This window comes from Notothenia rossii (genome assembly GCF_949606895.1).
Source record: "Notothenia rossii genome assembly, chromosome: 7".
In the NCBI taxonomy this organism is placed as follows: Eukaryota; Metazoa; Chordata; class Actinopteri; order Perciformes; family Nototheniidae; genus Notothenia; species Notothenia rossii.
In genome coordinates this window covers 16,660,678-17,224,096 of record NC_136905.1, presented here as the reverse complement: position 1 = coordinate 17,224,096, position 563,419 = coordinate 16,660,678, and the positions used below count along the sequence as shown (strand labels likewise).

The 563,419-nt window shown below is 41.7% G+C and overlaps 46 protein-coding genes across 99 annotated transcripts in view; 21 read left to right on the top strand and 25 right to left on the bottom strand.

Moving 5' to 3' along the window:
• lmtk3 (lemur tyrosine kinase 3) overlaps window positions 1-19,328 on the bottom strand; it is a 22,518-nt gene extending 3,190 nt beyond the window's left edge. The window contains exons 1-15 of one of the 3 annotated variants that reach the window (XM_079693431.1): window positions 18,813-19,328; window positions 16,329-16,477; window positions 15,803-15,950; window positions 13,963-14,036; window positions 13,656-13,774; window positions 12,313-12,400; window positions 11,163-11,311; window positions 10,841-10,925; window positions 10,572-10,693; window positions 10,078-10,227; window positions 3,793-9,982; window positions 3,516-3,679; window positions 2,700-2,833; window positions 1,684-2,021; window positions 1,511-1,595 (exon numbers count right to left, since the gene is read on the bottom strand). In XM_079693431.1, the coding sequence (XP_079549557.1) occupies window positions 1,511-1,595; window positions 1,684-2,021; window positions 2,700-2,833; window positions 3,516-3,679; window positions 3,793-9,982; window positions 10,078-10,227; window positions 10,572-10,693; window positions 10,841-10,925; window positions 11,163-11,311; window positions 12,313-12,400; window positions 13,656-13,774; window positions 13,963-14,036; window positions 15,803-15,950; window positions 16,329-16,477; window positions 18,813-18,903 (8,086 nt within the window). In that variant the 5' untranslated portion in view covers window positions 18,904-19,328. The remainder of the gene's footprint in view (window positions 1-1,510; window positions 1,596-1,683; window positions 2,022-2,699; window positions 2,834-3,515; window positions 3,680-3,792; window positions 9,983-10,077; window positions 10,228-10,571; window positions 10,694-10,840; window positions 10,926-11,162; window positions 11,312-12,312; window positions 12,401-13,655; window positions 13,775-13,962; window positions 14,037-15,802; window positions 15,951-16,328; window positions 16,478-18,812) is intronic. The other 2 variants (XM_079693432.1, XM_079693433.1) reach the window with 2 other exon arrangements.
• Window positions 19,329-19,582: 254 nt separating this feature from the next.
• leng1 (leukocyte receptor cluster (LRC) member 1) lies at window positions 19,583-23,200 on the bottom strand. Of its 2 annotated transcripts, XM_079693439.1 has the most exons (5): window positions 22,585-23,200; window positions 21,847-22,038; window positions 21,375-21,691; window positions 20,651-20,914; window positions 19,583-20,115 (listed from the first exon to the last, which is right to left on the bottom strand). In XM_079693439.1, the coding sequence occupies exons 1-4, from the start codon at window positions 22,714-22,716 to the stop codon at window positions 20,695-20,697; spliced, it is 861 nt and encodes a 286-aa protein (XP_079549565.1). In that variant the 5' UTR covers window positions 22,717-23,200; the 3' UTR covers window positions 19,583-20,115; window positions 20,651-20,694. The 2 variants fall into 2 exon arrangements, with proteins under 2 accessions (XP_079549565.1, XP_079549564.1); XM_079693438.1 differs by having other exon boundaries at window positions 19,583-20,914; window positions 22,585-23,199.
• A 148-nt stretch (window positions 23,201-23,348) lies between these two features.
• On the bottom strand, window positions 23,349-30,930 carry tmc4 (transmembrane channel-like 4). The gene is made up of 16 exons (XM_079693429.1): window positions 30,701-30,930; window positions 30,315-30,501; window positions 29,303-29,451; window positions 28,970-29,119; window positions 28,182-28,267; window positions 27,758-27,903; window positions 27,114-27,261; window positions 26,844-27,002; window positions 26,592-26,749; window positions 26,020-26,146; window positions 25,287-25,384; window positions 25,007-25,190; window positions 24,696-24,826; window positions 24,221-24,376; window positions 23,990-24,068; window positions 23,349-23,858 (listed from the first exon to the last, which is right to left on the bottom strand). The coding sequence occupies exons 1-16, from the start codon at window positions 30,753-30,755 to the stop codon at window positions 23,766-23,768; spliced, it is 2,106 nt and encodes a 701-aa protein (XP_079549555.1). The 5' UTR covers window positions 30,756-30,930; the 3' UTR covers window positions 23,349-23,765.
• A 560-nt stretch (window positions 30,931-31,490) lies between these two features.
• On the bottom strand, window positions 31,491-38,986 carry mboat7 (membrane bound O-acyltransferase domain containing 7). The gene is made up of 9 exons (XM_079693430.1): window positions 38,907-38,986; window positions 37,762-37,841; window positions 37,275-37,404; window positions 36,317-36,443; window positions 36,084-36,240; window positions 35,483-35,678; window positions 34,803-34,955; window positions 34,495-34,671; window positions 31,491-33,762 (listed from the first exon to the last, which is right to left on the bottom strand). The coding sequence occupies exons 2-9, from the start codon at window positions 37,835-37,837 to the stop codon at window positions 33,357-33,359; spliced, it is 1,422 nt and encodes a 473-aa protein (XP_079549556.1). The 5' UTR covers window positions 37,838-37,841; window positions 38,907-38,986; the 3' UTR covers window positions 31,491-33,356.
• Window positions 38,987-39,456: 470 nt separating this feature from the next.
• rps9 (ribosomal protein S9) lies at window positions 39,457-41,769 on the bottom strand. Of its 2 annotated transcripts, XR_013810167.1 has the most exons (6): window positions 41,732-41,769; window positions 40,844-40,956; window positions 40,608-40,730; window positions 40,253-40,439; window positions 40,011-40,168; window positions 39,537-39,717 (listed from the first exon to the last, which is right to left on the bottom strand). XR_013810167.1 is itself a non-coding variant. In XM_079693162.1 (5 exons), exons 2-5 carry the CDS (start codon window positions 40,938-40,940, stop codon window positions 39,540-39,542), a joined length of 585 nt encoding a protein of 194 aa, XP_079549288.1. In that variant the 5' UTR covers window positions 40,941-40,956; window positions 41,732-41,769; the 3' UTR covers window positions 39,457-39,539. The 2 variants fall into 2 exon arrangements, 1 of the variants encoding a protein (XP_079549288.1); XM_079693162.1 differs by lacking the exon at window positions 40,011-40,168 and having other exon boundaries at window positions 39,457-39,717.
• Window positions 41,770-42,686: 917 nt separating this feature from the next.
• Window positions 42,687-54,835, top strand: rbfox1l (RNA binding fox-1 homolog 1, like). Of its 2 annotated transcripts, none has more exons than XM_079693160.1 (12): window positions 42,687-43,120; window positions 47,664-47,897; window positions 51,066-51,233; window positions 51,359-51,412; window positions 51,499-51,591; window positions 51,785-51,854; window positions 51,947-52,006; window positions 52,375-52,516; window positions 52,599-52,638; window positions 52,727-52,794; window positions 53,328-53,409; window positions 53,566-54,835. In XM_079693160.1, exons 1-12 carry the CDS (start codon window positions 43,034-43,036, stop codon window positions 53,608-53,610), a joined length of 1,143 nt encoding a protein of 380 aa, XP_079549286.1. In that variant the 5' UTR covers window positions 42,687-43,033; the 3' UTR covers window positions 53,611-54,835. The 2 variants fall into 2 exon arrangements, with proteins under 2 accessions (XP_079549286.1, XP_079549287.1); XM_079693161.1 differs by lacking the exon at window positions 42,687-43,120 and adding an exon at window positions 46,621-46,778.
• A 1,204-nt stretch (window positions 54,836-56,039) lies between these two features.
• Window positions 56,040-67,228, bottom strand: leng8 (leukocyte receptor cluster (LRC) member 8). 2 transcript variants are annotated; one of them, XM_079692922.1, is made up of 15 exons: window positions 66,895-67,228; window positions 66,042-66,177; window positions 65,342-65,560; window positions 65,130-65,207; window positions 64,416-64,932; window positions 63,895-64,066; window positions 63,644-63,814; window positions 63,150-63,398; window positions 62,900-63,058; window positions 62,305-62,599; window positions 60,991-61,092; window positions 60,807-60,875; window positions 60,585-60,714; window positions 60,124-60,331; window positions 56,040-60,035 (listed from the first exon to the last, which is right to left on the bottom strand). In XM_079692922.1, the coding sequence occupies exons 1-15, from the start codon at window positions 66,933-66,935 to the stop codon at window positions 59,873-59,875; spliced, it is 2,709 nt and encodes a 902-aa protein (XP_079549048.1). In that variant the 5' UTR covers window positions 66,936-67,228; the 3' UTR covers window positions 56,040-59,872. The 2 variants fall into 2 exon arrangements, with proteins under 2 accessions (XP_079549048.1, XP_079549049.1); XM_079692923.1 differs by having other exon boundaries at window positions 66,123-66,177.
• A 3,831-nt stretch (window positions 67,229-71,059) lies between these two features.
• cdc42ep5 (CDC42 effector protein (Rho GTPase binding) 5) lies at window positions 71,060-73,805 on the top strand. Its single transcript, XM_079691858.1, has 2 exons — window positions 71,060-71,222; window positions 71,945-73,805. The coding sequence occupies exon 2, from the start codon at window positions 71,947-71,949 to the stop codon at window positions 72,844-72,846; it is 900 nt and encodes a 299-aa protein (XP_079547984.1). The 5' UTR covers window positions 71,060-71,222; window positions 71,945-71,946; the 3' UTR covers window positions 72,847-73,805.
• Window positions 73,806-73,966: 161 nt separating this feature from the next.
• Window positions 73,967-79,742, bottom strand: grwd1 (glutamate-rich WD repeat containing 1). The gene is made up of 7 exons (XM_079691857.1): window positions 79,506-79,742; window positions 79,285-79,402; window positions 78,144-78,306; window positions 77,828-78,038; window positions 77,037-77,182; window positions 75,796-75,987; window positions 73,967-74,606 (listed from the first exon to the last, which is right to left on the bottom strand). The coding sequence occupies exons 1-7, from the start codon at window positions 79,726-79,728 to the stop codon at window positions 74,298-74,300; spliced, it is 1,362 nt and encodes a 453-aa protein (XP_079547983.1). The 5' UTR covers window positions 79,729-79,742; the 3' UTR covers window positions 73,967-74,297.
• A 710-nt stretch (window positions 79,743-80,452) lies between these two features.
• On the bottom strand, window positions 80,453-84,394 carry LOC307013026 (uncharacterized protein). The gene is made up of 5 exons (XM_079640266.1): window positions 83,856-84,394; window positions 83,418-83,524; window positions 82,904-82,975; window positions 82,454-82,600; window positions 80,453-82,229 (listed from the first exon to the last, which is right to left on the bottom strand). Exons 1-5 carry the CDS (start codon window positions 83,866-83,868, stop codon window positions 81,876-81,878), a joined length of 693 nt encoding a protein of 230 aa, XP_079496392.1. The 5' UTR covers window positions 83,869-84,394; the 3' UTR covers window positions 80,453-81,875.
• Window positions 84,395-85,956: 1,562 nt separating this feature from the next.
• On the bottom strand, window positions 85,957-92,771 carry flcn (folliculin). 2 transcript variants are annotated; one of them, XM_079691854.1, is made up of 12 exons: window positions 92,538-92,771; window positions 91,983-92,195; window positions 91,680-91,838; window positions 91,357-91,578; window positions 91,070-91,236; window positions 90,881-90,972; window positions 89,644-89,807; window positions 89,231-89,344; window positions 88,286-88,409; window positions 88,029-88,154; window positions 86,646-86,748; window positions 85,957-86,568 (listed from the first exon to the last, which is right to left on the bottom strand). In XM_079691854.1, the coding sequence occupies exons 2-12, from the start codon at window positions 92,193-92,195 to the stop codon at window positions 86,361-86,363; spliced, it is 1,692 nt and encodes a 563-aa protein (XP_079547980.1). In that variant the 5' UTR covers window positions 92,538-92,771; the 3' UTR covers window positions 85,957-86,360. The 2 variants fall into 2 exon arrangements, with proteins under 2 accessions (XP_079547980.1, XP_079547981.1); XM_079691855.1 differs by having other exon boundaries at window positions 91,692-91,838; window positions 92,538-92,769.
• Window positions 92,772-92,953: 182 nt separating this feature from the next.
• leng9 (leukocyte receptor cluster (LRC) member 9) lies at window positions 92,954-99,852 on the top strand. The gene is made up of 8 exons (XM_079691856.1): window positions 92,954-93,092; window positions 93,370-93,507; window positions 96,038-96,125; window positions 96,982-97,100; window positions 97,227-97,553; window positions 97,676-97,895; window positions 98,350-98,473; window positions 98,722-99,852. Exons 2-8 carry the CDS (start codon window positions 93,378-93,380, stop codon window positions 99,349-99,351), a joined length of 1,638 nt encoding a protein of 545 aa, XP_079547982.1. The 5' UTR covers window positions 92,954-93,092; window positions 93,370-93,377; the 3' UTR covers window positions 99,352-99,852.
• A 1,191-nt stretch (window positions 99,853-101,043) lies between these two features.
• Window positions 101,044-131,680, top strand: ttyh1 (tweety family member 1). Of its 9 annotated transcripts, XM_079691846.1 has the most exons (16): window positions 101,044-101,333; window positions 101,923-102,056; window positions 105,845-106,010; window positions 107,415-107,644; window positions 110,654-110,765; window positions 114,944-115,278; window positions 122,401-122,496; window positions 122,692-122,764; window positions 125,600-125,675; window positions 125,852-125,907; window positions 126,185-126,277; window positions 126,364-126,456; window positions 127,188-127,327; window positions 127,856-128,023; window positions 129,535-129,613; window positions 130,612-131,680. In XM_079691846.1, the coding sequence occupies exons 3-16, from the start codon at window positions 105,876-105,878 to the stop codon at window positions 130,693-130,695; spliced, it is 1,770 nt and encodes a 589-aa protein (XP_079547972.1). In that variant the 5' UTR covers window positions 101,044-101,333; window positions 101,923-102,056; window positions 105,845-105,875; the 3' UTR covers window positions 130,696-131,680. The 9 variants fall into 9 exon arrangements, with proteins under 9 accessions (XP_079547972.1, XP_079547971.1, XP_079547977.1 ...); XM_079691845.1 differs by lacking the exon at window positions 101,044-101,333 and having other exon boundaries at window positions 101,359-102,056; XM_079691853.1 differs by lacking the exon at window positions 101,044-101,333 and having other exon boundaries at window positions 101,361-102,056; window positions 127,856-127,916.
• Window positions 131,681-131,757: 77 nt separating this feature from the next.
• On the bottom strand, window positions 131,758-142,085 carry josd2 (Josephin domain containing 2). Of its 2 annotated transcripts, none has more exons than XM_079691859.1 (5): window positions 141,800-142,085; window positions 141,440-141,568; window positions 139,753-139,878; window positions 133,269-133,463; window positions 131,758-133,066 (listed from the first exon to the last, which is right to left on the bottom strand). In XM_079691859.1, exons 2-5 carry the CDS (start codon window positions 141,559-141,561, stop codon window positions 132,955-132,957), a joined length of 555 nt encoding a protein of 184 aa, XP_079547985.1. In that variant the 5' UTR covers window positions 141,562-141,568; window positions 141,800-142,085; the 3' UTR covers window positions 131,758-132,954. The 2 variants fall into 2 exon arrangements, with proteins under 2 accessions (XP_079547985.1, XP_079547986.1); XM_079691860.1 differs by having other exon boundaries at window positions 141,688-141,828.
• A 2,041-nt stretch (window positions 142,086-144,126) lies between these two features.
• On the top strand, window positions 144,127-147,228 carry ube2s (ubiquitin-conjugating enzyme E2S). The gene is made up of 4 exons (XM_079693514.1): window positions 144,127-144,322; window positions 145,401-145,548; window positions 146,106-146,296; window positions 146,387-147,228. The coding sequence occupies exons 1-4, from the start codon at window positions 144,320-144,322 to the stop codon at window positions 146,732-146,734; spliced, it is 690 nt and encodes a 229-aa protein (XP_079549640.1). The 5' UTR covers window positions 144,127-144,319; the 3' UTR covers window positions 146,735-147,228.
• A 2,037-nt stretch (window positions 147,229-149,265) lies between these two features.
• shisa7a (shisa family member 7a) lies at window positions 149,266-160,748 on the top strand. Of its 2 annotated transcripts, XM_079694589.1 has the most exons (7): window positions 149,266-149,809; window positions 151,304-151,407; window positions 151,727-154,125; window positions 154,883-155,037; window positions 155,431-155,496; window positions 155,774-155,959; window positions 156,146-160,748. In XM_079694589.1, exons 3-7 carry the CDS (start codon window positions 153,263-153,265, stop codon window positions 157,423-157,425), a joined length of 2,550 nt encoding a protein of 849 aa, XP_079550715.1. In that variant the 5' UTR covers window positions 149,266-149,809; window positions 151,304-151,407; window positions 151,727-153,262; the 3' UTR covers window positions 157,426-160,748. The 2 variants fall into 2 exon arrangements, with proteins under 2 accessions (XP_079550715.1, XP_079550714.1); XM_079694588.1 differs by lacking the exon at window positions 151,304-151,407.
• A 2,655-nt stretch (window positions 160,749-163,403) lies between these two features.
• LOC307012926 (uncharacterized protein) lies at window positions 163,404-172,278 on the top strand. Of its 3 annotated transcripts, none has more exons than XM_079640125.1 (3): window positions 163,404-163,717; window positions 164,266-164,378; window positions 165,892-172,278. In XM_079640125.1, the coding sequence occupies exon 3, from the start codon at window positions 166,337-166,339 to the stop codon at window positions 171,029-171,031; it is 4,695 nt and encodes a 1,564-aa protein (XP_079496251.1). In that variant the 5' UTR covers window positions 163,404-163,717; window positions 164,266-164,378; window positions 165,892-166,336; the 3' UTR covers window positions 171,032-172,278. The 3 variants fall into 3 exon arrangements, with proteins under 3 accessions (XP_079496251.1, XP_079496252.1, XP_079496253.1); XM_079640126.1 differs by having other exon boundaries at window positions 164,266-164,393; XM_079640127.1 differs by lacking the exon at window positions 163,404-163,717 and adding an exon at window positions 163,730-163,870.
• Window positions 172,279-175,415: 3,137 nt separating this feature from the next.
• dbpb (D site albumin promoter binding protein b) lies at window positions 175,416-184,648 on the top strand. Of its 2 annotated transcripts, none has more exons than XM_079693942.1 (5): window positions 175,416-176,073; window positions 176,237-176,523; window positions 177,094-177,540; window positions 181,204-181,454; window positions 182,260-184,648. In XM_079693942.1, exons 2-5 carry the CDS (start codon window positions 176,334-176,336, stop codon window positions 182,473-182,475), a joined length of 1,104 nt encoding a protein of 367 aa, XP_079550068.1. In that variant the 5' UTR covers window positions 175,416-176,073; window positions 176,237-176,333; the 3' UTR covers window positions 182,476-184,648. The 2 variants fall into 2 exon arrangements, with proteins under 2 accessions (XP_079550068.1, XP_079550069.1); XM_079693943.1 differs by having other exon boundaries at window positions 175,432-176,073; window positions 177,265-177,540.
• Window positions 184,649-185,443: 795 nt separating this feature from the next.
• Window positions 185,444-193,836, top strand: ntd5 (ntl-dependent gene 5). Its single transcript, XM_079693671.1, has 8 exons — window positions 185,444-185,601; window positions 186,538-186,672; window positions 187,066-187,257; window positions 190,938-191,064; window positions 192,159-192,235; window positions 192,741-192,923; window positions 193,011-193,208; window positions 193,337-193,836. Exons 1-8 carry the CDS (start codon window positions 185,535-185,537, stop codon window positions 193,417-193,419), a joined length of 1,062 nt encoding a protein of 353 aa, XP_079549797.1. The 5' UTR covers window positions 185,444-185,534; the 3' UTR covers window positions 193,420-193,836.
• A 139-nt stretch (window positions 193,837-193,975) lies between these two features.
• On the top strand, window positions 193,976-199,948 carry LOC307046983 (uncharacterized protein). 4 transcript variants are annotated; one of them, XM_079693669.1, is made up of 3 exons: window positions 193,976-194,127; window positions 195,059-197,404; window positions 198,940-199,948. In XM_079693669.1, the coding sequence occupies exons 2-3, from the start codon at window positions 195,083-195,085 to the stop codon at window positions 199,276-199,278; spliced, it is 2,661 nt and encodes an 886-aa protein (XP_079549795.1). In that variant the 5' UTR covers window positions 193,976-194,127; window positions 195,059-195,082; the 3' UTR covers window positions 199,279-199,948. The 4 variants fall into 4 exon arrangements, with proteins under 4 accessions (XP_079549795.1, XP_079549796.1, XP_079549794.1 ...); XM_079693670.1 differs by lacking the exon at window positions 193,976-194,127 and adding an exon at window positions 194,138-194,429; XM_079693668.1 differs by lacking the exon at window positions 193,976-194,127 and adding an exon at window positions 194,138-194,714.
• Window positions 199,949-214,192: 14,244 nt separating this feature from the next.
• LOC307045708 (myocardin) lies at window positions 214,193-226,534 on the top strand. The gene is made up of 16 exons (XM_079691576.1): window positions 214,193-214,502; window positions 215,372-215,513; window positions 217,596-217,649; window positions 218,895-218,950; window positions 219,410-219,476; window positions 220,181-220,306; window positions 220,431-220,627; window positions 220,761-220,901; window positions 221,542-221,707; window positions 221,837-222,017; window positions 222,150-222,291; window positions 222,385-222,966; window positions 223,072-223,170; window positions 223,318-223,455; window positions 223,539-223,593; window positions 223,673-226,534. Exons 2-16 carry the CDS (start codon window positions 215,459-215,461, stop codon window positions 224,092-224,094), a joined length of 2,481 nt encoding a protein of 826 aa, XP_079547702.1. The 5' UTR covers window positions 214,193-214,502; window positions 215,372-215,458; the 3' UTR covers window positions 224,095-226,534.
• An 840-nt stretch (window positions 226,535-227,374) lies between these two features.
• Window positions 227,375-346,114, top strand: grin2db (glutamate receptor, ionotropic, N-methyl D-aspartate 2D, b). Of its 14 annotated transcripts, XR_013809953.1 has the most exons (18): window positions 227,375-227,765; window positions 260,706-260,815; window positions 304,254-304,592; window positions 305,495-305,701; window positions 306,963-307,229; window positions 310,358-310,686; window positions 311,828-311,942; window positions 316,520-316,725; window positions 317,263-317,431; window positions 318,890-319,043; window positions 319,839-319,964; window positions 320,813-321,042; window positions 321,396-321,556; window positions 323,827-323,896; window positions 324,008-324,125; window positions 328,187-328,422; window positions 329,300-332,924; window positions 346,011-346,114. XR_013809953.1 is itself a non-coding variant. In XM_079691326.1 (17 exons), the coding sequence occupies exons 2-17, from the start codon at window positions 260,765-260,767 to the stop codon at window positions 332,495-332,497; spliced, it is 5,931 nt and encodes a 1,976-aa protein (XP_079547452.1). In that variant the 5' UTR covers window positions 227,375-227,765; window positions 260,706-260,764; the 3' UTR covers window positions 332,498-334,810. The 14 variants fall into 14 exon arrangements, 13 of the variants coding, with proteins under 13 accessions (XP_079547452.1, XP_079547443.1, XP_079547447.1 ...); XM_079691326.1 differs by lacking the exon at window positions 346,011-346,114 and having other exon boundaries at window positions 304,299-304,592; window positions 329,300-334,810; XM_079691317.1 differs by lacking the exon at window positions 346,011-346,114 and having other exon boundaries at window positions 329,300-334,810.
• Window positions 260,959-278,233, bottom strand: pitpnc1b (phosphatidylinositol transfer protein cytoplasmic 1b). Its single transcript, XM_079691333.1, has 9 exons — window positions 277,421-278,233; window positions 273,825-273,973; window positions 271,168-271,264; window positions 270,756-270,827; window positions 269,316-269,408; window positions 265,021-265,176; window positions 264,154-264,217; window positions 263,922-264,008; window positions 260,959-262,409 (listed from the first exon to the last, which is right to left on the bottom strand). The coding sequence occupies exons 1-9, from the start codon at window positions 277,466-277,468 to the stop codon at window positions 262,267-262,269; spliced, it is 909 nt and encodes a 302-aa protein (XP_079547459.1). The 5' UTR covers window positions 277,469-278,233; the 3' UTR covers window positions 260,959-262,266.
• prkcg (protein kinase C, gamma) lies at window positions 345,983-363,080 on the top strand. 2 transcript variants are annotated; one of them, XM_079691331.1, is made up of 17 exons: window positions 345,983-346,121; window positions 347,120-347,354; window positions 351,056-351,087; window positions 351,211-351,293; window positions 352,339-352,450; window positions 353,256-353,384; window positions 353,487-353,643; window positions 354,000-354,201; window positions 354,644-354,841; window positions 356,759-356,932; window positions 357,213-357,304; window positions 357,761-357,823; window positions 357,985-358,123; window positions 359,158-359,238; window positions 359,443-359,550; window positions 360,438-360,578; window positions 361,376-363,080. In XM_079691331.1, the coding sequence occupies exons 2-17, from the start codon at window positions 347,125-347,127 to the stop codon at window positions 361,535-361,537; spliced, it is 2,103 nt and encodes a 700-aa protein (XP_079547457.1). In that variant the 5' UTR covers window positions 345,983-346,121; window positions 347,120-347,124; the 3' UTR covers window positions 361,538-363,080. The 2 variants fall into 2 exon arrangements, with proteins under 2 accessions (XP_079547457.1, XP_079547458.1); XM_079691332.1 differs by lacking the exons at window positions 345,983-346,121; window positions 351,056-351,087; window positions 351,211-351,293 and having other exon boundaries at window positions 347,331-347,354.
• Window positions 363,081-365,257: 2,177 nt separating this feature from the next.
• On the top strand, window positions 365,258-388,822 carry LOC307013583 (voltage-dependent calcium channel gamma-7 subunit-like). The gene is made up of 6 exons (XM_079640999.1): window positions 365,258-365,502; window positions 369,598-369,793; window positions 370,044-370,130; window positions 370,814-370,954; window positions 384,633-384,778; window positions 385,413-388,822. The coding sequence occupies exons 2-6, from the start codon at window positions 369,598-369,600 to the stop codon at window positions 385,857-385,859; spliced, it is 1,017 nt and encodes a 338-aa protein (XP_079497125.1). The 5' UTR covers window positions 365,258-365,502; the 3' UTR covers window positions 385,860-388,822.
• LOC307013582 (uncharacterized protein) lies at window positions 373,650-383,316 on the bottom strand. Of its 3 annotated transcripts, none has more exons than XM_079640997.1 (8): window positions 383,060-383,316; window positions 382,568-382,628; window positions 380,943-381,009; window positions 380,628-380,701; window positions 376,249-377,278; window positions 375,241-375,393; window positions 374,962-375,051; window positions 373,650-374,316 (listed from the first exon to the last, which is right to left on the bottom strand). In XM_079640997.1, exons 5-8 carry the CDS (start codon window positions 377,260-377,262, stop codon window positions 374,008-374,010), a joined length of 1,566 nt encoding a protein of 521 aa, XP_079497123.1. In that variant the 5' UTR covers window positions 377,263-377,278; window positions 380,628-380,701; window positions 380,943-381,009; window positions 382,568-382,628; window positions 383,060-383,316; the 3' UTR covers window positions 373,650-374,007. The 3 variants fall into 3 exon arrangements, with proteins under 3 accessions (XP_079497123.1, XP_079497122.1, XP_079497124.1); XM_079640996.1 differs by having other exon boundaries at window positions 377,982-380,701; window positions 383,060-383,315; XM_079640998.1 differs by lacking the exons at window positions 380,628-380,701; window positions 380,943-381,009; window positions 382,568-382,628; window positions 383,060-383,316 and having other exon boundaries at window positions 376,249-377,892.
• Window positions 388,823-390,836: 2,014 nt separating the features above from the next.
• On the top strand, window positions 390,837-407,702 carry cacng8b (calcium channel, voltage-dependent, gamma subunit 8b). Of its 2 annotated transcripts, XM_079694312.1 has the most exons (6): window positions 390,837-391,308; window positions 398,553-398,845; window positions 399,607-399,831; window positions 402,860-402,943; window positions 404,603-404,743; window positions 405,053-407,702. In XM_079694312.1, exons 2-6 carry the CDS (start codon window positions 398,815-398,817, stop codon window positions 405,841-405,843), a joined length of 1,272 nt encoding a protein of 423 aa, XP_079550438.1. In that variant the 5' UTR covers window positions 390,837-391,308; window positions 398,553-398,814; the 3' UTR covers window positions 405,844-407,702. The 2 variants fall into 2 exon arrangements, with proteins under 2 accessions (XP_079550438.1, XP_079550439.1); XM_079694313.1 differs by lacking the exons at window positions 390,837-391,308; window positions 398,553-398,845 and adding an exon at window positions 402,419-402,621 and having other exon boundaries at window positions 399,667-399,831.
• A 2,889-nt stretch (window positions 407,703-410,591) lies between these two features.
• On the bottom strand, window positions 410,592-419,410 carry cacng6b (calcium channel, voltage-dependent, gamma subunit 6b). The gene is made up of 5 exons (XM_079693158.1): window positions 419,215-419,410; window positions 416,446-417,224; window positions 413,411-413,485; window positions 412,058-412,195; window positions 410,592-411,909 (listed from the first exon to the last, which is right to left on the bottom strand). The coding sequence occupies exons 2-5, from the start codon at window positions 416,810-416,812 to the stop codon at window positions 411,689-411,691; spliced, it is 801 nt and encodes a 266-aa protein (XP_079549284.1). The 5' UTR covers window positions 416,813-417,224; window positions 419,215-419,410; the 3' UTR covers window positions 410,592-411,688.
• Window positions 419,411-423,217: 3,807 nt separating this feature from the next.
• On the bottom strand, window positions 423,218-431,412 carry u2af2a (U2 small nuclear RNA auxiliary factor 2a). 4 transcript variants are annotated; one of them, XM_079693153.1, is made up of 13 exons: window positions 430,817-431,411; window positions 430,000-430,026; window positions 429,741-429,885; window positions 428,169-428,204; window positions 427,767-427,882; window positions 427,407-427,558; window positions 427,155-427,271; window positions 426,908-427,064; window positions 426,706-426,785; window positions 426,456-426,578; window positions 426,225-426,311; window positions 425,323-425,571; window positions 423,218-425,212 (listed from the first exon to the last, which is right to left on the bottom strand). In XM_079693153.1, the coding sequence occupies exons 1-13, from the start codon at window positions 430,863-430,865 to the stop codon at window positions 425,078-425,080; spliced, it is 1,473 nt and encodes a 490-aa protein (XP_079549279.1). In that variant the 5' UTR covers window positions 430,866-431,411; the 3' UTR covers window positions 423,218-425,077. The 4 variants fall into 4 exon arrangements, with proteins under 4 accessions (XP_079549279.1, XP_079549280.1, XP_079549282.1 ...); XM_079693154.1 differs by having other exon boundaries at window positions 426,926-427,064; XM_079693156.1 differs by lacking the exon at window positions 430,000-430,026 and having other exon boundaries at window positions 426,926-427,064; window positions 430,817-431,412.
• A 216-nt stretch (window positions 431,413-431,628) lies between these two features.
• ccdc106a (coiled-coil domain containing 106a) lies at window positions 431,629-435,218 on the bottom strand. Its single transcript, XM_079693157.1, has 8 exons — window positions 435,098-435,218; window positions 434,525-434,594; window positions 434,340-434,438; window positions 434,011-434,226; window positions 433,870-433,926; window positions 433,472-433,756; window positions 433,200-433,367; window positions 431,629-433,107 (listed from the first exon to the last, which is right to left on the bottom strand). Exons 2-8 carry the CDS (start codon window positions 434,592-434,594, stop codon window positions 432,791-432,793), a joined length of 1,212 nt encoding a protein of 403 aa, XP_079549283.1. The 5' UTR covers window positions 435,098-435,218; the 3' UTR covers window positions 431,629-432,790.
• Window positions 435,219-435,351: 133 nt separating this feature from the next.
• On the top strand, window positions 435,352-437,232 carry LOC307046664 (transmembrane protein 238-like). Its single transcript, XM_079693159.1, has 2 exons — window positions 435,352-435,869; window positions 436,534-437,232. Exon 2 carries the CDS (start codon window positions 436,536-436,538, stop codon window positions 436,863-436,865), a length of 330 nt encoding a protein of 109 aa, XP_079549285.1. The 5' UTR covers window positions 435,352-435,869; window positions 436,534-436,535; the 3' UTR covers window positions 436,866-437,232.
• Window positions 437,221-450,481, bottom strand: LOC307046660 (C-Jun-amino-terminal kinase-interacting protein 4). 3 transcript variants are annotated; one of them, XM_079693150.1, is made up of 28 exons: window positions 450,326-450,481; window positions 448,745-449,147; window positions 448,019-448,213; window positions 447,774-447,894; window positions 447,530-447,600; window positions 447,259-447,323; window positions 446,722-446,779; window positions 446,448-446,617; window positions 446,019-446,284; window positions 445,531-445,588; window positions 445,191-445,343; window positions 445,052-445,094; window positions 444,766-444,893; window positions 444,624-444,671; window positions 443,893-444,033; window positions 443,643-443,790; window positions 443,146-443,232; window positions 443,019-443,066; window positions 442,750-442,891; window positions 442,545-442,587; window positions 442,336-442,416; window positions 441,825-441,892; window positions 441,548-441,696; window positions 441,284-441,455; window positions 440,702-440,815; window positions 440,508-440,606; window positions 440,344-440,433; window positions 437,221-438,349 (listed from the first exon to the last, which is right to left on the bottom strand). In XM_079693150.1, exons 2-28 carry the CDS (start codon window positions 448,841-448,843, stop codon window positions 438,231-438,233), a joined length of 2,976 nt encoding a protein of 991 aa, XP_079549276.1. In that variant the 5' UTR covers window positions 448,844-449,147; window positions 450,326-450,481; the 3' UTR covers window positions 437,221-438,230. The 3 variants fall into 3 exon arrangements, with proteins under 3 accessions (XP_079549276.1, XP_079549277.1, XP_079549278.1); XM_079693151.1 differs by having other exon boundaries at window positions 443,643-443,775; XM_079693152.1 differs by having other exon boundaries at window positions 443,643-443,739.
• Window positions 450,482-456,454: 5,973 nt separating this feature from the next.
• On the top strand, window positions 456,455-460,867 carry rcvrn2 (recoverin 2). Its single transcript, XM_079640756.1, has 4 exons — window positions 456,455-456,598; window positions 456,732-457,225; window positions 459,085-459,196; window positions 459,777-460,867. The coding sequence occupies exons 2-4, from the start codon at window positions 456,845-456,847 to the stop codon at window positions 459,863-459,865; spliced, it is 582 nt and encodes a 193-aa protein (XP_079496882.1). The 5' UTR covers window positions 456,455-456,598; window positions 456,732-456,844; the 3' UTR covers window positions 459,866-460,867.
• Window positions 460,868-461,526: 659 nt separating this feature from the next.
• LOC307013133 (germ cell-specific gene 1-like protein) lies at window positions 461,527-466,590 on the bottom strand. The gene is made up of 6 exons (XM_079640396.1): window positions 466,078-466,590; window positions 463,470-463,652; window positions 463,249-463,296; window positions 462,978-463,130; window positions 462,744-462,855; window positions 461,527-462,627 (listed from the first exon to the last, which is right to left on the bottom strand). Exons 1-6 carry the CDS (start codon window positions 466,271-466,273, stop codon window positions 462,264-462,266), a joined length of 1,056 nt encoding a protein of 351 aa, XP_079496522.1. The 5' UTR covers window positions 466,274-466,590; the 3' UTR covers window positions 461,527-462,263.
• Window positions 466,591-468,933: 2,343 nt separating this feature from the next.
• Window positions 468,934-471,369, bottom strand: atg12 (ATG12 autophagy related 12 homolog). Its single transcript, XM_079691316.1, has 4 exons — window positions 471,235-471,369; window positions 470,121-470,257; window positions 469,968-470,030; window positions 468,934-469,120 (listed from the first exon to the last, which is right to left on the bottom strand). The coding sequence occupies exons 1-4, from the start codon at window positions 471,326-471,328 to the stop codon at window positions 469,061-469,063; spliced, it is 354 nt and encodes a 117-aa protein (XP_079547442.1). The 5' UTR covers window positions 471,329-471,369; the 3' UTR covers window positions 468,934-469,060.
• On the top strand, window positions 471,279-473,683 carry isoc2 (isochorismatase domain containing 2). 3 transcript variants are annotated; one of them, XM_079691315.1, is made up of 7 exons: window positions 471,279-471,334; window positions 471,732-471,796; window positions 472,179-472,303; window positions 472,409-472,621; window positions 473,125-473,195; window positions 473,323-473,440; window positions 473,526-473,683. In XM_079691315.1, coding segments are annotated over exons 2-7 (594 nt in total). In that variant the 5' UTR covers window positions 471,279-471,334; window positions 471,732-471,795; the 3' UTR covers window positions 473,592-473,683. The 3 variants fall into 3 exon arrangements, with proteins under 3 accessions (XP_079547441.1, XP_079547439.1, XP_079547440.1); XM_079691313.1 differs by lacking the exon at window positions 471,279-471,334 and adding an exon at window positions 471,432-471,524 and having other exon boundaries at window positions 471,686-471,796; XM_079691314.1 differs by lacking the exon at window positions 471,279-471,334 and adding an exon at window positions 471,434-471,524.
• Window positions 473,684-473,886: 203 nt separating this feature from the next.
• On the top strand, window positions 473,887-479,044 carry foxj2 (forkhead box J2). 2 transcript variants are annotated; one of them, XM_079691311.1, is made up of 11 exons: window positions 473,887-474,160; window positions 474,450-474,780; window positions 474,933-475,007; window positions 475,095-475,187; window positions 475,397-475,570; window positions 475,650-476,091; window positions 476,399-476,635; window positions 476,737-476,838; window positions 477,522-477,626; window positions 477,765-477,854; window positions 478,357-479,044. In XM_079691311.1, the coding sequence occupies exons 2-11, from the start codon at window positions 474,463-474,465 to the stop codon at window positions 478,467-478,469; spliced, it is 1,749 nt and encodes a 582-aa protein (XP_079547437.1). In that variant the 5' UTR covers window positions 473,887-474,160; window positions 474,450-474,462; the 3' UTR covers window positions 478,470-479,044. The 2 variants fall into 2 exon arrangements, with proteins under 2 accessions (XP_079547437.1, XP_079547436.1); XM_079691310.1 differs by having other exon boundaries at window positions 477,522-477,854.
• On the bottom strand, window positions 478,855-492,737 carry epn1a (epsin 1a). Of its 5 annotated transcripts, none has more exons than XM_079691305.1 (13): window positions 492,652-492,737; window positions 488,644-488,811; window positions 488,217-488,323; window positions 487,693-487,851; window positions 486,776-486,904; window positions 486,347-486,476; window positions 486,047-486,204; window positions 485,764-485,835; window positions 484,376-484,459; window positions 482,459-482,741; window positions 481,697-481,861; window positions 481,248-481,490; window positions 478,855-480,732 (listed from the first exon to the last, which is right to left on the bottom strand). In XM_079691305.1, the coding sequence occupies exons 3-13, from the start codon at window positions 488,283-488,285 to the stop codon at window positions 480,272-480,274; spliced, it is 1,953 nt and encodes a 650-aa protein (XP_079547431.1). In that variant the 5' UTR covers window positions 488,286-488,323; window positions 488,644-488,811; window positions 492,652-492,737; the 3' UTR covers window positions 478,855-480,271. The 5 variants fall into 5 exon arrangements, with proteins under 5 accessions (XP_079547431.1, XP_079547433.1, XP_079547434.1 ...); XM_079691307.1 differs by having other exon boundaries at window positions 486,356-486,476; XM_079691308.1 differs by lacking the exon at window positions 485,764-485,835.
• Window positions 492,738-496,491: 3,754 nt separating this feature from the next.
• Window positions 496,492-502,203, top strand: sbk3 (SH3 domain binding kinase family, member 3). The gene is made up of 4 exons (XM_079641393.1): window positions 496,492-496,872; window positions 499,455-499,602; window positions 500,102-500,304; window positions 501,099-502,203. Exons 1-4 carry the CDS (start codon window positions 496,867-496,869, stop codon window positions 501,873-501,875), a joined length of 1,134 nt encoding a protein of 377 aa, XP_079497519.1. The 5' UTR covers window positions 496,492-496,866; the 3' UTR covers window positions 501,876-502,203.
• Window positions 502,204-507,731: 5,528 nt separating this feature from the next.
• On the top strand, window positions 507,732-511,516 carry mfap5 (microfibril associated protein 5). The gene is made up of 7 exons (XM_079694311.1): window positions 507,732-507,791; window positions 508,722-508,797; window positions 508,909-508,941; window positions 509,086-509,118; window positions 509,220-509,307; window positions 510,771-510,844; window positions 510,933-511,516. Exons 2-7 carry the CDS (start codon window positions 508,755-508,757, stop codon window positions 511,043-511,045), a joined length of 384 nt encoding a protein of 127 aa, XP_079550437.1. The 5' UTR covers window positions 507,732-507,791; window positions 508,722-508,754; the 3' UTR covers window positions 511,046-511,516.
• LOC307047379 (adaptin ear-binding coat-associated protein 1-like) lies at window positions 511,509-516,671 on the bottom strand. Its single transcript, XM_079694310.1, has 7 exons — window positions 516,366-516,671; window positions 515,289-515,389; window positions 514,779-514,883; window positions 514,504-514,585; window positions 514,278-514,386; window positions 513,937-514,081; window positions 511,509-513,110 (listed from the first exon to the last, which is right to left on the bottom strand). The coding sequence occupies exons 1-7, from the start codon at window positions 516,542-516,544 to the stop codon at window positions 512,998-513,000; spliced, it is 834 nt and encodes a 277-aa protein (XP_079550436.1). The 5' UTR covers window positions 516,545-516,671; the 3' UTR covers window positions 511,509-512,997.
• Window positions 516,672-521,602: 4,931 nt separating this feature from the next.
• Window positions 521,603-526,271, bottom strand: aicda (activation-induced cytidine deaminase). The gene is made up of 6 exons (XM_079693666.1): window positions 523,684-526,271; window positions 523,457-523,500; window positions 522,605-522,770; window positions 522,201-522,483; window positions 521,964-522,079; window positions 521,603-521,858 (listed from the first exon to the last, which is right to left on the bottom strand). The coding sequence occupies exons 1-6, from the start codon at window positions 523,696-523,698 to the stop codon at window positions 521,808-521,810; spliced, it is 675 nt and encodes a 224-aa protein (XP_079549792.1). The 5' UTR covers window positions 523,699-526,271; the 3' UTR covers window positions 521,603-521,807.
• A 127-nt stretch (window positions 526,272-526,398) lies between these two features.
• nat14 (N-acetyltransferase 14 (GCN5-related, putative)) lies at window positions 526,399-528,478 on the bottom strand. Of its 2 annotated transcripts, none has more exons than XM_079693663.1 (4): window positions 528,278-528,478; window positions 527,644-527,801; window positions 527,242-527,547; window positions 526,399-527,122 (listed from the first exon to the last, which is right to left on the bottom strand). In XM_079693663.1, exons 2-4 carry the CDS (start codon window positions 527,722-527,724, stop codon window positions 526,676-526,678), a joined length of 834 nt encoding a protein of 277 aa, XP_079549789.1. In that variant the 5' UTR covers window positions 527,725-527,801; window positions 528,278-528,478; the 3' UTR covers window positions 526,399-526,675. The 2 variants fall into 2 exon arrangements, with proteins under 2 accessions (XP_079549789.1, XP_079549790.1); XM_079693664.1 differs by lacking the exon at window positions 528,278-528,478 and adding an exon at window positions 527,964-528,265.
• A 634-nt stretch (window positions 528,479-529,112) lies between these two features.
• znf628 (zinc finger protein 628) lies at window positions 529,113-536,850 on the bottom strand. Its single transcript, XM_079693662.1, has 9 exons — window positions 536,692-536,850; window positions 535,717-536,276; window positions 535,357-535,429; window positions 534,339-535,262; window positions 533,597-533,767; window positions 533,144-533,477; window positions 532,244-532,398; window positions 531,562-531,804; window positions 529,113-531,436 (listed from the first exon to the last, which is right to left on the bottom strand). Exons 2-9 carry the CDS (start codon window positions 536,103-536,105, stop codon window positions 529,463-529,465), a joined length of 4,263 nt encoding a protein of 1,420 aa, XP_079549788.1. The 5' UTR covers window positions 536,106-536,276; window positions 536,692-536,850; the 3' UTR covers window positions 529,113-529,462.
• A 420-nt stretch (window positions 536,851-537,270) lies between these two features.
• Window positions 537,271-542,920, bottom strand: il11a (interleukin 11a). The gene is made up of 5 exons (XM_079641268.1): window positions 542,859-542,920; window positions 541,913-542,070; window positions 539,121-539,216; window positions 538,840-539,001; window positions 537,271-538,700 (listed from the first exon to the last, which is right to left on the bottom strand). Exons 1-5 carry the CDS (start codon window positions 542,863-542,865, stop codon window positions 538,521-538,523), a joined length of 603 nt encoding a protein of 200 aa, XP_079497394.1. The 5' UTR covers window positions 542,866-542,920; the 3' UTR covers window positions 537,271-538,520.
• Window positions 542,921-556,008: 13,088 nt separating this feature from the next.
• rasip1 (Ras interacting protein 1) lies at window positions 556,009-563,413 on the bottom strand. Its single transcript, XM_079691574.1, has 11 exons — window positions 563,394-563,413; window positions 562,564-562,768; window positions 561,929-562,227; window positions 561,670-561,831; window positions 560,743-560,783; window positions 560,289-560,443; window positions 560,014-560,126; window positions 558,717-559,011; window positions 556,830-556,993; window positions 556,612-556,753; window positions 556,009-556,531 (listed from the first exon to the last, which is right to left on the bottom strand). The coding sequence occupies exons 2-11, from the start codon at window positions 562,748-562,750 to the stop codon at window positions 556,353-556,355; spliced, it is 1,737 nt and encodes a 578-aa protein (XP_079547700.1). The 5' UTR covers window positions 562,751-562,768; window positions 563,394-563,413; the 3' UTR covers window positions 556,009-556,352.
• Window positions 563,414-563,419: the final 6 nt, after the last annotated feature.

Here is a 563,419-nt window from a genome sequence, read left to right as displayed (position 1 = left end):
AGTGGGGTGCTGCTCTGAGGTTTTGAGTGATATTACCTAGGTATTCCTGAGCCATACACTATCTTGGGATTTTATCCATTGTATCTTTGTCTTGTGATTTTTTACTAAAAGGGCAAAAGGCTAGACCTACTTTGGTTGAACTATGTGGCTGCGTCCCTGCTTTTGACAAATAGGTGTGCGATTTGACATGCCAGATTGACTGAAAATTCTAAATATTGGTCATGTTGGTATGATTGGGTAGGCGTGGTGTTACTTGTTGGTACGTGGGTTGGGGGGGGGGGCCATGAGCGCTCAGTGCCCAGGGGCCCCTGGAGGTACTAATCCGGTCTTGATTGTGTCAAATGTTCAACGTATGTTTTACCGGGGCAATATGCTTAAATCATCTACCTACAGATTAAAGCCTACTGATGTTAAACTTCTTAAAACCTCCACTCTCAAATTGGCAGACAAGACTGACTTTAGACACTGATGGCGTCTTTCCTTTCTTTGCAATTTGAACTGTAGAAACAGCCCATACCAATCTGCCTGTGAACACAGGGATGACCCTCATGACATTGCTGTGCTTTGACCTGAATGCTCACGTATACACACTGACAATGCTATCTTGCTGATCTTAAGCAGGTTCATTATATTAAACATCGTACTAGCACAAACACAACCTACAGCAGAGGTATTGAATTTGGCCTTCTTCTACTTCAAAAACATTGCCCCCTCCGCCCATCATTCTCCTTCCCTGCTGCAGAAACCCTCATCCACGCATTCATCACTTCGAGACAGGACTACTGTAACAGCCTTTTTGGCTCATCATCCAACATTCTCAATAAACTTCAATACATCATCGTCACTGTTCTCAAAAACCTGTACTGGCTTCCTGTCCTTCAACAAATACACTTAAAAATCCTTCTCCTAACACACAAAGCACCCAACAACCAGGCCTCTCTCCTATCTCACTGAGCTGCTCCACCACCACAGCCCTTCCCCCTGCCTTCGCTTATCAGGTGCCAATGTCTTGTTCATTACTACATGGATCAAGCACCAAACCTAGAGCCTTCTCCATCGCTGCCCCCTCCCTCTGGAACTCATTCCAAAACACATCAGAGACGGCACAAACCTCCCCAATCTTCAAAACACTGATAACATCTCACATTTTTGACTGTTTTTAATGTGTGATTAATGTCCTATTGTTAAATTTTGTTTTTTTGGGCTTGATTTTATTTTTCTATCTTTGTAAAGGGTCTTTGAGCACCAGTAAAAGCGGATGACAAATACAATTTATTATTATTATTATCCTGACAATTTCATAAATGCTAACCTCCTGGTGGTGATGGAATCACCAAGCCAGTACGATTGTTTTTTTTGGGATTGTGAATTTTGGTTGAAATTTTAGAGTCTGAAAGTGGTGGACTGATTGACAGAGGTATTCCTAGAACCATGAAAAAAATGTCACTTCCTCATTGAGTCTAATCAGTAATGTGAGACTCTTAGGCGTTGTAAAATGTTTTGATCTTACCACGCAAATCCAACTTGCTGTTTTTGACCGTCACAGGGGCTGGACTTGTGGGCGCTGAACTGCCCAACTCATATGTTGGAGTTTCCTGTTGTAAGAAAACAGAAAAGTCAGGACTCCTTATATTGAATCACAAACTATCTCCTGTTAATAAATTATTTAGGAAAGGGAAGTACCTGATCAAAAAGATAGATTGTGACATCATCAAAAAAGGACACGTTTCTTCCTCTGTCCTTCTCTCTGTCCATCGGCTCCTTCGGTGATTTCAGTAAACTCCTGAGCCCGACGCGTTTGTCCACATCTGTTTCTGTGACGACTATCACCCTCCGGGAGCTCTCGTCCTCCTGCTCGTCCTCTTCCTCCTCATCGTCAGGGTCGCTTCCTGAGGACAGACCTCTCCGTCTCACAATTCGATTTCCAATCGCACCGTCCCCAAACCCTCCTTTTCCAGAGGAGGTGAGGGGCAGAGTCAGAGCGAGAGGAGGGAGGGCGAGGGACAGACGAGCAAGTTTTGCTGTGAATGTAGGGAAGAGAGGTTAGACATGAGATACAAATTATTTAAAGGGGCCCTATTATTATGTTTTTGGGGTTTTCCAACACACTCTTCGTGATAGGCTAAGAGGCCGGTGAAGCTGAAGCACAGCTAGTATGAGAAAAATAAAACACTTTTTGAACTTTAAAGAATGTAATCATGTCAAAGCAGAGGCACAAAATACAAATATAAACTCTGAAAATGTGCATACTAGGACCGCTTCAAAGATTTGGATGACATTTACAGAACCTTTACATGCAAAGATATGCTAGTTATTGACTGCTGTTGACATTCACTTTTTTCCTCTCTTTATCCTACCTTTTCTTCTTGAGACTGAAGAAGTTTACTTTAAATGGAAACCAATAACTTTGCCCACCCTGACCCTGGCATTTTATTGCTGGTTTTATTGTTGTTGCTGCTGTAGCACAGACAACTGGACCACTTTCCTGTTGTCTCTGAGCCTAGCAACTACCAAAAACACAGGATAAACTGGATTTTGTTTTTCACATTTACTCCAGTTGTTTCCCCCTCTGCTCTTTCTGCTACTTTGAATAGTAACCACATGGATACTCTATAGCAACTGTGTATGGCTACCGAAATATTCCAATTTGTATTTAATGATGTCAACCATGAATATATTTCCGTGCAACCTGAAGGTACCTTTCATAGCCTGGTTCGCAGTAGGCTGAGGGGTTGTGACCTCAGGTTGTTCAATCACAGTGAGCGGCTCAGCATTAGTTTCTTCATACTCCTTGTGCGGCTGAAAGCTCTGGGAACTTTCCTGCTCCTCTTGGCTACAACAACATCAACAAATAACAAACAAACATGAATTAAAACAGCAATATCAAAAGGTTTTTTAAACAAAATATAATCATATCGTTGTTTTTGTTGTCTAACCCTTGTGGTATCTGGTCATGCAGAGTTTTATTTAGATTTTTCAAGGATTCATCACTTTCATCTCATTTGTATTTCATTCATGGTGCTCACAACTAGATGAATAGGTTGATGGTATCCCTGTAACCCGCAGATGTTACTGTCAACAGTTTTCTTTGGAACTACTTTCTGCAAAACGTTCTACTTACTACTACTTTCTTGTCGCATTGTGTGCTGTTCAAAAGTAAGGGAGAAACTGTTTCTGAAAAGAGATGATCTTTCAAAATATATAAATGTTTAATAGTCTAAGCCCTGGAAATGAAAATCCATTCATCTCAGCTATACTGTGGTGAAGGTGAAGAAATATATCTTAAAAACTGAGAAAATGAAAATGAAAATGTTCTCTATGTCTGAATACTGCTGAGCCGCAATGACAAAAGTGTTTTGTGAATAAAAAACACTTTTAATGGCCTCCATAAGATACCACTAAAGGTAGAGGAAAGGTAGAACATTTGTGTTGTGTTTTTGTTTTGTTTTTCATGGTTTAGGGTCAATCGAGCATTTAAGACAAACGCAGATTTCCTAATCCAGCCTTCTTCATACCTTTCATCCTCGTTTTGCTCCGTCACAGTGACCAGCTCACTGCTGTTCTCTGCGATTTGTTCGCTCCAGGGTCTGATCATCGCCGTGTCTTTGACAGTCGACCCCCAGAGCATGTTTGTTTTCACATTTTCACTGAGGGAGAACTGCAGCCTTTCCTCACACACCTGAACGACAAAACAAAACAATGAAGAGGTGTGAATACACGTAGAAAGCTAATATAGAGAATGCTCTTACATCAAACAAAACAGAAAGAAAAAAGACAAAAAAACATGCTCACCTGCATCATGAGGCCATTTTTTGTTGTCATCTTAGAGAGAGAGCCATGGTCTTTGACATCAGATGTTTCACTCTGTGATCTCTGGCCGTCGTTCTTCTTCTCTTGAGAATCCAGGATCAGCTGTGGTGTTGACTCTACCAGAGTATCAGACTCGTCATTCGAATCCCCCCTGCTCCCCTCAGGAGTAGAGGAGCCACCTGTCTTCTCACCTTCATCACTTTCACCAACACTGCTGCCCTTCTGCTCAGGTGTCTTCTTCAGAGACTCCAGGATCTCCAGGTTCCCCAGAAAAAGGTCGCCCAGAGAGTCCTCTTCGTCCCCAGAAATGCAGCACAGTTGTTCGAGTTTTTCAAAATCCTCCAGGGGCTCCTCATCCAAATCTTTCCACTCTGAAATCAGTAATTCTGGGAGGTTATTGAGGGGAACTTGGGGTGGAGATGGGGTGGCAGATGAAGTTTCCTGGAACAGATTATTCGGTTCATCCTGTATTTCTGTGTTGGGTGTGAGGTCGCTCTCATCGGCCAGGGTTATATGCACAGTGGGGAGGTTCAGGTTGGCTGAGATCCCTTTACTCTGAGTTGTAGCAGGTGGTGATTCTTGTAGAGGTGGCTCTGACACGTCTGCGCTGTGAGTTGGGGAAATATACGACTCTGTCTCAGTACTAGCAATAAAGTCTTCTAGATTAATGTGACTAATAAACTCCTCTGCCTCGATAACGGATGGCGGTGGGCTAGGAAAAGAGTCATCTAAACTCTCCAATTTATCATCTTGCACATCAAGGTCTATGCTTGGTGGAGGACTAGGGAAATCTACCGAGCTGAAATTGTCGACCTGTGGATCTGTGTCCTCCTGCATATCAAGGTCATCAGGACAATAGATGGGATTGGGTGGAGGGGGCAAGTCTCTGTAATCCTCTTCTTCATTCATAATGCTTACTCTCCCTTCTACGTATTCCTTAGCATGCCATGGTCTGGTTTCCTCCTCTGATTCTGCGCCTGATTCAACATTTTCCAAGTGGGAAAGGTTCTCATGAGGAGCTTCGGTGATGCAAATAATTATACTTGAGCTTTCTAAAGTTTGACTGAAGCAGCTCTCTGGGTTAGAGATGGTTTCATCAATTTGCTTGGTTGATGTCTCTTCGTCTTTTTGGAGATTCTGAGGACATCTGTTAAAATTTTGATTTTCTTCCGTCTCTGTGGAGTCCTGCAGACCTTCGTTGTCTGTACATAAAATCTTACTCTCGTCCTTCTCCAAGGACTCCTGCTCTGGGATTTCTTTATTCTCCACTTCAATATCTGAGGTTTCTCTTTCCAGGTCTTTGTTGAGACAGCCAATTTCTATGAAGTTCTCAATATTTTCCTCCTGTTGTATCTCTACCTGTTGTATCTCTACCACTTCTTCCAACTGTTGATCATCACTGTCTGCAGAGTCCCACCTTTCCTTCAGGGCAAGATTACCCACAAGTCCTTGTGTTTCCTCGTTCCTGGTTTCTTCACTGCCCGCCAAGATGGCAGGATGAGTTTCACTTCCTGCAAGTTCATCGTTTTCTTCAGCCTCCCAAAACTCCTGACCCACAACGAGCCTTTCCCCCACCTCCCAGGCTTTATTACTGAACCCAGAGAACAATTCAGACCTGAGTTCAACATCTTGGCTCCTCCTCTCTGGTGAGGCCCACTGGTCATTTTCATCAGGCCACAACCGTAAATCACTTGACTGTAAAAAACGATGGCAGTCAAACTCCCCCCTAACGACACCAGATTCGGTTAGTTCTTCATCCTCCTCCAGGGCGCTCCATAACTCTTTAGTCTTCACATCCAGGCCCTCGCAGGAGCTATTATCCACATTGTTAGCAGAGTCCATCCGACTCACTGTCCCTCTCAAGGGGGACTTTTCCTTCATGGCGTTACTCAGCTCTGTGGCAGCCAGCTGTTTCTCCGTCTCCGTCTCCGTCTCCGTTTCCGTCTCCGTCGTGACCTTCTTTACCTCGCTGCCTTCTGAGCATTGCAGGTTTCTCAGGCCCAGCTCGTTGTGGTCCAGCCTCGGCCTCTCTTCACCTCCTTCAGACTCTTCATCACCCTCCTCGGCCCAAGAAGGACTAATCAGACCACTCTCTTTATCAAAGACAGACGTCCCGTCATCGCTTGACTCGACTACTGACGCCGCTGGATCTCCGAGTGTGGGGTCACTGCTTTGAATTCCGTACATGGTGGATAACCTTGACTCTCTGTTGTCATCTTGAGATGGTGTTGCAGATTGCACAGCGTCATTTCCACATTTGAGAGAGTTCATTGCAGAAATATCAATATCAGTCTCTGTTATACTTGTGGTGTTGGGCCTCAAGACGCAATCCTTTGACAGACTGCCAGATAGAGCCTCGATCAAAACGTTTTTCTCAGCGAGGCTCTTGGATTGCAGATTAAATTTGTTCTCTGCAGCGTCCTGGTATTTGCAATCTGTTATCTGAGCGACGACGCCATCTGTGTAGTCGTTGTCTATCGGATACCCGCTGCTGTGAGGAAGCCCTTTCAGTGGCTCATCATCTAATTTTGTGAATAACTTATCAATTAAGTCAACACAGTCCTTGGCCTGCTGATCATCACACAGCAGTGATGACTCTTTGCTCTCGTTTTGGAAAATGCCAGAGTCATCTCTCTGTGTTGACTCAAGCTCTTTGTTCAGAGAATCTTCATCATCACCTAAATCAGGGACGGAATTCTCTGTAGCATGTTGATATAAAGTTATACTTTCCTCAAACATCTCAATAGTTGTTCCACTTTCACTTTTCTTATCCGACGTCTTTTTACTATTTCTTAAGGGGCTCTTTTCTCCATTCTCCCCCTCCTCCTCAGTTTTCTCCTCTATCCCAGTCAGAGTTCCCCTGTCTGCTGCTCGACTGCTGCTCGGCCTGGAGGCCATGAGTCCGTCACTGCTCCTCCTGGTCATCCCGTCCCCCTCCCAGTCGCTGTCTGAGAAATATGCAGAGTCTCGATGGGGTGTTTCATTTCCCAGAGCTCGCCACCCGCCACTTCCCACTCCGCCTCCGCTGCTCGTCCATGAGTCACTGGGTGTGAGACAGTCGGCTGAGTTTGAAGTCAAAGGAGACAGGACCGAGTCTGTGGGGGTCATGAGTGAGACGTCAGAGGAGGGGTCCCAGTCTGGAGTAGTTGGAGTGATAGCAGGAGCGGCTTCCTCTTGGGAAATGTGACAAGGTTTTTCCTGCCCAGTGTCATTGTTTTCTCTCTTTGCCTCATCATGAATCTGAGAACCAAAATTCTCCAGATCTGCTGCAGTGATATTTTCAGAATCCACTGCAGAAATGATATCAGTGTGGTACTTTTCTTGGTCAACATCACATGTTGTCTGATCGTCTCTCTCAGGGCTGCTTGCCCTGTCTGCTCTCATTAACCCTCCATTCCCTATAACATCTTCTCTTTGAGTATCTGTTTCCAGCGATTCATTCTCCTGCTGTGTCACAGTGTTGGATTCTGCTGTTTGCTCTCCTCTTGCAGGTAAAGCGGGGCCATCTAAAGTCTCCTCCTCATTCTGACTTGCATGTGTTTGGTTGTGCAGGAGGCCGTTTTTGGGCATGATTTCTGAAAACACAAAATCACCAGATTGGCAGTGATCAGCATCGCTTCCTTCGCTGTCCGATGTGAGAGGTTGTTTATTTGATCCTATATGAAGGACTGGGATCTCCGGTTTCATAGAAACCTTTATCTCGCTCTTTTTAGCCCTCTTGGTCACTTGAGCATAGATGGCCTCAGTTGGTGTTTCCTCTTTTCCTTTGTTGGATGCTCGTATGGAGCTCTCCGACTGAAACCTGATGGTCTGAGCGGAGCCTGGGTCAATGCAAATGGACTCGTATTCAGGAGATAGTGGAGTAGGGGAGTAAGATGAATCTGTCTCCTTTTTGTTTGTGGCAGCGTTTTGTCTGGATATGATTTCCGTCAGGAAGGTCTCTGCTGATTGGATCTCCTTCAGGAACTCCTCCCTGGTCATCTCTGTCTTGGCAGGCTCCTGCTGCAGGTCAGACTCCTGCTTCCCGACAGTGATCTCAGAGAGGAGGGAGCGGGATCTCCGTATTCCTTTAGAGTACGCTTCCTCAGCCTCGGTGTACGTGGGCAGGCCAGGCGCACAGACATAGGGCCGCAACCTGGATCCTGAAGGATAGAGGTATTTGACTGGATCGGGTTGAGATCCTCCCTCTGGACCCGTGTCCATGCCTGTGTCAATCTCTGTGAGGAAGAGATCCCTCTGAACTGATTCGTTAGTGACTGTTTGGTCCTCCTCATTTCCCGAGCTGTGGTTGCGTTTCTCTGACCCCCATGACTGTCCTGCTGACCCCAGCTCTGTGATCAGCGACCGGGAGCGCCGCATCCCTCTGTTGGGCAAAACAAAGTTCCCCCACGTCTCTCCATCTCTTTTCTCCTCCTTCTTTCCCTCCCATGGAGTCTCAGACTTGGACTCAGTGGACTCTTTCACACTCGAGATCTCCGTCAGAAACAGATGCATGGGGGATTTTTGGGCAGCGGCCACACGTTCAGAAAGGAGTTCAGCATCTTCCCTCCAGATGGCCGGCAGGATGGTGTCAAGTCGGGACTGAGTCCTTTTCATTCCCCTGGAGAAGGAGTCTCCAGCGGAAGGGTCTGCATCTTCAGAGAGGCTGGAGTGAGGGACAGAGTTCCCACCGCTTCTCTCTGGGGACGTAAAAGGAGAGTCATCCTCGTCTGAGTAGGTAGGACTTGATGAAGACTGTCTGTCAGGATGAGGGCGGGGTAAATTACGGTAAATTGGGCGAAACGGGTTTTCTCTGCGAATGGGGGAGTCAAAGTCTTTTGCACGAGAATGGGAACTGTCCTTGGAGTTGTGCAAGGATGCTAAATGCCTGCTGCCACCCTCTCTGTCAGACAAGTCACAGGATAGCGGGTCTCTGTTCGAACTCTGCATCTGCGGCCTACTGTATCTGGAATAAGTCTCCGCTGTGTTGTAGCTGGGAAAACCTCTTTGTGGTTTGGAGTGGGGAGGGAGGGGTGGGGGACACATTTGAGGAGGTTGGGGGTAGATCGGATGGCTGGATGGGGGAAGGGAGGGGGATAGCGACGGGGATGGGGGTAGTGTCTGTCGGGCCCTATGGAGGCCCAGGTGATTAAAGGTAGTGATGTGATGGGGGTCTGTTTCGATTTTCCCCCCGATGGTGTAGTGAGGCAGTCCTCTGTAACCGAGTGGAGGAGCGGGGAGGGGGCGCGAGTAGAGATGGTTGGCTGACGACATGGACATAGAGCGAGGCTTGGGAGGAAGGACCGGGGCTATTTTATCCGGATCACTACTCCTTCTCCTGTCCTCCTCATCATCATCATCGTCTCCTAAATCGACTACTGAGAAGTCAGTCACTCTGCTCGAAGTGTCTCTGAACTCAGCCACCCCTGTGTTGGGCACATGGAGATGAACCTCGCTCGATCTCACCATCTGGATACCCTTCCCACACTTGTCAGACGAGAAATAAGGGACTCGCTCTTTTCCCAGCATTCCACTGCGGATCTCCATCAACTCCATGTCTCCGAGGCAGATCGAGTCAGAACGGAAAGACTTCCCTTTAAGAGTTGGCGACTTGTCCTGGGGAGTGTGCTCCTCTAATCTGATGTAGTACTCGCTGGCGAGGGAGGGGCTGCGGGCGCTTATCACCGGGACGACGGTGGGAGTGTCCAGAGACTGCCTGTGGTTATTGTTCACACTTGGGATTGGCTGGGGAGGAGGGAGAGGTTTGTAGCCGCGTCTGGAATGAGCCTTCTCCCAGAAATACTCAAAGTTCAAGCCTTTGCTGGTTTCGGTGACTGTCAGGATGTCGTCCAGTTCAGTCGAGGACGCGTTGATACAGTTCCCCACAGGGTCCAGCAGGGGGTAGGAGTTGTCTCTGTCCTCCCTGCCGTACTCTCTCTCCCGTTGCCGCTCGTTTGCTGCAATCTGGAAAGCCGGCGGTCGGAGTAAGTCCCAGCGCCTTTCAAACGACTCATCGCTCTCCCCTCGCCTTCTACTGCCCTCCTCATACTCCTCATCCTCTTCATCTTCTTCCCCAACACTATCCCTTGCTATTCCTCGCTCTGCAGCCAGGAGGGAGGAGAGGAGGAGGAAGATCTCTGCGATAGAAGGGCGTTGGGATGGAGGTAGCCAGCAGGACTGCATGATCTCATACCTGAGGACAGGAGAGACAAACAGAATTAGAGCATAATCAATACCATTAACATAATCATCCTTTCTGCAAACTCCACTCAGTGGATAAGCACTGACCAGTAGTCGGCATGGGAGAGTTTGAGTCTGGGCTGAGCCAGGGTGATCTGTCTCTCCCTAATGACGAAGGTCAGCACCTCTTCGTCACTCAGGTGTCTGTGGGGCTGAGAGCCAAACTCAAACAGCTCCCATATAACCACCCCCAAGGACCTGCAGGGGGAAATGAAATGTAGAGATGAAGAGACACAGATCTTCACAGACCTATTTGTTATGTAATGCTTTTAAAGGAACACTTTGTTTTACACAGAGCTCTGACTCAAAAGAAACAAGACTGAGGCACGATAAATACATAAAACATGTAATAAGAAGATATTCTGTTTGTTATACCAGTTTTTTCATGATATTATTAAAGGGAAAACTTGCTTGAGAACCAAATAGATGGATACGATCATAAATTACCCACATGAAATATCCATATCCTACCTGGCTTGCACTATATAATCAGATGTGACCGCTCTAAATGAATACATAGAAATCTATACAAATGTACAAACCACATATTGCTGGCCTTGGTTTGGTCAGTAACGATGAGAGATCCTCTGTACTCCTCCAGCAGCTCAGGAGAAATCCAGCGCAGCGGGATCCATAACTTATCAGGAGTTAGGTAATAGTCCTCCTTCACAATGTCATACAACAAGAATTATTTTTATAAATGCACTGTCATTATCTGAATGACGAATTTACACATGTTAGAATGGAAATCAATCTAATATCCTACATGGATCCACCAAGGGTACATTTTGCAGATCAAATCAAAACGTACCTTGTAATGGTTGTGTGAAAGGCCGTAGTCACCTATCCTGACAGTGAGGTCAGAGTTCAGCAGGCAGTTTCTTAAAGCCAGGTCGCTGCAGAAAGTAGGCACAACCTCCATCAATCAGCCACATTCAACAACAATATAAAATCTTAGTAAACCAAAAAGACAAGTTCCAGCACACGCCAAGATAAACATTAGATTATTAAAAGAGTTCATAAAAAAAGGAGCAAATTACCTTCTTTTTAATGTCATGACATATATTTTTAGAGATACAATCTTGTTTAAAGATTAGATCCTGATTATGCGCAGAGGTGAAGTCATGACTAACCTGTGGATGTAATTGTTTTCATGGAGATGCAGCAGACCGGAGGTGATCTCAAAAGCCATTCTCTGAAGAGTCAAGAGGTCCCGAGTGGGCAGGTCAGGAGTCATCCCATCTGACTTGCGCTGGGCCCTCAGGTACCTCTTCAGGTCGCCCTAATTGAACATCACAACAGTAAAGCCAGCAGTCAATTGCATGCATGCTTAAGTACAAGGTAAGGTAATGCCAGTTTGGACAACATTGTGCACACTAAGTGCTTGTGTCCTTCTTGTAAAACAGATGATTCAGAGAACAGAGAATATGTAGGACATCTGCAGTAAATCCATCCCTTTTTAGGGTGTTTTCCATCAGAGAGGCTCAAACCAGCAGGGTATTGGTAATAAGGTGGCAGCCTTGGTATTAGTCTTGTGAGCTTAAGGGAAGGCTATGAACATAAAGAATAAATAAATATAATGAGGACTATAAAAAAAGGATTGAAAATAACCACAAGAAATAGACAATAGGAGATATAATCCTACATGATAATAGCAGTCTACGAAGCCCTCAGCGTTGTTTGGCTTCTCTCACTGTGTTGATATAATTGATCTGTGTGTGTCTTTGTTTGGCCGGAGAGTCAACTCATATGGTTTCCTTAATCAGTCAGGGAGTAAGCCCGATGAGGGAAGGAAAACAAGCTGGCGTATTGATGTAAAGCTGATTCAAGTTCTACCGGAACATTTATAACATAATCATTTATCATTCCTGCAGCAAATGAGATGATTACAATGACATTAAAACCATTTAATCAAGGGGTAAATGAAGTTAAGACCAGTTGAAAACAACCCATACATTTAATGCAACTCTTACACCAATCTGTATAACTACAGACTCAACAGCTGTCGTGTCAATAAACAGCACAGAATTTTCAGATACAAGTTGAACAACCAACACAGCACTGAAAATGAAAGATTATTTGAGCACAAATTTTAGATAAACGAAGCGAAATGAGAAAAACAAGCAGTAGTTCATCTTTAAAAGACACATTACAATGGTTGCACTTATGTTGCTAGTTTTGAGTCACAGGCCTTGTTGACAAGTATTTATGTTATTTTGTGTACACACCAAGCTAGTTTTAATTTCCCTTTTGTTCGATATTCAAACAGCAGTTTGTACTCACCAGTTGACAGAACTCCATAACCAGGAGGAAGGGGACGCTCTCACTGCACTTCCCCAAACACTGAAGGACGTTCGGATGTTTTAAGCTCCTCGAGGAAGAAAGAGAAACCAGATAGATGAACAGACAAACAAACAGTGATAGATAGATAGATTGATAGATAGATAGATAGATAGATAGATAGATAGATAGATAGATAGATAGATAGATAGATAGATAGATAGATAGATAGATAGATAGATAGATAGATAGATAGATAGATAGATAGATAGATAGATAAATAGATAGATAGATGGATAGAAAGATATAGATAGATAGAGTGATAGAGAGATAGAGATAGATAGATAGAGTGATAGATAGATAGATAGATAGGTAGATAGATAGATAGATAGATAGATAGATTGATAGATTGATAGGTAGATAGATAAATAGATAGATAGATAGATTGATTGATTGATAGATAGATAGATAGATAGATAGATAGATAGATAGATAGATAGATAGATAGATAGATAGATAGATAGATAGGTAGATAGATAGATAGATAGATAGGTAGATAGATAGATAGATAGATAGATAGATAGATAGATAGATTGATAGGTAGATAGATAAATAGATAGATAGATAGATAGATAGATAGATAGATAGATAGATAGATAGATAGATAGATAGATAGATAGAGTGAGTGATAGATAGATAGATTGATAGATAGTGTGTGTTTAGCTTGTTGTTATGTAGGTGTGTTTACATCAGACACAGAAAAGATAACAGGAAAAGTGAAATGTTTGTGCGAGTGAGAGCACGAAATAGACAGCATATGAAAGTGTGTGAAAATGACTCTTTGTGGGTGTATATGTGTGTGTGAGTATGTGTGTGCAGGCATGGTGGTGATGTTTGTAGTGGGATTTGCCCAGAGATAGCAATAGAGAAAAAAGAACATAAAGACCTTGCTGCTTCCTCTGTGTATTAGTGTGTGTGTGTTTTATTATCATCTACCTTCAGTAACAGTATCTCTCTAAGTATACAATACAAAATTAAAACAATATTTTTTAGAGTGTAAACAGGTTGAATCCAAGCCAGACCCAATGTCGCTCCTTCAGTCAATGATTGAAAATGCCGTTTTCATCAACTTAAAACACTCTATGCACATACCGCCTTACCTGTAGGATCTGTTATTGATGGCTAACATTAACTTATTTTAGACACGTTTTCCTGTAGTGCAGATTTCCTTCAGACCCGATTTGAACACTGTACTCTAATCACACTGTCAAACACAGTAACGAACTGTGACAGTAATTGTTGTCAAGACAAAGTAACATTGTTTTGCGTCCAAAATGGTTTCTCACCTGTACGGCTCGGACTCTGCCAAGAACTTCCTCTGCTCCAGAGGGCTGGCACTGACACGCAGCTCCTTCACCACGACCTGAGAGGAGCTGCAGTCACACAGCACCTCGGCCAGGATCACCTGAACAGATCAATGAGTAATATCACGGGAGAGTGCTCAGGAGAGGACCAGCAGTAAAACAACAGCCTTTAGTTTACACCCCTCATCTGGTCATTAAATATAACAGATCAGAAAAATGTATCTGTGACCCGGGTTATATTTTACATGAAAACTAAATGGTGTAGGAATATTAGAGTTGATTGTCTCACCTTTCCGAACCAGCCATTTCCTATTTCCTGAAGATAGTTTAAAGCGTGTCTTTTGAAGCACTGCGACTTGGAGTCTGTAAAATAGACGAGGAATAAAAAAAGATCAGGGTCACAATCTGCGTTTGATGTTCTTATATGAAAGTACATTTTGTAACTGCAGAAAAGATCACTTTTAAAAACTGATGATACACTCAGGGAAGATCCAGAATCTATGCATTTGAAAAGTATATCTATACCAGGAATAAGATGTCTCCTACTTGGCTGAAGAAAATGTTTTCATGTTTCTGTGTCTCTGTATGCACCACTTATACCAAAGCAAATTCCTCGTATGTGTAAACCTATTTGGTTAAAAAACTGTTTCTGATTCTGATGTTTCCACATCATTTTTAAGTAACTTGTATATTGAACCACAAAAGGCTTCCAAATGTGGTGTGATATAACAAAATCATGATGTAATACTAAGAGAGAGACTTGTATTTAGTTCAGCACAGATAAACGTTCAGCAAATACAATTTAAAAATGGCTTCTAGTGGGCACACATTATTCTACACAGCAAAGTATCAGAATTACAAAAAAACATTGCTGCAACAAAATGAATAAGGTGTGCTGATAGGGGCGTCACGATACACCCAATACATATTTATGGTGTATAAATAATTGATGTCATGTCAACCAGTGGCGTAGCCAGGAATTATTGTGTGGGTGGGCTTGGAGAAATGTAGGTGGGCCAGGGGGAGACTTATTAAGTGTGGGGTCTGAGCTGAAAACTTCATTAATGATTTTATTTATAGTTTAATGCACTAATTAAACATAAGCATAAACATAAACTAACAGTGAAAACAAAAACATAGGCTCGGCGGCCTCAGAATGTGTAAAACTGACATCCACATGACTGGCTTGGCGGCCACAGGTTGTTTATCCTTGACAGTCGCACAGTGGGCACACACTGAGAGTGCTTTCATATTCAGCAAATGTGTACACGCTTCACTGCAGACCTCAAGAAGAAATAAGACTTTCATTCACTCACGGCAAAACTTACTTTACTAATTTACACACGGTAAAAAAATGCACTCCCTATTCCATTGTCATGAAGGTGGAATCTAACTATATCCAGAATAAGTTGTATTGGATCCAGGCTAGAAACATGTTTATTTCTGCTGTAAAGTTGGGCATTTTAACATGGGGGTCTATGGAAATAGCTCCTTTCTGCATCCATACCATGTCGGCCAGATGAACTGCAGTTTGTGGCACTTCCTTCTGCGCTTCCCGGCTCTGCCCCAGAGTTTGCCGCTTGTCAGGAACGTCAAAATTGCTATGACGCGCTGATTGGCTGTGGGTGGGCCAGACATGCATGTGCTGATGTCAACACATGCTGATATCAGCACATCTTCAACCATTTATTTTTCTTTCTTGAGGCCTTATGGACTTTCTTTTATTAGGAGTTCATCAGGTTCAATTTCAATTTGTGTAATTGTTCTTTTAATATATATTTTGATAATTTTGTGTGAATTTATTTTGGCCATGATCAATGGCCTGGTGAATATCGTGACTAGCTCGCACCATCCCTATCTGAGGCCAAATGTCCAACGTGGCCGGCCTGCACAGAGCACTGATGCAGAATTTTCTCAGATCAGAGTTTCCACTCCATTGAACTGCAGAGGGGAGTCCAATGCAACTGGTTGTGCTCTCGGTTTGAGACCTTTAATGGATCCACATCAGTGATTCAGGCAACAGACCATGAGGGAGTTCAGTGCAGGATATTTCTTCAGCTTCATTTTCGGGGGTTTTGTGTGCTCAAATAAGTGTCAGAGAACAGGAGTTGTTTTTTTTAGGTTGTTACCTGCTCCATCCTGCAGGGCAGGGCAGGTGGGCCTGTCTCTGACCGGCAAGGTGTAGACCTCAGGGAGGGAGGGACATGACGACAGGCTGTCCTCCTGGATAGGACTGGAGCCTCCAGAGATCTCTTCTCCATCTGCATTGTCAAACTCCTGGTGGTGGCACAGCAGCATAAGGAAATCACAATACCGGTTGAAAATATAAAATAAGCTGCAGTGTCACTTGATAATATGTCTGGATTGAGCGAGGCAGACAATGAAAAAGCAGCCACTCTTAACTAATGACACCCTGTCTGCCTGCTCAACAACACTGTCAGCTCGAAGGATGGAGGCTTAGTTAAGATTAGACTGGGAGATGATTATTGACAATTTCTGCTTCATTAAGTTGGAAATATTGTCTCCTGTTTCTATTTCCATGTCAAATCCTCCCTCAGTTAATCAAGCCAAGCTTAAATTAAAGAAAAATACATGCCAGCATGCATAAAAGGTGTGTGAAAAAATAAAGCAGAGAAGGGTGAATAGATCTCTTACATGTTGAAGACTTACATTGAACCCCACTCCTCCTTTCTTACAGCACAGGCAGGTCAGGAGCAGCAGGACAAAAGAGACGAGCCCCGAGCAAGAGATGAGGATGACGACGTAGGGAGGAGGAGAGAGGGAGGCAGCCCTGGTCTGAGAAACTGAGTGAGAGAAAGGAAGAACATACAAGAGAGGAAAGGATTTAACACATAAATATATGGGTGGCAGATTGTTAGGTCTGAGTCAGTGAGAAGGAAAGAGAGAATTCACTGAATCAGAAAGGTGTAACATCTTGGTACACAGGTGTTTTGTTAAGAGGGAAACCATTGGAGCGTTTCTTAGTGGCAGGTTTGGGGAAACAGTGGAGAACCCCAATGGACAGCTTGCTTTAGGGATTTGGAGGGAGAAAGCAGGAAAACAAACTAAGTTGAGGATAAAAAACGAATCGTCTGTATCAGTAAAAGAAAATAGAGACTGGAGTTAAAGTTTGAAAGTGGGATAATATACCATTCCAGTAAGGGAAAAAAGCACGGGGGGAAAGGGAAATATCAAAAATGGCATTCCACTCAGGAAACACAGTTAAGAAGCAGGGAGGGGTGGCTGGTTGTCATTTAGGTAAAAAGGAGCGCTAATTGGGAAGGGTTGGAAACTGGAAAAAAGTTACTGAAATCAGGAAGGTTTACTACTCAGGTAAGAGAGGGAGGGATCGGGACATTTTGATATTTGTACCTCAACGTGGTTGATTGAGAGAAGTGAACCATCTGTAGAAAAGAAAAGGGGCAGGGCAGTGTGGTTAAATACCCTTCAGGTATTGTCTATAGTTTCCATATTAACACTGTAGCCGAAATACGTCAAACATTATATCAGTAGAGGAACAATGTAACCTTGAAACAGTCAGAAGCTGTCCAACTCAGGCTTAACACATTGAAGGACACATTATAAACATTAATATTCAAACCATACCTCAGCCTATCTTTTCAGTGTAAACAAAGCAGCATTTTAGACATTAAATGACACATGACCCTAACCCTAACCCTATTAGCAAGGCAGTTATTAGGAAATGTTAACCCTGTACTCTCCTAATAAACTTTTAGAACTGTATTCACTGATATTACAATAAATTACTTACACTTTGAATTGTTGTTATCCAAAAACAAAGCTCTATTACTAATGTTATCTAAAATAACTATACGCATGTGAAATAAAAACCTATTTTAGGTTAAAAAAATATATAATTCATGGGATTACAATTTTGAAATCTTTTCTTGAAATGTATGACTTGGCTAATGTTTTACAAGTCACTGCACAGTCTTAAAATATCCCAAATTCATTCTCCATGTCACTCACAGAAATCCAAAAATAGATTCATTCACAGGGTTTTGATATGGTAAACACTGCATACATAAATTTCAAAGTATAATGAATAATTAACCAACTTAATAAATATTGTAACAAGAGGATCAGCATTCTACTAAAAACACAAGTTATGCGTTTTTTCCCCAAGATACATTTGTGGGCCGCATTTCGAGTAACACTTTTAGCATCTTGTTTTTTTGTCTTTTTCTTGTTCACAGAAAAGTTGGAACATAACAGGATTGTACTTGTTTTACACAGCCTGCGCAACAGTGAGTAAAGATGTGACCAGAATATAAAACCACATTCGTACCAAAGTGTGGGCTCATCAATGATCAAATCTGATGCAAATTCAAATAAATGTTATACTCTGGATTCCACAGCTAATTTGTGATATTTGTACATGCAAAACAGGGGCTATAGGAAAACTGAAAGACCCCTTTGGGTAGTGTGGCCCCATAAACATGCACCACAAACATAAGTGATGGCTCCAATCCTGATGATGCACAATTCCTGTGCAGGGCTATTCTTTCATCTTTCCCTAGACAGATTTCCAGACAGACACTGCATATAAATAGGAACCTAACACGGGGCCTTTTCCACCAGCCCCGGTGCCAGGAGCTCGTATCAAAACAATACATCACAACACAATGACTGCACATTACACAAACACAACACACTGCCTGATCTTGGGGGGAAGAAGGCATATTCAGATAGAGAAAATAAAGATGCCAACAGTAGGAAATAGGCTAAATAATCTCCGGTGCAAAGCAGAGGCTATTTATAGACTACATATATCGCACTGACCGACGTTTTTGGCCAGCTATTCATACAGAATATGCTGTTTTCAAATGGCATCGATGTGAGGCCCGACATCGAAACACCCGCCCCCCCCCCCCCCTAATATTTTCATCCCTGCATGCAAATATGGTACCCTACCCATCACCAAACCAGACTCGCTCCTGTTTTGATTAAGCAAGCCACGTACACTACAATAATAATTCTCATTATGTCTCATAACACAGCCAGTAGAGAGGCCTTTTGATTACTGACTACATCCCCCATCTCTGCTCCTTTCTCCAGCATCCCTGACAGGTTTTCAATCCCCCTCCTCCTCCTGTCCTCCTCCTCTCCTCCGCTCACCTTCCCTCTGCGGGGCTCCGAGGGCTCTCTCCGGGCTAAGATACGACATGGTCCCCGCCAGCGCCACCATCACCCAGCAGTGTGGCCGCATCGTCGCCGCGTCCGGAGCAACAACACCATCCGAGCGACGCTGCTGGCTGTCGGTGTCCTCCTCTCCCCCGCCACGGTCTGTACCGTCTCCGGGCTCACGCTGTCTGTGTGTCTCCCCCCCTCTTTTCTCCTAATAATAAAGAAGCGTCTCCTTGCCTTCCTTGTTGTGCTCTCCCCCCTCCTTTTCCTTTTCTCTCGCCTCCTCCCCCCTGCTTTAATCCGCAATTAAACACGGTGCTCTATTGTGCATCCTCGGTCCACGTTACTCCGCGCATCTCTGTTGAAAACAACCACCCGTTACAAACACACGCGTATATATAACATTTCTTTCTCCCCCCCTTTGCTTCAGTGGTGGAGGGGTGTCTGTGTTTTTCTCCTCCGCCAGCCTACGTCAGACACACACGGCACGCATTGTCATGGTCCAGCTCCATACCCAGAGAAGAAGAAAATACATCCGTGATAATATTCCCACTGGGAGGCAATGTAGTGTGTGTGTGTGTGTGTGTGTGTGTGTGTGTGTGTGTGTGTGTGTGTGTGTGTGTGTGTGTGTGGTTTTATTGATTGCATATTGAAATGTGTATCTTTTAAATATCACTTCAGTATTCATATGAGGTCTTTGGGGTGCCACTTGCTTTGTCTATTACTGATAAATAGTAACAACAATGATTTTAATAATACAATTGACTGCACCTCTTCTTTATTTTTATTTGCTATTGCACAAACATAAGACTGCATTAAATCCAGAAAATGAAAAAAACGTTTTTACTGAGTTATGAAATACTAAACAATTTATTTTATCTGTACCGATATGTGCGATATAATCTCACATAGAGCTGTCTAAAAAATATGTTTAAGAATTTCTTAATCTGATGAATATTTGGTCTGAAAACAGATTGTTTGCTTTATTGGACCAACAGTACAAAACCCTAAGAATTGTGCTTGAAGTAACACAATGGATGTTAATTAAGATTTTCCATTTTCTACTTCACTAATTGATTAAACGACTAATTGTTTCAGCTCTTCTGTTTACAGTTTAATTTATTCACCAATAGACCAGTTTATTCAGTTTGGAATATCTTACAACATCTTTAATGTTAACAACAGTATGCATCTTTTTAACAGTTGTACGCTGTGTTTTCTTTGCCAAGAGCTGTGCTGTAAGCCCCCTGTGAGGACAACCATCTGCCCTGCTGTCGGGATCATGAGTGAAACGCTGCAGGGGAGAAAGGTAACTGTAACCGAACCTGACCTCTGATTTTCTGGGTGAAGAATAATAAATAAAAATTGGCCTCGAAATGGCCTCTTCGTTAGCTATACAAATACATGGTTTGTTCTTAAATAGTTACACACCTCCACAGTGAACAAATAATCCAAATACAGTGACAAGTCTTGATCATTTGAAATGAATGAGGAGCACATCTAACAACAATGTATTTTCACTAAAACCAACCATTTAATACACTTCCACCTGAGCAGTACTCACATGAACACTCTTTTGCAAACCTGATACTGTTTAGATGGAAGAAATGTAACTGTGAGTTGTAAGAGTATACTAGTGGATAAACAAGGTTATACTGCAAGAGTATCTTTTGATATATTTTAACTCGAACCCCCATTTAGTTCAATTCATCCAGACTATTCTCTGTTTTTGTAATTTCTTATTTACTGTGGAGGCATGCAAAAACATGACATAACTTTTGACAATTTCATCATTTGGAAAAACATACTGGTCACATTACTCCACTAACCATTCATCATAGTTCACACTCCTTAGACGATCAATAAAGATAGTTCATGATTTTAATATTTCGTCTCTCCAGCTATCTCGATCTCGCCTTTGACGCTTTCTGGCCAGTTCAGGGAAGTATGCACTGTTGTACGGCATCTCCCTCTCCATCGTCTCCCTCCCCGGCTCCTTCCTTTTGCCGTTCCTCTGGTCGAGCAGCGCCTGGGTTCTCCTCCTTTCTTCAGTCTCCCTCTGTAAACGCTCAGCACGCAACCTTTCTATGGAGCTGCAAAATACAGGATATACAAATGTTTTATGTCTCTCCATAGGGAGATTTACAACATCATCACATTTGGTTCATTTCAACCTTACAGACTAATTCATTTTTAGGGAAACTGTCTCCCTGTACAAAGCCAGGCTAGCAGTTTCGCTTGATTCCAGTTTTCAAGCTAACTGCTAGATGTAGCTAAATGTTCAGCGTAGTTCATGGTACAGTCATGAGAGCGGTATCAAGCTTGTCATTTAGATCTCACAAAGTAAGCAAATAAGTGGAATATCCGCAACGTTAAACTATCCCTGTAAAACTGAAGAACTAAACGGCAAAAACGGAAAAAATCATGCAGACCAAGTCTGACCATTCTGAGATGCTGGAAATCAATCTTCTAAATGATATCAGATGCTCCACTATTAAATATTTCTAATTATATAATACAAATATGAGCGACAAGCGTAATTTATCTTCTTACCTCTCTCCACTGCTCCTCCTGTCCCCTTTGTTTTTCCTTTCATTTTTCTTGTTGTTTTTGTTGTGTTTTCTGTCCTTCACAGCCAGTGCCTTCTTCATATCTTTCAATGGATCTAAAAGGTCTTTCAATCTGCGATCTCTCTTTTCTTTCTCCTCTTCACTCAGTCCCTTTTTCTTTTCTTTATCTTTCTTCTGTTCTTTTTCTTTTTCTTTTGCTTTCTCTTCTTCTTTGGCGGTTTTCATGTACCACGGAGTGACCTCAGTCCCTGGTTGGGGTCCCAGAGACACCAGCAAGCCGATGGCGCGTTCCTGCTTCTCCTGAAAAAAAAAAAAGAAGAAATCAAAGTTTGTTGTGAAAAGATGCCAAAAGAAGATTTATTGTATTGTAAATGTAAAGAAGGGCAAGAATTGTAAAATGATTCACTTTTCCAAACGTTGTGACGTGTGAGAGCAACAGAAAAAGTAGAGGTTACCTGTTCATCTTTCTTATCTTTGAGATATTCCAAATTCCCCTTCTTCCCTGACGAATCCTCCAGGGGAAAAAGATTAAGATGCTCCAAGATTCCACTTCCTCCGCTGGGCACATCCTCATCTTCATCTGCCTTCGTCTCTCCCGCTGAAGAGAGAGCCGCTCGGGATTTGTTTCTCAGATACTCAGTACGAGCCTGAGGAGAAGAAGAGTTGTTATTCTACATCCGGACTCAAAATATAAAAAAACAATCAAGGCTTCTTTATAATGCATCGTCATATTTCACTGTTTGCTGTAACTGAAGCTTCAACCATGAAGGCATTTTCATCATTATTGTTTGTGGTATAATATTAATATTACGATGACACCTTTGTAAATAAAAAGATAATAATGACTAAGTTTACTACAAGCATGTTATTGATTTTTAAAGGCACAGTTTTAAAAAGGGGCTTATGTGAGGGGGAACTCTGTGAATAGCTTAACCAGCAAACCTTATTGTCCTATAAAGTGGTAAGGATGACTTAATTTATTTATCATGTGTATAATGATACCTATAAATGAGGACACACAAAGGGGTTTGTTAGAGGTGCACTTTTGTAGAGCTCCGTCACTGTTTGTGTCAAACTGAGGCTCAGCTCTGAGGTCACCACAGTAAGTAACTACTCGTCAGCTCTTTAGCAGCATCAGCATCATGACACGAAGTACCAAACACCAGGGTGTCTTGATATATGCATGGGGTCACCTCTTGCTCAGCACGCTCCACGCGACGCTTGGCCTCGCGCTCCTCCTCTGCTGCCTGGGCCTCGTCCTTTCGCACGCGAGCGACGTTGTCCTTGTTTCGAACGTGCCAGCTCTTCTTCGGGAGGATGTTCATTGTTGCCTTGGTGACAGTCTTTAATGTACCAAAGCAGATAGCAAGCAAGCTAGCGTAGCAGGCTAGCTCCAATTGAAGTGTTAATAAGCACGGCCAAAACACTCAATTTGTTCATAAAACCATTACGGTTGTATCTAGAGGAAGAAGGGAAGTAAGCAGTGTTAAAAATGAGCCAAATAAAGCCAGAAAAAATAGATATTCCACAGTTGGCGTCGTTGATTTGGCTTTTTGCAACTAAGCTAACGGTAGCCTATGTGCTACTTTTCATGTAGCGTTACAGTTTATATTTAACGGAACAGCAGCGAGCAGAGAACCCTCTTACTCAAAATGACCTAGTCGTTCGAACAATTTAACATAAACAGACAGGTAAATAACACTGTTACTATTTAGCAGGGAGGAGAGTTGCTCTTGCTAGCTGCCAGCTGTAGCCCACAGGAACAAGTAGACCCAAACAGGAAGTAAACACTACACCTTGTTGAAACAGCACACATGTGGCACTAGATGGGGCTAAAATTCCTCCTTCCTATTTTATTCTGATTTAAGTGAGAAAGGAACCAAAACACATACAGTGTAACTGTTTGCATGATACAAAAAAGTGATGAACATTTGCATTTATAACAACAAACACACTCTTTTAATTTATACCTGGCTTTATTTAGTTTAAACATACACTGCTTATTGTCGCTTTACCTTATATATTTTACTTACTTTAACAAATTGTTCATATTTACTTCTACTACTCATTATGCACACACATCTACAACATTCTTGTTTACATTCAGTTCAGATATTTACATTATTGTCTACCACAAATTTGTATTTTATTTTATACATCATTTACACATAATAGTTGTATCTACTACTATTTATGTACGTCAACTGTCTGCATGCCAATAAAGGACATTGCACTTTTCCAGATATTAAGTGCTAAAGGAGTGAACTTTTTTTTTTAGCATGTATATAGGATTCATACATTCCTTGGTAGTGCCTCATCATGTTTTCTCATGTTAAGCAGTTAGTTAAACCTAAACATGGTTCATACGCTATGTTCAGCTAGATGCTCCTGCTGTCTGTTTTAGTATCTGCTGTCGTCCACTCAGCATTTCAATCTGCTTCACCAAGAACTGCTTGTCACGGCCCTCCTGAAAGCAAAATATCCACTGTTGCATCAGTAAGCCTGTGCATATCAGGAAATCACATAGGCCAACCTACTTATTGTCCAATTTCAAGAGCATGTATGTCCACGCCATACAGATACATGTAAACAACTTACCAGTTTAATCTGAGCTCTTAGCAAGGCAACACTTTTTCCATAGACGGAGGCTAAGGCCACAAAATAGCACATCACCACACTGCCAGGGAGGAATGAGTTGTGATTACACATCATAAAATGGACAGTAAAGGACCATATAATACAAAGGTAAGATATAGACTGCAAGCTATATGTAGGTTAAGTACAGTACTGAATATGCCAGGATAATAGTCCTACAGATAGTAGACTCACCAAGATAATGCAAACAGGGGGATGGAGAATGACTGGGAACCGATGAAGAAGAGAAACTCCTGTGTAACGATGGAGAGGTTGTTGAAAGATGTTGGCACAATCGACCACATGCTGGGAAAAAAACGGAAAGGGCCGCAACTCATTGAAGGACGGATCCTGGGTGGAGAGAGGGAAACACTTCAACAATGTAATATAACATGGAAAAACATTTAATACTTCTCTGTTAGGACTGTTACAGTGAATAAAGGTAGAAATCAGACTTCAAAGTGACATTTGAGAGTACTTTGATCTCTAAAAGAATTTTCATAGTATATCATTTTGATTTAAGCTTCAACAATTTGCCATTATCCAAAGCGGAATGTGATTATTCGTGTCCATATTTGCAACCCGAAGCTATAAATTAATAGTTTGATTTTGTTTAGTTCTTAACAGAAGGCTGCTAAGATCAAACGTAAAACATAAAATAGGCACTCACTCAGATAGACTGTATATCATGACAACTGTGCCCAGGCCCAAGCCAAACAGGAGCACCACCAGGAAGAAGAAGGTGGAGGTGGTGGAGCGAAACGTCTTCAGTGCTGGCCGACAATTATGGAAGAGTGTAATCTGAGGAGAAAAATGGGTGGACAGGGTTAGTGACAAAACATAAGCAAAGTATTGGGGAACATCTTTCTGTTCACCAGGTCAACAAGAGTGGTTGTGGTACTTAAACAACAGGGAAGTTGGAAAATAAAATCTTAGATCTCAGGCTCCCTCGAACAACGCTCATTAAAGCAACAACTTCACCTTCATGAAGTAGAAGAGGAGGATAAACTTGAGGGTGTTGATGAGCGGCAGCAAAGGGCAAAACAGAGTTCCAGTCCAAACCACAGTCTGACCATAAACCAGTCCGAGCACGTTGGCGGGAACCACAAACTCCTGTCGACCCACCCACTGAGCCAGCTTATTGGACCAGTTGTCCACCACCATCCTAACACACAAACACAAACAGTACAATCACACACTTTAGTTGACAAACATCGGAATTTAGTGATAGTTTTAGACAAATTCACACAGTGATTTGTACCTGCGTGGAAACTCCACTAGGACGAGCACAGCGATGTTGATGAGGAAGTCAAACAGAGTCAGCTTATACATCTCCTGTCCTACACGCGTTTCCCAGCACTACATGATGAAACAAACAATAAACAAAAAAGGAACATGTTGTTAAATGTTAGAAATATTATGAATTAACTTTGCCTTTTTGTCATCTTTAATGTTTCCCCCATTCTTAACTTAACTTTTGTCGTCTCTATCCCTGTTTATGTTTTTTTTAAGGTTTTGTCTAGCTTTGATTATATTTGTGTGGAAGCATAATAATAATTTACATGTATTATAATTTATTAACAATTATTATTAACAATCAGGCCCCCCCCCTACCTCACAGACCTGCTGCACCACCACACCCCTTCCCGCTGCCCCCGCTTATCAGAAGCCAACCTCCTATCCATCCCCACCCGCACCAATCACCGGACCTGGGGGGACAGAGCCTTCTCCGTCGCTGCCCCCTCCCTCTGGAACTCACTCCCACAACCCATCAGACTGCACCGACCTCACCACCTTCAAAAAACTCACAAAAACTCACCTCTTCAATCTGGCTTTTAATGTGTGATTGTTTTTGTATTATTTGACTTTAACTATAACGATATATTTATTTGTTGTTCCTTTCTTTTCTTTTCACTATATCTGTAAAGCGTCTTTGAGCACCTGTAAAAGCGCTAACAAAATTAATCTATTATTATTATTATTATTATTATTACCGGGTAAAGTGCATGGTTGTATTGGCAGAGTTTACATTCTCCAGTATTTGCAGCCCCTTCGCAGGTGATCTGACGCCACAGGGTGAAGAGGAGAACACCCAGACTCACAAGCCGAAGAAACACTGACCTACATGTGAAGGAGAAATTATTAGATATGTTATTCATTCGGAAAGTCTTCTCTCTCCCAATAACCATAACACGACCCTCAGATCCTTCTTCTTACCCTTTACAAACTTTGGAATTAACAAGCTCCACTCACCCAGTTACAACAGTACTTTTTGCTGATTGTACTTCTCTATTTTTACTTGATAATCTTCTCAATGACAGATCTGACATAGGATACTTCCACATTTTGTAGTGGTACATAGTTAGGATCATGGCATCATTGACTATTCAATTCTAATTTGGGGGAGAAATGTTTAATATACGATGACTCTACAACTACTTTTTGACACATTTTGGCCTTAATTTCCGGCCACTTCCCTTTGTTTATCGAATGGATTTAATTATGATTATAATAATATTCAAATGCTCTGACAAGTTCTCTCTCAAACAGAAAAACCAGTGCAAACCGTAACAGTGCCACTATGACGGTAGTGCTGGGGGAGTATCGCTCTATCAAGGCGATCTGGTCACACAGCAGCGGCACCACAAAGTTTCCGGCGGTGATGACGATGGAAGGCAGATACTCAAAGAACAAACCCAGGATCCCTCCCTGCCCACTCTTTACCTGTTTGGCAATGAGATAGAGACCAAAAAGGTCACCAAAGACTTTCAGACTGAAGACAATTAACAGAATTATTCTTGTGTTTGACTTCATTTACCTGGCTGAACTCGGTGGCCGCAAAGATGCCATAGAAGGCTGCTATAATGAGCCCAAAGGAAACCAAACACATAGAAACACGTAGAGAGTATAAGACAATTTTCTGAGACAAAGTCAGAGCGGCTGCCCTTTTCTTTATGCTGTCCTCCTCCAGATCCACCTGAGAAAAGAGGAGAGAGATGAGGGGCCGTGTCAAAGCACTCGGGGAATGATTATGCAGAGAGAACATCACATTCCTCCATCCCGCTAAGTGGGACAGCTCCCCTCTGACCTGCAGCTGGTAGTGGATGTTCTTCTGCTTCAGTTTGGTAGCTCGGTCTCCCAGGCAACCGTAGTCCCAGCTGGTGAACACGATCATGCTGTAGTCGCCCACGGTGCTGCTTCCCGTTGCCACGACAACTCGAGCAGCAGTCCCCATCCTGCATGAAAGTGCATAAGCAGCAAGAAACAGATGCAGAGGGTCGAGGGGATTGAACTCTCAACTCAGGTTTTTCAAGGTCACTCTGGTCATGCATATTGAACTGAACCCCTTAAATGACATTTAAAATGTAACTCAAAAATACATCTACTAACCTGGAAAAGACTCAAAACAACTAAAAAGAGACAGAAAATGACTACAAAGACACAAAATAACAACAAAGACACTCAAACTGACCACAAATAAACTACATAGAGACACTAAACAATTTCAACATGACCACAAATTCACTATAAAGAGACAAGCAACTATAGAGAGACTCAAAATGACTACCCAAAGAGGCAAAACAACAATTAAAGGATGCCTAACAACTATAAAGTATGTTTTGCTCCTCAGAGGTGGCTGAGGCTTTTGCATTTGTCTCATAATCCAACCATGCATACACACATATACAGGCTGCATCTTGATTTATTGAATGTGTTTGTTCTGGGACTGACCTCGCTATGATACAAATGAAGCAGAAGACAAAGTAGAAGACAGCCGTGAAGAGGTAGGCCAGCGGGATGTTGTAGGAGAAGTTCTTGTCCTCCACCATTGTGTTGTTGTAGTAGCCATAAAACAGGTATGAATACTCCATGAAACCCTGAACACAGATCCCAGGACGGTCACTGTCACTCAAATTAAGTTGTGTTGATTGTTTGATGATCAATTAGTCCATTGTATTTGTTGCTGCTCTAAATGTAGGAACTCAGTATCTTTAAATCCTGGCCACAGTTCTGTGTTGGAGATTTCAAAAGCTAAAGGTGTAAAAAATGATGACAACCACTAATATCATGTCAGTTAATCAATTAGTATCAGTTTCAAATTAGTTTCTGCGTGTCTCATATATTTGAAGGTCAATGTGATGCATCAGTTTCTCACCGTTCCTGAAAGTAAGTCAAGGAAGTAATTATAGAACACCACCAGGCCTCCAGGATTAGGATCATAAACCATGCATGCCCCTTCACCTGGAAAACACAGAAAAAGGAAAGCTTTACTATTTCTGCATATATTCTCAGAGATTATAGAATTTCTACAGGTTTCCCCCGAACCTTTCTGAACATGTAGGTTATGCTTTCCTAACGTTTAGTACTTACATAAAGAGAAAACAGGGAGGTGGAAAGCTGCGACATGCTCTCCTGTGGCTCTGCCATCAAACTGCCATATAGACACAGCTACTTTCCTCAGATAGCTTTAAAGAATCCAAGGGTTTTAATGAAATGGAAATGTGTAATTGTTTCACATTTCCTTGGAACAATGACTGAGGGCCAACATAATAAAACCACTTTAATGTTGGAGAGTGAATCTTTGACTGTGCATAATGTAAAACATTTGCAAATGAACCAATCACATATAGATTTAGGTTTTGTTTTGAGAAGAGATCTTCTGCGATTGCACCGCTGACATCATTTCTTTTCCTGAGGGGAATGCAGCTGCTGGTACTTTCTCTCTACATTTACCGCACTGACGCCTCTGAGCCTCTGTTGCCTGGAAACTGTTGCATCAAACTGTGAGAAGGCTTCCCGTATATATAATAAATGTGTGCCTCATTGTCAGGAAATAAGGGGAAATTAAGGACCCTGAAAATGTCTTATGAAATATGTCTTGCCCCCTGGAGTAAATACAAAATGAAATGTTTTGAGCCATCTGCAGCCTGAACGAGTTTTTACCTGTGCTGTTAACAAGTGCGGCCCCGACGGATCTGAAGACGATGCTGGGGACGAGGACAAATCCAGCAATCAGTAAAAAGGAAACAAAATTGAGCACCACCAAGAACCGCAGGAACAGGAAGTAGGACTGGACACCACCTCCGAAGTTCCCTGTCGGGGCAAAGGGTCATGATATATATGTAAAAATCTGTATTGCTGATCTCAAATGTAACTAATTGAATAAACACAATTATAAAGTATGTAACATAAAAACAACATTTAATCATATTGTGCAGGAAGTAAGTTTACAGTTTGAGTTATCTGTAGTCCTGAAATAAAAGGTCAATTGTTTACCTCCGATCTTTTGCAAAGTCTTGTTCCACAGAGAGAAAAAGGAGAGGAATCCCATGCCGCAGTCTTTGAGTTTACGCAGAGATTTGGCCTTTTTCCGTTTCCACGAATCCCTGCTGGAAACCACAGGTACCTGCATTTGCTGCACCTGCCTGCAAAGGCAAAGTTGCAGTAAAATTGAGAAAGAGTTGTGTGATAAAAATTATAGTCTTTTATTTAATTGGTCTGTAAGACTTTCTCTGATGGACAAATATGGATTTGGTTTTTGTTTATGTGGAACTATATCTGCTGCACCTATCTATCTATCCATCCATCCATCCATCTATCTATCTATCTATCCATCCATCCATCTATCTATCTATCTATCCATCCATCTATCTATCTATCCATCCATCTATCTATCTATCTATCCATCTATCTATCTATCTATCTATCTATCTATCTATCTGTCTATTCTGTCACATTCATATTTAGATGTGTAATATTTAGATATTAAAGCTTCCTCTTCACTTAAAATATGTAGTCCGTCTGTGCAACTTCGATTAAATTGTCTTTCTTTCTTAAACCAGTAAACAGAAAAGCGACTGTTTGGGGGGCTTTATTACATTTCTAAATGGAGAAACCCTTTTTTGTGTTTACTACGAAGGTAGACAGAGTGAGGATGAACATGTTTCTATGATCACCTTAAATCTCAGATTAAGACTTGTACATGAGAAGATTTGGTAACATCAGGCAAAAAAGATAAATTAAAGTGTATTGACTGAACAACAACAACAACAACGTGATAAGGTACTGCTACTACTGATTTATTTATATCTGTTTGAAGATTCCTCTCTGTGTGCATGTACACGATGTCATGACTTGTAATTGTGTTCGTTTGTTTGATTCACTGTGAACAGTTGTACTTCTGAAATAGCAGGCACATATAATTCATATTCACATTAGTATGAATGAATAGTTTGCACAACAAGAAATATTTAAATACTTTTAAAGCCGTTTTTCTTAGTTTTTTTACCTTATAGCTCGTTTCAGAGCCATGGGCAGAGGAGTGGCTCTGAGGTCTCGAGACGGCCCACTGCTGCTCTCCTCATCCTCCTCTTTGTGGGGCGAGCTCCAGTCGAACTGAGGCGGATTCTGATTGGACACTCGAGACGGACCCCGTCTTAACCTTAGTGACTGCTGGTCACTGTGGTAACCATACTCTAAGAGTGGTGAGGGTAGAAAAACAGCAAACAATAATATAAGCAACATTTGTCAACACAATTCAAGATTCAAAGATGATTTCTCATCATCAGAGACCGTTAGAAATTCAGTCGATTCAGAAATTGATTTAAATGGTGAGGTTTTAAAATGAACAAACAAGTAGGAGAGTAATGAGATCAGAGGAAAGAAAAAACACACCTTCAGTATAGTCAAGCACCTCTCTGGAGCCTGGTCTCTGTGGTTCACTGGACATTTCTCTGATGCAGTTTAACTCAAGCTTTAAATACTGTCCTCTGGAAACATCTCATTCTAAACCAGCAACAAATCCTAAATAAAACAGATGGTGAAGCAGCTCCTCATGAGGAAATGCTGCCTAACCAGGAAACCCTTCACTGTTGTCTTCTCTCACGGACTTTGCTCCCTTTGTAAATGACCACAGGTACTTCCTTGTATGACTTAACCCATTATTACCAAGGAAACAGTCACCATTCATTGATAATGTGCGTGGTCTAATAACTGGCCAAAAGACAATAAGAATACATCAAGAAAACAAGATACACTTCAACTAATTTATGTAATTAAAGACTTTAGAAAAGTGTTTTTTTGTGCAATTCAGGAATTAGTTTGATGCATTTTAATTGTGTGCAGTCATGGGAACACATTAAGTATATCCTAAATAAGTGTACATGATAATAATAACTGTATTTATGTATATGTTAATACTACCAATTATATTTGAGCTAATTCCTCATAGCTCAAAGAAAGCACTGGGATACTGTTGTGATGTAACTAAGAGGCGTGTTGGTGTTTTCCGTCATGCCGGAGAGTTAATGATTTCCATTCTGACAGCTGAGAAAAAAGTGATGTATAAAAGCCTTTTCTACTCGATCGATTTCACTGACAACACAAGGTACTTTTGAACTGAAAAATACTTCACAGATAATCACATAACACAGACTTTCAAGAAAGAAAAGGCAAGACATTAGCATTGTGGAGGAAATGCTGTATTTCACAAGTTACAGCGTTACAGAGCAGGGAGTGCAGCAGGTGCAGTTTGTGAGGCTAAAGAAAAGAGACAAAAGGCTTAAATAAATATTCTGGAGGTGAGCGAGCAATAGAAGGACTACAAATCACAATCATCTGTGTGCAAGAAAAAAAAAAAGGTTTTGGCACATAAAGGGTAAAGGCAAGACTCAAAATACATCTGTAAATCAAATCAGTTACAGGTAACATGTGGAGAACAGATTACATTAAGAGATAAGATGTTTTTCTACTCTGCTTTCAGACATGCACATATAAAACAAAGACACAGTAGTGGTCACACAGTTTGAGACAGGAGTGAGTGAAACAACTCAACATCCTTTCCAACTGTTTATCGATGTTAGGGCTGGGCGATAATACAATATCTTCATTTATCAGCAGTGAATTGTGAAAATATAACCATAGATTCTGATCTTTCTGAACAATTCTGCTTTTGGGCTATTTTACATATAGTTTGCATACAGTTTTCATATGGTGCCGTATATCAATAGAGACATTGTTTTCGGTTCGGTTTGGTGATTTGACAGTAAGATTAGGGGAAAACTAGTGGTAGCATGTGCCAAGAAAGAACCCATTAAATGTTGGAGCAGATCTGTATCACAAAGTGGACACAGTTTTTTTTCCCCGTTCTGCAAATGGTCTGGCCCGAGGCCTGAGCTCTGCGAATGCCTCTCCAGTCATCGCTGTGAAGATGATTTCAACTGTATCGCCCAGCCCTAGCTGTGCTGTTATTCATGACCTACGTTGGCAGCTAATAGTTATTATGTGAAAACGTGTTGTATTAAATGTTTGGTCCCAACCCTGAATGGTCCACGATGGCAGTACAGACATTTTGGCAGTGAATGGACTGTTGCTATCTTACAAAAACTCATTAGCAGACACTTTAGAGATGTCCGTGCAGATGCTCACAGTTACAGGCAGAAAAACACTGAGGAAAAATACATTTTAAATTCTCAAGGATCAGGCAATAAAATCATGAACATTATAATGATGGAAACAAAAATCTTAAACACGTTTTAGTTGTTTAGAAGTTTTAAGTAACCAGGCAGCAATACAAATGTAGTCTGCAGGGGATGCACAGTAAGTTTAACATTGTATCACAACAACATCATTCTTTTGAGATAAAAAACTGTCATTTTGATGATTTAGGAAGTCATTATTTTGTTCCTCAAAATAAATAAATCAGAAAACTTATACAAGACATATAATGTCATTTTTTCCCCCATCAAAATCTTTCCATGCTGTACTCCAATACAAACGTTGTGTAACTGAGTGCTGCTGGAATGTTATGTTGGTTATGGAAACTACGTTTAATTACATTTAATCTGTCCTCTTTTAAATATTTATACGACCTTACGAGGCTTTGTTTGGTTATTGTTTGCTTCGCCCTACTGAATGTTTTTAAAACAGCATATTGCCATTTCAACAACCCCTATTTTGACCAGCATTACAGTTCACTTAAACTCTGAATGGTATTGTGAAACAAAAGCACATTTACTGTACAGACAGGCGCTAGGATGAGGAGTGAATAAACTTTCCACACCCCGGTTACCACTCACACTACAAAAGTAACATTAATTGAGCTCAAACATTCCTCTCCCAGTATTCACAGTACTTATATGTACGTAATAAGTATTCGACCAGTTCTAACCTGTCACACTCTCGTCTAATCTACTAGATTTTCTAGGACATTTTTGTTTGAGGTTTGTTGCTTGTAAGATGAGTGTTGATACATTTTGGATGTTGGTAAATCCTACAGTGACCCTTTGTCATGTCTCAAAAAATATCCAACCTGTTTTTTCTGTACCTCCATTTAGTCTGTTTTCCCTCCCGTTGTTACATTTTCAGTCTTCTCTCCCTCTTTTTTGTCCTCTTTTTCAACTCTCCTTCCTTCCTTTTTCCCTCCCTTCAGTACCCTGCCGATGATGATACAGGCGATGGCGATGATGTGCATGCTGAAGTAGATGGATGTCCAGTAGTGGATGGTGTCAGAGGCCTTGAGCAGCACGAAGCCCATGCACATGTAGTCGTACGACCTCATCTTCAAGAACCAGTGAACCCAGTCGAAGATCTTCTGACCAGACGGACCCAGTCTAACTCGGACAGACGACTCCATGGCCGACTCGGCTGCGATGCAGAGAGGGATGGTGAGGAAGGAGAGATAGTAGCCCACATGAAGTCCATGCCAGTATGCGCTGATGAACATGGTCCAGCCGGCCCTGAGAGGTACAGACAAACACGAGAGAGGTTAGAGTCAAAAAGACTGTGAGGGATTTCAGATAAACGAAAAGATGCCGGGTCACATTTAGGTTTGTTTGTGGTAATGAGGGCAGTTTCAGTGTGTGGTGAGACAATACATAGTCACTTCATGTCATCTGTCTTCCAGGTATTAAACATAAAAGAACTTAAAATAATATAATAAAATGAGATTTAAATGATACGCCTGGACATTTTTTCAAAGAATAAGACACTTTTCAATACTTTTCCTTTGTCAAGTATTTAAATATTATAGAAGTACACAAAAAAATAAGCTTTACCACGTGATTATTTTATATAAAATATTGATTTACCAGAAAACATGCTATATTTTAATATATCTCAGTATTAAGATATGAAATGACCCTTATCAGGACAGAATATTTTGACCATGTCTCCCAGCCCTACTTAACTTGACTTAAGAAGTCAAATGAAATAAAATATGTTTGTCTAAAATAGGAGAGCTTCACAGACATCGCTGCAAAAGATTATAAATGAAAGATTAAAGCTGGTTAGAAATGAGGGAATAACTAGAAAATATGTTTTAAAATATGATGACGCTGGCCACTACCTCTCATTTAAGAAGGTATATCCTTGCACAATTCAAATAAACGCATTTTAATGCCAAAACAAAATGGGTTTGGGCGTTCATGCCTGTGATATAAGCAGAACCTGCTGCACGCGTAAGGCCTTACCTGAGGGCGTAGGCCCTGAAGGGGGCGTTGGGGTAGATGTAGTGATGCAGCCACCACTGCACAGTCATGTTCCAGTAACGCATGCCGTGGCGGACCTTCACACAGAAGTCCGTGTTGTAGCAGTCGATGTTCTGGATGGTTTTGAAGTCATACGTCTCGTCAGCGCTGGGGTCAGGACTGGCAAAGAGGGAAAAACAATAAACTCTTTACAGACCAAGATTTTTAACAGCAATGCAATTACAATTTACTACATACACACATATTGATGCATCCTCTTTTGATATACTTGTTGGCCAGTGCTGAAGTACCTGTAGTTGACAGTGGGTCCTCCTCCAGGTTTGGACAGCGCTTTTTCTGGATAGCAGCCCAGACCTGCAGTGATAAAACCAGCCTCAGCTCCGCACCACGCTGCATAGAAACGCATCCTGAACACGAAGAACACTGCTATCATGTAGAAATACCTGGTGTTAGAGAGAGAAGAGAACATTGTTCATCTCAGTACCAAAAAGCAGCCGCGATATAACAAAGACATTCAACACTACCAGGACCTCCATTATTATCTTTAAAGCAAACCATATATTTATTTAGCTCACCATGAATAGTAAGCTATGCTTTACTTTCATTGATTTGTCTCATTGTATTTGCAGTTCTCTGACCAACAGCAGCAACACAAGTAGAGACACTGTGCAATCAGGACAATTTAGGAAATAGTACCTACAACATTTAAGTATATAGATGTTTAGCTTATATAAGTATTGACCATTTGTTGGGTTATTCCAGTCTGAGAAAGTCAATGAAATTTGCTTTTAACTTTACATAAAATATAATATTATAAAGCACACTTTTAATAGCATTTCAATTACTGTGTTTTTTGCAGATCCATGAAAGTATACATCGATGCTTAAATAATAAGCCTAAAACTCATAAAACTAACATTGTTTCTTTTATTAAAAGACATTATCAGGGCAGTTTTGCATTGTAATAATACCTAAAGAAAAAGTGCTCATCCAGGAACTCATCTGAGCGAACGTAGGCGAGTGGGAAGACGGAGTCGACGGCGATGAACAGAGCGCCGTAGAGAGGAACGAGCTTCAGGCGCTGCAGGCACGGCCCCCAGCCGGGCAGGGTCTGCGGGCTCGGTTGCTGCAGCCAGTCAACGTATGTTTGGAAGCGGAAAAACGGGCCTTTAGGGAGATGGAGGGATGAGATTAAGGTATAAAGGCGGTGTTGTGAAGACAGTGATAGACAAAAATGGATGATATAGATAATGCAAGAACCAAAAGGGAACAGTGAAGGAAAGTGTGTTTTGAAAGAAGTGAGGGTGGCGTTGGAAAGGAAATGGTAAGAAAACAAAAAAAACAGAAGAAATTGTAAATAAGACTGATAACGTTATGGACTCACACAATATTGGACAAGAAGCAGGGGGTGAGACAAAAAAAGACAACTGTTAAAATTCATGCAAAAGCAATAAGAACAACATGAATATAGCTCACACACAAACATAATGTTTACAAACGTTCACTTCAACATGACACAACGTCCTCTTTCCAACAGAAGATTCTGAGTGTAACGAGTTTCCACAGACTTACCCGTCATTATACCGGCATAGCAGTAGCTATAGGACAGCATATCGTAGAGGGAGGGCACCTGAGACAGACCACCGATGACAGGAGACTTGGCAAAGGAGCTCACGTCCTTCTTCTTCTCCATGTGGAAGCTGTTCACCTCGTTTGCTAAACTCACCATCTGAGTAAAAGATACATAAGAGTCAACAAAGATGCCCACACCGTAACACATAACGTCTTGCACAGGGCTTTTTTACCTTCAGAGTGAGAAGCAGCTGGATGGCGTTGGCGAAAGGTGTCGGTGCTGGCAGACCGAACCAAGTGACCAGCCGGAAGAAAAGGAGGTAGAGGAAGCTCCAGCCGAGACTCAATGCTGGGGCATGCCTGGTGGACAGAAATAGATGTATTGTTATAGTTTACGTTTTACGTCTGCACAGTAGCATTATATGGCAATTGTCCTGTTGTGTGCCATGTGTGCATCAGCTTACTGTACACTACAGCTGAAATGTGTCCTTTATCAATTAGACTGGTATTAAATGTATGTATTTAGTTTTTTGCAAATGCATTTATTTGTCAGATATGATATTTTTACACAAATACATTTTATATTTATATACTGTAAGCTGTCTATCTCTACTCTATCTGAGATCATGTAGGTAAAAGTGCTTGGACAACTTTCTCCCCAACCGGCGTTTCTAAGCTCTATAATAGTTGGCATTAACAATCAGATCACTGTCTGTTTTCCTCAGAGCCTAGCAACTAGAAACAAGAGAAAATAAATGTTTTCCTTTACACAGTTACTCTGGTTTGTTCAACCATCTGGCATCTCATATACTGCAATCGCAAGCAAACTACTTGTTATAATAAAAGTACTGTTCTCTTCCTGTTTTGGTTTGGTAATGGTCGTCGTTATCCTAAAGCCCATCAATATTTAACCTCATAATCTAAAAGCAAATATATTGTCTCTTTGTCACTTTTGTAGGCAAACAAAAATGTATGAGGGCTTTTTAATATGTCTGTTAAAAAATGAAAATGTTAAGTTCGGGATCCAAAAGCTCAACATTTTGTGAGGATTAACCACTTTATTTTGGCCATACGTAATGAGAAATTGAATATCTTTAGATTTTTGGATGTAAGTAAAGCAAGATAAGCCATTTAAAAATAGTGTGTGTGTCAGTGAAATATGTTTGGAAAGCATGTATGCCCATGTCTCACCGCCAGCTGATCTTTATAATAAACCATGTTCCAATCACCGTCACCAGAGAGTGGAGCGTGTGGATCTGACAGGTGACGATGGCAACAGAGAGGCCCAGAAGAAGAGCTGCCCCCTGCTTCACAGGAGGACCTGAAGGAAAACAAAAGTTATCAAATAACAACAATTATAAAATAATACAGTACACAAACACCAGAACTAGGTAAAAAAGTAATTTCTCAGCATCATTCACATTTCAAAACTTATATGACCGTAGGCAGGATTATAGCTGAAGAGGAGCAGCCCTTCTCATTGGTAAAATGTTAAAATTATAGTGTTTTTGTATTTTGTCCACCCCATGTATGTGAGTAATAGAAAATCATAACTTCCTGTCCCACAATGCAAAATGTAGCTCTTTATAAAAACACAATTTAAGATTAATTAGGAATTAAAAATACTCAGTAATAAAGACCATGAGCTATAATAAAACTATTGACCAACAATACTCACTGAGGTAACGGAAGAGGAACCCAACAGGGATGGAGGCAGCGAGGATTCCTAAGTAAACCAGCTCATCGGGAGACATCTCTCTGCTGGGACAAAAACACTGATCAGCTCTAAACGTAATCATAAATGCATCCAAACCATTCCAATATACTGAGAGCAAATTGCATTGGAACAGCTGGTCATTTGTTATTTTTTGATGACTGTATCCAATAACCATTGATCAAGTCCTTTAGTGTGTTTTACGGATTTGGAAGTGTTAGATTGCATACAATTACATTGTGGAGGTAATATTTTTTGCAATTGACTCATTTAATCCTAATTATGCTAAAATACATTATTTTTGGTCAACCATTTATCTTGGGAATTTCGTGTTTGTTTTTCACTATAATGTTTACTTATATGGTCCACACAGGAAGATAACGTTGCTAATACTAGGTATCCAAATAACTAAATGAAAGCAAATACTAATGTTAAAATAAGGGTTTGTTTCACAATATAGGAAGCAGATATCTTGCCAAATTACAGTCATTTCCGGTAAGAGGTGCAAAAGCACTTGTAACATTGTGCTGCAGCATTATGTAGCACTACTCGAAATACAAAGTCGAATAGAAGCGTTAATAAAGAGATTGAATGCAAGGGACAGCCATGTGCCAACATTACGTAACCTATGTTCATATATGTTTGTGACTGAGTCCACAGTCGCCAAGTCTCAGGTACTTAAGCCCAGGAGAAAAATGGGGCAAACAGGTGATTCTTTGATCAGTGTCACGAACTGTAGATTAGTTACTCAACCTAAATAATCATAGTTTAATTTACACGGGAAACAATTAAATAGCTCAGAGCTGACGTGTGTCTTCCCAACAGTGCCTTGCCTAAAGGCTAACGTTAGTTCCAGGAAAGTGAACGTGGAACAGCATCAACGATAGAGAACAAAGCAAGCCACATCGTGAGAATACAAATGTATACAGCACGGAATGAGTGTTAAATGTGGAGGATGAAACACCAACACGCTGCATTCCTGTCTGTGTTTACTGTATGGGTCGTTAGCGTTAGCATTGCGAGACCAAACTAAACCCTCAGCGTAACGTTAGTATATAAAAGTGGCCGATCGTTGCACTAGAAAGAGTCAGTTGGAAGGTTTTACTTACATTGATAGTGTTAAATCAGCAACGTTTAAATAACTCCAGTCCCTGGCAGAGCCTGTCACACCTACAACTACCCATTCACACCGCTGACACAAAATGCATTTACTTCCGTGCACTGACTGAATTTTGCACCCCTAGTTAGAATGGTACCGTCCTACGCGGTGTCGTCATCGCTCGTCGACTAATCATGAAGGTTTACCAATAGACTGTAAAAGCTATGTTTTATATATATAAAAAGGTTTACCTTACACAACCTATGACTGTACCATTTTAGCCTGAAGGAGTGTATGGATAATCCGGTCCGAATTGGGACGACAAAATCACCTCATATCTGTAGTTATTGCAATCTATGGCAATTGATAGAGAATCACTTAAAAAAACAACTCCATTCTACTTCATTTCTTTATCCGTGCTCTTAGTTTAAGAGTTTTATTGATACCAGTTTGGGAAATTATGTTATCCATGCATATTTCACTTAGAATAAAACTCAATAGTATAGACTTGAAAAAAAATATAAGGCCAATATTCTAGAAAGAAAAGTGCAACAACTCAGTTCTCTGGTCAGACCAAACAGTTTTATTCAAAATGTTGACAGAACAGGCAGTATCAGAACACACTTCCTGGACTACATCCTTTTTAATCTTCCTCCTCGTCGTCAGCGCCTCCAGTGCCACCCTGGCCCTTCTTGGCGTTCTTTCGCTTGACGCGGCCTGGGCGTCCACCACCGTATGGAGACCTCAGTGAGAAGTCGATGTGCTTCTGGCTGTCCAGGCGAACCACAAAGGAGGGGATGTTCACCACCTGCTTTCGCACACTGCAGAGATGGACAAAGAGTTAGACTATAGAAAACACATTACAATAGTCAGTTTGATAGATTCCACTTTAGTTTAAACAAAAGACAAGAATCCAACTGTATGACAAAGTCCAGATGAAGTCATCTGAAATGTCTAGATTGGCTATTGCCATTTATTTACTGCAGGCTTCATTTACGAGGAATTCTTGACACCACAGAAAATCTGAGAATGTAATTTAAATCATCAGCCTGAGTAATTCGTAGGTGTACAGTAAATTTGACAGTTGCCCGAGGTGCAATCCCCCGTAACTTACCAGACAGCCACAACACCACAGTGGCACAGCCTAAGCCTTCAGAGGCAGGATTGGCTCTGGGCAATATCTATTGACAAGGTATACGGTTTTGATACCGAAGTGACCTTTGTGAAAAGTTTAACTGATCTCAGCCGAGAGCGTTAAAAGTTGATGGTCCTCTGAAGAAAGAGGAAGCATTGAGTTGAGTCTCAAGACTTGAGTACCATTATCTGACATTTTCCCCCAGGAGCCTTGTAGCTTACCGAATATGCCTCTGGCGGATAAGGACACGGGCATGGTGGATGCTCTTGGCGAGTCCAAGCTTGAAGACCTGTGTCTGCAGCCTCCTCTCCATGAAATCTTCAACCTTCAGGCCCAGGATGTAATCGAGCTTCATCTTACCCTCATCGAGTACGCCTATCCTCACCAGACGTCTGAGTAAAGCATTACCTGGAAACAGGAGCCATTTTAAAATCCAGAACCAGGACAAAAATAGCCACTTAAGTGAAGTTACAATTGGCCTCATTCACGAGGAATTCTTGACACCACAGAAAGTCTGAGATTTGATTAATTAATCATCGGCCACTACATTGAAACATGAAATGGAATTTTGCATACCTTCAAACAGACGCTTGGGGTCCTTCTCGTCAAGAGTGAGGAGCTCTCTGGCAGCTTTGCGGATCTTGGCCAGGGTGAACTTGACCCTCCATACCTCACGCTTGTTCCTCAGACCATACTCGCCTTGAAAAAAAGATGGGACAGTCAACCGTTAAGTTCAGTATTATGTAGTTCTTAAGAGGGCAACATGGGGTTTAATTCATAACTATACTCGAGATTATGAAATCACAGCATACCAATGAGTTTCAACTCCTGGTCGAGACGGGACTTCTCGAAGGGGCGGCGGGGGGTGACATAAGTCTTGCGACAAACCCAACTCCTGGCAACGGGCATGGCGGCTTATAAGTGCCTGCAATAAAAGACAGTCAGCATGTGTAAGAAAAACTGTATTTATCGTCAGTAAATATCCATTATTATCTCCACATTTATATATCTAATAAAATATATACACACGCACAAATCAGCTTTAGATAATCCCAATGAATCAACGTAATTTCACCAGTGTAAAAATAAAACGGCATCTACGTTGTTATTTAAAAAATACTACATAGTTCAGCAATACGTTATGATTAATAAACTTAGGACTGTGGCGTCCTTCAAAATCCTGCAATTCTGTCTTTTCAGCTTATTAAATACAATCTGCAGTTGAAAGACAACTCAGAAATGTGCAATATATTTTATTGTGGGAGATATGGATGTTAAACTCCATACTCCAACAGTTTCACATTAGCATTACGCTGTAATGTGTCGCAAAAGTTCCTAGATGTACAGGTATTGTTTGTAGAATGTATTAAGTCAACACTACTGATGCCTTGCCAGGAATACTTCATAAAAATAAGTGTGTAAGACACCATAAAAATAGGCTAAAAGCAAGCCATTGTAAGACATACGACAAGGCCGCAGATGCACCGCACCACGTTGTTAAATGTGACAAGCTAGCGTTAGCTTAGCTTAAGCCGAATAAGCTTTTCAATTAAACTGTTAAAAAACCATAAGTTAGTTATCTAAAAAAACGTTTCCTTATACAACTAGATTTCCTACAACTATGTAATACCAGTTGTGTATTTAAGATGTCTAATGCTGTGTGTTTGCGAAGTGTGGTAGCAAGAGGCCGCATATCATACCTGTCTCGCTCAGGCCAGCGAAGTAAAGAGAACGTTAGAGGAAGTTCCAGTTTATTTATAGGGCCTACGCACAAACTACATATCCCAGGATGCACCTCTGCGCCCGAACGGAAGAAGCAAAATTGGTCTTGTTGCACTCTGTTGGTCAAACAAGGAAAACACATCTGAAAACTAAAGGTAAACAATATGTTTCTTAGCGGCAGATATTTTATCATAAATATGAATCATAGTCACACACCTGATTATTATAACGTACATAGTCACACACCTGATTATTATAACGTACTTTTAGCTGGTGGATCATATACAACTTACAGATAGTTGTTATCGTCCAGCCACCAGGCTTCTCAATTCTGAAAACATTATCATCATGACTGATTTTAATGAACCTGGACTGCTACTTGTTGCTACTTATCTTTTTCAGCAGTATTTTTTATTATCTATCTATTTCATCCCTTTTTCTAATAACATTTGTGAAATTATTTTTGGATAAAACTGTTTGTTAAATTACACACAGTCCTATTTTATATTTTATTTACGTCATCCCATCTTATCTTACACCATATTTCCATTATATATACATGTCATCTGTAATTAATATTATTGCATCAAGTGCTTTTTTCATTTTGGAGCTTACCTGTTCACTCAATACATTTAATTGTACGTTATGACCTTGTATTAACCTACAAAACACTTGCAAAGTCAAACTGAACGGAAACTGAACCTAACTTTAGGGTCCACTAGGAGTCAATTGACTTGCTTTGTCTTCAGGGGTCTCTCTCTGACTATACCTCTGTTGAATTTGCTTGTATTGTAAAAGTGTGTAACAAGTGGTGGGAGATCTTGCATGACAACATGTGTAAGAGTGAGGGTGGTAAGGTGGTAAACTCAGAGAGAAGGACATGGTCGACTATTTATAAAACTCTGAAATGGGACCCTGAGCATGTGTTTCTGTCTGTCAGGCTGCACGATCAACTGATGGACACACAGAGGCTCACTTGCTTTCTCTTTCACAGCCCTATATCCTGTCTTTTCTGGACAGGACACCGGTCATTTTGTGGACTTTCTTTGCCTTTTTCTTCTTCGAATAATCTGTGAGGTTAGATAGAGTCTTAATCTTCTTTCCCCTCGCCCTTTTGGATCTTCTGTTTTTCCTGTTGGGATTGTTTCCTCTATTTTCTTCTCCAGTCTGATTCCCTGCTCTCCTGTGAGCGTATCAAACTTTGTATTTTCCCCAACTCTCCTGCTCCTTTTTTCCTATCTTCCACTGTTCCCTGTCTCCTTGTGCGTGGTTTTTGTGCCATGCTCTCCTCGCCCACTGTGATTCTCCAGCCCTATGGACTTCCTGTCTACCCACAGGCAGCCACATGCTACCCCAGCCTAGTTCAGGTAAACCCTCCTTCATTTGTTAATTAAATCGTAAAATCTCCTATTTTCGGTCATGTTTGTCTTCATTCAATGTCCTTTCTGTTAAGTCTTATTACGGTGACTCAGGGTTCAGAAGTGGAACATAAAAGATTAGAAGTGATAATATGATTAAAATCCATTTTTAATGAGTTAAAGGCTGCAACAATTGCGATTACTTTCACGACTGTTTAATTTGCAGATCATTTTCTCGATTTATCATATAGTTGGTCAAATGTCAGAACATTTTACCAAAATGTTGTTAGCATTATAAAAGGACTAAGGAATTAAATACACTAACAAATGTTCACATTTAAAAGCTGTATCAATTGTTTTTTTGCCACTCAATAATCACTTTATTGTCATTGGAAAATCCTGACAGTGTATACAAATCTGTTAAACAGTTATGAAGGGAAGATAGTACAAATATTTAAAAAATATTTGTAAATATATATAGCTGTGAAAACAACTTCAGAGCTTTGTTTTCTTTGTTATAAGTTAGAAATGAATGTCGGTGCTGCCAACAAACCATCAAGATAGCATCCCCAGTGACGAGTTAAACATTTAATACTGCAGAAGAAACCAAAGGGCCCTTATTTCCTTGATAAATAAGTCCAATCTTACATCTAATTTGGTGTTAGTGTTGTGTTGCTCAATAGGGACTAATCGTGTTGTGCACAGAAAAGATTAGAGGAATGACAAATCAACGAGGCCTGAAGGGAGCTGGAGAAGCACACTGATTACGAAAGATCCCATACGTTAAATAGTTAGGACACATTTGGGGTTATCTTTAGTCCACGGGTCTCAGTGAAGTGATGCCAGCAGTGTGTGTGTGTGTGTGTGTGTGTGTGTGTGTGTGTGTGTGTGTGTGTGTGTGTGTGTGTGTGTGTGTGTGTGTGTGTGTGTGTGTGTGTGTGTGTGTGTGTGTGTGTGTGTGTCTAAGCATCCCTGACATGCCATTAATGCCACAATGCATCTGGTATCTCTCTACCTTGTCTCTGTGCTTCACACCAGCTGTATTTTTAGCCTCCTCTTCTGAGCAGATAATCAGAGGAGGAGATTCTGTCACCTGTCTTGTTTTCTTCACTCGACTCTATTTAAAACGGTGTGAAACCTGCCTGTTGTGCCTTTTACATTTGGAGTATTTAGCTTTATTAGAAGAATAAATCACATCTAGTTTAAAAAAAGGAACATTTAGATGGGTGCTTTTAAGAAAGAAAAAAAAAGAGAGATTCAAAACCTGAGGGATGGAATACTAACTTTTCCAAAGCAGTCTAAACGTTTTACTATCTGTTATACAATATGTGTAGCTACTCCTTTATCACTTTTATTGGAAGAATACTAGCAAAACAATTATTTGGGCTGCACGACGGGTTTATCCAAATACTATAATCATTTAAGCATTTCCTTATTCTATATACATTTCCTGATTATTGCACAAATGCTTTGAATATTATGGAAACCTAAAAAGCAGAAAGCAGGACGTAGAGAACGATTGTGTTGAAAAAGGAACCTTTAGTTTAATTGAATAAACATCCTGTTCACAAACATTTGTAACTTGGCCGGCACTAAAAGGCCACATCTGCAGTTTAGTGTCGTCTGTGTGTAAATCCTGTGGCAGCTGTCCCAGCATGCACCTGGCTCATAGCTGTTGACCTCTGACCCCCAAGTGACAGCTGAGGAGGGAGACGAGAAGAAAGGAGAACACATGTTAAACAGAAAAAGCCTGTAAGGAGGAGCGGGGGAACACTGTGTCTGTATGCACGCCTGCTGACACTGTGATATTGAATCTGGCACAGTGGTGGTTACTTTCTATGGGGGGAAATGAAATAAACTTGCAGTGACATCTAACAGATTGTCCTCTCATCTGTCACTTTAGTATCTGTGAGTAGAGAAACCTGGCAGTCAGAGTTTGGTTGTCTAATCAGATAAATGGGACACAAAACAGACAAATGTTAATGTTGACGTGTTTGGAAACATGTTGCAGCAGGAATGTGTACCTAACACCAAAGAATCCCTTATGTTACTGAATTCTCCATGAGTAGAGAGATTGGCAACAAGAACTTAAATATCTCATGGGTTGGATTTCTGTGAAATTGAATACAGACATGTATTTTAACCAAAGGATAATGCCATATGTAGTCCCCTAACTTTGACATTAGCATCACAACAAGAACTTATTTCTTATTAGCAAATGTTAGCCGGCTATCTGGCTAATCCTAGATGGTAAACAAAGTAAACATCATGCCTGATTAACAGCTGCATTTTAAAAGGCATTGTGATTTTGTTAGCATGCTGATGTTAACTCTTAGCTCAAAGCACAGCTGTGCCTGACAGAGTCTGACAGCTGTTGGCTGTGGTTTCCACCGAGAGAGACTCTGAACAACTCATGGTACTTTATTTATTCTGTTGGATGGCAAAAGTTGGTATTTACAACAGAAAACATCATAGGGGTCCGATGTTTAGGACAATAGCATTTAGTTTATGTAGTTTGTAAACTTTGCTTGAGTTACGCGTGTCCAAATTCAACCCTGCTTTATCAAATTCCTTTTTCATTGTCCCTGTATCTTCTTATTTTGAGTGCAACAGCTGGTAGAGATATTTAAGAGTTTATTAAATGTCAGTGAAAGGAGTTATTCATTAAAGTAAAACCTAAAGTCCTAAAGCTGGCTGACAAACCTTTGCATGTAAGGTAACACAAAGATAAAAGTTATGTCAGTATATATTCGTTTTCAGTCCTTATGGTAAGCTAAGCTAACCAGCTATTACCTCTAGCTTCATATTTACAGTAAGGACATTTAAGAGATGTAAGACTTGAATGATTTTTTGTATTTCCAGGATTAGATTTTTAAGGATTGTATTCTTCTCCAAAAGTTGAAAACGTTTTTCACCTTTTACCTTTTCTGAATCTAATATAGTGTGTGGATCTTTTGTCTGAATCTTGCATGTAAAAGTGTATGAATACAGCACTGGATTACATGTACTTTTTGTCCTACATATCTTTTATTATGATTCTCTTAAAATCTTTAATATTTTAGCATGTAGTCAGAAATATATTTGGAAAAATAATATAAGAGCTATTTTTTAAGCGGTATTGCGGTAGCCTATATATTATTTAAAAGTCATGTTGGAACCGTAATAATACCATGTTAGCTTCCTAAACACGATATTCTTAGAGTTGACCTTTACAATGATATACTGTCTTGGAACTGTAGGAGCATTTACATCCAGGTATATCCCGTGTGTGTGTGTGTGTGTGTGTGTGTGTGTGTGTGTGTGTGTGTGTGTGTGTGTGTGTGTGTGTGTGTGTGTGTGTGTGTGCGTGTGTGTGTGTGTGTGTGTGTGTGTGTGTGTGTGTGTGTGTGTGTGTGTGTGTGTGTGTGTGTGTGTGTGTGTGTGTGTGTGTGTGTGTGTGTGTGTGTGTGCGTGTGTGTAAAGTGATGGTGGGTGGGGGATGAGGTGATTGACAGGTACAGATGACCACAGCTGGTGTGGGCTCCTGGTGCCTTTTTGTTCTGGCGATCATTTGATGTGATTGGTGGATGAACAGAGCTTTTGGTGTGGTAGGCGGGTTGTTAGCTGATATTAAAACATGCAGCAGTTGTTGGACAATGCACCAGAGAGCGAGGAATGCACTGACAGGGTAAGACAATGCTTTTAGCTCCTTACCTGAATTATTCACTTGGATCATTGCTGTAGGAGGATTAACTTTTGTTTCTCTAATCTGTTTTAATTTACATTTCTCAGCTGAACTCTTTCAATTTCTGACTCAATGGAGTTTATAGTAATTACTTTGTGATTTGATTTAAATCATCGTAGTGCTCTTTTGATGTGACTGTGATTCATGGTTTCACTCTTTCAAACCTTAACACTAAATATACCTTTATAATTTATTGAGAAACTAGAACAAGGAACATTTGGACTTTTGTGCTTATTTATTAAAATCAATAATATTTGACAGTTAGAAGTAAAAGTCCTGCAATCTAAATGTATTGAGTAAAATTACATAACAATTCAAATCAAAATGTGCTTGTGGTAATGGTTCCTACTATGCAGAATTGCCAATTTCAGGGTCATTCACATTTACTTAGTCTTTTGTAACTATGCATTAATATCACTGTAATGTAGGTGATAGAGAAGGAACACTGCTTTGTAGCTTAAAGGTGGGGTTAGGAAAGAAAATGCAGTTGATTCAAAAGTAAAAAACAGCTAAAATGTTCAAGTCTCTCATGAGTGTACTTGGCATGCATATTAATTAATCTACACCACCGTCAGTTTTATCTACTTTTTATTTTTTTGTATTTAAAGGTTCAAACAAGCTCTCAGACGTTAATAGGTTAGATGTTTGTTTTGTGATTTCCATACTTTGAGGGCTTTGTGTTTATCTGATGTTTGTGTCGTCGCATTCGAACTGACAACGGATCATTCCCGTGAGAGCCGGAGAACAGACGCATGACGGTCTGTTTGTTTACACCTCTGACATTTAATATCTTGTGGTGCTGATCCCTCTCTCTCTCTCTTCCTGCAGGGAGGCCCCGGTCAGGAGGCCGGCCCTGGCAGCGGGGACCCCAACCTGTCCCAGGTCTACGCCCCTCCTCCCTCATACCCCCCCCCAGGGCAGTGTCCACCCACATCTGCGGGCAGACTGCCTCTTGAATTCACCTCTGCACACCCCGGCTCAGAGTACGCTGAACACCCCCAGCTCAGAATCTACCAGGGACCCCAGCTCGAGGGGGCCGAGGTTCTGACGTCCAGCCACGCGGTAAGAAAAGTTTGTGAATTCACGACAAGCAGTCCCAATCAAATCTGATCTTCAGTGAGTTAATGTGATAAGTAGCCCTGCTGCTTCAGGTAGAACATCCTTATGTCCCATCAGGGGAACATGGACAGATATAGTTTCTTCTATAATTAGAGCCCCACTTGCACTTTTGTGTCCATGTACGGGAATGCTGTCACACTCAAAGTGATGGGGGGCAGCTGAATGGGGATTTGTTGATGAAAATAAATCCCCACTTCTCCATCTTCTAAGTGTCTCATTTAGCAGGCAATAAAACAGATCACCTTTCAACATTATGGCTGTGACATTTTGTGATGATATGAACAGTTAAGTATTCAGAGGATCACATAACGTACACTTTCTATAAAGAGATTTTCTTAGAGGGCTTCAAATGTTTTACTGTTTCAACAGTGGAGTGTTATGTTTTGGTGTGAATTGAAATATAATTGTAAAAGAAGGAAAGAAATAGGTCCTATGTTAAGTTAAGATGTTTCTGTCTATTTTTGTTTTGAAAATTCAACAGTTTGTCTCACTGTAAAAAAGTTTTCTCAACAGGCCATTTTTATGTTACTGTGTTTATTTTTGTTAAACTAAGTAAACAAATATTCCAGTTCAGTGAAATTATTTAAATATATTTCCTTAATAAATAAACTTGTTCCCAATATGTACTAAAATTGAATTCCTAATTGTAGTGCAGCAACATAGTCTATTTTTAAACATGCTGGTGGCATTGTATGAATGAACCTCTGTTTGCTGGTCCAACTATTTACATCTACATTACGTCTATACATAAATAACTTAAAAGCTATTCCCTGGATTGCAGTGAAACTAAATGAATGAGTCCCAGGTGAGGTTAACAATTTAGCTTTTGAGTGAAATATCTTATCACCTATTTGATGGATTGCTGTGAAATCTGATACTGATGTTAAAGGTCCCTAGAGGATTAACCCTAATGATCCTCTGACTCTCCAACAGTCAGCACAGCCTGAAGTGTATATGTTATACATACCATGATAACATGATAAACTACGATGTGGCATGTTAGCATGCCATAATTGTGAGTGCAGTGTATATATAAGAGTTTGGTTCTAAAGAGAAAACACTTTTTTACACATTGTGCTTGACCCTGCAGCTAACTGATGCTTGCCAAATGAATAATTTGTAATATTTTAAAGCTGACTTGTGTTGTCTTTTTGTGAAATTATTGTGGTTTAAAAAAGTATATTGTGGTATTTATTTGTTGTTGTAATGCTGTGGAGATTCTATATAATGTATAAATATTTGCATTTTTGTTGTTCTGTAAACAAGTTAGCACAGGCACTCATTTCTGGAAATACGTGTGAATTTTTGTTCTCAATTAACAGGTTGATTTTCAATTTTTAGAACACAATAGATTTGTATGGCTCCATTTAGACATAAATGTGTGTCATTACTTTTGCAGTGCAGTAAACCTTTGACATCCACTAATAACATTTCCTTCAGGCTTGAAAACCTCCACCATGACACGGTCAGAGGGCTTTAGTTTGATCTCTCTTCCTCCTCTCATAAATGTTTTGGCCCCATCTATATATTTTATTACTAGAGCCCCTGATATACTCGGGTCCGTGCTGAATTTCGGGGAAAAGTTGAGACGCCGCCATGGAGGGAGGGGGTCAAAGGGGGAGGCTGACCAGATGACCCCCTTTCCCCCTCTGAAATATCGCTCAGGTCCAGAAACACAGTTCTGCATCGTGAAATGACACCACCACCCCCCCTCCCCCTCCCTGTATCCCTGTCTCCCCATTTAGCCTGTCTGTGTGTGTGTGTGTGTGTGTGCGTGTGTGTGTGTGTGTGTGTGTGTGTGTGTGTGTGTGTGTGTGTGTGTGTGTGTGTGTGTGTGTGTGTGTGTGTGTGTGTGTGTGTGTGTGTGTGAGAAAGTGTGTAAAAGTGTCTTTGTACCTTTTTCTGTCTCTCCCCACTTTATTAATGATGCCCCTTGACAAATGACCTTTAACCCCTGGCAGAAAAGCAGCACCGTGACCCCTGACTGACCCTTGTGGAACGTACAGTTTTACACTCTTTGCCTTCCCCCTTCACCCTCTTCCTTTTCAAGCTTTTTGCGCACCTTCTTTGCCTTGTTTTCTTTGGTTTCATTTTATTCTTCACTGCTGCACTGAGGCCTTTTCCACTCTCTGCCTCTTGGTGCTAGAATGCTAATACTGACATTTTCACTTTTACACAACGACTGTTTTTTTATATTTATATATCAACAATTTTGTAGTATTTTTCTTTGCTTTGTTATGTTCTTTTTTTAATGTTTTCAACATTTCTTCTCTCGCTTTCACTGCTGAAGCTCACTATATATATTTTTTCTATCTTGCAGACCTTTTCTTGTTTGTACTTATTCATTTGTTTTAAAAAAACATATTTTTAACATTTATTTTCTTGCAATGGTTGATGATGCTGGGTCACCATTCACCAACATAAAAACATGCACACAATAGCATCGTGGTGCATTTTGGGAAAATGAATGTTTTGGTTTTGGCACATTAGTAAACTTTTCTGCATGGGGCAACTTTAAGTTAAATATTACTAGAGTTTTGTATGTATATTACAGGTTATTACAATAATATGGGACACTCAGTGAGAGTGCTTCATCATTAAACATTATTTAACACTTTGAAACAGCTTGAGTGAAGATTTATATGACAGGTTTATAATCCATATTGTTTTTGTTCAGTGCATTAGTATTTATACTCTCCTTCAGGCATGTATTTCAAGACGCCTCACTAAAATGGAGCCCTTTTCTTGCCTCCCCACATTTGCCTGAGAGGGATCACTGGTTGCTGAATGCTCTTTGAACTTTGGTTTGAATCACTTCATGAAAATGATGCTTAATGCTCTGTGGTGCTGACAAAACAATATTCTCTGAAAGATGTTACAGACTGTATTCTCCAAATTAACTTTATGATTTTTCTTCCTTTTCTTTTCCTTTGCTTTCCTACTGATGCCCTTTCCTCGTTTTTTCTTCTCACCTACTCTCATCTCACTCATGCTCTTTCTTTTTCCATCTTTCTATTTCATGTTCCTTCACGTCCTCTTCCTTCCTGTCCATTCTTCTCCTATCGCTTCCTCTCCTCCTTCTCCTCCTGTTTTCATACTTTCTCTCTGCAGGAGGATGGTTTGGCCGCTGTGAACTCTGACCCCCTGTCGGTGTCATCAGGGGGCGGGGCAGGAGATGGAAGTGACGAGGAGGGGTCAAATAAGGCCCAACCCAAACGCCTCCACGTCTCCAACATCCCGTTCCGCTTCAGGGACCCGGACCTCCGCCAGATGTTTGGGGTAGAAATCTCTCACTGTCACGCAGTCTCACAATGCCTTGATAAATCGATATATACATCATTAAACAAAATGAAGTAATCTGTATCTATTATATTATACTTACATACTTATTCTGACATTTCCAGCAATTTGGGACGATCCTTGATGTAGAAATTATCTTCAATGAGAGGGGGTCCAAGGTGAGCGTCACAGGCATGATAAGAGCTGAACAGAATTTTAAAATAAGAAAACAGAATATGAACATTGTGACGGTGTGGTCTTGCAGGGCTTTGGCTTCGTCACATTCGAGAGTGCAGGTGAGGCGGACCGAGCCAGAGAAAAGCTGAACGGGACGATTGTGGAAGGGAGGAAGATTGAGGTGAGGGAGAATTCCTTTTTCTAATGAATATTAAGTTATTTATCTTATCTCACACTGTGTCTCTGTTGTACCACTAGCCTTGTTTGTTTGGCTCCGTATTGTTTTAAGTTGATTGCTTCACTTTGTTGCAGAATTTGCCCTAAGCTAATTTCCCCCTATGGAACAATAAGGAATATTTTATCTTGTTATCCAGGTTAATAATGCAACCGCAAGAGTAGTAACCAAGAAGCCCCAGACGCCGCTTGTAAACAGTGAAATTCCAAGTAAGACTCCCCATTCATTTGAGCTAAGTTCACTTTCTGCATGATTCCGAGTGGTTTTGTGTGAAACTTATCCCAATGTTCTCTATGTGTAGCTTCTGGATGGAAGATGAACCCCGTCATGCAGGCGATGTACGCACCTGAACTCTATACAGGTAAGACACTCTCTGTAACACTCATCTGTTATTAGGGCTGTATTTTCATTTGACTTTTGCACCCTTACACTACTTACTTGTCTTAGTTTATGTTGTTACACTGAGAGGGAAGAGTCGATGGCTATAAACGGATAATAACACTTCTATTAGGGGGCTTCAACATAACTTCAGATGAACCACTGTCATAGCAAGGATCTTAGCATATAAACTACACTGTGCTATTCATTAAAAACTATTTGGGAAATATAAAAGTATTTACAGTATATGTTCTCAAACCCCTAACTATTATTTGAATGAGATCACCTGTGTATTTACATTATATTCAAAAGATTTACCTTTCACGTTTTCTACCATTTTATATCCCTTTGTAATGGCCGGTTTCCCCTATCCCATGGCCGCTCCCACGCTGGCGTACCGAGGCTCTGCGCTGCGGGGGGGGCGAGGCCGCGCCGTCTACAGCACCATCCGCTCTGCTGCTGCCGCGCCCACTGCCGTGCCCGGATACCCCGGGTATGACTGTGTCCGAGTGCCAGAGCCTCTTCACTCACTTCAGTCTTCAGCATTTTAATATTGTTTCACTCACTTCTTTCAGGATGGTGTATCAGGATGGACTGTATGGAGCAGAAGTCTATGTAAGTAGCTGCACACATTTCCTCCTTAAAGTCATTTTAAAGTGTTGTTACTATAATAATGTTATTTTTTATTGTATTTTCTGTGCAGGGTGGCTATCCTGCAGCTTACAGAGTGGCTCAATCAGCGTCTCCTGCCACGGCAACCTACAGTGACGGGTAGGCAGATTTTACAACGAAAACAACTATTGTGTAACTCAAATCAGCTTTTTGATCCTTGAAACCATTTAAAGAAAGGGCAATGATGTCAGATGAATAAAAAATATTCCGGAATTCAAGTATAAATCATTAACATTTTATATAAAACTGTATACATTAACCTTATATCAGTTGATCAAAAAAACCTACTTCTGTTTCCTTTAAAACCAACCAGTTAAGTAACAGGCACTGAGGTCAGGTCATGCATTTTGTGTCTAGAAATGTAGGAGGACTAACATCCTATTCAGTGCACATGTTGGACTTAAACACATGTCAGATTTTAAGGCTAATTCCGATTTTATCCTTTATTTTCAACATTTAGAGGCAACATTTAAACACCAAAAGACTGTGGAGGGGCTGTTATGAAAGTAGAACTAAATAAAAGCCATCATTGAGGAGATAAATGAATAAAAAAAGGAAGTTTAATAGGAGCCTTTTTTTTAAATCCTGGTTACATCGTGACATGTGCATCTGCTTCTGATGTTTTTGAACAGATACGGACGTGTTTATACGACATCTGCGGACCCCTATCACCACTCAGTTGGACCAACAACAACATATGGCGTTGGTACAATGGTGAGTGAAACACACACACACACACACACACACACACACACACACACACACACACACACACACACACACACACACACACACACGCACAGCCTCTGCAGAGAGATCTCATGTTACACGTGTGGTTAACAGCACCTGACACAACGCTTCTGTTTACAGGCCAGTTTGTACAGAGGAGGATATAACCGCTTCACCCCGTACTGAGCCACACACCCACACCCACGTCTCTCTGCCTCTGGGATTGGCTGATCCATGGACGCTGCAGGACAGATTGTGTGATCCTTGGAGAACGTGGAGATAGTTTTACTTCCTGCTGTCATCACAACCTCTCCTCGAGAGACTAAACAGACTGAAGATGTAAATAGTGTAGCACCCATTCACTGTCCTTTCTGCCGATGAATACTTAGCCCCTAGAAGAGGATGTTATTTAATATATAGACAGTTGCTTAAAACCTTTAAAGGATAATTGTTTTCTGAATTTAAAGTTGGCTAAAACGGCAGAAGTTGGGGAAAATACTGTGAGAGTTAATTTTGTGAATATTTGAGATTTATCAAGTTTCATGTCATAGTTTGTACAATGTTATTATTTATGGTGACAATTATTAACTAAATCTATGTGCGTGTGTGTGTGTGTGTGTGTGTGTGTGTGTGTGTGTGTGTGTGTGTGTGTGTGTGTGTGTGTGTGTGTGTGTGTGTGTGTGTGTGTGTGTGTGTGTGTGTGTGTGTGTGTGTGTGTGTGTGTGTGTGTGTGTGTGTGAGCATATGAGTGAGGTAACTCATCTACATGGTTCAGTTACAGACCCAGCTGTGACACTGGTTTGATTATTGCAAGCAGATAAGTAATGTTTGTTGGGGTCTAGTTGGACTTTCATTTTCTTTCCTTTTTTTCTCTTTCTAACAATCTACCTCTCATTCATTTTCAGCTTTTAATACTGCTTTCATTATAGATCCTGTATCCCTTTCTGTGTGTGATATTTGACTCTGCAGAGCTTTCTCTCTCTTTACTTTTCTTCCTGTAAATGCTGATTTTACATAGTTTAGTTTCTGTGGCTCCGTACCTCACTACACAAAGAGCCCTTTTTCTCCTTTGCTCACCCAGGGAAGGTTTGTTTTTCTAAACATTCTCACAGTTATACTCGTGTTCAACTGTGGGAGCTGCGGTAAGAAGCAGTGTTCTGCTGTTGGCTTTATTACACAAAGACAGATTAGAACCAGACCAGTCTGCTCAGTGTTAGAGTTCAGGTTCCCCCTTCTTCTCCCTTTTCTAAATTATCCTTATTTCACTCTTTACTGTCGTCCCGTCCTCTGAACTGTTGAATGACTTCTTGGTTTGTATTGATAGTTCCTCCTTGGCCTACTCTTTGTTTCTGTTGCACTCTTTTCTGCTGTGTTTGATGTTTACCTCTAAATAAAAAATATTTTCTCTCTCTTTTCCCATTCTGTCCTTTATTGATTTGTAAGATTTTCCATTCTTTTTTTATTCCATCTCTTATTCTTTACTGTGTCCTTCTCCGCTGCTCTGATACCAAAGGAGACTTGATCCTTGATCATTGTCACAACACAAATCCTAAAGCAGCCCCTTTCCTTTTGTTTCTTGCACTTTGTTTCCTGCTTCTACTTTCTAATTATAAAGCTTTTTACCAAATGACATTTCTGCTAGTCTTACTCTTTCTTTTTTCTTCTGTCCTATATATATATATGCTCATGAAACTTCTCCTTCGATCTAATCTATTTTCTGACCTAAATTAACAGATTTGACTCTGTTCTTTATTAGTAGATTTCGTTTTTATCAGTATAATATTGATTTATATTTTAATCATCTTCTATCTCTGCTTTTTAACTTTCCTCTGAGTGACTCAAACCTTTGCTAATGACTTTCTCTCTCTTTGCATGCATATTGTTCTGCTCCTCTGCACTGTGCAGGTCTGGCTTTACTTTCTTGTATTTAGCTTTTTCCTTGTCGTACTTAATGCTTTCTGTCTTCTGAGTTGATTTATATAATTCTGAGCTGTAGCCCTTCATTAGATCCTTTCTCTTTCATATTGCTCTTTATGGTTTCTTTTTCTTTTGCTTTGAAACAGTCTCTTGCTGTCCAGATTCTGTTTCATTTCTCCCCCCCTCTCCCCCTTTTTCTCTCTACAAGATGTGTTTTGCCGACCTTGGTATTATACGGGGCTTAATTTTGATCAGGCTTTCATTGGAGGTTAATACAGAAATGTCTTGGTGTCATTTATTTCCATCCTTCGAGGCACTATATGTATAAAAAGTAATGCTTTAAAACTATTTCTCCTGCTTTTCCTATTTGTTGAATTCTCTTTCTTTCGTTTTTAGCCCATCTGCATGTATATATTATTAACATTTAGTTACTGCTCTACTCTTCTTTTTTCTGTCATTTAAGCTTTCTAAATATTTTTTCACCATAAAACTCCAACTTTATTTTCCATTAACTCCATTCAATTCACTTTGACATCTTCTTGCAGCTCAAATGTGTTTGCTGAAGTGAAAATGTCACAGGTGCCTGTCACTCACAATAAAACGTCCATGCCAAACTCTGTCGTTTTAACTTGTGTTTTTGTTGTATCCATTTATCTAAATGAATGCATTACATGTTTAAAAAAAACAATTACACTGGATGTCATTTATTCTTGAAGTTTATTTATTTTTTTCAAAAATATATATACACAAGATTTACAAAATGGCAGTTCAAGTTGGATCTGTAAATGGAGAGGCGTTGCAGAGAAACCTTCTGATTCAGTTGTTAGTGAGCCGCAACATAAACTATCAAAGCATTGCAGACGCAATACAATACTTACTAGTGAGAGTGACTAAATGCTCATGGCAAACGGTCACAAGCATAAAAGGAACAGATAAGAATGAGAAGAGAACAAATACTGGTTAGAGATCTGTAGCAGAGGAGAGGACAGCATGCAGGGAGAGGAGTTAAGAGAAAGTGAGAACAGAGAAGAGACTAGTTCAGAGGGAATGGCCGGAGATGAACACAGCAGAGGTGAGGGACATGGGAAGTTCTTCCAGTAAATATCAAGGAAGGAGTTACAAAGACTGATGGGAGGTATACAGTAACATGGGAGCAAAAAATACTGAAAACATGACTCAGGCAACTGGGAGGAAAAACAAACAAAACATCCAAAATGAAAATGTGTATTGTTAGTTCCTGGGTGGAATTGTCTACTAAAAAAGGCAAAATAAACAAAGTAAACATCGTGGACTGTATCAATGCTGAAAACCTGAGAGGTGCACACATCAATCATGTTTAAAGAAATGTTAACTGTCGTTCAGCTCATTCACATGAGAAGAAACCAAAGTCTTTTTTTGGGAGGACGTGCCACTTGTCATATGAAGCTTGCCTGAATAAGACTGCATACTGAGAGAAATGTTACTAACTGTCGGAGAATTTCATGAGTGATAAGTTCGGAATGTCCAGACACATTTTGTTTTAGGCATTTCAAAATGACAAATCTAAAACTGAGCAAACATTATCCAAAAGAATTCGCGATTAATAATAAATAGGAATTTAAAAAAACTAATACCAAATGATGACTAATTTACCAGCAAACACATGTAGGCGAAATATTCAAAATGTATCTGGACAAACAGTAAAAAGAGGGCTTTGTAAATCCTCAGGCATTGTTTTCTCAAAACTTAACAGGTATCATATTGCACAGAAAAACATTTTCAATATTTGGGTTAGCAGCAAATCACATTAGCAACAGCATCAACATTTTCCACATTTCATCATGAGGCTCCCATGTATCTCATCAGCTGTGACGCTTCAACTTGAGCGGGTCAAACCAAGACTGGGATGCTCACTCTCTCCGGCTGGCGTCACTATCCTCTCTCCATGAGCTCCTGCTGTGAGCAGTGCTGCGAGCTGAAGGAGGAGAGGGCTGGTGGTGTGGGTGGGGTGGGGTGGGGGGGGGGCAGTGAAGAGGACAGGGGATCAGGTAAATGAAGGGGAAAGAAAGAAAACATGTTGAGATTGTTGTCATTACAAATTGTTTGCTGAAATGGTCAACAGTGAAGTTTGACAGACAAATAACGGTCCAGTGTTTACAAGAACATTTTGTCAACCTGATGGAAATTGGTTGAAGACTTAAACATTTTGTGTTCATCACTGAGAAGATATCAGCTTTGCATGGAACTACCTGCCAAGCTTTACTGCCACAAAAAGGCCAATGATACAATAGAGGCAACAGGAGCTTTGCCTGAATAAAATGGGACCATTTTGACATCGGAGCTGGTCATGTCACTCAAAACTGAGCATCAAATATTGCCACAATGCCCGTTTGAATGTTTTCAGGCTGTACTGGGGAAATCATCGACTCCTCTACATCCTGACAACGTCACCAGATCTATCTGCATTTTAGTTTACATATTTACATGTGGTCAAAGAGTTCTGCAAAACCCAGAAGAAAACAAAAGAGAATCACACTTACCCGTGTGAGGGGAAAAAAAACGACACTATGCACTAGTTGGAAATAAATCACAGCAATATCATACAATATTTACAAAAATAAACTGTTGACAAATACACATGTACAGCAAGCCTGCATCCACTCAAGGTCTGCTTAGTTACCCCTCAGTCTGAAATGGGTTAATATTTCTACAGCAGCAATTAATACTGTTCAAATAAACAAAATGACCCGTTTATTTTCTTCAAATTTGTACACTATCATTATCTAGGAGTCCTTAAATTATAGGATCTGGTGGAAAACAAACCAAGTGAACATGGAGCTAATGTGTTGTTGTTATAGGTGTACATTTACTAAACAATTTGGAACTGTCTAATACCTCATTTTTAATACCAATTATCACCTAAAATAGTGTGCTCCTCCACCAATAGTATTTTAGGTCCTGGACAGCACAAGCCTAAAGACTAATGGACCACAATCACATCAGAAATACTTCAAGTCCTGTCCTGTACCGAGGGTAAATAGTCCTTTATTTCTCTTTTTATTTATTAATTACTTGTCAACTGGGAAAATGGACATAAAGCATCTCGACTCATCTCGCATGTCCTTTGTTGATAAGAGTGTACATCTGATCTAGACAGTAATCTAATACTCAACCATATGACCTTCAGATAGCACAGGTTAATGTGCAGTAAACACGTCGGCTCTAACTGGTGCCATTCTGGCATTTTAGGGTTTAGTCAAATTGTATCATACTTAATTCAACATTAAACTGCTTATTATAAAAATCTGCTCCATAATTCTTGTACTGGGCCACGACTGCCAAAACAAAGGATGGAAGAAATTCAACACAGAAGAAAAGTGAGGCAGCATCTCAGCCGTGCCGTCCTCTTCCTCCTCCTCCTCCCAGAGAGTCCCTTTAGCTTACCAGCCGTGCACACAGATCATACAAACCGCTCGTAGTTTCTGGAAGAGGCAGCAGGTTCTCGCTGAAGCTCGCCACGCAGAATTCCCCTTTGGCTGTATTTAAAAGATGGCAGCTTTTCTGTTGATTAACAGCTGGTGAGGTTAAGAACGCCAACGTGGAGGTCAGAGGGGCTTCATCACTTTTCTGTTGGCCGGGGTCTGCTGGATTCCAGGTACTGGCAGGACGTCCGCTGGAGGCAGACTCCCTCTCTGCTTCTGGCTGCTTTCATTCTGGAGATGGAGCTCAGCTTGGAGGATACCACCCTGATGAAGAACACTTGCCTGATTCCTTGATCATACACAAAGTCAATGGTCATCACGTTCAGACTTTCTCCCAAAAGCTGGCCAACCATTTCTTGACCGGGATCATTGAATTAATAGAACTTAATTCAAATCAGGAACAAGACTTAAGACTTAAGTTCATTGCTCTCACTGGCCTTTTGATCAGGATGAGGAACAGGATGATGCGCGGCCATCTGATACCTTTGGGGCAACCGGTGCAGGACATACAAACCACCTCATCTTCCTTCAGACACTCGGCGGGCACCTTCTCTCACGCGTTTTATCACAGTCTTTAGGAGGAATGTGTAAGGGTGATCTGAATCTGTGGACTTCTATTCAAACAGGAGAGAGCAGGATGAAGGGCTGGCAGCTGTTTGTATTTCCCTTTTGGTTTACAAGGCTTGAATCTTCAGGTCTTGAAGCTGTTGACTTGAGGAAGGAAAACACATAACAGAACACTGTTAGCTTTGACATCTGAGGGTCGCTAGGGAACAGGAATCATGGGGGGGGGGGCCTCACTGAGTTGTTCTATTGACTTTTGACTCTCTTTGCTGACACTACACGCGTACCCCAGATCTAAACTCCCCACTCCTAATGTAAAGCAGTTCCTATCCAACGACATCTGTAATCTGAATCTAAGAGTATTCATGAATCTTTCTATATGGGTCTTCTGTAGTTTGCCAACTCTATCTGAAAAGGCTGATGTGTCTCAAGTGCAGTGCATTGTATATGTGAAGCTCCATTATGGTCCCCTAACTTCTCCCTTTATGGTGTTCCCCCCCACCCCCTCAGGACGCAGCCAAAGCGGCTGAACTGGTTTTGCAGTCTATCTTTTCAGGGTCACCGGGGTAGAAAGTGACACCATGCGCAGTGAGAAAGGTCACACAGGAGTCTAAACAAGAGAAGCCCAGATTGGAGTGCACATACTCCACGAGCAAGTCGGGCCTGAACCTGCGGACAAAGGAAACCGAGAAATCAGGAACTCATCATTCATGGAGAACTAAAATGTGAAAATAACTCTTTCTGGACCTTCACTTACGTTTTTACCATAGCCCGAAGTGCAATCATTCTCTCCCTCTCAACAAACTTGTCAATGAGGTATGAAGCCATGCGCGGGGCTTCTTTGTAGAGCTTAAAGAAACGGTGATAGTTTCCTAATGCCCAGGCAGCGCGGAGTGCAAGAGCATGAGCCACACACACATCTGCCCGCAGGGCCGGGGTCAGGTACACCAACTCAGTGGTCAGATCTGGAGGGGGCAATGATTGGCCAACGTTTAAAAATGAAGGGAAGAGATAAGAATGTATGTAAGCTGTTTATAACATGTGAACAGTGACTTTACATCTTTACATGCACAAAATCTTTATGACCTTCTACTGAAAATATTCACGCTTGGCTGTACACATGGCCTTGGAAGAATATTATTTCACTACTGTTGGATAAATGTCATATCATTTGGGATATTGCCATATTCTGATTTAACGCCATCAGTGTGAGCGTACCTCCAGAGTTTTTGGTGAAGATGTAATACAGCAATCTATATGCTGTAAACTCTCCAATGTTCTCTGACGGGTTGTCCTTATACAGGGCCTTCAGCTGGGTCTGGCACTGGTTGAACTCTTCATGGTCTCCCTGGAGACAATTAACATTCGGTCATTATTATAAAATGTACTGTTATCAATTTTTAACTACCGCAAAACGTATAGAAAATAAAACAGACTGACCTTTTCCAGAGCAATGCGTGCATGACACTCGTACACTTCCACTGTGAATTCAGTACGAACTCCTTGGACCTTTTGGGGGAAATAAAAACCCATTTAGATAACCGTGATAAAAAACACAGACGGAGGATAACATTGTACAAATACTAAGACGGGGGTAGAAATGAAAGACTTGCTGCAAACTGACCGTGAGGTCCTGTCGTATGGACTTCATCTGTTCACAGGCATACGTGTACTCCTGGTGGGTTTTCCAGTGGAGTTTCACAGCCAGCAGAGATCTCCTCAGGACCTGGATACAAACAAGTTCAGAAACAGGTAAGGTGTGGATCGTGATCTTTGGTGGTGTAGATGGAGACATAAATATACTATATAATATAAAAGCGTCATCATGTCATCTCGATCTTCACCCTTTTTTATGCATTGTAAAACAGGGTATTTGGACGCAAACTTGCATTTCCCCATAACGATGTTGTTTAACAACCGGCGTAAACAGACATTCGCACGCTATCAAGCAGTGAGCGTGCGATGTCCTGTTCAGGTGACGTCAAACCAGAGGTGGGAGTAAGTCCTACATGTGCAAGTCATGAGCAAGTCTCAAGTCTTGACCTACAAGTATCAAGTAAGTCCCAAGTCACTGATGAGAGTCAAGCAAGTCAAGTCATACAAAATTATGATGAACAAGCCCAGGCAGTTTGCGCATTTCAATTCAGTTAAAAGAAAATGGTTATGAAAATGGATTCAACCCACACTATTATCTTCATGACATACACAGTTAATCATTTGAAATCTAATTTAGACCAATGACAATCATCACATTAGATTCATATTAAACCTAGAACTGCAGACAATATATCTAGGACTCAATCAAAAAGTCTGTTCAAAAAGGCAGAAAAAATTCAACGTAAAAAAACTCAACGTAATATCTCAATACAAAAACAAACGCAAATATTTAATTTAAAAAAGTCAAGTCCTTTCAAGTCATCTGTCTCAAGCTTAAGTCAAGTCTCAAGTCATGAATGCCAAGTCAAAGTCAAGTCTTTTATCAATGTTAGTCAAGCAAGTCTCAAGTCAAAAATATGCGACTCGAGTCAAGTCATGTGACTCGAGTCCCCACCTCTGCCCAACAGGATGCCATAAATAAACAACAAAGAATCACACTACACACCGACGCAATGATTACATTCAGGCACACTGTAGAATACAACCTCTTTGAACAATTTATATACTTATTGAAAACAAGCAACAAAATGTAATACCTTGGAAAATGCCGTTTAATAGCCTTAATTTTGGCTAAATTGATTGATCAACTTTTAATGCTTTTTAAGACCCCGCGGACACCCTGTAAATGGTCAAAAGTATTCTGAAAAACGTTCAACCCATTTATCAGTATCCTCAGACAACTGTCAAGAGAGACAGATCTCAGACATGCCAAACATCATCTGAGGACTGTATAACTGACACAGGAATACATAAAAACGACTCCCACAAGAGTTTCACTTACATGCACAGGGCGCACAGTAGAGGGGTCGGGGGCACAGGTGAGCCTCAGGTAGGGCTTGGTGACGTCCTGGCATGTCCCCACGATGGGGACGTCCTCCCAGCTGAGGCTCTCCTGGGTTCCATCCGGTTGGTCGAAAGAGTTGATGGAGAGAACCAGAGGCTCTGAGCGCAGCTGCTTATGAAAGCGGGCTGCTCGGCTCTGCTTCTTGGCTTCTCGCAGTGGGTCATGGAAATCCACACCGGCGTTGCCCCCTTTCCTCTTCTTTCCAACCGCTGCATTGGAGTCTTCCATATTTCTAGAAAAGTAATTTGGAGATTATTTCCTCTGCTATTGAGTCAAGAAGTCCTACGCCCTCTTTGAGGACAGTGACCAATGAGAATAGTAAGAGCCTTTTCCCCCATTAACTGTGGGGTTTCTTTGGGAGTGTTTCCTTGTCTGATGAGAGGGTCTAAGGACAAAGGGTGTTGTATTCATATTCTGTATAAACTGTGAAGCCCCCTGAGACAAATGTACATTGTGATATTGGGCTCCATGAGTAAACTTTGATCGATTGTTAAATGGTTCCAGTTTTGCAATTATATATTTATTTACATACCGGCGTCCTCTATTTGCTTTTCCTCCTCTTCCACGTCCTCTCTCTCCTCCTCCACGTCCCCTTTCCCTGTCATTACCTCGACCACGTCCACCTCTTCGTCGTGACAACTGGGGTCGGAGGTCACTGGAGATGCTGCTGTCTGACTGCGAGCCAGAGTCACTGGGAGGAGGACGGAGACACAAGATTCAAAATGAAGAAATACACAGGCCTACAATAACCAAAGATGATCACGGGGGAAATGTTGTCTTACCTGCGTCTGTGCCTTTGGGTGCTGCGGTCCCTGTGTCGGTCATAGGAGGGGGATGGGGAGCGAGAGGATGAATGAGAGGAACTAGAAGATGGACTCCTCTGAGAAAAGATATTCCTGTAGTGGCCCAATCGGTGTGCACCACCCCTGCCTCTTGGAGATGCAGCAAGTGTACTTCCGCCACGGCTAACTGAGCCATCAGCTGTCCTCTGGGATGCAAGAGTCTCCCAACGAGAGGGCTTGGCCTTTAGTCTGCAATAAGAACAAAAACAAAGATCCAAAGTCAGTTCAAAAGCATTCAGAACAAAGAAATGCATCAAACCATTGCGGGGGGACTCATTTAATATAAAGCCACATTTCAACTTAGCTGAAACCAAATCAAAATACATGTTACGTTTTTACGTTACGTCTGATTTTATCTGGAAAACTAATGTCAAGTACATTTTGAAGCTGAAATAAATAAAATAAATAAACCGGTCAAACATAAATCCACTCACTCTGGCAATGGCTCATGGGTCCAGTCGATGGTGTAAGCAGAGCCGTCCTTCAGCCGATCCTGCAGAACCTCCTTCAACACCTTCTCTGTACGATCTTTGTCTTCCTCTGACTCACAGGCTGTAAAGCAGCGCTGCACATATTCCTTCATGGCTTGGGGCCAGTCCTGGGGTCTGGAGAGAAAAACATCTTGAGTCAACATATTCTAAACTGATTCATCTTTTTTAATCTATTGGGACAGACCAGTTCGTACCGCATCTGAGCACCGCCAGGCGGGGAACTGGCAGAAGCCAGGGAGGAAGGAGTAGGATTTAATCCTGAGGGCTGCTCGTCTGGAGGGAAAGTCTGATTGGAAATTGGAGAACACTGAACCTGATAAGGCCTCTTGTGAATGTTGAACTTCATAGCAGCTGCACCAGGTGCCTCTGTGAGAAACAACAGAAAGGGGAAATTAGTTATAAGTGTCATGGTGTATGGACAAACATATAACTAACTAAATAACCACTGGGGAAATTGTGGAACCTGAACTGAGATACAGAATAATTAAACTTTGTTTATATAGTATAAAAAGTCTGGATGTTTGGATCCGGAATGTAGAACTACACAATAGGTCCCAGATTCACCTTTAAACCCCATCTAATACTAAACACCTTTGAATTATATTTCTGTATTGTCAAAGATATTTTTCAGTTATAATTGAAAAAAGCCTGTAATTACAGCAATATATGTGTAAACTGCATCAGAGAATAACAGTTAAGTAATGCAGAATCTTACGTTTCATGCGGTGCCACAGCTGCTGTCCTTGATTTTGGTTTTTGTTTTTGTTGGCCTCTCCTCTGCCAAGCCCTGGTGCATACTGGCCTGGCTGCTGCTGCTGCTGCTGCTGCTGCTGCTGCTGCTGCTGCTGCTGCTGCTGCTGCTGTTGTTGTTGTTGTTGTTGTTGTTGTTGTTGTTGTTGCTGCTGCTGCTGCTGCTTGTTATTCTGTGGGGGCTGATAGGAGTTCTGGGCCTGGAAACCCTGTCCATAGTTGGGCCTACCCTGGGAATGATTATATACTTGCATTTGGTTGGAGTCACCAAGTGGGTATTGCATGGAGTTATTGCCACCATAAGCATTTTGTGATGGAGCAGTGGGGTACTGGGAGTTGGATTGTGGAGGTATAGATGGGGGGGGAGGAGGAGGTGGTTTGTCGGAGTTGGTAGGGCTCTGGGGGGGTTGGGTAGTGGAAGGGGGAGGAGGTTGGGCTGGGTAGCCGGGGGACTGGTCTTCCATTCCAGGCACTGGAGGAGGCTTTGAAAAGAAAAACAGAAAAAGCTATTTCAGCAACTATTTGAAGAGTAAGAATGTAGTAGAAGCTGCAAAAAAGATTGGGGCCTTACACCCCAAGTCAATTTCACCAAATGTTCAAACTGTTATTATCAAATAAGGGCCATAATAATACATGTGACATTATTAAGGGATCTGTGAAGAACTTCTAATTCCAATACCTGTCCATTAGGGGTGGGAGCTCCTGGGTAAGGCCCTGGGGGTGTACCATACTGATTTGGTGGATATGCAGCTCCATACTAAAAATACAGAGAACCCCATTTTAGGAGATATGAGCCTTGTAGCAAACATTGTTTAATGCAGTAAATGAATTTGTATTAAATATTATTATTGTAAAAATATTGATAGGAAACAAATCATGATCTGTACTTACTGGAGCCACGGGGTAGTAGTAATTATAGGGGTATGTGTATCCAGGATAATGCTGCTGAGTTTGCTGGTACCATGGATAGTACTGCTGCTGCTGCTGCTGCTGCTGCTGCTGCTGCTGCTGCTGCTGCTGCTGCTGCTGCTGCTGCTGCTGAGGTGGCGGTGGCTGCTGCGGTGTCTGAACGGCAGCTGAGTCAGTCACTGCTGGCTGAAACTGACCGGCCTGAAATTACACACATACATAAAATAGAATTGTCATTTTAATCCAGTATAAAAATCAAGGATCCATTTAAAATCACATACCAAAAATGACCCATACTGATTATTATGTAACATCAAGTTTGTAGTGTGTTACAACTGCATCAAATTTACTTTTGGTTCCAAGATATATACCTGGATGTAAACCACACTATCAACGTTTCCTGAATATGAGACGCAACGATTACTGGACAAACTTGCACGCCAAAAAATGCATGATGATGGTTTAATGTAGTCGGGACATGCAAATGCAGTCACTGCAAATGAGCAGGCAAAATGGTGCTGGACCTTATTTTCTTTTTTGACATTTAGATGTTTTGTGTCAATATTTATATTTTTAGATCTCGATATTTATATTTTTAGATCTCGGGTTGTCAGCAGATCAACTAACATGCATTACAATGCTAACTTAAATAACAGATAGAGACACAGAGCTAAAAGCACACCTCTGCTGTGGCTGTCCGGTTGGCTTGTGCATTCTTAGCAGCGCTCTGACTCTTGTTAATGGACGCTAGTGCTTGTCTTGCCTTCTCCCATTCTGGGTTTTCGCGAACCTGGCCATCTCCAGCACCTCCAAAGGACCTGCCACCAACAGAAGAACAATTGTGTATAAGGAATACAAAAGTTTTGATATGATCAGTTTACAAGTATTGAGGTTAGGTATCACAGTGATAATCTAATAATAACACAACTAACATGATATTAAAACAAATGTACAACGTGTTAACTGAACAGGTTTGGTGTATCGCGTTCTGTCTTGCGTTATACAGGCGTAGCTTGTGCGACAGCCAACAGTTAACAACTGTAGGTTCAAACTGTTACTTTCACTGTGACCCACTTAGAAGTTGACGGAACGTTCTTTTCCATCTACTGTTAACCGTTGCCTAATCACCCTACCAACAGCTCTCCATGTTAATGTTAGCCTGTGAACGGGAAGCCATTACTGTTCAAACATGAAGCGTTAAGATAATACATTGACATTAAAGATTGCTACGCCAAACCCTATAGTCCATAACGAAATAATAATTAAGTATAGTTTGAACAATAAAAATGTCCACGTGAAGAAGCAAACTGGTTAGCTTTCGGTAAACAAAACCTATGGCCTGTTGTAGCTAGGTATGCTATCTTTAGTCAACACCCTAAAATGAGCAAAGGTTATTTTAGAGTATAGTGAGATTATAGAAGGCTATGTCTACCATATCATACCATGTATTAGCCTTATAGATTTAAACTACATTATATATTATGTATGTAATCCGGCATTTGTTGTGAGTTTCCTAATGCTAGAGGGCGACCTACCAGTTTGTTGTAGGGGCTGTTTGTTTCGTGTTGGCCGCCATTTCAGCAGTCTCTAGTTAGCTTTGGAAAGCTAACGCTTGGACCGTTGGTCGCTAGCTAAGCTAAGTGTCTAGAGCCGTTAGCTTAGAAAACGTAAACAAGATGACACGACGATACAAGAACAACAGTCAGCCGACTGCTTCTAATGTCAAGATATCCTAACAAGTCAAACTGTAATTTGGTTTATTTAACGGCGCAAACAAACATATGTAGTGGATAAACGCATATTTGCTTCCTTTTTCGTCGATGACCAACTTCGTCTGACAAGCTGTAGAGATACAAAATGGTAGATAAGTAGTCAACTGACGGTGTTCAGTAAGGTGTTTTGGTGCCCAGAGTAAATTCTCTCAGGAAAAGCCTCCTCTCTTGTTACTCAACCTCCTTTGCCGCCCCCTACAGGCTCCACCAATCACATTTCAATCCTTCGGTTTAGGTTAGAGACGCAGTCATCGACTGGTCACTTGCCTGTCAATCATAGCACATGGGATTGGATGTCAATGCCTGACAGGCACAACACAGGAAATAACTCCCTAAGGTTATTCACTTTGGAAGCTACGGAAATGCACTTTATTCTAGTCATAAATTAGCAGATGTGGAAGAAGTATTCAGATATTTTACTTTAGTACAAATAGAAATGCTGCAGTGTAAAAAATATAACTCCTGCATTCAAAATCTGAAGTACTAAAAGCATTATGATAAACAAATTATTTGAATTATTGTATTTGCATATAAATATAATTGGACCATATAACCACTAATCTATATTATATCCCTAAATGCTTAATGATCATTGATGTATAAATCACTAAAGAGTAAGCTGGAAAAAGTAAGGCCCATTTAACAACTCTATATACAGCTACATACTTTAATTATATAAGGTTAAAACACAAGTTAATGAAAATATTCAGATGCATCGAAACCTCCATATTAATTTATCTCCCTCTCTTTGTCTCTCTCTCTCTCTCTCTCTCTCTCTCTCTCTCTCTCTTTCTCTCTCTCTCTCTCTCTCTCTCTCTCTATCTATCTATCTATCTATCTATCTATATATCTATCTATCTATCTATCTATCTATCTATCTATCTATCTATCTATCTATCTATCTATCTATCTATCTATCTATCTATCTATCTATCTATCTATCTCAAAACATAAATCACTATGATTGTCCATATCAGTGAGGCTGGTTTAATTTTACCCTGTCACAGAGACATAATCTATGTTTTTACCTTGTGTTATTCAAATTCATAGATTTTAGACATTCTCACTCATCAGGGACTTTATCTTCCTGTGAAGCACACAGCTGCAGGACGTGTTTGTGTGTGTGTGTGTGTGTGTGTGTGTGTGTGTGTGTGTGTGTGTGTGTGTATGTGTGTGTGTGTGTGTGTGTGTGTGTGTGTGTGTGTGTGTGTGTGTTTGTGTGTGTGTGTGTGTGTGTGTGTGTGTGTGTGTGTGTGTGTGTGTTATACGACTGTATTACAAAGAGGGGAGTCATATCCTGTCAGAAATGCTCTCCCACTCCTTATCCCTCAAATCATTCATTGTTTTTGGAGGTCTCTCTGCAACTGTTTGAGGGTTCATGTGCAGTGCAGCCACAAACTACAGGGCTCACAATATCTTCATCGAGATACAATCCATTTCAGTACCAAAACAAAACACTCATTCAACTAATTTCTGCGATTTATAATGTTTTATTTAGCACTTTTGAGTTGTATTGCATTTTAATACTGATACACTGTACAATAAATTCCATGATGTTGAAAAAAATCAACATACATTTTTTGAATTTGTGGCCTGGCGTCAGAATGCATAGCTTCCAAGTACATGAAACAGTAATTGGTAAACATTTCTAGACAATTTCTCACAGTGCATGATATAATGTGTGTGTGTTGAATGAATAACGTGTTCTCATTGTTGTGCTGTTCAGCTACATCATCACACAAAAATGTCGAGCATCTGTGACATGATCTCAGAAACAATGACTCACTACACTGCACCATTGTTTTAATACCTGCGTTTGGTAATGCTTCTGTTTCTTTAACCCATGAGAGGAAGCTGAACTCTGAAAGAGCATCTCTCCACTTCTGTTGTCCATCCAAATCCAGGCTCTCTCTAGTTTTCTGTTTTAAAGAGGAGTCCTTACTAATTGGTTTTGAGAGTGAATGATTGTGGGGGTTAAATAATTTGAGTTAATTATGCAAAAGTTTACAAAACGATATTGTTGACAGCTAAATTGTGCAACACAGCAGGGTTAACTTCTGGGTCATTCCTAGCATTCGGTGCCATTTCAGCTAGGGTATTCAAAAATAAAAAACATAATTTTCCATGTTTTATTTATATTTAATCTGAATGATGGCTTGTTAAAGTATAAGAAACATATTTTGGTCAAGCTCAGGATATTATGCTTACATTTTTTTTTTTTACCATCCCCAGTTACTGTGTGTGTTTACTGTGAAAAATAGTAACAGGGTGGACGGTAACAGGGTGGACATTTTATGCTAAACTTGGCTATTGCTACATGTGTGATGATAATCAAGCTAGCACTTGGTGACAACAGAAACATATATTTGATTGATGTATTCACCATATTTTCTAAATGTAAAACAAATGATCAGTTCCACTAAAAATGAGCATAACAGGGTGGACATTTTATGCTTTACCGCAATAGTTAAGTTCTTTAAAACATTAGAAAAACGTTGAAGGAAGAACGCATTCACTTTGCTTCTTGAAGATGATTTCCCACTCAAAATGTATCCTTCTTCTTCTGGAGTCATACAAATAGTAGAATAGTAAAGGGGCGTGTCCAGAGGGATTCAAATCAGAGTAACAGGGGGGACATTCAAACAGGGGACACACACTTTATTTTCAATACAAATGAATTAATAACAACAATTTCAATTTGGTGAGGAATATTAGCAAAAGGGTCATACAACACTCACAAAAATGTAGAATTTGTTTGTAATTATTTGATTTATTTTTGTATATCTGTTACAGAAGTTGAGCAAACATGATTGGGGACACAGCAATTTGGCCTACTTGTGCTAAAATCAGAGTAATTATTTAGAATGTTTAATATCCTGGCTAAATAACATTGTTGCTTTATGGTAGAGGGTATAAACATTTAAAACCAAGCTTTTAAAAAATGAGTATTAGACCTTTTAAATTCAAAATATATGATATAATGTGGTGGGGACCTAAATGGCACCGAATGCTAGGAATGACTTCATTCCTTCAAGACTTCAGTCTATAAGTATATGTAGTCAAACCCTTCAAAAATTATTTGTTGAATCTAAATGTGTCTACTTGAACGTGAAAATCAATTTTTTACATTTACATTTAATACTTTAAGATATTTTTCTAGGAATGTAGGCATTTATCATTTTAAATATTGGGGAGTTTACATTCATTCACATATTTTAGTCTGATTCCAGCATTTTTTCCAACATTTTATTTCTGTAATTTCCATCGATGTTTCCTGGACATATCTGTGTAAAGCACCAAATACAGGAGAAGAGACAACACTGATTTGGGTTGTGTTTAGTTTATATATTGAAATACAATATTCTATATTTTAAATGTGTCATTGATCAGAGTTGCAATGTGTACACATTTTGATAAAAACTACAGTAGAGTAGCCTATGCTAACAGGCTCTAAATGTTTTTTTCAAAAGTTAATCCCAAATAATTTAACTCTTTTAAAAGGTAATTTGTTATTAGTGACAGTATTGGGATCAACTTTATGGTTTCCTCTGATCAACATAAACTAAATATATTCAGGGTAACAGTTTAGCATTGTGTGTGAATCCAATTCACTTTTAAATAGAAAAAAATAAGCTTATGAAATATTAAACTCTTTCATAATTTCACGTGTTAATTGAAAAAGACTAGTTGAGGTTAGTAGGCTACAGTGTAGTTACATTTTGATACACATGTTCCTCCAGTTAACATGTTGTTGCTTGATTAATAAACACCTGGCTCACAGCTATAACGTCACATTGCATATGTACTCTGTCTCGCAGTGTGTTGAGAGAGGCTGTTGGTCTCGTTTGAGTTTAACAGCGTCTTCTAAAATCGACAGATATTTTTAATCCAGCTCTCCCCAATAACCGTCGCGTCACTTCCTCAGCCCATGCCCATCCCTTTGGAAGGAAAAAAAGAAAACTCTCACCGACAAACGACGGCGAGAAAAAGAGCGAGGGAAAAGCCGAGAAGGAAGCTAAAGTCAAAAAGCCAGATGAAAAAGTTGGATACTGAAGAGCGAGCCAACCAAAGAACAGAATATTCCCGTTAAAGTAAGTTTTATACACTTTTAAAGAGTCGCTGCCGCTCACTCAAGTCTATTGATCAGTTTTACATTGATCCAAGCGGTCACTGCTTTGTCAATAAGTGTGTAACCCTCGAGTGCTTATTATTACATTATAGCTGTATTTTACCAATTCAATACACAATTTACTTTAACTATTAATGGAAAGTTCTGGTAATAGGGGTAGGCCTGTAAGCAAGCCCCCTCCCTCCCAAAACTAACTCTCACATAACTCAAAATAAGGTCTTCTCATTTTCAGTTTCTTTTTTAATGTATGATGTTGATTGATAAATTGTCATTAAGGTGAGCTAGCCTGAAAAAATTGTCATATGTATGAGGTAATATTGGCTTTACACTCTGTAATTATTATTAACTTGGAAAGTTACAGTCTTGTTTTCATCCGCATACACCCCTGAGGGGAGAGAAAAGTATGTGCTAGCGTATGTTTCAAGTACAAGTCTCAGCATGGCCTTCACAGCCGCTCCAGTGCCAAAAAGCTCACTGGTGTCCCGCAATGTTGCACAACATGGCTAAGTGTTGACGCTGCCCTGTCTTATCATGAGGCAGGACTGGGGCTTCAGTATTTCAGTTTATCCTGCAAAATGTCTGTATTACACTATGTTATCTCATTGATGGGTTATTGCTCCTTGTAAATAAGAATCTTTGCCCTGTTTAGCCCCCATATTAACCTCTACCTCAATCCGTCTACAGTCATGCCGCTGCACAAATCAACCCGGGCACCTCGCCTGGACCCCACCATGATCTCAGCCCCACTGGGGGACTTTCGCCACACCATGCACATTGGCAGAGGAGGTGATGCCTTTGGGGACACCTCCTTCCTGTCCACTCTTGGCCCGAGCTCGGCCAGCCCTGACCCGGAGGGTTCAGGGATGGCGCCAGCTGGTGATTCTCAGGTGGAAGTCAACCACAGTGAGCTCTATACTGACGCTCCAGGAAGCCCACAGGACTACGAGCTCAAGCACTCTGAGTCAGTGTCTTCCTTCGACATGGATCTGGATCTAGGCCCGTCCATGCTGGGGGATGTACTCGGGATAATGGACGGTTTGGGGTTTGACTCCAATGAGGAATATGTGTTCGACCCCAAAAGTGGTACATCCCTGGTGGAAGCACAGCAGGGAAAAGGGGTTATGGAGAAGTCTGTAAACATGCAGAACGAGCTGAATGGGAAGAACTTGGTGGGGTTGGATGGAAACCAGGTGGGAGACAGCAGGATAGCAGATGGGAACGGGTTCAAGCCCAAGGGGTTACGACCAAAAGTGAGATTCAGTGACAAACGAGAGGAGATAATTCGCCAGGCATCTGAAGAGGAAGAGGGTCAAGGGTTTGACTTCCAGGATGAGGAGCAGCTGGTGGTTCGTAGTCCAACGAGGGGTGAGAGTGTAGTAGGTGGAGGTGAAACCGAGGTCACCAATCACAAAGTAGATTTGCCACCTAGTCCGGCTTCGTCACATAGCTCAGAGTACGAAGGAGTCACCTCATTGGACAGGAGGAGGGTTGACAGCGGCCACTCAGAGACTGATACAGAGGAGGAGGAAGAGGAGGGACGAGGCTACACATTTGAAGATGAGTTTGATGATGAAATCGGTCTATAGGGGATAGGTACAGTTTCCCCGTAAAAACAGATCTTTGCTGTCATGTAAATCAAGTAAACTGTATTTTCTTTTTCAGCATCATTTTAACGGGAGGCTTAAACAGAATGCAAACTGGATTTAAAAAAAAAAGATTTAGTTTGACGATGTTGCTCAACTGGAAGAGACATTTGATGTTTTATCTGTGAAGGTAACAGATTCACTCGTCATTTGATCAGAACATTCCTGTTGTTTTTGAGGTTATTGCAGTGGAAGGTTTGTAGCACTTTGATTTATTTCAATGACCTGGAAAACTTTGCTGACACATACTAAATGAATGATGCTTGCGGTAATTTCCATGTTTTCTTTATTTTCGCCATCCGAAGCACACAGGTGCTTATTGAGCTTTGTTACAGTGCCTTAAAGAGAGCTGTATTCTTACATAATTTTTTCATGTGCTATATCAATGTCTTAATTATTTCTCATACTGCATGTTTATTACAATCTGTGTCTTTTCTTTATGTTTAATGCATTTGTCAAGCTTTACAAATGGCTTCCAGAGACATTGTCAGAAAATAAATGTATCCTGTTTATTTACTGTGAATTTCTCACATTCCTAATCTGACAGCGTGTTTCTCTGGTTCAGATCTGTTAAAAAACATTTTAATTGTGCAATTATTAAGCATGTTGTCAAGTTACCAAAGTTCTTCTTTGGGCTGTGGGGCTGGACTTTAGTATAATGCTAAGACAATCATGGGATTTATAGGTCATTGTAAATTAGGACCAGCGATGTATTTTTGTAAATGGTTTTTGCTTGTATAATGCTTGTATTTTTTTTTTTAAATGTATTTTGTTTCATATTGCTGTAAAAGGGAGAGACCATTATCCTCATCTGTTGAAATGCTGGTTTGAACACGTTTGTTATATTGTGGTTTAAAACACGACAGTGAAAACAATAAAACAATTGGGATTTTTGAAATATTCATCAGCCTTTGATTTGATTTTATTTAGAAATGACTCCTAGGTGAACATACAACTTTATAGTATTCAGTTTTAATCTGAGGATTCATTCATGTATAGCCACTTCCTTATAAAAGTAAGTATTTGGTTTCCTCTAGTACTAATAAAAAACACAGTATACAAGTCTCTTTTAAAACCTTTTAAAGTAAAACAGCTAAGAACAGCTTTAAACATGTTTTTGTAAGCATACAATATCAAATGCCTCAAATAGTTTTAACATCTGTAAAACATACAGAATGAAAGTTCAAAGACTACAACACCATATGGCATCTGTGTTTGCCAATAAATGTCAATCAGAAGAAATTACCTGAAAATCCGAGTTATGTACATTATTACAGGCTCCTTATTGATAACATATTAGAGTTTACTGTTCATTACACATTAGATGTGTATCACTCGTGTAAATGCGAGAAAAAAAAAATCATGCTTCTCTCTGAAACACACACACACACACACTACACAGATATTGTCCTGAACACGTTGAATCCTGACAGCGCCGTGGAGATCATCACTCCAGGTAGCTGAGGGTGCCAGTGGATCTCCTTGATCTCCGACTGGCCCTGGTGCAGGAAAAGCAGCTGGGGGGGCAAGTCCTTTAGCCCCTCCACCCTGGCACCCACATCAGATGACTCCACAGACAGATCCCACTGGCTGACGACGTCGTCGGCTCCCGAGGCGGCGAACACACTCGAGTCCACAGGGCTCCACTCCACAGACGTGATGGGAGCGCTGTGCTGCTTGAAGTTAGCCACAGGACGCCCAGTCTACAGGTACAAGAGGAGTAAGATGTGACAACAACCATTGATCCGTTAGAGTATCCAGCCACTTAAAAATCTATAGCTTGACATCAGGGTTTCTCGATTATAAACTTGAAGCAATATAATAATGAGCCCCATTAACTGAGTTTTAAACATCAGCATGTTCGGTCATAGTCCGGTAATTACTTGCTAACGGAAACTCTGCTACACAATTCTTATTATTATTCTTGAAACATGACCGGTAAGTTTCAAATTTGTCCGGTAAAATAAATTCTGTCCGGACATTTGAACGGCAAGAAAAACTCCTAGCGGAAACCCTGCTTGACATACAGACTTGATTAATAAATATGCATTTTCTGCTTCATGTTGTTTTTGATTGGTTTCCATCTTTACCAGCCAATTTGACTGCATAAGTGAGCTCACTGAAAAGAATGGCAGTATGCAGCGCTGGTTGATTACCGTGATTATTATAATGGTCAGAATAAAACTCTGAAGTGTGGAACGCTGGACACTTCTCACCCGCAGCTGGGTGGTGACCAGCAATTTGGGGAAAATACAAGTCATAAGTAAAATTACATGTTTTTTTTAAATTCAGTTTAAATATAATTATCAAGTGAGCAAACAAGACGACAGAGGGCTGGGTGACACTCCTGCTCACATTTCTGGCAGTATGCTCCTTCCATTTACAATTGTCCATTAAAAAAAGGCAAAGAAAGAGATGGTAATATTTACGATTCTCATTATCTATTAGAGCACAAAAGCCTTGATTTGATCTTAGACATTACAACATCATTTACAATGGCGTTCAGAGTGACCAATTTGAAAGTGTTCAAATGGAAGCAAGATGTTATTGAGACACAAAAGATGTACGAGTCCGCTTCAAAGGCAAATTCAAAATGGATTCCTGCAATAGTATGAGCTTAACTGGGGTAAAGACCAAAGACACAGTGTTGTGTAACAGGCACAAGACTGAACAATGTGATTAGTTAGGTGCGCCCGAATTGTGAAGGCATTTCTAACGGTGTAATACAACAACAATGTGGTCATATAACACTACTGATGGTTTATGTGGTTGTGATAACACTCACTGGTAAAACATTAAGCATTTATAACTCGTAGTTTTATGAATGACCTTGCAAGAGTCATAATTTAGTTAATGATTTTTAGATATGCAAAAATAACTGTTGGTTTTTACCTTAAACTGTCGAAGGTCCCATACTTTCAGAAGCCCATCGTCCCCTCCTGACAGGATGAATGGTTCGCTCCTGTTCCAGCTGATCACATTGACATCTGATGAGTGAGCTTCATTGGCAGAAAGCATGGAATTCGGAGGGGCACGGATGTCCCAGACACGAACTGACTTATCAACCGAACAAGATGCAAAAACCTGAGGTAAAAAAAAAGAGAACACATGCTGAGATTTGAACCTTCAGATAACATTTAACAACAGAAGTCTTAAGGCGACTTCCCAAACAATAAAGCCTAATGTATTTATTTTTGTTCAGTCTTTTTAGTGTGTAAGAGTTGGGCTTTTCGTGCTCATTATTTGATGCTTTTAATGCTTTTTGTGTCCAAAGAGCACCACCCATGTGAGGCAGTAGAATTCACATCCACAGATCATAAACTAGTTTGGTGACTAGTTAAATTGCTTTCACCTCCATCATAGTTCATTCATTCAGTCATCTCACCACACCCCATTCTTCCATCCAAACACCTGTAGCACTGGTGAGCAGGGAGGGTAAGCCTGACATTCATCCTCTGGGTTTAAATAATCCTAAATATTTAAGTTCAATGAAGCTAGTTCAGCTCTAAGGTCAGGGGCCAATGAGGATACCTAACATGCGTGTCAATACACATCATGCATGTCCAACAAAATCGCATGTACGTATTTTTGTTTGGGAGGAAAACCAGAACAAAACATAAATCGGCCCTGGTGGGGGTGGACAGTGCATAAAGGAATATTTTACCCAAGACATGACCATATCAATTACTAATCCTAGGTCACTTTGAGGAAGAAATCTTTAAATGTTTTTACATGCTTACAAAGAGAAGAAGAAAAAAAAAAAAAAAAGGGTCCTGCTTAATTGAAGCGAAAGCATTTAACACATGCATCAACACTAAAGCCTTACCCTTTAAAACACTTTGCAAATGTGAGCATATGTGTTGAGCATACTGAAACTCTGGTTTGACATTTTGAAGGTCCTTAGCACACGCTTAGTTTGCTAATGTCTTGAGCCACATCTTTGAAAGCATCTGGATAAATGGGACTTTGATAAAATTGCACAAATTAAGTGACTGTCTGAAAACAGGTGTTGTGATTTATCAAGACTTGTTCACTGTGGATCGGCCCTTTGATACCAAGCCTGCATGCTGCCAGCTAAAGCTCTTCTACAGTACCTCTGTGACTGATAGTCCCTGTTTTCTAAATAAACTTACTGTAGCTTCAGTGGGCGACCACTGCAGATCCTCCACAGACTTGCTGTGGGAGCTGAAAGCTCGTTGGTCAACCTGCCATGAAGTCCCTCCCTCTCGTGGCTCCCACACATGGATGTTCTTTTTGCAGTCTCCACTGACAAGACGACCTGTTAATACAAGAACAAACACAACACCTTTTTTAATTTTAGGCTGAAAACAGACACATTCACTAAGCTGTGTAAAGTGGCAGGCCCCACACAACTTATTGCACTCTTCTTTGTGTTTGAACACGTTACCCTCGATAACAAGTGTATCCCTTACATGCTTTTAAAAAAGGACACTATACTATATATTCATTTCCTTTTTTACCTCTGCCAAGGAGGTTGTGTTTTCAGTCCTGTTTATCTTTCTTTTAAATTTAGAAAAATAAACCGGGTTCATATTTCATTTGCTGGAAATTGAGCCATGTGCAAATTAAATGCACTTTTTGAATCTGGATGAACCAAGTGTTTAAATATGTTTGGACATAAAGAACTTGTCATTCAAAAGCTATAAAGGAGCATCAAACATTGATGTTGTGGATTGGACAACTTGCCTGTCTCCAGATAAAAAAGGTGCAAATTAGGAATTTACACAGAAATCTCTGGCGTTAGTGTTACAGAGGGAGAGACAGTTAGGAGCGCAAGATAAAATGTTACTCTATGGTGCAGTCAGGTAAACATTTACATGTATAGGACACAGGTACTAATGTGTAAACAAGCCCAGAATGAATGCATCTGCAAACTGTCTTGCATGTAAAAGGAGACACTTACCAGGCACTGTAGGCGACCAATCAATAGCAAAGCCTTCCCCCATATGTCCTGCAAAGCTGAAGAGTGGTGTGGCTTCCTTCTGCTGTTTGATAAAAGCAGCCATAGCAGCAGGACTGTGCACGGCTTCCAGCTGAGATTGGAGGTCAATTATTTCTACCTGTCCCTTATCAGACCAGACAGCGGCCAACGACTGCTCTCCACGTTTTGTCACCTGGAATTATAGAAACAAAATTGGTTATCATGAACATTAGAAAACTCAGGTTTCCAATACAGGAGTTCATATACAAGTCTGCCTCTAAAGTGATGCATAACATACTCTGACTCTGTTAATGCCTCCATAGTGAGGCATCAAGGCCAGCTCCATCTGTGGCTTCTTGTCTTCATCCTCATCATCGTCATCACTTTCTTCATCGCTGCTCTCTTCCCCCTCTTTGTCTTTCTCTGTTCCATAAAGGTTTTGCATGCGTATGACAATAAGTCTGGAAGAAAGTACAAATATGCATTTAGGAGGATTCAGATGAAAAATAACCCTCCTTCCTCATATCATTTCAAGAGTTGTGTAAAGTCTGGTGACTGTATCAACAGAGCTGAGGTTTTGTAAGAAACGTTATAATCCAAACAATTTAAGATGTTTTCCCTTCATTTTAGCTGGCCTTTTAAAAAAGGGGAAATCCCCAACCCTTTATGCCATGTATGCCAAAACAGAACCGAAACTGTGCACAAAAAGAACTAGTGAGAATGTGCTGTTGATACCTCTGCAACAACTGAAGCTTCTGTATAATAAAATGTCCTGCCAGTCACAATTATTTGAAAAGACTTGATCTGAATTATTATTGATTGACTAGTGTTACCTTTTTGCTGAAGCAACACTAATCAAAATCTCAAAAGCCATGATGCTTCCGCATTATTTCAAATGTTTTCTGTTAATAATAGGAATAACCTTGAAACACACCATATTTATCAAGTTTGTACCCAAAGTGGCAGAGGTTTCTTAATATAAGACGGCTTGTTTTTCTGTTAAGTGGCTATACATATTGTTAGTAATAGGGTCTTCATTGGGATTGTCAGACATTTATTGAAATTGCATAATGGACGTGTTTTTTTGGCTAGTTTGAGTGATTGATGTGTTTTGGTGTGACATGGCCAATCTATGACACAGTATTAGTGATGTTTTATTAATGCAATTTGCTAAAACTTAATCTGTTTAGGGGCCAATAAGATGTCTTTGTTTTGCCACTGAAATGAACACATGGGCAGTTTCCTTCTCTATTTTCATTCATTCATTCATTCCTTATCATCATTCGCTGGCCAGTTGTTATTAGTTCAACTTTAAATAGTTATTATACATGTAGGCTTATTCCACTCTTTTTTATGGCAGAGCCACGTGACTTCTTCCGGGCTTGTTTCATAGACCTGGTTACTTGTTTTCTTCAGATCTGGCAACATGTGTTCAGTACCTGTTGCTCAGCGCTGAGTCCGCCTGTGTACCCGCACAGAGCAGCATGGACAGGGGGAACTGCTCCCTGCCTTCTCCATCCCCATCTCTCAGGAAGTCAAAGCTCAGACACGGAGCACCTGGAGACACACAACAATGAATACTGAAGCTCCTGCTTGCGGACATTACTTATAGAAGATATTTGCATCAAGGCTAACTAACTGCTACATGTGTACAACTTGCCAGTTTGACACTCGTGGTACATGCGGTACGCGGACCGGTCCATCTCCAGCTCCTCTCCCGGCTTTAGTGGCTCTATCCCGGGCACGTACACTTTCTTCTCCTCTTCTCCGCCATCTCCTTCCTCCTCCATCTCAACTCCTTCATCATCATCGCTGCTAGCTTCGCCCGTCTCCTCCATTTCGCCTCCTTCCTCGGCAAACGTGTCTTCATCGGGCGCAGACATCTTTGCTTACTTCCGGTATGTGCAGCAGTCACGTGGTTTAAACAGCCTGTCACCCCTCCCATGCTGCCTCACTCCCCCTCCCTCTCCCTCTCTCTCTCCTCTCCCTCCCATTTACGGGAATTCAGCTGGCCCCTTTCGCGCTTGTCTCCATGCTGCCAGGAAAAAACAGACTTGCAAATATGTGTCTGTGATATTGTCCAAACTACGATGTTCTTTATGCTTGATATCATGGGGTTTGAGGCGGTGGCCACATGGTCGCCTTTCACACTCCCTGAGTGCAGAGTAACATTTGTTAAAGAAACTGGATGAATCATTTTCACATTTTGTGGTAATGTTTACTGTCTACTGACCCAGGACAGGAGCTCTCAAATGCTCTGAATGAGTCAGACTACTACATTGATTTCAAGTAAATGCAACATGTGTAGCCCACCACATGCAGCAGCCTGGTACTGACCTATTTTATTCCGCCTATGGTACTGACACTGGGGTCAACCATTATACCCCCATGGGGTCAACAGCCTCTGTATTACTGATAGGAAACAATTAATACGGCAGCAGCTGCACAGCCTAGTTATTAAAACGTTAAGTAGCTATACATTTAAATAGAACTTGTCCAATTATTTATTCTTAAAGTTGGCTGGACTTGTTCTTGTTTTTGTTGTTAGTTGCATGAGTATTTGTCACTAAGTTTAACAGTCCAAAAGAACAGAACATAGCCTTTGGCTTGATTTACTGATTTATTTACTGATACGGATTTATCTGCATTCATGCTGTTGTACATTATCCTCATTCTTTCCAAATTTGACATCGATTTAGAGAAAAAAAAGTTTGTCGAAAACTTGGGGTGCAGGCCAAGAGCCTGTTCCCACATACCTCTGTATTTTGAGGATTAGGAAAATACAAGAAGGATCTTGTGACAACAGTGGTGAACAATACATGCGTGGGTGTGTACAAGCAGGGGCAAGTGCGAGCACCAAATGGTGGACTTATTATTTCTCATGTAAATCCTGACAGGAGTCCTTCAGAACATCTCTTGAGTACTGTTGGATACAGAGTGCATTCCTCTATCAACTGCAACTCGTCTGTCATTTTTTTCCTGAGGATTAAAAAAGTTGTAAAGCTATTGTCTTCTGGGAATCATTTTTTATAAGAGCCGTCAGTTAAGGTTGAGCTCACATGAATCGACTATGTCATGCATCTGGAATGCAACATCATAAACAAAATAGAATCTGTTTAAGCCGAACGGGTAGAAATATGAATGTCTAAGTGTTTTACTGACAAACAGATCTTTTACTTAGACAAACATAGCAATGCCACAAAGGGAAATGACTAATTCAAACATACATTCAAAAGTATTTATGTAAGCTTTACTTGTAAAATAAATTAAAAACGAAAAGAATATATGCAGAAAAATGCTCTCTGTATTGTTGATGCATTGAAAGTGTCAGCTCTTTGCTGTTTGAGCTCATTTGAAAGACTTATCTATAGCTGTCCGATAAATGGAGTGGTTAAAAAAGTAAAATATTTCCCTTTAAAATGTTGAAGAATAGAATCAATTCAAAATAATCCAGTAAAGTATGTACAAGTACCTAAACGTTGTGCATTACTTGATTATATATACTTGGTTATTTTTAGTTAATGATGACAAACAATACAGACCACAATAAATATAGCTTAAACATGGGATAATATATCAAAAACTAACAATGTATATATATATCTAAATGTCTTTAATTTACAATTATGTACAAAAGTAAAACGCCCATAAACTGTAATATCCTACATTTACATAACATTCATTGTAAACAGTGATGAATTCCACATCAATAGACGATGGCTTGCGTGCATTGGCTTGCTCAGCATTTATCTGGTTAGCATGTAGAGCATAGCTAGCTGGAGCTTGTGGCTTTGCTCGAGAGAGGATGGCTATATGGTTATATCTGTGATATCAGTTGTTAAAGAAAAGTGTTGCTCGGCTACGTGACTAACTTTGGACATTAAATACAACCGGTGCATGTCACATCATATTAACAAAGCTTGTTGCATTAAAACACAAAGACGCAAGTATAAGAAAAACGAACATTCAGTGCCAGGAAATGTCTTGCATTTTGTGTGCATCATCAAAAAAAAGAAGATCCTTGGAGTAACTATGGCAACAACCACCAGTACAGTCTGAATAGCAAGGTGCTCCAGAGAGAGGCAGCATAGGACAGAGTCGGAGGAGCACCGCTGGACGGAGGCTGCGTATTGTCTATAATCTTCCCAGACTTCCCCTCCTCCTCACTGCTGAGAGCTCGAGTAGTCAAGAGTCTGGCCCTCGACGGGCCGTAGTCCTTCCTCTCTAGAGGGGGGGGCAAGGTGGGCAAGGTGCAGGTTTTAATTTGCGGTAGGCAGGCGACATCGAGCCATCGAGTGAGGAGTTCTGACGTTAGCTTCAGAAGTTCTTCAGGAGAGGAAGATAGTGGGGAGAACTGGGTCAGGTCCGTCTCCTCCTGGAACCTCTGAGACGAGGAAACAAGGCACAAGTAAATATTTTGAATGAAAGAAGAGACAATCATATGATCTCGGGAGCTTAATTCTTATTACTTTACTTTTACATACATTTATGTTTGAAACAAAGATTTAAATATGAATGTAAGCAATCACAAACACTTTTTTAAGTAAGCAAGCAAGTAAGCTGTATAATTAGACATTATTATGGTATATGTTTGAAAGTAAAGCCTACCTCTGTATTTTTGTTGCTTCTTATAATTTTACCCAGGGTCAGCTTTAGATCCAGGATTAAGGAGTGATTAAGGTGCTCATCCCAGAGGTTTCCGAGAAGCACATGCCATGATTCAAGCAGGACGACTGCAGCAGGGAACACACAACACTGCCAGGGAAAGAAAGAGCAACACAACAACCCCAACGTCAGGTTTAGTGTGCAAAAAACATGTGACAAATCACCACAAGAACCACATCAGTTGCTTAATTATAAGTGAGGCTCAAGGATACATGGCACAACACTTTTCTTGCTAAACTGAGCATTTACAAGGCCTGTTATTGTAACTGAAGAGGAGGTTAAAGCTAATTATTATCCTGTCAAAGAGCCCGAACGGCTGAAAGACTGTAAGATGTACGACATTATTTGCACATGAGACACCACTTCCCCTTTTGGATGTGATAAGAAACTCACCGGATCCCTGTCGCAGAGCATTCTTTTTGTGTAGCGGTGCACTACATAGTAATCCTTAGGAAATACTGTCCGCTGGAAGATAGAACAAAAGCATAGAAAACATAAGAAAAACACCCACAAATGATTGAATAATTTACACATTTTAACTTAAGTGATTACTGAACTGTAGTAATGTTTTATTAATTTAGAAAACAACTTAACTAACCCCTAAGGGGAAACTACATTCTGTTTGATTTCTTTCACTTTGTAGAGCAACGCATATCAGTCATAAAAACTGTTTGCTGTCCGATAGCTAAAGGTTATCAGATAACAAGGCAGAGTTTATTATTCTCATTCATTTCAGAGAAATCTTCACCTTTGACCACCTCTTTTTACCACCTGACTGAAGAAAGTCAATATAAAGGTTTTTTCCTTAAAGGATAGTATAAACATCTGGTAAGCAAATATATCATTCCTACAAAGAAGATGTTTGACTACATCAAATCATGAACAAATTGAAAAGTTCTTAACTTACAAATCCAGTCGGATTAGAGTCGATTGTCCTTTTAATATTTTTCACACCTTCCCTGTCAAAGTCACATCCACCACATCGGACAGTCAAGAGTGATAGCAACAGCAAAACTGTGAGAGGCATGAGTAAGAAGAAAAGAGACATTCAGATAATTGATGGAAACTTTCTGTGGTTTGTAACTTGTTCAACACTGCATGCCCAGTAAAAAGCAATACCTCATATCCTGCCTCAATTCAACAAAAATGATACTTGGCATGTTTTTTAAATTAAATGAATACCCCGGAAATGCTATAACAACACCACATGACACAGCAAATCCGTTTTTGACTGATTAAGCATGACTATAAAACAACCAGTTATAGCATTCAACTTTTTTTTACCTCCATAATATAGGAAAAGTTTTCAAAAAGCACCAAAACGCAGTTAATTCTTGTCTCTCACCTGGCAGTGACATCCTTTTATCTTTCTAAGAATGGACACTTCTCCATTTCTCTTGTTGAGGGCAATCTCTCTGCAGACGTGTTTCGGTGTCAGTCTGTGAAAGGCAAAGTTTCGTCCTCTGTGGTTTCTTCAGGTCTTTGACACAGAGTGCGCTGCTGTGTGTTCTCCTTCACCGTCTGATATGTAGTCTTGTTGACATCCCTTATACATTCCTTCCTTTGGAGTCCTTTTGGTACTTTCCAATAAATACCTCATTTATCTTCTCACGCCATCCCGCTCTCTCACTTTGGATTTTCCCACTTAAGCCTGAGTGGCTGCAGCCTTTTCCTATATAATCTTTTGTTTGTTTTTTACTATATCTCTTTCCCTTTCACCCTCTCACTACTGACCTAGAATCTTCTTGAACAGCCCAATTTGAACCACTCCCCTCTCCCTCGAAACTGGTTAATGGATAAAGCGGGAGAGACACTGGCCTGCTCTTGTCTATCTCTCCCTCTGGCCACTCTGTGTCCTCACTCGCTCAAAGTGAAAGTGCTCTGCTGGATTGCTTGTCTGCTCCCTTTAAGTCTCGGCCCCTCCCACCGCCACACGTTTTACCTCACTATTGACTGACCCGGCCCCTCCCCCCTGCTCCCCACATTCCCTGACACCCACCCTCTTACCCCCATCCTCCCCCTTCAGACCGGGCCCAAGGAGGCTTAGTCATGCAATTGGAGCGTATGTTTTTCATTTGGACTCTCCCCCACACCTCTGAGCCTTTGGATCCCCTGGTCTTTATCCCTCCAGAGTCAGTGCGCAATATCATTCTGTTTAATCATCACATGATCTGTTTTTTCTATAAATCAGGAATCAAGTTCTTGGGAAGAAAAAAAAGGATTGCAACACTGCATCACCAGAAAATGCAAGTCATTCTATTTGTGACAGAAAGTAATTTCTGTTAAAATGGGTTCCACAGAGGTGTCTTGTGTGTTTGTGACGTCTGATAATCTAATATTGTCTGATAATCTAATATTGTGCACAGCTGTCATCATCCTGTCCATAAAGTGTTGATCTTCTGTCCCCTCAGGTTGTGTGAAGCATCATGTTATTTTGGTATTCTGTTCATTTTCTAGCAGAGGAGTTAATTAGTAAGGAAAGGAAAGAAGTTAGCAATGTTTCTTCATGTCAAAGAGGAATTGTTCTTCTGTGTGTCCTTTTTTGAACACAAGCCAAAACCAAGTTTCCCCAAGTCCTATCACTATTGAGAGGAAATGGAAACTAGAGAACAGCAGCTTCACCACAAGCTAAGCATTAACACTCCCAGAGGTATCATCAACTCAAAACCTCTTCACATATACTATGTGTTTTATGTACGGTATAAATATCCAGTCGCTGTGCCGCCTTCCTGTTTCATACATTGCTTGCATACTGAGGGAAGTAAACATGTAACTAATTTGTGCGGCCATTCCAAACTATGTTTTTGCTTATTTTAGTGAAACCGGCAGAATTAAATCCAGATTTGCGTTGAGTCAGAGAACAGCATAAACAATACAAGTTAAACTCTATTAGGACACAGTGGTACACTAGCATTGTTCAGAAGTACATTCATTTTTACAAAGAAAGCTACTCAATCCTGATATTGAGACACCTTTCTTTGTAATTTTGACTAAAACTTGAATGACCGTATTTGTTTTGACACAATTGCTAGAAAGGTATGCATTCAAAAACAAACATCCCCCTCCAATTTAAACAAAGCCGTATGTGGCTGATTTTTATTGAGTGAAGTCTGCAAGCTTCAGCAAAGCAACAGGCTCAAATAACTTTGGGATGAAAAGCTTTTTAGTGACTCAGTGTGCAAATGGCTCATTAGGAAGCCAAAATCCTGCTGATGTGGTCGTCCGTACTGGAGCGAGGCCGTGTTATGTAACCACATTGTACATTTCAGGACACCAAAAACCTTAACAGTGTTGTCTTACACCACTTCGGGTATGTTGGCTGACAGCCATTCGATCAAGTGAGTGGGAGCTTGCCGAGAAAAATGCTGCCCCCCCCCCAATCCACTCCCTATTTATTCTTCCTCTTCACCACAAGATGGAGCCAATAAAAAAAAAGGATGTGAGAGTGACTGTTCATATTCATTTTATTTTATCAGAAAAAGAGTAAACAAAGTGCAAAGTCTGTTTGTAATAAGTTAAACTTCACATATTAGTATAAATAGGTCATCTACAATAATTCCCTTTGAAAAACTCACCATTATTTAAACTGACCAAACGTGTTAATCTGTGTAGGATAACAATCAGGTTTAGGAACAGTAGAATACCCATTACTTTGAAAAGCAAGAATGAATGAGAAAAACAAGTTGGTGACCCATTCACATTAGTCTTTCATCAACTGAAATCCCAAACAGTTCACAAAACTGACGATGAATGGATAGCAGCTTTCGCTTTCCCTTCATTAGTATTTCCCCCTCTTTTCAGCTCCCTTTATTTCACCCCTTCTACCTCCTCCTCCCCCTCCCTCTCTTTGTCACTGGCTGGGGCTCCTCTCCCCTCCTCGGACGGCTGTCATTAAATGACTCTTGTAGGTTTTGCTGAGTCCAGTCATCCAGAACTTGAGCAGCCTGACGTTGTCCTCCTCGCCCGTCCCTGTGGCGCCAAGCAGGGCCAGAACCTTCTGCGTGTCCTCCCTCCCTCGCCCGTCCACTTTGGAGAACTTGAACAGCACTTTGACTTTACTGAAAGATAGAATCGGCTATGAGAATCGCACTTAAACCCTGGTGGTGGTCTGTTAAAGTAAATGGATGCTACTCACTTCATCCACTCTTCCTTCAGACACAACAGGCAGTGAGACACGACGTCCACAGACAAGTTCTCATTAGATAGAGCCACCTCAAGCTTGTTCAGTAACGTGGGACCTGGAAAAAAGAGGACGAAATGGTTTGAAATGTCATCATATGGTTGTTAGTCTTAAAGGGTCCCATGTCATGCTTTTCTGGTTATCACCCGTCCCCCTGTGTGTTATGTAGCTTTTTATGCATGTAAACGGTCTGCAGAGTCACAAACCCTCAAAATACACCCTGTAGCGAGTAAAACTCTAACACAGAAAAGACCTGTCTATGCTGCCCCGGAACGCCTCGTTGGAGATTTCTCTTTTTCTTCCTGGGTACAGTGACGTATTTGGGTATAGTGACGTAACGTAATCCGCGGAGCTGTTACGTTATGTCCGCGGAGCCGTTACGTTAAGTGTGACTTCCTCACACACACACACAATCTTTTCTCAGCTGCAGCTCCGCGGATTTCTCAGCCTGAGACGGCGGGACGTGGCGAGGCTGCGAGTCTGTGTGTGAGCACACATACAAACTCCCAGCCAGGCTGCGGGTGTGTGTGTGTGCTCGGGCTGGTTTCGGGCTGGGTTTCGCTGTGTCTCGCAGACGGCCACTGGGCTCACAGGGACGGGGGGGCAGGAGCTCCAACAAGCCATTTAGAGATGCTGTATGAGAAACCAATGTGAGTTTGGAAAATTGCACAATATAAATCTACTCTAGTAGACCTCAACAATGGAATTATGATCAGTAGAAATGGCCATGACATGGGACCTTTAAGTACAACCACTTTTCAAAGTTGGTCTAAACATGCTTCCTGCCAACTTAAATAACTCCCTTTTGTCGAGCTAATCTCAAGAACTTGCTGATAAAACAGTATTGAATGAAAGCTTGTGTAAAGATAGGCTGTGGGCCAAAGAACACATCACTTTTTAATGCAGAGCCATATCCTGAAACGGGACATGTCTTAACAATTCCTCTATTTTTGCATTCACTTCAGTTTTTACTCAAATAAAAAATAAATCTGGCCTACATAACTTTCACTGTGTGTATTATGATGCAGGCTAAAACCCAAATAACGATAAGATGTTTATCTTAAAAAGGTTCAAATAAACAGTGTTTCAGTTGTACTGATCTACATCAAAACATCATATTTGACATGTTCTTTATTCGTTTGGTCTGTAAAAATCAAACATTTTGAAGTTAATAATAGCTGTAAAATAGTTACAATAAGTACAATATTCCCTCTGAAATGTAGTTAAGTATAATTTTGAGATGGCACAGAGGGGAAAGTACAAGTCCCTTAAAATTGGACAGTACTACAATAAATGTTATTCCCAACATTTATAACTTCAGGTGTGGCCGATGCTCACCCCTGTCTGTGGGCTGTGTGTTGGCACTGCTGATGGTGAACTGATAGAGTGCGGAGATATCGTATTCACCCACTGCACAGATCCGCCCGTTTCTCTCTATGCTGACATCCACTAGCACTGAAAAGTCTGAGTCACAAACAAAAGAAAAGTTAAGTCAACATAAGATGACTTGCTTGTACAAGCCTAAAGCCTCTAACAGCAGATCTTAAAGGTAATGTAGAGTCATCTACAGTGTAAATCCACAGAGGCTCTGGTACCTGAGGAGCTGACGTGCGTAGGAATATGCACATCTGGGCTGAGACCCAGAAAGTTGCATTTGTAGGCCTCTTCATACTGAGCACTGTATGGCACAGAGCACACACAGCCTACTGGAAGCAAAGACTGATGGGAAACATGAGAGAGAATCACATTATAAACATGCACTCATCCACTCAGTTATTCTGTTGATATTTTGACATGGAAAATCACAGTTTTAAATAATAATGCTAATGATCACGGAATTTCATTTTGCTGCTTCAGTTTCAGGAGATATTCATGCTGCCTCAATGTCGTACAGTCGTGGTTCACTAGGGCACTCTGGCAGAACTGAATCATTGTTACCTTTATTAGTCACAACCGTGCTTTCCTACAACTCGTAATGTCTGCTGTGATCAGACATAGGAAGTAGTAGGAGACTTCCAACATTGTAATTGTAAATATTTTCAAAATGATCACACGTTTTTTTTTCCACAGCGGATAAGAAACACTAATCGTGTAATCAAAGCGGTTACGTGTTCAGTCTCGTTTGTGTGTTTTGCATGGAGAGGTAGGCAAAGCGTGTACGGGCAAAAAAGATTTCAAGGCGTGCAATGATAGCTTCACTAATATCACGTCAGGCAGGAATTTTATATATATTTGTGAAACTAACTGAAACTTAATCCATTACTATCACTTCATATCACATCAAATATGGCGACTTAAAAGGTTATTAATCTTTTCAATTCAGCATTTTTCACTCTAACTAATTCATCTTAATAAAAAGAAACTGAAGTGTTAAATAATTGTAAGAGTTATAATTGTGTAAAACTACCCAGCATTTAACTTTTATAAGGGCTCACCTAATGGGGACCCTCAAAGGAGTTATCACTTGTCCTAATTCATATTTACCCACATCATTATGACACTAACGAGGCAGAGTGGAGTGCCGCAGCAGAGTGAACTACCTTGAGCACTGTAAAGGCAGACTGGATGAGCCCAGGGTCAGCGCCTCTCCATATGACCTGATTTCCCATGAGCACGTGCCACACTAGCTGACGAAACTCAGCAACCCCGAGGACCTGCGGAGCAAATCAAACTGTAATGTTCAACAGTTCACAGAAACCTTATGTGAACTAAAGTAAAAATTAAGCCATATGTGAACTACAGTAAAAATTAAGCCATATGTGAACTAAAGTACAAATTAAGCCATATGTGAACTCAAGTAAAAATGAAGCCATGAAACTATACATTCTTGAAAAAACTGTTGGAAACGCTCTGCCTCATCAAAAGGAGAGGAGACAATAACCTTTTCCTTTCATGTTCTTTTTCAGTTTTCTGCAGACAAAATGACACGCTGTAAAAGTACCTAAAAGTGTACCTGTCTCAAATGCCTCAGGGACCTGAATTTCGGCCCTGGTAGTTCATTTAACTTTGCATCATCGCACAGGAAGTCGAGGCCCAGCTTGCTCTCTGATTGGTGCCGCTGTGACGTAGAATCGCCTCCTTCTGCTCCCTCCCAGCAGCTCATTTCCTCCTCTTGCTCTTTTGGAAACAGAAAATGACATTAGAACATTAATAGCGATGATCAAATGTTTTCAGGCTCATTACCAAAGTGGGGAAATTCCACTGGAAATGTTGTTGGTCTGTTATACATCACACTCCTTATATAGAGTGTGATGTGCACATGACACAATTTCCGAATCAGCTCTTTACATCTCAACTCTTATCTATGACTCATTTCCTTAAGTATCCGGTGACTGAGAATGTAAACTTTAAAAAACAACAACTTAAAAAACCTATTTCTACAAATTGCCATTTTTATTTGTGTTGCTGTTATATTGGTTATAGCATTTTGGTCATTTGGTTTTTACTGTGTATTTATTCATCACTTGTTATCTGTGATTTTGATAAGTGCTTCAGACATTTTTTAAATGAATATTAAAATATTATTCTAATAGGGAAAAGGGTATTAAAATTCCACAATCAAAGGGCCACACTGGCCCCGGAAATACCTCTTTTAATCTTTTAAGCACTTTCTAAATCTTGACAAAAAATGTAGTAAACACTTTCTGTAAACGCAGTGTGTTGGACTACAATGGCTCAGTGAATAACACTGTTTTCCGGCCAGTGTCTCCGCACTAAACTGACTCAGTAAATCCCAGGAGACTGTTCAGACTGAGGATCAAACCATTGTGCAAACGCATTAAATCGGCTGATAACATCCTCCAGCAAGAAGCCAAACCTTGCCTGGAAGGCAGTACATGTTGAAGCATTTCCAAGGTAACTAATCTTCCAATAATAATAATTTTAACTTCAACTTTTACCCAGTTTAGGGTATGAACAGATTGTATTACTAGAAATGTATTAATATTGACAAATTCCGAAACAGATTGCACATCAAAATAAATAAAAGTTTTTTTGTTTAAGTTCTTACATATCATATTCTACTAGTCAACCCTTTCGCTACGAAGTTAAGAAAGATGGGCGTGGTCTGAACTATGGGGGTAGAACAAGGGGAAGGGGCCATCTCTATTTAGTATCTAGTTAAACAATGATTATATTTGCAGAATAAACTACACATTTTGTATCACTGTAAGATGTCATAATGTGACTACCTGACTGTCTCTCTATGAGCACCAGTGTGTCCTCAGTGGGCGCTCCCTCCAGCAGCTTCTCTGTCAGACGACTTCCACATGCCTTCAGCAGCCTGGAGACAATGTGAAAACACAAATCCACATCTCTAGGTGAGCCATTACAGACCACAGTCTGTTTGTCTCAGCAGGGCTGACTGGACATTGACTCACCAGCTGAAGGAGGAGTGCAGGCTGGCCCACAGGTTGGGATGCTGGGTAAGAGAAGTTAGAGACCGGGCTGCGTTGCCACTCCTTTGGTGTGGAAACACTGCAGGGGAAAAGACACTGTTCATCCTCACCGATCGCTGGGGACACACTCCCTGTTCAATATCGAACACCTGATGGAGAGAACAGTACCAAGACATTAGGCGCCCTAATAGATTCGCACCAATCAATAACTTTAGAATTCTATTTGAGTTATCTGAATTATGCATGGTGTGTCGATGTGTGCAACCTACCTTGAGGGCTGTGCTTTGCAGGCTCTGTATAGTGAGTCTGAGGTGGCATAACAGGAAAGGCCAGGAGTTGATAAGGTAGATCCTGTCCATTGCTACCATGACAATACTGTACCAGCGCTGGAAGCCCCTGGCCAGGCTGTCTTTGATAAAGAAGGTGTGTGAAAAAACAAAACCATGTTGCTCATCTCCAAAGAAAATTGGTCCTTCACGGCCGGGACACACCTGGCGAAACAGAGAAATATAGGTAGAAGTAATTGTAAAGAGAGAAGTTTATTTAACGCATGAGATGTGTGACTCACACACACATATACATGCAGACGTACGTCACTGTTTACCTCACAGCTGAGGCTGCGTACGCAGGCCTGGCGGACAACGCTGAATAGCTGCGGCTGTCTGGGATGCTGGTGGCTCAGGAAGCGTATGCCTGTTTCATCATCAATGCTCACAAAACCCGGGTGAGATGCAGGAAGAGATCGACATCCCTATGAGCCAAGGATTGAGGAAAATGTGTACTTTGAGATGGATTTGACAGGACTCACCAGCATACGAGAAAGTCATAGTTAAGAGTGTTTTTGTGCAGAAGACAGGTAGGGAGAAGAATGGATTGTAACAGCTTCTCTCCTCACCTCACACATTTCTCCTCTCTGTGTGGCAGAGCTGTTGGCCCTCATGGTCAGCCCTTCACCTTCCCGGTCCCCATCTCGGTCTCTGTCCCCGGGCCCCGCGGTACCTGCAAGGGATGAAGGGGATGGGGATGGAGGATGCAGTGCCTCGGTGCAAAACAACGTCCGAGGGCCATGGAGCTCACAGAAGTGACAGAGAGCAACCAGAGCATTCATCTGAAATGGACATAAGAGTTATAAAAAATGATATTGTACTATTATGTTTGAGTAAGCATTTCAATACATAACATTTAACATTAAAATATAACTGATGTGTTAATGGACTTAAGCCAGTGGAAGAAGAAACCACTCTGCACTTTGCCAATGCAATTTCCCTCTTTCTGTGTGTATGAATTGTATGTTGAACTGTGTATGGTGACTGATATTGTATATTTGCCAGTGCCAAAGACACTTTTCCATAAAATGTAATGGACAATAAAATATTCTGAATCTAAATGGCATTCATAGGTTGCAATATGGTTAACACATGGTTATTACAGCTGATATCAGATGTCTTACCTTCAGCACAGCTACAAGTTCAACATTTGACTCAATGGTACTTCACGAAGGGACATTAATTGTTCACAACGTCAAAACGCGGTTATGTAAAAGGCGACATATTAAAATAGAGCTATATTAAAACATCAGATATTCACTTAGTCCGTTTTGCAAAAATCCATGATTCCCAGAGTGTCATATTAAGGTTTTGGACACTTTTCTCGTGGTGTTTTCCTCCGGTGTGCAGCTGCTGACAACAACACAGCCGGTCACATGACGCCGCAGTCACGCGCCCGAGTACAAGTGACGCATGGCAGTTGGCTCATGGATGTATAATTTGGCTGCGCGAGCTGTTTCTCAATTTTACCCGTGAAGTCGAAATGTTTCGATTATTTTTGAAAGTGATAAGAAGGCCTTTAAACAACATGTGTATGCGCAAAGATAAAAAGTTATGTAATGTATCTATAGAGGCTTTTTTTAGACGGAAAACACAAAAACTACATTTCCCATGATTCAGTGTGCGATAACAAACTCAGGGTCAAAGTGCGGTTAAAATAAGCATCGCGAGCTCCTTTGGTAAGTATGTTTAATATTTTCTTGGGGATCTTTAGAGACATGTTTATCTTGTTTGTTTATATCTGAACAAGTTTTATCTCAATGAGTTGTTGAATTCAAACAGTTTCTTGAAATAAAACGCTAGACAACCACTTCCTCATTGCCTGAGTTGTTATTTTAGAATTAGGTGTGTCCGGTTTACTTCAAGTCATTCATTGTCAGCTCAAACAAGTATAGCAGCAAACACCACAGTAACACAGCAGACCTTTTTTAAGTAACATTTCCTTTTAAATCACAGGTTTGATCATGGCATCAGACGGATTAGGAAGACCACCAGAGGAGCAGGCAGAGGAGGGGACCCTCTTGAGGGAAACACCCAGTGAGGAGGCAGGGGTTCCCCCTAACTGTGGAAAAGACACCTTAAGAGCCCCAGAAGGTAAATCCTCCTGATACACAGACACTGATTGTTGTTGTTTACTTCATTTAAGACATGACATACAAGTGAGTCACACATTAAAGAGACTGATATACCTGCTGGTAATTTACCAAACTCAGTCTGATTCTTTTTATTTGAATACTTTATTTTTGTAATTTTTGTGCAGTGGAACACAAATGTACAGGAGAACTGAACAGACATGTCATATAATGCACATTAGAGCTGATATGTTATCAGTAGTCAGCTTTGTGTTAAGGGTTACTTTTTCCAATGCAATGCATGGAAGTAAGTAATCCCCTTTAAGGCCTTATAGTCTCAGTCCCTCTCCTCGTCAAAGGGAATTACCATTACTATTGTCTTATGACATATATCTAGCACATAAACCCAGTGTAAATCTATTAGGTACATACATCACAGACACATACAAAAAAGATTTCAATGTCAAATCCATATTTATACATAATAACCAACTTTAAAGAATACAAATGTGATGATACTGGTAAACCACATCCTAGCATCAACGGTGGGGACACAATCATTAACTTTTTTGCTATAATTTACACAGCCGTATGAAATATGATTTTTAATTATTTTAAAGAAATGTATCTTTACCCATTTATCTTTAAACGTCTACCCAAATAATTATAAAATTATATTATACAAAACTCAGTATTGATTTTTATTCTGTCACTATCACTAGCCAATCGGATTGGATTGCTGGAAAATGTTAATATATGTGAAAGTGAGCAGCTAATGTTTTGTTACATATTCTCCAATCTTTTCTGAAATATAGACGGTGTCCTCATGTTCCCCAGTCTATGAAACCTTTCTGTGTTGCTGTAAGCAATTCGATTTCTGGTAAATGTGGTGTGATGTTATCATGTTGCTGAAACCCCTTACCGTCAAAGGCAGAGCTGAATGTGTTCGCTGTTCGCTGAAATGACCGAACACATTTAGATTTCATGCTGGGTGACTGCTGGTTATGTGTCAGGGGTTAAGGAAGTGAGTCAAAAGAGAGCCGCAAGTATTGGCTCTGAACCGCAAATCCGGTATAAAAAAGAGATTTAATAACAACATCTGCTTAATTACCGTGTACTACCGGGATGCTACCAAATCAGACTTTCCAAGGAAATAAGTATTTCTCAAGTATTACGTTACACAGTCACCTCCAGTCTGATTTATACACCAAGCAGTTGAAAGACTGCTCAAGTTGTTTAAGTTCTCCCATGACTTGTGAACCTGTGCCAGTGTGTGATCTCTCAGTGGGAAGACAGATATTAGAGCTTATCATCAAAACATTTAATGAATGAGTCACATCCAGTTTTGGAAATAGCATTCCCGGGTGTGAGGTTTGTGTTTGACTTTATAAGCAACTGCAGAGCAAATATTTGGCATTGCCACCTGCTAAGAGCTGTCCTCTTCCAAGTGTGTTAGAGAGGAAACATAGTTTTGTGCATATCTTTTTTCCACTCCCTGTTTTCTCTAGGGGATTAACCCCTTATTCATCGCATCGTTGTCTTATTAGACCTGCTTAAGATCACCAGAAGGAATCTACAACATTTCTGTATTTTAATTTGAGTTCAGGTGTTTGGTCATTGTTTTCCCTAAACTCTGTACATTGAACATCATCATATCTACCATCTTTTTATATTACTTTGGTAAAATGTATTATGTGGATTTATTGAATATGACAGGCTTTTTAATATTGAATCAGATCAATCTACAGAATTCTTTTGAGAAAAAGAAATATTCATAAATCCAATTTCTTAAGCAAAGAGGTGACTAGAGGTTACTTTCCAGATACAAAAATAAATGTCCTCTATATCCGATTGTCTAAACCAAAAAGTTGTTAATCAAAGAACCCCTGAAAACCTTACGATATTTATTTAACTGCTATTTTTTTTTTATCTTTTAGCCTACAATTGTTAGACCCACTGGCATGTTCATTAGTTATAGCCTCAAGTTTTAAACATGAGGTGTTGTAAACTTACTGGTTTCAAGAAAAAATAATCTGGCACACACAAACATATCTCACCTACAAAGAGGCTCATATAGGAGCAACAATAAAGAACCTTGAACCTTGAACCTTGAACAACTCAACATATATTGAACACAAAGTGCAGTAACAGATAGCTTACTTCCTGCTCTTTGTATGACTTTCACAAAATACAGAATACATATATTTGACTTATTCTACCTGCCGTCTTAAGTTTACCATCAACACTCTGATCTGAGAGCATCACGCTGTTATATGTATTTTAATGGTTAATAGAAACTGCTTTAAACTCGCAGGGTGTCATTTCCTGTGTCCTCTCTTTTTTTTCTTAGTCAATTTATTGAGCCACTACCTGACTCTTACTCACACTGCTGCGGCCCACAAGCGGCTGAGTTAAAAATGTTTTGCGATCATGTTTGTGGAAATATTTTCTATAAATTCTTTACTCTTAACCCGAGAGAAACCCTTCAACATGCTGGTGTTATGTACAGATACTCGTTGCAAAATGTCCTGCTTACTTCCCTCTGTGGTCAGCAGAGCAAGATGAGAACAGAGTCGACGTGTGCCGCTTTTTCCTGATGGGGAAGTGTCATTTCGGCCCCAGATGTCGTTTCTCTCACAGGTTTGCTTGCTTTTCCTTCTTCAGTCAATTTACCAGCAGGATTAAGGATGACTTTTAAATGTTCTTGTTAGCTTTTCTCCACATGTACATTTATTTCTAATAACTGCAACACTAAATGGGTCGAACATGATCATAACACCAAGGTAGCTAGAATGTTAAATGATGGCTGCCTGAATGTTGAAGGATAGGTTCAAATTGTATTCATTTTAAACAATAATCACAAACCCAAATGCACATGGAAAGTATAATTAATAGCTGTATTTGTTGTTTGCCCATAAGGATGGCAAAAATATCCTTCTTCAAGTTATGGAGGAATAAATCTAAAATTCTGCAACAATTTCAGAAATTAAAACATTAAAATCACTTGCAAAGTGGCATTTGAGTAATGACAGAGTTGAAAATAGTGTGGACCTTTCCTTTTAATGTTGCTCAACCTGGATACAGAAGATTCCTCCAAAGTTTTTATTTATTTATTTCTCCTTTCAACAAATTCATTTTTAATACATTTAACACTAACGAGGTTAACAATTGCGGTAGCTCAACTACTATAATTTCATTCATGCCTTCTAGAATACTATTCCCTTGTTACAAGTGTGTCTTTTTGAAAATTGATTGAAGTACTGTATATTGTGTTTATTTATTATTTCTATTGGTCAACCACTGCTCATATTGCTCACCAGTCTGGCACTAATACGCAGCCATGACTAAATATGGGTGCTGTTCAAAGTTCAGCAGGCTGCATGAATGTTAATCTGTGTCAAATGGAATTAAGACTAAGAGCATTTTTTTCTCCATCTGTCATCTTTCCCTAGTGTGTTCTGACATTTTTTCCACTCTGGTTGCTCTCTTATCTTAGTAACCCATCAGGAGATGATTCGGGGTCAGCTGACCAGGATGACAAACAGGAAGGAGAGAAGACGGAAAACCCCAAGAAGAAAGTGAACAAAACAAGAAAGCCGAAATATGAGCCAAAAGGTTACTCACACATGTCATCTGAGAGTGATACTTTGTCCATATATTCATTTTTTTTATTCAAATCAAATCATACCCGGTAACCCTTCCAGTGATATGCTTTTGTTATTTATATCTTACTCTCTGCAGAGGTGAACAAAAAGCCTCGCATGCGCACGGCCGATGAGGTTATCTCTCGCATCCTGTGGGACCAGTCTGCGGATGGATCAGAATTTGTTGTTGGGTACGTGGACCGTTTCCTCGGTGTTCTGGAGCGTCCCTTCAACGACTTCAACTGGGACACAGACCCGTGCGACTGCGACTACACCGTGGAGCTGGCCCTGCCCCGACACAGGATCCAGTACTTCACCTACAGAGGGCACCGCGTCTGGGACCGCCACAGCAGGACCGACCGGGTGTTCGGCTCCACCGGCCAATCTCTGGCTCCCCCCTTTGGAGGGGTGGAGGAAGTAAAGGGCAAGGATGGACCCCACCTAACATACACCCAGATACTCACTGATATGCAGACACATTACAAAAGCCAGGACTTCTTTACAGGATTCATATTTACCAAATGTAACATTTTGTTTCCCGAGAAGTGAACACAGAGGAGCCGCCGCCTGCTGTCAGGGAGCGCCTGCAGGATGAGTGTGAAACGGAGGAGGGTACTCCAACTGAGAACACTCATCAGGAGGAAGAGGAGCAAAGTGAGATGAATATTCACTGCCCTGCTGGAACAGAAGCAGCTCCAGAGTGTGGAGGAGACGCTTCTCCAGGAGAGGAGGCACCACCATGTGTTATGGAGGAGGCTGCAATGAGGTCTGATGTTTATCCTTTAAGTTAAGGGACCGTTTACAAGAGCATTCTTACAGCATGCTATCGGTCACAGTCATCAATTCAGAGCATCCTCGGCTTTCTGAAACTTTTTCCTAATATATTTCTTTATAGTAGATTATAGCTTTTAAAATAATATTTGGGTTTTACACTGTTGGTTGTATAACATTGATACATTTGAAGATTACATGTTTGGACTGAGGGAAATTGTTACAAGCTTTCATTTTATAGACAAAACTATTATTCTTAATTGGTCGATTGGATTGGTTTGCTGAGTGTGGCTTTGTTAATATGAATTTAGAAAATATGTGTTATTGTACTGTGTCCATAAGACATGACATTTTACATTATGGCAACTGTATGTCATGTGATCTTATTAGCAATGTTGCAAGATTCATCCTGCCTCTTGAGTAATATTACTCACTTGTTTTGATTTAAGCCCTGAGGCTTCGTCAGACCCATCATCCTTTTCCCATAAAGACGGAGCAGACGGACAAGAGGGGAATGAGGAAGGGGACGTTGCAGACTGGCAGGAAAGCTCGGATGGCAAAGAAGATGCTTCGGTGGGTACAGCACAATTCACAGTGAAATAAACCTTTTATGTTTTGCATTTACAGTTCAGTTCTCAGTTCAAATCTTAAATACATATTTATCCTCTTGCCTTCAGAGATCTTTATAAAACCAGATTGTTTAACAGTCAGTTTTGTGTGAAAGATAGCCGCCGTGGAATTGTCTGATTGATTTCAAATCGACTGGGACTAGATTTCATTCAGAGAGTCAGTTTATTACTTTAAAAAATGTCTATTTCCAGAAATCAGCACCTCTGGAGCAACGAGAGCAGAAGAACGGTGGTCGCCCCCCTAAAAAGAAGCCCACGCACTTCATCTCCTTCAGGGCCAACACTCCTGCCATCCTGTCCGGCTTCAAGCAGCTGCAGGAGGAGATCACCTCCATCCTGCCCTCCTCGGCCCCTCACTGGCAGTCGGCCAACACGCTCCACGTCACAATGTGCCTTCTGAACTTGCCCGGCCCAGCGGAGGTAGCCACCGCTGCAGAGGTCCTCAGAAAGTTTGCTCATTTCGATCGAAACCCCCCGGTGGCTCTGACCTTCCCTGTGAAGCTGAAGCACTTCAACGGGAAGGTGCTGTACCTCAGCCCCCAGCCTCAGATCCACCTCCAGCAGCTGAACAGCGGCCTGCAGGAGGCCTACAGCGAGGAGGGGCTGCTCCACAGGGACTCCTTCAACCCACGATACCACCTCACTCTGGCCAAGGTAGTTGGCAATGAGGGAGAGAGGGTGTTTGATCGGGTGTTGGACCTGAAGGTGGGGAAGGGTTTACATTTTGGCCGTCTGCCGATAAACACCCTGCACCTGTGTTCCATGGGGATCTCAGAAGGAGATGATTTTTATGAGACCGTGTGCACAGTTAGTCTTCGATGATAGAACACATGCACTAAGGTTTTATGTTTATTCAGAAAAGATGCAGAAATTCTGGTGAAGGACTTATTTATATAAAGGGCTAAAGGGAGTAAACAATTAATTCATGTTCAATTAAATCCATCTTTATTAAGATGCAAAAGGTATATGATGGTCCATCTACTCTTTAATAATATGATTTGAATGTATGTATTTTACTTAATGAATGCTTAATTGTAATGCACTAAGGGCCTATGTCCCGTACATTGACTATTCATATTTCAAGATGAGAAATGAATGTAGTCTGCACAGAATAATAATACATGTTCATATAGCAAGCTGATGCAATACCCCCAGAACCGGCCGGCTGGACAGAAGGATATTACCCTAAAAACAGAGGTGCATTTATTTTACTCCATTTTTAATGTCATCATTTAGAATTGTTTCTTGTTTTGTTGGTTTTAGGTGAAACATATTTAAAGTACACTAAAATTAATAAAATTAATTGTAGCCTCTCCATTACAACGACTCGCTGCTTTAATTTCTCGGATATTATAACATTTAAAATTTAAAAAAGTGCTTTTTCTATGCTGCTTAAAATACAGAGTTATTTTTGAAGACATCACCTTGGACTTTAAGACATTTTGTTGGCCTTCTAAACATTAATTTAGTTTTATTTACCAACAATTAATACATAATTAAATTGAGAAAAGAACAAGATTAGTTGGCAATCACAGTAGATATTAGTTGCATTATTAGTCAAAAAGAAACACAGTATGAATGAGGACAAACTGTTGCTGTCCTGTCGGAACCGTTTTAGTTTAGGCCCTGAAGGAGACACATGTTGTTGTTGTTGTTGTTGTTGTTGTTGAGTGTAAATCAGCTTTGAGACATTAAACTCACGGGACACCAGATTAGAAAACCTCCTTTTTAAAAATATAAAACGCCTAAAGTCGAATGTACATTTCCTTCTCCTCTAACTATTATCTGGTGAAACAAATAAGGCGTTTCGGGCCCGCAAACTACTACCCAGATGTTTGCATCTGCCACAACGGTTTGTCTACGAGGCATGAATTGCATACGAGGGGAAGAGATTATGTTTTCTTTACAGCTATGAATCAACCCGAGTAGTTTTACTCCGCAGCTATCTGCGTTGTATGAATATTGTATGGATGGTGTTCCCTGAGAACGATGACTTTTACAATGAATTATAACCATTAGATTGTGAAGGGCCTTAAATATTGAATTGGTTATTTTAACTCCTGAGTGGTTATGTTTTCTCAGAGCACGATGGATGGCCTGGATGCAGCGGTTCAACACAAACGCTCCCTGATCAACTCTTGCATATATAATATCATTTTCTGTCTTCTTTCACATACATACACTTTACATAGGCTATATGAGTCAGTGAGTATGCTCTACTGTTTGCTCCCTCGCTCGCATTATCTCCCTTCCCCCACTCTCTTTCAGTGACACAGAAAAACTAACGCCGCCCCCTCCCTCTTTGCTGCTCGCTTTGCCCCCCTTTCTCCAATGGCAGACAGACACCATACTCTTTTTACTCTGTGTTTGACCATTACATCTTCAATTTACATTCCCCAGGCAAACCCCCCATAGAGCATCTCCATCAGCGAGCTCTCATCCCTTCCATCATCATCTTCTCCTCTTCCTCCTCGCCTCTAAATCAGTGTTGGTGCTGTTCTGCAGCCTCCACTGAAAGCTGGTTCTGCCTAAAAATCCATTGCATGCCGCTTTCCCCCCTCTCTATTCATTGTTCACTCCATCTCTCACCCTCCCTCCTCTTTCTCTCAGCATCACTCCCTGGGAACCCACTTGTTTTCCCCTCCTCAGTATTTGATGTTGCCTGCATCTCCCCCACCCCATATTCATCTATGTGCTTATTCGCCTCTCATACTCTGATTTGATATGCATCTCTACCTATCTCGACACATCGCTGACCTAACAGTGCTCTCATAGACAGGACTTCATTATTTTGCATCCAACATGTGAGTGGGTTTTTTAAACATCTCTTTGCACTATTATTTAGCGCACAGTAGGCTGCATTTGTACTCTTTCTCTCAGTAATCTGGTCAGGGTTCAGCGTGGTGGTCTGGACGGAGATTGGTCAGGTTGATTGGAGTGTGCATGGATGGCTGGTTGGGGGTCGGCATTATAAGTGTGCCTCAATTTGAAAGGAGTGAGGGGTTAGACCCCGCTAATCCCCGTTAACAGATTAATTATCTTTGGGCAATATCGTGTTGCTGCCGTGTTGTGAAGTCGTTCGGGCGTTAAGCTACGAAGGGCTACAATGCAACGATAAAGGGTCCCTTAGGGGTGTCTCCCTCAATCTTAATCCTTCTCTCTCGCTCTCTGTCTCTCTCTCTCTGTCTGTCTGTCTCTCTCACTCTCTCTCTCTCTCACTCTCGCTCTCACTGAGAGCTCCTCTCTCATCCATCAACAGAGGCACCTCTCCACTGTCACCAGACAACCATCCCATTATTGGTTATTTCATATTTAAATCACTGCAAGAATTATTGGCTACATTTTTTCACAATCTTGACATATTTTTGGCATGTCCCCAAGCTATTTTTTCAGGATGATGTTTTTTCAAGAGCATCAAGCGTTTATGGCTGGCAGTATACCTCTTTGAGTGGGTAAATATTTCACGGACGCCGGCGTAGAGAAGAGACGAGGAGGAGAGAGAAACCTCCCAACACAACCGACAAGAGGTAAGACCCTGATCTCTCTCTCCTGCAGATTATGGCTTCATTGTTGATATGGTTGCAAAGCTTTATCATCAAACAAGTGTAACTCGATTTGAATGGGCGTCAATCCACATTACAGCATTTTACTCATTTTCATCCAGGCTTATCTTTTCAAAAATGCTTAATGGATATTCATGAAACACAATATTGCCTAAATGGATTCATGCTTATCTCTTCCACTCTCACACGTAATGGATGCATCTTCTCCCATTTGCAGAATCAGATGCTGTAATGGTTTAGTTGCATCCAATTGTTTCCCACCCAGTTATAGTTCAATTTGTCTTGTATCTTCTCTGAATGCTTTTTTGTGCTGTGCCAGATAATTGAATATCTTGTTCTGCGGTGGTCAGTAGTGTGGAAGCGTTTTGTCACCATCAACTTGTCATGCTGGACTCCTGCACACATCAAAGCACTGATTTGCTCTGACATGCTGGCTATGAGCTGCACTCACTTACCTTCGGTCAGCTGCACTCACTTTGAAGGTTCATTGTTGCGGAGCTGAATTTGACAGATGAATGTGAAAATGGAACTCTAATTGAGAGTATTCTTCTTTGCCTGTCGCTTCACTTCAGTAGATAAAGCTAACTTTGCTCCCTTTATGAAGATGTTAATTAATTCCTCCTGGCTAATGTAGTGTCTCATGAGACTGAAATGCTTTCACATAAATTGCAGTCATTACGGTTGTTGTTAAGAAGCAGTTAGGCGACTACTTAGGCTGTAATGTGAATCATAAAAGATTTTATGAGGCAAATTGGAGATTTCAGCAGCAAAAAGACTACATTCATTATATATATTCTGCTGGAAAGAGTTGTATCTATATAAAAACGATGAAGGTGGAGATGAATTTCCCGTGTTGAAGATGATCCTAAATTCAGCTGACAGAGAAGCCTCAGCCCTGTTCTCATTAGCTGCTGCACAAAATGGCCCTTTTCTTTACATTTAGACATCATAGAGTCATATCACGCAAGTGGTTTCATTCTCTGTCGCCTGAGCTCCGTGCAGACTGAACGCAACACAAATATTCCCCCAATTCTTCAGGGGTTCGGACTCTCACCATCTCTCTCCACGACTCTCCCTTTTCTTTTTTTCCTCTCCACCGACTGAAATCAAAATCACATTTATTTGGCTTCACTTATGCAACGGTAACAGTCATGATAACAAGCTGGCAGGAGACATCACGTCAACATGAGGCTTCCTATGTGTGACAACTGCTGAGTAACTGCTGCTCCACAGGACCGTGACCGCCCCCCCCCATCAGCACCTCATTAGGGGGCCTCAATAACTTTTAGGGGTCCAAGGTGAATCCTACCTGAGCTTTGACTCGATGTCTTCATACATCCCTAATTAATTAAGGGATTTCACATTGAGGCAGATAAGTTAGTGCTTTATATATATATATATATTTTTGTCTTAAATGGTCTGATACAGCTTCTCATACTGTATGGTGGGAAATCATAATTAGTGCGGTATTGACATTCATCAAAGGAAATGCTTTGCTATTTTGACTCACTCCATTGATAGTGATAACATCAGGTAGACTGATTCTCCTTTAATGGTTCTCCTACTTCATTATTATGCCTCTCAAAAGCTTTTATCGTCTCCAAAGTCTGATAAATGCGCCTCATAGACCTGCCTCCCAGCTGCTATAATACATCTAATCTAATGAGTTCACTCTAGATAAATGATCATGAAGGAATGCATAAATATAACAGCACACAGTCTGTTTACACTGCAGATGTGCGGTGGATGGAGTTGGGGATGATTGGACTTGTGACAGTGGAACCATTAAGGTGAAGTAACTTATTGTAAAGGGTTTACAGCCGCCCTGCCTGGCCAAATGGAGAGCTGTTAACTTCAGCCATAAGCACCCCAAATCTGAAAGGGAAAGTGTCTGGCAGTGAATGTGACTGAATCTAAACTTTTATCAGGCACAGTATTTAACTCAGTTATGCTTGAATCAATAGGGATAGTAAAGAGCCTCAGCAGTGTAGAACACTGCCAAATTGAAGAAATAACAGCTGCATTCAAAGATAATAAAAAGCCTTTAATTCAGAATCTATCTGACATTATTACATCATCAAATGCACTATTGTATCTGTCATATCAGCACTGAGCTGGGCTGTATCCCCATTTGTATTACGGCATCAGTGCTGTTGTTGTGCGCTCTGTCTTAAACACTTCTTTCTTAAACAGTAAAGCTCTGACGGACTCTTAATCTGTGCCCCCCCCCTGCTCCGTCATCGTAATAAGATTCCAGTGTATGTTTTGACTAACCGGATTTGCCCTTTGTATTTACCCTACTTTCTCCCCCTTGGCCGGCTTTAGTAAGCAACGGTTCACCATGCAGTCAAATATATCATTATTTGTATAATGGTGGAGAATACATTGTTCTTCTCCTGCATATGCTCTACTACGCATAATTCTTCAAAGGTCTCATAGATGCCCTATATAGTCCAGGCTGCTCCTATAGTACATACCCCTTTTATAAGGTTAAGAGGGAAGTTTGGTAATAACAGCCATTTGTTATAAATATAGTCACGTAATCTCCCTGTGTTCAAAGCAAAACCCCTCTGGCTGCTACTAACGATTATTATCAATTCATCTGGTATTAATTCATCGCCTGTGTTATGAAATGACAAAAATGGCCAAATCAAGATTCTAGAGCCCAAGGTTACATCTTGTTTTAGGCAACAAAATATTCACTAATAGTCCAAGACCGTCAAAGGTTAAATGTAAGATGATATTAAACAAAAACAATCTCTGCAATGCTCAAAACAGCAAACACTTTACATTTCTGATTCATTAAATGAGGCAAATCACTGTAGATTATTGGCACTTGTAAAGCTTATAGATTATATTATACATTTATATTATAAACAGTATAAATGCTTGATACATTAGCTTTATGTTGCGAGGAGAAATTTAAGGTATAAAAAACAGAACAACTCATATACTTCAGCCTCTGCTCTGAGGGAGGTGTAAACACAGATGTACACTCCCAAGAGAATCTTTCAAGTAACCATGACGGACATTTTGACCCTCACTTTGGTCAGGTGGTCACTGCTCATACATCCTCTCCACTGAGCCCACGGGGAGAAGCACAGTGATGGAAGAAGTATTCACATCCTTAGCTTGAGTAAAGGTATCAACAGTACAGTGTAAACATACTCTGATACAACAGTAAAAGTTCTGAATTCAAAATGATGATTACAGTAAAACACAGAAGTATCAGCATACAAATATATACAATATAAAGGAACAGAAAGTTAAAATACTCATCATGTAGAAGGTCCTCTTTCAAAAATGTATTTAGTACTAAATTAGTGATGCATACATCTGACATCATTTTAACGTTGCAGCTGGTAAATGTGAAGCTAATTTAAGATACCTAAATACTCCTTTAGCTATAATAATGCATCATAACATAACATTTTAATATTCTAATAATCTAAAGTAACTAGTCGTCATTAAAGGTATCACATACATGTAGTGGATTGAAAAGTACAATATTAGCCTCAAAGATTTTTAGAGTGGACTAGAAGTATATAGTAGCAATAGAATAACTCAAGTAAAGTATTTGGGCTTGAATACTTGAGTACTTAGTTACTTTGCTCCGCTGCAGCTTCAGAGTTGCAGTGACCTTTCCGTCCTCTCCGCTCCGCAGTCCTTCACCCTCCTCTACCCTCGCTCCCTCTCCTCCGCTCTCGTTCACATCCTGGTTGCTCTTACCCGTCTTTCCTTCACTCCCGCAGGGTGGAGGAGGGGGACCGGTAGCAGTAGAAAATGGCTGCCATGGCAACGGTGCCCAGCTATACCCCTTCGCTGTGGGTGAGGATGTGTCACGCCCTCCCCCGGCTGGACCTCAACATGCAGATGAAGGACAACATCTTTGTCCCCGACAGCTGGGAGTACCAGCAGGTAACCCACACCTGCCACACCACATGCTGCACTGTAACTGCTCGATGTAAGGTGCCACGTTGCATAATCATTACAGCACTGTTTCTCCATTTGGAGTGATAACTCTACAGCTATGGTGAACTACAATTCAGTGACTGAATGATGGGCAATTAGCTCTTCATGACACTTTAAATTGCTCCATAAATCGCTGAATGTAAAGGCAGTCAGCAGAGCAGTGATGCTGCCATTTACAGTGCTTTATGTAAAGCTTTTCATGCCAACTCACTGACCTATTGGTAGGTCTATTGCACTCAACCACTCAAGGAGTCCCTTATCTCATATCTAACATTATTCATTTTCTACCACGCTTTAGATGCTGCAATTGTCTTCTAAAGTGTCACTTGCACTTCTGCCATGGTGCAAATGTAATTCATATTTTGTTTCCGTGAGTGAAAGGGATTCAACTTGGTGTTCTCGCAGGTTCCTCCAGCTGCCATTGTCTGTTTTTATTCTAAACTGTGCAGTTTCTGCTGCAAAATGAATGTTTTCATCCTCCTTCTCCTCCAACAGGCTCTTATACAAAACGTTTCTGCCAGAAGTGTCTCGCTGTGTGTGTTTGTGACTTCTCTGCAGTACAAAAAGAGGGGGGGGGGGGGGGGGCACATTATCCTGCAGAACAGAAAGACAAAAGAGACTGAAAGTGCTCTGAGAGAGCAAACGAGAGAGGGAATGAGTAATGCGGGGAGGTTGCTGAACAGAATACCGGGCAGGGAAAGAGAGAGAGAGAGAGTGAGAGTGGGAGTGAGAGAGAGTGGCAGTGAATGTTTTTAAGTAGGTCACAGATTATTAATAGAGATTCAGTGGTGTGGATAGAAAGGAAGAGAGGGGAGAGTGGAGGGGAGAAAGTGAGTGGGAGCGTGGGGAAAGAGGGGTGGGTGGGGTGGGGAGGGGCTTCAGAGAGCAGGAGGTGAGATACAGTTGGGAGAAGGTGGAGGAATGGGCCGTGACAGATGGGCAGATGGATGGAGGATAATACTGTAGATATGTGTCAGAGCACAAATCATTTCGGTAATGTTGACTTTATGACATAGAGCCTGATCAGAATGTCTGATATGGCTTAGTGACATTCATATTCACTATGGTGCAGATCAGGGACTGATGTGTTAAAGCTTTTCAACTATAAATGGTCAAGAATCAAAACAAATTGCAAAAACTTCCTCTGTAAAGCACACATTTTATATTGTCATTCCTTTTTAATCATCCTCTGCTGCTGCTTCATGGGGGTGAGACAATATGACAAGCCATGTATTTCAACACGATAAGCTGATATTCAACCCTCTTAAATTGCACTTATAAAAAGGAAATTAAAGTGCAGTTTTTCACATTTACTGACTCATCCCTCCTCTTCCTCTTCCTTTTTCTCAGACTCTGCTGGTTTTGTCCAGTTTGTCAGCCATCGCTCTCGTCATCTCCCTCTTGGTGGTCCTCTCCTTCCTCATACACTACTGCTGCTGTCACCGTGGCGACCGAAGCGAAGGGTCGGAGGAGGAGGAAGAGGATGAAGATGGTAGCACAGGTCACGGTTACAGCGGAAAGAAGGGGCGGGGCATCTACTGTGTCACGTGGATGGCGGTGGCTTCGGTCACGCTGTGCTGGTGAGGAAGAGGATTCATTATCAGCATTACACTTTTATTTTAAAACTAAATACATACAGGTCACGTGTTCACAGCGGAAAGAGAAGTATTCAGATATTCAAGTAAAAGTACCATTACTGTAAAAAAACTGAGCATATGAACATATTCAGCAAAGCCAAGTATTAGTACATACTCTTAACTAAGTACTGGGTACTTTACAGATTATGATATTAAGGGCTTATAAAATATGATACATTGCTGCAGTAGAAAAAAACAGCTGTATATATAGCAATCAATAATCTGCAACTCAACCAGTGAAATCATTCAAATGGATCTCAGAGATTAATGCATGTATGATAATATTCCCCAAAAATGAATAATAATATATAATAACACTTTTGATACCTAAAGTACACTCTTCTGATACCCCTGCGGAGATTTTTTGGGGGAATTGTAACTTCTGAATACTTATTTCACCATTTATCAGTTATTTATTTATCATCAGTGCTTAAAGGTGGGGTTGTTAATTTTGGCGAAACCAGCTCGAGTGCGCTAGAATTTGAAAATACACAGCCGGGAAAAATCTGCCACTTCCTTCCAGAGCCCCTCCTCCAGCACACACGAACGCGCACATTACCAATGAGGGCACGAGATAAGTTTGTGCACAGATGGAAGGCTGACAGGCAGGTAGGCCATCCAGTTATTTTAGCCGGGCCGGCTAAAATGATTGGTCGTGCTTTTTACAGTATGGCTTCCACAGATGACATTTTTTATGGATTTATTGTCAAAGCACTTCAGATATTCATTGCTATCGGGATGTTAAGAGCATTCCATGGAATATAACGAAAAGTGTATCCCGAGCCGGTTTCTCAAACTTACCTACCCCACCTTTAAGCAGTATGAGGCTTTTGTGGAACTATAGTTTTCACTTCAAACCAAGAGGTCAACTCTCTCAAACGGGACACAAAATAAATCAAAACACTTTCTGGGGACATTTTGGATTAGTTGACCTTTTTGAGCCCGAAACAATTATTTCGCAGCAAATATATTTTGGGAAAAACACTAATTTGCTTTCTTTCTTGAATTGAAAGAAACAATACCACTCTATTTGCCATCAAACCTTAGCATAAAAACTGTAAACTGGGACGGCCAGCCTGTGTCGTCCTGTTTCACGTCTTTTTGCTCCGTCTTTACCTTACAGACACAAGAGTAGCATCACTTTCTTATCTACCTCTCTGCAAAAATGCCTATTAGCCTGTATTCATAACATGTCAAACTACTGCTTGTAATGAAAGCATCTAAGAGGTTTAAAGAGAAAATCACTCTTCGGTGAAATAGATGACACCTCCAAAATACAAAATACAGTTTTTTGTGCAAAGTCCCACAAAAGGGACTGGGGATCACATTAGTTTTCATATAAATGCATCGAGCGGTAAAGGCCCATATATAATCACCAGGTTGATTCGCAGTTGTCAGTCCTCCACTCTCTTTCCTTACATTTCCTGTCTCTCTCATCACTATCAATTAAGGGTAAACAAAGGAGAAACATCCAATTGAGAAATAACTACATCACAATCATATAAATGCAGTAAAATCTACCAAATGTTGGTCTGAAATGTAGTCGAACATGATACGAGTAAATGCAAGTACCTCAACATTTTACTTAATTTTAGGCTGTGAATCACAAGCTGTCCCTCTCTCCTCTGTCATGTGCTGTTTAGTCTGTCACACTGTCTCCATGTCAAAGAGGAGTGGACAGCTGATGGTCACGCTAAGTTGCTGTTGACCAACCACAGGCCTATGACCACACAGTGTGTGTTAGTTTGTGTGTGTTGCTTTCAGTGATTTCCCCATCAATGTGTATGTGAGGATGATCTCAGCTCACCCAACTTCAGTACATTTGTCATTTACCCACCGGTGTTCCCCTCAGATCTGGTGAATGACCATGCAATCAGTGTGAGCCAGTGCACTGTCTGCATGGTGCATGTCTTATGCAGGAATGCCGCCTGACATCAGTCCACTACGTTTTTATAACACAGAAGACATTAAAGGGAAGCTCGGCTGCACATCAGACCTTTTAAATCTAAAGCTACAGTCCGAGCTGTGTGCTGTAATAAAATGATATTGCAATTTGACGCTTGAGTAGTGCTTTCTGTTATATTCCAGTCTATTACGTGCACGTTTCTATGCTGCGAGAGTGTGTTGTTATATCACAGAACACAATGTACAGAGGCTGTGATTTCAGCTGTCACAGTGATGTAATATACAGATTGTAGGTCCGTGTCTCCCCCTTATGGAGCGTAATGTAATGTAGTCGTCTCCTCTGATGCTCTCTGCGCCAGACTGGATGTGAAAAGAATGCCGCAGTTTACCTCTTAAAAATATTTTGCGTGACACCCTTTCCTCCAGATGGTGGCCTTTTTGTCACAAGTATAAAAAACAGTCTTGTGAAATTCAGCTGCTTTAGACAGCGTTCACATAGCAGCTTGAAATGCAAAGCACACACAGACGTAGACACACATTCCTCCTTTTCCTTTTCCCCCCGTGCTTTCTAATCTGGGTCACATACTTTGTGGGAGATTGGGTCATACCATTCCTCTCGGGTTTGAGGGGATTTGACGAACATCTGGACTGAGCCTTAATCTGAATATGTGAATAACAGGAAGATATGTAAACATGTCGCTATGTTTAACATTTCGAACATTTTCCCTGTGGAAGCTTAGCCGTTGAGTGCTAAGAGTCAACTTTTTTCCCTTCATCTGTTTATTCGTTCCCCTCCTCTGTTGGTATTCTCATCCAGAACTCACACATCCCATCCTCTCCAGCTCTATCTCCTTGTGTCACATTCATTTAAAATGTACATACACACTGAATTAAACATAACATGTATGCTTCTGCTATCTGTTCTCTATCCCCCTCGTTCACACACACACACACACACACACACACACACACACACACACACACACACACACTGTACACACACCCTCCCACAGTGATTTCACGTTGTCTTTTTTTCTCCCTATGCAGTGTCGCCATAGGCATCGGTTTCTATGGCAACAGCGAGGCTAATGATGGGATGTATCAGTTGACCTCGTCTCTTCTCACAGCCAATTATACACTAGCTTCCATCGATCTGCTGGTGAGTGCTGCAAGTAAACTGTCATGCAGAATAACGTGTGTGTGTGTGTGTGTGTGTGTGTGTGTGTGTGTGTGTGTGTGTGTGTGTGTGTGTGTGTGTGTGTGTGTGTGTGTGTGTGTGTGTGTGTGTGTGTGTGTGTGTGTGTGTGTGTGTGTGTGTGTGTGTGTGTGTGTGTGTGTGTGTGTGTGTGTGTGTGTGTGTGTGTGTGTGTGTGTGGTGCATTTGTGCTTACATGTTGTCTGCAGAGAGGGAGAGAGAAATCCGATACACAGTGTTTTTATCGATTTCCCTGTGGTCAGACAGTGTTTTTTGTGTCAGATTGCTTCTACTGTAGAAGATACAGGTCAGGAGAGCTACAGTTATATAATGAATACCTGAATGAATTGGAAAAAAACACATAAATTAATCAGTTTAGTTTAAGAAATATAGAAATAGTTGGAGTAGAGTAAGATGTCTAGTCTCATAAAGCAATAGCATCAAACAAAGAGACAGAGAGAGGGAATAGGTTTGCAGACAAAATATATTTATAATATAATAAATGTTATGAGGATGTCACCTTCATTATGTAAACACTTAAATATCAATAAGACAGATTTTTCCAGAGACTCTTCTTTAACACGTGTAACTAAATGTTTGTTCAGAGCATTACATTTAATTTTTTCATTTAATCTTTTATTTGAATAGGGACAATGCACATTAATGAACACTTTAGACAAATAATGTTTCAAGTGTACATTTGCTGGATTTTAGCTTTGAGCTCATTTCCATCCGTAGTCCCTGACATACAACATATAAGAACATGACATTTGTAAACATAGCAAAAAATAAATAAATGATATGCAAAAGAGCAAGAGCAGCACACACAAGTATTTACCACATGGCAGTACACTATAGCAGCAACGACCTATTGAGTGCAAGAGAAGATACAAGAGATACATAAAGTGCAAGAGGAGATGCCCCTGTGTTAAAGTGCATTTAGCGGTGATTGCGCATCTGGTTGTTTCTCAACCATTCTTTGAGTTGACCTTTGAAGCTATTGAGAGTGGGACAATCCATATCTCAGTTGGGAGGCTATTCCACAATGAGCTGCCTTTAACGGAGAGGACATTTTGTCCAAAAGTGGTCCGTCTACGGTGGACTTCACAGTCTCCTCTGGTTTCTGAGCTAGTGCAGCGTCCAGTGTGTTTTTTGTGGAATTCCCCTAAGGGGGGGTGGGGGGGCATTCCATGTAAACATTTATTTAAAAAAACACATACTTTTAAAAGACTTAAAATTGTCAAAACTCAAGAAATTGTGTTTTTCAAGGATGCTACAGTGGTGGTATGAATTTGGCTTTCTGTCAAAAACCTTGATAGCTCTCTTGTACAGCTGTTCTATGGGTCTCAGGTTCCTGGCACAAGCAAACGACCAGTTTGTCAAACAGTATTCAATGTGGGATAGAATCATACAGTGGAGGTATGACTTTGAAGCATTGACAGTTAAGAAAGGTCTAATTTGTTTAAAATGTTGCAAGTTGAATTTAATGGTATTGGATACTTTCTTAATATGTTTCTTAAAAGTCAAGTTCGAGTCCAATATGACTCCAAGATACTTGAAGTGGGGGACTAGTTCTATTTCTGCTCCGTTTAAAAACACATTGGATCCTTCAATTTTGACTGGTCGTTTACTGAATATCATGCATACTGTTTTTTTTGCATTTAACTGTAAGCAAATGTTGTTCAGCCAGTGTTGAACCTTGTCCAAAGCATTTGAGAGGCAGGATGAGATCATGTCAGTGTTTTTCCCGTGTACAAAGATGACCGCATCATCGGCATACATTTGCACATTCAACTCAGGACATACATTAGGCAAGTCATTAATGTACAGAGAAAATAGTAATGGTCTAAGAATGGAACCTTGTGGAACCCCAACAGGGTTGACAAGGTAGGGGGATTTGGCTCCGTTGACCAAAACACACTGTTTTCTGTTCGATAAGTAAGATTTAACCCACTGTATTGAATCTGCAGAAAAATGTAAATACATCAGCTTTGTAAGGAGCACTTGGTGGTCAACAGTGTCAAAAGCCTTCCTGAGATCAAGGAAGACAGCACCTACCTATGGGCTTGTGTTCAACATACATTTAACCTTTTTCACAAAGACACAGTTAGCTGTCTCCGTGGAGTGGTGAGCACGAAAACCAAACTGCATTGGGTGGAGTGGAGCGAAACCTTTGTCTATATGTTTGTTGATTAGTTTTGACACCCATTTCTCAGCTACCTTAGAGACACAGGGGAGGATGCTGATTGGTCTGTAATTGGACATTATTGCCTCATCCCCAGATTCAAAGATCGGTGTCACCGTGGCCACCTTCCAGGACGATGGAACTTCCCTCGTGCTGATAGATTGATTTACTAACATAGTAATTGGTTGTATTAGACCGTCGATATTTGTCTTTATAAAGTTGGTGTCTAAAACATCTGCATCCCTTGCCTTAGAACCTCTTAACCCTAAGATTATATGTTTTACCTCCACCTCTGTGATTTCCTCCAGGTCAAAAACGGGGTGTGTATCCACAGTCGGGCTAGGTGAGACCTCAGATGGCAGGAAGAGCTTTGTAATGTCCAGAGCACTATTTATGAAATACTCATTGAGAGAGCTGGCCAACACTGCAGGGTCTTTTATCAGGCCATCATTGATTTTTAATTCTAGAGCATTATTTTCCTGTTTCTTATGTTTACCTAATAGTTTATTTAGGATTTGCCAAACTTTTGTACCGTTACCTTTCGCACCTTCAATTATGTTGATGAAAAAGTTAACTTTGGCCTGTCTTATTGTTTGTGTTACCTTGTTACGAGCATGAGTGAATTTCTGTCTGTCAGTGGATAGCCCGGATTTTAAGCTCTGCTTTAATAGTTGGTCTCTAGATTTAATTTAATTCCTGCACTGTAGATTCAGCCAGGGAAGATGACGTTCCTTCCTGTCACTGGCAGATCACTGATTTCACCAATATCTTCAGAGGACAGAGTGTCCCCCCAATCAATCATTTTCCCTGCATCCATAAAATGTTGTTGCAGGTTTTTGGGGATGAAGCGAGAACCGAATGCAGGGGTTTTATGTGTGGCCATGAACCTTTTTTTTGTGAGTTTCCTGTCAAAAAGAACAAGATTATGGTCGGAAAGATCAGTCAGGAAGTTGTATGTTTTAACTATTCTGTCAGCTTTGTTAGTAAATACTTAATATATCATAGTCTTGGAGGTTTTGGTTATTCTAGTCAGGAAGAAAGATTAACCGAGGGCTTTTTAAACTTGTTAAACAATGACATCTCTTCATAGAGATACTTGTTTTCATGGAAGACCCCTGGTGCACACACACAACACCCCTTTAGCTCTGAAGGCATTTCATTTGACTTAACTAACAAAACAAGTGGCATTTAGGAACTAACATCATTGCAAATGAATCGAAAATGTACACATGTTATACATCCAGCTTGTTTTAGCTGCTGATAGCAGTCTTGTGATAAAATAAACAGGGTTGGAAAAAGGTAATTTCTGATCTGTGTGATATATTTTTACCATGCAGGAGCCATTGGCATATGGGTTAACATTAAATATGTATTAAGTACTACAAAAAGATATTTATACAGAGATGAAGTAATAGGAAGTTGGCTAGAATTGAAACAAAAAGAGAACTTAACTGAAGAAGGAAGAACCTTCTGCTACTGGTAGACGAAGAATATAAGAAATCAAATACAGAGGGGTAAAATACTGGATAATAAGAAGGTAGCTCTACAAAAAATCATAAGCCGCTAATAATTAGCTTAAAATGAGTCAGATAATAAATAAATTATTCATCATGATTGCACAGTCATACTGAAACATGTCTGAAACTTCTGTCTGTACTGCTTCATCTCCTTAAACAACTTAAGAGTCCTTGATGTGTCGTACATTTCAAAGTAGTTTTATAATTAAGTTTGCAAGTAGGAGGAAGTGAAGTATTTTTTAACTCAGCTTTAACTTGTGCTATAGAGTGAGAGACATGCATTAGAAAGCCAAGGCACCGAGATGCCCACAGTCTTCAGCTCTCTATCTTCATAACAAACCACTCAGAGCTGGCCACGACTTTACGAGCATCATCATCTCTATTTTGTGGTTTCCGTCCCACTTAAACACCTTCACATTCTTTATCCTCCCTCTCTGAAGATTACAGACACAATTTCTGGGCTGCAGCTGTCTGTCTCCGGCCCCCTGACCTCCATGGAGGAGCTCTTCACCGGCAGTAAACCCTTCCTGACGTCGACGAGGAACTGCCGGAGGTTGTCTGACAACGTGATAAACCTCCTCTCCTCCATCTCGCTGGCTCGCTCCGGTATTGATGCAGGCCTGGGGAACGACAGTATCAGCGGGGCGTCCATCATCCCTCTGACCCCGGCGCCCCCCTCTGTGGCCCCCACACTGGTGCCTAGCAGCGGCTTGATGCCCAGCCCCTTCTCCCCTGGCTGGGCGGCCAACACGCTGATGGTCAATGAGGACTACAGGTGAGGCTGAACAACACAACCTGTATTGAAGAATTGACCGGTAGATGTTTAATTTGGATCAAATACACTTTGGAAATATAATTATTTTTGAATAATTCGTAGTAAATGACGCTAGGTGATGCTCAGAACTTTTCCCAAAGGCATATTAAGGGTGTGTCTATAGGATGATTTAATACATCATTCCATCCACCGCCCACAATCAAATATAACTAAGATAGATCTATAATCCTGTATGATCCACTGATTTAGCAACACTTTACTTGATGGGTTTTTTTTTAGATTCCAAATAATTCCAGATTTTGCGTATTTCTCAGGAAAAAGCTTGGGTATTTGGCAGGAAAATACAGTGAATCATCTGTCTCAGAATTTGGAGGATGAAACCCTCTTTTAATGGTCATACATGCAGAGCACACAGCGCACACAGTGACATTTGGCCTCTGCATTCAACCCATCCTAGTTCTCGGAGCATTGGGAATGGGGGGGGGGGGTGTCCAGTGTCTTGCTCAAGGGCACCACGGCAGGGCCCAAGAGGTGAACTGGGACCTCTCCACGTACATGTCCACACTCCATATTTAGGTCTGTTCTACTGACTGAGCCACTGGCGGACAATAAGATAACAACAACAAAAAACATCCATATTTCCTATGGATGTGCTTTGAATTTGGCAGCAATAGTGACTGAACTGGAAAATAAGAATAACTCTTTCTGTAATTAATTTGTTTGCTAGCTGTTTCATTTGATTTCCTGCTTACAATCTGACCGTTGTTAGTTTGCCTAAAACATATACTAATTCCTCTTAGTTATTGTGCAAGATATAATGAATCCTTGAAATCCTATGTTTCCAGTCAAATAAATGGTGCAACTCTATTCTTCTAAAAAAAAAAGCTGGACTCTTGTTCCTCCCATTTAGAATACTCATTATCCTCTTACTTATGATCATTCAGTTGTACTTGTTCAGCAGAGGCAGCATGAGTTAAAAACATGTTCATTTCATGGGTGCATTTTATGGGAATAAAAGTCGTTTTGAAAAAAAGCCATCATTTGGGTTTAACTGCTTTACATCTGGCAGCCATTTTCTGTGACTTGGGAGGCCGAATCCTTGAGTAGCATCTAGCAAACATTTCCAGTATGTTCCTATAACCATGCCCTACTCTGACAAGCTGAAGTAGTAAATAAGCAGATTACACATTAACCATCTGGATCAATTTCACAAGTTTGAACACATGCAGACTGTTTATCAACACTAACAGACCCCTGCCCTCTAGGATAGAAGAGGCTGTAAAAGTGTCCTGAGAATACTTTATGAAAGTTACATGTTTATTAAGATGGCTGGGTTAGTTGTGGTAATGCTATTGAGACAAAATGTTCTGGAGGGACGGGTTGGTGGGTGGCTTTTCCATATTCCATATTGCATAATAATAACAATATCAAAGTACTGCTTCCCATAAACTAACCACACACAGCAAACGGATGATGTAACATGTCCGGCCTTTTTAAACAGACAGGGGTGAATTAAGGTTCATCCTCCTCACCACTTCCCCTCTCTGAGTCTGCTTTATCTCAAAAAGGGAGTAAAGCTGACCACATACTCTCAATGAGTCTCATTTCTGACTAATAGAGAAATTCATACCCGGATCAGAAGTGTCAGAAGCCCTATAATCATATTACACTACTCAGCAGTTTTATTTCTGGGATCGGTGGGTAAAGATAGCAAGTTTTAATCCCTGCTCAAGTGGAAAAATCTGAATGTGTTGTCAGGAACGCTGCATATTTTACACAACACCAAATATATACTGGCAAAACTAATTGGCTTTTTTTAATAAATATAAAAGGTGCCAAGCCTTACATTTAACCTGAAAAAGTTGGTTGAAATGTAAGCTTGTGACTGCCAGTATAAAGTGTACTAATCTTAGGTCTGCTAAAGTAGTCATGAAATCACAATATGATTAAAGAGATAAGAAAGAAAGAAAGAAAGAATGAAAAACATTAAGCTCTCCAGGACTCTGAACAACGTCATATTTGTATTCACTTTTTTACCATGTGTTACCCAGAGATCTTTAAATAAATAATTTCTGTCACTGAATCCTCCAGCAAAAACAGAGATCATACCTAAACAATACACTAAAACTCTCCCACACAAAATGAAATTATTAAATTGCTATCATGCAGATATAAAACTGAAAGAATTGTTTTGTGTTCTTGATAACTATGGACTGACTCAGCATGTGACGGAGCCCACGCACAATAAGGAGCACACTCTGGACTTAATTATCTCAAAGGGTCTGAATATCTCTAAAGTTGTGGTGACTGATGTTGCACTCTCTGATCATTCCTGGGTTTTCTTTAACAGCTCTATTTCTGTTCACGAAAATGTTCAAAAAGAGGTAACCACAAAGCGACATTTAACTGAAAATACTAGGGAAATGTTTACTCAGAATTTTTCTTCCACACTTGCCCCTGCTAACATCTCAGTAAATGAGCTAGTAGATCATTTTAATTCAAACATTTAAAATGTTATAGATGCCATTGCTCCAACTAAGATAAAGGAAGTGGCTGGCAAGAAAATATCTCCATGGAGAAAGGCCATGACCGTGAAAACAGAAAAAAGAGAGTGTCGAAAAAACAAATCTCCAGGTTCATTTTGAAATCTATAAAGAGAGGCTTGGCCTTTATCATTTGGAATTGAAAAATGCACGACAGTCTTTCTTCTCTGACATCATTGCCAAAAACAAAAACAACGTACGTGCCTTATTTGCTGCTGTCGACAGACTAACAAACACCCCAGTGTCAATAGCCTCTGAATTTCTAGAAAAAAAAACCTACACTCTAAAAACAAATGCCTTGGCTCAACAAAGAAAATCAACGCAACAGTTTGCATCTATGTTTATTGAGTTAAGACAACTTCTAAAGAAATTGTCTTAAAGCAACAAAGTTATTTGAGTTAGGGGAGAAGGCTTTTCCTCTACAATCAGAGGTGTTTTTAATTACCACTTACTTAATAATTGGTATTATAAACACAAGTTTTGAAGTTGATTACTCCAAAAATTAAGTTATTCCGACTAGTTTTACCACATGATTTAAAAGGAATTTTAATTTGTATTTACTTAATTACCATCATTTTGAACACAAGTTTTTAAGTTGACAACCATTTATAAATGAAGTTGCTTCAAATATATTGTATTCATTAGTTTTTTTTCTTAGCTTTTTCATGTTTTTGCCTTTTAAAGAAAGAAATTAATTGATTCCACAACAAAGATATTTGGCATTTCACTTTTTATTTTGAACTGCAGTTGTTTATTTCAACACATGATGTTTCAATCAGGAGAGAATTCATTTTGTTTGAACATTTATTGACACATGCCATATGATAAGGTGCATGAACACCTGAAATCACAGCTGACTGCAGGAGAGAGGAGAACCATTTTATAGTTTGGCTGCAGCACGTTGATTGGCTGCTGGAGAATGAGGTGAATGTAATAGGTTAAAGAGAACGCCTGTGATGAGCTGATTATATGCAGCTGCGGAGTGAATGTATATACACCCAGTCTTCCTGAAAGAACTTGGGCTGAGCTTCATTCGAAAAAAAAGATAAATAACACAAATTTAAATTGCCCCACAGATAATAAATAAACACGTTAGCCACATTACCATGGGAAATGGGGACACAGCAAATACATGCTGCCATCACATCGACGTTAGAGGCATTTGCACATTTAAAACCAGTGCCAAATATGTAAAATCTGTAAAGTTTTTGTAAAGCTACAGTAACAAATTCTCAATGGCCCCAATCTGCAGATCACACACATCAATTTGACAAAAGATGTAACTCAGATGTTTACACCGCCGACAGTCATTATTTCAAACAGTATGAACACATTTAACGCAGAATGCTTGCTCATTCATTTGTTTCCCTCGACCACGATGGTTGCCATCGTATGGTCAGATCCTGGGGTGGACCGGTCACTGATGAAGGCAATATTCATGTCCTTTTGAAGCACATTAAACAATAGGTTAGCGCATAAGAGATAATGAATTAGGTAATTGCATACTTTTTAAACTGTCACTCTAAGCGAATTCAGAGCCATTATTACCAGCTGCTAAAGCAACGCTGGTATTGTTTTCACCTATTGAGTCTGCATGTGTGTGTCACCATGGCAATGTGGTCCTGAAGACACAAAGAGGTGGTTTTGAGTACTTTGTTTAGTGTTTAAATGCATGTGGACAGATTTTGTCAATCACAACCGTGCAAGTTTTAGTGTAACTTCTCATCTTTTTAGCAGGTTCCATACAATATGTGAACTGGTTAAGTGAAGAGCAGAAGCCACTTTTCAAATGTTACACAATCCTTTGCATGCCATTGCTGTCAACATCCATGCTGAACGTTGCTAAGATATTATTGATTGGGGTGTGTCCAAAAGTGCAATATGCTTCAAAATGTAACTGACAGAGAGCAGTGCTTTTGTCCTGTGTTTTTACACTGTGCCCGTGGATTTTATTTTATTTCAAGATTTTTAATTACGTCACTAAACTCCTTGAAAAGGTCCTCTTCCTTTTCTCCAAGGTACACGACAAGGCAGCTGATGGCTTTACCTAAATGAATATATTCTGAATGGGTGACAACAAGTTGCATTTCAATGACAACTTTAAATAACGATCCTACCTCTAGAAGCATGTCCTTGATCTGCTTCACCGAGATTCATTTTTAATAAAAAGCGATGTCACAATAGTAACCAAATTATTTTTACACTCACAGTAGCCTCTACTACTTTGTATCCTTTCACAGAATTATTCACAGTTCAAAGGCTGCTAATATTGGTCCAACTGCAATTTGCCTATACAGTGCAACTACAAGGCTACTGTATTTGAATGACTAAGACACTCACCTTAAAATGTCCTTTGTATATTTCTATTTGTCTTAACTGTCGAAACTTGTCCAGGCTTGTTAAGTGGGAGTGGACTTGAAATCCTTAACTCAAGGTGTAGAACAATTAAGTTATCAAGCCAATTGCATTACTTACTACAACTTGAATTTAGTTTTAAGTCAATTAACGCAGAAATCAGAGTTCAAATTACACACAATATTAAGTTGATGTAATTACCAACATTATTACGTCAACACAACTTATAAATTAATGTTTGCAACTTTAAATGTTTATCTAAATCAATTAACTCAAATTTTTATCTTGCAACCATGCATTTAATTAAGTGGAGGTGAAAGGTCGCCTGAATTCGTTTTTAGAGTGTAGAGAACACTATACAACATCTGAAATCCTCCTCCTGCTGGCTTGATATTATTCCAACAGGATTTTTCAAAAATGTTTTCATTGTATGGCCTTAGATCTACTTCATATAGTAAACAAGTCTCTTCACTCAGGTGTTTTTCCACAGGCCCTGAAAACTGCAGTCATTAAACCACATAATGTAGATGCTTCAGTAATGAACAATTACAGGCCCATATCAAACCTGCCATTTCTAGGTAAAATCATTGAAAACGTAGATTTTCAACAGTTGAGTAATTTCTTGCATTTAAATAACTGTTTGGATGTGTTCCAGTCAGGCTTTCGTCCAAACCACAGCACTGAGACTGCTCTTGTAAAGGTCTTCAATGACATCCACTTAAACACTGACAGTGGCAGAACTTCAGTGTTAGTATTATTAGATCTCAGTGCTGCGTTTGACACTGTTGACCACAACATATTACTAGACTGACTAGAAAACTGAGTGGGACTTTTGGCAACAGTTCTAAATTGGTTTGAGTCCTACTTAAAGGACAGAAACTACTTTGTTTCTATAGGTAAATACACATCTTAGTTGACAAATATGACATGTGGGGTACCTCAAGGCTCCATCTTGGGGCCTCTTCTCTTTAATATCTACGTGCTACCACTAGCTTAGATAATGAAAAACAACAAAATAAGTTACCATAGCTATGCGGATGACAGCCAAATGTACGTAACAATTTCACCAGGAGACTATGCTCCAATTCAAACACTGAGTAAGTGCATTGAACAAGTCAATGACTGGATGTGTCAGAACTTTCTCCAATTAAACAAAGAAGGTAAAACTGAGGAAATGGTTTTTGGAGCCAAGGCAGAACGTATAAAAGTTAGCGCTGAGCTTCAGTCTGCAATGTTCAAAACAACAGATAAAGCCAGAAATCTAGGTGTAGTCATGGACTCTGACTTGAGTTTCAACAGTCACATTAAAACACTAAATCAGCTTACTGTCACCTAAAGAATATCTAGGATTAAAAGACTAATGTCACAGCAGGATTTGGAAAAACTTGTCCATGCTTTTATCTTCAGTAGACTGGACTACTATAATGGTGTCTTTACAGGTATCACTAAAAAATCTATTAGAAAGCTGCAGCTGATTCAGAACGCTGCTGCTCGAGTCCTCACTAACACTAAGAAAATGGATCACATCACTCCTGTTCTGAAGTCTTTACACTGGCTTCCTGTGTGTCAAAGAATACATTTCAAAATACTGCTGCTGGTTTATAAAGCTTTGAATGGTTTAGGCCCAAAATATATTTCTGACCTCCTGCTAAATTATGAACCATCCAGATCCCTCAGGTCTTCAGGGACTGGTCAGCTTTCTGTCCCCAGAGTCAGAACTAAACATGGTAAAGCAGCGTTCAGTTATTATGCTCCTGTCTGGAACAAACTCCCAGAAACCTGCAGGTCCGCTGCAACTCTGACTACTTTTAAATCCAGGCTGAAGACTTTTCTTTTTGCCGCTGCTTTTAATTGAACTTTTCATATCTTAACATCTTATCACTGTAACTGTTATCCTTGTATTTTTTATTTTAATGTTTATTTTATTATCTTTGCTTTTTAATGACTGTTTTTAAATGCCATTTTCTTAATGTCTTATATTTTTGTAAAGCACTTTGAATTGCCTTGTGTTGAAAGGTGCTATATAAATAAACTTGCCTTGCCTTTAAGGGTTCTGGCTGCAGTGTAGTATCCCATATGGGATAAAACAGCATTACATTGCAACAAATAGGCCGATATTTTGTTTTCAGTTCTCAAATAAAGCAATCTGAACCTATGGATATAGGATTCAACGTTTCTCAACAGTCTGTAATGTAATGTCATTTTCTGTGTGTTTCTGTCATAGGTGGCTGTCCTACGTGTTGTTGCTGCTGCTTGACCTCATCGTGTGTCTGTTCATTCTGCTGGGACTGGCCAAGCAAGCCCGCTGGCTGCTCATCCTGTGAGTACACACACACACACACACACACACACACACACACACACACACACACACACACACACACACACACACACACACACACACACACACATACTCAATTTTTTTCATAAGACACAAACTATGCAAATCTCATTGGTGGTCATGGAATCCTCTCTTGGCTGAAGAGTTTGCGATGTCCCCCCCCCCCCCCCACAGGATGACCGTGCTGGCCTGGCTGGCCCTGTTCCTGAGCTGGGGCTCCCTGGGCCTGGAGACGGCCACTGTGGTGGTAAGTACTCCAATAACAGAGAGAGGGAGTATGGGCTCAGAACAGTCTCATAATACACACATGCACACAGAAAGATTCACACTTATATTTCATGATCCGCAAAAGGATTCACACTTGTATTTCTGGATCCACACTTGTGTTTTTCAATGCACACTCAAATGTGTTCCGTTTCACATGTGAATAAAATCCTAATACAGAAAAAAGTTTTAAATGTGTATTTTTGATCCACACATATTTGTTTTCCGTTTAAATGCCCTGAACCTGCAAACACAAACCGCTTTCTGTGCACGGATCGCTGTGCATTCGTGTCTGGGTTTTTTGAGACTCCCCTGACGGTCAGCGGATTCGTACTTGTAATTGTTTCTATCTATAGACAGTCAGATGTCTCCTCAATTCTAAGCCAATCACATGAGCGCGCTCCACGAGGGTGGATTTCTTGCGTTCATGACGTTGCAATTCATGTACGCATTTTGCGCAGTCCGGAGCTGACAGGTTCATGGAGCCTGCCTGCAGGCGCTAATCTCAGGACACCTCCACTCTCAGTACATTGCCACTTTCCGAACAGGAAATGCATGCAAATACAAGCCTTTATATTATTAAGGTACATCGCCACTTTCCGAACTATTGATGAATGCTTGTGTACACAAAAACGGCAGGCAAAACCGTTTTAAATGTGTGTTTCCTGTACAGCTGCTTTATTTATGTCTGTATGAAGTTGTTGTGAGTGTGGAGGGAGCAGCTACAGGTTATTTTAGCCTAATCGATCAGTGCACTACGAAGCCAGTGCTAGACAGTGAACTGTCAACGGGGGGGAGCCCCGCCGGTCATTATTGGCCGATATTCACTCTAAATAGTTTGATTGGTGCTCTCTATGAAGGCAATCAGGAGAGCTGGATCTGATCGATATGGACATAAACGCGAGTGAAGTATAACCGGACGCAAGAGAGAGAGATCAGATCAGCTGCTGAGTCTGACATGCAGCTCTGCATAATCACCTGAAGCTCCGCCCTCTGTTTAGCGAGCTGAACGGACAGCGCAAAATGCGTAGCCTATATGAAGTGTCATGAACGCAAGAAATCATACCCTCGTGGGGGCGCGCTCATGTGATTGGCTTAGAATGAAGGAGCTATCTGATTGGCTATAGATAGAAAAAATTACAAGTACGAATCGGGTGAGCGTCATGGGAGTCTCAAAAAACCCACACACGAATGCACAGCGATCAGTGCACAGAAAGCGGTTTGTGTTTGCAGGTTCAGAAGATTTAAGGATTTGAGGATCAAAAATGCGTAAAACTTGTTTCTGTATTTGGATTTTATTTACATGTATATGAAACGGAACACATTTGTGTGTGCATTGAAAAACACAAGTGTGGATCCGGAAATACAAGTGTGGAATCCTTTTGCGGATCATGAATTATGAGACTGTTCTGAGCCCATAGAGGGAGAGGAGGGATGAAGGACTGGAGGAATGGGAAGTGAATGGGACTGACATGGGTTTGCTTCAGCGGGAGATACAGGGGACCAAGGCTGTGTGTGTGTGTGTGTGTGTGTGTGTGTGTGTGTGTGTGTGTGTGTGTGTGTGTGTGTGTGTGTGTGTGTGTGTGTGTGTGTGTGTGTGTGTGTGTGTGTGTGTGTGTGTGTGTGTGTGTGTGTGTGTGTGTGTGTGTGTGTGTGTGTGTGTGTGTGTGTGTGTCCATTGTGCTAAACTGTGAAAAGATCTGCCTCCTAGGGAACGCTGCAGTCGTGGCAGAGCACCAAAAAGGCAGGAAAATAGGGCAGAGATTAAAGATTCAATGCACGTGTGCACAAGCGTGTTTGTGAACAAATTGTGCTTGTGCATCAAAGTGCGTGTCTTTTCCGTGTAAGTGTGTTACCAAGTGTGTGGGTGTTTATGAGATGGAAGATGAAGAGAAGTGCTTTCAACAAGACAGAGGGGGGGAGAGGAAGAGCGAGCATCTCCAGATCAGTCTGAGAGAGAGGGAGAGAGCTGTACTGTACTTCGGTCCCTTGGGGCTTCAGACGCAGGGAGGTTAAAGTCTGAGTGTAATACTCTAAAGTAAAATTCACTTACATGCTGCTGGACAATGTTCTGCTTTTAACGCCTTAAAGATGACAACAGCCCACCAGTGTGCTTTGACGTATGTTTAGGCGGTTACATTCTTAAAGAAAAAAGCACAAAGACAGTTATTATACCTCAAACAGCTGTGCCCTTCCTAAGTTTCCACTCTGAAGTTTGCTCCTACGCTCTGAAGACTGGAGACTGTTTTTTGGTCTGGGGGTGCAGGAAGAGGGTAAATAGTGGCTGTTTTTCTGCCCTGCTGCCCAGTTTAAGAGACTCAGTGTCATGTGGAGCTGGCGGGAGATGGTCCCAATGCCTGTGTGTCCACACAGAGCCGCTCTGTCCCTGGTTACTGACAGGGAAACAATGGGCCAGTTGTGGAACTGTCCACTTTATTCTGTCCCGGGTCGCCGCTTTTCCCGTCAGCAGCCGGGATCTCTGTGTGGCTCTTACTCCCTCTCCTGGTGGGCCGTCTCACGCTGAGAGGGACTGTGGGTGTGCTACCCTCTTCTAAAACAGACCAGAAGTACATACAGGTCAACAGAGGGGAGGCTATGAGTAATGAGCCAATAGAAAGAAATCAAGGTGGCAGCTTATCCAGATCAATATTTTACCGTGTAATGTGAGCCGCTGTCAGATATCTGTGGAGGTAAACTATGTCAGTCGGTCAGTGTGTCGACTAACTTTTCCCCTGTGACCATTTTTCTCTTGCCCTCCTTCTATCCTCTGCTTTTTTTTCATTTCACCTGTGATTCTCTCCCTGGCTAATTTTCCCAGGCTCTCAGTGACTTCTGCACAGATCCAAACATATTTGTTCTTAACTCCACCAACTTCAACACTGGGACAAGCTCAGGTACAGTATGCCTATCCCTGTGCAAAGTGCTAGTTGTTTCCCATTTCTACAATGAACTTGATTCACCCCCAAACTGTGCTTATGTCAGCACAAACTAATATAATGAGTGAAATGTTCCCACACCGTTTCTATTATGCGCTGATCTATTGTGCACTGGTGTTTTGCTGGCCATTCAGATGTGTTGGATTATTACCTGACCTGCAGCAGGCGCATGAACAGTCCGTTCCAACAGGTAATGTGACCTCCTGACAGTCACATGTATTTATGTATATCACATAGTACATCACAGGCATTTAGCTGACACTCCTGCCCTCTTTGATTCCAGAGAACAGGTTGCATGTCACACTTGCTCAAGGACAAATTATTTGAGGACAGGAGGCACAGCTGCGTGTGCTGTCCTTAAATGATTTGCTCTGCAGATAAATAGCTAATCTCTCAGCATATTAATCATATATTTGAGCAATAATGTAAATTAAAAGTGCCTGACGTCACTGACTTGTTGGCTGCAGGTGATGACACAGTCGCAGAGGGCGCTGTCCAACATCCACACACACCTCTCCAATCTGGACAGAAACGCTCTCACACAGTTCCCCAAAGCTGAGGTTAGAATTTGTAAACATAGATCTTAAGAAGCATTTCCTCCCCTTCTTCCAGTGATTTTGATCTAACTAATGTTTCGTCATTACAGAAATCACTCAGGGAGGTTCAGCAGATACTCAACTCCACAGAGGGAAACTTCCATCAACTGGTGGCACTGCTGAACTGTCGAGGTCTGAATAAGGTAACCCTCCCCCCCACAAACAAACAGACACACACACACACACACACACACACACACACACACACACACACACACACACACACACACACACACACACACACACACACACACACACACACACACACACACACACACACACACACACACACACACAGACTGTGGTGACGTTTTAATCCTTGTTTACAATTTAATAGCCACGTCTATCGGGGTTGTTATCGCGCCTCTCTTTGTTTCCAAACAAATTAGCTGAGAACGTGGTTGAATCAGATGAGCTTTATTCGTTAGTCCATAGACAGCAGGACACATTTCTTCGCTTCTACTAAATAAACGTTAACAGTCTCCAAAAGAACAAAAAGAACACGGTCAAAAGACTTTTCCGTTTCCCCGTCTATCACCCCCAGCTGTGTCCTATCAATCTACCATATACAGTATAGGCATAGTCATGCACGTGATACTGACGCACATAACAAATAATAAGTGAGCCTTAAATTAATACATTTTAAACCATAATGTGACTCACAAAAATAGCCGATAATCTAATTTATATTATTATTAAGTCTAACATTCAGACAATAATAACAAAAGTGAAAATGGCTCTAACACAGACACACACACTCAGTTGACATTGCAAAGATACATTAAACAATATATTGTGCAGCCCGAAACAGGGATAATTAATAACAGCTAATTACCAACATGCTTCTTGACATATACATCTGTGTTTTCTCCAGGACTACATCGACTCTTTGAAAGGTTTGTGCTATGATGGGATGGAGGGATTGCTCTACCTCTCCCTTTACTCCTTCCTCTCTGCGCTGGCCTTCACTGCCATCCTCTGCTCTCTGCCCGGCGCCTGGAGGAGCTTCCCCAGGTGAGGAGTGAGAACTATTTGTGTGGTGCATACTGTCGCTATAGGTGTTTATTCTACCATCAGTTGTTACTGTTGACATTTTCACTCATTTATACGCTTTGAATTGCCTTGCATACACATTGCCAAAAGTAGTGAAAGACTCTGGGATTAATGTACAGTAGATTAATGTTGGTTTAAAGTTTCTGCATGCTATACAATGCTACATGCTGTACAATGTTAAAAAAAAAGAGTTAAAATGGCATGCCTAAAAAGATATACAGTAAGCTTTCTTCAAACAACTCCTAGATTAAAATTATTTCTCATTTTGCACATTCAGGAGTTTGGTAGAAGCGGCACAGGTTTGTTGGATCTGCTGAGAGCGGATTATTATTATGTCTATCCAATCAGGAATAGTGACAGAGAGAATCATGGAGGTGTGTTGAAAGACATCAGAACACATACAGCTACGAAGAGAAGAGGTAATAAGCACAGTGGTGCTCATCATCACTCACACGTATCCCTCTCTGTCTCTTTCATGGACGACCACAGTGAATCAGAGGAGTATGAAGACTCGGACAGCGAGAGTGAGGACCCCTTCACCTCCCATCAGGCACGTAGACAGACGGCCACGGGGTCTCAGCGAGGGGCCATCACCCCCTTCTATAATTACCCGGGTGCTGGGTGGACACCCCCCTTTTCTAGTGCGCCGCCCCTCCCGTGAGTAACACAGACACTCAGACACACAGACAGACAGACAGACAGAACGTCCCAGATGTTGCAGGCAGAGGTTGCTATTGGATACAGTTTACGCACCGAGTTTGTGTTTCTGTGTCGAGATCTCTACCTCTGGGCAACTCTTATACTGATACTGATCAGGGATCGCAGAGTAAAGAACACATAGAGACACTTTTGAGACATTTTTGTGCAGACACATACTCTTTTTGGTGAAGATACACAGATTTCCCCCTCAATACAGTACTTTATTCATGACACACCTAGTGTTAGACACCCATCTTTACCAGAGAATAGTGTAGTGTAGTCAGCTAGGTTCACACACTCTCTCCTCTACACAGACACGTAGTCCACAGAGCTGTCAGGTTCAGCACATGCATTGCAGACAGACACACAGACAGGTCAATATGGACTCCAGGGTAGGCAGAGAAACAGACACAACTCCAGAGGTCTGTCTGTCTGTCTGTGTGTCTGTCTATCCGTCTGTCGAGTGTTTCAGGACAGACGATATAGGCCGCTCGGTTCATTTCTCACAGATCTTGTCTCAAATGGCGTCCTGTCTCCTAAACAGTAGTAGAGTACTGCTGTGTTGGGGGGAGGGTGTCATTGACGAGGCCGCGCTCGTAAAAACTCCGGCGATGTGAGGCTCAGGTTGACCATATAGGTAACCCCCCCCCCCCCAACCCCACCCCACCCCCCTAAAAAAAACACCCTTCTGTCTCGCTCTCATCTGTCTCCTCACCGTGGTGTCCAAACTCTCTCAAGCTATCTCTCTGGATCTGTCCTTCGCTCTTTGTCATACCTCCTTCTCCCTTGTTGGTTCTCCCTCTCTTCTAGCTTTCCATTATTCAATTTTGTTTTCCCCTTTCTCCCTCACTGATGTTTCCAAGTTTAGTCAGAGCTCTGAGAAACCTAATCGTGGATTATATTATAACTTCCTTCTGCTAATACCAGCTGGTCATCTTGACTGCTCCCCATATCTAATATTAACACAAAGATAAACACATGCATACTGACAAAACCAACTGTCAAGGCTCAGAAACTCAGCTAGCACTAAACATACAGTCCACTCCTCTTAAATGACATCTGCTCGGGATTGCTTTAAAAGCTTTCTGGGGTTTATCAGGCAGATAAACAGATTCATTAGGAAAACAACATTACAGCTGAAATGGGACTGGTGAGTCACACCCAGCTCTAAATGCATGTAATTGCAGATTATTCTACGAACCCTGCAGTGCACCATCAGTCAGGAGTGGACTGTACGGCTCTCAGTAGTAATAATACCTACTAGTTTACTAAGTGCTGTGTCCTTCCGCACTATATTTCTAACCGCTCTTTCTCCTTCTTTCCTGTTACCTGTCCTTGGCTCCTGTCACCCCGCGGCCCCTGTCCTGTCTGTCTTTCTCAATGTGTCTCACCCCTGTTTCCCTCTCTCCTTCATCCTCGGTTCCTCCTCTCCCTCTCTCCTGTCCTTTTCTCTTTCTATCTCTATACAGGACTCCAAACGTTTCCTCCAATGGCAACCCTGGCTATGAGAGCCTACCCCTGACTGACAGGCAGTCCCCACCCCCCTCTGTGAGTCCTCTGTACTTGTGACGCCATCGCAGTGCCATTTTATATCTGCTGTTAGTGCACACGCTCGCTTTATAATCAGTATCAAACGGACTAATATGGTGACCTCGCAGGACCCTGTGGGCTGGCCTTTTCTTTTTTTCGATGCTTCAAAACCCGCAAAAACATGAATTTACATTTTGTCACTGTTACTAATTTGTCTTGCATGTACTCTTATCACTATCTGGCCATTTTACAGAGCACCTTACCTTAAAACAACCATTTAAATGAAGATAATGATGAATGTGAAATGTGCAGCTTTCAATAGCATCTCATGGTCATTCCCTGAGGAAGTCTGTATATACATAATGTAGGACCACATGTTAACTCGGGACTAAACGTACAGTCTCATGACAACTTAGCTCTCTCCATGAAAGGTGAACTCCATTCACATGCAAGACGTGATGCAGCTAAAAGCTTCAGGAAGGAGCTACATATAGAACAAAGTTAGAGGATCCCTCTCTAACTTTTTCCAGAGCGTTTAGTTTCATCTTACAGTGTTCCTCAGCAGATGGAGTCTGGAGTTGAATGCCCCCCATCACCCAATGAATTACTAATACATAACAGGACCAAACTCTTGTGTTATAACAAATTAATTACATCCATGAGTAATGAGAAAGCTGCATGCATCTAGGGAGACTTGATGCAGCTGAAATCTGGAAAAAGCTAGTAAGTGGACTTTTTTTGTCAAAGTAATGCACATATTAAGAACTAAGGAGGGAATCAAGTGAAGCGGTATGAGCTTTACTTCTCCTTTTCTTTTTTCAAGATTTCAAATGATGCTTTGATGTATTAAAGCCTGATGGTCAGATAGTGAATAAGTCATGTCCTGCTGTCTGCTGCCTTTGAGTTAATGCTGTGTGTGAATAACAAATGTTGTTCTCTTCTCGTTTATTTTCTCTCTCCTTTGGACATCTGAACCTGTCTCCTGTTGTCTCCCATCATCTGTTCGGGGCGTGCAGTACTCTCCCAGCATGCTGACTGGTTACGGGGGAGGTCAATCACACCCCAACCCCGCCCATTCGAGGAACCTGTATTCACGTTGATTATTATTTTTTTGTTAGGAAATGTATAGAAAAAAATATGTTTAGTTTTCATATGAATGGACACTTTACTGAAATGAAAAAGAAACTAATCTAAATAAAATGAATGCTAGGTGTGAATTCAAAGTGCATAACGTCAGAACCACTGAGTATTATTATTAGAAGCACTTAAAAGAAACAGGTCCAAATGGACTGTTGATATAACCGACAATGATATACTGGTATATGGTTGTGCAAATATGAACCAAGTCCACCTGGTCTAAATTATTTCCCCTCGTCTGTCCAAACTCTGTGTAAACTGTGAACAGTGGTGAGGCAAGTCAGAATGGTATTGACGTTACTACGTTGTAGTTTTATATTCTTAAATGTATCAGTACCACCAATTTATTTTTAAGTTTTTATATAAATATTGTTGTAGAAAAGCCCTGGCACGTAGCAACAAGACACTTTTTTTTCTTCTGTGAATGGTTATGCAGTTCCCTCACTTGGTATCATGTTTTTTTATTATTACTTTTTATAGGTGGCAATTCTGTATTTTCCTTGTATTACCTAATGGTATTCTGTATATGTCACTGTCTATAATATCTGAATAATCATGAACATTTGCTCTTTAAAAAAAAATACTTGAGGGCTACCAAGAAGACCCGGTTTTAATGATTGAATGGAGAACTACAACTGCCACTAAAGAACTACAAATCCCATGCAATGATAGCAGGTACATAGCAATATGATTCTTGCTACTGGCGCTGCAGTAGCCCTACCGTAACTAGCAATAATAACTATGTATGGCATTGGGTTTCTGAGATCTCTCCAAGAGGTTTTGTGTATATATGGTCTGGTATGAGATTTCATTGAATCCCCCCTCCCTGCCAACTGACCTTGTTAACCCCTTGAATTGAGTTTGTATGGTTATCAATGCTCCTTTTGAATGGCATCCTTTTACACTCAAGAGTCTAATATAAATAAAAGATAACTTCAATAACCTTCAGCTGGTCTTCATGGTGTCTACGAGTCAATGCAATGTATGTAACAAACACAAGGCTTCACAGAGACAAGAGATTCGTATTGAAAACAAGAGGTCAAAGTTTAATATAAATACGTTTCACTATAATTAACCTCTGAGCTTGGGTTTATGTGTGAGTCAGTCATACATACCAGAGACAGCGCTCCTACTATTTTGGATATGCATAGATCAATAAGAGAGATACAACACAAACGTAGAGTTTACAGTCACAGAAACAGTGTTTTTGCATGTTATTCAAAGACTAATCAAGAATAGTGTACTTTATATTCCTGCAACAGTTCCTTTCAGATTTAAAACAAGACTACCTTTCTAACATCTTTCATTCATGATACAGCTGTGTAAAACTCAACCTGAAGAGACTTTCAATCTGCACTAATTGGCAGGCAATCCTAATTAAAGTGTGGATCAGCTGCACACTTCACACAAAATTAACATCACTTTGACAAAAACAAATGGAGGGTCACAAAGTAATTGTGATGGATAACAGCTCTTAACCAAATAAAAAAATCTTTAAAAAAGGAAACGTGTCAAAATCCCAAAAATGTAGCACGCTATAAAAAGTGTCAACAAGGTTGCAGTGAATGTACCAAAACATGCAAAGACACTGGAGGCCCTTAAATGCTTCATTAGGTGGAACCATTGGAGTACCTGTGAGAACAAAGACAGGGCTAACAAATCAAAGTCAGTGCATAGAAGGTTTACAACAACAGTTGTGGGAAGAAACGGTGCGGCTTGATAACTTATACATTTGACATGACCGCCTTTTACGCACAGTACAAACTGATCTAATTTTGGCAATTAAATTGTAATAGACTACAACATTTAACCATTTTTCAACTAGTCTCTATTGCAGATGTTTTTCCATCACAAACACACTACAATCTTTCCTAACATAAACAGAGACATTTCAATCATTATCACATCTCAAATGTCATCAAACAAACCAACCTTTGCCTCAAACTTTGTAAGCTTTGATGCACCTTCCTAGTGTTCAAAATAAAGGTACTGAGAGAAGGACAACGCAGATACAGGGGTCATATAAGAGCAAAAGCGTTTACAGCGGCAACAATCAAAACAGTTCTTCATACCAGGAGTAACGCCCGTCACTGCTTCTCTTTGGAATTGTGTAGATATTAAATGTATTTTAGTGCATTCCCTGAAGAGTTTTCTGTAAAAAAAGTCTGTCATCATCCCAGAGGATATCTTTTTCCATGCTATGTAAGGTTATGGCCAAGGCATCACTTCTTAGGGTTGTCCGAGTTCAGCCATGAGCCGTCCTCCTCCACTTCCCGCTGGACGACCAGCAGCATCTCTGCCACGTCCTGAGAAAGCTGTTCGCTGAGAAATGTGCTGCACAGAAACAATGACGACAACAGGGAAAAAGTTAAAACAACATGGACACAGACAGAGGGCAGAATACTGCAGCGCTCTAACACAAACAGTGAGGTAAGCCCCATGTGACCGCTCATATGGGATGACTCACATGCTGCTCTCACCCAGAACGGACTTCATATATCTGCTCTGAAGGGACATTTTGAATGTGCATTCTTACCGTAGTTCTGCCTCTCCCCCAATACAGAGAGGGCTCTTCAGTTTGGAGTCCAGGTTGTAGTACTGTCCGTTGACTTGCCGAACCGCGAGCCAGTGCCGCCGTCGGAGTGGGAGGGACACGATTCCCAGAGACACCCGGGATGGGACATTAAGAATAAAACCATGGACCTTTGACATGCATAGGCTCTGAACCGTCCTGTATTAAAAAAAAAAAGGGAGAATGGAAGTATCAAACAAGATTTCCACCTTGAGATCTCCTTAGTTATCTATCTGTTATGTTTAGTATGTTCCATGGTGGACTGTTTCATTAATTCACCTGAACCTGGTTTAACAATTTCCCCAAATTAATGCCTAATACATAGCTGTAGATAGTTAGGAGTGTAAGCAAAAGATGAGTCAGGCCTCATATTTACAGCGCAACATGCCTTGGGGTTGCATTGCATGATGGTCTAGTATTATGGCCTACTACTTGTGCAGAAATGGGTGTTTCCATCTGTCTGTGAGACTAAAAAGATACACAGTGGGGCAAAAAAGTATTTAGTCAGCCACCAATTGTGCAAGTTCTCCAACTTAAAAAGATGAGAGAGGCCTGTAATTTTCATCCTAGGTATACCTCAACTATGAGAGACAAAATGAGAAAAAGAAAATCCAGAAAATCACATTGTCTGATTTTTAAAGAATTTATTTGCAAATTATGGTGGAAAATAAGTACCGAAATTTTCCGACTATAAGCCGCGCCTTTTTTCCCCTTTTTCGACGCTGCGGCTTATATAACAGTGCGGCTAATCTATGGATTTTTAAAGCTAACGGCCACTAGGGGACCTCCTAAATCTATGGATTTTACAGGTTACAGTCCACCACCTTTAACTCTATGGGCTCTATGGCCGGTCCGCGCCCCCCACCTTTAAGCGGCGGGCTTCAGCAGGAAGAGCTGGAGGCCGGAAAAGAGTGAGACAGGTAGCGCGCAAAAGTAAAAGTGGAACCGAGAGTGGTACGAGAGACAGAACGAGAGCAAGACAGACAGACATTACGAGAGCGAGACAGTTTGTCCCCGTACCACTGGTTGAAAATCACTGCTGTTGATCACTGCCGGTACGTGCGCTGGGAGCGCACCGTTTAAGTTTGAAAGTTGAAAAGTTTGTGTGTCTGAAACGCTATGTGATACAGTACAGTTTACACAGCACAATACATGTTCTGTAGCTACTATTGCACTAAATGGTAATACTTGAATACGTTATGCAAATATGCAACTTGTTTGTTGAAATGTTAATAAATGGGAGCTTCCTCAAACAACCATCTCTTTCCCGACAATCCCCTCTGTGCACGAACCCTTACATATGGTAATTAAACATTAAAACACCTGCGGCTTATAGTCCAGTGCGGCTTATATATGTACACATCATTCAATTTAGCTGCTGCGGCTTATATTCAGGTGCGCCTTATAGTCCGAAAATTACGGTATTTGGTCACCTACAAACAAACAAGATTTCTGGCTCTCACAGACCTGTAACTCCTTCTTTAAGAGCCTCCTCTGTCCTCCACTCGTTAACTGTATTAATGGCACCTGTTTGAACTCGTTATCAGTATAAAAGACACCTGTCCACAACCTCAAACAGTCACAGTCCAAACTCCACTATGGCCAAGACCAAAGAGCTGTCAAAGGACACCAGAAACAGAATTGTAGACCTGCACCAGGCTGGGAAGACTGAATCTGCAATAGGTAAGCAGCTTGGTGTGAAGAAATCAACTGTGGGAGCAATTATTAGAAAATGGAAGACATACAAGACCACTGATAATCTCCCTCGATCTGGGGCTCCACGCAAGATCTCACCCCGTGGGGTCAAAATGATCAAAGGTGAGCAAAAATCCCAGAACCACACGGGGGGACCTAGTCAATGACCTGCAGAGAGCTGGGACCAAAGTAACAAAGGCTACCATCAGTAGCACACTACGCCACCAGGGACTCAAATCCTGCAGTGCCAGACGTGTCCCCCTGCTTAAGCCAGTACATGTCCAGGCCCGTCTGAAGTTTGCTAGAGTGCATTTAGATGATCCAGAAGAGGATTGGGAGAATGTCATATGGTCAGATCAAACCAAAATATAACTTTTTGGTAAAAACTCAACTAGATGTGCTTGGAGGAGAAAGAATGCTGAGTTGCATCCAAAGAACACCATACCTACTGTGAAACATGGGGGTGGAAACATCATGCTTTGGGGCTGTTTTTCTGCAAAGGGACCAGGACGACTGATCTGTGTAAAGGAAAGAATGAATGGGGCCATGTATTGTGAGATTTTGAGTGACAACCTCCTTCCATCAGCAAGGGCATTGAAGATGAAACATGGCTGGGTCTTTCAGCATGACAATGATCCCAAACACACCGTCCGGGCAACGAAGGAGTGGCTTCGTAAGAAGCATTTCAAGGTCCTGGAGTTGCCTAGCCAGTCTCCAGATCTCAACCCCATAGAAAATCTTTGGAGGGAGTTGAAAGTCCGTGTTGCCCAGCGACAGCCCCAAAACATCACTGCTCTAGAGAAGATCTTCATGGAGGAATGGGCCAAAATACCAGCAACAGTGTGTGAAAACCTTGTGAAGACTTACAGAAAACGTTTGACCTCTGTCATTACCATCCATCCATCCATCCATCCATCCATCTTCTCCCGCTTATCCGTGGCCGGGTCGCGGAGGTAGCAGTTCCAGCAGAGAGCCCCAAACGTTCTTTTCCCTGGCCACATCAACCAGCTCTGACTGGGGGATCCCAAGGCGCTCCCAGGACAGCGAAGAGATATAATCCCTCCACCTGGTCCTAGGTCTACCCCTTGGTCTCTTCCCAGCTGGACGTGCCTGGAACACCTCCCTAGGGAGGCGCCCAGGTGGCATCCTAACTAGGTGCCCGAACCACCTCAACTGGCTCCTTTTGACGCGAAGGAGGAGCGGTTCAACTCCGAGTCCCTCCCGGATGACCGAACGTCTCACCTTATCTCTAAAGGAGACACCAGCCACCCATCTCGGCCGCTTGTAACCGCGATCTCGTTCTTTCGGTCATGACCCATCCTTCATGGCCATAGGTGAGGGTAGGAACGAAAATGGCGCGGTAGACAGAGAGCTTTGCCTTCTGGCTCAGCTCCCTTTTCGTCACAACGGTGCGGTAAAGCGACTGCAGTACCGCTCCCGCTGCTCCGATTCTCCGACCCATCTCACGCTCCATTGTTCCCTCACTCGAGAACAAGACCCCGAGATACTTGAACTCCTTCACTTGGGGTAAGGACTCATTCCCTACTTTGAGTGGACAGTCCATCGGTTTCCTGCTGAGAACCATGGCCTCAGATTTGGAGGTGCTGATCATGAGGATCAGCACCTCCAAATCGGTTCGCAACCGAGTGTGAAGCGGCTGGGATGAGCCCAGCCGCTTCACACTCGGTTGCGAACCGATCCAGTGAGTGCTGAAGGTCGCAGACCGATGAAGCCATCAGAACCACATCATCTGCGAAAAGCAGTGGCGCAATCCTTAGTCCACCCAACTTCAGACCTCCTCCCCCACGACTACGCCCTCGAAATCCGATCCATGTATATTACAAACAGGATTGGTGACAAAGCACAGCCCTGGCGGAGGCCAACCCTCACCTGAAATGGGTCCGACTTACTGCCGAGGACCCGGACACAGCTCTCGCTTTGGGAGTACAGAGATCGGATGGCCCTGAGTAGAGACCCCCTCACCCCATACTCCCGCAGCACCTCCCACAGTGACTCCCTGGGAACCCGGTCATACGCCTTCTCCAAGTCTACAAAACACATGTAGACTGGATAAGCGTACTCCCAGGCCCCCTCCAGGATCCTTGCGGCAGTAAAAAGCTGATCCGCCGTTCCACGACCAGGACGGAATCCGCATTGTTCCTCCTCAATCTGAGGTTCGACAATCGGCCTGACCCTCCTTTTGAGTACCTTAGAGTAAACTTTCCCGGGGAGGCTGAGTAGTGTGATGCCTCTGTAATTGGCACACACCCTCTGATCCCCCTTTTTAGGTCTGCCACTCCTTCGGTACTGTTTCCGACTTCCACGCAACGTTGATGAGACGTGTCAACCATGACAGTCCCTCAACACCCAGAGCCTTCAGCATTTCTGGGCGGATCTCATCCACCCCCGGGGCTTTGCCACTGTGAAGTTGTTTGACGACCTCAGTGACCTCCCCCCGGGAGATTGGTGTCGATCCCCCGTCATACTCCAGCTCTGCCTCTGACATAGAGGGTGGAGTTGTCGGGTTCAGGAGTTCCTCAAAGTGCTCCTTCCAACGCCCTAACACTCCATCAGTTGAGGTCAACAACGTCCCATCCTTACTGTACACAGCTTGGATGGTTCCCTGCTTCCCCCTCCTGAGGTGTCGGACAGTTTTCCAGAACAACTTTGATGCCGCCCGAAAGTCCTTTTCCATTTCTTCTCCGAACTTCTCCCACACCCGCTGCTTTGCCTCGGCCACGGCTGAGGCTGCTGCCCTTCGGGCCTGTCGGTACCTTGCAACTGCCTCTGGATTCCCCCGAGATAACAAATCCCTGAAGGCATCCTTCTTCAGTCGGACGGCTTCCCTGACCACCGGTGTCCACCAGGAGGTTCGAGGGTTACCGCCCCTTGAGGCACCTAGGACCTTGAGACCACAGCTCCCCTTCGCGGCTTCGGCAATAGAGGCTTTGAACACCGACCACTCTGTTTCAATGTCCCCAACCTCCACAGGAATGCCCGAAAAGCTCCGCCGGAGGTGTGAGTTGAAGGCCTCCTGAACTTGGGCCGCCTCCTGAACTTGGGCCTCCTCCAGACGTTCCCAGTTCACCCGAACTACACGTTTGGGCTTACCAGGTCTATCCAGAGGCTTCCCGCGCCATTCGACCCAACTCACCACCAGATGGTGATCATTTGACAACTCCGCCCCTCTCTTTACCCGAGTGTCCAAAACATACGGCCTCAGGTCCGATGATACGATAACGAAATCGATCATGGACCTTCTGCCTAGGGTGCTCTGGTCCCACGTACACTTATGAGCATCCTTATGTTCGAACAGGGTGTTTGTTATGGCCAATCCATGACTAGCACAGAAGTCCAGTAACAAACCACCACTCCGGTTCAGATCAGGGGGGCCGTTCCTCCCAATCACTCCCCTCCAAGTGTCTCCATCATTGCCCATATGTGCGTTGAAGTCTCCAAGCAAAATTAAAGAGTCCCCTTCAGGAGCCCCATACAGGACTCTTTCCAGGGTCTCCAAGAAGGCCGTATACTCTGAACTGCTGTTGGGTGCATAAGCACACACAACAGTCAGAGTTTTCCCCTCCATAACCCGCAGGCGTAGGGAGGCGACCCTCTCGTCCACTGGGGTAAACTCCAACAACGAAGCACCCAACCGGGGACTTGTGAGTATCCCCACACCCACCCGGCGCCTCACACCTTGAGCAACTCCGGAGAAGAATAGAGTCCAACCCCTATCCAGAAGTAAGGTTCCAGAGCCGACGCTGTGCGTAGAGGTGAGCCCAACCAGATCCAACTGGTAACGCTCCACCTCCCGCACAAGCTCCGACTCCTTCCCCCCCAGAGAGGTGACGTTCCACGTGCCCAAAGCCAGCTTCTGTCGCCCGGGTCTGGTCCGTCGAGACCCTCTGCCTTCACTGCCACCCTTCTGGCAGCGCACCCGACCCCATCGCTGTTTCCCGTAAGTGGTGGGCCCGCGGGACGGAGAAGCGGAGGTGTTGCCCACGTTGCCTTTTCGGGCTGTGCCCGACCGGGCTCCATGGCAAGCCTGGCCACCAGACGCTCGCCGACGAGACCTCCTTCTGGGCCTGGCTCCAGAAGGGGACCCCGGGCTTCCTCCGGGCCGGGTATCCTCACTTCGTGTGTCGTCTTTCATGAGGTCTTGTGAACCAATCTTAGTCTGGCCCCTTGCCCGAGACAAATTTGCCATGGGAGACCCTACCAGGAACACAAGGTTCCAGACAACACAGCCCCCAGGTTCATCAGGGCACACAAACCTCTCTACCACGGTAAGGTGCTGGTTCTTCAGAGAAGACATTACCTGTCATTACCAACAAAGGGTATATAACAAAGTATTGAGATGAACTTTTGTTATTGACCAAATACTTATTTTCCACCATAATTTGCAAATAAATTCTTTAAAAATCAGACAATGTGATTTTCTGGATTTTTTTTCCCTCATTTTGTTTCTCATAGTTGATGTATACCTAGGATGAAAATTACAGGCCTCATCTTTTTAAGTGGGAGAACTTACACAGTTGGTGGCTGAATAAATACTTGCTCCACTATATAACTTTTCCACACATTTCTCAGAAAAAATGTCCTTCTGTAACTAAAGACAGCTTTGACTAATCTCTGTGTACATTTAATATTTAAATAATTATTTAAATAAGTAATGCATATCCAAATAAATTAAGTAATCTGTGCTTTGGTGTGGACCGCCTCTCAAACACAGAAAGCTTGAAGTGTGTCTCACCTGCGTTTGTCCCACCACACTGCAGCCAGTTCCCGGCTCTGTAGGGCCGCCATGATGACGTTGACGTCATAGTTTCCTGTTCCTAACACTGAGCGATGAGGGTTTACCACACACTGTGGAGCCAGCCTGCAGAAAAGGAGCCATAAAGCATATTAGAGAGAAAACCCCCCAAAGTATTTGTTGCAGCCACATTTTAATGTTGTCCTATTGCTGCCAGGTCTGTTGGCACCATATGGTCTTTTCTGCAAATACATCTCCAAACTCAGGGCTTAAACCTAGAGCCCAATGTAACGGTTATGTAACTGGGATACAGCTACATGTTATATTTCTAAAACGGTCCTTCATTTTAATAAAACATGTTTCTGTGAGTTGAGTAAGTCACAGGGTTTCCCGCAGTAAATTATTTCGCCAAGATCACAAGCTTCATGAATCATCTTGTTTCATAGTCCATTCAGTTAGTTAAATACTTCCTTAACAACAGTCACACTAAATGACATTGCTCTTTCAGTGTGAAATTGTGCCACTGAAGTTTTTTCCTGAGGGTTAATGTTATATAACACAAAACAATAAGAAATCCTGTGACTGGTTCATGTCGGTTAACACACTATATTTGAAACAAATTCAGGTTATGAACAACATCCTTATGTTACTTGATAGTGAAGCCACATAGTGTTCCCTTCCATGTGTTAACAGAGAAGGACTTTTGCGTTAAAAAAATCTAAATACATTTCTTTAAACCTGTTATAGAGCTGCAGGTTAGAAATTCATAGGTATTTTGTGAACCATCAGACCTCCATAAATCAGAAGATTAAAATGTTTGGGACAAAACAAAGAAACATACTCTGACGGGCAGTGTAACAATTGCAAATACCATATTTATTAAATTCAATTTATTTTCAAAAGTAATTACTTCATTATTTTCCTGATGTTTATGTATTATAGGCAAGGCAAGTTTATTTATATAACACCTTTCAACACAAGGCAATTCAAAGTGCTTTACAAAAAATTAAAGACATTAAGAAAATGGCATTTAAAATCAGTCATTAAAAAGAAAAGATAATAAAATAAACATTAAAATAAAAAAAACATGGATAAAAGTTACAGTGCAGTTTAAGATGTGAATAGTTCAATTAAATGCAGCGGCAAAAATAAAAGTCTTTAGTCTGGATTTAAAAGTAGTCAGAGTTGCAGCGGACCGGCAGGTTTCTGGGAGTTTGTTCCAGATATTTGGAGCATAATAACTAAACGCTGCTTTTCCATGTTTAATTTTGACTCTGGGGACAGAAAGCTGACAGAAAGCTGACCAGTCCCTGAAGACCTGAGAGATTATAAACAAATTAATATTCTTTAAAGATTATATATATATATATATATATATATATATATATATATATATATGATTGCATACCTTATCTTAGTTTATTGAAATGTTTATGTTCTTTTAGTAATGCCTCATTTTTGTTTCATTTTATTCGTTTTTTTGTATTATTTTTGTTATGAAATTATGTTTTGGAGGGTACTTCAGAGCTATACACAACACAATCTAGAGAATATTCGGTTATTTTATGTTATGATAACTAATGTGTTTCGCATGCATATTTTTTAACTTGCTTTATATAAAAAGGAGTTAAATGTGTTATAGCTCCATGACAAGACACACCGACGTCTCCTCCCAAAGTTACCCTACCGTTTGCAGATGTCATCGGCTGTCTCCTTGGTGAACACCCGCTCCTGGAGCACGTTGTTGAGAGCATGGATCGCACACAGCTCCAGTCTTTGTTTCTCATGAAACACTTCTCCTTCGCTCATTCTAAAGCTAAACACACACAAAGCAAACAGAAAATAAACAGATACACATTAGCTGTGATAGTTAGCTTAGTTGCTGTCCCAGCACAGTCCATTCATGCTAACGGTAAGTTAGAGTCGTTAGCTTACCGTAACGGAGGCTAAACCGTGACAGCCCGCTGGTTATACTCTGTGCTCGGACAGCAAAACAACGGCAAAGTGAACTATTATTAATTGACAATAGCTACATGAAGCTACTGACCTGCTGATAAAGCGCTTCCCCGTTTTTTTCAAAAAAAGATGCTGGAGTCTGACAGCTACATCCAGAAACCGGAAGTAGATCCGTTGTTTTTGTTGTGATGTGCGGGTGTCACACCCATGTATGGTATTCTCAACAACAAGAATGCAAACAAATCCTCTTTTCCCGTCGTTTTGGATATTATATCCGTTCAAATATATATTAGTTAAATAAACGTCATGAAGTTATCTTCTAACGCACACTGGCATTCTCAGTCCACCAGTCTGTGCACGTTGTGTTGAAGCGCCCCCTAGTGCCGAGCCTGCTTATTATGGTGGTGATTACATTATGTTGAATACAGGAAACTATCCCACACATTTGGAAACATCTGCAATATCACATTTAAAAAGCTTTACTTATGTCTAATGTTTTATTTGTTAATGTGTCAAGTTCCTTTTTCTTCAGTAGCTCAATTCATTACTTAAATCAGTCAGTTTATTGAACAACAAAAGACTAATAATCTTTTGCTAAATTATGTAATCTTTTTCCCTGAAACATCTGACCAATTACCCTTATAACTTCATATGTAATTGTCTCATATTTGTTCTCATTGTATGCACTTGTGTACACTTGTGCACACATGTTATGTGTGTGCTGCTATTCTTTTCTGAATGTTTTGTATATCCTTTTCTCAAATTAAAAAGATAAAATTACAATGTATTACATTATTTCTGGGTTGTATTAATGGACCATAAAGACATATATTGCATACTTCACACTGCTTTTATAAAGTGTTATGTGTTTAAGATTTTTTAATGTTATCTTTGTTTTTCCCAAAACAAATTCAAACAAATGACACACACACAAAACATTTAAATGTATGTACATTGAGTGAATTGAAATGTAACAAAATACCCTATTGATACATAAATGCTGTAATACCACATTTACATAGTCATGACATAAAACAAATCAAACACAAACACACAAACAAACAAAACTATGGCAAAAGCAAACAAAATCAGATAGTTTGTGTGTTGCCATTTAAAAAAATAAATAAAACTGTGTTTAATGCTGAATAGTATAAGTAATATATATGAGAATATTGCTTGAAATGTACAAGATGATACTAATGCCAAAGTGATGTTAGTATTCATTGTATGGTAAGTAAAATTACAGTAAGTGTAGTCCACATTGCACAGCTTAGATATATAATAGCCTAATTATGGGGTAAGGGGTGAAATAGTCAAAGGTCCAGTCTATTGAGTCGGAGTGTCTGAGGCTCTGAAGGAGGAGTTGAAAAATGTGATGGCCACAGGCAGGAATGATTTCCTGCGGCGCTCTGTGTTGCATCTCAGATGAATGAGTCTTGTATTGAATGTTCTCCTTTGTTCAACCAGCACATCATTGAGTGGGTGGGAGGTATTGTCCAATATGACATGTACCTTGGACAGCATCTTCCTCTCTGACCCTGTCGTCAAGCTCCACTCCAACAACGTCACTGGTCCTGCAAATCAATGTGTTGACATTCATTACGCTCATCATGCACACAACAGCAAACAGCATAACACTGTCTCAAAAGATAGAAGGCACATGTAGTGTGTATGTATGTACACATTGAGATTGTATATGATGCTGTATTTAATTGAATTAGTTCATATTTCTTGTGATGTTGTATGCATTGAATATGTATGAATAAACCTGTATTCTTCTATTGATTGATGTTTGAATGTGTCCTATGGCTTTGTAAATGATGTTTGATTTGATTCTTCCTAGACCTGCTTCTCTTTAGACGTGATATGCAATACATTTTATTTTTAAATGTTTAATTGTATTGTAGCGGCCCTGTATAAGGTGCTGAGTGTGTCACTCAAGCATCTCCCGTCTCTCTGCCAATCACAGAGCTGCACAGTGATGCTGCTCGGGGTGAGGGCCTGTGGTAGGGGGAGCAGAGGGGGGAGGATGGGGAAGTTGTGACGTTGACCCTGCTTTGTGTGTGTGAGTTAGGGAGTAGAGTTCAGAGTGATGATGAACCTGCAACCTGTAACATGTAACCTGAGCTACATACTATAACCGTAAGCGAACAAAGGAGTTATTAAACCCAATCACTGAAGCCTGTGTCCGACTCCTCTTGTCGAACGTTACAGTATTTTACTTATAGGCTATGAGGTTTATCTTTTCAATACTGTTCAAGGGTGGGAGTGAGTTTTTCAAACAGACCAATGGCTGAATAGCATAAGTCGTAATTTCGACTCGGATAGGCTGAGAGGGCTTCTAGCTGTGACGCAACGACCATAATGTATCATGATTGGCTCAAGGCCCCTGACGTGTAAAGTAACTAAGATGCCCATTGGTCCATGGTAGTAGGTTAAACTGGGGATTGTATTTTTGTTCCTGTGTCAACGAAAAGAAGAAAAGAAGAGTAGCCAGCAATCAGACCCGGCTAAGTTTCATCAGAGATAGTTTGTTCACACATTACGGAAACTGCTCCTTGTATCTGGTAATAGCCATACATCCAACGCCTTAGAAGATCTCCTTTTGAAGATGGTAAGTCTGCTAGCCGAGTGTATTGCTACGACCAATGCTAGTAGCTGCTAGCTTGATCCGACGTTTAGCCGTCACCAGCCGTCGAGCTTTTCATTTTGGTTGTGTCTACTTGCTGGAGTCTATGACCTTAATTAGAAATCGTCATCTACATTTGCATAATGTAATAGATTAACTGATTAAAGTAAATACTGTATCATGCATTTCAAATAAACCGAGTGGCGTGTATATTAACGTTGTCAGATACATGCTAGGCTAGTATCGCTAGCGGTACTGAAACACTAACGTAACGTAAAAGTTACCCTACGAGAGGAGAGTCTTTAACAGATGTAGAATAACCCTACGATTATAAAAATGTTCCGTGGCTCTACTGATTGTATAATTGCCAGATTGTCTTATGTCAAACAAATTAAGTTATTTATAAACTTTGTTTTTAGAGTTATGGGATGCTTTAGTGGTGTAAGAGCTGTGTAGCTCAACCTTAACGTCTCAATGTCTTTATTGTTAGGAGTTGAAATAATTATTAATACATAATGAAAAGCAAACGCATATAGATAACCCATTAACTCACCTTAAAGCCCATTAATTTGTATGTTAACAGCTTAAAAGGGAAAATATTCTCAATAGATTGTCAATGTGGCTAAGGCCAGTCGCATTTTATTCATCTTTGTCTAGGTTTTATTGATAACAACACTGATATTAAACAATGTTTGTTGACGTTATTAAAAAGCGGCAATTGCGTCGTTTTTGTCGATGTGCTAAGCTTAACAGATTGATCCTCAAATTAATTTACCAGTTTTCGTTTTGGAATTATTTTTTTTGTATGTAAAATAGAAATCCAGGTGCAAAACAGTTGTCCTGTAATGGAAATAAGAGAACGATGAACTACTTTGTATAGTCTTGGTGATACGATGTAGGATACAAAATGCAACTCATAAGCAGTTCTAAATAACATTGACCGCCATTTAGTAGTAAAATAAAAACTAAAACTCTTGGAAATCAATGTTCTCAACTCTTGAGAGTCTTGAGTTTACATAATGCACACTGGAGGTAACATAACCATCTTTCTGTTTCTGTCCAGAACTCCAATGTGGAGAATTTGCCTCCTCATATTCTTCGCTTGGTCTACAAAGAGGTTGCAGCGTTAGCAGCAGACCCCCCCGAGGGTATCAAGGTTTATCCCAGTGAGGAAGACATCACTGAGCTCCATACAGCCATCGAAGGACCAGGTAAGGATTGCAAAACTGTCGTACCAAACTGGCATCAGCCATTATAAGACAATAAATAAAATAAAAACAACTTTGTATATGTGTTCACAAGGTAAGAAATGTTGCATTATTAGACATTAAACCGTCTTCAGCAGAGAGATACGTCCTGTGTATTGTCTTTTATTCATTTCAAGCTCTCACAGCTGTGTTTTTCACATCTTAGTTTTTGGTTTGGATTTATTTCTGTTGTTTCTGTCGGTTTCAGATATTTTCTTATGATATTATATGTCTGAAACCGTGGTCGAATTGAATTATTGAAAAGTCAATACAGAACATGTATTTTTACATTTTTATCAATTGCACCTGCTTACTATCTGGTTACAAACACATCATTCTCGATGAAGATACTTCAAAGGTCCACTTAAACAAGAGCTATGCCTCGTTCAGACAGACCATGAAAGATTTTCAGTTTACGTAAGTTGACTCAGTTGCCGCTCCATGACCCTGTTTGTTGTTATGTAGCAAGTATCGCAGTCAAGACATACTGTTCATGAGATGAATTCTTTATGCTTTGACAGAGGGAACTCCGTTTGCTGGCGGCGTTTTCCGAATGCGTCTGGTCCTCGGGAAGGACTTCCCTGCGGTTCCACCCAAGGGGTATTTCCTGACCAAGATTTTTCACCCTAATGTGGGTCACAAGGGAGAGATCTGTGTCAACGTGTTGAAGAGGGACTGGAAGGCAGAGCTCGGCATCAGACACGTCTTGCTTGTAAGAGGAACTATCAGTCTTTGCAGTTCTGAGTGTTAGCTGCGCTGCTGTCACTATTTTTACATTTCCATCTCCTTTATTTCCCCACAGACAATCAAGTGTCTTCTTATCCATCCGAATCCTGAGTCCGCTCTGAACGAAGAAGCCGGGCGTTTGCTGTTCGAGGACTATGCAGAATACGAGTCCCGCGCTCGTCTCCTCACAGAGATCCACGCCATGGGCCCTTCTGGGGCCCTTCAGGACCCTAACGACGGCCCCCAGCCAAAGAAGCACGCAGGTGACCCCATGAAGAGAGCTGGACCCAGCGCAGCACCGGTGCCAGCAACTCTGGGCAACGGAGCGAACGCAGCCAGTACCACCAGCAATAGCAACAGTAGCACTAATAACGTAGCAGGGAAAAAGAAAGCAGATAAAAAGAGGGCATTGAGGCGACTTTAATACCTCTGCAAAATTCTCAGTGTGTGTCTGTGTGTGTGTGTGTACGTGTGAGAGCGAGTATGTGTAAATATAATTATTGAAGTTTGCTTACAAGGTTTTTGTTCCCTCTTTTTACCACCTATTAAGACTTTCCACTTTGTACTCATACCTTAGCTTCTGTGTTGCCTCCAGTTTGTCCTGTTGGCATAACAGCTTTGTTAATTATTTCCATACCGAATGAAAAAATATTTGTTACTCTTTTTAAAGGAAAGACAACCCCTTAACTGCGGAAATCATGCGATCCGTTGTATTTTGCCCTCTGCCTTTTGTGAATGAATGAGACAGGGAAAATGTTTCACTGTGCAAATCATGGCCTCTAAAGTCTGTCCAATGAGATCCACCTACTATTGTCTCTTTTTAAAGTGTTTCCTGGTAAATGCTGCTGTGATGGTACTGTGTACTGCACAGCCAGGCTTAACAAATATGTTTTGAATAAAATGAACTTTTCAAATTGACATCAGTGGAAATAATGGTAGAAGTTGTTTGTTAACTCAAACATATTTTTAAATAGTATTTTTCATATTGCTATCTGGATGAAGTAAAGGTATATGGAAAGACTTGGCAGTGGAGTATAAGAAGTCTGTTATGTGGTTCATGGAATCTCAACCACTTTTTTATGTTAATTTTTCTAAAATGGTTTCACTGTTTAGTATTTTCAAAGGTTGTTTATAATCGACATGTTCATATTCAACGGTCTTGTGGTTGTGTGTGAAGACCTAGATCAGTGGCTGTAAGGGAACAGGGTAGTTTGCCAGACTACTTTAATAGAAAATTAAATATCTATTATTTGTATCATAAATACAGTGATGAGACTCACCACTGCTCCCATACAAAGCAATGTGTGTCTCAGGTACCCAGCTCTCCGCCATGTGGATACCTGAGGAGACATCTGTACGACGAAGTCCACGTTTGATAGATCTTGTCTCCCCACTTGTAGTACTGTTCAGGTTTTCTGGGCAGGTTTTCTTTCCATACCAAATGCATGCAGGGCTTACATTTCCCAAGGAAACACTGAAGTGCACTGTCTTAATTTTGGTGGAAAATGTGCCTCTGAATCACCTGTCACTGCAGATTGTTGGCTGGATATTTTGTGTCCATTGTAAATTATTTAAATTAATAAAACATTGAAATACAAGAAGTTAAATGAACAAAAGGAGTCCTCTTATTTTGGGTTCTTTGCCTGCATAATAATGTATTATAATAGAACCTTATCTGTTCTGCAATAATAGGTAAATGGGTACGGCTCTTACTGCTCTGTGACGTACAAAAGCACTTTATTTACCATATAGAAGTCTCCTGTTATGCAGTGATGGAATGACCATTATGACAAATCTGTAATTGCATCCACCCCAGTAAAGCAGTGAGTGAAAGTGCACCCGGTAGCGCGTCATTGGCCCATAATGAAGGGCTCCACCGGCCTCTGTGCAGACGTGCAGCAGCCCATCCACCCACCTGTGTAGAAATAGCAGCCTGCAGGTAATTATCAGACCCTTCATAGACACCTGGGGATCCACATAGCTCTTACCAAAGCCTCGTCTTAGAAGCGTTTACCTCCTTCCCTAATCTCTATGTTTACCAATCCATGCTTGTCATTTTCCTTGCTGTTATAAAAAACAACAACACATGTGTTTTAAATGTTCAATTATATGAATCTTCGGTCGGTGTTGAATGCATGCTGGCTTTCCTGCTTCACTACAGTGTAATGCTATTAATTATGATTCATCCTGTAGGCCCGCAATGTGTGATCACTAATTCAATTGATGTAACACACTCCTCATTTTGAATCTGCAGAAAACCCAAAATCCGGTTTCATTCATGTGCTGAGGATGTGAGGATCGTGAGGAGGCAGTGACTGTGACGGTGGCATGAAGCCAAACAAATGCCAACTTCATCTCTGACACAGGACTGCATCACTGCGTGTCCTTCACTCCTACCTTCACATTACTACATCTCCATGCGTCCTGCTCGTCTTTAACTTGAAGACATCTCCATGCACGTCCGGATCTAATTGACAGTTTCGTTCACGCTCCAGTGTTACAGCTTTTGCGCCAATCCTCTCCCCTTTCCCGTTTTTATCGCTTTCATAATTGCCACCAACATAATGACACAGTTGCTGTGGCAACCATGTCTCTCTTTTTCTCTTTCTCTATCTCTCACACACACATTACACACACACAAAGAAAACACACTTTGGATCTCGGATTTCTTCTGCTGAAATTACCGACTGCTTTAATTTAATTATGTTAAGTTTTCCTCCACATTTTTAAAGCATGTTCCAACTCTGCGTTTTACTTTTATGATTAGCTAGGGAAGCTCATTTCCTGACATTATTTTTTTTCAGATTATGTTTAAAGCAGATTTTCAGAGTCAGTCAATTAAAAACAGATTAAATGGAGGGGAATAAAGATGCACGCCACCAGTTGAATGGGCCTAATGACCATCCGCGCGGAGCCTGATCAGTAGTTGTCTGATCGACCAATCACAGACCCCCACCCCCCCCCCTCCCGGCAGACTAGTCGCAGTTAGGCGGTGTAACCTATCTCGCCTGGAAACTATGAAGGGAACCAGCTTCACTCGATCCTAGATGGAGAAAAGTTAAATTGGAGGATTTTTTTTTAATTTGGTGACGCGTTTCGTTATTTTGACCACCTGCATTTCGGCGTGTTTTCCGGGATAGTTGCACAATAACTTGTGCTGTAGGCTACAACAAACGGAATTTTCCAAGCCTGTAGTTTTATTGCCTTGCCACATGTCTCAGAACATCTCGTCGGGCTCTCACTCTCTCTCCTGCTCATGTTTTTCTCTCCTTTTGCCAAAATATTGGATTACCAATAGCCTGATGAAGACACATCATAGAGAGATGCAGCACTGTTAAAAAAAAAAAAACCTTTTTAACAGGTGGCAGATCCAGCAACAGTTCAAGCTGTCCTGATCATCCTGTGCCACAATAACAGGCTACCATCTGAGAGACGCTGAGATACAGTGCGCAGGCTCTCAGCGCTATTCTACACCATCAAACCCCAGAGCAACGCACAGGTAAGACACGACATTATGCACCTTCTATTCATGCAACGCCAATTTACCGAATTACACGTACAACTGTTTGATAGCTTCATTGTGTGTTTCTGTCTGTATGAAAAATTTAGTTTGGCTTGTGTTTAGACGCATCAGCTGGACACTGTCAAACAAAACATTTGGATGAAAGCTGCGCCACAGAAACATCTGTAGGCTTTGTGCTGGGCAGGCATCGTTTTCATCACTTAGACACTTTAATTGACTGCACATTGCGACATTATCATCATAATGTTATTTAGACCGACATATCCAACCGGACTACACACACACACACACGCACAAACACACGCACCGGCACGGATACACCCACGCACTCTTAGCCTCCTAATACATGCAAGTAATTTCCATAAACCGCATGCTTGTCGTTTGCAAGTTGCAATTTATTAACCGTACGAAGTATATGGTTTGTAATCTGAGTTGTTGTCCAAATGCAAAGTCACTGCGCAGCAGATATTTCACTGATAAGAAGGACTGAAGCTGCTCTCAGCTATTTCCCCCGTAATTAATTGTCCATTTGCATCAGCATGACTGGCATTTAGGTGTTTTTCGCTATTGATTTACATCGTTTTTGCAACAGCGTGTCTTAAGGAAAAAAAAGGGGCCATTTTGTTTCATTTCCAACAAACACCTGTTGAAATTGTTGCCTGCCCAGCCGTCTGCACAGCCGGCTTCATGCAATGGAAGTAAAGGGAGCCGTTTGGTTCATTTGCGTGGATAGAATTGCTTGCAGTGAAAGGAAACAGTGGAAATGTGTTTTTCTCCCTCCAGTGGCCGTGCAACCCAGGGATGCATCTTCACAGTTCTGAATGTGTTGCCCTTCACCCTTTAGTTCCCATGCTCACTCTATCTCCCTCTCTACTGCATTGCTTCAACAGCACAGCATAGATAATGCCTACAGGAAAACATTTGATGTTTTGTCTACGTTATGTCACTTTGCTGGACAGATGTTATATCAGACTTAACAGTTTTGGATGCATTTTTTTCAATTCTTATCTTGAATTTCCGTTTGTTGTATTTGGACATATTCATCGGAGAATGGTTTGGACATATTGGCCAGAAAATCCTCATGTGAACGTAGAGCACAAAATATGGTAATGGCGAGGCATCAGGGTCATCTTGTTGAGCAAGAGACGGGCAGATGTGACTTTGAAATCTGGATTGTCTAATGGTGTAGATTGGATTCTGCCTCCCTTCTCTTTCACTGCCTCTTTCACTCACACACAGACAGAGCTGCAGTGCTATTCTGAGAGAGTTAGCTGCCTCAACCCACGCACAGAATCTGAGAAAGAGAGAAAAGGCAGAACGAAGGAGAAAAGAGGAGAAGGAGGGAGCAGGAGGAATAAAGGAGAGAGAAAGAGACTGCTACATTAGGTTTACAGAATGTACTACAGTCTCTCACATGCACACAAAGCCTTTTAACAGTTTCACATGATCCCTCTTTAAATGTTCCAACAGCAGCTGATTTACAGTCTTCATCTGCACTCTTCTTGTGTGTGGCATTGACTGTATTTGCAGATCTGCTTGGCTGTGCTGTTTGTGTGATGTTCTATGTTGTATTGGTAAGTGCTGGGAGAAATGTACTTGATTCTGTGCCACCCACACACCGCCCTCCCACTCATGGTCGTCTCTGCATCTATACCTCTGGCTCTTCCCGCTCGCCACAATCTCTATGCTCATTTAAATCCCTACCCTGCATTTATCCCTCTGCTCTCGTTCTCTCTTTCTCCATCACTGGCTTTTCAGGAGCTCCCGCAACCAAACAGGCACACAAACACACACTCGGTACCTCACAATGCAATTATTAAAAATGACTGTTTTGTGTCAATAAGTGAGGTATCGGGGCTTCTTCCTAACCATGCCTCTCGTTTTGTGTTACAGCGGACACTCTGGCATTACAGGTTTATCGACGTGAAAACCTGAAGACAATTCTGGAAATCAAGCAGAACATTTAGAGAGGACGGAAAAACACTTTTGGAACATTAATCATTGGGGGGAAGTGAGTCTTTGTTACTCGTTCTTCCTTTGCCGAACTCTCCTCAGAAGGTCAAAGGAGCATGTAACCGAAACAAGTGGAGCCCTCTGTGATTTCAGCATTCTGTCTCCCCCATCTGTGCCTACATTCGCCGCTACAGATAGGGACGTTTTTGATAATTACATGTAATTATAATTTCTGTGGGAGACAGATCTGCCTCTGTCTATTATTGCCAACACCTCCAACACAATAACTTCACACATTTACATATTTCTCAACAAAAGTGATATTCTTTGAAGACAAATCAGGAATAATTTTACTTAGAGAGACATGTCACATAGAGACAAAATGTGCCATTCAGTTCATATCTAATTAGTAAAACGGTTGAATGACACGGGTAACTTTTTGTGCCTAAAAGCTGAATAGGGAGCATTTAAAGTCTGTGACGTTTGCAATGTTTTTCACAGGCTGGGAGTCATTTTCTTGTTTTATGCTTACTCCTAAATTTTAGCTGCAACCGTCTTCTAGCACCTAAACTGAGCCTTCCTCATTAATCATCGGCCAAATCACAGTAACAGTCTGTGTGGATGCTCAATAATCCAATCATAGAGAAGATTGAGATAAAGTACGCAAGTACGCATTGTATCTACAGATGTGATGAGTGCCTAGAACAAGAGATCATGGAGAAAGGTCTGTGTCTCAGAAGAACTAAGCATCATTACTGGCCGTTTTCCGTCAGTGGTGCAGTCTGTTAATCTCATGTGATTGTTTACAAAATACATATTAAGAAATATAGATTTCATACATTTTTTATGAAGGGAATTGCTTACAGCTTAAATAAGTGCCAATTCTGAATGTGCCAGACTGAAACAGTCATCCGGGAATGAATAAAACAGATACAATTGTTTACATTTGATAAAACACTGGCCATAGACCATAGTTCAAGTGCCATGGTCAGTAAAAATGTATAGGACTGCCATATTTTATTGAAAATCCTTGCTACTCCTTTTAACTGGCCTTTTTGGTTACAAATGAATTCCATCCAGCAGTACGTCAGAGTCTTGTTCTTTTGTTCAGCGGGAAGTGTGGAACAAGGCATTAAGGACTAAAAGCATGAAGATTGTTGTTTTCAATCTGTCCTTTTTACAAAGCCGCATCCATTTTAGTCTTCTAGACTTGAAAGGACAAAAGATGAAGTCATTACGCATTCAGAGTTCCTTTCTAGCAGTAAATTAAAATCATTTTAATACCATTATCGACCATTACTAAAACCTACCAACTGTTTTTATGGTGGTAGACCTTTTCATTTGTATTTTTCCTGACCTTTTCTAATATTACTCCATATAAATAATCAGTTTCTACATTTCAGTGTCTTTAAATTTCATCATCCAACATTACTGAATGAAACTACTGATACATCATAAATATTTAGTAGGTTGTACATGCTACTTGAATATTTCACATGCCATTTTAGTGGGTTAAACGGCAAAAGCGGATACTGCATTGACTCAACAACAGAAAATAGATCTCTTAGTCATGTAAAAATGACGCCCACCACCAATCTTCGAGTCCTCGCTGTCTCCCTGCTCTCCCTCCTCACCGCCCCTCTCACCACTGTTGTGGAGACCTCTCCGTCCCCCCTTCCTCAGCAAATAGACCCCCCAGGGAGGCCTTTCACCGAGCAGCCAAAGACTAGCCGCGGCCCCCCTCTCCTGCTCCTCGCCATGCAGGCCATCATCAGGCCAGCTGCTCTTCAAGGCAGGACCAAAGCACCCGAAAAACTTCCAGAAGCCTCATTTCTCGAGGAGCTTCCGAGGCCCCTTCCCCAGGTCATGTTCCCCAAAAATGTGACTTCATCAAAGGCCCTTGCACCTCCCTTAGGCGCTGCCCAGGTAGCGCCCATACCACCCCGTTTGGTGGAGGTATGGATTGATGTATGTCGGGGTTATTATGACGTAATGGGACAAATTGACACCTCTTTCAATTGCTCCAAGGACTCGTTCATCTTTTGCTGTGGAACCTGCCACTACCGCTTCTGCTGCCCAGACCGAACCCGGCAACTGGATCAGGAGAGTTGTACAAACTATGACTCTCCAGACTGGGCCAAGCCACAGACAGACCCCATGATGTTGCCAGATGAATTAGGTCCCGACCCAGACTTTGATCCACTGAAGCAACAGAGCCACAACACAGGCTTTGTCATTGGAGGCGTGATCGTGTTCATGGTGGCTGTCGCCGTGGGAATCAAGGTGGTCTTCAACAAGGTTCAACAGGAAGCTAACCAACGGGACCTCAACATGCCCAGGTGAGGCTTTAAAAAATGCTTTCCCATCAACTATCACTGCTGGATCTGTTACTTCATTCAACGTATGAATACTGTAATTAAGGTGTTCATGACTCCATAAATGGCCCAGATTCAGCATTCTGGGCTCTGAATAATGTTGTTAGTCATCCGATGAAACATTTGATCTTCATCGAGTGGCTGCTGCAGAATTTATGGTTGTTTGGATCCCTCTGGGCTTTTTATCTCGTATAGGGCCTATGATCTTGGCAATAAAATATGCATTTTGATTTATGTACAGGTTGCAATTTTCTGTCTTTGGCTTCAGTAGTGGAGGATGGTGGTTGTAGACTCATATGGAGGATTCGGATTATTCCATAAAAAATGTAAACGATTAATACTGTTTTTTTCCCCTACTAATTCATTTACTGTTAGTGTTATCATTGTAAACAATTGTATAACAAACTAATGGGGATTGTGAAAAAGACACAGTTAAAATACAGTATATACATATTTTTTAAAATCCTTATCAAGGTGTTTTCAAATAAAATTACCTACGTACACTTATCCTCACATGAATGAGTAATCTGTTACCTACCAATATACTATCCAAATTAAAACCCTGTGAATCATATTGATAATGGCAAACATATACGAAAATACTAGTCACAAAAGATTACTAAGCAAGTTTTCATGAATGTTAAATGTTCGTCAGCAGCCATTCGTTTATTTTCAGTTTAATCTCGTTTTCACTTTCTGCATGTGTTTATTTCATCATTAGAGCCCTGGTTGACATGCTGCGGCACCAGTCAAGCCCTGTCCAGCAAGATGAGAGAAACAACAGCGTGGCTCTGGCTGTAGGTGATGGGACTGGGACACTGGGGAGACCTCCGAAAAATCTCTACGCCCCAGGACTGCCGAGCAAAGATAACAGATGTGAGTGTTTAGGTTTTCTTTTTTTTACAGCGCTAGTGAATAGCACAATCAGAGCTTTTGTAACTGCATCCTCTGAGTGCCGAGGCACAGCGTGTTTGTCACGTCTGCATGTGAACGCAGGTTGTTTTCTGTGTCCCATAATCAAGATATCTTTATATCCATTGGGCATTATATAAAAAAAGAAAAGGAATCTGAAGAGTAATGCTCTTAAAATACATATGCTTTACATGATGATGTGGGGACACATGTGCATGAGAGATGATGTGAAGGTGAATATATGCAGATACAAAATGTCTATAGTTGCCTTGATCCTTTTATGTTAAAGGACCATTGAACTGGAAACTGCCTGACATCCATTTTGAGATGATTACCTTATGTTCTTTTGATTTGCAGTGGGAAATATTCAGCACAATTTCATCCACCCTTCAGGCACCAGCCCCAAACACACTGCGACTATCGGTAAGCAGCTGGTGAAAGCTAGGCTCCCATGTAAATTACATGCAATCACCATAATGCTTAATTTACCTTGTTCTGTTTCATTTAAGCTCAAAAGAACTCTCATTCATCCCAACAATGATAATGATTGTCAGAGCTTTGGTTCCTTGTGTTGAGCTATGTTAAATTCTGACTGTCTGAATGTGTGCAGATTCACACACAGCTACGTGTGGCGCGCTATCTCCAGAGGAGCAAATCTCATTTAACACGCTGCCGTTTTCTCCCCCTGTGGTCTGTGTAGAACGCACCCCCCGGATGAACAATGCTCAGCTGGCAGCTGGAGGCACCCTGCTTTCCAGTAAACACAACAACACCAAATCCCAGCCGGCCTTCCACCACTCCCTGCACAACCTTGCTCAGCTGCCGCCCTCCTACGAGAGTGCCACCAAGCCTGAGCTCAACCGATACTCCTCACTCAAACGCCTCGGTAAGTACCTTAATTTTCAAGAAATTAGGACAAATGTACCTGCTGTCTGCCCCTGTCTCCCCGTAAGTACTGCAGCACGGTGACACTCTTGACACTTTGGCACAAAGGGCAAGACGCGTCATAATGTGCTGATGCTGTTGACTGTGTTGATAAACAACATTCAGAGACATTTTGTTTGGCTTGCAGAGAAAGGTCTTGATGAGTACTCGTCTGGTTACTGCACCACCAAGCGCCGGCCCCACACCGCCCAGCCGGCCCTTCAGTCCTCTCAGCACCACCTCCACTGGGGTGGAGACTACACCTTGAGTGGGAGAGGAACCCTTCCCCGGCACGCAGTCCGTCCCTGGATCCCGCCTCCGCCTTCTGGCATGCCTGCTTCACCCACACCCAATCCTTACCCTCTGGATCCCCCGGAGCCCCAGTACAACCCCAACTACGAAACTCTCTCCAAGCCCAGGAAAGTTAAACCCAATGACCAACTGCTCAACATGGGGGACGTCCCAGGTAACACGGGGACACTGTCCAGGATGTCCAAGAACCAGCAACACCAGTACTACAAAGCCATGGTTGCCTCCAACAAGAACACCAACACGCAGACGCTCACCAGGCAGGGGAGAGATGGGAGAGATGGGAGGCAGGAGAGAGATGGGAGGCAGGAGAGAGATGGGAGGCAGGAGAGAGATGGGAGGCAGGAAAGAGATGGGAGGCAGGAGAGGGATGGGAGAGATGGGAGAGATGTGAGAGATGTGAGAGATGTGAGAGATGTGAGAGATGGGAGAGATGTGAGAGATGGGAGAGATGTGAGAGATGTGAGAGATGGGAGAGATGTTAGAGATGGGAGAGATGGGAGGGATGGGAGGGATGGGAGGCAGGAGAGAGATGGGAGAGATGGGAGGCAAGAGAGAGATGGGAGGCAGGAGAGAGATGGGAGGCAGGAGAGGGATGGGAGGCAGGAGAGGGATGGGAGGCAGGAAAGGGATGGGAGGCAGGAGAGAGAGGAACGGCTACTCATGTCCCCGGACCATTTGGAGGAAAGGATGGGGGTCGGTGGGATGGGGGTCGTAGATCCGTACGCCCACACAGGAGGGGCCGTCCCCACGCTGCCCCGCCAGCAGAAGGCCCAGTCCCAGCAGAACGTCTGCGCCACGCCCTCCCTCGACCGACACCACATGATCAAGATGAACTCTCACCCCACGTCCGGACGCGAGCAGGAGAGGAACACGCCCATGACGGGGCACATGAGCGCAAACATGGGCTGGCAGGGGGAGGGGCCCGGGGCGGGGGTAGTCATGGGAACAGGAACACTAGGGGGCCACAGTGCCAGGAGGATGGCTTTCGCAGCAAAAAGGCAGAACACCATTGAGCAGCTACATTTCATACCAGGAGGGGGTGGCGGGGGATCGTCGGGGAGTGCAGGAGGGAGTCAGGGGATCAGGACGGGGAGCAAAAACGAGGTGACGGTGTGAGGTTTGTGCCTAATGTAGAGTTTACCCCTCATCAAAGGGATGGGAGTAGATCACCCTTCTGCATTTAACTATTAGATATATAACTACAAGAACTAGAAGTATAAAGTATAGTAACATTAGAATGTGTTTAGGCTATTCAAATTAGTGTAATCTAGTAATTCAATAGCTTAAATATGATTAATCGGTTAAAAATCTAGGTGGGGAATATCTGTAACAATTATGTGATAGCCTACGTCAGCCATATTTTGTAACAAAGTTTGCCATATACAGCGGTGCCATTACTTGTAGAAAGACTAAAAAGGGTGAAACAAAACCAACCGAAGTGTCGTTCATCATTTTGTTTTTATATATTTTTCAAAAAGTACTCAGGAGCCATATTAGATAGGGAACAAGAGGATATATATATATATATATATAGAGAGAGAGAGAGAGAGATAGATAGATAGAAGAGGTCGCTGCAGAGAAGGAGCATGTAGAGTATTGTATCACAGAATTTAACAGAAAATTGAGCCAACTACCTGCTGGACTGTCAACCTGCTCAGCTCTCGCCAACATTGATTGATTAAACTGAACCTCATGGGTGAGCAGCCCGGTGGACCAGAGGAGCGGGAGTGAACCATGTGCCTGGAGAGGGATTTTGGAGATCTGATACTCAACCTCATCCTGACACAGGGAGACAAACCTTTGTGTTGCTTCCTTTGATGACGAGGTGGGGGCTGTTTACGACTTGGACACAGCAGCCTGTTGGCAGGACTCCACACCTGATTTTAAAAGCGCGGACGTACCCACATCACCAATCTGACGCCTGGGTTGCCTAGTTTTCCATGTGACCTTAGATCCAATCCCCAGAGAGACTCACACTCTGGTCACTGTTACACTGCAGTAAGCTGACGTTAGATAACGTTATGGGTGATTTTTCCCCCTAACGTTCCCATCTATAGATCAGGACCTAACTGTAAGAACATTGGGCTACCAAATAATATAGAGCCATCTGTCACGTTATTACAAAAATATCTTGACAAAAACATAAACGAGCCAGGAGACGCATGTGTTCAGTTTACCAATAAAGAGGCAACTTGCTTTAATTGCAGGTTGTGAACGAAGAGCAAAGGTTTTTCTACAGAGCACAAATGAATAGACCGTGACGCAGAGGTTGCACTTACACAACTGTCCTTCAAAGCCATTTACGGAGATACAAAGAAAATACCACAGAGGAAGCTGGTCTGACAATCACCATTTTATTATTCTCACCAGGTGACAAATTACAAAAGGCAGATATTTTGTACAGTCAAAGGATTGGCTTCAGAGCAAGCCAAAAAAAACTCTGAGTCAGGAGAGAGAGGGCGACCTGAGGCCTTCTCCTGCATGGCTCATATGCCGTAAGAGACTCGGATGATTAGGAAGCCCTCCCCTTCCTCAAGAGGAAGACCTTGCTGTATCATAACGCACTTCAGCCAGTATGAGTAAAAAAAAAAGGAAAAAAAAGAAAAGAGAAAAAAAAATGTTCATCAATAACAACGCTTATCAATACTAAGGGCTATCCTATCCTATATACTGTAGTATGTGATATCTGTGGTCCATATAAAATACTATCTCTTTCTCTTGATTTTGTGTTGATATTGTCATGTTGTATTAAGTATTAATGTGTACAAAAAACAAGAGCAATTTAAGCACAGTTCAAAGAGAAGCACAGAGACAAAACAATTGTTTTTGCACAAATCTATCCCAATATTTGCACCTGATACAGACTTACTCTGTATCGTGTCCTCAAAGTTTACAATCTGTTCAAGCACGGCTGACAGTGGGACTGATCAATGGAGGCTATTGTATTGAGAGAGGATTTTTTTTATCAACATGAAATCAGAGATCATTTTGGCAGATCAAAGAATTAACTTGTTACTGCTTGATTTTTGTTCAGTCATATGGAAGGATACAGATATCAAATACTGACCAACAGAAACACAGATTTCATCTGGACAATCTTCCTATACACAGTGCTAAATGTAGTTGTTATGAATATGATGGAGTGTTATTATTAATAATTATTATAACTGTTATGGTTATTATTAACAATTATCTTATGATGTGATGTTCTTTTACTTGGTGGGATTTAAGTGTTTATTGTTTTTAGATAACTAGAATTCTCATGACTAGTTTTTTTTTTTGGTTCATGGTCATAAACTCAAGTTTTTAAAAACATTCCAAATCTTGATGCATGCCAGCTCCATTTCATTGAGAGGAAGTTACAGAATGCCTGGATTTTAAGGTCATCGATGCTTTTATGGCCACTTTCTCCAGCTGTATGTACGTACTGTGCCTAGACATCGGCCTTATGACTTCTTGATCTCAAGTGAAATTAGGTTTCCACTCGGGTATTCAAAATATCTATTGAAAAAATCTGCAGCCTTCTAAACGTATGTGTAGACGACGGTGTCTTAACAGCCAGTGAGGGATAGGTGTGTTCGGGACGGGACAGACGTTTATTATCCAGACTGGAGGCGGTCTGCTGTCTCCACTACAGATGACCCCATAACATTGTGGATTGTACACACTGAAACCCATGATGCCATAATGTATGTGTGTTCGGATGAATGTTTATTACACAGGTTGGAGAGAAACGGAGCTCTGATGGAAACCTGAATGCTTTGAGTGTCTTTTTTCAGGGAAATAGGACAGTTGACATACAGTAGTATTAGATTTTTTTAATAGAGCCACAAAAGGTCTGTAGCAAAGTCTGTAAAATCTCACAAGCCATATCCATTGAAACTCATCATTCACAATTTTATAAATGGTTAATCTAATTTGTGCAAGTATTGTATTTTGTATAGCTAGTACAATCAGAATATTTTGAGTGATCTCTTCAACATTAATTTAAGGGTTCAAAAAATTATGTGTTAGTAGTTAATGAATTGTACAGTGCCAAACTCATAACATTTTGTTGTCTTTCTATTGCCATAGCCTCCTACAACACTAAAGGGGTTATTTATTTTTCCCATCTGAGAACTAACGCACAGGCAAGTTAGCTAAAAGAGCTAGTTATTAGAAATAAATTAATGAATATTGTGTGTGTTTTTAGCATTATGAATTCATTTTAGAGGGAGGATGGTTAATGGCCACAAGAAATGTAAAGCATTGCGAACAGTAAATTGTATGGACAGGGACCGTGTCCAGTATATCCGGTAATTCACGAATTTATTTTCATGACTATACATTTCAAAACTACCCTTTTGTTATTGTTCAATGCATTGATCCCCTTGGATACGACAGTGACTTACAAATAATTTGTATAATAAAGTTGGTGGAAAAAACGTTTTGTCTTTTATTATAGAGTTTGGGTTTCTTGCACTATGAATATAATAACATTTTTTATTGTTATTAAATATTTTAGCTCCAATCCATTTTTGTTTACCTGATATATGAATGGTCACTAATTACACTTCTTTGGTACTTGCACATTGCTTATTAATATAACAAAACCATGCCACTGTCATTCAACAGTGTTGGCAAATTAAATATTGTCTTGGTATTTGATACTTTTAAGATATTCCTCAACCATTAAGGCTTTTAAATTATTTCCTTGAAAATGTAACCTGGGCTGTATGAATTCAAATGACTTACTGAGAGAAAGATTGTACATTACATTTCGCAGGAGGGGATCTCCAAGTTCCTGGTTGCTGAACAATATCCTTCAAAGATTAAACAATATATTAATTTTCAGAAAGACGTCTAAGTTGATTGTTCACAGAAATATAGTACAGGGCTTCCTATTTTATGTGCAAGTAAGTGAAATTATGAGAATCCTTTTGAAAAAAACACAATACCGGATAAACAACAATCTCTTCCCTGGAAAGTATTTAGTTGACAGGCACATTTTCAGTGGTGGTATTATTTGAATCCTCATATAAAAGCAAGTTATAGTTAGGATAAAGCTGTTTCTGCACAAAACTCCATCTTACTTGACATTTGCACACCACACCACACCACACCATTCAATGAGTGGAATGCTCAGAGGAAATATATTGGGAAATTGAGATTCATAATAATCACAAGATGAATTCATGTTTTATAATGGGTCAAAGACACAGTAGCTCTATACTGACAAAAAGTCCTCTTGGCTTCAGTATGTTAGTGGACACAGAGAGTGGGGATAAAATCCCACATCACCAGGGTCTCAGATATTGTATAAGCCACATTAAGGCTATACAGTGCCGGTGGGAGAGGACAATGGTGCTTTTAAATGAAATGAAAAGGCGAAATATGTCTTCATATATTTCTCAGCTCGAGACCATCTGATGGCAGAGTTATATCATACTGTACCTGCTGGATCCGCAAAGTGAGGGGAGGGCTGTGGAGCTCATATTTAAAACCTCCTGTGAATACTTTTATTGCATTGAAATTCCTGAAGGCTTAAATAAAGGAGCAGACAATGGCATTGCTCTGATACAGAAATAATTTGTACAGGAGGTAAACAAAGGCCACAAAATATATTGTGTTTGATTTAGGCACTGGCTGCCACTGATGCATTACAGCCATTGTAATTTGCACATTTCACCACCAGGAGGTTCAGTGCACCTCTCTGCTCTGAGACAAAATGAAGCCCTCACTCAAAATGTCATAACTCAAAAGATAAACCCCACTGTCCACCACCTGGTATCTTTCATAATAATTCATATTTTCTAGGTCACTGTTCACGAATTAAGCTCAGTTTATGTAGATGACTGGTTCTGAAGACGACTTAAGATTTTCTATTAAAAACAAATTCATATTCCAAATGCAAATGTATGTGTTAGTCAAGGCTTTAGGGCCGTAAATGGTCCTGAGTAAAAAGGTCCACATGCTCTGTGCACACCATTAGTATTCGGCTTGATTACATCCATAAATATCAGCGAGGACCGCTGAAATTATTCAGTGGTGAGAAAAAGGATGGAAGCAACTCTAACAAAATCAAGAGCAATGAAGATGGCAAGAAATGGGGATTTTCTGCCAAGTTAGGTAGTGGATGGAGAAAATACTTGTTACACTAGACCTAATGTTTGAGAAGAACATTTAAAAAAAATGTAAAACCCTATGAAATACATTTCGTTTATGCTCCAAAGATTTTTGTAGATATTTACATTTAGGGAAATTACAAAATGTCACTTAGGGTATGGAACAACCTTAAATAATAAAACATTTTAAATAAGGAATATATAAGAAGATGGTAAAAAATGAATAACACAAATTTATATATACATGTATACAATCACACGATCAGGAGTCCTATAATTATTTATTTAAGAGGACCAAAGTCATAACATATGTGTTCAAAACCAATAGCCTATATGTGTTTATTAGCATTTTTTGTTGTTTTTATGATTTATCTTTTAATTTTTGTTTATCATGATGTAATGATTTATACTTTTACAATTGTAGGCCAGACTGTGTAGGTTGTTTTCATTATTTATTTCCTGAAAAAAAAGTGCTGTGTTTATAAGTTTAATGTACTAATTAAGACAATAGTGGAGGAAGTATTCAGATCCTTTACTTTAGCAAAAGTAATAATACCAAAAGTCCTGCAATGAGCAAAAGTATTCAGAAAAATGTTAAGTATTGAAGTTAAAGTACTCCGTGCAGAAGATGTCCTTACAAAAGAGTCCTTATGTAGTGCTTTAGTATAGCCCATGAGCATGAATGGTTACATTGCACCTCTAAATGTTGTACTAAATATTGTACAATTCAAAGTAGCCAAAAGGCTTTTGTCTCCATTTAACCATTATTAAATGGGTAATAAATAACTAAACCAAGGAAACATAATTATATGTTACACCAAATGCTACTTTCTTTTCACCTAATGCTATGTATTTATTAATTATAGCCAAGTGTAATATTCTCGTCTATAATAGGCCTATATAAACAACAGCCGTTATGCAAACAGGGGGGAAAGTCCTAAACCTCCAGCTGGGACTTGTTGACTTTAGATACATTTGGAAACCGTGTTGTAGCAGTGGAAATGGACACTGATGTATTTGTAGCATTTGTGGAAGAGGAGTCCCTTTTTTTTTGTAACCGACAGTGCAGCCGCCCGTGAGCCCCGCTGGTGCTACCCGGAAATATTACAAGGGCCGGAAAGGACCGATGTTAAGGGAGCACACGTCACTCACTTTTACCCAAAAATATTACCACCGACCATCCAAAATTGTCTCGGCCGTCGATTTTTTTTATCTGAAGCTCCCTGTCGACGCAGACCGGTGGTAATGAAGTGAACAGACGGCGGCTGCGGTATCCTATGGGGTTGGTTTCTTCTGGGATCCGTGTAAGTGTTGACCCAGCTCAGCATCAGTGAAAATGGCTCTCGCTAAAGCCTGGAAAACAGCACGCAGAAATGGTAGCAGGCGATAGCTAGCTAGTCGGTTAGAAGAAGGCGTGACAGGCCTCATCCATCTGCAACTGTGCTCTGGATGCGTAGGTAAACATTTGCCGAATATAGGTTACGCATATGTATAAGCTAACGTTAGCATCGAAATGATAACGGTAGTCTGCATGGTTTTAATGGTGCGGTGTGGAAAGATGGCTAACGTTAGCTGCAGCGGCTGTGTGGTTTTCTAGATTGCGTGTGGCTGCAAATGGCTAAACACGCCGAGCCAGTGTACAATATTGTGCGAAGGAGAACCGTGAAGTTTTGCATGCAAGCGCGTCCAATGTTTTCCTTATTTTTTTCTTCGAAATGTTAGCCAATACTATTACAGGATGCCTCCTCAAAGTGCATCCGTTATGTCTTGCGCCCGACTCAACAAATGTTTACATAGTGCAGCGGTGTGTTACAGTGATGTTCATTTGAAGCATTTCTGCCTTTCTTCACAGGATTGGTGTTTTACATTAAAATGAGAGGCAGCCAAACATGCGATAGATTATCTCCCTCATCTACCAGGGGAGCTCACTCCCCACCAGGTTCATCGCATCGATTAGAGGAAACGGTAAGATATAACGAGGTGAGCAACACGATTCAGTGAGTGGTTTAAATGTAGCCAGACTACTTTCAGCCTGTTCACAAGTAGAGTAGTAATGGTACATTTGAATAGAAAGCCAAACTTACTGTTAGGCAGGTAAAGACAAATGCATAATGCCACAGTTAGATTCTCTTTTCAGTTTTGTTGTCCAATAAGACCTGTATCTAAAGTGGATTAATTGAAATGTAAACATCTTAAATATGTTTGGTTAAATTATATTTATAATTTAATGTTGATGTCATTGCACATAGAGATAAGAAACTCAATGAAACAATATGTTTAGTATAATTAAGTGGCCTAGACATGTACATACAAATGAATCATTATACAGAATGAAATATAATTTGGACAATTTGCATTAGATGCAACCTTAACAGGCCAGTCACCCTTTAAGGTATTACACATAACAGATGCTTTGTAATGACCACTGAGGTTATTGAGCGCTATTCATTTAGTAAGAAAATACTATAATTAGATAATACTGAGACTGAACTAAATCTTTGTTGGCCTTTGTCACAGTTTAATAATTAGTAAACTAAAACAAAAATTAAAAAAGTCAATAATTTACATTATTGTTAGTATGGGGTTTTCATTTAATTGTCTGTTATTACAAAATGTGGACCAGAAAAAACATCCTTGTGTTAATAATTGCAAATCTTTAGTTGCAATTATTACCACAAGGATGTTTTTTCTGGAATTGTTACAGCACAGATGGTAAAATGTATCATGGACACCACCAATGTAAGTAGTGGGTAAAACATAAATAATCAGTTATGTACAAGCACCTTCATTTTACAAAAGAACGGCATCTGCTATGCAATGTGGTTTTTCATGAAACATTGCTACACCTCTCTTTACTCAATAAAAACTTGGTACATGCAGAAAGCCACTTTTGCTGTACAGATTACAGTGTGAGATACTGTACATGACAGAGGTGCCTCAACATATAAGCATTAAAGGGATATGTTAGTGTGAGTATAATTGGTGGATTACCTCCTAAAGTAGCTTTTTTCCACTAACCTATATGGCGGAGGCATACTATTATACAACTATTACAACTATATGCATAGACAGTAAGAATAATAAAGGTAACTTGAATTTAATATATTTCTTAACATATTGAATAGTCTGGAAAAGTAGAAACATCTGTAGAGGGATACCCTAAATTGTTGAGTTTTGCTGTCTTCACCCTTCAAAAATGGAAAATGTAGCAGGGCAGCTCTGAACCTTTGAAACTTTATGTAACATAAAATAATGTTGTGGTATCATGTATAGTGTGTATGAAGGGGAAGAAGGTCAAATGAAACCTTGTGGACTGTACTGGATGAATACAAGTAATAATGATACATTTTAATGTTGACGTGCAGACTTAGGTCTCTTTCTATTTAGATGTACCTTATTGGATGGTGCACCTTGTTATAGATATAAGTACAGTCCTGTTCCCCTCTATGACTTTCATCCCTTTGTGAATTTTTTCCAGCTGTAGGAACATCTTGGCTGAACAAGGATGAGGAGCCTTGCTTAGATGAAGGATAATGTCAACGCAGTTACTCTCAAAGGAAACAAGAAGTCATTTCTTCTGCTTCTCAATAAAAACCACATTTTTAGCATTTTTTTTAATTAGATGGAACTCATCTACTTGTCTTAAAGACACTTTTACCCTTTAATCATAAACTCATCTTCCCGGCCACCCCACTCATTTTGGAAAAAGAGTGTGGGCATTGGATTATCAACAGGGAGCACCAGAAGTTAACTATCTGGAGGGACGAACTTGGTATTTAAGACATTCAAGTAGTTCTGGGAAATAAAGTAGAATAACCTCACGCTAAAGTTTATCTTTCACCAGTCACTGGTGGGATCATTGTTTTTTCGCTCCTAGCGCTGGAGGTTTGGCGCCTGCACCCCCATGTGCCAGTGAGTGGGAAATGTTCCAATTTGGAAAGTACAATCTGGACATTATAGAGATGTTAAGTGGGCACCAGGCCCACCAGTTTAAAGGCCTTGGTTTAGATCGACAACTACAGCATCAACAGCAAGTGCAACTTCACCAGCATCAACTCCAGCAGCAGCAGCAACAACAGGCTGAATCTTCTGGAGCTCTTCTGTCTGGACTTGGCTTGGGACCCCTGCAGGGGTCAAGAGGTAACGCCTTTTCTGATTCTGCCTCCATTTTTGCCAAGATGAGTGCCCCTCCTCCCCCACCTTTACAACAACAGCCTTCCTCATCTCAGAGCTCTCGTTCAAAGTCAAGCAAGATGAGCAGCAGCAGCTCAAGCCATTCGTCAGGCTACCCACAGTTCCTGCGCTCTTTCCACCCGTCTGAGGCAGCACTAGCACAGGAGCAGTTACATCCAGGTGTAGGCCGTTTCGAGCACTTTGCTGGGGCAAGTAGCAGTAGTGGGAGTGCTGGGGGTTTAGGAGGATTAATAACATCAGCACCTCCACCCCCTCCTCCTTTGCATCCCAGCCTCTCTGTCCCCCAAGCATCATCTGGTCCTTCCTCTTCCTCTCCTTCCCCTTCAACATCTGTGGCCACCTCTAATAACCCTTCTAGCAGCAGTACAGTCAGCTCTTTGGGACACCAGTTGGTTGGGGCCCAGTCTGATGCACGAAGCCTTCACCAACAGTTTAGTTGCATGTTAGCTGCTAATCAGTATTTCCTTTCTGGGGTGCCTTCTAATGCTAGTTTAGAGCAATTTCTTGTTCAACAGGGAACGCATAACCACTTAGGGCTTAGTTTGAGTCATACAGGCGGGGACCCTAGTCTTGCTCCGCCTCCTGCTTTGCATTCTTCTCACTCACATGGCCACTCCACTTCCCAGCCACAGCAGGCTCCACATCAGCCCCCTCAGCAGCAACAGCTTCCACCTCACACTCTTTCTCATCCTCACTCTCATTCCCATCCTCACCACCCACTCCACCCAGGCTCTCATTCTTCATCACTGAGTGGCTTCGACTTCCAGGGCATCCCTGTTCTCTCATCAAATCAGTTAGCCTCTCTGATGCAGCAGGAAGCAGGTTTGCCTCTCCCCTTGCCCCTTCATTTATCCTTATCTAAAGATGACGGTAAAGGTGAAAGCAGTGGAGGTGGAAGTAGTAGTAGTAGTGGTGGCAGTAGCAGTAGGAGAAAGAAAGCTATGGCTGGCTATTTGCCACAGAGAAAATCTGATAGTGCTAGTAATAGCAGCAGTGGTCATGGCCATGTCAGCCACAGTGGTAATCTCACCACTAGCAGTCATGGTCAGCCCCCGGCTTTAATTGGTAGTGGGGTTGGTATGTCGAGTATGGGTGGAGACCCATCATCCATTCTAGCCTCATCATCTTCATCCTCATCAGTAGTTTCTTCCTCCTCCTCCTCTGCTCCCTCTTCCACTGCTGCCTCAGTACTGGTTACTAATAATTCTCACCTTTCTAAATCTGATCTGAGCTCAATGCAACCCAACAACTCAGAGTCTGATGTAGAGCCTGTTTATAGCTGTGGAGAGTGTTGCAAAAGCTTTCCTCACCTTTCAAGCCTTCGCAGGCATTTGCGCATGCATGAGCCAACTACAGCAGGCACTAGCAATGCTTCCTCTACTGGCCCAAACCCCATTCATATTAAACCACAGGCTGACCCAAGCCTTCCCCATTCTACCCAAGAAACCCTGCAAACCCTGCAAACCCCGCAAACCCCGCAAACCCCGCAAACCCCAACAATTTCTTGTCCTAGCCCAGACAAAATATTTAACTGTCCTGACTGTGGCAAAGGCTTTAAGAAAAAAGGGCACCTCCTGCAACATGGAGTTTTACACTCTTCAACGCGCCCATATGGCTGCTCCACCTGCTCTCGGGCTTTTAATCGTAGAGAATCATTGACACGCCATGAGAAGATACATGAGGAAAAGCCTTTCCGATGTCCCGCCTGTGGTCGTGCCTTCCGTGAGAGCACCTCTCTACTGAACCATGCTGCCTCAGGCACCTGCGGCAAGCCAGGTAGGGGACCCAAACCAAGGGGGAGCAAGACAGAAACTGAGGGTCAGGACAGAGTCGGGGGAGGGGGTAATGGAGGAGTGGGAACTTATCACAGCAATAGAGGTGTTATTTATGGGAAAACTGAGGAAGACGATGGTGTAATCATTGTGGGGGAAGGAGAACCAAAATCAGGTTTAGGATGTGATGGTCTTTTTCAGTCTGCAAGGGGAGGGAATTCAAATGACAGGGACAGAACAGATGCTAAATACCCCACTGACTACTCTCGGAATCGTTACACAGGCTACCATGATGACCATCGTTCTCAGGGGAATCCATCTCCATGCTACTCTGGTGCCTCCCCCTGTGGAAGTGGGATGGCGGGCCCAGCTCTGAGAAAGGCACCATTGGCTCCAACACTGCATCCACACTCACAGAGCCACAACCAGCACCACCAACAGCAGCAACAGCCCCACCTGCCCCTTTCGTCTCTACTGGATGACTCAGAGGATGATGTCACTAGCTCTGTCAATAATGCAATCTCCGCAATAACGGCAGCTAGTAACAGTGGAAATAGAGGGGACGATAGGGGAGACATCATTGGAGGACTTCTAGGTGGTCTTGGTTTAGGACCTCTTGGCTCACCTTCATCTACATCTGGTTTGGATAAGAATTTCAGAGGTGGTGGGAGCCAGGATACCATGAGCAGCAACCAACAGAATCTTGCCGCCAAACCAAAACGTCCACGCAAACCGAGAGCTAAAAAAGATCCTGCAGCTCCTGGACAACCCCCCAAACGTAGGCAATACACCCCAAGAATGGGGCCCAGTGGCCTCCCACGCACCCACCTCTGCAGTGTTTGTGGCAAGGGTTTTGCACGTCGCGAGACCCTGCGCAGGCATGACCGCATCCATACTGGAGAAAAGCCCCATCACTGCACTGTTTGTGGAAAGTATTTTAGAGAGGCTTTTCACCTCAGCAAGCATCAAACAGTCCACTCTGGGGCAAAAAATTACAAATGCAGCATCTGTGGGAAAGAGTTTGGTTACTCCCAGAGCCTCAGGAGGCACAGCAAACTCCATAAGAAGGGAGAGCTGGAAGAGGTACCCACAACACCAGCTGCGGAGAACCCCAACAGCTTTAACCCAAACCCTCAATGTAGCGTGGCCCAAGACAGGAGCCAGAACCAAGCTCCAAGCACCTCCTCCTATTACTCCTACCCTCAAGACGTCAAACCTCAAGACACCAACCCCCAGACACAGCCTCCACCGCATCCACAGACCCAACCTCCGCCTCGACTCTACACCTGTGCTATATGTTGGAAGTCTTTCCGCCACCACTTCCATTTGACTGCTCATCACCAGACGGTTCATGAAGGTGGGGGTGAAAAGTTATTCTGCTGTGAAGTATGTGGGAAAGCATTTGCTTACGCGAACAGCCTCACCCGACATAGGCAGTCACAGCATGGGATAACCCGCTCTGAAGCAGCTAACTCACAAGAAGGCAGCAGTGGGTCTGTAGACAACAGACGTGTGAGTGATGTTAATCAGTCAACATCAGAGAGTGAGGCTGCTACCAATACCCTGCTACAGATGGCTCCTTCCTCTGAAGGCCATGGAGGGCAGGGTCTTAGTGTCGTCACTCATAGCCACCAACAGCCACCCCAGCAACCACCATCTGGTTACTCTCCCCTCTTCTATGATGCTGCAGCCCAATCCTCAGCCTCTGGTGCTCCCTCTTACTCACAGCCTCTGCCTCCAAACTCTACTATCATGGCCCCTCAGCACCCGCATTCCCCAGCCGGGGTAAAAGGAGAGCACATATATCCAGCTGGATCCCGTAGCCGTACGCTCCACACCACAGCCCCGTTCCAGCCCCTCACCGAACTGCCCTCCACTGAACATCATCATCTGCATCATCATCACCATATCTCCCCCCACCATCATCTTCATCCTCAGTCAGGTACCCAGTCCCAGCAAAACCTTGACTGCAGCATCCAGTTGTCAAATGATGACATGAGACGACAAAAGAAGAAAAGAAAAAGGTCTGACCGGAGAGATTGGAGGGAAAATAAATTGGAATCCCAAGATTTAGTCAGATTCGATGAAAGCAAAAAGAAGAGAAAGATAAGTTGTACAATAAGAGGGCAGTCGAATAAAAAACAAGGCTCTCTTCGCTTGACGATTAGACGAGGCGAGGGATCAGGTGGTAGTGGCTATAAGCTTGTCAACACCGGGGGAATGAAGGTGCAGATCCTCTCGTCTCTCAAAGTCCCAGTTAAACGTTTTGGCTGTCCTATATGCCCCAATTCTGTGTTTTCCCGTAAAGCGGGACTGTTAGTCCACATGGCAGTTAAACACCCACAAAGAGCCTCTACCACTCAAGAGCGACTAAGGTGCCGTGTATGTGGGAAGCAGTCTCCCAGGCCTTTGGCAGCCTTCATTCATCGGGCCGTCCATCGTGCCAAAGGGACTTTTTCTTGCCGACGCTGCTCCACTCGCTTCTGGAATGCTACACTGCTCTACAGGCACAAGGTGTCCTGCCGCCGCAGGGCAAAAGGACTGCAACGAGGAGACGCCAGCAGGCTGAAGTTATCAAAAAGAGCAGGAGAGAAGGAGACCCGAGAGGGTCAGGCGGAGATGCCATTAACACAGGGACCATACAGATACTGAGCATCCTGGTATCTGAAAAGAGGCAAACCAGAGAGAGATTTCAGTTCTTAAATGGGAAGGGGGAAAAAAAGGGACTTGAAAAGGCAAAAGCTGCCTTTTCAAGAGTTATCCTCATGTCTCTGTTGACATCTATTCTGCTTAATATTAGAATGCGTGTGTTAACAACTACTGTAGAGCATCCTATAAAATATCACCAGAAATTCTTCCAGGTTATATTGGAAGAGGTTTTCAAAGATGTGACTGTTTCCATAGATTCATTAACCCCTTAAGTGCATTGACTCTGTGCTTGGCTGACACTGTGCAGTAACTAGAAAAGTTTAGGTGAAATGACCTGCTAATGTATCTCTTTCCCATAACTAGACTCCCTGCTTCACCTCTTGCTGTATGATAAACGTCTCTGCTGTGTACTTTGTCTTGTTGTTGTTCACTTAGAAGATTTTTTTTAAATGTAAAGTGCATTTATTAGGAGTAGGGACATGAGGACAAAGACCTTTTGTTGATAGTTTGTCAGTGCATGTTTGTTCTCTGGTCAAGTTTTTAGCTGAGGTTGTGAAATCACTCCTACAGTATGTGATGGTTTATTCAGTATATCCCTGGAGTTTGTAGTGTAAAACTTGATTTGAAGGTTACTCTATATTCCCCAGTGATTGAATCACATATAGTTAAATTGTCAAAGTTGCTGGTAATTAGCATTTCAAGGATCCCTCTCCTGCCAAAATGAAGAATCTTTCAAAAAGCCTTGCTTAGTATGTACACTTTACTTCATTTATTTGAGATATTCCTAGCTTTTATACCAAGAGATTGAAAACAGGTAAAACAAGTGGACTGTAACACATGTTTATCTCATGTTATTTGTATGCTCTTTTTAGCAGTGATTATTTCTACTGTACTTCACGGTGTGTAAAAGACAAGGACCTATTATATTAGAAACAAATGTAATATTCCATGTATTTATGTGTGTAACCCAATCAGTCTTCATGCAAACCTTATACTTAACCCCTTTTACTTTTTGCTGAGTTGCAATCATATTATTACTGTCCCAATTTGGTTTTTTTTTCTGCTAAAAATTTACATTTTAAGTAAATCATGTCACTTTATTCACATGAAATGTTCATACCCCTGTCAAGCCTTGCTTTTCTTTTTCTTCTTAAGAAAAAATATAGTTTTAGTAGATTTCTATCACATTATTTACTGATAAGTCAGTAGTTGATTATATTTCAGCAATGAATAAACCTTAAGTGTAATCATTTGTTTTCCTTTCATTTCTCATTCAAAGTTGACAACTGTAATATCCAGAAGATGTTACAAACAGCTAGTCATGAGTAAGTTTTAACTTTCACCAAAGTCAGTAATGGATATAATAAGTTTTAGCTTGATGTCCTATGCGAATTTCATATCAATTTGTGGATTAAATGGTTATTTTTGTAGGATGTATCATAATCACCTTCATTGGCCAAGTATGTGTAAACATACAAAGAATTTGAATAGTTTGCATTGTTCTCAGTTTGCACAGAAATTATATATATATATATATATATATATATATATATATATATATATATATATATATATATGAAAAGAGAGATGTGCAAACATATTAAGAAAAAAACACGAATGATCTTTATTAAAACAAAACAAAAAAATCTATGTGTTCTGAAAGTTGAAAACTATAAAAAATGGTTTGACATGGATGATCATACAGTATGTTGTATGCTGAATAGAACGTAAAGGATTTGTATTAACGGTGGCAGACAATATTGACTTATAAACAAACCAATCGATTAAAAGACATAATCTATAATAGGATCAATGTATGTTTTGGTACACAGGGTTATACAAGTGTATGACAGATGTAGCTGTTCATCAGAGTCTCTGTTCTGGAGTAAAGTGTTGTGTAGTGCTTACCAGAGGGGAGGCAGGTTGAATTAAGGCCTAATGTTACTGCCAGATTATTCTGGGGTAATGTCTTGCTTTCAATAATTAAAATGCTCAGTACATTATCACTATATTAAAATAAAGGGCTGTGTACAACACCTCACTCCACCAGATGGCAGTAAGCAACTCATTTATACTGTCCTCTTGGCCTGGTGTGGATGTGTGGCAGTCACATGGATTTTGCACTGATAGGGGGTGGACTGGATAGTGTTGTATGACTCAGTGAATTATCTGCCCGATGAATACCTAAAAGCAAATACAATGCTTGAGTATCACTTGGTAATCTCACTTTAATGTTAAGAAATTAATATGAAATTAAATGCATGCATTTTTGCATTTGTATAAAATATATAAGTTCACAGCATTACATAATTTCATTCTTATTGTTCCCCTTTCTGTGATTCCAAATCAATTATGTCATTATTTGAAAATATCTGAAACGGTCAAATCTATTATACTTTACTGAGTGACCCCAATGTGTTGATTTAGATTACAGTTGAATCTTGAATGAATCATTGCTATTTATTATATGTCAAAATGACTTAGTTAAACGTGTGTTTGAATTCTGATTCAACATAACAATGTGTTTAGCTTTGTAACATAAAATATGATTAATCTCCACTGCTTTAGGTCAGGTCCCATGTGGTTATGATCCAAGGGGCCCACTAACGGACAAAGCGTTTAGTTGGATAGTTTTACTGTAAAGAAAAGCACAGGATCACAGGACAGGGTCGACTAAAGGGGCCAAGGACATTAATGTACAACTAATAATCACATTTATTGCACAGTATTCATAAGGACTATTTGCGTATTAAGCTGCAAGATTACTTGACTGTCAGTTATTTACACGTCCAGCTCTGGAAACAAAACAAAGAAGTGAACTCCTGTGGCGCGCGATGTTTTTGCATGTGCTCTGCAACAGTAGGCTACAGTAGACACCCCTCGCGCTTTTTGTGTTTCGAACTGGTCTCACGCGGCTGTGGCAGACGCTGAGGGGAATCCGAGCGGGCGGGTTTCTTCGACCTATTTCTGTCCAATGGGCGCGCATCGTGGGAGGAGCCGCGAGTCTGCAAAGCCAATTGTAGCCAGAGCCGCGAGCGGACAAGGCATCCTCTCCGCGTGGCTCGTACACGTGAGCTAGAACAGCTATTGTACGCCGCGAGGCAACGTGCAGGAGCGCTGCTCGCCTGAAAAAACGACAGTCACGTTTTCTGTGGATTAGAAAAGGAGACTGGAAAAGCCATGCTGCACTACCTGATTATCACAGCAAGACAAAACTGTGCTTTAATAAATATTAGAACGGTTTGAGGCAGTAATCCTAAGAATAAATAAATGACTTTCATTTGAGATGTCAATGTCTACAGGTGTAAAGACATTTTACTTGGTGTCATTCAAAGGATTTATTTGTGATATATACAATAGCTACAGTGTAGTCTTGGCAATGACATTCTTGAGTCTCAAGCTCTTTCAACAATGGAACATGAAAGTAAACCTAAAATAGTGCAACATTTTAAGTATTTTGCAGAAAACAGAAAAAAATATGAAGGCTACATATAAAATAGCATGCAATGCAAAAATGTGAAATGAAAGGCTATGGATTCAACATAAATAGGCCTACTGTATACTGTAAACATATATACATATTTGGCTGTACAGATGTACAGTTTATTTTGGACATACAGCAGGCCTATTTGGATGGTGAAACTTCCCCAGTGGTGTAAAGTCACTAAGTACATTTACTCAAGTACTGTACTTAGGAACAATTTTGAGATACTAGTACTTTACTTGAGTATTTCAATGTTGTGCTACTTTGTAGGCTATTCCTAACCCACTACAATTCAGAGGTTAATAGTGTACTTTAACTCCACTATATTTATTTTATACCTTTAGTTACTTTGCAGATTGGGATTAATGATAGGACATAATCAACATTTAATAAGACTTTAGTTACACCTGAAATAAATACACATGATTTAACAATTGCTCCACCTTTACTTGCACTCAAAAGATATAATATATATTGTAATCAAATGGGCCAATCTGCATAATGAGTACATTTACTTTTGGTACTTTACATTTATTTTGATGCTAATACTCGTGTACCTTTATTTGAGTAACCTTTTTGATTGCAGGACTTTTACTAGTATTCCTAAACTCAGGTAATTTCACTTTTATTCAGGTACACGATCTTCATACTTTTTCCACGTCTGTACTTCACAGCCCCCAGGGTCTTAACAGTCTTGTTGTTTGTGCTAAAACTGTCCCTGAGTCTGGTGGTTCAACTCATCAACAATCATTAAAAACGTGATGGCTGCAGCAGAAACACCCTGGTGAATTTGTTTGTTTCCGTCAGACACAACAAACAGCCTACTGTCGTCGAGGAGTGGCACGAGGGTAGGTGTGTCTCATAAATAATAAGAAATAATTCAGAGATGTGTTAAAGCCTCGCCCCCCCTCTTCACCCCCCCCCCTCGACTTGCGACGTCACGCGAACTGCCCGTGTCCGCTCCAGCTGAGAGAGCGCGAGGACTATCGGTGGTGTTGGTGGTGGACGTCGCGCGGCCCAAACACAGACCTAAGCCCGTGCGAAGATCCACCGGATCCACAAAAAAGTGCAGACGGAGAGAGAGAGGAAACGTCCCCCTCCTCCCCCCGACGGACAGCAGAGCGCGACAGCCGCGGAGAGGAACACCAATATACAACTTGTCATCTGACCAACAGTCACCGCTCTCGTCGCTGTGTGCGTTTTTTTGTTGTTGCACACACTGTTTCCACTCGGTTGTTTTGTTTTGACGGAGGTCTGCTTTATTGCAACTATTTAGCGATCTTCTTTTTGATTGTCGGACGGTTCATTCGGGATATAATTCTACAAGTTTTAATTGTAATATTTTCCCGGGTGTGCAGTGAGCGGGTTTCACAGTCATTTTGACGTATTTGTATTTTCTATATGGACAGTATTCTAAATTAGATGGTCTGACTGTCGCTCCTACGCCGCTCATTTTAGAGTAACAGCTTGATCGACTGGAGAACATTTAACCGCAATGGAATATTTCGATGAAAACATTTCTGCAAGGCAATAAGGAACTCTGCACAACATCAAGTAAAAGGTAACTAAACTTGCAAAGTATCATTAATCTGCATCAATAATTGTGTGCTAATACTTGTTCCATGGCATTACAATGGTTGCTTTATTCTGCATGGACACTTCTTTAAACTCTGTCTTTCTTTCTGCCCCCCTCCACCCCACACCTCCCTCATGCACACACACAGCCATACAGCATTCCTGTCCTATTGGTAGACTCTCTGGTCAGTTGGCCACGCCCCTTTGAGTGCCCCCTGTATTTTCTACGACCCCATCTGGCCCAGGATGTCCAGGCAGCTCTCCCAGCTTCCGAACCCCGACGTCCCAGCTGGTGCAAGCGCACAGTTTGGAAGTTGTACCCAGCCTGCAGGCTCCCTCACAGGGGGGCATCTCACCTCTATGGCGGGTCTGAAATCCCTCCTGCAGCACCCCATAAAGGGAGACCAACGTTCCAAACCCCCATGTGATGTAAAAGGTGAGAAACTCTCATTTGATGCATTACTACAATGTGCAAGGAATATTTAATGTACAAATATCTGTACAAATACAAATCTCTACAAATCTACAAATCTCTCTATTATAAACCAAATATCTGACTCTTTTTTTTAAACAGCGTATATCTTATGTCTGTTGCCCCCACCAAACACACACATTGGCTCTCCCATGACTCTGCTGTGTATTCACCTGGATTATAATCCCAGCTGCGACTTCAAATTAGGAACCAGATTACCATGAGCGAAAACACGTTTCAGTTCAGCTGTAATACTGTGCCGTTTCAAAAACGTGCCGGCTTCAACTATTGTTAGATTTGTTTAGGAGCTTTTGTGTACGTTATGACAACAAATTGGTTTGGGCTTTTGCTTAATGCTGCAATTCAGCTACCATCTGGTCCATCTGTGAGTGTGTATTTGTGTGGGAGATTTTGCAAAAGTGCATCTCATGGATACACCTGCCAACCCTATTTAGTTGTGCAGAGTTATTTAAAGTTATTCTTCATCATCTTTATGCTGTACTCATAAAGTGTCTGCTCTGTTATCTCTGTTAGACAAAGAGAGGCAGGACGATGATGAGGACTCAATGGGAGTGTGCCCCATGAGGAGTGGAATAGCCAACAATACTAGCAGTAATGGCTGTGGAGGAGGTGGTGGTGGAAATGGAGGGGGAAGTTTTAACCAATTCTTGGGGCCCCTCTTGTGGGATCGCGCCCTGTCTGCAGATGGGGGCCTCTTCCAGCTTCAGTACATGGACTTGGAGGAGTTTCTGACCGAAAATGGAATGGGCAGCATGCATAACAACAACAGCTCCAGCTCAGCCCAGATCCCCTCGCAGAGCTCCCAGTCAGCTGTGCCCAATCAGAGCTCCCAGTGCCTACCGCCCTCATCCCCACCTGGCTCTTCATCTTCATCGCCGTCTTCCTCTTCTTCCCCATCGCTCATTGGTCTGGAGGTGGTTCAGCCACAAAACCTTGGTGGAGGAAATGACTGTTTGCATGGTGAGTTCACTTACATGGAGCATTTTGTTCCAGATAATAATAAAAATGATCAAGGACAGTTGATTATCCAAGGTTTGTCCATATCAGCTGAAAACAAGTAATAACGCAGGAGAGGGTTGTGCAGACGTTGCAGAGTTGACATGCTGAAAGAGACAAATTGTCCTCTATAGATGATATGAGACAAGTAAACCCTAAAATTAATAATGCTTGATATGTAATCAAGGTTATATGATGTGCTAAAGTTCCCACAGGCTAGTGATTCAGCACTTTAACTCTCCTTACGTTTCTAACAAATTACATGGTGACAAAGCATTTTTCTGTCCTGTGGGGTCAAACTGAAGGCAGCAGCTACAGTCACATGGCTCAACACGCAAAGTCAACTTGAGAGGGAAAACACAGGGCTTACAAATGGCTGCTTAGCAAAATCTGAGTGTATTGGAGCAGTGTGCAGGCCCAGGGTTAAAAGTTGGGCGAAGAAGCAGGGAGATGTGGAGGGCGAAAAGATAAAGAAAGGGAGAGGATTTGTAAAGGAATGAAATCTTGAGTTTTTGATGAGTCAAACTCAATGCATTGACAAGGATGTTTAGTCTGGCATGTGATCTACAACACAATCAGCATTCAGTCCCAGCCCATCATAAATGTGCAGCAGGGTCAAAACAGTTCTGGGAGAGAGAGAGAGGGAGAGAGAAGTGTGCAGAGTGTTTTGCGGTTGCGTGTCTTTAAATCTCTCCCCACTTCACACGCCAAAGCCATGTGTACGCGTCAGTACACGTGCCGAGGCTGAGGGTACTGGAGAGAAAGAACGAGGGGCGGAGCCAGCAGAAATATGGGAGGGGCCTATAGGGGGCGGGACATGCAGAGCAACAGAAAGAGTTCCCTGCTGGACTTCACACAGGGACGTTTGATTCCACATGAATGACATTTAGTGCACCGAGATCCAGAGGAGGGTTTTATACTGTATGGGATGTTGGCTCAGGGCAATAAAGGGACAAAGTGCATCTTTATAGACTATGATAGGGCATGTATTTTTGCAGGATTATAAAGCCCCATTGGATTACAAACCCTCTAGATAAAATATTACAAGAATTAGAGGTTCTGCAAGTGTGATCGTATCAATTGCTTTGTTTAAAATTATTAAAATCATCACCTTGTTTTAAATAATTGATATATTGGTAAAAATTCTCTGATTCAAGCTCAAATGTGAATCTTTTCAGGTTTCTCCATTATGTTATCAAACTGAATCTATTTGAGTTGTGGACAATGGAAGCAATTTAAAAACGTCATCTCTGGCTTTGAAAATCGATGATTGATATTTTTCACAATTTTCTGACATTTATAAACAACATATAAACTGACAGAAAACAAATTAATAATCAAGAAAATAATAGAAAGATTGCAGGAAAAGGAAAAATAATTCCCCTAACCGAAATTAGCTCTCCCAAAGCTTGAAACACGAGGAGCTTCTAATCTGCAGCATCATAAAGGTGACAAACTAACAGCTGCTTTATAAATATTAAACAAAGCTACACCCAACAACCTATTTTTATATTAGTCACCTTAGGAGGAGCAGGACTACTTTTTGCCTTATCAACAGCCTCAGGACTTCAGCTAAAGGAATGCTGATTTACAACTAGTGCAATGTGTCGAGTCATATATTGGACGGTTTCTTTAAGAGCAAAAGTCTCGTGCTTGCTCAAGGTAACACATGGAGAAAAATGTGCCAAAACAACATGGTAATACTGCTCTCCAGAGCTTCCCAAAAAGCCGAGAGAGGCAGCCCTGCCTGCTCCAGGTGTTTTCACTAACTAGGTCCTGCTGTTGGCTTTAAACAGAAAACATCCATAAAATCTTCTGGTTTATTCAGACAGAGTACGTAACATGCATATCTTCTGGCCTCTGATTCACTCTGTTGCCTACCCACACTGAAAGGCTCAGTGTTTGTTTAGACCCGCTGATTGTTTATTATGGGGTATGCTTGACTTCCTCCTGGTGCCTGTGAAAGCACTCTTTAATTTGTTTTGCTGTCATTGTGGAACATGGAGAGATCATGAGGGAACACCTGGTGTAAAACATGCTCTCATACTACCTGGCCATTGAACAGCCATTAGTCATGATGGCTGCTTGTATGTTACTGCTCCACATATAACCTGTCTAGCAGATGGCAACACATATCATAAATAGAGCGGATGGTTTTGTTTTTCTCCAGCCTACAGTCTGACTGTACAGTAAGTGTGAAGTTGTAGACCTTAACACTAGATTGTAAACGTTTTATATTGTCCTTTCTTCACAATAATTCTACATTACGGACCGTCTTTGTGGAACTTAAGGCATACACATTTTATTTAGAGCTTTTTGATGTCATTTTGTGGTCATTTCTAAGGCTGCAGTGTGTGGTGTTAAGTAAATATCCTTACTCGGGTTATCTGTGTTTGATAATGTGGCTGTTCCTCTTCTGGAAATTAAATTATTTATTGGTTTTAACAGTTAAACGTGTCCCATCTTAGGTAAACACGTACCCCTGCGATTTATAGTAACAGTCAATGGGAGAGTTGTGCTGTATTGGGAAGCAGAGTCAGTGAGTGGTTAGCATTGGGCCTTAAAGGGGGTGGGGTAAGTTGTAGCCCTATACTGGCCCCACTTAAAGAAACTGGTTTTGAGGGGAGGGGTATACAGTTACACAACATTTCCATTTTTAGATTTTGGTGTTTAGCTGTAAATGTTGGCTTTGGTTTACCAGCACTTGTGGTTTAAATTGATAATCTATATCATGCAACAATTGAATTGATAGGATTTATGTGGTGTGTGGTTTTGTTCGTTAAAGGTTTTCACAAAAGCAGGAGCTACCATAGGATCCCTAATAACATCAGGACCATAGTAACACTTCTGTTTGAGCAGGAGAGTAGTGCACTCAATGAGAGATACAACATACAAATAAAACATCTTCTGTATGTGGCACTTACAAAAGATTTGGCTTTAAGTGCAGCTTTTACAACTTAATCTGGTTGGGTTTATAGATAGGAAATGTATCTGCAGGATTCTTGCTTTTGAGTATCTTCATGAATCTTGAATGCATTTATTGTTAGTTGCTTTGAATAAAAGCGTCAGCTCAATTAAATGTTAACTATTGAGATACCTAATAGCCATTTGTACAATGGTTTTACCATTGATAGTTTGCACATTTGTAATAAAAACAACAACATTATTATTCAGTCCTCACCAAAATAGTTCAGGTAGAGATTAAATGTTCCAAAGGTAAATGCAAAACCCAGCCATTTTAATTGACAGTTATTCTAACTACATATTCTAGCTCCATTATGTCTGTATGCTTCAACTGATATGTGTTATATAATGTATGTATTTGTCGTGTGTCTTCCCAGAGTATCCTCTAAAGATTACATTGTCCCTGGGAACCTCACTGTCCCTGAAAACATCCTCAGCTCTTTGGTTAAGGGCACAGGAATGTTGTTTGTTGTTTATAACAGCAAGAGGGAAGCTCTCTGCTGACACCTGGTGGTGGCTGTGATGAAATGCTGCATGTGTTTGCACTGCTGTCTCAGTGGTCATAAACTGGTGTATTAAAGCTTGACAGTATTATACATTTCAGTATAGGTGTCGTTCAGTGAACAGCATTTAAAACAACATGTGTTATCCCTTTAATTGCAGGGAGTCAGACGAGTATGAACGACTCCTGTGAGTCTCCCTGTTCTTCCTCCTCGTCCTCCTGTCCTCCCCTGCTCGAGCCCACGGACAGCGGACCCGATGGGCAGGGGATGTTTGACATGGATTCTTCGGACATGGATATGTCTGGCCAGCCGAACTACGACCCCAGGAGGCACTCCTTCAGTGAAGAGGAGCTCAAGCCACAGCCCATGATCAAGAAGGCCCGCAAGATCCTGGTGCCCGATGGCATGAAGGTGAGTCTGAAGTCTGACTGCAAACTCAGAGCAGCGGTGGACCTCGGGAGGGAGGTCATATCAGGCTATGATTAGCTTATATGAAGCCAGACATCATTTGCATTAAGTCTTGATTGTAATTCCAAAACAAGAAGTACAAATGTGTCTTGCACAGTGTCAGGGAACGTCTTCAGATTACCCCTTTTGTCAAACCAGCAGCCCTAGACAATTCTAGACAATGGTGAAAAGAACAATGCACCAAATCCTCACACTGGAGAATCTGAGATCCAGTTCCTTACATACTATGCATGCTACCAATTATGCATACTTCATAATGGCCGTGTACAATTAATTGATTATCGGTTTTCTTTCTATATACTAATTGTTAATAATATAAGAGCTGAAATGACAACCTTGAGGAACTATTGCATAAATACGCACTTTCTTGGTCTTGGTCCAGGCTAGTATTTAACACTTTTCATAATATAAGAATTACAAATCAAATATGCAGGATAGTAACAAACACCAGAACAAAACATGGTATATACACAACATACATAATATTAACACATCTGAGGATGAAGCATCTGAAAGGAACAAGTCCCACGCTCATTCATGGCCAAACACCCACATCACAATAGCAGAATAGACTGTACAGCAGTACTGCACACTTCTTAAGAAACCACTCGGACCATTCATTGATTATTTTATAGAACAACTTCTACCTAATACTATCTTAGTTCTCTGATCAGGAAAAGTAAATCTTATGGGAACACACTGGCAGATAAATAATCCATGCATGCTTCTTTTGTCTGTCCTCTTTTAGGATGATAAGTACTGGAGCAGAAGGTATAAAAACAATGAAGCAGCAAAGCGTTCTCGAGATGCTCGCCGTCATAAGGAGAACCAAATATCTGTTCGTGCCGCCTACCTGGAGAGAGAGAACGCCACCCTCCGACAGGAAGTGGCGGAGATCCGAAAGGAGCTTGGCCGCTGTCGCAGCATCCTTAGTAAATACGAGAACCGCCTCTCTGACCAGTGATGAAGGCGTGCAGCTAAATCAGGAAGAGGAGGAATATAACCTGGATAACATTTATGACTTTTTAGGGGTGGCACATTGGACAGAATTGGGTCAAGCAAGGGTGATGATGATGATGATGAGGAAGATGATTATGATGATGAATGTAGAAGACAAGGAGAAGGTTTGTGTATCGAAGCTCAGGTGTCTTGTTTTGTTGAGGCGTCAGCTCTTAAAAGTGAAAGGTGGAGAGAGTAATTTAACAGATGAAGAGATGTGACTTTTAAGAGTTTTGTTATTGGAGAATTGTATATTTTTATAATACTTACGAAAAATTATAGGGTGAGCAAATTTGGAGGATAATTTTGTATATTTTCTACATAGAGACAGGGGGGAAAGCTATGGTAAATATCTTTTTATTATAGGTGAGTCAGGAGATGTTTAACAGGTGGTCAGCCATCGATGGGTATTTTTCGTCTTGATTACTTTAGTCAGGATGCAGCAGCAGGGGCAAGGACGCGTGTAACAATTGTAATATAGAGAGCAAAAAGTATCTTATAATCGTATAGTTCAACATTTTTGTGGATTTTATTCAAGCACTTAATTTGTTTCCTGTTTTATTTCTATCACTGGGGAGGGGCATGCTAGAGGGAGGCAACATAAGGGACAAGGCGGACACCATGTAAACAGTCCTGCACTATCAACATTGTCTTGTGAGTCCTTTTATTATATATATATATATATATATATATATATATATTTGAGTTCCCCAACAATATAAATTCTTTGTACTTTGAGTTTCATGCAATTGGTACATCTTTCTCCAGTCCATACTCTTATCTTTGACCACATCCACTTTTCTCTATCCCAGTTGAGTGCTTTTAATCTACTCTGGTGTCTTGTATCTCAGATAAACTGCTAAAAAGCCTGTTGTGGTGTCCCATGTTTCTATTCTCCCTCTTCATCCTCTCTTTTGAATTGATGGGACATTTCTCTTCCTCTTTTTCTATATCCTACTTCTCTATTTCTGCTCTCACTTATAGCCAATCCTCTTACAGTTACGTGCAAACTCTTCCCATAACAGTTTATCCCTGAGTTTCTCTTGTACTGCTGCGGTACATAGAGCAGTTATATCTCAGTGTTGTTGTTACTCTGAAATAGTATCAATCTGCCCTGTAAAACGCACTTCGTTACTTTACTGTTCTTCATGAACACACTTTAATCAGCATTAATATAGGGGGAGAAAGGTTGTTGTATATTGGATAGGCCTATACTGTTTTGTGTATTTGATGTATTCCAGGAGATGGGTTGAAACCCCCATTGAGTGGAATGGAGTTAAATTCTCAGATTCCTGGGAGAAGTACAAGCCAAAATGTCCTATCTTGATCCACACAAGCTTGTTGGTATTTAGTGCTATTTCAATAATGCTCCTTCCTTAATGTTTATTCCTGTTATTACTCTTTACTTTTTACTGTATCTAAATCTCTGTGCATCCACAACACCTTCACAGGGGGCATGGTACACTATGTTATGTTGTGGGGAGGGATGACTAGTAATGGTGTGATTTTATTCCCCTCAATGACCATAATGAATAGTAACGATTACTGCTATTATTATTATTATTATGATTGTGATTATAATGATTATCCCTTTTGTTGTTGCTGTTCTATATTATTGAATGATTTTCTTTCTTTCGATGATCTGTTGCAATTTGAAACATCTTTGATCTTCACTGTTCCTAAAAAAGACAATTCAAATGGAGAAAAAAAAACCTCGCTCAGCTATTTGCATCCTTTCTCCGACCTCCAGACATTACTCTACGGACACTACTGCCACCTAGGTTTCTTTGACCATGGACTTCACAAGCGTGGCTCGATAACTTGAATATGACATTCATTACTTTACCTTTCGTGATGACCTCTTCGGATCCCCGGCAGTGTACGGACTATGCACACTTTCAATATGCTCCTTGTTTGTTTATTTCAGCCTTTATCACCTCAGTCAGTGATTGTTTGCTCTCCCAACAGGATCTAGTCTCTAATATCCTCACAGATGTGGTTAAAACATATTTTAGTGACTCTAATTGAACTACAACTTCCCTGCTGCATCAGTGGTGTCCATGTTGGCCCACAGTGCTGGTTATTTGGATGTAGTTGAGATTTTTCCAAAAACACCAATAAAAGATTGTTCTCATTCAGTGAGTGCTCTTGTCTCTGGTGGTCCATCGCAGTGTAATTGTTTTTCAAGATGATTGAACTCTGCTTTGTTTGCTTGCATGTTGAATTAAAGCCCAGTTTTGATCAGGAGAATCGGCAACAAAGGTCACATTTCAGGAGGACTACTAATCCATTTATCAACTTAGGCCTGATAATATGTGGTGAAATGTCCCCAGACTACTTGTTTTGATATCGTCCCTGTTTGTTCACATTGTGTACATTCCTTTAATAGGCAAAGCAGTCTAAACATGAATTATTGCCAAACAAAGGCAACTCTTCTGCCCTTTGACATTTCGGAAGTATTTTACTTAATCAAAAAATCTAAAAAAGAGTCACTCAATGCATTATTCTTTGAACACAGCTGAGTTAGTCCACTTACGTTTAAAGAGATTACAAAGTAAACGTGTTTATAAGGTCCTAAACAACAACTAAAGAAATTAAGATATCAGTCTAACCAGGCTGCATGTTTGGAAGCATATAGTCGAGCAAATGGTGCCTTCATGACATCAGGTAAAGTCCACCATTGTTGTTAGCATTTCCTGTTTGCTTACCTCTGTTTGTTGATTGTGTGAGAGGGGGGGGGGGGGGGGTCGTGGTGGGGTGGGGGCAACAGGGGCGTCATTAATCTTCTATCTCAACAGAAATGGGTGAAAGGTCCTTCAGGCTGGAATTTTCCTTGATTCTATCCTCCCCAACGCGAACCAGATGTGTGCTCCTGGGCTGTACCCTCTCCCCCCCCCCCCCTCTCCCTCACCCCCTCCCTGGCTCTCTCTCACCCCCCACTCCCTCCCACCCTTTGTTCCCCCTTCTTTAAAAATCCTGTGTCTCCCGTCCCTGCCTCATATCGTCTTAGTCCTGGCTTCAAGGATGGACTGTGCACTGCTGCTGCTGTCCCTGTGGGCTCTGAGTGGAGCTGTGGCCCCGCAGACCCCAGGTAAGATCTGACTGCACCACTCACACAAGGGTCAAAGCACTCTTTGTTGAAGATTGTAGTTTCATATAAAGATGATCTTGTTAGCAGAGCTCGAAACTGTGCAATTAATGAGTTTTAGATGCAATGGACTTACTGCAATAGGGACTTTGTAATGTACCTACTGACTGTTTGAATTTTGAGAGATCTCGGTTGAGGTTATAGGATGAATTAAACATATCAACTATTTTGGAAAGCTAATACCAAACCGGTAATGTCATTTAAAGTAAGTTTGCATCTGTTTTTTTTTTAGTTAATCATGGAAAGCCTGATTTGTATGTTCATGCATGTACTGTACACCGTGTCTCCATGCTGCTCTGGGATGATCATGTGTGCATTAGCTCAGAACATGTGTGTTTTTGGTCACATGGTTGTAAGCGAATACAGTAGCACACATGTTTTCATTCTAAGAAATGAAATATGGGGAACCCTTTCTGACTCCCCCCTTTCCCCCCCCTCTCCCCCTCAAATGTTCTGGACATTGAGGGTGTGTCGATTTAGGTGATGTTGCAATGTAAAAAAGTTTCTTTCATGATGTGTGATGGAATACACATGGAGAATTGTAGGACATTTTAAACAAAGTTACTCCACTCAGAAGACACAAACCTAATTTTCTTTAGAGAAAAATTATGATTGACCGATAAAAGCCAAGAGTTATAAAGCCTCCCATCTAAATACTTACTCATCCGGCAACTTGGGTGGCAAATGTTTGCCCGGCCACCCACACTGACTTTAGTTTCCTTCAAACAAAAAAACAAAGCAGAATTGGCAAACAAATTGTCCTTTCGACCCTGAGCTTACGCATTTTTTACGAGGGACCCCTGAGGGCAATAGAAGCAAACAAACAAAGGGGGGGAATTACTTTGATGGTGTGATAAAGTGTGTTTGGTATCACAACAGGGTCGTGTCCGGAGAGACTTCTGGGAGAGGAGCGGAGGAGGACGTGTCCTCGGCCCTGCAAGACTGACACTGACTGTGGCAACAAGCGCCAGTGTCTGTGTGACGGCCAGTGTGGGCTCAGCTGTGTGGCTCCAGGTAACCATTTACATGCCCTTAGTTTTCAAACTGAACACTATTGTGGTATTAGTCATAAAAAGTGTGTGTGTGTGTGTGTGTGTGTGTGTGTGTGTGTGTGTGTGTGTGTGTGTTTGCATATGCAGCTGTGCCAGCACACATCTGTGTTTGTGTGTTTCCTGGAAATTAAAATACCTTGGTTGTGCTCAGAATCTGGGCTCAAAATGTACCCTGTGTCAGTGCTGAACATACACTTTTTATAATGCTTGTGTGTTGTAAAAGAGGGCATTGTAAACACATCCAGGCTGGTTATACAACCCCATTAGTACCGCTTAAACTGGTTTAGGGCGGTTTCATTTGTCTTGACTAAGAAACAATGCATCACGTTCTGAGGTTTCTCTGTCTCCTCCTCAGGTCGAACGTGTCCCTGGCCTCTGTCCCCCAGTGAGACCTCAGAGGCTCGCCTCCTCTCTCCCACCCACTCCTTCTCCGCCCTGCTCGAGGTGCGCTGCAAGTCTGGATTCACTTTGCCCACTGGCTTGGATGCCACTATTCGCCGTTGCCAGGGTGACCGACAGTGGAGCGGTGATGAGCCCATCTGCTCAGGTGGGTTTTTGAGTTCAGCAGAAAAATATTCTTTCTTATTTCATGTCAGGAATGTAAACACAGGTAATGAACCTCTGGGAGAGAGATGCTGTGTGATGTGTTACTTTCTTTTATGTAATATTGTGTCTGATATTTGACCGAGGCAGAAGGTACACTGTGTGTTTGTGGTGAATGAGTTCAGGTCCATTATGTGGTCAAGCTCTGAATGAAGCTTTTATTGGGATTTTGTTTTCATGCAAGGCCATAAGATAGATAGAGAAAGGGAGAGAGAAGAGAGAGAGAGAGAGATTCAGGAAAGAAACGTCTCTGGTCGTGTCGACTGAGACATTGCACAACTGGGACCTATTCTCCTCATCACCATAGCAACCACAGCCTTAGTTGTTCATATTGGCTGACGGAAGATTTAACTGTTGAACTGTTAATAAGTTTGAAAAGTGTGTGTGTGTGGGGGGTGGAGAATGTGTGTGTGTGTGTGTGAGAATGTGTGTGTGTGAGAATGTGTGTGTGAATGTGTGTGTGTTCGCATGACGCATGGATGCACATATTTACAGTGTGTTGTTCGTGCACCACAGCACACACATTCAGCACAGAAGAGAAACCTATATAACACACTACAGAAAAAAAACTAAGCATAATAGGGCCTCTTTAAATTATATTAACACAGTTTGTGGTGTTATATCATATATTTCACTCATGGACAACACTTGATTGAAAGGTATTTTGAGCAAAATACTACAACAAATATATAACACAGGATGAAGCAATAACGAAAACCAAAAATGACAAGAGATGAATTCAAGATGAATCACAACTATTTGAGCAATGTTTGAATAATAGTCTGCCATTATGAATAAATTATAAGCTCCATTAATGGTACAGTATGTCCTACTTGTGTGTAGTAGAGATCTTCTGCACTCAAACTGAAACGTTACTGGGTTTGCTTTTTGGTCACACCTGCTGTATGTAAGCCACAGGGGCCAAAACAAAGCTGTCAACACATTTGAAAAAAGGCAGAGGAAGCTGACAAAGAACACAAAAGACTCTCCAGTGTTTACAGGTTAATCTACAACGATAGTACCGACGAGCCCAGAGATAATCATGTTTAAATATAGGATTTAAAAATGAATAAGTGGCTCACAAAAGGCAAAGATTGTCTTACTGCTGTGCAGCCTTATTCCTTCTACTGCTGCGCCGTAAGGCTGCACAGCGGTACATGATGTAAAGCCATCAGTATCTCAGTATCTCGACACTTCCCATCAACACACAGCACCTGGAAATATGCCTTTTGCTTAATGCTTGTGTCGACTTGACAGCAAAATCATCTTTAAAGCTCTGAGTCCTGCATTAATCACACACCATAGAGCTACAGTATACACGCTTTCTCAGGAATCCTCAACCCAGCTGGACTCAGTCTCACCCTACAAGATTTTTTATATTTTCAAAGATGTGAAATAAGGATATGATTCTCAGCTCCCTCTCTCTCGTAGAGTATCCTAATGCCGAGAGACAGGCAGAAGGTAGGTGGGTTTTGAACGTGTGAGAGCGTTTGTATTGTGTGTGTCCTTTGCATGTGTGTTAGAGTGTGAGTCGAGCTCCTTCATGCCTGTTGAGAGGCAGTGGGCGGCAGATCACTGTCAAAGTGGCACAGAGCTGCATACACACAGTGTGAGTGTGTGCGGGTGTGAATGTGCATCTACAGAGTGTGTGTATGTGTGTGTGTGTGTGTGTGAGTGTGTCTATGGGAGGAAGGTAGAGAGGTAGCTTTTTTTCTGTATACATTAGATGTGTACGTGTATGGGGGCGGACTGCACATGTGTTGGAGAGTTTCTATGTGAGTGTGTTTGCTTTTGTGTGTGTGTGTGTGTGTGTGTGTGTGTGTGTGTGTGTGTGTGTGTGTGTGTGTGTGTGTGTGTGTGTGTGTGTGTGTGTGTGTGTGTGTGTGTGTGTGTGTGTGTGTGTGGGCGACAGATCACAGTCAGGAGAGTCAGAGAGCTCTCTTGCTCATGCTGCTCCAGGCCTTTCTGTTCCCTGCTCTCCTCTCCTCTGCTCTCTTCTCTCATCCTCTTTTCCTCTCATCTCTTTCTCCTCTCATCCTCTTCCATCTGAGGCCTCTGATAAGGTCTCTCTCTACAATGGGAGCCAAGGACATGCATGCAGCTCTAGGCTATTTAGTTAGTGGTTCGTGCATGCATCTGTTTGTGAGAGAAAAACAAAACCCTTTTTACATCTTTGGTCTCAATCAGATTCTTGTGCATGTTCAAAATCACTGTTTTGTAATTAGAGAAGAAGATGAATTTGATATACCTGCTTCATAGCCGTTTGGTGCAGCAGCCTGTGTGGGTGGCAGCAGTAGAGAGGCAGGAGAAGGGCGATATGTGAAAACAGAACTCAGCTTCGGGCTCTCATCCGCAGCCAAACAGACTCATAACTCTCCCATAGGTACCTTTACATTCTTATATTAACGTTTCTCGGTTTCAGATACCTAAGACATCCCTCAGGCAAGAGCTGTCTCTGCCTTTCAAAGCCGTGTTCAGCAACAAAAACCCTGCGCTTGATGGAGCCCGGGTCGCTCCAGCCTCTCTCTAAGCACCACTCTTGATATTTATATTTTCACGAGCGTGAGCACTCAAACTTCCAGGAATGAGCAGTGCCAGGTGTTATACAATCACAGAGATATAGCTGTGAGCTCCGATAGGTGTGGGGCTGCATTTCACCTGCTCCAACTTTGATTTATTGCATAAGAATGTTTATCACAACTTAAATAGAACAAGACATCGAGTGAAACGCCTCTGTGGGTCACACACTATATAGGAACCCTGTTTAATACAAGTCAAATGAGGTAGCAGGAATCCTTCCTCTGGCCATCTTGTTCTATTCCCTGTTTCTTTCCTTCCATACTGCTACTTGCAACCTGCAAAACCACATCACTTACGCACTAATTGTAATGTGTGTGATGTGTTTGTGTTGGTTACAGTGGACATGCATTCGATTCTGTTTAATATTTGAATCACAGATGCACATTAGATGCACACTGAGTGTTGCTGCATTTCTCTCTGATGAGGTTCACATAAAACATTGTCACCATAGGAAATAGTTTGAAGTAATTAGATTCCTCACTCAGTAAAAGTGGACATGTAATGTACTTCTCTATGACTAAGATAGTGTCAACAGCTAAAACTCTCATCGGCACCCATTATTTGATGCTAGTGTACAAACGGAAAAAGAATGAATGATAATATAAAGCGAAAATTTCCCAATTTCTGCCTATATCTACTTGAATGATACATTCAATTGTTACCTAAGTTATATTATTGCAATACTTAATATTGGTAGATTAGTGCCCAAGCAGCATTTACTGCAGTACCTGCAAGATGTTATCAACTCATAGATTTTGTGTTTACAATCTTAATCTGCAAAGTTACTTCCAATGTGTGGTAAAAAGTAAAGTTATTGTAACTGAGCTGTAGGAGAAGTGGGGGAAATGTATAAGAATAAGGATGCCCCTCACAATTGTACTTAATTGTAGTATTTTACTAAATGTACTGAGGAACATTCCACCATGAGGCAATGACATTTTTCACACGTAAATATTATGTAAAAGTGTCTGATTGCAGTCTTGTTTGAACAACTATGAGAAAGGGACCAACTCCTACAACCTTCTGTTCTTCTTTGACCTTCAGAGACTAACTTGCCTGAACAATCCGCCGCGGCTCAAACCTGCCCTCTACCTGAGGAGGTCGTCAACACCTTCAGCATCCAGGGAGACGCTACGGCAGGAACCTCCATCCGCTACAGCTGCCTGTCTGGGTGAGAGAAGGGGGGGTGATGGGAGGTTAGGGTTGTGAGTGTGTAGGCTGGAGCTATGAAAACCTGAAAGGACACTAAGGTAGAAATGGAGGAAGTGAGAAGACGGGGATGGAGTGTGAAGAAGAGGGAGGAAAGACTTAATCACAGGAGAGCTGTGATATAAAAAACTATTCAGATCCCTTTACTCGAGTAAATTATTATGAGCTAAATGTACCCAGAGTAGTCTTTCTGCAGTAAAATAACCCTGCGTTTTATCTGGTTACTTTTGAATATTACAAATACAGTATAGGTCCAATTTACCTAATGGTCACAAGATATATGTGAGGAGTTGTGTGATTATTTATGGTGCAGAACAGAAGCTGCATAAATATGTACTTATTCTTGGGACATTTTGTAAGTATTTACCTCTTTGGGGCTAATTCAAACTATGTATGTATTATGTAGTAAGTTTAGAAGGGAAATGTCTCTTTCATCTGTCTCATACTCAACAACTCAGACATCTGAAACAAATAAATCAAAAAATAAGTCCAGTGTGATTATAATAATATATCACTTTTTACATGTTATATGTGTATTATATGTATTTCTTATGTAAAATTGGAAATGTAACTTTAGTAGTCAGATACATGTAGTGAAGCAAGTAGTACAATATTTGCCTCTATATCTGATTTGAAGTGGAGTTAAAGGATAAAGTAGCTCAAAATGGAAGTGTACTGAGTAAATGTACTTAGTTATTTTCCCGCACTGTGGGAGAGGTGTTGGGGAACGACGGGTGATGAATGGCAGGGAATTCATCTTGATCTGCCAGCTGACCTTTTCTCCATTGAACTAACTAGGTCATTACAGTCTAATCTTGTATTGACTTCCCTTTACACACTGACTCATCCACAGGATAAGACGAGTCCAAGTGTCTGTGTCAGCCAGAACTGTGCACAAAAAATGCAGACACTCTGAAAGAGGGAGACTGAGTGTAAAAAGGAAATCATTTACACCTTCTTCTAACACTTTTATTCAGACGAAGCTCTTTAGCTGTCAATACTGTACATGACACACTGCCATCTGTCTCCATCACTCTCTCCCTTTCTCTCCGGCAGGGCGGATATTGTGGGGAGCAGTGAGAATTTCTGCCAGGATAATCAGACCTGGCAGTATCCTCACCCCATCTGTAAAAGTAAGTGCACTGTGTCACGGCATGTGTGTGGCTTTACAGTCAGTTCTCATGCATCTTTCAACGTTAGCAGGAGAAGAATGAATGGACGTTAATGTGAAGGGACTATTTTGAAAAGATGGTTATTTATCGGTTGTGTCAATGTCTTCATGTGTGTGTGAATATATGTAGAACACTAGTGAATTAAAGAAGAAGACAGTCAAACCTCGTCATGTATTCATCATTCAAATGCTACGTTTCGCAGTGCTTTTCTGCCATCTTGTGACCAAGCCTGGTATTGCATGGCCTGTTGTTGAAAGAAAAGGCATGCACTGTTGCAGTTTCAGGCATTCAGTTTAACTTTAAAACCATCAACAGGAGATCTTATCTATCTGTTTTAAAGATACTTGATTATATTAACTTAATTTTATGATTTTTTCCCTGTTGCTTTTTCTTGATATCACCTCCTGGCAATATTTCCTGTCCCTTTCCAGTACTCTTATTGTCTGCTTCTCTCTTGCTATCTTAGAGGTGTACTGCCAGCCTCCTCCAGATGTGAAGCAGGGCTACGTGGTGGCTGTCCAGAAGACTGAATATGAAGCTGGCTTTGACATCCACTACCTGTGTAAAAAGAACTTCCAGCTGGATGGACCCCAGAAAGTCACCTGCCTGTCCAATGGCAGCTGGAGTGCATCGCCCCCATTCTGCAGAGGTAAGGGATGCTTACATGGTTTGAAGATCAGGTGACATAATAAGTATTTAAGCAAACAAAACCAGACCTTCTTGATGTTTTTCCCAGCTCGCTGTCTCATCCCTGCTGAGCGGAGCCGTGTGATGATTGGTGGAGTGAAGCGCTGGCCGTTTGACATGACAGACGCCGTGGTTCCTCACAGGGAAAATGTGACGTTCTTCTGCAAACACCCCCGTAAGCCGTGCAGCTTCTCTGCAACCCAGACCTGCTTTGATGGGAAGCTGCAGCCACCTGCCTGCTACCTTGGTAAACCTCCGACCATCCATACAGACTGTCCTTTTTCTTATCTGTATCTGTCAGTCTTAAGAACCTGAGAGGGATTGATACACATTGCCAGGTTTTCAATATTCATGCCCCTTCTCTTTGTTTTTCAGAGCCCACATGGTTGCAGTTTAAACTCTTCCCTCACCGGCTGGTCTCAGAGATTGAAGATTGTGAAACTGATGATGTGGAGTGATGACCTCGACCCACCCATCTCTCATGACCCTGTGTCTCACTATGATACACACCTCCACCCACAGCAGCCCCTCTTCACTCTGCAGCTTTGCATTAATATCTATGCTAACATTGTGATGTGCTGCCTCTTTTCTAAATACTATCAAACTGCTGGCTTAATAATAATCTGCTAACCCCTCAAGCATTAGTATTCCTCCTCCAGCTTGAGCAGATACTGTAGATGCAGACCATAGGAGGCTGTGTATAAAATGCAGTAATATCAGTTAAGCCTAAGATGATACCTTCATGTAGCCGAACTCATAATGTCCTGACTCTGTGATATCTCACTGTGTGATCCTTATTCCCTCTTGAACCTGACGCATCAAGTCTTAAGGCTTGTAAGTTTTTGATGATGTGAAATAAAGTAATGTCAAACTGGTTTGATCTCTCTATTGCTTCACATAAAGTACTGTATGATTTCAACTCAATGCTATTCCATCCTCCTCATGTGCTTTGCCTCCCGTCGCTGTGTCTCTCAGGCGCACAGAGAGGCTGTGTGTGCAGGCTGCAGGTTCAACAGTACTCATAGGCTGAACATGGCTACTGGTCGGACCCGGTAGGCTGCGACACCATAGCAACTCCCCTTGACCCCTCCCTCCCTCGGCATTCGCAGCATCACCCTTTACACTGCACAGTCATATTTGGTCCTCCGGAAATATCCACAGCACGGGTAAGCCAGTCCCTATGCAGCGAGTGTATGGGTGGAGTATAGTTTAAAATACAGTTTTTGAATGTATCGAAAGAGCGCCCGGCTCTGACAGCAGGGCTGGAATCAATGACAGCACCGGGAAAGTTTGTCCTCAAGCTGCCGGGTTGCGCTCTCGGTGTCTCGGACCCTCGGCTCTAAAATGGCTGGCTGTAGGTCCGAGGAAGCTCCGGAGCAAAGGGAAGGATCCGCTCCTCACTGCGACTGTCTGTAAATATTCACGTTTCTCCAATCGGAGCGACGTGTTAGCGGTGGCGTTGTCCCAGGTCCGAGAGCTGTCACACGCATCATAATAATATTGGCATTTCGGACCTATACTGTGCGTAATGGCGTCCTCCACGTAGAGTGCTCCTCGGTTTACCCCCTGACAACAGGCTTGTATTTTTTAATCAAAAAGAATATGATTCTGTGCCAAAGCTACATGAAACGTTGTATTATTTATGTTGCATGTGCATGGTAGAAGTATGAGAGAGGGGAAGGGTTATTTCGCTCACAGCAGTCGGACCCAGCTGTGCTCCGGTGCGTTCCCCTGAATGATCGGCGAACCCTCGGTGAGAAATCCGCTGAGCTATAATTTCGGATCTTGCAAGGTAACCACATATCAGGACAGTGTGATGTTAAAGAGGGAGGAGGGGTCAGATGAGACGCTCATGATTTCGGACTAAGGAGTGAAAGTGCTCAGTCTGATCAGCAGGCTGTTGATAATATCACAAAATCAGTGATTATTGGATTTTGCAAACTTGACCCCAATAATCACTACTGAGACTGAGAGTTTTTTCATCCATCCCAGGATATTGATTTAGTTCTGTTCCTTTGCTACCACGAAATGTGCTTATTGCTATTCTAATTTATCCCATTTTAATTAGTAATATTTTTTTGTTTTTCCTATTTTTAGAAATATAAATGGGTATGCCCCAAAATGGATTCTCAGTTGGCTTCAGTCCTGACCAGTGGCAGCCTGGATGTCCAAAATGGCAGCCAGTGTGCAGAGGGATCAGGGCCAGAGGTGTGTGTGGACCCAAAAGAAATAAAGACCTCCTCCACTGTACCAGGTAACCCCAAGCCATGCCCTGTCAGAGCAGCAGTGACCACCAGGCAGGATGCTCCATCAATCAATGGGAATAAGCCAGAGGTGGGCGGGACTTCTAAGCCAGCCTCTCAGGAAACAAGGAAGAGTGGTGGGTTCAGACATCCAATCACAGTGAAGACTGGAGTGCCTGTGTTGGGCAGCCAACCAATCAGAATCAAAATTGTTGTTCCCCCACGGTGCAAGAGGCAAATCACAAACTCTGCCATCAGCCTTACCAAAGACTTTGCTCGCTCACATTTAAGACGACCTGTTTCTATTTCAGCTGGAGCAGAAAAAAGCAGATGTAAAATCCTGATATCTGCTGTTAAGAATGAAGGAGAAATCAAGGAAGTTATTAATCATGAAACTGAGGAAGCTAAGCCAAAATCATTCCATGACACAGAGGCAGAGAAAGGGGAAAGAATCTGCAAAGAGAGACATGTTTGGGGTGTTAAAATCATTCACGCTGATGGGTCTGAGACTCCCTTAATCTCAAGCTCTGACCCAATTAAAATATTGAGCCTGCAAGGAATAAAAGAAGAAACTACAGAGAGAGAAATTGAGGAAAATATTCCTCTAGTTTTGAAAGAAATTGATTTAAAGTTGTGTAATACGTTAAATGAGGTGGGAACGGAGGAACAGACAGAACCACTGGACCTGAGTCTGCCGAATAAAAGAGAGAGAAGGTGCGAACGCTTCCTGGATGACTCCGGCTGCGAGAGCTCGTTGATCATGGAGGTGGATGAATACGAGGGAGAAGGAGACAGAGACATAGTGGAAGAGGATGAGGATGTTGAGTGCTCTGCGCTTCGTATGGAGGCCACAGATACACTGGACGACTCTCTCCTGTCTCCCTCTTTCTTCTCTTCCTCTGTCTTCACCTCCCTCTCCTCGATAGACACTAAAAACCTCCTTCTCATAGACGACCTGGGAATCCCGTACACGCTCAGTCAGGATGGGCTCAAAGTGCCGCAGGTCGATGCGTCCGAGTCAGAGGATCAGGCAGAGGGAATGGGGTCACCACTATTGGCCACATTAGCGAATCCTAGCCTCAGTCAAAGTGTAAATAATGCACTAAACGCACCTTCTGATCATCTTTACACCTCTCCAGCCCCTGGTTCTCCATCACTAAGTGTCGATCAGACTTCAGAAGTCTTTCCACGTTTGATTACAAACTCGGATCCCTGTAATGCAGCGGAGACAAGCGTTAAATCTGTTCAGGAGGCTAATGCTGTTATATCAATCCCCCCCCAGCCCCTTCAGATCCTCACCAATCCTTCTACTAACGCTCCTATCCTCCTCGTGTCCTCCTCTTCCTCCGCTCAGGTGGGTCTCTCTCTTCCACTTTCAGTTACTCAGACTACCCCCGGTGCTTCCACCCCCATGTTCCTTCTCCTGTCGTCTGTACCCTCTTCCTCTGGTGACCCTACCTCCACCCCTATCGCTGTTCTGGACCCCTACACGGGTCAGTTGTCCCAGATCACCGCGGCCTCAGCCCCCGTCTCGCTACCTTTGCCCTCCGCTCTGCCCATGCTGTCCCACCCGGTCATCAAACTGAGCCCCAACCACCCCCCTGCCATCCTATCAGGAGCGACCAACGTTACCTCTGTCCTCGCCTCCCTCCCTGTCCCTTCTCCCTCTCTTCAAAACGACCGCTTCACCCTTCACTCTCAAATCAGCTCTTCCGATTCCAACCCTGGAAGCGAAGCCATATCCTCTGAAGAAGTCTCAAGTGAAATCCACAAGCCATCAACTTTTACAGCATCCTCTCCTCACCCACAGTCTGCTAGTTTGACCTATGTCCCCTTAGCTCAGCCCAGCTCTGAGGCCCAATCTCCAGCCTCAGAGTCCAGGTTTGACCCCTCTGACCTGCACTCAGAACATTTACCTCTGGACGACCATCTTTACTTCTCCAGCGCTGCTCCTCCCTCCCCTCCCATTGGACCCATTCTCTCCTCTGATAATCTGGACCCCCTCGACCCTCTAGATCCTCTCTCTCCCGAGGGGTCCCAGGACGACATGGGCGCCCGCAGGGTGCTGTACTGCCAGCTGTGCCCGCGGGTCTTCTTTTACCTCTCTGACCTTGAGCGCCACGCCATCACGCACTCGCAGAAGAAGCCTCACGTCTGCCAGCAGTGCGGCAAAGCATTCAAACGCTCCAGCCATCTGCAGGTCAGTAGCAAGCTAATTATGGCAATCATTTAATTAACAGTAACAGCAATAACACCAGATGTCACACATTATTAGTGCAGTGTCTGTAAAACAGGCATTAACTGATTTTAAGCCACTTGGGAGCAGTGGAAATCAGCTGTGAACACAATTCTGAGATTTTATCACTATCAAGTTGATATTTTGGCAAACCGTTGTTTATATACACATCCAGCCGATGACATTAGCATCGATTTGGAATGTTGTTTGTCCCCACCTAAACTAATAAGTCCAGTATTAATTTTCCTTTCAGCTCTGGTATTGGTTTTCACCAACTCCTGAGGGAAATATTTGTCTCTTTAGCTGCTAAATGCTCCACTGGGTTGACCAGCTACTCGCTAATTTGTCTGTCTTTCATTTGGCGCTGAGCAGGTAGTGTGTAGCAGCTGCCTGATGCAAGCTGCTTTGAGAGCAATGAGGATGAACCAGACAGAGTTTAGAGTTTCTAGTTAATTACAAGAACGAGCTGTAAGATGCTACTGAGGAGCTGAGGTGTCAGGTAATACGTTTTAACGGGTTGGTCACAGAAAGTCACCCTCTTATCATGCATAAGTGATCAGGTTGCACTACTAAAGGGACAGTTTACACCAATATCAAATATAAATATTCTTCGTCTTACCTGTAGTGCTATTCATCAATATAGATTGTTTTGTTAGGAGTTGCTGAGAGTTGGAGATGTTGGCCTTAGAGTGGTCTGTCTCCCTCATACCTTCAAAAATATACATGACATTACATAGCATTTAGCTGACGCTCTTATCCAAAGCGACTTACAATAAGTGCAATAAACCATAAAGATTCAAACTAAGGACAAGAACAGTGCTGACATATTTACTTCAAATAAGCAATATCATTGGAAGTGCTGTCGCATAAGTAAAACTCTAAAGTGCGTTTTTTTATTTAGGCATAAGTGAAACAGGTGGGTCTTCAGTTTGCGGCATACATTTGAAAAACTCACAACTTGGCTTCTCAGGATGATCCACACACCTTGTTGTGAGCAGTTTCATGTAGGGACTATTTTTCTTTTAGAGAGTGGCGTTCATCTTCTTATGGGCGATGTGCTTGTGAGAGTGCGAGACGTAAACAATAATGGCATCCTTGTTTATGCACGCTTTCCTCTGCAAGGTGATAAAGTACAAAATAAATTAGTTCTGTAATGAAAGTGCTCATAACAAGATCTGCTGATTATCTTGATGAAGCAAATCATGATTTCTTGACAAAGATATTTTCTGTCGAGTTTTTCCAATGTAGTTATTTGGCACTCTTATCTCCACTAGTGAGGTACAATTGTGTTCCATAATATTGGTGAGAAATCAGAGGTTTCTACTGGCCATTATCTCAAACTCACACCAAAACACGATAAATACCACTGTACGAGGAAGGTGGTAGAGGTGAACTGTCCCTTTTTGGTAAAACAATCCTGATTATAGGTGCATTAGTAAAAGTGTTGAGTGATGGTTTCACCGATTCTGCATCAAATGTGTTTTTATTTCCCTCAACAGAGACACAAGCACATCCACACAGGCCAGAGGAACTTTGTGTGCCCGATCTGCTCAAAACGTTTCAGGGAGGCCGGCGAGCTGCAGCGCCACCAGAGGGTCCACACCGGAGAGAAGCCCTACCAGTGCCAGCTCTGCCACACACGCTTTGCCGAGCGCAACACACTGCGCCGACACACCAAGCGCAAACACCCCTATCACCAAGTCGCCATGGAAATGCTGAACGAGAGAAGGGACAGAGGAGATGTAGGAGGAGGAGTGCAGGAGGAAGAGGAGAGCGCTGAATGGTATAGCTCCACTGTGTCTATTTTAGATAACTCAGAGTCAGAGACGGAAACTTAAGAGTTTTCTGCAGACTCCAAAAACAAGGGAAGGAGGAAGAGGGGGATCATATGTAACATTGCTTAAACACTTAACTTTCCTTTCAAAAATAGAGCACTTGCAATATCTATTTTAATGTTGTTTTAATTTATTTATATGAATGTGTATTATTTCCATTCCACTTAGTGGTAAAACTTCGGCTTTCAAAGTCATAAATGATTTTGATATTAGCTTTCCTGTAGAGAAACAGTGAAATACATTTATATGTAAATGAAAGGGGAAGATTATGCCTAAAATCATGTTTTTTAAGAGTATAGAATATTGATTCGATTGCTACCATGCCCCCAGGATGACTTATTTGCTCTATACGGTCCTCTGCTCCCGTTGTGTAAATAGAGATTCATATTTGTAAGAGCTGCACTTCTGCACTACTCTATGTGAAAGATGTAATCTATCTTTCTCACCGTCAGAGACACTGTGAGTCATTTGCACTTATTTTATTTCAATATTAACCTTTTTTACATTGTGGAGGAAAATGCCATGTTATCTTGTGTTGCACCTGTCTATTTGACTTATTTGATTCATGTGAGAGTTTGACCAAATGTTTTTGAGCTATTATAACACTTTACTCACATTTTCTGTTTATTGTAAATTATGTTAATTTATTTAAATTAAATTTCGTCAACTGTAATTACATGTTGCCCTATCTTCTTTTTCAGTGTTCCACCAAGTTAGTGTCTTTAAAGAATTGAAGTGTTGGATGTGGCCTTTTATGATAATCACATTTAACTCTCCTTGCTAATGAACACATCTCTGCTCTAATTTAAGCTGATCCTCTGATTTGATTTTCATCTCTTCATTAATCACCAAAATGTGACCAGACATTACATGGATCTTTATGAAAAAAAAAGAAGATACCTGATATATATCGTCTGGACCGCCTCCAGGGAGTAATTGAGAGTCCGTCCTCTGTTTTTTTGCACACTCTCAATTTTCTGCTCCATTTAAGCGACGGAGCCTAACAGAGCTCGGCTCAAGATAAGTTATTAAATACTGTATCGCTCAAATGACCTGACTGGGTCCTTGTGGCCGACCCATTCCTCATTCTTACGCTTGCCTCTATGCGAATAGAGATGCCCTAGCATGCTGAAAGGTCTGCGCTAAGCTCCATTGTATCTGAGTTTAGGAAACTCACTTTAGAGGGTCAGTGGAAGGAGAGGTGTGAGCAAAGGTTAACCAAGCAGATAGTGAAGAACGTGCTGCTGGTGTTGAGGATTGTGCCCTGTTCAAACTGCAGGCGTCCAGATGTTTAATGCATATTTTAATTTCACTATTTTATCTTATCTTTAAATACCTTTTACGTTAATATATAACTTCCAAGTCATAGATGGAATCTTTCCTGTTCTAAAAAAGATTGTAACTCTTTAGTCGCTGAGAGGTTCAGTTCTGGCCTGGTTGGCTTAGACTGACGCTCTAACAAAAAATATGTTGAACAATGACATCTTAATTGAATGAAAAAGGTCAACCTGTTTACATATGCAGAAAAGGTTTAGTGAGAATAATCGCAGCTATCAAAAAGACCCTCTTTTCCACACACCTCACGCAGGAGAACAGGTGATCATTTTGACTACGAGTCCCGCCCTATTTCATGACATTCAACTTAACCAACCCATTGCGACTACACAATAATAAATTATTACAAACATGACCAACACAAAAATTCAAACCGTGCACATTTTACATCAAAATACATCTCTTTTTGATTGAATCCATGGCTCGAACAATTATAAGAAAAGCAATTGTATACAATTACCATTTCCAGCTGTCCTTTCCATTTATAGCCAAGCAGCTGCTCATTTAAGGGATCAGTTTACATGTGTTTAAGTTTGTCTTAAAATAATACTCACATAGTCATTTGTATAGTTTGAACTTATTGGCTGTTGTAGTGGTTCCTCTTGTCTCCACTGGCTGTAAAATGCTCACATCACAATGCAATTTCCATGTAAGAGATGGAAGGACAAAATATGTGGTCTAGTTCAGCTGAAATTGATACAGTCTTCAACAGTTTGAGATTAATAACAAGGGGGCAACTGGAATTGCATTGTTTTTGGCATTACATGTCCACCAACTTTAACTTCTTAGACCCCACATACCTTCGGCGGGTCCGAAACCACAACATCTGCAAGCAACAGTGTCAGAGGGCTTCTTAAGATTGAATAAACTACGAATGTTTCATATCCATGTAACGGGAAGAAACTCAGCTAACTGATGATTTTTTTTTTTTTTGCAAAAGAACAAACAAGGCTGACGCTGAGCCTCTGAATTAGCCCTGTGCGAAAAAATCTTAACGCCGTTAGCACAGAACTCTAGCTATAGCCTACCGATCGATATACTTATTGGATCCGCACAAACAAGCTTGGATAACATCCCGAGAGTCCGCAGATTATAGAAATATAAGGATCATCACTGAGCGATCAGAACTCGTGACAGGGGAAGCAAATACAGACAACACACGACGTAGCTTTAGGTAGCAAAACACGGAGATATGCTCACTTTAGCTGTTATTCTAATCAAAAGTCGTGTTCAATGGCATTAAAACGAGAACAAACGTGGTTGAAGGTTAATCCATAGGTTAATCCAATGTGTCTGTCACTTTGAACAAATATTGATAATCCATAATTGAATTTTTATGCAAAAATCGGAGAAAATTAGAGAACCGCAGTGACGCGTCGTAAAACCCGGAAGTAAACTTCTTCCGTTTCCTTTGCGAAAAACCAATGCAAATTCTCCATAGGATTTTGGAAAATAACTCGAAATAAGGTCTGTGGTTGACACACATTTAAGAGAGGGATCACGTTTTGTTCAGCCGGATAATCTCCACATGTCAACCCTACTTTTATAATTTTTGAATCATAAATCTAGTCGCCAAAAGCGAAATGCTAACGTTATGCTATAAACGAACTACAAGCCAGTACAGCAGCAGGGTCGCATGACTTCAACGTCACGCCAATTTAAGATTGTTTCAACTGACTTGCACTGAAACTGCACTTTAAACACTTTAAATATATTAACATTTTAAACTGTATACCCCGGTTATCTAGGCCCGTTTTGTTTAATGTATACCACGTTTATCTAGGCCCTTTTTATTTTATGTATACATGTCACACTGTGGGAAACGATATTTCGACATTTCTGGATGTATAACACATGTAGAATTTTTGACAATAAAGCTGAATTTGACTTTCGCGTGCTAGCATATTTTAACAAAGCTTTTCATTTTAGCCACGCTGAATTTAACTAGAAGTCATGGCTGTGTCAATTACCAGTCTGATATCGTTTTACAAAGATGACAAGAAGAGTGTAGATAGAGGAGAGAACCACTACAAGTCAGGACACGTTACAGTGCAGCCTAGATGAAGGTGTGCTTACCGGTGTTGTCAGGGCTAGCATGAGGGACAAGGTTTATAGTTTCGGTGAGTAGTGATAGCAAGAGTACCGTTAACCTAGAGTTAATTTATTTACATGAATTCCCATCAACAAATCAATTGTATGTGTCACATGAAATCTTTATTAGGCAAGGCAAGGCAAGTTTATTTATATAGCACTTTTCAACACAAGGCAATTCAAAGTGCTTTACAAAAAATGAAAGACATTAAGAAAATGGCATTTAAAATGAGTCATTAAAAAGAAAAGCTAATAAAAGAAACATTAAAAGAAAAAATACATGGATAAAAGTTACAGTGCAGTCTAAGATATGAATAGTTCAATTAAAAGCAGCGACAAAAAGAAAAGTATTCAGCCTGGATTTAAAAGTAGTCAGAGTTTCAGCGGACCTGCAGGTTTCTGGGAGTTTGTTCCAGATATTTGGAGCATAATAACTGAACGCTGCTTTACCATGTTTAGTTCTGACTCTGGGGACAGAAAGCTGACCAGTCCCTGAAGACCTGAGAGATCTGGATGGTTAATCATTTAGCAGGTCAGAAATGCATTTTGGTCCTAAACCATTCAGTGCTTTATAAACAGCAGCAGTATTTTGAAATCTATTCTTTGACACACAGGAAGCCAGTGTAAAGACTTCAGAACTAGAGCGATGTGATCCACTTTCTTAGTGTTGGTAAGGACTCGAGCAGCAGTGTTCTGAATCAGCTGCAGGTTTCTAATAGATTTTTTTGTGAGACCTGTGAAGACACCATTGCAGTAGTCCAGTCTACTGAAGATAAAAGCATGGACAAGCTTTTCCAAATCCTGCTGTGACATTAGTCTTTTAATCCTAGATATATTCTTTAGGTGATAGTAAGCTGATTTAGTAACTGTTTTAATGTGACTGTTGAAACCAATAACTAATTTAACCCGCCGACAAGAGAGCCCACCTCCGAAGATCGTGACTGGCTGAGGGACAGACTCGGGGGCAGGTTCTCAGGAATTTCTTGGCTTCTCTCCCCCGAGCCAGAAGAGGAACACTACAGCTTGGAAACACTTACTGTTCCTGAAATGATCAAATCTGTTGGGCATCAGGGACCTGAGGCAATTGTGGCAAGCATGGCATTGTCTGAAGAGCAACAGAGGGCAATTCAGGTGGCTACCACTGGTCAGCGAACCAACCCAAACTGGCATTTGTTCAGGAAAGGAAGGTTGACTGCCAGCAACTTTGGAGCTGTCCTCAGGTCAAAGCGTGTGACTGCTTCCTTTATTGCCAGGGTGCTAGGGCAACAACAGGCCCTTGATGGTGTTTTGTCTGTACAGTGGGGGACTATGAATGAATGTGAGGGCGTCAGGGCATTCACCACTGCAACTCAGATGCAGGTCCATGAGTCAGATTTGTGGCTCTCCCTATCAGGATTGTTGGGGGCATCTCCAGATGGTCTGGTAGGGTCTTCCGCTGTGCTGAAGGTAAAGTGTCCCTACGGAACCAGGGAAATGACAATGAGTGAAGCATTGCAAATCAAGGGCTTCTTTGTCAGTAAGGAAGGAGAAACATTCAGCCTGCGTGAGGAACATCCTTACTGGCACCAAGTGCAAGGTCAGCTTCACCTCACTGCAAGGAAGAAGAAATAAAAACATTTTGAATTGTTTTTAATTTACATTTACTCGCCTTTGCAATGTTGTGGTTGTTAGAGTGTTAGGTTTCCTGTCAGCTCGTCTGTTGGGAAGATATAAAATATTAGTTTCATGGAAGTCACACCGTCACATATACTGTAAGAGCATTAAGACATACAGTACATAGGCTAAAACAAAACATCTAAAGATATAACCTTGCACTTTGATAAGTCTCGTGAACATTTTCACTATTTTGACATTTTTATAGATGAAAATTGAACTAAAGAAATAAATGGTAGATTAATCCATATTGAAAATAGGTGTCAGCTGCTACACTAATTATAATAGTTATATTTCTTAATTAATTAAGATAAGATATTACTGTATTGATCCCAATTTGGGAAATGTTTGTGTTGCAGCAGCATAACAAGAAAAATAAAACATAAGTTATTATATATACAAAATTATGTGAGGGATGGAATATTAAATTGAATATAAATGTAAAATGTACATGTGATTTTACGTCCAAGAGAAGCTACGGAGCAGAGTTCTCTGCCAGGAAGAGGTGATTTGTTATTAGTTCAATATGTCAAACTGATTTCCCTGACTACAATCTTTAGTTACATGGTGAAACGTTATGCTGCTTGTACTAATAAGACTTATCATATAAGCCACACAGGTTTTAATTGGATGTATTCATTATCTTTACTTATGTTGCGGTCTTTTCACTAGCGCCATCTCTATAACGGCGATACAGTCATTACCCATTATTTACATTTCACCGTGACATGGACAAAAATGTAACGTCAGCTTACCTCATGGCACGAATCCAGACTCTCCTTTGGAAAACATTGGCCGGGAAACGATAGAACAAGCACGTTTCATGCAAAGACCTGTGGCTGCAACCCGTTGCAAAGCAACAAACCATTGCGTAGCTAGCGTTAGCCAACGAAAACGAACTGCCGAGTAAAATTGGAAAACACTGGTAATTAATTATTCTATCATTTGTAAAAAATACGGTGTTAAAAACGACAATTTCAAAAATACAGATTCTAATGGTCAGATATAGATATACAGAGACTAAAGATAGGCAGGAGGTACTTGCTTTCAAGCAGAACACAGGGGAAAACAAACTTAGCGGGAGTGTGTAGATGTTCGGCATAATGACGTACAACGGCCTCGACCATTTCTGTAGTCCTATTCAGCCATTCGGTAACAACCATCGTTTTTCAGCCACGTAAACTCCTCAAAAATCCCCAGTGGGGTCACTGCTGATGTATTTAATGTCGTAGAACAAAAAGTGATTTACCTCTTAAATTTGTGTCAACCACAGCCACATTAGCATATTTTCTACTTAATGCTATTTGCACAAATGGTTAACATTGAACATTAAAATATCAGGCAGTTCAGGGAGAGTCGAAGGAAGGAAGGCAGGCAGCTTTGCATGACATTCTTCTGGACGTGTTTCATTGTGATGATAGTGAGAGTGAGTCAATCTGTTTGTTGGAAAGACAGTAGTTGAGTGATTACTGAGAGAAAATGATTAAAATAGATAATTATTCAGTGTTGTTACTTTAAAGTGTTGTTACTGACCTTTTTCTCTTTTATTTTCTTTACCTCACCTGTAACTGCTGAGACCCTTAGGAACATGCACACTGGACTGACCTGCTCTGGCAACCTGATTTCCACTGTACGTAATAGTATTTGGTTATGGTATATTATTTATATACATCCAAGGCACAATGCACCCCTCAGAGACACACATGTATTGAGTGTGATATTTTGCATTGGTCATGTGAAATCATCTTTACATACTAGAAAACTGTAGGAGCGGCAACTTGTTTTGAAATTGAATTTTTAATATCCGATAATAAAGTTGATCTGTTTTCTTTATTCTTCTCTCTTCCCAGCTCCATCCATCACCATTCTCTGTTCCTGCAGGTCCTGCTTGCTCATCAATATTCATATTTTTTTACACAATTACAAATAAAGTCAATGTATTGTATGACACAAAGTTGTGCTTCATTCTGAGTCAATAATAAATTCATTCTGCCTTCAACTGCAAAATTATTGTGGACTGCACCGACATCCATGTAGCTGCTCCCCAGTAAGATGAACCAAGCAAAGTTGACATACTCAACATACATCTGTGCTCTTAAGTTTACATGAAGAATTTGTGAAATATTGGTAATAACAGGTTTAAATGATTATTAGTAATTCATTATATAATTGAGCAGACAGGGAGCCAGACGAGAAAAGCAGAATATGCAGCTGCCATTTTCCACATGGAAAAGAGAAAGGGCCAAGTGTATTTGAGTGGACAAAAGAGAAATCCCAAATACGAAAAATAAAATTATACAATTGACAGATATTTATACAAATATATATCCTATATACACCATGTATAATGATGGTGTATGATGTAGAAGGAAGTGTGGTAGATAACAAGTAAATATAGAGTTACATACAGATCCATGTTACAGCAAAAGATGAAATAACTAAGAAGCACGCAGTATAATAATAATTACACGCAACAATTAAATAACTGCTCAGCATCTCCACCACAATTCCGATCTGCTGTGGCCTGTTTTCCTCCCCTCTGCATAACACCCCATCACACATACGAAACACAACGCAGAGTCCGAGGGTGTTAAGAGTATGTTTATTTAAATGTCCTCCTCTCTACTGGCCAACACAGGGAGCATATGCTGGGTGTAGAATTGTTCCAGAAGGAGGAGATTTCCATGCCATGCGTCTGGGGATGGGGATGATGATCGCCTCCTTTGTGGTCCACAGTAGCAGAGACTCCGGTCTGTGATGTGCAGCTGTTATATAATATACAATACATTTTTGAAAAACATTTGATCAACAAAAAAGGATTTGGTCAGGATCTAGAGTCAGTGTGTAGTTTATTAATTAATCAATGCTCTCTACATGAGGAAAACACATACCAGTGTACCAGAGGGAGTCACACACAGCTGTGCCTAGATAACCAAACAAATTGACAACAGGGATGCAAACTCATCAGGTATGAAAAAGGTGACAAGGATCCGAGCCCCCTGACCCCACAGAATATCGGCTTTAAAATTAGGAATAACAGAGGATTTTAGCAGTCAGAACAACTAAAGCAGCAGTGTTAATAATAACAGAAACGCCATAGAGTCACATCTAATAGAAATATATAAAAAGCATTTATTTTAATTGTGTAGCAGTCAGTTTATAATTTTGGCAGCACTGTTGAGCATTTTGAAAATGTATTTTCATGCCTCTGTGCAAGGCTTAGTCTTTCTATCTTTATAGCCACTGGTGTAAAGTAACTAAGTTCATAAACTCAACAAGTACTATAATTGGGCACAATTTTGAGATACTTGTACTTGTACTTGACTTAAGTATTTCAATGTTTTGCTACTTTGTACTTCTACTACACTACAGTTCAGAGGTAAATGGTGTACTTTTACTCCACTACATGTATTTAATCCCTTTAGTTACTTTACAGATGTGGATGAATGATGTGAAATATAATCAAGTGCTAAATCAGACTTTAGTTCCACCTGGAGTAAATCCACAAGCTACCCTGCAGTATACAAAGTCATTCAAACTAGCTGCCGTTACCAGCTTTGATAACACTTTAATGATCAATCATTATAAAACATATCATATCTATTATTCTGAAATGGACCAATCTGCACAATGACTACTTTTACTGTCGCTACTTTCACTATATTTTGATCATAATACTTTTCTAATTTTACTTGAGGAACATTTGGAATGCAGGACTTTTACTGTAACAGAGTATTCCTACACTCTGGTACTTCTACTTTTACTCAAGTACAAGATCTGAGTACTTCTACTTTTACTCAAGTAGCCTACAAGATCTGAGTAGGCTACTTCTACTTTTACTCAAGTACAATAACTGAGTACTTCTACTTTTAATCAAGTACAATATGTATACTTATACCACCTCTGTTTATAGCCTATGAAAAAAACGATTAGAAAACGAAGGCTAAAGCTAACGTTAGCAGATAGTGACAATGTATGCTAGTTAGCTAGCTCAACCATAATATTGCGACGAGAAAAAAAAACTTTTCAGTGCACATCACGCTCTGCCGCTCCGACAGGGAGCTCTACTCTGAACACCTGAACGGCCCGTTCTAACAGCTGTTCACCAGCGGTCCAGTCCTGTGCCACAGTGACTCCGGACGCACAGTTAATATTAACGAACGTAGGTAATGTAGCTGCTGAAGCTAGACCATCATTGCCGAGCAGCAGAGGCTTATTATACATCATTAGCAGAGCCGACAGGCAGGAAGACTCGAGCACACAGCTCGCGCTTCATTATAATATATAAAAAAAGCTCGCGGCCGCACATTAATCCGGGTCCCAGACCCCCTCCCATACCCCAAAATATTTTTATTGCAGATCTACATGAATCACACAAACGACCTATTTTGGATTCAAAACGGAGAATTTCGCCGAAAGGTGACAAGTTTGCCTGGACAAGATAACCAAAATCCTTGAATCTACACACAGCAAATAAACTCAAATGACACAACGAGATCACACATATAGTCGATATAAAACTGGCCGCTTCAATCTGAAGAGCAACTAAAACAAAACACGGGAGTGTATCTTGTTCTTGTGAACACTAATGTTATCCACAGCATACACAGACACCACGAAGTTCTTAAGGAGAAAACTAGTTGCTAAAACAAAACACGTTAGTGTACCTTGTTAGCTAGCTGACATTAACCTTAAACATTGCACTCATATTATTCATTGAAACCTTGTAAAGCCGGTCCCGCATGCTGGCTCTTACAGAACCGCTCCCTTTCGTGTATGTACAGCTCTCAACATGCCCAGACTTGTAGTGATTTTCACCTCGTTTTATACTTTTTCGCCTCATTCTGAAAGAAAACAGGTGAAATGTACTAACGTGACAGCTATCTTTGTGATGGTGACGCGTATTGTGCGAGACCAGAGACCTGTAGTTCACTGAGCGGTTTCACACAAAATAAATTGTAACTTCACAGTTTTACGACACATTTTTATTTTTTTGACTTGCAAAATGTTCTTTTAATTTGACAAATATCATATGTGTCATTCGTGGCACAATTCAAACGGGATCGAAAGATGACTTTTCTCTCTCCATTGACGTCAATGTATAATTTTCTGCTTCCGGGGTCCCATGGGTCGGAAGTAGATGGGCGGGACTTCGCCTCTCTATAGCCATGGTGTGTTGCAGCTCCGGTTTTGGCTAAGCGCCACTCTCACTCCTTATTTGGTAACCTGTGTGTGTGTGTGTGTGTGTGTGTGTGTGTGTGTGTGTGTGTGTGTGTGTGTGTGTGTGTGTGTGTGGAACTTTCCCTCGATTCCATTGGCTCTAGCGGTTAAAAAGAGATGTCAATCATCAAAATCGACCAATGGGTTCCAGAGGGGGAGTTTTTGTTTGTTGCTAAACCTCTCTAAAAAGGTCAAATGTCACTTGTTTTGCATCAATCTTGATACAGGGTACTTATTATATGTTGTACTTTGGATTCATAAAGCTTTTAGTCTACTATCCCAGCATCCAAGGGAGGTTTCACTATAAGTAAAAAAGAATTTTTGGACGGACACTATAATTTACAGTTTTTTATGTTCAATCTGAATTTTCTGTAAAATAAAAAACATCTATATTGATTCTGACTCTTCTACATCCAACTCACAGGTTTATCATTACTTTGAGAAAAAAGATTATTAATTTTCCCCTTTTAGAAGTGTAGTTATGGTCATTTTGTTCTGGAAATGTCATTTTCGAGCCTGAGACCTGAAAAACAGTCTTGGGGTCTGATACCCAACAAAACACAACAAAACAAGGAGGGTTTTGTACCAAAAACAGCTAAACTTCAGATTACTCTTTACCCAGAAAAGGTACTGTTGTGTCGCCCATCTCTTCCACTGTAGACGAGTAATAATTGAACACTTCAGGGCCACTATAAAGACGGGAAGTTATTTCAGCAAGAAATATATTTGTCGACGTACGAGTCATATTTTTTGTTAAAAAACGACTTGGTTCTCTCTGTCATTACGCCAGGGGTACAAATAAATGACCAGACCTGCTTTATGGTGTAATTTGATTTATAGAATTGTTGCATCAGTTTTAATAATATACCGGAGTCAATGTTAGTTTTTGCAAACTTTCTTTGTTAAGTATCTTTCAAACTGTCTCTATACAACATTTATGCTATCTTTTCTTTCCAGCACACACTCAACTAGAGGTCTAACTTATCATTCTGTCACTATAATAAACTATAAAGCTGCCAGAAACTCAAAAGACTGTATAAATAAAAATGACAGAGATGGCTATACAAATTGGATTCAAATTCAAGGGTATAATAAAATATTGTTTCACTTTTTCTGAACACAAATACAGCAGATGATATGTAAGAAGCAAAACTAAATTACATGTAATATAGTTTTGTGAAAATACGGCAGTCTTTTTACATGCAAGTGAGTATATGTATCCATATTTGGGAAATTATGAAAACAAGGGATTGCACTCGAGGCATATTTCAAATAAAATTGAAAATGAACATAAATATACACATATCAACTGAAAATAACAAACATAAACAGTTAACGTATAAATATTAACAGTGAAAGATATCAATCTCATATATCAATAAGGTAAAAGGTTATTTAGCCAATAAATAAACATTTTATTTTGCATGATGAAATCTTAAGATATCCGTATTTTGTACCCAGTACCCTCAATTTTGAGTTGACTCTTATTTTCTTATTCACACTTACAGTATGCCCCTTCTCATCTCTTCTATAAAAGATGAGGCCCTTACTAGCCTTTTTATTGTAGAGGCTCATTGAAGTGCTAAGTTCATATTGTTAAGGTCACTCCGAGGTTCCAGCCGTTGAATCAGCTCTGTTCTGTCAGTAACACAAAACAGACCCGGTCCCCTAATTGACACCACTGGGCTGTTACACTGCTGAGCCTACAAGGTCCTCAGAGCGTGATGATGATGAATATTCAACCGGAGCAGTGTCGGATCAGCAGGAAATGTGTGTGTATAGTAGAGTGTGTGTGTGTGTGTGTGTGTGTGTGTGTGTGTGTGTGTGTGTGTGTGTGTGTGTGTGTGTGTGTGTGTGCGTGCGTGTGCGTGTGCGTGTGCGTGTGCGTGTGCGTGTGTGTGTGTGTGTGTGTGTGTGTGTGTGTGTGTGTAGGGTTGGTAGGCGTCCAGATTGCACACAGCTTCAAAGTGCAGTGACAGACAGAGGGATGATGGACAGAGTGCAGACAAATATTTGTGTGGTCTGTTTGTGTGTGTGTGTGTGTGTGTGTGTGTGTGTGTGTGTGTTCGTGTGTGTGTGTTCGTGTGTGTGTGTGTGTGTGTGTGTGTGTGTGTGTGTGTGTGTGTGTGTGTGTGTGTGTGTGTGTGTGTGTGCGTGAAGTGGAGCGGGCAGCAGGGCCTCAGAGTGGCACGAGGCACATGGCCAAGTGATTGAAGTGATAAAGGTAGAGGAGCAGAGGAGAGCAGCTGATGAACGACCAGGCAGCAGACGTGATGGAGTGTGTTGGACTGCTGTGTTTCAGCTTTATACTCTCTGTGATACATCCTGCACCTTGATATGTTTGTTGTATATCCATTCTGTTGCATCACACACGTCCCATTATTGTGTAGGCCAAGATGATGGAAAGCTAAACTAACCATGACTTTCTTCTTCTTTATTGTCATTACACAGCTCAGCCATGGGAGGGCACACTCACACTTGTGATGTTCTGCATGTACTGCCACCTTCCCTATGCTGGCTCTCAGCTCTCTCAAATGGTGGAGGGATACTTATACGAAGGTGAAAGGCAGAAGACAGTGAGCCTGGGGAGAGCTGGATCTACATTCAAACTCTGCAGTTTCAGCAGCAAAGGAGGCAGGTTTGACATAAATATGAAATTGCCCATGAATGTATTTTTAATCCAAGCGTTATGATGCTTCTCAGTCTGTGTGTTGCATGTGAAGGCAGAGCCCTGCACACAAAAAAATTAGTCGAGAATTAAACTGAGAAATATGATATTTCACAAGGGAAAGGTTAGCAGCTTGCAAGCCTCTTCGCCCACCAGACACAGTGCAGGATTAACACTATGGAGTGTATGTAAGTGTGTGTAAGAGAGAAAGTGGTCGAGAGGAAGGGAGGGAGGGAGAGAGAAGGAGGGCAACAGGTGTTAATCAGAGAGGGAGACCAGGCTGTAGACGAGAGGGTGTGGCTGGGCAGGAGAACCAGAGGAATAAGCAATTACATCACCTTTCCCTCAATAATGTGCCATGCTGTCAGTGCAGTCATTGTTTATATAAGTGTGTGTGTGTGTTTTTGAAATGCTTTTACAGGGCATGAGAGGAAAAGCAGTCAAAGGTGAGATTCGATAATGACGAAAGAAGCAGACATTCTGTGCAAAAAGAGCTGTCAGTCTATAACCTCGTATTAAATGAAGGTTCCCATTCACTTTGTGATCCATTAGTTGTTCCATTTTGTTCCATGGCAACCGTAATTGGCCAATGTGTTGCTATCTCTGCTCCGTGTTCTCCGATTAGTGGATCTCCACGTCATTTTCTCTTTCCTTTCACATCTGATGGAATGAGAGCAACCCATTCCCATGATGTATACCTGTGTTGACCCCAGCTCTCTTCCTGTCCCCTCAGTAAAGGCTTCCCCCGGTGTTGCACCCTCCCTGCCTCTCCAACTTTTGCTGTCTCCTCACCCTCTCTACCTCCCCCCTCTGTTTCCCCCTCCCAACGACCTGCTGAACCAGCACACACCGGCCTGTCTGTCAAATCGACAGAACAGGTGCTCCAGCAACGACCTCACGTCCCCCACTTTTCCCCCTCTGCAGCCCTAAGGCTCATTCACACACACACACACACACACACACACACACACACACACACACACACACACACACACACACACACACACACACACACACACACACACACACACACACACACACACACACACACACACACACACACACACACACACATACACACACACACACACACACACACACACACACGCACACACACACACACTCACACACACACACACACACACACACACACACACACACACACACACACACACACACACACACACACACACACACACACACACGTAGAGAGCACGCACACACTGGCAAACACTCTCCTGCAAGTTGCTTTGAAGCTTTGAGGTTAAACTCGAGTGATTTCGCTTGGCACCAGCGCGATACTGTAAAGTATATGCTGACGGACACTGACTTACTGACCTGTGACTCTCAGTCGTGTCATACACATTCACTCACACACACACACACACACACACACACACACACACACACACACACACACACACACACACACACACACACACACACACACACACACACACACACACACACACACACACACACACACACACACACACACACACACACGCAAGTGTAGTTGCACGCAAACACTACTAAATCACTTAAAGAGGGTGACCCAAAGGTGTCTTGACAGGAGCATATGAGCCTGCAGTGCTGCTGCAGTACATGATTTGATGTGAGTCCAAAACACTCCCGGGCTTTTCTCGCTGACTGTAATAAAGCGTCTCTTTATTCTGCCTTCACTTTTCTATCCATCACATTATGTGGCAATTCAGCTCCTAACATTGCTGGACTAACTTCACCAGTGAGTCTACTTTTCTTTAAAGTCACGTACAAACAAACACAAACATGCTTATTGTCTTTGATTCTCCACCTGAATCAATCAGTCAGCATATGTCAGGGGGGAGTGAATTGCTGCTATACGAGAGGGGAGGGGGGGAGACGAGGCCATGGAGGGGGAGGGGGAAAGTTTGACAGTCGCTCACAGTTGGCACCAAGGATCCAGGATGCATTGGGGCGGATGGTTAGAGGGGGCAGAGAGAGCGAGGCAGAGGTAGAGAGGGTGAGTTTGTATCGCAGAAGGGAAGAGGGAACCACTGATCCTTTTTCTCTTTGCACTTCACCTTTAGGGGAAGTAAAGAAGTGTGAAAGGGGGCAACAAGAAAAAAAAGGATATGAAAAGAACATGAAAGAAAGGAATCGTCATTAAACGCACTACGAAGTTCTCTCTTTCCCTCTCTTCCTCCATCTCGCACCTCTCTCAATTTAATCTTAAATCCACTCTCAATTTCCCCTGAGGGACTCAATTCTCTCTTTTCCTGTAAGTATTCTCTTTCATTCTCTTGCTTTTATTCTCTCTGTGTTTTCAGTGCCTGCTTCTGCCTCCGTGCCCTACTGTGAAACATGTTTGTGGCAAACAACAAATCTAAATCAATTGCTTGTTAGTAAATTGCATTTATGCGTGTGTGGCCTTCTTTTTGGACTTTTGTAAATAAATGCGGTGTGTGTGTTTATGGTATTGGGAATAGGAAGAGCACTGTGGTGATTTAGTATGCATAACCTCGGCTACTTCACAACATGTGTGTTTGTGTGTGTGTTTGTCCATTCCCTTCGAACAGGCTTCCTCTGGGTGTTCTGTGGCCGGCCAGCTCAAATCAATATTGTTAAGGTTGTGTGTGTGTGCACTAATGCAGCTTATGTAGATTCCCAGCTCTCTTTATTTCAGCGAAGCAGTCCCACTTCTTTTAGTGCATGACACATTTGCAGCCCTGCTGTCACAGTGTGAGTGTGTTGTGCGATGCTGTAGGTGTTGCCACTTCATGTTTGTCCGTCACTATCGGCCCTGACGTCTGAGTATCTGCTGGGGCTTCTGTCTCTGTCACCCCCCTCTCTGTAGAAGCCATCTTGTCAGTTTAATTCTCTGTATCGTTAGTTTGTCTCTGTGGGTGGGCCTGTGTGACTCTCTGTGTGATTATGACAGGCTGTCTATAGGGAGGCCTGCTGTTGCCAGAGCAGCTCGTCGCAGTGTTCAGTCTGCCTGTAGGTCTGGAGACTTTGCGTCTTTATTTCCCCCTCCATCTATCTCCACTGTGCTTTGTGTGCCTCTATCAATATCGGTTTGTGTCTATCAGTGGATTAACAAGCATCTGTCTCTCTCACTACCCTGCTTCCTCTGCTTCTCTGCACCAGTGAGAGGCATAAGGAGAGGGGTCCATTCCTCCTGGTAGAGCGACACCAGGAACTTCCTCTCTCTCACCCCCACCCTCCCCCTCCACCATGACACTACTGGCCTCTGAGAGGTCGCTTCTCATCAGGAACAAGTTCCGCTCAGGTGAGGATCCTGAAGTCTCAACTCGCGCCAATTATAACAGAGAAAGGTTTATTATCCCCACAGAACAATGGCTTTATATCTGGGTGCATAATTTGCATCGTTGACATCGATATGTAGAGGTGAAGTGTTGGAGAGGGTTATTGGCTGGTGTGTCACATTGTCTATGATGTGATCAATAGAGTGATGGTATTGATCAGGGTGAATGTATTAAGGGATTGATACACACTGACACACATGTCTTGAATAGATGTGTAAACAGCAGAGATTGAGACCAACGGATGTGCTCATGACACTGTGGGACACTTTAACCATTGTTGATAGGCATGGCAAAACAAACAGTTGGCCTTTATCAGGAAACGTTCTTATTTAAATAAACTTTGAACTCCATAACATAGTGATTGCATGTCTTAATAAGCTACAATCAAACATAAAAAAAGGTCCATGATTATTTATGATTGTATTACTTTCACAGATTCTTTATATCTTGAGGGCAAAATCTTTACTGAATATCTGAATGATTTCCAAATGATATTACTGAGTTTAACTAATCCAATGTATTACTTTACTGATTACAACTTTCAGGAGACAACTGGCATTCTGTGACAAACAGCATTCAATAAGTGCATAATTTAAGTTTCCCTACAAGTTGTAGCGTCTGCGGTTTTGTTCCCAGGCAGCTGTCGTTAACGGCTGGTAAAATAGGAAGGCAGGGAAATGACACAGACGCAGTCCCCTAGGTGAACAAACACCTGCTGGAAAACGTGATTCCTCAGGGCAGCTGCTCTGTTTGACATCATGTATGTACATAGCAGACTCTCGGCTACACCATAAAGTCTGCTGCGACATCAAACTCCTGTTGGGTCTTTGTGGGAAAAACATTGGCTTCTATCAGCCATTAATACATATGATGTAGATTGTTTGAGTTCTTCTTTATTCTGTTTTGGATTATCATTGGTGTTGACAATAAAACTGTTCATGTCACAGAAGTAGGCATATGCTAGATGCTAAGGGTCAATATTGCACTCGTAATGTGAAAATACTGGCTCCTAACCTTTAAACAAAATCAACTCGCAACCCTTCATCACATCTAGGAGTTCTGAGAAGAGTGTTTAATTGGGATGATTTTAAGAAGAGTACTTACAAGACATTTGCAAAAAACGGAATCCTAGTTAGAAAGCTATTAACATAATTCAGAGTAAAATATTTATTTGGTCTTATGTTGTTGATCATCTAATGAGGACTGACCCACATGCTGGGAAACATTATGTACAGCAATGCTTCTTAAGTAATGCTATTTAAAAGTCTATGTCTTATATTGGGACCTCCACTTTACTATGTATGCCTTTCTGTACTACTCAACGAAGGTGAAACAAGTTTAAAAAACCTTGTAGATACTCACTCATACGCACACTGGAATCAACCAGAAACGTCAGTGTGATAAACCCTGCTGGTCTGACTTGTTAAGACAGCAGAGCACAGTGTGTTAATCACCTTTGAATTCAGATCTTTACAATGTTAAACTTTTGTTTTGAGTTGTCAGAGAGGCAGGAAGACACAAATGAGGATGACGTGAGGAAGGGATGCATGAGAGGCTTGTGGAGAGAGGGGGACAGCTGAAGGGGGGATGGGACCAACAGAAATAGACATACTGAGAGATAAATAGTCACTGCCCTCAGCCCCCCCTGCACAGCCCCCCCCCCCCCCCCCCCCCCCCCCCCCCCACTTCCCCTCGTCATATCTCTCAGGTCTCAAAACTCACAGACATGTATCATGCCCAGCCCTGCTGTGTATGTACTGAATGCTAATGTGCATTCGGTGGTGTGTAGATCTGAGCAGGCATGCAAGGAGATACATAATCTATAAGCATTGCAAAGCTTGAGTCATTTACAAGGCTGTATCATTTAACGATGATCCTGATGTTTGCATTGCTAAACTCTTACCTTTATACGTCAGTAGTTTCTTTTTACCAGATCATTTTCCTTCAAATCAAACCAACTTACTGTATCTGAGTAACTTGCGATATTTAATCTTTATTTTTGTTTGTTCTTAGCACAGCAGCTTAACCTCTGTTTTGTCTTTCAGTCCTGCAGTTGAGGATTCAGAACCGAAGGCAAAGTGAAATCAATGCGGACTTAGGTTAGTCTATGTGTGTCATTTACATTGTGATTGATTGGTCACCTCTTTTCTCTGAGACATGATTACCTATTGATTAGTAAACATCTTTATAGGTTTTATTGTATTGACCCTGCATTACTCTTATTTGATTTTCTTTTGGAGTCTAAAACATTTTTGGTGAATTATTACATTACTTAAAACCTCTTGTTGGGCCAAAGCATAGAGGTTGATGTCAATGTATAATGCACAACTAGTTAAATTAAAACAGCATTAACCATACAATGTTAATAACAGGAATACAATCTGAATAACATTTCATTCAGGATGATGAAATATGCGTTTTATGAATCAGGGGGTTATGGTATGCTATGGTAAACAGAAATACACATGATATGCAATATGTACATGAATGTTTACATTAATAATAAATTAATACAACGTGTACGAATTTGTTAAAAATATGTAAGTTAAAAGAATATATGTGGAAAGATAAGTATCATGCATTAAAGGTGGGATAGGTAATTTTGGAGAAACCAGCTCGAGTGCGCTAGAATTTGAAAATACACAGCCGGAAAAAATCTGCCACTTCCTTTACAGAGCCCCTCCTCCAACACACACGAACGCGCAAATGACCAATGAAGGCACGAGATAAATTTGTGCACCGATGGAAAGCTGACAGGCAGGTAGGCCATCCAGTTATTTTTGCCGGGCCGGCTAAAATGATTGGTCGTGCTTTTTACAGCGCCACGGCTTCCACAGATGACATTTTTTATGGATTTTTTGTCAAAGCACTTAAGATATTCATTGCTATCGGGATGTTAACAGCATTCCATGGAATATAACAAAAAGTGTATCTCGAGCCGGTTTCTCAAACTTACCTACCCCACCTTTAATGGAAGATCAGATATGAGCATACATTCAACATAATTCCAGCCAGATCTCAGCACTCAATGCAATAAACAGTAATTTAGTATAGAGATACAAAAACAATCTCCAGGACTGTGTAGATATGCTGCTCTCCTGCTTTAGCCCGCCCACCCCCGTATGAGCCTGAAGCAGGTTGCACACAAAGTGCTGCACATACCCCGCCGGCACAAAAGAGCACCTCATACTGTAACTTGGAAAGATGAGTGAAGGCTGAAAAATGCTTTGTTGATGCTCTGGTTCACCTCATTTGCTCCTCTACTACACAATAATCTTCTAAAAATAACAAAAACAACAACTACTGCCTTTCATCATATAACCCCATCTTCTCTGTTTCTATAGGGTTAAAATCTGCCTGCCAACCTAAAAAAGCAGAGAAAGACCAGAGTGAAGCTCTGGTGAGTAGAGTCCAGTTTCTCAATAATATACAACAGCATGACCTTTTCACAGTATCGATCAAATAATCATGTTGATGCAGTAAGAGTAATCCATGAAATAAAGTTTTCCCCAAACACGTGTTTTTTCCATTCCTGTTCATTTGTATTGTTGACTATAGGAGGTACTTCATGCTAAAGACATTTTTAGTAACCTGTCTTATTTACACTCGTGAGACAATCCTTAACATGAAGTTTATCAGTCAGTTTTCTTGAAATCAATAATTTGACCTGTTACAGCAGTGCGTCTTGTTTTTGCACAGGATCCATTCCTTTATTGACTTTGCAAATGTTCTTAGAGAAACTCTGGTGTGAATGTCATTAGGCTATATTGGCAGTGAAGTACAGTGTTATTTAGATTTATCCTGAATAAAATGCAATGTTGGCCCTGGTTGTTGGTTGACCTGCTGTTTCCTGATGCAGCGTCTTACTGAAGATGGTGCTGCACAGAAGTTGCCCCCTGGTGGTCTCAATGCTGAAACTGCAAAAGGTGATGCCCTGCATACAATAATGTAGCTATCTCCTTCCTGCTCTACCCTGTGTCCTCCCAACAAATTGCATAGTGGCATATTTCCCTCTCTCTCTGTTCCTCTGTCTGTATTTTATCACACATTTTATGCTCTACGTTTCCTGTTGTACAGTGTGATGAAATGAGGCGTGTAAATCTGGCGATAGGCTTGGTGTTTCATCAGCTGTCAGTTAAATAGATATGTGACCTTGTTGTACACTGTAACTCTGCATTTTAAGCAGCCTGCAAACATATCAGTGATTGACAGCGTATGATAAACTCACCACCCATCCAGGGATCAGAGCCGTTGTTTACTGGCATCTCTCTCTGTTCTCCACACCTTTAACCTCCCTTTCAATTTGAAAATACTATTATTATAACATTAGGCCTTTCAAACTCCCTCATTTCCTTTTCTGCCCTTTTTTAAATGTTGGGTGAGTGTGTGTGTTCACTTCCAAGGGAGAACATCTCCCTGTGGACACGAGTGTTTACTATTTTCAGATGCTCTGCTGGTTCGAATGTGGATTGACTGCCTGTGGCAACACCGTTGTGCCACACTCACATCACATATGTTCTGAAATCCTGTTGCTTCTCTCTCTCTCCAAATCCCCTCTTCTCTCTGCCGGTCTCCCATCTGTCCCCCCCATCTCGCCACTTATATGCACCATTTCTCTGTGCCCCTGCAGAGAGGACTGTGTGTGGGGCCCAGAGGCAGAAGAAGACTCGGCATACGCAGGACCTTACTGAAAGGATCCGGCTTCCGCCAGGGCCTGTGGATCAACAGCACGAACACACACTGCCCCTGGAGAACCGTGAGTCAACACACATCCTCATGCACAGGCACACACAGACAGTCACACACATTTATTTTTCTCCTCATCCAATCTCCTCTCCTCCTCCTTTGACCTTACCTCCTTTCACTTTTCATTTCCTCAGGCCCTGCCTCTTTCCCTCTCTCCGCTGATGTCTTCGAAGATGACATTTCCTCCTGCCCCTCCTCCTCGCCTACTGAGCATCATGGCGTTCATCAATCAACAGCCTTTTCTTCATTGCCAGGGCTCTCAGGTGACCAATTACTGAGTGACTTCTCAGCTGTGGGCCCACCCCTGATCCACAGCCCTGGACATGCACAGGTGAGGAAACATCACTGATATTAGGACTCACCAAGGATACATTAATTCCTACCAATAAACTCTGATCAATACATCAAAGTGAATTTCAATCATCTCATATGTCAACTCTGATAATCTGTTATTCTGCCTTCAGTCTGGTTTGGCGTTGCTCCCGGCAACCGAGGGCATTCGACAACCCATGAGTGTAACACTTTGTGAATCAAACGGCATGGCAACACCTGGGAGACCGAATGGGATGTATCTGACCTCTCAGACCACACCCCTGCTGCCAAAGGTAATGTTGGGTTAGTGCATGCTAATGCGCCCAATGCAAACCGTGCTTTGACTTTCATTTTGTGACTCATTTAAATTTCACAAGGGCCATGTTTGTATGGAATAATTTCATGACACTTTGAATAACATTATATTGTCAAGAATGCAGTCAATTCAATGTGGTCTCATCACATTTCCATCCAGAAAAAAAACAACATTTATATTTAGTTTATGTTTGTACGTGCTCGTTATTGTGACATGTAGTCACAGCAGGTATCCAGCACAAACAATAAAAGAGCATTGTGGATGTCTTCATCCTAACAGCATGGTCACTCATCGGTTTTGTCAAACACAATTCTCTGCTGTATGCTGCTCTGCATTCATTACTGTCAATTTTCACTTCTGGGGGAGCTCAGTATTTGCCCTGTAGGTTAACACATTCACACACAAGCAGCATGGCTGCATGTCAGAAACACATATGCTGCCATCTGGAGATTTGTGAGGCATTTGTAAATGTAATGTAAGAGTTTAACCTTGACATGGGGCAAATGCCGTCTGACAACGTGAAAGGACTTGATATTTTCTCAGAGATATTATACATCCTGCTCTTGAAATTAGAGATCACAGTAAAGCTGAATTGTGGGCAATGTATCTCTTTACAGACAGCTCAGCCTCTAAGCCCCACCTGCGCCTCCTCACTGCCCACCTCCCTCAACTTCAACCATCTTCCCCGCCCACGGAAACCGCGGGACACCAAACCCAAAATGAGGAAACTCAAATATCACCAGTACATTCCTCCAGACCAGAGAGGAGGGTCTGGGACTGGAGGTATGGATACAATGCTTTAAAACATTTAGTCACACATTCTATCAATTTGTCGAATCAAAGCTTGGATCGTGGCACGCTGTTTACATTTTTCCTTTAAAATTGTTTATTTCTTTATTTCTTTATTTCTAGGAGGAACCAAACAGAAGAGCCCGGCTCCTAGCCAGTCCTTAGACCCAGCCTACTCCCATCTACTGAAACAGCAGCAGGTCTTCCTCCAGCTGCAAATCCTCCAGAACCAGCAACAACAGCAACAGCAACAGCAACAGCAGCAGCAGCATCAGCAGCAACAGCAGCTCACTGTTGTGCCCAGGTATGCAAACAGATTGCCTTTGATGCAGTGTTAGGAAATCCAGATTGTTAAACCAGACAGTTATCCGCTTTGTTAATGAGTTATTAGTCCTCAGACACTTTTGGTGAGTAAATGCTTCTATAAATCCTCCAGTGATCACAATGATCTTGTGAAGTCTTCTGGAGCCATGCCACTGAATCCCCAACCTGTTCCCGCCACAACAAACCACACCCCTACAGACACAAACCCTGCTTCCAAGCCTGAGCTTCTCCCTGCAAATCTCGTTGATCTAACAGTAAGAAAAGCATGAAAGCACTGAACCTTTTATTTTTTAAATGTATTACGAAGACATCTCTTAAGTGTCCTTTCTTCTCTTCCCTCTCCTCAGGTGTCAGAGTTACGGCAGCAGCTGCGAAAGCGTGGCCTCCCCGTCTCCGGCACAAAGCCCACTCTGTTGCAGCGTCTCCGCCCGTTCCAGATTCCTCACTCCTGCCTCACCCCTGCTCCCCTCTGCCAGCTGGGTACCAGCCTGGAGCCTCTCACCCCTAATGCCCTGTTGCCATCCAGCCAGAGCCCCGGCTCCAGCTCCAGCTCGGGACTAGACTCCCCCAGCAGAAGCCCGAATCAACAGATGTACATCCCGGACAGAGGAGTCCCTAATGGGATTCTCAGTGACGCTCAAAATGGAATTCTGAACAATATGCCACATGGTTTCTCGAATGCTTCAGTCAGTTTGGCAGGTGAACAATGTCTTTCCAACGCTGTCTTCATGGCTCCTGCCAGCACCGCCTCAGGAACTCCAAGTCCCAGTCTCCCCATGTCGTCGTCCTCGCCCCTGCAGTGTGGGACCCCCTGGAGAAATGAGAATGATCAGCAGCAGCAGCAGCAGCAGGAGCTGAGCGTGGAGCTGGAGATGAGGGAGAGGTTACGGAGCAGGCCTAGGGACCGCACCACCAGCTCTGGCAATGAGGTGTGCAGAGACAGGCTTGGATCATTGCTCTATGATGAGATGCAGAATGACAGCAAGACTGCTTTCCCAGAATCATTCATGTTTTTTATGTATCATCTCTTACAGTCTTGTGGGGGATCCCTTCATCCGTTCCTGCAACAGGATCCTGGATGCTCCAGAGGGAAGCCAGAAACAGACGCACAGACGGAGGTGTTGTTTACACAGGTAAACATGCAAATCAATACACACACATCTTGGATAATCACTTTTCAAGGGCACACTACACAACCTTCAATCTGTAAAACTGGTCAAACATGTGAGCAAACTCCCATCACCCAGCTGTCAACTAATTTACCCCTGCTTTCTAATCAGGTGTTTTGCTGCCAACCGTGTGATGTGATTGGCCAGGATTTTGAGCTGCCAGTGCAGATTACAGCGAGTCCAGTTCAGACCTTGCCCAGTGTTCGCAGCTTGGACGAAGAACTACAGGAGGCGATCCAGAAAGCGCAGGTTAGATTCTGTGGCTGAGCAGGAGGACATCATCAAAAGCTACTTTTACACAGTTTGGAATTAAGTGTTTCTTTTGGCCACAGATGGACCCTCGGCAGTCCATAGATGACATTCTTGATGAGCCCATAGCTTGTGTTGGTAAGTATCCAATAATTAAAAAAAGAATACAGCTTATATTTTTTTTAGTGTCTCATCCTTTTTACTACCTCTGTTACAGGCTCTGTTAATGTCTGTGATCATAAATCCCCCGCTCACTCAGTCCCGGGCCCTTCGCCGCCTCCTCCTCAGACGGATCAGTGCCAGGCCTCCCAGCAGCACAGGGATGACAGCTTCCTGCCCTCACCTCTTTGCTCTTCTCTCTTACTGGAACTCCCTCCATCTCCAGCTGTAATAAATCCCAGCCAGGTGAACCCAGCTCCTCGCCCGCCTCCCATTTGTACTTCCCCTCTGCCGTCCACTGGGAAGTCACGGAAACGACGGGCTCCAACATCATTTGACGCTGCTGACTGGCTTGAAACACTGACGTCTGGCCTCCGCCCTCTTACTCCCCCGACAGCTCCTTTTGTTGAGTCTGACTTCAGTCTAGATTCAGATCTGAATGTCAGTCGAGTGTTGGATCTAATGATAGAGCAGTGGTGAGGAATTCTGTGTGCATAACTGTTTGTATCTACTGTATGTGAGCGTTTTTTGATGGTTGTGAATGGGGCAGCATGCATCCCACTGAGGGCACAAGATTGTGAATAGCCTCCATCATTGAAAGGCTGTCAGAGTCACTGGCTCCACGCAATGTCGAGAGCTGGATTCATTGCAGCGAAGAGATTAAACATGGCTTTGATGGGGCAAAGAGAGCACAAACACAAGCACACACATAGACACTGCAGAGTGCTGTTTAAAAGCACTTGGGCTCAGCCAGAAATGGCAAACAAACAACACATCTGTGGACTGACACACTCCACAGCACAATGTTTGCAGTGCTAAACAAAAGAAAACCTGGTGGCATATTAATTTAAACATGCTTCCTTGATGCGCTGGGAGAATGTTGTTTCTGACTTATCTCCAAAACCTGTTGTCGTATTGGGTCGAGTGTGGCCCCTGGTGTTGACTCAGTCATTGAGTCCTAGCCATTCATAAAGCCCATTTAGAGTGTGTAAAAGCCAGACAGAGCACACAGCTTGTGTGTGGCTCCAGACCTTAACCCCGGTGCCAGACACACAGTCGGCATGCAGAGGGAGCAAGCTGGCACAAGCTGCAAACTAGCAGTGTGTGTGTGGTGCTCATGCGTACGTGCAAGTGTGTGTGAAAGCTTATGTGTTGAGTATGTGTGTGTTCAATATGTCTGACTGTGTGTGACTGAGCACACAAGGCTGCTTCTGTTTTGTACGTGTCAACACCCAACTGCTTCCATGTAAATTTCAACGCCAAATGCACTTGTAGTTATTTGTTTGCTTATAATTAAGTGTGCCTGTTTGTGTGTGTAATACGATTGAACGGTGAGAGGATACATGTGGAAGACAGAGAAAAAAAAAACCTTTGGCTTTCTATGTCCATATTTCAGACCAGACATTTCATTGTAGGCTCATTGCCAGCGGGCAGCAACTCTAGTGTCGTTATCCAGTGTAATCATCAGCACAGCCACATTACCTTGTTCAAGTCACTGTTCTCAAGGAGAGCAATCAGGCAACCACCCCAAAAATAGTGCCCATACAAATGCGTCAATCAGAGGGACCTTTCCTCATCGCTTTGCAAAAACAGGTGGTCATTTTGTTCCCTGATTAACCCCCAACCGTGTCTGGCCCGCTGCACAGTGCTTACCCGGCGACTAGAAAAGCACAATTTAGCACAATTTATAACCCAACCCCAAGGCCACACCTGTTCACTTAGTTTTATTTATTTATTATTAATTCCATACGTATTATTTGACATTGTTAAATCTTTGCTGTATATTTCAATATACAAAAACGACCATTTATATTTAATGAAAATGCACTATAGAATTAGCACACAATAATATATTTGGAGAAGCTTCTTAATGATGACAGAAATGTTGCTTTTTATCCTGCATGATTTACTGGTCGTACAGAAACGGGCACATTATTTGTTTGCATAATACACTTTCAGTGAGTTATGATTCCATTCTCAACCCCGCTTAACATCATGAAGAATAAAGTCTGATGGGGGTAAACTGCCATTAACCTCTGTCGAACATTTGTATTGTTTCTTAACTAACTGGACGTCTTTCTGAAAGACCACTTTTTTTTTAAATCCCTAAGCCTGGTCCCATTCTCAGTCTCCAAAGTATTGTGTTAAAAATAAAGGTTAAGTGCTGAGTGCAATATGATTTGTGTAAAGGGCACATAAACTGGCAGATATGAGGTCATCATGTGATGTTTTTTGTATGCAAATGTTTCAGTGTTGCTGCCGGTCTGTTCCTTGTTCTGATAATGAACCGGTGTCTTACTAAGCAAGACAGCCATCGTAAATGATTGGAACAAGATGTCTGTGCATTGGCAAACTTTCAACACACAGCTCTATGTTGAAGGGATTCTTGTACAGCTTTAACTACAGCGACTATGAAAAATGCAGTAGAATGTCGATCGATTACTATGATAATCATAGCGATCAATAGACATTGCCTGCTGCATGAATAAAAAAAGGAAAGAAAAATGATTGGCAGGAGAGTAAGATGCTACCTCCTGTGACTTCCACTGCTTTACGGCCGACACCAGTGTTTACCTTGTTGCTTATTTAATTTCCAAACACTGGTGCAGAGTTTCCTGGAACACCCCTGAGATAGTTTCACTTGACTTAAACGCAGGTCAAATTCTTCTGTTTCGATCTAGGTTTTAATCTGTCCTGTTTGAAGCTGGTTAGGACAGATGTCAACTGGAAACACTATTTCAGGTTAATGAAACTCTGTTGGCAATGTCTGCTGCTATAAATGTGAAAATGTGAAAGAAAGTAAAATCTGTTTGCTTTATTTATTATGTAAATTATTCATGTAAAAGATATCAACCACTGTCCAAAATTGTATTTAAAAGCAATAAGAAAATTAAAGTCTTAATAGATTTTCTATTTTGTTCCTCTTTGTTTTTTCCATTTTTTTTCCATTTCTGTAACATGAAACAATTAAAGGATAAACACGTGTTTGTTTCATGAAGAAAGAATGACTGATATATTTTCCAGGAAACGTTGCCAAATGATGTCTGATCAAATATTGACATGAAAAAGTAACATTAAATATTAAAGTGCACCACTAGGACTCTTAAAAAATATATGAAGCAGTCCCAACATCTACATAGATTGATGGTTAATCTTCACAATGACACAGGTTTGTAATGTAGATAGAACAATTATGTAGCTATACATCATAAAGAGATCTACTATAAAGGTTGCCCCACACAGTAAAGGCTATGGATTACATTTCTGAAATGAAAAGGTGGTTAAACTAAATGTATGTGTGTTGATCATCCACTTGATTCAATATAGTCATGTAGAGGGGTCGGGGCATAGTAGTTCAAATTTAAACAACTCAGTTAGGATTAAAAAAATCAGATTAGACTAACATGTTAAGGTAAACGAGCCCCTGCCCCATGCACTCCCCAGATATAAAGAATGTCAAGGGGGAAACACAGTTAGATTTTTCTAAGAATGTTCTAATCATTCCCATATAACCTGAGGTGAGGCCAAATGTGAGGCCTTTACTTGTGGCTTGGAGCAGGAGGTCCAATTTAAAAAGCAAATACAAATAAACTATTTAAAAAGAAATGATATGTTATTATCAGTAGGCTATGACGTTTTTTTTACTGTTATCTAACGAGATTAATTATTAACAAAATATAAATAATTGTAGGAATTTCGTTTTTTAAATCCGACCTCAGTTGACCCCGTCTTTTGATTGGTTGCTGAAAGGTCATGCTAGCTAGCTAAACTTCACGGTTCAAATAAAGTGTGAGCGCAGCGGCTGTGTCACGCCGAACAGCGATTTGTTTCGTAAAAAAAGCAAGGTTGGAAGATAACCGAAGCAGAAATGGATTAAGGGACGATAAACTGTCTGCTGAACTTTACATGGCGAGGCAACAACCTGCGTGAGCCGTGGAGCACCTGTGTTTCTACGGCCACACCACCATGCGTTGCTGGACTTAACCAAGATGTTGTTTACCTTTTCGACATTGCATGTTTCTTCAGCTCCACACAAACCTTAGTTATTCGTGCCTACATCGGCTAAAGATACCTTCAGATCAGCAGCCTGGCTCTGCTGGCCATCAGCTCCATGAATCTCAAGAAGTGGACATTGAGGCTGTTATCTGTAGGTGAGTAGATATTTATTTGAATTGACTATTAAGATGTCAAATAAGGACTTAGGAATTATTGTTTGGAAAGTTTGGGTTTTTTGTCATTGGTAATATGTGTGCAAGCTCATGTACTTTGTTATATTTGACCATTAGTCATTATAATGAGCATTGTTGGTGGTTAGTCCAGTTTGACCCGGTTTTAAAACCGGGTCAACCTGCAATTGCAGGTTGTCAATTTAATAAAAGAAAAAAATTGCAGGTTGTATTTAAGGCTTTCTACTGGATAACATGTCATGTAGTTTGTTATGGTTTCATTGTTGTGAGCTTAATGTATAATTTTGTTTCATAACGCGTCCAGAAATCCTTTGAGTGACTTAAAACTGTATGAAAAGTTAGTTTTGTACTGGCTGCATAGTGTTGTTGTAGTGCTGTACAGTAACAGTGTGGTATACATAACGTCTCTACCTTACTCACTGAAGCAAGTGCATGCATACAATCAAATGGCCCTGAGAAGAAACACACCGGACCTTCTTTTAATGTCAGTAAAAGGTGCATTTTTATAACAACACACATTATCATTGCCATTATTTATTCTTGTACATTCACCAAATTTCTTGGAAATCCATTTAAAACTTGTTGTGACATTTAACTCAACCTGAATCAACATAAGGTCTGTGGTTGACACAAATTGAAGAGACGGATCACGTTTTGTTCAGCCGGATAATATCCACGTGTTTACTCTACTTTTATAATTTTCGAATCATAAATCTATCGATAATAAATCTATCGATTAGATCTACGATTCGAAAATTATAAAAGTATGGTAGACATGTGGATATTATCCGGCTGAACAAAACGTGATCCGTCTCTTCAATGTGTGTCAACCACAGACCTTATTTCGAGCTATTTTCAAAATCCTATGGAGAAATTGCATTGGTTTTTGTTGAAGGAACCGGAAGAAGTTTACTTCTGGGTTTTAGGACGCGTCACTGTGGCACGGTTATGGCTAGAAAGGATCAGTCTTGTGTAAATATGACGTCACGTTCTCGTTGTAACTCTCGTTGGAGCGGCTCGGAAACACATCTACAGCAGTAACATGATCAGGGGTGCACATAACTTTTTTGCCCTGGTTCTCAAAGGAGCACCTGGAGATGTTGCTTGGTGCTCATCCTTAAAATGAAATAAACCGTAACTTTTGAGGGGGGTTTTGACTTTATTTGCCAGACACACAGCACTGAACACACATGCAGAGGTGAACACAGAACACACATGCAGTGAACATAACCAATAACCTACCATAGCCAATAACAAATTAATGTAACTTATTTCATTTGTGTTGTTCATTCATATCTTATTTTACCTTAACATTTATTTATTTATGCATTTTTTTTGTATCTCCAGTTTTAAAGGATATTTTTGGTTACTGCCCTATAGTATACATTGGAATGATTTCAAACCTATACATACAACCTACCAATCATTATAAAGAAGTGCCTTGGAAATATGTGTTTACATAAATTGTGACCAAACCGTTTGAACTTAGACTAAAGTGAACTATCAAACACTCAGAGTCCTTTACCTCACTGAGCTGTAGTTATCAGCCTCTCAGTCTGACTGGAGAGGATTCTGCCTCCACATTATTGTAGAAACATCTTCTTCTTATATCCGTTAGAGCAGCTAGCACCAGATTCTAATAACAACAGCGCCGGTACCGGTGCACCCTCCCTCTCTCCCTCGCTCACTCGCACTTTGGCTGTGAGCTGCGGGCACCAGATAAGCCAACATCCCCCATTTTCATCACTTACAGCGCCAATCGCACAGGGCAAATGAAATGTGTAACCGGGGTGAAAAGGGTGTTACATTTACTTAATTATGAATATTGTTACATCAAAGCCGAAAATTAGGATGAGCACCAACGGTCAAAAATGTGTTTTCCTTCCCAGAGATGCCAGCGCAGCGCCTCCCCAGATCTGGCACCCTAGGCAAAAAGTTATAACGCCAGTGCTACGGGCCGGCCTTGAGTTCATATGCAACTCTATATCTTTCTCTCTCTCTCTCTCTCTCTCTCTCTCTCTCTCTCTCTCTCCTCTCTTCTCTCTTCTCTCTCTCCTCTCTCCTCTCTTCTCTCTCTTTTCTCTTCTCCCTTCTCTCTTTCCCTCTCTCTCTCTCAATGTTGGTACGCAAATGCGCCTTTTTTCAAATGACCCGGTGCTCTTTTTTTGGCGGAGGTGCGCATGCGCACCTGCGCACCAGTTATGTGCAGCCCTGAACATGATGCAACATACACATTAATGCAGCAGGATAATAGTAAAACACTGAAAGGGAACATTTTATTGCACCAGGAGCTATCTTGGGAATTTTACTGCAACAACGTTGAATTGCCTGTGAATAAAAAATAAACCATAGTGTTGGTGATCTACACTGTTGTCATTCATCTTTGAACAGCAAGACCGCTAACACCCTATTTCAACAATCACACTCCCTGTCATTGACATAATTAATAGATAGTTTAGCTTCTCACGACCATTTGCTGTGGCCCACTGATGTTAACGATCGTAACTGAAAGGCTGCCTGCCAAACGTAAACATTCAGCCACGTGACTTGCAAACTCTTGCGAGAGTTTTACACTAGACGGATCCTTTCTAGCCATAACCCTTTGGCACTAGGCTTGTTTGAGACAAGCGAGACCTGCGCAGTTGCGATCAACGTCTTGCTAGTGCGTTGCATGATGGTTAGTCATTTTGTCCGACTTGCTCTGGAGGCTCGCCTACATGAGACGTTGAAATCTCGCGGGACAAAGACGCCCGCAGCCTTGAGAGCGAGGCGCGGCGAGGCGGCGCAGTTCCTCTCCACGGGTTGTGGAAGCTAAATGCTTGATGGGAAACTACTCGCTGGTATCTCGAGCTGGGCGCTCATTGGTGGTTTTTACCCCGTGCTGCTGATGAAACTCTCCAATTGGCTCGGCAAAAGTTTGTTTTTGTTTTGTGTCAGTTTTATGTCGTCACATTTTTCATCATTGTTCCACAATGTTTATCATCATGAAATTAATATCTATATATTTTATACTATACTTGCACTGCTTACCGTTTTCATACTTTAAATATCTTAGCATATTCATACAGTGTTCATACTGCTCACAGGCTGCTGTGTATATCTAGTGTATTCATACTGTATTCACTGTTTATTCATCATTCAATTAATTCTATATTTTATTCTGTAGATTGTGTACATTACTTTTCACTTTACTGCTTGTTGCACTCCTGGTTGGAAGCTAAACTGCATTTCGTTGTCTCAGTAGGCCTACCTGTAATATGTGCAATAACAATAAAGTTGAATCTAATCTTGAGCAGGAACAAATGTATTTACTTAGTACATATCTGACATTAACGATTAAACACATTTGTGCATTCTTTATAAATGCAAACCGAGTCAAGCCGACTCCGGAGGTGGCGGTATGCACCTTAAAGTTGTTTGCAATCCGCCAAAAAACCGAGAGAAGAAGAAGAAGACTCCGAGCTGTCCGACTTCAGGCGAGCTTTTTGAGACCTCCCGCGGCTGCGATCGGCTATTCTCGTCTACTTTCGAGGCGAGCCGCAGCTCGTCTCAAACAAGCCTAATCTATAAAGTGGCGAAGTCACGCCCATGTACTTCCGCCCCATGGGACCTTATTTCTGAAAAATGATGTATTGAAGTCAATGGGGAGAGAAAGATTATCTTTCGATCCCGTTTGATTTGTGCCACGAATTACACATATGATGTTTGTCAATCTTAAAAAATCAATTCCATGTCAAAAAAGTCACAGTTTGTCTTAAAACTGTTGAAATATAAGACTATGAAAAATACGCAACTAGAAAGACTACAAATCCCAGAGTCGAGTAAGTGAATTTGCTATCTGACATTAACGTTACACATTGCACTCGTGTTACTCACCGAAACCTTGTAAATCCTGTCCCGCATGCTGGAACCAACTAACTCCCCTTTTGTGTATGTACAATTCTCAACATGGCCAGACTTGTAGTGATTTTCACCTCTTTTAATACTTTTCGCTTCATTCTGAAAGAAAGAGGTGAAATGTGCTAACGTGATGGCCATCTTGGTGTTGGTGACGTATGCAAGACCAGAGGTGTAGTTCATTGGCGCTTCACACAAAAAATGTTTTACTTCACAGTTTTACGGCACATTTTTATTTTTTTGACTTGCAAAATTATCTTTTAAATTGACAAACATCATATGTGTAATTCGTTGCACAATTCAAACGGGATCAAAATATAATCTTTCTCTCTCCATTGACTTCAGTACATACTTTTTCCGAAATAAGGTCCCATGGAGGTCCCCCGGAAGGGGAGGGACTTTCCCACTCTATTGCCAAATAAGTTTCCCATACTTTCCCTTGATTTGTTTTGGTGAATAACAATAAACAAAGAGACATGTTGATTCAGGTTTTGAGTTAAATGTCACAACAACTTTTAAATGGATTTCCAAGCAATTTGGTGAATGTACAAGAATGCTATGGAAACAACATGACGGTGTCTGATATCTTCTAAATAAAGACGTTGAAAGTAAAGAATACAATTTATGTTTAAATGTTAGCACCCCCCGAAGAGGCACAAGCTCTTACTTTGAGTCTGGAGTTTCAATCAATTCTAAATCATCAGTAAAGTCTACGACCATATTTCGGAGGGATATGCTACATATTAACTTTCTATTTATGCATTTCAATTCTTCATTAACATTCCTTAATTAACACTTCACTTTCCTGACACAGTTCCACTAACATACATTCACTGTCAATTGTTATTTTTTAATATTCTTTGCCGGATGCAAATGCTAACTTCCTTCCGGGTTTTAGGACGCATCACTGTGGCACTCTATAAACCAGATTCTAAATCTGATCTGGTTCTCATAGTGGAGTTAAAGGTACAGTCAGGGAATACCTCTGTACATAATTGAATGTCAATCAATCCAACAGTTGTTTAGATTTTTCTGTCTCGACTAAAGTGGCGATGCAACTGAAGGTTCTACATTGCCATCGGCCTCGGATAAAGACTAGTTAATATGGCTTTAAGCTTCTAAATGATGTAGCTGTTTTTCTGACTTGTTTTGTAGCTAATATATTTTATAATCCGTGTTTTGCATTTCTCAATATTTTCCTGCATACTGCCTCTACTGTAAACTGCACCTACTAATGAATGGAGAAACTTGGCTTAATGGATCCTCATGCATCTGATGGATGAGTCAGGATGTTTTCCTCTGATGTCTTGCCAAACATCTCACTCTGAAATACACGAAGATGCCTTGAGGAAGTCTCCTTTTTTTCATCCGGCTTCATAGTCTTCTTCAAGACGCTGTTGTTGCAAATGAGTTTTCCCCTATAACAAAAAGCAGACGGGTTGGTTGATTAATTGATTGATTGATCACAGACCAAGATGTGCTGGGATCCCTCTATATTCTAATCAAAGACAGGAATATAAAGGAAACAGACACGTCTTTAGACTGGCGTACATCTCAGAGAGATCTAAACCATCCGGTCTGTTGGTTCTACAGCGAGCTAAAGCTGTGTATGTTAAGTTTAACCCTGCCATACCTGTCTAGAGACTAGGCACAAAGGGAAGGAATAAGATGAGACAATCTACTCTCTTTGACTCATTCACCCAGGGGTGAGAGTGTGTTTTCACAAGGGTAATACTCCAAAGCTGTGACCAGGTTGTAATGAGGGATTCTCTGTAATGGCCCCTCTAGCCGTTCCACATCACTTCCTCTCCCTTTGCAATAACCGCTTCCTGCGTGATTTCATGGGAATTAAAGGGAGAAAGGTGTGTTTCATATGTAAAGCAGGTAGCTCTTGCTGAGACGTGAGATGGTTTGTGTGGATTCCCTCTCCCTCTCTTCTTTGCTCTCTCTTGGGTCGGGGTGGGGGTGCAGTGGTTCTGGGGCTGGTTGAGGTAAGCTTTGATCACTGGCAGAAGGTCGCTATGGTTCGATTTCTGTGGCGCTCCTCAGAGGTTTTCTCTGCAATTATAAACCATGTGAGAGAAGGCAGAGGGATGTTAATTTCTGCCCAGCTACTGTATCCCGTGTGTCAGGGAGCCAACAGCGACCATGAATCACGTTTACAGTATGAGGCAGAAAAAAAGGCATTTGGTACTGTAGCGGCCAAAATCATATAGAAATAAAACAGACAATTAACTTAAAATAATACAGCCGCTGAGGCACTAGTTAGCAGATCTTACGCAGGGCAATGATCCAGGTCCAGACAAGATTATCCGTTGTACATTTATTATGATCCAATATCATTGACAATGAACAGGTTTCCTATGGTTTGTTCCTTAAGCCTTTCCTATGGCTTTCCTTTCCTGTGGTTGGAAAACCCTGTGGCTCGAAACACCCTGCTAAAAAACCGTTTGCCTACTAGTGCTCTGGCTTCCACTTCCACCTGTCTCCAATATATACAATTAAACCAGGTGCTCTAATCACCCAGTGCCCAAAACATGCCTTCAAAATAAAAGCATAGAAACGACTTTAACTTATGAGACTAACTAAGAATACATTTACAATAAACACTATAAAACAGCAAGAAAATAAATGTTAAACTAGTAAATAATATAAAGAGATATATAGCTCCAACATTCCGGCCCCTAATTGTGCCAGTGTAAACACACAATTACTTAAATATATATAAATGGAGCTATACTCTATCTTTATCCTAACCATACAAATAATCGTCTATAGTCTTCAGGCAACAGCTTCCTGGAAAAGAAATAGAGAGAAAGAAAAATAGTCTAGAGAAACAGAAAGAATAAATGTTCATGATGCTACGCTGCTGCATCCAGGAGCAGGCAGATCTTCAAACAGGTCTCTCCATGACACTGGTCTTCATTTGGGGCTCGCAGAGCTGACCAATCATTGTCCGTCCTTTCCCTCATCCAGGGTCCACTTGTATTTGCGATAAAGAAAATATCTCCTGTTGGAAATTCTTTTCTGGGCCTTTTCCATTCGCTCCGTCATCCCAATCCTCTTCATAAGGAGGCTCCTCTGTGTCTCCATCACTGTTCACACCATCTATCTGGAGGTCGGATTCAATTTCTTCATCCTGTGTTTCAGTCTGAGGTTTATGACTTTGGTGAGGCTGTGATGTCTTGGAGCTGGTCTCTTCTTTGTGATCTATTTCCTGCTCCTCACTCTGTGCTTTTCACATTGCACTGTTGATGTTTTTTCTTGTAAATCCTGATGGGTGTGATGTTGGATGGACATATTTTCTTGTTGTTCCAATGCAAGCTGAGAGGTAACAGGGCAGCCAGAGCTGAATCCATTGTCCTCTCCAGGTCCACCGGCCCCAGTATGAACACTTGTCTCTGACTGTCCAGGTGAAACATGTGCTTTAATTAAGGATGTATCTGTCTCCTCATCTTCAATGTGAAGGGCTGACAGTTGCTTCTGGTGACACACACTGCACTTCAAAAATCTCCAATAATCTTTGATTATGTGACCAGCTGGGCAAACAAAACTAGATCCATCCACCTTTATGGAATTTGTTTCCTCATTTTCTATTTTCATATTGAAGCTTGAACATGTATCCTGTGAGTGATGGTTGTGTTGGAGAGAAAAACAGTTGTTGTTTGGGGCAGAAGGAAACTTTATCTTTTCAGATTTCTGTTTACCATTTTCCACAGATCCTTTCGATCCACACCTCGAGTGGATTTTCACTATGTCAATTTTGGCATTGAGTGCAGACAGTTTTAGTTCAAAAGCAAGTTTTGTCTTTTCTTTTCTAAGCTCCTCCTCTTGGGCTTCCAATGCATGCTTCCTCTTCAATGCAGCCATGCGTTCTTTAAGGACTGCTAAATGTGCTTCAACTTTGATTATTGCAGATGAGCGGTATGATAATCTGAACGATTTCTGTGGTCTGGAATCATTGTTCTTTAAACCTAACATGTGTGGTGCAATGTCCTTAGGATTTACCTCGTCAGAAGATCCACTTCTGTCCTGTGATGTGGCGTCTTGCATAATTTCTATGATTGGCGTTATTTAAATATCCAAATATGTTATTATCCACAGGAGAAAACGCTGTTGCATGCGCATGCCTGCGCGTCAGAGTGCGTAATCACTGTGTGCACCTGTTCCCACGGTCCGACTATTCTTTAAACTTGTTCCACTGTTCATTTATATGCGGCGAAACAATGACTCCAGCACTCCAATAGTGAGGCCGTTTTCCTATACAGCCACTGGAGAAAATGTTCAAATACCGCCCATGTTCCTGTGCCGTTGTTGAAGTCCGTCCAGGGCCCGGTGTGTCTTTTAAAGTGAAATCCAATACTCCACTTCAAGCGCAGGCAATCCAAAAATCCACAAAAAAGAACTTCAAAAAACAAGTCCGCTTTGATGGCATGGTTTTTTACTTTGTAGCGGCCAAAATCATATAGAAATAAAACAGACAATTAACTTAAAATAATACAGCCGCTGAGGCACTAGTTAGCAGATCTTACGCAGGGCAATGATCCAGGTCCAGACAAGATTCTCCGTTGTACATTTATTATGATCCAATATCATTGACAATGAACAGGTTTCCTATGGTTTGTTCCTTAAGCCTTTCCTATGGCTTTCCTTTCCTGTGGTTGGAAAACCCTGTGGGTTGGAAAACCCTGTGGCTCGAAACACCCTGCTAAAAAACCGTTTGCCTACTAGTGCTCTGGCTTCCACTTCCACCTGTCTCCAATATATACAATTAAACCAGGTGCTCTAATCAGCCAGTGCCCAAAACATGCCTTCAAAATAAAAGCATAGAAACGACTTTAACTTATGAGACTAACTAAGAATACATTTACAATAAACACTATAAAACAGCAAGAAAATAAATGTTAAACTAGTAAATAATATAAAGAGATATATAGCTCCAACAGGTACCACAGCAACAACAATGTCAAATCCGTTTTATAATCTCTTTACTATGTGAGCTTTGTGGTTGTAAGAGACTCAATAAAGTATGCAGCCCAGAACCTCTGCTGGCGCCCTACCCTCAGCCACATGCATATACCAGAAAGTCCTTACCTAACCTGCAATAATGGATTTCATGGCCACTTAAAAGCATAGGGAAACCGCTATAAAAATGAATTCTGTTGCAGGATTGAGTCCTAAAACACGAAACATGTAAACATTTTTGTACAAGCTCTTCTGGCTCGAGGGCTAACCACTTTTTGAATTGGTTTTTGGTTCTATGCCTAAAACCAATCCTGCCATTAACACACGTGTTGAGGAAAAAATAGATTTTTACATTTTGTTCTGCGACATGTACTTGTAAATACTCAATTGTTGAATGTTGAATGTTTTTACTTGTCAGGGGAATTAAATGTCATCATGCCAAACACTATTCAGCCTTAGCTTAGGTTTAGTGACGTCAAACTAATGCTACAGTGATGTAGTTCAATTCAGCGTTTCTGCCAGGAGGGCGTCTTGCCGTCATTTGACGTCCAAAAAAATAAATAATTCGAGAGAAAATCAAGAGTTTTATAGCTTGATATGACGAAAAGGAAAAAGGACAAGGACATCCCCCTGTTGGAGGGGCAAAGCGTGTTCCTGTGATGGAAAGTGTACTGCCGGCGAGCCTTGACGGGGGGGGGGTGGTAGTGTAGGACGCGCGTGAACTGCGAGCGCCGGAGCCCCGCAGTGGCGAAACTGAGGATCCCTGGTAAACTGTGGTAAAAGGAAGAGCCGTTTAGGGGCCGAAAGAGCCGGCTCTTCTTAGTGAGCCGAGCCAAATGATCCGGCTCACTAAAAAGAGCCAGAATTCCCATCACTAATACGTAAAGAGATAGTATCAAGCCCCCAGGAAGTGCGCCGGACTCTGAGGAAAATATTCGTTATATACGTCACTGGCCCCAGAAAGACTTTTCCCCATTGACTAACATTGGGAAAGAGACGTCTGTAAATCAGTGGATACTTTTTTAAATACGAAATAAAATACCCAGTATGAACTATTTTATAGCCCTTATTATAATCATTAGGTCCTTAAAGTTGTAAAATGCACTAAAAGACGAATCTAGATTTATTTTCTGCCTCCATTCATTCTACTGAGACGAGAGTGGGAGCTCGGGGGGCGGGGCTTAAGGGGCGCATGCTCTGTGAGTGCACATAGGGGCCGTTTCTCAATCTCGAGGATACTGGCTTTCAAGCCAATATTTCAAGGATGCTACGTCTTCGAGTGCCGCCGAAGGACTGTTCCAATCTCCAGCATACTTGGAATTCCACCGAGGCCGCGTCCTTGGTTTGAGGGGAAATTTCTAGGCTGCACATGGGTAGACTTCACGTCCTTAAAATCACCACAATGCTTTGCACACGGACCAATTTAAAAAACCTTGCGGAGAATGGCTGAACCGACGCAGCACACATTTAAATGTAAGTATGTAGTGGCTTAGAACATGTGTTGGTAATATGTAAATATATATCACCCAAAATGTGTTCCGTGAAAGTAAAGCAAGTTCATAACTAGAAAATGCATTTCCTGCAGAAAATGCGTGCGAATGCTGTAAACTGTGAACATTTATGGCTGAATTTAGCTGAAAATGCAGAAAAAGCTGAATATGTTATTAGCTGAATGGTAGCTGCTTTTAGCTACAAAAATGTAGAAAAAGCTTAATATTTAAAAGAAAAGGTTTAAAAAAGGTATAAACAACATGTATAGCCTCATTGTCCTGAAATAGCTGAATAAGTTAATCGTTGAATAGTTTGTGCAGCTGAAAGTAGGCTGAAGGAGTTAAATATCAGATGTACGTAGTAGTATAAGTTCAAGTAGCATTACATCTATAGGGCTTTTCTTTTGAAGGGGTGTTTGGTTTTAGTGAGAGAGTGAGAGAGTGAGAGAGTGAGAGTGTGAGAGTGAGTGTGAGTGAGAGTGAGTGAGAGAGAGTGAGAGAGAGAGCTGCAGCTGAAATTAGGCTGAAGGAGTTAAATAAAGATATCAAATGTAAGTAGTAGTGATTGAATGTTTACAAACACCTGTGTGTGTAAACCCAGAGATCAAAGGGTTCCATGGTGTCTGCTATGATTGGATGATAACTCACGTGTGTGTGGCTCCAATCTGCCCAGCAACACCATGACAACCAACTGCAGCACTTAGTCCCATAAGAATGCATTGAGGAGTATATCTGACAATTTTGCCACCTGTTCAAAAACCATGGCTCCTATCAAATAATTACCAGGCCTTGAGCATCAGGGAATCCCAATGAACTGAAATATGTTTTTTTTGGGGTTTTGTGTTGTAAATGTGAAGAGGAGAGCAGTTTGTCTAAAGAACACTTCACTCTGTTTTGAAGAAAGATCCGGATGTTCTTAACATGGGAATCAATTGGGAGCTAGCTGGACTTTTTGTCTCTTCATGCCCTCAAGAGGCATTTTGTTTAATTTTTTTTCTAAATCTTTTTTTATTTTACAACCTAGGAGAGGTTTTCCTACGTTTTTCATGAAAAAATATGTCTGAGGATTTTGGGTTTGGGAATTATGGCAAGTTTAAAATATTTTTGAGGGAGAATTTTAAGCACTGCTGCACTCTGTTTTGAGATCAAAGCACTCTAGAGTTAATGAGCTGCTCCCATCAACTCTAATGTTAAAATCTGAAAAAGGCCTCTCTACCAAGCTTCAAACTAAATTCAATATCTCAAAAAGTTTAAAAGATATCAAAAAGAAAAGTCAATTTTGAATAGCTGAATGTCTTGTGATCATTTGAAAGTTGGAATGAAGTGTCTAGCTGAAATTATGTGGAAGGAGTAGCATTTGGCGCAAAGTGTAGGAAAAGTGGATTTGAAGGCTCTTCCCATTGACTTCCATGTTAAAAAAAGAGTTTAAAAAGCTGAATATTTGAAAAAGTATGAAATATTTTGAAAAAGTTGAAAGTTTCCCATCAATTGCTGAAAAGGCTGAATAGTTTAATAGTTGAATGGTTTCTGTAGCTGAAAATAAGCTGAAGTTATGGAGTGCCAAAGTATTGGCTCATCTCCCATTGACTTCAATGTTAAAAAAAAACAGTTTAAAAAGCTGAATATTTCAAAAAGTATGAAATATGTTGAAAAAGTTGAAAGTTTCCCATCGATTGCTGAAAAGGCTGAATAGTTTAATATTTGAATGGTTTCTGTGGCTGAAAGTAAGCTGAAGTTATGGAGAGCTAAAGTATTGGCTGAAATAATAATAATAATAATAATAATAATAATAATAAGGGGAATAAAGATTCAAAGTACTATAGTGGAATGCTGTATGCTGAATGCTGGGCCATGAAAGGAGCGTCCAGGTCGCGGCCCTGGGAGTATTGACGAGATCGACAAGATCGACAAGATCAATCAATCAATCAATCAATGTTTATTTATATAGCCCAATTTCACAAATGTTACATTTGTCTCAGTGGACTTCACAGTTTGTACAGAATATCAGTATGACAATACGACACCCTCTGTCCTTAGACCCTCACATCGTACAAGGAAAAACTTCCAGAGAAAACCCCACAGTTTAAAGGGAAAAATGGGAGAAACCTCAGGGAGAGCAACAGAGGAGGGATCCCTCTCCCAGGACGGACAGACGTGCAACTAGATCGACTAGATACTGCTAATCCTATCACCACTACAAGCAACAGTTACAAGCTACAAAACAGCCACAAGCTACGCTACAAGCCACAAGCTACGCTAGCTGCAAGCTAGTCTGCACAAGCTACGCTACAAGCTACGCTGAAAGCTGTAAGTAAGCCACAGAACACCAAGAGAAAACATCATGCCTGGAGATAGACACAAAGGTCGATGTTGTAAACGAGGGACCCCCTCAAGACCGGCATTGACAGTCATATCTGTGAACATTGAAGGGTTCTCCTCTGCAAAACAAACCATCTTAGCCGACCTATGCAGCAAGCAACACTGTGACGTCCTCTGCTTGCAAGAGACGCACAGAGGGAGTGAAAACAATCGCCCCACCGTACCAGGAATGGTCCTGGCCATTGAGCGACCTCACCGGCAGTACGGCAGTGCTATATTTGTAAAAACAGGCTCAGCTATAGAAGATACAGATATGTCAGATGGCCATAATATTGAAGTCCTATCTGTTGAGCTAAGCAGTGTTGTAGTAACATCTGTCTACAAACCACCACCTGTAGACTTTGTATTTTCCCAGCCAATCCCCAAAATACACGGCAAACCACAGATCGTTATTGGTGACTTCAACAGCCACAGTATCCAGTGGGGCTACCCTGAAATGAACAAGGATGGAGAAGCAGTAGAGGACTGGATGGATACTAACCAACTAAGTCTGATCCATGACCCCAAGCTACCACACTCGTTTTTCAGTGCTCGCTGGAAACGTGGCTACAACCCAGATCTCACCATGGTCACAAGTAACATCGCTAGACTGTGTAAAAAGACGGTGCTGGACCCTATTCCATCAAGCCAACACCGTCCCATTGGGATCCTAATCAATGCGGCTGTAGTCCCAACCATCGTGCCCTTTAAAGGGCGCTTCAACTACAAGAAAGCAGACTGGAAAGGTTTCACCAACGAGCTGGAAGAAAAGATCACAAACATAATACCAGTTAGCAAGAACTACGACCAATTTGCTAACCTGGTGCTGAAAACTGCTCGGAAACATATCCCACAAGGATGTAGAGTTGAATATATACCGGGACTTTCAAAGGACTGTGCAGGACTCTATAACAACTACGTCAGCATGTTTGAAGCAGATCCCTTCTCAGATGAAACAACTACCCAAGGCGAGAAGGTGATGGAAAGCATTGCCCAAGAGCGAAGCAAGACCTGGAATGCTCTTATAGAGTCCACAGACATGTCAAAAAACAGCAAGAAAGCATGGGCACTTATTCACAAGCTACGAGGTGACCCTAAAGCAGCTCCTCAGCACCCAAAGGTCACGGCCAACCAAGTTGCCAACCAATTGCTCGAAAATGGAAAGAGTAGAAAGAGAGGGAAAAAGACCAAGCTGAACCGCAAGAAATACATCGAGGACCCTGCTTTTTACAAGACAGCTCACTATGGAAGAGCTGGAAGGGGGAATCTCTATCCTCAAACCAGGAAAGGCAATTGGACTGGATAATATCGCAACGGAACAGATCAAGCACTTCGGTCACAAGGCAAAGACGTGGCACCTACAGCTCTACAATGAGTGCTTAACAACACACAAGCTCCCTAACATCTGGAAGAAAGCCCACATTAAAGCACTGCTGAAACCTGGGAAAGATCCATCCGCTCCCAAGAACTTCAGACCAATCTCACTTTTGAGCCACACCTACAAACTCTTTGAATGTCTGATCCTCAACAGAATTGGTGCCTTTGTTGACAAACACCTCATCCCTGAACAAGCAGGTTTCCGCCCTGGCAAGTCGACAACTAGCCAAGTACTCAACCTCACCCAGTACATCGAAGACGGATATGAGGAAGGGATGGTAATTGGTGCGGTGTTTGTCGACCTCTCAGCTGCCTATGACACAGTCAACCACAGACGTCTCCTCAGTAAGATCCTGGAGACCACAAGAGACACCCGCCTGACAGAGCTGATTGAAAGCATGCTTGAAAATAGGCACTTCTTCGTTGAGCTAGGAGGAAAGAAAAGCAGGTGGCGAAGACTCAGGATTGGCCTCCCACAGGGAAGTGTGCTTGCACCGCTTCTCTTTAACATCTACACCAACGACCAACCAAAAAGTGTAGACACCCGCCGCTTCATCTATCCAGACGATCTTGGCATAGGTGCACAAGCCACTGATTTCAAAACTGTGGAAGACAGACTCTCTAACGCTCTGGCAGAGCTAACACCTTATTATGAAGAGAACCACCTACGTGCAAACCCATCTAAGACACAGGTGTGTGCCTTCCACCTGAGAAACCGTGAAGCCAAGCGCCAACTGAAGGTCAGCTGGTCAGGAACCTCCCTTGAACACTGTGAGCACCCAGTCTACCTAGGGGTAACCCTGGACAGATGCCTCTCTTTTAAGACCCACACTGAAAAGACCAAGTGCAAAGTGAGTGCGAGGAATAACATCATCCGCAAGCTCACTGGCACGACCTGGGGTGCAAACCCAACGACTCTGAAGTCAACCGCACTAGCCCTCTGCTACTCAGCTGCCGAGTATGCCTGCCCAGTATGGGAACGAGCTGCCCATGCCAAGAAGCTGGATCCCGCCCTCAATGCTAGCTGCCGCATTATCACAGGCTGCCTGAAATCAACACCTACAGTCCGTCTGTACATCCTGGCAGGCATAGCCCCACCAGAGATACGACAAAATGCAGCAAGCAAGAAAGAGCGCCAACAACAGTCTACTGACCAAAGACATCCTCTCTTTGGCCATGTGCCAGCCAAAAGCCACCTTAAATCCAGGAAAAGTTTCCTGAAGAGCTTCCCACCCCTCGGAACACCGAGCACAAGTAGTGAAAGAGTCACTCGGTGGGAAGAAAGACTTGACAACCTCCCATCAGCAACAACAATGGAGCTTAAGGCGAGCGAGGCACTGCCCCCTGGAGCAGACACCAACTACGCAGTGTGGAAATGCCTAAACAGAATAAGATCTGGTGTTGGAAGTGCAAAAGCCACTCTCGCCAAATGGGGATACCTAAATTACGGGGACGTTGTGTGTGACTGCGGCATTGAACCACAAACCATGCAACACCTCCTGATATGCCCCCTGCTGGAGCAACCCTCTACAACATCGGACTTGGCAGAGTTTAATGAGAAGGGACAGCAATGTGTTCAGCTGTGGCTGAACCACATCTAACCAAGCCCTGTAACTGACTGCCTTGTGGACACGATAAGAAGAAGTGGAATGCTGTAAACAGCATTCGTACTAATAAAGATTCAAAGTACTATAGTGGAATGCTGTAAACACTATTCGCACTAATAATAATAAGTTTAAGGGGAAGAATAAAGATTTGAAGAACTAGAGTGGAATGCTGTAAACAGCATTCGCACTAATTAGATAGACATCGTGAGGTATTTATTTTCGTTACAGTTTATGTTGAAACCGTTAGAGAGAATGGCACACTTGTTAGTCTGTTCCATTCTTCTTCGTTTTCCGAAGCCGTGGCTTGGAAGCATACTTGCTTCGTTTCTGAAGGAAGTGGCTTGGAAGTACGCGACTACCAAGCCAGCATCCTCGCGATTGAGAAACACCCATGGGTTCTTCTGCTCTGAGAGCTAGGCATGATGGGTAATCTGTGACGTTTCGCTCTCTCAAAAGTTGGGCCATTTTGTCCTCGTGCCAATGAGCAGCTCTAATAGGAAAGAACGAGACCCCACCTCCAACGCTGTATCCAGTTCTTATTATACATCCATGGATAGTATCTAAGGGACGGCTCAATTCAAAATTAAGTCACGTGACGTCACCACCCCCCCCCCCCCCCCCGCCCCCCCACGCGCTCTTGGGGTGGACGCCCTCTCAGCCCTGGTCTGGCGGAAACACTGGTTCAATTGTAACGTTAACTTTTTACATCTGGAGATTGCATTTGCAAATAGGGTGTTGTACATGTTATATTGACCATCTTACTGCTTCTACAAGTGTGTGAAAGAAAAAACAACAACATCTAAATATATCATTTCCTCTTGAGACACAAACATGAGGATTAATTGAAACCACTACAGAAATGTTTTCTGCTGCGGAATCCAGTGAATTATTACTGCTGCTCTGCCTCAAGGAGGGGGTATTTGAAAAATTAAAATGTTCTCTCTTGTTTTTCTCTCGTCCATTAGAAGGTAGAGTGATTTGTATAATTTGTGTTTTATAAAGGAGAAATAATTGAGAGAAGATAGGGGTTGATTCATGATGACAAACAGCTTCTGTAAAGAGACTGTTGTTGAAGAATGATTAATTATTCATCTGATGCGCAGAATAACTCATTTCCTTGTAGTTCTCTATTCAACTGTAACGCGTTCATTTACTACTCCTCAGGAAATCTGTTATCCCCCAATGCACGCGACCAATATGGAAGTTGCCCTTCAGCATTGCTAATCATGAAATTACGGCTGTGGGAATTTTACCTCCTGACTGCATTCTGACTCAAAACCATGTTTCTGTGCTAAAGGGACATCCGAAGACTGTTTTAAACAACATGGCAAGGTGCAGCTTATCCTGTGACGAAAGGATGCCTTGAAAATGTTTAAAGTAGCCTGCGTCTGTGTCTATAACTAGAGGCTTCTGCAGCTTTCCGGCGCTACCACACATCAAACTGCAGGGCTGGTTAAGCTGAGTGGAGCTGCTGCTCATCTTTGTTTAAAACTGTGTGAGATGGGGAAGGCTAATTGGACTAATTAGCACCAAAACAAGGCTTGGCTGAACACTCTTTCTGTACCACAGATGTTTTTCCTCTTTTTTAGTTTGGGAAAAAAGGATGCAGGGAGAAAAGAGACTAATTTCAAGGCTAACCCATTGTGGCATTATTAGGCTCTGTGCAGTCACAAAGCAGGCGGGTGGACATGTTTCTGATGTGCTGTTGCTTCACTGACCTTTGCCACAATTGCAGGAGCCTTAACAACTCCAACCTAGCTTCTTGACAGTCAGTAGTTGAGGTGCCTTTCCCTGTGGGATGAAAGCTTAACCAACTTTACACTTTTCTTATCTGAACTGTATTTTTGTTCTGTTAGTGTTACCTTAAAATAGTTTGAAGTTTCCAACTGTTATCCCAAGACTTCATGAAGGCATCATAAAGACTTCATATAGACTAGCGCTCTACCTCAATATTGATATATAAAGTGAAGTTCCTGAAAATGCAGCATGTAATGCTATGAATTCAATTCTTTTATTTCTACATACAATATGTGAAGGGTACTCTGATACATTAAATCAGTCAGTGTTTTTCTGAACTCTGGTCACGATTTTCTGAGGAACATGTGGCAGATTTGTAGCTTTGTTTTCATCATGTACTGCTACAGTGCCTCATTATCAGCCCAAAATGACTCCAGTGTGCAGTGCACTTATATCCTTGTACCAACAAAAAAATTAACCCAGAGGGTAGGTAAGCATCCCTATCTTAAGAATCTTACTAGCATGCTGTAGGCGTAGCGAGAGATAAATATAGACAGTATTTTCCATTATAGTGGGTTATTAGAATATAAAAGACTAAAAAGCTCTCATGGATCTCCAGAATATTTGAATATGAAATGCATTCTGAAATTATTCTTTTTAGGAAATTGCCCCAATGACAACCAGGTGCGGACTGGGGGGAAAAAGTGGCCCGGGGATTAATTGACAGACAGGCCCACTTAACGCGCGGCATGTATCGGCCGGCCGGCGACGAAAGTATGTTACTTAACAAAAAACCCTATGCATTGTTTGTTATTTTGGACAATTATTCATATAGTAATCACATTACCTGAGCCCTTGAGTTGCCTAGAGAAGGGGTTCCCAAACTTTTCAGCCCGCGACCCCCAAAATAACAGTGCCAGAGACTGACGACCCCCTGTCGACGACGACGACGACGGGGGGGGGATGCTAGCTTTTTTTTTAATTTTCCATTTCTATTTTGTAATCATCTCGCGACCTCCACTTTGGGAACCCCTGGCCTAGAGCAAAAATAGTTGCAGCATTTATTTTTATTTTTAAATGTTGAAGTTAAATGCATCAATCTGGTGCACTGGTGACTAAATGTGGGAACAATGAGTCTGCGTCTTTGATGCACAGAGGAATAAATGCAGATCATCCTCTGGCTGCAGCCTTGACCGGTACTTGCTTTTGATCAAAGTCAATGCGGAAAACCCGCAATCACACAGGTAGGTGGAGGTGAAGGGAATGAGCACTTTTACAGCCTTTTTGGCGAGGTGGAGGAACTTGGTCTCCACAGACAGCCACAAGTGGGCAAGTGTCACTTTACTCGTCTTTTTCTCGTTCTTTTGTGTCTCACGCTGCGCCTCCCCTGAAGCTCTCTGGCGCCCCCCAGGGGAGGTGCGCCTCACACTTTGAAAACCGCTGCTGTATACTGTACACAAACTATACAAAAACGCCTTTACGCTTTGGAGCTTGTTTATCCATCTGTAAGCAACTGCCAGCTAGGTCTCTCAGTCACTCACTCCTGATCGTTCACTGCGCAGTGACAGCTGCTACGGGCCTGATGTGGGAAATTGAAACTGATAGATAGAACAAAGGTAGCCTATCAAAACGGCCCAGCCCAGTGGGCCACACCCCACTGGGCTGGTCTGGGCTGGTCTGGGCTGGGCCGGAACACTTACAAATGTGGGCCGGTAAGATTTGGGCAAAATAAAAAATGTATTATCTTCTTTTCTTTTTTTTCTTTACATTTTTTTGGCCCTCCGGCCCACACACAGCACCAGCCCACCGGGGAAACTCCCGGTATTCCCAATGGCCAGTCCGCCCCTGATGACAACCAATAGTAAAGCATAGTTGTATGTTAATTTGATGGAGATAGAGTTAGAGGGTTAGTCAGAGTCTTTTTCATCCATATTATGTTTCCTCTGAGTGGCGGTGGAATAGCCTTAGGCCCTAGCTGGGTTAGCCAAGCTAGCATCCCGGCTCTCCTCCCTTTCCTACTGGGACAATTGTCTGGTCTGATTTTTTTTGGGTCGGAATATGTTGTTGGTGGTGATCGTCTCAAGGTTTGCATTACATTTGCTCACTGAACTTCATTCTCCAATGTGGATGAGTATGGTTTTTATCATAGGCCATATGTGCTCCAGTAAAATAGCTAAACAAAAACAACAACAGATATCCCGCAGATTTTTTGGCAGTTCCTCTGCCTTTTTAAAAAAAGGTTACTACTCTAGCAATTTAGTATGGAATCCTTACGTTTGGCCCTTATATCACATCAGACACTGTAATGTAAGATGCTTCCTCTGGATGTATGCACTAAATTACAGGTATAAAGGGCAGAATGGGACTTAATAAAATCTTGTCGATATGTGGTGAAATCTAAAGCATGTCAGGACTGCTGCGCCTTCTCATGGTTACAGAGCTACGATTGGACAATTCCTCTATGGTGGCGGTGTTTGGGGAGTAGCAAATTGTGTCAATAAGCTGAAAGGTCAGTGGGTGAAGGGGCCGGGCAAAGAATATCATCACAATGATTCCCATACTGTATGCAGTCGTGTACATCGCAGGACTCTGTGTTTGGAGACCATAATCCCTCACAGTAGCTAATGAAATCTTGCACTTTTTTGTGATTAGAATTGAAATGCTGTTCAAATCATGGGAATTGTTTTTTATTTTAAACCTGTGAGAAAGAAGGTCAAAGAGCGAAATGACAGAAAGATGAGAGATGAGAAATCTAAATATAACTGAAACATTTATAATAATACAACATTAGATTTAGACACTTTTTTTTTCTTTAAGAAGAAAGAAAAAGGACAGAATTGTGATTAATTCTTGCACAAATTACAACTTTAGAACTGTATATCCTCAAAGGTGATTCTACCTTTATTTCAGTGTTCTTCAAGTTATTCTTGTCAAGTTACTCTGCATAACAAGGATGTTCATTTTTGAAACCTGACCGTGAGATTCAAATTTAAAATCCAAAAGTAATAATGCAGTTTTTTTTTATATATTTCAAAATAAAGGGCGAAGATGCAACACAAATCATCAGAAATCCCATCAAAAATCACATGAAGGAGCGTTCATACCGAACTTTCCCTTGGAGGTCTGTGTGTGTCTCCGTTAGTGTGTCTCTGTGTGTGTCTCTGTTACTGTGTCTATGTGTGTCTCTGTGGAGCTGCTGGCAATTTGCTTTCAATTCAGCCATGTTTGCTCTTGCTGTGTGTTATGGTATGACGCAGTAATGTTACCATTATAAAAATATTTAGTCATGTTAAAAATAAACCTGTATTTTCATTAACGACAAGATATGTCCCGTCCCTCCCTACTGCAGGGAGCTGGATGTTATTGTGATATACAGGACATTTAAAGAAGTGTGAAACTTCATCAGTACTTGCTCCAATTCTTCATGAAAATCTAAGTAGCAAATGCTATTTGATGGTTTTATTGGCAGATAAGTTTGGCTATTGGACGAAAGATAACATCATATTGTGTCATGTCTCTCAATGAATCTCGAAACACTCAAAGGTGCAGTATTGTTTTGACATTCTTGAGAGGTCACATCTGTTTGTACATTTAGCACAAGTTTTCTGTTTTGCAAACTTCACATTTTAGAAGTTTCGAGGCAAATTAGACCTTTCTTTTAAGTTGATGAATATGTCAGAACATAAAGAAAACATCACTTAACCTGTCAACTGATAAAACATAGATCTCTCCAAACAGGACAAGACTTGACATTTCCCAGGACAGGATATTGTACAGGACACAACATAAACCGGTCTGATCCCAGCTGTGCACTTTCCTCAACTGCCTGCACCTGGACTTTCATCCTCTTGAGAGTTATTGTCTTGTAGAAGCAATATCACAGCCAAATCAGATAAAACAAAGCCTGTGCCACAAGCATTCTTCTTTGTGTTTCAGCGGAGTGTATTTATGTGTGTGTATTTGTGCCTGCAGAGGACACAGCTGAGTTGCTGCGCAGGATATGCACCAGAGTACACTGCTCACTGTTCCTTTTTCTGCTCCCCGCTGGGTGTTTTCTGTACTTTTTAGTAACGACTCATGTTTGAGCCCGAGTGTCAATGACAGCCCACCTACCACACTCAGCGTCTGCACAGCTGCAGCATTATACAACCTTGCCTCCAGCTGATAGCATTCTAATAATGAAAAATAAATGCTCGGGGTTTGTGCATGCCTGTCTGCTCGCCTGAGTGTGTGTGCATGTGTGCATGTACGAGTGATACCTACTCAATTAGCTTGTAGGTGTGTTGTTCACCCTGCGGCCATGTTTCTGCCATGTTAATGAGGATAAGGGCTCGCATCTCTCCAAGGTCATACACACTGTAGGAATACCGTAGGGATTAACTACACCCTGCATTCCTATTCCTTCTGCGCTTAATATGAACATGGGCTCACACAGATGTCACTGACCTCGGCACATTTGTGAGTTCTGTCAGTGCAAACATGTATACATGTACTGTATATCATAATCTATGTGCGGGCTCAAGGTATGCCAATACTTCCAAGTCATATCATCAGTACTCTTAAAGGAATATTTAAACATTTTGGAAAATGTGTTTTTGTCTTGGCGAGAGTTGGATGAGCAGATCGATACCACACGCATATCTGTGCTTTGACTCTAAGGCTACAGATTGTAGCCAGTTTACTTAACTTTATTGAGTTGGAAACTGAGAAACCTGCTAACCTGGCTCTGTAACGATAACCTACAGAAAAACACAATGTATCTTATTTGTTTGATTTGTAAGTTTAAACATATTAAATACAGAAAACACCCGGACAAACCAAAAATTGTCATTTTAAACTGAAATTTAAACAAACAAGATGTAATTAGGAAGATTTTTTAACAGGTTTCCAGATGGTGAGCTAAGCTATCAGAAGATGTTTGTAGCTTCTTAACTGTATATAACTCTATCATTGATCAAAGTATTTCCCAAAATACCCCCTTTTACACCTGAATACATGGCCATGCAGAAACAATCATACAACATTGTTACTATGCAGCGTTCACTTGCCAATTCAGTGTTTGTGCAGAAATACCCTGGCACGGCTCTTTCTGTTGCACAGTTGTGACGTTGATCTATGGCTGCCTCTTTAAACCCTCCAGAACGCTTCCAGGGAGAGATTGCCATGCTTGAGCTAATCTCAAAACCCAGAACCAAATCTTGCTCTGTGGAAAGCTACTGGTTGTCTGTCAGAAGAGATTCTGCTCCCCCAACCAAGCCAACAGAGCATGCACCTCTCCTTCAATGAACGACCCATATATGCCAACACTCTCTTCGTGACTGTCTTCGTCTTTCAGTCTATTAGAAAACTCTCCAATCCAAATTGATAGGAGGGTTGAGGGATGCAACACAAGTCATAAAAGGGAGAGCTCAAAACCTATTCCAGCTTTTGAATTGTTTTTCCACTAAGCTCCCTCAGTTTCTTGTGGGTACATCTGGAGCAGAGGCTGCTCGACGGGGCAAAGCGTCCAGTGGTTTCTCTGCTGTCAAAGTTGTATTGTGGGTTTGGTACATTTTGTAAATTCTCTGACCGATTGCTGCCTCTCTACAGGTACAACAGACTGCACGCAATGATGTAGGTATTCGTTGCATTGCTTAAGGACATTTTGGCGGAACAAGCTCCATGTAGTAACTACTGAGTTTCGTGGTTGGAGGCTGTGACAACCTGATGAGTAAGTACTTAATACATTTGTTAGGGAGCTGTTCTGCTTTAGACTAGCCTGTCAAAAGGAAGTGAGAAGGATTGATGGAAGCAAGGTAACCAGTGGACAGCTAGTGGCTCTCCCATAATTGAAGCCAGTTCCTAGGCTTAAGAATCATGTTGCATGTAGATGGAACAAAAATGTAGTCCATGCATGGTCCTCATATTACTAACTCAAAAAAAAAGATAACCAGGACCAAGCAGATAGTGAGTTTCTGGCTTTTGGTGCATTCATTCATTGGTATCCAGTCAGCAGTCTGCAGGAGGGGGAGGACTGCATGCAGAGACATTATATGGGCAGCATTATTCCTCAACACTGGATAACAGTCTATTTCACAGAAGCAGATCTTAGGTGGTGAGTAACAGGCCCTGCAGAGGTGCAGATTATGTGAACTGAAGGCTTTGACGCATCCCTTCCCCCCCCCCCCCAAGTCTCTCCACATGCTCACATGATGCACATGCTGCCCACTGCCCTTCGATACCACAGCATTTATTTTTCTGTCCGTCCCACACAGCTCACTTTTTCTCGCCTCCCCCCTTTCGCCCCATCATCAGTGTAAAATACCTCACCCCTGCAGACAGAGACAGATGGAGAAAGCAGCACCAGCCCCCTGCTCAGCTCCAATGATTTACGCCATGGTAGCAGAGAACAACACGCACACAGATGCACACCATGCACACACACACATATGCAACCATGCATACAGTGTGCATGCAATCATACATCAGCGATGAGATTGCATGCATAAATACGCAAGACCTTGCCGGTGGCACAGAGCTGGATCCATGACAGCACCTGTCTTGTGTTAATGTTAAATGCCAGAGCTGCAGGGCTTTTTAAAAGGACATGTGCATCTTTAAAGCAATGGCAACAGACTCTGACATCATTTGTTCCTTTCCATGACAGTTAAAGAGGAACAGGCTGCGGGCATATTCTTCCTCCTTATTCCACCTGACTGAGGTGTCAGACCTAAAAAAACTGTGTTGTTATACTTGGCTGCAACACTTGGCTACAAAGCAACCAGAGTGATTTAATAATGGGTTAAGCGCTTTGAGCACTAGGGAAAGCGCTTTATAAATGTAATGTTGTATTATTATTATTATTAACAATGAGCATAAAGCACTGCTGCAGAGACTGAGGAACTGTCAGTAGACCTGTGTGTGTGTGTGTGTGTGTGTGTGTGTGTGTGTGTGTGTGTGTGTGTGTGTGTGTGTGTGTGTGTGTGTGTGTGTGTGTGTGTGTGTGTGTGTGTGTGTGTGTGTGTGTGTGTGTGTGTGTGTGTGTGTGTGTGTGTGTGTGTGTGTGTGTGTGTGTGTGTGTGTGTGTGGTCTTGAGTTGTTAGGGTGTTTCAACAAGGACATGCTTGATGTACACAAGGCTACAATTTGCGAGTAAGGTCATTGTACACGCTGTCCTCCTAATCACCCTCCCCTCTAACCACACAGACACACACAGCCACCTTTTTAATATTAATTATGTTGTGTCGAGGAAGCGAGGATGGGGCGCGGAGATGAGGAGTGGGGGGGGGGGCAGAAAAGGGGACAGAGGATGGGGAGAAGCAGTCAGATGGCAGACAGGTAGAAAAGAGGAGAGGAGGGTTGACGGAGGAGTGGAGGGATGGGGGGAAGAAGATGGAAAGGAAGAGAAAATAAGGGAGGTAGAGCCGTGGTGGAGGGGAAATCGTTTATCCTGCAGCCCAGGTAAGGGTGACCTGTTTGTCTCTGTCGGCCTCGGTTACTCCCCTGATGTCTCTATAATAGGCCTGTAAGGCAGAGAGACACGACAGCACAAAGCAGCGGCCCACAGTAACAGAGGCTCACAGGAGCGCTTAGGCTCCATTTCCCCCCGTGTAACTTCTGGTAATTCACAGAAATGTCCGCTAATGAATTTAATGGCACCATTTGTTATTTCCAATGACTTGATTTGAACTAATGCGGCTTAAAGAAAAAAAAAACCCACGCTGTATCCAGTTCTCTCGCCTAAAGAAACAAACTCTTCAGGGAAGGGTTTGGAGCTTTAACCTATATTTCTGAGTCTGTATGTATTCAGAGAAATATTTATTTTTCCTTAGACATGCCTGCATCATGGCTCTATGGAAGGCAATGTCTGTCTCTGGACTGTTGGTCGACCACTTATACTATTTTTTGTACAGACATTTATTGAGTATGACAGACTTTTGTAATCCCCTGACTTTTTTTTTTTAACTCCCTCATAAGATTAATATTTTGACTGAAAAGTCTCAACAACTAGATGCAATGTGGAAATGAATTCAGTAAAAACATTCATGTTCCCACTTCCATGAATTCTAAGAGCTCTTGTTTCTTGAATTTCATTGTGCCATCATCAGGTCCTAATATCAATATTTCTTATACTTTGATTAATCAACAATACCTGCCCGACCAAGGACAATTCCATCAGTCTTAGCATTACTTTTTGCTCCATATTAATAATTTGCAAATATTAGCATGCAGACACAATTAAGATGGTGAACATGGTAAAGATACAGCTATACATCAGCATTTTAACATGATAGTAGTTAGTCCAAAGCAGAGCTGTACCTTAGAGCTGCTTCGGCGAGGCAGCCTTTTTTTTTATTTATAAGAAAGTAATAGCTTTTCCCTGATATACAATTGTGCATGACTGTTCATCACACAGTGAGATTCATTGTAGAGTAAATGTGTCGACACTCCACGACAAACACACTCCTGCAATCCACTGAACACCACAGATTGATGATTTATAATAGTGTATTCATGGGAGAATATTTCCTTAAGGAGGTAGCTATAGATCTAGCTGGAAATGAAAAAAATATGCCAGCCAGCGTCTCTTTGATTTGTCTCTCAGCTCACTTCCTCCTTCTGTTTTTCATTTCACTCATTGCCTGTCTTCATGATGCACAAATGACAGCCCCGTCTTTGCTTGTTATGGAATCACCTCAGTGAAGATCTGTTCCATTACTTTGATTTGAAAATAAAACACTGCGATGGCAAAGTTGTAAATGAGTATGGATGAGAGGGAGAGAAAGACGAGGGTGAGGAGAAAGAGAGACGAGAGGAAAGCTTGGCCTAGAGCTATGGAAAGTTGTAATAGATGTTATTCGAGCAGAAGGAGGATAAAAAGCATGTAGGCGTTTATATGGAATTAAGATTTGGGTAGTCATTACCATATTGTCTATGACTTCTTAGTTTTTCAGAGGATTGCATTGGTTTTTCTCAAATTACTTTCCCAAATAATACACAGGGATACAGTAACACATTTAAAACGGGGTGCGCACCTTATCAAGAATATTAAAAAAGCTTTACTTTCACTCAAGAACAACACACAAAGAATGTTACAATAAAAGGCTTTCTGTTCCCAATTGATATACATATTTGTGAAGCCACTGCTGCCAAACTCTTGACTCGAAGTTCTTTTTTTATAATTCTTTCATTCACAAAACGATGAAGTGGGGAATAATAAAGTTACATTATAGAATACATGAAAAACAAACAAGACTTAGAGAAGAAGGCTTTTACTGACAGGTTGGCCATGAGAAGTGAAGGATACTTCTGCTCCAGTGTGCAACCGGCACCTCCCTGTCATCCTGAACTGTCACTGCGGAGCCAATCGTCTGTTGACATGTTGCCACCTTAATGTCTGTCAGGAGCGACCCGTCAACACAGCCTGCGAGACGCACTCATTGGGTGTTTCTCAATGTCGAGTACGCTTGCTTGGTAGCACATGTCTTCCGAGTAACTTGCTTCAGAAGCGAGGCAAGAATACTTCCTGGCATTCGGAAAACAAAGAGTGGAACAGGCTAGCAAGTGTGCAGGTGTGCGTCATATGAGAGGCCCCGCCTTACATTTTCCGCCACAGATTTGGGGAAATTGGTGCGTGCGCAAAGCATTGTGGGGATTTTAAGACCGGAGTCTACACATGTGCAGCCTCGAAATTTCTCGCTACGAAGTACGGCAGGCTCGGTAGAATTCCAAGTATGCTAGAGATTGGAACAGTCCTTCGGCGGCACTCGATGACGTAGTATGCTTGAAATAGTGGCTCTGGAGCAGCTTTACTCGACATTGAGAAACCCTCACTCACTCACTCACTCACTCACTCACTCACTCACTCACACACACTCTACTGTACACTGATGCTCAGAGAGTCAAGAGCAAAATACTGTACGGGTTCACACAAACCTCCCCCAAAAAAGGTTATTCTGTCTAAAATGAAAGCTGTCTGTCTGTCTGTCTTTTCTTAGACACATTTATTGGTAATGTGTTACCTACACACTGGATGGGTTATGCAATGTATCCAAACCAGAGGCTCAGGACCCCTTTTGAGAGTCACTAAAGCTTTGCAAGGCCTTGATTTGAAGGGTTATAAGACAACACAGTGTTTGGCCTATATCCCCAGGACTTCATTTATTTCTGTTAAGATGGCACAATTACATTTATAGATAAAGTTTGGATTATCATTTGAGATATTTATCTCACAGACAAGGGCAGTGTGATTTGACTGTGACTACAGGCTGCTATATCCACAGAGCTTTCCCTCTCTGATAAACATATACCCCAGGATTGCTATGGGATGGAACTAACAACTGTGTCATGGCAGGTGTATTGCTCAGGACCCGAGGCAGCGCAGTGTTGAGTGTGAAGTTGTTTCAATGAGTGTTTCTTGAGCGAGATGCGAGCAGCAATGCCTGAGGCAAAGCAATCAGCCGTTCTGAATGGGGACGTTTTGAACAGGTACTTCACTTGTAAGGTAAACTGAAGAAGTCTTAAGTGTTAGACAAGAGATAAAACTGGTTGCCAATCAAATGCAGTTTATTTTGTAACCTTTTTAATCCCCATCCTATATGCTGTCCCCTTATGAAAGTTTAGAACAATACAAGGCATTGTTTCTGCAGCTTATAAAGCGTCTTTTGTTTCACACTAATATATTATTTCTCCTTACTGCTGAAGCATCTCTTGTTTTACAGTAATCTTATGAAGCTTCTTTACGACAACGCGGCACATTGTTCGTTCAGCTTATAAAGTGTTTCCTGCAATTTGTTCTTTGGAGCTCGTACGGAAATAAATGCTGTCGTTTGTATTGTACATCCTGGAGGGGGACGTAATTCTTCTTTGTAGATCAATAAAACAGTATTGTATTCTAATATATTCCACTCACCCTCCTAATCCATCCTCTCCTATTAGCAAACATATTGCATGCTGGCTGCAATGGCTGTTATGTAATTAATAGTCATGGTGGGGCAATTAAAATCGGGAGGCTTTATGGGCTTGCTGATTAAGATATTTAAAGCATGAAGTACCCAAGGCTTTTTTTTTTGTTCAAGTTTCTGTGTATCTTCTTGTGTATAGTCATTTTCTTTTTGCTTCCTCTAGCAAATGTGTGTTTGCGTGGAAAATGAGCGATGCCTCTGTGTTTGTGTGAGATTTGAGAGTGCGTACAAGACGAGGAACAGTTTCAACACTTATCCTTGACTTTTCCTTTACCCGCATGCAATTAATTACTGCCCAGAATAGCAGCTCTGGGATCAGCTGCTCAGGAAATGAAAACACATCAGTGTAAATGCAAAGCCAGTCAACTCTGGGAGTGTTGTTGTGCACACGCTGAGACCCTGTACCGCCATCCATTTGCACTGACAATCATTATCGCGTGAAAGCAGTGGTCTCCAACTCTATTCCAGAGGGAATGTGTGTGTTCACAGTCCCACAGTAATCCATATTCACTCTCTTAATTGGTTCAATTAGTTCTTTCAGATACTGTATGAATTTTACACTCTGCCTGTCCCCAGATAAAGACCAGTTAACGTATTACTGGGCAGAGGTTACAAATTGTGTTCCCAGTGGTGAGGCTTAATACACAGAGGATTTGAAGTCATTTATGTGGTTGAGTGAGCTAAAAACGGTATTGCTGACACTGTAATGATGGAACACAAGCATCTTGGCCTCACCGTGTAGTCTTAAGCAAGACTTACACTCGTGGGTATTCACTCACACACCCACACAAATATCACACACGGTTAGCTACCCAACGGGAGGTAAATATCCATTATTATTATCAGGTTTATGAACACTAAGTACCCCTTTTAATGCCCCACTCTCTCTCTCTTTCAATTCATTTGAATTTAAATACTTTCAAAGAGGCTTTATTGGAATTATCTTGTTAAAACACAGTATTGCCAAAGCACAGTGTCCAAATTGGTAGTACAGTTTTTAAAATGAAAACAATACCGAATAAATTAAACATGTTAACAATGTTTTGTGATTTAAATATCAAGATAAGAAAGCGGAACATAACTGGATTGATGAAAAATAATTACAAGTATTGAGTCGGTACTTGTTCAGGGTAGATCTGTGTTTGGTGTCAGTCCTTAGGTAACCTGCAGCTCAGTGCTGTGTCTTTACGGCCAGACAGACAGCACCACATATTGGTTAGGTCGTTTGTGTCAGTTGGTGATTCAGTTTAGTTTTCTGGCGTATTTTATACATTAGTTGACTCTAATTGATTTGTTGTCAGACTGGTCCTGATGCAGAGCAGAGTTGGAAAGTGAACTCCGCGTCAGGAACAGCTAAGAGAGGGAACTATTTTCTTTAATCAGCTCTTGATTTTTGAGGGTCACTGTTTTTTCGTTTGGATATGCCAATATTTTATTGCCTTTTTTAATTTTGATTTGTAATTATTGAGATCTGCAGGCGCTGTTCATGTTTTTTCTGTTTAACCGCAAGATGTTCGTGCATGACTCTAAATGCATGGGAAGAGAGCAGACCCCACCATAAAGGAATATTGATTTTATGTCAGATCAAGTAACGTTAGAACGTGGAATTTGAGTGTAAATGTTACTTTCTTTGCATATAATTCCCTGTGTGCCTTCTATATTGGTTCATTTATTGCATTTCCAGGAACTCTGAGATTTTGATTAAATTATCTCCTAACTTGTTTAATGTCTTTACATTATTTATCAAACCAATGGGCATTTCTAGGACTTTAGGGATTTTTATTTTTGACTGTTTCACTTTGCATACAGTTTACTCTGTCATATCAAGGCATATAATAAGGTTTGTATGACGGGGGTGCTGATTGCTTTGTGGAACTCTTCTGTGCTGTTTCTGGCCCATCTGTACAATTATATGGTTCTGTGGGTTGTGGAGGTGTGCTGTTGTTTGTCACTGTCCTCGAGGGAAACACAGTAATTTGGCTGTGGGGAGGCAGCGGGGTCAATGTTTTGACTGTGAATGCACTGAGAGAGAGAGAAAGGATCCAGATCTGTTACCATGTAATCAACTGTGCTGTTGCCAAGAGGTGAGCAAAACGTGTGTGTATCCTGAAGAGTCTCTAATAACCTATTGTTCATTATGTACAGACCCAGGCTTTGACAGAGCTGCAGGAGGTCTCTGCCTTTCTTGTTGACCTGGAGGTCAGTTAGAACGAGGAAGTTAGTTAGATTTATTTTGTCTCAATATTGATGTTACCTTGCTCTCTACTGTAGTCGGGTAAAGAGCCAGTATGTGCGCTCAGTTCTCCACAGACTAACACACTTCCCTGTGCCTGGAAGCTACAGATCTGCTCATGTAGATAGAGGGAAGATATTTTCATCAGTGTGGCGGAGCAGAGGGGGCATGTAGACGGCCCTTACATCTATCTGTTTGAGGGTTAATGAGGCCTTGTTTTATTTTAAGCCACATATTGGGGTAATGCAGTTGGATATTTCTTCTTTGTACCAGACAATAATTCCTCATTTATCCTATCCCTCTTGTGACTTCAGGGAGTTTGACTGATGAATGACTTCTTTATAATGTGGGTCACTCACACCCCGAGTGAGTGAGTGAGTGCAAAAGCCTGATCTTCACTATCTCTCCTGAAGGACCAGGATGTCTGGGATGTTGCTGCTTTAAACAAAATTAATTGAGGGGATTCACTATTGCATCTAATATTTCACTTGGGAACCGTTAAAGGCTTCATTTACTATTGATACATTCAAATATGAACTGTTTTTAAAAAGAGATTTGATGTAACATGCACAACAGCATCTTGGATTTTAAGCTGTTAGCAGCAGCGCTATAGCTCCATCTGTATTTAATAACTCCGTTATAGCCTGAAATCCTGCCTGGGGTTGCACAACATTCCCACTATAGAGTAGTGTGAAAAAAAAAACAGATGTGAGTGAGTCGTTAAGATCCCTGCTTCAGCCTGCAGAGGCAGCGCTGAGTATGAACTTTTAGTCACACAGCATGATTCAAAGCATGACCAAACGTGGACCTCAAAAAGGCTTGCCGTCCTCTGTTGGTGAATGTGTAACAACAGCAAGGTCCACCACACACACCACACACACAGAACACACTATACCACACACACCACACACTATACCACACACACCACACACTATACCACACACACCACACACTATACCACACACACCACACACACACTGAACCCTTTTTAAATCAATGTTGGCAAGAGAAATAAGCGATTGAGTTAGTGACATGCTAAACTATGTGGCTTAATGGTCACTCTCCCTTAACGACTGAGTTAAAGATACTGCCCAGCCAGGAAATGGGGCCAGTTTGAAAGAAACGGACACACACTTTTACATGCACGTGCACATGTCGTCAAACAAATGAGGCGGTTGCATTAGTGTCTGTCTAGTGAATGGAGAGCTTGTATTGATCTCCAGGGTGAAGCTCGTACATCAGTGTGGTTGGGCAAAACGCCATTGAGGTCGAGGAGAAATGTTGTACAGACTTGCATACACGTTTTTATTCTTAACTTTACAAGAATAAACTGGCTTTCCGCATTTCAAAAGTGTTTTGTTATTTAAATCTTATTTATTTGCTTATTTTTAATTGTTTTCCCCCATTTGTCTTTCCACTGTCCTCTCTTGTGTACCCATAGGTGTACAGCTCAAGGTTTCACATAAAAGTGTCTGTACACTCCAGTACAATGCCGATAATGTTTGTGCAGCGTTTGCAGCTCTAGGGAGCGTCCTTTCTTTATTCTACGGTGCTATTGGTGGGGTCTGAAGGGGCCAACTTTGAATACCAGGATGATTCAGCGGTAAAGGGGTCAGGATGTATGATAATGTACCATGGGGAACATTTCCATATAATGAACACAGTACCTCTTCTTTAGAGGGCCTCTTGAGGAACGGCGATGAGGACACAGATAAAGATAACGAGAGAAAGGAAGACTTCAAGAATGAGAGCCAGAGAATAAAAGATGAAGACAGAGAAGAGAAAAGGAGAATAGTGGAGACAGCAGTAATGGGAGAGACAAATAAGTGAAAGAGAAAGAGGTGATGTTAATGCGGTGCAGCCAGCAGTTTGGGTCCCTCTGCACCACTTGTGAACTCCTGGCTGTGTTGAGCTCTTAGTCTCTCACATCAGCCTCCTGCTGCTACTGCAAGAAGACGCATTGAGAATGAGATTTTTGTATGCATTTATTTATGTGTATCTGAAAGCCCTTGTGTCGGGAAGCTAATAACAAATTGTCATGCTGGCTCTTGATTTGTATAGATAAAAGAAGCCATCATGAGCCCCATAATGCGAGCTATTTAGTGCACCATTTGAAGCAAGCTGCCGGGTCTGTCACTCACACAAACTTCCAAGTCTCTTCGTGACAAGCCTGGGCTTTTTGTCATGAAGTCTTGAACAATAATGTGATAAAGCGATGACAGACATGCGAACACGCCCAACACACAACCCCGCATCTGTTGAACATTCATTACTCTCTTCTCCATTGTTTTGCATAGAAAAAACTGACACAAGCTGCAGAGCCAAACCAGGTTAGACCAAGTGGCTTCCTCTTTTCATGAACACTGCTGCTGGAGCCGGTTCCACATGGCACACAAGTGAGAAATTGGTGAGTAGATTACATGTGAGTGCGATGATGTGAGAGCAGCTGGTCCATCTTTACAGGTCAATACTGATCAAACATGGCTGATAATGTGTGCAGTGCAGTCCATTTTTCACTTCATCGAGGTAGATATCAGGACACTGGTGAACTCTCATTGGAAATTGTGTTTATTGATACAAATCCAAAAGACTATACAGTGTAATTTCCACAAACATCTTTCTCTTGATTTATTTTTACACTTTATTAAAAAAATACATGTTTTTACAAAAAAGGACTGCAAACTTATATTTCCTTGTTGATCCCTGCTAATGAGAACCCATTCTCTTTTTAAATGTACGTACAAAATTAAGCTAAAAATCATATCAATGCTGATATCATTGGATTATAGTTTAGCCCTGGCTTGACGCATTTGCCGCGCTCAGCTAAGTGATCAAGGAACCAATACAACGCCTCACTGCCCTCGGTCAATACCCCGGTCTGACCTATTGGCTGAGGTGGAGAGAGGAGTAGATCTATAGCATTGACAGCCCCCCCGTCCTCCTCTTCTCTCTCATTAGATCCACTCTATTAAACTCCTTATGCATTTGTCTGTAGGCTGCTGGGCCGGGGTTGGGAAACAATTGGAGAGCCCCATTGGTGGTCTCTTAGCTCCATTATAGCTGAGGAACCGACACAAAAGTGCACAACGTTTCCAGGTTGTAGATAACCCTGGACTGAATGTTGATTGCAACAGTATAAATTGTAGTTCAGCATTAAGTGTTTGTGGTGATGTTTGGCAGTTGTGTGTTTTTAACATGCAGTAAAGAGAACAACTACATGTTCATAGGAACAGATGCATATCTGTTTGGTGGTGGTCTGGAAGGATATGTTTTTAAAAGTACTTGTTTGCCCTCTGTGCAATAATGAGATTACGAGTAAATACGAAGCCAGTAGCCAATCAGCTTAGTTTAGCATAAAGACTGGAAACAGTGGAAAACAGCTATAATAGACTTACTCCAAAATCAATCTAGTGCATATAACCATCATGTATATCTAGCTTGTTCATCTGCACAAAAATCTAAATATTGAAAACAACAATTCTGTCTTTTAGTTTAAAATAATAAACTGCCAGTAGCCTTACACCTGCAGAAGTATAATTTTTTATACTGTATCTTAAACATTATTTGTAAGGATTAAACAAACAAAGATGTAACCTGAAAGATAAGGTTTCTCCCCATTTCCAGTCTTTATGCTTAGCTAAGCTTACCAGCTGCTGGCTGTAGCCTTATACTTGAAAGACTGATTTGAAAGAGGAACTGATCTTTTCATCTGACTCACCCCGGAGTAAATAACTTTAAGCCTGTTAGTGTCACTGCGCATGTGGGTGTGTCAGTGTTTGAGAGACAACATCACATGACTCTGGTGAATGTTGACATTGGTTTGTGTTTGTTGGCGCTGTACAGTATATGCGAGAGGCATCATTCAGGGGTGGAGTGGAGGCGGCTATGTAGCAAAGGGGACTCGGACATGTCCACCGTCGTCACTCCCATCTTCTTTAGGGAGCGCTCGTCTGTCACTGAGATGGAGCGAGAGAACGCAGGACGAGAGGCAGCCGGTGGGCCTGAGAGAGAAAGAGACATTTCTTTAATTGTTCCTTTTCCCATATCCACAATTTTCCTTCTGTAGTTGCTTTGACAACACAAATGCGTTTCATGTTATGCTAACAAAGCAAATTTAAAGTTAAAGTTGACGGATAGAAAGATGAAGAGAGAATGACATACACATGACATGAAAGACACAACGGTACAGAAATAAAAGGGGAAGAAAATCAAAAGAGGCACTGGAATGAGAGATACAGAGGGACAACTGTGTTTGGGTTTCCAATTAATTTAAGTATACTTAAGATCTGTGTCATACACTTAGATTCCCATTAGTTAAATCCCTCATTGGTATTCAACCCACACACCCGGCTTTTCATTAGACTCTCTTGAGTAAATGACATCCATTTACTTTTATTACGGCAGATGAATGAAAACTATCATTCGGCCTGTGCAGAGACAGACGCAGTGGCATCATTTGTCCTGTAGGGGGTCATGGCGATGCAGCGAGCTGCAGCAGGTTGAGCAATGACTGCAGATTTTTTGCAGCTTGATGTTTCTCATCATCACACACAGAGAGAGAGAGAGAGAGAGAGAGAGAGAGAGAGAGAGAGAGAGAGAGAGCACAGGCAGCAAGAAGCTACAGGCCATAGTGGGAATACTACCTTTGATATCTCTCACATCAAGCTGAGGTTCACCAGACTAACCAGCAGGGGGCAGGGTGACCGCACACGCACACACACATGCACTCACACGCATGCACACATGCACTCACATGCATGCACACAACACATATGCCCAGACACAGACCCCACTACGGCTGACATTTGCAGCTAAGTGCTGCAATGGCTTGTTATTTATGTTGAGAGGGCTGTTGATGGGGAGAGTTCAGCAGGTGGCTGCATTACACTGTTTATCAGACTGACGCTGTGGCATTATCGCTTCATGAGCCTGCCTACTCTCTTCTTCCCCTCGTACATCTGTCTTTCTGTCGCCCTTTTCTGGGCATACACCCTCCGCCTCTCCCTCCTCACTGCTCCTCGTGTAGTGAAATGCCTCCTGACTGCTCTTCCCTCTCCATTTCTTCTCCCACAGATGTGCACCAGCCATCTGGGCACTTGTAGGCCAAAACTAGGCACCAGCCTCTGTTCAAGCATTACACCATTTTTCATTTATACTATATTGCAGTGTTTACAGCAATTGATAACAGGGTCTGCTAAATAAATATAACATTCCTGTTCAGGTTTATTTTAATTCGTAATGATCTAAAAATATGTTTTTGCCTCTCTATGTACTTCCTCTGCACCTCCTGATGTATCTGGTGCTGGTTAGGCTTAAATTAGATGCAAGAATCATTACGTCTGAGCTCAAATACACATTTCAAACTTTCTACTCTATTCATACTCGCCTCTCACTGCCCTCACTGGTCTCACATCCAGCTGTATTCTCTCTCCTCTCCTTCAGTCCCCCCTGCTGTCTCCCCTCCCATGCTCTGCTGTATTTCTTTACAGTATAATCAGGAGCTGTAACCTCACCTGTGTTGCACGGGTTGGATTTGACTTTGCTGTTGGTCTTCTCTTGCATCGTCTGCTCGTACTCTCTCACCTCATCCAAACTCAGCCCTGTGGGACACAAACACACAAGCCCGCACCAACACACAAAGCATCAGCACAGCCAATGGAATATATATTACCTTTTTAAAAGGCTTCATATTTAAAAAAAACAACACAACTGCATAGTTCTGTTGTGTTTCGGAATGTGACCCACCGTGCCATTCGTCTATCCACGTGACGGCTTGTCTGTGTCCAACCAGAAGAATGTCCTGGATGCTCTAAAATAATACCAGAAAAAAAAACACTGTCATTAAAAATGCTAAAAAGTGCTTTAAACTTAGAAGTATGCTGGTGTGTTTGAAATGCGTCATCAAGCAGAACGTGACGGGACGTCATTGTACAAGTAATAACAATGCTATCTTGTTATTATGTAAAGTGAATGAGATTATGGTTGAGATAAGGAGTAATTTAGATAAGTGGAAACTTATCTTGGGTATGTTTGTTTGGTCTCCTTTTGACAAAACTAAACCAAATTCCTTTGAAATGCTCTTTCACTCCAGGAACAATGTTGGAGAAAGGGCGTTGCTAGTTATAGTACTTTTGGTTCTTCTTTTGTGATTAGTTGCTCTGCCTCATGGTTATCAGCTCTTTTATGTGTTCCACTGTGAGAAACTCTAAACCTTTTCTTTGTTTGGGCCAGAACAACAGACGCTCCTTATGGTTTTGTAGTGTAGGAATCTTTCCACTAAATCTGACCTGAGGTTGGGTTACTGAATGGTAGAGGATTTCATTTGAGTCTGAGAGCCTTCTTGGCAGTGGTCTTGGTAATCATACTAATGTCTATAAATTAATGTCTATATGATAAAATGCAGCTCATTCGAATAACAAATGACGGATCAGGATTATTCAGGATCATCATTTTACTGTAAAGACTCAAAAATGCAGAAATCAATGCTTGAATGAAGTTAAGCATTTCATTAAATCCAATTAGTTATACATTTTGATTTCCCAACCTTGTATTACACCTATATGGGCTTGTAACATTAATGAATCGGTAGAGGAATAAAAAGCTCTGTCTCACTTTGTGTATGAAATCTTCGGTCTTTGTCTGGAAGCCGTACACCTCGAAGCTGCACTGCACCCTCTTATAGGAGCACATGATGGGCTTGTGGTCGTCCCTCCATCCTTTCTCCAGAGGCCCTCGGCCAGTTTTACTTGACATCCAGCGACTCGGGTCCTGCACGGGGTAAACAGTGGGTCTATAAGTTACTCGCTGAGTCTGCAGAAACTTTGGCCCTGTGAAGCATCTTGGGGGGAAAGCTATGGGTCTGTAGATGTGCAGTGCGAGTGTGTGTTTGTTTGAGCGTGATGTTTTGTGTGTGGAGGTGCAAGCAGATTGTTTCCTCAGCTCAGCCCGTGGGATTGAAAGTGAGATAGCACACATTATGAGAGCGGTTGTGATTTTACTTCCTCACTGTCTCTTATTTTATGAGAATGGGGTGTTTGCTTACTGTATTTGTTTGCATGCATGTGTGCTGGTCTGTATGCTTCTATGTGCCCAGGCCTGTGAATTGGCCTTTGATCCTAGAGACTTGATGGGAGTAAAGAAATGTGAAGCCTTTGTGGAGCGACAATTTACATTTAAGAGGTTCAATAGTGAGAATTACGCTCTTTTAGTAGCAAAGCCACATTAGAAAGTAAAGCAAAGTTATTGAAGTGGAAACATCACAGGTGAAAATCCACGCCTGTGTAATCCAATACAAATATATCAAATCAAATCAAGTTTTATTTATAGAACACATTTAAAAAACGATTTTTGGTCGAGCCAAAGTGCTGTACATGTAATAAAAACACTTTACTACAATAAGAAGAAAAGACAATAATTTACAACAGAAATATAAAAAGAAAACACACAGGGAAACGTCAGGTGTCGTACTCAGCTCTGACTAGAAGGCCAGAGAGAAGAAGTGTGTCTTCAGTGAGAATCTAAAAACGCCTAGGGTCTGGGCCGACCTCACATGGAGGGGCAGAGTGTTCCAGAGCCTAGGGCCAGCTGCTGCGAAGGCTCGGTGCCCTCGGGTTTTGAGCCTGGTCTTGGGCACTATCAGCAGCAGCTGGTCAGCCGACCTTAAAGCTCTGGCAGGGGTGTGGCGATGGAGGAGTTCGGCTATAAGCCGGAGCCAGCCCATTTAGGGCTTTGAAAAAAAATAAAAGGAGTTTAAATCAATTCGGAACCGAATTGGAAGCCAGTGAGTGCAATGAGGCCAGAATTGGGGTGATGTGGTCACGGTTTTTGTGTTCAGACAGAAGACGCGCAGCTGCGTTCTGGACTAACTGCAGGCGTTTAATTGCGGCCTGGTCTATAATCCAGTCTCTAGGTAACAAAGGCATTAATAACCCTTTCTAGGTCTTTAAAAGATAAAAACGACTTGGTCTTGGCTAGGGATGCTCCGATCGCCAATTTTGGGGCCGATCGCCGGAATCAGTATCCGATCGAGTGGGTGGGGGCTATGGGGATCTTCCATTTAAAGTTATGTTTAAAACTCAGTTAATGGGGCTCATTCACTGGCGCTTCCACAAACAACAACCAACATAATTATTACATTCAAATGAAGTACATTATTAAAGTTTACTTTAACTTTGGATAATAACACGGGAGAAATGAGCGGAAGCGCTCTCTTTTCCTCTCTCTCTCTCTCTCTCTCATGACAGCCTGTCAGTATCTCTTAGCTAGTTCCAGAGGTAGATAAAATAGCTAAGTGTGTAAGGTCTAACTCTTAGTGTGTGTTTTGCTCCGCTCACCGGCCCGTCACAGCGGGCGGAGCTGCAGGATTTCTGCTTCACACGTTGCATACCGCTACTTTACTGTCTTTTTCGGACACCTTAAAATACTGCCAGACTGGTGAAGCCATTTTGGCAAGCTTGTTTTGCCGCCCACAGAGAAAAGTGTCATGTATTTTACGTCATGTGATCGGCTCTCCCGATCGGCATATATAGAGAGCAACAAATCGATGGGCAGAGAATGCATATCGGCCGATATCGATCGGCGGCCAATTGATCGGAGCATCCCTAGTCTTGGCCAATATTCTTATTTAAATAAAAGCTGGTTTTGACTATGGAGCTGACCTGCTTATCACATTTTTAAAAGCGCTATTGAAGGTCACTCCAAGGTTCATAACCAGGGCTGCCAAAATTTGAGTTCAGTTTGGAGTGAGTTTTTTTTTTTTGGTGAACCGAAAAAAGAAACGTTCATGTGTACAGTGTTACAAAATAGGGTTTCCCATTAATGTAACGGGGCTATAGTGGAATACGCACCTACACAGTGTACCCGCGACTCTTACAATGAAGGCTCAATAATCAGCTCACAGCATATAAAATGGCATATAGGTATAAGCAGAGGTAAAGTGCTATTTTACAGGTGGGGGGTCCTCACCTCCATGACCGGGAAGATTTTTTTTTTTTTATATTGAAGTTAAAAGCATCAATCTGGTTCACTTTGAGAGCAAAAGCAATTTATGGATACATCTTTCAACAGCCATATGAAACAGAACTGTAAACAGATTTTCTTTTTCTTTATGGATATTTTACAAATCACTCACCTTTTAAACTGTATTCTTGTTTTACTGTCATATAGTATTTCATAACTGTTTTTCATTTATTCTCATAAATGGTGACCAAAACGTTTGAGACCCACTGAGATGACTAGACTAAAGTTAACTATCTAAACAGAGTCCCTTACCTCACTGAGCTGTAGTTCTCTCAGTCTGACAGGACAGAGCTCTCCCTCTCCTTGTTTTAGAAACAGCTTCTAATATCCGTTAGCGCAGCTAGCTACCCAGATGCTAACAACAACAATGCAAATAGTGAGTTTGGTAGAAATATACTGTATAATAGTAAAGTTATTTAAGATGATGCCATATTTATTGAATAGTTTACATTATAAATATTCCCCAAAATTATTCAAAAGCATATTCTTCCAAACTCCTTGCTGTAGTATGACCAACAGTAGACTATTGATGTGTGTCGTGAGTGAAGTAATAGTAATATTGATTGAATGTTATTGTTTTCTCTTTTTTCGGAGTTGCACTTTGCAGACGGTCCCTGAGCACTCGTTTCTTCTCTGGCTGCAGATAGAGACCAATGTAATGTGTCCAGCTCGGAGGACGGCGCATATTGGCTTTTTTTGATCAAATTGTGATTGTAGTTCGTTGTCAACCTTACCACGGTACTTAGGAGACGTCATTTGTGTCTGAATAAAGTTTTGTTCATGAGTTATTGATCCGTGAAATCAGAATCTCACAATATCGTTCCAACTTTACTGAACTAAGCCAGAAGACCGTCTCATTTCGTAGACCGGTCGGTTTGCTTTTCTTTCACTTTATTTTTATATACATTTATTTTGGACGAAAACTTAGCGTGAGGAAAGGCATGTGTGGCGTGAGTGCGTGAGATATGGGTTAATTGCGTGATTCTCACGCTCAATGCGTGAGTGTTGGCAGCCCTGTTCATAACAGAGGGGAGGATGTTTTTATTGAGAGCCCAGAATATCAACCGGAGATGCTGGGGGTTGGGGTCCAAAAAAGATTACCTCTATCTTGCTCTCGTTGAGGTTAAGGACGTTTTTCCTCAGCCAGGATTTGATCTCTGTCAAGCAGTCCATGAACGGCTATAATGAGTTATTGATATTTGAATTGAGAGTCAGATAGATCTGTACATCGTCGGCGTAAAAGTGGAAGGGAGACCACTGTGTTTAGTGAGAATTGAACCTAGGGGCAGTATGTACAGTAGAAAGAGGATGGGGCCCAGGATAGAGCCTTGGGGAAACCCACAGGTAAGAGGGGTTTTAGCAGAGGAGAAGGCACCTAGCTGCACTGAGAAGCTACGGTCTGTCAGGTAGGACCTGAACCATAAAAGGGCAGAGCCTGTGATGCCTGCGGACTGTTCAAGCCGCGACAACAGGATGCTATGGTCCACAGTGTTGAAGGCAGCTGTTAGGTCTAACAGCACCAGGACAGCTTGGCTACCTGAGTCGGCGGCTAGGAGCAGATCATAAAACTCTTAAAAGGGCTGTTTCAGTACAGTGCATAGGTTTGAAGCCAGACTGAAACCTTTTGTGAATGCCATGCGTGGTTAAGAACGACTGCAGCTGGACATAGACTACTCGCTCCAGGACTTTAGATAAAAAAGGTAGCTGGGAGATGGGCCTAAAATGTGCGGGGTTTGAGATTTGAAAATATATGAAATATGTGATATTGATCTTTCCGTGTAACTCCAAGCGTACTTAAAATGCTGAACTATTCCTTTAGTGAATTCATAGCTTTTTTGTTTGCAAAAACACACAAAACAAACATGTTAATGCGTCAGAACGGTGCGTACCTCTGACTCTTTGTAGTGCCTTTCAGGAATGGGGTCACTCAGGATATCCAGGAAACTCACATTCTCTGGTGGAGTTGGTGTGTCCCCAAACACCTACACCCAAACAGATGGGGGAGGTCATACAGTATAATGAGAGCAGACACACACACACACACACACACACACACACACACACACACACACACACACACACACACACACACACACATACACCCCCCATACTCTCACACGCATACAGTCACTCACTCAGAGGAGAGGGGGGTGAGAGTAGATGAGTAACAGTGTAGAAAACTGAGTTCACACACCATAACACCCCTCACTTTATCCCACCCCGAGGCCCTTTGAGCAAATCACACTGGAGCAAACAGAGAAGAGAACAGAAGGAGGGGGAGATGGGAGGGAAAATAAAAAACAAGGACGAAGAGATATTAGAAGAGATGGGGGGGGGGGGGGAAAGAAGAAGAGTTATGAGAGCAGAATACATTTTTCAATGAGAGAGAGAATGGATTGAAGCTAGGGAGAGAGAGGGGGCCGCACTTTAATCTGACCTTGTTTAAAATGTGTTCTAATGCCCCGCTGAAGTTGTTCATTTCACAGTTGAAAACTAACAAATAAGGAAAACCTGCCGTTAGATAATAGCCCGCCACGCTCCTGTGGTGCTGTTGGTCTGTGTCAATCCAAGGTGTTTCTCCCTTTTAGGGAATGAGGTGCATTTTCTGGATCTATTGTTTTGCTTTTTACTTTCTGCTCAGAGCATGACGCCGTCTCTGTGTTTGGCATTTGAACAGGATGTAAACGATTATCAAAATAGACTAATTGTTTTGGCTCTTAAACTAAACTGTTGGGTAGTTCAATTTTATATCTTGATATATGTTTTGTGTGTAGTACGTAATTTGATAACAGCTGTAAAAAATAAACAATATAATTGATTTATATTTTCCTCTAAAATATAATGGAGATATAAAAAGAAAACACTTTAATACCTCATGTGTTCTTAAGGACAGTCCTCAAGTGAATCTGTGACTTTATGAATTTGTGTTTGTTTGAACTTTAGTGCCCTGTAACAACATGACATGAAACAAGACGCACCACATTTTTGTCTAAAGCTGAACGCAAAGTGTTCTTGTTACTCATCTATTGTGTTGTTGATGGCACAGACAGAGTTGCTTTTGTTACTGAATATCTGTTTGTGTGTGTTCCCCTTGATCAAAATGTAGCATGGCGTCCGTGCGCACCGTCGCTGCATGTCTGGTTAATAGATCTTCCAACACTGCATTGTGTGTTTTGCTTGTCCTCCTTGTAATTTGCACATCAATGTGATGAACATTTTCTTTGCGCTGCAGAGAAAATTGCAATTTATCTCCTTGCGCCTTGTCTTTCTCCTCCCCCTCTTCCATAATCACTCCATCTTTCTCACCCCTCGCTCCCTCTCATACTCACATTGTCGTTATCGCCGTTGTTGTTCTCGAATCTCGTCTCAATGCGTATGCTGAACTTGGGGAGGAATGATACCTACGGGGTGACAAGAGGTAAAAAAAAAAGGAGGAAAAAGGGACAGAGATAGAGGGTGGATGCAGGCTGCAGATTAGATCCACTGATACTAGAAAGAGATGAGCTCTGTTGCATTCATGTACAGTAAATGATGTGTGAGAATACTTACTGAGTACTCTGCAGCACCAGGGACGTTCAATATGGAAAGGGAGAAACGGCATTAGTTACTCATACATGCATGAGCACAAAATTGGTCTCACACACATACACATGACCACGGGGGAATACATGCAAAGTTAAAAGTAAATAAGTTTTGTATAATTCATCGAGGTGAAAGTTAATTTACGTTTAACACAAAGTCGCTCAAACCTGTGATGGTGTACGGGTAGAAGTTCCAGGCCTTTTCCGTCACGTAGAAGAATCGCGGGGCAAATGCTCTCGCCCAGGCTGGCAGTTTACTGAATGCAAAATGGAAAGAAATAAGGGTTGCTTTTAGAGAGTGGGAAAGAGGAATAGTAGGAGAGAGAGATTATAGAGGGAGACGGAGAGAGCCTAAGTGGTTTTTGTGCCATTTATAGCCGGATTACCTGTAGGCTACTCTCACCACAGCATTCATTTTTATGACTCATTCCCAATTACACCTGTGGTGATGAATTGTTACTGTAGCTTCCAAGGCACATGTCAAGAAAATGATTGAAGTAAAATGCACTCACTATACTCTGCGTGTGAGTGTGTCTGTGTGTGTGTGGGTTCCAGCATATCTTTACTAATGAGGACCAAATGTCCCACAAGCACAGAAAGATTAGGAAAATCCTCCACAGTGAGAACATTCCTTTACTTCTGTAAGAGTTTATTTTAGGATTACGCATTGGGTTTAGAGTGGTGATTAGTAAAAGAGTCGAGGTTACATTAGGGTAATGAGTGAGGTTAGCTTAGGGTTAAGGAATGAATTCAGAGATAAAAGAGAATGGTGGTTGTTATTTGTTATGACTGAGCTTTCTCTATAATAAAAATGTATTGATTAATAACCTGTCACGCTGAAAACAAAGCAACGAAAGCACTTATATCAGCACAAGAGCATGGACAGGGCCATCAAGCATTCCTGCAGGTAACAAAGCATAATGTTACCGTATGTAACCTTTTATACAAATACTAGCAATACTATCTGGTAATGGCTTTTAATAATTGAGATAAGGGATAACTTATCTTGGTTGAATGTATATGTATCTCAGGGATACTATTTGAGTTTGCCTTTGTCAAAACCACAAAAACATTCTTTCATTACACAATGTTGAGGTTACATTTGGGTGAGGAGTTAGTAAGGTTAGTTTAGGTTTAGGGAATGAATTTGGAATTAAAACATAATTCTGTTTTTTTTTTTTTTTTAGACTGAGCTTTGTCTATTATCAAAATGTATTGATTAATGGTCTTTAACGCTGAACATAAAGCAAATAAACAACTTATTTCAGCTAAAACAACATGGACAAGGCCGTCATGCATAGTTTCAAATTCCTGCAGTAGACTCATTTGGAACATTTAAGTGTTGACATGTCTCACATACTTCCTTGTTTATGTTGAGGACTGCAGCTTGAAGCAAAAGAACATGTCTTTGGGTGTTGCTTTATTTTAATGCCTCGCTATTTAGTGTTTATAAGCATTTCTTAAAACTTAATTCATAATTTATAATCTGATAGTTTTAAATACATATGAGGACATTTGTAAATCTGAATGTGTGTATTATCAGAAAAAACTGCACTCTTTGTCTTAGGAACTATTTAAAAAAAAAAACTTTGATTAAAGATCTTCTTAATAGATTTCTTGTAGAGCTTCAGCTTTCAGAGAACATAATTCATACATAACAAACTCCTGGTTAATACATCATTAGAGCTGTCATAGTGGTGCACAAATACATTAAAGAAATAGTTTGAAATTTTTGGAAATGTTCCAGTTTGTTTCCTGGCAGAGAGATGTGTGAAAAGATTAATACGGCTCTCATGTGAAGCTACAGCCAGCTGGCTAGCTTAGCTTAGCATAGTAACAGCTAGCCTGACTCTTTGTGAAGACAACACAATCTGCTGTATCAGGTGTTTAATCTGCCCAAAACTGCAGTGTTAAAGTGAAATGTTGCTTTTTTATCGAGGGCTCTGTGGACATATTAAGTGTCCACTGCATGGTTACCTGGCAACTGCTCACAGCCAATAGTCCAGGAAATAAACGACCACAAATCAGCAAATCGTTATTTCTTCACTTTTTTAAAACATTTTTAAACAAGCAATGTAGCCTAATTAGTGAGCTTTAGATGAGCTGGTATGCAGACTTTGTTACCTTATGACAGAGCTGAGCTAGATGTTCTCCATTTCCATATTAAACGTACAGATGTAAAAGCATTACTGTGCCAATCTTCTCATCTAACTTGCGCCATCTCCCAAAGTCATCTTTTTCTTTATTAAACACTGCTTAAAACTTCATTATAGTTTGTGATGAGATTGAGTAAGTCTTTCTAATTTTTTTTACCAATGCTTGTTAAATCCATGATAATTAACATGTCACCATCATTTTAATATATGAACTTCTACTTCTTTTTCATGAGCACACATTGTTAAAGTGTGTCCAGCCTCCAATGGCTCAGAAAATGTTTTTCCCATGATGACGTGTTGCTCTAAGCTGAGTCTGGACTTGTACGAACCTCAACTCTTGACGGTTTACTGTGATGAGCTCATAGTGCAATAACATGTCTACTGTAACTCAGACTAGAATGGGCCTCAACATGTTTCAGTAACTGGGTTCCTGAACTCGATATGTGGGAACATCACACTGCGGTATGAGAGTTTCTGTGTTGAAACAAAGTTTTATTGCTTGTCCTAATACCTGCAATACACAGTGAAGTAAGAGATCAAAGTTCGAACACAATCTGTTATCATAATGACAGAGTAGACAATAAGGCTCAGGTTGCAAATCACCAGGACTCTTAGTTTTAGTGCCTCATTAGTACATAAATCCAATCAATGTGCACTCTACCTGCTCAGGTAGATCCGCTTCTCGGTCAGCTGACCCTGGCCGTGCTGCGGGTGCATGTCGGCCTCATTCCTCATCACCTCCACCCCTTCTCCACCACCACTCTGCTCACAGCTGTGCTTACTGATCATGTACAGCTGCCCAATCCTGTACTGGAGCCCGGGGAGAGGTTTTCAACGAGGTGTATGAAGGTGAGGATGGGGAGGGGGAAGAGAGGGAGACAAAAACAGTGATGAGAAAACATGAAGCACGAAGCAAAATCATCAAAAGCCATCCAAGGTGACGAAATATAATTGAAGTGATTTTTGATTGTATTATCTCTGATATCCTAAAATAATACTACTTTACTTTTGAAACAACCCTCACTTTATAAAATCAATAAAAATCACACTTGCTGGATTAATGTCCCAAAGAGGTTTTTCAGTTACAGCCTCTCTTGATTTGGTTGGGCCATCAGCATGTTGAGGTATAAATACTGTGTGTGAGAAAATGCAATGTCAGTGAAATGCAATATGTTTTCAAAGTTGGCTCCGTTTACATTTTTTTATTTGACTGTTATTTCCCCTTGCTCTGTACATACAACATTGACTGCTTGGTTTCTTGCCCTGTTAGACTGATCCCTCCTCTGTTGCTGTTACAACGTTTTTGCCTTTTCCTTCCTCTTTTTGGTGTGACATTTTAAAGTCCTTTGAGGCCAGTTTGTGATTTTAAGCTGTCTAAATAAAATGTAAGTGACTTCACATTTAAGAAGCATTTAAAGCGAAGATGTCGGAGAACATTTCTCAACGCCACAAGGTGATATTACATTTGAAGGACTTCAATGACCAATCAATAATACCACCACAACTAGTCAATAAACCGCTTACTCCATCGAGGAAATTATAATAACCATCAACGACTTAGAGGAAGAGGTTGTGAGTAATGACAGAAAAATGTCCTGGCAGCAGGTTCAGCCATAGTTGCTGAGTGTGATTTTATCTCGACAGGCACTTACTCAGTGCTGCTTAGAAGCCCGCTTTGTATTTGCTCTTCATTTTGTAAACAGTTACTTGCTGTGTATAAAGATTTCCCTCAAGTGACCATATCTGACATCAACATTTAATTTGGCCGGTGAGGGTGAACGACTCGAGTCTAAATTAAAGAGGGGGATGGGACTTTGTTCTCTGCTGCAGACCCAGTATGTGCTCGATGCTGATGAGGCGGGAGTGTTTCTCTTAGCGAGTCTAAAGAGGACGAGGCCTTTGGGCATCTGGAGCGGCCTGACTGATTCAGTTTCCTTTTGAACCATTTACACAATAATACTTCAGTTTCTGCACTGATGCTGCTTTCTGTCTTTTCCTCCTCAACATTGTTTCGCTGTACATCATTGTGTTCCCTCTAATTGCAAACTGAGTTTTTAAAGACAATACGAAAAAAAGACACTGCAAACCACTAACTACTCTGCTGTGGCCACCATACTGTAACTCATGTGTTGTTGTGCCACTAAAGCATTTTTTTAATTAAAAGTGGAAGATGAGGAGGCAGAGGGAAAGAGGAGGGCAGATCTCAGTTTGCTATCCTTCACTGTGCAATGTTGACATCATTGTGGCTCTCCTCCTCCTTATTCCAATTACAGTGTAATGTCAACATTCAATATTTACTTATTGGGTATTCATGGGACTTAATTAATCACAGCGATGGATGCTTTTACACCGTCTCAAGGCTAACAGACTACAGAGCAGCGAGCTCCTCCCACACAGGTTATGAATCTCTTTGACTGTCTAGAAAACTTACTCCAATCACTATTATTATGCAATGTGCATGCCTTTTGATGAATGATGTGTGGATAGAACCGTTCATCGAAAGCTTTTGGCATGCTTTCTCCTCCAACAAAGATAAAGACAAGTTAACAAACTGTGAATTTGTCATGACTTCCTGAGTGTAAATATAGCTCATCATTGTGGGGTGGAGACTCTGCAGATAGTGTCAGTCTGATAGCAACTGGAAATGAAAGATTATATGATTGAAGTAAAGCTTGTGGCAACTTTCATATTATCCAGTGATCAAATGCTAAGAGAAAAAAGTAGAATTCGTTATGTAACCCTGGATCTGTCCGCTGACAAAGACAATGAGCCTTTTTTTGCAAGACAAACACCTTTGTAAATATTTGTAATTAATTGTGTACTCAGCTCAAAGGAAAGGGTATGGGAAGAGAATGACACATCTGTACACCTGCCTAGTCTTTTTCTTTTGAGCAGTGTCAAGAAAGCCACATTTCATCTTCCTTCTATGCTGCTTCAACTCATCATGAAGTTGCTTCTGTGCAAAGTGACAACCACAGGGCGGCTCAAGGACTCATTCAGCACGTGCACAAGAAGTTTAAAAAAAAGAAAGAAAAGGTGACTCCTTCACCATTGCCAGTAAGCAGAGCATTTCGGATGTCTTTTTTATAGGTGTGTCATGTAAGACATCAGACACGGCTGGCTAGCAACACAAGCATTGCCGGTAAACAGTAACATTTGAACTGTGCATACTGTTTTTTTTATATCTGCTATTTATTCAGTTTCTCTTTCAAAGTTGGTGAGTTGGCAACCTGGTGATTTTTCTTTTGTGTCTGTCAATCTTGTTTTACGATGATCACCAAGTTGTTACAGATGGAAACCCTAAATAAAGATTAGCATTATTATTTTGTGGTTTCTTTGGAGTGGTAAAGGGGCTTTACCCACTATTATACAACCTGAGCTGCAGCCGCCCCTGGTCAGATTTTCCCACAGCAGAACACAATAGTGAACATTCCCTAAGACACACTAAGCTGTATTGTGTTACCACTGAACTACTTATTGGATATTTCACACGTGAAAGTCTACACCATTCCCTTTATAAATTAAGGGGAGGCAAGGGTAAGGCCTTTGTTAATGTCTTGGACTGAGGTAACTGTCACGATTTGATACTGCCTCAAATAATCTGCACTTAAACTTACATTACATTCAGGCGAAAGAGGATTTGCTGGCAGCTCAAGTTTCTCTGTGCCCTGAGCTGATACTGTAAATCCTATTTTGGACTGCTATTTGTCACTGTCATTGTTGTGGTAACGGGTAGACTTGTAGAGGGGGAAGGGAAAGCACTGGGATGTGATGAGGACGTTCCTTTTGAAGGGCACTTTGGCGCATAACTCAGTCTCCCGTCCCTCTTTTTTCCCAAGCGGGATCACCTTTGTTTGAGTTTAGGTCTTGCAAAGCCGAAACCAGTCTGACTAGTTTTTTGCGCTGTGAGGCGTGCTAACGCATGTGAGTGAAGTAGTGAAGCCGACAGATGGGGAGATAATTTAGACACAACCGCAGCGATATGATGCTGCCGGCCAGGTGTTGTGCTTTGGCTCCATCAGATTGGCCGAGACTGTTGATGCTGAACACACCGCGCTTACCCCAGTGTGCCAAAGCTCCCACAGAGCCGCCGCAGGAGGTCTCTGTGCTCTGTTGGCACTTTTCTTATCAGCACATTAACACTTTCCAGATAACAAGTCAACAACACTTTAACACTAGAAATAAAAGCCCCCTCTTTCAATTTAAACTTGTAGGAGAGTTGTGTGTACGAGCGTGGGAATAGACAAACACACTTACCTCATCCACAGTCAGTGGCATACATATGCGGTATTCTTTCATCAACATGGTGCAGCTACAGAGAGGACTGTCTGGGGAGGCGTGTGGCGCAGTGGATAGTGCGTTGGTGTTCGGATCAGGGGAGCACAGGTTCAAACCCCGCTGCAGTCAGCATGTGGTTGTGTCCCCGGGCAAGAAACTTCACCCCAAATTGCTCCTGTGGGGATTGTCCACAGTATTGAGTATGGAAGTCGATTTGGATAAAAGCGTCTAACAAGTAACATGTAATGTCTGTGTAAACTGTCTCTATCTCAGCTGTCTCAGTTGCATAGCAGGCAGGCTCAGGCAAGCTGCACTGCTGCTCCACAACAGTGACCTCTTTTCTGACGCTCTTCTTCCTTTGTTTTGCTGATGTCAGTAATCCAATGAGTTAAGTCCAGTCTCTCTCTGTCAATGAGTATCTGCTGTTTTCCTACTTTTTCCCTCGCTCACTCACAGTTAATCTCCCGCACCCGGCTTTCTAGCTGCCGCCTTCTTGTTACTTCTGCTTTCACTTCTCTTGCTTTTGCCTGCCCTTTTCTGTTTGCTGTTTTTCTCACTTAGTTTCTGTTTGCTTTCTTTCACCACAGTGAGAAAGTGGTAATTAGCTGTGAGCTAAGATTGAAAGGCAACCAACTCCACCTGCTCTTTCCCTTCTCTGCCTCCTTGCGCTTTGTTTAAATCCTCCTAAGACTCCTCATGTGTAACCTTGGTGTCCGCTCGGCGCTTCTCCCTTTCCCCTCAGCAGCCCTCCGCTTCTCTAGGCAAAGGAATTTTTGAGGAACTGTCTTAACTGTTTTGCTCTCCCTCATAGTATCCACTCCCCGCCCACTGTACTTTACAACCAACTCACCTGTGTCACCTCCCCCCTGTCTCTCTCCCTCTCTCTGAACTTTATCTGTCCTTTCCTCTCTGTCGCCAACACTGTTTTCCACACTCTATCATCTTTCTATATCTGGCAACGCTAAGTAACACAGTTTGTTGACACCAGTCTTTGGAATTTGAATAACATTCCTCAGAACAGACCTCAGACAAGCATGTTATAACATAGAAATGGGTAGGTAGGGTGGGCCATTGGATTAAATATTACCAGAGCCATGAGAACTTTCATTAAGCACAGTGCCAGGCTCCCTTACATTGTATTGCCTCCTGACCTTCAGCCAGGTTTAATTGAATCTGTGTTTAGTCAATGAGTAGAGGAATCGAAGCAGTCATAATTTCTCGCCTGTGTCCGTCCTTGAGTCACGGCACCGCTCTCCTTTTGTGTGAGCGAGAGCTAACAGTATCTGCCAAGCACATATTGTTGCCTCCTCATCAAATAAGAGAAGCAGATGTTCGGCTTCTCCGGGTCACTCTGACTGGGGCCCAAAACCAATAACCCGCCCTGGATTCTGACACTGGTGGAATTCACTGGCTTTACTTTGTGCAGCCGTGAGACGAGAGCCAATGTGTCTCTCCTCTCCACGTGCCCTCGCTATCATCCGCTCTGCAGTGAAAGTGCGGGGAAAACAAATTCCCGGTGGGGATTGCTCCTATCTTATCAGATCAGTGTTTAGAGAAGGGAAGCCACTTCAGAGGGCTGAGGTGTGCTTTGCTTGTCTCTGCCATTTTCCCTAGCTCGACACACACAGAGCTCTGTCAGTGCCACAGTTTAAAGGATGATTGGTGAGACTTTAGATGCGTGTTCAGCAGTGTGATGGAGTCATTGGTTGCTTTGATTGATTATTTAATTGTGGTTTGAGGGTTGGTTAATGGTAACCCTTGTGAGGAATGGCAGTGCTTTAGCTCACTGATCCTGCAAATCACAAAGCTGTTCTAAAGACTGGTTTCTTGATTGATCAACGTATGGAAGAGACGTTTACTGTAGATGTATCGGGTGCTATCTTTCAAAGGATGCAAGTCAGAGGTGTGTGCTTAGAGAAGTACTAGAGAAGAGTATTTTCTAAAAAAAAATAAAAAAAAATTTTTTAAATTTTTTTTATTATCTTTACATCCCAACAGCAAATGTGGCAAGAAAAAATAGAAAAACTATATTGTCTGTTGCAAGACCACATAAGCCCATAATCATATGGACTGGATAAAATGTTGCTGACATGCCTACCTAAACAAAGTCTGCCAGACAGTCACTACACTCACTATCAGGTTGCGACTCCTAGCAATAGCTGTGTTTGTTGTTTATGTTAATTAGTATTATGTTCATAGTCATTATTTTTGGGCGTTGGCTTTGGGAAAAGGCTGAAGAGAAAGCTAGTCAGTGATGCCAACGTTGGAGCTAGTCATGCTATTTACTTTCACCAGTGAAGGTTTGATTGGATCATTTAATATTTTAGCTTTCTCTTGCTAACTTCTCAAGATACGAACCCTAGCTGTAATTATAGATCTGACCGTAGAGATGAAAGGAAATGAGGGGAGAGAGATGAAACAAAGGCCTCATTTACAGCGTGTATCAACATGTGATCTTTATCTGGATACATTATCTGGATAATCACATCTGATCAATTGGACCTGGTATTAATAAGCTTTCTCCTTATCTTGAATCTGCCAGCACTGTGATCAGGTCTCAAAATGCAAATGAGTTATACGGGGCTGGCAGATTTGCTAGATACTGATACTTGTAGCTTTTTCCCGAGAGAGGCTGAGTTTGGTGCATTCAGATCACAATGAGTCCTGTGTGCATTTAAACATTGCATAAACATGTTTTTCCTCATATGGGTAAGAAAGCAAGAAAACTGGTGTTAATAGTTTCAACATTTACCAGTCGGGCTCAAACTAACAGCACCAGGCCCTCATGCCATCACAATGTGTCATTCTATGCAAATGAAGATTCTGCAGCGTTTGTGTTGGATACTTCTGCTGAAGAACAGGTTCGTTTTTATTTTTGTATTTAACATGATCATTTAATAGTTAAACTGGCAATGTATAGAGTTACTTAATTTCAAAAATATTATTGGGAAGAAACTATGATGCTTTGGTTGTGAAACTCTAATTCATCTTTCCTCACCTTCAGCTTTTCAATAACTTTCAAATTCAGCTGAGGAAGCAGTGCAATACTTCCACCTGAGTGAAACCTTTTGAAACTCGAAATAAGGACGGGCAGCTTCGACCAGAAGTCGTGTCCTGCAGGACGGAGGAGCAGCGGTGATGGAATTGGAGGGGACTTCATCACGGTGCTTACACCTATCACATCCCCTCACATCATCAAATGAAAAATGAATAGGTGCACTTAAAAAACTGGTGAGGCGTTCTTTGACCTCTGCGTTTCCTGCTTTGATTGTGTTCCAGCCTGTGTGTGTTTGAAACAAAAGACAAAGTGTGTGTGTGACAAAGTGTCAGTGCTGTGATGGTGGTGAGCACTACCTATCTGGAACAAAGAAGAAGAAGCAGATCATTAACTGGTGGGCTGCCTGCCATTGCGGCATTACTGCCTCTCCAATCTCAAGGTGTGGTCACAAGCCAAGGGCAAAGGTTCTCTTGTGTCCCTTCGGGGCGTGTGAATGATGGACCCCTCCCTCCAGGGCCAGGAATAGCGGGGGCTTGGTGGAGGGCACAGAGTTGATAGCCTAAGGCTTTTTCATCTCACGGCAAGGCTAAAGGTAAGGCTTTAAGTGAGATTCAAGATGATGAATTCAGCTATTTGTGTGGATACATTTTGACTGGTTTATGAGCTCATTGTTGTACAGTGTGGTAAGTAGCAGCATCTCTTTGGGAGTGCATTCAGATCCTCAGCCTCTCTCCCTCCACTATCACGACAAGCCCGCTGGACGCCTCTGATCTCTGTTTTGGTCCAATCATCAAAAACTAAAAGTATTTAGGTCAGAGGGAGAGACAAGAGTAGAGAAAGTAACAGTGAGAGAAGGAGAAAGTACACATTCCATTATTGTCCTCTGTTCATGGAGCGTCTCAAAGCACAAACGCTCTCAGATGCAACGACGGAGCAGACGAAGAGGAGGCTGGATGTTGTGCTAACATCTCTCTGTTGTGATGTGTAATGTTTCGTAAGTGGGGGGTCTTTGCATGATGTTTGTGTGGTTTTCTCCTCTGTGTTAAAATGTAAGCTTAGCCCTAATCTCCTTGTAGTGGAGTATCAGGCTTGTGCTAAGACATTGATAGGACCGGCTCTTTAATTGATACCACTGGAGGGCCACCTGCCAGGGGCATTGGGGCTTCTATGTGTGTCTGTGTGCTTTTTGTTGTGTTAGAAGTTGGAAGTGAATCCCCTGGTGACCTGGATGAAACGGAGCGCTCACTTATCTTTATCGAATCCCAATCTCGTGTTGTCAAGCTGTGTCCCATTGGGAAACACACGCGCACACCAGTGAGGAAGATGAGGTCTTATCTGACATCGTTAGGGGCTCCACAAAGCATTCCAGGCCGGGCCAATCAGTGCAGCACCCCAAGATAACTTGCGCAAGAGAAACTGCAACCCAATATATTCATTCCAACACACAGACACATATACAGAATAAAGACTCGCATGTGCACTATATATTAACACATATCACACACACACACACACACACATACACACACACACACACGCACGCACGCACGCACGCGCGCGCGCGCTTCTAGCTCTGGTAATCAAATCCTGAGACTCCCAATTATACAAAAAGAATAATTAATTTGCAGCTTTTATCCATATGCATGAGCCCACAGTATAGACTGATTTTCATACATTGTTGTACATATATTCCCACATGAATTATAGATGTTATTTGAAATTGTTCTTAAATGTCATCATTAATGTGAACAAGAAACAACAGTGACAGCTCACATCCAGAGAGAAGAGTCAAAATGGGGTTTTGTCTCTGCTGAGTTTGTGTGTGCAAAGGGACAGATAAAGGGTCTAGATCTATTCTATAGTTTACATAATTCCTTTGTGTATTTGTGAGTCTGAGAGAGAGAGAGAGGGCGAGGGAGAAAGACAGAGAAGGGGAGGGTAAGGGAAGGAAAAAAAGGGTCCTTATGTGCATTGGAGGCAGCCAGAAGCCAGTGTGTATCTAAAGGCGTTCAGAGCAGGGATGATCAGAGGCTGTGAGCCCAACACATTCATCAGGGCTCTCCACAGGGACAGAAGTTGAGGCGCACCACAGAGACGGATAAAAATGCTGCGGACTGAGTGGAAGGGATTTTGAGACAAGCATGTGTGAAAGGGGAAGGACAGTGGGATGGATTTAGGCTGCGTTCAGTGTCCGCGTGAGATAGAGGCAAGCACTGTGGCCCTCAGCTTTTTACTATTCTGCACATTGCTCCTGAAAGGAAATTCAATTGCCTCACTCTACCCTGTGTGTGAGAGCGGGAGGAAAAGGGAAAAAAAGATGGACTCGGTGACTGAATGCAAAGTAAATGCACACACATAGTGAAGTATGCCAGGTGGAGGAATTTAAAGAAGATCTTAGTGCAGTTCTTAAAGGTGCTTCCTCTCTTCTTAACCAAACCCCTTAAACACTGTTGATTCAATCTCATCCAACATTCCAATCAGGGCCGTCGCAGGGGGGGATGCCTCTGGTTGGGACTTTTGTTGATGGTATGTTCATACAAGAGTTGTTTGTACCTTTGAGTGAAAGTAAATGTGGACTTTCTGGCTTGGTTTGACAGTTACATGTTGTTGAGGAGACACTTTGGAAACTAAATTCCCTCGAACGGAATTTGGTTTTTTACATAAAATAAAATTTCTCCTTGAAATGCCCATCCTTGATTTCCTCTGGTGAAAAGTATTTGCATAAAATCTATTGGGACAACTTTCTGAGCCTAAGTTAAAGCTATCTTTATATTGTGATGAATAGTAATACACATATAATTATTGTCTGCGATACATGTGTAACAGCACTGTTGTGGCGAGCTGTGCATGTAGATGCAACGCTGTCCTTACTTCTCAAACACAGAAGATCAATAAACAGAGAAAAAAAGTCACTGAGTTTGGTTTCTTAGCCAGTTCACTTTTTGTGGTTGTATCGAAACTTTCAGCCCTACATCCATTTTGCTGCATTGAAGAACTATACAGAAAAGAAAAGGTGACTGTTAGAGGGAACATGCTGCAAGCCAAAAACAGCTGTTTCTTCACACGTCACCCGACTGATTTTGGCCAGGCACAAGGCCCTAGGGGCGAAAGACCCATCTTTTAAAAGAGTTTCCAAATACCATATCAACGACATTGAACCGTCTTACCAAGCCTGACAATCCACATTCAATTTCAGTTAAAAGTAAAATCAACTTGTATGAACATGCACATAATGTGTCTGTTTTGAGCAGCATTTATTTCGTATATTGTGTCCGCTGCTTCAGTTGCAGGCCAACTTATGAGTTGGATTTTTCAATAAAACAAAACAAGTGGAAACAAATCTTTTAAGCTTTCAACTTGGAAGTTCCAGATGGCAAACTCTCTCGGTATAGCACAGAAACGGAGAACAGGGTAAATTGTGTTTTTAATTCAGTAAAGTAGCAAAGCCCAAATGTAAAATACTAGAATAGAAGTAAAAATCCTGTATTGAAAATATTTCAAAGTAAAATGATGTAAGGATAGGCTGAATGTACACAAAGTATCCAACATAAAACTAAGAGTAAGCAGCATTTTCCTTTTGTTGATCAAAGTGGAGCGACTTCCTTACTGTTGGGATTTACTTCCACTATGATGCATCATATTTTACAAAATCTATTCAATTCCAAAAGTAACTAGTTAAATTACTGACAGTCATTCATTTAGTTAGCCTAAGTAAAAAGTACAGGGTTGAGTTTTATTGAAGCAGAAGTATTTGGTGTTTTCATTTAGGTGAAAATGCTCAAGTTGTACTTCAATACAGTGGATGAGTAAATGAACCCAATTGAGCAGCATTACACCAGCAATAGATGGTTAAACAGAAAGGCGGTTACAAACATCACAACCACACTCTGGATCATCAACAGGTGGGCATCCTATTTCGTGGTGAATACAGAGCAGTGCTTCTAGCTTCTCCAATGAGATAATGTACTGATTTGTTATCTTCTATATCAATGTGAACTGATCTCTTTGGTTTGGTATTTGAAGACGTCACCACTCAAACCCGAGTATGTTTTTAGAGAAAGTTATTAGCATATTTATCATTAATAACAATAATCCTTTCTTGTGCTGCCTAAATTGGTTTTATGCAGCCCAAGAAAACGCCATAACAGAATCTTTCACAAAATAATGAAGTCATTAACAATATTTTTCAACCACTTTTAACAAATGGCTTGGCTTAATGTCAGTGTCTAGATAGTTGTATGCACTGTTGGAATGTCCTGTACATTTACTGAAGCACTGTCATTAAGTACATATTTGAGGTACTTGAGTATTTCACAGCTTACTATAAACTACGATGCTTTGCTTTAGATTAACAATTTATACAAATAGGGCTGAAAAAATTAATTGATTGACAGAAAAATTCATTTGCAACTGCTTTTCCTTATGATAGTTGAATATTTAACTAAATTAACATTTTCAATGGATTTGTACTTGTCTTTGTGGTATAAGTACTTTTTTTCTTCCTCCACTGGCTGTTTTTTAAACTACATTTAAATATAATGCATGTTCATACCAAATGTACATTTGCTATTAAAAGTATATGTTATTTCGACAACATAAACAGCTTCTGTGTGCAGAGTGTATTTGTGTGTGTGTGTGTGTGTGTGGTGGAGAGAGAGGAAACCTTATTGTTTGATTGTTAGCTCGGAGCTAAACAGATGCGTAAATAGAGATAGGGGAGCCCAGTCACATCAGATTAAACCAAACAACAAAAATCAAACTGTCTGTCCCACTCACTCTCCCACACACAAACACACACATGCTCTCACAGACAGAAGGTGTAACTGGGAAAACAAACAGACAGCAGCAGAACAGTGTGCCTTAATAAAACCTCCAACTTGTATTAAATACAACAGGAAGACAACTCCTGGACACTATAACTCATGTAAATGCACTCAGACATCGTAGGTCTTTGTGTGCTACAGAAACATACTGACACACTGTGGAGTAAATACAGTGATGACGCATACCATCACATGCCTCATAAACCCTAATGTTACCACTCCAATATCTCCATAGGCCCGAGGCAAAACAGAGAGACCGCCATGAGACAGGAAAAAATAGGGAGATAGGGAGAGAGGGGAGGAGCATACGGGCGAGCTATGATGATGAATTGATTGATGAATGCAAATGAAGATGAATGCATGTGGCAAATAAAGATAACAAGAGGAATATGAAGAGTACAGCGGCTGGTTCACCTTTTCCTGTAGCAGAAAATATGCTGATATGTATCTAGCCTATTAATACTACAGCAGCGACAGTGAACGCAACCACTGAACCAGATATAGATCCCTTATCACCAATCGTGTGGCCCGGAAACAGCGGACACCAGTCTTTCTATACCATCTGGAGCCTAATCGCTGGGCCGGGGCGCGCTGATTGGCCTAATCGTCCCACATCCTAGCCTTTATTGCCATATGGACTGAGTCCTAAAACTTGCCATAGATCAGTGTACATGAGGTAACAGCAGTTTATTTTCTTAATTGCTTGTTGTTTGTAAGTGCAGCTTCATGTCATCACAAAACATCCAGGGTGGAATCTTGCCTTGTTTATGTATATGGTAAAATAAGCTGTTTTTTTGTGCGCATTTTTAATAATTAATTAATAGTTTGAGTCAGTTTTCAGGCAAAAATTCCAAACACTCTCGTTCTAGCTTTTCAAATATTTTCTCCGTATTACATCATTTGACTAAACTGAATCTCTGGGTTTTTAACTGTTGGTTGGATAAGACTAGCAAAATGTATTCTGGGGATTTAGGGAACTGTGACTATCTCCAGAGTTAATTGAGAAACTGATCAGTAGGTAAATACGCCTTAATCTGTGTACCTGTATGTGCAATGTGAGCGTACATTTAATAACTTTGGGTCCATGTGTTTATACATTTCCAGACAGATAGTTTTTTTTGTTGCTTTTTTTTAAGATATCCATTTCTTCCTTGCAGTTTCATTGGAAATACTTTATCCCATGAAATATGAACACTATGACAACTGCTGACAGCTTGTTCTGTGGATTATCAGAGTAATGAGCAGGAATTAAAAAAGACATGCTGCATTTTTTTAAAATCTGATTTCATGTATTTACCTTTATTGTAAAGTGGAGCCAGATTATACTTTTTCTCACACACACAGACACATACCGACACACACTACAGTGATACATCGAGAAGTAAAGCCCAATACGTTTTTTTGGGGAGAATGATGCGGTTATGGTTCCTCAGGACAGATCACTTGCCTGGTAAGGGGATATCAGCCTCCATAGCCATTGATCCGATTACACACACACACACACACACACACACACACACACACACACACACACACACACACGCCACACACATACTGTATAAACACAATACTGCATCTTGTGTATTGCTTGGGGTAAGTCTTATATTGATGATTTTTAAACAGGATTGAGCTGAGGTGTGCCTCCATAATTGACCAAATACCCTCCAGGGGCAAAAGACACATTTCTATCAATACAGTGAGACCTTTGCCCCACTTGACCTAAATCAGTTAATATTTAACTGGTCTATCTAGTGTGCGTTTTTAAACTGTGTGTATTCTTTCTGTGTATTAATATAGGAGACAATCCAAGGTCTGCGGAAAAGGTTAACCCCAATAACCAAACCACTTAATGAGTCGCATGCTGCACAATGTGCTGATGATCTGAGGTTAACTATCACACCATTGATTAGCACTGATCCCAGATAACACACAGAAGAGATGGAGGATGACTGAGGGGAAGACAACAACACCCCCCCAAATATTCACCTTCGGATATCAATTAAATAAAAAAGCACATCATAGAGAAGCATTTCTCTTCAAAATATGGATTTAAAAAAGTTACTTCGTTTTAAATATTTAATTTCAGCTCTGAACCCAAAACAAAAGCTGTTCAAATTCATTGCGTGTGCAGGTTCACTAAGTGAGCTGCAGTGTTGTTTTACTGCATGTTCCTACACTCTCTGCAAGCTGCTCACACATGACATGCTACTGTACACACACACACACACACACACACACACACACACACACACACACACACACACACACACACACACACACGCTGCAGCTCTCCATGCACCGGGCAGGGTGACACTCACATGTGGGTCCACAGACGCTGGTGTGGCGCCTCCGTTTTGCTTGGAGAAGCAGAAAGAGGAGATAGGGAGGCAGGAGAAAAAGGCAGGACGGCAGGGAGGGAGCCATGGATGGATGAAGGGGAGGGAGGGGAAATGCGGAGGGACGCAAGGGAGGAGGAGGAGGAGGGGAGGTGGGGGGGCAATGAGAGGGCTGAGTGGTTCTAGTAAATATTTATATTGCAGTATGATACGCGCAAGAGTGAAAGAGAGAGAGAGAGGGAGAGAGAGAGAGGGGGGATAGGCAGAGAAAAGGGGGAGATATAGAGCGTCCATCCCTTTATTAATTTTATTCCGGACCGCTAAGTTTAGCATTCAACACGTGTCGCCAGTGATGGAGAGAGGGAGGGAGGGGGGGAGGAAACGAGAGAGAGAGGGAGAGAGAGAGGTTGACGGTTGCTAGGTGACGGGGCGCATATACTGAATTTTAACAAAAGAACAGGGAAAGAGGGAGAGAGAGAGAGAGTGTGTGTGTGAGAGAGGAGAGGAGAGAGGGAGGGAGAGAGGTAAAGAGAGAGACCGGAGAAATTGAATACATGTAGAACATATATATATATATATATATTTAGATATATATATTTTCCCGGCGTGTGTGTCTGTGTGTGTGCGTGTGTGGTGGCGGTGGTGGGGGGGACACCCGCAAAACGGATACCTCAAAAAGGAAGGATGTGAAAAAGGATGGAGGGACGCAGGAAAAGAGGGGGGAAAGGCTGGTGAAAAACAGTAAGTACATTTCTTTTTTCAATGATATTTGCAGTGCGGAGGCATTTTCTTCCCCCCGCACGCACACGCACACAGACTCTGTAGATTAATTGCGGCTCGAGTAGTGAGAGGGGGCTCCGCGTCATTGAGACGGGGAAAGGGGGCTCGGGTGTCGGCATCTGTACGGCCGCTGGTGATGGAGAGATGGATGGCCGGGGATGGAGAGGTGGAAACGGCCGGCGCACCGGGGCTTTGACCCCTCTGTCATTGCTGCGCCTGGAAACTCACAGCTCTTAGCCCCGTAATGTTCAGCCGGCTACATATCCCGATGATACACACGCACACTCATAGATTACCGGTAGTTCAATTAATCACAGAGACTAAACCTGTAGGCTATGATTTTGTCTGCCAGGAATTTTCCATGCATTATTAATAAAGACAGAGTTTGGGTTCCGTTTAAGTCTTTAAACACCGGCGCTGGCTGCAGTTTCCCCCGCACTCTGCTGCGGATGTATTAATTGAGGTGATCATATCTGTTGATGCTCATTTTCTCAGGCTGCGTGGTCAATGTTAGTGTGTGCGTGAGTGCGTCTGCTTGCTCGTCTTATGTAGCCACTGCTAAGCCCGCAAGATTGCCGATCAGTTTTTCCTCTTGATCTATTTTTATCCCGATACGCTGAATATTTGGGCGTATGGCAGCACACTGTTATCCCTCTGTTGCCACCGAGGAATCTTACCCAACGTGCTGACTTGCCTCAAACACCCTCAGACAGCTGGAACAGGCTTTTTCTTGCTGGGTAAAGAAGTGTGTGAGAGATTTCACTTTGTAGTTCGATTTAAATGTGCACCCCCTGTGGGTGACCGTATAACTTTTGTTTTTGCCTTGCAGTAGTTTATTATAGAGGGGAAGTGAATTACAGGTGCAAACACAAACCGCCGCCATCACTCCTTTTTCTCTGAAAAAAATAAATGAAGGCCTTGGACCATAGCGACCACCAAGGGAAATCATGCTGTTGACCTGTACTATGGAGAGAGACACAGTGTTGCTTCTCTTACAGATTTGCTGCAGTAATTTGGATTGCAAGATCACAGTTATTGGCCTGCACTGTGTGGACACTGGATGCATTTATCCGGATGGAAATTGGAATTAATGTGTTGTTTGTTTTTCCATTTTTGTGGGCTGTTTGTGTCCCTCTCCTCTCTCAGCTGAATTCTCCAGCTGATATCCATTTCAATCAGCTCGTTCACCCACAGGTGACGTGCTCGGCCCAGTTCATCATTTTCCCTCGCAAGTCCTGTGAAACACACAGGCGTACTGCAGCAGCGTACTGCATGCACTGCTGCCTGTAAAGTGTTGCCTTCAGTGTGAGCTGAGCCCCTTCTCTGCCGATCTGTCGTACAGTTGCCCAGAGAGATCTGTACTGTACCAGCTGTGAGTAGGGGTAGGCAGAAGGGGAGGGAAGAGGAGAGGTGATGAGCGACACAGAAGGTGTAGAGGGAGAGATAAATGAGAGAAGGTGTGAGGAGGAGGTGCAGGGGAGAAGGCATGTGGGGAGAGCCGGGTGAGAGATTGGAAAAAGCAGAATGAAGGGGAGAGAAAGAGAGGGGTGCTTGGAATGAAATATCAGAGGGGGACATGGTTGGAAGGCGCAGGAGAAGAGATGAGAGGGATAGTCAACATTTGTGTGCTTGTTTTCCTCCAACCCCTTGCTCTTCATCAATTTCACCTCATTGATTCATTGACTTTTGCACAGCGAAACCTTCAAGCTTAGCTCAATCCCTCCCTTGCTTGTGTCTCTTTTCTTCTGCAAATCCCCCTGTTTCTTTTTGCCTCAATCCTTTCCGTCTCTTCTCTCACCCCTTGCAACCTGTGACTTCCTCTGCACAATTTCCTTTTCCCTTTTCCTCTCTCTTTCTCCCGCCTCCCCTTTCATCATTTGTTTGATGCAACATTAGTGGATAGTTTCCTCAATTCTGCAGCCCACCCAAAACCCCTCTCCCACCCTTTCCACACGTTGCACCCAGTGTTCTTCTTAATACCACTAATTAAGGTAAAGCTCGTTAACATAGAACATCAATTAGTGTTTAACGAGATCAGAGGCTGGTGTTTTGGAGCGATTACAGTACTCCCCTCTCCTGGTGTTCCTCTCTGGCCTCTACTCGGGGTTGTGCTGATGAACGTGTTGCATATTCACTTTGGCCTGCAGCGGTGCGAGAGACACATTTCATACACGTGGTGGCAAGGGTGTGTCATGTGACTTGGGATGCTTTGATCAATTATTAGAATGTAATACTATGTTATTTATGTTATTTATTTTCCCTAATAACATCCCTGACTGGTGCTCGTTAAATGAATCTGTCTGATTTTCGAGGAATATTGCCCTATATTTAAATCAGGAGAGACACTTTATAAGACTGACTCCTTTAAAAGTAAGTACTAGTCGAAATGTCACACCATTGTCTTATTCAATGCATTAACAGATTTGATAAGAGTGATTCAGGCTCTAAACAATAAATGAACACATTGATAAAAGCGACAGGGATATGCTTGTGGGCATTTAAATAGATTGCAACCAATGCAGTGTATATCAGTATTCTAGCTGTAGCAAAAGCATTTAAAGACATTAATCACAGAGACAGTTCGGCCTATTTTAAACTTGTAAAACTTAATACAACAAAGTTTTGACACAGCTTTAAATAAACATATACTGTATAGCTGCCTGTTTTTAAAGACTGTAGAAATAACAATTCGTTTCTCTAAAAGTGCAAACATTCAGAAGGGTGAGAGTTGCTTGAGTGGAAACGGTAGACATTTTTTATTGCTGCTTTTCAAAGTGGGGCAGATTTGTTGATTATTGGATTGCTGGATTGTCAGATAAAAAGAATAATCTACGTTAATATTTGTTTTTGACATATGTCAAGCAAAAACCATGAAGAAAATGCCAAATATACTCTGGATGCAGCTTTAAAAAATGTTTTCTTGTTAAACTGAATATCTTTTTAGATTTTAAGACTCTTGGTTGGAGACAACAAGACATTGAAAGACATCACCTTGGTGTGATGGCATGTCTTTTGACATGTCAATGAATAAACAGTTAATCACCTGCAGATAGATCGATAATGAAAAGGTCAGTCACAGCCCTGCATTAGTAGTAGATAGGTAATATAGACTCAAACTCCTTTATTTACTGCAACTATTTGAATGTCAAGTTAAAATCATGCACAATTAAGGAAGTAATGTTGCATTGAGCAACAGTTTGGTTTTAATGCTCTAATGCATTCTGATTTGAAAATTGCCTGCTACTCAACATGAGCAAACAACTCTAATGGTAACATTAGTGAAGGTACAGCAAGTCTCTGTCTGTCAAATCTGCAAAGTCATCAGCAGTGACTACTCAAAGTTTCCACCACTAATTGGATGTAATGGTGACATTATGATATATTTCACGACGAAGTTGTAGTAAAAACAAAAACGATTTACTTCCATGATGGGACGCCAGGCATCATTTGTGAAGCTCGGTTCCACACAAGTTTTTTAGAGAGTGGTCTGTCTCTCGGAGAAACAGGAGCTATACTCTCAGACTCTGAATTACATTACTAACGAGTTTCTGTGCAGTGATGCGTTAGATGTGATTAAACTGCAGTTTTTTTCAGAATGAAGTAAGGCATTTATCAATATGAAAATCAAAAAAAGAAATGGTGCTGTAAATCTGTAATATCACCTAAACTCCATATCAGAGGGTTACCTTTCAGTTAGGTGGCAGCTGCTGTGGTGTAGCACCCCGAGGTGCCGCCCTCGGCCCAGTTACAGTCTTACTGTGGACCGGGACTAGCAAACAGTCAAACACCAACTGTAGATGGAATAACAGGAAGTCATTTAACAACCAGGTGGAGATCGAAACAGACAGACAGAGGGACATTCTGGCAGAGAGACACATTCATAAACAACATCACACAGACCGGTACCAGCAGACACAGCAGTGAGGGAGACTTTAGCGTGCACTGCTTGCTGACAGTCACTATCAAACAGTTGCGGCTTGTTTTGGGAACAAGTCTGGAGGCAGCTAGCAGGCACACAGCTTCACATGGCTGCATGCAATACACAGTCACACACACTCTCAAAAAGTACATTCAGGCAGATACCCCTGGGTATGCAGTCAGAAACACGCACCAAGAGCATACCCAAAAATACACACACAATGAATAGCATAATGCACACAAACACACACACCATTTTTAGTTTTGGATGAGAGAGGACCTTGGGACCTTGCCCATGATGGGACCCATTCACATAAACTGCACTGTGTATATAGTACATTTCAGTGCACACCACATAGACACACACATAAAACGGAGAAAGAAAAATGTGCAGGAATGTTTGGCGGCGCGCAGCGTTTTGCAGCAGTGTGGTGCGGTCCTTCATAATGATGGATGGGGCAGGAAATGACAGCATAAGTGGTTATTAAAAAGAGGAAATGGGGGCATTTATAAAAACCACGTTAGCCTGTGTCTGCAGCCCATGTTGCATGTCACCCTTTGGCTGCTGTGTCATGCCTCCTGATCTGTGAGACTTCCCTTGCACTGCACGAGGAACAGCTTTGTTAAAACCCTTTGTCATTCTCTTCTTAAGGAACATTGGCACTGGCTTTTATAGCAGGGCTTTGTACTGGAGTGACTGTGTCGGATTTACTATGTGCAGGTACCAGGTGCAAAGTTGAACCTGTTTTACTGCCTTATCACTGAATGTAAAAATAGCTTCACTCTATTTCTTTCAAGTTTGAATGTGGAATTCCTTCATAAACAGGTGCCGACTATACAGCTGTTACAAATGCAAATATGTGCGTTTGCACCTGAATGGAATTTGCACAGCGTGTTATCTACAATACTGCAAGGAGGGGAAGACAAGGAAGGCAGAGGAACGTCAGCACGGCGATAGAAAAAAGCCTGCGATGAAGATAGTTTTGATGTTTAAATGTGCTTCATCTCAGCGTGTAAATAACTCCAGCTTCGAAACTGGCCTTTTGATTGGAATCCGTCCTGAAGATCTTCAACTGGTTTTTGACACTGAAATTAACTAAATACTTTGGATGCAGGTATTCTGACTCAGGGGTCGGGATTAAATTGTTCTCAATTCAGGTTGTAATGTTTTATTATTCAAATTGGACATTTTTTTACTACATTAAAGCCTTCTTTATTCTATCTTCTGAAAGCTGATTGGGAGTGAATGCTTTCCTTTCAATTATGTAAGAACAATTTCAACCACATATTTCTTTTAACAAGTCCATAAGTGACCCCAGCCTCGGTCTGGTGCTCACGGGCTCATCAAGTTTATTGTTATGTGATCTCTTCAGTGTTAACATGGGGCATATTCTCTATCATAAGCTGCAGCTTTGGGAAAGAAAAGACACTCGTTTACACACAGAGCGGTGATGGGAGGAGCATGGAAATTAATATTTGGCACTGGTTGCTCTGTCACCTTTATATTCAAGATTCATTCAAGATTCAAAGGCGTTGATGTCATATGCATACAACAAGTGTAGAAATGGCAATGTAAATCTTAAGTCCTGAGCTCCTCCAACAATTCAACATATATTTATATACAGTTGCAAGAAAAAGTATGTGAACCCTTTGGAACTTCCTGGATTTCTGCATAAATTGGTCATAAAATGTGTTCTGATCTTCATCTAAGTCACAACAATAGACAAACACAGTCTGCTTAAGCTAAAACCACACAAACAATTATATGTTTTTATTGAACACACCATGTAAACATTCACAGTGCAGGGTGGAAAACCCATGTGAACCCTTGGATTTAATAACTGGTTGACCCTCCTTTGGCAGCAATAACCTCAACCAAACGTTTCCTATAGTTGCATATCAGACCTGCACAACGGTCAGGAGGAATTTTGGACCATTCCTCTTTACAAAACTGTTTCAGTTCAGCAATATTCTTGGGATGTCTGGTGTGAATCGCTCTCTTGAGGTCATGCCACAGCATCTCAATTGGGTTGAGGTCAGGACTCTGACTGGGCCACTCCAGAAGGCGTATTTTCTTCTGTTGAAGGCATTCTGTTGTTGATTTACTTCTGTGCTTTGGGTCGTTGTCCTGTTGCATCACCCATCTTCTGTTGAGCTTCAATTGGTGGACAGATGGCCTTAAGTTCTCCAGCAAAATGTCTTGATAAACTTGAGAATTCATTTTTCCGTCGATGATGGCAATCTGTCCAGGCCCTGAGGCAGCAAAGCAGCCCCAAACCATGATGCTCCCTCCACCATACTTCACAGTTGGGATGAGGTTTTGATGTTGGTGTGCTGTGCCTTTTTTTCTCCACACATAGCGTTGTGTGTTCCTTCCAAACAACTCAACTTTGGTTTCATCTGTCCACAGAATATTTTGCCAGTAGTGCTGTGGAACATCCAGGTGCTCTTTTGCAAACTTCAAACGTGCAGCAATGTTTTTTCTGGACAGCAGTGGCTTCCTCCATTTTATGACCAACTTATGCGGAAATCCAGGTCATTCCAAAGGGTTCACATACTTTTTCTTGCAACTGTAAGACATAAAACAATAAAACAAATTAGAAAATAAAAATAGTGCAAGTAGAACTAGAGTAGAATAGAACCAGATTATGTTGCGGACCCACATATTAAGACAGCTAATTCACATCACACAGTTGATGGTGTTGCTTTGTGTTCTTACTGTATGGATCGTTAACTTGGGGGTACCTACCTGTCAAGCCCTTTTAAGAAATGTAATGTACAAATTCATGTGTCGCCTAGAAGAATCTGACAATCATGTTATCTCAATTTTAATTAACCCTGTGAAGAGTTCTACTCGGTTCTCTTCCATGATTTGGAGTCATTGGCCAATAGCCTCCAGACAGTGAGCATATATGTGTGGAGCTGTAATTGGACTGATTTTATGTTTTTTATCTGGTTTTTTTTGGTTTTTTTGTTTAGCTTTTTAATTAAATGTATTATTGTGTATCTTGTCATTTTGTATGTGATATGGACCTTGAGTCTGAAATAAAGATTGATTGATATCGTGCTCTCATGTATCCTTGAGCCTTATGTGTTACAGTACATACATTTCTTTATTTTGACTCAGGAACACTGAGAACTTATTCCTACATATTAGGTTGCACCAGATAAACAAAATTAAGCCTAAATTAGCTATAGTTTTGAAATGCTACATATATTAAACGGATCATTAACAAGTAAGTCAGAGGTGAACAAATATTCTGTCGTTTATTCTAAACAAGCTCAACCTTTTGTGTTTACATAGGATTTTGTTTAGACCCAACTGCCGACAATGATGGCCTGCTTTATTTATTTTGTGTTACGCTTGTTTAGTTCTTTCCACCAAGCAGAAAATAATAGCTTTCTGAAATCTCATGACATTAACAGTTCTCCCCTCTCGTCTGCACGTAATTACGCTCTGTACAATATAATGTGAATCACGTCATAAACATGTCATAAAGGGCTCTGGCCATCTCAGACTCTCATCTCTCTCATGACATACTGTTGCTTCAAGTGTCAGAAAAAGAGCTCAGATGATTGGATTAATGGGCTTCTAGAATTGCCGGTGTGAAGACAACACAGTGTGAATCTGACATTTTTCTTCCCTTACCTCTCACCACCTTTTACTCTTGAGATTCATCTGAGGCTGCGCACAAAAAAGAAACACCTTCACTGGTCTCAATCCTCAAATTCCTCTCGCAGTAGGGCTTCTGCGTGCATGGGAGTGCATTTCCTGAGCCAAACTGATCCACTAACGTTTAAAGGATAGGCTGACAGAAGTGTTTCTAACACCTTTGCTTATGAGCGGGGGCAGAGCCAGATGTGCTGTGAACGCAGCTGAAACCTGTACACAACATTGTGACATTGCAGCGCTTGATTTTAAGCAGACAGAATCCCGCTTGATTTCGGCAACATGTGGCACCTGCTATCGAAGCAGACCAGCTTACGTTTCTCTGTCTAATTCTAGATGTTGTTAAAGTTGTGTGTGTATGTGTAAATATATGTAAATAAGCATCTGTACACATTCCACCATATGTGTTAAGTCTGCACACGCACGTCTGGCTGTGGGATGTGAGAGTGCATCTGCCTGCGCGTGACCTTGTACAAAGGCGCGATAGTTATCAGTGAATGTTTGCCACACTAGTTTAATCTGTTTATCCTCAGAATAAGGTTGTGAATCATTACAATGCAGAGCTAGGTGGTTTTATTTTCTGCTGAGAGTCTCTAGTAGCTTCCTTGTTTGTAGTTGTTACAGAACGTTTCACCTTACCGGTCGTGAAGGGCTGCAGTGTTGGTTGCTTTTCGTCTTGCTCTTTTAATTAGTGACTGATTTAGATCTGGCTAGGTGATCCCAGTGTCTGGCCAATCAATGAGGGAATTAATGGAAGCGCTGGTGCAAGCAGAGTAAAGCAATACCGTGGCCTTGCGACTACTAGCTTGGAATGGTATGAAAAAATAATTAATTTAACGTCATTGTTAACAAACTCAGTGTATGTTCCGTGCCTTAACATGATTCCACTGAATATTCCCCTAGTTATTTCTACTGTCTCATCCCATCTGCTGAAAATCTTTCATCTAATTTGTTCCTCATTTCAATCCCAATGCGCTTTTAAAAAAAACAACAATCAGCCAAGCATTTCATTCATGAATGTACAGTAGCCTACATTATGTAAATGCACGCCGTGGATGCATGTTTATTCTTAGATGATTGCACTGTGTTGATAGCGCTGTGATATTAAAACTCTTTTTTCCCCCAAACACAAAACCCTCAGAGTTTCTGGATGCCTGTAAAAGGTTGAGCGGTGAAAAATGATTCCTTTTAAAACAAACATAATAAGATAATCCCCCAGGTCGTGCGTTGTAAGGACATCTTCAGAGGATTGGGGAAGAAATGCAACTACAGAAAACAATTTATATGTACATTAAATCCAGTAAATGATGTGGTAATCATCAACCTGGGAGCAGCGCCGCAGCCTTCTGCTCCCGGCTGTATGAGACGTCAGGTGTTGAGGTTGGAGTGGAAATATTCTTGCCCTTTGGCCGGCCTTATAGTAAGCAGTTATTTTATAAAAGCAGTATAAGCATCTTTATTCATTAAAGCCAAGTAAGTAAGGGCTAGTTAGGCATATTGAAATAATACCCTGCACTTTGTCATATGTAGGCTATTCCTCACGCAAGATCCCCGGACTCTGGCCTTTCCACATGGAAGCATATGACCTTACTGATATTTATGTCTGAACACTCATGAGGGTAGTAAACCATTTGTAGCTGATCTTTTCTGAATGTGTGTGTGAGTGTGTGTAAGGAGACAGAAGATATACTAGAGACTGTCTTGAAATGTTTCCGTGCATCATTCCCACACCAATTGACATTGTTTATCCAGACGGTATCACGGAAAATATAGTTTGTGTAGGTGTGTGAGTTTGCAACGTACTGAGGATTAAATGAATGACAGGGGTAGAGAGATAAAACACACACACACACACACACACACACACACACACACACACGCACGCACGCGCGCGCGCGCGCGCGCACACACAGTACATAATTCAAGGTGCCAAGACTGTATTGAAAAGACTGCAAATTGAAAAAACTGACAGGCCTTTATTTTTATCAGCTGATTTATTTTCTTTCTCGGGTTACACAAGTTCGTCTTCGAGCATTACTGCAATTAGACATGTACAATTCCATATTAAAGCAAAATTAAACAAATGTTCTAGAAAATGATCTTCAATGCTATACGTTAGAGATATGAGATGTGGTCATGTTAAAAATCATCCTGGGTATGGATGTGATAGTGTGTTTGGTGTTTTAAAAACCACATTGGTTATTTTTTATATGCAAAGAAATTAGGTCAGATAATTGCTACACTGTGGCAGCATCAAGCATCAAGCTTCATCTCATTTTCATCATCCATTGAGTGAAGAGAAACAAGGACTGTCCTCCCATTCAAGTAATGAAATGTATCCCCTGAATGTACAAATGGAAGTGAAGTCCAATTAATTGACACTGTCTCTTGGCAGTTCTGTTTAATCCGAACCCATGAACAAAATATTGGAATTAAAAGGCAAGGCACTTTGAACTCCGGAGTGAGATTAGTTTTTTTACAACCACATGAACATCTTGAAGACTTGAAATGTCAAAAATAAAATTCAGATTTTTGCACTTGAGAAACAAAGTTAGATGTCAAGTTGACTGTTTCGTTTTGTACTTAAAGGTTGCAAAACTGAAAGAAGACACATATGGAATACAGTGGTATTAGTATTTCCCTTCTGCTTCTCCTGTTACATTACCCTTTCTAAAATATTTATGTTCTTTGCATTGATATTGTCAAATATGTGTTGTTACAATACAGTGTAGTTTGATGATGCACCTTTTCACGGTATTTATTTTTGTAAAACAGAATAATAGAAATAGTATAACAGTCATTGCAATCTTTTTCTTAGAGGAAAATCCCACCATCTGGTATTTGTGTGCGTGTATTCTATTTATTTGAAATTTGTAAACCACAATTTATTTTTCACATTCCATATCAGCTAGCCCCTCAAATTGAACTGTACCACATAAATAATGGTGTCAGGTTTATGAAAGGGACCAGCTCTAATCTGGTTATCGGCCTGTGGCATGTGTTATTAACAAATATAATGTGTTGCGTTCCCCTGTGAGGACCTGGTGTCACTAGAGTTTGATAGATGGCTTTGTCGTTGTGTCACTTGAATGGCTTATGATAGCCGTGGCTATCAAGTCTGAATGAGGTAGAGATGACAGCTGGCTTTACTACTGCTGTTTACAGCCATGCAGTAAAAACAGCACAGCACTGTACGCCCTGCTGCTGCGCTACACACGGATCACTCTGCTCACTATGCTCACTATGCACAATGGGAACAAGAGGCACTCGCCTGCCTGGTGGCTCTTCTACTCGACAGGGATCAAAGAGAGAGAAGGAGGAAGATATGAGGGAGAGGAAGTAAGGGAGGGGAGGAAGTAGAGAGTGAAAGAGGTACAGAACATAGACATGTGTGGAAGGAAAGAATGGGGAGGGCTAGTGCAAAACAGGAGGGGAGTTGTTGGAGAAAGAGAGAGGAAAGTCGGGATAGTGGAAATGAGATGGTGCAGAAGAGTGAGGTGAATGAATGAAAAGATGAATGATTGAATGAAACAGACCAAACCAAGTGATACACACCGAGTGAAAGAGTGCGTCCATGTGTGTGTGTGTGTGTGTGTCAAGTGAGAGTGGGTGAACAAGTGCAGCAGGACAGAGGGGGAGACAGAGGGAAAGAGAGATTGGGGATGAGAGAAAGTGAGGGAGAGAGGATATGTTCCGTCAGAGAGGACACACTCCAGTGGCTGTGATTGAAGTATGGGCCAATTAACACGAGGAGCATTGAGCTCCAGCTGCACTCTTCTCTTCATTCCTCCGCTCCCCCACACTGCCATATTACCCCGCACGACACACACACACACACACACACACACACACACACACACACACACACACACACACACACACACACACACACACACACGGACATTGATACACTCATATATATGCACACTGTGGACACCACACTGTGATGGCACTTTATCTTATCTGTTACTATAGAACTGCTTTGGACCCAAGGAAAGCATAGAGCCTACATGCAGCAGGGTTCTTGAGCACACTGCGGTCTTAAATGTGGTCGAATGGAAAGAAAAGTCTTGGAGGGAGGGATCTTATTCACAGAGACGCTGCAAATCCTTCTAACGGTGTACAGTACACTGTATATTAGCATGCATACATCTGGGGTGTGTTGTGTTAGCTGTGGAAAGCTGCCCGGGTTGATTCAGTGTGTGCGCCATAGGCAGCAGGGAGCAGGTCCATTACTCTGCATGACAGGATGGAATGAAGCAGCAGAGCCCCGATGTGGGGTAAACACCACGCTGAACACTGCACTTCCACAACTGCACACTCCAGACTCCACAGACTCCTTCCCCATTCACGTTTCCCAGCAGATCCGATGCAGCACAAGGTCTGGCACGCTGCCTTCATTGGGGTTCAGTGGGAAAGGAACTCAGAGATGCGTGGATGCCAGAAACCGACTTCTACCCACGCGGCTCCTTGCCTCCTCTCTCGCGGCTCACTCTCCCAGAGTCACCGCAGGCGCCCGCTGCAGCTGCAGCATGCAGTTAAGGGGAAGGAGGGTTTCTGATACGCTCAAACATTTTGATTGTTCTCCCACCATCACACTGAAAAATCTATTTTTAATTTTGTGTTTAGAGGCAATGCAACTTTTTTAGTATGTCTCTTTTGAGTTTGCAGGAATAATATAGGCTTCAGTGTAATCCTCTACAGAGGCATCTACCTTCAAAGTAGATGTTTCACCTGCAGCTACACAAACCTGCTAACCTTGTTTGACATTTTTTAAAACAGCGTAGTCGGTACAAAAGCTGCACATGCAGAAGCCTTTAATTACCTCCAGCCATGACGTTATGTTTTCTGTTTGTTTGGCAACAGGATTATGGGAAGAAATGCTCGCCTGATTTTCATGAAACTTTGTGAAAGGGAGTAGCATCAGCCAAGGGGGTGAAATGTCATTTTGGAGTGGATGCGGGCAGATACACATATTGTGTTCACTTTCTGTAGCAATGAGAGATTTGGCAATTTGGCTTTGGAAGGAGTTCTGTCCTCTGCAGTGCTCTTTTTGTTCCTATGTGTTACCACAGAGAGCACATCATGCAGTGTAAATGACACATTTAAGAGGAGATTTGATAATATGTGTTTTGATTGTGAAGTACTGGCTGGGAATTTTGGAAGAGGAAGTTTACTGCTTGCCTGCGTGAATGTTTTCTACCATCTTGTTGATTAGCTGTCTCTGTCAGCCTGCGAATATTTCTGCTCTTAAGTACTCTGTAAATATTCCTCAAGGTGTTTTTAGTTTTGCTTGTAACAGTCTCTGGCATGTACTCCAGCTTCTGTGCTGCTGTAAATGCCACTTTCTTTGTTTTAAAAAGACAACTAAACAGGATCCGCATGAAGACATAATTATGCTATACAGAAAGATGCTTATTAGATTGATTGACAAATTGAGGGATCAACACAAATACTTTAGTGTACGCACTGAGTGCTGATTTAAACAGCTTATGATGATTGAGGGTGCCTGCACCACGATGAATTCAAACTTTTAAAGTCTCTACAAATCATCAAAGAAACTACTTATCTTTTTGCTTTTCATTTCCATCTTTATTCTTTTGTAGTGCAGTCACATTCAAGAAAATAATACATTACAATATTTATCGTACTACACAATTCTGATACGTCCAAAATAACAAGATGAACACATTATCATCCAAATAAAAAAATAACAAAGATGGACAGATCCTGTCATACTGAAAAAAGCAAACACTTTTTAGAAATGACTATTCATGTTTCATTACCTAAAGTATTCCTCAGCTTAAATCCTATTATATACACATTATATCTAATTGATACATCATTTACATATTCTCTAGGTCGTTGGCAGTCTCTTTCCAACTACATATACACTCTTCTGAATTAGAAGCAGCTCCGAAGACTGAAGAGGATAGTTTTTTAAAGCTAGAAAAATAGACTTAAATGTGAACATTTGCATTTTAACAAAAGCTTCATTTATGGTCGCAAATCAAATGGAACAGTAATCTCTCTCCCGTTCTCTCTCCCACACTCCCTTCCCCTTCTCTCTCTGTGTGTGTGTGTGTGTGTGTGTGTGTGCGTGCGCGCCCCTTCACTGCACGCTTTTTATGATTCAGTTTGAAGAATTCCACAGATTGGAACACATAATGAACTATATAGTACGATATATTTAGATGAGGATTTGATTATAATGTACTTGTATTTGCTTTATTGTGGTGCTCTGCAGGGAGAGTGGATACTGCATGTAGGAATCCACTGTGTTCACACTTCCAGCCAGGCTCTCTGTGATGAAATGGCCCACGCTGGTACGGCAGAGCAACGTAAACACCTCATGAGAGTGAAATACAGTGACAGGCCTAACGGTTAATGGCTCAGATCTCAGCACAGTAACACAGCTCCACCAGATGATATGATGCACCATGCTTCTGCAGCCTCGTCTTTAACTCTCTCATTTTCTCTCTATCCTCGTCTCTGTCCTTCCATATTCTTTGCTGCCACATCTTCCTCGCCTTAAAAGAAACCAAAAAGAGCCACACATCCTTGTTTATTCCCCTCTCCCCTTCATTATTACCTTCTCCTTTTCCTAACAGGTCTGTCTCTCCTTATCTCTTCGCACCTCCATCTCTTTTTCTTACCCGAAACTATCCGCCTCCCTGTTTCGCCCTCTCATTCCACCTTTCTCTCCTTTTTTTCTCTGTAGCCCCCCCACCACCTCCACCAACACACAAACCAACCGCCCTGTCACTCAAACCTGGAGGTTTGGCAGTGTATTTGTTTAGGTGAAACACGTAGACATATCCCAGTAATCAATATTTCTTTTCCTGCTACTTTCCTAACACATTTTTCACCACATCCCATTATACTTGGTCCTCCCTTTCTCCTTGTCTCCTCTTCTTCCAACTGGCCTTCTCCCTCCAATTAATCATAAGAAATGTGCCCTGTATTTACAATATATTTCTATTCTGTTCATTTCACAGCGTCCTTTATCTTTGCCCTCTTGCTCTCATCCTCTAGTGACTTTTTCTTCTTAACTCGCTCTCTTCTTCCCTTCTCTATGCCAAAGAGTAATCAGAGCCTGAGAATCGGCAGACTGTGACAAAGAGAGGAAAGTCGGATGAAGACGTTGCGAAAAATACATAGAGAGGAGGAAAGGGGAAATGGAGAAAGAGAGAGTGACTTTAGAGGGAATATTATGTCAGCAGGACCCTGTTAATCAATGCAATTGTGTCTTGTACCTGAAGCCATGAATATAGGGAGAAGTGATGGAGAATATGAAAAGACAGAGCATGGGAGGGAGCGCGGAGAAGGAAATGGTGAAAGGGAGGGAGGGAAGTTGGCAACAGAAGTCAATTGAAAATGATGTGCTGTGTTTTTGTGTATGTGTGCGGCTCACGTATTAACCCTGCTATCTCCCAGGTAGTCATTATCTTTCTGTGTGGTTGTTTGTGTGAGTGTGTGTGCACTGCTTTAACCCTCATATCTCTCTATCATTAAGCTGCTCTATGGGCATAGTGAAGCCGTGTGTGTGTGTGTGTGTGTGTGTGTGTGTGTGTGTGTGTGTGTGTGTGTGTGTGTGTGTGTGTGTGTGTGTGTGTGTGTGTGTGTGTGTGTGTGTGTGTGTGTGTGTGTGTGTGTGTGTGTGTGTGTGTGTGTGTGTGTGTGTGTGTGTGTGTGTGTGTGTGTGTGTGTGTGTTCAAACGCTGGCATGCATGTGTCTGTGCGTGGATGTAACTCTGTGAGGGCGAGTGTGTTTACAGTGATCTTAATTGTTGTTATCATTCATGCAGCACAATAACCACCTCCGCCCCATCTTTGTCTCTGTCTGCTATTAACTCTCTCCCTCTCACCCGCCTTCCCTCTAACGGCCAGTCTTATTTTTCCTCATATTGTTCCTTCTCTGCCTGCAGCCTAAATAGCACCCATTTCATCTTCTCTCTGTCTTGCTTTCTTTTCCTTCCCTCTATTGTTTTTCCCCTCTGCATTCCCTATTTCTCGTCCAGCATGTTCTCCATCCAATGCTAACTTTTATTACCCCATGATTGGATTCAGAATTCATTACTCCATCTTGCCCGTATGCAATCTCTGATCAGTTTCTGTCTTTCTCTCCTCCTTCCTCTCTCTCTACCTACACCTCCTTCTGTGCTTCATGTTTCTCTCTTGATTTGATGTCCTCTGTACTGGACATCAGAAATCGAAAACACCTGAGTCTAACTTAATCTTCTTCACTTTCTTCTTCTACTCTTTGCTGTCTCTTTTTTTCTTTCAGGCATCCTCTCTTAGTGCAATATATATCTGCCTCCCCCCTCGGCAGGTTGCCATGGTCGCCATACCTACTCTCTCTCTCCTATTGGTCCTGGCAGAGTGGGCAGGTCTGGTGGACGCCTCCCCCCACCTCCTGCTCCGGCCTAGCCCCCGGGAGCGGGATGCTGGCGCCATGATGAACTTCAACATCGCCGTGATCCACGCCGGCTCTACGGTGCAGGCGGAGGCGGCCGTGGCGGGGCCTGGGGGAAGGGTCCTCTACCCTGGCTTCGGCCGGGTGTACGGCTCCCTGGGGGAGAGCGTGGTCACCCAGTGGGGCTCTGCTAACGTCATCTGGCTACAGGTTGGATACTGTCTCCTCTACCTACTGCTCATCCAGCCTTACTTGAAGGAAGGGAATAACAATGACCATCCGTTATTCATTCTTACTCCCATTATTTGAGCTGAATGAGCATCTCACTGCTGCCGTTATGTGGGCGCTGCTATTTGACCACGGCTTGTATTGTTAGCCAGACATGTCATGCCTACTACATACACTTTCCATATGAATAACACAAAGTCAAGACCAGAGATGGAAAACGTACACACATCCTTTACTCAAGTAGAAGTACAGATACTCGTGTTTAAAAATGCTCTGGTAAAGTAGAAGTACTGACTAAACTTTTTTACTCAAGTAAAAGCAAAGAAGTATGGGCTTCGAAATGTACTTCAGTAAAAAGTACCCATAACTACCAACTGTTTTAAAGAGTACCTGACCTCCCTTTATATTCATAGAACAATAATGTCATTGTTAGCTAATGAATGTTTCCATGCTGAACAACGGCAACATGACAAAGTTTTCATTGGTCCCTCCTCTTTAGAAAAGACCAGGAAATGATGGATACACGGATCGTGTTCAAATCAATAGGCACGCAATGAATCTAAATAATAATGATCACGCCACCAAACACACATTCAAACTAAAGTAACAAGCCTGTTTTGAAAATGCAAGAAATGGAACGTACAGGTATTTGTGTTAAAAATCTAAGAAGTAAAAGTAAAAAGTCGTCAGAAAAACAAGTAGTGGAGTAAAGTACTGATACCATAAAAATGTACTTAAGTACAGTAACGAATAATTTGTACTCCACCACTTCCCACCTCTGGTCAAGACACACTGCCCTAGTTAGGCAACTCTATTTTTCTCCCTGTCTTTATCCCCCTCTGTGTTTGTTCCTCTCTGTCCTCATTTCTTCTGTCATCTCCCAGGTGAATGACAGCAGTCCTAAGACGGTGCTGTCCCAGCTGTGTGAGCTGCTGGCGGCGCGGCCCCTGCAGGGTCTGGTGTATGAAGAGGAGAGGCCCCCTCGCACGGCCTGGGGTCCTCTGGCCCCAATGCTGGAGTTTGTGTCTGCGCAAACAGGACTGCCCATAGTAGCTGTAGGAGGGGGAGCGGGGCTGGGGAGGATGCCACAGGTAGGAGGAGGGAGGTGGGGATTGGGGTGGGAGAGTGAAGTGTGTGTGTGTGTGTGTGTGTGTGTGTGTGTGTGTGTGTGTGTGTGTGTGTGTGTGTGTGTGTGTGTGTGTGTGTGTGTGTGTGTGTGTGTGTGTGTGTGTGTGTGTGTGTGTGTGTGTGTGTGTGTGTGTGTGTGTGTGTGTGTGTGTGTGTGTGTGTGTGTGTGTGTGTGTGTGTGTGTGTGTGTGTGTGTGTGTGTGTGTGTGTGTGTGTGTGTGTGTGTGTGTGTGTGTGTGTGTGTGTGTGTGTGTGTGTGTGTGTGTGTGTGTGTCAGAGAGAGGAGAGGATCAGAGGAATACAAGAGGGCAAATGTCGAGTCGTGTGATTGTGTTGCTGAAAATGTGAGGACCAGTGTGAAACAGTGTTATTTAAGTGTGCGCTGTATACTGAAGAAGTATGGATTGACAGCTCTATGAATGGAGTATAAGGGGACAGCTGCTTATATTGCCATAACAACTTACAATGTCATAATGTCGCGTATCCTCTCTGTGAAGAAAAGGTTTGGGCAAGTGCCGGCGGGACGGAAGGGAAAGTTGAAGGTCAGGGTCGCTGATCTGCTGAAACTCTGCAGTGTTTGATCTGTAAATGGCACCAACTGGGGCTGTCGCTCTGCCTCTGATGTTCCTGGGAGGGAGGCAATGTGCAGACATGGGTGTGTGTATGAGTGAATAAGTGTGTGTGTGTGTATGAGTGAATAAGTGTGTGTGTGTGTGAGTGTGTGTGTGTGGACCAGAGAAACTAATGTCACATGATTTTCACAAGTGTCCGTGGGGAAAAAAGAAACAAAAAGCATTGCATTTGTGCTTACAAATAACAGTTTTAACCATTTACTCTGGAGGAATTACATTGTAGCACTTTGATGAACTTCCTTTGAAGATGTACCCTCGCCTAGTCCTCATCCCCTCCCATCCCCTGAACAGACTTTTTAGAAACACTCCCTTTTGGACGTCATAGGAGAATTTGTGCAACAATCCTAGCTGTTTTAGCCCTGCGGCTGCACCAGTGTTGCTGCTCCATTTAAAAAAAAAAACTAAAAAAAACTCAACCCCAGTGATGCCTCGATGTTGCGCATAAAGACGAAGCAGTCAGAGAGTTGTAGTTCTTTGTTGTGAACATTCTGTCTGTTGCTTATTTGCTGCATTTTAGACACAGTGCAACTACAGAAGATGCATTTTACAGTGAGATTTTAAGCCAAATGTGCTGCTCTCTTTCCCAAATTAGGAATCAGGTTCCGTCTTTCTCCAGTTCAGCTCCTCTACTGCCCTCCAGTTAGAGGTCATCTTTGAGGTGCTGGAGGAGTACGACTGGACGTCCTTTTCCGTGGTGGCCACACGTCACCATGGCTACCAGGAGTTCCTGTCTATTGTGGAGGGCCTGACCGACGGCTCGTTCATCGGCTGGGAGAAGAAGAGTGTGGTGATCCTGAACGTGACAGACGACCCTGGGGGGGCACGCACGCGCAGGCTGCTGAAGGAGAACGAGGCGCAGGTGAGACAGGGGGGAGGGAGGGGGGAAAGGGGGAAGAAAGGGGAGGAAGTGCTGCGAGTATCCTTGGGGGCCCCCTTTCCGACAGGTGGCTTCCCAGCTTTTTCCTTCCTTCTTCGTCTCTCCCTCTGTCCCTCCACATCTCTCTCTCCCCTCTCTCCTCTATCCCTCTTTTCTTCTCTTCCCCTCCCATCTGCCAAGGCATAAAGAGTTCAACAGTACAACAGAAAAAACACGAGTCATTCTGATTTGCTGCCTGGTTGTCGGGTGGCATTGTACCAAGAGTTATGTGCGAGGTGCTAAAAAATGTAACCACTCAACATACAGTTTCCCCTGTTTCTACCTAAGCTTTAAAGTTGGACGAACATGCTGTTCCAAACTGTCACAGAGGAACATCTCAGCTTCTCCCAGATCTTCATTGATGCTTTAAATGATGTTTGCCCCAAAGTATTCTCAGCTGCTCCGTTCCATCAAATGTGTCTTACACACTATTTTGTACAACTTTCCCCTATAATGTAGCTTGACTTAGTTGTGGTCTCTGAAAACCCCACAAGCATTTCAAATCAAGGTCTGTGGTTTTGAACAATGTTAGACACACAGTGCTAAACATGGCCTCCAAGCCCTCCCCTCTGGAGACTTTTTACCTGAACCTCACCTTATCGTATTCCATGTTATTTGAATACCTTCTTTTTAATCAAAGTCGAATCCCTATCTTCATTTTCTCTCATTACAAACCTGATAAAACCTCAATCTTTCTCTTGATGGTGAAACAAAACCCTGCATTTTAAATCCACGTTGATTTATTAATGACCAGAATGACTTGTGGTTTTGGCTTGTACCTCTAGTGTGTTTCATTCCTTCATACTGCCTGCCCCTAACTCTCTGCCTTGCTAGTTCTTCCTTTCCTCACTTCTTTTAAACTTCCATTGTCACTTCCCGTGCTCCTCTTAACTTGTGTTTTTACTTCCTTAAACCCCCTCTTTGACCCCCTGATCCTCCTGCTTAGTTTCCCACTCGTCTCCGTGTTCTTACGCGTACTCCACATCCATCCCCCTCCCCTCTGCCTCCCCTCCTCCGTTTATTTGCCTGGAGACAAGCTCACTCTCCTCTGCTGCCTTCCTGTTCACCTCGATCTCTGTATGGCTATCTTTCATTCCTTCAGTCCATCCCTCTTGCTGCATGTCTTCCCGGCCACGGACTCTGCTCTCCGCTGGCTCGGTTTAGTCAGGGTCTCAATGTCATCGCCGATGTCCCAGCATGGCCACTGCAGCTCTGCGTGTGTGCGCCACTGTGTGTTTGTGTGTCTTAGTGTCCGCGTTTGTATTGGATTCCTTAGACTCCACTCTGCTAGTGTCACTGTTAATATAACATACCGCCTGCAGCAGGATGCCTATACGCAGTGCTTGCTTTTTAACCCTGTGTTTTTAATAACAAATCCACTGCTTTCAGATTTGTACTACTGCAAGGCTAATACATGCTTGTGATTGCTTAGTAATGCTTAGTGTGTTTGCATTACATGCTTTTCTCTCTCTCGCTATGCAACATGGTTATGTCCTCTACATTGTGGATGGCCTGAAGCAGGTCTATGGGTCAATTTCTACTCAAATCTTTCACTTCTTTTACTCCATCCTCTTCCGGCTTCTGCCTTGTCAGTATGTCTTCTGCTCTCTCTCCTCTTGTACGTTCCTCTCTTTCTCCATTTCCCATCTTCAGATATTGTGTGTCTGTTTTTAACTCTGATTCTCTCTTTCCCTCCCTAATTCAGTCTCCCTCTCCGTCTTTCACCCTCTTCCTCCCTCCTTTCCCCTTCCTCCTCCCCCCTCTGTCACTCTCATTCCCGGCCTAATTCACTGGAGGTTTATTGGCATACAGGCAGTATTGTTTTGCCAAGCCATTACAGTTCAAAATTCAATGAAGGCGCAATTCTCAAAATGTGCTTTCAGTCTGTGTCCCTGACTCTCTCCCCCCCTACTCTTCTTTTATGAAAGAGTTTTCTTTCTCTTTTTTTTTTGTCCTTTGATTCATCTTTGTCTAATTTTCTAAAGCGCATCATTTCTTTAAGTTCTTGCTTTATTTTAAATGCTTACGCTCTTTTTGTCTTTTAAGGTATTTGTCAGCATTTAACCCTCTCCCCCCTTTTTCATTTTCCTCTCAGCTCTTACCCTTTATAACCCTCTTTGGTCAATTTCCACCCCCCTCCTCCCCCTCCCTCCCTCCTCTCCCTTCCTTACCTCAGCACTTTCAGCAGAAAGCTCATATACTGTCACTGCTCTATCTTTCTATGTTGCTTCTCACTCTCTTGAATGTTTTCTTCTCTCTTCCTCCCCAGCCACACTCCCTCCCCTGTCTTTTACAAATATCTTTTATCTCTCCAGGCCCTGATTTCACCAAAATATATCATCCTTTTTTACTTCTCCTCACCATCCCCCCTCCTCTTTTCCATCCTCCAAGGAGTGACATTTTTCTGTTCTCCCACCTCTGATTTCTTTCCTCCATCTGCTCCATCATCATCATCATCATCATCATTATCGCCTGTTGTCTCCAGATTCTTTTCTCCACCATGCTTTTAATAACATGTGTCAGTGTTTAACCTCTCCCCCTTTGTTTTCCCTCAGGTGTGTTTGGTCTTTAACCCCACACCCCCCACACTTCCTTTTCCTCCCCGCTTCCCGATCTCTCTCTCTCATTTTCCCTTTCATGTTTTACTCCTGTTTTCATAATTCATAACTAACTTTCGTTTTATCAGGCCCGGGCTCATTAAGCACTGACCCCGTTGGCTCCTCCTGGTTAGCACGCGTAACATGCAGCCATGCAGTCTTCCCTCCTTCTGCTGTGTCTGCTTCCCTCCCTGAATCATACGTCCGACTCCAACGAACCTTATCAGCTAACAGCTTTTTCTCTTACCTCCCCCAAAAACACCCTTGTTATTTTTCTTGATATGGCCTTTTCTATCCAACCTCCTCCTCTCCCGTTCAGGTGCACCTCTGCTCCAGCTCTATCTTTCTCCCCTTACTTCTCCCTCCCTCTGTCTCTTTCCACGTCTCCCCTGTCCCCTCCTTATCTCACTAGCGTGTATGTGTGTGTGTCTCCCCTCGTCCCTGTTCCCTCCCTGGCTTCCTGCTGTCCTCCAGGTGCGCTTGCTGTACTGCTCTCAGGAGGAGGCAGAGCTGGTCTTCAAAGCCGCCTGGGCCGCCGGTCAGGCCGGGGCCTCGCACATGTGGTTCGCCGTGGGGCCGGCTCTCTCAGGTTTGAGCATGGAGAGCCTGCCACGGGCTGTGTTTGCCGTGCGGCCCCAGGGCTGGAGGGACGAACCCCGCCGGAGGATCGCTCGCGGAGTCTCTGTGCTGACTCACGGAGCTGTGGCCATGCGCAAGGATTACGGAACAACGGGTGGGCCAAACTTTGTCACCAACTGCATGACGGACGCCAATCAGACCCAGAGACTGCGAGGCAGGATGAGGTGAGAGGGAGATAAGAGGAGAGAGGAACGCTCTTAAGGGAAAATGTGAGGAGGGAAGTGAGATAGACGAAGGAGGGGAGGCAGTTGGCAAGCTCTGGACAAAATATATGAAAAAGGAAGAAAGACTGGATCAGGTGTATTCTATGAAACGAGTTGGTTTGGTGCCAGGATGAGCTGGAAGGTATACTGTATGGGTGGAGTCGGTAGATTCGGTGTCAGAGCGCAGGCACTGAGGGGATATCTGAATTTGGAGCTGGCTATCGTCCATGCAAAATAGATGTTGTTAGTGCGTGTAGTTGTGAGTTGGCAAAATTACCCCAGCATCTGTAGCAAGCGGACCATATCTCATGTATATTAATGAGCTGGCTTTAATATATTCCTCGTAGGCTGTGCAAACAGGCAGCAGCACACTCTAACAGGTAGTGCAAGTGGATGTATTATGTTCTTGTATTGTCTTGCTTCACATGCACACCTCACACATGATTTTGTATAGAGAGACTACTCTAAGTGTGGTCATTGTAATGGGCCAAACATATAATGAATTTGTTTATTTACAGTTATTTAAGCACAGCGCAAACAGCGTGGCGATTATAGGGGAATGATTAATGGTCTCTTTCTTCTTTGTTTATAATCCGTGTCGAACACAAAGAGGGAGATGTTTGCCTTTTTATTATTTTTTTTTTTTTGCAGTGCTACCTGCTGTTCACTCTCTGTAACTACAAGCTGCTCTGCCATATGAGGCTGTCTGTCATGCAAAAAAAGGCTTTTGGGTTTTGTTTTGAAGCCAGCAAGATGACATGAGGCGACAGTTAGCACGTCTGTCCTGTGTTATTATCAGACGAACTAAAGAGCTCGCAGCCGATTCAGAGAGCAGCAGTCGTTTGATTTCAAAGATCCTGACAATTCTGTACGTCTGATCATTTGTCTGTAGATTTGATTAACAGAGAAGCCCTCACTGTCACCACAGAGGTGCTGTGATTTAGTTTCAAGCAGGGAGACAATAGGATAGGCTTACTGTTGCATCATGAACAGCCCTTTTTCTTTTTTCTCCTCTAATAAAACAAGTGGTTAATATACTAATATTATAATATCTTTGGTCATTTACTTACTTCTCCTTCTGCCCCCATCCATCGCCATGTAGGTATTTCGGCAACATAACGCTTGGTGGTCGTGACTATTCCTTCAATGTGGACGGTTACCTGGCCAACCCATTCCTCGATGTCATTTCCTGGACACCTGGACGTGGATGGGAAGATGTAAGGACATGATATCAGTTACTTATCGCTACTAATGAGTACTCCAGCATGAAGAGTCTCACTTTTGAGAAGAAAAGGACATGCTTTCTGTTGAATCATATAATGCACAAAATATATTCTTTTTTATTCCATAAACTGTTTAACTTGGAATACATGAGAAACTGGACATGTGTCCTCTGTTGCAAGGACAAAAGTGACTAGCAGTTGGACCCAGAGCAGGTTTTTGTTGATTGGTTCTTGAGGCCTAATCTCTCCATGCGAGCCATAGGAGCAGATTTGTGCTGCATTGGCATCGGATATAAGAATATATACCTGACAGTGAGAGTAGTCAGGTCGCGTGGGTCAGATCCATGTAAAGTTCACTTTGGCTATCAGTGCCCGAGGCAGAGGAGGGAAGTCTGCTGCTGACCGTTTGACTCTGCTTTCTGTGCTCCTGCTGTGCCTCCTCACTTTCTGCTGTCTCTGTGTAACTCTGCTATTGCTGCTTAAAGCGCTGTCACACAAAACCAACAATGCACAAACATACAATCATAGAGCAATCACTTTATAACTGATAACTGATAGATCATTTAACTATTACTACTTATTTAGCAGGGCAAATATTATTTCCAGATGGTAAAATGTAAAAAGTTGTTTTTTAGATTTTATATAATTGTTAATTGAACCTCTTGGGGTTGTGGACTGTTGGTCTGACAAAACAAGCATAACCATGGCCTCTGGGAGATTCTAATTGATCAGTTAATCCGTGAAAAGATAAAATCCTCACAAGATTAAAGGATAGGTAAACATGTTTTTTAAGTCTGTCTTTATACAACATGTGCATGCCTATAGTTAGCGAAAGTGATGGAGGAAAAAATCCACATCTACACAAGTTAATCTTAGTTTTGTGCAAAAAATGTGTTTCCAAGGTAAAAGCTAATACTGTATGAATACTGCTTCAGCAGTCTGAATGATCCAAATCAAGAGTTTATTTTCTTTGGTATGAATTTGCCTCTTTGTGATTCAGTGGGCAATGTTGCTGAAATGCAGCAGAGGAAAAGTAACACAAAGGTATTTTTGTTCAAACAGACTTGATGTTACTAACTCAGACTGTTGGAGCTTTACCTACAGTAGCTCTGGCTGGATATTATAATGTTATGTATTACAAGATGGAGAGAGGATTGTAGATTTTGTCCCCCATCTTTTACACAATAGGAAGAAACACTTCACGCCACTAAATTGGAAAAAATCGTGGTCTTTAAATGTACATATGGGTATGAGAGACTATTTAGACAGTCTTTAGAAATGTAAAACCTATCCTCAGATCAATAGGTATACATACTCATACATTTCATTCTTTGTCACCTTACTAAAAGCAATGTTCTGATGTTGCTCTGATCAATAGCTGCTGTTTGTCCTCTGTGCTGCCTGTATTACCAGGCATTTTACTGTAAAAATAAAATACAGATTTAAGTAGTGCTGAAGATTTCTAGTTGTCATTACCATCTGGTTGTAGACTCACGTGTGTTTTGTATGTTAGAGTGTCTACATAACTGTATGTGCGTCGAGCTCCAGAACCCCAGCGTGGCATGCATATGCTATAAAGCTGTGGTTCGTTCGGAAATCCTTAATACGAGGCCTTGTCACCTGTTGGAGATGTTTTCCCTTTAATACTCCGGGATTTGACTCTTGTCAGTGTCAGAAGAGAGAGCAATGCTCATTTTCTCAACCTCACACCAGCACCTCAACACCACTCTGTACATGCAGTATACTGTCAGAACATACACTCTGCCACTGCACATATAATCACGGATTCACCCACACAAGGTTACACACAAAATACACACGTCGGTGGTTCTCAGCCTCCTGCTGGTTTTAACAGCCCACCAGAGTCCAGTCTCAGCGTGTCGTAACATGCTGACTCCTGCCATATCCCTCAAATCCCTTTCAATTAGAAGCTCCTGCGCTGGTCCTTCGACTCTGAGCCAACCCAGGGTACAAAACCCGCCCACACACGCACACACACACATGGACACACACACATACACACCCACACCTATAACTTGCATACATACATTGTACATACATGTGTACGCACAAATGAGGGCACAAAGTGTTTGCGTACACACATATGCTTACACCCTTCTTGCATAAACCCTATTGCACACAATGAGGATAAGACGCATGTATCTGCCTATTATGCACATCCACGCTGTTGGCTCTCCTTGAATATTTAATGTTCTCTTTACAATGACTGCACCATTACCTAGAGCCCCGGAGCACCCAGCTCAGCTTACTGAAACACTGCAGACTAGTACTGAAGGTTGTCCAGCATTAGCATGGCTTGTTTAAGATACAGATACAGCATGATCTTCCAGGATATTACCGTGATATAATTAACGTTTATGAATGCCCCACAGCTGCTAAGGGATATTATTTTAAGTTTCAAGAGGCTCCCAGAACTCAACTTTTGCCCCGAGAGCCAGAATACTCTCTCTGCCGAAAAATATTCCATCCATTTGAAGAGTCCAAAGTAGTATTTTTTTCTTATTCTGATGCTTGTGTGTGTATTTTTCTGGATTTGTGTCTGCTAGAGCTCATAGGAGAACACACTAATCTGTTTCCTGTCTGTGTTTCCCGAGTGTGTTGATTGAATGTCTGTTGCGGTCGAAGTGCAGTTGAAATGCTGTCATTGTTGCCACCTTTTCCTCTTCTCCCTGCCAGCGCATTACAAAGAGAGGCAGGCTAATCGCAGCTGCCAAACTTTACATCACTCTACTGACCTGCTTATGCACACAAATTCTTTTCAGCATTTTGCGTGCGTGACTGTATATTTGTTATGTATTTCTTTGTGTATACAGTGTGTCTGTAAGATTGGGTGAACAGTGTGCACGCACACTGTCTTTTGTGCGTGTCACCTCTGTTACACTTGTCCTGACACCTTACTGTAGACGAGACTTTTATCATGTGATCATGGCAAGATGTGTCAAGCGATGCTGCAAGAGGAAGGTTCACACAAAAAAGAGAGAACAAACTCTGCACTGAATCTTCTTGGGTGTGGTTTACGACTCGTGCTGCTTTGGAAATGCTGAGTATGTCAGGCATCCATCACATCCAGAGGGCATATAAACAATGCAAAGAGACGGGGCAGACAATGATACAGCAGAGGGAGGCTTGGCAGTCATTTTAGGTCAACAGTGGACACAAAACAATGTCATCTCAAAACATGAGCCTCAAACAGCTTATAAAATCATACCGAAATCAAATCTGTGGGCATGAATCTAATCTCTGTTTAGAGTCCCTAATGTGCTTTTCAAAAATGTTAAATGCTTTTTGACGGGTGCTTGACACCAGTTTACATTAAGCTTTTTTCCCAGGATGTTGAAAGGCCTATAGGTTTGAAAAGTGGATTTCTGTTCACCATATCTTTCCAATACAGCCCACTGTTTGTGCAAACATGAATCTAATAGTTACTTTCGTCCTACTCAAAGCTATTATACATAATTATATGGCACTGTGTGATTTTACATTAGGTGCATTTATAGTACAAACAAATCTGAATAACTCCTGTGATCCCATCAATCAGCACATACGCAAGTATTTCAGGAAATTGCTCCCAACCCACATAACTTTGGATATTTAGAGAAAAAAATATGAAGTTGGCAAAATAACCTTCTCAAATACACAAAGTATTATTTCTTAGTTTTTCGTTGAGTCGTATATGTTTTTATAAATCATCTTCTTACAGTTGTTATTGGTATTGCGAGGGATTTGTTGTGTTAATGTTTGTTGTGTTTACCTTTTCAGTGTGACTAAGAAAATGTGTAAGGTTATGGTATTTTTATCATTATTCAAAAGAAAGCCTTATTCATCTATTGAACATTTATTTAAAATCCAATGTTGAGTGGCTCCTTATCAGTAAAACAGTGCTCTAATTGAACAGCTTTAAGTTGTAGCTTTCCTAAATAAACTGATTGCGTGTTTAATAGTGGTGTTTCAGTTTGACCAAGTATCTAAGCTTTATTTTTCCTCATCATCAAATAGAAACTTTAACACATTTCTAATTTAAAAGTACATTGATTACACAGCTTGACTGAATTAAAGAAGGAACGTACCGAGTTCTAAATTCACAAATGGACTCCTCACAACTCGTCATCTTGAGCAAAGCTAGTTTTAGCTAGAAACAATCTTTCTACCAAATGCTGAGGTACAATATTATTTCCAACCCTTTCTTTCAACGTTCTAGTTCGACATTGAGCATGTCGACCCTCAAGAATGATTAGCAACCGTGATTGTATGTGTTGGAATAACCATATCAGTGCAAAAGACTTATGTTACGCCGGAACATGTTAGCTACTTGATCAGAGACTTGGTAATTTTCGCATGTGAAATTGAAAGTGTATATTCCCTCCTATATAAAAACAACTTTAAGAGCCAAATACAGGTTCTTACACGGCTGGAAAACTGCATGTCAACCCTTTTTTCCAAATCAGCTTGTTTTACTTAGATGTACCATACATATTTTATTTTAATGGATGATATTAATCGTTGAAATGTGCTCCACCTCTCTCTCATCTTCCTCTGGTCTGTTCCTCCAGGTAGGCTGGTGGGAGAACGGAGTGCTGAGGCTCCGGTACCCAGCATGGTCCCGCTACGGGCCATTCCTTAAACCACCTGACGATGCCCAGCACCTGCGCGTTGTCACACTGGAGGAACGGCCATTTGTCATTGTGGAGCTGGCAGACGCTGCATCCGGGACCTGCATCCGTGACTCGGTGCCCTGCAGACGACCCCTTAACGCCAGGTATGAGTCCTTTAGATCTAAGGTCTATGGGTCCCAGTGTTTTAACTAGGATTTCGATGTTGATGTTTATTAAAGCTGGACATAATAATCATCATCAAGGAGATCAAATGAAAAAGACAGAGATGTAGCCCTTACTTTATTTACCAGTGTTATGAATGGAGTTCCTCAGCTCCCATCATGGCATCCAGTGAAAGTGACATCAAAACTATGGTCTCTTCACTCCCTGACCATAATCAATAACAGACTGCTCTCCAGAGGATCAGTGGAATGACTCACGGGTCCTGAATCAGATACGACCGCAGTGGAGCTTTATGGTTCATCCGCTTCCGAGGGATGACGGCACCTATCCTACACTGGTCGATCAAACCTGTCACCAACTGATGGGCCACAATATCTCTCCGCAGTGGCCATTTCATTCTGTTTTTCTCCTTTTCCTTTCCTCTCAGACTATAACACGCGACTCAGGATGCACACTTTAAAGGCTTATTATTTGACACTATTACTCAGATTTTTAAAAAGTTTTTTCCTCTTTCACAGTGTCATCCATGAGGGCGTGGCTCCCATGAAGCAGTGCTGCAAAGGCTTCTGCATTGACATCCTCAAGAGATTGGCCAAGATTGTCGGCTTCACCTATGACCTTTACTTAGTGACCAATGGGAAACATGGGAAGAAAATTGATGGGGTTTGGAACGGAATGATTGGAGAGGCAAGTCCCTGCGTGTGTGCGTGTGTGTGTGTGTGTGTGTGTGTGTGTTGTGTGTGTGTGTGTGTGTGTGTGTGTGTGTGTGTGTGTGTGTTGTACGTGTGGGTGTGTGTGTGTGTGTGTGTGTGTGTGTGTTGTACGTGTCTGTACCTGTGGTTCTGCCTGTCTGCCTTTGTGAGCAATGTGTTCTCGATGTCGGTCCCGTGTCACTTCGCTCTTGTGAAGGTTGTTTGTGTGTGACTGTGAGTGTGTGTAAGTTTATATTTATGCCTCCGCATATGTTTTGTTGCTTTTTCAGTCAAGAAGCTGCATAGTAATATTTCTGTTCCTGGGACCTGGGTGACCAGTTAGACGCTGTGTGCCACATCAATCGTTTTGAGAGTTATGGCCACTTAAAACTTACCAAGACTCAGACAGCTGTCATTTATTACACAAACACACTTTTGCAAACACAAATACTGATATGGAGGCTAAAAAATGCACAGTTACATAATGTAGACAGAGAAGCTAGATGGCTAACATATACAACGAGCACGCAGTCTCTTACAGTCTGTTCATCTGCACAGACACAAACACGAAGAAGCACAAAAACACACACGTTTACAGACACCCCCTGGCTAGTTGTGATTTGTCCTTGATATTTTCGCAGCAATACACACTGGGGTTCATGATCTCCCATCAAGAAAAAAACAGAGATGCTGGCAGAAAAAAAAAACGAAACAGGCACACACAAACAAACAAGCGCACACACATGCTCACATACTGAGATCGATACGGCACTGCTGTTTCATTGAAGCAGCCCGCTGTTTCTATCTTTGTCCCAGAAGGAAACTTGCCAAACGCCAGTTGTCACAGGTTCCCAACAGTTCCACCACGCTCTCCTGCACTATCATTTATAACTTGAGCCGCGGCCAGCGCTGTCAGTCGAATCTATTTTCATATGCAAAATACCAAGCAATTTTTATTTACAAAAACTAATGTCTGTCTTTTGATCAGATATTCCAAAGCTGCCTTTCTTTGATCAGGTAATCCAGAGACTTGGCAAAGTTGAGGGGAGGGTGCTTTGCTTTCCGCTTCGCTTCATTTTTCTGCTGATTTGCTCTGAAGAGCGGATGTGCCATGTCTAATGTAGATTAACATTTCACTTGTACAATCAGCACACACAGCAGTTTTCAGGTTTTGTAGATGGTGGCAGGGGGGTGAAGGGCCCTACCCTCATTTTATATGCTAAAGAGATGCAGAAGAAACACGTGTTCAGTATTTGTACCAGATTGAATCCTTGGCCTTTTCCCATGCAGGCATATTTGAGGAAGTACAAAGGGTCAGGGTGCAGAAATGTCACCATCTCACCTGGACATAAACCTTTGTGAACTGTAAAAGATTGGTTTTGTCATTCTGAAACCTCCACAGGAATTACCCATTATTAGATTTCTGTCTCACACTGATTCTCGTTCCCTGTAGGTGGTGTACAAGCGAGCCGACATGGCCATTGGCTCGCTGACTATCAATGAGGAGAGGTCGGAGGTCGTGGATTTTTCCGTCCCCTTTGTGGAGACGGGGATCAGTGTCATGGTCTCCCGTAGCAACGGAACTGTATCACCATCCGCTTTCTTAGGTGAGGCGTGTTTGTGTGAGAAGCCCCGCTGATGTACAGAATCTAATCTAATCGGGAAGTGTTGAGTTTGCATAAAGCAGTCTTTGGCTGCTGGTCCTTACATCTAGATTAGCCCTTACTTTCTCTTAGCTGCTCGTGTCTTCACAACTTGTAGTTTCACTCTGTCAGCAGACTCGAGGCTCCGGCGGGAAAACATTTATTGGCCTATAGACTGCATCAAGATGATTGTTAAAAGAGAAGCAGTGTTAGGGGGAGCTATTTTCACTGCCTATGGTGCTCTTTCCCTTTGTATACAGTATATAGTACATAATGTGCCAGGGTTATTAAACGCTCTTGATCCTTCTATAAACCAGTTTTTAATTACCATGATCTGAAATCTGACTGTAGTTTTAGTCTTCAATCATATATTGAGTCTTCTCTCGTCTGTTCCAAGTGCACAGACTGAACTAGGAATGAAAGCTTTTATGTGCTCTGCTTCCCGCACTTGAAATAGCCTTCAAAAAACTTGAAACTAAGAGAATTGGCCTCTCTGTCTGATTCTAAAGCTCTTAAAGGAACAATTGTGACAATTGTCACTTTGCATAGTTATTTTAACATTATCTACAAATTAATGTATTTCTGTATTTGTTCTTGCTGTGATTCTTTTGCAATGTATTATGCTTTGTGAAAGTGATTGTTCACCTCAACTAATCTGGAAAAACAAATAATAATGATGATATTAATAATATATGAATGCAGTGGTTTAATAAGCCCTTGTGTTATATGTTAATTTCCTCCCTTTGCTTTATTTCAAAGAGCCCTACAGTCCCGCGGTGTGGGTGATGATGTTCGTCATGTGCCTGACCGTAGTAGCTGTGACCGTCTTCATATTTGAGTTCTTCAGCCCTGTGGGCTACAATCGCAGTCTCGCGAACGGCAAGAGTGAGTGACGGATCAAAGATGTCAGTCTTTCTGTCTGATAGATGGCTCTGCGTGCAGTCCGCTGCTTTTGCCACAGGGATGAAATTCAAATAGGATTTTTTTTGTATGATAATGAATTTTTTTGTTTCTTTTTAAAAAAAATTTTTATAATAATCTTGCTGTCTGATTGGTCAGTTGTCACATTCAGAATGCAGCGATTTACATTTTGAATGCGCTTCCCTAAATCCTTTACTGTGAGTGTGGCGAAGAGGACATTTTACCTTCAGTATGTTGAACTGCATCCAAGTATTCTCAATATTGAAGCAGCCATTTATTATTCAACAGCATAGTTTGTACCCCTGTGATATTCAGTATGCCTGATACCCGACTCGCCTCTTTTACTGCATGATTGCTGTGCTCCACATAATTTTACCTCTCTGTCATCCTCCTATATATCCCTCTCATTCACTCTCACCCCTCTCCTTCCTTCCTCCTTTACTCCTGTTGTATAAAGAGTGTTTGATCCCTTTGAATGGTGACTTGCACCATGTGGTTAAATCATTTGTAAGATTACGAACTGTAGCAGCTGAATTGAAGGCTGCAAACCGTAAAACGTATAGTCACCACTTTGTGAGCTTTGTTGTCAATGAGCATTTGAGGTATTTTCATATACAGTAAGCCTATTTTACAGATCATTCAGTGAAGTTTAATTTGATCGGATGCTGCATCTGTAGTCACACATTCATGAATTCACAATTGGGCCGTGTACGGGCTGGATCTGATCTAGAAAAAAAACTAATGTTACAACAATTCATTACGGTCTCTTTTTCCTCTCTTTTTTATATTTCCCACTGCATTATTTTGTCCAGAGGCTGGAGGCTCTACTTTCACTATAGGGAAGTCGGTATGGCTTTTGTGGGCTATTGTCTTCAACAACTCTGTGCCAGTGGAGAACCCCAGAGGAACCACCAGTAAGATCATGGTGCTGATCTGGGCCTTCTTCGCTGTCATCTTTCTGGCCTCCTACACTGCTAACCTGGCAGCCTTCATGATCCAGGAGGAGTACATTGACACAGTGTCAGGGCTCTCGGACAAAAAGGTACCTCGTTGCCGGAATGCTGATTAAGTAGGGGGAAAGCAGAAGGAGAATTAAAGTCTTAGAGTGAGCCAAATCCGGTGCATTTGAATGTTAAATTGATTAAAGCGCAGGAATTTAGAAAATGAATAAAATCGCATTTAACATAACTCAATTATCACAGTTCTTGAATGCTTTAAAGTCAGTACTAAATGCTTCTTTAAGTCCACACACTGCACTCTTCGGAATTGTTTGACTGTGCATGGAGTGTTGTAAGTCTGGAGAGTGGACAGAAATAGGTCAGGCAGATTGGTGCACAGCCTGGTGTGTCTCATGCCCCTTCCGTCTCCCTCCCTTGCCTCCCTTTGCTCCGATAGTTTCAGCATCCCGAGGAGCAGTACCCACCTCTGAAGTTTGGCACGGTGCCCAACGGGAGTACGGAAAAAAACATCCGCTCCAACTACCCAGACATGCACCAGTACATGGGCAAATACAACCAGAGAGGAGTGGAGGACGCCATAACGAACCTAAAGACTGGGTCCGTCTGCTTCAACATCTTATTCATTCCGTCACATTCACCTGTTTCTTTTTTTATCATCTAACTCTGTGTGTCTGCGTTTACATTCAAGCATGCTTTTCAAACTTTTGTTTCTAAGATCAGACATTAGATTTGATAAACAGAAAGTTGTTAGAAAAGGTTCACACCCTCCTGTGGTAAACCTAAAACTATATTTTAGTTTTCTTGAGAGATACAATCTCTATGCCAAATAAGTTTACAAGACAGCAATAACAATAACCAGGATGCTCATACAACAAATTATTAAGTGCTAATCCAGTGGTTCTGAAACTTTTTCTGTCAGGCCCCCCTTTTGGAGAAAAAGAAAAGTCGGGCCCCCCCAACACAAATAGTCAGACTCAGTGGCGGCGCCAGAGATTTATTTTGGGGGTGCTGTGGGGTAACTTGACGTTTCATAGAGGGTGCTCAAACATTTAGGATTTCCCATTAATGTACCGGTCGCTACAGTGGAATTTTCTACTGGAAGAATCCCCACGCATATACACAATATACCCGCGACTGTTACAATGAAGGCTCGATAATCAGCTCACGGCATATAGGTGTAAGCTGGGTTAAAGTGCCATTTTTATAGGTGGTGTGTGGACCTCACATAGGGGGGTCCGGGGGCAAGCTCCCCCGGGAAGATTTTTAAATATTTAAGTTAAAAGCATCAATCTGGTGCACTTTGAGAGCAAAATGAAGAGATCTATGGATACATCTCTCAACACAGAACTGTAAACAGATTTACAATTTCTTTATGGATATTTTACAAATCACTCCCCTTTTAAACTTTATTCTTGTTTTACTGTCATATAGTATTTCGTACTTGTTTTTCATTTATTCTCTTATTTATTTAATAACTATAATGATCATATAAACGTGTGCCTCGGAAATAATTGTTTACATTAATGGTGACCAAAACGTTTGAGACCCACTGAGATAACACTGAGAGAGTCCTTTAACTCACTGAGTCTCTCAGGAGAGGACTCTCCTCCACTTTGTTGTTGAAAAAACTCCTTATATCCGTTAGCGTAGCTCGCTAGTACCAGAAGCTAACATCAACGATCTCCGGTACCGGTGGCTCTCTCTCTCGCTCGCGCACGCAAACAAAATGGCTCGTTCCACACACACACAGAGCCGAGCTTTAATGAAACACAGAGACCCAGACGTAATAGTACTGTATCATATTATTTTCGAATCAATAATCTTTCAAAATATGATTTTTTTTTTTTTTATTTTAAATCTTTTTAAAAAAAAATGTATAACCATTTTTCCTACTGGTCTCTCGCGCCCCCCCCCCCCCCGTCATGCCTCTGCGACCCCCATATACGCAGCTGCATTCTTTTCAACTCTGAATAATATTTCAAATCTTTTGACACACTTTCTGCTTTCCTGCACATATTCTCTCACCTGTACTCTCTTTCTATCTCCACCTTCACCTCTCTCTCCACCCGCACAGTGCGAGCAGCATTCCCTCTTCAGTTTCTAGTAGAATCTCTATCACCCGTCATGTGTCGGATAATCCCAGTTTACTCTTTCCTAAGCCCCTGTCATCATTTCTCCCTCCCCATTCCACACCACAATTATGACTCGGTGTAAAATGAGAAACTCCTGCTTTTCTTCTTCCGTCTTTTTTCTCTTCCCTACTGCTTAGCCTTTCGTTCTTCTCAACCCTCATCTGCTCTTTTATCTTACCATTTCTCTCTTTTGGTCAATTCTTTCCCCTCCCAGTGTGCTTTCTCTGTGTGTCTGTATTTAAACTTTATAATCCTCATCACTCTCCGGCTCTATCCCATGTCTTTTCCCCCTGAAGTGTGTAAATCTTTTTCCCTTCTCTTTCTCTCTCGGCCTCTCTCTCTCTCCTGTCACTGCGCTCTTCGCACCATATAAATCCCCACCACCCTCCTCCTCCTCCTCCTCCTCCTCCTCCACCACCTTCCCGCTCCTTCTTACTCACACATCTTTCCCTGATCTCCTCCTTATTTTATTCTCCTTGTTTTCACGGTTTCCGCCAAACCTGCTTTACTATTCCATCCACCGTTCCTTGTTCTTGTTATGATTTAACTTTTCATGGCCTCTCTATCATTCCGTGTGCCTGTCTGCCGCATATGTTTGCACCCTAACTCTCTTCCCAGGTACATTGCAGAAATCCACCTTTCTTCCTCCTCCTCATGCCTCAGCCAGTCTCTCCATACCTCTGCGCCCTCTCTCCCAATAAATGATGAATGAATTCTCTCTTCATCCCTTTACAGGAAACTAGATGCTTTTATTTATGATGCTGCAGTATTGAACTATATGGCCAGGAAGGACGAAGGTTGTAAGGTAAGGGCACATTTACACAGGGCACTTTTGCTCACATACTAAGTTCAACGCACACATATCCCTGTCTCTTGGCCAGTTTTTGACCCTTCTGCACATTGTCCTTTTTCCAAGGTGATGACCATAGGCTCGGGGAAGGTTTTTGCCACCACAGGCTACGGTATCGCCCTGCACAAAAACTCACGCTGGAAACGTCCTCTTGACCTGGCCCTGCTGCAGCTGGTGGGAGATGGTGAGAACGATGTGAAGGGGAGGGTGGAGCGTAAAATAATTAGAACAATGGAGGGGCAATGGGAAGGTTATGGGTAAAATGACAGGATGGAGAAACGAGCGAAAGAGTAGCTCTAGGGTGGGGGGTGGATGGAGGACACAGGGGGTAGATGAATGATAGGATGAGAAGTGGATGGGGGGAGTGCAAGATGTGGTGAGCGTGATGGCTGTAAGGTGTTTCGATTGTGTGGGAATAATGGTGTGTAGGAGAGGGCTGACGACGATGGTTGAGAGGTTTGCAGGGCTTTTTATTGGCTACCAGAGAGGAGGGGAAAAGGAAGGAGATGTAGAAGCAAGAGGTCTATTGTTGGTTTCAAGCATTGAAGATATATGTTGACTTTGTGGTGAATGTTCAAATGTCACTCCTCATTTCACTCATCTCAATCTATCCCTCTTTCCCTTCTTCCTGCTCATGGGGTTACTGTTAGCAGACACAAATGTACTTGTTTGAGTCAGTTGTCATCACAAGTCTGTGGTGACAGATTCACACTCTTTACAGATTAGCTGATACTGACAGAGAGAGCGAGGAAGTGTGAAGTGAAGAGTAAATACAAAAACAAAGAGAAACACCTGAAAATACCCTGAACATGAGATGATAGCACAGAAGCAAGCAGAGATACAAAAACGGATCATACAGAATAATTAGATAATTGACAGCTATGAGGTATTATTATTATACTATTTGTCCGCTGCAAATACATGTGTATAGAATTAATACGTGGGAGGACAGGTCCTTGTTTTGACAGAGATAATCTGTTCTTTCATTAGTTGGCAGTTCAGTAATGCTTGATTCCCATTTACACAGTTTGCCACACAGATTTAATGTCTCAATCGGATGCTACTTGTTTGGCTTGTTCTTATGTTTTTAATCAGCTTTGCTTATGGTGTAGCGGACAAAGCCCTTTAGCTGCTTTCTGGCACGCGGACACTTTAGCTGCTCACACACTGATAATGCCAATTTGATGCCAATATCTATTAAATAAGACCATGGTCTGGAGCTGAATGTTGGACCTGAGAAATGTGTGTGTGTGTGTGTGCTAGAAAAACAGAGAGCCCAGACAGAGTTGACATGCTATGTCTGTTGTTTATTTTAATTTGAAGTGCATTCCCTTGTCCTTGCTTATGTTCTGTGCACCTCTTAGCATCAGCTGTGCACGCTGGATGGATCTGGGGAGTTTTGAACACTGAGGTTTCTGGTTGTAGGCAGGCATTATTGGAGTGGATTACTAAGGAAGAGGATTAGTTTGTTCTGATGTGGAGGGAGGGAGTGGGGGGTTCACTTTCAGCGTGCCCTCAAAGAATGCATCTCAACAATCGCCCTGCGGCTCAAGGAGTCTGCATCACACCTTCAGCCGGGCTAAATCATGTCACAGTGTTACATCATTATTGTACCATGCCGTGTTGAGTCATATCATTTTACAACTGCATTAGAGCGGCACTAGAGAAGTCCGCCGAGGCTTTGTCAGCCCTGTGAGTGTATTGTTGCTCCCTCTGGTGATTCATGGCGCGGCTTTAAGAGGAGGTTCATTGATCTCACTACAACTTGTATACTGATAAAGGCAGAACTGCTGAGTTGCAAGATTCCCTTTTTCTCCGCTTATCAGGTCCCCTTCTATTTTTTGCATAGTATCAGGATTTTGATTCGAATAATATATTATTCAGTGAGTAGATATTAAAAAAATGTGAGAAGCTGGCTTTACAGCTTCTGGCTCGCAGGGCAGTTTTTTTTTTCTCTCTTCAGAAATCTTGCAGTGAATGCCGAGAGGTTTGTCATGTTGTGATAAAAGCACAGTATTGTACAGGTCATGGTTTACTGCACAACAACTATGGAGCTCAGCGTCTCTGGACATGTCTGGCACCATGCCACATCTGGCACAATGAAAGCATGCACACAGGCACCTGCACTTTACACACAAATACAGTTTCCTTTATTAAATGATGTCTTTGTGCTGCATGCCAGCTTCGTGTTTGCAGTGTGCCAGCTCTACCTGACCTGAACTGCCAGTAACGACAGAGGTGGAGTGTGGATTTGACACACCTGTCAGATTTGGCAAGCATGAGCTGGCTGCGACTGAGAGCTAGAGACAACTGCCATCACAAAGGCCTAAGGGAGGAAAGAAACCTGCGTGGTGAAAAGAGTCGGATTGTAAAAGACGGAGAGGAAGAGCCACGAGATGAATCACTGGAAGTCAAATGGCAGGAAAGCCAGGAGATGAGACTTAGAGCTTGGAGAAAGGATTCGACTGGAGCTTGTGAAGTGGAGTACAGACATGAGACTACCTGTTTATCTGCGTCTTCACTAGGACACTTGCTGTTTTCACTTCAGGCGCCTGTTTGGACACACAGCTGTTACTGAAGGTCAATGACACCGATAAATCCTCTTCAATTGAGCTCCGCTCCGGAGTTAAAGACTGCATTTTGTGTCTTGGACTGTATGTTTGTATGAATAAATCAGAGGAAGGGAGTTGTTACCTGAGTCTGCCAGTGGGCTGCAGTAACGCAGTGTCCATCTGTTGCTGTAGCTGTAGACCACGGCTGATTGGCTAATGATGTTCTACAGGAGACACATTAGCCAGATCACACAGATGACTGATTCGGCTTCATCTAAGCTACGCAAGCTTGGTTAATGATGGCACAAATGAAAAGCTCAAGTTTTCGCAGAGCGGTGTTGTGTTGCAAGTGGGTGCGTGACTTTTAAACCCCACTCTAGCACTTTGACTTAGGGATAGAGCAGAGGCTGTAACATGCAGTTAAATGCAACCTTCACACCCGGTTATTGCAGGGCTGCTCATCCTAACATTGCTATTAATGTAGCAGCAAGCTCTCATTATGAGTCCTGTTGGAGAATACACCTCTTTAATTCCATCATGAATCATGCACTACATCCTCCAGCTGTCCATCACTATGGTTACACCAGCAACCCCTGCAGCCAATCACAGGTTTAGCAGGGCAGCTGAGATTCGTTAGGCCAGTGAGATCATAAATGAAGAGGTGGGTAGAGCGGTCTTTCCTGGTTCCTGGTAGGTTAACAGATGGGAATCTTGAATCCTCCAGAGCTTACCACCTTGATGGAGATTCTGACCATCCCTCCTGCACAATTAAATGATTATGATCTTCTCCCTCTGCCTCTGTCTCTGTCCCTTCCCATCATCTCTCTCTTCACAATTGCTCCTCTTTCTTTCTCCTCTCATCCTGTTCAAGCTGAAGAGTGTTCTTGCAGTTTGTCATAATAACACAATCTCAGCCTCTCATCCTCCATCTCTGCTTCCCTTGTTGCAGCTCCCTCCAACTCGCCCCGTGCCTCTGTCTGTCTCATTTCCCCTGATGCGCTCGTGGACAGAGAAAGAACGCCGCTTCCTCTCTCTCTCTGTAAAATATTCTTCTCAACTCTCTCATTACCTCTCTCCCTCTCTTCCATGCTTGTTCAACCTATCCCACCACCTCACTGTGGCTCCTGGTCTCCCTCTTCTCCTCCTCTCCTCATTTACTCTGGGTTACAATGTTGAGATTAGGTTGTCGGGGCCATTTTACTTCTCAGTGTTGCTTCATTGTTTTGGACTCTCTCTTTCTGTCTCGGGCGCCAACCTCTTTGTTACTTTGGACACAGTGCTGCTTTTTGTATACTGACCTATGACCTTGAGAAGTCACCTTGGATAATGGGCAAATGGCAAGCAATACTGTAGACTTGTACTTTAGTGCTTATTAGCCTTTTCTGTCTCCCTGTGTGCCCCTTGTCTCTTCCTATTGCCTCTTATATATATCATCAGTCTGTCCTTCCTTTCTTTCTCTACAACCTTGAAATAACCCCTAAATCCTACCAACATGATCCCGTCTCTTACTTCTTAACCCCTTTACCTCTTGTATTTTCCTTTCTTACTTTCCATTATTTTCTTTTTTGTATTAACATTGTGCATTTCTTCCTCCTCTTCTTTCTCTGTATGTTATCCTCCTTTAATTGTACCACCTTGTAACCTTATTCATTTCCCGCTTCCTGCTTCTCTCTCTCGTCCTCCCCCCTTCCAGATGAGATTGAAATGCTGGAGCGCCTTTGGCTGTCTGGGATCTGCCATAATGACAAAATTGAGGTGATGAGCAGTAAACTGGATATTGACAACATGGCTGGTGTTTTCTACATGCTGCTGGTGGCCATGGGCCTCAGTCTGCTGGTGTTTGCCTGGGAACACTTGGTCTACTGGAAGCTGCGCCACTGCATGGCCACCAGTTCTGGCAAATTGGACTTTCTCCTGGCAATCAGCAGAGTAAGTGCTTTTGTCTGTCAGTGTGCATGTGCGTGTGTGTGTTCAGCACACACAATGTCTTAGTGTTCTTCAGGCATTCAGAGTTTAAGCGTCTGACATTTGTATATCCACATTTCAACTGCTTATGTTTTAACTCCATTAAAACCCTTTTTAGTGGCATCGATGTGGTGTTTTAAAATTATAGAGCACTTAAACTACTCTTATCAGGACAACACGATTGATACCAAAGCTGTGCATGTAACCAGATGCACACACATGTGCCCTTATCTCTGACTCAGTCTGAGTGTGAGAAAGTGTGAGGTCGAGGGTCAATTCAATTCCACTCAGTCAATTCGGGAGATTAATTGAAATTCAATTCTGCTCACATCCTGGGTATCCTGTTCCTTTGACAGTGACCTTGACAGAAACAGCCCACACCATATGCATGTGATTATTGTAGCTACACAGATAATAATGTCTTCTTTTTCACTATCGTGGTTGTAATTTATGCATTTATGCATGCAATTTAATTAGGCAAACAATGCACAGCTGCACTATAAATAGGAATGGATGTTTTTCTGAAAAATAGCTATCTTGCATTTCTTTTGATAACTGGAACTTATTTGGACTTCTGTTTTATAATTTTCATCTCATCCACTTTCTCTGTCCCTATATCTTGCTTGTACATTCAGTAATAGAATGTATTTTGTACTTGTGGGGCATCTGTAAGCATGTATGTTGTTACATCTTTTGCCAATATATTCCTGCAACATTATCTCGAATACATTTTTTAGTTTGTATACATTTCCATTTCAGGAAATATTGTTTATTCAATTGTATTCCATTCTACACTGTATTTGAACTCTGTGTTTTTGTTTTGTGCTCCCTTTTTTCTCAGGGCATGTATAGCTGCTGTAGTTTTGAAGATGAAACAACGCCAGGTGGAAGTAAAACTTTGCCAACTCATCACCACACTGCCATGGTTACAGTTCCGTCCAAGCCGCATGTTGTCTCAACGTCTAAGACCAACCCAGTCATTGCCATGGCGCAACAGCAGCAACCACCGCAACAGCAGCAACCACAGCCCGTCTACAAGACACCTCTACCGGGCTCTCCTCCCACCGTGGTGCATTCTGGGACTGCACTGGGTCCCTCAAATGCCCCCATAGCTGGTGCACCCCTCCCTTGTTCCACCTTCCTGCCCCGGTCAGACCGCAGACTGGCCGTGGTGGATCGCTGGAGGCTGCCAAAAACCGCTGCAGCCACAAACCCATTGGCTGTAAGGGGGGCAATCACTGACATGGGACCCTTTGCACAGAAAGTCCCACCAAACTGGGCTTCAGCTGCTGGAGGGGGTGGGGGACTTGATGGCTATAAGAGATACTATGGTCCCATTGACCCTGAGGGACTGGGGCCCTGCATGGAGCAGCAGGCAGGTTCCCAGACCCCCAAGACTATGCCCAGGGGCCACCCCCAGCCCCCTCCAGCCAGTGTGGCCTTCTATTCAGAGAAGGGCGTAGATCATGGGGTGGGGAAGAAGGTGGTGGGAGGTGGCAGCGGAGGTCAGGGGAAGGGGGCCGTTAAACCTCTGGGCACTCCCAGATTGCCTTCTAAGAGTCAGGCCCCTCTGCCCCCTACACCCCCGCTGCCACACCCCTCTCCCCCTCTCCCCTCATCCTTCTGGAGGAAGCGCAGGCCCAAGAAACCCAAAGAGCCTGGAGGGCCTCTGTATGAAAACATTTTGCCACTGGGGCGGAGGGGAGGAGCACGAGATGGAGTGAGAGAGGGAGGAGGGAGGAGGGCACGCCCCCTCTCTCCCCCGCTCTCACTTCCTGTGCCAGTACCCCTCAGCCCCTCTTACACCCCTCCTTCGCCCTCTGCATCTTTGCACTATACGTCCTCCTCGTCTTCGTCGACCACCTCGTCCACATCCACGTCCTCATCTGCTTCATCTTCCCGCTCGACCTCTCCCACCTACTCTTACAGCTCCTCCAGGAGCACACGGGACAGGACTGGAGGAATAGATGGAGAGGATGACGATGACGATGAAGAGCTGACCGAAGAGTCGAGCCTCCTCCTTGGCAGGGGGAGGGAGAGGGAACGCTCAATCATCCGGCCTCGTTCCTTCAGCCAAGGGCGCCTGCCACCGCCCATTCCCCCCAGGAAACCCCGCACATCCTGGGGTGACAGAGAACGCGAACGAGAGAGGGAGCGGGGGGGAAGCCAACTGTCTCAGCTCCAAGAGTGGTGGGCAAGCTGGAGTGAGAGAGAAAGGGGTGGAGCAGGTGGAGATGCTGAAAGGCTAAAAAGGGAGAAGAAGAGGAGGAAAGAGAAGGAGAAAGAGAAGAAGAAGAAGAAAAAGAACAAAAAGAGGAAAAAGAGGGAAGAGAGGGAAAGGGAGCGAGAGAGAGAAAGGAAGCGGCGAAAAGTTAAAAAGAAGAAGAAGAAGGAGCTAAAGACAAAGAAAAGGAAGAAATCAATTGGGGGGAGACGCTCCGAGCCAGAGGAGGGAGATGGAGAGGCAGAGAGGGAAGGGGAGGCAGAAGGAGAGATGGAAGGGGGAATACAAGACTACTCGTTCTCTGCTCAGTATCGGAGCACATTCGGGGAGAAGGGACGGGATTCTTGGGAAGGAGACAGGGTAGAGAGAGGGAGGAGGGAGGGAGGAGATGAGGGCAATGAACAGGAGGACAGTAACAGGAGCAGGGAGAGGCGTCCCAAATCCTCACACTCTCATTCCAGACCTCGTATTCCCAGTAAGCGCTACCCGAACCTAAACAAACTGCCTGCATCCGTAAAGTTTTGGGTGAATGGAAGAGGAGATGATTCTAACACTCCTCCAACCTCCCTCCACCCACTGTTGCCCTCCTCCAAGAGGAGAAAAAGTGGAGGGGTGGAGAGAGATGACAGCGGGAGGTTAGGAGAGCGGCGACCTTTGTTAATGCATTATGAAAAAGAGAAGGCACAGACTAGAGAAGGGCCGTCCTTCCCTGAGTGGGACTCTGAGGATGAGGAGGATGATGAGGATGATGATGATGATGATGAGGAAGAGGAGGAGAGGGAGAGACAGAGGGAGAGGGGAAGGAGAGTAGGTAGGGGGGCAGTGTCTGAGTCAGAGAGGGACAGGGCCCGGGCAGAGGACAGTTATTCAGATGAGGGCTCGTCAGGGGAGTTTGGCCGTTTTGAAAGATACTGGGAAGGAGGTGCAGGGGGAGGCAGCGCTGGAATAGGGGGCATAGGCGGGGGAGGCTGGTTTTTTGGCACTTACCCCTCCAGAGAGAAAGGGGGGAGTATAAACAGTCGGGATGATTCGTTACTAGGAACTCGGGCAGAAGGGTGGATTGGTGCTGATTTCTTGGGTTCAGGGCCAGGAGTAGGTTGGGGCTCAGGGGGAGGGAGTGGAGGACTCAGCTCCCAGTGGCCACCCCCCCCTGCTGCCTTCCCTCCACCGAGGAGGTACTGGTCCATGGACAAGATCCCTGTGAAGGGAGAGAAAAAGTGGAAGAGTAGAGGAGGGAAGAGCAAGGGGCGATCTCGAGACAGAGGGGGAGAAGCAGGACGAGCCACCATGTGTTCCTGCAGCCTTTACCCACAGCCCCATCCTTACCCCCATCCCCACAGTCACTCGCACGCCTCCCACTCCAAGAGAGGAGCCACAGCGCTTTCACACAGCCAGGAAGAGCTTCTCCCCCATTGCCACAGCTTCAGCGGGGGTTCTCGCCCCAAGCCTCTCCCCCCAAAACCAGATTCCAGTCAGGCCAAATCAGGCAGCCAATCTAACCTCAGCCTCAGCACACAGCCCATGGACCATCCCCCTCAGCCCTCACCCTCTCCACCCCAGCAGCCGTCCATGTCTCCCACTTCTCTCCCGGTCCCCATCCCGCCTCCACCCTCTTCATCCTCCGTCCCACCCCCAGCAGGGGTCGGGATGGTGGGCCAGGCTCAGGCTTCGGCCAGTGCCAAGCTCCAGTATCAGAGACTTCGGTCGGTGCCACAGCCACGGAGGTTCTACTCCCCACACCTGCCGCTCAAAGCCAAGAGCCTTTGCTCTCGCCGAGGGTCGGCCCACTTCTCCAGCCTGGAGAGCGAGGTATGACAGGGGGACAGGAGAGAGGGAGACGTGGGAGCGAGCACCACTACGATTGAGAACCGTGGTGCCATGGCAGCTGAAGCCAGGGACAACAGCAGAGATATGGCTGCCTTGGTGACCATTGGTAATCAATTGGCGACCATCACTGCGGGAACTAACATGGACAGTAGTTCTACTGCGAGCACTACTCTGTGTGAGAGCAACGCAACCGCCACCTGCTCCATCGTTCGCGTTCTCGTGAGGGCGACAGTGAGACGCCACACCAGGGTGAGCTACATCCGCTTGGATGACGACGAGAGTGAAGGCGAGACTGCGTTTGCGGGGACGGCAGCTCCCGAACTTCTCCTCCGCTCAGAATTGAGCTTTGTGATGTCATCTTCGGTTCTCCTCCCCTCCCAGAGTCACAACTATGGATAAGAGTAGTGTCCGACTTGTGAGTAATGATGTCATATTTGTACACACACATGCACGAGCACACACACACGTAAACACAAAGATTTATGCTCAAAACGTCTCCCTCCCTCTGGCTTTGAGAACACTCCTCTATGGGACGTGAAGAGACCCACACTCTCCCAAAAGATGCCAGTGCTTGGTCAACGACTCTGGCTCTTTGTCCTCATTGGCTGTTGGCTTTTGAACTGGATTGGTGGATTACTTCTTGGAGAGACTGCCCCCTCTTCTTCCTTTTTGTAAATCAGTTGATATAAAAAGCAATGCAGTCAACTCTCTCATGCACTCTGCCTGAACACCTTTCACAGTGAGGAAAGTGCTATTTATTTGCCCTTTGACCTCCTTTGACACCATCAGACCCATCTAGCTCCACCCCAGGACCATCTACTTGATGTCATGTTTTACTAAAAATACTTTTAATAAGATTGAATCCCTTCTCCTCCTGCCTGCGGGAGCTTGTCATTTCTCCTCTGGTCCAACCAGAGCTGCTCCAACACAGTTGAGTATTTGAACAACAAACTGAACTTTAAAAGAGAAATAACAATAAGAACAAAAAAGACATGTAGCAGATTTTTTTTTACGTCTGTCTTTTCTTTTCTTTCTTACTCAGACTTTTCTCCCCTTGCCCTATTTTTTAATATATGAATATATTTCTCTCACTGTGTTAGTGTTTTAATAAAGAGGAGGCTGGATGTGGCTAGTGTTGGAAGTGGGAATAATTTGAAAGCAGTGCCAAATTTCCACTCAACAGCTTTTTAGCAAGATTGATTTCCAAGAAATATGTTTTCATAGATATAGACCCATCTTTTCTTTCCACACGTGAACAATGCATACTTCACCATCATGTAAGTGGAGCAAGTGGATGATTGGTGCAATATCTGTAATTGGCACTAGATGGCTGCATAATATTCAAATTAGCTTTGAAGACAATTGTGCAGGAGGCTTGGAGTCATTTTAATAATTGTAGCTACATGTTACAGAGCAAGGGGTGTGCAGCTATGAACTTTATTATTTTTATGAAAGTGGCCAGTTAAGATTTATCAAGATGAAGTAAGGGGAATTAAAACTAAGTGCAGCTCCCTTAGGATGTTATTGTATTCCACTTTTATATTGCAGAGTTTGTAGATGATGGATTATATGAAGCACAAGTTTCATTGTATTTTTCAGACATGCGTGCCATAGTTGTAACTGCACAATCTAACGGAAATATATTTTGCTGATATGTATAAAACTATTACCTTGATGTTAATTCATATTGCTATTATGGACAATAAAAGTCACCGTTACCAAGGTTTAAATAACATAGAACCACAGATACTTGTGCTGGGGAAATGATCCTGTATTTTGACTATTTCCTTTCGGAGAATACAGGAAGACTGGACGATATACTGTGAACGTTTTGAGATCCAATTTGAGGTGCATATACAAGAGCTGAGATTTCACTGAATGCAATCAGTATTAACTCCTGTTATCAAGATTATCAGATGACTGTTTGACTTTGAGCAATATTCCCACCTTCAATGTGACAGCGATGCAATGGCACATCTGTTTGCATCTGAAACATTGTAATTGTTTTTCCTCTAGATCATTTGTTTCAGCCAGAGTCAGATGTTCCACATCTTCACTGATCCTCGTATAGGTACAATCAGTGTAATCTAATTTGCTCATATGTGATTGTAATAAATTAGTTAAAGTCCACAGCACCTGGCTCTGGCTGACCAATATGAATACCTAATGCTATGTGTTCGAGGGAAAGTAGTGAACTGTAGCATTGTACCTTCTGTGAGCTGTGCCAAAAGCCATCTACTGTGTAAACTGTGCCAATGTTGCCAACATTGCAATGCATAAACCCCATTTTCATAAGGTCAACATATCCACCTCATTTCTCACACTAAGACCAGCCACAGCCCAGCTCTTCTTCTATTGTAGTTGAATGTAGCTTTGACATGATGTAGCAAAAGAACACCTACTTTTAGACTTTGTAGCTTTTGGATGCTGTTGATAATGGCTAGATGGAGGGGGGGGGGGGGCGGGGATGGGGGTGTTGACCTGCTATGAGAGGGACTGTGCGTTGTGTTTGTGCATGTCGTCACAGATCGAAGGGTTAGTTGACCTTCTCAATTCCCCTTTTAACTACTCCTTTGCCCTAAGATGAGGGAAGACTGTACCTTTTATCTGCACATGGATTGCTTTTTATCTAGGTCTGTGTGGGGCAATTTTTAACAACAATCTGTCTTTGTTTTTTAGAGAAATGCTTTTGCCATTTCCTATTCTTTGGACAGCCCCAAAATCACTGCATGTTTAGCTGAATGAAATCTCAAAGATTTGTGGTGGGAGGGTTGTGTAGTTCAATTGTAGCAAATGCTTAGGACCCAGGGCAGCCACCTTTCAGTGAGGTAGTACTTTCGCTCACTCTGCACCACCAACTGTGGAAACCACGGCAACTGTTCGACTGCTTTCTGTGTAGTAGAGCAGTCATTTTCAATCAATCAACAGGGCTTTAACCTGGTATGTCATTGAGCATTTTTTATTTCTATTGAGGCGCTAATACTTAAGTCTGTGACTGCATGAACAGAAGTGACTCTTAAAAACCCTCTGGCTTATTTATTTTTGTTTTATTTATTTATTTTATGCTGAGAAAAAAGAATATATTAAAATATACTATGTTTTTGAGAATGTACCATGTTATACTGTGATTTAACTGAGATATTTTATTGTATGAAATTATCATTTGAATTCTATCATTTATCTATAAAGAAATATATATGTACAAATAAATATATACATATATATACATACAGGTATATATATATATTAGTTAAGTTTGGTATATTTGGAGGAAGTGTTAGATGAAATAGTTTTAAATGTTTTAGCTTTGTAGCGATTCTAGACACTGAAATCATTTTTGAATTTCGATTCCTCCTATATGACTGTGAAGACATTAGTGCCTGTGACAAAAAAGACAAGTAAAAGTCTAAACTCTCTATTCATCTGTATCTACTATAGCTATCAGTCTGTCACTCCTCTCGTACTACCTAACATCACATTTTGACACTCGCTGCTTTTACACATAAGTATGTTTCTCTCACACAGTTTCCTGTCTCTTGCTTTCTGCTGCTTTCCTCTGCATTTCATCCTCCTGGTTTTCATTAACAAGCTCTCAACATCTTTCACCTTTCTTTTTAAAGTTTTATCATATGGTGATCACATCTCTTTGTTAATTAACCCGACCATCGACCTTTCGCTTTTTTTCTTTCGTCACTTTAAAAAAAAAATCAGCTCATTCCTCTGTCCGTCTCTCACTTAGCAAAAAACAGAGACCAGTAGATACTGTGTTCTTGCTCCTTTTGACTGATTGTTGATGATGATGATGATGATGATCAATTAATTGATTGATGAAATAATTAATGAACGATGTTACTATTACTGATGTGACTGAAGTGTGTATCTGACGACCATGCCACTGTAGCAAGTCTGGGCTGTACCACACCACCAGCGAGCAAATGAGGCCACAGTTACTATGGTGTTGCCATGGCATTTTCATGGTGTTGCCATGGTGTCCTCTGCACCACCACCACCTGGTGCCTGCTGGGTAATATAGCATAATGTCCTTCACTTTCCCCAAAGCACTGGTCAAAGATCTGCTATGCTCCCCTCTGCTCAGTCCTGAGCTTAATCGGTGTAAGGTGAAATATTCAAACACTCCCTTTGTAAGAGTGCTGAGGGGCAGCATGGTTGTGAAGAATATGCTGTCTATGCTGATCTAGACTGGACTGGTTTGGCTTGAAGTGTCTATGATAAAGTCTTGATATCATGTTGATCACCCTAATCCTTAAATCATCAGCTTGTGCTGCCCTGCATGTAATTCCAAAAGCTTCATATCACTGATAGCCTCAAACCAGTCAGGACAGACTTGTGTCTTTACGTGTGTTTTTCTTGTACTTAATGTTCCTTTTTATGTTGAAAGGGTACATGCCATTTACTGTATGTGTATAGCATGTGCATCAATCCTTTGTAAAAGCCCACTGCAGCATGATTCTGTAGCACTCTCCTTTCCTCTCCCTCAATTTTTCTTCTCCTGATTTTTCTGAAAAACACTAACACACACTTTGCTGTGCATGCATATTTAACACACAATGCGCACATCACTCAGCCAATGATCCTCATCTTCCTCTAGCCCTCACTAAGCTGCAGCATTGCCTCAAGTAGTCCGATCATCCCACACAGGAACATGTGTGGTTTCACACACAAAGCACGCCACACACAAACTGTAACTTCTCTAATTTCTTAAAAATTGAGTCTTTTGTGGAAGATATGGTTCACAGATTTGGTTATCGGAATGAGTTGAGTAGATTCTGTGTTATGCTGGTTTCAAGCTTTTCGTCTATTGAGTTTGCCTTATAGTCCTGCACTCTGCTTTGCACCATCCTGCCTGTTCTGATCCATCAATTCCTGTTTAGAGCAGTCAGGTTCAATCTCTTTTTATTTTGCTGACTTGCCCCTCTTTTGATTTACCTTGTTCCCCTAATCTGCTTTGATTCATCAGATTTACTGTCTGGTCAAATTGTGTGTATTGAACAGTCCAGTCCAGCCTAGTGCAGTGTTCTCCAGGCGAGACTAGTGCCTGAGTTTGTAAGAGATCCTGGTGAAGCCTCAAGCTCATCCCTTCTCTTTTGGCCCGTTACCTGGGAGGCAATATGTGTGGTGCTCCAGAATTCAAACAGGGTCTTCATTGGCTGATTCGGCCATGAATTATATCAAGGAAACACAGGAGTGCCACACGTTGCACTCACCAGGTCTAGGGTTTGCATGTTGCACCATGAAAAGCTTATCCTTCCGCAGTGACAGGGCACATATACCCACAGAAACCAGTGTGTGTGTGTTTTCAGCATTGTGCAAGGCCCAGTTCTGCTCTAGTAACCTCGCCAACACTATAGGCCTACTTACGGGTTGCTAAGGCGGGTTGCTAGCAGGGTGATGTTGCTCCTAGCCCAGACTGGTCTGGTCTAATGCCCTAATTTAAATGTGTTAGTTTATTTGACATTGTCTGTCTGGGGTGGGGCTGGAGGGTCAGTGCTGCACTTACTTCCTGAGAATTGCTTCATAAAATATGATTCTCTTTAATTAATGCCAGTGGTGCTGTGTTTCCTTCCATTTCTTTTGTCACAAATGCGATTATAAATAAGGGGCTTTGAGATTGAATTTGTGCCGTGTGTGTTTTTCTCTTGTGATAGTATTTTCCATACAAGCTATTACCCAGTCAGAACTCCTTCAAAGTAAATTTATGGAGAGCTACAAAGAGTAGTTTCTTTGGCATTCTGACCGGCAGTCCTCTGCCAAATTGTGTGTGCGCTGTATTCTGTGTGTGTATGTGCATGCTTGCTTGCATATATTTCTCAGAGGTTTCTCGGTTCTTGTCAGACTTTTGCTTTGATCTGGCCAGAGCTGACCTAACATAATCCACTGCTTTCCCCCTCAAAGAGAGCAACACACCTAAAACTCTGCATCAACTCTCAACCTCAACTAACAGCGGCCGAGTCCGAGCCGTCTGACCAGCTCTGTAGAACCACAACAAACAGATGTGTTTCTGCTGATCAGAACAGCATTTCAAACAGTCCTGACCCTGATGCAGCTTTTCTGGAATTCATCCATTGACCCGTGTTGAATAATGTTTTCATAATAGCCTTTTAGGTTATTGTTTTTTCTTATGGTGTCTTAAGGAATAGATCCAATTGGATGTCAAAAACAAACAAACAAAATCTGACTTTCATCGTCCTTTGTGGAAAATCTTTAATCTGTTTCAAAGCTAGTTATACATATCTTCACAAATACGACTAGGTACTTTAAAAAATGCTCCTCAACCAAGCATGACAAAACATCTAAACAGTACATGACATATAATATTCTTCAAGAGTGTTGATGGGGATATTAAATATGTTTTGCTCTGCTACCGATGCGCCTGCGATCTGCTAATTAGCCATGCTTTGTCAGCGTGATGGGCTAATGGCTAATTGCATTGTGAGGCCTCTGTGTGTACATGCAGTAATGACTTAACGCTCTAATAAGATTGAGTTACAGGCAGTTGGATCAAGGTCCCCAAACACTGATCTGAGGTCAGTGTTATGCTTTCTCTCTAATGGCTGTGATGGGATAGTGGAGGAGATAAACTGATCTTTGATCTCCCACGTGGGAGTTCCTATCAATCATACGATCATTTATCTTAGTGTTGGGAACGGTTAGATGCCAGCAGTGATGTATTTGCTTTAGAGCTTTTTTATGAATTATAGAATACAGGAAAATACTTTCATTTGATTATATGTACATTATATTTAGTGAATGCTACTCAATTATGCGTTTCATATTGAAGTTGTAAAAAAAAGCATGATCTGGATTGGTCAGGTCAGTTGATTAATATCTGCACCCAACACAGCTATCTATCTCTGTTCAACTCCCCACCTGCTCCATTGTTTTCCCCTCCATCTTTCTTCTCCTCCTGCTACAGCACCTCCCAGTCTTGAAATCACTTCTTCATGGTCACACACACACACACACACACACACACACACACACACACACACACACACACACACACACACACACACACACACACACACACACACACACACACACACACACACACACACACACACACACACACACACACACACACACACACACACACACACACACACACACACACAGTACAGTAACACACTAACACACACACACGAGTGGTGTGTGTGGGAATGTACGGAGTGTGCTGCGTCCCTGCTGAGGTGCAGCAGATTGATCCTGTACTGATCTGCCACCGGGTCCCTGGGGATTTGTAACGCATGTCTGTGGTGCAGGGCTTAACACTTTCTTTCACTCTCTTTATGCCTTTGTCTCTCTCTATCTCATTCTGTCTCTCTCTAGCGACACTAGCACTGTCTCTTGCTATGCAGTGCAGTGGCCCTTATGCTCCTGCACACCTCTCTCCATCTCTCTCAGTAGTCTGCCAATAACAGGTTCCCCTTCGTCTCTCTGTTTTGATTTTCTTTCAATTCTATTTCCCCTGACTGACTCTGTCATTTCATTTATTCTCGGCTCTACTCTATCTCTGGTTATCCCTTCCTTAAAATCATTCTGTTGTCCCTGTGGATGTCACTCTCTAGCGCATTTTTATTGATAATTTCTCTATTGTTCCTTTCGGTTCTCTTTTCCTGACTGTGCTGTTTTCCTTACATTTAATCCTTATGTTTAAGAAATATGCTGAGTAGTTAAAAAACTATATTAATTTACATCTGCACACACTGCTCTCACACGTGCAGTACATGTGGAAGGGGAGAGCTGTTTCCCTTTCATCATGTGTGCAGCGCCGGAGGGTTCTACAACCCATCGGCTTGATCTCTGAAGTTAAAGAAAAAACACCCAAGAAGCACCCTTTCATCTCGTGCTTTTTCCCTCAGCTACAAAGCCAATCTCTTGCTTCACACGCGCCACACTGGACCACGACGAGGGACAAATGAGCTAACTGACCTACAGCTACCTCACTGTGTGTTCATGTGTGAGAGATCATGTGCACAAACATGTCTTTTGTTTCTGTTGCATGTGTGTCTGCTAGCATGTTGGCATGCTTTTTATTATTCCCTGCAGAAGCAGCTGTACAATATGTGGCTGTTTGAGTAGTTGTAATGAACAGTATGTTTACACAATAATGCAAATACCCAATTAATGCGAATTCATACCCTTACTTTGGTTGCCCAGGATCTCTTCAGATTTTTAAACTCAATTTATTATACACACTGAAGCAGCTTGTGTTGCCTGTTGTTGTACTCATTGTACAGAATGCTCATGTGGTTCATCGCGCCCCAGCAAAGAGATACATCAAATATTTTTGTTAATTATCAAAAAATTATGTAGACTAGGGATGTATCTTAGAATTATTGTCATCATCAATATGAATATTTTATTGATTCGTTTTGTTTCAATAACATGACAAAATATTGAAAACATCCCAATAACAATTCCCTAAAACCCAAGGTGCCTAACCAACAGTCCAAAGGAAAGCACAAGCACATTACAAAACCTGGAGCCAGAGAAAGTTTGGAAATATTGCTTAAAAAGTTGAAATAAATAATCTATTGTCTATTGCTAATACACTTTCTGAGTGAACTGAACAGTTATTGGACAAATCAGTTTAGCAGTGTAGGTAACAATTTGTTCTACTTTATTTGTATGTCATGTTGAAGCTTTGTGTCATTGAGATGAAGAGGTAACATCAAAAGGGCACAAGTTTAGTGTGTGCTGTGGGCAGTATGTTTGGACAAACATTACCACCACATCTAGGACACCATTTATTTATACCACATCCTTGTTTGCCAGTGTGTGTCCGTGTGCGTGTGTGGGCGTATACAGGCATGTGTAATGGCACTGACCCGAAGGGAATTCATCCTGGATAACTGGGATGAAGTTTAATATATCCTCAGACTGTACCTTGTTCTCCCCTCGCCTCATTATCTATATGCCCCTTTTACCCTGAATCTCCGGCCCTCCTGCTTTCGTTCTTCCCCCTGAGTACATTCAGTTCACAGTCCTGTGCAGTAACAAAGGTTTTGCATCCTACAGCTGAGGCTTGGAGTTCTTGTCAGTATTTTTGAACATACAGTGAATGGTAACACATTTTAGCACACATCACTGTTTTGTTCATGTTAGTGGATGATCTATTGTCTTGGCCTGGTCCTGAACTAATCATAATCAAGGCTTAGCCCTCGATAGACATGGGATCTGCCAAGCAAGGGTTTTATTTTGGGTCAAATATATAAAATCATGAAATATTGATAACTAATCAAGTGGCGTTGATCAATACGTTTTATATAATAAGTTGATCACCTGAACCCAATAAGAATCTTCAGCCAACCCTGAGATCCCCTCAGCTCTATTGAGCGTTTAAGTGTCCTTCAGCTATTTGGTTTTTTTACGGCCTGCAAAGCTACAAATGTTGCGGCTGGCAGCTGTTTTCTGTTAAAAGACTAATTGTTCAGTACCTGCTCAGCACTAAACCGCAGACAGACACCGTTGGCAACTAGCAGGTGAACTGTTGGAGCATTTAGCTGTTAAAGAGATATTTCCCTCAGGAGTTAGTGGAGACAGAAACAGATATTGTACTAAAACGAATCAGGAGGTCCAGAAACACGAATCAAATTAATGATAATGGGCTTCATTTCGTCGAGCGCTTGACGCGTAATTAGACAATTATTTGCTCATGTGATAATATGTTGCTCTGGTGTACACTCCAGTTTGTCAAAAAAGGACCACAAAAAAAGTTTCCTGGTAAAAAGGCCAAAACTGGATCATATTAATAACAAAATATGCCAGGGGATACACCAAACAGCAGACATTTTCCTCCACACAATGTACAATTTATAACCAAACAAAGTCTGGAGCAATGATGAGAGGAAGCATTATATTGAAGCAACATTAAAGAAGATAGTGATACCTCACACTCCATTTCTCGAGGTGCAGGTGGTGCAGTTTTCCCTGTCTAAACCATTACAATATTAGTGATAACAATTGATAGTCATTCAGCTGAAAAGTTTCAACACAGGTGGTGGTACTTAAAGAGAACGGGGAAAGTGTCTATAGGTTATTGACTCATAGGGCATTAACGTAATGCTTGACACTAAACTGAAGTGCATGAAATGATTCTCAGGCTTTAGATGCTCCTAGATGAGTGGATGTCCCTCCTGAGCCATCCTCTAGCCAAAATCCATTATTTTATCTGATTGATTTGATTAAGTGCACAAGACTGTCCCTCACTTGTCCGTATGGTTTTCCATTTTAGCAGTATTTGTTTGCAATGAGAGGAAGGTCAGCAGTAAAATAAATATGGAGAGCAGGCTTGTTTGCTTCAGTTCTGAGAGTGTGTAGGCCATGTTGATAAGCCCTAGTTGCTTGCCAAGTGTCTCATCTGACTGGTGTGTAGGGTTGTTGCGCTCTTCCAAAAATACAGCAGATCACTCTTCATTAAAGAGGCAAATATAAGCACACAGCAATAGAAAACCAGTGCAAGCTAACTGAGCCAATTGGTTTTGAAGAGACAAATTTAACAGGCAGATATGATTACCACTTCTCCCCTGATTCCACAAACAACAGTTAGGCAAGTCAAATTACCTTAATTTCATTGGAGGAGAAAGCCAGCAAGGCAGGTTGAAGCCGCTGTTTGATGCGAGTGAGCACTCGTTAGGTGATTAATGGATGCATGTAATCGGTGGAGTGCTGATTGCTCCCCAAAAAGATTCCATCGGAGGAGAATCTTCTGTTTCATTAAGCCATGGTCAGAAATAACAAAATAGCCATCTGTAGACTGAGAGAAAAGAGCGGGGGCTGGGGTATATGAAAGGTGCTCCTGGTCAGAAATGAACTGCTTCCAGTATACTGTCTGTTAATAGTGATTATTTTAAAGAGACAGATTGTATATTAAAGTGGTGCCTTGTTCATCGATTCATCCTTGTTTTCCTTTTTTCCCCCTGTTGTCATCCATATATTTCATTTGATCTCAGCTTCGTTCTCTGTTTTATAGGGTTTTAGTTCTGCTGTTAATCTTGCAGGCTGCATCTGTGTGGTTTTCATTCTGCTGTGTGTGTACATCTTCATAGTTTACAGCCTTAATGTATCATTGGCTCTCTGCACACTAGCTCGCTTTTATGGCAAATGCACACTGATACAGACACTTTAGAGCCACAAGTGCTTACTCATCACAACGCAAGGGAGGGAAGCATTGTGTGCTGTTTATGTGCTTTGTTTATCAATGCACTGATTACTAAGGAATGCGAGGTCTACAAACTCTTATTTCTAGGAACCCCCCTTCTCTCTTTCTCTTTCTCACTGTGAGGAGATCTACCTCATTTATTTGTGGCAACAGAACAAAAACACGTCTCAACCAAGATAAGAGTGATGGCAGTCTTATTGGTCCGAAATGTATGACATTGATTTTCGTTCTAGAAAAGTCTGGTGATGGTAAAAGCCCCTTATCCTTTCCAATCAGCTGCTTGTTCTGCATCACTTGTGCTGAAATGACATATCATTGTCAGATAGGGCATGTTCACACAGCTGTTTTTTTTTAACATACAGTAATAATGACAGTGTCCAATACACACACACACTCTGTTATGCTAGCTCATTCTTATCTTGCTGGCTGACACCATTTTGCTCTCTAACAATCTTGCTAATTATAATTGTTAATTAATTCTCTGCCAGTGTCCTCATCAGGAGACTAATAACCTACATTTCCATTAATTAGACCTTCAACCCTTCGCTCCCTCTCTCAGTCTCAGCGTCCCACTCCAATCCACCCCTTCGTCCTCCGCATGCCTGCATCCCTGCTCCCGCCTGCTGCTCTCTTCTCCCGAGATTGTCCATAGATCACGTGCACACATGCAGTGTGATTAATTATGTGGCTATGAGCGTGTCGCCTCCTTGTAATACTGACATTGTGGGGATAAACATTTGTCCACATGCCTTTATGGGAGCTCAGCTACCATTTGGGGGCAATAAGCGTGTCCACAAGGGAAGCCATTGAGTTTGACAGTTAAAGGGATAGTTTGACATTTTGGGAAATGCTTATTTTCGATTCGTTAGATGAACAGATGATGTCATTTTGAAGTCTGTATGGTAAACATGAAGCTGCTGGCTGGTAAGATTGCCATGGCCTACAAATAGCTACTCTGGCTCTGTCTAGGAGGTAAAAAAGAAATACAAAAATCTACTTACAAACAAAACTAAATCTCACTTATTTACACTTTATGGTAGTCTAGGTCTCTGACGGTTGCCTGGCAACTGGTCCTGGCCAATACATAGTGTGGCATAAAACAGAGCTGAAAAATAGCAAATTGTTGTTTTTACACTTTTAGCATTTTACAAGAATAAAAAATAACACCATATGTAAATCTGTGAGCTTTAGAGATGATGGTAGACATTTTTTACCCAATTCAGATCAAGCCAGCCTATAGCCGATTGATAAGCTAACCAACTTCTGGCCATCGCTACACATTTCAGCTACCAACATGAGTATAGAATTATTCTCTGCAAATAATAAATATAGTGAGTGTATCTCCCAAAATGTCAACAAATGTTGTCGTCCAGTGTGTGTTTGTAGGTGTAGGTTTGTGTTTGTGTGAGTACCATCAATGGACAAACATCCCCTCTCTCTTGGAAACTACTCTTCCCATCAGGCTTAGCTGACCTGGTTTCAGTGCACAGTGGATCAGTGTCATCATGTAACCACTTGCTGTGATATCAGAACAAACTTCAGATGCGGTGAACACACAGTTAAACGCACTGTTGCAGAAAAGATTAACAGGGTTGCTTATTTCACAGGCCTGTTGATCCTTCAGTCATCTGGATCTGCTGCAAACTCCATGACTTTTAACCAATTAATTCACGTTTTAGCTGTGCTTAATTAGAGATTTCTCTGACTCTCAACCTCTGAAGCTTTCTGCTCTTTTCTGCCAGACTGGATACTCTCCCTCTATCTCTCTCTCTCTCTCTCCTCTTCTTTTCCTTCCTTCCGTCTGTCACGAGAGGAAGTGAGAGACAGTTGGCGCTCCCGAGTCCATACTGTATTGGTGGTGGCAAAATGGCAGCTTCTGTCATCCGTCCTCCTTCCTCTAACTCCCTACCCTCTCCTGAGAGAAGTAACCCAGATTTCAAAATGAATCGCTGCCTGTTCCCCTCAATCTTTCTCCTCTCTCTCTTTCTATCTCTCTAATTCTCCTCTCTCTCTCTTTTTCTTACTCTCTCCATCTCTTGTCCTCTTCTTAGTTAAACAGAATCAATCTTGGAAAGAGAATACCACCTCTCTATCTCGTCCTCCTCCTCACCCTGCCTCTGGGTTAACGGATATATATCACTTCACTCTTCTATCTTTGGTTCCTAGAGAGCTCGAATCTCCTGAAACGCTTGTTGCTTTCGCTTTTTGTTGTAACAGGATTTTCTTTTCTGTTTTCTTTTTTTCCCTGGTTGATTTCTTTCTTGTAGCCAACGTACTGCTTTCTGGGTATTTTCTTTCCTGTATTTCTCTTTTTTTGAGGTGACCAGCTACAGGTGGGATACCTTAGCATTTCTTTTGAAGTGAGGAGAAGAAAGGGAGAGAGGAAGAGAAGGAAGCTGCCTTTCCTCTAAAGCCACCACAAATCTCCAGGTATTGTGTCTTTGTTATCTTCACCATATGTGCACATTTTCCGAAAATATTTTTCTTCTTGTCATTTTGCACTTTTTTGAGCACTTCATATTTTTTTACCATTCTCCTCTTTCACCCTTTTGATTGATTGGCTTCTACTTCTCTGCTGAAACACCATCCTTTCATCATGGCATGGATGTATTTTTTGCTATGGGCTTTTTTATTTATTCATTAAAACTGTTGGTGTTTCATTTATCATTTAGTAGCATGCAACTCTTGCACCACAGTATCTCCAGCTAATATTTGCCGTTGTGCACTTTTTCCCAGCGTATCATATCCCCTATAGACATTCACATTTTATTCTAGTCCGAACTTTATTTCAGAAATGGGACTAATTGCTAATAAGGCCATGCAGGAAGTCGAGATGGGATTCAGGCTCTAATATTGGAGCAGGTGGTGGGGGTGTTGTTGACATGGCAACAGGAGGTACAGTTAACATGACGAATAGAGGGTGGGGTGGGTAGTCATAGCTGCCAGGGGGATGTAGATATAGGGGGTACATTGAGAGGGAGAGGTAGTTATGGACAGGTGGTATGTGGGACACACAGCGAGCCTCTCTAATCGTTTAGCGTCACGGAGTCTCTTAGGAGAGTTCTGTCTCCGTTGGTGAATTAACCTCCATGCCTCCATCATTACACCTCTTTTTTCCTCCGTCCCTCTCGCTCCTGCCACTTTCCCTGAGCTCTCTGTCTTATTTTGCACTTCCGGTCGGTTCTCGATCTTTCTCTCCTTCACGTCCCTCCTTCACTGCTCGCTCTGTCCCATGTGCCATTAATACAACTCTATGACCCATCTCACTTTCCTCCCGCTCCTCCTCCCTGTCCTTGCTTCCTTCACTCCTGCCTCTCCGATGTTCAAGGTCTTTCGCCTGTACTACTCGGAACCTTCCTTACTGACACTCATCAAACATTCTCCCCCCTCTCCCTCCTTCTCTCCTTTTTTTCCACCGTACCCTCCAGGCATCATGTCGACCCCGGTCTCCCCTTCCCCATCCCTCTCCCCGTTGGCGCTGGCCTCCCCTACATCGGCGACCCCCCCGCTGCCCTTACCCCTCTCCCCTCCACCAAGAGTGCCTGTGTTCCAGAGGAAGGGAGCGCTCAAACACAAGAGGATTGTGGAGGTGAAAGACCACCAGTTCACGGCCCGCTTCTTCAAACAGCCCACCTTCTGCAGCCACTGCACCGACTTCATCTGGTAACACACACACAAACTCACACTCACACACACATTTACACAGAGAGTGACCTGGCAGTTGATAAGCCGCCTCCTCAGGCATCCCACTACTCCTTCTGAATCTGACTTTCCTGGCACTTTTTCTCTTTCACCCGATCCAGCTGCATGCTGGAGAAACATCCTACTGTTAAGCCACAGTGACCTGAACCTATACATAACCTCATCTCCACACTGCAGCCTACACAACACAGGAGCCAGGAATATATATATATATATATATATATATATATATATATATATATATATATATATATATATATATATATATATATATATACATATACATACACATACAAGTACAACTTTAATTAAGAAAAGAGCTTTCCTTCTCAGTATGAATGCCTGCACACAGAGTAGCAGTACATGCACAAATGTACAAACACACTCACAGGCAGCAGTAAAGTAGGAATTATTCAGATCCTGCAGGGCCCTCTTTGATGTATCACTTCAATAAAGTTGTGGGAATCACAAGGTACAGAATACAATAAGAATAGTCAGAACTCAATAAGATATTCTGACTTTTACTCTGTAATATATGAACAACGCTCTATACCATCCCATAAAGCATCTCAGTTTCTTCTTTCATTGGGTCCTGTCCAAGCCATCCAGGAAGAGAGCCTGGCTTAGTAGCCAATTTTTGTTATGGCCAAACTGTTAAATTACTACTTTGAGGTCTATCACATGATGACAACGGGAAATATTGACTTTCATTGCTAAATAAAAGTCTCTATATATGATGTTTTATTTGATGTTTAATCAATTTCCGAGTATGAACACTTGTAAAGCCCTCATCTAAAGGTCATAAAATGTTCTAACAGTGGGATCCAGAGTTATTCCCTTCCTCTGGTCATAAATGAGCCAAGACTCAGCCTCCGGTGTGCAGGGTTTAAGAATATGCATAAGATCGTCAGAGGATCAGGGTTTTCTGTACCTGGAAGATGAACCCTTTTGGCCTCTTGTGCTCATCAGCACCCATGGTACCACCATGGTACCACCATGGTTCCACCACCATTAGCATTATATTTGAGTCTTTGGAAAGCTCTTCCAGGGCCACATAAACCTTATTAAACTATTTCAAAGGCAGAGTAGTACTCATTGTTTAGAATAAACTGAACTACCATGCATAAAACAGTGGATACAAATTGAATGTGAAATCCATGAAAAAAGAATTGCTTTATATAAAAATTATTTCAATGTTTTGCATTCAGAAATGCTCCAAAGTGCTGTAAGAGTGCTGATTTTTAAGAAGCAATAAAATGAACTCGGGAAATAACAGAACTAATTCACAATTATATTTGTTTTGCAGTGTAGGCATTTTAAAGTGTTTATATGGAAGTAGTAATTAGTTGTTGTGGTTGCTCAAGGTACGGCTAGATCAGTAAATATTTTATAAACTGCTGGAGTTTACACTCATCACTGTTCAGTGAAAACAGCTTATCTTGTGTTGACTTTCAATTTTTCAGATAAACTGAATGATTTAGTGCTCCTTTGTGGGTTTAAAAAGTAATTTGCTTCTTACGCGATATAAAGCATGTGCTAATGATGGGAGAAATCGTGACAGAAATAGAAAATAGGATGGTTGAATAAATGCATTGTCACAAGGCTGAAAAAAGTTCTGCTTTGCTAATAAAAAGTACACAATGATTACAGGACATGGATTCTTTGTATCACATTTATCAGCAAAGTATTTATAGCTGAATGCAGATGATAACATATTCTGACAATTAGCGGCTAAGCAGTATTAGAAAAGAAAAGAAAAATGAATAGCTGCACAAAACACCAGTTCACGATACTCAAGTATAGTGTGTGTGTGTGTGTGTGTGTGTGTGTGTGTGTGTGTGTGTGTGTGTGTGTGTGTGTGTGTGTGTGTGTGTGTGTGTGTGTGTGTGTGTGTGTGTGTGTGTGTGTGTGTGTGTGTGTGTGGCATGTATGGGCTTTTGTGTGTGTGGCATGTATGGGCTTTTGTGTGTGTGGCATGTATGGGCTTTTGTGTGTGTGTTTTTGAACATATGGTGGGAGTGTATGTTGGATGCAGGGCTGTGCTGATGCCAACAGCCTCTGGGTAGCTTTCAGGACGTTTCTCCAACTGGCTACCGTCTTGCACGTCGTAGCGCTCAGTTTAAGGGAAAACTTCTCCTTCACGCAGGATGTCAGAGCAGCAGCTCGCCTCTCACACAGACCCTGGGGAGATTGGTGGATTAATTAAAGACTAATTAAAGGTAGTTCTAATTTTGAAATGTAAATATCTAGTTTATTAAGTCAGTCTCTAAAATTGAATGGGTTGTCTCTTGTATAGCTTCTTTCAGTATGAATTGATTGATATAGTCCTCAATGGAAAAAAGTGACACTGGTGTTTAATCCAGTGTGTTTTTGGAGTCCGGCTCTTCTCAGGGTCATAAGTAAAACACATTAAGCCCTACACCAAAAATCTCTTAAGGCAAAGTGTATTTAAGACTGACCTATATACTGTAGACAGCTGACAGGCCTCTTTCACAGCAGGTATTTTTGACTTGTCATTGTAGGAAAAGCATGTGTTGGTGCAAACACTAAAATGAACAATGACTTATTTTAATATGGATTAAAATAATCCAGTAAACCAGGACAGTGTGCCAGTGGAGCAGCAATAATAATACCTGAAACTAAAACAGCTTAATTTAACTTCGCATTAATGATATGCTCCGACATAAAACATCTGGGAAAGGTCTTTTACAAAGACAAGGTGCAGGGTTTTCTCTGCTTTATAAGGTAGATTTTAATTTGTCTTAACATTATTTGCACCTTTTAATTAAATATGTCGTTTTCCAGTTTTTTAATATTCTGGTTGGTTTTATAGGATTTTTATGATGTTTTTTTTTTAATAGCAACGATTATATTTAATTTGTATGGGTTTTTCAATGCATTATTACATTTAACATGCATTGAATTCCTTGTGAAATATGGCCAGCAAGCTAAGCTGTTGATTCTCTCCACATCCATACCTGGCTCTCTAATGCTCTCTGCTGGTCAAAGAGCAGACTGCTGCAGACGGAGACTTCTGATCAAGGATCAGATTACCCTCTGCCACCCCGTCTATAATTGTTACTACTAGGCAGATGTTGAACTGATTTTAGATCAGTGATTATGGTCAGTTTCCTATGAACCCATGGGCCTCTCCAGTATGATTGTGGAGGAGCTTGTTCTTCTGCCTGCTAATCAAAACTAGATTCACAGCAGGAAAGCCGCTGAGTGGACTCTTTAGTCAATCAATGGATTTAATTATTCAATTAAAGCTCTAAGGAGACACTGGAAACTAGCCGACACCACAGTTCTGGAAACAAGAGCAGTGTGTGTGCGTGTTTGTGTGTGCATGTGTTTGTGTGAGATATTGATTGACACCACTTGACCTGGTCCGCAGTGTGGCCTAGACCTAAACTTCAAACATAATTACTTGTTAATCAAATTTAGTTTTTTTGATGAAAAAGACTTTGTTCTCAACTTGTGCTTGCACATCTGTTGGTCTTAATAAAGAATCGAAAAATTCAACTGCCTTACCTCTGTCCCTGTCTTGGCAGCTTAATCTATACTCCGGGCTGGCAGACAGTCTCAGAAGCAAAATATTTCACCTTAAAGAGGAGAAGGGAAGATTGTGTTTGAGTCTTAATCAATGTTCTTTTTTCACTCAGGGGCATCGGCAAACAGGGATTCCAATGTCAAGGTAGAGATAAATAAAATAAATCCAGTGTTATTGTCTCTTTCCACGGTATTAAATCTTCTCAGATAATGTTTTCAGTGTGACTGCTTCTATAGTAAAGATATTTTTCTCTGTGTTTTCCCCTAGTTTGCAGTTTTGTGGTCCACAAAAGATGTCACGAATTAGTGACCTTCACTTGTCCCGGCTCTGTGGCGGGCCCACAACCAGATGTAAGCAGATGTGCCAGAAAATATATGACTTTCCTTTTCCGCTTACATCCTTTTTTTTGTTGCACTTTATTCATGATTCAGCCCGTCATCATCACATTTAACCATCCACTCAGTGACAGGAACACGTGTGCGTGACTCACCCGTCAATCCATGCATCCTTCAAATCGCACAGCCTTGTCCCATCTGTGACGTCTGCACTCATGTCATCCTGCCAGGCTTCAGAGATGCAGCGAGTTGGAGATAGAGAGTGGGGGAGATAAAGGCGGAGGGGCTGATAAGAGGGGGAATTAGAGAAAGGGAGAGCAAAAGACTGCTCAGTCTTCCTCTCTGTGGCATTTTGAGGATTTCAGGGAGATTTGCCTTTTCTTTTCTGCCAGCCAAATATACTTAGAAATTAGGTCAAGGGGAGTGTGTGTGTGTGTGTGTGTGTGTGTGTGTGTGTGTGTGTGTGTGTGTGTGTGTGTGTGTGTGTGTGTGTGTGTGTGTGTGTGTGTGTGTGTGTGTGTGTGTGTGTGTGTGTGTGTGTGTGTGTGTGTGTGTGTGTGTGTGTGTGTGTGTGTGTGTGTGTGTGTGTGTGTGTGTGTGTGTGTGTGTGTGTGTGTGTGTGTGTGTGTGTGTGTTAGGATGAGAGCATGAAGCGCTCACACGCAGAGGAGAAACAGGGTGATGGTGATTTTAAATAGCTGCTCAGAGGGAAAACTGTTTAGGAGAAGGTGGTGTGTGGAGAGGGTGGTGGTGGGGTTTGATGAGCTGTAGAGAGATAAAAATGATTCATCCCTCTCTGCACAGTGTACACACACACACACACACACACACACGCACACATAGCCTTGCCTAGATGCACTATCATTTATATGTCTTCTCCCAGTGGAGAAATCTAATTGGCTCGTCCATGAATACCTCACTCAACATCTCTCCACTTATCATACCCGTGCATGCATGTGTGTAAATGTGTGAGTGTTCGCAGTATCTGGTCATGCAGTGTGTATATGTGTTTGTGTGCGTGTGCGTGTTCTCAATGCAGATTGTTTCTGTTGTCTTGCAGGATCTGGCAAGTCAACACACATTTAAGGTCCAGACTTACTCCAGTCCCACCTTCTGCGACCACTGTGGCTCGCTGCTGTACGGCCTGATACACCAGGGCATGAAATGTAGCAGTGAGTTTCACCACACATCACAGTGCCATGAATCTGAGCATTCTTGTATTTGTTATGTTGTGTGGGTAAGAATAAGTTCACACAGGCACATTTTTGTTACTCGTAGCCTCCCAGCTGGGGAAATAAAGCTGGTCTTGACTAAATTAGCCTCCACAATGTGGAGTCGACTTTGTTAAGTTTATGTTTCGGGTAGTTTGGGGAAATATGCTTATTCACTTTCCTGCAGAAAATTAGATGAGGGGATTTGCAGCCACTGGAGACTCCAAGCAGAGAGTCTGCCTGGCTAAGAGATAGACCCATACATAACCCTCTCTCACAACTGTTGTTGTGCCCTTGAAGCAAATTATATAAAATTAGACCATTATTAAAACTTTTTATTTGCTACTGTGAGACAGAGGCAGGTTACCTCTGTCCCCCTTTTTTCAATGCTTCATGCTTGAATAAACTATATTATGTGACCATGTAAATACAGGTAACTCATGACAGCTTTATGAATTGTATCTAACTATAGTTAAGTATGCAAATACAAGTTTACGATGGAGGTTGTTAGGCATGTAGTGCTAGATGCAGCAGTAATGGTTAGAGTTAATGTCAAGGAAATTAAATACTAGTCAGGGCAACATCTAATCTTCCAAAGTAACAAAAACAAGATGCATGTATAAAATATATAAAAATAAAGATGTTTCACCTTTATTTGACAGTGTGAGAACAGGAAACAGGGTATCATTCTGGTCTTATTAATATGTGCCTCATTTCATCTTTCCCTGCATCTGTTTGTTTATTCTTGTGTTTGTTTGTCCTTGAGGTTGTGACATGAACGTCCATCAACGGTGTGAGGCCAGTGTTCCCAGTCTCTGTGGTGAAGACCACACAGAGCAGAGGGGGAGGATCCACCTGACTGTGAGAGGAGAGAAGGAGGATGTCTTCGTCACAGGTGAGAGGACCAGCTGGATCATTTTAAAACAAATAGTAGGATTACACAGGCAATGAAGGATTTCTCTGTTCGTGCTTTCCATTATTCTACTTTTGTCTTCAGTGCGGGAGGCTCGTAACCTGATGCCCATGGATCCAAACGGCCTGTCAGACCCGTATGTTAAACTGAAATTGATTCCAGACCCGAGGAGCCACAGCAAACAGAAGACAAAGACCATCCGCTCAACACTCAATCCCATCTGGAATGAGAGTTTCACCTTGTGAGTCCTTGCCAACTTTAATTTAAGGTGGAAAACATACACAAGTCTGGGACAAAACGTGCTTTAGATCAAATCAAATGTCCTAGAAATAAGATTTACTGAGTCAAACAAAGGACACGTAAAGACACAGGTAGGAGTGTTGAATGTAAGGTTGATGGTGCCTCCTCATTGAACATCACTGATTTAACTCTCTTTACCTTTGCATGATTCTTGAGTGCTGTGAAAATTAGATATGTGAAAATTGCCAAGAAGTCATGAAGGTGAAAAAATGGGAAAAACAATCTGTGTCTTTGTGCATTGGTGTGTTGCTTACACAGCCCTCCCCAGTGATGTAGAGTTTTTGTGTTTGTCTCCAGCTCAGTGCGCGGTACCCAGTGGGACAGGCGTCTGTCTGTGGAGGTATGGGACTGGGACCGCACGTCTAGGAACGATTTCATGGGAGCGCTGTCATTCGGAGTGAGTGAGATCTTCAGGCGTCCCATCAGCGGCTGGTTCAAACTGCTGGCCGAAGATGAAGGAGAGTACTATAACATCCCAGTGCCAGACCCAGACCTCCAGGTAGGAGGCTTACCCCAGGACGGACAAAATCCCTTGGTCTCCCATATTGACCAAGATGTACAATACATATTTATTACTGTATTCAACAGAGGGCAGAAGCCGTTTATGTCTTTATCATTACCATTCATCATCTTCTCATTTGCTCGATATAATAAACAACAGCTGCCACTGCTCACACTGGGTCAGGATCTTGAACTCTCCCTCTCTATTCTATGTGAGAAGATTTATGCCTGTAGTTAAAGCTAGATAATTAGATAATAAATTATATAGGGTCCACTCCCCTCCCTGTTACCCTCGGCCTCCACCAGGGTGCAGGGTTGTTCTGCCGGACCGTGATGCTAAACTAGGGGGTATGAGGGAGTTTGTAGGGTTTATGGGTTTTGCTTTGGGCTGGACTGCTTCCAATCATTCATGTCTGAACTCTCCCCCTGTGATCCTCCAGGAGCCTCAGCCAGACGGCATATTACCCTCTCTGCCTCATGCCCTCCCCCCTTCGCTGTCTGAGACGTTCCCTGTGGCCCTGTCCCCGGCCCCTGTCCCATCCGGCCTCCCCGCCCACGCCCCCGGCCCTGCCAAAGTCCAAGTGGGCATCCTGGACTTCAACTTCCTCATGGTGCTGGGAAAAGGCAGCTTTGGCAAGGTAAACACAGCAGCCACGACACACTGTCCTCTTATCTACCCACAATCCTCTGACCCAACAGCTATAGGTGACTTCCGAGAGGTCGATCATGCTGAAATCAACAAAGATTATTCCTGGCTTTAAATCATTTCTTCTATTGATGGACTTGACCTTCAGCTGGCATTTCACAGAGCAGCTCCTGGGAGGAATTTCTGTCTTTGGAGAAGAAAAAGGTTCTCACTAACATGCTCATTGTCTTTCTCACTTCTGCCAAATGATTCATTTAACCCTTAGCTTCTTTTGTTCTGTCAGCAGTCGTGAGCTGGAGCTGGCTGGCATCCTACATGCCACACAGTCCTCCTGGAGGTGTCCATGTTCAGGGAGCCTGTGCTCTTCATTTTCTCTTTAATTCCCCAGTAGATGAGGCATAATGAAGAGAGAGGAGTTTTGAGTCCTTCCACTTCCTCCGAAATCCCCCTGTGCTGTTTCATAACTGTCAGAGGAGAGTCTACAGAGGACATGAGAAATAGACTCGGCTTACGTAAGATGTGAGGGGAAAAAAAAACGACCCAAGAAAAGGAGAGACAGACCCCGGGGCTGCTGAGTGAGGGATAGTGAGACACAGATAGAGGAAGTGGGAGGATTACTGTGCTGCGGAAAGTGACACAATGACCAAGAGGAAGTGGGATAACAAGAGCGGAGAGGAGGAAAAAGTACATGCGATTGTGTGAGCAAGATTTGTAATATTCAGAAGTGTGACGAGTCCTATTTTTATGCGAGTAAGTTTGAGAGAGAGCGGGGAAGAGCAGGAGACAAGATCACAGAGGACGACAGGATTTCTCTTGACTGGCAGTTTATTAGTGACACACACACACACACACACACACACACACACACACACACACACACACACACACACACACACACACACACACACACACACACACACACACACACACACACACACACACACACACACACACACACACACACACACACACACACACACACACATATTATTTTTCAAAAGCAACAGTGTGTAGTCACATTCATTTCCGAAAAATGATACCATGCTAATTTTCTCTACTTCTTATCACTATTTGAAAGTTTCATGAGGTCCTTACTCCCCACGAGCCGGTGGCCGTTACAGCCGGGCCCGACCATTTCAGAGAGTGTTGTTGTCAATATCTTTCCAGTGCCCTTGACCATATCTTTCCTTGAACCACAGTAGAAACCGGATCATGGGGCTCTCATTGTAGACAATTATAGTATCATTAGATCTCAGAGCAACCCGCTAGCAGCCAATTTAAAAGAAGGGAGAAAATCGGAGATGAATGTGTTTTGAATGTCTGATAAAAACACGAGAGCCACTTCGCTTTTTCATTCATAACATTGACATGTCTTGAAATCTTCTGGCATAGAGCAGCTTTAATTAAAAACTGTTATGTCACTATTGGGGACACAGTACAGTATTGAACATGCCAAAGCAAGCACAACATGATAACGTATCTTTTTTCTTTTCTACTATTTTACTTTCTACTAGTAAGTGCGTATTTTAATAACCAGCACTTTATACAATTCCTTGTTTAGCAGAATCAGAAGCTCAAAATATTGCAAATGTGCCTCAAAAGCACATCATCTTTATTAAAACAGCAGAACTAGTTTTTTCCTAAGTAGAGCAACATGTCACTCATAACACAATGACCTAAAAAATGTTCTGTACAGGCAGTTCAGTACTTAACTGCTAAGGGTGAGGAATCTTAAAAAAGGGAATTTGGAATTCTTAAATGTTTTTTTAGCACACAGCGGGTTTAGTGTTGTCTATAAATAAGCTCTGTGTTTATTTACAGACTCAAGCAGGCGAAAGACGTGCTGTTTCTGCTTCAAAATTCTTTGTTTTCTTTGTTTTCAGCGTAACTTTCTCTCCCCTTTGTAAAGGTGCTGCTGGCAGAGGAGCGAGGCAGCGAGCGTCTGTTCGCCGTGAAAGTGTTGAAGAAAGACGTTCTCTTCCAGGACGAAGACACGGAGAGCGCCATGGTGGAGAGGAGGGTTCTGGCGCTTTCCACCCGCCCTCACTTCCTCACATCGCTGTACTGCGCCTTCCAGACTGAGGTGTGTGTAGGTCTGTGTGTGTGGAAAGAGATGTAAGGGCCCGAATGAACCACATCGTTAAAGTGTCCATAAACCTGCCTGACATTTTGGCTGCGTAGTCCTCCCAGGAGTTTCTTCAGTTGCTTGAGAATGTTGATTATTAAATTAAATAATTAATTTGCTTTCTGTAACAAGGTCCCTGGTCCTGGAGGAGGTTTTAACAGATTGCTTTTTAATTTGGACAAGAGGGGATTATATATGGAGAGTGTGTATATGCGTGTGTGTGTTTTTGTTTCTGCAGGACCGTCTGTATTATGTGATGGAATACGTCGACGGAGGAGATCTGATGTTTCACATTCAGATAGTCGGGAAGTTCAAAGAGCCTCACGCAGCGTATGTAGAAACAAAGCTTCTTTCTTTCACCTTTAATCACGTTCTTCATCTCATCTCCGGCTCCATTTCGGCCTTTCTTTTATCCCCCAATGTTCCCTCACATACACACTCGTCGCTACGCTTTGTTCATTACAACTGATGACTGGTACAAAGTCATCAACTCAAGTACCAGCCCTTTTCCTTTCCCGCTGATTTTCTCCTCCCACAAATCTCATCTTTTCATCTACATGTTCCCCTAGGCTGTTCATCTAATCAATAATCTTTGATCAATCCTCTGAAACGGTTTTTACCCTGTTCATTTTCAACTTTCTTTCTTCATCTTCCAGCCTTTCATTTATTTGGTTTCTCTCTCTTTCATCACCCTCTTGAGCTCCCTTCCGCAGAAAAACCTCGGCCAATTTTCGGCAAGATAAAGCAACCAGTAGTGAGACCCTTCTCCCTCTCTTCTGCCTCCAGGTTTTATGCAGGCGAGATAGCGGTCGGCCTGTTCTTCCTCCACAGCAAAGGCATCATCTACAGGTAGAGAGAGCACTGCTCATCCAACACGGCCTGGTTTGGCCCTGGCACTGTCACACAGGCGTAACACAGATTGATCATGTCTTTTGTAGCTAATGACTTTTATAAAGATGTTATCTATCGACATGATTCCTACCTGTGTGGGCTGTCTCCTCCTCTCTCAGGGACCTCAAGCTGGATAATGTGCTGCTTGACAGCGAGGGCCACATAAAGATAGCTGACTTCGGGATGTGCAGGGAGGGCATGTTCCAGGGCGACACCACGCAGACGTTCTGCGGCACCCCAGACTACATCGCCCCTGAGGTACCCCCTGCTCTCACGTCATGGTCCAGACTAACTCCTGAACACCCCCGTCTTCCCGGTTTCATTTTTCTTGACCTGTTTTGCGTCGCTGAGAGTTGCTTCGCTGCAGCTCCTCTCGTCTCCTCCGTCCTTGCTGACCTTGTCTGCATTTTTGAATAATTAGCTTCACATGATTCGATTAGCATGGTGTGTGCTTGTGCGATGAGAATAAAATTCACGATTGTCCTTCAGAGACCTTGGTTTACCAGTTTTTCCCCCTTTCTTTTACCGCAATTGACTTAAGTTGATTAACTCCCCCGAGAGTATTGCAAGCCTCTGAACTCATTTTAAAAGTATTTTGTTGATGATAATCCACATTTTTAATAGAAAACAGTCGGAGGTGGTTTAGTTAACAAGCTTTTGAAATGCAAAATATTAGGCCTGCATGCTTTCTAATGTTTGACTTACAGATGGTTTGAAATATGTGTGTGTGCGTTCAATGAAGTAAACAAATACAAATCAGAGAAAGAGAGGAGATATCCAGCATGCTTGGTTTATATATTTATAGTAAAGTGACTCAAAAAGATAAAATGTGACTGTTGTGCACGTCTTTGATATTGTAAACCTTTCTATTGTACCTCTGGGTATTGACTCTCTTATGTAAACACCCATTGATTCTACTGCATCTGCCATTTTGGAAGAGATACAATAAACTTCCCTAGGGGCTGGAAATTGTTCCCTCTTACACCCCCCCCCCCCCCCCCCCCCCGCACCCACACCAGTGAAACAAACAAACACACACACACCAACACACACGTGCAGACAAACACGATTATTTCTGAGCTCATTCCTACATTTACCCTCCCTAATGCCATACTTTCCTCTCTCTCTCTGCTTATTTTACTGCGGCTGTCTCTGATAGCTGCATATCATCCGAGCAGCCGACTTCCACAACTGCGCTTTCTCCCACTCTCCCCGTCCTCTTTCTACTTCCTTATCTCTGCACTGCCATTCTTCCCCTTTATCTCCTCTCCTGTTCTCTCCATCCTTTGCAGATTGTGGCATATCAGCCCTATGATAAAGCAGTGGACTGGTGGTCTTTTGGAGTACTGCTGTATGAAATGCTGGCAGGACAGGTAACACTCATCTTAATCCTGACAATATAGCCGTGTGCACAGACACTTACGCCTCCAGTGCTCTCCTTTGTAATCACTTCAAAAGACTTTCAAGAGAACTTTCATTTCAATGTATTTGCTTTCAATTTGCTCGCAGGTCCTCATGGTTTTTCTCTCTCTCTCTCTCTCTCTCTCTCTTCTTCTCTCCCCATCTTTTCCTTCCAGCCACCCTTTGATGGTATAGATGAGGAGGAGCTGTTTCAGTCCATAATGGAACAGAGCGTCGTATACCCGAAAAGTCTCACTCGTGAAGCTGTCGCTATCTGCAAGGGAGTGAGTTACCATTCTTCGTACTCATAGAATTTTAACACACAGACCATTAAGTATAAATGCATATGTTATTCTGAAAACTTTATTAAAATAAAAACAGCAAGTGGCCATGCAAATGGTTGACTAATTCATAGTTCAACCCTTTAGGGAAATACACTTTTTTGATGTATTGTCTGTAGAGTTGGATGAAAAGATTGATACCATGCTCCTAAAGGTTTGTTGAATATGAAGCTAGAGCCATTAGTTTGGCATAAATACAGCCTGGCTTTGGCTGAAGTATCAACATCCTTCTTTAAGCATCTCTAAAGATCACTAAGGAACACTTTTGTTTGTTTATTATGTCCTTTTAAAGAGGGTTTTTTGTTTGCCAGACTACTTTTTAGCTTGTTGCAGTGACTACTTGAAGTCTTGTTGCCTTGAAATACTCCCGCACACCCTTTAATACTTCATAGATTTTGTAGTTTTTTGCACTTTGGGTTTTGTCTGGATTAAGCAAACAATATCTAAAATGTAAATTATGGGGTTTTACATGTTCATGTTTGGTTACCTTTTTATACAGTGCCAGGCTAGCTTCTTCCCCCTGTTGCCAGTGTTAATGCTAAGCTAAGCTAACAGGCTGCGGCTTCTTACTTTGGACAGCCGTATGGCGCTAGTCTTTCAATTCTCAGGAAGAGAGCAAATAGTTCTAGACACAATTTATGTAAATGCCTCGATTATTAAAAAAATTATAATTTAATAATGTAACACTTAAAATAAATTATGGTTGAATAATATTTCAAGCTTACCGTGCAAATTGTTGACTAAAGAAAGCAGAGCAGATATAACTCGTTATATAACCACAGTATTTGTCTTTCCTTTTTCCACTTTCATTCTCTTTTTTTCTCCCTAAGCTCCTGACCAAGCACCCGTCCAAGCGTCTGGGCGGAGGACTGGACGCAGAGAGAGAAATCAGGGAGCATCCGTTCTTCCGCTGGCTCGACTGGGACCGTCTGGAGAGACTGGAGATCACACCGCCATTCCAACCAAGAACTGTCAGTCTTCCTTTCTTTCTTTCTTTCTTTCTTTCTTTCTTTCTTTCTTTCTCTCCACCATCCTCCCACTCACTTCTTTACCCTTCATTTCTATCTCTGTCTCTCCGAGGGCACTTTTAGGGAGTTGAAGCTTTCAGTATCTCCCATCTGTCTCCTCTCTCTCAAACTCCCACGCTTTCCCTCATTTTCCTGCATGCATCCTCTCTCAGCCGTCCTCATTGTCTTGGCCATGTCATCCCCTCTTCTTATCTCTGTTCAAATGGCCCTGTCCCTTCCCCCCTTTCCCCTTATTCCCCTCTTTTGTCTCTCTTTCATCACCTCTGCCTGTTCCTAGAGAAGGGCTTTGAGCGCTCAGGAACAGACAGTCCAGTCATAACACACAGGACCCTTCTGACCTTGGGGTCCTACCTACACCTCCCATATGCAAATGTGTGTCATCATTAGCCTGCTACACTCTAGTTTGCGTCCCTGCTGGCCAATGGTGGGGTGGGCTTTGAGTGAGCTGAGTATGTTCAGGGGTTAGAGGCCAGGCCCATTAGCCAAATGAGATTCATATCATCCAGCAGAACGGCTGTCAAGGAGCAGGAAAGGAGACGTGAGCAACTTTCTGCACACAGTGTGGTAGAGAGCTCCTCGGATAGAGAACGATGGTGTGGGTGAGAAAGAGAGATACGTAGGTGGAGTCTTTTAATAATTTGGCCTCTCTAATATCTTTTTCAGGAGGAAGACGAGGGTGTGTGTACAATCAGTATTAATCACAAATGTGAGCGTGCTTATCTTCTCCTCTTCTTCATCAGGGTGGGAAGAAAGGAGAAAACTTTGACCAGTTCTTCACAGCAGCTCCGTCAGTGCTCACTCCCTCTGACCCCGATGTACTAGCAGCCATCAACCAGGAGGACTTCCAGGACTTCACCTTCCAAAACCCAGACTTTGCCCCCTCGCCTCTCACTGCCGTTTGAAAACGGAGCCCACCAACCTTTTTAAGCCTCTTAATAGTAGTTTTATAACAAAGAATTTAAACATGAGATCTAGCAGCAGCTTTCAAAGACACCTCTCATATCCAAATTCTGACGTTTACATGAAAATGCCAAGACACCTTTAAAGTCATGCACTCTATTTGATGTTTGTATTCAATCTTGATAGTCACAGAAACTCTTGCAGCAATCCAAATAAGCCAGTATTTTCCTGTAGATTCCCTTCTTAGAGTTTTTTTGAAAGACATATCCCTTGAAATAGGAGTACTGTAGAAATGAGTCTCTTTTGCATGCATGTTTTTAGAATAAAAGGCTTTGACACACTAGTTTTCTATAGTTATATAGTTATCTGTGTGACTTTACAATCAATGCATGTCAAACGGTTACCATATCTTTAATTAGAAATGTGTTTTCAGGAGCTGTATTTACAAAACAATTACAAGTCAGGTTTAAGTCAAGCAGCTATACAGGCCACATAGCAGGCAAAACACTCACTTTTTAATATTTTTGCATTTCATACACATCTGTCTCACTGTGTGTGTCTGAGTGTTGACTATGATGCAAACTGAGTGAGTAGCCTTTTTATTTGTGTTAGACTGGCATCCTGTGGAAGAGCTCCGTCAGGTTCTTCTGGCCTGGATCGACCTCCCAGTTGAACGTCACACCGGTGACCACAGATGACCCACTGTATGCTGAAACAACACATTGGGCACAATGTGACTGTTAACGTAGACCAACACGCCCAACTCATGCCCGCTAGGCCTGACTCTATTATCAGTGAGATGGTGTCCTTACATCACTGCCACAGTTTAGGCTGCATCCTATTTTGTTCACAGGGTTTTATTTCTCTATTCTTCTTGAGCGAGCCCCTCCACATTGCAAAAAAGTGCTCCTAATGACATCCTTCTAATGAAATCTGTATTTGCAGTATTAGATAATTAGCCTCTTAATTATGTTTTCGGGTTGGACTTTATTATTTCTGTGGTGTATACCATAAAGCTTTTTGCTGTGTAATGACGTATACTCACAGCATTGATTAGGCGTAATTAAAAGTGAGGCTCTCTGGGACTGTTCAATACATGGAAAAATAATAGAAGCACTGTCATTAAACACTATCTGAGCAGGGCAGGTGGCTGCAAACATAGCGTTTAATAATCCCATTTCAGTGCTCTTATCTCACAAACCAGCCGGCTAATTCCCACAGAAATCTGTTTTTCTTTTAAGCTTCTTCAAGATTTTTTAGCATACTATGTCAGCATAACGATAATTATAACCATTTTTCATCCAGGGGAGCAAAATCATACAGATTAGCATTAATAGTGTGCATCCCATTAAAAGTGGTCAACTGTAAAAGGTCAAACCAGTTCAACTGATCGCCTGCAATGTCACAACACACAATACTAACCAATACTCTCAATAAATACAATAGATAATGTATGTGTCTGTTAGTTGAGTTAACTTCTGTTTTTATCTGCTGAAAAATCTGAATTGCAATAAACTTAATGAAACAATCATTAAACAAGAACAAGTGAAGTGTGATTTTGTGCAAAGCTACTGAGAAACAAACATGCAATCTCGCTTTGTCTCCTCACGCCTCTCTGTCACGCTCACTCCCTCTCCCTCACTTTCACACATACTCACTCTCAAAAGTGCAATCTCAAGCATGTGCACACACACACACACACACACACACACACACACACACACACACACACACACACACACACACACACACACACACACACACACACACACACACAGAAGATGCTGACCTCTCTATTTACTGTGATACTGTAGTTGTCGAACCAGCAAAACCACCTCTCAGGCATCTCACTTTCACTCGATCTTCCTCTTCTGAAGCAGCCTCGCACTCCCACCTCCTCCCCCCTTGGGCCCCGCCCCCCTCAACCCCTCCAGCATCATGATGGGACTAATATTCCCATAGAGATCTGAGTTATAACAAGTTGACCTTCACATTAAAATCTCATCAACTTGCCATCTCCCTCTCCTCCCTGTCTTCTACTCTTTCCTTCTCTCCTCTGTCTGTCTCTCCTGTCAGTGCTGCACAGTAAATGCTTTAATGCTTTGTTTTATGTCATTCTCTGTAAATCATATTGTCAGAATTGTTTTATTGTTGTTCCTGTTATCTCTTTGATTCTCTCCACAGTTGTCTTTTTATTCTTGCATCGTGTCTTATCTTGTCTGCAACAATATTATGATCTGTTCTACCCTTATTTGTCCTTCAGTGGTGTTCAGGCAGTGAAAGCGTGAGAGTTTTCTCAGATCTCAATATAATCTTAAAATGATTACAACCTAGTTTTGAAGATAAAACAATCCTGATGTCCTTTTGTTGCCATAACACTTGAAAAATGTCATCAATCATGTCACAAGGTCATTTACTGATGGTTTTCGTATTGATTTCTGTAATTATTGTAGATAGCTTTTGTAGATTGTACTGGCAGGCTTTTTACCGTCTGTGATGCAATTCTACCCTACAGTTTTACATTTAAATGAGGTACTGTAAAGAAATTAAAACATGAAAAGTCTCTTTTCTGAAAAGATTAATCCTGCTCGGTGTTTGATGTCTACCTGATGTCGACTGCCTGATTTTAAACTCCTCACCCCAACATTTACTCCAACCTTGACACTATCTGCCTCTGTATAACTAAACCTCCAGGCTCTTCAGTCGAAGTTGTGTGTGCAGTCCATCATTCACTGTCACTTCGACATGATATCATCCCTCTTTCTCACTGCTGCTTCCTCTCTCTCTTCCTCTCTCTCTCTCTTCCTCTCTCTCTCCCTCTCCCTGTTCTCTTTTCTATCTAGTCTCAATCTCTCATTCTCATCTCGCTCCCTCTCACTTTCTCGCTCATGCCCTGAGGTCAGAGTGTGCTGTAGACTATTGATATCGTTACTAAAAATATAGGATTCCTCCACCAGCCAGCTAAAAATAGACTAAGGGACATGGACCACAGGAGACAAGGGAGGAGGGGGCAAGAGGAAGAGGAGGAAACGGATGAAGAGATAAAGAAAGTGATCTGTGCAGTTAACTGTTATTCATGTGATTTCATAATATGTGTTAAATCAAAGTTTTTAACAAGATCATAAATGAACTACGGCTACCACAGGAAAGCTGATCTACTGCATTTTGTTTTAATGATATGTAATACGTAATGCTGTTAATTAGTTATTGGTCTGCTTTGTTGGTACACTTAAGTACAGCATAGCCATTACATGAAGTAAGCCTTTGTTCACAATCTAAGTAAAACATTTGAGGGATTCTAAGAAAACAAGCAAGAAATGGTTTCAATAACTTAATCAACCTTCATGTATTTAGCCCCTTTCCTCAGGTCAGTGCACTTTTGTGTTTGATACATAACTGGCTCTGTGATAAGAAGTAAAAAGGATATGAAATGTAATAAAAAAGCCAATACAAATAATTTAAAAATATTTTTAAAGAGCTAAACTCCAACTACACTATCTAACTTACATTATGCAACACAATACAAATACGTTAATGAATAGCATTATACAAAACACATCTTAAAATAGACAATAAGTTAAAGAATAGTTGTTTAACATGACCGCTCCCTCCCTCCCTCTGTCTCTCCCTCGCTCTCACTTTCTCTCTCCCTCCCTCTCTCTCTCTCTCTCTCTCTCTCTCTCTCTCTCTCGCGCGCTCACTATCTCTCCCTTTCTCTCTCCAACACTTCTCTCCCCCCTGCTCCTGCTATGTCTCTTTTGTAGCCAAAGTAGCTCGCTGAACCAATCCACCGCAGTGCCTGGGACAGATTGACTGAAAGAGAGAGTGAGGGATTTAGAGGATGGGTAAGGGGGCTTAAGGGAAAACACACAGAAGAGAGAGAGAGGGAGAGAGTCCAAAACCAACCAAGCCTCCCTGGTGTGAGGTTTCTTGGCTACTGACGTGTGCGCACGACTCTCGTGGCAGGGTAAGTATTTTCCCCCTTCTTTAAATTAACTACAGTTGTGCGTTTCTTTGGGCGATGACGCCTTTTTAAAACCTGACTCAGTCATGTCAAATGTGTGTTGGTGTGTGTGTGATGACAGCTGTGAAAAGCGCAGCATTCATAACGTGTCCTCATGTCGTGTTAGCGTAAAGACAACCGCTCATCTTTCATTTAACATATCGGAGCTAAATGTTATACCTGCATGCCGAGCTATTCATGTTTTCTCCCCATTTCATCCACATTTTGTCTGCGAGTTGCTCACATGTTCGCTGATCTGTGTTTATCATCTCCAAACTCCGCGTGTGAGTGTGTGTGACAGCAGGGGGGAGGAGGGAGGGGGGGTTAGACAATCCTATGCGCACATCACTGCCTCAGTCAGCCCTGTACCAGGATACAGAACCCCTATTACATGAATGTAGTTTAACAGAAAAAACGTTGTCTAACTATTCGCTCGGCTCCGTGAAAACGGTGCGAGTTTCACCAGAGTATGGCTGCGCAGCTGAAATGCTCCGAGAAATCATGAGCAACCCACCCATTGAGTCACGATATCTTCAGTTAGTCGTTATGAAGTCATTTATTTTTCCCTGAGTGATTCCGTCCTCCTCCCGGGCTGATTTTTAAGACGCTACACAGTCAAGGTTGGTTAGTTTGAAACAGGTGTAGGCGCATCCCCATCGTGCGCGTCCATGTTGGGTACTCCTTCCATTTTTTGGACCAAGGTCTTTCCCTGTGTTAACCTAAATCTACATGTACTCGTGCTGTTTCTGCCTCAAAGACTCCAAACATAGTTTCATCCTCCTCTCTCTGCTGATCTCTTTTCTTCAGCACATTTCCATTTCCTCTCCTCTTGGCATCTCTCCCTCTTTCTCTTCCTTTCCTGTGAGGCTGAGAGGTGATGTCAGTCTGTAGATTGTGACAGATTAGAGAGAATTAAACCTTTTGTCCCCCTTGTGGCTCCTATCTAACAAATTCAATTGGCTCATTACTTTCTGGGCGATGGAGCGAAGGGCCTGTCTCCCAGCGCTAAAATAGGATAGTTATCACAAATCTAGCAGGCATTTTTTCTGCTCAATCTCAATCCCAATGGCCATTTATCTCAAAACTGCAACAGCTCTTTAGACACGTTTTGAGGGCTGATATGGACACAGTGCCTGGGGGGTGAAGAGGTGAATCTGTCCCAATCATTTGTGTCCAACTCCATTAAGAACCAGCAGGATGTATTTCTATATTTCTATCTATGTGTTCTGTTTGACGGTGCAGTCCTTCTCAGAGAGATGAGGGTGCTGTCCGTGGGGCTGAATGAGTCTGGAAGAGCCACTCAGGCTCATCCACTCAATTCTGCTGGGTTGCAATGCCAATTGATTCTCACTCATTCCTAACCACTTTGGCACATCCTCCAAAGGCTGCAGGTGTGATTGTTCACCCCCACTTCACATCTCCCCTTTTCTTTGCCTTTAGTAATTTCACATGTCATTCAAGTGAGTTGTTTTTGAATTACCTTGAAATCTCTCAATCACACCGGCTCAAACTCTTGTCCGCCTAAAGTGTCGACAGCCACGGTGGCTACTTCCGGGCCTGCCGCACGATTTACAATCTCTGATAAAAGAAAAGGGAAAATAAAAGAGAGATAGTGTAAACAAATCTTCAGTTGTGTCTTAGATGGTTGCATAATGTCACTTGTAATTGTTGTACTCTTGATCGCTCTGCTCTTCCATCTTTTATCCAACCTGTTTGTGCGACTGGATTGCGGTTGGTCATACTCCCCCCCCCCCCCCTTACATCTCTCCATCACATTAGTAACCCACCCTGTGCATCATGTTCTCCTTTTAGCTTTGACATGCCCAAACTTGTCATTTCTCAGAGGATTTCTGTGATGCGTACCCTTTACCACCAGCCAGCTCTGTTCTTACACATACGCCGCGCTCACAAAAGAAGCTCTATTCATCCCCGGTGCTGCACAGAAGCCGAGGCAACTTCTATAGTGGTCACGTCTCACACAATGGCCTTTCCAGATAAGAAGGAGCCAAGCTTAATCTTTAATAGTTTATTCCCCAGCAGAATGGCTGTATCTATTATAACTCTGCTTTTCAAAGACTCAAAGGTTTGTCATACAAAGAAAGACCAGAAGAAGAATAAAGTAGTTCTCATGTTTAAGTCATTAGTTTGGCTTTCATTTTCTTTTGTCGAAGCGCTCTTAAGTGTCTGATAAAACGGTCAACTAGGAATTCATTCCACGGATTGAACATGATATATTTTTACCATATATTGATATTCAAATGGCTCACTCCACAAGACATACAAGGTACCGTAGATGAGTTCAGTGGCCAGGATTTAATGTCATGTACTGGATGTAATAACGCATAGGTGAAGGTTTACAGAGAATGATTAAAAAAAACTACAAAAAGGAATCTGGTCAGCTGCAGCATTGTACATTTTTTATTGATAACAGTCAAGCAGGCAGTCCACAAGTATGCAAATCAGCCTCCATTGCATCAGAGGAAATCATTTCAAAGACACGCCCCTTTGCAAACCGTGAAGCAGCAGTGTTACATCAGCAGAAGAATATGCCTGATTTCCCTCCTGTCAGATATGAACAAGAGGGGAAAGCTTGAGTAGTTGCCAACTGAACCGGAAGAGAAGGGAAAACATTTCCTGTTACAACGAATGTCAATTATCTTGTGACAGTAAGGGTCAGACTTTGGTGTATAAGCTCCATTAAGCCTCTTGTCCGCCAGCACAGTCTCTGTAATGATGTTGGGAAAGTTTTCTTTGTACACATTAGGGCCGATGTTCTGAAGGCTGAGATGGCTGTCAGAGTGTGTTTTGTTGCAGAGCAGGTGCATTACTTCATGCCAATAATTGGCCTCTTCCAGCCAGTTATTGCTGTGTCACATTTCATTTAAAGTCACTTAAGTATCCTTTTCAGCACCTGAAACACAACGTGAAGTGCATGCAGCCACTGGGAGATTGTACTATCCCAGCATCCTTTTCTTTAAGTAAGCTAAAAACGAATACAACTTATTTTCAGCTGCAACGATTACTTGACAGAAGGATAAGTCGTTCGGCAGAAAGATTCAAACAATTTTGATAATCACTTAACCCTAAAAATTATATTGTTCATGTTGAAAAATCATTTCTTCAGCAACTTAAAGAAGGACATTCACTCATTCACTGCGTTTTACATCACATTAAAGTGATTATCTCCAGGAATGGACAGCCAAACGATACATTTAAAGACTTCACCTTGGACTTTGAGAAATTTGAATAAAATAAAAATGCAAAAAACACGTCAGTGAAGCTTAACATGAAGATATCCTCTCAGTGTAAGGCATGCTGAACAAAACGACTGTGATTACAGTAAACACCGACACCGCTCTGTGTTTTCTACGTGCATTTGTTCGTGTCAAGCTGATGATACTGAACAGTGGTCCAAATTAAGCAGAGGCTATAGCGGCTAAACAATCACGCACACGTTCAGGGAAACTCACAAATGCATAGAGACAGCATACTCAAAGGATCTGCAGTGGAGTCTTTTCCAGTCAACCATAAGTAAATCACAGAAAGACCATGTGTGAGTCACACAGGACCTCTCCTCCCTGCTCTGATCTCTGTGTGTGTGTGTGTGTGTGTGTGTGTGTGTGTGTGTGTGTGTGTGTGTGTGTGTGTGTGTGTGTGTGTGTGTGTGTGTGTGTGTGTGTGTGTGTGTGTGTGTGTGTGTGTGTGTGTGTGTGTGTGTGTGTGTGTGTGTGTGTGTGTGTGTGTGTTTCCACTATTTATCTATGTTTCTTGCCTGAGTTCAGTGGTTCATCGTCCAGTCATCATCTGTTGCATTGGCTCCTCTCTGACCTTTAACAGGATTGGTTGCTAACGTATTTGTCACTAACTCATCCTCAGCAATAACAAGGCGAGACAGGACGATAGCCACTAGCTCTTTGCATGTGTGCGCGTCACATATCCGTCTCCCTCGTTCCTGATGACCTCCCTACACGACCCCTATCAAATGTACCTCTGTGTGTCTCTGCATTTATGACTTGTAATTCCTCATCTGGTCTAACCTCCCCCCCCCCCCCCCCCCAGATGAGTTCATGTAGCAGCCGTGCGTTGACCATCCTGTCCACGGTATTCGGGGCCTGCGGGCTGCTGCTGGTGGGGGTGGCCGTGTCCACAGACTACTGGCTGATCATGGTGGAGGGCATCATCCTGCAGCAGAATCAGAGCATGGAGGTGAAGATGGCGCTACATTCAGGCCTCTGGAGAGTTTGCTTCGTGGCTGGTAGGAAGATACACCAACATCTTTAAACATTCACATTCAGAAATGAAAAGATGACTGTACAGTGCTGCTATATGTGTGTGCATACAAACACACAATAACTGATAGAAAACAGGAAATGGGCTTCTGCACCTGCATGTCACAAAACATAATGGTTGCCTAGGCCATTGTTTTGCCTCCTCATGCATCACTCACTTTGGTCCTTAAGGGAAACCCCAACATTGAATTGTTTTCTACGTTTTTTTTGTCTCAGGAGCAGAAAACGGGAGATGTGTCGCATCGGAGTACTTCACTGAACCTGATATTGAGATCACCACTGAAAACACTGCAAATATCCTCAGTGAGTAAAACACACAACAGCGACTTTACACACTATCTGATTTGACTTGGACTCTGAGGAACTGTGACATTTTGAAATGAATCATGATACATTTTAGACAATAATGAACAGTTTAATAAATGAAAGTATTAGCTAGTGGCAGCCCTTAGTAATAGCACTGGTTCATCTGCAGTGATCAGATTAACTACGTTAACGCGGTTAAGAAAAGCCGATCATCCTCATGAATGAAGATATATTTTTAAGGAATTTTAAATCTTTAAATATAAAATATCAATTAGTTTTCTTTGATTCAGGAAACAAGAGTTTTGGTTTATTAAAGTCAATAGTGCTGTAATTAATATTCAATGTAGATAAGATACTAACTGAAAATGTATAACTTAGTTTGGTTTCTCCCGTGTTGCTTTGTTCTGTGGTTACGTCCCAGCAACATTTTATATCATAACCCTCCCATAGTTAAAAAGCAATTTCACGCTTCACCAAAGAAGGGAATACTCTTTCCAATCCCTTTTGAGTGATAAAAGTTACGGCATCTCCACATATCTGAGCATAATTTATATTCTAGCTCTGATGAACTAATACTTATTATCTTATCTCCAGAAACACTATCCCTCACCTCTCCCAGCAGTTTGAGGACACATGACATCAGCTCTGTGTAACTCTGTGCCCTCTCCCCCCCACCACAGAGATGGTACGGACCGCCACACCCTTCCCCATGGTGTCGCTGCTCTTCGTCTTCACGGCCTTCGTCATCAGTAACATCGGACACATCCGGCCTCAGCGCACTATCCTGGCCTTTGTGTCCGGCATCTTCTTCATCCTCTCAGGTGGGACTCATTACTCATGTCCAGCTGTCATCACACCTTCGCTCTGTGATTGATTACAGCAGCCTGGTGTGTCCTGTGTCACACGTGCAGACACTCCATCACAGCTCTTTTTTTAGTGGATGATGCAGGTGTGTAGGCCGTCATAGAAAAGGGTGACTAGATTTCAATTAGTTTTGAGGACTGCAGGGTGAAAGTTTCCTTCTTTTCTGTCTTTGCATGACTTTGGACTTAAACGGGTTGTATTTGAGCGATGATGGATTTAGGACATGAGCGGGTCTTTGGGCTTGATTTTCAGTCTGAGTGTAGTGAACCTTCTTGAACAGCAGGTGGCTGTAATGCTCCCATTTCTTGTCCTCTTTGTAAAGACTGTCAGGACCCAAATTGGAGCTCATGTTTTCTGAAGGCTGTTCCACTTCACATGTTTGAGAAGGAAGCTGCAGAGCATCAAAGAGACGGGGATCCCGCAACAGCTCCTGACTGCTGTGGCGGTTGCCTGCTGATAAAGGGTGTTGCAGAATAATAGTTGTTATATAACGTGGGTTATGTAATGTTTATAGACTGGAAGTGTCGCAGTGTTTCACTTTATGAGGTATTTTAATAATAGGGTGTTAATAAGGGGCAAGTGTATCAAATTGCTTTTCAGCGGTAAGATATTCTGCTGCACTAAGCCTCTCTCTATAAGCAAAGCCTTCCTCCTGCCTTTCCTACTCCCCCCTCCTCCTGCTCACCAAGCCTCTCAGTTTTTCTCTCTCATTCACTCCTCTTCCTCATTTCCTACTCTCTCTATCATTCACAGTATATTCTAGAATGTTGTGTGTGGTTTTTGAACTACTGAGTATTGTGAGCCTGGCTTTTGTTGGCATCATCAAGACAGTGGTTTGGTAAATAGTGTACTTTATGTTGGTCCTAGTCTGGATAATATTACAGAATTTAAAGCAAAGAAACCCAGCATGGAGCAACATAAGTTGAAGTATGGTTAGATGTTGCTCTCTTAGATCTTACGCTTTTGTACTCTTAGACACATCATGTAACTCTATTTCTTCCCTTTTCTGTCACACGCACGCACGCACGCACGCACACACACACACACACACACACACACACACACACACACACACACACACACACACACACACACACACACACACACACACACACACACACACACACACACACACACACACACACACACACACATACCATGTATACATCACTTGAGGGGACATTACATTGACTTACATACATTTCCTGGAGACTTATCCTAACCTTAACCATAACCAACACATGCCTAACCTTAACCCTAACCAAGTCTTCACCCTAAAATGAATGATTCCCCTTATGGGGACCTCCATTTTTTCCCCATAAGGGAGGCGAGTCCCCACACGTGACTGTGTAAACAGATGTAGGTCCCCACAAGTATATTAATGCTAGCCACACACACACACACACACACACACACACACACACACACACACACACACACACACACACACACACACACACACACACACACACACACACACACACACACACACACACACACACACACACACACACACACACACACACACACACACACACACACACACACACACACACACACACACACACACACACACACACAGCCTTTCACCTCACTCTTCTGCTCTCACTGTGCACATGAATGCGTGTTTCCTTCAATTCTCCGGAGTTACTTTTTTAGATTAAGATGTACTTCAACTGCATGGATTGACAGCACCATGGTTTCTGCATTTTCTTGACAACACAGCCTTTTAAAGTAGCATTTATGTCCTTCGCAATGACTAGTTTATTGCGAAGGACATAAATGCTTGACAGCCCGGTGGAACATTTGAATTTTGCAGCGAAAGCTAAAAATACTCGTATATGCTGTTTACAGCATGCAGCTTTCTTTGAATATTGATTCTTCGATGTTGGCCATATGTTGTGTCTCATGCATTTAACATTTCTGAGGCAAAGTGGAGAGGGTTCTTGGAGGATGAGGTTTTAATGTTGAATGTGATGCTTCGGGTGAAAAGGGTAATTGAAAGCCCAGTTTTGCATATGATGTTTTTTTACAGTTAGTTTACAGTGCTACATGAAGTCCTTTTTTCTCTCCTTTTAATGTTTTTTCTATCTTTTTTTTATTTAAAAAATATATAAATGTACAGTAAACAGGTAGTTATGTCCTTAGGTAGTTAAAATATGTCATTACAATATGTCAGGTAAATTTAAGGTACTTTTTATTGGTATTACACTGAAAAAAAGAACACATTGGATTTACTCAATTCAATTGTGGACATTTGTTGCACACAAATAATTTGCTTTGGCAGCAACCTATAGAATTGTTTTAAATCAACACAAACGATTTATGTCCAATCAACGCAATTACTTTGTGTTGATTCAAAGTTATTGAAATGTGTTTCAATAAAGTAAATTAAACACTTTCATCATTTTACTCCAACCCATGTTGATCACTTTATTCAAACACAATTCAATCCCTTTTATTCCAACACTATTTGATCACATAACTCTAGCAATATTTGTTATTTTAATATTCCCATGTCTATTACATGTTTTCAGAATTGTAATTTTTTTTGTTATACATTATATTTATAAATATAATTTTATGTAAATATGAAACAGATTTTAAAAGTAAACATAACCCACTTTTTTTGCATTGAAAACGATTAGAAAGTTTTGTTTCAAGACCTTTATTCAAGAACCTGGAGATTAAATAATCACTCAAGTCTTTCCAAAACTAATCTCCAATTTGAGAAGTACAAATATTAAAAAGGACCTTACATATCGTTTAGCAATTTCGTTACAACAACAACAACGTAAACAAAAAAACAATATATATATATATATATATATATATATATATATATAAATAAAGCATCCCCTGCTTTTTATAAGGCATCAATAACTGCGATGGTGGGAGAACCAGCCACACCACTCAGTCCAGGAATGTATACTCTGCATCTCAACTACAAGAACAGTGTAGGAACAGCGAGCCGTGAACATGGACAGTGAACATGGACAGTGAGCTCTCTTCACTCGTGCATTTTCCTCTTCAAGTTTTGGGCCTTTCTTGAAAGGTCAGATGCATCCACCTCCATTATAAGCTTCTGAATAACTTCTAAGGTGTTGCGGAGCTTCAACGGGTAATTCATGTTTAGGGCATACATGAGTCCAAACAGCATTACAGCTGCAAGAGCCACATTCTCCAGATCCTGAAGCACCACCACACCCTCGAGGATAACTCCGACATCAGAATAGTCACTGCTGGGAGTCTCTCTGGCAACATAGATCCCCACTGTTGTTTCTTCTACCTCACGTAGTGTGTTGGCCTCAGTCATGTCCTGGTGGAAGATAAATTATTTCTTTAAGGATAAGATTTTTTTTACTCGGACCTCATTAAGACACAATTTGCTTATTTGACTCTACTGTGGCACTACACTAATTAGCACAATGCTTGCGAAGAAGAATACCTGGTTTGTTTTCACCTGTGGGTTTCACCAGCCTGGCTATCAGATTGTAGGTTGTACATTAAATTGAGTGAATGGTAATTATTATTGGTAATATATATATCAGCGACTTTAAAAAGAGGAGAAGGTTGGAGAGAATCCACCAAATGCTGGAGACTAATGAGCAAAGCATTAGGTACTACTCCTGATTCATAATTCATCCTATGTGATGTAATATAAGCCCTACAGGTGGAAGATACTGCAGCCTGAGGAGGATAGAGCTGTCCTTAAGACTATTGCATTAGTATTTGAATGTGTTTCTGGAATCAGAAGAACACAAATCATGATAGACCATGTTAATTCTAACAAAACCAATTATAATATCAATTTCAGGAAGACAGCTAAGTAACATGTCTGGTAATATGGTCTGGTATATCTGGTCAAATGAGGTTCTTTTAACTGAGGCTATTTTTCTTCTTAAAAACATGTTCAAACTAACTTCTTTTTTGTATGTGGCCTACTACTTTAGCACACACTCACCATGTACTCCTTCACCAGATCCTCAGGATCCTCATTGAGGTAGATGCAGAGTCCTTTAATGAGGCACTCCCTGTCAGCATCGATGTCTTCCTTAAGGATTAAAACAAAGAATATAGGGACATTTTAATCAAATTGAACCTATGGAGTGGTCACATTTTGGGATAATTTACCATTGTAATTGATTTTAGACTGACCTAATGCCAAAAAGGAAATATTATATATATACACACACACACACACACATATCTACACATATACACACAGTTCAAAAGTTCTTACCGTCATCATGGCAGCCATGTCTTTTAACTTCTTGCCCTGCTGCCCCGATTTTTTCGAGAACACCCTCAGCAGACTTGCGGAGTGTAGGTCAAGCTGTGACAGGAACCTTGACTGTAGAGCCATAGTTGTAATCCGCTTGAACTCTGCGTTAACCTGAAAAAAAAATGAAACCATTTTTTAACAACACGGCCCACTGACATACACACATTTGTTTCATTAAACTTACAGCTGCCAATCACATAACTGTATGCACTATGCATGTTTGCTCAGCATTTGATTTCGGCTATGGAATATTGGGTGTGAATGCTGAAAGCATTTTGCTCTACCGAGATGTAATCCAGCTTGACGCGATCTGATATATTTTAGACAAACTTATTTTTTTAGGCGGCTTTGATGTAGTGCTAACTTATACAATCATATTCGCCACAGTAGATACGAGATTTGGACCTGAAAATCGCCAATAATATGTTTGTGAATGTGTGACGAATCTGATGACAGAGGCAGACCACAACTGTTGTGTTCGGTAAACACAACATGTGGAAACCAGTTAGTCTGAAAACCAGTAGGGACATGACACCAGCAGTATGTGCTGTGTGTTTCTGTTCTCAAGGAGGTTTAATAAGAACTTGTGCTAAACAAAACTTGCAGTCATTTTAATTTATGACGTTATCACGGTATTTTTCCTTTTAACTCTAAGCCCAAATTCCTCGCTAAATAAATGTTCCTCCTCCTCAATCCTATTTTTTTCGGCCCCCGGGATGACGGACATCCTTAAACTCAAGCCCTACTCATCTGCTTCAATCATGTTCCCACTTTTTCAAATATTCCTACTACTTCACCTTCTTCTTACACATTTAAGCCAGCAATGCAGTGAAGCATCAGCTTTTCAACATCCAGCATTCATTTGCACCTACTTCTGAACAACATCGTAATGGGGCCAAGCTTTACTCTAACAGTTGCATATACCATCTACAGCACAAAAAGTTACACCATTATCTTTGTACTCACCTCCATTACACCAAAGAGAGCTGGCCATCTCTCTTGTACATCACTGGTCATGGGAACATCACTAATGACTTCTTGTCTTCTCAATGCAAATGTTTTCTCCATTTTAGCCTTAACTGTCTCTCTGTTATTACGCTTCTTGTAATCTGAAAGGAGTTCAACCCTCATCTTCTCCAAGGACTGGGCGCATTCTCCAAGTGGAAAGTCAGGGCAGTAGGCCACTTCACCCCTCTTTGGTTTCTTAACTTTAAAAGCAGGAGAACGTTTCCCTTCTGGTTTATGTTTCAAAGTATTTACACATACTTCAGGACATCCCACTTTCCGGAGATGTGTGCGGTAGTTGGACAACTTGTATTTGAGACTAGTCTTCCATCCCCCATAGCCAGAGGCTGAGCCTTTTTCTTGTAAACATGGATGCTTCATGACGAGCGCCTCTGCAACTTGGTCAAACTCCCTGTCCGTGGCGTAGACTTTGTGCTTAACTACCTCCTGAATCAACCCCTCTAGTATATCAGACTTGAGCTTTGAATCAGGGATCAACAGTGTCCCTTCTTCTCTGAGAACTCTGTGGGCCTTTTCAAGCTTAATCTCTGCATCATACGAAAAACGGGGAACATGGAACACACCTGGCCATGAAGACCGTGAAGAAGTGGACTCTGGAGATGTGAGAATCCCGGTGCTGTCGCCTAGAGAAGATGTGGTGTCATCAGGATGACTGGTTGGTGGAAAGGAGCAACTGTCCACACATTGATCTGCATCAGCATTGAGAGGTCTGCATGATGTGTATATGACCTTGACTGTAGCTTTGTCTTGTATTTCTCCCATGGAAGTTAAGTTCATAAATTCATCGCCAAAAAGCGTGTCCATGAACTGCAGCCGAAAGGGTTCCTTTACATTACACTGAGTCTTTATCTCATTCTCCAGTTCATTCACAGTTGAAGGCAGGCCAGCAGAAATCACCACCCTCTGACAGCTGTCAGCCCCTAGGATTACTCTGAGAACAGCTGATGTCATCATGGTCTTTCTTCACCGTCTGTTAGGAAAGAGAGTATATAAACAATAAAAGGTTTAGAATTAGTTTTATTTCAAGTACATGGGGCTTGGTAGAAGAGTGAATGCTTGTCATTTTTTAAAAGGGTTCATTGTGAAGAACAATAACAATGTTATTGGACCAATGTATAGGGTTGGGTACTGTTCACATTTGAACCCATAGATATAAACAATAGATGGCTCACCCATGCTGCTGGCCAATGGAGACCGACGTTGCAACATGGCCGCCATCTTGCTGCAGTCAGCTCGCTCATTCATAACATTATGGTTTACTATTTAAATAACCATAGTTTGCTCAATTTTCAAACGGGTTGGTTTGTTATAAACATCAAAGATGTAGTTATGGTACTGCATACTTATAATTATGATTTTTTTTTCAACATGTCTTGTTGTCTCCTGTATCATAGCCATGCTAATAACGTTTATAATAAACCAAACCGTTTGTAAATCAGTCAAGATTTCAGCGAGTTAAGAGTATTTTTGTGCAGATCACTCACCTTACAACAGTAGCTGGTGACTGCAGCAAGATGGCGGCCGGTGAGCTACGCTGGAAAATCTCCCATGAGCCATCTATTGTTTATATATATATATATATATGTGTTTGAACCGATACCAGTACCCAACGGTACCTATTCTCTGTACTTTAGTCTGTACCTGCCCAAGCAGTGTTTAATTTGTTGCTTTACCTCAGACACAGATTGATCTCTTCAAGGTCACCATCCGCACACATCCAACCAGATAGGCGGCCAAGGGATACTCATCGACCAGTTCACAGACTTCCACAAGAGCAAGTTCTCGTGACGGAGATGGAGTCACCTCAAAGGCTCTGTAGTGCTCACTATACCATCCACACAGCAGTTTCAAGACAAAAAACACTCTCTGATGCAAAATGCATATTTGATGGATTTCCCCAAATTCGGGCAAGCCACCTTCCGACCCATGGACAACTACCATACCTGTCCTGTAGTTTATTCCCTTGCTCCAAACATTTTTTGCAAGGTGTATTTCAGATATGTCAGGATCTTTCTGTTTAAAAGCTTGAACTAGCTCCTCCTTCAAAACATCTAAGGGGACAGAAGATACATCTGAGACATCCAGCATTTGTTTATCAATACTTGGAGACGACAAGTGGTAGCCAATCATAAACTGATGTTTCACAGCCAGAGATAGGGGCACGTTTTTAAAGCAACTGGTGTGTTTGATTATGTTTTTAAAGAAACTGTGCTTTGCCTCAAACCTCATAGTCCAAAGTCCCACAAGAGGCCCAAAAAACCTTATTAGTTGTGGGTAATGTTCTATGTAGTGGTGTTTGGGACGCAGTCTATTGTTAGGAAAAACCTCTTGATACCTTTGTCTATGGTCTGAAATTTTGCTCTCAAGGTATGCAATAGACTCGTCGTTGTGAACTGGGGAAACCACAAGCTCAGCAATCTGTTTTAGGTCCAACAAGACCTGCCATGCTGGATCATGCTCAGGAATCTTAGGCCCAATTATAAATGGGAGCAATCTTAACAAGCACCAGTTTTCATGGGCATTACCACCTATGGTTTTCCTGTGTGAGAGATTGTGTGGCAAAATATGAGGCTTATTTGTTTTGTCTGTCCACTTGTATGGGAAATGTAGAATGGAATTGTTAATATCTTCCAAGGTTATGTACTTCTTTGAGATTAGAAATGTTAGACAATGTGCTATTTCAACAGGCACAATGCCTTCAAAGAGATCGTGGGCAATGTCAGGAGGGTAGCCACTGATGACATTAAAATGAGAAAGCGCTTTAGTCAAAGGACAAGCTCTTTTAACTCCAAAACAGCTGCTGCCACTATCTAGGGCTGTTCTGACATGAGTGTCATGTATTTCTTTTGTTCTGAGGCTGAAAGTTCCTGCTCTAACCTCATTTGATGCAATGTCTGAAGCTGTTGCAGTACAAAAACGACAAAAATAGGTGCCTGAAAAATTCTCAACAAAACCCGCTAATCCATGAGCTCCTAAATTGTCTGCAGCAATAGTTTGAACTGTACCTTTGAGCGATGTTCCCAGTTGTGCGACAAAAATTCCATCAACTTCCAAAGACCTGAGATCACGTAGAAGTGGCTCTAAAACCTTGTCATAGCCATAGGTCTTAACATTGTCTGTTTTGCACAAAATAGCTAAGTAAATGGAGGACAAAGAGGAATGAGACCCTGGGGGTAGGTTACTCAGCACCCAGTACACAGCACAAAGTTTGTGGGTTTTACGGGAGGTGCCAAGAGGGTTACAGACCTCAAAGTCATCAACATACAAACCAATAGATACCCTTAACTCTTGACCTGACAATAAACTGTTTTGCTTACAATGCAGACCATCCCTGAAACACTTGTACACAATTTCTTTTGCTGTCTCTGTTTCCCTTTGCGTTTTGTGACTACAAACTAACTTGTCCACAATATCTTTCCTATTCAACAGCACCTGTAGAGATTCAAGAATGGGGACATACTGGAAGGTTTTCTTCTCTTTAGCATCCAAAATACATTCAACTGGTTCAACAATATTAAAGTTTGCCTTGTAATACTGCTTACGTTGATATGTAGAACTCAAAGGACCACCCTTCTCTATGGCTTTATTTATAGGATTCCCAGTGCACAGAGAAGTGGTTATTTCCTCTATGATAGCTCTGTCAACCTGGAGTTTGTGCTTCTGAAAAATATCAACTAGAACGCCATCAGTGTGGGAACTCGAGAGAGAGCTAGTTAAGTTGTGAAGCTCTAGCAAAAAATCATTGATTGCTGTGCTTGGTACATGGGTTAAATGTTCCAACTTTAACAAAGCTGCTGCAAAAGTTTGTTCAATTACATTTGGAAGGTCATTCGGGGCATAAACACTGCAATCTGGTTGTGCATCAGAGTATGCCTCACCTATTTCATCATCTGAAGTATTTTGCGCAGATTCCAGAGAAACAAAGGTGGTTGATGTCACAATTTCTGGTTTAAAATCTGTAATTGAATAATAAGTATGTTTTCTGCTCCAGTGGGATTTAAATGTTCCGTAGATATTTGTTTGAAAGTTGCAATCTAAAAACATGCAAGTTACAACCTCATTTTTGTTAAGGTGTGCATTAATGTGAGCCCAGTAATACCTTTCCGAGACAAGATCCTTACAAGGACATAACTGGCACCTAAATATACAGCTCTTGGATTGATGACTGGTTTTAGTCACATGAAATCTATTCAAATGAATTAAAAGCGCATTCCACGTTTTAAAAGTGCAGGGGCAGCTTACATATACACAAGGAAAACGATTATTATTCCCATAATATCTATGTTTCACTCGATAATGTTTTAATATTTGGGACCTACTTGGTAAAACTGAGGGGCAGGCCTTACAACGCCACATTCACAGCAACATTCTGGCAAACTTGCAGCACCATTCACTGCAAAAGACAAATGGAAACAAAGAAGGATTAATGTCTAATGAGAAAATTCTGACAAAAATGTAAGACAAGCTGTCAAAATGAAATAACAAACATCAATCAATAATAAAATGGGGAAGGTCTAAGTAACAGTAGTGACACAACTGTTTATAAAAAGCATTTCAAAAAGTATGACACATCACACAATGGCCAATCACACCGAGTGGGACAGGGTTAAACCAAAATACAATTGTATTCTCACCACATCAATTTGAGCCCACAGTAAAAGCGCCGACTCCAGACACGCACAGAGTTCGCGTTTCAATCTGCTGCAACAAAGAGCAACACAAAAAACACTTATACAATGCAAAACAGTATTTCTATAGACAAAAATTGTAAATACTCTACACATACGGGAAGTAGGGGTTCTGGAGGTGCTGCAGCACCCCCTGTTGGTGAATGGTGTACATTTTTTAATGGTTACTATTATGTTCATGTTACTGTTGAAATCTCTCCCCACTTTTGGCCTCACCCCCTAAGTAAAATGACTTCCCACGGCTAAGACTCTACAGGTCAACAGATTATGTTATTTTGAGGGATGATGCCAATCTTTTTTATAGCAGATCAACAAATAGCCAATATACATGTCTGCATCTGAAAATGTAAATGACACCATTGCTCCCTTCAATGTACATGTATATATACGGCTGGGTACCTACCGAAATAATCTGGTACCAAGTAGTATCGACTTCTCAAGTCAAAAGATACCTATCCTTATCATAATAATCACTGCTACATGGGGCACTGGGAAAGTCAGATGATGTCAGTCTGCATAATAATTAACCATGTGCTGCATAATAATTAGCCATGTGCTTCTGGTAACTAGAGCATATAGCCTGTCTGTATCACCTAGAATGACGCACAAACATATATGCCCTAAAGCTGATGCACCGGACTGCTAACCATGCTAAGCCGTTAGCCCTTAAGTAGCCGTTAGCCCCGTTAGTACCTGTTAACTGTGTTCGTTATTCTCCCGACCAGGGGAGAAGCTTTAAAATAGGAGACTAAATGGAGTCTCTGTGAAAGTTCAATTGGGTACTTTAATTTAAAAAGGCGCGGGTTGGTCACAAGCATGATATTGTTCAGTCAGACAAACAGCTGTGATCTGGCTCTCCTCAATAGGGAAGAGAAGAGAATAGATCTCTCCTCCGGTGCTGTTTATATATCCTCTGCTGGCTCCTCCCCGCCAGCCGGCTCACCTCGTCTCCAATGTCCGTTATTGCATTTAAACAGAGGATAGGTTCTTTTCACATTCAATATATGCTTAACACGCCGTTTCTCCTCATATTCTCTTTCATCACTTTTCATTTAACACATTTTAAACGCTGTAATCAATACTCTAAACAATACTTCTCGGCTCGTTTGGTTTCCGGTCATTCCGGATGTTGTCACATGCTACTCTCGTCTGTAAACAATAATGTATTCAAATAAACTGTACCTTCATTTAATATTCAGCATAGTAGTACCTCGACATCTATAGTTGTAGTGTTAAATCAGTAGGCTTCGGTTTGCACCACTCCATATCATTTCGCTACTAAATTCACCTCTTTAGGAAATCGTATATTAGCCACATGCTAAATGCTAACCGGAGATGAAGGATTTTCAGAATAAAAGCTTAACTGCTTGTGCACAAGAATTTCTGGTTTTTCAGTATAAAAGAGCATTAAAACTGACGGCATGTTTAAACTACATTTCCCCATTAAAACATTGATTTTAATTTCTAACATACCCCAATCAGGTTTTAAGGGTAGCCTACTGGTATCATAATTCTGATAAACGATACCCACACTTCTAATCCTGTTATTTACAGATAAAATACATACTCACCACAGAACTTGAGCCACAGCAGAGGCACTACGGTCGTCTGACGGCAATCTACAGCAGCAATCTGCAGCAGCAACAACAGCATTGACATTAAAAAAGTATTGCCGTTTTTCCCTTGCTAAAATTTAGCATAACTTTGGAGCGTGGCTTGGTTAAAAAGTGAGCGCCCCAGCCTCTTAATTAAAAGACAGTAATGTAAACTCGTACTGCTCGTTGACCAAAGCTTTCGTTTGAAAGCTAACGTTAATCCTAATGCGACGTTAGCTAACAATGGCTAAATTAACAGATAGCATTAAGTAACTACGAACCAACACCTTGCGGCGGGCCCCACCCGCCATTTTCACAGAGGAAACGTAGCACATGGTAATTCAACAGCACGAGAGCAAATAACTTCATGACAGTTCATTAACTTATGTTGGTGACTTTCAATGCATTATATTACATATAGTTACGCATTAACTAATATTCCAATGTATTCCAACCATCCATACTTACCGATCCAAGCTGGGTAATGGCGGGACAGAGCTGCCTTCCTTGCTGCTGTCTTCTTCCACAAAGAAATGCATTGCGCGATTTCGCGGGGTATATTGCGGTGGAATTGATACATTTATTTGATTGACTCATTTTATCCCAACATGACCTAAACAAGTTCATGTACTCTCTCCACATAAAATGTAGATTCTACTCAATACTATTACATTTTGCTTCGGAACATGAGGCAATTGTATAACATTCACACAATAGGCTTGGATAAATCCAACAGATGGCCAGTCCCCCTTTTTTCAGTGTATGTTTAGTAAAGGATTACTTTTGTTTAGTTTTATTTATCTGAATTAGGTTGTGGATCACTATTTTTTTTAAATAATTTTCTTTTTACCCCAAAAGGAACTGGCTGGGATTATAATACTTACATTAATGTATTTGTGGTTTGCCGACAATGTTTTGTTAAATAGTTTTCCTGCCTATCGCCAAATGTTTTTTTATATCTAGGCTACCAAGTTTACTTTTATTTCCACATTTAAGGTTGTATTTAAAGCACCAAAGGCACATAGTAAAAGTTCAGTAAAGATTCTGGTTAAATATTGATGATTTCAAGAGGGACTTGAAGCACGGGACAGTTTATTAACAATTAACCATACACAATGTCTTTCTCTAAAAACTCTGAAAGTTCTTAAACTTAAACACACACCAAACCACTTCCTACACTCATAGGAAAAATGTGCCAAACATAATATGGAGGATGCAGACCTCCCAATGTTAAATAATAATAATAATAATAATTCTTCCATCTCGCCTGTGGTTAGAATCTTCTGCAAAATGTAATGTGTTGTCTTGGCTTATGCTACACCCTTTCACCAAGTTCCATGAACATCAGGCCAGTGGTGTTTCTTTAATCCTATCAAGTTAACAAACAGACAAACAAACTGAACCAAAACATAACCTCCCTGGCAGAGGTAATTATGTTTCCCTCAGAACACATTTTGGCTAAACAAATCAGCAGTGTTGAAATGTAATTTTGCATGAGACTGGGTTGCTGCAGGGGAGGAAGAAAGCCAAGGCAATTATACAGATTCTTTCCCCATACACATACACAGACATTGACTTAGAAACAACAACAGAAGTAAGAAGACATAAGAGTGCAGTCAAAAGGTCAAACGTGTTGTATAAAAGCTTATCGTTCTGACCATTATTTAGCTTCACGTTGTTTTGAATCTTTCGAGTGTTTTCCTCTTTGCAGGTCATTCATCTTTATGCTCCTTATCTGTCATCATGAAACAACATACACACTCTCTCTGCCATCTCTTTATTAATCAGAACATTTTGCAGTCTAATCGCTTCACTCTCTTAAACACTGGTGCAGCTGTCTGAATGGCCACATAATGACCTCCTCGCTGGCTACTGTATCTGACTCACTGTCATTGTTAATGTGCAATGTGTGTGTGTGTGTGTGTGTGTGTGTGTGTGTGTGTGTGTGTGTGTGTGTGTGTGTGTGTGTGTGTGTGTGTGTGTGTGTGTGTGTGTGTGTGTGTGTGTGTGTGTGTGTGTGTGTGTGTGTGTGTGTGTGTAGGCCTCAGTCTGGTGGTGGGTCTGGTGCTCTACATCTCCAGTATTAATGACGAGGTGATGAACCGGCCCAGGGAGCCCGAGCAGTTCTTCAACTACCACTACGGCTGGTCCTTCGCCTTCGCTGCCTCTTCATTCCTACTCAAAGAGGTGGGTTTGTGTGTGTTAGCCCCACAGATATGGGAACAAGATTGAGAGTGCACCCAGATAATGTATTCTCATTTCCATGGTTAAGTATTGCACGCTGAGTGTGCAAGAAGCTAAGACGATTAGTATTCTGTGGATATGGTGAGGTATCATGGGGGGGGGGGGGGTGATGTGTGTGTGTGTGCGTGTGTACGTGCACCGATGTGTAGTGAGGTTTTCATGTGATCTTTTGCTCATCTTTCCACATCCCCTCCCCCCTGCTCCCTCGTGCCTCTTTCCCATCATCAGCAGCACTGCTCTTAATGTGGTGCAGTGGACACTAACCTCCTCCCCTCCTCCCCATCTGTCTCCTCCTTTTGCATTTCCTTCCCTTCATATCTGTTTTACATGAGCTTAAAAGAGCTTCAAGCTTAGCCTCGTCTTTCTAAATTAAAAGCACATACGTTCACCTCTTCTCCCACCTCTATCAGTAACTTAAATCTCCCCAGCTGTCACTTTTTACTGCTTCTTTCAAAATGTATTTGTCTTTGAACTCCATTTAATTACGCAACTTTAACTCCCTTTCCTCTCTCGCTGTCCCATCTTACCCCCCCCCCCCCCCCCCCCTCATCTGTTCCTGCTTCATTCACTGTCTCAGGGGGCCGGGGTGATGTCAGTCTATCTGTTTATGAAGCGCTACGCCGAGGAGGAGATGTACCGCCCCCACCCTGCACTCTACCGCCCCCGCCTGTCCGAGAGCAGTGACTACAGCGGCCAGTTCCTACACCCAGAATCCTCCTGGCCTCCGCCGAAGCGAGGCCGCAGCACCTCTAACGCCTCCAGCGACATCTCCATCCAGCTCAACCAGGCCCCCCCACAGCAACCCAAAAGTGGCCACCACGGGCAGGGCAGCCCCCCCTCTGGGTCTTCATCTGCAGGGAGCTACCAGATGCCCCCACAGTCTGCTGTCTACTCCACACACACCCTCACCAGGTCGCACGGCTCACACCCCCAAGGCCAGGCTCTCCCCATGGCCATGCCTCCATCGCCTGTACCACCCCCTCACTATCACACACACATGCACATGAGCGCCTCCCCCTGTTAGGAAACGGGAGCATTAGGGAGGGAAGGAGAGACACTGACTCCTCATAATCACTTATTCTGTACTTTTAGATGTGGATGAGAGTAAATACTGAGCTTGGAGCACAGACCATTTAAGATGAAGCGGACGGAGAGGTGATAAAACGTGATAAAATGTAGCTTTGGAACAAATAAACCAAGGACAAAGGAGGTGATGGAGATTGTAAGGAAGGATTTAACAGGATTGTGGAGATGTGACAGACACTGTGATGGAGAGAGAAAAATATAAACAGGGGATGAGTGGAAAAGGAAAAATGTGTTTCTTAGAAAGACTTTAGAGGTTAGGTTGAGTGACAGAGGAGGTATAGGGGAGGGAGAGAGAGGCAGGGAGAGCGAGGGGCTGCGGTATAATGTGAAGATACCGCAGTGCTGCAGGAAATTTGTATGCACTTGGAAATGTACAATGCAAAACACTGATCACACAGACTGAGTGCACATAGTTTTATACATGCATAAATCAAAAGAAAACATGGACTACGAACCTTTTACCAAAAGGTAAATGTGGTAAAATATATTTGTGTCTTCTCTGAATTTCTTACATCATCAATCCAGTTTCATAACTCACAATGTCAAAATAGTATTATTAATATAGTTAATTAAAAACATTAGTTTAACAATAGATTAATTCTGAAGTGAGAACACTGTATGTGAATGTTGTTAATATTTGTAAAAGAAAAAAATAACACAGACAGAAGTGGAAGATGTTCTGAAATATCACAAGGAGAAATCTACTCGATGTTTTACATATTTGTTTAAGATTCAAATTTCTAAACTTCTTGAATATAAAATCGCACATGAGGACTATTAATATAGCTGTTGTAAATTATAAATGAAGCTTTGGCACAAGTCACATCAAGAAAATGTCTGACTCATTCTGCTTTGGATGAAGACTGCAACAGGCCATGGTGAAAAGGAGGAACCAGCGACCCTGGTGGTCTGATGCCCTCTACTGGTCACTGTTCTCCACTGACCTTGGATCAGCTTTGGGGGCAAAGGTCACGACTTCTATGGGCACTCTTCCTTCCTCAGTGACCTCCACTGTGTGTTTGTTGTTGGTGCAGCACAAATGAGTTGGACTGAAGCTGGTGAATGTTAGAAGAAACAAGACATGCCATTTTGAACTGCACATGGATCAAGAGTTATGCTTTAAAAACTGGTTAGAAGTATTTTTAAAAGCTTTAACGCTGTTGGTATATCTGGATAACTCACATGATGAAAGTATTAATTACATTTGCACTCACTGCTCAAAGGACAATTACACTGTTTGTGAAACGCAGGTCCTTTTTACATAGACAAAGAGACCCCTGCTTTATTCCAATGTTTTCATTGGCTATCTGAGCCAAAGGTTTCTAGAGTATCTGAAAAAATATTTTTAATGTAATTATATACTGACCTCTGTTTATTTTAAGGATCACCTGATGAGAATTCTTACTTTAGGTCAATCTGATTATCTTCTCGATTTCATGTTTTATCTAGGAAATGTAAGAAAATATTAAAAAATTGTCATTGTTATGGCCCACAACTTAATATAATGTATTTAAGCTGCTCGTTTAATTTGATCAACAGTACAAAGATCATATCATATTTGAGAAGCGGAAAGCAGAAAAGACAATATTAGCTTACAGGTGGAAACATTTATTATTCAGGTGTTTCAGATGATCAGACATGGGTCAGAGTAGCACTTCCTTTAACATTGTGGGGGCTTTGTGGGACGTTTAAGCCTACTTTGCTGTGCACTTTAACCATATGATGCTTTATGTTTCTTAGTATAATATTTTCAGATGCTTTGAAACCGAGTTTCTCTTAAATATTGTATAGCATCTCAAAGATGCATATTCTAAGCAGGACCTGTGTATCAAAAACTGTTTTAATATAGATAGTTTATTTCGTTTATTGTTTTTAAGGCACATCATGGATATGTCGATAATATCTCTGTAATGAGAATTAAACCACCGTGTCATTGTTTAGCGGCTGGTTTTCATTATCACTGTGATGCTAAAGAGAGAGGGAAACACACAGATGTCCTACAGAATGTGTGGGATGAAAGTCTTACAAACATACGGGGGAGCATATAAAGTGAGATCGAGGAGATATCGTCACATTTTCGCCTTTTTGCGGACGTTTTGTTGATCAAGCATGTGGTTTTTCAACACCGCCCTTCTTTTTGTTTATGTAGTCGCACAAATTCATATTGAGATGAAGTCCAGTGAAGCTGCAGCCTTCTGTTGTTGCCTCTGCTGTTACAGTAGTGCTTAAGTTCCCTGCTCAAGGTTTATATACACATCCAGCCGATGTGTACTAACATTAGCATCGATTTGGAATGATGTTTGTCCCCACCTAAACTAATAAGTCCAGTATTAATTTTCCTTTCAGCTCTGGTATTGGTTTTCACCAACTCCTGAGGGAAATATTTGTCTCTTTAGCTGCTAAATGCTCCACTGGGTTGACCAGCTACTCGCTAATTTGTCTGTCTTTCATTTGGCGCTGAGCAGGTAGTGTGTAGCAGCTGCCTGATGCAAGCTGCTTTGAGAGCAATGAGGATGAACCAGACAGAGTTTAGAGTTTCTAGTTAATTACAAGAACGAGCTGTAAGATGCTACTGAGGAGCTGAGGTGTCAGGTAATACGTTTTAAAGGGTTGCAACTTGTTTTTCCTCTTTATGATTACATAAAATGATGTAGCTGTGCTTGATCTGCAGAGAGCCTGGACTTCTTTCATATAACCATCTTTGTAAAGAAAAAGAATATGGGTAAAACAAATGCTTTTCAATGCTTTAATGGAACTGATGCTGTATAATCTTGAGTTACATAAGTCAATAGCAGTTGTGATTAAGATCACTTTTCTTGAAAGTGTTGACATCTGTCACTCACTTTCCTCTTAACATGAATAAAACTTTCAACATGGGTTCATTTCACCCTGTTACACCTCTCTGGCTTCCTGTTTCTAAAATGATAAGTTATACTTTTGCGTTATTTCAATATACTTTTGATTTAACTTTTACGTGTTTCTTTGAAATGGTTTGCATAATAAGGATAAAACAAAAAAAGAAGTCCTAATTTTGACTGAAATTGTGAGACCAGCATGCACTTATAATAATATGATACATAAAGAGTGTTTTTTTTTCTGGCTGGTCTTTGTGATAGAGGGAACAATTGTAAGTGAGTGCACACTGCACTGCGGTGAACCACTGGGTGTTAACCAGGCTCCCTCCTCAGTGTCGGCAAGCCACCACAGCCTGAGGCCAACAATTGATCAGAGAGTTGAATGTGTGTATGTTGTGCGTGATTGACTGCGTTTGATGATCTATTTGGTTTTGTATGGATGATGCCAAACAGTTCATCCTATTTTTGTTACTTACATATCCTACTTAATAATTCAAACAAATGCCTGATTTGTCAAGGTCAAAAAGGGAGTAAAGTGAGGGAACAAGCCGATGAGCTAATAGCACACTGGCAGAAGAAAATAAATTGAGACTAAATACCGTTTGAAAAACATAATTCCTGAATTATAATGCAGAATGAAATGGAATTTGAAAGCAAGATGCCAAAGATGCAGAAAGTGCATAATACTGTGTAAGCGTGTTTCAATGCAAGCAAGGGAAAGAGAGTACGCGTGATGGGAAGTTACATTAGGAGTCAAACATCGAACATCCACATGTCAATAAAACTAAAAAGCATGAGCACTCTGCTGTGTGTGTGTGTGTGTGTGTGTGTGTGTGTGTGTGTGTGTGTGTGTGTGTGTGTGTGTGTGTGTGTGTGTGTGTGTGTGTGTGTGTGTGTGTGTGTGTGTGTGTGTGTGTGTGTGTGTGTGGTGTGGTGTGTGAAAGAAACCTGACTGCTGGTGTAAATATTTGAGATGAAAATGTAACTTGTGGTTGTGTCCACTTTTGTGTAATAATGTTCTGTGTGGTTGCGTGTGTGTGTGTTTGCTTCATATGTTTGTCTGTGTATGCTTATGTTTGACTCCATGCGTGTGGCATTGTGGGTTGAGTGGATCTCTCTTTTCACCATCACCATTACTGCATGAAAGACCTGTCACTCTGTATTAGCTCTCTCCAGCTCTCCCCTCTGTGTGTGCATGTGCGTGTGTGTGCGTGTGTGTGTGTGTGTGTGTGTGTGTGTGTGTGTGTGTGTGTGTGTGTGAGAGAGTGTGTGAGAGAGAGAGAGAGAGAGAGAGAGGGAGAGAGAAAGGGGTGAACCGGGCAGCAAAGCCATTTTAAAGCTATTGAAGGTCATTGTCTGCTCAGTTTTGAGCATCCTAACTGCTGAGTGCGACCAGCAGCTCCAGCTTCTGCCTCCATAGACAAGAGCATTACATAATGTTTTCTTTATGACAAACAGCGACATCATATGTCACCAAAGAATAAATAAAAAAAAGGCAATAATGTCCATTACTACATGGCTCCTGCTAAACTTCAGTCCATATTAACAGATAAATAGTGACCTGTAGATATTTGACTCCATGATGAACACATATCTCTCTCTCTCTCTCTCTCTCTCTCTCTCTCTCTCTCTCTCTCTCTCTCTCTCTCTCTCTCTCTCTCTCTCTCTGCAGGGCTTCGCTCGTGCTGCATTTCCCAGAATTACCAGCGCGACCCCCATCATCATCATCATCACCACCATCATCATCATCATCATCATCATCATTACCACAGAGAAAAAAGTGTTCCACTGGCTCTCCATCGGGTCGCTCTCTAGCAAAAAAATAAATACAAACATATATGTCGCATCTATAACGCATAATAACCTGGTCATGGCTAATAGGCTACTTACAAACAGCCCTGCGCGCGCGGCACACGCTCCAATAAGCACCTACAGACCAATTCCCTCAATATGAGAGAGAAGAGTGAAAGGGAGGGGGGATGAGGGGGGGTGAACCTTTGCCATGATGTTATAGCGAAACATACTGTAGTAGATTTCATCTCGTGTCGATTCTGACATTACCCGGCATCATTTCCATCATTGAGGAGTTTTGGAGGGATGCGACAAGTTGCTTGCGTCGCGCTCAGAGTGGGAGAAATACATAGAGGAGCAGACAGGCAGGAGCGAGCGTCCAACCGGAGGGTGGGGGGAGACGCATTCTCCCCCAGTACACACAAGCAGCGGCCACATCCACTGTAGACAAATCCGTGTTCAGTGACGTGTTTTGTATTAGCCTTTTTTTAATGCATGTTCAACCCTTTTCCATCACTGGCTGATTTAAAGATTTAATCCGGAATTGAGAATCCAGTCCCTCGCGTGCTTCTTATTTTCATCAACTCTAATCATCCCCCCTTTGCTATTTATTTATTTTTTGCCTCGATAGACCCGATATTCAGCCGATCCACCGTCCACCCCCTATCTTATTTTTTCCCTCCATCTCGTTCTCTCTGGGAGTGCGACGCGCTGCGAATCTCTGAAATAAGAAGCCTGCAGGTAAGACCTCTCCGAGCTTCTTTTAATGATTATAATTACACTGTGTCACTGTTGTTTTTACTTTGCAGCTTAATGGATCAGTTCATTCAGTGTAATTTACACGCCACATTGATTTGTTTCACGTTGCCTGCAACTTAGCCTACTACGGACTGTGTAGACAACCGTATTCACAGGAAAAGAATAATGATAATAATTCCCAGACTTCTGACACTTCACTGATTAAATACTGAATGATAATTTTCCCACCTATTTCCGCGGGCCTATAATTAGCGACAGCAACGTCTATTATGCAAATGAAACCCTTATAATAGCCCGTTTGAAGCTTTCCCTGCATCCGCACCGCAGGTGTTGGGACTAAAATATCTATTGTATGTGCTGAAATGTGCTCGAACAAAGAGGAGTGATTTCTTTGGATGAGTATCATAATGTGCGATTTGTGTCCCAGTCCACTGAGTTTTCTCTTTACCGGCCGCTTGATGCTAGGCGTCCATTTTCCACCGTGTAGCCTATGCAGGCAGGGTGATGTGTATAGCCTCCTCTATTAATGAATGCACCGCAGTCCGCATCACTATACTTGAGCTTTGCACGCGCTGAGCTCCGAGCTTGTGTTAGTCTAATCGGGGTCTCAGCAGCTTCTGGACTCCTCCCGGTGCAAGGCCAGCAAATTAGCTTCGTATTGGACCTGGGCCACATCATGTTATCTGATGCGTTATGAGATCATTTTCCTTTCAGCCCACTGTCTCCTCTCACAGGCCAACCTGTGCTCGGTGTTCTGACGGATCCAGAGGTAAAGGGCACCAAACATCTGGCACCTTATCAATCATTCATTTTTTCATCAGAGCTCTGATCACATCTGGGCTAATGGTGGAATGAAATGTGTTTGAATTGGAGATGCTATAGGAGTGTGCACTGCAGCATTCAGGAGTCACGGTGGCGTGCACTGTCAAAAAACAAGGTAGTGAGTTATACCTGTCTTTGTTGAGGCTGCAGCCCATAGTACAACTCTCAATGCTTATCTTCATCTGATGTTAAACAAAAATGTGTTTACCTGCAGTAATAGCACAAGATTTTCCCCTGTGAGCTGAGCTTTTGATTTAGGTGCTGCATCTCTTCAGAAAAGAGTCTGGCCTTTCCCTTTTACAGCAGCAATGTGTCCATCAGCAGCACCTGCTCCTTTATGGTTCTTATGCCGGTCAAACTCTCACTTGATATTGGCCGTTTCACAGGGATAAAGGTGAACTCTTTGACATTTGTATCATAGCACTTACCTGTGAAATGCTGGTGTCAATACATGAGCGTTGGTTGATAGTTACATACTAGTCAACTTTTGTTTATTTCGCTTTGTAAAATAGATAATTGTGGATGAAGAACTCAATTGCACAATCAATGAATCACCATTCTGTACAAAATCATCGTAAAAGATGGATTTGATTTAAATAATTACAACTCTAGTTGCAAAATCAATGCCTGAGTCCGTCTCCCAATAGAAGTATAACTTTAACCTTCCTTAAAGGGCATGTTCGACTATGTTTTTGCATTTCCATTGACTGTCCGCCTGTCCATCAATGATCAGGACATTTCATTGAGGTATGGTTGGTACCACCGTATGTTATCATGCCCCCAGCGCCTCCGCATCCCACGTAGGAAACACAGTGTGTACTATGTTTGGTACGTGTTTGTAGCCTTGATGAATGTCTATGTGGATTTTGGAATACTTTCAAAAAACCCTTAGCCGGCTCTAAGATCTGCTGTTTACGCTGTAAGGTGACTCATTGCAGTCAATACCAGTGCCTAGCCCACACAGGCTCTAGTTGTGTTTTAGCGCCGGCCAAACCATAATCATCTATTACATGAGCGGTCCAGAAAAATCTGAAAGGACGTCTGTAACTTCTGAATGTTTCCACTTGTTCTGCCTTGCTGTTTCTTTCTTATTTCATAGCTGGTTGGCTGTTGCTCCTTCATCTCCATCTTACTCTCTGTTGCTCTCTCCGAGGAGAAGCAATTCTGCAATGATCATCACATCTGTCATGTTGCCATATTGTTCAGAGGATCAATGCCTTTGCAGGAATTCTCTTGATGGTGTACAGCAAGGATTCACGATGTTCCTCCCTCTCTTCAGGGAGCACAGAGGGAAAACCTGCATTGTATAAGAACACCAGACTCAGATACCTCAGTTTACATTTTATATCAGGGTCCAATGAAAGGCCAAATTATCGAAATATGAATGTGGACCTTCAGATCTCTGCAACAATATCAGTAAAACAAGCTCCATGATTGTAATCGTGCAAATTAAACACAGGCTAACAGTTTTTGCCTCTTCAGTACAAAAACCTTGCTTATTATTCCAGTGAGCAGAGGCTTTTATCTTGACTCCTGTCTGAATGCCTGTGACCCATGCATCAATTAACCTCCAGCTTTGGTGTTTTTAAGTGCTTCGCTCAAGTAAGCACAGCCTCTGAGAGCAGGGTTTGTAAGAGCCTGTGATTGAACCGTATAGTGTCAGTGATATATTGTAGGCAGCCTGTCTGTGCAGAGGCATGCAGTGCAAACATACAGACACAGTGTTCACACGTCTGACAAGCAGGCATGCTCACTGGACTGGAGATACACAACATGTGACCTGTGACCAATGCCTTTTCAATCATTGCAACACTGTGTACTATACAGCATTAAAAAGATATGTAAATCAGACAGCTGCGTCAGCATTTCTACCAGTTCAAGGAGGTTGGATAGAAAAAAAGAAGTACAGAGAAGGTTGTGAGTCTCACTGTTATATTTAGCTAACACGAAAAGTAGTAAATGCATGAAAATATTGGGTCGACTGGCAGAAAGTTCAACATCTTTGATAAAATCGAGGTCCACATGAGCAGAAGGACTTTGCTTAGTTGTCTGTAACTCTATGCACTAATAAAGACCATGACATTTGGTTGAAAGCCATTGAAAAAGCTAGTGAGTGGATTTTGAGTTGAATGAAAAGTTGGGTTTTGTGAAACGGGCTATAGTAACCTCGCTTTCTTGCTGAGAGATGGGTGAAAAGATCAATACCACTCTCATAGAGGAGAGCGTTATTGATCTTGTCATCATTTCTCAACAAAAAAGCAAAGTTGCGTATATCCTTAAAAATGTCAACAATATAATCTTGTTTTTGTTTCACAGCAGCCTTCATCTATTGATACGATGAAATGTCATAAACAAAATAACGTATCAATAATGAGAATCTGCTGTTTTTATCATTGTGAATAAACTATGTTTGGTATCTGGACTGTTTGTCATACAGAACAAACAATTTGAGGACATCTCATTGGACTGCGTGAAACTGCTATTCCTCTGAATCTTTGAAAATATTTCAGATTGTTACCGTAATAATCTAAATAAAAGGATTTTGCCTTTTTGAGTAGCTGTGATATATGCAGTTATTCATAGTTGTTTTCCTACCTTCGTTTCTGATGCAGTTGTATGGCTTGATAATAAATGAATAGCACATTTCCTTTAAGACAATAAAACATGAATTTAAAGGGCCATCTTGAGTACGATCTGCTGTCCCTTCACTCTGTGCATAGTGCCATCTTCATCCATGCGCATGGTTGGTTCACGTGCACATGTTTTGAAGCATATGTTCATGGGTTCATGAGCGTCAGGTCATCCAGAGAGACACTTTATTTTGGGAGCCTCTTAGACCAAGGTGTTGCTGTCACTGCCTCCTCGGGCTGTTCTGCTCAGACAGGCAGAGTCTTGGTCACATGCAGGCAGAGGATGTTGGTGGACTCTTCACATGGGCTTAATGGCAATTTTGCTACGCTTTGAAGTGCCTTTTAAAGATGACCTATTTTATGATTTTATTGTCATCATTTTTGACAGTTGTGGGGGTTTGGAGCTGCATATATGCTTGCAAGCATGCTTAGGGTTTTGTTTGCGTGTTGATCTGTTTCTGTGCACCTGCGAGTTTGTCATGCATGTGAGTGTGTGAAGATGTAAATGTGTGTGTGTGTGTGTGTGTGTGTGTGTGTGTGTGTGTGTGTGTGTGTGTGTGTGTGTGTGTGTGTGTGTGTGTGTGTGTGTGTGTGTGTGTGTGTGTGTGTGTGTGTGTGTGTGTGTGTGTGTGTGTGTGTGTGTGTGTGTGTGTGTGTGTGTGTGTTAGCCAGCTGTGGAGTCTCAGCAATGAGCTCAGGTGTGTAACTTTTTTCATGATTAAGGAGATAAATTATCTCAAGCTACCAAGAACCACTGTTCTGAATATGTAGGCATGTTTGCTTCAAGCACAAGGAATAGAATATGCTGCTTGTATTTTTAGAGCTGTCATCGTAAGTAGGCCAAGTACATTTAGTTTGTTTTTCTCTTGGTCAAGCAATCAGCATAAGATTATGTCATTTTCACTTACTACATCCCCGATATGAGTTATAATTCTTCTCCAGGACATGCAACAGTCAATGTAGTGTAACTGTGATGTTGAACCAGTGTTGTGTATCTTCTCTGAAAACACTCTCACATTCACACATAGAACCGCTTTCTTTCACATGTGTGGAAAAAACTTATTACAGATGTCATCATTTATTCAACAAGCAGTTTGGTAGTTGATTTATGCAATGAATAGCTAATGGAGCAGCTGCTACAAAATTCAAATCTCCTCTGTGATTTATGGCTGCATTATTGGAGCCACAACTCATTGCTTTTATTTTATACAAAATACTGAATTATATGATGCTGGGAATTACACAGGTAGATATGATTACATGTGAAGTTTTTTGACAAGCGAGGGGCCGGTTCCATAAATTGCGCTGCAGCAGCTAGCTCCCAGAGCTAAGCCCTTGGCCTTTGTTGCTGCAGTACGTCTTGCTGCAGCTCATTGGCCTCTGGCCGGCCCTAAGAACGGGTGTTGCAAACGTACTATAAAAGCATCACAAGAGAAATCTAGCACTGGAAAGCTCAGAATTATGGAAAAGGAATATTATGTCTTTTCAGTTTTTTAGGGATTGTTCAAAAGAGTGGTAAGCCTTATGTTTTCCCCTAAGACTAAGAAGCTGGAGGTACGTCCAACCCAAAGAAAAGAGAGCATCAATTTAAACATAAATATCTTTAAGCACCTTTTATTGTTGTCCACATTATTATAAACAGTTATCCTCTATACATGATCCATAAGGATATATCGATTCATATTGACTATATTGTAGAGTAAGACTGAAATCAAGTATGAACAAGAGAAAGACCCTCCTTTCGCCACACTACCTACATCCTCTCCATCCTTCTCCCAACCCGCAATCATTGTTGTACGGTCTAACCCTTTTAGTTCAACTTGCATACTCTATTTATTTTTTCTTGCCCTCTTGTTCTTTCACGCTCCCTTGCTCTTATTCCCCTCGTTCCCCTCTTTCTTAGTTATTGGTGGAAAATAGAAATTACAGATAATTAAATAACAATTATGATCTCCTACACAGGGGAGTTTTCGCTATGGGGAATAACTTAGTAGGTTATTGTTGAGGTCATTCATTAAATACTGGAGTCAAAGACCACACACACACACACACACACACACACACACACACACACACACACACACACACACACACACACACACACACACACACACACACACACACACACACACACACACACACACCAAACTAGATACTGCATATTTTAGGCCTGGAGATTGTGTAAACCCTTCTGGTCATGTATTTTCCTCAGGGAGAGGCAGTATGCTGATAGGGTTGGAAGGTCATACTACACGTGGACACATGCACTCACACACGCACGCATGCATGCACACACACAAGCATGCATGCACACACATACACACGGACACACTAATACGCTCATGCACAATCACATTCACTTGTTTGCTTGCACATATGAACCCACAATGTATAAATAAGCCACACTGTGGTGGTGTCATTTGACATTTTACATAATAAGGAGCCTGAACGCAGAGATACGAGGCTAACTGTCTAACTGAGGGGAGCTGAGGGGAACATTACTGGGATTCAATAAGATTGGACTAGACCATCCTCTGTTGCACTGGAGAGGAAATGTGCACACACACAAAATAAATCCACACACAACACACCGTCTCTCCTTCTGTCTCTGAGGCAGCTCTGTTTGGGTCTCACAATGCAAACAGGATGTAACCTATTTTGATCACGGTGCCATATTGCATCATCAAATATTAACAGACTTGACTGCACTGCATTATGTCTGCTAAATAATGTTTGTTGAATAATCCATGCTGCTTTATCATATCCTTATATTTCTTCCATATTGCATCCATAAAAGACGCAGACGGAGCGGTTACTTCTCATCCTCTCGATGGCGTGTTGTATTTATTCATGTGTGTTGTGAGTACACGTGCTTTTGTGTGTGTGTTTGGAGCATCTGTGTCACCGTAGTCACACACATATCTATTGATAGAGCATTGGTCTGTCTGGGTTTCCCAGTCCACACTCACACACTGATATGAAATATTCCTCTCTCATTTCTGCCTCTTTATTTCCCCTATCTGTTCTCTGCCCTCTCTCTGCCTCTTTCTCCCTCTATCCCTCGCCTGCCCCTCTCCCTTCCCCCCCCCCCCCCCTCGCTCTATGCTGATCCAGACTTTGGAATTCAATGTTGCTATGGTAACAATGTCGGGTTGGTCCTCTCTGCCTCCCCCTCTTGCTCCTCTTATTCAGGCTAGATGCAGTGCAACTCGCTCTAGAGTCATTCAGTCTTTAGCCCGTAATACTGTCACCTATAACTACTCTAATCTGTACGAGCGTCATCCCAATATGGTTCTATAACGTTTAAATAAAGCATCTATAATGTAAAATGTGTAGCTGATTTGGCTGATTTGACAGCAAATGAATCTGCAGCATGAATCTTCAGCTAGCTGTCGTTAGGTACAGTGGTGATTTGAGGTAAATGCTCAAATATGCATGCTAGCACGCAAAATTCAATTTTGAGGAGGTATAATGTTCAAATGTTCATCATTTTAGTTTAGTGTGATCTATTTTGTTTTACTATCAAATTATATTTGATTATCTTCTTGGTTAATTGGACCATCATTTGGTTTAAAAAATGATGAATGTAGTAAATGGTGGAAAAATAAAATGTTCTTAAAGAATGGTGTTACGTCTTAAACTGGCTTGATTTTTTAAAGTTAAGAACTCAAAGATTCCTCATTTCCTATTGTACTAATATGAATAATGTTTTTTTTTCTTTTATCTAAATAAGCTAATGAAATGTAAAATCCCCCCTGTGTTGCTTTATTTTAGGTGCAGGAGCAGAAAAGTGACCATGATGCAAGTTTTCTGCTAACGGACGGAGAACGGGACAACCGTCCAAGCCACAACCTCCACCAGCAACAGCTTTCCAGTGAGAAAGAAAGAACGAGAGAGAGAGAGCAAGAGTAAGAGGCAAAAGAGAGAGAACGAGTGCAAGAAGGAGAGAGGGGAGCGGGTGAAAACAGTAGATGGATGCTGTCCGGATTGAGGGGACAGCACGTTCTTCACTGACGAGGAAAAGAAAGATTTCAAGATGGAGTCGAAGGATAGAAACTCGGCGTCAGGTAAGTCTTGACCGGTTGAAATTTGGCTTTAGTCTTTTACAATGTCAGAATCAGTATTACCTTTTGAAAGGGAAACTTTGAATGCTTAACATACACGAGAGTGTCTCAGTAGCAATAGCAGGCCACTAAGGCAACTTTATTCCAACTAAGACACGCATGGGTCAATGACACGAGCTGCATGATTCAATTTGTGTGAGAGCATACAGCATGCTAATAATCAGATCCAAGGTGATATCATGTTAGAATGTGTGTATTTGTGTGTGTGTGTGTGTGTGTGTGTGTGTGTGTGTGTGTCTGTTTGTGTGTGTGTGTGTGTGTGTGTGTGTGTGTATGTGTGTCTGTTTGTGTATTCATCTCCAGCCCTGCTGATTCTGATGGGGGAAATGGTGTCAGGGTCATGAATATGGAGTACTGAGATTGGGAGGGTGTGATCTGTTGTGTTTCACATCAATTTCTGTCTTGTTAAGCGGAGTCAGCAGAGTCAACCAACTCTCCTCCAAGGACACATCATAAAGCCACTTATGCACCTCCTACATCCGCCCCTCCTCGCCCTTGCCTTTTTTCTCATCGCCTCCCTCTCTTCCTCCCACCTTCACCTCCTCTTGCCCCTCATCATCTCACCTGAACGTTGTGCTGTCTTTTCAATAAACTTAACTTTGTGTAAGGTTGTCAACTCACCTCTGCTTTGTAACTCCATTCTTTCTTGTCCTCTAACTTATTTCCCTCTACTCCATTCCTCCTCCTTTGTTTTCTCTTTGAAGGCATGGTGTGTGAGAAGGGGATCCAGATCCTCCTCACCACCGTGGGGGCATTTGCTGCCTTTGGCCTGATGACGGTGGCAATAGGGACGGACTACTGGCTGTACTCCCGTGCCATGATCTGCAACAGCACAGCCAATGTTACGGGGGAGGATCCCCATAACAAGGACAAGAAGGATCCCGGGGCGCTCACCCACTCTGGACTGTGGAGGATATGCTGCCTGGAAGGTAAAGAAGAAGTTGTTGGAGATATTTTAGGTCTATGGGTGTGATTTGGACTGAAGGGGATGCGTGCTGGAATAAGTTTGCTTTGTTTGAGGCTGTTGAGTTCAGTGAGGAGGCTGCAGTGAAAGCTGATAAAGGATCTGGCAGCACAGCTCTGGTTACTTATAAACTGGTTAGTATATAATTAATCCAAATGTGGTCGGACTAAACTGTAGGGACCCGAAGGTGAGCAGGGAAAATGAATCAGAGTCCTTCGAAGATAGAAGAAATACATATTCAAGTTTTTGCTATTGTTGCAGAGTAAGTTGATAAGATTGATGACATAAATATGAGTGAATTCAGCTGATCTTAGCGTGTATATTTGAAACAGGAGGAAACCGCCTTCCTGTCCCACAGTACCAGCACCTCTAAAGCTCTACACGTTATATCTTATTTGTGGTTTGTTATTTGTTAAATCCGTAAAAAGACTGAATTGTAAAAATTAAAATTCGCAAAAAAGTCCAAATTGGCATCACCCTGTTAGCAGTTTGTGTAAGCTAAGCTAACCAGCTGCTACATTAAGCTCAATATTTACTCTAGGCCTACCTACAGAGAGTGGTATAAATGTTCTCTTCTAACTCAGGACATTAAAGTTAATTCCCATATTTCTCAACTATTCCTTCAAGTGTTCTTTGTAGTCTTAACTTCACAATGTAAGGTACGGGTGAATGGGGAGTTATTGCCCATTATACTTGTAGAATAATTCAGATTGTCACACAATAATGTAGAGATTTCTGTATTCAGACTTTGATGTATTCACAAGCTCTTGTCTTTTTGTCTCGTCAAAATTGAGTGGGAGGCACTGGATACTGTGGAGTGTTAATATCTTGGCGATGTCAAAGCTTTTAATTGTTTCCATCAGTTCATCCATGTGTTGTCATTTCTTGTTTTCCTTGTGTTGCAAAGCAGGATCAGTATAAGTGTGTTCTGCAGTGTTCGTCTTTAACTTGACCTTCGGACACTTCGTTCCGAAAGCTGCTGCATTGCTGTGATATCAGTAATCATTAGCAGCAACACATACACAATCTATTTGTATTTGTTAGACCGTACCATAATGACAAGAAAACAATTCAGCATAATTGCAGTATAATTACATGATACTGAAGCGTAACCCTCACTCAAAATAATCCATTAATCATTGTGTTGGATTCAGGCTGCAGTACAGTCATTTAATGTAAGTGCTGAAACAAAAGGCCCACGTTCACCCGACGCCCATCAACTTCTCACTCCGAGTGGCGGAAGCTACAGGAACTGGCATAGGCCATCTCTCAATCCTCAGCTTGTCACTGCAAAACAAGCTACTAATTCATTATACATTACACGGCCTGGCTGGCACTCCACAGTAAGGGCTGCGATGGAGCTAACAGTGAAGCAGCTACAGCCAAAGGGGTGGTGTGATTTAGTGATCTGTGCCTTTGCCCACATACAAACTTCTGTCTCCAGGAAAACCTCTTGGCTCTCCTTATAAAGCATCTGCGGCCCATCCTGGGCTTGGTCATTGTACAAAGCTAATTTGTCCTCATCTCTAAGCTTCCTGATAGCAAAGCAGCCAATTAGAGATAAGCTCGAGCCCTTGCAGCACTGCTGCAGTGCACCCCCACCCACTCCCTCCGTCGCCTCACTCTTTCAGTTTCTCCGCCTGCTATCCCTCTGTCTCACTCCCCCAAACATTATATTTAGTCTTTCACTGGTTTCTCCTTCTTTTCCCCCCTCATAGTTTCCTCTCTTGCGGTCTTTTCTACCCCATCGCGGTGCAGCAGAGCTGACAGTGTCTTGGCATGGCTTAGAGGTCAAGTATCCTTGATGTCTGTGGAGTATTCAGCCAAGAGAGGTGCTCAGTAGTCGTGCAGTGATGCAGCGAGGTGTAGCTGGAGTAGAAATGCAGGACATGCTAGCTCTAAAAGATTTATGCCCGTGGGTGGGTGGCACATTATGCTGTGGATAGAGATGTGTCCTGTCCTCCTCTCCAGCCCTTCTGCATGTTCACTGAAGGTTGGGCTGCCCTGAATTACCTGTCGGCCATTTCTCATTTTAATAGAACATTTCTTTATTAATTTATAACCAACCCCCACAACTCTGTCAGCTGAGATCTGGCACCCCTTCACCGACACCATGTGTCAGGCCTTATATTTATTATTAACAGGATATCTATCGAAATACTAATACAAATACCTATAAATACTAATTAAATTATTTTGATTATATAAAGGTGGATGTTGTTAAAATGGGACTCAACCCCATGCTTTCAGGCAAGACTGTAACCTGAACAAACTTAAACCGCTTATTTAATCCCATTTTTTTTATTGCGAGGATAACACAGAATAACCAAGCTAATAGGTCCACATCAAATGTACGTCTCATAATGAGAAGCTGTCAGAGATGCACGTTTCAGGCGCAGGGATTCAGTGATCATTCCTTGTTTTTAGGAACTGAAGGAAATCTGCTAAACGTACACTAATGTCTCAAAGATAAATGCATGAAGGGCACCTAAAGCTCCTGATGATAACACTGATCTGTGTGCCTCAACTGATTTACCTCCGTTTCTTTACAGAATAACCTGTGGAAATATAAGAGCTGTGAGAAAGAGACCTGCTCACCCCACATCTGTCCGTCTCTCCCTCCGTCTGTGTCTCTTCATTCCATCACTTCCATTCATCTTCCTCACAATCCATCCATCAGCAACAGTGGTGTGCTGTCATCATCGTGCGTGCACCCCTCCGTTCGTCTGTCTGTCTACATACAAGACCCCGACGGGTACTTATTTGTCTGCCTATGTCTGCATTTATTTATGTGTGTGTGTGTGTGTTTACTATATGTGTGTGATGTTACTAACTTGCATGCAGTAAGTGGAAGTTTAACAAAGATATGACTGTGTTTAGGTCTCTATAAGTTTGTCCCTCAGAAGGATATGTGTTTCTTTTCCTAAGGTTACACAGCTATGGTTTATGTTTTATTGTGTCTGGTCACCCCTGTTTTTCCTCTCAAATCTCAGGAGTAAAGAGAGGAGTGTGTTCTCAAATCAACCACTTCCCAGAAGATGCAGACTTTGACCATGACGGGGCAGAGTACGTCCTACGTAAGTCAATATCAGCATTACTTTGTATGGATGATGAATGAATGAGAGAAGCCTGCTTATGAATAAGAGGCAGAAGATTATCTCTGCAAGGAATAAACATGTAACACTGTGCACAGGAAGTCAGGGGAGATGGGGTGCCCTAGTTCGTTCTCAATGCCCTGCAGTGATATTTTCTTCTCCATGATATGCTACATGTGTGCCTGTGCATACATAAAGAACGGCTTGCGTTCTGTTTACAATGTTGCAGAGGCATTTTGCTGGCATTTAGGTGGCATTTCTCTCCCATGGCCTAGTTGTTCTAGATGAGAGCAGAGTGCTAGAGTGTTTGTGTGTGTGTGTGTGTGTGTGTGTGTGTGTGTGTGTGTGTGTGTGTGTGTGTGTGTGTGTGTGTGTGTGTGTGTGTGTGTGTGTGTGTATGTGTGTGTGTGTGTGTGTGTGTGTGTGTGCGTGCGTGTGTGTGTGTGTGTGTGTGTGTGCGCGTGTGTGTGCGTGCGTGTGTGCGTGCGCATGTCAGTGTGTCTGTGTGTGTTGCATGGTTGGCAGACCTGCTGAAAGCACTGAAGGCCACATGGGGAGGGCTTTGATTCGATTGTATGTCTAAAACTGAGTAATTAATTTCCTCACAATGTATCATGTGTATTGTTTAATGAAGCAGCTTTTCCCATTGTCACTTTTTGTTACAATGTTTCTGCATCCTCTTTGTATTAATCAAGTGTATGGTGTATTATTTAACACTTTTTTTCTATTTGGTGACAAAGACGGTTACTGATAGAGCAGGCTCTGTTACTGTACATACTTCAATCAAAATGCTCTACAACAAAAGAAAATTGGAGTATTGTATACAGCATTGTTTACCCTTCCTAGATTAGATATTTAGACAACTTAAAGCCTTATTGAGCTTTAAGAGAATAGTTTGTTTGTTAGCTTGTTAACATTGTGAGTTTAGCAAACGTTAAACTCTCGGTGTGGCCTGATCTTACAGACACAGGCTTAAAAAAGTTTAATTTACTCCTAATATAATAATGAAAAATGCCCTTTTAGTCAGAACAGGCTTTGTGCTAGAAGCAATATAAGAACACATTTCCTCCGATTTTTGTTTGTATCAACTCTCGTCTCTTATTGTGTGAGTACTGATAATGCCTCACCTTCATGTTATGTAACTGCATGAGGCCCTATGTGGAAAATATGTGACTGCTTTGAAAAATGGGTATAAGATTTACTTAAAGGTAGGGTAGGTAAGAATGGAGAAACCAGCTCGAGTGTGCTAGAATTTGAAAGTATGCAGCCGAAAAAAATCGGCTAGAACAGTTGGTCGTGCTTTTTACAGCACCACGGCTTCCACAGATGACATGTTTGTAGGCATTTATTGTCAAAGCATTTAATGTATTCATTGCTATCGGGATGTTAAGAGCATTCCATGGAATATATGGAATTTCTGAAGTGAATTACCTACCCCACCTTTAAGTAACTATTGGGCGAAAGAATAGGTCAAAGTGTGCTCTCACATTTACTCCAAGTGAGCGCTGCAGGCATTATAGTATTATATTATACAATAAAACTAAGAAAATCCAGAATGTAGTCCCATTTACTTTACAGAATATTTCCACTCCTTCTCATTTCCACTTCCTGCTGTTCCCCATTATCCTCTCCTCTGTTCAGGGGTAGTCAGGGCTTCCAACATCTTCCCGATCCTCAGTGCCATCCTGCTGCTGATGGGAGGGGTCTGCATCGCTGCTAGTCGGTTCTATAAGAGCAAGAGGAACATCATTCTGGGGGCTGGAATTCTCTTTGTGGCTGCAGGTAACTCAGTACTCAATACTGTGTGTACAGACATGGGTTTATATGTGTGTGGCTGTGTGTGTAAGTGGTGGTCTGGAGAATACAACTTGCCCTAACAGTCTTTGCTCTTTGTTTAGGAGTGTGGCTGTGTTTAGACTATTCTGTCACTTTAATAGAGAGTTTAACATTCAAAATTCATCTTGCCAGTTGTCTTTTATTGGGGATGTCACAAATCATCACGTCAGAAAAATGTGTTTATTAGTACTGTAAGTTGGTCTGTCTGACTTTATTTAGCTCTTTGATAAATACCGTATTTCTGTACTCCCTCAGGGCTGAGTAACATAATTGGTGTGATAGTGTACATCTCAGCTGCCCTCGGGGACATCTCTCCTAAGAAGGACGAGGATAAGAAGTGGCAGTACTCCTACGGTTGGTCCTTTTACTTTGGAGGCCTGTCCTTCATCATGGCAGAGATGGTGGGGGTGCTGGCTGTCAACATCTACATCGAGAAGAACAAGGAGCTGCGATGCCGCTCGCGCACCGACATTTTCAAGAGTACCACGCACGCCATGCTCCGCCTGCCCAGCTACCGCTTCCGCCGCCGCTCCCGCTCTTCCTCCCGCTCCACCGACCCCTCCCGCTCTCGAGACCCCTCACCTGTAGGGGGGGGCAAAAACTTCGGCCTGCCTCCCTCTGCGCTGCTTTCCCAGGGCCCCATCTCAGTGTCCACTTTACCAAACCCCCACTCTCGCTCTCACACGGCCCTGGCTGGAGGTGACATCTCTCTCTACACCTTGTCCCGCGACCCCAAACTGGGGGGTCTGCCGCCCATGTATGGAACGGTGGACAGGGCCACGCTCTACCAGCTCCACAACTGCTTCCCAAAGGATGGAGGGGGAGGGGGGGTGATGTTGAGTGGTACACTCCCTTCTCTTAAGTCCCACAACCCTTCCAATTCTTCCAACTCCAACGCGGCAATGCCCAACTCAGTGGGCTCCGGCCCTCCACCATTCACCTCGTCCACAGGAGACAGGGAGCGAGGCATGGGGACACTGGACAGGCTGAAGGGGGACAGGGAGAGCAACTCTAACACCCTCAATAGGAAGACAACGCCTGTGTAGAGCGAGGGTTTGAGAGGGGGAGGCGAGGAGGAAGGGAGAGAAGGAGAGTGGGTAGAAATGAAAGAGGCCAGGTAGAGAGGAGCAGTCGGTGGGGCTCAACAGGAAATATATAGACAGACAGGTAGTGAAATCTCTCCCTCCATGTTCACTGTTACTTAGTCTGCTCAACCTCACTGAGAACAAAAACAAGATGAGTAATAACAGAGTGATAATAACAACAACAATGAACTTTCACAATAAAACTATTTTGATATTTTAACATGCTAGAAATGATTTATTTTGTTAATGATCAAACGCAATTAACCTTGGGCTATAATGAAAATGTTTCACATACTTTTTGTGCAATATTACTGCTAATTAACCAGATCATCATTAATGTAAAATTGTTGTTGTGATTATTCTTAGCGTTATTACAGGCTAGCCGTATTTGCAAACACTATAGTTTGGAATGAAAATTTGAATTTTCATGTTACTTTCTCTCTGATTTCGATCTGACGACTTTTACTGTGAATTTCTTCCATGCAGAGCCGCTGGACTGCCAGTGAGCTGTGTGTAACTGTGTCAAAGTGTCAAGCATGAGTGTGCACAATATGTGGGAGAATGAGGGCCTGTAATTTTTTTACCCCATATTATATAATTTTCATTTATAACATGAATTCAGATTTGAATACTGTAAATTGTCTTCCAATATTGATACTGAAAGAAATGCAACAATAATGTGAGTGACTGAGAAAACTGACCAACGTCATTGTTATTATAAGTCTGAGTTTTCTATGGGCCTCTGTTAGTCTTATTTCCATTCTAATCAGTGTTAACAGTAGTACTTGTAGCTATAGTCGTGTTGAAGATGTTTGTTCTTGGGCATTAACAGAAACCTCTGACTGGAGGAAGCAGAAAAAAGAGATATAGAATAATACATTTGTACAGATTCAGGTAAAGGTTACTGCCTGAGCAGAACAACTAAAAACCTAATCATTTTTTTTCTATGAAGAGTCCCAAAGTGAGACATGCAACTCATCATTTTCAGTGGCAAAAAAAGACAATATGTATATGTGGGTTGAGAGGGTTTAAAAAAACACTATAGAGAAAAACTTTTGAAAAGATACATGTACATTGTAATTTACGCATACATATATTTGTAAAGTCTATAGATACGTTTTTTCGGGACCACTGTTCAAACTGGGTATGCATTTTGGGCTGTTTCGTTCCCGGTGCCCCCCCTGGACTCTTGTTGGACGGTTTCATCCTCTAACCCTGCGCAGCCATACTTGCTCCCCAAGCCCCCCCCCCGCCAGTATTTGGTCACATGATCAGCGTTCCTCAACTCTATCACATGACCACGAACAGATTCACTAGTCGACCCCCCAAACCTCCCCAAAGATTATTTTCACTGTGCTTCCCCTGTGACCCCCGGCTCTTAAGTCTGAACTCTGACATGATCTGTTTATGTTGGGAGAATGTAAACACTTTACCGTCCCGTCCCCCTTTTAGACCCTTTTACCCCCTTTTACCCCCCCGTCCCCGTCCCCCCCACACTCTCTCTTCTAAACGTCCCGAGTGACTGCAGATCCGGGTTGAAACCATGGACACGCCGCTACATGATATAATGAAGAAGCAAAACAAAACAACGAGACGCTTCCAGATTCTATTGGTTTTCATTTCTTTGATTTCATTTGAAAAAAAGAATAATGTGATTAAAAACTGCACACAGATAGCATTTATGTGGGCAATATGAATAGTATGTAGTTGAGAATAGATATATCTAGACAAATGATTATGGTTTATCTAAATGTGTGATAAACTTAAACACTGTATTGCACGAAGTTTATAAAAAAAACGATAACAGACATATACACAGACTGCTGTCTTTTGTTTCTGTTTGCCAAGAAAAAAGAATGGGGTCTCTTATGATGATCAGAGTGAGCTTATTCCTGTGTTGAGTTTCCTCAAGAGCATCTGTCGACAGTCAATAAGTATTCAGACCATTTACTTCAAGTGTCTATAATTAAAATGTATATGTTAACAATATATTTAAAGTTAAATTCTGCAGCTCCCCTCGGATTTAGGGAGCTTTAGAGCGAGTTTTAACATCTTAAACATCTTAACTGTTTTTGGTTCACCCAAATCCGCATTGTTTTCAATTTAAACTAGCAACTGTTTTCAGCATAAAAACTAAAGCATAAAAGTCACACTTACTGCCCACACAAACACAGTGAGCGACATGCTAGTGGGACGGAGTGGAGCATTTAGCAGCTAAATAGACAGATATTAACCTCAAAAAAGAGCTAAAAGAAAGTGAATATTGAACTTAAATCATTAGGAAAGCAGAAAAACAACCTCAAACGATGATGATGTATATTTTTTAACAGCTAGATGATAAACATCTCTTTGCTAACAATTTCAAAAAACAACACTTATCGCAGGTTTAGGTAAAATAGCAATAGCAAACTTTAGAGCATTTACTATCATTAAAAGTGAAATGAATGTGTAACTTTATTTCACTCAACATTGCTGATCTTCATTGTACATAATAATACCTGTGCAGTCTGACACTAGAGGATTATCTTTCCCATTTTTGTTGCTGAAAGTCTCTCTACTCACCAAATGAAAACATGTACAGCCATTGGTAAGTCTTTGGTTGCCAATCATGATCCGAAATGCAACCGGATCAAGCGTGATGTAAACACTTGAAACCCCACAGGCACCTATTCTGAGAATAGACTCTACAGGGAAGTAGAAGACTTTGTGTCCTGTACTTAAATATTGAAATACAATATGTTCGTGGTTCATAAATTGAGATAGTCATCTTAGTTCAATCAAGAAAATGTATAGTTGTCTCAAACATGTCTCCAGAGGATTTCTAATTCTAAGTCAAGAAGTATAGGGACGAATTATTATGCTACACTTAAAGTATGAGAAAGAAAGAAAAAATACTGTACTAAATTTCATTACTTGATAAAGTGCATTCAGTCACTTCCCACCACTGTTTTGTCTTAAGTGGACAAAGCAGCTCTAAGTTACTCATGCTCAAGGTCTCTTAGCAATCTTTGATGTGTTGTGATCCTAAAAAGAATTTGACCTTTGTTGTCAGACCTGTATAATATTTGCAAATAAATGGGAAGCACCAGATGGGCTGTATGTAAAATATGATAATGAGAAAAGCATCTCAAATTAATTCATAGCATTTTTTCTTACTGATAGGCCATCTGGTACCTCATGCATTTTTTGTATGAACAATTATGAAGTACTGTGAAGGTGTGCTTCTGGCTGTTCGTATTAACTGTTGGTAGTAATACTTACAAATAGCAATGCACCAATTGTAAGATAACCCATTGACTTATTTCCCATAAATCCCACATAATAGTTGTCCATGACAGGTGACGTAGTTGTCTATAAAAAGCGACAACATTTACCATGGATCAGGTCAGGGTGGATAGGTGGGTTTTAAAGGACAACACTTTCACCAAGGAGACCGCATTACTTGTCCTGTGTGAAATCAAAATTAAACGTTGACTTGTTTTTAAAGAAACCAAATTCCCATCATTTCTGTATTTTACTGTTTTACCCAAAACCATGATCGATTCCCATTCTTACACCTGATCAACTTTTTTCAGTTGTCCTGCGCTCATTCTCAGTTTTCTAATGTTGCTAAACATTAATAGGAAAATTCACTAATCCAAAAAACAAAATAACTTTCCATAAGACATCATTGCACCATTTTATGACTAACCGTTGGCTTTGGTACCTTCAGGTCCACTTTAGGTTTTGCTTGACCTCACAGGGTTGATCACTTGTAAAGTGGAAAGTGGGAATATTTCCAGTGTGGTTTAAGATGCAGGAGTCCCTTCAGAGACAAGAAATTGTACTTAAGATGCATTAGGGCCGAGGGAAGCAGTGTCACATCCTTGACAAGGGGCCTGAGATTCCTAGCGGTGCTCGGGACCCTGAGGATTATCTGATGTGCCTTTCCCTGCTATTATCATACCTACAGTCTTAGTCACAGTGATGCAGCCTAGCTTTAGTGAGGAAGGATGAGAGGTGGCCAAAGCAAACAAAGTGTTTTCCCCTTTCTATCAAGAGACCCATTTACAAACATGCAGCTATTGGTTGTGCCCCACTTGTCACAGAGTCTCAGTAGCACTATTAACAGCTAAATATACAACCAGGATAGTGTGTCATGTGGATTCAGTTTCTGCCCACTGAGAGTTAAATGGATGTGTGAGTGTGTGTGCAGGTGCCTGGATGCCACTCACTCACCAGCAGATCAAGTGTTAGATATGTTAGTGGGACATCTCGGTTCTGATCGGTCTGTTGATCGGTCTTGTGTGTGGTTGTGTGTGTGGCACAGGTGTGGGTCGAGGTGTGTGTGGAGGTAGGGTGGAGTAATGACAGGTGGGCTCGCCTGGAGACAGCAGGGAAAGTGACGCAACAAGGTCAGGGGTGGAGAGAGAGAGAGAGAGAGAGAGAGAGAGAGAGAGAGAGAGAGATAGAGAGAGAGAGAGAGAGAGAGAGAGAGAGAGAAAAGGCATAGGGGTATGAGGGTAGGCTGGGGGAACATAGTTGAAATTCAAGGGTAAGGTTTCCCAACCTCTGCAGTGAAATGCATTGCGATGAGCTGCACTGGCCTAATTATAGAGGGGCAGGCTTGGGGGATGGTGGTGTTTGGCAGAGAGGTTAAGAGTCACTTTGAAGGGATGAAAATGGGTGAATGTCAAGTTTGAGAGCGTACAAAGTGTCATGTCAGCAAACAAAAGGGAGACAATCATTTTATGTCAAATCCCTTTAATGATAAGCAAAACCGGCGCCACATAATGTACATATATATGAGTAGAAATAAGCCTAAAAATGGTAAAATAGCATTTCTTGGTAGAGAGAAAAGGAGAGCATCCTATGACATTATTTAAAGTGTACTTATTGCATATTACATATTACATATAAAGTGACGGGAGACAACATTGCAAACAGAGACCATTCGTACAATATAAACACATTCATTCAGTTATGTACAAAGTTGAGCTTATAAAGTGAGTCCATACAATTCTCTGATATACAAAAAGGTGTTTTAATCCCTTTTCACAGTTGCTTTCATTCAACATACATTCATACTGAAGCAGCATTCAGCAAATTGTTGAAAAAAAACCACATAAGTTATAAATAATGGCATGAAGCCTCTTCTTTAACAAGTAGTACGTGTATAAAAGCTTCATAGCACTTAGAATATGAACTTTTTTACAATATATTATTTAGCAGATATGACACAAAACTATACAGTATTTTTTGCGTTCGACAGCCCCGTCTAGCAACCATATTAATTATAACAGAAACTCTGTTTTTTGTTTTGTAAAGCCACAAAAACTGTAGAGAAAATAAAAATAAACTAATTTCAATCTAAGCCATCATTTTTTTTTCCTTGAAAAAAATGGGCTTCCATACTTAGCATTAAAGTTTAAAAAAAAGTGTTTGAGCCTTTAAAAGGTTTTTTATGATATACTTATGCTGGCAGAAAGTTGTAGTAGATATTTGTATGTGAACGTACAACTTTAGAAAGGATAATAAGATTTGTGTGACACAAGAAAGAGCTTAAAATGAAACCATTAAACTAAAATTGCTATGTCCAGCTATTTCTACCAAAAAAAAACACTAAAACACATTTGTTTCAAATTCTGGAGGCCTATCTAATGTGTTTCTGAATTCTCTACAAACATTTTGATTAAGACCTTTATGACTTCTCTGACAATTTAAATGCCGAGAATAAGCAGAGTCACTGCCTTCAGAAAATGGATGTTTTCCACTCTCAAACAATACATCAAGAATACTGTGTGCACATTGTATCATCATTCAAGTGCTAGGTGACGCTATTCTTGTGTGGAAAGCATTTCTCCCAGGGGCTGAAAGGAAGAGAGAGGAGGATAAAGAGGCAACCTCCAAAAATAAGAATTCCTCCCGCGGAGCCGACGCAGGCCACAGACCAGGACAGCTCATAGTGTAAAGGTATGGAGTCATCACTGGACAGCAAGGCCAGCACGGACTGGTGGAATATCAGGACAGACAGGAGGACCAGCACACCTGCAACCAGAGAGGACGTTCAGATTACATCACACTATAACTGCGTAATATCCACAAACAACTCATAAAGACCAAATAATCTTTATCTTGCCAAACATCTGTCAGGTATGGATACTTGAATGTAATACATTAGAATGTGAGGTCCCACCTGATAGGATGAAACAGAAGGAGGCTGGCTTGAGAAAGAAGGGCACTCCTTTGCTGAGGGACATGCCGATACAGATGGAGCCCATTGCCATCATGGTCAGACTCAAAAGGGCCAAGATAGCTGCTGCTAGATTCAGCTCTGAAAAGCAGAAAGATAGGAATATATTGAATAATTGTGAAAAGAAGTGTTGATATAACCTGCAAATATATGCAGTGAAAAATATTCAACAAAGCCTACATAGGCATTGTGAAATCAGATATAACACCACCTCACAAAGTTTGATTCTACTGGGATTAAAGTTCATTTTACTGCATTATAAAAAAAACATGCATTGTGTGAATTGTGCCACTTCCCTTACTGGCTCTGTTTAAAACAGATTGTATTGGCATTACAAACCTGAACAGATGCTACTGAAGTAGCCGATCAACATTTCCCAGCAGCCAGTGCCAGTTTCGTGTTTGTTCACACTCGACCAGATATTATTATTATATTAATTAAAACGCGGCAGATACAACATGTAGGTTGTGGGTTGTTATGAAGCCAACAAAAATAGGTGAGATGAATAACAGTGAACTCAACACAGCTGTCTAATATGGTCAACCAGTTTTATGACTAATTCACATGTGTTTTCCTTAACACCCATATCAGCAAGTGTGTGACTAAAAGATGTTTTAAATAACCTGCAGAGACTTAAATGTAGCTCGAAGGGAATCAATCATCAGTGTGAACACATGTCATTCATGCAGTTGGATCCACTGCAGTATTTTTGAAGAGTCTCTATTGTTGGTGCCAGCCTGGCATCTACGAGCTCACTGCCAAACAGCAACTACTAACGTCATGCCTTGGGTGGGGATGTATTTAGGCACATACTGTACGCACACACACACATGCATATACTGACACGCACACACGCTATCATGCGCAGACCGCAGGTAAATGTTCACCATGTACACCATCTCAGTTTAGCATGTCAGTATGATAACATTAGCTTATTTGGGTTTAATATGCAAAGCACGCCAGTTTGTTCTAACAGCATGTACCAAAAGCTCAAATTGGCTTTAAGCTCAATGTAATGCAGCTATCAAATCACAGCCAGTTGATCCTCAAATTGCACTGAAACCAGTGGCTGCCTGGACGGTAAGGTAAACACATGAATCAGTCTGATAGCTTATGGTTGCTTAGGAAAATGGGTGGCAGCGGAAGTTAATGGGCTGAAACACGCAGAAAACACCAGCACGGTCCTCTGAGCACCCCAGTGAACGTCTTTATTGATGGAAGCTGCATTGTTACTGTAAGCGTGCAATTCATCTGCATGTGTGACAAGAATTGCAGGGAGGAATTTAAATGTCTCACGTTTGTTAGTTGTCTTCTTGAATATGACTGCATTGTCCCCGGAGGTGAAGAACTTAAAGTAGGTGCAGTTGGTTACTGTAGGTAAAAAGAAAGATCATACACATGAGATCAGATATACACATACATTTACAGATACACACAAACACACACGAGCACAAACGTACACAAACGTACACACACACACGCACACACACACACACACACACACACACACACACACACACACACACACACACACACGCACAAACACACACACACACACACACACACACACACACACACACACACACACACACACACACACACACACACACACACACACACACACACACACACACGCACACACACACACAGGCCCACATTCCTATGGATAGCTGCTGGTCTTCTGTTGTGTGCCTTCTATGCATCCATGCACTCTGTCCTTCTAGTGATTATTCCTATTTATATCCAAGTGTGGAGCATTAGCTGCAATACTCAGAGACACACACCGCTACACATACACAAACACACACACACACACACACACACACACACACACACACACACACACACACACACACACACACACACACACACACACACACACACACACACACACACACACACACACACACACACACACACACACACACACACACACACACACACACACACACACACACACACACACACACACACTCATACACACACGGCCCAGCACTGCACATATGGTGCCGCCAGAGAGGGTGAGAGACAGCAAAACACTGAGGGTGGATGGCACAGGGGAAATAGAGAGGGAGACAAGAACAAGGGGCAGATGGAGGATAGAAATTGAGAGGCGTGGCTGCAGCAGAAGAAGAAGAAGGATTGAGGGGAAGGGGATATGTTGGGTGAGCAAATTATGAAGGGGGATGCAGGAAATATGGATAAAGGCTCAAAGCATGAGTAGTGAGGGGAGGAGGAGTGAGTTGGGGGCAGATGGAAGGGGTGGTGAGTGAAGAGGAAAAAAGAGGGGAGCCACAGATGGAGAAGGAGGTGAGGGGAGCATGAGATGTCAAGGGGGGAGGAAACACAGAGGGGTTGGTTAATACTGCATTAGACACTCTCCCTCAGTCCCTGTCTGTCCCTCTTCCTCGTTCCCCCTCTCTATATTTAGACAAAAACTGTGAAGTAGTCAGATTCCACTTGGCTTCACAAGTGCATAGTGATGACTTTCACCCACTGCATATTCATTATGTTGTTCAAGATGACCACATGCTCGCCACACATTTCTTTCACATACAAATATGTTTGTGCCTGAGCACATTTGCAACATTTTGACTGCAGCAGACACGCCATTTATCAGCTTACTGATTTTCTGTAACACATCATGCTATCACAGTCAACTGCTTTTGCTCTCGCTACCCCTGCTGAGACTGTAATTATTGAGCTGTCATGTCCCTCTCCAGCAGGCAGCAAAGACGGATAGCTGGTCTGAGATGACAGGGCCGGGCATCAGCGGGGCCGCACTTTGCTCGGGACCGAAGCCAAAGGCATGTAAACAGCGATGTGACACAGAGAAGCAGAGATGGCAAAAACAGTTGTTTCCCTCAAAACATGACAAGCCCACGGCCATCTGCGACAGGCGGCGTGGGCCAACAGTATGAAGACGTGTGAGAAACATTGTCAAAAGCATACTGGCTGCTCTCACACACCAACAGACCGTCTGAGAGGCATAGATATATATCTGCTAGCTTAAAGCAGCCAGAGAGGCAGGACATTTTGACAGGTAAGATGAATTAGCCCTTGACGACAGCGTATAAAAACTATGACACGCATCCTAATTCAAGGTGATATATGTATGTGAATAGTATTTATGTATAATGTGATCCACGTGTATGTCTGCTGGATGAGGAGATTTGTTTTTGTTTCTTTAGAGCTCTGCTGTGTCTCAGCAGATACCCGGAGATAGGCAGTGATTCCGGGAGCAACCCCTATCTCCATCTCCCTTTACCAATACCTGCCTCTCTCCATCTCCAGATTTGCTTTTCAGACAGAAGTAGGTCATTGTGGAGATATTCAACGCACTCTGGAGAATCTAACCACGGTCAAGTTGAATAAAGTGCTTTTAGAAAGGAGCTTTCACCACTCTAACCATGGATGTTCGTCAACACAACAAACCTGTGGTCTGCTCCGTATCCCCTGTCTGTACTGTGTGTACAGCAGGAGATGATTAGGTACCCAGTCAAGGGAGAAACTTGAAATCGATGCTTCATTACCCTGACAATGTTGCGAATCCCCAAGATGGTATTGTATGATCCTACCTGTACCTAGATGCTGCTTTGTGTTGTTACAATAGGATAAGAATTGAAAACCGCTATACTGTGGTCCTCCTCGTGCTCTGTTTCCAAGCCTCGCTTTTCTTTAATGATTCAATTTGCACATTATCTGTAGGATGACCTATATGCATATGTATGCAGGCAGATTTACATACACAACTATCCTCCCACTATCTATTTGCAAGGTTACAGTATATGTTCGTCTAAATAAAGGGAGATATTAAATGTTTGCTAAAAATCAGAAGTATCTTCCTTATAAATCTGTAGATTGTATTAGGGATGGGATGAATATGAAGTATTGCCATAGCTGTCCTCAATTCCTTATGGGCTCAGATAAAAGACCTAGAGATGTAAGCATATTCCCAGAGGGCATGCACCATATTAGTTATGCCTGCTCCCTCTGTTTTCACATCAGTGGTGATGGCAAAGAAGAATCGTGTCGATTAAATGTACATGTTTTTCCCCTCAATGATGTCAACAGCCTGCAACCTCTAAGAAACATCCTTTGACCCTTTTTTCCATTAATTCACTCTTACACTGTAGCATGGAGTCAGCCTTGAGGTAGAACTGCATGGCCGGGCAATTCAGTTTGCAGATGGTCAGACATGAGCAGACAGTCAGAGAAACAAAGTAGACACATGCCCTCCAGAAACCTCACCTGCTAACCTCCTAGACAGCACAAACAGATAAACACAAACTCTCACAGACACACAACTGCACTCCAGCCAGGGGTCTCACCTCCATTTAGTTCAGCGGGGCCGCAGAGCTCCCTGTCTGGGTCTATGTCCGCCACAAACAGGGTGCGGATGCAGCCCTTCCACAGGCCATAATAGGCCATCTGGCAGGTCTGGTTGCCGCTGAAATTCTTTGGTTGTGCCAGCTCCACCCAAAACTCTGTCCCCATGCCCAACACGGTGAGGGTCACGCCAATGATAGCCACAAAGAAGGCCAGTTTGATCTTTCCTTCCTGGCTGTCACTCATCTTCTGGACCCTCCTTCCCTGTCCCCTTCCACCTTTTATTCCAGCTAAACCCCCACCTTGTAAAGCCCCGGCCACCCCGATACGATCATCACCATCGGGCTGTACGATGAAGTTGGACCACATGATGATCTCAACTGGCCAGGCCCGACGAAGACAAGGGGGGAGGGGGGAGGGGGGAGGGAGGGGGGGGCTTATTATAAGGGGGGCAATATAATAGATGAAAAGATGGGAGTATGGTTTAGTAGGGAGAAAACAGGAAAAGGATAAGGAGTAGGATGGAAGTGTTAAAACAATATATAAAAAATGAGGAGACACAGCTATCAACTATCCTGTGACTGATGGGTGAATTAAGCAAAAGTGGTCAGAGGGAACAAAGGATAAAAAGATAATAAGTGGACAGTAAAATGAATTAGACAGAAAGAAATATGAACAGAGCTACAAGGAAGTGAGGGGCAGATGAAGTAAGGAAATTATAAAATGGGAGGAGACGGATGTAAGGACCAGGAGAGCCGGCGACTGTTTTCCGTCCAGTCCCCTGAAATAGAGAGATGAAACAGAAAGATGAAAGGGCAGCCAGCATATGCTTCACAAGAGCAAAATCCTTTCATCAGCAGCGTAATATTTAATTTCCAAGAGCTTTATCAGCGTCTACAGTCTTCCCTCCCTAAAAGCCATATGACATGCTTCAAGCCAACAATACATAAGCCATATGGCGTTTCCCTGAAAGGCAGATTTTGTTTCTGATGAAGAAACAATTGGGCTGGATGAGTCGGGTGGTGCCGGTTCAAGGTGAGAGATAACACCGCAGCGCCAGACTGGACCCCCCATCTTCTATTTTCCCAGAGCAGTTGACAACAGAGCTCTTCTCCGAGCAGGTACACAATCTCTGGTTTAGACACAGATCCCTTTTGATCTGAGGGGATAATGCGTTGCCACAAATATCTCCCGTCCTGCATTACGTGTACCAGAAAACACTTGGAATCTGCCGCCATGACGGTCTATTCAAGCATGTGTGTGTGTGTTTTTTGTTGTCGTGTGGCACTGTAAGTAGGTCCAGGCTTGCAGAGTTGTTTCTGTTATCCCAAACTGTGAGGGAGGGGGCCATTTGGAGCGGTTTAAAACGTGAGTGACGGGGCCCAGCGATGTGGCTGCTCTGCGGAGGGAGCATGAGAGGTGATAATTCATGACTGAACCTTCTGACAGAAAGGGGCCTGCAGTAATTAACTCTGCTGTGCAGTGCAGTGCAACAGGTCACGTAGTGGAGGCAACAGGCCTGGCCAGTTAGGGAGCAGCACCAGGAGGCCACACACAGTTGGTGGATCACTTAATTCAGGGGTTTTGCGCTGACAGCATCAGAGTTTTTATATAGGCAGCGCACCACATGAACCCTATTGTGTACCATACTTTTCAGAAATAAAGAGCAGTATGCAGCATACATTTAGTTTTGCAGTAAATTAAATTACAATAAAAGTCATTTATTAAGTCGAACTCCGACCATCCTAGGTTATAGCTGGATTTTAGTTTCTTTCTCTGTTTTGTGAAGAGAAGATCTTTCGGTTTTCCGACTGCTGTACTGACACAACCAGACACCTTTTGTTTTCGGAACTTGTTAGAAGTCGTTTTTAGACATTGTTTGACATTTTATAAATGAATGACTGATATACTTTTTGAGAGAAATGTGTGCATAATAATTTAAAATAAGTTGAACCAGCCATACAATTATGTATCAAATACATTTGGATTATACATTATCATACATAGACTATTTTTCAAAGCAATACATTGTGTTTAACTTTATATTCAACCAAACCAAATTCTTCACATGTGTAAATAAGAAAACATAAATAATATATTATATATATAATAATAAATAATGCTAATAATAACCAACTAATAATGTCAGTTGAACTTGAAAATGCCCACTATATTTAAAAGAGTAAAATCCATCTTCTATCGATCATGTGATCACACAATGGATTTTTGACATCTAATTGATAGAGATATTAATCACAACTCACAATAATATAAATATGTTACCTGATCCTAATTTAAAGTGCTAATCTTAAAAATCCAAATATCTTTAATGAGCCAAAGCTTTGGAATAACAGCCGTGCATGTGATTACTCCCCCAGCATTAAGTGTAATAAAGTATAAGACGGCAGCTGCTGACAGCCAAGTTAGTAGTTATAGAGTTACAAAGCTCGATCACATTACATCCATATTAACCACTGGATGATCGAAGGGGTCAAAGCATGGCAGGCGAACCTACTGGAGGGATAACACACACATGTTCATGTAGTTCTAAAACATCCTAAGCAGTGTATAAGCCTATGTGTGTGTTTTGTCAAATTTGATGACGCAACAAAAAGAAATACGGTGCACTGGCTTGGGGACAAATGGGTAGATTTTCAGTGAGGAAAGTTAGGTACTCTTTCAAGAGTTTCACCAAAGACAGCCACAGCCCCCTGTGTGACATGTGTACATAAGAAAGCAACAACTAGAGCAAAAAGAAGAATAAGTCTGACCTGTTTGGTGTGTGTTGTTCAGTTCAGGAGGAAGAGACGCTTGAAACTTAATAGAGGGGGAGAGTGGTGATGGGAGAGTAAGTGAGAGAGTGAGAGGGAGGTACATGAGGGTTATGGAAAGTAAGTGTAACAGGGGAGGGGGCTGTAGCCTGGTTGGTTAACACTGTTGATCACTAAATGTGTGTGTTTGCACGGCTGTTCTCCCCTCTGACTGTACCTTCCATCTCAACAGCACCCTGCACACACTCCACACATGTTTGAATGTTCAATGAATGAGCTGAGGTGCTGCAGTGTGGTCCGGTCACATGACGACAGCCATGATTAAAAACATGTATCTGTGCCAGCCTCGCTGTTTGTGTGAGTGTCTATTTTAGACTGCCACCTGTTAATGATATTAAGTTAGGCTGAAGGAGGAGCCTGTGTTTATACGAGAGGGGCCAGGATAATGTTTTACAGCAACAGAAGTGTGAGGTATGAGCAAATCGGACACAGAGAGTGAAAGTGAAACGGGGAGGGCAGCAGAGAGGGAGGGACAGAAATGGAAAAGGGAAAAAAAGTGCAGGAAAGGACAGAAGATGGGAGCATAACGTTGAGAGTGATATAAAGGTAAAGAAACACTAGGTGCACATGTGGATAATCTTGCTGAAATGAAATACTAGAGAAGAAATAGAAAATGCGCAGGCCCATTTCATTCCTCACTGAACAAGATCCAGAGAGATTTCAGAGACTCACCCTGGTCTTGTGGAAAGCTTTACTCGTGGCCCGGCCCTGCTTGGCTCTTCCACAGTTTAGGTTACATACGTGGCACACCGAGAGGGAGGCCAACCCCAGCGGCCAGCTACGCTCAGGGAGGGCTGGAAGGGGGGAAGGGGCGAGAGGAAAAGGGGTGGTGAGGGCGGTGATGCAAAGTGAGAGTGAGTCGGGAACAGAGAGACAGAACAGGAGAAAATCTGAGAAAAGGGACGAAACACGCTGTAGGCTGTGACAGGAAAATAAACACCTACAATGTCCAAAACAAAAGACGTCCTGTTTCTTTTAGGACAGATTGTTGTTGCAGCCACAGTGCAATTTGGATGTAAAGATGGACTTTCGCAGAGAAAAAGGAGCATGTTGGTCATGACAGCCATGATAAATGGATTAATCTGGGGTACAGCTATTAGTTTAACGAACATATGTATGTCTATTCTTTAAAATTACTTTGCATCTAATCATGCAGCATATCTCTGCTGCCTCATCATATGAGATTGATAGAAAGTGTCCACTGGCGGTCTGAGGCCATCAATAATCTACAGTATGCTGATGCTAACAATCTTGTCTCCACATCACTCAAGTGGCCCTGTCAGCAGTGCTAGTTTATGCTTCAACACACTGAAGGGCACACATGTGTGCTTATGTATGCAGCCATGCGCACACTGACCACACATGTGCACATTACAGCTGCAACTATTTATTAGTCCAACGTTGTAACATTAATGTTGACTACATGCCAGATTAAAGCACAATATGTCCAAGCATATTAGAAAATACATTTATAAACCACACTGAACTACATGGGCATGTAGATTATTTTGAGTCAATCCCACATGCAAGACTCAAATGCACCAACTTTGCTGTTTAAAATAGTCCCCAACAATTATGCAATTTACTCCAATTATAATTACGATTGTCTAAAAACCAAAGACCCAGCTGTTAAAGAATTCTTTTTTTCTTCAATGATAAATATATATCTGACCTGTATGTAAAGATGTACCTCTTCAAGAAAAAACAAAGGGCATAGCAGCGAGCCACACACAGTTGTTTTTTATGGGATGTGGTGTTACTTATAGATATAACTATTTCTCTATTTTGTTCAAATTGTGACAGCAAGAGCCCATACAAGCCCCTTGAAACAATTGCAGCAAAATTGAATTTAGCCATCATTCATTCTATTTTGCATACCTGCGCTTTACTGTCACATGTCAAAATATGTTGTGTAATAAAAGGCCTTTTTGCATTCAACCTGACAATCCTTTCCATATGATTCTCAATTTCCTTTAATCTGTACGCTGAATGCACACTGCCATAAGTACACAGAGTACTGCATCATCCTGCTCCAGCAATGCACTCTCCCACTGCTGCAGTGTTCTATCTTTCTGAATGAGGATCAATGGGGAGGCACTGCCTAGAATGACAATGACCACCGCTACAGTTTTACATTCCCCACTAGAGGGAGATAATGTATGTGCAATCTTCACTGCAGCATCAGGCCTGGGGAGGGCCGCTAATAACATTTAATCGGTCTTGTGTTTGGCAGCCTGAACGTACTGATCTGTTGGAGAGGCAGGGTCAGTTTTACATGTCTCCTCTGGTGGATATGGCTTCAGCAGCCTGGGAGAGATGCTGTTTTATCCGAGCCCTGCGGGAACAACAGGGGGAGAGAGCGCGTTGCATCAGTGCACTGCTGCTGGCTTCTGTGCAGTGGGGTGCAGCGATGCACGCGGACATGGGCAGTATAGAGCTGACACAGGACATTATTTCATGTCAGAGATTTGTTGCTTCCCTGTTACTGTTTTTTTTCGATTCAGTCCCAGGTAGACATGGCTTATAGTTGTTGCTGATGTCCAAAACTGTGTACTCGTGTGGATTGACTTGAATATAAAGAAGTACACCCAGAAAAAAAAATACTTTACCTGATTTATAGGTGGGATTCGAGAGTGCAAGCAGCTCCAATTCATAATTACATATAATTGCATGGGTAAACATGAGTTTTATTTATTTGTGTAGGCTTGAATCAAATAAATGACATAATAATAATAATGGAGAAGTATTGTGTTTATGAATATCTTTATGTAAATGATGCTGTTATTTTTTCGATTTATTTTGTATAGCTTATGTTATGTTACCAAATGACTACCAAACATTACAACATTGTATTACAATACTGGACAAAAGGGAAAGACCTATTTTCCTTGGATTCAAGTCTGTTTTCTTTTTAATAATAATATTGTTATTAAATGTATTTGTTTCTTTATTAAAAACTCAAATTTATTTTCAAAGGCTCCCATGCCATGTGACCCAGTGTGTCCACTGTAGCATTGTATTACCACACTGGACAAGTGAGACACAACCCTTTTTTATAAGATGTTAGTCAACTTTCTATTTTATATGGATATTATGCAATATTTGTGAAGTCAAATTTATTTTCAATAGCTCCCATGTCATGTGACGGAATTACTCTTTTATTCTGTTATTTTAAGTGTTTTCTGTACTTTCAATGAATATTTTATTTGAATAAAAACAGCAATGATATTCTTTAAAATATCATTGTAAAATCAATCCACACATCATTGATCAACAAAGGTATGCAACATAAGACACATTAATTATACGTGTGTTAACATATTATTCACTATTAAGGGCAGTCAGCACTAACGTACTGACTGGTCCCTAAATGAAAATTCGTGGATAATTAGGAGAAAATAATATAGTAAAATTATTTCGAAATTGTTTTAACCGTTTTTATGATTTTGTGTGCCTTTATGTTAATGATGTAAGGGGTCCTTAACTCAAAGATTGGCCACAGGAGTGTGATCTGCTACTTCTGCCTTGTCGACCTTCATCTCCATGAACCAGTCTTCCATCCTCGGCTGGTATCACTAAAGAGAGCAGGCTATAATTGGTACAAAATAGATTGCAAGGGAATTGTGTTTGTTACTGCTAGCATTTGACGCTTTCCCACAACCAGTTTAGGTAGATACAAAGTGTGACTTATGACTGGAAATAGTGTATCTTAATCATGAACATGAACTTCCCCAGGAATCGTTTGCTTCTGTCTGGATCGCCTGTAGTCCTTGATAAATTATGCCATCAGTTGAGTGAAAGTGCCTGGACATGGCTCCAGTCTAATCCATCTCCATAATGAACTGTGAGCGGCATCCCTCGCTGGGTGAATACACGTGAGCTGTAGCCAGGTGGGTGGATGTGGGTGCACAAAAGAGAGGAAGCATAAAGAAGAAAGCCATCATGTAAATTCAGTTTTTAATCAACATTTGAAAACAAATTGGACAAATGAAAGACTGTTTTTGATTTTTATAAACTAGATGTTTTGAAATCATTTAAGAAATCACATTTTTTTTTTTTTGAGAAAAAAAAAGGAGAAATTAAATGACAGCGACACTGAGAAAGCAGATATCTGAAAGTAAGGAGTAACATAAGTATTATCACTGACACACTTTCTTCTCAATAACATCTTAACCACCTAAATGAAAGCAGTCTCAGCCATTACAGTGTGAACATGTGGTCCTCGGAGAATTAGGGCAGAAGATGAGGGAGATGAGAGAAAAGCAGTCTTTGACCAAATACAAGTTTTCAACATCCAATCTACCTCTTACATTTAGAGAAAGAAACCCCTCTACGACAGTAACATACTAAAGCCATGAAAGCTAAATGCTAAATGATTGTTTATTAAAATGTATAATTGTAATTATTTGTCTACAGACTTTCCTTTTGTAATTAGTCTTTACTGAGCATAAACATCCAAAACAAGATGTTTTTAATTTCAGTTTCAATATGTGGTTCGGACACATCACTGCCTACCAATGCATCAGGAGGGAAGTTGACGGAACAAAGAAAAGTTGGTTGTTTTGCTTTCACTCCATGAGTCGTGGGTATTAGACACGTGTTTATTTGGTCTTGTCAAAGAGGTGAGACGTTGCACAAAGAAACGACCGGGTCCGACACACCTTACAAATTAAATCTGCTGCTGCCAAACAAGGAAAAATGAAAACGAGTGATGCAAGGCTGTAGTACAAGATAGTGACATTTATAAACATACAGACATCATTGAAAGAGGGGTAAGCCTAATTGGTTTTCTTTAGCGAATTTACATGTAATAACATTAAGGCTTTTTGGTAAGGAAGAGATCAATCCCCTATTAAACACCAATCTGTTGCCAATCCTCATCCTCCTTCAATTTTTCACTTTTAATTAAATCAGGACTGAACCGCTGAGACAATGCAACCTCATCTGTTAAAAGCTGTGTACTAAAGACTGACGTGAAAAAGTTACAGGAAAAAATAAAACTGGCATAATTGAAAAAAAGTACTTTCCTGCAGCTCGTGTTATTCTGCGGCCTGAACACAATGTGATATTACAGCTCATATCAGTGAAGCTACACACAGTATTGAAACAATTACAGTTGACATTCAGATAGAGTCCAATTAGACAACATATTCTCAACCAATCATTTTGAGGGGGCAGTAGTCTGATGAAAATAAAGGAACATGAAGAAATATAGTCCAAATATAGAAATAAAATGTTTCCTCTCGCCTCACTAATGATGGTGGGGAAACAGAAGTGGATGTTTCAGCTACTGTATATCTAGATTAGATTTCAAACAGAAATGCCCTCATCTCCCCCACTCACAAAGTAACACTCCTGTTTTCTCCATCCCTCTCTCCACCGGAATAGTCCAGTTGGTTCCCCGCTGCAACTCCTTCCTAATGTACTTAAAACAGGCTACCTCCATTTAAATACAAACCTTAGAGTGTGGCTCCCCCCTCCCACCCCAAAATAACATCCTCACAAAGTATAAAAATCGTTGACCCCTCCCTGGACCCATTATTACACACATTTTGCAAAAACCTTTTGACTCCCCCGCCCACCTAAACCTAGCCCCCTCTGGTATGGACTGAATAGAGACCCTCCCAATTTTGAAGATCTCAAACGATGAATTGGATATTACCAAAGCCATTTGTCAAAGGATAAGTACTCTCAGATCCACCTGAAATGTTGCTCTCAATCAGGGGGCTGACTTCTAGATGGGCAATTTATGTTCCCTCCCCTCCCACCCACCCCCCCGCCCCCTCTTCTCTTCATGGCTCCTCTACCAGAAGTCTCGGCGGTGATAAGCATCTGGGTCGCAGTATTTGGTCACCACCACCCTGTTGGCAAACTTCCTTCCCGTCAGCCCCTGCATGGCCTTCTGGGAGTCAAAAACGGACATGAACTCCACAAAGATCTACAAGAGAGGGACAAAGAAACCAATACAATAAGGGTATATCAAGACAGAATTCTCGTGTGACAACAGCACACGTCAAAGATGATGGAAAGCAATGGAACGGTCCCTACCTTGCCGGTGCCGGGCACCTCCAGGCCGTCCACAGGTCGGGGGATCTCGATGCTCTTGACCTGGCCGTACTTGCTGCACTCGTCCTTGACGTCCTCAACGATCTCCTCATACTCGTCATCATCCAGCAGCTCCTCGGCGGCCACCATGTTCATCAGACACAGCACCTCGGTGGGCAGGCCACCCATCTGAGTCACCGAGCTGTTCATACCCGGCACCTGCAGCGTCACTGGGGTCTGATTTATACTTGTCTGCAAGGACAGACAGGAACGTTAGGACCGGGTCAATGGCATATTTTAGATAACAACGTGCTCAGAGTATTATGACTGGCCACGAGACATCTTCAATGTAGGACTTAATAGACCAAAACAGAGGTGAAAATGAAGATATGTCCTTTATAGAGAAGGTTGCAGCCAGTTTTAAGAAAAACGTTGCAGTGCTGGTTCACAATCATTATGGACAACTCTGTTTCCCACTTATCTCTAGACAGTTTTGGTAATGTTAACCCCTAGGTACCACTTAAACCAAGACATTATGTTTGGTAGTTCCAGTGAACAAACCACATAAAACGTATATTTTCACAACTGCTTTTCATCCAGCTAAATGCCGTTTTGATTATCAGGTTGTTATTTGCAACTTACTGCTTGCACAACAATTTTTAACAGCTACATACTGGCAGTTTTGGAATGGATAAGATCTGTTGCTTTCTTAAACAGTTTAACATTTAGAGAAAATGTGTCTTCAGAAAGTGATGAATTTCGATGGAATGACCCGTTTGCAGTGGGCCTGGATGTGGCAGATATATTTGTACAGAAAATGTAATCATTATCCATTTGAGCGACTCTAAAAGAGCAGCCAGCCTCCCACCACCCTGCTGTCCTCTGTCCAGCCTTTGAATACTCACGAGAGTGGCGTTCTTGGATCCCACGCTGGCTCTCTGCACCAGGAGCTTCTTGTCTCCCAGCTGCATGCCATTCAGTCCAGCAATAGCCTGTAAAAAAAAAAGAAGAACGGTTTTAAATTAAAATTCCAAAAATCCAATCTTTAAGAGTCTCAAATAACTACAATACTAAATAATAATTAAAGTAGACTCTGGACCATGTCTAAGTGTGAAGTTGCCAGTAGCATGGGTTACCTGGTCATTAAGGTTGACATCAACATATTCACAAAACGCATATCCTTTAGATAAGCCTGTAGCACTGTCCTTCACCAGGTTGAAAGCCTTCAGGGGACCAAAGGACGTCAAGAGCTCCTTCACCTGAGACACAAAAGGAAGAGTTTACTCAAAGTATAATGTGTAGGAATGTTCTACTAAAAGCTATGGTAAGGGTATTTAATATGGTTTGGGAATTGTGTCTGCAGCCATTTCATGCTGACATACTAACCTGGTCATCGTTCAAGTAGTTGGGCAAACCTCCAATGAAGAGCTTGTGGGCTGAGTCAGGAACAACTGTGGAAACGACACCTGAAGAACACACGATGGCAACAGTAAGAAATATCAAAAGGGAAGCACAGAGAGCACTCTCCCGTGAGGTATTGGTTACCGATTACTCATGAAATATGCCACAAGTACTTAGGGTTAAAAACCATTAATTGGCTGAGTACCAGGCACATAGACACTGGGGTTCTCGCTCATGCCGGGTAGAGGTTGGTAATCATGTGGACGACGGATCTTGAGACTCTGGCCTTGAAAGATGATGCCATCAAAGGCCATTGCCTGTGTAGTTTCGTCCACTGAACGGAACTAACAGAGACAAAATTAAGTGATTAAAGTCAAAATAGCAAGAAACACTCTGGAAGAACAAATGACATGTTAGGGGTATGACCATTTCACCTCAAGGAAAGCAAAGTTCTTATCCTGGTTGATCTGTACTGCAAGAACAGGGTTTCCAGGGGCCTGAGTAAGACCACCCAAGCGCATCTGGGCATTGAAGAAGTCCATCATGGACTCCTACACAAAACAGAGACAGGGTATGAAGGGGACACTTTTTTCAATTTTGTGGTGAAATTATTACTAACACATATATTAACACATAACAGGCTTTTATTGGGTGACTTAAAAGCCAAATGTTGTCCTGTTCCTTACCTCTGTGATTCCAAATGGGATGTTACCCACGTAGAGCCGGCGGGCCTGCCGGGTCATCTGGCTGCCCACTACAGGCACCGGGGTGGGGGTCACAGCCAGGCCATCTGGAGTCATGGTGGGCAGGAGGGCTGTGGCTGGGATCTGGCCTGCAGCTAGAGGGCAAAGCCAAAAGGAAGTATTATTATTTGTAACTCCCATCAAACAGTATCTTGACGTGCTAATTTATTGGCAGTTTGCTAAAGTAAGGTATGGATGAAATAACCAATGTAGTGCAACAACAAAATAAACGTTCAATCAAACCTGAAACTAGCATGCCTATTGAAAATGCATCGAACACAAAAAGAAAACTAGGAGGCTTACCTTGCATGGCTTTGTACTGCATGGGAGTGATGTGTTCAAAACCCGGTGGAGGGACATCCCAGTACTTTTTAACCTTGTTCTTCTTCTTCGCCGGCACCTCGCGGTGTGGAGAACGGCTGTTGGAAAACAATCAACATGTAACAGACGTCCCTCATTAGCTCAGCAGTAAACTAGCAGACCAGACCATGGGTCATGTCTTTTCTAAAAATATATAACATCTAGTAACTCTTTTGGAGGTTGCATCCATTTAATATTAGAGCACCTTGTGGTAAAGGGAAAACAAGTGACACAAATCCTCATCCAGGCAGCTAGTTACTCAACACAGAGAATCAGAGGCAGGTCATTCAATTGCAGTTGTTGCAATATTGCACAAACCGGCTTTGTGTTAGTTTGCTGTATTACCTTCCAGCATTGTCCACGGGGAAGCTGGCTGGTGAGCTGAAATGACATTGAAAATTAGAACCTGCATTTCTATGACCCTTTTCAAATACAAACGCTGTTACGAGTCTTTGGCGATCTGCATTAAAAGCACAAAAATCCTCTGACGTTCAGATGTCAAGCCGGTGCATTCAGTGAGTCTCACACAAGATATGTAACACCATTCGTGAACAACTAATGATGCAATGAATGCAGAAACTATATCCTCAGAAATACACAACAGCTGCAAAGTTAAGGGCTCAGACTTTACATCCTCTCCCAACCGAGTGAACACCAGCAACTTGTTTTAAATTAGCACTAAGTGACGAGGAGCAACAGTGGGGCCGGAGGTCACACTCACAGCCAACAAGTAGAGCGTTCACAAAAGTCTACATTAGAGAGAATGCATTCAAAGAGTTACTAAGGTAATCTATGGTTTCAAATGTCCTATCATTTCCAAAAGTTGCAGGTGTTGGGTGTCCAAAGGTGCATTTTGCTGAGAATATACAGCATTGTCACATTGGTAGCTGGTAATCACCTTTTGGGAAGTGTTCTGGGAGGGACTTGCACCTGTAGAAAAATGTTCCCACATCGAAGGGTCTAAACAGATTCTATCAAACAATACAGCTCCGTTTCCTCACAGGGCACTCTCACACTAACTGCATGCTGCATGTTTCCATGACATGTACTGCCAGACCAGAATTCATAAATAAATTCTGTTAATAGCCTGTGCATTTTTGTATTCTAGGAAGGATCTGAAATTCTTCATGAAATAATTTATGACTTAGTCTTGATATGGTCTATATTAAATGATTACATATATAAAAGAGGTTGCAGCAGCCCCTTATTGTGCATGCAAGAGATGTTCCATTAAGCTTGAGGCAAATTGCTCCAATGTCATAGGCAGCTGTGACAGGGTACGCAAAACTAACAAGGCCAAAAATAGAGTACATGAAAGTCAATCCGCGAGTGAAATAAGAATATTTACAGTTGATTTTCAGGAGAGACCAACTAGCTTATTTAAACTCAGTCTCAATGAATCACTGACCTACTTCTACATTTTACATCCCCAATTTGCTGTAGATAACTGTCAAGCTTAACAAGTGTGCACTGTTGCCCAGAATGGTATCTGTCAATGTTAATGAGACCAGGTCAACCCCAAAACGCAAGCGAAAGTGTTTAATCTCAACACATTGTGGACGTTTTTTCAGAAAAGTCCAGGGTGCTTACAAACAACATATTCTGTGAAGCAGCATGAAGTGTTACCAGCACACCAAATGTGCAACTCCTCATTCATCTTTATACAATCCCTGTAAAGAAATTAGTCAAGTATTTCGAGCAACAAATATTTTATGATGAAACTAAATGTTAAATCTACTCTAAACAATTTATTTTGAAATCTGTAGATCTTTATGACCTCCTGTTTGTAGGGCATTTAAAAACAAATTAGTATCAGTAGGATATTTGTGGTAGTCATGTTTAAAAATCTCTAGTTACAAAAACGTGGAGCCTTTAGCTTTTTTTGTTCTGGGTGTAGTTGTGAAAAAAGGTACTCACCTGCGTCTGTGTCTGCGCTCCTCCTTACTTTCCCCACGGCGGTCCCTGCTGCGTCTATCCCTGTCTCTGCTCCTCCTTTTCCTCTCTCTGCTTCGGCTACGAGAGGAAGACCGGCGGTGGTGGCGGTTCTCTTTGTCCCTTTCAGCTGCAGGAATAAATTGAAAGTTTACTTGCAGAGTATGAATAAAATACAATACACAGCTAGTCAATGGACCAATGAAATCTTAGCAATACTTAGATACTTATTTTCATAGCTTACCGGTCAAAGAGTCTGAGAATACATCACCTTAGATGAAAATTAGACAGGCAATGAGCAACACTGCTGAGTATGAATCTGTCCAACAACATCCTAGTTCACGTGGTAATAATAAAGTTGGATTATGGTATCAAGTACAGGAAAACAGCTTTCATGGTAGTGGTATGTTAAAAAGTTACAAGAAATACAGTGTATCCAGTCTGTTTAAAATCGGAAACAAATGTTTTATGACCTTTTGGTTCAAAGTGACACAATGTGTAATATGGCGAACTCGTAGGGTAGCGTTGTCCGATACCTAGGAGCAGTGTACAGAGTGTGTTTGCATATCTGGGTTAACGATATCAAATGTAAAATGAGGGTAGTGGAGTTACAGGCGGTGTGTTAGAAAGAGGAGGGCAATAGTACGGCAAATTGCACTAGAAATCTTCGCTGGACGCAACAGCTGCAAAGGATGAATGCTAGCCACCCGGACATCCAGTCAGCTGGTACAGGCAGTAGAGTACCAGGATATAGACTGCCCCAGGCTTAAAGAAACAAAGCCAGTTAACCTTAGAACAGACAATCCAGCTACCGTTATTCGGATTACAGATCGGCCTAACGTGTTTCTACATCGTCAAACATGGTCGAGAATAGTATCTGATGAGCAACAGTAAATGTAACAGTTACACCACATCTCAAATGGTTCGTGAGTGTGGGCTAATCATTTAGCTTAGCGTTCCAGTACATAGACAGGTCCATGGTTAGCTTAAACGATAGTGGCGATTACAATCAAACGGACCACTACCATTTCCGATGTCTGATGTGCAATTGGTTTATTTACCTTGTTTGTTTTCAGACAGCTGCCTTTCAAATTCGTCGAAGTCCGACATCTCTGTGAGTTGAAGGCTGATGCGCTTTCGGCGACTGCGTTGTTCAGTTAGCGGTGGCTAGCTTAAGCTAGCAACAAAGTGAACAACACTATAAAAGCAAGCGCCTCGCTGAGGTAGCTAACGTAAATGTGCTTTAACGAGCAGCCTACTTAACAATACAACTACCAAAACAAGTTACCAAGCACACGCATAAGCTGTGTGGTATTTATTTACAACGTAACAGACAGAATCATTGAGAAAGAAAACGTGCTCGCATGGGTTAGCCTGCTAACGTTAGCTAACTAGCTTGTAGCAAAGTCCAGAAGAATAGGCCTGCTCGTGTGGAGCTCGTTAGCTAGGACGAAACACGAATGAATGATTATTTTTCAAGCCAGATGCAAAGTCCAGAGGGGGAACTGGTCCACAAGCCGCGGTTGTTTGACTATATGAGTCAAATGTTGCCCATTTAAATGTTGAAAACAAAAACGCTATCGGTATGCCCGCTTTTTTGCTCCGTCTCCCAGGCACTCCGTGACACCGGAAGTTGATGAATTACAGGTTTCCGGTTAGTGAAAAAGACCCCATCCTTTAACCATGGATGTATTATAAGAACACTGAAGATAAGTGAACATTTTCCCTTTTTATTCTTTTCACATCTACGTTAGGTTTCATCATAGTCCGCTCAAGATATGTTATTTAAAGTGGAATAAATGTTTCTTTTGCATTTAAACCCCTAACCTTGGATCGGGCGTCTGAAACAAATTATGTAATACAATCATTTCCATTGCTGTTAATCAGATTTATTGACATTACTATTATTAACGCAAACTCGGTTTATAAAATGTTAGGAATATATTCTCAACTCCTCATATTTTATAACAGAACATACAAGTACAAATTGTTGCTTCTAGTATTTTTCTGTAAAAAAACAAATATGCACCAAATAATGGTGGACTAGTCTTTACTACAGTCAGTACATTTTTACTTATTTCTCTTTCTAATATGATTTGTTCTCCTCCTTTACAACAGGATACATGGAAAGGAACAGAAAAACTAAATAACTCCCCAATTCAAACTCAGTTGCTGTTCAGGAAAGAAAAGTTACCCAAAAGTGTTGCATGTCTTAAACCATGAAATCCCATTAAGGCAATAGAAAATGGTTGAAGATATAATTTCAACGCCAAAAATAATAAAGCACAGACAAAAAGAGCAATATTAACAAAAGGAAAATATGACATCTTAAAAATACAGTAAAAATTATAATAATTTATTTCTACAAAATCTACTGAGTGCAGTATTGTTTTAACATAAACAGACATTGTGAATAAAAGCTACACTATTTTAAGGATTGTGCAGACAAATAAAGTGATACAAATTACAAGGCTCACACATCTTTTAGACTATCAGGAGCTCAAATGATCTCTAGACAATACATTATTCGTCTACCGGCCACAAACTGATCCAGATGTTAAAGATCAGGTCAGTGTCTTGGCAAATGTTGAGGCTAAAACATTAACAAGCTAAGTTGGTTACACATTTAAGTACTGAAGGAAAGAAATCCCCTTTATTACCCCAATAGTTAAGACACCTTTCTGTTCACACATAAACCATTGTAAACCGTATATTGGAAAGGACAGTTATCATACGGTGTACATTTGCTTCTCTATGATAATGAAAAACACTGACATAATTTTGTGTGTGTGTTTGTACTGACAGGAACTGGCTGACTGCGCTGTTGTGCACCTGCATTATGTGCAAACTGTTAATATTAGTATTATAAAGTTAAAAGCAGTTATTGTATGCTGAGATAGCAAACATAATTCCTCCTGCCTCTGGGCATCTCCAAGTGCGGAGGTGAGCTGGCCTGCTGCAGCAGAACCATGCCTATTCTTTCCAAACTTGCCATGTTTTCTAGAAAGAGTTCCCGTCCTGCTGTCTTTCTCTCATCAGTGTCTAAACCTGTAGGAGATAGGCAGGAGCAGGTTATTCTTCTTCAGGGCCTGCACCCTGCTAAGTGTCTCCTCATCCAGGGCAGTGTAGCAGCGCCGCGCATAGTCCAGAAGCTTCTCCTTGGATGGGTCAAACTCGCCCAGCTCTGCCACCTTCTCTGGGGCCACAAGTAGCATCTCAGCAATGGGTGTAGTGGAAGCCACCGTGTTGCGGTCCACACCGTGGATTTGGAAGGCTTTCGACATGTTTTTCAGACGCTGGTATGTAAGCAGGATCTTCTTGTAGCGAAACAGCACTCCAGCAGCATCTTTCACTGAAGAACAACAATGTAAAAGAGAGAGTGAGCAACAACAGTTGACAGTCTTTTGTTAAGTAATGAGTTTTGATGCAGTATGTTTCTTTTACCTCTCTGCCGCTCTCTTGGGGCTCGGAAGACTCGCCTTCTCTTAAATAGGTGTCCTTTGTTGTTAATGGTACCTTGCATTAAATCTCCCCCTGATATCATTTCCTCCTCGTCGAGGTACCCATCATGCTCCAAGTACTCATCAGATTCTCCCAAGAGTGAAATTGAATCTGATGAGAACATTAAAAAACATTCGTTAGCAAAATTCCAAAGATAAAAGCCACAAGCAAAATCTCTATAGATCGATCAAATGTATGGGAAGCAGTTGTATTACCTGGACCTAAGTTACTATGTCCACTCATTTCATTCATGGGTGACCTTGCAGCACTGTTACTGTTGCCGCTGCTGCCACTGGCTGTGGCATTCGGATTACTGTGGCTATGGCCCTGCAAGAGGGCCTGGGACTGGGTAGAGTTGAACAAAGCATTTAAAGAGACGAGCTCATTGGTTAGTTGACTGGAGACAGGGTTTTTGGAAGGCACCATGGTTGGAGGACCAGGCCTTCGTTGTATAAACTGCCGTGAGGGGAAATGCTGAGACTCTTGAGGCTTCTGTTGCTCTATGAAAAAAAAGGAATAGTAATGATTGAAAATGTGTAATTTGCAAAAAGATAATACATTCACATCAGTGTTTTAATTTTTTACTAAGAAATTAAATAAATATTTTTTTTACCAACACGGCGATCTTCCTCTCTTCTTACTCTCCAGTTGAATCGTCTGGATTCATAACCTAAAGTGAGACAAATACCAAAAGCTGAGATTTAGCTTTTCTTCCTTAGAGACAAAAACATCTCACACCTATCCCTGTTCTCACCGTTACTGTACTGGCTCTGACTCTGCTCCTGGCTCTTTGTGGAAAATATAAAGCGGTCCAGCTGGCAACGGAGGAAGTCCCTCTCCTCTTCCAAGTCCTCAATTCTTTTCTGCATCCAGGAGTTTTTCTCTAGAGAGATCTGTAGCTGGGTCCGCAGGTTGGTGATCACCATGTATAAGTTGTTTACTTGGGATGGGCCAGCAGATGGGGGTGACTCTGAGGGTAGACAGGATTGTTTAGGAAATACTTTAACAGGAAACTTTGCTTACAAAGCTTAAAAATATTTTACAGATCAAAGGGAATTTTATAATAGGGATTCTGACATTTACCATCAAAAGTCTGTTCACTCTGATTGAAAAATCCTTGCTGCTCAAAGGAGTTTTCTTCATAGGGGATGACAATTTCATAGGTTTCTTCATTTTTTGGAGCTGAACAAGAGGAATTATGCACAATATATAAATGCATGACTTAAAAGTAGAACATCCAATATTATTTGCAGTTTTTAAAACCTTACTCTGCAGGTGGAGAGAGCCTGCATGGCTTTTAGATGTGGAGGCAGCATCAGTCCTGTTTCCGTCCTCCATCTCAAACAACAGACAACGTGAAGTATGTTTTATTAGTTTATGGCTTTAAAAGAAATATCACCACTTAATAACTCACTGGGACATTTCACACTTATGCACCGAACACATGAAATTGTTGCATTAATATAGGTCAATGTTTTTATAAATAGGTACAATTGACCAGCTTTCATTACGGGTTCTGTCGTTGTCAAGCAAGAATAGATATCCAGCAAACCAAAGCTAATTTTCTGGTCTTGTACGCTTTATACCGACACCTTAAAACGTAATGTATTACACACAGGTGAGTTTGAAGTGGTCTGACTGTGCTCTCACAATATGGAAGCGAGTTGACGTTACACTTAGCTCCCAGCAAAGTTAGCCTGGATGAACGTTAGCAAGAATTTAGCTCCGATAATAAAAATACAATAAACATCCTTTCTGCACACTTTAGTGTTTCATTCCGTTATTTAGACATTACTACAATCGCATTGCTACCGATATAATGTGCAGGAATTGGTACATACCACTTTACGTTTGTAATAACTGTATCGTGCACTTGTAATAGGACGTTATTACTCTGTCATATCACCATTCACCAGTTCGCCTGCTAGCTAACAAGCTAACAATAACAATTATCACTCTTTTATTTTTTCAACAAACGCGTCATTTCCGGATGTAACCAAATGAATGACCTTTCTTTACAAACGCATTAAATAAGTCATAAAGAGGCTTTGTTATTAAAGTTAATTATTGCTTATGGCAGTATTTAAATCAACGTTTTTTTTTTAACTGAAAATAAATCATTTAGAGATAAAATATTAATAATAATTTTATGCGCAGTGAAATTACATATTTGGGTGCAATTTGCTGATGTGATTATTATTTAAATGTAACATTATTTTTATTTTTAGTTGAAGCGGAAAGTTTACAAACTATATTGAAAGAAATGCATTATCAGTAGTAGACTCATTGGAGAACACAATGAAACAAAGTTAAGCCTGATGACAATAAATATCATACAACAATAGCCTAATTATAATAATACAAAAGTGAGTTGCAGTTCAGTGATAGTTAACTACAAATAGAAACGTTAGTAAGGTTTGAGAAAGGACAAGATGTGCACCAGCATGTTGTCCTTTAAGCCTCGACGGGTAGACAGGTAGACAGGTGGAGCAGGTGGAGCAGGTGACGTAGTGTCAGGTTTCATTATTTACTGTGGCTTTTCTAGAGACGATCCGGAAATGTTAAAAACGGACGAATTCCATCGCGTTTGAATCTCATATACTCAGCAAACAGGTAACTTTAAGCTTGAGATGTAGTTTGCCGTAAACATGTGTGTACTCGTGTATCCCATAGTTCGCAGTTTTGAAGTTCTCCTGCATATAAAAGAAGTCCGTTGAAACATACGGAACAGGTGTGGCACCTGTTATGCAGAGCCGGGTTAACATGTAAGAAACAGAAGGCAGTATTGTACAAATTAAATGTGGGAACACGATCAAGTTTGAAGGTTGGGTCAGACTTCCTCTAAATCTACTAAACACAAATTACATGGCATTTTTGTTAATAGTGACAATCCACTATTTACTTGATTTATTAATACAAAGTCAAACATTGAGATATTACTATTATTAATAACAGCCACATCACAAATGTAACCTCTAAAAAATGCATGCATTACAGGTGTACTGTGTATTCTACAAAATGTGTTCTGCTGTTTGATTCGTGAACGTTTTTGTTGCAACTGTTTTTAATCAAAGGTATGTCAAACAACCTTTTAAAGAGTTAGCATTTATCATGCAAATTATTTTATCATTGCTTTATGTTAATCAAAATATCATTGACAATAATAATTTTGTTTTTAGGTAATCAATTGGTAAATGCCATGAATCATTTTATAGTATGCCCCTGTTTTTGTTATTAAACTGAACTGTAACATCCCCCCCTCTCTTTTTCCGTGCAGCCATGGCACCAAAATATGACGGCTTGTCCCACTGTAAACTGGCCCTGGTGTTCGCAGTGCTCATGGACCTGCTGGGTGTGATATCCCTGCTGCTGGGGGTCTTCGCCCCACTGGAGATCCAAGGTCGAGACTTTGGGGATCTGCTGGTGTACACAGGGGCCCTACTGGTGCTCTTTTCCCTGGCAGGCTGGGTCATGTGGTACAGCGGCAACATTGAGGGTCTGACCTCCAGAAAGGAGTTGGGGAGCTCAGTTGGTGGAGCTATGGACCGCCTTGCACGGTCCCTGAGCCGCAGGATACGGATCCCCAGGACTCGCAGCAGCCCAACTTAGGAAGCGGAGCCCAAAGATACCAACAGACTGACTGACTGTTACAAAGAGGGCTGTCCCTCACCAGGCAGCAGGCCAAGCTGCCTGAGGCAAAGGAGTGCCACCGCTGTTTGTGGCTCTCTTCACAAACACGCCTCTTGTGATAACAAATACCTTGTTCACATGACAAAAAAACTATAATTCGTATCCTCTCTTCTTGAATGTATATCGTGGACTTCCCTGCTGGCTGTAATGTAAAAGATTAATCTTCTCTATTTATTTTGTTGATTTCCTCTGAGGTTGTTCATTCAACCTTTGAGCTCACTTTTAGATGCTGTACAAGTTTATAGCAAAACAACCCAGAATAAAAGTTACTCCATTAACCATTGAAGGCCTTTTTTTTTAATGACAATAATCATGATTGCACACAGTTGAGTCAGAAGGAATACTCTAGCCTTAATTTTCTTTCCAAAAAGACAAGGAGATGCTTAGACATCAATATTACGGCACAAATTCGTGATTGCACATAAATACTGCATACTGTAGGACACCTGAAAGAATAATCTCCCTTATTTTACAAAGTACTGAAATCAAATTTAAACAGAAAACAAATAAAGACATTTGAATACATAAGGCATAGTGCTCTTTGGGAAAATAAATAATTTCTAAGACAAGCGCTGTAATTGTTCAATTAGAATACTTGATAACACGTACACAGACATTTAGAATGTGCAGTTGTTTGTTAATGCACCATAACATACAAGGAGGGGTTGAAGTTTGAAAAGAAAAGCCAAAAAACAAATCACAATCAAAGAAGTTTTACACCATATGCAATACAGCCTCCAGAGATAAGTGTCTGATTGTCTTATGCTGAGAGAAGATCAATACCTGTTTCCAGTTAACACGAGAGCAGCCACCTTGTTAAGTTTAACTTTATGATCCATATATGTAGGATATATACATATATGCAGATGTGAATGACAGCTCAGCATGGAAGGTAAATGGATGAAAGCTATTCGTCAGGGAAACACAACATATTGTTAGTGCAAATGTAAAAATCAGCTATTAATCAGGCAGCTGAATTACTGACCAGTTTGACGGACATTTTATAAAATCAGAGAAGACACACATAAGGCTTCAACGCTCATCAAAAAATCCAGTCAAAAGATAGATGTACAACATGAATGAGGTAAACAAGGATGAAACAGCATCAATCATATATAAATATTTTCTAGAGGATGTTTACATTGCTGCCTCATTGAGACGATGGTTCATTCAGTTCCATGAAAGCACCATTTTCAATGATGTCTCTAGCTTTGCTGGTGTACAGTAAGTGTCTTCTCCGTCCATATCTCATCACAAAAGGGCAGCACTTTCAGATGATCAGTGTCAGAGGGCAGGGCTGGGCACAGAGGGGGTGGGATTCTGCCAGATGATCATCTGACTGCGTTCAGACCGCTGAGATGTAGTTTTGGGCAAATCTTCCGATTCCTCACTTGCATCGTCCCCTGTAAAAGTTGACGGCTCAGGTAGGTATTACATCAAGTAAACACTGACTAAACTGTAAATAAAGGACGCTTCAATTGACACTTATCCCCCCAATTTTTTTTTCATTTTTATATCAATATATTAACCCTTTGTTACGCTTGAATATGTGAAGAAAACTGAGATTTTCTTTAATGCCTCCATAATTCTGCATGCACTTCTCACATTGAAGAAGCCGGCACCTGCTCAGGTGGGAGACGGTTTGTGTGAAAGTGTTTTATTTGGCAAGGTCTTAGCGCAAAGTTGTTAGGGAAGTAGATACAATTGGATAAATGAGACCTGGATTATACTGCACGACTTGTGATCATTTATAGATTTGATACAGTTTTGTGGAAACTAAACACATCATATTTTAAATAACTATAGGCCAATCTCAAATTGTCAGTTCTGGCGAAGGTGCTCGAACGCCTAGTGAGTGAACAAGTAAAGGAGTTTTTATGTAAAAATGATATCCTGTCTAAACATCAGTCAGGCTTCAGAAAGCAACATAGCACCATCACTGCCACAATGAAAGTGGTGAATGACATTACGAGTATTTTAGATAATAAGCAGAGTTGTGCAGCTCTATTTATTGGCCTGTCCAAAGCGTTTGACACCGTTGATCATCGCATCTTAAAGCAGAGGCTGGTCAGTATTGGCATATCCAGCCATGCAGTGGCGTGGTTTGTGAACTACCTCTCTGAAAGTTTCCAATGTGTTCACTTTGATGTGTTGAGTGGTTAAACATTTCTAATGGTGTTCCTCAAGGTTCTGTTTTAGGTACACTTTTATTCTCCATATATATCAACAGTTTAGGTGAAAATGTGAATGAAGCTACTTTACATTTTTATGCGGACGATACCGTGATGTACTGTGCAGGTCCCTCCATTAAGGAGGCTGGTGCTAAATTACAGGCTGTTTTTAACATTATTCAGACTCAGCTCGCTGAGCTTAAGCTTCTTTTACATGTTGATAAAACCAAGGTAATGCTATTTTCAAAAGCTAAAAAGACACCAGAGCCTGTTTTAGATATTGTTACTATGCAAGGACAAGTACTAGAAGTGGTTACCCGTTATAAATACCTTGGTATCTGGCTTGATGATTGTCTTACTTTTAAACTTCATGTCAATAACCTGCTTAAAAAGCTGAGGGTTAGGCTAGGTTTCTTTTTTAGAAAACAAGCCCTGTTTCTCATTTGAAGCGAGGAAAAGGCTAGTCACTGTGACCTTTTTACCTGTGCTGGACTATGGTGATTTGTTGTATATGAATGCACCTACCTATTGCCTGAACAAGTTACATTCCGCCTATCACAGCGCACTGAGATTTGTCACAAATTGTAAAGCACTTACTCATCACTGTACCCTGTATGCCAAGGCAGGTTTGCCATCACTTACTGTAAAGAGGCTCAGTCATTGGTACACGTTTATTTATAAAGCTTTGTTGGGTAAACTCCCGTATTATATCTGCTCTCTGATAACACAGAGAGTTGCAAGCAGCTATTGTCTGAGATCGCATGATGTAGTATTATTAGATGTGCCAAGAGCAAGGACTGTCTTAGGTAAGACAGCTTTTATGTGCGCAGCTCCACTTGCTTGGAACAGTCTACATCTAAAATAGAAACTGAGTAATCTCATTCCTCTGCATGTTTTTAAAGCTAGGCTAAATGAAATGCTTGTTGATACTATGGGCACTTGTTAATGTCTATAACTATGTACATTTATCCGGTAAATATAATGTATGATGTCCTTTATTGTTTTATGTTTCATGTGGAACCTATATGCTGCAGGTCTCCCTTGAAAAATAGATCTATGATCTCAATGGGACCAATCTCGTTAAATAAATGTTTGAAATTAAATGAAAATATGTAATTAATTTAATCAAGAATTTTCTAATTTATAGTTTATTTTGTTCACAGTTGAGGCATGAAATAAAAGTTTTATTTTCAATAATCATCTGGTCATTCCATTAATAAACTCACCAAGGTGGAAGTTGATGTGGCCCTCTCCTCCGCTGATGATAAGCTGAGAGTTTGTGATGGTGGTGCTGCCAGGAGGGATGATCAGACAACCTGCGGGGCAAAGATGTCATTACAACACCCTGAATATATAAGTTGTAGAAAAATGTGTTTGAGACAAATCTTACTTGGTGCAGCAATGATGAACCTGACAGCTTGCCTATGTCCATGGTAACACAGCTGGGCTGATGAAATGGAGCAATATGGGATGGAAACTGCTTCTGATGCTGTAGACAGGCATTGATATGGTTACTACTCAATGAAGCACATTTCTGACAATTACAATTCAAGAACTATACTCTTAAATCTAAATAAAACGTACTTATTGATAATGGGATGGTGAAAATTGCACCCCCTCCTGTGCCCACCCACAGGCGGCCAGAGATGACAGCTAGAGACGAGATCTGGAGAGGTGAGAGGGTCAGGAAGGCTTGGCCTGCAGAGGGAGACAGAAGCATGTGAGCTGCAGGGACAACACAAAGCTGCCTGACACAAAACAAAAAATAAATGTATGCATGAACACATTATAAATATAGTATTGTGGTCCATTGAGTCTGGTTTATTTTCTAATCATTTCTCTTTCCAGAATGTTTAGCAAACCTGTTGTTAGTTTGATGCTGAACTCCTGTGACACACCTACAGAATGGGCGCATACTCTTAAAGATGCTGATAAAATAAATTATAAAACTTAACTTCAGGAAATGTTCACAAATACCACTACGTTCCAGCTCAGGACTAACATACATGTGAGCATTGCTGTTATGATCTAAAACTGTGTTTGCAAACATATAGGAAATAAATACATTATGCTAAAACATACTGCAATATTCAATATTCCAGGACAGTACATGCATTATATTTAAATGGATGTGCAAGAAAAAAAAAAAAGGTACAGTTTTAGCACCTAAAGTTTTAGTGACCAAAGCAGTAAAATCGACTTCCTGTAGCGGCCGTCCTGTGGACCAATCAAACAGTCTGAGTATCGGGTCGAGTCTGCAGGATGTCCAAACACCACTTCCCCCGGCACACAGGAAACGGACCTGCTGCTCGCTGCGTTCAGAGACCGAGAATGTCTGCTGTGAGGTCAGATAAGAAATAATGATGGTGAGTTCAAAGACAGGCGTGAATATAAGACACAGACAATGTAGGTACCACCACAGGTTCTTACCTCAACCTTTTTGCTGTCAACGTCCACCACATTGATTTTGTTCCAATATCCTACCCACAAGCGGCCACTTTTTTCAAGGCAACAGCGAATAGGCTGCAGAGGATTTGATCCGAGAGGCAGCACAGAGTGAGACTGTAGATTCCAGCCATCTACATCATAACAGCAGTCATTGCTTCATTAGTAACATCATTAAGAATCAAGTTGCCAAGTTGTTTTAATTAAAAGAATTAAACGATAGATGAACTGAAGCAGTCAGATTTTTACTATAAAATATTACCTGAACTGTGTGAGAAAAATGCCAAAGTCCCATCGGCCAAACCAGCGATGACTTTACCCTGAGAATACCTGGCAGATGAGGAGGCCACAAATTAACTTATTATTTATGTAGATTTTTCAGAACATATTTCAAATTTGAGATCAAATAGTTAGATGTTGATAATGACCAATTTTAACCTAGACAAGTTATATGTACAGAATTGTATTCAAGCCACAATGCTATAACATGCATTACCATCCGGTGTTTGTCATGTTAGTGTAAGTAAATATACACTTTTAACCCTTATAATAGCAGAAAGGATGTTTATACAGGTATATATTTAAAATCTAAATTGTACATTAAAAAACGAATGGTGGTATTCGTCTGTAAACAGAAATGTATTTTTCCATTCCTATCCATGCTTATAAATAAATAAAATCCCGCTCATTTACATACATACATTTAGATATTGCTAGGATTTCAGTTAATATAATAACACATATACATCACACACAGTGCAGAGAGCACTCACGTGAGCGAATGGACTCCCTCTGAGAGAGAGACAGAGTGCAGACAGAGCCTCCTGCCAGCAGAGGCCGAGTGTACCAGCAAACTGCGAGACACACAGGGGGAGGAAGAGGAGGGGGAATAAAGAAAGGGTGAAAGTGTTGCCATTATTCATTTGACTCAAGAGAGAGAGTTTAATTCATTGAAGCAAGCTGTTTTTCCAGCATACATTACCTTCCTTCCTGAGTTCCAATCCACACAGTTCCTGCAGTGTCCCCTGACATAACAAACCCAGAAGGAAAAAGGAAGTCAGTAAGCAGTGTTCATTTCCAAGAGTCTCCAGTTATATAAGTGAGGTATGAGGGGAAAGTACAAGAACAGAAAACATGAGATAAGGTGTCTGCAGGCGGCTGCTGCAGCGTGCTGTACAGGCACTGACCTATGGGCGGCACAGCACAGATGCAGAGGGCAGGAGCTGTGGGGGTGAGGCTGAACTGATCCAGTACTGTGTTGGAGCGTGCAGGATCAATCACTGTAATGTCACTGCAGGAGGCAGGGCCAGAAACTACCCACACAGAACACTGGCAGAGAAGGATGTGCAGTTTGGAAAGATGAGCGGCATGGGCATGTGTTAGTTATGCTTGGATGGCATTATACATAGTGATTAGAGTGTGACTACTTATTTGAGCAGGATAATGAGAGACTTACTGTGGCCTCTCCTGAGATCTCAGGTGCGACTGCAACCGCACAATTCATCTGAAGAGAAAAACAAGTCAGGAACCAAGTAAAGACTGCTAGGTTCTTTAGTTGAAGAGTTTCACTTTAATAGATCTACCTTAGCTGTGGAGTCTCTTTGATCCAGCAGCCGGAGCTGAATTAGAACAGGCAAATCTTTAGGCTCCGGCACAGGCTCATGGGAGTCCTGAAATGAAGACAGATAATCAAATGTTTATGTCTGGAATATTTGGTAAGGAAGGCAATATATTTTTCTTTGGTTTAGTTCAAACTAAAGCTCTATGGTAAAAAAACGCACAATTCTGACTCATAAAAGCCAGGTGAGCTTCAGTCTCATTTCTAATGCTGTATTCTTTACAGGTTTTGTTAAGATATCTCAGTTCTCTCTGGTGTATGATGAAAGGATTGTTTTATTTAAAATATTTAAATGTTTTTGGTTTACACGAGGGATTGTGTAGATGAAACACCTGGTAAAGTAAAGGTCACATTTACTATTTTCCAAACTTTCCAGGACTTAGAACGTAGAACGCCGCTTCTACATTTCCCCTCAGATTGCTGCCTTTCTGTTTATATCTGTATGATGTTGTATTACTGTACCTGTGTGTTTGCCAGTGGCGTGCTCCAGCCGTGAATCTGCCGTTTTCCAAGTGATCCCCAAAGGTAGGAGCGGATTTCCTTGTAGATTTCTCTCCTCCTGACACGAGGGGAGAGAGCAGCAGGGGAAGAAGATCTAGAGAGAATGCTTCTACTTTAAATCAGCTTGATTGAGCATTTTATATTAATGATTCAATTTGATTTGCAAGTAGAAAAGCATATGGAAGAGTGGCGAGGTGAAACACAGGCTTACTCAGCACGAGTTTGACCCACAGCCGGTGGTTGTGGAGACCCCAGAGGAGGGCGAGTTAGGGATGGAGAAGTCGGCCGGGCAAATGTAGGAGCAGGTGGGGGGATTAAGGGTCCCTTGGAGAGGCCAAAAAAGCGGTTGAACCTTTAACAAAATTACAAACAATTATGAATATTGTATAAAGGCCAGTAAACGTCTGACTTCAGCATGTTATCAAAAATGTAATTTATAGCACACTTGTTTATTTCAATTGCCTAGTAGTGTCCACGTAATGTCAAGTGGTTTTAGCAACATATTGATTGGTAATCCAAAACACAGCAAAGATTCCCCCCTCTCAGGCAGGTAAAGCTCAGCTAACACTGCTACCACACATTACCTATCCAGAATTGTTACGGATACTTTATAGCAAATAAAGAAAAGCTATGAAACTCCAGCGTATTCAGGTACTTCTAACCAAGCGCCTCCCGAAATGGTGATATTGCTGACATTTAAGAAACTGCAGTATATCCCCACTGCATTTCTTAATCATGTATTTCTTTGTATATTGATTACAGGTTGCCGTATACAGAGAAAATCAAGGTAACCAGGAAAACATCACATCTTGGCATTCCCTATTGTTTTAGGGTAACTAGAAATGAATAAGACGAGGCAGCTTCTTGTCTGCTCAATCTTCTGTTTAAAGTGAGGACATGAACTTCACTGCTGTTTTAACTCACGTTATGATAAACACTTACTTTTTCCAAACACTTTTGTCGTCTGTCAACCTCTCATCATTTATTGCTCTATAAGAAAGGAAAAACACAATTATTTTTGGTTTTTATCAAAATTGTAAATGATCTATTGTAACTTTAAAATGAGCTTTGAATCTTAAGTTACCTGAGTGTCTGACTCTTTCTCACAGCCTCCTGCAGCTCTAACAGACGCTGCTTGTATTGGTTTTTCTCCATGACCACACGAGCCATTTCAGAACGAGAGAAGTGGCGCATGGACGCGGGTAGAGAGGCCTGATTGGAAAGATTTAAGCTATTAATTCAGGTATAAACCTTATTTCGTAAATGATAATAAACACTGAGCAGCTACTGGATTATTAAAAAAAAAAAAATGCAGTTCTACTCTTGCTGCGTGATTTACAAATAGATAGAAAACAAATATGTCTCCTCACATCAGGATCCTCAGATTGGCATGTTTCCAGTTCTTTCCGAATTCTAAGAATGGATAAAATAACACAAAACAATTAAATCTAATATTCAAAAGAGGCAAGGACTTAACAATCCACATGAACATTTAAAAACATTTCACACCTCTTTGTTTCCTCCTCCTTCTCCTTCATCCGCCCCTCCAATCGAGAGGCAGTTTCCTGCAGAGACGTCACCTCCAGTTTAAGAGCTGAGCGGTCGTCAGTCAGCTCCACTACCCGGGATATCAAAGCCTTACGGGCAGCTTCTACTAACTCACTGAAAAACAAAGAAAAAACAAAGCGATGATGAATAATTTAAGAATATGAAGACATCGAGTGAAACATTTCAACACATTTAAGAAATTCTCTCCCCTTAGAGATTTGTTTGTACTGAAGTGTTTGGAAAATCCCTTGCACAGAGGACAAGTCATTACACGGCTAGAGAAAGTAATTATAGGACTCACTGGGTGACTTTCAGTTCCTCATACTGAGAAAGAATCTCCTCAAACTGGTCTGCACTGCCTACACAGAAAGAAAATACAAAATTAAGTTTGAACACACAGAGAATACTTAGAGAAATAAATGTATTTATGTCTGTTATTTCCGTTTACTCTTAATTTACTCATATACAAATACAAATACATGGAAGGGTGCAAAAACCACCTTCCTAAAAAAAAGGAAGTATGTCCTTTGAAACTTACAGCAAGAAACCGCTTTCACTTATCTACTTGCACTTCATGTAAATAGGGTATAAATAGATTCTGACAACTTGCAGATATTTCTAAAAAACAACCTTATGTACTGTAAGCTTTGATGTCTGTGATGGATTATTATTGTATGCTTTCATGCTGCACAGAGCACAACATAGGATTTGTATTAAATGTGTTGTCAAGACAAACAGAATGTAACATCAACTACGTTTGAGAAAAGGGTCTCTCAATGTGTGTTTTACCTCTGACACTGGCCCCTCGGTCTACACTCTCCACATAGTCCCGACTCAGCTCCGACAGCTCAGAGAACACAGAGTCAGTGTTGCGCAGATCCCACTCCATACTATCATCTTCGTCCTCCTCCTCTTCCTCCTCTTCTTGCTTGTCCTTTCCTTCTCCTCCCTTCTCCTCTTCTACTTTGCACTCCTTCTCCTCCACTTGCCTCATCTCTTCCTCCACGCTGGTTTCCAACTCGTCTCCCTCTTTGCTGTTCGGTCTGACCGGGGTGCTGATGAAGATGCAAATGAGAAGAAGAATGGAATGTGAGGAAGGTTTGTGAATCGTTGATGTGATGCTCTGTGTAAACATGAGCTAAAGTGAGCTTGGTTTTTGTTCATGGTAACACATACTTTTTACTAAAATCTCCAACTGACATACAATAGTTGTATTACCTTGCATCCCCACTGCCATGAAAGTGCCTGAGCTCTGGAGTGGAGCTGATGATGTCATTGATAAACTGATCTGGGGCGGGCTTTCCTGAGATGTTAATCGCATTTTCTTTTTTGGGAACTACATTTTCCAAACAGGGGGGACCAGAAAGTGAATGGGGTCTTTGAATCATCTGCAATAGAAAAGATGGAAATGAACAGCTACTCCTCCACAAAAGCAGTGTGTTACAATTTATATATTATGTAGTTAAAATGTGTAAAGTGAGAATATGTTTACCTTTTCATTCATTCTGGCTTCTGATGAAAATTCAGCATTCTTCAGACGAACATGATTCCTAAAAAGCAACATGCAGTGTCACAGAGTCAAGAAAAGTCCTATGAGTCACTATCAATCTCTTCTTCATTCTTACAATTTGCACCACTTTCTGGCAGCTCCTCCAGGGCAAACACTGATATTATATTTAAATAAAAAACTCAAAGATTAGAAGAGCTTTGCATAAAAGACTAGTTTACCAACAAAAAAACATGGGTAATCGACTAATTTGCCAAAAAGTTGAACTGAAAAACAAAACCTAATTTAGATTTGCAGAATGGTCACAAACTGCCGTTTCTCAGTTACTAACACTACATCTATGTGAAGTTAAACAGAGATACTGCTTCACTACTGCTCTGTTGTGCAACTGTCAAGGTAAAGTTCAGAAAGTGATTTATTGTCATTAGGTTGTTAGTTTGGCCTTCAATAAGCTGCCGTCATGGAATACTTTGAGCCTTGCTGTGAGACACTATCAACAGTAACGTGCTTAACAAGAACAACCTTAAAGGAGAATCTCTCTCAGAATCCTTTCTCTTTTCCAAAAGGTCCCGATATGTGTGAGCCAGCTAAAACAGAAAACATCAGTAACATGTAAGAAACAAAGAAATGACAACAAAAAACAAATATTGGAGAAGAGTGTCCTGAGTACCAAAGCACCATTTGTGTTTATTATTATTATTTAAACAAATGTTGATATACAAATGATCATTTTGGGGTATTCCTTTTAGAAGTTATTTCGGGGTAATAAAAGAGACAGCAGTATCTGACTGACCTTGTTGTGGGTATTCCTCAAAGTGTTCAATTCTCTATTCAGATTAGCTTTTTGCTCCTCCAGGGCCACCACTGGAAGACATAACAAGCCGCTTCAGAGTGACTATCTACTGATTCAGTAACACCGAAAGGTTTGAAGTATAAATTCTTCTTGTCATGAAATAAACAAAACATTTCAATTTAATAAACATGGTCCTTACAACATTTCTAACTTTTAATAGTTTTATATTACATTTTTCACTTACACTGATCGGCTTGCCCTCTTGCTTTCTTCTCTAGCTCTCTCTCTCGCCGCTCTCTCTCCTTTTCCCTCCCCCTTATGGCTCTCCTCTCTTGCTCAAATTGGTCATCCAGCTCCAGGTACCTCTAAAGAAAAATAAATGCGTTTAAAGCTCTGAGCACAGACAACCTCTTATTTTCAAAGCTTATAAAAAAAGAAATTGTAATTATCGTTGACATTAAAACGTTCAAATCTCCCATCAGTCCCCACCTCTTGACTTTCTTTCCTGAGTGCTTTCTCTGCTTGGTATCTGTCCAGCAGCTCTTCTTTCTCAGCCTTCTCCCTCTCCGCCTCCTCCTCCCGGTCTCTCAGCTGGGCTTTGCAGCCGGCCAGCCCCTCCAGGACCCACACAAATATGGGGACCAGCGACTCCACCACACCTTCTCCATGGGTCTCAATAACCGTCTGTGATGGGGCAAAGCAGCAGAGAGGTAAACCATTGAAACATTTCAATTGTTTTCCTAAGAGAATGGGCCTTATTTAACACTTACTTATATTGAGATAATGTGTTTTTTTTCTTAAATTGGTTCTTAAGGGATAAAAGTCTGTCAGATTCATGACTAGCCACAGATTAGTTGGCAAGTTGATCCTAATAAGCATTTCACTCCAGCCAAAGGCCATAAAAGGGCTATGCGCACGTCCAAAAAGTTGTCAAAAACCATTAAACAAACAACTAAAATGGACAGCAAATGTAAAATAATCCAGTAGTTTTGAATTTGAGGTACCCCAGCATGAAGTGCATCAAGGGTTGCATCAATATTAGGTAGCGTATATTATTATCTTACCCAAGAAGAACTGCAAAATAAGACAGAAGTGGTCAATTTCAACATCTTTGTGAGTAAATGGGTTTAAAAAAGAAACGTGTTTAAAATAACGGTTGATAAATGAGGCCCATTTTTGGTTTAGAAAGGAGAAAAAGTTTTGTAGCTGCTTTACCTGTAGTTCTGAATACAGTTTTCCAGCCTCTTCACTCACAATGTTGGGGTCCAGCTCCACCTCCCCTGACCCGCACAGCACTCTTTCACTGTACTCCATCAGACTATTAGTTTAATCTGCCTGAATTACCTGCCCAAACGGTTCCCCCTCCTCAAAAGGAGGTCAACTATTTTAGAAGTCTATTAGCCAATTCTGTTTCTGTCCAGACTACACTTTCTGACCGACTCCTACAACTAGTTTATCTGGCTTTCTAACATTTCTGCTAACCTCAGCACCTTCCATCCTTTATGACTTAATGTTTTGTTTGTCCTTGACAAGGGGAAGCATCATTTTAGACTGCATTTAACTATTCTTTCTGTACTGTGAAGTTTGTCTGGTGTCAGGGGGAGTTTTAGAGTCCATCCTGGGAAAGAAAAGAAGAAATGATTATGAAATATAAAAGGAATGGATAAACTGCCGCTAAGTCGCAAAAGGACAGTCAACTGTTTTGTGCAACAAGTAAGCTTAGACATGCATTTTTTTCATTTTTCCAAAGAATTACCATAAGCCTATTCATTTTTTAACATGGCCATGTGGTTTTCTGCTATTATAATCTGTGACTGACATCGTTTGTTTAACAGCAAACAAAATACAAAGTGACTGCTCAGTAAGGATGAAATTAAAATGAATTTGGCTGGTTTTACAACACAGTTTCAATTACTCACAATTCATGGCAAGACAGATATATATTTGAAGGTAACAAAAGCAGACACAACTTAATTGTATAAAGTTATATTGGGTGAATACATTTGAATAAAATTCAGCAAGGACTTTGATGAAATCATAACGTTCTGCTTTATCTGTCTTGTGTGATAGTAATCTGAATATGTTTGAATTTTTTCTTGAAAACTGACTTAAATTATTAATCGATTATAAAATTAGTTGCAGATAATGTCCTGTTATAACTGTAACAAGCACTATCAAGTTGTCCCATGAAGCTTCAGGGATTGTGTTGGGATTTGTTTTACTATAAAATATAAAATACCTGCCAGTTTAACTGTAACTGAGGTGCAGGCATAATAAACATGTATTTGTTAAGGCATCTAAGGAAAGAATGTAGCTCTTAAGTTGCATGTAGATCATTAATAGTATGTTTATGGTTTATGCTCTTTGGCTAAAGAGTCTCGTTGATGTAATGTGGCATTTAATCTACCGACACAATAGGAATTTTCTGTTAGATCTTTATGTATCTTTAATAAAGATTTTGTAATGTGTTGCACAGCAGAGCAACACATTACTGTGTGTTTATAACTTTATGTGCCACAAATAGCCCACAAAAGTTCAAATCTAAATTGAAATGTAAACAACTGAAAATAGCTACAAGTAGTGTATGCAACGATAATTTAGCAAGTGAGCCTTCGTATTAGGCTAAGATAAATGAAAACCATGGTAAAGGACACACTTGAGTTGAAATACTGTATAAATAAGTAACATGACTGACAGTGGACACCTTGAGAGATATCTGAAAGAAAGATTACAATGCTGTAACTTAAAGAAAGAGCCGAGTTGTCGCAATGCTCGGCTGTTGTTTTACAAACTCACCCTCTCGGTTTAATATTTCACAACGATCATGTCAGTGCACCAAAATAATGAAAAGCCAGTCGTTTTTTCTTCGGGTCCGATATCAATTACACATAAACGAGTTTGGAGAAGGAGGTGTTGTTAGATTCTGACTTGCTTGTACATGTCCTCACTCCGACCAATCAGAGCGCTGCATTTGTCAGCAGCAACCAATGGGCGGAAAGAAGAGGCGGGACGTGAGCTGTTCTGTTTTCAGAAGGAGAAGAAAAGTTTCCTGAAACTTGAACGGAGACACGTGACAAGCGGGATGTCAGGTGATCTACTAATGCACAACTCTGATACCTGTCGAAATACCTCACATACCTGAAAACATTATGTTCTCTTTTCTCATGTCATTCATAAGAACAATAGTTTATAGTTAATGATGTTTGTATTTCGAGCACTGTTGGTGTCTGGTCTTTATTGGCTTACATAAAATAATAGCCATAGAAAACAGTTTGGACAAGGGGTCGAGATATGACAACTTTTTCACACATTGAGTTGCACAAGAATAAAATAACATGAAGGCATATTGTAAAAGCAAAGAGAGGATTTGAATTTATCTACAGTTCGTTTTGATTCCAGCAGATGGAGGTATGAACACATTTCCACCTCTGGGTCTTCTCTCTGCTCTCTTTTTGGTTTCTGTTATTTAATGTTACTGGTTTCTGTTTTGTTGGTCTAGACTTGGCAGCCCTCTAACATATGAATCAGTCCTGCTTTTGTGACATTACTACTTTATATCTTCCTCTCTGGAATGTATTATTAATTCTAATAACGTACGACTTGAACCTACTATATTTTCAACATTCACCTTTAAAGATATTTGTATGAGACAGCTAAGCTTTTGCAGCTACAAAGTAGAAAACAAACCATAACACTAGAGAAAAAATAAATATAATTGTCCTGCCATGTCAGATTAATGTTTAAAATATATTTTACCACTCTTTTGCAATTTTTCACAATTTCAAATGTATCCCAGTGAAGGCTTAAATGACCAAATCAACCTCTAAAGAAAGGTGTTAGCTCACTTTATATGCACCCACATTTTGTCCCTCCATCTCTGTTCCAAAAAAAACAAAACATTAACATGTACTCCATTTATTACATACTCAACATGGTCCGCCTACATACATGTACATTTCAGCATTGACAACAAAAGAAAATACAGGCGTCAATAAAAAACAGTGTAGTGGAAAGGAGTTGGCTAATACTTAGTGCTATGCTACTATATAGAGTAGTGCTGCTGAGTGTGACGGCTGTTTCCAATGGGTAAAGGGAAACATAGTGAAGTAGCTCAACCTATTTAAATACAAAGATATAAATTATGATTTGATTACCAAAATACATACGTCACCTTTAAAACATAATCACGCTATTAAAATGTCTAAAAGTAGTTACAAAGCTAGCATATAGTTAGCTAGGAGTAGTACATAAATGGTTGAAATAATAGCTAAAAGTAATGGATAAACATTCAGCTCCAACCATTGCTATGACACTTAAAAATAATCCAGTGTCAAATTGGTTCAAATGAACACAATTTGAACATCACAGGTAGTGTAGATGAAGGGGTGAGTTCACCTGACCTTGGGGGTTATGTCTGACAACAAAGGTTGGGACCCACTAAATTACAGTCAGATTAATCAATGTCAATAATTCTTAATTAAACTGTGACTTTTTTAATTACCCTCCCACTCTCTACAAGAACCTCTTTTCCATCCTCTCTCTCCGCTCTTGTGTTCTCTCTCTTCTTTTTTGTCAGGAGATAAAATACCACCACACCTCCCACCACCACAAAACTGAGGGCCAGAATCACAAATCCCAGCCCCAGTAAGTGAGACATTCCTCCATTAGAGAGGTTCAGTTGGTCCCAAATCCCCACTGCCACACAACTGAAGCCGATCAGAGTTCCCCAAAAACCAAAGGCCAGCATGCAGGATCCACAAGACAGCTCCACGCCGCCGGTCACGACGGTGATGCCCGCTACTGACACAACCCCTCCTGGTAAGGTCACCGTCTCAGATTTAGGGTCGTAGCTGACAGTAGAGGTGACATCGGATAGAGTTGAAGGATCAAGCGTTCTCATCTTGGTTGTCATGGTTGATTTTAGTTCCTTTTTTCAGATGTCCCAAAGTGATTTTGCATGCAGCTTCTTTATTCTCACTCCTACAACATGAAACATAGTTTGAAAAACACTAAGGATCCAGATTTCCTTATATGATTTACTTGTGTAGCTTTAAGTTTCGAGACACATTTTTAAACTAGGCCTACTTCCAACTAAGCTGTTATGTTTACGTCCAGGACATTTTAAAAACATGTCATTTTATTCGTCTTGCATAATTTACACACTCGAGAAAATACAGCCTTTTTATATTTGGTCTTTGGGAACTTTGGGGTCTCCATTTCAACTTAAAATAAAGGTCTTTGGGTCTGACAGCATAATGATTGGGGGGCTGGATATACAAAAAAACTGAATAATAATAATGTTTTATCATTAGTCGTTTAAATGGCAAGCGCCAGATATAACTCTAAGTTTATATACAAATGCAGTTGGCATCTGTTTTCTCTGAAGATAAAACACTGCTGGATAACTATACTGCTACTCGGTTTAGAAAACTGCATAAGCCATACTCTTTTCAACCCATAGACAATACAATTGTCTCATGCAAACATATTGAAAACTAAATCCAAAATTAAAACCAATATCTTTTTTTTTACCATAGATACATATCTTTAGTTTTTAAAATGAAAAAGTAGGAACCTTGCTTACACCATAAATAAAGACGGATTACTAAGTAATTGTAAAGAAACGATGTTATTATCAATAACTTTATAGACTAAAACATTGTCTTGTATAAAAATGAAAGCCTTGCTTACCTCAGTTTGAATCAGGGACTCAGATCTCAGGGGAAATTTAATTAGGTGAAGGTCCTTTAAATTCATAGACGTGATTTGTTTTTGTCCATGAATGTAAGTGATTTCAGTGAAAGCCTGCAAATGCTGCCGACTTTCTCTCTGGACAATGGGTGGAGAAATGTGAGCGGGGGCCCAGAGAGCTGTTACCTTTATCATATACGTCACAACCTGAGGCCTCACAAGATGGTGGGCACAATTGTCAAGATTGTTGTCACTGTTTGTTTGTTCCTCTCTTTCCTTGTGTTCAGTAGGAAACTCTTGTCTGTCATTAAGCATCATTATAACCCATTACCAGATATTTATCTAAGAACAACTCCCTTCCTCTTTTCCTCTCTCCTTCAGTCTTAGGATTTGAGTCGGGTCCCACCAAGGCATTGTTTGGGCTGAGAGCGGATTTTTCTTTTTCAGCATTTTCCTGTTAGACATTTCCATTTCTGTGGTCATTGGTAGCAAGTTGTATAGTTTTTCATCTGTGCTTTTACTTCTAAAACATTGAGATGAGTATTTTAGTATTCAACCTTATGACTAGCTTGCAATATCATTGAGATTAAATATTATTGAGCGTTAGAGTTTTATGAGGAAAAGTTGAAATCCAGGGTTTAAAAAAAATCCATAAACGTATATTATTATTTTTTGTACAATATACCAAGTGCTTAACACGGGTGAATAACTATGCCTGATCTCATAACCCTGAGCAAGGCAGATTTACAGTATATATGTCAGTGATGATGTTGAGGTGGATCGCAGGTCTAGGGTGTAACGCAGGTAAAGATTGATGTCGCCACATAATTGGTTGTAATGCTGCCCAGCCAGCTGGAATGTTGCCAATTGCCAGTCATTGACCTCATTTCAGATATCTCTAGCTGTGTTTACTCCTACTGTCAATAAACTTATATCTGTTGATGCACTATTTAAAGGTCCCCTATTATACTGTTTTTCATCAATATATTATAGGTCTCAGATATATACAAACATGTCTCTGAAGTGTTTGGCTCCAAATACCAAACAGATCATTGTAGCATCCCATAAACCCCTCTGTTTCAGGCCTGTTTCAAAAGTGCTGATTCTCTGTCTGTTACTTTAGATGAAAATAAGGAGCCACTCCCCACGCCCCTCTGAGAGATTTGGTTAAAAAGAACACAATGGTGCTCTAGGAGGAGATTCCTGAGATTTTCCTGAAACTTTCAGAATGTCTTTACACTGAGGGGACACTTCTTTATGTATAAAAGACAAGAAAAAGTGGATTTTGCATAATAGGTGACCTTTAAACAGGTATTATATGTTTGCCTGCTAAGTAAATGTATATCCTATTTATTGTTGCAATACATTTGTGTGTTCAAAAATTCATAATTTCTTTATTAAAAAAGTGTAATTGTTGTGCTTATGCTATAGTTTGTGCTTAGATATCCACTTTATATGAACCCTCACCTTCACCACAGGAAGAATAACATTTCCAAAAGGACCTCAAATCCCTACTTGCACCAGCTCTAGCAATTAGTCAAGCCTAGGGTACAGGTCAGGTGTCAGAGAGTGACGAAGTAATTCTATTGGGCAAGCACTGAAGGGATAATGATGATGCTAATTGGCTAAGGGTTGGATTGGGTGGGACGCAGTGGGTCAGGGTAATCCAATAGATGGACTCATGAGCATCTTTATGGAGCAAAGACCATCCTGATGCATAAATAAGACATGAAAGATAATCATACAGTGTTCAAAACTGTTTGACTATGCATTCATCTGTCCTGTTTCAGTAAAATGACCCTTGTGCAAATGCCCCCACCTCCATGCTGAGTTTTTCAAAACAAACAGTTAAGCAAGTCAAGATAATTATTTCAGTATATTCAAAGCATACACAAAGGAAAAAGATTGCTGATGTAAATGTGTCAGCCAAAGTGTTATATAGTGAGTTTGATGTAATGATGTAGGGAGATGGCTGTGACGACTAGGATGCAACCAGATAGGCCCAAAGGACTGGAACTGAGGAAATGGGTATAAATGCTCCAATCGGTACAAATGAAGACACATTAAAGAGTATGAATGTTTGTGTCAGTTAGTTTGAATAACAGGAAGCATTTTGGGAGGAAAAAATACACTTTGTGGATGGAAAATTCAAATCCAGGACCAAGAAAGGTTTAAAAGAAGGACAATATGGCAGCTAAAAAGCAAAAACACAATTATGCAGTATATTACACTTTTGAATTAAGAAAAGGCAGGCACAACTTTTAAACAATCTGCCCAGTAAAACCCAGGTTAGAGACAAAAATGTATTTTAAAGGTCATCCCTGACATTGGATGGAGGTAATTTACAATGCCTTTAGTGTGGATGTGAGGGGGCGTAGGTGGGATTTAAGGTGAGGGGGAGTTAAACTGCCTGGACAGATGGTAGTCTGGATTAGGTTTCAGTAGTCAACTAACCCATTGAAAGGCCAATACAGAAAAAAGCAGACATACAGTGAATTAACTAATGCTAGGTTTAAAAAAACAAAAAACACCTGGAGTGAATGTTCTTGTCAGTTTATAGAAGTAATGTTTAAATTTGTAGCTTCTTAAATATTTCTCAATTCATCAAAAGGGTTGTAAGCACAATGAAACAGTGAAATGCTTAAAATAAATAAAGATTAGTGTTGGGGAAATATTTTCCAAGGCCCATAACTTTGACCCAGTTTATCAGTTCCTATTATCCTGACTGATCACACGCACCTGTAACCTTGGCTGCTGTGCTCTCAGTGTTTTGTCTCCCTGTTCCTGCCTGTTGGCGTCAGCTGATAGAGGTGTTATCATTCTATCTTGTTATGCACAATGTTGATTATTCTCTCTGAACTAGCTAAATACATGGGCCTGGGGTAGAGTTCTTCAGAATTTACGTGGCAACTCTACCGTGAAGTCAGAACCTCTGGCTCTTGGACTTGTTTTGTGAATTCTCTGGCCGAAGCTCGTAATAAACCATCAGTTTTTGACATCTAAGCTCCAGCTCTCCCCGTGTCTCCTTCCTGAGTCGGTGACTCCCACTGCATTGCTACACAGAAGTTTCTCCCACAATTGGTATCTAAGTAAAGTAAAACCATAAACTTCTTAGACGGGAGGCATACCTCAGAAATCCTAATATTCATAAATAATAAACAAAGGATTAAACTCAACAATCTCATATACTAGATCTTTCTAGACTAAGAGACCCAATAAAGAAAAGTAGGCTCAGCCACCTTAAATCCCGCATTAACAGAATTAACCCTCTCGCCCATGGGAGGCATGCGTTGCCCCTGCCCTCCTTATCTCTTACTCTCTTACTTGTTGAGACACACGCTCAAATCTTCAGCCATCATCTGCCGAAACAACACACAGGTGAGCTTTCCCTACAATCCTCACTGCTATTTATTGATACGGAAGTTTAATCTATTAAACTCATTTCATTAGTGGACTTTACCATATGCGTTTTTTTTTCTTCTCTGTTCTCTTTGGCCTCTAACATCAACAGCAGAGGTCAAGCCAGAGGAGAAATAGTTGAAACAAAGGAGAAGTCCAAGTGGCACAGGAGAAATAAAACTCCAGTGGCAAATTGCCAGTGAAAACTGACCCTGAAAAACTACCATGGGAAATTCAACCAGTAGCGCATTATCGAAGGAGATCCTGAAGGACCTGAAGCTCACCACACACTTCGCTGAGGATGAGATCACCCAGTGGTACGAGAACTTTCAGAAGCAGTGCCCGACAGGACGCATTACACCAGAAGAGTTTGAGCAGATCTACGCCCGCTTCTTCCCTGACAGCGATGCAAAGAGCTACGCACGACATGTGTTTCGCTCCTTTGACACAAACGACGATGGCACCTTGGACTTCAAGGAGTACATCATCGCACTGCACATGACCTCCACTGGGAAGACGACCAGGAAACTGGAGTGGGCCTTCTCGCTGTTTGACGTGGACAAGAACGGATACATCAACAAGACAGAAGTGACGGAGATCTGCCAGGTGAGGGGGGACAAGCAGTGGGATGTTGCCTTTTCTAAACATTCATCTCATCTGTTGGAGAGTAGTTCCAACTATGTTGACAAGGAGTGCTAAAGAGAGAAATGTTATTTAATTGGACCATAATGTTCATCTTTATTGCTGCTACAAGAGAATGATATCAGATTTAAGCTGTTTCGTTGCACAAGATCTTCAGGGAAATGTCTTATTCAGTTGTCAGCGACAACAGAAAGACCAAACAAGAGGATTACTTGACATGCAATCTAATACAATAATCCTGTGATCTATACTACCTTTTAAGTTTACAATGTTTAGTTCTCTTTAACTTTTATGCTGGTGAGGCGTATTTTTTAACTCTCTGGTCATTTTATTTAAAAAGCCTTGGAGATTTATATTTGGTTGCATCTTGTTGTCAAGTATTCCTGGTATTCCTGGTAGATCCTATGAATTGCTATTTTTTGGAAAATGACCTTCCTTTTTATAGTATGTAGGTCTCAGTACTAATTGCCAGCCCATTTAGAGTGTCTATTTGAGCCTGATAATCTCTGTGATTATGAAGGCAATCCTATTCTTAAACAAGACTACTCATGTATTGCTTTTCCTAAAGGGGGACTGCTCGTCACCCCTGGGTCTAATCCACGTTCCTTTGATTCATGAGGTTGCCACTTTGAACTGATTTATTTATATATAATAATTACAGTAAAATAGTTGTTTCCCTTTGTTTTCATAAAATCAAAACTCAGTCTTATGATGATTACGTTTCTTACCTTAAGACAAATGTTTTAGTATGGTAAGAGGTTTAAACAGATCAGACGAGTATCCAGTTGGCAACAATAATGTGATTGAAATCCTGGCCAACTGGTCAGACTCCAATTGCATCACGTTTACAACCACTGCACCAACAAGCTACGTTTTATACCAACAGCCTACAATAGAATTATTCGTTGTGAAGAGGTTCGCAATAAACAGATCTGCAACATGCTTAGAAAATAACAATACTATTACAGAAAGATAATCCATTGATATTTGTTTTCATTGGTAGGTTTAAAGTGTGAAACAAGTGAGTGAGGAAGGCAGGACTTGTCACACATTTGATTTGGTTTAGTCTACTATACTACACTAATATCGTAGATTATTTTAGGAGAGAGTCAAAATACATTGAATTTTTAAGGCAATGTCAGAAATATTCAGAGGCAAAGGGCAAATCTGCCAAATCGTAGGTATTTTTCCCCATCAACACAATCAAAGTCTGTTCTTGTGTATGTAAATGATTTCAAATTATAATGCCAATTTATTCAAACTGTCCCTTTTAAATTGTTTTTCTCTACTTTGATTGAAAGTATGCTACTTTATATATCAGATCTGATTGTAATTATCTATAAGTGACCAGTTACTGATTGTCATCTGTGAGCCCACTTTGTGAACTATTCTGTAAAATGGAGGGACAGTACAGCGAGAGAAGAGATGTCATCATGGTGTTTGGCCTGTGGCCTGAGTCTTGGCACTAATCCATGTTAATCTAAGTGTCTTAAATGTGGGAGATGAGTGCTTCAAGTGCTTCAAGGTCTTTAAGTGGGACACACTTAAAGACCTGAACATAAAATGCACAGTCATTTACAAGTTATTTACAATCTGCTGGAATCTAGGTGGCATTTCCCTGAGGAATTACACTCCTGCTTTCTAGGTAGTTTATCGTGTATAAAATATCCTACATGGGTCTCCAGGATTGCTTTGTCAGCTGCAGCTGCCACATAATTGGCTTGCACATGTTTGTTTTATTTTCTGTGTGGACTTCCGTACATTATTTGTTTGAGAGAAATGAGGCAGCATTATCACCAATCTTTTACCCAACCCCCTCTCAGGCCATATTTAAGCTGATCCCCAAGGAGGAGCACGCCAAGCTACCAGAGGATGAGAACACACCAGAGAAGAGAGCCAACAAGCTGTGGGCTTACTTCGAAAAGAAAGACAACGGTAAAGAAAACAACACACATGTCTATGCATTGTGCCCCCGTGGTGCATGACATCTGTTCTTACCCCTGCATGTGTATGTTAGCAAAAGATGAATTCAGTGTAAGCTCTTAGTACCCTTCCTACGGTACTGAAGATTACAGATGTTTGGCTTAACAATAATACAAGCAGTACATCCACCTGAGGGCACTCCCCCCCCCCCAGTTACAGCATCAAATGTGTCATGCAAGCTTTACTATGCCAGCATTACACTTAAATTGACTCCACTGCCATGCATACAAACACACACACACACACACACACACACACACACACACACACACACACACACACACACACACACACACACACACACACACACACACACACACACACACACACACACACACACACACACACACACACACACACACACACACACACACACACACACACACACACACACACACACACACACACACACACGATAATCAGGGTTTCTTAGATAAGATACAGATGTATAATTCAACCTCATCTTTACCCCTAACTCCTTACTGTATAATCTTTTTTACCGTTTTCTCCTGCTTTCTTTTCCCCCTCACAGAGCGACTGGCTGAGGGAGAATTCATCAAGGGGGTGATTGAAAATGAGAATGCAATGCGTCTTATCCACTATGAACCAGCGAAGGAATAAAGTCATAACCATTTAATTCCCTCTCGTTAAAGTCTTTCAAACCCTTTTCCTCCTTAATCTTGGATCCACTCCACCCCTCTGTGTAAATGCTCTTCCTGCTAAATATTGGTTGCAACTAACGTTTCAGTAAGTTTAGTTTATTTCAGATTGTTTTACTAATGTTTGTCCTTTAATCGATATAATATTGAAGCTGAAAGAGGCCAATTAAGGCGTAGCGTTTAACATTTCTGTACAGGTAAAAAATAAGCTTTGTTGCTACTTCTTTTGTATAATAATAAACAATTCATAAGTATCATACCCAACAGGTAACGTAACCCTTTCATGCATAGAGGTCACTACAGTGGAAAGCTATTCAAAAGGTGTTTTTTTGTATATGCATTGTTTTTTTTTGCATAGTTGCACCCTCAGCCACTACATAGGACCCTATTGCATCATCCCATACACTGCTACTCAGAGCCAAGTCAGTGTAAGTGCATGATACATGTCTCTAAACCAAGATGGACGACAGAAAGCCACATGGACCAAGTCACCCATCTATATATTGCCAATCCTTTTATGGAAAGCGTCCCCTGCAGGTATAAAAAATGTGGTGACATCAAGTAACAACTAAAGAATCATATAATTCAGAAATGATCAAAGTATTGATTTTATGTTTGCAGGAAATCATGATTAACCACCTGTCCACTACAGTGGACGTCATGCATCACTGGCTATATTTCAACTACAATTAATACTGGTACTGCTGCTGCTGTACCCAGGGCCGTCCCTCACTACAGGCAGATCATGCAGACTGTGTGGGGCGTCACCTTGTGGAGGGGGGCACACCTTGCGGAGGGGGGCCTCATCTGAGGCGCACCTATGCGCTTATGTGGCGCAATTAGGGTGGCGCGGCACGGTTTCGCCGCTGCGAGGCTCCACGAGCACTCATCAAATAACTGTGCGTGGGGCCTCAAATTGGCCCCTGGCCCTGGTTATTCTTGAAAATACTTCATCTTCAATATCTTTTTGGGCCGTAAATCAATATACTTATGTTATTATAATGTAATTTTAAGTTTGCACATCTTTATTTATAATTTTTTCAAAATGTACATCTCTTCAGTTCAAACCCTGACGCATACTGTCCACCTGAGTGGACATATAAAAATCTCTTTGAAAAAACTAGATTAAAAAAAAAAAAATTCAAATCTTGTTTTTCATGCCCCAAGAGCAATAATAACACTTGGTAAAAATCCTGAATGAGGCTTTCATAATTCATGCATGAAAGGTATAGTTTTTTTTACAGAACTGGAAATGTCTACAAAAGGTTGTAGCTCTAACGTGTTGTACTGAATTCACTGTACAATAAATACATTAAAGGTTGTCTCATAAATCTGTGCTTAAAAATCGAGTTATTTGTCTCCCCCAGTAAACAGTAAATTCTTCAATGACCTAGAAACACACTGCACAATATGCTATAAAAAAATGGCTTTAAATTCTCAATTTTGTTGATCCCAGACATAAAGCCAGTGATGTACCACACGTTAAACCGACAAAGATCTAAGGAACATATTGATGCATTTATTTAGAAATTGTTGCCTGTATAAATGTACATTCAACACAATTATTTCCCTGAAAGTGTGATGTTTCCATGGTGCACATTTTTGTGTGCGGGTGCGTGCCAGCCTTAATTTCTTTCCAACTCCCCCCGACAACCTGCTTCCCCTCCACCTCTCCATCCCTTCACATGCTTCCCTCCTCCTTTCCATCCAACTCGGGATTACTGGTTTACACATAATCTTCTGTTCAACATCAGAGAGCAGACTTTTCAAAAGCTCTGTAATCTTTCAATCGCTATGTGTCTATCGTATGTGTCTGTGCATCTGCAGAGAAACTGTGTTTGATGTAGCTTCTGGTATGCGTGCATTGCTTCTAAAGTTTGTCACAAGAGACAGAGGAGATTGAAAAAGGAAACATGTTGAATGTCCCACTCAGATAAATGAGATCATATTGTATATTTACTATGAATGAACAGGATGATCTTTTCAACAGGAGAAGAAAAATCTGTCCTGTCTACACCTGATACATTGCGAGTTGATAAATAACCAATAAAACAATATAAACATGTGCCTTTGCAAATACAGACACACATGAACTTTTCTACCATGAGGCACTGAGAAATACCCAGAAACAATCTTGCATGTCAGTGTGACACACAGTTGTAGTCTTTACAGTTTCATTATGCATAGATTTCCGCGGCCTTCAAATGCAAAATGTGTGTCCCAACCTCACTGGAAAATGGAAGAAGAAGAAAAGAAAAACTGAATCTGTTTGCTCACATCCATCCCTTTCAAGCTCGGTGAAAGTCTCTTTCCTTTTTTTGTTTTTCGGCTCTTATAAATTGATGGAAATCAAAGTTCCACTAACAAGGGGAATCCACTCGGTCCATAGCATCATCCATCTCTCTCTCACAGTCTTCACACCCTTCTGGCCCGCAGCCTCCTACTAAGACCAGTGTTGGTACGTCTCCATTTCCCATTCCCACCACACTGCCATTCGGGGCCCACGCCACGTCAATCATGCCGTCCGGACACTGCAACAGGCCGCTGACAGAGTACAGCCCGCCCCCGGGAACGACCTCGTCGTAGGAAGGAGCATGAGTGGCGGCTCTCGCTTCCTCCAATCGGAGCCTCTGTCTGCGGCGGAGCTCGATGATGGTCTTCGTGTAAGAGTTGAGTGTGACCACCGCGGCCCCCATACAGCAACTGAAGGACACCCAGGCAAGACTAGGAACAGAGCAGATTTAGGAGAGTTAGAGACAAAAGAGAGACATCATGAATTGTAAATAACAAATATATGAATGTGTATTCTTGAATAATCGGGTGTGTATGCTGCCACCTACGCGAAAGACCAGCCATAGTCCCAGGACTGAGGCCTCCAATCTTTGGGGCCAACGATGACTGTCATCTGGAACACGGTGGTGAACATCATGTGGGCCACCATCCCAAGAAGACCTACAGGGGTGTGAAACAAAACAGATCGAACCAAGAAAGATCACAATGCAAATAGAGAATGCTGTATGTAGAATGAGGAGGTTATAAAGTCAGTGAAAGATAAGTGATGAACTGAGCTTCACCTGATAACACAGTACAGATAGCTGCATAGGCATTGATCTTTAGCGAGTGCATCTCTTTATGGGAACACAAGACTTCCAGCCACATCAGTAAGAAGCCCATCCCCAGCAGACCGATGTACGTAAACTCTGAAATAACTGACAGCCAGAGCACACCTGCAACATTTAAAAATACAGACACAATTGACACACTCACATTAATATGACAAATATTTTCAAATAAGGCCGAAATAATAATTTCACAAATCATTTTTTCAACCAATACACAACTCACCTTGTGTTTCCCCAGGCGTTAAATCTATAAAGCTTCGACATTTCTCCCCTGCCAGCCAAATTGTGAACAGATATGAAAAAATGAAGACAGAATTGACATTTTTCGTTGAATTCAAATCAGAAAAGATTTAGCAGAGAGATGAGATTGGAAAGAACCAATGAAAATCTAAGAAAGCTAAGAGAGCATGGAAACACTGTGACCTGATGCAAGTGTTAGCTCACCATCGTTGTGTGTCTCGCAGCTCTCCCAGAAACCAGTGTGGAAGTATCTGAAAGCAAACTTGTCTTCTCCTGTCTCCCAGATGTACTGAACGGCGTTAGCCATCTGCCGCTGTCTGATCCGGGCCAGCTCGTCCCTCCGGGCCGGAGACAGAGTGCGGTTGTACGGGTTCTGAGTGGGACTCTCTGTGGGACAGCAAGAGGTGGACAATAAGAAAAAAACAACACATATAGGTTCATTTCGGTGGCTGTCCATCCCTTTTGTGGATAATGGAGGTTGTGGTAACACTAAGTGCATTCAACCACGATGATTACAATTATAACAGCAAGAAAATTGCCTTCAAATATGCAAAAGCTTTTCATGTGCTGGTGCAATATATAAAAATATAACTTCACACAGCATATTTGACATTTATATACATTTTTTATGCCATTCTTGTTTCATACACTAAATGTAAATAATATTTTGTATTGTGCCAGCTGTAATTTAGCCCGTCAATATTGTTTCATTTGGCAGATAGTTTAGATATCCTTTCTTCACGGTCAACTTTTTTGTTTTAGTTTCTTTTTGTTCTGTTTTATCTTCTATTTTGCAACGTTTATATTGTATAATTGTTTATTTTTTACTCTTTTTTTATTTCTAAATACGTGTAATACATTGTTTTTCATGCTCCTGCTGGGATCAATAAAGTATATCTTATCTTATCTTAAGCCAAACCGTTTTAAGTGCTAAAAAAGGACCCTCTTCCTGTAGGGGAAACATTACATTTCCTTTTTATGTATTGGATGTGCAGGCATCATACAGTACACGCATGACATGCACAGACACACAGTGTGCATACTGCATTTGCCCTTACACTTCAGAAATATCTAATAGCATCTTTGACAACATATTACGTTGTCAAAAAACGTAATGCATGAATTGTCTGAGAGGAGAATTACAAACACACATTTTGTTTGCAGCTTAACCCTGATTTTGTTGGAGAAAAACATGTTTTGAGTTTAGATTGAGAGACCGAGAGAAAATAATGGGCACAAATCTAGTTGGTTTCTCACACCATGGTCTCAAAAGTATCATGCCTGTGTTTTTCAGTCACATGCAGGCTTGTCAGCACCATGTCGTGCCACATGTGTTTGTATCAGTTTAAAAAACATAAGGGACAGTTAAAGCTACCACTGTGAAGATAGTTCTGAACAAATACACAAAGTACATGTAGATGATTTTTTGATGCGGTAAGAGCTGTTAATCCCATTGTGGATTAAGAATATCTGTTGAGAAATAAAAACCAGGCAGCAGCCAATGTCCAATAAACCCTAAAACGTGGGATGTGCCATCACACCCCACAGATTAATACTACACCATAATTAAGTTCACTGCGGGAAGGTATGTGCAAAAAGAGATTAAAAAAGAAACCAGGGACAATCACAAGGGGAGAAGCCTGTGCGTTTATCCAGTGAGATTATTTTGAGGTATTGTTTCTGGTTATGCAGTAATACAGTGCTAGAATTCAATACTCAGGTAATCAGGTTCAAAAGTCAAGGCCAAAGTTTTGGTGAGTTCAGCGCCAGAAAGCTGCATTTAAGATCTTCACATCTTTTTGAAAGGCTCAGATAATACACAATAACAAGCTGACCACATGCACAGACATTTAACTAAAATGTGATCTGATATACCATATATGCACACTGAACACACAAGATACTTTCAATTGCAGAGAAACATTTTGGTCCATCAACATGTAGGCTCATTCTTGACCTTGGTAACTTTAACAATCCTGAAGTCCACTTGCTAGCTTTTATCTTTCTTTATAAGAGCTTTCACTCACATATCAGTGCACTTGATAAGAGTCTGCAGCTGAAGGCAGTGAGTTGCAGATGAAAGCAACGAAAAAACCTTAAGTAGTCCTTACATCTTGATTGCTTTTGTCAAATTATATTGATGTATAAATAAATGATAAAACTACTTTACCATTGGAATTAGAAAGTAGTGATTCTTAAAGCATCCCAAAAACAATGGTGCATTATCCTGCTGAGGGTATCTGTATGAAACAGAATAACCTGTGGCAATAATGTACAGTACCTGGTCAATAACAATGTTTCGACTATTGAGAAAGACTAGGAAAGCATCACAGACTGTTGATGCCAGGTATCCATGAGCTCACACTGTTTCCGACAAATGTCTTGTGAAATGCCCGTGAACGTGCCCCAACAGATATATGGATTATGTGGATCACAGGCAACTTTCTTTTGTGCCTTTGATGATCCAACTCATAGATTAATTCAATACGGCATGACAAGTATCTGTGCCCATGAATGTTTTGCTTATCAGTAATTGAATGTCTTTGCTAGGACTGCATACTTAGCTGTTCTGTTGAGACTATATTGATTATCAGAACCAAGAGGGAGCTTTTTGATAACTAGAAAAAGTGTTCCTTTAAAAAGTGGGTATTAGGATACATCTAAATACACTCATTTGTATGTAATCACGTAATTAAAAGTGAAGTTAAAGTTACAGTATACATAAAGGAAGCAATAAAGAAACACAATAAAGCAATAGGAAGCAAACAAAGCTTCACAGAACACGTTGATGTGGAGAGGTAAACACATCTACCTGTGGTGTAAGGCTCGCTGTTGTTCTGACCACAGTTCTTCATTTTGACGGGCGACAGGCAGAGGGGCTTCACCACCTTGTGGGTGCCCTCACACCAGTAAGAGGTGCAGAGGGCCAGGATGGAGAGTGCCAGAGCCAGAGAGGTCAAAGTCAGGGAGAGCAGGGAGCGAGAGCGACGGGACATTCGCTCCAGCATGGCCACGCAGGAGAAGAGGGAGGCAGGGCGAGGCCAGCGAGAGAGGGGGGACAAAGTGAGGCAAAGAGGGGGGAGATGCTGCACGTGGATATAGGAAGAACAGGGCAGAGGGTATAACTGCAGTCACAGATGGTGCTGGGAGGGCAGGGCAGATGTTTTGGGATGGTTTAAAGAGGTGATGAGCTGCCAGGTTTAGATGGAGAGAAAACAATTAATGTGATGTAACTGTTTAAACAAAAGATGACCAAACACAGCTGACAAAGCAATACTTTAAAGACAGATTGATTAAAAGATAGGATAGCGAGGGGGGGGAAGCTGGATAAGATGCTCTGAAGTTCATACATGTGGGAAAGGACAGATGGAACGGAAAATGAACAAGAGGGGATTTAGGTGGACGTTGGTTCACTCCGGGAGAAATGCAAGGACTCAACGGTATGCTGGACAGAAAGATTGAATGTGATATCCTGCTATTGATCCCTGTGGTGAATGATGGCCATACATCCCCTGACCTCAGACCCCTTTGTGCTCACTTTAAAGATCAATGCAACGCTTACAAAAGAGTTATAAAAAATGCTTGGATTTATCACTAAAATGTGTATGTCTAAGGAGATGGATGATATCCTTAAACCCAATCCATCTCCTGGCAAGAAAGTAAGAATAAATGTTTAAATGAAACTACAAAGGCTAAAAACAGGGTCTTCAGATGGTGACATTTAAATGTGTTGATAAGAAGGGCTTATGAAAGAATAATAATGCTAGTGCTATCCGGTGACCCCAGCTAATATCTCCCCTCCTCCTGATTAACACACTCAGGCCTGACCCCACCTCTCATTATTAACTCCACTGTGGGACACTCAGTGGAAGAAGAGATTACTTTTCTTTTGATGAAATTATGGATAAACCACAGATCTAAATGAATGTTTTGCTAGTAATCCCTGATAATCTTCTTTTATCTGTTGGTGTTAGGTGTGTTTTAGTGTGAAGCACATCCTGACCATATCTGCTCTCTCTCTCTCATGCAATGTCTGCCTGTAAGCCCCCAGACCCTGAAACACAACAGAACAGAAGTTAAACAAGGGATAGTATAGAAATCTCTGATCTGCATGAAACACCTGCCAATGTTGGTTTCTAGAATCTGAATAAAGTTGATAATATACAGCACATAATACAAATACCTACATACACGTTAGGGCATTAGGATGCATAATGAAGAAAAACTACAATCTGTATGTTTAGTATATCTTTTTCTATTGACTGTATCTGTAAACATATTGTATTCTGTGTATCTTGATGTTATCTACAATATTTCCTCCACACTCAATACAATTTGTTCTCAATTAAGAACATTTCTCTTAAGCGTTATATACTGAACTTATATAGTGTGATCAAAATAAGTTTGTTGGAGTTTATTCCATTAATGAATTCAGTGCAAGCTTATCTATAGATACAACGCGTTAACACCACTTTTACTATGTCTGACAAGATGCATTGACAGGTTTGTCTGTCTTTACAAATGCCAAGTAGCTGATTAGGAATGGTACCAGCACATTATCTGAATATCTGATATATGTACTAAATGTATATAATAGTAGTAATGAGAAAAGCAATGCATATATATATATATATCGCAGTTCTGTATTCTTAAAACTGTAAGTACTGTTTATTATTTTTGATTGTTTTGTTTGTAAGCCACAGAAAAAAGTTGAACATGTAATTTATAATTTTCCAGTTGGTAAAATCTTCATTTTAATAGTTGTATCCAACATCAGTCCAAAACCTAGAGCTACTCAATTAAAAACCATCATAAATACTTGACAAAAGCATCACATTTTGACATTTGAAACGCAGGTACCAGTAACTGGTATTTCGAAGTAAAGATTACAGAAATTATAAATGTTCTGTTGATTGACTAATCAATAGAGTCATAGTTATTTTTTTAAAGTAACAAGTACCTACCAAATATATTTTCCTTGTCCCTTGTAGCACTTCATGGAAAACATGAGGTAACTATCAGGATGAAAAGGTGAAATAAAAAAGGTCCACTTGTTGCAGTCCTGTAAAGCTGCAGTCCTCTGTTATCTCTGCCCTGGTGAAGAGCCTTTCATCAAAAAGCTCCTTAAGTACTTGATTTTAGTCGCTCCATCTTGAACTGATTTTAAGAGTAACTACCCTCTTGATCTTTTCCCTCAGTATCCGTCACTTGTGTTTCTCCTCCAGGATGAGTCAGTGATCCTTACCTCTCCAGTTGAGATCCTCCCTTTAATCCTCCTGGCCAATAGTTGGACAGAGATGCACCGATGGAGACTGTCTGTCTCCACGCCACTCTCTTTTCTGGCTTTCTTGGGAATTGATGTCACAACCCCATCGTGATTCGTGTAATCCCTCTAAGACCATCTGTTACTGCGGTGCCCTCTCTTTTCCCGTGTCTGTCTCTTTTGAGTGGATGGTCCTTTGCAATCTCCCAAAAACTTTTGTTAAATGTAACTTTTTCTCTGTATTTATTTCGAACACTCAAAGTTTGGATAACACTGTGAACCATCTTATCCATAGGAATGGCCATTTCCTTTTTTCCCTTATCACCTTTACCGCTGTGCAAAGCCAGGTCTTGTGCCCAGTATTTTAATGTTTGAGTGATAACTTAAAAAAATTACAGAAGGAGCTTTACATAGTCACAATAATTTATTTACAATATGTATTTACAGAACAAACTGAATGGAAAAAAATGTTGTGTGTTTGGTGGATGGATTAAAGAAAGAGTCAGGTCCAAAATAGAGCAGAAGAAACAGTTCAACCCCAGGCTTGAGATTTACAGTAATGTAGAACCAGCTTGTTATCACTGCCAAAACACTGAAAAACAAAGAGAGAAAAATGCAGTAAAGGAAGTGATGTGACAGTACAGCTCAAAATACTTTGTACAAACTACTGTTAACTGTCCTATTTAATTGGATATTGAGCTGCAGAGCAGTAAGAGCAGATGTCCCCTGTCAATTCTGGACTTTGAGGTCATTACAGTTTCTTACTTTAATCAGTGTTTTAGGATTTTAGCATTTGAAACATGGAGCTTCCCTCTTACTGCCCCCTCTGCTGGTTAAAGCTCCACATGACGCAATCTCTTCTACGGCCCAGGATTGGAAAGTACAAACACTAAAAATATAATATTTCATTAAAAGGCCAAGAGGCTAAGCAAGTTCGGATATTTTCTAGTTTAGTGGTTTAGTACCATCATACTCTGTCATTTTGTAAAAAGTACATCTCCTATAAAAAAGAAAAGGTAAGATTTACAGAACACAATTCAAAATGAAATAATATTATTTGTAAGGAGACAGGCTTAGTGGATTTACTAAATAAATACAAGGCAAACAAATAAATTAAATTGTTGTTGTTGGCATGTAAACATGAATGAACTCAACCTTTTGTGTGTATTGTTTTGCAAATGTACTTGGAGACATAGTTTAGGTTTGTGTGTCTGGATTCTATGTTTTATTTGCTTTTTTAGTTACTCTTTATAAGTAAATGTAATTGGAATCAAACGTGGTGTTGGGTGATGAGGCTTAAATCTCTAAAAGGAAAAGGTGTTTAAATGGACTTTGGAGTTGAGATTATGTAGTTGCACATACTGAAAATGAATTACAAATCAATACCGTTTAGGTTCAAACAGTCACAGGGCATTCAAATACTTTAGGTGTTTACTCACATCAAACAGGGTGCCTACTTCTTGATCCGGTGAAGGGGCGAATGACTGGTTAACATAAATGAACTGGAAAAAAGCAGATGAAATGACATGAAAAGAAAAGAAGACCTAAAGTTTTAGAAAGTGAACACACAGGTTGACAAACTTAATCCTTACCAGTTGTTCACTGCCTTCAATCTTGAGGAAGCGAGAGATGAACTGAGACAGGGACAGTATCGTCCGACCCCGCTCCACTGCCCACTTCTTTGTTTTCATTATAGGAGTATCCCCCACTGCCTTCAGCAGCACATCAACTACAAAAGTGGAGAAAATAAAAGGTGAAAGTGCTGCTGCTGCTGCCACCCAAACTTGTCTAGCCGATTCTGAAGATAAATTGTGTGGGAATTGATGGAGAAGTTAAATCCATTGAAACATGGAGAAGAAATTGAGAAAATAATGCAGAATTAAGTACATGCCATTCAATCTTTACATTTTTTTTTTATAAATACAAATAGGCTGTGCTCAGAAGAAACAGGATTTTAATATTATACTCAAATATTATTTGTGTGTACATAAATGATAAACATACAGGGCTACAAAAAATAGAGGAGATATCTTCTAATATACTAGACATGATACACTTCAGTCAAGTATGGGCTCACTCATCACTAATATATTTTATCTATGAAATAGAGTATTTATTTGGTAAAAACAGTTTTATAAAATAACTCTAACAGAAAGTCTCCCTGGATTAAACTTCCCACAGCTCATGAGAATAATATTAGTAAAAAGTAGGATACTCCTTGCAATTCCTGAAAGAACGTTTTTAATGCCCTAAACCTAAACCATGAAACGAGATCTGTTATGTGACCATTTTAAGCTAACTGGAGTTTGTTAGCTTAGCATTAATACAATGAGAGTTACAAGAGGTAGTTGATATTGGCACTATCGTAAAATATATGTTATGTAAACGCATGTAAACAGCATCTCTGAAAAGTATATATCCCATGAGGGAAACTAATATTACATTAGTAAAAAGATTATGTTTTGCCTTCATAAATAGCAGCATTTGATTTAGCCGTTCCCCAAACCGGTAGTACTAAATGAAAAAAGATTAATGCTTATTGGCTAAACAGAAAAAAGGAGCCTTTCTATTGGCCAAAATCTCTGTCGATCTTAATTTACGTCACACACCCGGAACAGTTTCTTCTAGCACTGTCAACATCCCTCGTAAACAGAAAGTTATTTATCACTGATTAAGTAGAGTTTTGGATATATAACAAATTCTTACTTTTTTTCTTCTCATCATTTGTCGACGTATCGTCTGGCGGCGGTTGTGACTCCTCTTTTGGCGTTTCTGTTGGGGACTCTGCATTGTCAGACATCTTCAGGTGACTACTCTGGCTGTGGTTACCACCCACCTGAACAAGCCTAGCGATTGAGTGCGTACAATGGCTGCTATTTGCTCTAAGAACCGTCAATCACGAAGACACGTAATTCTATTGGGCAATGGGCGGTGGGCGCTGCTGTGTTTATCAAAGGCTGTAGAACTTGTGTGTCTTCCTCATAGCTACATGCTAGGTTAGTTGTTCTTTTTTTGAATTTGGAATTGTTCAATTGCTTATGTGGAAGTTGATTGTCTATTGATTTAATCTTGTGCACGTATTTGTTAAATATTGCATGCATTCCTACTCTTTCGCTTCAACTAAAATAACATGTTGTGTTCGTTTCTCATAACACAGTCAAATGGGACATTACACTTTAACCTGACAGCTGAACTTTCTACAGCTCTGTTTGACCCATTACCCAGTCCTCTACCTCTACCAGACACTAGGACCATTCAGACAACAGCAGTAAGTTCACTTGAATGTTCCTTTATATTACGTTTAGCTCAAATGACCGTAGCTATATATCGCCATGTCACTCTAATTCAATTGTGTTCAGCTAAGAGACTGTTCTCATTGTTATAAAGACAATGCCATTTGCCATTGACGAAAGTTTTCGTACAAGGAAGAGAACCTATTTCCTTTAAAAGTAGACACAAAATGCACAAATTCGAAAAACATCATTTGAATGCAAATGTATGTTTGCAACGCAGCAACTGCATTGCGTACATGACATTGAATGGGGGATATTATTACAACTTCAATGCTATTTTAAAATGCAGTGGCCAATCCACTGTGTTGTTCCTGACCTTAAATCTGTAACTCCTTTTCTGTTAATTTGCTCTTCCAGTGGCAAGCATTGGCCGGCTCTCCACCAAGGATGCAGTGCTTCTCCTGTGTGACATGCAGGAGAAGTTCAGACCCAACATCTTCCAATTTCCCAACATTGTCAGCAATGCGGCCAGATTGCTCAAGGTTGGAAATACTCACCATCACAGAATCACGCAAGTAGCTGTCAACCATACCAGTAATCAGTTTCCTATATTTATTATTAACTATTCATTATATCTCACTTCACAGGCCAGTCGTGTTCTCGGCATCCCCGCCATTTTAACAGAGCAGTACCCTAAAGGCTTGGGTCCCACTGTACAAGAGCTGGAGGCAGGTGACCTGACTGCTTATGCTAAAACCTCTTTCACCATGATGATAGATGAGGTGGAGAAGCAGATGCAGGCCCTCGGGAACCCCAAGCAGGCTATACTGTGTGGAATAGAGGCACACGCCTGTATTGCAGTAAGACCACATGTCATAATAATAATAATAATAATAATAATAATATAATTCTCAGCATCATGAAACACAACATAAGTCCTCTACATTATTTTAAATGTATTTTAAGTATGTTCCTTTGTTATAGTTTTTGTAAATCCCAATTACTTGCAGGTTTTATTCTCCAGTTGGCTTGCCTACTGTTCTTAAAGATGCCAGATCTTGCTCATACATACCATATGTGTCGTATGCATTCTTGCATGGATTTTTGATTGACATGAAACCCTTTTTATTAGTGGTCCTTCAAAGATTAAAGGAGAAATATAGTGGAAAAACTCACTTGTTTAGTGTACATACACGTAAAATATGAACATTTATTATGTGGAAGGCGATGATGGGAAATCTTATTATTAAGCTATAACATTATGCTGTTCTAAAGACATTTTATTATGCTAGTTTTCATGGTCTGGTGTGCAACAGAGCTTAAGTTAATAATTAAATACCCTTCCCTCTTGTCTTTTCCACAGTGCACAACATATGACCTCCTTGAAAAGGGAATAGAGGTTCATATCGTGGCTGATGCCGTCTCATCCAGAAGGTATCGGTGTATTCTATTTTTTGTTCTGTTATATTGCATCGTCTGACCCACATTACATATAGATTTTTTTCTCTGCGTTTCTGGAATCGGTTTATATGTTTTCCTACTTTTGTGTCTCCCCACACAGCCAGACAGACCGTTTGTTTGCTCTGTCCCGACTGAAGCAGAGCGGGGCGTTCCTTACCACCACTGAGGCTGTTCTGCTGCAGCTGGTTCAGGGCGCCAAACACCCAAACTTCAAGGAGGTGCTTGCTATAGCTGCTCTTTGTTGCTCTCCTGAGTTACTTTAGTTTGTTTCATGCCTGACAAACTTATTTTCTTTATTGACAGATCCAGAGGCTTTTGGCCCACCCGTCCCCTGACACCGGCCTCCTCTCCTTCTTCAGCGCTCTGTAGCAGGACAATCTCCTGTGATTCTGTACCTAAAATACTGTACAGAATTTCACTGCAACACACTGATAAAGTGCTTCAATAAAAGGATATTGCTATACATTTGTATGGCTCTTGTGTTCATGTTTGAGAATCAAACTCTCATGCTTTGTTTGAAATCCTGAGTCTGAACTGTTGAAGTAGAAACTGACAGGTTGTCCCTATTCATTGCAGTCCTGGTAAACTTAGAGAGTCTGAAGAGGAGGGACCAGCTCACAGAGGGGAGGCGCAAAGAGGGAGGTCACAAAGAGGGAGGGATGAGTGACGTAATTCTGGTAAAGCCAGAAAGGGAGGGGAAGGAGAGCGAGGGAAAGAAAAAGGAAGCTCTCCGATAAGTTTTTTTTGTATGTATTTCTACAAAGTTAAACAAACTTTCACCAACCAAAGGCATGACTGACCTTGTGGGGATCAACTTGCTGAAGAGGGAGATCTGAAGGAAGGGACGGACAGCAGTTTGTCAGCAGTTGTGAACAGCTGATGACAACATCAAATATTAACACTTTTTAAGGCCTTGGGCCTCGAGTGACCAAACAGAGGTAAGCAAGTCATTCTTATTCCTCACAAAATAGAAAGTATATGTGGAGTTGTCACACTTATAGGCAGTCATTTTCATGTATTTGCTTGTGAGTGGATAGTTTCCACAGCAGGACAAAGTGTCGGAACTTGCAGAGTGGAAGTACAGGAACAGAGCGGTTGACAGTGTTACATCACAGGCAGAGGGAAATCTGTAAAAGCATTACTCAGTGTTGTGTTTATAGCTACAGTGTCCCAAGTTAAGGGAATTGTTGTTAAATTGCTCTCTTCTGATCCTTCATACCCAAACAGAGAAAAAGAGACCATGTCCTCTGAACTGAACTCCAGTCTCACCAGTATCGACTGGCTGCCTCAGCTGGGAATCAGCAGCCTGCGCTCGGGGAGAGAGAGAGGAGGAGAGAGGGACAAGAAGAAAGACAGAGGGAGGGAGAGGGGAGACTTCCTCCCCTCTCTGCCGGACCCCTCCCACTCTAACTACAAAGGGAAACCCCCTCACAGCTATGCCACTCTAATCGCCATGGCAATAGCAGCTGCACCTGAGAGGAAGCTGAGTTTGAACGACATCTACACCTGGATCAGTGACACCTTCCCCTACTACAGCCGAGCTGGCCGCGGCTGGAAAGTAAGCTTGAATGTAGAACAATAACAAATTATCTTCATATTAGAATGGTGATAACTATGGTTCGGGATGTTTTGGGATATGTTACCAATTTCCATATTATTTGCATTTCCAGCTGACGCACGACTGACTTCATAATTTTGTTTCCCTCACAGAACTCCATTCGGCATAATCTGTCCCTTAATAAATGCTTCAGGAAAGTTCCTCGACCACAGAGTGACCCCGGCAAGGTGAATACTGACACATTTTGATTCTGCATCATGTGAGATGGAGGAAGGGAAGAGCGTTAATCTGAGCACTTGTTTTGTTAATGGCAGGGCTCCTATTGGACAATGGATGGACCTGCAGAGATGAATCAAGCGAGGGCGCCTAAACGTCCCTATCCAGAGGAGGAAGAGGAGAGGCAGGACGTATGTTGTAATATCACTTACTCACCTACTTTAAATAGAAGAGAATGCGCCTATTGAAAAACTTGACATTGTTGAGAGATTAGTCAGCATTCAGTTACAGTTTATTGAGGTGAGGGCTTGAGGTGAAAAAATTGTTTTTTATTTTACTTTCCTGGATGGAATTTATATTTTTACCACCCTTTCACTTTCGTCTCGCTGTGCTGTTTCAGGTTCCTGTAGGGACACAAGCGGAGAGCAGAGCTTCTCCTCATCAACATCCACCTCCTCATCAACATCCACCTCCACCCTCACACAGAGACCACCAGCTTCTTAACACAGAGCCTCTGGGAGCCATCCAGCAGCAGCCTCCCCACTTTGCCTCCCTTTCCCCTCCCCCATGCAAGGTAGAATGACTTTCACCTTTCTTTATCACAGTCAGGGTTGTTTCAGCGTTTCATCTGATCTAATCTTTTATCTTCACAGCAACCATCACCCTACATGCCAAGCCCTGTGTCCTCTCACTCTGTCCATAATCCATCTCCTGCTGCCCCTATGTCTTCTATCCATTCCTTTTCACCTCACCATCCACCTGGACCAACTTTTACCCCCCCTCCTTTATCTGCTGCCAATATGTCTTCTCCTTCAGCTCATTCTTTCTCCAATGCCCCATTGTCCTATCCTGCTAATTCAGTTTCTGGTCCCATTTTCACCTGCGCCCCTCCCGCAGTGCCTGTTTGCACTGTGTCCGCCCCCCCTCACTCCCTTACGTGTGGGGTCCCTTCATTTGTTGCTGGTCCTCCTGTGGTCTCAGTGAACTCCTCCGAGCCTCAGCTGCTTTTCACCTTCGACGAGATGATCTTGCCAGACTTGTATGCGTCTTTCAAGTCTATCTTCAAGACCATGCGGGACAGGGGTGGCTCACAGTGTGAGTACTATGTCTGTCTAATGCAGCACTTTGGAACAGTCATCTTGAAAAGTGCAACATAGTTATATATATTACAATTTCCGAACCACAAATAAAGATTGCAATATGTCATATTTGTACTGCTTACATGATCTATATCATGCCTCATTTAAGTAGTACTGTACCAGCAAAATCAGTAATGTGGAGTTAAGCATTTGCTTTTCAGATAAAGGACCTCTGTGCCAAAATGGAAACTCAAATATTGATTAAGCCCACATTATACACATTAACAGCTTGGATGAGTGACTTTTTTTTATGCAATTTACAGCGGATGTTGCTCCACTGGCTCCTCTGAACAACGACACTACCCCACTTCACACTCCAACTCTGCTGCCATTTTCCCCTCACCCTGCACCACCAGCAGCAGCACCTCCACCTGCAGCTCCACATGTAGCTCCACATGTAGCTCCACCTGCAGCACCTCATGTAGCTCCACCTGCAGCACCTCATGTAGCACCTCCATTAGCTGCACACCCTCCTGAGACTGAGCGCATTCCACAATACAGTAAGTCCAACATGACCTTACTTACCGACCCCAGACATGCTTGAATTGCATTAAAAGCAGAATCAGTGCTTTCTAAAGTTACCTTCCCTCTTCCACTTTAGCGGTGCCAGCTGACTGGTTCAGTAACCCTGATTCCCTGAAGGAGAGCTTCCGCATTGCCAGCAGTCTAGACTGGGCCAACATCGACCTCACTGGCCACCCAGGTCTGTGCTGTTCACCAGATTCTTGATAACATGTTGTTTCTCTTCTGGAGGTTGTTTGTGTCAAATCTGCTGAGGTTTTGAGATATTCATCTACTCTCTCGTAATAGACAAAGGAGGGGAGGAGCCAGTTAGTCAAGCAACAGACAATGTATTGGCAGTTATAATGCAGTCAATTGATTTTTTCCTAGCAAAAACACCAATTGTTCTTTGCTTCCAGCTTCTTAAATGTGAGGATTTAATGGTTTAATTTTGTCATTCGATAGTAACCTGAATATTGTTGGGCATTAGAAATTGTCTTTTGACATTTTTTACTATTTATTTTTGATTTAATATCCAAATTGATTAATTACAAAAAGTATAATTTGCAGATTATTCAATAATGAATATGATCTTCACTGCGGCCTGGAATGGTGCTGTGTTGTGACACCACTAATACAATGTGTACATGGTACAGTGGTGAAATACAATTCTCAGAGATACTGTGGATATCTCAAAACCTCAGCAGATACAAATACATCTGGTCTGTGTGAACTACCAGATTTACTGACCCATTAAGAAGTTTGTCTTTTTCTGCTGATGTATCAACTCTTCATGGCTGGCAGATAGTGAAACAACTGAATATGATGATAATTTAAACTTTTTTTGTTGTTTATTAAAGACTTTCTCTTCCATTCTGTCCCCAGACCTGCTGGAGGGCATGCGGCAGGCGGAGCTCTGTGATTGGGCACTGGACCCGACGCTCTTCACGTCCCTCTGCGACTCTCTGAACCGCTTCTTCACTCAGAAAGGCATGATTACCTCTGGGAGTAACTCCCCCCTGGCCCTCGGGGGTCCTCACCCCCTACACGGCCCACCATTCACCTCCAATCAGCCTCCTACCCTCGCCAGCCTCACTCATCCCTCACCCCTCCCTTACTCTCCCATAGTTCACCCCGCCAGTGGAGTGCAGCCCCCCCGCAGGGCTCCGCACATGCAGGGCCAAAGACCTCAGCTCACACAACCTGCAAACACAACCGGTAAGAACTGGACATCATGGTCGATTGGGTTTCCATTTAAATGTTTGTGGTAACTGAGTGGAATTCTGTATGGCGCTCGAAAGGATAGGTTCAGATATTTTTCGAAGTAAATAACTCAATAAATTATACAATTGATATAAAAGAAAGAAATACAAATACACGTGCATGTTAATTTGATAACTAATGTGCACAGAACTAGAACATATTTTCTAATTGTTTCTTGATTCATTAACATTCATATTTATTTCCAACTTGATTTGCTTGTTTAAATTGATGTCTGTACATTTTCCCAATTTTTAACTTCAATAAATACATTATATAAATTATAAATGAGTTTAACTATTTCTGTAAATGTTGTTTCTCTATTTCTTAGTTGTTTCCCATAATGGTAGATGCAGTCAGTGGTAAAGGAGAAGTTATTTAAATAGGAATGACCTTACAATAGTGTTTTCACTTCCTGTTTGTTGTGTGCTAACTAAGTCCATGTTTCTCTGTGTCTCAGCTGGGATGCAGCCTCAGTCCATGACACCACGACAGCGTCCTCCATTGAAGAATCTGCACAGCAACAGTGAGGAGATCCAGGACGACTTTGACTGGGACTCTCTGCTAGGTTGAGCCTGACTTCCAGTTTAAAACAGAACTTATCAGAGAAATGTGTCTCTTTAGTCTTTACAGCCGTCTCCACTAAACTCTATGCAGGGGCTGCCTTACTTTTGTATCTTGAAGCTTCTCTGAGAGCAAGTTTGGGATCAAGTGTGTCACATTCAACTGAATGCTGTATTTCAAGGTTAAATAGTTGTACAAATTATTCACCTTAACATAGCTGTTTTAACTTTTGTTTAGCTTTTCTTCTGCAGGCTGTTTTTTTCTGTTGGATTTTAGTTTTTAAAACATGTTCACCAAAGAAAATAAACTGTAAATATATTCTTATCAAATTATCTGCAGAAATGAAATACATATGGGATGCTTGGATATAAACAATAAACACATAACAAGCATGAAACAAGCCAAACACATAAAGTGTTTTTGTTTTATTTCATAAATTCCTTTTGATTTTTTTTCCATTTTACTTTTCAAATGTGAATGTTCAGTCATCACCACACAAAAGTCAACCTTACCCAATAAAAGATATTTTTCTTGTTGATATAAAATAACAATTAATTCAAACTAAATTAAAAGAACAGCATGGAGCATGTCGTCAAGTCCAAGTTTTTTTCTTTCATTCATTGAAATAATTGTCTTTTTTTAAAGAAGCATCAGTACTCTCTCTCTCCGAAGACAGGGCTGAAACGGGTGGACAGTGTAGCTCTGGGACACCTGGACACCAGGGGTCCCATATGAAATGTGTGATTGGAAAAACTAATGCTTCTGATTAACAAACAAAAAAGTGAAATATGATTGGCAGAGAAATGTGTGACCCTTATACCTCATCTGAAATCCCAACATGACATAGTATTAATACAAGTGACAATTTTTTAAAACAAAAATAATGGATGTCATTTCTTTCTTTCTGAGTCACTGAAATAAGAATGGAGACAGATATTGACACATATACACAGAAACAGGCATTTGCACTATTGCATACTCACAAATGAGCATTCATTTTCTCATTCGCACCTGGCTGCAAACACACACATTCAACAAACATCCCATCACTTCGCCCATCAGACCACAGAGGTCAGAGCTCTCTTTAGTTTTCTCCAATAATATGAAGGGAAAAAATAAGCATTTGATTTAAATGGCATCATCGTGTGATTTTCTTGTTAATTTGTTCCCAAAAATTGGAAACAAAATAAATTACATTTAATATTAAATTAAAAGTAAAAGAGTTGAAACAATTTGACCACATTGTGCCTGAAATGCTAATGCAGGATTTCCAGTCTGTATTGGAGTTAATTAAAAATCATCCTTCATGCACATTTTTCCTTTTAGTGATTCAGTGTTTATCTTCATTCTAGAGAGAGAGAGAGGTGCAACAGTTTCTCAGTTTGTTAGTGGCTAGGTCTGCTCTCTCTCCAGCTCTCTCTCAGTGCAGTAACATTACAGAGTGATACTACTGAAAACGCCTCTGCTCACAGACTTACCTTCATCTCAAGACAGGACTGAAAATAACACAACATGAAGAACGCTACAGAACGGCACAGGATTAAAACAAAAATAAATAGATCTCTATTTCCCGCCCACAAACAACCCATACTGTAATGAAAGAAACTAAATGTGGAAAATTATTCTGAAATGAAATAATGCTTTTGAAGGAAAAGATAAACATAATTTTTAAATTTTTAGTTTTTTTCTTTAAATATAGAAATGTACACATTTTTCTTTTTGGACACAAACTGTGTTGAGGGGGGTGAAGGGGGGCAGCAGGTACGACAGGGGAGGTTGAAACTGGTGAGCAAAGTAGTGGTGACACTTCCTCAAAGAAGGAAAGGGTTGGTGCTCGCTCCCGTCGTTCCTCCGCCTCCCACTGACCCTCCTGCCCCCATCACTCCGGATCCACTTGGCCCACCCAAAATCAGCTGAGGAGGTGGTCCGCCTCCGTGCCCCATAAAAACCGAGCCTGGTGGGGCCATAGGCGAGAGGCCGCTGAAGGGCATGCCCATGGGGCTGGCCTGCATCATGCCCATGCCCATCCCTGGAGCCCCCATACCCACAGTCATTGGCCCCATGCCCATTCCTGGTTGCATCATGCTCAGCATGGGGTTGAGGGGCACAGGACTGGAGCGGAGGCTCAGGCCAAGTGAGGAGGGCTGAGGTGAGATGGAGCTCATGGGGGGGGCCACGCCAAACGGGTTGGAGCAGGCAGGTATTGGAGAAACCCCCCGACTGGAAATGGTGCTGCCTGGAGTCACTGCCATGCCAGGAGCAGGAGATGAGCCTGAGGTCAGAGGTCAGACAGGACGGGAACACATCAGCATCACTTCATACTTGCCATTACACTTTGTTCAACACTTTTTCAGATACCTTTTCAATCCATGCCAGGTTTTTATATTTTTCAACACATGTCAGTTAATCTAATAATCTAATCATATTTAATCCGCAACCATTTTATATGATAGATTTGGATTTTAATAACCAAATAGCTAAATGTGGAATAGTTTGAAATGAACTTTTCTCAATTTTAGTGACTGAATATGTAAGTTTTGTGTTACCAAGAAGGCTATCTCAAAATGCACTTTCCATGAACAGTGTCTGTCTGTCTGTCTGTCTGTCTGTCTGTCTGTCTGTCTGTCTGTCTGTCTGTCTGTCTGTCTGTCTGTCTGTCTGTCTGTCTGTCTGTCTGTCTGTCTGTCTGTCTGTCTGTCTGTCTACAAAAGCAATGTTGATCTAACAAGTTTGGTTATTGCTCTTTTCTCAGGTTATACACAGATATAGACGATAGCTGTAACTAACCTGTGTTCTGGAGGAAGGGGTTGTGCGCTGAAGAGGAAGAGATGGAAGGGGGCGGCGGCTGTTTGGGTTTGGGTTTAGATGACAAGAGAGAGTCGAGATCCACCAGCGCTGCGTTGGGGCCGAGGAAGGACTCGGGAGTCTTACGAACAGGAAGTGAAGAACCAAGAGATGACAGGTCAAAGGGCACCGGAGAGCCTGTGCTGTTACAGCCTATTGCCGGGGACCCCCGTCGCTCCGGGTCTCCTGAGGAGGATAGAAACAGTAAACCAGGATACAAGCAAAGTCTTTCTTTCCTTATAATATAACCACAGATGATATAACAGACACTAGAGGAGGATGAAATGTAGGACAAGACAACTGTAGTGTGCATGCAGTTATAAATCTGTGTGGAGTCCCTGTGCCCACACCTCAGTGTTTGAGAGTCGGTGTAGCTTTAAGCGTGAATGTACCTGTGCCGTTTGTGTGTAGGGCGGTGCCACTCCAGATGTCGGAGGTTATAAGGTCAGAGGCAGGGAGAGCCCCTTCACCTGCCCAGGGGTCTACGGGCCCCCCCGAGGAGGATGTGCTGGGTGGCACCGGGGGGCCCCAGGGGTCGGCACTGGGGGGGGTCACAGCTACAGGGGAGGGGAGGAGACGCAGGGGAGGGGAGGGTTAACACAACACCTTACAGGTACATACACAATAAAGAGGGAGCAGGAAGCTGGGCTGGGTTCCAACACTGTTGCTTCTCTCCTTTAACCTCTGCAGTCCCACTAACGTGACAGCTGACAGCAGATAGTAGGTTCACCGTCACCTTTTTATTATCTAAAGCTCAGTGGAGGTAAAGGAGAGATAATAAGCAGCTACCCCATACAATAAAGAGGCACAAAAGGGGTGAGAGAAGAGACAGCTCTGGTTGAGACACAGCCACAGTCAGTCCTGAGTAGAAACAAGAGGATAACAATGCCTGGTTTAGACACAGAGGGAGAATGGATTTAGCATGCTTGCTTTCCTCATTACACGCTGAAAGCATGTATGAGAGCTATGACAGCATGGTGACATCACTACATTACAGGCAGTAATGAAGACAGGAAATGGAACAGAGGAGTAAAGGTTGAGAGGTCTTCACATCCTGTTTCATCCAGAGAGCAGGACACGCTAATCTTCTGATACTCAGCAGAGAGTTCACATTTCCAGTAAGCTGCGGAGTGACTAATGATGTGGTTGCTTACCTGAACTCGCCCAGGGGTCGATGTTGTTAACTCTGTTGGACGTCTCTCCCCAGGGGTCAGGGGGAAGGGCTATATTGGGTGGAGCTCCCCCACCCCAGGGGTCAGAGCTTGTAGGGGATGTGGGTGACGTAATCCCCCATGGGTCTGCAGGAGCTGCACCCCAAGGACCTGAGGCAGCAGGGGCAGGAATCGAGGGTGGAGGCGAGGGGCCGGCAGAGCTCAAAGGGGCCGCAGCACCCGCGGCCCCCCAGGGGTCGACTGCGCTCAGCTCCATCAGAGAGCCCTGTGCCGAGAATATCTTATCGATTAATACTCCTAAAGCTGTGTTCAGAAAGAAATCTAAGGACACATTCAACCCACGATGTAGAGGTTAGATGACGAGGAATTTCACAAAACGGAGAAGTCAAAAGAGAGAGAGAACTGCAGATCAAATACCACCGCTTAATACAACTACCGTCATTTTCGGACTATAAGGCTCACCTGAATATAAGCCGCAGCAGCTCAATTGAATGATGTGTACATATATAAGCCGCACTGGACTATAAGCCGCAGGTGTTTTAATGTTTAATTACCATATGTAAGGGTTCGTGCACAGAGGGGATTGTCAGGAAAGAGATGGCTGTTTGAGGAAGCTCCCATTTATTAACATTTCAACAAACAAGTTGCATATTTGCATAACGTATTCAAGTGTTACCATTTAGTGCAATAGTAGCTACAGAACATGTGCTGTGCTGTGTAAACTGTACTGTATCACATAGCGTTTCAGACACACAAACTTTTCAACTTTCAAACTTAAACGGTGCGCTCCCAGCGCACGTACCGGCAGTGATCAACAGCAGTGATTTTCAACCAGTGGTACGGGGACAAACTGTCTCGCTCTCGTAATGTCTGTCTGTCTTGCTCTCGTTCTGTCTCTCGTACCACTCTCGGTTCCACTTTTACTTTTGCGCGCTACCTGTCCCACTATTTTCCGGCCTCCAGCTCTTCCTGCTGAAGCCCGCCGCTTAAAGGTGGGGGGCGCGGACCGGCCATAGAGCCCATAGAGTTAAAGGTGGTGGACTGTAACCTGTAAAATCCATAGATTTAGGAGGTCCCCTAGTGGCCGTTAGCTTTAAAAATCCATAGATTAGCCGCACCGTTACATAAGCCGCAGGGTCGAAAAATGGGAAAAAAGGCGCGGTTTATAGTCCGAAAATTACGGTACATATATAAGCCGCACTGGATTATAAACCGCAAGTGTTTTAATGTTTAATTACCATATGTAAGGGTTCGTGCACAGAAGGGATTGTCGGGAAAGAGACGGCTGTTTGAGGAAGCTCCGATTTATTAACATTTCAACAAACAAGTTTCATATTTGCATAACGTATTCAAGTGTTACCATTTAGTGCAATAGTAGCTACAGAACATGTACTGTGCTGTGTAAACTGTATTGTATCACATAGCGTTTCAGACACACAAACTTTTAAACTTTCAAATTTAAACGGTGCGCTCCCAGCGCACGTACCGGCAGTGATCAACAGCAGTGGTTTTCAACCAGTGGTACGGGGACAAACTGTCTCGCTCTCGTAATGTCTGTCTGTCTTGCTCTCGTTCTGTCTCTTGTACCACTCTCGGTTCCACTTTTACTTTTGCGCGCTACCTGTCTCACTCTTTTCCGAGGTCCCCTAGTGGCCGTTAGCTGTAAAAATCCATAGATTAGCCGCACCGTTATATAAACCGCAGCGTCGAAAAATGGGAAAAAAGGCGCGGCTTATAGTCCGAAAATTACGGTACTTAATCTAAGGGGGATAACCTTAAGGGACGGTCTAAACCACCATTAACACAACAATTACAATCATTTGGGGGGACTGAGAGGGACACAGATAGAGGAGGTAATGTCAGGAGAGTGAGAGACGTAGAGACACTTTGAACACACACCTCCTCCGGTTTCTTCTTTTCCCTCCTGCTCTCCTCCAGGGCCATCTGCAGTCTCAGGTCGTCTCCTCTGCGCAGTCGCTCTTCCTGCCAATCACACACACTGTGATGTCAGCTACCTGAGACACACAACCTTAGAAAGCACACCACATTTACAGAATTAAGATCAGTTTAAGGTTCCAAAGATGAATTAGTGGGATTGGAAGTGAAAACGTTTGATCACCATCTACAGCGAAAGGAAATGAAGGCGAATCACCCAATCCTTGAATTAGTAGAGTTTGCTATTTTGTCTGATTCTCACAGTATTTCAGCAAAACACAATCAGATCAGACACATGCTTGTTTCACACATGAAATAAAGTTATCCAGGACTGCTGTCAATAGACAAGCTGAAATAAAATTGAGTACAGATAAACTGTCTGGAAAGGTTTAGACAAGGATAGGCTATAATTGATATACTATATATACTGACTGAACCACTTAAGGGGGAAAGACAAAGACAGCCGTAGTTAATTTGCTTGTTGACAAGTTGTCATTTTGAATACTTCGCAGAAACTATTGGTTGGTTTTAATTCCTTCATGCTGTTTGTGGATAACTTGCTTAAAATGCTGTGCATAAAGAACAGGAAGTCGTCTTTTAGCATTGCCCAGTCAAGCCACTTTGACATCCAGTCTACCTGGAGTACATCAAATAAAAACGCCTAGATCAACCAACACAAATCTTGCAGATCGCCACAGGACGTTCCCAACCTTTTTTTCTATCACCTAGTAGCAAGGAGTGACACAGGGATTTATCCATGAAGAACAGTGTCTGCTCTATAACGGAGCAAGTCTTATGCTTAATGCCACTTGTGACATATAGTGTTATCCTTATAAGACCCTGCTTTAGTTTTAGATTACACCAATGGTGCGGTAAGTGCAGGACTCTACCCACTAGCGTAAAAAAGTTTAACAAATGTTTAACTCAGTCAACATGGTACAAGCAAGTTACAACAGCAGGAGACAGGTGTAACAGTTTAGGTAAAGAGTGCATTCAAAAACAAGACTATAATTGAAAGCATGCTATCAGAGAGGGTGAAGGAGAGGAAAGAGTGATCAAACCACTCAGTGTTTAATTCAGTAAGTTAATTCAGAGAAATATTTGCCAATGCCATGCATATTCAACAAAAGAGATTGGAGATAATCAAATTTTTGGGAGCTGATTCTTTTATAGTTTTGCAGAATGTAAAAGGAATTTGACTGAACTTTTGAAGAAAATGACACATGACAAATATGAGCAGAAATTAGTTTTGTTAATTGATCAATACTTGATGTGTAATTCAGAAATTCCAATTGACAGAAAGACAGATAGTATGTGACTGGGCCCCCAGTCAGCTGGCTCTGCCCCCTGACCTTTTGTTGCGCATCTTTGCTGAGCGTGATAGCATAGCTGAGCTCTGCGTCCTCCAGAGGGTCCTTGTTAGTCTGGGGGAGGTCAGGCAGTACATGGTGAGAGCAAAGCTAGGTGTGTGTGTAGTGAATAGTATGGGTAATATATCCCTATGTGTACACAAGTGCTGAAACAAACAGTACAAACTGCAAACTCTGCTGGTGTTAGTCACAGTAATGCTTGAATCCTTATCTCAGAGGGCTCTAACTGAGCTGTGTCTGCCCTGAATATGCTGCTTTGTGTTACCTGCTCTGCCTCTTCTTTACTCATGGCCAGAGCCAGCTGGAGTTGCAGATCTTCCTCTCCAGTGCTCTGGGGCCACGCCTGCTCAGGGTCGGCCCCCCCAGAGTGGGAGCCCGCTGACAGGCTGCCTCCCAAGCTGGGTGCTGAGGGAGCTGAGGAGGCTGCAACAGAGACAAACCAGAATATGCATGAATGAGAGCTTGTGTAAGGTCAGCAACTTATCAGAGCTAAAGGCCTTCTTACAGTGTAACACTTTCACTTTGAGCATTGGTTAAATCTTTAAAGACAATCTATTTTAAGTACCAATCTCACCACTGGAGGTTTGTGCCATCTTCTCTTTGGTTTTGAGGGCGTGGATCCTTTCCTCTCTTAGTCTCTCTTCATCTTTTAGCAGTGTCACCAGCTGTTTGGCTTTCTCTCTAACATTTACCCCCTGGAAAAAAGACATAAGCAAACAATTATATCCTGCAAATTAAGTGTATTGTTTTTACATAACCATACAGCTGTACACCTCAGAGTTAGTGTTAAAGCTTGTTAGTTTGTTAGTTCAAGGTTTTATTTACCAACTTCCCATAAAAAACTTGAATGGCTGGCTTTGTTTGCATAGGAGGTCAGAAACACATGAAAGCAGCATGTTTGGAAAAGCATGTCTGCATTCCACAAAGGTGGAACTTACTCGCTAATCACTTCAACTATCTATGCAGCTTTGTGGGCGTGGGTGCGCTTGTGTACCTGGTCTTTGCCATCTCTGTCTATGAACTGGAAATCCTTGAGGGTCTGGACTGCGTATATGTTCTCTCGGCACTGTTGAGCAACACGTTCTGAACCCGTCTTGATCAGGTACTCCATAAGAGTCATAGCCTGGTGGAAACAAAATCACAACCAATTGACCAATTGTAGAAAAGGGACTTTAATTCCCTTTTTTAGATTAAACATACATGCCCATGCTTTCAGTGTTTAAGTTAACACACACCATTAGTACTAATAACAAAATTCTAAATAATTCATACATTTCATAAGACCAAAAATATTTGGAACGGGTCTGAAATCACTCTCCAGCTTACTCATTGAATTGTCATACAGTTAACACTCAATGGTTTAATCTGTAGTGAGTAGTTAATTGAAATGTATTCATATTTTATATTGTGGCATCGACCTAGTTTTCTTGTGTCTTATCTGTCAGAGAGAAAGCATTATTTATTTTATTTTTATTATCATACATTTTACCTCCTTGTGTCTATTAACCTGATCAAATGTTATATTTTGCTGCATGTACCTTTAAAGTTCTTAACAAATAATCTGAGGGGAATTTATTGTTGTTTGTTTTTAACTGGTGATGTGTCATTTTATAAAGCACTTTGAGCTGCATGTGTTGTATGAAAAGTGCTATATAAATAATAATAATTATTATTATTATTTAAGACGCTTCAAAATCATCGTCATTCTGCATCATCAATGATAAATGTAGTGTGGCAAAATTCAAAACCAAATTGTATTGAAGGAAAACATAAAGTGGACATCCTATTGCCAAAATATCATCTATTCTACATTCAAACAATGGGAAAACCAATAATGTGTGTATATTATGGTATATGTACTGGTGACATATTGCCACACAATTATACCAAACAGCCCAAACAAACACAAACCTTGTACACATGTCTCCAGTTCTTGCCGTGGTCATTGAGGCGCTTCCACACCATGCTCATGATTTCCGAGAAGGCCACAACATTGTAGGTCAGATCAGCAATCTCTGACATCAGAGAGCTGCTGGGGCCCCAGGGGTCATTGGACGTCGCCTCTCTAACCTGCAGCACGGAAAAACAGCAAGGGACAAACTTCCAATCATCCTCTATCCGAACTGTCGTGATAAGAATCATATTGAGCGAATACCTTGTAACAGTTTGGGACAATGGTCCACAGTGTTCTGAGTATCAATACAAACTCAGTCACGACACAAGCCGGAAAGAGGCAGACTAATGAACGGATATATGATTACGTTAGCTAATATTATGAATAATAACTGGAAAGAGGGGGCATGTAGCTTTGCTCGTCAGCAGCTATATGAAGTCACATGTGCTGTAGAGATAAGCAGATTACATTTCAGCAATGGACATATGGGGGATGTGGGTGTGAGAAAGAAGAAGACCAGATAAGCAGAAAGACAGACAACCTTGATTTCAGCCTCTGAATAGTTGTGGACGATGTTCTTTACTTGTCGCCGTAGCGATGAGGTCGACATGGCAACGGTCTGGCCGCCGAGTCCTGCTGCAATCTGAACTGCAAATGGAGAACAGAGAGGGGTTGTAAAATATAGGTAATAAAAGCAAACAGCAACAAAGGGCAAAGAGGACTCTTATTGCAAGGAGAAAAATAGGTTTAATTAAAAGAGTAAATTCTACTTTCAAAAAAGAGGGCAAGAAGAGAAAGAGTCAGAAAGACTGGAGAGGATGTATGCAAGTACAAGAGTCTGGATAAAAGGTGGTCGTCCTTGAGAAGAACAATCAGAGTGTGAAAGAGGGTGTCTATAGCAGATACATCTGAAACCATGTGACTGCTGGTGTCAACAGAGGAAGTGAGAGAGCGAGCGTCATGCACACCTGTTACACAAGAATGATGCAGAATGAGGGGCTCTCCTCTTGCTTTCTTTTCGTTTTTCTGGCTTGTGACTGTGAGCCACTCATTCACGGAGTGCTATGTCTCAGTTTGCCTTTTTCTTCCTGTGACAACATTTGGTCCCAAAACCTTGGGCCGTAGGGAGATGAAAACTAAGGAGCAAGATTGAGATGATCATTAAAAAAGAACCCACACATAATGAGAGATTATTACTATGTCCCAACAAACAGACTAGAACAAGCTGTCGCGTTATGCTAGGTCTAACTCCAAAGAAAGCATTCAGGACAAAGCAGATATTCAGCTACTAAATCACAGGACTTGTTGCTGAACCACACATGGCTAATAGTCAGAGATACATCATACTAGTTATATACTTTATCTTGTTTAGTAAGTCAAGTCATAAAACCCTTTTTTATTCTCCAAAGAATAAGAGTGATTGCCATTAAGTCACAGGAAGGGGAAAACGTGTGTTGTTCCTTACACTTAAATAACATCAGTTGCCAAACCTGAATTGCAGCATTAGGACTCACAAGAAGCCGCAAGCTTTAGGATTAGGACATGAATTTCACAAGTTCAAGCACTAAATAAATATTGTATTTGCGAACAAACATATTGAAATTGGAAATCTTAGGTATGCTAGATGATAACAGGATCCATTTACTTCATTTCAGCTAATTATATTCCTTATCATTAGACAGACTGAAGTCACAACAACAGTGTTGGTAAAGATAAAGATGTCATAGAAATATCGCAATATTTGTACAGCTCCAAGATGGTATGCAAATAAGCATGCAGGGCATCTCGGAAATTAAACTTGAACCGGTTACAAGTTCATACAGAAGGGAAACTTTTTTTTTACTGATGCCAGCCATTTATAAGAGGCGGAGTATATGGTGATCATGTAACATGTTATCAGCAAAACATGTGATTAACAATTGAAAACACTGTCTGATGAAATCAAATCATGGCTTCTGTTGTGCCATTCCACTGGGACGGTCTCAATTTGACAAAAACATTATAAAACCATCCTGTCGGATACTGGTCGTGTAAAGGAATGCAAAGAATGATTTCATGGCACAATATTAAATCCCACTGTACCACTACATACTGAGCATTGTTTGAATTTGATTGCTTACGCAGCAGGCTGAAACACTGTTGCTGACCAGATGCATCCTTTCATTGCAGCAATCTGCATTTTCTCACCAAATACATTATCATTTCGGGTCATGACACAAAGACACTGAGTAACCAATTCACCTACAGGCATGATTTTAGTGCCAATTTATATAAAAGCTATACATGTATTTTTTAAGAGCTAGCTTCAAACATTATCTACCCTGTAATACAAATAAAATGAAATATAGTCATTATCCAGTTATTCTTCTGCCTCTTTAAAAGAATGAACCCTAATTATATCAGAGCTTGAGTTTAGACATGTTGTACTCTTTAAAAGCACACACAGGAGGAGCAGTTTGAGCAAGTTCAGCTAAATACATTAAAGATAACTTTCAAAGACCACTCCCTCAACTCCCATATCTCAAGAACTAAAGGTAGCAGGAAGGCAACATCTTTTGGGCTAAAGAAGACGAAAACTTCAACCCACCCACTGCATCAATATTGCCTGAAAAAGTAAATGAGCAATGGTGGGAATTGGAAACCAAGAAACTATGCTTCTCTTCCCATTTCCCTAGCCTCAAACAGACCTTCCTGCGTACAAGTATATTCCTCAAGAGGGAAGTATGCAGACTGACCTTAACACCAATCTGACCTTAACACCATGCAATCTGATGGGCATGAAAACAATTCATACCTTTCTGTTGTTTTGTTGATAGCAATTTAAATAATAATGTACTTCTTATCTTACATTCTTAAATACACTCTAGCTGTCTCTATGCCTATAGACTGTTTTAAACACCCACATATACAAAAGTTACATAGTAACTTAACAACAGGAATAACACATTTAGGGAAGATATGCATATGTTCAGGTTGAAATATACTTTGGTAAACCAATGGTGAACCAAACACAACTTTGGTGTATACTTGTACAAGTGTTTTAAATAAGCCTGAAACATATAGATTGTCTGTGTTTAGATTTGTAGGTCGGACAAATATGAAACCACATTGCACAACTGAATCTAATGCAGCTATTGCAAAAGCCAGGACAGAGACTCCTGAAGCTCCGTATCAAAGTTCAAACACTAACTAATCGTTGATAAGGGGCCAAATAATACGCCCTTTGTATCTCAGGTTGTATCAAATATCTCCACAATCTCTAATACTAAAGAAGGTTTCAGTAACTAACTGTATATGTCGTTGTTCGGAAAAACACAATCACATTATCTTCTACTTTGAATTGTCTTCTCTGCTTTACATATGGGTGTCAATGCCCAATCATGTAACCTCTGACAGGCTTGAAGAAGAAGTATACAATATATTTAAGGAAGAAATTAAGTAAAAGAAGAAAATACCAGAAAACTCTAGGTCCGCTGCAACATTCATTGCATACATAAAGGCTAAAGACTTGTCTTTTTGCCCCTATCTAATCATATAAGTATGAATTTATTTCGATGCACTGGAACATCTGTTGTTGTATGTTATACCTGTATTTTCATATTATAGCTTGTTTAACTTTTTGAGTTCTGTTCTGCTGCTCAATTTGTGTGTTCTTTTTCTGTGGGGTTATGTGAAACACTTTGAACTGTCCTGTACTCCTGTTGCTGAAATGGGCTGAATAAACTTGCCTTGCCTTCAGACCAACAGAAGCCCCACTTAGATGAGTGCTAGGTTGAGCTAACACATGTTAATAATCCGTTATAGGCAAATGATCCAGTACAAACAAATCGCTGTTACACTTGCATTACAATAATATAGATTTACATAAAGTGCCAACCAGGCCTGCATAACCTAAAAGAGGGAGAGTATTTAGGTATCTGTCTTCCCTAACCCAATATCCTGAAAGGTATCATTTACTCAGCAATATTTGTTTTCCCTTGTTCAAATGTTCAATGTATGTTTCACTGGGGCAATATGGTGAAATCCCCCACCTACTGCTTACTGATGCTAAACTCTGCGCCCTAAAATGTTCAGGCAAAGTTTTCTGGACTTTAGACATTGATATCTCCACAGTGGCTGAACACATTTTTACCATACAGGTCCAATCTCCCTTCGGAAATATAGTAATGATCCCATACCTGAGCTTACTTAGCCCCCTGTCACTTGTATACACTTGACGTTATCCACACCCAGTTAGCTGGCACACTGATAACTTAACAACCGTTACCCATGTAACGTTAAGCAAGCAGTCTGTCAACTGACAGTGCTAGCTCTCCAGCAAGCGTTAACTTAGTGTTAGACAGAGTGGGGACCATGACATTAAACAACACTGTTACCAAAAGCATTGTGAGCATTATCTGTGTCAGAAAAATATGTATGCGAAAGACAAGTTTACGCGCAATTACTTAAGCTGAAAGGCAATAAACATTGTCCTACATGTCATTTAACTGTTAGCTTATTATCCACTCAGCCGGCAAACTCTTCCATTCTCACACCTTTCGAAACAGTTAGCTAGCACTTTGACACCAGAGGTGTGGGTAAAGTCTGAGTAAAGTGTAGACAGAGGTACAGAAGGGTGTAGAGTGTTTTTCTACGAGTTGGCAGACAAACAAATGAGAAATTAAAGGTGATATTCTCCACACAACCGTGAATCACTACACACTAGGAAGGGGCGGTTAGTTTACCTGCCAGCTTCACTGATAAAGAAATCACTTGCTGCTGCTGCTAGAAAAGATTAGCCAGCTAGTAAGCTAGCAGTTAGCTAGCTAGCTGCTGCTAGAGAGTTCGCAACATGATTGCTAGACTGTACAAGCTTTAATCAAGGACACGTCCTGCTGTGGGACAGTGTTTGATATACACGTTCAAATCACAAGCCGAAACGCCAAAAAATACTGACAACAGATCAAAATAAAAAAACAAATCAAGTGTGTACTGACCCTGTTGTAGCTTGAATGTACGAGGAGATGGCCGAATTTCCGCTTCCGTTCTCGGCTACAGGAAAGACCGCACCCCCTGTAGCTTTGTTTTTACATGGATGGTAGAAGAATCATTCATAATCTATTGATTTTTTTTAATGTCATAATTGTTGTCCTAAATGAAATTAATACAACATTAAAGTTTGGCTAATTTTGATTATTTTATTTTATTATTTTTATTTGAATTATTTTATAACTGTTTTCCTATTCAAGAAAATAAGACATCCCGTTAAACAAGACCTACAAATTAATTACCAGACTATCAAAACGATATCCTTTGCAGCACCGCAAGAGTTTATAGATGAACATAACCATTTTCAGTAGTACTCCAATATAATACCACGGTGGAGTGAGTCTCAAATATAAAGTAAAAATGGCAATCAGTCAGTGTGCATTCTTCAGGGTTGCTTATTCCTATCAAAATCAGAATCAGAGTTAGTTCTAATTTATCCCAATGGGGATAACAACATACAACAACAATGTATTAAAGAGGAAATCTGTTTAATAAATTATTCCAAGATGAGACAGGGAAGTGACTTTTGGATGGCCTAATCTACTGGGAAATAAATCACATCCATTTTCATGTGTGTTTAAAAAAGTGTTTTAAGGCCCTCTTTGGTCAAATGATAACCTTGATTGGGCCTATAATACTAAAAACTGATCTTTTTCTGCTTTTATCAATTCTTTATTGGCTATAAATGTGCAATCATTTTATTTAAAGCCTTAACAAATAAGTTTATCCCGTTAAATGAACCTAAAGCAATGTGGTTCATCATGATATAGGATTTTAATAAAATCTTAAGTATTACCATCATTGTAACCATCATCATAATCCTGTTTTTTTTTTACATTAAGTGTTATATAACAGCTGAAAATACGAAATGGAAAATGTCAACATTTTATTTAAAATTATTAACACATCATATTTCCTTACAAAGAGACACTCAATATCCTCACTCCTCATCAAACAATAGTCTGCTTGTTGAAGGCTCAGTGGCAAGACACATGACCCTTCTGCAGATTGATTATCTTCCGTTTTGAAACTTAAATCTGCAACAAACCACGTCATATTAAGAGCTAATTGAGCGGCATATAATTCACGTTTAAAATTAAGCCTGCAGAGCCTTAATTAAAGAAAGACCAATCTGGAAATCCAAAACCACTCTCTAAATGTCATTAATAAGTAATTTAATGTAATGCACTGTCTGGTTTTCTCCTCAGTAATGTAATGGCATACTTTCACCACATAGAGGCATCATTGCACTAACTCTCACATCAAATGAAACCATAACAGTTTCCAATAGCTTTTCCTGTCAGTGGTTCCATAAAAAGAACACAGCAAGAACAACAGAGTAACAGCTGGGGGGCACCGGTGTTAAAACCTCCCCTTTTATCTTCCATCCCTTTATCCTTTTATCTTTTCCTTCTCCCAAGGGAGGGGGGACTGAAGGCAACTTTGCAGCAAACTATATAACTGTTCACGGTTGCACTGCTTTGGAAAAATTAATCTCTTGAAGACAAACCAACAAATCCAGGCGATTAGAAGAAGCATAACATCTATTTTAACATGTGTGATGCCACAGAGCAACTTTATACAGGATACCCTTTATGCCCACTGCCACTACTCCGTCCGTTTGAGAGAATATAAAAGCTATCTGAAAGTGATCTATACATATTTGTTATTTTAATCATTTATGTGAGTTTGTGGATGAAAGATAAATTCATTAGTTTGCTCAAAGAGAAAAAAAAGATGACAATAACAAAACAGAATAATCCACAAATTAACTAAATATGAGTACACCCTTCAAAGACAAATCTAATTTGGCGCTGATATGGTCCAGATAATGCACATGGCTACATATTATATTAATACTAAAACAACAACCACAACACCATGTATCCCAGAAGAGTGCTTTTTAATAAATTCCATGTTATCTTCACAGACGATTCATTATTATTTTGTGATTAAGGGCTGGGGTCAATATCAATTAAGAGGATATTGTCTTTTTTCCTGGTTTTAAAGGCTGCATCACAGTTAAGTGATGTAATTTTCTGAACATCCCCACTCTATTCTAGCTTTTCTATTATTGCCTTTCCCCACATGGTCTTTTAATCCAGTTTATTGAGGATTATTTATTGAAAAAATTACATTGTGTAAATCACAAACATAAGCATTGGTGTTAATCCCCGGTATACGTAAAATATAACTTGACGTTGTTCTTGTAGTAAATGTTATCGAATGCAGGAACAATTCAATATTACAGTAAAATATTTATTTAGACCAATTCCCATTGTCTGAACTCTAGAAAATGTTCCCAACATTTCTGCATGTTTGGTGCTGTAAAGTCCTTCTTCCTCATTTTGAATCAGTTATTTCAGTAATTGCACCACTTTCACAACCAGGAAATGTAAACATTATAAGACCTGTGCACAAATAGCCCTAGTATATTTAGGTAAGGAAAAACAAATAAGAATGTTTAAATTATGCCGTTTCTTTTTAAACAAGCAAATGAAAAGACCAAAATCTGTCAGTCTTCTCAAATCCTCTTTTTGTTCACCATTATACGACATACACAGTATGCACAGTACATCTAAAGTGCAGGAGTTGAAAGAGACGACAATCTCATCTGTCATGTAAGAATTAACAATTTCCTTTTTTAGATGTCAAAAGCACTCAAAAAGGTGGAAGTGTAACCGAATAAGAAAGACGTTTGTTATGTAACTTGCCAGTCATGTCAGTCAGCACAGCTGTCCTGGGTGATGCATATGTTCAAGACCATCCATTAATAGTTGAATGTGTGAGCTTTATGTCCATGCATTTGTGAATGAAAGTGACAGACTCTTGGCATCAAATTGACGAGAGCAATACAAGTGTTGTTGTTGTGGTGGTGGAGGGGTTGTCACAGCAGGGGCCACAGGACCCTATGGAGCGAGCACAAACATGGACGTATTGTGGTCAGCCACATGACCCCGCAGTGGTAGTAACCTGAGCAGGGCCCAGTCGTTGTGATAGCAGCCAGTGTTTGTGTTACATAACAAACATCCATTGAGCCAGTGGCAATAATAGTCCTGTATAGTATGTAGTACCAAGGGAAATCCATCTGAGTAGACTGAAAGAGGAGGAGGGTGTCAGGGCCATAGGAGCTGAACAGGTCTGATCCGCAGCTGTAGGAAACAGAACTGGCATGTAGACGTCAATGTAAAGAACCAACGTGTTTAACAAGACAAGGTTTCAGCTGTTAGCAATGTCTCTAAGTGATGGTAAGCCATACTATGTACTTTAGAGATAAAGCGAGATGTGTGAGTGTTGAAAGATTGAAACCTGAAAGAACCTTGAGAATGTTCTTCACTGTGGTCTCAAGAGGCTTTCATTTTGAGATCAAACAAATATTCTTATGCCTCCTGCAGAGATCGGAGGGAATGGTAAAATAAGAAAAGGACAGTAATATTGAACAATAACATGGCATGCGTAACTGACAATAATAATAATCCCAGTGACATTCAGGGATCAGGGGTACAGCTTGTTGGCCTATTCCGATCATTACAGCATACCTGCTGATTAAAAGAGGGATCCTACACTGAGGGTGGAATTTCTGACTCAGACTGACTGAGAGGGTGAGAAAAAGCGAGACGTGGAAAGATGAGGAGAGGAGGAAGTGTGTATGTATAGTGAGTGACAGCTGAGAAGAGATTGGGGAGGAGAGCGATAGGATAATGTGGTCAGGTGGACAGACAGATTGAGAACGGTAGGATTTTAACACGGCTGTGGAGTGGGAGAGAGGTAGCAGGTGGGAGAGGGAGGGAAGTTTGAAATGCCTTGAAGGTGGTGCACACGTATCTGCCAGCATAACAGGAGAGGCAGCGCGCGCGCGAGAGAGAGAGGGTACTGACACGAGAGTAGGAAAAGAGAGGGAGAGTCCAGTGTGTGTCTCCTGGGGAGAAGCACGTAACCAATATCCAGGTCTCCAGTAAACATATAGCAGCCTCCTCTACACAGCTTCTCTGCTACTGCATCGACCAAGGCAGAAATATCAGCTTCAATTCCAATTTAATTATCGGTCTAGCAGACTTGAGCTACAACAGCAGCTGATTGCATTGGCAGCACTTTGATAGGAGTCTATAGATGCTGAAAAAAGACACGACAAAGTGAGCAGAGATCCACCAACTGAACAGAAAATGACAGTAAGTATTGCACTTTATTCCTGTAAGGATGCATCAGCTGCAAACATTAAATGCACACCAAGTGATAATCTTGAATTCATTAAATTGTGTAAAAACAAACAATGGCAATAGAAACATGCATAGATGCAATTGTTTATTGTGTGTGCCACGGCAATTAAAACAAAAAAGTATTGTATGAGTGTGTTTTTGCATCTGATATGCATGAATGGTATAAATGCATTTGTGGCTTCTTATTGCAAAATGACTGGGAGGCTGGAAAAGTTTAATTGTCAGTGTCGTTGAGAGGATTTTCAGCTTGTTATGCAGAGCGCTTGTAGTGGACCTCCAATGTGTTAATGACGTTAGCTCAAGCAGAGCCCCTTTTAAAATCTCAGATCCCCATGGCTTGATACCAAGGGCAATTAACTACAGTAATACGGTTTGATAAATAATCACCTCACTGCACAAGGACATGCTTCTGGTGCTACACATGTTTAAGATGCATCTGTGGGGATTTATGTATCAGAGCAACTAAATATAACGGTCCAAATGTGAGCTGCATTAAACTTAGTTGCAATTCTCCAAACAAAATAAATTATGGCATTAGTGGACTGACAAACATCTTAAGAATGTAATCCTGCAATAACCCTGATACGTGTTTACAACTTCATGGACATATCCCAAGTAAGGATTGAATTCAGGAACTTAACACTGAGCTTTGAGTCCAAAAGTGTGAAGTTGGCATAAATTAGGCTATAAAGACTTGGTGGCACAGAAGACGGCTACTGTGTATTGAGCTCCTCCTATACGCATAAAGATTTACTACATTCCTGTTCGCATTGCAGGTTTATTCATTTTGCAATAAATGTCAACTACACATATTTGTATTGCCAATAACTGCCTTGCTGTAATTGTTGAGCATACATAAAACACTTTTATCACCCTTGTAACGTATCTTGTATCTTACCTGTATCATGTTAAAGGTTATATAACTTGTATGTTTAACTCATTACTTTAATTTCAGACGTCATGTTTGATTATGTCACTTTTGTATATTACGTAAAGCAATGCCAATACAGTGTTTTTTCAGCCGGTGAAATCTGTCAATGTCTGAAAGGTTGAGGTTGAGAGTCACATTGAACGAATGGAGCGGCATCAAACTATACACCGTTGATCAAAAAGCCGCCCATCATCAGCTCGGTTTAAAATAGAGCTTTCTTGGCAACATCTTGGCCAAGAAGCCATCTCAGACTGGCTGAAACCTGCAGTCTTATTTTTGGATGCACATCAGGCCCATTTGTTTGTCGAGCAGTAACTCATAACTGAGATTTTAAGCTTCTGTCATCAAATAACTCTATAGTGTCATATAGCAACATTTGATGTGTCGTCACCATCAGAGATTCATTGGTTATACAAATCTGATGAATTGTGCTTGATCCTAAAAAAAGAAAATAAATGATTAGTGAAATAAACATACATTTGTATGCAGGGATACGATTTAGTCAATAATCGAATCAATGGTCCAGTAAGCTCAGTTACGCAACATGTGGAAGGTCGAAAGTAAAAATACTGTATGTTATCACTTTATCTTTTGTGTTAAGCTGTGTGCTGTAACTGCCCATCACGGCCTCCTTAATTTGCTGGGGGGTTGGGTATTTAGTCGGGATCTACTTCAAAGGAAGTCATCATGAATGTGAATGATGGTGGAAACTGAGTGACGGCGCCACATGTCCTGATCGCCCTGATCGCCCTGATAAGACATAACGTCGGAAGTTTATCCCTTCTTTGGGACAATGAGGATCATGACCGATCAGCTGAAAGTGATAACGTATCACATCATTATTTTCCACAAAGTTCTGACAGACAGCTATAGCACGTACATGGTTTTTGAACTGTGAATATTTGCATGCCAGCAACTAAATGAAATTTGAAAAGACAACAAAACTCTTAACAATAGTAGCAGTGATTAGTGAAATATAAGATTTGAACAAATGCCACCTAAATTAATTATTCCAGTATATAACTTTACATGGCCTAGGAAAGATCATCAATATTTGTGAAACTTGGCAAATTATTCTCAAACGTGTGACATCAGCGGGTATGGGAGATTGAGTTTGTTGACCTGGAGATTTTTTGTCTTTATTGCATTGAAATGTTCTCAGTTGTGAAACAGAAAACGTCCCCAAGTCCTTAAAACATTTCCCGTGGTGCTTTCAGCATAAACATATTTCCCAATGCATTGTTAAGGGAGCAGCTCCAGACTTTAAACTTGATCACGTTGAACACTCGAGTTTTGGGATTTTAAAACAAGTTATTGATGGTTATTAAATTGTTTGGACCGTCCATAGGTATAACATGTATGATTTGTTTAAAATGGGTGAAGTTCCCCTTTAAAGTAACAAGGTCATCATTACGCAACGAGCCATATAGCGGTTTCATGTGACAGATTCAGAATTCATTTTGTGAAGTTATCTATCATCACCATCAACACATTTCTGTCAAGCGATCTTCTTTCTCTGTGACAGCACTGAACCAATCACCATCTGTAGGCTTCATGCAGTGACATTGAATATGGATCTGAGTGTGTGTCTGTGTGTTCCCAGGATTCAGCAGCTCAGGAACTTGACGAGCGATGTTTCCTGTCGGCGCAGTCCATGCCCAATCTGAAGGTGTCCGAACATTTTCAGGTCCTAAAACTCCTGGGAGAGGGATCCTACGGAAAGGTCATGTTAGCTGTCCACAGAAAGAGAGGTTAGTGTAAGGCTCAAGGTCCAAGATCATGACCATCTCCAATCACTCAGTCTGCAAGACTGAAGTACACTCACATTGAAAATTGAGTTGTAATAAGTATTTTATGTTATGCTTCTAAACTCCTACTATCCAATAAAAGATGGGGTCCACTGCAACACTTTACCTTATGCACAGATTTCTTTCTAATCGAGAACTACACATGTCCTGTGGAGTCAGCGCTGGAGTGAAGTGAGGATTGATCTGTCTTTCGATAGTGTCCACTTAACCTTTTGCGCCTCTGTTGCTGTAATGAAGTGCTTTGGGACATTCCCAGAGATAGAGTTGCTGCAACTGGGGAGTCTCTGTAACAGAGTCTCCCCAAAGGGGAAGTTATATTTGTTCACAGTGTCAGTGATGGACAACACTCAACACATTCCAACACTCAAATGACAGCTTTTTTGACTAAAGCCTATTAGATGTTGTACTATTCAACACATGTTGTCTTTCTTCACCCCCTCAGGAACCCCTATGGCCCTGAAGTTCTTCCCTCGCCAGTCTACATCGCTCACCTCTTTCCTGCGTGAATACAATCTCTCCCTTTCCTACTGCACCCATCCTTCTCTGACACGGGCCTTCGGCATCTTCTTTTCTACGCCGACCTACTATGTATTTGCCCAACAAGCTGGTCTATACGGTGACCTCTACGACGTGATAGTGTCGGAGGTCAGTTTGGCTGAATGGTGTACAGTTGCTGTTAACACCCTGCATGGCATGTTCAGCCTAACACTTAACACAAGGAGGCTTTCTCCTCTAGTTTCTGCAGAACACTCGCTTGATTGATCAGTTGGGTTGCACCCCTACATTTTGATCATACTATTTTCCCCCATCGTTAAGAATAGGAGCTTATCAAAAGACTCAAAGGTCTTGCAAATGTCTGCAGAGTGGCTTTCTGGTAGAGGTTGCATGGAAAATGTAACTGCTGACCTGGCCTCTTTGAGCTTTCATTTCAGTCAGCAAAAACTTGACACAAGCTTGATAAAGGTTTCTAGCTCACCCTCGTCTGTGTTTGTGTCACTGCCAGTAACATAATACTGAGTACTGATAGGAACAAGAGCAGCCTGCTCTCATGGGAGTACTTGAAGTAAAGCAAGGGTTTCCAACCGCGTCACAAACCATTTGTTGTGACGTAGATGTTCCTGTTTGCACCAGAGATATTCTAACCAGAGCACATCTCATGTTTGTCTCTCATCATACTGAGATATATTAGAGGAATATTATTATTTTTGTTGCATAACAGATCATAGAAATGTCTTTCACTCCCGTTTATATTATTATACCTACTTGGTACAGCCTGTTATTTTTTTCTTATCTTTATTTCTTTCTTTGTTTGTGTCTTTTATTACTGCTGACACAAATGTAATTCAAATAATTTGTTATGCCAAACTGCCTTCACACAGCTGCTTCCCTACAACGATTATTTTGCAAATGGAATAACACTTAAACACCTTCTCTTTCAGGTTGGCGTGGATGAAGAGTGTGTCCAGAGGGTGATGTCCCAGCTGAGCGGTGCCGTAACACATCTCCACTCCCTAGGCTTTGTCCACCGCGACATCAAACCTGAGAATATCTTCCTGTGTGACAGTTCCTGTCGCTGGGTCAAACTGGGCGACTTCGGCCTGTCCCGGGCCATCGGCTCCACTGTGCGCGCCGTCTGGTACGACTCTCCCTTCTGCACTCCTGAGGTGGAACCAGCCAAGGAAGCGCAGACGGAGAGGGAGTGGGATGGGACTGAGGAGGAGATGGAAGAGATTTGGATCACAGTGGAGCCCTGTATTGACAGCTGGGCCCTTGGTGTGCTAGTATATTGCCTCCTAACTGGGTGCTTCCCCTGGGAGCAGAGCACCCATGATGACCGCGGCTATCGTAGATACAAGGAGTGGTTTGACAGTGAGGTAGAAAAGGAGGAGAAGATGAGGCACTGTGAATGGAGAGGCGAGGAGGAAAGAGACTGTTACACTATCATGAAGGAGAACCAAAGGAACAACCCTCCTCCCTCACAGTTTGCGGGCCTCAGCCCACTAGCGATGACTCTTTTGAAGGAGCTGCTCCATCCAGAGCCCAAACACAGAGGAAGCCCAGAGGAGATCTTGAGCTACCTGGGAGGGCCGTGGCTGACAGAGACAGAAGTTGAAGAGAATAGGAAAGCCGAGGAGGCAGAGAAGGAGGCAAGAAAAATAAGAGAGGAGGGAGGAGTAGAAGAAGAGCTGGCGAGGGAGGGAAAAGGGGAGAGATAAGCTTTGTTTCTATTAAACTGTTTCAAGTTAGATTCGTATTAAATGTTTGAAAATATTGCCCCAATGTATTTCTGGGTACAAACTATTAATACAGGCGTATGTTCTATGATGTGCTATATTTTCATATTTTTTTTACAAATATTATACATAACACTTTCATTGTTGTGTATATTCCAGTGTGTTTATGTGTATATGTATGTGTGTATTAAGGACATAATATAATTGTGTATAGATTATAGTATGTGAATCTTGAAATTAGAAGCTGTGTAAATAGTGCCTTTAAAAATCTGTATCAGACTTGTTGTAAAATAAACTCCTTTTATTCAAATTCTTATGAGGTATAGTTCATGAGTTACACATACAGAGCCAGCCGGTCATTTTTACTTAGACGGTGCACAATTATAACAGTTGCTCTTATTACTCCCTTGACATGAAGAGAACCCTGTGTGAAGTTAGCAGATGACACCACAATCATGAACAGATTATAAACAACAATGAGACATGCGGTGCTCATATAAAAACCTTCAGCCCAACTGGTAAGCATAACCAAGAAGCCACGGCCAGTTCCCCTGTTGCCATCTGGCAAGAGATACAGTATATCCAGCATCACCAGATACCACCAGACTTTGGGGCTGCTTCTTTTCTCAGCTAGCAGGAAGGTAGGTAGGCAGGTAGCAGTACAAGAGGACTATAACTGCATTTTGTTGCACAACACTTTGGTGTAAAATGACAATAGATGATCCTAAGTTGCATTTTTAGAATGGCACTTCCTGGTTCTAATACTTATTGTAAATATGGGGTTGAACCAAAGCTGACCTCTTTTAAGTTAAGTGTAAATAATAAATCAGTTATTAATATATAAACATTGATATTTATGCAAGAGAGTAGAAAAAAGTGACATCTTTGACATGGTGAAGCAACAGGTGCTGCCGAACAGACAAAGCACATCTACAATTGGACTGAACAATACAACCTGTTAGTGATAACAGTGTTAACTTCTTCTAGGTTAATTTGATTCAAACCGCTGGTACTCTATACTACTTGCAGCAGAAGACACATGGTTTCAGAATTAGTTAGAAAAAGGTTTATTGCCAAGGCTATAGGTTAGGTTTCCAGAGATAATATTTGTTCAAAGTGAAGCTAAAAGGACATCATAATATACAAGAGTGATTGACGTGTTGACTCAAGAACAAACCTCATGGGAATTCTGCACACATGCAGTGTAGTTCATGTGTCCTACATGTGTCACAAGGGACAATTAGTCTGTGAAGAATCACCTGCATTACTGTCACATTGCCCCCAAAAGAATGCGTTGGTACAGTTATAGACACTTGACACACTTCTGCCACGACGGGATCATGTTATGATGTTGACAACAGTCTACTTTTGTAAAGGCAAAACAAATATTATGCACCTCCACAATTAACTTTTGTTGACAATATATGGAGTTGTGTCTTCCTCACCTTCATTTAGTTAGCGTAAAAATTGACCACAGGATTTACATTTATTCAAACTGCAGTGTGCACAGTATTTCAGTCCTTAGGTTGGAGTGCGTCCCTGTAGGTAGCAAGCTGCTAATTTGCAGTGCGCTGTGATTGTATGTCAATAGGACTTGTGCTAACCCCTGCTAAGGGCCACTCAAGATGGATTTATAAATAGATCCCAGAACCATCTATTTACACACCATGCACATCATCACCTCTCTGACTATCTGCAATCCACAGCCCTCAATATGCAAAAGTCAGGCTGCCTTGGCGACTGCAGACCTGTATAAGCACAATCTGATGGAACACTGTGACCCATCCTGCCTGTTAACTCCCTCGTCTCTCTTGATGATCACTTTCCCACTGTGTTTCTCCTCTTGTGACACTTAGGCCTTGTCTTCCCTTTTCATTTTTCCCTTGTAGTCATATCTGATTTGTGTAACTATAACTGTTTCTCCCCTTCATTCATTCTCTCCCTTGACCTTTCTCCTCTCAGGTCCACGGTAACATAAATCAAGATCTACTTCTTTAGCTGTGGTCAATAGTAAAGTGTATTTCCAAACACATGGTATCTCCTTTAGTAACCGCAGTTTGGGATGCTATGTTTTCCAGGAAACAGAAGACACAAAGCTCATGTGACACTCGGGTGGGACCGGGTTAATGGAGGACCGCAGCCTGACAAATGGAAACACATGGTGCGGACCACAGAGACAATAGAATGCCAACACGAAGAGGATAATCACGGTGCAAATCTTCTCGAGGCCCATGAGGACAAATGGCAGGGATGATGAAAACAGGAGAAATAAGGACAGCTACACACACGCATGTCCCTACTAAAATCTAACTGCAATGTCCATAGCTGCAGCTCAATTGACTTTAAGTCTTGTTCCTTCTTCCAAGTCACGACAGACATTTAGATATTCGCAAATATGTAACCAGAGATCATCAGATTTAGATTTATAATGTCAGCAAAAATCTGATTTCATGCTGCTGGTATCGAATGAACCTCACATTGGCACAAAAGTTTAAACTTCGTGAAGGCATGGTGTGACATTTACTGCCCATAAAAAAATCTTAAAAATGTAAATAGTAAGATCCCTTGTTTATGGGTTTCATGTTCCGTAATATAAATGTTTCCTTAACAGAATAAATGACCACAGGTGCCATGGATGAAAAATGTGTGGACAACCAGCTGGAAAAGTATGTTAGGTGTAACAGATATTAAGAAAGATATCTTATAAAAGTTGCCAAATGTCAGGAAAGGAATATCAGCAAAGACAGATATGAGAGCCAGATTGATGGGCACAGTGGAGCAAATAAATAATTCATAGGGCTGAATGTCTGACATGTATCCCCACAGGGAAGAAAAACACATGGGTCACCATGTCCTATACTTTCCCCGTACTCTCCCAACTTTCCCTGTCACCTCATTTATTTCACAGGATCAGGAATGATAATCCTTACTCGCTAGAGAGACTCAAACGAACACTTTTGCAGTGAGAAGCACTAATGAGCTTAACTCGATCTAGTATGTCCTGAGTAAGCCTTCACTGAGAATCGCAATGTGCTAATGAGAGAGTTAACCTGCTGCAGTGTGTGTGTGTGGGCATGTGCGTTTAAAAGCATAGGAAACACAGCAGTACAGCTCCCTAATGGGGAGCTCTAGAGGGAGGGAGCAGTGTTGGGGTGAAAAGAAGGTCGCTGGTATGTATTGCAGAACTGGCATGCATCTTGCATTGCCATCTAACTAATAAACAAGTCGAGAGATTATCATGTGTTTACTATCTGGCATGTTTGCCAGTTTGCCATTCTGCGCTGCTTTCTGGCTCCCCCACCACCTGCTTCCTTTACTCCCCTCTTTTTCTGACCCTTTCAGATCTTCTTTCGCCTCACGCCTGAGCAGCGTGGGCAGGGTAAAGTGGCAGGTTCATGTTTTTGAAGGACTGATCATCTCTCCAGGCTCCACTCTTTCTCCTTTTCTTTACACGGCCTCCATCTGTCAAACTGTCATCGTCCTCGCCCTGTCGACCTTGTTAGGGCCATCCCACAGAGTCCCCCTGTGTAGCCCAGATATGTCAAGGGAATGATGAGTGACTCTTGAACTGACAAGGCCTACCGTAGTGTGAGAGCCAGTGAGAGTTGTGACTTCAGAAGAATGTGTAGCAATATTTATATTAGTCAAGTCATTCTGGAGTCAAGTTTCCCTCACAATGTAGGTAGAGGGTCCCAATGAAAAACATAGTTTCAACATTCAAAGTGTCCCTGATTCAAAGGCTCAGGAGCTATAGTTTTCATATTTGCACAGATAATCACTTGGGATATTAAAGGATATTTTGTGTATGCTGATAATAAAGTGAGTGTGGATTAAAGATGAATTGTTTGATTATATAGGTATGAAACAAACAATGTGTTCAATCAACTGATGAAGTTCATCAAATGATAAATCAAATCAAGTTTATTTTTAGCTCAATATCACAAAATATGTTTGTCTTTACAGAATAACAATCATAGGTGACAGTGTAAAATATATTTAAAATGACAAGAACATATGAAAAACAACATGATTAAATTAAAACGAGATCAAATACAAAGAAAAAGACAGTAGGAATACAATCAAAACAATCAAATAAAATGCTATAAAATGTAGGACTCAGGAGGACAAACATATAGGGTAATCTGAAACCAGCATAGGCTTTATTAAACAGGAAAGTCTTTAACACACTCTTAAAATGTTGGACACTGTCTGCCTCCCTAATAAAAACAGGAAGTTGATTCCAGAGAAAGGGAGCTTGGTAGCTGTTTTGCGGACTCTGGGAACTACTAAAAGACCTGCCACCTGGGAGCGTTACACCCCAGAGGGACAATAGGGGCTTAAAAGATCTGCTAGGTAGGATGGTGCCACTCCATTTTGCACTTTGTAGGTTAGAAGAAGAGTTTTAAAGAGACTCAATTGTGCAAGATTTAATATCTTTCGGTTTCTTATGCCAGTAAAAGTTGTGCCACATACAACTCACCACATACATTTCTTTATGTGGCACATTTACTCACAAAATGGACTAAAGAACATAAATAGAGAGGAAAGCATGTGAGTACCGTGGGCTTATGATCATGGATCAAAAATGTCTAATGACCCACATGGTGATGCCTTTTTGTGTGCTTATTCAAAAAGTGTGTATAGTTTAATCTGTTGATGCATTATATATTTAGACAAAAGCAATCACAGGAAAAAGACAGTATAAATAACACTATTATTTTTTAACCTTTTACTAACTTTTCCCTCCAGAACTAATGGAACAAAGTGAATTCCTGTGACAATGAATTAAACTACGGCTGCGACTAATGAAAATGTTATCTCATGCTTATAACAATAACCTTAGGCCTGGGTGACTTATTCAAGCGTCTTTGTTTTGGTTGAAACAGTTCAACACCCAAAGATATTCGGTGTATGGTGAGATGTTATATATATATATTTGGTGTTTTGCTTCATAAATTACCTAAACGATTAATCATTTAACATTAGGGTGGATTTTTTATTGATCCACTAATTGATTAATGAACTTAATGTTTTAGAACTAAATAAAACAAGCTGTGGTTGCCATGAAGAATTCAAATTTTACATTTACACTTTATTTCAACAATGTGCGACATAACTTTGGGAGTTGAAACGTGTTAGAAACATGGGAACGACTCTGGTAACTACAACAGAGATGTCCTGTTAGGAGGGCTTATTCTTTAGGCCCTGGCTCATTTAAGGGCATTAACTGTTCTCAACTCAGTAACTTTTATTTTACTGACCTCTCATGGCCTCAATGTGGAGGCCAAAGATCACACACTATGTGCACTGCTCCACCTGCTGGTGAGATTCAAGAGTGCAAAAGTCAAATTGGAGGCCCACTTTAATTAGATGTCTCTGATTATTTGTGTGTAAGAAGAGAGCAAATCATTTGAAGAAGACGGCATGCATTATATTATTATCTTAAATTAAGACAGTCACTCTTATATGTATGTATGTGTCTACAGAATAACGGGTAAATTCCTCCGTCACTGTCACTGGTGTGGCTTTACACATTTGATGGAAGTTTTTTTTTTTTATAAAGAACAACTATCCATCTTTTTGTGGAGGAGAGTCTGAATGTTTTGCTTTGCGTGGTGATGAGACTCTGTCACACTATGATACTTTTGATGTATCTGTCAAATATAATGTCTGCAGAAGATGCACAACAAAAAAAAGGAAAAAACTCTTCAAAAGATTACCTCAGATTGTAGCTACATGTTTTACTAATAATTAAAAAAAAAACAAGAACACTGTGCTAGTTAGGAGAACAAGGGGAGGAGGAGGAGGAGGAGGAGGGGGGAGGAGATGGAAGGAGGGGAAAGAAGAGAAGACAAAAGCTTCATAAAACTGAAGCAGTTGTGGACGACCGGAAAAGTTGTGAGTACAAGTTAATTATCCTTATTTCCACTCATTTTAACTCATAATATGACGCACACAGATGAGCATGTGAGGAGCAGGTTATCTCACATCCCAACATAATAATAGAAGGGTATTTCCTATTGATTAGATGCAAACATGAAATGCAAAAGTGAATTGTGGATTGACCAATTAACTTTAGGATGTATATTTTATATAGCAATGTGATATATGGTTGCATGCTGAGTTCAGTAAGTAAAAGCAATGAAAAACATGTCACCTTTAGGCATGCACCGAGCTAAACCGAGTTTTTCAATTCAGTAATTGCAAATGTGTGACTCTGGGATTATTAAAACTTGTGACATTGTGATGATGGTACAGTGAGATTGAAGTAATATGTTCAATGAAAAAAAAGCTGGAAAAGAATGTGCGACTGTACCAGAGGAGGGGCGGAGGGGCGCTCAAATGGGGTACAAAAAAAACACATTCTTTGGAGAGAACTCATGTCTTGGACTCCAAAGTTACACTGACATATCACGAGAGGAATGATGCAGGGCGGGAGAGGGAAGGAGAAGTAAGAAAAGGAGTAAGGGAAGGAGAACAACATGTTTTCAGAAGTAAAACATGTCATTTTAAACTTGTTTCCCTTAGTTGCTCCTACTTTATCTACCGGTAGATGTTTCCAAAGTTGACATGAATAAACTGTAGAACATATTATTCCACAGCAAAATGACATCAGGCACTCCTCTATAATATATCCAAAACATAGCTTTACTTTCTGTGATTTTAGCCGGAGCAGAACCTCAGGGAAAACATTACAGTGACCGGTGAGCATTGACATGCAAGGAGATTAAAGGAAACATAAACAGCAACAAAAATCTTGAGTGAGGATATTGAACAGTTCCACTCTGTGAAATCATCCTGACTCTTTTCCTCTTCGGTTTCCTGCAGCTCGTAAAACTCACCCTCTTACAAGTTGAAGGAATGGGCAGCTTTTCAGTGGTCCTGCTCCTTTGCAGTTTCCAAGGTAACGCTGCCAAACAGGACACACAAATCATCTTGTTTAATTACGGTTGAGTCGCTGTGTGTTTGTTTTTATGCTGCGAAACACTCCCCTCATGTGGTTTCTGTTCCACAGCTCTCACAGCTGTAGCCCAAGCCCAGCAGAACGGTAAAGCCTTTCTCCTCATAATTCACACCTTGAGATCAGCACAGGTTATATGTTGCATGCCATCTGTCAGTCTGTGAGTCATTGCTCTGGGTCAGCGCTAAGATGTTTTCCCAATCTGATCGTGTTTTCTCTCCTTTTTTTCAGAGAGCCCTGATCCACCTGGAGGTTTGCCAAACGGTGATTGACAGCTGAGTGACAGGGGGCCCCGTGAACTGGAGGTCTTTTCTTGTCATTGTGATTGATACAATTTAAATGTCTTGTCTCTTTTGTTTCTGCAGACTGTAGGGAGGAGATGTATCCATGCACCAGGATGTACTCGGTTCACAAGCCCATCAAGAGATGTATTGGTGCTCTTTGTATCTACAGGTGGGCCGCCTTGTTTCTACAGAACACCAGTTGTAACTAGACAATGCATTTCCTGAAGAAATTGCTAGTGGAAATGCTTTATGCTGAAAAGCTGACACTAAACTGCTATGCTGAAATGTAATGTGTAAGAAGAAAGTGAAGAATTTAGATTGAAATGATAGATGGACACTGGGGGCTTGAGTGTGTGATGAGAGAATAAAATAAAGTTAAAAGGCTGCAGCAGAATATTTGAACGGCAAACTTTTTGAACTAACTTGATGGCGAATGATCTGTCGCCATGAAAACTTATGTCTCAGGAATGTAGGGTTTGGGAATCATGGCAGGTTTAAAAGAAAATATGATGGCAAAATTAAATCTGTCCTCCACCCTAGCTGTGACATCACGCAGTCCAAAATCTGAAGAATGCCTCTTTACCAAGGTCTGAACAATGTTTAATATCTCTAAAAGTGCGAATCAGATTTAAAAGTTGTATTACACGAATAATGTCAGAAAGATGTGCAACATTTTAAAGTTGGAATGAGGTTTCTGAGTGAAAGTATGAAGGAGCAGTTAGCAGTTGAAGTAATCTTCATGCAATCTTGCATGAAGATTGTTCAAGTCTGAAGAGTTTCTCCATTGACTTCCATGTTCAAAATGTGATGAATTATGGGATGTATCTCTGGAATTATGAAAGTTATGAATAAGAAAAGTAATAGCCATCGATTCCCGACCGAGCTGAACGTTTTGATGTTTGAACAGAGTTTCTGCGATGTGGAATGTGGGAGAAGAAGAGGTGCAAAATAACCCGGCGGAAAAAAAATAAAGAATTTTGTGCGTAGCAAACAGATAGTTGGAATGCTGTATCAGCATTCCTACTAAATTAGGCAGAATTAATTTATATGTCAACAGTGAATGTCTTAGTTTCCCACTCTAGTCTTGCCAATGACTGATTCTTGAAAACACATTAATATTGCAGAAACTCGAAGTCAAATAAGACTCAGACCAATAACTCAAGTAAAAAGCAATGACACCACAATGCAGAAATAGTCTCCGACAAATAAGTCCTGCCTTCTTGATTTCATTCCCATTAAGTATTTCTCGTTGACAATCGAATTTCAATACCTAAATTAGCAACAATCAAAGTTAATGTTCAGTAAAAAACAAATGCTTTTATTTATCACCAGCACTGAGCGAGAGTGAGTCGATGAAATTATAGATCGAAGATATAATAGAAACAATATTGCTAATAGTAAGATATGTTTGTAAACGATCATTCATTTGCATTAACAGCAAAATATACTAAGCAACACAGCAGCCTGTTAATGTTGTAGCTGGTCAATATAAAGCAAATGCTATTTAATACCTTAAACGTCACATACAGTAACTGTGTTGGTAGTAAATGTAGACATTTGTAAAAAATGATTTGAGAACAAGTATCTAAAAAATGCTCATGATGTTAATGTTGTCTTTCGTTTGTGATGCAGCATTTCTCGTGTCTATGTGATCAACAATGAGATCTGTGTGAGGACGGTGTGCCAGCAGGATGACTATCTGAAAGGTGAGAAAGTGTAACTGTAAAACACGCATGATCATGCATTAAATATTATTGTAGTTTGGAAACGATCGGTGTCTTTTGCACATTACAGCCGAACTGTGCCGAGAGTCGTCCGGGTGGCCCAGGCGTATCGAGAGGTCAACTTATAGGAAACGCTGTCGCAATCGCCGTGGCAACCCCAAAACCTGGGCAAACAAGGCCTGATGAGGCCCAGGATGGCGATGTGACCACCTGTGAAGATGGAGCCTCTCTTAGAGACACAAACCAACCAGAGGCGTCGCCATAAAAACAGCCCAAAACGCCATAAATCCACCACTCGACACCTGGGGGTCTCCGTCTTTCTTTTACACGTACGCTGAGTCATATCTATGTTTAGTCTCTTGTGTGAGAATATTGAAGCTAATTTCATCTGTGTGTTTTTGGACACAGGCCACATCTTCTGCAGCTCAAGATCCATTTGAGGTACTATAGTAATGGACCTATAGCAGCACTGAGTCATTTCATTGTACAAAGAAAGACACACTTTTTTACTCACTGATAATCAGTATAACGTGCACTATTGTAACCAAAAATATAAATGTATAAGTACATTTGTTCACGAGTTATTTGCTTATAGATTTTTCTTTTTCACTTTATTATTCAGGAACAAAAAAACAATAAAAGTATGGTCACTGAGTTATAGCTTTATGTTTTTCTTTGCATATACATTTCCATATACAGTTTGAATTACAAGTAACATTTGGGATCGATGCATACAACTGAAACAGTAAACAAACACTGACAAACATTGTTTAGCGCTTTACACTCACAAAATCTCTGTGTTCCAAACAACATCCATCCATCACTTGTCACTTTAATCCTGTCACAACACACGTGCATGTGGGAGCTGTGCATCACAGTCCCTTTGTCTGTAAATGACAATATCAAAACAAAACACTGCATCAAACCCAGACTGGCTTGGTCTGTCTGCATCAGAATACTATTAACAGAAATACATCTTAACATCGAATTGAAGTTCAAACTTGTACAGTACAACATGTTGGGTTTGAGGTCTGCCACCTGACCACCTTACCATAAAGAATTAATGAGAAAAAAGTTCTCCCCGGACTGACGGGACGGTGCAGAAACACAGACCTATTCATTGAGGAGGAGAGAGGTTGTGACCCAAATGACTCACCAGTCACAGCTTTAACAGCTGGGCTGAGTAGGGATGACATAACATGGACTAAATCATTTCGGTTTCCCCTTGAGGCAAAGATAAAAGCACTAGATGCCTCACTTTCTATCGCTCACACCCTACCGCATCAAACATTTCTGCTTCTTCTCTTTGCTTTAGAGTTTAAACAATGCACACAGTGCCAAGGACCCCTCCCCAGTGAAATATGTGTTCAACAGCTGCATCACAATTTAACGTCCTCTCAAAATGATGCCACTAGAGAGCGATAGAGAGCACAACTTGACTGTAAATCAGCTTCTTTCAAGTAAAATCATTGTATGGTAAACCTTCCAGTAACCTAAATCTATGATTTGATCAATCCCTGCGTTATTATATGCAGACTTTATGCAATACTACTACACGGACAGAGTATACTGCCAGTCAGTGCATATAGTCAGTCCCACTTCTGGGGACATGGAGATAAAATAAGCTACAGAGCAAACAGGTGACAGCACCAATGACAATAATTACAAACTACTAACATTTAAAATAAATATTCTCTGTACAGACAATTCATTCATTATTATATGTAATTAGATTTCATCCTCAGATGTTTATGATTATGTCTCCCTTGATCATATTTCTCTTATAATAATAATTTACTCTACGATAGAAATTAAAACATTAAGAGGAGAAATTGGGCAGAAGCATAAATCAAATGTGCAAATGTGAACTGAAGTAGAGAGGGAAGACGGTCCCCAGACTATACTGTTGTTCTAAATGTCTAATTAAGAATAGACAGTGCGGTCTGGGTGTCTTTCTGGCTAAAGAGCAAAAGCTATGACAGACCCAACAAAAACAAAAACAACTTGAACAGGGGGGTTATCCTGCTTGGCAGGGAGAGATATGGGACCCCATAATGGGAATAAACAAAAGTTGCAAAAAGTGCAGCATAAATGTACAGAAAGATAAGAAGGAGATAGGCCAAATGTATCCCTTCTCAGTTTGAGGATACAGAGTCAAAGTCTCCCCACAGGTCAGAGCTGGCTGTGGTGGTGGGGTTGGATGGAGCCGCTGTGTTCGAGTTGCTGGTGTCCAGGTCTAGCAAGAAACCTGTAGGTTGAAAAGTAAATACAAAGATTGTTCCAGACTGATAATTCAGCAACTTTAAGCAGAATTTGTACGTAATTTCACCCACTATGAAGTCAGATAATTGTTTTTTATGCTTAACTATCTTCTGAAATACTGATCTGGCCATCCACATAGTTTTCATGCTGTAGGTTTGAGGTATTGATCTCTGAGACTTCTTCCACCTAATCTGTTTGATTTTAGTGAAAAAGCATATTCCACAGAGGGCGAGAGAGAATTGGAGCAACAATATTTTTTTCGAGAGAAAGTCCAGTATTTTACAACTGGAGTCTATCTGTCATAGTTTTGGCCAGTATTGCTACAGGTCAACATTGCACCCACCACTTTCATTGTAAAGACTGTGGATATAAGTGCTCCACTGGAAACAGCTTTACAACTGTCCCAAATGGGGCCAAGGAAATACAAGCTTTCAACAAGGAATTAACTTTCCTCCGCTCTATATTGACCAATGCAATGAATTATTGGTGTAACAATGTTTAACCATCCTCTAGACTTTTCAAAAACTGATTTTGATTATTTGGTTTAGGTTGAGCTGTCTCTAAAGTAACAGTGATGAGGACGATGCTATGCTTACCTATAGGCCAACAGAATAACAATTTGTCTCCAAATGTTGTTTTGTCAGTATCGTGATAAATGAATGTTTCCCCTTTTACCTTGACATACATACTGTATATTATTGTGTGATCTTGAATTAACAAGCTATCAAATGACTTTGATGTGATCATAAAATAATTATTGTTTGAATTTAAGGATAACAGTCACAATTTGTAGTGTCACAACAACTACCTACCAGTGTCACTTCCTCCTTCAGATGGTTGTGTGTTATGATTGGTAGATTTTACAGGAGGTGGGGCTAACTTGCCACCAGGAGGAGGTGGAAGAAGCCCAAAGCCTCCTGAACTCTGCGGGCGGGACCTGTCCTTCTTTTTAGATTGCTGGAAAAAGATACATAAACAGCATGAGTGTTTGTGTGGGACTGTCAGTATAGTGAATATAAAATGTTAGGAGAGATAATATAAGAAAAAACTATTTTTGATTAGCAGTATTTGGTCGTTCAATCGTCAGAGACCATTTCCTCTTCCAGTAATGTAAGGTTCTACCCTAAGAGAAAGAAAATGAAAATAAGGTTACCCCGATATTGAGAGTAATAGTCTGTCCTTCTTTGAAGCCTAGGTCCAGTTTAGGGGTGGTGTCTGGAGTCTGCGCCTGCTTTTTAAATTCATCATCCTGTTTCACCCATCTGAAGAAGATGAGGGGAGGCAAAGGAGAACAAATTGTTGTCAGATAGTTTCATAAACCAGAATAAACAAATATATGTTTTTTAAGATTTGCGACAAGCACAGAAGCAGCAGCATACTTGAAGTGATCCTGAAGTGCAACGTTGAAGTCAAAGGCATCTCCTCTGTCTCCAAACCCAATGCCTATAAATGCACTTCGGCCTGTTAGAAATGAACATACAAAAAGGTTGGGGTTAATTCAGAGCGTTTGGAAGGTACTGCAAACAAAAACAGACTAGACATGAACAATGTGCACTACAATTAAACCATTTCTGGATCATCCTGTTTGAATGCTTAATAACTTATGAGCACATTTACAAAATATTTACAGCTTGTCAACCAACAGTTAACCCACCACTGTCATCCTGGATGCGAAGCACGAAGTAACGGCTTGAATCACTGACTGTTTCCACTGTGAGGCCAGGGAACTCCTCCACTGGAGCCTGGGCAAACAGCTCCCCTGTAGGCAAGAACAAACATTAATAAAGCATATACACTTTCTACTCAACAATATTTTCCATTGGGAATTTGGATCATGAAGAGACTCATTTCATAGTTTTACTAAGCCAAAACTCAACTAAAAAACATTAGGATTTACTTTAGGGCATGAAATGCTTTGCGAAATAGATACTTTTAGAATTCAGATTTTCTAACCGGAGGCTAACAAGCATGCCAATAACTGGAATGCACTGATACAGACAGAAAAGATCACCCTGTTTGCTTAAAAATAAACTGCATACTTGGATGTGGGTTTGGGTCACCTTGGAATGGATGAGTAACAGAGAGGGGGACGGCCAACACAGTGAAATGATTTACAACAGCGACAACAGTGCAAGTAAACAGTGGCACTGCTTCTCCCTCTCACCAGAGATTTTGTCTTCCAATTTAACAAAGACCAATTTCCCCCGGGCCGTGACACGCATGCGTCCGGTCCAGTCAGGTGCGTCCAGCTTCCAATCAGCAGCCCTGGGACATAAAACACACACACAGGCAGTCAGGGAGCTGTAGTGTGATGTAGGTGAAGTGGCGGTAGCGGTGTATTGAGTGTGATGAGAACACAGAGGTGGACAATCGGCAAGAGAAACAGGACATTTGTGTTTTGAGGGCACATGTCTGTTGTGATTCTTTCAACACTTTAGCTCTATTTTGTCAGTTTTCTATGTGAGTAGAGCATGACTAAGGCATTAGACCTAAGGCTGAAAAATTACATCATCACCCCTTACTCACTGTACAAATGGTCACTGGTTAACCAATCATGTGTCTCATGGGAAGCAGGCCTGTGCTACTGTGTGGTTGGTGTGAGGTCCTCTCAGATGCAGCTACAGCTGCAGCAGCAGCCAATGCACAATGGGGTAAACAATTAAATGTCATCCTTTACAATAACACAACAGCAACTCGCCAGTGTGGTCACTCAAAAACAAGTAACACTAAGTGGGCCAGGACTACAATTTGTCTTTCATTTCCTATGTTAAAAACAACATTGACCCTACTGAAGTGTCCTTGAGCAATACTTCTTCACAGCTTCAGGGATGCTGCTCTGCACTGCCTTCTACTAAAGAATGGACAAGCTACATGATAATCTTTGAGGCAACATAAGGTTACCGAGTTTGTTGTCATATGCTATCACTTTTAAGCTGTGTAAGCATAATGTATCCTCTGATGGGCCCTTCGGACGACAGCATATAAACACTCTGACACTGACAGGGTAACCAAACCCTTATCCTGACTGGTGGGCCAACGCAGTGAAGCTGCTAACCCCAGTCATTTGTTATTTATCCGTGTAGACCTTGCTAATACAGCAAAAACAACCAGCACAAAAACACCGTTGCTTGAGCCTGCGTAATTATGGGATGAGCTCGGTAGGTAGGTCGCCGAGGCAACGGCTCCTCTAGCGGCTGCACCTCGCGGATGCTGGGTGAGAAACCTCGCCTCCCCCGCTCACCTGATAGCCCGGTTGGATGCTCTCGGTGGGATTCGGTAAACGTTGACTTCAGGTTTGACACAGAGGACCGACTCGTACTCGGACTGACCCTCGGTCGCCATCTTGACTTTTACTCGGTCGGTGAACGCCGTCGTTGGTGGTAGTGACGGTGAGTCGTGAGTGGCGTGTTTGTGCGGCATTAACGGCTCCGTGACCGTAATAGACGGTGTATATGCGCACTGACAACATCCTCTCTGCTGTTGTGATGCTCTTAAAGAGGCATTCAATCCACATTACACAAATGCATGGTTTGTTTACTTTATAATGATGAAATGGCATTTGAGCCTGCATCAAGTCAGAGCAAAAGTGACATCCTATTAGGGCTGGAGGCTACAAAAAAGAAACCAGAATACCAGACATGTCGCCTATCTGGAAAGAGTGTTTCTTTGTATTTGTCCTGTTGTTAAGGAGATATCTATAAACAATTACTAGTTAACTTCCAGCTTACTTGTGGCCTACTCCTCTTTGTCTTTAGGCGGTTAACAGTAACTATGAACTTACATGTTTCTACTATGCACCTATAGCTTGGGATATCAACAAAAACTAGAGAATGCAATTCCTGAATAAATTGCTAGTGGGAATGCTTTATGCTGAAAAGCTGACGCTAAACTGCTATGCTGAAATGTAATGTGTAAGAAGAAAGTGAAGAATTTAGATTGAAATGATACATGAACACTGGGGGCTTGAATGTGTGATGAGAGAAGAAAATAAAGTAAAAAGGCTTGGAAAAGCAGCAGAATATTTGAACTGCAAACTTTTGAACTAACTTGATGGTGAATGATCTGTCGCCATGCCAACGGCATTTGATGACATCCCATAATACGCTTAGATGCCTGTAAAGTTTTGGGTCATTTTGAGCATTTTCAGTGAAGTTATGAGAAAAACGTGTTTCGTGGCGAGCATTGTGTTGCCATGGCAACGGCATTTGAAGAAATCTCAAAACTGTCCCGTAGATGTCTTCACGGATGGACTGTTAGCCCACATGTGAAGTTTGAGCACTTTTTGAACATTTTGATAGGAGTTATAGCGACATATTCTTTAATGGCGAGGGATGCGTTTCCACGAAAATGGCATATGACGAAACCACATAATTGACGTAGAGCTGTTGAGGGCTGGACCGTTAACCATTATCTGAAGTGTGGTGCTTTTTTGACCCTTTTCATAGGTGTTGCGACAACATCGTGTTTTATGGCGAGGGATGCGTTTCCGTAGCAACAGCCTATGGTGAGATGTCAGATTTGGCGTAAAGCTGTTGAGGCATGGACCGGTGATATACAAGCGAAGTTTGTGGGACGATCGGACCGTGTCCATTGGAGTTACAGCAACATCGTGTTTTATGGCGAGGGATGCGTTTCCGTGGAAACAGCATTTGATGACACCCCATAATTGACGTAGAGCTGTTGAGGGCAGGACCATTAACCATTATCTGAAGTCTGCTGCTCTGAGCATGTCAGTTGGAGTTATGACATTATCGTGTTCCATGACACAGGTGTTTATATTTGAGCTAACGACGTGTCCAGAGATCAAAGGTTTCCATGGTGATCAAATACATGTGGCAAAGGCTCAAATTTGTGGAACAACACATTTGTAACAGGTTTGTTAATTGACCAAAAAATATGAACAGTTGGCAGATTGAAAATGGGATTATTATTAGGATTATTTGTAGGTCATTGAAAAGTAGAATCATTTAGAAAGATGTGAACGTTGAAGTTTCTATTTTAGAAAAGCTGACACTGTAGTGCATTGCTGGTTTTAAAAGTGATTTATAAAAGTCATGTTTAAAGATGTGCAATACTTAAAACGTTTATAAAGGTCCTCTGAGTGTGTGTCATTAGTTAGCTGATCAAATGTTACCTTGACATGTTGACTACAAGAGCTTGAATCAAACAAGCAACCTTGTATTTGAAAGATGAACTGACATAGCAACAGTCGCACGTGGTATATCAGTGGTGTGGCTGAGTACTTTAAAGGGTTCATGAATAGAGGGGACTTGAATATGAAATAAGAACAACAAAATAAAAGTCTAAATGCATGAAAAAGCAGCAGAATATTTGAACTGAAAACTTTAGAACGAAAAGCATACGTCACCAATAATGTCTAAAATATGTGGAACATGTTGAAGTCAGTATGAAGTCTCTATCAGACGGAAAATAATAGGCTGAGACATTCTGTTAAACTCCACTGACCACGTCATTAGTCTGCTGCTCTAATTATGTCAATTGGAGTTATGAAATTATCGTGTTCCATGACACAGGTGTTTATATTTGAGCTAACGACGTGTCCAGAGATCAAAGGTTTCCATGGTGATTAGTGAGAGCAAAGCATTTTCATTGTCCTGAATGAAAATATGAAGGCAAAATTAAATCTGTACTCCACTCTAGCTGTGACATCACACACTCTAAAATCTGAAGAATGCCTCTTTACCAAGGTCTGAACAATGTTTAATATCTGTAAAAGCAAGAATCAGATTTAAAAGTTGTGTTACACGAATAATGTCAGAAAGATGTGTGACATTTTAAAGTTGGAATGAGGTTTCTGAGTGAAAGTATGAAGGAGCAGTTAGCAGTTGAAGAAGGAGCAGTTAGCAGTTGAAGTTGCATGAAGATTGTTAAAGTCTAAAGAGTTCTCCATTGACTTCCATCTTCAAAATGGGATGTATCTCTGGAATTATGAAAGTTATGAATGATAAAAGTAATAGCCATTGATTCCCGACCGAGCTGAACGTTTTGATGTTTGAACGGAGTTTCTGCAATGTTCAATGTGGGAGAAGAACCAGCGCAAAAATAACCCGGTGGATTAATAAAGAATTTTGTGTGTAGCCTAACAGATAGTTGGAATGCTGAATGGGTCAGCTTTCCCACAAAAAAATAGAACCATTTATATCCACTAATTAATTCAAAGTCATGATAGAGAATGTGATTGTTTTTCCCCAGGTCATTGTGTTAATGAGTGTTCTTATACTATGAATTTTGTTTTAATCTGATTGCAAGCAAGGGCAATTATTTGTCATACCCACTTAACGGGAAGAAACTCAGCTATCAGACAACATTAACTATTTGTTGTTAAACGAAACACAAGGGCTAATTCAGAGGCTTGGTATGACAAGCCTCTGAATTAGCCCTGAGCGAAAATGCTTAGCACAGAACTCACGGTAGAGATACCTTATTACTTATCGGATCTGCACAAACAAGATATCAGCTAGCAAACTGAGATTCCACAGATTCTAGAAATATTAGTATCATCACTGCACGACCAAAACTTGCGGCAGTGGAAGTGAACCTAGACAACACACAACGTAGCTTTACGGGACCGAAACGGAAAATAAATCTTACCGTTGCTGTTTTCTGATAAAAAGTTGTGTTCAATGGCATTACAACGCATACTACGCTGCTGAAGGTTAATCCAATGTGTCTGTGTCACTTTGAAATTATTACTGATAATACATCTTCATATTTATGTCAATAACGGAGATTTCATATTAGCTGCTAACAGGGTTGGAATCATAGGTTGGAATACATAACGGCGTTACGTAATCAGAATACAAAAATCAAGTAACTGTATTCAGCTCGCGTTACATTTGAAAAACGAGTAATCTGATTACAGTTACTTTCGCAAACCTGAAGTGAATACATTTTGGATTACTTATTGGAATTATTGGTGGAACGATTTCCTCAAAACATTTAATATTCATTACCAAAGGTACAGCCGAATCATCACAGCGCACAAAACCTATTACCGCCGCAGATGGACCAAAAAAGGGAGCGTTTGGAAAAAATTCCCGGGTCCGCTCAGTAAAACAATAACAACGAAACATGGGGGAACAGAAGTCTGCCTTTAAATCGTGTGTGTGTGTGTATGTGTGTGTGTGTGTGTGTGTGTGTGTGTGTGTGTGTGTGTGTGTGTGTGTGTGTGTGTGTGTGTGTGTGTGTGTGTGTGTGGTTAAAAGTTAAAACCATGGTTAAAACACATCAGCCACACCGTTCTTTGACCTTACTGATGATTCTGAAGGTAAACACAGTGAAGGCGGTGCGTGAAAGGCACTGCGCGCTCGTCTTCTCAGATGCTGAATTAACCCTCCCGCTGCCTCCTGGTGCTGCAGAGATTTCCTGAAGTAAAGGAGGTCCGGCCAACACTGGCAGGACAGAAGACGACACGCCCGTTCTACGCCGCGTCCCAGTCACTCCTCACATCCCAAGCTGCATCCCCAAAAAGTTTATTATGTTGTTACATCGTTTCAGATGTTATGTTTCAGTTGTGCTCTTGATAAGCCATTAAAACAGTAAAAACACGTTCAGTTTCATTTTGCTTTTTGTGTCTCCTGTACACCAAAACATACCCATCTGTGATGGAAAAAGAAAGTAATCCAAAAGTAATCTAAAAGTAGTCTGATTACTTTTTTAAGACACGTAACTGTAACTGTATTCGGATTACTTTAAGAGCCATGTAATCAGTAATCAGTAACTGATTACATTTACAAAGTAACCCTCCCAACCGTGGCTGCTAATGATAGCTACGAGAGTGTATGACAGCTTCCGGTTCCGGGGCATTCTGGCTACGCATCACTCATTCACCAATGGGTAATGTTTAGATGAATTTTAGGAACTTCCCCTCAATTCTATTGGTTCTAACGGTTAAAAAGAGGTGTCAATCATCAAAATCGACGAGGTGGGCCAGAGATATGGAAAATGCACCCAAATGACCCCAGATTCAAAATCTCTCTGTTCAAATGTCACTTGTTTTGCATCAATCTTGATACAGGGTACTTACTATATGTTATAGTTTCGATTCCTAAAGCTTTTAGTCTACTATCCCATCATTCAAGGGTGGTTTTCACTATAAGTAATGTTTTTTTGTTTGGACAGACTATAATTTACATTTTTTTTACTATGTTCAATCTGAATTTACTTTAAAATAAAAAAAATCTATATTGATTCTGACTCTTCTACATCCAACTCACAGGTTTATCATTGCTTTGAGAAAAAATATTATGAATTTACCCCTTTTAGAAGGGAAGATATGGTCATTTGTTTTCGAGCCTGAGAGCTGAAAAACAGGCTCGGGGCTTAACTGGTTAATTTGAGGCCAATCCTTAACAATGCTCTCAATTACTCCTTTATAGTTCAACAATATTTTTTGAAAAGCTGATGGGCTAACAAGAACTAGATAAGTTAACATCAACAACACAACACAACACAATATATTATCTCATTGTTTTATTTCACCTCAACATATCCTACTACAGAAACAGCAAGCAGCAGCTACTCATCCTTGCAAGCCTTGGCACAACTTGAAAGCAGCTTTTTCTCAGTTTTTCTCACTCTCAGTTTAGCAGTTGTAGCGAATGATAGACATGTTTGTTTATATCAACTTAAAAGTGACACCAGAGGAGGTCACATGTATTTCTTACAGTCCAAGAAGCTTGAAGGCATCTCTCAAATCTTCAGTTTCACACGGCTAAGAAAGAAAGAGAGAATAATATCAGTGTTAGGATTTTAAACAAATCATTGGTTTGATTTAATCCTGTTGTTTGAGGAAAAACATTCAGTCGGGTAAATGTACCTGAAGGATGCGTTTGAGTTTTCTGGCAAGGCGAACAGAGTTTTGGTGCAGATCTTCCCATGGCTTGAATTTGCTCTGTTTACAATCCACAAAGTTATGCCAGCAATAGAAAAAGTCTGAAAAGAAAGGGCAAACATGAACATGCATGATTAAGAAAACAATTCGGTTTGCTTTCATTTGTTTCTGAATCTGGAATCAGGCTCTATCTTCCACATAAACACCAATTCGTGCCTCCACCTTTGTAACTCATGACAGAGGTCTGCACGCCAGCTTTTTTCAGCATTATTAGGCCGTCTCTTGCAGGGCTATTCTCCATGTCACAGAAGTAAAGACGAGAGACGAAGATCCTGAGGCGAAGATTGGGCGTCTGGCTGAGGAACTGGGACAGTCTGATGGAGCAGTTTGCGCAGGGGGACCAGGAGCAGAACCAGGTGATGGAGTAACTGAGCCTCTTCTCTCCAGTACCTTCACATCCCAACAGACCAGGGCACAGGGCGCCCAGGTAGCGCAGGAACAGTAGCTATGGAGGTGAAGGATGACACAGAAAACAGGAGGGATACAATTAAATATTTAGAGTTATTATTTTTGCCCTTGAACAGGCCCCTCTCACATGCTGCTCCATCTTGACCCATATCACCTACCTCGACATGGCAGCCATTGCGATTGCGAAGGTGTCCGAAGTCAAAGGTTAAGGAGTCTGGTCCCACCCGCCTCTTCACTACAAAGCAGAGGTATGTCTCACACCGGCCCCTTGCCCAGCGCATGTTCTTGTAATGGTAGATGAACTTTTTTCGAGGCAAAAGCACGCTGAGTCAAAGTGAGAAAAATGTTCAATTTGTATTATGTAATGCTATGATCCACAATGAAGCATACCTAAAGAATATAACATTTTTTATTTTTAAGCTTAGGTCCGCCTTAAAACTTTGCATTCAAGATTCAAGTCAATATTTCATCAGTAATTCTCAAAAGTGTTTTCCACACTAAAAACGTTGGTGACAGATGGTCTCGGTAGTATTCCGTAATTCTAAATCAAGAAACTCTAAGACAGTCTCTGTGAAGAAACTCATGAAATACTCATTTCACTTATAATTAGTCAGATGAATCACACATATTTAAGTTTCAATCCTAAGAAGTTAGCACAATAAACTCATGCAAAGCCTGCTGGTAACCAAATGTGAGTAATGGATACTCAGAAGACAACTTTCATTTATTCCCTTTATCTCACTCTCAGTTTCACCGCTTTTAGCGAAACCAGGACAGTTATCATTACTCATTAATACCGAAACCACATTATGCTCAAGCTGGTATAGTACCAGACTTATTGAAACTGAATTTCACTGAATAATATTTTATGTTGGTATTATCAACATAATAAACAATTCTAAAAAATAAAAAAAAAAAATAATTTAATAGTTTGCATGTGTAATCTATATAAATGTGTGTCAAACAGAAATAAGTACATCATATGAATAGAATGTATTCATTTTGCTCACCTGTCAAGCTTTGTAATCATTTTCGAAAGACGCGCTGCTTTGTCCTTTGGCAGGCGTGGGCAATAAACGGAGGTAAATGACAAATAGCGAAAGTGAGTGGAAGTGTGTGTGTGTGTGTGTGTGTGTGTGTGTGTGTGTGTGTGTGTGTGTGTGTGTGTGTGTGTGTGTGTGTGTGTGTGTGTGTCTGTTTATTGGGGGGTTAAAGGGAGGGAACTGAGAACATATACCTTTAACTTTAACATCCTGCACACAACAGAAGCAGCTTCTGGTTGGACAGAAAGATTTTTCAAAATTAGTTCATGGTGCGTGATACAAATGAAACAGAGTCATTGTATTGTCTTGCTGCAAAACAATTACATCTATAAATGAAGAAAAGCTTTTCAAGGCCACAATTTGAACATTTTTACATTTGTACACTAAGTGATTGATGTGAAAGGAATGTCATTTGGGCGCCAAATTGCACAACACAGATTCAAACAAATAATCTTAGTGACCACACATAAGTGTTTGACGTGCTTTGTAACCTTTGGAGTATTTCACAGACGTCAGTAAAGTGAGCCAACTGGCTGGAACTTTCCAAACACTCCGAAAACTCATCACAGTATCTGGCTCTCCACTTTAGTTTTCCAAGATCATTGGGCAAAAACTTCCAAATAACTTCTCACCTTGATCCACTGTGGGATTGTCACTGACCCCTCCTGCTATTCAGCCTTTCCACCTAGCGTGTTCCCCCACCTCTCTGGGCCCCTCGTTTTGGTGGAGCTACAGGCGTTCCCAGGCCTCTGAGGTCTTTACACCTACTTCGTCCTCTGATCTGGGTTTTCCCAAACTGTGTCAAGCTGGGAGCAGAACTGTAATCGACCTCCCTCACCCCTACGTGTGTGCTAGACCGACCGGCCAGCTGACCGACCGCAGTATGTGGATGAATCTCTCTCAGAAGCCTTTGAACCATCAGATGCTGTCACCCGTCCTTGCCAAATGAGGATGTGTATTATTTTGTTCTCGTCTTTTCCTTGCTCTGTCTGTTTTAGCTCTGGCCCAGTCTGCTTCCTCAGTGGCACTGCATGCAGGCATCCTGCTTTCCCATGACTCCCCTCACCCTCCCATGCACTCTGTGGTTTGGGGAATTCACCGTTTCCCAGGGTGGCTGTTTTTGGAGCTCATCTGTGTGTATGTGTGTATGTGTGTGTGTTAGCCATCTGTATGAGCATGTCATTAACACAGTCTATATGTTATACTTCATCTGGAACAGATTTATCTAATTTATCCTTTGATTGTGTGGTGCCCCAACATTTAGAGTGATTCATGTCTATGTGTCTGCATGCTCTGAGCGACCTCACTTCATATTGCATTACTCTGACGGTGCACTAAACTTAATGTCTCTGAACATTTGATCTTGTGTGCATGTCTATTTTCTCAACTTCAAGAGGCCGATCAAATGCCAAACTATATGTAACCACTTCCCACCCAGCTCTCTGGGTTTGAACAAAGTTGACCAAGGTCATCTCACAGTCACACATGAACGCTCATGTGCACTACTACTCCCCTGATGTGTGTGTGTGTGTGTGTGTGTGTGTGTGTGTGATGGAGTACAATATGGCCAGACACAGCTGTGCATTTAACCCAGTCAGGAGCAGAAACCGAGTGAAGGAAATGCCCAGTCATACTTTCCAAAACCCACCCGCCCACACCCTGAACACGCGCACACAAACACTCACACACAGCCATACCGTGCAGACGCACATGACCACAGTCACAAACAGACTTTCTTTCCAGTGTGTGAACTCACATCTGTTTCCTAACAGCAATAATAGCTACAGATAGTTTGTACAGATTGGGCGGGTAGTGGACCGGCTAACAGGTGTCTGCTCTTTGACAGTCATGAAGAAACAACCTGATGATGACCAAGAAGTGGCCGACGTAAAAACACAGCTTTCACAAGGTGAAAATGACCCGACCACACACTTACTCATGTATGTAACAACACTGTTATGTTACTGGGTGTCTCAGCTCTTTTCATCAAAGTTAATTAAAGGACAGGGATTTTCCACTACAGCGTGCGTGATTGAGTTTGAAGTAAAGTATACAGTAGGCCTATATTTGTCTTCCCATCAGGTGAGATATGCCTCTTTCCAACACAAATTAACATTGTAAAAACATCCTGTGGTGTTTATCTGCGGCACATTGATGCTATACTGACACCGCCTGAGGTTAGCAGGAGGTAGATGCGCAATCCAGCCGTGAGGGCTGCTAACCATTTTAAGGTTAGCCTCAGTCTGGGGCTGTGTGCATTTCCCCACTTAGTCACATAAACTGCAAACCACACACACTCCGGAGTCAGGGCATCTCTATGCTTGTATTGTATCTCACCTGCTGTTTAAATATAAAAGGAAATTAGTTTAGAGACACTATTTTCCAAATTGACAGACATTTGTGAGATTTTTCATGAGTTTTTTTATAAATTCACATGAAGGAATACAAATATTAGAAATGAGGTGGGGATCATTGTTTTTGCAGACTCATGTACCCACATACTGTACGTAACGGTGAGCAACGGCAGTGAAGGAGCGCAGAAAGATAAAAGCAAATTCAAGCTGCAGATTCACACAAACAACACTTCCTATCCGGTAACTGCACATCTGTATGGTCACGGTCACACACACGGTTGGTTGGTTGGTCGGACACACACACACACACACACACACACACACACACACACACACACACACACACACACACACACACACACACACACACACACACACACACACACACACACACACACACACACACACACACACACACACACACACACACACACACACACACACACACACACACACACACACACACACACACACACACACACACACACACACACTTTGAATATGATTCTGGGTAAGGTCCACACTTTACCATTTTAAGGAAAGAAACATGTTACATCAATATGTTTTTCATTTTATTAAAAATAATGAGAAAACAGCATGACTCTGGCTCAATTATGTTTTTTGGGGTGGGTTTAAGAGGGATGGTTCTTTATATGACGAAAAGGTAAAAAATATACTTAACACTAGCAAATCCGGAAATAAATATTGGGATAAATAACACGTATATATAATAAATTATGAAATCACACAAAAGCACTTAGACAAAACACTGACACATTCCGCAGAGATCCACAGTGCCTTTTCGTCCCTACGTGAGACCATCACCATTAAACTACAGGTCTTTGTAAAACACTTTAGTGAGGGGGTGTCCCAGAAAGCCTCTCTCTGGAGTCTCAAGCTTATTCTTCTCAAAATCTTCTTCATCATCAGTCCCCTCCCCAATTTGTCGGTAGCCCAGCTTCCTGAAGAAGGCCTCACCCAGCTTGGAGGGGAAGGGGACATGTGTGTACACCCGGAGGGCTCCAGCCTCCATCTCTCTCTGCTCCAGACTGTGGACAAGCAGCCGGCCCAGGCCCTCTCTGCGGTACCAGGACCCCGTCACCACCCTACATATCCTCCTGATGTCCGCACGCTTCTCACTCTCTCTGAAAATACAGCCCAGGATCTCACCATCGCAGTCTGCCACCCAGACCAGCCCTGCTTCCTGCTCCCTCTCTGGGGAGACATTCTCTGTCGGCAACTCTTTGTCCTTGTCTTTGGGTGTGATTTTGCGCCTTGGCTGAGTAAAAGAAAATATTATTACAAAAATAAGTAGAAGTTGGATTATTTGTCTGCAACATATTCCCTAGATGTAATGGAAAACTACCAAAACACTTTCCAGCAAATCAGGAGACTAACCTTTTTAGTCCCTGGTGTCTTGCCACTGATCCTAGAGAAGGGATTTGGCAGTGTTTCGTCCTGTGTCCCTCTGTAGCTGCTACCCACATAGTCCCAGTAGGGGCGGCTGCTGCCCAGAACCCCTGTGGACCGCGGCATGGTGATCTTGAGAAAGATAATTAGCAGGAAGACAGGAATAGCAAGAGCCAGGATAAAGGAATGGACAAGGCAGCGCAGGACTGACGAGATAACAGCCAGGATGAAGAGGCAGAGCGGACGAGTGAGGACGTGGAGGATGAGACGGTTTTCTGTGCCCTCGCAGCCCTCCTGGCAAGTTTAAGAAAATATTAAAAAATAAACATCCCAAGGGGTCATTTCCCACCACTATGAAAGCATTCACTCTAAAACGTATATTGTACAAACCTTGATGAGGGATTTGACCATCTCTATGTCGTCCTCCTTCATCCTCCGCATCACCACCTTGTCCAGCTCCAGCCTCACCATGTTTAGACTTTATGATCTAACAGCAGGATTGCTGCACCACTGTGGCTACACACATCCACACAGTGTGCACAGAGACCCTACAAACACATATAAAGAGGTCATGGGCAGAAGGATATTATGATTTCATGGTGAGAGTGAAATGCAACTTTGGGATATTTGATTCTAAAACATACATATATATAATGAATACTATTTTAGACTGACGGACTGGTTAGTGCCTTATTGTTTAATATATATACCATGACACACATGCTGTAGTTGAAAGGGGTCATCGATAAACCTCCAATGCAGTAGTCTTCGCCTACAAAGAGCCAGTAGTTGCAATGTCACACACACCCACGCTGGCTCCAAACAAAGACAGATGGGGATTATGGAGGATTTGAAGCATGTGTGTCACCATCACTCAGTGCTTGTCCCGCTATGCTAGCTTTCATTTGCAAGTTATCGGAGAACATCGATACTAAAAATACCTAATTCACATCCTTATATGGTTGTAACGCAGCGTTGACACATGCAGACCCCTGCCCCTGCTCTGGACCCCAGTTACACTTACCTTTTCCGTCACGCTGCTCACATTTAAATGAAAATAGATTTTTTTTTTTAAAACACTGCATGTATCCCTCAGTTTGTTGTGAAGCCTGTGCAGGATCCGCACGTTTGATTGGATGTCCTGAGTCGCTTTTGCGCAAAATCAGGGATTCTGAAAACCAACGTACTCTGCTTTACGTCTCGTTGCACGTTTTCAGTGTGTCGATCTACGAAATTTGCGTAAACACAATCTGCCCCACGTAAAGTATACGTGAATAGCGAATGCAACGTAACAACATAAACAGCGAAGCATATGCAATGACATTTAAACAGTGTGTTTAAAAGGATACAAACTTAAACTATTGTACAAGTAGATGTGGAAAGTGAAAAAAGGTACATTTATTCAACCTTACGTACAAATTTGAGGTCCTTTCACTTTACCTCAGTATTCTTCTCCTTCGTGCTACTTAATAGTTAACAATTCACTACATTTTAGAGGAAAGCAATCATTTAGTTCAAATCTTTAGTTACTTTAAAGATGTTCTTTGATAATAGAACATATACAATACAAATTGCCCCCGCCATTACCAGCTGCAACATTAAAGTGATGCAGACATTAATGCATACACAATTATAATCCAATAACATATTATTATGGAAAGGGGAAGTCTGTATGAGAACTTTTGCTTTTGTTACTTCAAGTATTTTTTATGCCGATATTTATTTTTACTTAGTTAAGATTTTGAAGGCAGGACGTTTACTACAGAGTATTATTTGTACACTGTGGTATTAGTACTTTAACTAAAATATCTGAACACTTATTCCACCATTGATTACAAGAAAGCAAAACAATGCAAATGTTGAAAGGTATTGACATATGTATTAATAATTAATTACTATTAACATTGTGAAGAAAGTGGGCCATGTACAACATATATTCACAAATAAAGTATTTACTTAATTAACAAACTGCCAGTGACAGTATCAGTATCATTTAAACTAATATATTGAGGAATATTCCAAGGTCCATGTACAGCCTATTTAAATGTATAACATTTCTAGTTTGTGGCACCATGGGATTACAACACAGTACTCCTTTAACTTCATGTTCTTCCCCAGCTCCAGGAGAACTTAAACTAAAGTGCTAACACACTGCTCCCACAGTTAAGCATTCACTCACACACACTTTTCTTCTCTAACATGCACACTTTTAGTTCGAGAACTGCATCTCTTTAGAGTTAGATATAGGTCCATTTCTTGTTGCGTCCTCATTTGACGTCTGTACTTCTACATTGGATGCAGAGTCTACTTCATTTACAGTCTTTTCATTTGCCTCAGCCGGTACACTCTCATATTTCACTTCACGCCTCTGTGAGATCTCCCCATCCCCTCCTCGCTCCATTCTTCCATCTCTTAAACTACTAGTGCTGACCTCAATTATGACAATTTCCTCTCCATTTCCCAGTTGAAATAAGCCTTCCATGGATCCTCTGCCATCCTCCATCCTGCCAGTTGCAGCATGACAATCTGTCCCTTCTTCTCCCATCATTCCCCCTTCACCTTCTATCAGGGCTATCATCTGCATACCTTCCTCACTTTCCTGCTCCATTTTGGTCTCACCACCTAGTTCGAACACGACCTCCTGCCCATCAAGTGGCACCAAACTTTGGGTAGGAGTGCAGGAAAGCTGCAGGCTGGTTTCTTGCCCTTGGCTGAAGGTCGCAGCAGATGGCCCGTCGTCCTGTGCATCGGTGTGGAAATGAAGGACATAAGACTCTCCCTGGCCGCTTTTCTCTCCTGTCTGCGTCTCCCCCTGCTTTCCTTCACTCCATTCACGCAGAAGTGACATCATCCCTCCCTTATCTTCCCCCTTTGCTCCTTCCCCTTCTGTCTTGAACTGCAACACGAGTGATTTCCCCTCTCCACCCATTCCATCGGCCTCACCTGATGCTTCCCCGTCAAACTGTAACACGTATGAATGCCCACCCTCCTCCATATTCATCCCCTCTTTGGGCCTTCCTTTATTATCAAAACATAACACAAACTGTTTCCCTGACATGTTTTCCCCTGTTCTTATGTTCCCCAAAGTGGTATGAGTAGCGGGGCCAGGAGTAGAAACTGATGTTGTAGTTAATGTGGTGGCTGGTGTAACCATAGTAACAGATGATGTGGGTCCTGAGGGGTCCAGTGTGGAGGCTGCATTAATGGAGGATGAAAGGATTTGGACGGCAGTGCAAGATGTTGTGGATACAGATGATGGTGATGTGTTAGCAGCAGTAGTGATGGTGTTTGAGACGTTACAGTTTGTTCCTGACGGAGCTCCACCTGCAGTCTGACTGGGAGGAACTGCTGGAGGTTGCTGAAGAGCAGCTTTGGGTTTGCGTCCCCGTCTGCCCCGAGCAGTCCGTGTGCTTTTCCCCAGTATGGGCTTGTTTAGCAGGGAGTTGGCTGGCAAAGTGTGCGTGGCAACAGGAGTGTTTGCATTGCTATTATTGTTGGTGATTATAAACCTGGTCTGTTGCTGCGATATGGAGTGAAAGGGGGATATCCGAGTCTGTGTTTGGTTTAGGACGGGCTGGAGTGCCTGGATAGTCTGAAGCACCGGGAGAGGCTCCGGAGCTGGTGGAGGGTGGTTACCCGTGGGGACGAGAATCCAGCTTGACTGGCTGTCATTGCTGGAGGGACACTGTACCAGGAAAAAGTTTTGGGGCTGAGACGGAGGTGGAGGTGGTGGAGGAGGAAGAGGGAGGGCCGGTGGAGGGGAAGTGAGAGGGATGAGCTGCAGGCCGCTGGTTGTCTGAATCATAAAGTAGTTCTGGGAGGTGTTTGGGGGAATATTAAGTGCTGGTTGAGAAACTATCAGGCTGCCTTGGTTTCCTGAGGTTTCCAGGGTGATGGGGTTGAGCAGGGTGGTCGTGGTTGTTACTCCCCCAACACTGGCTTTCACAGCCACTCCATCTTTACCTACACCACTGGCGCAGGGCATAGGAACGCCACTGCCATGGGTGCGGATGTGCCTCTGCAGGTAGGAGTGCATGACAAACTCCTTAGAGCAGTACGGGCATTTGAAGTCCTTGCTTGAGGAGTGTGTGCGAAGGTGGAGCTGGAGGTTGGAGGAGTGTGTAAAGCTTTTATTGCAGTGTGTGCACTGAAAAGGTCTCTCTCCAGAATGGGTGCGTTCATGCTGATAACAAAAACAATTAGACATGAGAAGAAGGAAGACGTATTAAGATCACAATTTGTTATTTCCTTCAAAAAAGTGAAGACTCTACATGAGTTCTTAGATGAAACTGTGCCGGCATTACTGACCTGTTTCAGGTTTGACGTCTGGGAAAAAGACTTTGAGCAGATGGAGCAGGTATGAGGCCGCAGCCCAGAGTGCATCTGACTGTGTCTACGCAGGCAGCTGGTGTTTTTGAATGACTTTCCACACTCCTTACACACATATGGCCTCTCGCCGGTGTGCTGCCGCAGGTGGTACTGGTAGTGAGAGCTCCATTTGAAGGTGAGAGGGCAGTGAGGGCACTGGAATGCCCGAACGCCTGTGTGTACCTGGGTAAAGTCATTGAAAAAAACGTATTGGTGTTATGTTTTGCTTAAGTTGCTCCTTACAGTAGAAAATCCTATCAATTTTATTTTAATAGTTTTTTTCCCATATGAGCTAAATGCAACCAAAGACTTGCGACCAAGAAACATTTATGTCAACAATGCAATCAACAGTTACAACTGTTATAACACTGTTTGTGCAAAAAAAGCCATCAAGTCACAACAAAGTGTCAGTGAGTTTTTCATTGACGGTATGTATTTTATTGCTTGCTTTTTTTTTTAGCTGATTGCGTGGTTGTGAACCATTCTAGACTGCTGCATTCCCTGTAAACTACAAACATCATAAGTTTTACGCTGACATAAATTATAAAATGTTGCTCCAAAGGATAGCTCTCTAATTTGGAGCCTTAATTTGTGTGTCCATTTCTGTCAACAAAAGCCTTACCCTCTGATGGATTGAAAGCAGAGACGACCTTTTGAAGCTCTTTCCACACTCGGTGCAGCGGTAGGGCCTTTCCCCAGTGTGATCCCTCATGTGATACTTCAGCCCCGATGAACCTTTGAAGGCTTTGCCGCACTCTGAACAGCGGTATGGCCTCTCTGTACCAAAGTGTGCAAACAGAGCATCACAAATGTGAACATTTAAACTAATAATGGCAATTAATACAGTAAAAAATGCAAGTGTTGTAGTAATTATCATGGTAAAGAAGATCCTTGTAAGCGTTAACCAATTTGATATTGGATATATTGCTGATAGCTTTGAAGGGGGAATGCATATCATACCAAAACAAATGAACATATTCAGAGTATATGCAGGAATCCTGAAGTCAAATGTAATGCCTTTTAAGACCTTCTTTAAGACCCTTCCCATACATTTTAAGACCTCATTGCCACTTGGAGTTTTAACCAGTGGCGACACACTTTGCCTCACATTGACTATATACAGTATTGATTGTCCTTCCTCCTTATCTTCCAACCATTTGGACGCAAACTTGCATTTCTCCATAACGATGTTGTTTAACAACCGGCGTAAACGGACCTTCGCGCGCTATCAAGCAGTGAGCGTGCGATGTCCTGTTCAGATGACGTCAAATCCAACGGGATGCCATAAATAAACTACAATTTGAACAATTTATATACTTATTGAAAACAAGCTACAAAATGTAATACCTTGGAAAATGCGGTTTAATATTTTTTAATAGCCTTAATTTTCGCTAAATTGATTGATCAACTTTTAATACTTTTTAAGACCCCGCGGACACCCTGATATTTCTTGTCTCATATTGTCTTTTCTTCAGTCAAATCTCAATGTCTTGTGTCTGCCCTGCTATGGAAATATATTTACCTCCAACAAGAGCACTCTTGCTGGCTCCCGTCTTTTTGGGGGCTTTTGGCAGTTTGGCCGGTTGTACCTCGTGCTCCTCGCCGACAGTAATGATGTCAACATGGATCTCCCTCGGGTCTCCCTGCTGCTTGTCAGCGTGGCTGGGAGAGGAGGGAAGGGGGAGAGACAGAGAAAGGGAGGGAGGGCACACTATCTCAGCCTCGGCCTCAGCTAGGAGACGTTGCTCAGGCGTGTGGGAGTGTTGGTGGGTGAGGAGTGAGGAGAGAAGGGGGAAGGAGCGGTCGCAGGCCGAGCAGCTGAACTGGGAGCGGGACTGTGAGGAGAGGGAGTGTATCTGGAAAAACAAAAGGGGAACACAGGAGGCACATATTATTCCAGGATAGAGAAATCAAAATGTAGGGTATAAATCTCAGTGCTGTCATTTGAATACCAGTGTTAGAAGGTCATTCTCACCAGTGATACATGTCTATTGAGGCCTCCACTTGTCTTGAAGGTCTTATTGCAGTAGCCACACGACAGCCCAGCCCATGTGGTTCTGGCCTCTGGCTGAACGGCCTCCGAGCTCTGAGTCACCTCGGTGAAGCTCTGCAGCAGGTCATACTGGGCCTGGGAGGTGCCCAAATTCTGAGGACACACCAAAGGGAAGTTACACATGAAACAAATCTTCAGATCCTAAGCACTTTATAGAGGGATTATGTATTATTTAGATTCATTCAAATTAGATTATGTAGACAGATAAGTGTTTTTCTAATTACCTTCAAGAGTATGGTCATTCTATTCCATATCACATTAAACAGGATATGTTTTATTTAGTTTAATTTATTTCAAATATGTTTTTAATCGATAGTATAGTAGTTTGTATCATTATCAAGGTTTAGTCTATTTTATTTTAATAAATATTCATTTCTAAGTGTCATTAGAAATGTTCTAATATTAACTGTTCTTTTTTTGACAAGTGTTTATCACAGATTTATGATAGCCGCATTAAGCAGGAATCTGGCTAGCAAGCTAAAGAAGGAGATCCCATTTATACCCCTACCTACTTTCTTCTAATTGGTCAATTTTTATTTAACCAGGTAAGTTAGCCCTCAATGACAATAACACCATACCCGTTTGAATTGCTAATCAAATTGCTAAATCCTCTTATAAAGTAGTTCTATCAATCTCTTCTTACAGTAATCCGTTTAATACTTACTGTATCTGCTGCCCCCGTCAGTCCAAGAAGCACCTCTGTAGTGTGTCCATTTTCAGCCGCTGTGGTCGTCTCCACCACCTCCTCAAAATCAGCCAGCAGGTGACCAGCTCCCACCAGCCCATCCCCAACCTCCATCCCTGCTCCAGACCCTGCCTCTCCACCAGCACCGCTTCCCTCTGGAGCCATATGGTTGACCTGGTGTTCCTCTAGATCTGTCCGCGTGCCAAAGTTGTGGCTGCAGCTGCCGCAGCTGTACAGCAGCAAACTGGCACCGGTGTCTGTGCTCAGGTGAACCTCCGTCCCGATGGCCCTAGATGTGTACATGCCTTCCCCGGAGGAGGTGAGAGTGAGCTGGGGAAGAAGGCTTGAATTCTGTCCGGACGGGGTGGTCGACAGAAACACTTCTTCCATCCCCACCCCAACTCCATCAGTTCCCTCCTGGCTCACAAATCCCACCATGTCCGTCAACATGGACGATGTCACTTCCTCTGATCCTACCAAAATCTCCACTATCTCACTTCCCTTCTTGGCAGCACCTCCACTCTTTCCCTCCTTTCCTCCTGGGTTCGAGTGCGAGTTCTTGTGAAGGGCGAGATTTGACGAATGCGTGAAGCTTCGTCCACACTCCCCGCAGATGTAGGGCCTCTCACCTGTATGGATCCTCATGTGCTGCCTTAGGTTGGTAGATTGAGTGAAGGATTTGTTACACACTGTGCAGGTGTAAGGCTTGAGACCAAGGTGGACGTTCTTGTGTCGCCGCAGACTGCTCGAGTTTTTGAAGGCCTTGGGGCAGGTGTCACACGGGTATGGACACTCTCCAGTATGCTGGCGCAGGTGATACTGGTAATGAGAGCTCCATTTGAAAGTCAGTGGGCAATAGGGACACAAGAAGGTACGCACTCCAGTGTGGACACTCTGATGGACCTGGAGACAGAAAAAGATGTGAATGCATCTGTAAGTGATTCTTTTTCCCTGAGGAAATCATTGTTTATAAAAATGCCTTTATTTGACATCTTACCTGGAGCAGAGAGGAGCGTTTGAAGGCTTTTCCACACTCCTGACATTTGTAAGGCTTCTCCCCTGAGTGAGACCTGAAAAATTGAAATATTTAAGAAGATAACCCAATCAATTACAACAATCAACAGATGTGACACATAATACATAGAAAATATATGCAACACTTTATTTATGGTTTGTCATATACACTGACATAGTCTTGCACCATGTATAGCTGTTAATGGATTACACTACTTTGAGTTTTCCTCAATTTGGACACTTGTGCCTCTCTCCTATTCACTTTAATACTGATGGGACTTCACGACTGTACAGTAACAGTGTAACCATTGTAAAGGTGGTAAAATAGTTCCATTATGGTTACCGTTGGTGGTAGAGCAGAGCAGAGGAGCCCTTGAAGGCCTTGGGGCAGAGGTTGCAGCGGTATGGTCTCTCATTGTTGTGGCTCCTTTGGTGATGGGTGAGCCTGGAAGACCACCTGAAGCTCTTCCCACAATCCATACACAGGAAGGGATGGTCCGTCTGCTCGGGCTGCTGAGGTGGGTCCGGCATAGAGGACGCAACCATGTCCAGAACCACCTCTACCTCACGTTCTACTACTCCCTTCTCTCCCTCCACCATCTCTTCTCTGTCCCTATTGTCCTCACCATCCTCTCCAGAGCCAAGAAGGGATGAAGGAAAAGGAGAAAGGGAGGCGGTGGACTGAGATGGTAAGAGTTCTGCTTGGACCACCAAGGCCACAGTGTTAGCCATTTCCAGAGTAATCTGGCAGCAGATGAGGGGTGTTTCTTGGCGGCAGGTGTGGATCAGTTTTGGGGCAGTATCATAGCTTTTCTTTCAGCTTTCCTTCATTCATGGTTTATTTCCATTGTTGTTCTCCCTGTCAGCCACATCAGCTGTCCAAAGTTGAAGCTCAGGATGAGTCTGACAAAGAGTGAAATGGAAATAAATACAGTATAATTAGTTGGTAATTCCTGGTGAGAATGTTCCCTTTAAATCCCCCCACCTTCCCTCCAGTCTCTGAACCTGCACCCCCTCCCTCCCTCCCTGCTGTCTTTCCTCTGGCAATCAGTCCGATTCTGTCCGACCCCGCAGTGCGGTGCTTGCTAGCAAAACACACAGAAGCTACAGCTAGGTTACACATGAAGCTAATCCATAACTATATTCAAATGTAATCAAACCAACAAAAATGACGCACAAAACATATCAGTGTTAACAGTATCAACAAATACAACTACTGGCCTTCATTTAAAGCTAAACTAGCCTCCATCAATGCGTAATATCGTGGTTAAACCGCTCGATAAAGATGTGCATAAATACAGGCTGAAGCAGTACTCACCGGGCATCTTTAACTCATCTTTAGCTATATTGTTGATATTATAATAATGGAAAAAGGTACTGCAGTGCTAATCCACACAACCTTAACAATAAACACAGCGCATACTAACAGCAGTTCTCCACCCGATGCCGCCTCCTAAGAACAGCGAAGGTGATTGGCTGTTAGTATACATTAGATGCGCTACTACTATTGGTTAAGAGCTTCAACAGACAGATTGACGGCTTAAAAATATTTTTTTTAACTTTAAATTGAGAGTAAATAACCTATCGATATTGTGCCTAGACTACTACATCTCAAACATTCATTTGTTAAACTTTTTTCACAAACAATATGTTTGCGTTTTTTCTGACATTAGCGCACAGACTTCTGGGTAACGTAGTATCTGCATGTCTGCCCATCTCCCATAATTGACACTAGATGCTATGGTAGTTCGTTCACGGTTTTCAAAAAATATACTCAAATTCATTGTGCACATTCTTTAGTATTTATTTCACCAAGGCACATATTTCACATTGAGGCCAATCAGTGTGTGGAAGAGGCATCTTGATGTTATGACAATAATTTAAACATGATGGTATAATAATAGTAAATAAGAATACAAACTGTATAAAAGTACAAAAATAGTGGAGACTTGCTCCACTGCAGCACAAATAAATAGTTCCACCAAATTACTTAAATAAATAGTCAATACTGTAACAAATACTAGAATAGGAATGAACAAACATTATAGTGATAAAGTTGGTAAAGTAATCTACATTATAATTTTAGAAAAACAACAAAATACACAAAAGCGTTGTATACAACAATTTACATTCTTGTACACGTATGTACACCTGTACAAAACATAGTGTCACAATACATAGTATTTTAAGGCTTTGGGTGTATAACTAACAAAAACAAACTTTTCTTCCCCAAAGCACAGGTTCAAAATCAGCCATCTGACTCATCCAAGAGGTTAATCCTGACAAGTTTGTGCAAAGGATCTAATCAGGTCCATCAGTGCTCAACAACAGGGCACATTCATACAACTCAACCACAACCTCAAATGTGCCTCCCTATGCAGAATGCGAGAAACAAACAATAACAATAGAGAGTAAAACAGAAATTATTCACTTATCTTCGATACCATTTTACATTTTTATAAAAATACAATTAATTTCAATGTATACGTTAAGACATGGCACGCTTAACATTGTTACTATAAGGGCACTGTAAGTACTGTAAGATCATTGAAAACCTTGGCTTTCCCATATGAATGCTACATCTACTGGAAGAATAATTGGCTAAAGAAATACACAAATGCAAAGTAGATTAATTTAAATAAAAGTCAGGAAGTGCTACTGTGTTTTTCTTTGAGGATCAGTGAGACACAAGACAATAAAGAAAGATTACAGAGATGTGGGCAAACAAATTCACGTTAATACAGAAATAAGGATAAGAGTGACACATTACAACTTTTAATAAATAAAATTAAATAAATTACTAACAGTTAATAAATAAATAAATATATAAATAACAAGTTCATTTACAAGGCCTTTAGGAGAGAGTTTGGGGAATCATGACATTGTAGTTAAACTGGCACTTTTTATAACAGAAATCTTGAAGGTGTTGGCAGCTTGCCGCAGTATAGCTTATCCTTATTGGCTCTGATGGTGAAACATTCTTCAACACACATGTCGTAGTTTGAAGTTTGGGCCTTTTAAGGGATGCTAAAGACTACAGTGCACACTGACATGGTCCTAATTCCTCCTTGGCTGAGGCGGAACTCCATGTGTCCTCACTGTCGCTGCAGCAGTGTAGTTGAGAGGAAATAAATGGAGCTTTGAGCGTCATTGTACTGCAGTGACTTTGGGCTTGAGGATAAGGAATGCTCTGTATGCCCAATCACAGAAGAGCTTGAAATGTTGAAGAAGCTCATGGGTGGACTGCAGGACATCAAACTGAAAGGGGAGGTGAGGGGGGAGGGAGGGGGTCGCCTGAGTCAGCCTTGGTGCTTCAACTCTCAGCATCTGGAGGAGAGACAAAGGGAACAAGGATTAGGAAACAATTTAATTTAGTACATTTAGGTATTAGAATAGAAGTCCCAGCTAGTTGAATATGATTGAAAAATTCTAGAGAACTGAGAAGTATAGGGGGAACTGGCTTTACCTGACGGTGAAGCAGATTGCTGAGAGATTTCATTTCTCTGATCATCTCCACCAGCTTGGGCAGCGCAGGGTGGTGGTGCTTCTTTGAAACCCTGTTGAGCCACTCAAAGTGATGCTCGTACAGCTTCAGGTCAGCGTGCAGCTGAGACAGTGTGGGCTTCAGCTGTAAACAACACAGACATACTTAGAGACAACGCATGGGTGTGGCAAGATTTAACAATGATAGAAACCAAACAGCCTCTCACTTCATGCACACACACACATAAATTATCAGAGCATTACCTCAAGGTTGGTGAGGTCATTGGCTGATCTGTTGCTCATTTCTGGCAGAGACCTGAACCTGTGGGGCTCCACGTCTGAGTCAAATGCATGCTCCCTCTGAAAGAGAAAACCAGACACAGAGTAACCCATTAGTAATTTGCATCCGAGCAATTTTACTCATCCTGACACAAGTCACGGCACCATGAGGAAATAATTAGTCTAGCACCTCCATCGGATGACTGTTTTCTGTGCTTAGAGACAGTAGCTCCCACTGAGGGGAGTGTGGTTGATCGGGTCACTGTGAGTTCACCCACATTCGGCCTCCCCAAATGTCAACAATAAGAGCAAATGCCCTGAACCCACAGGATGTTTTCTACAGGGAGCGAGGATAACAACATATGCAGTGACTAAGAAAACTCCTAGTGGGACAGACAACACAGGGCTGTAGGGAAACTCCAGGGTCACAGCTATTAAAAGAGGGAATGACGCAGTACTGCTGCCCAGAGTTGTGTTGTAAACTACAACCAAACAGCAGATGTACTGCTAATTGTGTCCACCAGAGGGGGTTAAATAACCTGACTGCAGGTTCTACCTTACAAAGGCAGCTGTTCTCATCGGTAAGATTTTAGCATTAAAGATGAGACTCAGAAATTAATGGGGGTAAATGGAGATGACTGGTGTGGCTTGCGTCATTGCCAATCACTAGAGCAACATAACAACATTAGGATGATGAGTGCTGAGAAATGTTTTGTGTAAACAGGTTGTGTGTGCCTGATGCTTCCTTAACCTGTTATGCAGTTTCCTACTGTTTGCCTCCAGTTGTTTATGTTGATGTTTTTAGTGATGAATGTGCCACATTGTCTGCCATGTCTCTCCATCATGCTTTCGTAAGAGCTCACTTATGTTTGTGGTCCAATGTTTTGACTTTGTTGCTTTTGTCAACTTACATCCCTTGCTCCCACCCTCTCCTCTCTCTCCCCCTTTCTCTGTCTCATACCAGGTGCACAAGCACATGCAACATCTCGTGCACATGTGCATGCATGCACACACATACACCACTAGCTTGTCATCTAGTTGGCTCTCTGATCTCTTCATCTCTTGTGGTTTTTGCTCCATCTTCCTCAGCCTTTAATTCTCCCTCTTATCCTTTATTTCTTGCTCTCTCCATCACAGATCATGACCTCACCCGACATAACTTAGTATCCAAACCTTTTTCTTCCTGAATGCAAATACTGGAATGTGATAAATCTTTTTCGATTTTTATCAGGTCACTTTGCTGTGGCGACCGAGAGCAAAACACTAAACACCGCACCTACACAACCATGACTATTTACAGAACCCGCAATGAACACACACACAGCCACAAAAATGCATACACACAAATGCATGCACCCATATACACATTTGCACCCATACAGCGAATGCATGCAAACACACACTGGCAAACCAAACACACACACACACGCACAGTTATGTCGGAAAAAAACCTATATAGACCTATGTGTGTACACACTGATTTTTCTCTCTTTGGAGCATCAGGTTCATTGCGTTATGCAGGGACTTTCCATGGATTCCCATTTTATTTATCTTTCCAAACGTTGTCCTCTCTTCAGTGGAATTCCACACAATAAGGAAAAAAAAATTAAAATAAATCTTCCATGTAAGTGAACCCTGTCTAATACTGTCTCCGTCACCCTTTGATAATGCTTGTTTGTTCACATCTGGAACCCAGGTTACAGACCTCTGCTACACAATAGCCCTTAACATTGTTTTAAAGCAGCAATCCCACACACATGTACAGAACACACTCACACCTTCTGAACTCTATCAACTGACCAAGACTAGAGAGAGTATGTGGCTATTTTTGTTTCATCCTCCGAACAAAGGAGTTTAACGATTTGCATAATGCAAAAATAGAATCTAGATCAGTCATGTGTTACCAAAGATCCATAGATATGATCCCGCTTTCTTTTCACCTGTTAAAACATAGTGTTGATACACACTTTGGCTGGAGCCAAATCTTGGCTGTGTTCTCAAATCTGATGTTCCTACCCACTTGACTGTCAACAAAATAAGATTTCCAGCCAGCTTTGTCAGATCGTGGACATTTTATTCAGGAGAAAAAAAACTCCTCCAACTCCATCCTCGCTTCCAGAGTCTAGCCGCAGAACATAAACATGTGTCTATGTAAACAGGCAAGTGATATACTTTGCTGTCATTTCACACATGCTGATTTATTGTTCTAAATTAGTTTTAATGGGAGAACTGATTCCTAGAACTATGTTTTGCATTTTGATTACCTTGGCCACATCATGTATCCTGCTAGACCATCACTGTAAATGTGTGCTTACTCTCCTTAATTCCATAAAACATGATATTAATTATATTGCACCTGGCCTTGCCACCAAACTTCCTGCTACCGCCACGAGTCAGGTGACCGGGCAGACCAGGAGGTTGCTGAGTCAGACCTCCCCTCCCTACCGTGTCCAGTGTGGATTAAAAGTGAGATCACTCAGTCAAATCTCCCCTGAGGCTTTATGCTGCCTTGATCTAAGCATGCAACCAGTCTGTCATCAATGAAAGCTGCTTTAGTCAAACTCGTAAAGTCCTGAGAAAAAACCTAGTGTAGTTTCCACAACATTGTATAGTGCAAAGTAAGTGCAAGTAACATTAACACCAAAATCCAATTAGGGAACAATCAATCAAGCGCATCCTCTTCCACTTATCAATTCAATTAGCGCAGGACAGCCAGGGCCTCATTGGCCTTTCATCCAATTAATAGCTGCAATCACCATGACGACACTTTCACTTACCAGCAGTTCTTGGGTGAGCTTCATTAGATTTTTGGTCTGATTGGACAGTTTATCCATGTCAGTGGGCCGCCGGGGTGGCACTGGAGAGGCAGACGTGAACACAGGCAGATGAGCCAATAGCAGCGAGAAGAGGAGGGATGAGGAGGAGTCAAGCAGCACTGTAGGGGAGGAACAAAACGGAAGCAATTAGTGGAGGGCTGCTGTCATCTCGCCATAATGATAATGACCTCAGGCCACGACTGTCAGCTCCAGGGGAAGATATTGCACCATAATATAAACAATAGCTCCAGACTTGGCAGAGGTTTCCTCAAGAGCTTCAGTGTCAGAGTCATGTTTTCACAGGCTTGATGCAAATAATTAAATCATTAAAAAGACAGGCTTTGACATTGAATATCACCATCACTCTTTTACTATAAGCAACTGCAATGAATGCTGCTGATTGTCACACCTGCAACTGGATAGGTACGTGAGTTGGTGGTATAAATTATATAGAGGCAGCCAAGTCAACTCTCCTAACAGTAAGCTCATTCATTCTTTTCCTTTCAAGTTCAAATACAAGGTAGACTAAGTATTAAAAGGAAACCACAGCGGTGTTGAAATGATGAATGCTTGATAATTACAGGTGAACCTCAAGAATCACAGCCAAAATAACACTGCAGGAGCATCTGAGCTGCCTGTCCTAGTGTAACTTTTAAAGTTCAGGGATCACAAAGGTGTCCATGCTCACTGTCAAGTCAATTGTTTTGAATTAAATTGTATCCATGGATACATATTTTAATTCAGCCTGCATATTAACATCCCAATAGCTGTTAACAGTCACACAAACGTTAAAGACCCACAGTGTAATTAGATCATTTAAAAATAAAACAAAATATAAAAAGTTAAATAAATTATAAATAGCATCTGAATCACTTATGAATAAAAACACACTCACACAAACACTTACATTTCATATTTGGTTCGGATCCAAGGGATAAACCAGCAATCAAACGGTGGATAAATAAATAAATAGAAAGTTAATAAATAAATTGAACTCCGGAAATTGTCACGTGCTCCGGTTTCTTCTTCGCACTCTTCAGTCAGAGAGAGGAAGAAAGTTGTCAGGACGAGAGAGGATGAAGGAGAGCTGAGTGATGACTGAGGCACTCAGAGAGAGTAAGAAAAGGTAAAATAAATCAAACTTCCTGTCTTTGGTAAAGTTTGAGATGAGCCCTTGTAGTCTTTATGGAGAGCAGAGAGACACTTAGACAGTTTGGAGAGAGAGAGGTAAGAGAACTGCAGAGAGGGATGCGAGTGTGGTAAGTCCAAATTTTGCGCGCAGTGAAGTGTTTAGGCTTGTTTAAAACTTCCTTTATAAAGACGTCGGGCCTATGACACATCGGCAGTGACTCACTTCATTCATAAAAACACACACACACACACACACACACACACACACACACACACACACACACACACACACACACACACACACACACACGCGCGCGCGCGCGCGCGCGCGCGCTCCCTCTCTCTCTCTCTCTCTCTCTCTCTCTCTCTCTCTCTCTCTCCCTCTCTCTCTCCTCTCTCTCCCTCTCTTTCCTCCTCCCCTCCCTGCTGCCTGTCTCCCTTTGCGAAACTTAAAAAAAATGTTCCGTTGTTTTTTTTCTGTTTTTTTTCTTTCCTCTATCACTTTCTCCCGTCCTGTCCTGTCCCTATCTCCAGCACTTCCTCTGTCGCATCCCGCTACCTGCGCCTCTATCAGCCCCATCTACCTCTTTTTATCTTTCCATCTCCAAATCTCTTCCCCCCTCACTCTCTCTCTATCACTGCAGACTTTTTAAAAAGCCCATTGTTTTCATATTTATCAGCATATCTTGTGTAACCATGTATCATTTAGAGCCTCGTGTTTTACCTGTCCTGTCGTTTTTCTTGTGGTGTAATGTACAGTGTTCAAGGGTGACATGTCACAGAAAGTGTGTTTTTGTGCGCATTATTACATTTATGGCAGAGCTCTTTTAAGCTACACATGCCACATTCCCTGTATCATAGCTAATACGCACAGCAAACACCTTTTCTCTACAATATTTCTCTCCCTCATTTTCTCACCCTTGCTCTTTTTTCAGAGCCCCTCCTGAGACAGCAGCCTGTTATTTCCACTGCCCCCCACCCACCTCCTTCTCTTTTTTTTTCACTCCCTCTCTCCCTCTCCAGGGTGAAGGAAAGAGTGAGGAGTGAGAGACGGATAGGAGCAGGAGAGAGGTGTTGTCCAGACCAGAAGGGGCCTCTGAAAGTGTTGCATAGAAACAGTGAGCGGACACACACACACACCACAGGACATTAACACGGACACACACGCTTGAGGGGTGGGAGGTGGTTGGTGGGGTCAGCATAGCAAAACTCACACAACAAGGATGCAAACACACGATACATGCTGTCACAGAAAAACATGCTGGTCTAGTAAGCAAAACACCAAAAAGATGCTTTCTACCTCAAAAACATGCATAAGCAAAACAGTTTATTATACACAACATAATTTCTCCCTCTCACACACACACACACACACACACACACACACACACACACACACACACACACACACACACACACACACACACACACACACACACACACACACACACACACACACACACACACACACACACACACACACACACACACACACACACACACACACACACATACACTCACATCCACTCACACACACACAACATTACACACACACACATAGCCTGGAAACACTCAGTCAGGTGCAGCAAAGCGTGGCCTAAAAGTTGCAACGGGCAAAATGAGTTTCCAGACACCACAGGGGGACAGTTGATGCATCATACTGTACATACACTGTAAATCACAAAAGAGTCAATGGGTGTGCGTTTTCAACCACCTGTGAAAAACTTGGTGGAAATATTGCAAATTCAATGAAAGATGATAAATGTGGTGAGACAGAAACATCAGATCTGATGTGAGGACCAGACAGTTTCTGACTGGCACAGTCTCATCTCGTTCCAGACTCTTCTCCTAAAGTAGGGCACCTAACTGGAGAATGAGTACTTCCTACCTCTGTGAACCAAACATTCACAAACCGTAGTGGATAGAAACGTGATGTCCTGCACACTGTCTTGCATACTGACTGACTGATTGTTATTTATATGATGACAACTTTTTCAGTGGTCCGACCATTATGTATTGGCAGCATTATAACACTTCCATAGGCCATTTACATACATATGTATGTGACAGCGCTGTCCTAATTGTCCAATTATCCAATCAGAGTACAGCAGAGATTGAGCTGACTGATGATCACCTTTTACTAACTCAAATCATGTGCGTCATAAGTCAGAAAATGGCATTACATAGATTCAAAAGATAAAAAAGTCACTCAATATGATAATATCAATTAAGCTTTTTGTTTTTGAATATTTCTGAACATTTGGATGCAAAGCTGCCTATAGTACTGAGACACAAACAAAGAGAGAGAGAGAGAGTGAAGGGGAAGGGGAAGGGAAAGGGAAGAAAGCACTTTTTGAGTCTGGGTGTGAGATTAGGAGACCCTTATTCACAGACATACACTCATGGTGTGGTTACAAAATAATTAGTGGTGGGCCATGCGCACAGCCGCACACTCATACACATATACACACAAAGTTGCCAGTCCGGCGGTAGGCCTACACAGACAAACAAACACCCCGAATGATGATGGCCTGGTGGCAGGGAGTGGGTGGCAGAGTTGTTGTGGTGGAAAGGGGTCATACTGTGTTTCTCGGGTCAACAGTAGACAAGAAAAGCATGAGAAGCAGGAGAGGAAATAGATGAGTGAGGTTGGACGTAGGGAGATATTGACACACTCGCTCTTTTTTAATTTCCCACATCAAAGGGCCGTTTGAAGACACAGCTGGGGAGAGAAGAAAAGAAAAGTGAAGTTAGTCACTCTCCCTCATTGCCTCTCATGGCTGCCTCTCATGATGGGGGTCTCCTGGGTGGTTCACAAGTCTTCTGTTAGGCCATCCGCCAGTGCTGATCACTCACACACCACAACACCGGGTGGGTGCCCTTTAAGTGTGTGTTTTAGAAGTGTGTGTGCACGTGCATTGATGTCAGTGCGCAAACGTGTTGTGTATCTTTGTTTAGACTTTTGTTTTTGTGTGTGAGAATGAGCACACACTGGCGCATGCCTGTTGGAAAAGGGGGAATCCAGGGTTTGTGTAAATGGGTGTGCGTACAGTATATGTGTGTAATTATGGGTATGTGGTGGTATAAGTGCGGTGTCTGTATAACGTGCATGAGCATCAGTGTTTGTGTGTGCGTCTCTATGTTTGTGTGTGGCCTTCATATGCTACCCATTACATCACCAATCTGTGTAAACCACCATAGGAGGAGAAACAGAGAGAGACACTCAGACTACGACCTCAAAGACATCAGAGAGGAAGGGGAACCTGTGACAGGGCCTGCCAGGCCTTGCTGCCAGACAAACTTTACTCACACAAGCTTTACTCAATTCGCTCATGCTTTACACTAGGTTTCCTGTGCCCCATGGCATGTATTCACACATTATTACGCAGGCTTCAAATCATTTGAATGCCTCACACTCTTCGCTCACCTTTTGCCGGGCTGTTAATCCACACAGTTGCTCGATTCATTCGTTCACCATGGAGTCCCTTTAAAAAAAGACTGATTTAAATAAATTCAGAATGAGTATTACTGTAATCTTAGTTTATTTATTCGACAAGGAAGAGCTTGAGCATGAATTGATTTTTTTATGATGGGGATTTTCCTCCACTGTGTACTTACGTGTTATGGTTGCAGTCTGATTATGAGAACAAACACCAAATCAGCCCATTCTGATGATGTGGGTTTTCCCATAAACCTTTGTTGTCGTGGGTTAATTTCCATGTCCAGGTGGGTGATAAAGTATTCATGTGGGTTTTAGGGTTAACTCTCATGTTCTGCTTACCTCAGAGTGTCATATGTAAACAGAGAACATGTTGGCCTTGACGCAACGCTGCAAGGGATTATGGAAGAAGGTGTAGTAATAAATTCATAATTTTTATGTTGCACCCTCATTTCCTCCATGCAGGGAATTCCTGCAGGGACTAAGTAAACAGATGCGAAGATTACATTCAAAGGGAAAGGGTCCGACCTTTTACTGTTAATATTTACTCTCCTATAACCGGACACTTTCATGTTTCCCCATGACCTCCTCCTCTTCTTCCTTCGTCATTCTGTCCTCCATTCATTCTCTCCAGCTCGCTGCCAAGTGCGTGCCTCCCCCTGGGTATCCTATCTGGAGAATTGTCATGGTAACCTTACCCTAACTCGCTACTGCCATCATCCCCTAAATCCCCTTACTAGAACCTACGTCAGAGAGCAAGTGAGTGTGTTAATAGTTTAGGGGGGTCAAGAGAAATAGTGACACACAGGAGGGGGCTTCAATCATTGGGCAATAAAGTGACGTCTCTGACTCTCTCTTTCTCACTGTCAGTGATCAGTGTTAAAGTGCTGTTGTCCTCTTACAAATGGATATATGACAAGAGAACCTCCTCTCAAGCTACCCTCCACCCCCCCTCTGCTGGTGAGTCTTTAGTTGGAAATACTCCCCGTGGACGTGATTTACAAATTATGCATGTCAATTGCTCTCTTCCTCTTCCATGTGAGACCCATGGGGCAGATATGGCTGTTGTGCATCTGTTGCTTTGGCTTTTTATTAGACCATTAATGAGGGACATTAACCGGCATCATTACTGCAGGTTTCCTCCACTGGCTCAGCTCACAGAGCCAAGCAAAGGGCAGGATGCAGGGATGAAAGGAAGTGCATGAGGCAAACGTCTCTCCTGGCAGAAACTTGGGGGAGCAAAATGTTTAAATCAGCTCTCTATTAAACACACATTTACAAGGCCCATTTTGTTTGGAAACCAAACTCTATGGCATGTGACAAAACGCAGTGCGTGTGTGTGTGTGTGTGTGTGTGTGTGTGTGTGTGTGTGTGTGTGTGTGTGTGTGTGTGTGTGTGCGCGTGTGTGTGTATGTGTATGTGTGTGTATGTGTGTGTGTGTGTGTGTGTGTGTGTGTGTGTGTGTGTGTGTGTGTGTGTGTGTGTGTGTGTGTGTGTGTGTGTGTGTGTGTGTGTGTCTGTGCGTGCGTGTGACAGCCAGACTCGGCCGAAACTCTCTCCCTCTCTGACTCTGCGGTGCTCACCTGCTCACGTTTCCTCTTACTCTCACCGTGGCCAAGCAGTTTTTGCGTCTGCCAGTGAGGAAATCGCTGAATGAACTAGTTGAAGCAATAGGTCACAGACAGAGTGTGAGAAGGAGAAGAGGAAGGAGAGGGGAGGGGGTTACAGCGAGCAACCCACGCAAAAGGAACTTTTTACTGTGCAAACACTCTTTTCCATCTCCCCTCCATCTCAGACTGGTGTTAATGCACTGGAGAGCCCAGGCCTGTCTCAGAGCTCCCGCTCGCCTCACCCCCATTCTCAGTCGCCCTAAACATTCTTTCCTCCCCTGTCATTGCGCGTCCTGTCTGCATCCCTCTCTCTCCCTCCATCTCTTCCTTTTTTCAAAGTACTTCCCCTCAGCTCCCCTCTTACTTTCTCTTTCACACTCTCTCTCGCTGCCACTTCACATCCCTCTCTTGTTTTCTGTGGTGCACAGGAGGATCAATGAAACATAAACAGTACAAGCTTCAAACAATCAAAGCACACGTAATCAAGCTCTGAATCGTTTTCATCAACCGGCTGCAATTTCTCTGAAACAGTATTCCTGAAGAGAACTTTTATATCAAAGTGGACGAGAGGAAGTGAAGGTTTTATTTCTGGTGCATTCCTAAGAGTGCAGAATAGTTATCCTGGAAACATTACTTCCCTTGTCAGTCTTACAAATTACTACATGTGTGTGTGTGTGTGTGTGTGTGTGTGTGTGTGTGTGTGTGTGCGTGTGTGTGTGTGTGTGTGTGTGTGTGTGTGTGTCTGTGTGTATGTGTGTTTGTGTGTGTGATATGTATACTGTATCAGTGCTGACCACTACTTGCCGGCGCGCCGTGAGTCTGCGTCAGCCACACACTGAGCCTGTTGTCGTGTTATTCTACGGAAGCTGAGAGCTGCTGACAAACGCAGGGGAAACGGGGACGTGTTGTGTGTGTGTGTGTGTGTGTGTGTGTGTGTGTGTGTGTGTGTGTGTGTGTGTGTGTGTGTGTGTGTGTGTGTGTGTGTGTGTGTGTGTGTGTGTGTGTGTGTGTGTGTGTGTGTGTGTAAGGGCAGCGGTCCTGGAGAGACGATGGGGAAAGAGTGAGAGGAGCGGGAAGACAAAAGGAAGAGCGCTTGTGTGACGTCGCTGTTTGCCCTACTGAGTGTCTTTGTCAACGTGATGTGACCTTAGTCACATGGGGGGGTGGGAGGATGGCCTTTTGCAGACGGATGGACTCACACACAGACACAAACAAACTTGAAGAAACACACATATGCTTACGTCTGTACGACGGTTCACACTAGCATTTAAAACAATTTATAACCCTCTGCCCCCCTTTAACCTGACATGGCCGGGTTGCTTCTGTGAATGCTGACGCACATCAGGCCCCTTCATCACTTGCCATTCATTAAATTAACACTCATTACACGCTGACAATCGTAAATCAACCTCCTACAACAATGATAGCAGATAACACAACTTATAACAGCATACATGGACAGCTGTATTGATTCTACCGCCATTCCCCCGACCACTTCCTGTGCGTCAGCCGTGTGTAAATTTCATCATAACTAAGAGCAAACACAGGAAAGGAAATTTCATATCCTTATGTCGTCACTGTTTATGTTTTGAAACACTGCACATACATTAGGATTGGGAAGCTGCGTACAACGGTTTTTGAGGCATAGTTTATTTGAAAATGTTTGGAAATCAAAAAGTCTTCTCTCCACATTTAGTAGGCTGAGCTTTAACCACACAGGGAGGGGAGGCGGACCTCAAGTTCACTGAAAAGTCAGCCTTAGTTTGAAGTGACTTTGACTAAAAGCTGTGCAAACCCGGCACAGAAGACACACTGTCTTACTTTTTTAGATTGAAGTTTCTGCAGTTGTTTTTATTTTTTGCATTCTTTTGTGGAAGGAAAACATTTACTGTAGATGTTTATATAAACTGTGGACTATCTATCCTTCATCCTTCTTGGACAAACAATATTATCTCAGGAATAGTGAGAGCAAGATAAGGAAGACATGTGTTTGCGTGCATTCTTTGTAACCACCATAATCATTATCTCCAGTGTGACGGCCATCTTTTACTTGTACATCTGCGCTACCTGTCACAACCTTCACTTTTCTGCAGTTTTGTTTTCTTGATCTTTGTTTATTGTGGGAGCTCACCAACACGTCGTTTCTTGTGCAGATAGAGAACCACCTTTATCCTTTGAGGGCAGTGACTAAGAGGAACGACATGAGAGTTATTTTAATCTCTCTATTCATGTTCCCAATGTTAATGTGCACTTTGACCCCCTGCTGTTACAAATTATCCAAAAACGGCTCCTTTGGGAGATGTTTAAATGCCTCACATGTCTTCTTTTATCAATAACAGTCTGTGAGTCAATGACTTAGAAATGAAAGCTATCCAGCTTATTCTATTTTTGGCACAGAGTTCACACACATTGCCATTACACCCCCACCACCACTGTCGTTTTCTTTCTTCCCCTCCCTTTTCTTGCTGGCTCCTCTTCCTTGTTCATCAATCAAACTGTCCATTTACATCAGAATGTTGTTGCTGTATGAATGGTGTCAGTTGGCCTCAGCGTCTGACTTGTATTACGGACGCCCTCGCATCTGGCTGGACCCCCGGTAGTGCCAGGAAGCATGCCAGGAATTCAAGGAATGGCCCAGTGAACGATTAGAAGGAAATTCCCCGCAGCAGACTGGACTAAATGCCCAGAAACAACAGGAGCACGAACAATCACTGGGTAGAAATGAAAGGGATGACGACAAAGAGTGGGATTGGAGGAGATGGGACAGGATGCCTTAACAGACATAGGTCTAGGGTTGACACTAAGACAACACACACAGTGACAGCGACTATCATTGGAAGACTGATGACGAAGGTGGATGAAAAGCAAGGAATGAGATGGGATGGGATGACTGGAAAGAGATAGGTGAGATGGTCATGGAGACACAAGCCAATTACCATAGAAAAAACACGGCGATGCGATGGAAGAGAATGACTGACCAAAGATAGCGATTCTTAAAACAGATTATCAGCCCTATATACGGTGTTGGGCGACAGCGAGGCACAACAGTGGGACAGGAAGCGATAGGGGCATGTCACAGGAAAGGCAAACCCCTTTAATCAGACCCTGATTCGGTGACAGTGAGTGTGAAGACACATATTTGTGGCTGGTGAATCTTTGGGTTTGACTGACAGCTCCTCTTTATGACTCACTTACCCGGCTTTTCTTCTGTCTCCTTATCCAGATTAGCATCCCCTCTACAGTGACCTGCTAAATCTGACTTTACCTCAGCATCCACTAACAAGTCTTCCTCCTTTTTGTCTGGCTGCTGGTGCTGATTTGGGGGTAGCCGGTCGTCTGTAATTGTTTTGAGCTGCTAAATTGCACCAGGAGGGATTGGATTACCTACCACCAGGGTAGTCCCCCCCTTTCTTGTTTCCCCTGGATTACATCATGAGTTCAGGCTCCTTCATCTGTGAGTAAGCACATACCTCACAGTCACAGGGGAGGCCAGAAACGTGTCTAATGTGTTACAACAAAAAGTTGGTTAATGGGATATATGGAGGAGGGCAGGAAGTGTCAACAGTCCTTCCTGCAGATGCTTTTCTATTCATCTCCAATGAAAAGATAAGAGATGTTAAGGACGGTTGATGGTGATCTAGTTTCTGTTTATGCATGCCGGTGTGTGAGATTGTATGTGTGTGTTCTTATTGTTCCTTTCTGGCCTAAACCCAGCCTTTTCAGTATTCAGATCATACATAATGAACTACCCAGAAGGAAATGAAACGCTATCCATATAAAACTCCCCTGGGTGTCTTATCTTGTGTGACAATGATTTATTCCAGTAATATCATGGTCACAGCATTAACCTTGGCCAATTACAATAACAAAATCGAGATAGATAAATAATATTCCGGCCACAGTCTGGGCTTCTTCTCTCAAAAGCTACGTACTGATTCATCTTCAAAGTGAAAACCGTTTTTGCGTGACAAAGCAAGTCCTGTATATCGCCACTCAGGGAACACTTCGGCAGGTCAGATCAACATTGTAAAGCTCAATAGAGGTACAGTAAAGGCAGACATTGTGAGGTGCAATGCATGAGACTTTAATTGTACTTTATGGTGTGGTTGTACAGAACAAATTGGGGTCAGAATTTGATCCAGTGAACGCGGACAGTTCGGCCTCTCTCTTGTACGTTTAGGTCAAAACCTCATTTAATGACTTTGTGCGGTTCCCTGGCTTTTCGACCCATCTGAAACAGCTGACACAAGGCAGTTAGGTGGGTGTGTGAGTTTTGAGGTGAGGCACTGAATGGCACATGCAGACAAGGAGAGGTAACTCTGTGTTTTTGGTAACTCCATTAAAGAGAACCCCTGGGAGGTTTGGACGACTGACAGCTGAGGTGGAGCCCAGGGCAGCCAGGCAGGAGGGAGAGTGTTTTCATGTGTTTATGTGTGTGTTTTCCTTCACTACTGGGACCTATATATATGGCTGCAGGGCTGTCTCTCAGATCTGCAGCTAAGTGTGACAGGGGTTCACTCAGGGGTATAGGAAAAGGCCCCGGGGACGACCTGTGGAACAACCCTGTTATCCTCTGGGGAGTGATCCTTTTGAGGTGCGGTCCCCCACCACCCTTCACCTTCAATGTGCCGAATCAGTGGAAGCTAGAAGCCCGGAGAGAGTATCCCTGACACTAATATGGAAAAAAGCCTGTTTGGAGCGAATATAAGGGCAAATATTATTCTTCCTGAGCGTAACCACGGCGAGCACCTCTGACCTGGCAGTGAAAGTGCTGAAACAAAAAGCCCAAAGACTTTTTCTGCCCCATCAAAGGAGAGCAGCATAAAATAAACATGGCCATCAGATTACCACGCTGAACACGGGGCCGCGTTAGCCCGCGCCGACTGCCCTGCTGCCCAACCCCATAGCTCTATGGGAGTTAAGTGTGGGGTCCGCTCAGTCAACACCATGACGCAAAATGGAACAAGCCTCTGACAGAAGCCCCGGGCTGATGGAATAAGGCCCCTACCCACAGGCCCCCCGGCCCGAGAGAAACATACTGAGCGAGTACGAGAGAGGCAGGAAAACGGGAGGAAAGAAGACGAAAGGAGGGAAAAGGTAGATGAGGAAATTTTTTGAAAAGAGGAAAAAGACCACCAGTTCCAAATTTGGTGGCACTGGTCCTGACCCAAACTGAAAAGCACACACATTACATACACATACACAACGCTCTGCTGCCCCTGAGAAGCAGCAGGCCAAGACAGAAAGCCGCCAGTGGAGAGAAGGCCGGGGCAGGGCAGGGCAAGGCGGGTGCAGTGGTTGGTGGTGGTGGTTGTAGCTGCCAGTGAGACTGTGAGGCTTAGCTGGCTAGTTATACTAACAGTGGACAGCCTCAGCCCGGTGGATCTGACCTTACAGGGCTTCTTTTATATCCCCGCGTGTGCCTGGGTGCATTTGTTTGTAGGGGAATGCATGTGTGCACCCAAAAGAAAGTGTGTTTGTGTGTGCATTTCTCGTTCAAGTGACGTAACCAGGAAAACAGATCTGTCCCTTGAGGAGGACCAAGGCTTTTCTCTCGACCTTTGAGTCATCTGACTGAGGCCCCGTGGTCCATTTCATCCACAAGGCTCCCCATCTCCAAACTCAGCCACAGTCTGTCGTCTGTCTGCATCTGACTGATTTCCCTCACGGCACCTATGAACTTCTAACCACTCTTCTCAAACCTCTCGTAGATTCCTACACCCCCTGTCTGTCTTTTGGTCTGTCTATGACCTAACAGAGATTCCTCTGCTCCATTGTTTCCTTCTTAGCCTGAACACAGGACTGAGCCCGGAGTCATGCACCATGTTCCACTAAAGCTTATTCTCCGGTGACTGTGATCCTTAAATATTCTAAAGCATCAGAATGAGATGTTTCTTTATTTGTTTGGAGTCAGACTCGTAGAAATAACACAGCCCCCCCACAATTTAGTCCCCACTGGTATGAAAACCAGATTCCGTTATGTTTTGGTAATTATGACTCCTTTGGACCCACATACTTTCCCCTCCGAATATCCTGATAAAACATGTCTCACAGCTTCCATCAGTAGCCCTACAGTCATGGTATTCTGCTCTTTCCCCTGACGTATGACTTGAAAAACCTCCTTATACTTCGGGCTTTCGGATGACGCAGGACTCAGGTAAAGTGTTACCAGATTACAAATAAATCCTGAGGCCGTTCCAGGTTGTAGCTGTTAGTGTTAAGTGTGAGAGCCATGGGCCCTTTCTGGTTCCTGAAAATGACTCCTGTGTGTAACAACAATGAACACAATCACTGTGGTCCACTGGGCCTCACACCAGCAGCATTGCATTACCGTGCTCGCCTCCCTACTGTTCTCCTTTTCTTTTCATCCTTCGCTCTTTTCTCCTCTGACTCAGCTGTTTTGTAGGAAACTCCGTCTCTTTGAAGAAGGGTAGAATCATTCATTACTCGACAGCAAGGAGAGAGACGCAGATGATAGGGAGAGAATAACTGCCCCATTGTCTTCACCCTCTCCACCCCTCCATCCAATGATAATTGTGTTGGGCTAATTACAGAGAGCTGCTACAACAGGTGTGGGACTCTGCACCTGGGTAAAGAAGTCTACGTAGTGCGATTGTGTGTGTGGGGAAAGAGAAAGAAAGAGGATTGTGTGTTTGTATGACTACGCAATTCCTGGTGAAAGTGTGTATGTCATTTTGTGCGTGTCAGTGATTGAGATCACAGAAAAACCGTGTGTGTGTCACAAGCTTACAAAACCTTACATGGTACTTAATGGTACTCAGACATGGGTCACTGTATTGTATCACAGACTACTGTAATATCATACAATCACCATAGACCTACACCAGTGTAAACCCCATCTGTGGTTAATTATAAAGCTACAGACCACATCTGTTTGACATTACTGGAAAGTTGAAATTAGCACACAAACAGTCTCACTCTCACTCATACACCACATTGAATTTCAAATGAGAGTGATTACAATCACTTAATTGATAACTGTGACCACAGGGAGCCTCTTCTTATGAATCATAATCTATAAGCGGTCTTTGTTTTTGATGTCAGCACAGTAAGAAACTTGGGAGACAAAACCGGAGGCAACAGTGATGATGTAAGCAGGGGGTCTCTCACGGGACTAATGGGTTTTTGAGCTTTTTACCGTAAAGGAATTCAACTGAGAGGCTGACCAGAAGAAAGGAAGCCATTTGGTCGGGAGTATGATAAGTTGAGTTTGTGTAGACGTCATAGAGCTTCACTCTCAAAACAAAGTAAGCTGGGAACTGTTTTTGAAACAGGGCTGGTCGACTAGACGGGGAAATTGACTGAAAGTTTCTAAATTGTAAGATTTCAAGTGAAGCTGTTACTCACTCCTGTTGATGATATCACCTGTCTGCTGTCTCATAACAGCCACTTTGTAATTTAGGCTTAATGAGATAGGTTTTTTTTATTGGGCCAAGGGATTGTCCCACATTAATGAAATCGGAAACCCTACTAATCAGACCACTTGTTTGTGTCACATCAAGAAAGGGAAATTAAAATATCCCCTGCTCTTCAGCCTGAGGCTTTGACCTTTACGACAGCTCACCTTGATAAAAGTAACCTTTGTGTGTGGTCGTCGCTGTCTCATTTGCTTGCTTGAGTCATGCCCCCTTTCCCAAATGCTACCATGATTACAGGAAATGAATGAGAGTGAGACTTCAAATCAGACGATAATGTAGCAATTCTACCTGCAGACTCATCATTTTACGTCAAAGGGGAATGCATGCTGCATCGCCACCGTGTGGAATATTCCTTTGGTGTTAAAGTTGATGCCAGTGCCAAGCCCAGGGGGCCCTGCTGTGGGAAACAAGCTTGTCAAGGATCACACAGAAACTGTAGGCCTTTAGGACTAGAATTTTATTAAAAACAAGTAGTTTAAAAACATGCATGGAAGCCAAGTAAAACAGTCACGTAAAGCACAACATCGTGTGGCCCCAGAGACATGGGGTTTCACTCCTTGATTTAAAATAAAATCTATAAAGACATACCAAAGCCAATACAATTATTTTACTTGAAAATGTCTAAATGGATAAATGCATTGATACGGAAATTTCATGAAAATCAACAACCAGCTAACAAAATGCAGACAACATGTCCAGTTTGCATTTTTTCTTTTCTTATTGTGTACATTTTGCTGTTTCTTCTGATTTCCTTTTCACTTTGTGGACAAATATGGGCTTATTTAAAGCCGAGTCCTCTGATTGGCAGGTAGCTCATCCTGGTCAAGTCCCCACAAGAAGGTGCGGAGACGTGTCACTTCTTTGTGGAGCTCAGGGCTCGGGATTGGCTGGGAGAGGTCGAGGCGTGGAGTCTCATTTGGCAGGATTAGAGGAGGATGGTCCAAAAAGCTCTCAAAAATGTCTAGAAGGAAAAGAAAGAATTGACTCAACAGAAAATGTCAATAGTTGGATTCTAACTGTTTTTTTTGTTTTGTATATTACCTCCACTCAGTTCTGTGCCTGGAAGAGGGGCCCAGGATGCCGGTGGGGCTCTGGTTGGACCCAGCTTGTAATGGGTGAGCAGGTGGTGCAACTGGGAAGGGCTTAACAAGACATGATCCTCCTGTAGACTGGTCCAGGATGACTGGAAGAAAAGAGGTTATAGTCACTAAATAAGACTTCTTGGGCGGGAAGGCTTTCTGATCATGAAGCTGTATTACCTGGATAAGTCGAGTCTTGGGTATGCACAGGAAGTTGACTGTGACTGACAGTTTCTTCATGAACTCAGAGGCTATGTCTCCTAATCCCGCCCCCTGTAGCCAGTCCAGAACCAGGTCCAAGTTTGTACGGATCTGGACCGCTCTTGACCAAGAAAACAGACCATCTTCAGAGAACGGAGAGAAAATATTTTTTTATCAGAGAACGCTTAAACAGGAGCTCTGACCCTTAAATTAGGCCTCCTTTTTTGAAAGAAGAAACAACACAATCTTCCTTTTACAAATGAAAAGTTGAATTTATAAATGAAAGACCAAGCTCAATGTTTCAAATGTTATGTCTTCTTTTCGGTGTATTTAACAAAACAACTTGGTTAAGTTTTAGAAAAGATAATTGTTCGGGTTTAAAAGCAATAATTCTTCACGTACACAACTTCACGTAACACAACTTCACGTACTGTAACGCAACTTCAGGTAACACACCTTCACGTAACAGAAATTGACGTAGCGCAACTTTACGCAACATATCTTCATGTAACAAAACTTCATGTAGGACAACATTGTGAAACACAACTTCACGTAACACAACCTCACGTAACGCAACTTCACGAAACGCAACTTCACGAAACGCAACTTCACGAAACGCAACTTCACGAAACGCAACTTCACGAAACGCAACTTCACAAAACACAACTTCACAAAACGCAACTTCACAAAACGCAACTTCACGTAACGCAACCTCACATAACGCAACTTCACGAAACGCAACTTCACGAAACACATTTTCACGAAACGCAACTTCACATAACGCAAACTCACCTAACGCAACTTCACCTAACGCAACTTCACGTAACGCAACTTTGCGTAACGCAACTTCACGCAACTTCCCGAAACGCAACTTCCCGAAACTTCACGTAACGCAACTTTGCGTAATGCAACCTCACTTAACGCAAACTCACGTAACAGAAATTCACCTAGCGCAACTTTACGCAACATATCTTCACGTAACAAAACGTCACGTAGGACAACATTGTGAAACACAACTTCACATAACACAAACTCACGTAACGCAACTCCCCAAAACGCAACTCCCCAAAGTGCAAATCCCCAAAACGCAACTCCCCAAAACGCAACTTCACGTAACGCAACTTCGCATAACGTAACCTCAAGTAATGCAACTTCAAGAAACACAACTTCACAAAACGCAACTTCACGAAACGTAACTTCACGAAACGTAACTTCACGTAACGCAAAAACGCAACTTCACATAACGCAACTTCACAAAGCGCAACCTCACAAAACGCAACTTCACAAAACACAACTTCACAAAATGCAACCTCACGTAACGCTACCTCACGTAACGCAGCCTCACGTAACGCAGCCTCACATAACGCAACCCCGCGTAACAGAAATTTGCGTAGCGCAACTTTACGCAACATATCTTCACGTAACAAAAGTTCATGTAGGACACCATTGTGAAACACAACTTCACGTAATGCAACCTCACGTAACACAACTTCACAAAACGCAACTTTGCGAGATGCAATTTCACGAAACGCAACTTCACGAAACGCAACTTCATGAAACGCAACTTCACATAACGCAACTTTGCATAATGCAACCTCACCTAACGCAACTTCAAGAAACGCAACTTCACGAAACGCAACTTCACAAAACTTCACAAAACGCAACTTCACGAAACGCAACTTAACGCAACCTCACGTAACGCAACCTCACCTAACGCAACCTCAAGTAATGCAACCTCAAGTAATGCAACCTCAACCTTTTTTTGTTGCACCAATCATAATCATCATCAGACTACTAACTTTGAATCTTATCCACATGCGCTCCTGTTACATTTCAACAGCCTCACTTCAGCCTGAGCCCTCTCACCTCTCTCCAGTAAAGTGTTGAGCAGGGAGGTGTTGGTGAAGAAGAAGAGGTAGCCAAAGGTTTGGGAGGTGAGAGGTGGGGAAAGACATGCCTCCTGCGACAGTATCAGGGAACAGCGGTACACTTCCACCAGCCCGGCAACTTTGGGTGGTAAAGCAGACACGTCATCCTCCTCTCCTTCACCTCCTTCTTTCTCTCCTCCCTCTGCAGCCCGAGCTTCATCCTTCCCCTTCTCCTTCTCCTCCCTGGAGAATGGGTTGGATTCAAGGAGAGCTGGAAGAAGTGAGTACAGTGTCTTTGTGGACAGAAAAGAGAAAAGATTAGTTACTGTACTGTGTTCAGGAAAATAAAACAAATATATATATTTCGCCTGAATGTAGAAGGTGACAGACTATATTGGGGTAACATATGATAAAAATTGATAGAGGAAGTTCCACCATCGTCGTGCAGGTTAACAAATGTCTATAGGATGGATTGCCATAAAATGTTGAAAGTCATGGTCATCACAGGGGTCAAGTCACTCTTCACCATATGTACTGCCATTTCATCCCTGCACGTTGTGCATACTGCATTTTTTGATAAGATGACCACTGTGTGGCTTTTGTAACTCTCAGTAACGTGACATAGCTTTTCATGGTGAAAAATGTATTGAATACTGTTGGATGGTTTCAAACAAAGTGGATCTGGTTAATTAAGTGTCAGCTTGTTGGGAATGTATAGTGTTAAGATCAAAACCCTTTTAAAATAGCATTACCTTTTCATCAGTAGGCTTGTAGGGCACGTTCAAAGCCCATTTTTAGTCACAAGTGATTGGTGTAAAAGTTGAAGTTGCAAGTTTTTTTTGATTTTATCAACTAGAGTCTAAAGTCATCAAATGTGTTACTTAAGTCCACACTTTTGGTTTAAGGTGATAACAGTGAAAAGAGTGACACAATTAAGTATACTTAAATCAGACATTATGTTTATAAAATACAGTCTATTTTCAAGTGTGCTGTAGAGTCACAATATTCTCCCAGAATGCAAATCACAAAGGGAAGGGAGGAGCTCCTCACAGCTTGAAATTATTAAAATGAATTGTGGTAGGTGGTGACAGGGCCCCCCAACAACAAAAAAACAATGAATTGTTTGTCTAATATGTAAGTGCTTTGTTAGACATTTCGTTGTCTCTTTGTGAAGTTGAATTGGCAGTGGTATTCCTGGTGTCACACGCATAAAGCCTTACAGTATGTTTATAAGTATACTATTGGCTCAAACAGCATAGTAACAATAACAACAGTGGGTTACTTTTGAACTGTACCTTGGTGAGGTGATACACACACTGTTGGAAGGTGTGCATAATGACGTCATCCAGCTGCGCCAGAGCTTCTGAGCAGGTGTCCATGTCAGCTGTCAAAACTGGGTCCCCCGGCGCTTTAAAGAAAAGATCAGTAGGAACAATAAAGATTTTGTGCTCAATTTAATTTCTCTGTCCATCTTTGCCAAAGTTATTAGGTCATTCATTAAAAGGACATACTTCTTATGGTATCTTTTTACATGAGTAATTGATTTACATTTTATTTAAATCACTCTCACCTTCAAACTCCCACTCTTTCTCCATGGTTTCAACTTTGACCTGGAAGAAGTTTAGGAGCTCTGTGGCATTTGACATCCAGAACATCAGGGGTCGAAGGTCAGACGAGAGTTTCTGAACATTGGGCGTGCTGATCTCACCTTCTTGCTCTGTGGAACTGGACACATTTGCGCAATGCTAAAGTTATGTGAGCTGTAAAATCATTGTGAGCATTCTCCTGTCAGTGTTGTGTTTATGCTTTAAAACAGAAAGACACCATACTGCGTGTAAAAATAGCTGAAGTATTTATAACTCAGCAATATTTGAGCCATTGTTCACCATCACCGTCTTGCAATGCTTTCATCATACCACAAAAATGTGCCAAAGACATAACAGCACACGCACAAATGTATCACGAATCACTCAGCAGATGATCTCTAAACAGACAAATATGACATGGAACAAAAATGTCCTTACTTTTGTGTGGGATGCTTATCGCCGAACTCCTTAATGTTGTCCTGTAAGAGACAGACAGAACAGAGGACAGACATCGCGGGTGAGTGTGGGGGTGGAGTGGAGTCTAGCCTGCAGCCAGGACAATTACAGCACATTTTCCAGCAGGAGGGCAGTGACATCAGCTCATCCTCTCTCCTCTCCACGACATAGCAGGCCCCAATGAACGGCACATGTCTGTCTGCTGGTTTTTCTGTCTGATCTCAATACATGAGGTTTTCTGACAGGCTGGTTAAAGAGGGACATATTCTCAATAAAACTTTCCCAAAAAATTGTTCAACGCTACACGTTGCTCCACAGATTGAACCTAAGCATAACATAACATTCATTTTGAAATTGTAGCTTTAAAAAATGGATATGTTGAGCTGTGTGGTTAGAAACATGGCAATCACAGTCAGTCCAGCTTTAAATATTTAAACTACTTAATGGAGTGACATTGATAGTTCCTAAAGATGAACACTACTGGTTTTGACCTCTAGTACCACCATTAGATGTATGTTTGGATAAGATGGATTGCTATGAAATTTGATTCAGACATTTACTTCTTATATTGTAGTAGCTATGCTGAGCCCCTGACTTTTAATCTAGCACCATCATCAGGTCAACATTAAAATGTGTCCAAAACTTTGAGCATATAGATGTAGCATCTAGCTTAAAGCATAGCTGTGGCTGAGCACGTTTATTTTGTATTTATTGGACATTGTTACGCCTTTATTATAGAGCAACAGAAAGCAACTCAGAAATTAGCTGATAAAGAGAGAGGGAGCAAAGCTGAAGGTTGTGTTGGTTGTTGTGGTTCATGGTTGGCACAATATCTCCAAGGCCAGCAGGGCCCCCTACAAATAATTTTGTATTAAAGATTTAGAGCTGTGTTTTTTTCTTTTTACTTACCCAGACAATTTCTTTAATTAGATTGGCTGACTTGAGTAATATCTGTGGTGTGAGCGCGGGGTCCAGGTGTTTGGAGGCATGATCGATCATGATTGACAGGAGATAAGCAGGAGCTAAAGGCCCACCTCCAGAGTCTGGGGAGGAATTGTTGGAGATGATTTCCTAAGAGAAAAGTGAGGAACAAAACAAACATGTCATCACCGCCATTTCTCTTCGATAACAGTTACATAGATTTTAAGACTTGATCTTCCTGTGTCACCTGTAACAGAGCATCTGTGTGACGGGGATGGAACTTAAGCACCGCCTCAGTAGAACCAAGGTACTGCCTCAAAGCTTCCTGTCGGTCCACCAACCCTGAGGGGCAGCAGGTGGTGGAGCCATCAGCCTGCCATGGCAAGGTCAATGCCAGCGGTGGAGCTGGACTCACCCGGGGGTCTCGGTACAGGAAAAGGAAGTGGTTCCCGAGTCCAATCACATCCCCAGGCTTTAAGACTGTCTCCCTGTAAAGAGCCACCCCGTTGTGTGTGACTGCGCCTCCTCTGAAGGGCCGCATCAGAGCTGTGATCAAATAAAGTAAGAATAAGGTTAGAGCTTCAACACACATTTGATATCATTATAAATTAATCAGAAAATTGTTTTCTAGATTACTCTTTGATTTGGTCTACAATATGTCCGAAAATTGTGAAAAACGCATTCCAAGTTTCTAAAATCCAAGGGTATGTCTTCATTTCTTGTTTTCTCAGTTCAAAACCCAAAGCTGATTTTGTGATTTTATAAATTATCAAAATGGTTGGGATTATTTTTCTGTAGTTCTATTCATCATTTGGGTAGACTTTGAAACAAGAAGTGCACCATGGATCTAAGATGTGATGTGGTTAGTAAGTGTTTTAGTACCTTGCCTGGTGGATGACTCAGGAACAGCTGAGTCTCTCCTGACCAACAAGTGTCTGGCCAAGATGTCCGGAGCAGACAGGAAAGTGTCCACCTTCAGAGGTCTCTTCCCCTTCCTCTCCCTCTCTCTGTCCTTCTCTCGCTCCCTCATCGTGGGCTTTCTTCCAAACAGATGTGTATGTCCCGCCATGATGTACAAAACAAAATCCTAAACAAAACACAGTGGAGGGCAGAAGAAAGTCAGGGAGGTCTTTTATCTTTAAGTGCCATAGTTTATATCAATCTTCCATCTCAGAGATGTTAAGTTGAACAGAAGACGGTTGATAAGGTATGAAGTGTGTCACAGTTTTCTACAATGGAGACTTGTGTGAGCTACACAGAGGGGTTTTATGCTTTTCTTGGATAAATTGTTGGGGCATTGTGTTGCTCTGATGATGTTTTGTGCAGGATGCTGAATGGGAGAGGCTTGTCGAGGGATGGAAACCCTGATGGTATGTGGCGATTACAGACATGCAGGTATGATGTCATGTACAGGGTGTGTGCACGCGTGTACATCTGCACAAATCCCCTGCCGGTCTGCATACATGCACATCGATGTGTTTTTACGTTACTTTAGAGTATATTATGGAAATGTCCATCTGTGTGTGCCTGTGTTTATATGTTGTACGTGTGTCTGTGTGTGTGTGTGTGTGTGTGTGTGTGTGTGTGTGTGTGTGTGTGTGTGTGTGTGTGTGTGTGTGTGTGTGTGTGTGGGTGTGGGTGTGGGTGTGGGTGTGTGTGTGTGTGTGTGGGTGTTGTTTGTGTGTGTGATATCATCTGTCAGCGTGTCTCGCCTTGCTCTGATCGTAACCCTGCAGCA

Coding starts and splice junctions, on each gene's coding strand:
- leng1 (XM_079693439.1), bottom strand. CDS start 22,716: ATGAACATCCTCCCGAAGAAGAGCTGGCACGTTCGAAACAAGGACAAC. Junction 21,692..21,846: donor AAGATAAGAAAGATGAACAG/GTAACCTCTACT, acceptor TTTTTTTTTCAG/GAGAAGCAGGAACGCGCCAT. Junction 20,915..21,374: donor AGGAGGAGCAGTGGAGAGAG/GTAAGAAGATAA, acceptor TGTATTTTGCAG/CTCCATAGAAAGGTTGCGTG.
- tmc4 (XM_079693429.1), bottom strand. CDS start 30,755: ATGTCCAGTGAACCACAGAGACCAGGCTCCAGAGAGGTGCTTGACTAT. Junction 27,904..28,181: donor TTGACTTACTTTCAGGAACG/GTGAGAAACTGA, acceptor ATCTGTGTTCAG/GGTTTCATGGAGTATTCATA. Junction 25,385..26,019: donor ACAACCATGCACTTTACCCG/GTAATAATAATA, acceptor TTCATCATGTAG/TGCTGGGAAACGCGTGTAGG.
- mboat7 (XM_079693430.1), bottom strand. CDS start 37,837: ATGTCTCCCGATGAGCTGGTTTACTTAGGAATCCTCGCTGCCTCCATC. Junction 34,672..34,802: donor GGACCCACTGTCAACTACAG/GTACTTCAGCAC, acceptor CCTCTTTGCCAG/TCCTGACCCCAGCGCTGACG. Junction 33,763..34,494: donor TTCAGGGCCTACGCCCTCAG/GTAAGGCCTTAC, acceptor TGTACCTCTCAG/GGCCGGCTGGACCATGTTCA.
- rps9 (XM_079693162.1), bottom strand. CDS start 40,940: ATGCCCGTTGCCAGGAGTTGGGTTTGTCGCAAGACTTATGTCACCCCC. Junction 40,731..40,843: donor CCAGGAGTTGAAACTCATTG/GTATGCTGTGAT, acceptor CTTTTTTTCAAG/GCGAGTATGGTCTGAGGAAC. Junction 40,440..40,607: donor CCCCAAGCGTCTGTTTGAAG/GTATGCAAAATT, acceptor TCCTGTTTCCAG/GTAATGCTTTACTCAGACGT.
- rbfox1l (XM_079693160.1), top strand. CDS start 43,034: ATGCTCTCCTCGCCCACTGTGATTCTCCAGCCCTATGGACTTCCTGTC. Junction 43,121..47,663: donor GCTACCCCAGCCTAGTTCAG/GTAAACCCTCCT, acceptor CTCTTCCTGCAG/GGAGGCCCCGGTCAGGAGGC. Junction 51,413..51,498: donor TCAATGAGAGGGGGTCCAAG/GTGAGCGTCACA, acceptor GTGGTCTTGCAG/GGCTTTGGCTTCGTCACATT.
- leng8 (XM_079692922.1), bottom strand. CDS start 66,935: ATGGCGGCCAACACGAAACAAACAGCCCCTACAACAAACTG. Junction 65,208..65,341: donor ACTACTACCCCGTGGCTCCA/GTAAGTACAGAT, acceptor CTGTATTTTTAG/TATGGAGCTGCATATCCACC. Junction 61,093..62,304: donor CTACTGTGCGCCCTGTGCAT/GTAAGTGAAACT, acceptor GTTTGTATCCAG/GTCCTGAGGAGATCTCTGCT.
- cdc42ep5 (XM_079691858.1), top strand. CDS start 71,947: ATGCCGCTGCACAAATCAACCCGGGCACCTCGCCTGGACCCCACCATG.
- grwd1 (XM_079691857.1), bottom strand. CDS start 79,728: ATGTCTGCGCCCGATGAAGACACGTTTGCCGAGGAAGGAGGCGAAATG. Junction 79,403..79,505: donor GTACCACGAGTGTCAAACTG/GCAAGTTGTACA, acceptor GTGTGTCTCCAG/GTGCTCCGTGTCTGAGCTTT. Junction 74,607..75,795: donor GGGACCTTCGACAGTTTAAG/GTAAAAACCAAC, acceptor TTGTACCTGTAG/ACTGGGCGTCCTGTGGCTAA.
- LOC307013026 (XM_079640266.1), bottom strand. Junction 82,976..83,417: donor ACTCTAATCCGACTGGATTT/GTAAGTTAAGAA, acceptor TCTATCTTCCAG/CGGACAGTATTTCCTAAGGA. Junction 82,230..82,453: donor GAAGCAACAAAAATACAGAG/GTAGGCTTTACT, acceptor TCCTCGTCTCAG/AGGTTCCAGGAGGAGACGGA.
- flcn (XM_079691854.1), bottom strand. CDS start 92,195: ATGAATGCTCTGGTTGCTCTCTGTCACTTCTGTGAGCTCCATGGCCCT. Junction 88,410..89,230: donor CTGCCTTTACAGTGCTCAAG/GTAGTTCACTCT, acceptor GTTTCCCATCAG/TCTTTGCTTCCAGTAGGCTG. Junction 88,155..88,285: donor TACGCACGTCAGCTCCTCAG/GTACCAGAGCCT, acceptor TTTGTGACTCAG/ACTTTTCAGTGCTAGTGGAT.
- leng9 (XM_079691856.1), top strand. CDS start 93,378: ATGGCATCAGACGGATTAGGAAGACCACCAGAGGAGCAGGCAGAGGAG. Junction 96,126..96,981: donor AGATGTCGTTTCTCTCACAG/GTTTGCTTGCTT, acceptor CTCTTATCTTAG/TAACCCATCAGGAGATGATT. Junction 97,896..98,349: donor ATGGAGGAGGCTGCAATGAG/GTCTGATGTTTA, acceptor TTTTGATTTAAG/CCCTGAGGCTTCGTCAGACC.
- ttyh1 (XM_079691846.1), top strand. CDS start 105,876: ATGGCTGCCATGGCAACGGTGCCCAGCTATACCCCTTCGCTGTGGGTG. Junction 122,497..122,691: donor GCCCGCTGGCTGCTCATCCT/GTGAGTACACAC, acceptor CCCCCCCCACAG/GATGACCGTGCTGGCCTGGC. Junction 125,676..125,851: donor CAACACTGGGACAAGCTCAG/GTACAGTATGCC, acceptor CTGGCCATTCAG/ATGTGTTGGATTATTACCTG.
- josd2 (XM_079691859.1), bottom strand. CDS start 141,561: ATGAGCGAAGGAGAAGTGTTTCATGAGAAACAAAGACTGGAGCTGTGT. Junction 133,464..139,752: donor GTGTGGTGGGACAAACGCAG/GTGAGACACACT, acceptor TTTTTAATACAG/GACGGTTCAGAGCCTATGCA. Junction 133,067..133,268: donor GGGGGAGAGGCAGAACTACG/GTAAGAATGCAC, acceptor GTTTCTGTGCAG/CACATTTCTCAGCGAACAGC.
- ube2s (XM_079693514.1), top strand. Junction 145,549..146,105: donor TACAGCCATCGAAGGACCAG/GTAAGGATTGCA, acceptor ATGCTTTGACAG/AGGGAACTCCGTTTGCTGGC. Junction 146,297..146,386: donor GCATCAGACACGTCTTGCTT/GTAAGAGGAACT, acceptor ATTTCCCCACAG/ACAATCAAGTGTCTTCTTAT.
- shisa7a (XM_079694588.1), top strand. CDS start 153,263: ATGCTACTTGAATATTTCACATGCCATTTTAGTGGGTTAAACGGCAAA. Junction 154,126..154,882: donor CGGGACCTCAACATGCCCAG/GTGAGGCTTTAA, acceptor TTTCATCATTAG/AGCCCTGGTTGACATGCTGC. Junction 155,497..155,773: donor CAAACACACTGCGACTATCG/GTAAGCAGCTGG, acceptor TGGTCTGTGTAG/AACGCACCCCCCGGATGAAC.
- LOC307012926 (XM_079640125.1), top strand. CDS start 166,337: ATGTTCCAATTTGGAAAGTACAATCTGGACATTATAGAGATGTTAAGT.
- dbpb (XM_079693942.1), top strand. CDS start 176,334: ATGTCCAGGCAGCTCTCCCAGCTTCCGAACCCCGACGTCCCAGCTGGT. Junction 176,524..177,093: donor ACCCCCATGTGATGTAAAAG/GTGAGAAACTCT, acceptor TATCTCTGTTAG/ACAAAGAGAGGCAGGACGAT. Junction 181,455..182,259: donor TGGTGCCCGATGGCATGAAG/GTGAGTCTGAAG, acceptor GTCCTCTTTTAG/GATGATAAGTACTGGAGCAG.
- ntd5 (XM_079693671.1), top strand. CDS start 185,535: ATGGACTGTGCACTGCTGCTGCTGTCCCTGTGGGCTCTGAGTGGAGCT. Junction 187,258..190,937: donor TGATGAGCCCATCTGCTCAG/GTGGGTTTTTGA, acceptor TTTGACCTTCAG/AGACTAACTTGCCTGAACAA. Junction 192,924..193,010: donor ATCGCCCCCATTCTGCAGAG/GTAAGGGATGCT, acceptor TGTTTTTCCCAG/CTCGCTGTCTCATCCCTGCT.
- LOC307046983 (XM_079693667.1), top strand. CDS start 194,697: ATGATCGGCGAACCCTCGGTGAGAAATCCGCTGAGCTATAATTTCGGA. Junction 194,754..195,058: donor ATAATTTCGGATCTTGCAAG/GTAACCACATAT, acceptor TCCTATTTTTAG/AAATATAAATGGGTATGCCC. Junction 197,405..198,939: donor AACGCTCCAGCCATCTGCAG/GTCAGTAGCAAG, acceptor TTCCCTCAACAG/AGACACAAGCACATCCACAC.
- LOC307045708 (XM_079691576.1), top strand. CDS start 215,459: ATGACACTACTGGCCTCTGAGAGGTCGCTTCTCATCAGGAACAAGTTC. Junction 220,307..220,430: donor CACACTGCCCCTGGAGAACC/GTGAGTCAACAC, acceptor TCATTTCCTCAG/GCCCTGCCTCTTTCCCTCTC. Junction 220,628..220,760: donor ACAGCCCTGGACATGCACAG/GTGAGGAAACAT, acceptor TTCTGCCTTCAG/TCTGGTTTGGCGTTGCTCCC.
- grin2db (XM_079691317.1), top strand. CDS start 260,765: ATGAACACTGCTGCTGGAGCCGGTTCCACATGGCACACAAGTGAGAAA. Junction 260,816..304,253: donor GGCACACAAGTGAGAAATTG/GTGAGTAGATTA, acceptor TTTTTCTTTCAG/GCATCCTCTCTTAGTGCAAT. Junction 323,897..324,007: donor GGAAGGACGAAGGTTGTAAG/GTAAGGGCACAT, acceptor CCTTTTTCCAAG/GTGATGACCATAGGCTCGGG.
- pitpnc1b (XM_079691333.1), bottom strand. CDS start 277,468: ATGTTGATGAAAGAATACCGCATATGTATGCCACTGACTGTGGATGAG. Junction 269,409..270,755: donor ACAACGGCGATAACGACAAT/GTGAGTATGAGA, acceptor GTTTGGGTGTAG/GTGTTTGGGGACACACCAAC. Junction 265,177..269,315: donor GGCACTACAAAGAGTCAGAG/GTACGCACCGTT, acceptor TACCCCGTGCAG/GACCCGAGTCGCTGGATGTC.
- prkcg (XM_079691331.1), top strand. CDS start 347,125: ATGTCGACCCCGGTCTCCCCTTCCCCATCCCTCTCCCCGTTGGCGCTG. Junction 354,842..356,758: donor GAAAAGGCAGCTTTGGCAAG/GTAAACACAGCA, acceptor CCCTTTGTAAAG/GTGCTGCTGGCAGAGGAGCG. Junction 359,239..359,442: donor ATGAAATGCTGGCAGGACAG/GTAACACTCATC, acceptor TTTTCCTTCCAG/CCACCCTTTGATGGTATAGA.
- LOC307013583 (XM_079640999.1), top strand. CDS start 369,598: ATGAGTTCATGTAGCAGCCGTGCGTTGACCATCCTGTCCACGGTATTC. Junction 370,131..370,813: donor AAACACTGCAAATATCCTCA/GTGAGTAAAACA, acceptor CCCCCACCACAG/AGATGGTACGGACCGCCACA. Junction 370,955..384,632: donor CATCTTCTTCATCCTCTCAG/GTGGGACTCATT, acceptor GTGTGTGTGTAG/GCCTCAGTCTGGTGGTGGGT.
- LOC307013582 (XM_079640997.1), bottom strand. CDS start 377,262: ATGATGACATCAGCTGTTCTCAGAGTAATCCTAGGGGCTGACAGCTGT. Junction 375,394..376,248: donor CTCTCTTTGGTGTAATGGAG/GTGAGTACAAAG, acceptor TTTTTTTTTCAG/GTTAACGCAGAGTTCAAGCG. Junction 374,317..374,961: donor ATCTGGTGAAGGAGTACATG/GTGAGTGTGTGC, acceptor ATCTTCCACCAG/GACATGACTGAGGCCAACAC.
- cacng8b (XM_079694312.1), top strand. CDS start 398,815: ATGGAGTCGAAGGATAGAAACTCGGCGTCAG. Junction 399,832..402,859: donor GAGGATATGCTGCCTGGAAG/GTAAAGAAGAAG, acceptor CTCAAATCTCAG/GAGTAAAGAGAGGAGTGTGT. Junction 402,944..404,602: donor CGGGGCAGAGTACGTCCTAC/GTAAGTCAATAT, acceptor TCCTCTGTTCAG/GGGTAGTCAGGGCTTCCAAC.
- cacng6b (XM_079693158.1), bottom strand. CDS start 416,812: ATGTGGTCCAACTTCATCGTACAGCCCGATGGTGATGATCGTATCGGG. Junction 412,196..413,410: donor CAAGAAGACAACTAACAAAC/GTGAGACATTTA, acceptor TCTGCTTTTCAG/AGCTGAATCTAGCAGCAGCT. Junction 411,910..412,057: donor CTTCTGTTTCATCCTATCAG/GTGGGACCTCAC, acceptor CTCTGGTTGCAG/GTGTGCTGGTCCTCCTGTCT.
- u2af2a (XM_079693153.1), bottom strand. CDS start 430,865: ATGTCGGACTTCGACGAATTTGAAAGGCAGCTGTCTGAAAACAAACAA. Junction 426,579..426,705: donor ACTACTTGAACGATGACCAG/GTTAGTATGTCA, acceptor TTTGTGTCTCAG/GTGAAGGAGCTCTTGACGTC. Junction 425,213..425,322: donor AGGTGCCCGGCACCGGCAAG/GTAGGGACCGTT, acceptor CCTCTCTTGTAG/ATCTTTGTGGAGTTCATGTC.
- ccdc106a (XM_079693157.1), bottom strand. CDS start 434,594: ATGGAGGACGGAAACAGGACTGATGCTGCCTCCACATCTAAAAGCCAT. Junction 434,227..434,339: donor GAGTGAACAGACTTTTGATG/GTAAATGTCAGA, acceptor GTCTACCCTCAG/AGTCACCCCCATCTGCTGGC. Junction 433,927..434,010: donor TCAGAGCCAGTACAGTAACG/GTGAGAACAGGG, acceptor GTCTCACTTTAG/GTTATGAATCCAGACGATTC.
- LOC307046664 (XM_079693159.1), top strand. CDS start 436,536: ATGGCACCAAAATATGACGGCTTGTCCCACTGTAAACTGGCCCTGGTG.
- LOC307046660 (XM_079693150.1), bottom strand. CDS start 448,843: ATGGAGTACAGTGAAAGAGTGCTGTGCGGGTCAGGGGAGGTGGAGCTG. Junction 447,895..448,018: donor TCAGGAAAGAAAGTCAAGAG/GTGGGGACTGAT, acceptor ATTTTTCTTTAG/AGGTACCTGGAGCTGGATGA. Junction 444,894..445,051: donor GCCAATCTGAGGATCCTGAT/GTGAGGAGACAT, acceptor CTTTCCAATCAG/GCCTCTCTACCCGCGTCCAT.
- rcvrn2 (XM_079640756.1), top strand. CDS start 456,845: ATGGGAAATTCAACCAGTAGCGCATTATCGAAGGAGATCCTGAAGGAC. Junction 457,226..459,084: donor AAGTGACGGAGATCTGCCAG/GTGAGGGGGGAC, acceptor ACCCCCTCTCAG/GCCATATTTAAGCTGATCCC. Junction 459,197..459,776: donor CTTCGAAAAGAAAGACAACG/GTAAAGAAAACA, acceptor TCCCCCTCACAG/AGCGACTGGCTGAGGGAGAA.
- LOC307013133 (XM_079640396.1), bottom strand. CDS start 466,273: ATGCTGGAGCGAATGTCCCGTCGCTCTCGCTCCCTGCTCTCCCTGACT. Junction 462,856..462,977: donor TATCTGTACTGTGTTATCAG/GTGAAGCTCAGT, acceptor ACACCCCTGTAG/GTCTTCTTGGGATGGTGGCC. Junction 462,628..462,743: donor GACTATGGCTGGTCTTTCGC/GTAGGTGGCAGC, acceptor CTCTGTTCCTAG/TCTTGCCTGGGTGTCCTTCA.
- atg12 (XM_079691316.1), bottom strand. CDS start 471,328: ATGTCTGACAATGCAGAGTCCCCAACAGAAACGCCAAAAGAGGAGTCA. Junction 470,031..470,120: donor TTGAAGGCAGTGAACAACTG/GTAAGGATTAAG, acceptor GCTTTTTTCCAG/TTCATTTATGTTAACCAGTC. Junction 469,121..469,967: donor AAGTAGGCACCCTGTTTGAT/GTGAGTAAACAC, acceptor TTTGTTTTTCAG/TGTTTTGGCAGTGATAACAA.
- isoc2 (XM_079691315.1), top strand. Junction 472,622..473,124: donor AGGCACACGCCTGTATTGCA/GTAAGACCACAT, acceptor TCTTTTCCACAG/TGCACAACATATGACCTCCT. Junction 473,441..473,525: donor AACACCCAAACTTCAAGGAG/GTGCTTGCTATA, acceptor CTTTATTGACAG/ATCCAGAGGCTTTTGGCCCA.
- foxj2 (XM_079691310.1), top strand. CDS start 474,463: ATGTCCTCTGAACTGAACTCCAGTCTCACCAGTATCGACTGGCTGCCT. Junction 474,781..474,932: donor GAGCTGGCCGCGGCTGGAAA/GTAAGCTTGAAT, acceptor TTTCCCTCACAG/AACTCCATTCGGCATAATCT. Junction 475,571..475,649: donor TTTCCCCTCCCCCATGCAAG/GTAGAATGACTT, acceptor TTATCTTCACAG/CAACCATCACCCTACATGCC.
- epn1a (XM_079691305.1), bottom strand. CDS start 488,285: ATGTCGACCTCATCGCTACGGCGACAAGTAAAGAACATCGTCCACAAC. Junction 486,205..486,346: donor AACCTCCAGTGGTGAGATTG/GTACTTAAAATA, acceptor TCTCTGTTGCAG/CCTCCTCAGCTCCCTCAGCA. Junction 484,460..485,763: donor GCAAAGATGCGCAACAAAAG/GTCAGGGGGCAG, acceptor TGTGATTGGCAG/GAAGAGCGACTGCGCAGAGG.
- sbk3 (XM_079641393.1), top strand. Junction 499,603..500,101: donor AGCTGTCCACAGAAAGAGAG/GTTAGTGTAAGG, acceptor TCACCCCCTCAG/GAACCCCTATGGCCCTGAAG. Junction 500,305..501,098: donor ACGACGTGATAGTGTCGGAG/GTCAGTTTGGCT, acceptor CTTCTCTTTCAG/GTTGGCGTGGATGAAGAGTG.
- mfap5 (XM_079694311.1), top strand. CDS start 508,755: ATGGGCAGCTTTTCAGTGGTCCTGCTCCTTTGCAGTTTCCAAG. Junction 508,798..508,908: donor GCTCCTTTGCAGTTTCCAAG/GTAACGCTGCCA, acceptor TCTGTTCCACAG/CTCTCACAGCTGTAGCCCAA. Junction 510,845..510,932: donor GCAGGATGACTATCTGAAAG/GTGAGAAAGTGT, acceptor TGCACATTACAG/CCGAACTGTGCCGAGAGTCG.
- LOC307047379 (XM_079694310.1), bottom strand. CDS start 516,544: ATGCCGCACAAACACGCCACTCACGACTCACCGTCACTACCACCAACG. Junction 514,884..515,288: donor ATTGGAAGACAAAATCTCTG/GTGAGAGGGAGA, acceptor TCTTGCCTACAG/GGGAGCTGTTTGCCCAGGCT. Junction 514,082..514,277: donor CTATTACTCTCAATATCGGG/GTAACCTTATTT, acceptor ATCTTTTTCCAG/CAATCTAAAAAGAAGGACAG.
- aicda (XM_079693666.1), bottom strand. Junction 522,080..522,200: donor CTCTGTCATGAGTTACAAAG/GTGGAGGCACGA, acceptor CTTTCTTTTCAG/ACTTTTTCTATTGCTGGCAT. Junction 521,859..521,963: donor AACTCAAACGCATCCTTCAG/GTACATTTACCC, acceptor TTTCTTTCTTAG/CCGTGTGAAACTGAAGATTT.
- nat14 (XM_079693663.1), bottom strand. CDS start 527,724: ATGGTGAGGCTGGAGCTGGACAAGGTGGTGATGCGGAGGATGAAGGAG. Junction 527,548..527,643: donor TGGTCAAATCCCTCATCAAG/GTTTGTACAATA, acceptor TAAACTTGCCAG/GAGGGCTGCGAGGGCACAGA. Junction 527,123..527,241: donor AGACACCAGGGACTAAAAAG/GTTAGTCTCCTG, acceptor TCTTTTACTCAG/CCAAGGCGCAAAATCACACC.
- znf628 (XM_079693662.1), bottom strand. CDS start 536,105: ATGGCTAACACTGTGGCCTTGGTGGTCCAAGCAGAACTCTTACCATCT. Junction 535,430..535,716: donor GCTCTGCTCTACCACCAACG/GTAACCATAATG, acceptor TCAATTTTTCAG/GTCTCACTCAGGGGAGAAGC. Junction 532,399..533,143: donor CAAGAGTGCTCTTGTTGGAG/GTAAATATATTT, acceptor ACTTTGGTACAG/AGAGGCCATACCGCTGTTCA.
- il11a (XM_079641268.1), bottom strand. Junction 539,217..541,912: donor AGCTCACCCAAGAACTGCTG/GTAAGTGAAAGT, acceptor TTTCTCTTTCAG/AGGGAGCATGCATTTGACTC. Junction 538,701..538,839: donor GCAATCTGCTTCACCGTCAG/GTAAAGCCAGTT, acceptor TCTCTCCTCCAG/ATGCTGAGAGTTGAAGCACC.
- rasip1 (XM_079691574.1), bottom strand. CDS start 562,750: ATGGCGGGACATACACATCTGTTTGGAAGAAAGCCCACGATGAGGGAG. Junction 560,784..561,669: donor TAATTAAAGAAATTGTCTGG/GTAAGTAAAAAG, acceptor TGTCTCTTACAG/GACAACATTAAGGAGTTCGG. Junction 560,127..560,288: donor GAAAGAGTGGGAGTTTGAAG/GTGAGAGTGATT, acceptor TTTTCTTTAAAG/CGCCGGGGGACCCAGTTTTG.